General features: G+C 40.9%; 5 protein-coding genes across 8 annotated transcripts in view; 3 read left to right on the top strand and 2 right to left on the bottom strand.

Annotated features, from left to right (window-relative positions):
- Positions 1 to 14,067, top strand: part of lrguk (leucine-rich repeats and guanylate kinase domain containing) — a gene marked incomplete at its 5' end in the record, with an annotated part of 63,584 nt that extends 49,517 nt beyond the window's left edge. Inside the window, 3 exons of the mRNA XM_079552198.1 lie at positions 2,196 to 2,264; positions 11,175 to 11,293; positions 13,700 to 14,067. Of these exons, the coding sequence (XP_079408324.1) occupies positions 2,196 to 2,264; positions 11,175 to 11,293; positions 13,700 to 13,896 (385 nt within the window). The 3' untranslated portion in view covers positions 13,897 to 14,067. The remainder of the gene's footprint in view (positions 1 to 2,195; positions 2,265 to 11,174; positions 11,294 to 13,699) is intronic.
- A 68,364-nt stretch (positions 14,068 to 82,431) lies between these two features.
- Positions 82,432 to 239,825, top strand: col7a1l (collagen type VII alpha 1-like; the record flags this gene model as incomplete). Its single annotated transcript, XM_079552197.1, has 105 exons — positions 82,432 to 82,507; positions 95,757 to 95,937; positions 97,255 to 97,414; positions 99,789 to 99,882; positions 104,525 to 104,698; positions 104,768 to 104,931; positions 108,204 to 108,333; positions 109,925 to 110,041; positions 111,821 to 111,976; positions 112,298 to 112,414; positions 114,267 to 114,413; positions 114,569 to 114,688; positions 117,233 to 117,391; positions 119,246 to 119,359; positions 119,429 to 119,578; positions 121,541 to 121,678; positions 121,833 to 121,979; positions 123,914 to 124,033; positions 124,125 to 124,271; positions 128,780 to 129,007; positions 129,447 to 129,586; positions 132,174 to 132,297; positions 132,442 to 132,585; positions 133,876 to 134,063; positions 134,148 to 134,228; positions 136,696 to 136,713; positions 136,794 to 136,820; positions 136,901 to 136,966; positions 138,249 to 138,329; positions 138,406 to 138,432; positions 138,524 to 138,568; positions 139,703 to 139,777; positions 139,856 to 139,951; positions 140,027 to 140,053; positions 140,139 to 140,192; positions 140,271 to 140,342; positions 143,510 to 143,569; positions 143,704 to 143,739; positions 143,824 to 143,868; positions 143,956 to 143,991; positions 144,802 to 144,846; positions 147,727 to 147,789; positions 147,871 to 147,903; positions 148,134 to 148,205; positions 150,111 to 150,170; positions 150,260 to 150,295; positions 151,727 to 151,807; positions 152,117 to 152,152; positions 152,238 to 152,282; positions 152,605 to 152,673; positions 155,168 to 155,203; positions 155,465 to 155,491; positions 155,681 to 155,719; positions 158,124 to 158,186; positions 158,259 to 158,297; positions 158,385 to 158,438; positions 158,514 to 158,546; positions 158,637 to 158,699; positions 158,837 to 158,881; positions 158,978 to 159,013; positions 159,088 to 159,114; positions 161,245 to 161,307; positions 161,451 to 161,513; positions 161,624 to 161,641; positions 163,540 to 163,569; positions 164,673 to 164,708; positions 164,788 to 164,922; positions 165,304 to 165,378; positions 167,788 to 167,952; positions 168,030 to 168,137; positions 171,836 to 171,880; positions 173,383 to 173,445; positions 173,710 to 173,766; positions 178,268 to 178,339; positions 180,729 to 180,788; positions 181,603 to 181,650; positions 184,168 to 184,662; positions 184,739 to 184,774; positions 186,487 to 186,513; positions 186,587 to 186,646; positions 189,042 to 189,167; positions 190,855 to 190,926; positions 190,993 to 191,028; positions 191,561 to 191,620; positions 191,742 to 191,786; positions 191,881 to 191,916; positions 195,621 to 195,656; positions 195,739 to 195,795; positions 195,875 to 195,946; positions 199,482 to 199,553; positions 199,628 to 199,663; positions 199,932 to 200,012; positions 200,651 to 200,704; positions 201,708 to 201,761; positions 203,101 to 203,163; positions 203,235 to 203,297; positions 203,437 to 203,553; positions 206,472 to 206,549; positions 208,430 to 208,483; positions 211,164 to 211,212; positions 214,511 to 214,717; positions 218,620 to 218,679; positions 221,755 to 221,940; positions 224,188 to 228,610; positions 239,157 to 239,825. The coding sequence occupies 105 exons, from the start codon at positions 82,432 to 82,434 to the stop codon at positions 239,605 to 239,607; spliced, it is 13,527 nt and encodes a 4,508-aa protein (XP_079408323.1). The 3' UTR covers positions 239,608 to 239,825.
- A 4,390-nt stretch (positions 239,826 to 244,215) lies between these two features.
- On the top strand, positions 244,216 to 267,458 carry copg2 (COPI coat complex subunit gamma 2). The gene is made up of 24 exons (XM_079552407.1): positions 244,216 to 244,376; positions 244,760 to 244,812; positions 246,534 to 246,614; positions 246,753 to 246,824; positions 248,562 to 248,641; positions 248,765 to 248,840; positions 250,467 to 250,559; positions 252,660 to 252,746; positions 252,813 to 252,970; positions 254,543 to 254,676; positions 255,680 to 255,747; positions 257,259 to 257,447; positions 257,522 to 257,617; positions 259,062 to 259,305; positions 260,571 to 260,646; positions 262,134 to 262,237; positions 262,321 to 262,446; positions 262,519 to 262,587; positions 262,660 to 262,841; positions 264,719 to 264,848; positions 265,011 to 265,108; positions 266,065 to 266,203; positions 266,280 to 266,378; positions 267,261 to 267,458. Exons 1-24 carry the CDS (start codon positions 244,340 to 244,342, stop codon positions 267,389 to 267,391), a joined length of 2,622 nt encoding a protein of 873 aa, XP_079408533.1. The 5' UTR covers positions 244,216 to 244,339; the 3' UTR covers positions 267,392 to 267,458.
- Positions 267,459 to 267,685: 227 nt separating this feature from the next.
- mest (mesoderm specific transcript) lies at positions 267,686 to 282,230 on the bottom strand. Its single transcript, XM_079552562.1, has 12 exons — positions 282,130 to 282,230; positions 278,505 to 278,692; positions 275,742 to 275,821; positions 275,342 to 275,419; positions 273,121 to 273,257; positions 272,979 to 273,037; positions 272,857 to 272,897; positions 272,708 to 272,778; positions 271,029 to 271,130; positions 270,885 to 270,961; positions 269,506 to 269,569; positions 267,686 to 267,935 (listed from the first exon to the last, which is right to left on the bottom strand). Exons 2-12 carry the CDS (start codon positions 278,656 to 278,658, stop codon positions 267,818 to 267,820), a joined length of 981 nt encoding a protein of 326 aa, XP_079408688.1. The 5' UTR covers positions 278,659 to 278,692; positions 282,130 to 282,230; the 3' UTR covers positions 267,686 to 267,817.
- Positions 282,231 to 292,197: 9,967 nt separating this feature from the next.
- atp2b1a (ATPase plasma membrane Ca2+ transporting 1a) lies at positions 292,198 to 386,295 on the bottom strand. 4 transcript variants are annotated; one of them, XM_079552390.1, is made up of 22 exons: positions 386,139 to 386,295; positions 361,971 to 362,468; positions 337,773 to 337,970; positions 334,321 to 334,578; positions 332,955 to 333,080; positions 331,554 to 331,709; positions 331,146 to 331,184; positions 326,169 to 326,324; positions 323,971 to 324,185; positions 322,293 to 322,535; positions 321,969 to 322,210; positions 319,112 to 319,349; positions 317,653 to 317,832; positions 317,483 to 317,570; positions 316,161 to 316,267; positions 315,810 to 316,001; positions 314,062 to 314,275; positions 313,751 to 313,962; positions 311,366 to 311,473; positions 303,023 to 303,211; positions 298,028 to 298,120; positions 292,198 to 293,496 (listed from the first exon to the last, which is right to left on the bottom strand). In XM_079552390.1, the coding sequence occupies exons 2-22, from the start codon at positions 362,161 to 362,163 to the stop codon at positions 293,107 to 293,109; spliced, it is 3,837 nt and encodes a 1,278-aa protein (XP_079408516.1). In that variant the 5' UTR covers positions 362,164 to 362,468; positions 386,139 to 386,295; the 3' UTR covers positions 292,198 to 293,106. The 4 variants fall into 4 exon arrangements, with proteins under 4 accessions (XP_079408516.1, XP_079408513.1, XP_079408514.1 ...); XM_079552389.1 differs by having other exon boundaries at positions 293,216 to 293,496; positions 297,940 to 298,120; XM_079552387.1 differs by lacking the exon at positions 298,028 to 298,120.
- Between the last annotated feature and the right edge of the window lie 40,329 nt (positions 386,296 to 426,624).

The raw sequence follows: 426,624 nt of genomic DNA, 5'->3' as shown, positions 1-426,624 counted from the left end.
TCCTTTTAAAACTCACTGATAAAGCTGATTTATGTTTTTGCAATGCCATCCATTCAACCTGCATGGTCTCACAAATGCCATTCATGCACGCAGACGGGAGTCGGAATAAAAACAGCATGTTCCTCCTTATGAATGAAGTCGCTCATCTCGCTAAGCCGGCAGCGACTTACCTCACCTATTACCAGATTTGTGAGTTCATAACAAATCAATCTTGTACAGCTTCTGCGGCTTTGTCTGAATCCGTTCAACTGGTACAAAGAGGCAGCGCTTTCTCATTAAAGGAATAGGCCACCGTTTTTAAATACTGAGATATGTTCTTACCTTAGCTTAGACGAGTTGATATGTAGCTGTCTGGTCTTTGTGCGTGCCATAAACACAGCACAGACGGCGTTAGCATTTAGCCTCTCCTATTCTCATCTATGGCTCCAAACGGAGGTGAAGTTAGAAGCGACCAAGCTCTTCCATGTTTTCCCTATTTAAATATGGTTACATGAGCCTTTACACCAGGGGTCCTCAAACCTATTTCTCTGGGGGCCACATTATTGTTCCTGACTTTCATGGGGGCCGGACCGGGTTGGCTATAACATAGAATTGTATGACCCAGATCAACACTTTATTCAGGCTCATATTTGTTTTAATGTAGTGGTTTGCAAAAAATAGTAATCAAGTCTTCACACTTTGTTTTAATTTCCATTTATTTTTATTTACAAATAAAACATCATTATGTAATGTGACCAAAGTAATAACTTCTTACACTTGTGCTTTACAAGCCTGTGTCACAAGTTTCTCAAAGTACTGTCGTCATTGTTCATTCTCTCCACACTCTGTGGTGGTTAAGCTTCATTTACCACGTGGCTATAATGTGTTTATTTTCTGATCTCTTATGTCAGTGCCCTCTGCTGGACACCTGCGGAATTATTTTTTATATATTCAAATTGCCCCCTAGTGGCTGGAATGAGTGAACTGGTTATTTAGTAAAAATATCCTAACTCCGCACAGGAATGGGCTAGAGACTTACTTTTTTTTTTGGACATACTCAGGGATTTGTGCTCTACAAGTCAGGGGCCGGATGAGGACCCCTGCTTTACACGATCCAAGTATAGTCACACAAAATTAAACATGTCGATTTTCTAAGCGGATAAAAAGGGGAACTAATGTACTGACTATGTACTATGCCATCAATGGCCGCTGGCTGCTCTGCTTCGCGGCAACGACACTAGAGGCCGCCATTGCTGTAGTACCTCCATATAGCCGATAGTCTCCCATTGGAAAGCACTGGACATTAGACACGTGAAAAACAACTTTAGAGCCTGGTCCCTAATTTTCTTAAACTTTCTACAGCTCGATGTTGCTCTTGTGATAACGCTGGGGACCAGGCTGGTTTTCGTAAGAACATTTTTCTAAATCTCGTACTTAATGAGGGCCGGACTGTTAGCATCGGAGCTGCGCGAGCTACACGTCACGCCAGGGCCGAGTCTACAGTGAAGATCCCGCCCTTATGCCCTTTTGAGGAACATACTTTGTCAGAGTTGGGGAGGAGGAGTCTGTAAATCCGAGCGATCGCGATGTCGTCACAGGCATTTTACATTTTCATATTTGATAAACATTTTATTCAAATCCTATGATCAGCAAAAAACAATGTCCATAAACAGGGCGCTGCTTCTCCTGCGCTGTAACAGATCTATCATTTTATAAAACCGAGTTCGAGGCCTGGATGCATCAGCTGTAGCCGACCATTCACCAAAACATCCGGTGAAAATTGCGGATGTAAACAACAACAGCGATTGCTCGTATTGGGCACATTCTTCCTTGATTGAATGATTATGTTGCCACTTTGCAGAAGAACTTGAACATTTCCTGGTATATGTTTTGTGATGAGACGACCTGCGCCACTGTCGCCCACACAGAATAAATAGACTGGAGCAATAACTTATGGTAACAAAGGGCGTATATGCAGACTCCAGTCAAAGCTCTTTGATGGCACCATTAACATAACAACTATGCAATCATCAAACCGTAATTGAAGTATCTCTCGGTAATTACAACTGTAGTGAATCCGAAAATAAAACAAATGGATGTACGTTTGGCTTTTGCCGGGGGCCGCGGGCTTATGTGTGTGTGAAATTGCCTTTCCGTATGATTTACGCCTGTGAGGGAGAATTATTGAATCTGGCTCTGTTTTTTGTTTACCTCAGCTCCACGGAGACAGGCCCATCATCCCTGCTGAATCACAACCCGAGCGCGCACTTAAGTGAAGAGAGCAGGTACGCAGCCTTCCCACTCCAGCGCCGTGTAGCGACTTTAAAACCAGCTTACTCTAAGGCCGCCAGGTGATGTGAAATATGGAAATGTCGGGCTTTTTTTTTTTTGCACATAAAGCTGAACCCGGTAACTTGTTTATCCTGTTTTTGAGGCTTTTACCTCCTTGAACCTCCCCCAGATCAGCTTTATTATGAGGTCTCTCCATCACTGGCTTGTTGTTAGCCAAACAACGAGGAGGTGTGACACAATAAAGACAGACTGATGTATTGTAGGATTTTATTTGTTAACAGAATCAAAATTGCTGACATTCTAATTACTCATAATTACTTAATTATGTGTTGCTAAATGTGAGACTTGATAGAAATACCATGTTTACCAGACTATAAGTCGCTCTGAAGTATCAATCAATCAATCAATCAATCAATCAAACTTTATTTATAAAGCGCTTTTCATACCGAAAGGTATCACAAAGTGTTTTACAGATTACAACATTTAAAACAATGCGCCCGCACAACCTCCCATATATATACATTTTATATATTAGGATGAAATAAATAGATTAATCAGTTAAAGGCTAAGCTTAAAAGGTGGGTCTTGAGCTGCTCTCAGGCCTGAGCTCCTCCTCAGGTCTGAGCTCCTCCTCAGGTCTGAGCTCCTCCTCAGGTCTGAGCTCCTCCTCAGCCCTGAGCTCCTCCTCAGGTCGTTCCAGAGGCGAGGGCCGTAATATTGGAATGACGCCTCACCGTGAGTCTTTTTGTTGACTTTAGGAATAACTAGGAGACCCCTGAGGAGGAGCGAAGGGGCCGTGAAGGTTCGTAAGGTAAAAGCAGAAAGATAAGAAGGACCAAGACCATTAAGAGATTTAAAAAACAATAAAAGAACTTTAAAATCGATCCTGAAACACATGGGGCCAATGCAGCGATTCTCAAACCGGTGTAATGTGGTCCCGCCTCCTGGTCTTCGTCAGGACACGAGCTGCTGAATTTTGTAGAAGTTGTAAACCTGAGATCCTCTTTTTGGGGAAGACCAGAAAGCAGGGCATTACAGTAGTCGATACGACTGGTGATAAAAGCATGAGCGTCTCCGTGTTGGCCCGAGAGAGAATGGGGCGACTCTGGCGATGTTCTTTAGATGGTAAAAACCTATTGTTTGTTTATTGTTTATTTATTTCTTTGAACAGGGACAGTGTACAATATACATTAACCTCAAAGGGAGAGATGCATTGTACCAGGTTATAGCACTTGTGCTAATTTCCACCTGCAGTCCCTGGGCAGACTGATGTCAACAAAGTCATAAAAATACTGATACAGAATAATACATTTCCCCAAAAACAGCATTAAAATCAACACAGCATTAAAATCAACAAACCTATCTTTGTGATATCCTTAATGTGTGGAATAAACGCCAGCTCAGAGTCAAAGATCACACCCAGGTTCTTCACCTGTGAGGAAGGATTCATAGACAGTGACTGTATAAGTCGCACCAGCCAAAAAATGCATAATGAAGAAGAAAAAAACATATATAAGTCGCTCCAGAGTATATGTTGCACTAGCCTTAGTAACTACCTGGGCATGGATTCGTACCTTCGCACCGTTGACAAGCCTCTCCCGGCAGCACGATGTCCAAGCTCTCATTTGTGAACTTGTTCCTCTAGCTGTGGCCATCTCGCTTTGAGCCCGCGATCTCGCTTTTTTTGTTTTCTCCATTGTGGTAAGAGTAACGTCCACTTTTCGCCAGTCCCTCACAAGTTTCTCGCGCACTCCACACATTTTAGCTGCTGCTTGATTACCATTTTTAATCTTTTCAGTGGTGCAGGAGTAGCAGATACTGGTACACAAGCCTAGAGCGCCCTCTAGCGGCTGTCAGTGTGAAAATAACAAACACTGTGGATTATGTATTTTCACATATAGACCCTTTAATTGTTTGTAAACATTCCGGGCTTAGCTGGAGGCAGGAAGCTAGATTTCTACGTATATTAAGTGTGACGTCACGACTTCCGCTTCCGGGTACTAGCAGACTAGCAATATGCGAGAAAAAAACATTAAAAACTCTTAAAAACAACAATAAATATTTCTGAAACTCAACAGAGAGTTACTGAACTTATTTCTCAGACTCATTAGCCAAAAATCCCGCACCTACTGCTAAAAAAGTAATATTTACTAAAGTCACTACTTCCAGGGTTAGCGTAGCTGCTAACCCGGATATTACTTTTATAGCAGTAGGTACAGCCTTTTTGGCTAATGGGCCTGATAAATAAATATGTTCAGTAACTCTCTGTTGAGTTTCAGAAATATTGATTGTGGTATTAAAACGTTTTTTTAGTTTCTAGGACATCTGCGGACACGGAAGTAGAGCTGTGATGTTGATGCCATGTAAATTCCTATCTATTTCCATTGTAGCTGTTGTCATAGTAACGATAAACAAATGTCTAGCTGTTGTCGGAAATATCAGATAAACCTTATTTTATCGTCTCAAATGTCATTGCTCTTGTTCTGGCAGGACCACATTTTTAGTTGTTAGTTGTTATTTTTAGTTTTACACTTATAATCGCTAGTTTTAGTTTAATCTTATTTATCTCGATCACTTCCTGCCTCCAGCTGATGTCACTGATGATGTCAGCAGCGAAAGGGTCTTTCAGTCGCACCTGAGTATAAGTCACACCCCCAGTCAAACTATGAAAGCAAGTGTGACTTATCGTCCGGAAAATATGGTAATACTAAATAATGACCAAAACAAGGATAAATTGAGGAAAAATATATTAGAAACTTTGCACATTTTTAAGGTACCATGCGTTTCTAGGCTACTGTGTGAAGAAAAGGGAGTAAATCTCGGTCAGATGGAAAACAGTGATTTTGTGATATATTTTGACTTATGGCAATGAAGATATTCACAGTTGTATACTGTATGATGGGCGAGCAAACTGCTTGGGGAGCCTCTGCTTTATAAGATAACACAAGACAGGACTTTATTGATCTCACAATGGGGAAATCCACTTGTTACGTACATTTATACTGCAGTAATACATGGGATTTGTATAGCGTTTTTAAAGGACACGGAGACGCTTTACACAGGGGCGAGATAAAGAAAACAAACAAAGGACTGGAGAGTAGTGACAGTGATTATGAGTGATGTGCTTTGTGGAACAGGTGAGTTTTGAGCATGTTTTTCAAAGTTTGCAGTGAGCCTGAGCCTGAGAACCCCCCACGGTTCGGTGCGTTGATTTGGTGATGAGTTTCAGAAGGTTTAAGTCGGCCGAGCGGGGGCGGCTGGAGACGTGGCGGTGCTACAGGAGGTGAGTGAGGTGCGAAGGGGCCAGCAGAACCTTGAAGTGAATGCGCTGTTGTATGAATGCGAGTGGAGCTGCTGAAGAACAGGGGTGAGATGTGGGTGAGGAGGTGAGCGGCGCAGCTCTGTACATGTTGCGGTTTTTGGATGTCATGTTGAAGGGAGTCTGTAGAAAAGGTTATCACAGTAAATGCAGTATATGCTACACAGACCGACTCAAAAGACAAGTCTCCCGTCAGGAAAAAGCTTCACAGCACCGGCCTATAAAATGAGTAAAAAAAACAGTTTGGCTCCAGCACCGATATGTGCTCTGAAGAACGAGCGATTCCTCTTTTTATTGTATTTTTGTCCTTTTGAAAGATCATTGCTATTAGTTTTCAGATGTGTCTTCATCTGTAATGTTTTTGCTCATGTTGCCATTGAAGTTAGCCTTTTATGGTACAAATATAGCTACCTTGTGGCGCTTTCAATTATAACAATAATTTAGTGATACATTATGCTGCCCATTTTAAAGGGGGGTATTATGCAAAATGGACTTTTTCAAGCTTTACCTCATGTTATTATGTCATTCCCTCATTAAAAACATGCCTGAAGTGTTGCCTTGGCACATTCACATATTTTTGAGTAATCTGTAAACACTCTGATGGCGGCCATTTTAGGGATAGGTTTGCCTGAGTCCTCCTAGGAACGCCCCCACCTCCTGGAGACGCCTCCGAGCTTTCGTCACCAGCAGAGTAACCAACCACTGCTCCTCAGCAGAACCCCCTCCCCACTGATGCCACAGACAGCGTGTGGAGGGGGCGTGTCTAAAGGGTCAGAGGTTCTTAAAGAGACAGAGGCCTATTTCAAGACATTCACGACAGCCATTTTGAGAGAGACATTTTATACAAGGCAGTTATTCTAATTTACTGCATTTACAGACCAACAGAAGGTTTGGTCATCATTGTAGTGTGATATAGACTGGTGCTATGTGATTGAAAAAAGCATAATACCCCCTCTTTAAAGGAACCGGCCACCGTTTTTACACCTTAGCTTAGACGAGTTGATGCGTGCCTGTCTGGTCTGGCCAGTGTGACTGAAAATCTTTTGACTGCACTAACGTAATATCAAGTAGTTCACACATGTTGCCAAAGTCGTTTGAATGATATAAGGATATGGACATGCACAATTGCACCCAACAATACACATTTCTTATGACAACACGTTAGAGCTAAGATCGGGCCCAAAAAAATCAAGCCCGACCCGACCCGAGCAATTGACTTGAATTGACGGCTCGAGCCCAAAACAAACCCGACGTAAATGATTATTTATTTAATGCCCGCCCCTCTGCACAGTGCATTCATTTCAGCAGCACGGAGAGAGGCACGTGAGGTATGGCTGTCCAATACGTGAGGTACGCAGCGCTGCGCACATACCTGGGCAGACACACCTCTTCCGTCTCTCTCTCCTCCTCCTCCTCCACCTCCTCCTGCGCCTCCTCGTTAAACGCTGTCCTGAGAGAAAGAGCAAAGAGGGATCTTTGCGTAGCGCCATATCAAAGGTGCCTGGCCATGCTGACAACAAGCAGCACGTGCGCCCGCCCCTCGCCCCACCTCCCTCCCCCCCCAGCGCCGCAGGAATAGGTATAATCGTATTTTGTATCCAAAAGTCTAAGCCTATAGTTTAGATTTTTATTTGAGATTATAATGACAGTAAACAAAACAAAACAAAACAAAAAATTATATAAAGAACAAAATTAATCTTTGTGTCGTCTTTGTGCGTGTGCTCAGTCGTGATGTTGTTAGCATTTGGCCTCTCTTTCAGTATATTCCAATAGCTCCAAACGGGGGTGAAGTTGGAAGCCACCACGCTCTTCCACGGGCACGCACAGAGATCAGACAGGTACGCATCAACTCGTCTACGCTCAGATAAGAACATAGCTCAGCATGGAAAAACGGTGGCCTGTTCCTTTAAAACCTTCATGCCAACTCTGTCTCACAAAAAAATGTTAGTTGTTAGTAGGGCTGAAACAACTAATCGATTACTAAAATAGTTGTCAACTATTTCAGTAATCGATTAATCGTTTTCTAGTAAACACAGACTAAAATTGAGCAAAAAAGACAGGAAAATTATGTAATGTGGATGAAAACCTACTTTGTTTTTAAAGTTAGGGTCTGCAGTGTTTTGTACATTGTAAATTTCATAAATATCTGTCTTTGTCTCGTCCAATCAGAAAGCCGTAGTAGCGCAAAGAGCCTCCTACAAACGTTTACTTTAAGTTTTCTCCATCAACATGTCCTCAAGTGCCGCCACTTTAGCTTTATGTGATAAAAAAAAAAAATACAATTTCCATGCACCTTTCACAGCCAAGCGATTAATCGATTAATCGTAAAAAGGATCGGTAGATTAATCGATTACCGAAATAATCGTTAGTTGCGGCCCGAGTTGTTAGGTTAGAATTGTGTAGAATTATTACATTTCAAATGAAAAGGACCATCTCTGACAATGTGTACCGATTCAGCAAGAAGGCAGAAGCTAAAATACGAGAAAATTCAATACATTGATCTACGTATAACACTATTTTAAAAAATCGCCCTACTGTCATTGATTTTGGAGCCATGTTTTGCGCGTCATATCAAATCCTAGCCTTATACTCGCAGGTCTCCTCACCCCCGGCGATGGCAGAGACGTCAGACGCACTTAGCCGTGAATAAACGACCCTCTGCGTTGAATATTAAGTTGCACCAAAGCGTTGCTAGTTTTAATAACCATCATGCGTTTAGTTTTGTGTGTCTTTTCTCCCTCTGTAAAGTCACGGCGCTCGGGGGGGGGGGGGCCTTTGTGAAACACGCCATTCCCGCTAAGTCACCAAGCTGTTCATAAATTATTCTGTTACTCTTCATTGTGCATCGGTTAATTGTGTTTACATGCACAGCTTGGCTCCAAATACGGATTTAATCAGTCTCTCACAGCTACAGCCAATGTAACTCGTTCATTTCTCGCTTCCCCGGTACAAATTAGCATCAATTCCACTCATTTTATTTTCCCAGGAGGTGACATTTAGTGTACATTGCGCCGCTCTCAAAATTAATGCGCTCCTTATTGGGTCCATGAATCATTCCGGGAAAGACGAATTTGTCGGAGAATGTGCAAGTTTTGTCAAAGCTTGCGCATTCACAATGAGAAGCCCGAGAGCTGGATGTTTGCATTACTCACCAGCGCAGAATCTACATAAGGAATTGCAAGCATCTGGCACCATCAGTGGGATGTGCCTCAACCTGTGCGGGTTTTATCAGGGGTGCCGGAGCGTTTCTAGGACTTTCTATGTTTTCATTCGTCTAGACAAGTCGACGTTGAGCTCCGCTTGTCACTTTTGCTTCATTTGTAGCTTCAGAAAGCGATAGATTTCCTGCACCTGAAAGGATTCGAGGCTATATCGGAAAACTGAGGTGAAGCGGATAGAGCTGCATGATGTCGTGGCCGTTCACAACGTTGTTATATTTTCACTTCATCGTAAAACTGCGTATTGTAATCGTTTTCTCATTTTGCAAGAATGTGTTATTCAGCGCGGTAACATGTGCTCACTCTAAAGCAAGACAGACTCAAAGGGACTGTACAGAGTTTAAAAATGTTAAAAGTAAGTATTTTCATAACCCTACATGTTCCAGCCATGCAATGTTAATTTTGACAACATATTTTAATTTAGTTTTAGTCTTTTGACGAAAATGTAATTCGATTTTAGTTTAGTTTTAGTCAAAAAAATATCTTCAATTTTAGTGTAGTTTTAGTTGACTAAAACTGCAAGTAAATTTAGTCGACTGAATTTAAGACTAATTAAGTCGACTTTGCATTGATTCATCATAATCATATTTAATGTTGTTCCTCTGCTTCATGGAGCTGCTCCACATGAACAAAGCTCAGAGCTGATCCTTTGGCAGAGATTTTACATGATCTGAGGCTCTTTCAGACGCTCAATAGAAGTTTGGATGATTTTAGTCTCTCCTTTTCATTTTTATTTAGTCTTATTTTAGTCGACAAAATATCTGGAAATTTTAGTCACGGTTTTAGTCTCATGAGAAACTTTTAATTTAGTTTTAGTCCAATTTTAGTCGTCAAAAATATCACTTTGACTAAAATTAAGACTAAATATTTTAGTCGACGGAATTAACACTGCAGCCATGTCCTCAGGTCTATTCACCACAGCTGCCACTAAAAAAGTCACTCAAAAAGTTGTTTCTTTGGATCCAAAGTGTCGTCACGCACGATCTCAATATTTCGAACCTGCAGTTACGCGTAAGACCTGAGTAGGCATGAGGTGGCAGTAGTGAGTATAAAATGACCAACTTGCATCTAGTCCCTTTAAATCTTTGGGCCAGATCTTGTGGTGACACACGGGGCGGCGCAGGCTCATGGCGAAGTATTTTCCGAGTGGCGGCGCTACAGTATATGTGCCATTCGCCTCCGCCACCTGTGAGGGGGCGTCACAAGAGGAGGCGACTGCACTGATGGAAACACGGCTGACATTCACTTCCTTGTTTACATTGCGCTGTCTTGCGTTCTTCCTTCAACCTTAGGCTCTCACAGGTCAAACTAAAATCTTTCTTTACCCCATCGTGAGCTAAACGATGTTCATGTTTCGTGAGAAAAGGTTACAGCGTCGTGCCGTGCCGTGAACGCGAAACAAAATAAATGCACATGTTCACCCCGAACTCCCACAACCGCTTTACCGGCCGCGGAGTCGATCTGGTTGGAGGAAAATGTGTGTCTCCACCCACTTAAATGGCAAGATCACAAAATGTTTCGCTTTCGTCTGCGTTTTGAGACACAAGATCAGGCCCATAATGTTGTAAATGTGTCATCCTATCTATCCTTTTAACCCCCACCTGAACTGAGCACATTTTGCCCACTTGGCATTACCCAAATCTAAAAGGTTTATGAAAAAAGTGTCAAAACAGCAATGTAAATGAGGATGAAAAACACCAAAAAAGAGATGAAAGCACGACAAATACGCTTCAAAAATGTGACCAAAACAGAGGTTAGACTCTACAATTACAATTTATTTCAATATGTGATGACTTGATAACTGGAACTAAAAACAATTTAACTTTTTTTCATCAAATTGTGTCAAAAGAAGAACAAAGATCCAGAACACGTCTACAGTGGAGCCGAATAAGGAAACTCATGGCTTTCACTGAATAATACGAGTTTGTGCTGCCTATTATTACAACAACGACAATTTGGCAATATATTGTACAGCTCTATCTAAAAACATTGAACTGTTTTTTCTCTTAACCAGTTTTTGAAATAGCTGTTTTGTTGACGTCTAAATTCCTAACTCCCCACATTTTGGCCATAATCCATCCATCGGAGACCACAAGGCAGTGTGTTTGTCCCTCTTCTTTCCTCGACCAGAACATAAGACTGCAATCTCAAGTCACCTTTTATCTTCATCGTGACTTATTCCGTTCAGGAGACTTTCAGCTTCCTTTCTGATGTCTTGTTTTGTTGTTGTGTTTCCCAATGCCCAGCTCATTCTCATCACTGGACTCACAGCTATTGTCCTTCCTGTTTCCTCTCTCTCTGTCCCCGTCTCTCTCTCTCTTTCTCCTTCTTCATCTTCCGTGTCTTTTTTGTGCTTGTGTTGCCAGCGGCCCGAGCGACTCGTGTGCCAGCTCCGTGTTGTCTCTGCCCAGTTCAGCGGGGGCCCTGTCTGCTTCAGAGCCACTCGACAGCTCCGCTCAGGGACCCGCCCTGGAAACAAGCAAAGGTACAAATGCATTTGTTCTGCTATTTTTAGAGCAGGCACGACCACGAGAGAAACAAGAGATCGAGAGTGCAGCGCTGCGGCGTTCTGCGCTGAACGTTGTAGGACTATTCAGTGTCATAGCTGGCTTTGTTTTAAATATAGTTTGAATGGTTTGATTAAGAGTATTTTAACTTTAGCTTGAACGCTGCACATTGTCTTTTTTTACTCTTTTTAGTTATACGCTTTATAAATATTTTTCAACATCCTCGAGGGACCGGGTATTCTGAGATGGGAACAATTTACTTAAAATATCTTTTTATTGTTTTTGATATTGACAATATACAATAACAATGATGGTGCTATGAGCATTCAGTGCCAGAGGACTGCGCAAACTCTAAACACAGAGCCGTTATTTCCTATACGCAAACTATGCAAGGTGCGTAGGCAGGGGCGGACTGGCCATATGTCCATTCTGGAAGAGCACAGAAGGGCCACTGGCTCTCGGGCCGCCGGTCTGGCCTCTCAATTTTCTCAACCTCTAACCCCCCACCTTAACCGAGCTTTACCCAAATCCAAAAGCTTAAAAGAGAGGCATTGAAATAGCGACGAAAGCGAGGATGAAAAGCAACAAAAAAGTGACGAAAACATGACGACACGGCAATGAAAAAAGCGATGGAAAAGGAATTAAAAGTGACAAAAAAAAGTGACAAAATCACGCCAAAAAGCCACAAAAAAGTAATGAAAAAGCAAAAATGCAGTGATCACTTTTGTAGGCTTGGCTTTCAAATTAAGCGTTACACCGTGGCTTTCCAGTTGAGAAGCTTTTAGATTTGGCTAAAGCTGAACTCGAGAAAAGACACTCAGTTAAGAGGGGAGGTAAGAGGTTAAAATATCTTTGTGGAAGTGCTGCATTTACACTCACTTGGGTACTGTAGGGCCCCTGTCAAAACAGCAGCGATCGATAGTTTTCCTCTTAAACTCTTCCTCTGACAGCTCCCCCCCTGTTTTGCCCATTAGACGAGAAAGTGCAACTTTGCAGCTGATTTTACGTGTAAAATCACCAGGTCCTCTCCTCTTTGTGCCGCATGTATCATCCTGTGCTTCCTGTTTGTTTGGGCCAAGTATCCCTGGGATTGACCTGACAGGCGCTCCAGCATTGCGCCGTCCATGTTTTTTTCCAGAATGCGACAGGACTAGCTAATTCTCCTTGATTAAAGCTAGGGATGCACCGATACCACTTTTTCTAAAACCAATACGAGTACGAGTACTTGGATTTAAGTACTCGCCGATACCGAATACCGATACGAGTACAAGGCATTTTCTTCAACATTCTTACTTTTTTCACAGCAGATTGGTTTGTGATTAGTTAATTTACTCATGTACATTTCCTTAAGTAAAGTCGGCGACACATTTAAGAGCAGTTATGTTAGAATTGTGCTGATGCCATTTATTTGTTTATTTTACTTTCATTCAATATAATGTTTTATTTTTATTGCACTGTCCATCATAGACAGAAAAGCCCATGTCCAAAAGCTCCCAATGCCTGTGCTTTATTCATTTATATATTTTTATTAAACAATAGTATTGAGAAGTTACTTTAATGGTCTCTTTTCGTCTTTACTTCAGCTCCTGTAGATTTTCTCGTGTGTTTGTAGTAACTTAGCGAGCAGCTACAGCGTTTTCATTGTTCTGCTGCAGCTCATTTAAACATGCTGTATGTCTTTAATTTGGATTTTTTGAGGACTTTTTAGTCGCTGGGTTAGTTTTTCAGATGAATAAACCCCTGGGCATAAAACGGCGTCAGAATGGCCAAAACTGCTAGCTGCGAGTTAGCAACGTTAGCCTGTATGTTGTAAACACTGCAGACGCTGCAGCACTAACAACATTTAGCTCTGGTTAAATCCAGCTCAGACTCTGGTTTAGAGAGCGCAGTCTGTAATAAAGTCAGCTCTATGTGGATTATTGTATTTACACTAAAGAATTCTCCAGTTTGTTGCTTCTTCTCTCCTCAGCTGAGAGCTGCGCCTCGTTGGTATTGATTTCTGGTATCGGGACCTCATGAATGAGTACGAGTATGAGTACAAGCATGTGGTATCGGCCCGATACCCGATTCTGGTATCGGTATCGGTGCATCCCTAATTAAAACGCACCACGAGATTATTGTGATCGACCATTATTAAAATCACGATTAGATTAAAAGTCGATTTAATCACATGACTACTATAAGAGGCAGTATTCAGTAGGGATGTTTGCCCACTATCAAGAAGTCAGTTTGCAGCTTTGAACTTATAACAAATCTCAAGAAGTTGCTATGTCAGGAGGGAACGAATTTGAAACCAGACATTCTTTGACAATCCCTGTTTTTATTGTGTAAATAATTGAATACTTATGTATAATTGATCATAATCACAATTTCATACCCTACAGACTTGCCATCATCCCCAGAAGCCCCACATCCGAAGGCCGCTGAGAGACGTCCCGGGTCCAGCATGAACATCCTCCCTCCTATACCCCCCGGACGCAGGACCCCCCTCACCCCCAGCCCCGCCCCCTCCAACGCCCAGAGTCCAGTCGCCAAGGACACAGACGGGGGGAACAATGAGGGGGAGACTGTCAGTAAATAAATTCTACATGGCTCACACAATATACTGTAGGTCAGCGGTTCTTACTTTTATCTCTCCACGCACGATGACTCTTAGATTCCAGGTGACGTCATCTGAGGGGAGCTCACTGGAGGCACTGAAGCTTTGTGTAGACATTTGTTGTTGTCGTAATAAATTGACTTGATTTGTATAATACGAGCTTTTCCTGTGAAACCCGCCTGTCGGGTCCAATCAGGAGGGGAAGGGGAGGAGCTTGAAACTTATGAAAACTACGCGGTATTAGGCTTTCAAAAAGGAACTATCAAGTGAAGGTTATTTAAATGGCATGACGGCCATGGCTATGACAACAGCTGCTATAGATACAGACGATATCTCTGGAATCGCCCATAGGTCATGTTTGAAAACATTTAAGGGGGAAAACAATTTTGAATTTTTTTGAATTTTCTCTTATTGAAAAACTACTTTAACAAATGCTGAATTATGAATATTGTTTTCTACTAAATAATGATACAAAGTGCAAAGTGCTAAGTGGTTCAACAGCCCATAAATACATGAATAACGGAGAATGCTAACTTGATGCTACATGTTAGCATCGGGCTAATGCTAACGGTTAGCTAGTGCTTGCTACAACCGCCGTTTTTTCACTTCTACTTTTTTCTCTCTGTGACCGCCATTTTGTAGGGGTGTCCGAATGTCCAGAGAGAAAAAAGTAGTGCACTCGAAATTTCCCACGATGCATCTCGAAAAGCAGTGAGCATCGATGGTCACTAAACAACAACTACTTTTTTCTCAGACTCATATACAGTCACTATATAGGGAATAGGACATTCGGACACAGCCTCAGTGGAGATAAATGCTAACGGAGCAGCAGCTACGCTAACCCCGAAAGTACCGACTTTAGTAAATAATGCTTTTTTAGCAGTAGGTGTGGCATTTTTGGCAAATGAGTCTGAGAAAAAAGTAGGTTTAGTAACTCTCCGTTGAGTTTCAGAAATATTGATGGTTGTTTTTTTTTTCTCGCATGTTAGCCGGTCTGCTAGGACCCGGAAGCGGAAGTCGTGACGTCACACTTAAAGAGGGGGTATTATGCTTTTTTCAGCCACATAGCACCAGTCTATATCACACTACAATGATGACGAAACCTTCTGTTGGTCTGTCAATGCAGTAAATTAGAATAACTGCCTTGTATAAAATTGCTCTTTCAAAATGGCCGTAGCAAATAACTTGAAATAGGCCTCTGTCTCTTTAAGACGCTCCCTGACCCTTTCCGACACGCCCCCTCCACACGCTGTCTGTGGCATCACAACAACACTCCGCTCGTTGTCTCAACTGTATTGAAACTACGATCGGTGCATTTTTATTTTTATTGTTGGAAAGGAGCTTCTGTTTATCACTTTGTGAACAATGGCCACACAGGATATTATTTGGAGACGAACCTTCCACACCGGACGCTTGGAAGGGGCTCTTGCCTGAAAAATAACTGCTGTTTGGAGGCTTCTCTTTGCATCTGCCATGCCCTATGGATCTCTAACTATACCCCCATGGACGACACCAGGATCTGCAGGAGCCCATACCATTCAAAGACGGACATTATCTGTGCAGGTGGTCAATGTTTTTTCGAGGTTACCCGTTAGCTTGTTATAATCGACTACAGCTCATTGTTAAACCACAAATGTGTAAAGCCAGGCTCATTGTGTGATCATCGTAAAGGCTGCTTCGAGTAGTTGCTGCTTTTTTGACGTTATTTGTGCCTAATATGCTGCCTGTTTTCAATGAATGTTGTGAAGGTGAAGGTTGTTAGCTTGTCGCGGCTAATAGTGCCTTAGCTCCGGGAGAAACCACTCGGCTACGACTCACTGTAGATGAAATGTGAGCAATAAACTACACAATCAACAAGCCAGGCTCCGTGTGTGATCATCATAAAGGCTGCTTCAAGCAGTTGCCTGTTTTAGGGACGTTTTCAATGCATAATATGCTGCTTGTATTCAGGGAATTTTCCCGTAAGCTTGTCGCGGCTAGCTTGTTAGCTCCGGGAGAAAGCCACTCTGCTACGACTCACTGTAGATGAAATGTGAGCAATAAACTACGAAATCAACAAGCCTGGCTCCGTGTGTGATCATTGTTAAACGGTTCTTTATGTGTGTGGTGGTTTTATTGACTTTATTTGTGCATATTTCTCGTTTTCACGTGATGAGGTTTAGCTTAGCTTTCTCCGGAGGCTCTGTGCATCATCAAGGCCCAGCGCAGAACCAGACACTGAAATAAGTGTTCTTGTCACCGGTTTTAATCCTGGGTGTTTCGGTAACAGAAACACTGATGTGTGTCTTTGTAAAAGTCTGCTGTGGCTCCGGTTTACAACACATGAAGCTAATCCTCCATGATGACTCTGTTTACATCTTAGGGCTAGACAGTGCGTTTTATCCCTAAAATGGCCGCCATCAGAGTTTTTACAGATTACTCGAAAATACGTGAATGTGCCAAGGCAACACTTCAGGCATGGTTTTAATGAGGGAATGACTTAATAACATGATGTAAAGCTTGAAAAAGTCGATTTTGCATAATACCCCCCCTTTAACAAACGTACAGATAGGATTCTAGCTTCCCGCCTCCCGCTAAACCCGGAATGTTTACAAACAATTAAAGAATCTATACTGTACAATGCATGATAGATCTTATTGTAGGAAAGGTTTTTAAAGTATTCCTCTGTACTTCAGGCCTCATGTTTGTATAGAAAAAGTTTGTTCATGAAGTCTGTGATGTGTGTTTTTGTAAATGCGAGTTTTCATATTCCTGACGTCGCGGCGGCATCGCGTTCGCCGCTCCTCAGTGATCCCATCAGACTCCGGCGTACACTGACGTCTGTGAAATAAATGTGTATGAGCATCTCACGGCTCTTGTCATCTGAAGATAAATGCATCATTAATCTTTATCATTCAAAACAACGTCAGTGACTCCAGTGAATGTGACAGGTACGTATTAAAACATGCTTTCATAAACAAGCCATTGTGAGCTGCGCTACAGTGGCTGCTCACATTTTACACTGTGTGGCTGATTATAGTCTGCCACTGATGCACACATTGATTACAAGTGTGCTTTTGTTTGACTCCTAAGGCAAAACAAATCATAAAATGGTCACTCTTTATATAGCAATTTCTTTTACCTTTACATGGGCACTCAAAGCAACGTTACTGGGACCTGGGGTTAAAATGTATGTTCATTTCTGCTTTCATGCTTGTTGTACTTGCTCGAGTGTGCACATTCTCACTCGTCCAATCAATGTGTGGCCGTGCTGAGCTTCTTTTTTGTCAATCTCGTCCCAGGCAAGTCACTCCAGATCAACTCGTCTAAGCTCAGGTATGAACATATCTCAGGATGGAAAAACGGTGGCCTCTTCTTCTAACCGAGCACATTTTCTTCAGCTTGGCTTAACCCATGTCTAAAAGCTTCAAGAACAACAACAAAAAAAGCATCAAAATAGCGACGAAACGCAACAAAAACGGACAAAAACATGACAAAAAAAGCAACCCAAAAAGCGAGAAAAGAGCGACAAAGAATTAGCAGAAAAAGCGACAAAAAAGTGACAAAGACATGGTGACAACTTGACAAAAAAGTTATGCTCACTTTTTTAAGTCTTAGCATTCAAATGATTGCATTTGAATGATTGCATTACACTGTTGCTCTCCAGTCGAAAAGCTTTTAGATTTGGGTAAAGCTGAACTGGAGATGATGATTCTTTCACTTTGTGCATTGCCAAGACACTTCACCTGCTTTATCCATGTATGAATTGATGGTGAACAGAGTCTGTTTTGATACAGAATTGAAGTCATCGACATTTCTAATCTACATTCCACAGCTGGATCCATCACTTATTTATTTCTCAGTTTTGAATATATGTGAGGCAGATGTTTGGTTTGCATGCTACAAACACACACACACACGTTTGTAAATCTATTTTAGCGAGGACACTCATAGACATAATGTATTGCGCAGACTCTAACCCTGAACCCTAATTCCCTAACCCTAATCTAAACCCAATTCTAACCCTAACCCTAACACCACATCTTGACCCTCAAACAGTCCTTCTAATAAGTGAGGACCACCCAAAATGTCCTCACTTTCCAAAGATGTCCCGACTTTGTTGGTTAAAAACTCAAACTGGTCTTCACAATGTCGTAATTACAAGAATTACATATGTTTGTAATTCTATTTTAGTGAGGACACTCATAGACATAATGCACGACCCAGACCCTAACCCTAATCTAAACCCAATTCTAACCCTAACCCTAAAACCACATCTTGACCCTCAAACAGTCCTTCAAATAAGTGAGGACCACCCAAAATGTCGTCACTTAACAAAAATGTCCTGACTTTGTTGGTTAAAAACTCAAACTGGTCTTCACAATGTTGTAATTACAAGAACACACACACACACACGCACATACGTTTATAATTCTATCTTAGTGAGGACACTCATAGACATAATGTATTACGCAGACCCTAACCCTGAACCCTAAACCCCTAACCTTGACCTTAATCCTAACCCTAATCTTGACCCTCAGACAGTCCTTCAAATAAGTGAGGACCACCCAAAATGTCCTCACTTTCCAAAAATGGCCTGACTGTTGGTTAAAAACTCAAACTGGTCCTCACAATGTTGTAATTACAACACACACACATATGTTTGTAATTCTATCTTAATGAGGACACTCATAGACAAAATGTATTACCCAGACCCTAACCCTAAACCCCTAATCTTAACCCTAACCCTAATCTAAACCCTAACCCTAATCTAAACCCAATTCTAACCTTAACCCACATCTTGACCCTCAAACAGACCACCAGAGATGTCCTCACTTTTCAAAAATGTCCTCACTCTGTTGGTTAAAAACAAACTCAAACTGGTCCTCACAATGTCGTAATTACAACAACAAACACAGACACACACACACACACACACACGCGCACACACATATGTTTGTAATTCTATTTTAGTGAGGACACTCATAGACATAATGTATAACCCAGACCCTAACCCTAAGCCCCTAACCTTAATCTTAACCCTAGCCCGAATATAAGACCAATTCTAACCCTAACCCTAAAACCACGTCTTGACCCTCAAACAGTCCCTCAAATAAGTGAGGACCACCCAAAATGTCCTCACTTTCCAAAAAGGTCCTGACTGTTGGTTAAAAACTCAAACTGGTCCTCACAATGTCGTAATTACAACCCACACACGCTCACACACACACACACACACGTTTGTAATTCTATTTTAGTGAGGACACTCATAGACATAATATATTACCCAGACCCTAACCCTGAACCCTAAACCCCTAACCTTGACCTTAATCCTAACCCTAATCTAAACCTAATTCTAACCCATATCTTGACCCTCAAACAGTTTCATTCAAATAAGTGAGGACCACCCAAAATGTCCTCACTTTCCAAAAATGTCCTCGCTCTGTTGGTTAAAAACTCAAACTGGTCCTCACAATGTCGTAAATACAACAACAAACACACACACGCACACACACATATGTTTGTAATTCTATTTTAGTGAGGACACTCATAGACATAATGTATTACCCAGACCATAATCCTAAACCCCTAACCCTAATCTAAACCCAATTCACTTTCCAAAAATGTCCTCACTCTGTTGGTTAAAAACGAACTCAAACTGGTCCTCACAATGTCGTAATTACAACAACAAACACACACACGCACACACATATGTTTGTAATTCTATTTTAGTGAGGACACTCATAGACATAATGTATTACCCAGACCCTAACCCTAAACCCCTAACCTTAATCCTAACCCTAACCCGAATCTAAACCCAATTCACCTTCCAAAAATGTCCTCACTCTGTTGGTTAAAAACGAACTCAAACTGGTCCTCACAATGTCGTAATTACAACAACAAAGACACACACACAGACACACACACACACACACTTTTGTACTGCTATCTTAGTGAGGACACTCATAGACATAATGTATGAAAATGAAGCTAGTGTAGGTTAAAACTATACACATGTTGGTATTTTGTGGGTAGCCAAACATCACATAAGAAAGTGATTACCTAAGTACAATATTTTTGATGAGATAAAACTGCTCATCAAAGTGCACTTTAATCACAAAGTTACTCGAGTGAGAGTGTCTCTTTATTACCCACCTCCGCGCACACGCACACACACCTGGCCATTCGTCTCTGTCAGTCTCGCTCAGAGGCAGCAGATGTTGCAGCCCTGTCATAATTCTCTGGCACTTCCAAAACCGACAGTGACTCTGGTGCCCCTGGGGTCTAACCTACTTACACTGCTGTTACTACGGCTCATAGACCAAGGTGGAAACTGCAGCGTGCTCTCGAAAATAAAGGGGGAGTTTATGTGGAAAGGCACAGTCAATAGGTCTTCTGAGGACAGTTGAAGGTGGCCACTTTCACCATGTGCCGTCATTTTAATAAAAAGCGATGCGAGAACAAATGGAATCTCATCAGAATTGCAAACTAAATAGTCACAAATGTGCAATTACTTAGGAGACGCCACAGCGACTCTAATGTGCGGAGAACTGTTTCCTAATCCTGCTGTTTTAGACTTCCACAAACGCGCTGAAAGGATTGTGATTCCTGCATTATTTTAGCAGTTCATAATCTCAGTTTTTAATGCTCCCGGAGGTGTTTCTAACGTTCCCCGTGAAACAAATCCGGATTTTTACAAACACAATTTGCAAATCTCGACTGCAAACTTGTCAGAAGATTTTGCAGTTTCATATTCATTAATTTGCTGTAATTATTATATTCTAGCGTTTCTCAGAATAGTGCTTTGAAGGAAGTGTTGTTCAAAACCTCCCGTGATATAAACCAGCCGGTCTGTCTGAGGAGCAGCGAGTCTTTGAAGGCTCATTCTTAACTTGAGCCTCTGGTGAAAAATCGTCCCGTCTCACAGTTCTGACTCGACATAACTCCTGGAGACACTATCCACTCCGAGAGAAATAAAAGAGCACATCGCCAAAGTGAGGATCACCCAGTGCTTGCCTTGCAAATAATCACACTGAAAAATACTGAGTCTTTACCCACAGTCATTGTTTTCTCTGTAATGTTACACTGAACGGGAATTATTTTGCATTTTAATATCTGAATGAAATATACATATATATACAGAACACTTGCCATTTCTTACACATCCAAAGCTGTGGAACTCAGCACTGAGTCTGTGAGAAGGAAAGAACGTGTTGTGTGTGATTGAAAAAGTTTATATAAATTTTGTTTTACTATATTTTACTATTCACTATTGGCCAGACCGCCTTTACTCTGCCCGATCCCGTCAGGCCTCAGAAGCTAAACAGGGAAGGGCCTGGTCGGTTCTTAGATGTTAGACCGTTTGGGAAACACCAGGAACCCTGGGTGAATGTAGATTAGAGTGAACCTGGCCCCCCATCATATTCAACTTTAAATGAAAAATATGTCAATCGTTTGTGCTACGTTTATGCTGTTTTGTGCTGTAAAAATCTTCGTTTGTGCTGTTATCGTTTTTGAGATATTGATGATTGTTTTTTGCATGCAGTGTGTGTTGCCGTGCGCCTCTGACACGTGCACGCGCCTCAGGCTCTAAAGTTTGTAATAGTTTAAAAACTGAACCAGCACAAACGGAAATCTTTACAGCACAAAACAGCACAGATGTAGAGGAAGCGGTGACACCTTTTGTACTCGTTTTGGAGCTTTATAACAAGCAGGGTGACCTCAGATCTGACCAATAAAACAATCATTAATATCTCAAAAACCGTAACAGCACAAACGAAGAATGTGACACTTCCACAAATACATATGTGAACCTCTGACCCCCCGCCTTAACCAAGAGCATTTTCTCCAGTTCGGCTTTGCCCAAATCTAAAAGCTTCTTGACTGGAGAGCAACACTGTAACGTCTCATTTGAAAGCTAAAATCTAGAAAATTGATGGTAAGTTTCTGTCACGTTGTCGCTGCATTTTTGTCATGTTTTTGTTGCTTTTTCGTCACTTTTTTGTCACTTTTTCGTTGTGTTTTCGTCTCTTGTTTTTCGGGGGGTTTTTTCATGTTAATGTTGTTTTTGAAAAAGATCACATATCGACTCTTTGGGTTAACACAATGCAAACTTCACACATCAAGCTGATACTTTTATGGAGCAAAGAACAAAAAGAAAACAAAATGTCAGTTTTAGGTCATTTAAAACAGAACTAAGCTACTTGTTTACCTTAATAAATCCTTTCCGTAGTCCCTCTGGAGGTAATACCAGTATTATTGGGATGATTGGTGGGGTCTTTCATCTCCCCCTGGTGTCTCGGGCCAGAAAACCACGCTTGCAACTTTCCCTGCACTGACCCGGCGACCCCATACGCACTAATGGAATCGCAAAGAAGAAGCTAACAGGCTAACGGGCGAAGCTAACTGTGGGCTAGAGCCACTTAAGCAGTATTTACAACCAAGTTTGAGTGAAAAAAATATCTCCAATGTGTAATTGGATGTACTATATCCCTTTATCCCTTTGTCTTTTCTGTCAGCGTAGTATTTACTCTCACGGACAATTAATGAGTAAAAAAACACACACGATACGACACCTGCAATGGCGCTTATGGCCTCTAGGGGCATGAGACACGTACGTAGTTCTGCTGTTAAATATTGCTGTTAGCCTTGTTCAACAATGGACTACCAAGCAATCTTTGGAGAAAAAAAATACATCAAAATTACAAATATTTACATTAGGAAATCCTTAACCGCGGCTTGATGATGATTGAGGACTCAGACCCAAAATGGCAGCCACTTTTCCGTCAGGCTGCCTCATATATCGTAATAGAGGAGCCCGTGTAACTCCGCACAACAGCTGCGCCCTGACCAGGTGGATGGTTTTGTGAGCTGCCTCCACATTTAATGACTTTTTCCACAGTATTCGAGGTTAACAGAGGCCGAGGTGCTGCCGGGGCCACAGTGGCTGCTTGTTATCCCGTTTATGCCTTGTTAAAATACACGGAGAGAAGGGGAAGGTTACAAGGCTGTGAATGGACTTGGAAAACAGTCAGTGAAACAGCAGCTATTACAAGGGCGTGAGTGAAACCTCTGCGTGTGCGGTGCAAGGATCAACACGGAGGGCGGAAGGAGCAGTGCAGGGCTTTTAACCCCTTAACCCCCACCCGAACTGAGCATTTTCTCCAGTTTTACCCAAATCTAAAAGCTTCTCGACTGGAGCTTACGACCTATATTTGAAAGCTAAGGCCTACAAAACTCATATAAGCTTCTTTCTTGTTCGTCTTGTCATGTTTTAGTTGATTTTTTTTTTTTTTTGCGTTTTTAATCACGTTTTTGATGCATTTTTTCCACATTTTCTTTGCTTTTTTGGTCACTTTGTCACAATTTTTATCATATTTTCTTAGCTTTTTTGCCACATTTTCTTTGCTTTTTTTTGCCACATTTTCTTTGCTTTTTTTGCCACATTTTCTTTGCTTTTTTTGCCACATTTTCTTTGCTTTTTTGCCACATTTTCTTTGCTTTTTTGCCACATTTTCTTTGCTTTTTTGCCACATTTTCTTTGCTTTTTTTTGCCACATTTTCTTTGCTTTTTTGGTCATTTTATCACATTTTTATCATATTTTCTTAGCTTTTTTTTGCCACATTTTCTTTGCTTTTTTGCCACATTTTCTTTGCTTTTTTGCCACATTTTCTTTGCTTTTTTGCCACATTTTCTTTGCTTTTTTTTGCCACATTTTCTTTGCTTTTTTGCTCACTTTGTCACATTTTTATTTTATTTTTATTGCCTTTTTTGTCGCATTTTAATCATATTTTTTGATTACATTTTCTTAGCTTTTTTTGCCACATTTTTATCACATTCATTGCTTTTTTCATAGAGTTTTGGCTGCGTTTCAGTTTTTTTAGTGTAATGTAACTGTGATGCAACCAAAAGGGACAAAGACAATCATAGACAATCATTTGTAGGTCTTAGCTTTCAAATGAGGCTGCGAGCTCCAGTCGAGAGGCTTTTAGATTTGGGTAAAGCCGACCTGGAGGAATTGCACTCGTTTAAGCCGGGGGTTAAGAGGTTCTGGATGTTTTTGATTGGTCTTTTTGGACTGGAGAGCTTAGTTTCTGCTACATATGAGTCAGCAAAACTACATATTTTAATATACAGTAAAAGTGCTTGATGAAAAGTTTGTGCGTTGTGATCTAATCTAATCTGCTTCTGATCTTTACAAATATAGTTTGACAGAAAAATGCAGAGTTAACAAAGGAGAGCGGAGATTATCCAGACCAGGCTAATCCACACAAGCCGCCTGACCCAAGGCCGTGGGAACCCAGGGTGCTGAGGGCGCTGCAGCACCCCCTGGTGGATAGTTTGTGAACTGCAGGCAATATTTAACCCCTTAACTCCCACCTGAACCGAGCACATTTTCTCCAGCTTTACCCCAGTCCAAAAGCTTCTGGAAAAAAGGTGTGAAAATAGCAACAAAAGTGAGACGAAAACAAGGATGAAAATGTGAAAAAAGTGAGAAAACATTGGCAAAAAAGTGACGAATTGATGAAAAAGTGGCAAAAAATTTACAAAAAATTTACCAAAAAAAAGAGAAAAACTGGACGAAAAAGTGACAAAAAACTTACAAAAAATGACAAAAATTTGACGAAAAATTGAGAAAAAAATGACGAAAAATGGACGAAAAAGTGACAAAAAATTTACAAAAAAATGACAAAAATGGACAAAACATTTACGAAAAATTAAGAAAAAATGAACGAAAAAGTGACAAAAAATTTACAAAAAATTGACAAAAAAAATGAGAAAAATTTGACGAAAAATTGAGAAAAAATTGACGGAAAATTGAGGGAAAAATGGACGAAAAAGTGATAAGAATTTGACAAAAAAAATGCGAATAATGTGACGAAAAAGTGACAAAAAATGTACAAAAAATGACAAAAATTGACACAAAATTGACAAAAAAGTGAGAAAAAATTGACAAAAAATTGAGGAAAAATGGACGAAAAAGTGACAAAAACTTTACAAAAAATTGACAAAAAATTGACAAAAAACTCATGAAAATTTGACAAAAATGAGATGACTGCGCAACAAAAAAAAGTGATGAAAAAAAATCTGATGTGAGGAAAAAGATCAATTTAGTTTTGTAGGTCTTTCAAATGAGGCGTTACACTGGCCAACAGGATTTGGGTAAAGCTGAACTGGACTCAGGGTAATGACAGCGGAGTCTCGATCGGTGACAGGTCCAACTGACTGAAGGACATCTTCATAGCGAGGGTTGTTAGAACATAATATCAATTCTCTGCATACGTTTTACATGTGATTGACTTCACAATAAAACTAATTGAATTGAATATGAGTTTGAGTTATATTCCTGGTTAAATGAAGGATTGGATTTATAGGTTTTGGCGCTACTGACAAAGTTCAAGTGTCGGCTGTCCTCTCTGGAGTGAATCAGTTTTATTAAAGCTATAAACAATAGTTGCCAATTTGCTTTGTAATGGAGGAGCGCACAGATTACACAGGCTGGTGAAGTTGTCTGGAGATTCAGAAACACAGGCCAACATAGAGCATCATTTATTTTATTTTATTGAAAATATCTTGATCAAAAAGGGCAATGACAATGACTGCAGAAAAGGAAAGTCCAAGCAGCATAAAACATGGAAATAAAATGACATTACTTTGTAGTCCCTTAACAATAACAGGGCATTAGTTCATACAGATCACTTTTCACATAGTGTCATGGCACAAATGTACAATTTATTATTTTCAGAGACAAGGACATTAGGGCTGAAACAACTAATCGATTAATCGACGACTAATCGATTATTGAAATAGTCGACAACTATTTTAGTAATCGATTAATCGATCTTGAGTTCACACAGACTCAAATAGAGCAAAAATTACATGAAAATGTAGTATTTTTGATGAAAACCTACTTTGTTTTTATAGCAAGTGTATGTAGTACACTTTGTACATTGTAAATTTCATGAATATCTGTTTGTGCCTCTTCCAATCAGAAGCAGAATTAGCACCAAAAGCCTCCAACAAACATTTACTTTAGGTTTACTCCATCAACACGTCCTCAAGCGGATCCACTTTAGCTTTATGTGATAAAAAAATTGAAAAAATTAAATTTTCCTGCACCATTCATAGCCAAGCGACTAATCGATTAATCGTAAAAATAGTCGATAGATTAAAAACAACCGAGCTCCCCTGCAGCAATTGGATCCGTGGCGACCTCGATACATCCATAGGGGATCAAGGCGCCGGTTTGTTGTGTCCGAACCCGGTGACCACAGCTCCATCTCATCCCTCTGGTCTGCATCGCGTCCTGTCGCACAACTGATGCGTCACCGTCTGCGTCATCAGAGCGCCGCTACTCCTGGCATAGATAGTGCTGGGTCTAGACGGTACACTGTAAAACCTGGAGTGGATCACAGTGTTCTCCGCCCTCTCAATAAAATGGATTCTACATCTCACATTACACTTGAACAGCTAAATGTGCAGTCCTTGTCAAACAAATCTGGACTTATAAACGACCACATTCTGGATAAGGGCATAGACATTCTCTGTCTTACAGAGACATGGCAGCAGCCTGGGATATACTCATCCCTCAATGAGGCCTGCCCACCCGGGTACCACTACCTTGATAAGCCTCGAACAACTGGCCGTGGTGGGGGCCTAGCTGTTTTACATCGCAGCAACATTGAACTATCTCCCGTGTCTGTGCCCAGTACTGGCTCATTTGAAAGTCTGGTTTTCAGTTGCAAAAAACCTTTTTCAGCAACAATAGCCCTCATCTATCGCCCTCCCAAACCGCAACCAACTTTCATCTCTGACATTCACGACTTCCTAATCTCCCTCTGCACAGCACACTCAAATATTCTGGTTATTGGTGATTTTAACATACACATGGACTCCCATAACTGTAAACTGGCCTCCAAATTCAAAGAAACCCTGGACTGTCTTAACCTCCTGCAGCTCGTGGATGGCCCCACACACAATAGGGGGCACACACTGGACCTCGTCATTACAGACTCCCTCCCAGTTTCAGGCCTTCAGGTGTATGACGTCGGTGTCTCCGATCACCTGGCGGTTACATTTAAAGTCCCAATATCGGTTCCTCTCACCAAACCAAAACGCCATATTACGTTCAGAAACATCAAGAACTTGGACTCCACCGCCCTCAGTCAACATCTCCAGCATCTCGCCCCTTCTCACTCATCAGCTGACGACTTAATGGACTACTACAACACCAGCCTCACCTCCATTCTAAACTGTCTTGCTCCAATAAAAACCCGGACAGTCACATTTACCCGCTCTGCCCCCTGGTTTACAAACGAGCTGAGAGGGATGAAGAGGTCTGGCCGTGTCCTGGAGCGGGCCTGCAAAACATCTGGCCTGACGGTGCATAAGTTGGCCTACCGGGAACATCGCAGGGCTTATGCCAAAGCACTTTCCAAGGCTAGGTCAGAACACTACTCAACACTCATAAACAACAACCCAGGTAACTCCAAAAAACTGTTCTCCACAATAAATCACATCCTCAAACCACAAATCTCATCATTCTACAGTCACACAGATACAAATTGCAACCAGTTTCTTGACTTTTTCACTTCAAAAATTAACAATATCCGTTCCTCATTCCCACTTCTCAATAGCACCTCACTAGACCTGCCCGAAACACCCATCGCACAAACCCTATCACAATTCTACCTCACAACGCAGCAGGAGGTCGAGAACATCATCCGTAAATCCAAACCATCCACCTGCCGCCTTGACCCCCTCCCATCTCCTCTGCTTAAAACTCACAACAACTCCATCAGTCCCCTCATAACCAAAATAATAAACCTGTCCGTAGAAACAGGCCATGTTCCCACCTCCCTCAAAACTGCTCTCATCAAACCCCTCCTCAAAAAACCCACCTTGGACCCTATACCCCTGTCAAATTACAGACCAATTTCAAATCTCCCATTCATTTCCAAACTCCTCGAAAAAGTTGTTTCCACCCAGCTCCATAATCATCTCAAAACTAATAGGCTATATGAGAAATTTCAATCTGGTTTCCGTCCCTCCCACAGCACAGAAACAGCTCTCATCAGAGTCACCAGCGACCTGCTGATGGCTTCTGACGCCGGTTCCACATCCCTCCTCATTCTTCTCGACCTCTCTGCTGCGTTTGACACTGTAGACCACCACATCCTCCTGCACCGGCTCCAACACTACACTGGTCTTTCTGGTACCGCCCTTCAATGGTTTCACTCCTACCTCACTGACAGAACCGAGTATGTAGCTCTGGGGGACGCAAAATCCAGACCCCACACTGTCACCTGTGGGGTCCCCCAGGGCTCCGTACTCGGCCCAACCCTCTTCACCATTTACATGCTTCCCCTGGGTCGTGTCGTCAGCAAGCATGGAATTAATTTCCACTGCTATGCTGACGACACACAACTCTACCTCCGAGTCACTCCCTCTAGCTCCCCCTCTGCCACGGCTGCACGCCTCAGCTCCTGCCTGGAGGAGATAGAGGCGTGGATGAGTCAAAACTTCCTGCAGCTCAACGGCTCTAAAACAGAAGCCATTCAAACTGGAACCTCTCATCAACTCTGCTCCTCCCCAATTACCACTGTTTCATTCTTTGGACACACCATTCCCCTCTCTCCCTCTGTCACTAACCTAGGGGTTAAATTTGACCCCCACCTTTCTTTTGACAATCATGTCACCTCCATCTGCAAAACTGCCTTCTTTCACCTCCGTAATATTTCCAAACTGCGCCCCACCCTCTCCCTTCCTGCTGCAGAGAAGCTCATTCATGCTTTTGTCTCCTCCAGGCTGGACTACTGTAATGCACTCCTCATCGGGATCCCTGGCAGGAACCTCCAAAAGCTCCAGTATGTTCAGAACAGCGCTGCCAGGATCCTGATGAGGGTGCGAAAACACGAGCACATCACCCCCATCCTCCGTACACTGCACTGGCTCCCCATTCAGTCCCGCATACAATACAAGGTCCTCTTGCACACCCATCACTGTCTGCACGGTGTGGCCCCCACTTACCTCACCGAACTGCTCACACCACACACGTCAACCAGGACCCGGTCAGGCCAACAGCACCGTCTGGTCATGCCCAGGACACGGCTCAAAACCATGGGCGACAGGGCCTTTGAAGCCGCTGCTCCCTGCCTGTGGAACGCCCTCCCAGACCACCTCAGGGCCCCACAGACAGTGGACACATTCAAAAAAGGACTTAAAACCCACCTTTTTACTAAAGCTTATTTTAACAGCTAATGCTTTCGTTTTTTAGTCCTGTCTTTTAATATATGTTGTGTTGTATTTTATGATGTTTTGTTTTTAACTATGCTGTAGCACTTTGAGATTTGGTGTCAAATGTAAAGTGCATTATAAATAAAATTTATTATTATTATTATTATTAATCGATTACAAAATAATCGTTAGTTGCAGCCCTAAAGGACATTAATCCATTTTTTAAAAGGAACAAAATTGGGGTTCACTTTAGCCCTTTTCCACCAAGCCGGTGCCGGTGCTGGTTCTGGGCCAGTTTCAGTTTCAGAACCGGTTCTTTCGTTTTTCCACTGAAAAACGCTGGCTCTTGTGTCGGTCGGGAACCAGTTAAAAGCTGGACCAAGAAACGAGCACCAGTGATGTCAGCGGCTGGGGGCGTGGCTTTCTCCTCCAACAAGCAATCAATATTAGTTAGTTTGTGCTTAGAACTTCCTGGAGAAGCCAAAACAGTCTCTGTGGAGGAAACTGTTGCTTTGCTTTATGCTCTTCAGCTAAAACAAGAGCTAGAAAGAAGAAATCAAAATGTTAACGGCTGCTGTGACAGAAACATAAACTTATTTTTCTGTATTTTATAACCAGAAGTGGCTGTAGTAAGATGTTACTATATACATGTTTTATGTTGACTTCCCAAAGCGTTGCTATGACAATAGGCACAGCTCTCATTTTGGTGGGAAACCAAGTCAGTATGGAACCAACCCGGCACCAGAACCAGCTCTAAACCAGCTCAGAACCAACACCTCAGGAATCTACATATACAGGTGCTCGTCATATAATTAGAATATCATGAAAAAGTGCATTTACTTCTGTTATTCATCTTAAAATATGAAACTAATATATTCAGATTCAGATTTATTTTAATTCGACATTTAAACATTTAACAGATAAAGACTTAAATAAACATAAAGTCTGAAATGGACTAGGCAGAAGCTAAAGCTTATTGTACCTACAGTATCCCAGTGTATTTACAAAACATTTTTTGTTTTCAGATCGTCACAAAGACGAAAAGAAAAATCTTTCATCTTAATTTTGCATCCTTAGTATCCATTCTCAACATATTTGTTTTTATAATTCCATTCAGTTGAATTAAGGTTGTTCAGTCTTTTAGCTCTTGGTCCAACTCACTCCACACATTAATGTCCTGCACTGGTTCTCACATTTCTTCCTTTGGGAAATTATAAACGCAGTCTCGTTTTGGGAACAATCCCTGAATGTGCAGGTAACTTGTTATGGCTTATGTTATACATGAATAGTGCTGTTTTAAAGTCAACCAAATCCTTCCAATTTAGTGCTTTTAGTTTAATGAAAAGCTCATTTGTTTGTGCCCTGTGAGCCACTTTACTCACAGTGATATGATATAGACTCATTACATGCAAAGTGAGATACGCCTTTGTCCGTCCATTTCTAAAAGGTTTTTAATTTGGAGGTTTTTACGAACTGAGCCATAATAATCAAAATGATAACAAATAAAAGGCAAGGCCGTGGGAACCCAGGGTCCTGAGGGCGCTACAGCACCCCCTGGTGGATCGTCTATGCATTACAAGCAATATTAACCTCTTAACTCCCGCCTGAACAGAGAGCATTTTCTCCAGTTCAGCTTTACCCAAATCCTGTAGGCCAGTGTAACGCCTACAAAACTCATCTAAATGGATCTTTTTGCTCACGTCATCAGATTTTTTTTCCCTTTTTTTGAGGGGGGTATTCAACTATTTTTTGTAAATGTATTGTAATTTTTCTTTTGTCACATTTTTTTGCCATTTTTTGTGAATTTTTTTGTCATTTTTTGTCACATTTTTTGTCACATTTTTTGTCATTTTTTTGTTCTTTTTTTGTCATTTTTTGTCACATTTTTTGTCATTTTTTGTCACATTTTTTGTCACATTTTTTGTCACATTTTTTGTCATTTTTTGTCATTTTTTGGGTTCTTTTTTTGTCATTTTTTGGGTTCTTTTTGGGTTCTTTTTTTTGTCATTTTTTGGGTTCTTTTTGGGTTCTTTTTTTTGTCATTTTTTGTCACATTTTGTCATTTTTTGTCATTTTTTCACATTTTTTGTCATTTTTTGTCATTTTTTGGGTTCTTTTTTTTGTCATTTTTTGTCACATTTTTTGTCATTTTTTTTGTTCTTTTTTTGTCACATCTTCATCATTGTTTTCGTCTCAGTTCTGTCGCTATTTTCACGCCTTTTTTCCCAGAAGCTTTTGGATTGGGGTAAAGCCAATCTGGAGAAAATGTGCTCGGTTCAGGTGGGAGTTAAGGGGTTAAATAAATAGGAAATAAGCAAAGAGAAATAGCGTTTTGGGGGGGGCAATATCGTCTCTCAGCACCCCTTAGCCAAAATATCTTCCCACGGCCCTGAATAAAGGCTTGACATGACTCACTTTGTATCTAATGAGTCATAGATTAGTTTCACACTTTAAGTTGAGTAACAGAAGTCAATGCGCTCTTTCATGATATTATATATATATAAGTTTATGACAATCACCTGTATGTAAGATTTACTCACCATTGTCAAAATATTAGACACTTTTCACTCAATTTAATCCATGTCATCCAATTTCTTCACATTACTGCATAAAAAAAATGTTCTTGAGACTAAATACCGTCTCATTTTACAACTTTGAATCCTTTATATATATGTCATGAATGGTTTTAAAGTGCACGTCTGTCATTTTACATAAAGCACAACATTGAACTTGTGCTGAAAATGTAACGTATTAACTCACAGGTTACGAAAAAAACGGACAAAAAATGGACGAAAAATGGAAGAAAAAATGGACGAAAAAGTGATAAGAATTTGACAAAAAAGTGACAAAAAATGTACAAAAAAATGACAAAAATGGACAAAACATTTACAAAAAATTGAGAAAAAATGAACGAAAAAGTGACAAAAAAATTACAAAAAATTGACCAAAAAAATGAGAAAAACTGGACGAAAAAGTGACGAAAAAGTGAGAAAAATTTACAAAAAATGGACAAAAAATGGACAAAAAAGTGAGAAAAATTTGACAAAACTTAAAAAAAATGGACAAAAAATAAATACCGTCTCATTTTACAACTTTGAATCCTTTATATATATGTCATGAATGGTTTTAAAGTGCACGTCTGTCATTTTACATAAAGCACAACATTGAACTTGTGCTGAAAATGTAACGTATTAACTCACGGGTTCAGCAGGAGCGTCGTGTTGGCGGCGGAACAGGAACTGCAGGATAATCACTGTTTTCATCTCTTTCACTGGGCCGGGCAGGGGGGGGGGGGGGGGGGGGGGGGGGTCACAGAGGCGCAATGAACAAGCACCTCTGCATTATGACTCCGCAGTGATGTGGCACTACTGCGGTATCCATGGAAACCCCTCCACACTGGACCGCGCTGTGTGTGTGGGTGTGTGTGTGTGTGTGTGTGTGTCCGTAAGTAAGTCATATGGGGACTCAGGGTGTCACTTGGGACTAGATAAAGATTAAGGTTAGGCTCCAAAAACAAGCCGCATGGACCTGGCTGAGTGTGCGGGACAGGCTTTCCAACTAAATGTGGGACTGTGTGTTGTACAGATTATTAGGGAAGTTTACTTTGGGAGGGTCCAGTGTTTTTTATGCTCCTCTCGAGGCGGTATTAATGCTGCACATGTGTGAGTATCGCACCATTAAAGGGATATTTCAGGATTTTTGACATAGGGCCTCATTTCCTAGTTATCCAGAGTGTCGCTGGTACCTGGAGATATTTTTTTTTGTAATTCATGCAGTTCTTATGTTTGAAGAGTTTCGTGGCGCTAGGCTAATGCAAGGCTAGCACATTTCTACGATGTCAGCTAGCCTGCATTAAAAACAGTCTCACGCACTAACCATATAAATGCCTGTGAATAATTTTTGGAATATCGATACAGACGGCATCTCGTCATAGAAGGGGGCGTGGCCTCGTCAAGGGGGGTAAATAGAATCTTTTAGGAAACACAATTTTTCACTCTTTTTAGACATTTCCTGGTGGAATATGAACTTATTTATCACATACACTTAAAGGCAAGTGTAATTCGGGCCCATATGGATATTTTCTCACAGCAGATTGTTCAGTAGAAGTGAAAAAACGGCAGTTGTAGCTATCGCTAGCTAACCGTTAGCATTAGCCCGATGCTAACATGTAGCATGAAGTTAGCATTCTCCGTTTTTTAATGTATTTATGGGCTGTTGAACCACTTTGCGCCTCTCCATGTCTTTGTATCATTATTTAGTAGAAACTATCTTCATATTTCAGCATTTGTTAAAGTAGTTTTTGAATAATTAGAGAAAGTTTAGATTTTTTCAAAATTGTTTTCCCCCTTAACTGTTTTCAAACATGACCATATATGGGCGATTCCAGAGATGCCGTCTGTATCTATAACTGACCTGCATCACATGAATGATCGCATTTTGAGGGACTATTTTCTAGCAGATCACTCCGCCGCCGCGTAGCTTATACAACCACAAAGCTGATGCTGCTCAAATATAATGTATGTTAAATGCAAAATGGTTAAAATGACTCTATCGACACAGACATTTATATGGTTAGTCTGGCGTTATAAATGATTTGCTTCAGGTGCTCTGTGGAGCGGGTCAGACTGTTTTTAATGCAGGCTAGCTGATGCCATAGAAATGTGCTAGCTTTGCATTAGCCTAGCGCCACGAAACTCTTCAAACAGAAGAACTGCATGAATTACAAAAAAAATATCTCCAGAAATCAGCAACACTCTGGATAAACTAGGAAATAAGAGTTAATAAAGTGCAGCTGATACAGAGATTATTATTGCACATGTTACTTTACATTTACAAATGAGGCCCTATGTCAAAAATCCTGAAATATCCCTTTAAGTCTGTTTAGATTTATGTCCCAGCAAAACACACAATCTGGTCTCAGCCTCCAAAAGGTGCATTATTGAACTTTTGATTTTTATTAGTGCATATTCGCCCCTCCTGGAACCGCCACCTTAACACTGTGGAGGGGTTTGAGCACCCAAATGATCCTGGGAGTGATTTTTTTTTTGTCCTAGGATGGGAAAGGGCTTTTTCCATTAATTTTAGTGTTTTTAAGGTTAAGGTTTTCGGTCTACGGGTAGTTTGGATCAGTTTAAGCTAGGGTTGTTCTCAAATGTGGCCTTTCCCATCCTAGGAAAAAATAGTCGCATCCTGGGAGCCATGTTGTCTGGTGCTTCGTGCCCCCGGTAGGGTCTCCCATAGCAAACAGGTCCTCGGTGACGGGTCAGACAAAGAGCAGTTGCCCCTGATGAGAGACCAATAGGCCCTTTAATCGTGAGGCCGTCCTCCCGTGGACCCACCCATTTTTTACATATGAGAGCAACATCCGGGCACTTTTGCCGAGTCCCCGCCTCTCTGGGTGAGAATTAATATGGCAGCAAATGGAAAATTTCTGCTAATTTCTTTTTCTGGAGGTCAAATATCCCAAGCCCATTGATTTGAACCACAGGAAAATGGCAATTCACTGTCAGAAGACGATCGGGAGCTGTTTTGAACTACAGTGCAGAGAAAAAGTGAATACACCATGTGGAATTTCTCACATTTCTGCCTGAATTGGTCACTAATGTGGTCTGAGGAATGAGTAAACAGTGTCTGCTTTAACTAACACCACCCAAACACTTACATTTGATCATATTTTCATTGGCCACAACATGTAAACATTCACAGGAGAGCGTGGAATAAGTAAGTACACCCCCTGAATCTGACTGAACTACAGCAGTTTGATAAAGAGGAATGGGCCAAGATTCATCCCGATCGTTGTGAGCGTCTAACCTGCAACTACAAAAAAGCGGTTATTGCTGCAAAAGACGGATCAGCCAGATAGTTAATACTTTTGTTTGTGAAAGAGTTCTTGGATGCACACATCAAACCCCCTCTCCTCACTGTGAAGTCTGGAGCAGGAGGATCGTGGGGCTGTTTTGATGCCTCAGGGCCTGGACAACCTGATATCATCAATGAGAAAAATGAATTCACAAGTTTATGAAGATATTTTGCAGAAAAACCTGAGACATTCACAACAGCGTGGAATAAGTAAGTGAACCCTTGTATTAAATATCTGGCTGATCCGTCTTTTGCAGCAGTAACTGTTTCTCTGTCGTTGCAAGTTTGTCGTGGTGTGAAGAAAATAAAAACCCAAAATATAGGACTGCAAACAAAACTGGTGACGTTTAAAGCAGTACTAAGTAACTCTTCCCCTTAGAGGCCATAAGCGCAACTGCAGGTGTAGTAGCAAGTTACTATTTTTTAATTTATTAATTGTCTTGGAGAGTAAATACTACACTGACAGGAAAGGCGAAGGGAGAGAGGGTTACTGTGCATCCAATTATACAACGGAAATATTTTTTTTCACTCAAACTTGGCTGTAAATACTGTTTAAAGTGACGTTAGCCCGCAGTTAGCTTTGCCCGTTAGCCTGTTAGCTTCTTCTTCGTGATTACATTAGTGTGTATTGCTTGCTCCGCACCGGGGGCAGTCAAGTTGCAAACATGGTTTTCTGTCCAGAGACACCAGGGGGAGATGAAAGACCCTCCAATCATCCCATTAAAACTTGTATTACCCCCACAGGGACTACGGAAAGGATTTATTAAGGTAAACACGACAATGACGCGACAAAGGACAAGGGAAACACAGGGGTATAAATACAAGAGGAAACGGGGCACAGGTGAAACACATCAGGGCGGGGCCGGCAATAACGAGAGGAGTAAAGCAAAATCACAAGAACAGAACACATGTCAAAATAAAACACAGGACAAGACCAAACACAAGAAAACATATGAACAAAAGACAAATCATGACAAGGCTAGACGCTCACAACGATCAGGATGAATCTTGGACCATTCGTCTTTACAAAACCGCTGCAGTTCAGAGAGATTCAGGGGGTGTATTCACTTATTCCACTCTCTCCTATGAATGTTTACCTGTTGTGGCCAATAAAAATGTGATCAAATATAAATGTTGGTGGTCAGGGGCGTAGCACCAAATTCTGGGCCCTAGGTACAAACTATCTTTTTGGACCCCCCTCATATTTCTTGTTCTTTAACCACATAACAGTGGTTTGACAGTGCAGTTGATTTATTTTCTATTATAACTTTATTATAAACAGCGACCTAAAAATCTAGATTAGTCCTGGATACTTAGTTCATTGTTTTGTTTTTGTTTGTTGTGTACTCGATGTTTGACTTGAAATTTCATCTGGATTGGCCTCAGTTACAGAAATCGAATTACCTTCAATCCCGGTAGTGATATAGATATTTAAATTGGTGGTGGAATATTCTGCATAATGATTATTAGCATCACATTAAACAGGACGACTGCACCAGGGACAGAGGATATTTGTGCTGGGAATAACAAATGTGTGACTTTAAAGTAGGCATTAAAATGCTATTTTGCAGAAATATTATACTATATGTTGTCTCATGAACAAAAAAGCTCAAGGGCTTCAGCCTCATTTAGTCTCGCACCATATTTGAAGCCGGCTGAACCATTTGGCACATTTTTAAATTCATCCATCATTATTGTTTGTGCAAAATTCTGTCTAGCAACCTTTGTATTTCAGCCCGGTTGTGTTCAATTCTTATAGTATCAATTATGAGGAAACTTAGAAAGTGCAATACAGAACGCTTTTTGCAGCACTTTTTAGGGCCCCCACCCTGCTCTGGGCCCTGGGTACACAGTACCCTTTACCCCCCCAGTCCGACGCCCCTGTTGGTGGTATTAGTTCAGGCAGACACTGTTAGAAGATCTCAGGCAATCTCTGCTCATTCATTTGACGTAGACGTTGCTCCCATGAATGCAAATTCCAACAATCCAAGCAACAATTCAAGTTCATCGAGTCCATCTCTTATGTTTTGTTTTCATTTTTCAGTTAATATTGTCGTTTCTTTCCATAATTTCACACTGTATCCCCCACTTCGTCAACATATTTCCTGTATAACGTGATGTTTCTGCTCCATCTGTGTGAGAAACGTTTACTTATACATGTGTTAGTCATTCGCTCTTTCTTTGAACCCTCCTTTTGTTTTTGGCTTAACGCCGTCAACCCCACCCTGTCGTTATTGGTAATGTTTGTTTCTCCGTGTCGGGCCATTCTTTCACCGCAGTGTGTCCTCATTATCCAAATCTCCACTGAGCAAATTTTGTCAAGAGTGTTTCCAAAGAGTCGTTGCCCACACTCAGACATGGGCTGATCCACTTAAGATTTACAGCTGCTTCCGGAAAGTCCCTCAGTGGAAAAGCTAAGACGATGCTGCAGACGAGCACGGTTTATTACACTTGTCTATTTGTCAAACAGAAACAATTTTCGGACCCCCAACTGTAGCCTATATTAAATGAAACCATCGAGGGGTGCTTCACGGCTGTAATGGTGGTTGGGAATAGACAAAGAGGAGCCCAGACTAGCATTATTAAAGATTTTGTTTGTAGCCTGGTGGCAGAGGGTGAGTGTGTTCAGAGCAAGAGCGTCCGTTGTTCAGTAACCAGTTAAATATGTGGAATTTACTTGTGTCAGTGTGACTTTCCACTAATCTAAATCACAGAGGACTACAATCACAGAGGACTGCAATCGTCCACTGCTCTTTCCAGGTTCCCCGAGGTGCACTGACAAACATGGATTAAATGCAGATGTAGAGGTTGGAAGGTCCTCTTGTCCTGTTGTAAAAGGCGTGAAACCCAGAGACTGAGAGGACATGGGTGAGTCTCGCAGTGATTTGACTGGCCTACGTGCAAGAGTACAGGCCCACCTTCATGTACCCATAGGCCCCGGTGTAAAGGTTTTAAACTACCCCCCATTTCAGGCTACCTCCCGGTAATTTGAAATCAGTTTCAAGTTACCCCCGGGGGTAAGATGAACGCGATTTCAAGCTACCCCCCCTGATTTCAGATTACCCCCCTCTCAACTGCTTTCTTCATCCATAAGATACCTTACAGGAACCGCGGTTGGAGCCGTAAACTTAAGGATAGTGGAGTTTATGAACTAAAGCTAACTTTACCTTAGCCCTAACCTTAAGGATAGTGGAGTTTACAAACTAAAGCTAACCTTACCTTAGCCCTAACCTTAAGGATAGTGGAGTTTACAAACTAAAGCTAACCTTACCTTAGCCCTAACCTTAAGGATAGTGGAGTTTACGAACTAAAGCTAACTTTACCTTAGCCCTAACCTTAAGGATAGTGGAGTTTACGAACTAAAGCTAACTTTACCTTAGCCCTAACCTTAAGGATAGTGGAGTTTACGAACTAAAGCTAACTTTACCTTAGCCCTAACCTTAAGGATAGTGGAGTTTACGAACTAAAGCTAACTTTACCTTAGCCCTAACCTTAAGGATAGTGGAGTTTACGAACTAAAGCTAACTTTACCTTAGCCCTAACCTTAAGGATAGTGCAGTTTACGAACTAAAGCTAACTTTACCTTAGCCCTAACCTTAAGGATAGTGCAGTTTACGAACTAAAGCTAACTTTACCTTAGCCCTAACCTTAAGGATAGTGCAGTTTACGAACTAAAGCTAACTTTACCTTAGCCCTAACCTTAAGGATAGTGCAGTTTACGAACTAAAGCTAACTTTACCTTAGCCCTAACCTTAAGGATAGTGCAGTTTACGAACTAAAGCTAACTTTACCTTAGCCCTAACCTTAAGGATAGTGCAGTTTACGAACTAAAGCTAACTTTACCTTAGCCCTAACCTTAAGGATAGTGGAGTTTACGAACTAAAGCTAACTTTACCTTAGCCCTAACCTTAAGGATAGTGGAGTTTACGAACTAAAGCTAACTTTACCTTAGCCCTAACCTTAAGGATAGTGGAGTTTACGAACTAAAGCTAACCTTACCTTAGCCCTAACCTTAAGGATAGTGGAGTTTACGAACTAAAGCTAACTTTACCTTAGCCCTAACCTTAAGGATAGTGGAGTTTACGAACTAAAGCTAACTTTGCCTTAGCCCTAACCTTAAGGATAGTGGAGTTTACGAACTAAAGCTAACTTTACCTTAGCCCTAACCTTAAGGATAGTGGAGTTTACGAACTAAAGCTAACTTTACCTTAGCCCTAACCTTAAGGATAGTGGAGTTTACGAACTAAAGCTAACCTTACCTTAGCCCTAAACTTAAGGATAGTGGAGTTTACGAACTAAAGCTAACTTTACCTTAGCCCTAACCTTAAGGATAGTGGAGTTTACGAACTAAAGCTAACCTTATCTTAGCCCTAACCTTAAGGATAGTGGAGTTTACGAAGTAAAGCTAACCTTACCAGTTGAAAAGTTACGAGAGTTGTAGCTATTATTAGCAATTAACATCCGGGCATTTTCTATTTAACACAGCCGTGCCAAACAAACAATACATATTGCGGCGGGGGTAATCTGAAATCAGGGGGGGTAACTTGAAATCAGTTTCAGGTTACCCCGGGGGGTAATTTGAAATCGATTTCAAGTTACCCCCCGGTAGTCTGAAATCAATTTCAAAGTACCGGGGGGTAAGGTGAATGGGGGGGTAGTTTGAAATCGCTACACCGGGGCTTTAACAGAATTGGAGGCCTCCACCCCCGTCACCGCAAACCCTAAAGGCCTCTTCATACTCCAAAGTTCTCGCTTCTTGTGGAGTATGAAGAGGCCTTAACGCTAACCTGTAACCCTAACCCTAAATCCCACAAAAACCCTAACCCTGCTACTCCTACATGTGTCCCTATGGGCCAGGTAGGACAGGCTTCTCCAGGTAATCAGGTACCTGGAGAAGATTCACACCCACTCAAGGCCTATTCATACTCCACAAGACGCGAAAAAAAAGAACAAAATGACCTCATTTTGTTCTCGCAGCTCCTGTTCGGCAGGTCTTGCTGTGACACTTCGACCCAGAAGAACTTTGTTCGGCAGGGCTGCGAGAACTCTGGCTGTGATTGGCTGGATTTTTAGTGGGCGGGGTTATTTTGGCAGAAGCGGGAAGCGAGAATCCAATGTTTACTTCCTACACTGCAAAAAGTAATTAACTAGATCAGTATAAACATCTCAATTTGAGCACAATAATCCAAATTTTAGTTGTTTTGACTAGTTAAGAAGTTGTTGGGCATTTGTCCTAGATTATTTTACTTGTTCTGAGATGTTTCTGACTCGTTTCAATACATTTCGTCCTTATTTCAGGTCATTTTCTTTGCCAATGGGGTGAGAAAATTGGTCTTATCTCATTGGCAATTTTACTTTCTTATTTCAAGCGAGATTTACCCTAGAACTGGTCTGAAATGTCCTCAAACAAGCAAAGTAAACTTGGTCCAATCAGGAAAAGTGTCTAAATGAGTGAAAACCGCTCAAAACAAGATACATTTCCTCAATTCAAGTCATTTAAGCCAATGCTTGATATTCAAAAACGGAGACAACATGGATTGTTTTGCGGCACCGCTCACAGCAGTAAAATACTTCGCTGAAGGATTACACGGACACGCAAATGGCAAGAAAGTCCTGGGGAGAAACACGAGGACGCTTTGGGCGAGGACGAAGAGGAAACAGAAGAGCCTGGTCCTACCTGCATGAAAGAGGCGAGTGATGAAGAAAGAAGTGGTTCAGGCTCGAGGACAGAGGGAGACCAGGCTTGTACATCTTAGACCCTTCATCAAACACCGGAAAACGTCTCCAACATGTTCAGTGAAGGTTCTTGGATGGACAAAACCTGTACTGAGAGGCTACACTGACGTCGAGTGACACGGAGGTGAGCTTTGAACGTTAATGTTAACGTTTTCTAACATAATAAACTAGCGGGAGATGTGGCTAAACATGAAGTCAATCTTCAAAATGTTTCCAATACCGTGACTGATACATTTGTAATAGTTTGAACTCAAATGGCTCGTTTTATTTCGGTCATTCCTTGTTTGTTTTGGCTGCGGAAAAAGGGAAAAAGGGCAGTTTGGCGGCAACACGTCTTGTGGAGCATGAAATGTCAGGCCAGACGAACTTTGTTCTCGTTCTTTTTTAACCTTAATAACCTTGGCACTTTTTTCCTCTAGTTTTTGCCTTGGCACCTCTGAATAGTTCCATAATCCCATCAAAAGGTTCACAAAGACACTTCTGCCAGTGCCTATTGTGGTGAAATCTCAGTCAAAAGATACATAAATCCAAGAGATTATTATTATTTATCCCAATTTCCAATACTAATCAAAATTATTACTTTTTACAATGAAACTAACTTGTTTATTCTTCCATGGTTTATTGGTTAACACTTGAGCTAATTTCCATCCGTCGTCCCCCATGTGCACTCTCAGACACACTCTCGTTCATCCAGGCCAAAAACAACACATTGTTCTCATCACGGCTCACAAAACTGTATTCGCGATTCTTTTCTTTCAGCAGGCTAATGGGTTTTCCTGTGTTGTGCCTCCGTGAGCACCACCCACAACTACTACAGTTCATTTCTAATGGAAATATAGAGCAGTAAATGCAAACACAGCCATGTACGGCGGCCAAACCTAGCTGGGTTGGGGCGTATTATGTGGAAACACAGCATAAATGTTTGCTAATTGTCCGTGGCGAGCGTCCCTTCTCTTTTTTGGACTGTGTCCTGTCCTGGGCGCCTCCTCTGCCCGGGGATGTTCAGAGTTGTTTATGGATGGTGCAAAGTGCCCAAATGTATGAACGTTACCATTTTGAAATGTATTTTAATTGGTGTAAATGTTGTGTTAATGCTGTAAATGTTGTGAGGAGGTGGAGAATGTTGTTCAGTGGAGCAGAGAAAACAACACGCTTTTGAACACTTCAAAAACATGTGAACTTGTTATTGATTTTTGTCACAATAGGAATCAGTTGCCTGTTACTATCCAAGATTCTGGTGTGCAGATTGTTGAGAAATGTAAATCCTTGGGTGTGACTCTTTCTCATGACTTGAATTGGAGCTCACATACGATGAACTGAAAACCTCTTCTTTTCACGCAGGCTTCAAGAGTTTACCCATAATACTAGGATTCTTTTGAACTTTGATTATTGTGTAATTGAGAGTGTCCTAACCAGTTGTATTACAGTGTGGTTTGGTCTCACTCTGAAAGAAAAGAAGGCTCTGAACAAAGTGGTTCCCTCAGCCTCAGGACCACTGGCTGCTCTTTGCCGCTCCTGGAGCCACATATAAAGCTCGACTACTGAATCGAGCTTTAAAACTCGCAAATGACGCCTCAGGCCGCCCGGCTCAGGCCTTTTCTGAGACGCTTCCTTCAGGGAGAAGGTATCGCTCCATCATATGTTCAACTGATCGACAACAGTTTCTTTCCTCAAGCTGTGATCACTTTAAGGGGAGACACTACAGGCAAAACTAATTGCCAGGTTTTGGGCCAAATTGGTCTCTGAACATACAAGCTTTCACCCGGAAACAGAAAATATGACTAATCTTCACAGCAACATGTTTAAATATTGCGCTGATTCAATGTTCCCCCATAGACTTATATGGGAGAATGCAATTTCAAGGGCCTTTTTCTCAAAACACATTTTTCTGTCATTGTGGCGACGCTATGTCCACGTCAGTCGGACCTAAAGACTTCACATTTTCCAGCCTTGGACTGAACAATATTTGGAAGATTTTTTCAGAGGGATTTTTTATTATTTAATCCCTAGCCTGATTTATTGAGTTTTGAATGTCAAAAAAATTCAAATTTTTTTCCACTAAAAAACAGCTTATTTTAAACTAAGCAAGAAATCCAAAATCCGCTCTGAAAAAGTCTTGGTAACTCATTCATCAATAAAATGAAACCATAAGTTTGAATGTAGCTCTATCCATTATTCAGATTTCGTCGCTGAAAAGATGGGAAATTTGTGGCATTTGAGGCATAAAACACCTTGTTCTTATATGAAAAGATAAAATGACAGAAAACTTGCCATGTATTTTTTTCTCACATTTATGCCAGTGATCGACAGCCAAAGTTTCAAATTGATATCTGTAAATATACATTTTTTCCCTATTCACCTGCAGTGTCTCGCCTTAAACAAGGCACTTTAAACAAGCACTTCTATTATATTTATCTGTGTGGACTTTCATTGTACAATATTTTGCCCTTAGGCTTTTAATGTGGCATTGTTTGTTTGTTCTGTTTTTTATATTGTGTCTTTTTACGTGTTTTACATATCACACTTTGAGCTCTTGGCACATTTTTTTTCCAATGTGGTTTTTCAAACTGCAAATGGCCCATACATGAATCTGAATCTGTCCTTTCAGACGATTGATCAGAATCAGATTTATTGCCATTTTTAGTGGTTCGGGTTCACAGACTAGGACCTTTATCTGGTTCAATCGTGCAACATGAAACATACAACATATAAGTTAGATAATAATAAACTAGAAAAACTTTAAAGCTATACGACTAGAAGGGCATGATTGATGATTGACATGAACTTGTGAATGAATGAATTGGCCATGTTAGTTTTCAAATTAAATCTGAAATAAACTACCTGACAAAAACAAAAAAGTGGCTGATGTTCAGATCTGGGGTCACTGTAGTTGGTCAGGTCCAGGTTCAGCATCATTATCTTCCCCCAAGAATGAGATCAGCTGACGACCTGAACATCCAGAATGACCAGGTTATTCCATCGATGGATTTCTTCTTCCCTGATGGTACAGGCCTATTCCAGGAATGTGAGCCAGGATCAGGCTCACGTTATGAAAGAGCGGTTCAGGGAGCAGGATATATAATTTTCACACATGGATCGGTCCAGATTTGCACACCATTGAGACTCTTTGGGATGTGCACAAAATATCAAAATCAAAATAAACTAGCTCAGTGTCTTTTGGTTTGTAAATGAAGGGAGTGTTTAGATTCAGGGCCTTTGATCTGCTGATGAATCTTGTTCCGCTCAGGTCGGAATTAGTGAATATTTTTCTCCCTCCACTGGCCACAATTACCATGCATGTCTCTATTGTCTATGATTGTGAGCCAGAGATATGTTAGCCAAAAGAAGTGTTCTCGTTTGTGTAATGTGCTTAAAGTAACAGCATTCACAGCCGCCCTTGGCCATTTTCCATTCCATCGAGTCCTGCTCAGCCCCGTTGACCTGCTTTACACACTCACACGGGCCTGTCTGTGCCTGTGAGTGAGTGTCTTAGTAAACTGGCCCGAGGAGAAACATTTCACCAACTTTGCTATGGGACAATGAGCAGCTCAGTCTTGTGTGACATGAGGTGCTGTGCAAGTACAGGTTAGCAGAACAATAGAAGAGTGGTTTATGATACAGCACAATTTGTCCACAAAGTTATTCAAAAGTGCTTTACGAAGTTTAAACTATTAATGCCAAAAAAACAAGACCAAAGTTGTCAGTCGTCATATGCACAGCTTAATAAAGATTTACACAAACCTGTTATTGTGGACGTTGAGACATTTCCAGATTTTAGCGGCGTAAAACTGAAATTCAGTTTAGTCCCGACTCTGGGACCTGAGATGTTCTTTGATGCCACACCGTGAAGAGACTCCTGCACAAACAGAGCTGTTTTAAAGTCTATTCTCTGAGCGGATGGAAGGTTCTGGGTGTATTGCAGGTGTCTTACACAATGGCCGCTGGCTGCCCTGCTTTTTGACCACGAACGTGGGGGCTGCCATTGCTCCGCTATTGCTTTAGTACCTCCATATCGCCACTAGGCCCCCATTGAAAAGCATTGGAGTTTAGACACCTTAAAAATAACTTTAACGCCTGGTTTCAATGTTTTCAACACTAGACTAGGCTAGATATTCCTCCTGTGATAACGCTGGGTTAGTCACAATTGAAGAAACCAGGCTGGTTTTCGTAAAAATAATTTTAGAAATCTCGTACTTAATGTCGGACTGTTAGCATTGGAGCAGCGCGAGCTACACGTCACACAAGGGCCGAGTCTACGGTGAAGATCCCGCCCTTATGCCCTTTTTAGGAACAGGCTTCATCAGAGCTGGGGAGGGGGAGTCTGTAAATCCGCCATGAATTCCCCCACGGCCGCAGACTTTATCGTAAACGGGGAGGAGAGAGCAGAAGACGTCAATTTTTTTTTACAGTCTATGGTCTTACAGCTGGTATTCACCTTATTCCGCCCACTTTTGCCTCTTTTTGCCTTGTCCCGGCACTTCCGTTGTCCTGACACGTCCGGTCGAGTGCGAAGCCCGTTCATTTAAACAGATTGGGCGGCACCGTAGCACAGCGGTTAGCGCTCGTGCTTCACAGCTAGAAGGTCCGGGTTCGATTCCCACCAGGGACCGGGCCTTTCTGTGTGGAGTTTGCATGTTCTCCCTGTGTCTGCGTAGGTTTCCTCCGGGTACTCCGGTTTCCCCTACCACTAAAAACACGTACAATAGGCCAGGATGAATGCGAGTGTGTTTGAGAGTGCGCTTGGGGGACGACGGATGGAAATTAGCCCAAGCCCTACAATCCGTTGTGGCTTGTGTCCATGTATGTTCATTAACATGCACTGTCCCGACCAAATAAACCAATAGACAAAATAAATAAAATCCAATGCATATAACTGAAAGTATTTTAATCTACACTCTTGCCTCTTACTGTAATTGATTAATTATATGTTGATGTTTTTATTGATTGTATTTGTTTTCTTATATTTATGCAACTGTGAAGCACTTTGAATTGCCTTGTGCTCTACAAATAAACTTGCCTTGCCTTGCCAATCCAGCTTTATTTATAATACACTTTAAAGCAGAACTAAGTAACTTGTTTACCATAATAAATCCTTTCCGTAGTCCCTCTGGGGGTAATTCAAGTGTTAATGGGAGGATTAACACTGAAAACCACAATTGCAACTTTCCTGCCACTGGGTCAGAGTCACCAATACACACTAATGTAATCAAGAAGAAGCTAACAGGCTAGCGGGCAAAACTAACTGTGGGCTGGCGCCAGTTAAACAGTATTTACAGCCAAGTTTGAGTGAATAAAATGATCTCCATTGTGTAATTGGATGCACAATATCCCTCTCTCCCGTTGTCTTTTCTGTCAGCGTAGTATTTACACCTGCAGTGGCGCTTATGGCCTCTAGGGGCATGAACAACACAACTAACTGATGCAAAAAGAGAGCAAAATAACACTAGTACAATAAACTGAGCATTAAGAACAGCACAAATCCAACAGAAGACAAAGTTAAAAGCTGAAGAAAAAAGCTGGGACTTGGGAAATGGTGAGTGTCTCGGCCTCTGAGGTACAAGGGCAGAGAAAGAGCAGTCGCCTCGCAGCTGTTTGTTTTGGGCATCACAAGCAAAAAGTGATCTGCTGACCTGAGAGCGCGAGCTGGAGTGCAGGGCAGGTCAGACGTACCGTGGAGCGCGGACATGGAGGCACTTATAAACAAATAAAAGAATCTTAAAATCAACACGAAAACAAACCAGGAGCAAGTGCAAGGATTTCAGAACCGGCGAGATGCGCTCATGTTGTTTGGTGCCAGTTAAAAGCCGAGCGGCTGCATTTTGCTGGAGCTTTTGATAAATTGCACAGGCAGAAGAGTTTACAGTGTCTTACCAACCACATACTACATGCTAAAACTGATGCAGATTAAGTAAGGATTAAACAACGAGGAGCCGTGCATTAGACGGTTATAATGCACGGCGCGCAGTGGAGTTACTCCTGCATTATAACATTATAACATCAGCACAGAATCACAACACAACAGGACTAACCCGGAAACACTTTTCCCTGGAAGTAAACACCGATATGCGGCACTCGTGGGCAGGAGTTATTTCACTTTTACGCTGTTTAACCTGAAGCTAAAGCTAGCTAGCTCAACCAGCTCAACTGTTTATGGAAACAGCTGCGGTGGAGTCGCTCACACCTGGGCCCCCCCAACTGAAACTTTTATGTTTGACTTTACTAATCCAGACAAATATGCTTCAATGCAGGATCATTTTATGTACGCCTGAAAATGATGAATAGCCTTAACCGTTTTCAATAGAAATGTAAAGCTCGTATTTTATTAACAGTAGCTAACCTAGCTGCTCACTCTCCTCTACAAACATTTAGCAAACACAAAATCCATCTCATACGTTCCTGTCAGTCACTAATTACTACGCCTTTATCTGATTCAGCTGTGTCATGCGTTGCTATGGCGACGCCCACAGCGGAGTGATATCCCAGTGATTTAACTACCGGACTACGTGTGCGGTTATACCAAAATAATGCACCAGCCAATCAGAATCCAGTATTCACCCAGACCATGGTATAATTCATACTAGTCATAATTAACTTTGCAAGCAACAATTTCCATCTCAACACAGAATCAGTGTATTATACCAGTGTTGCTGATCTCCTGTGTCAGTCCAGTGTCAGGTCACTGTCTGCACGATCAAAGAAAAAAATAATAACTCAGTTCATTTTTTCTTTTTGCCTGAAGCAAAGCATCATAATCCGTGCAATGTGAAATTCTGCTTCTGTTTCAACAAGTTCACACAAACCCTCTGAATCCAGACGTGAGCGTATGAAGTGAGTTATCTGTGATGTGGAGCTGTGAGAGCGTGAACATGAAGCAGGTGGAGTCAGTGCTCAGCGTCCAATCACGGCCAAGTCAGCGACACTGCAGAGACGACTCATACGAATCACTGACAGATACAGTGGAATGCAAAAGTATGGCCCCCCCTTTAACTTTTTGCCATACTACGGACCATTATGAATAAAAAACTAAAAGTGTGATGTGCAAAAGTACAGGCCCCCCTTTTCCTTTTAGTGCAAACAATTGCCTTCAGAAGTTGCCTGATGATTTCTGAATGATCACATGTTGACCCAGTGACTAAATAGAGTCTACCTGTGTGTGATCTAATGTCAGTTCAGATACAGCTGCTCTGTGATGGTCTCAGAGGTCTGTTAGAGACTATTGTGGAGCAGAAGCTTCATGAAGTCCAAGACACCAGACAGGTCCTGGATAGAGTTATTGAGAATTATACCATGGTCTGGGTGAATACTGGATTCTGATTGGCTGGTGCATTATTTTGGTATAACCGCACACGTAGTCCGGTAGTTAAATCACTGGGATATCACTCCGCTGTGGCGTCGCCATAGCAACGCATGACACAGCTGAATCAGATAAAGGCGTAATTAGTGACTGACAGGAACGTATGAGATGGATTTTGTGTTAATTTCAACGTTTTTGGCCAAAACAAAACTTGATAAATGTTTGTAGAGGAGAGTGAGCAGCTAGGTTAGCTACTGTTAATAACATATGAGCTTTACATTTCTATTGAAAACGGTTAAGGCTATTCATCATTTTCAGGCGTACATAAAATGATCCTGCATTGAAGCATATTTGTCTGGATTAGTAAAGTCAAACATAAAAGTTTCAGTTGGGGGGGCCCAGGTGTGAGCGACTCCACCGCAGCTGTTTCCATAAACAGTTGAGCTGGTTGAGCCTGCTAGCTTTAGCTTCAGGTTAAACCTTGTAAAAGTGAAATAACTCCTGCCCACGAGTGCCGCATATCGGTGTTTACTTCCAGGGAAAAGTGTTTCCGGGTTAGTCCTGTTGTGTTGTGATTCTGTGCTGATGTTGTGTCGTTGAGCCTGACTGAGATCCTCGTAATAGCTGCGGAGAATGACTCGCTCTGAGACCAGCCTTCAGTGACCGGCTAATAACCCACACAAAATAGTCCTGTAGTCTGGTATATTTAGTGAGTTTAGTAAATGAAAAAACATTTATTATAAATTATACGTTTGTGGGATCCTGGTATAAGCCGATTAAACAACGAGGAGCCGCATTAGACGTTATAATGCAGGAGTAACTGCACTCGACTCCGCGTCGTGCATTAAAACCGTCTAATGCACGGCTCCGAGTTGTTTAATCCTTACGTATAAAGCTGGGTTAGGTTATAAAAAGATTTCCAAATCTTTGAACATCTCTCAAAGTACAGGTAAATACACCATCCAGGAATGGAAAGAGTCTGGCATCACTGCAAACCTACCAAGACCCGGCCGTCCTCCTAAACTTACTGACCGAACAAGGACAGCACTGACCAGAGCTGTTACCAAGAGGCCTATGATGACCCTGGATGAACTGCAGAGAGACACAGCTCAGGTGGGGGAAACTGTCCACAGAACAACTATTAGTCGTACACTGCACAAATCTGGGCTTTATGGCAGAGTGGATAGAACAAGCCATTTTGGAAAGAAAATCATGAGAAGTCCTGTTTTCTGTTGAGCCACATGGAGGCCACAACAGCACATCTGAACCAAGCAGGTAAAGATGCTTAGAGGAAGGTGTGTGTCCGTATTGTTATGCTAAAATGACTGTGATCGGGTTGTTTTGTTATCATAGTTTCAGCTTTAATGATATTTAATGCTTACCAACATCACCTTCTCACCTCTGACTGATCAAATATCCGTCTGTAGAAGAAAAGAGGAGGGATATTTGACAGGTTCTACCCTCAGGCGTGTTTGGAGATCAACTGGTGTCTAACTTTTCTCAGTCAGTTTTACCACGGTGTTTATTGTTTGTTTTCCTTCCTCTGTAGTTCTTCGCCCTGTCTCCGCGGGCACTTCACGGGTCAGGGGTGAAAGCGTGGACAGCTGCTGCCCTTTGACCTTTGCTTGTAAGTCTGGCCACCCCTGACCCGTTCTCCGATGCCGCGGCGGTGGGGCAACCCGTCCGGAGCAGTGGGCAGTGGTGTGCGGCGTCCGGGAACCCATCCCCACATGTGGAGCCAGGCTAAAAGGTCAGCATCACCTATGGAGGATTGACCTATTGTGCATGTTTTGAGTTGATGGTGGAAATCATCAACCCATCCATACACAGGGAAAGAAACATGCAAACTCCACACAGAAACCCACAACTTTCTTTTCTCTGTGTGAGGCAAGAGCAAGTGGTTAGTGGTTAGTGGTTAGTGCTCTAACCGCCCACAAAGGCCGTGTATGTTTAAATAGCCTTTGTAACGAGGCTTTTATGTGCCATGGCGTGCCGTAAAAACACGCACTCTGATCATTCTAATTCATTTTTTTATCATGCTATTTTAGCCATTCCAAAGTTAAGTATAGGCATTTATATGATATATTGTACCTTTACCATTATGCAGCACTGATTTTTGTGATAAATATAAGTGTTTTCTGGAGGTATTTTTCAAACCCGGAAGACACAACGCTTCGATTCAGTTAACGCCGCCCCCTCTCTCCACACATACAACTTTACTGTAATATAAATAAACAGCTCACTGCAAAAAGTATTTAACTAGATCAGTATAAACATCTCAATTTGAGCATAATAATCCAAATTTTTGTTGTTTTGACTAGTTAAGAAGTTCTTGGGCATTTGTCCTAGATTATTTCACTTGTTCTGAGATGTTTCTGACTCGTTTCGATACACTTCGTCCTTATTTCAGGTCATTTTCTTTGCCAATGGGGTAAGAAAATTGGTCTTATCTCATTGGCAATTTTACTTTCTTGTTTCAAGCGAGATCTACCTTAGAACTGGTCTGAAATGTCCTCAAACAAGCAGAGTAAACTTGGTCCGATCAGGAAAAGTGTCTAAATGAGTGAAAACCACTCAAAACGAGATACATTTCCTCAATTCAAGTCATTTAAGCCAATGCTTGATATTTACTTTTTGTAGTGCAATAAGTGACGATGCAGTTATAAGGGATTGACATCTGCAACACAGTTTGATAAATGGCTAACACACAAGCTAACACACAAGCTAACACGCGTTTGGATAAACTCACCGCTCTGGTCCATCGCTGTTTATGTGATGGGATTCGCGTTGGTTATAAAAGTTAATCCACTTTGATTCTGGCGAAGGTTCACCAAACATCCATCAGAGACAGTCACAGAAAAATGAATCCCGGAGAGAAAAACAACGGCTGTATCCGAATGTCCACACTATTCCCTATATAGTGACTATGTAGTGCTCACGCCATTTTGTAGGGGTGTCCGAATGTCCAGAGAGAAAAAAGTAGTCCACTCGAAATTTCCCACAATGCATCTGGAAAAGCAGTGAGCATCGATGGTCACTAAACGGGTCAATATAGACCACAATGCATTGCGAGAGTCGGAGAAGAGCCTGACAGAGACAGGTCTTTGAACGAAACAACACGACTGAAGTAAATCAGCTGTTTCAGTCGTGTGTTTGTGTTTCTCATGAATAAACGAACTAAATATAAACGGTTACGGTGAAAAGATGCTAACGTTAGCTGCTAACCTTTAGCTTGAGCTGTTAAATGACCGACAGCTTGTTCTCGAATAATCCAAGCCATTCATGTAAAATCCATGTGAAGTAAAAGTGTATCTGACTCGTATTAATCCATAAATATTCCACTGTCTCTGAGTTTGGTCTTTATCACAGAAATACTTTATTCCCGCAGTTTCGCGAACTTTTAGCAGATGTAGTCACTCAATCTGCTGGCGCTTCGGACACCGGGCTCTGACCTACTTTCGGCACGACTTTTGAGCTAAAAACGTTAGGTAAGAATAAAGAACAGGTGTGTCCAGAGTAGGTAACCACAAGCTCCATCTTCAGCTGCAGCGCAAACATGACGTCTGTTCAGACACTCGGGGAGGGGGCGTTTGTTTTGGCCCCAGCTGACCTGGAACCACCTCGGGCACATCCTTTATTTTATTTTTATTTTTTTTTCTCTTTGTTTCTCTCTTACGACAGAAATAATGAAAAAGCTGTTTTACAAATTAAAATCAGGCTGTAAGACATTACATCACAGACGCCGAGCACTTCCGTTCCGCTGTGACGACACAACGGAACAGGTCAGTCGTTCACCAGGAGAGGGCGGAGCCTCAGAGAGCAGGATTCAGGAGGATTACTGAGAACTGCGTGAATGAAGCCAAAAACCACTCTGGGGGTGTTTTTGATAAGGAAATAGCATAACAACATGGCTAAAAGCTCTAAAAAGTTGATTTCGCATGATATAGGACCTTTAAGTAACCTTGTAGATCAGCTCCAGTTATGATCAAACTTTTCTATACCTGATTCAGCGGATTAAGCATTTCATATAACACTGATACTGATTTCTTGTTAAGGTATTGGCATCTCTGCAGTCGAATCCCTAATTACACAAGTCTCGCATACATATATAATAACGTTGAGTGGGAACTGAAAGCAGGGTTTCTATAATTAAATCGACCGTGTGAGAAATTGTACAATTAACCACGGGTAAAATACTGTAATGTTTGATTCCCCCTAAACCTCTGATGGAGCCAGTGGTGCAGAGAGCGAGTTAGCGAAATTAAGTTTTCACAAAGGCATTAAAATTGTATTTTATCAAATTAGAAGCGGTGCCTCCTTGAGAAGCAGCCACGAGGCATGAATGGAAAAAGACCTGTGTTATCCAAAAAGAATATTAAGAGGTGGTAACTTTCTCCGTTGTCAAGTTTGCATTAGTTTCCTTCAGTGTTTTTGCCCGTACGTTAAGACGGCACAGGGGAAAGGAGGGAGAGATATACACACATTTACTTTTGTAGTTTTTTATTGAATATATATGTTATTTCACCCACATTGTACAACCTTTACTTTTCCATAACCAATATTATTAGCTGAGCCACTGTCACCCTTGTTTAATTGTGCTGCTTAGTTTACTTCCTTAAACTTAAATACGACGCATGTAGGGAACATTTTGATTGGCCAATGCTCCTTGGAGAAGCTGGAGTTTAGTTATTTGGAGCATTGGAGAAAGGAAATGTTCTTCTTACCGACCGCCCAGCTCCTGCTTTGTAACATAGCTTTCCCCTCCTTCACAGAACAGCAAGAGATGCTGTTTTTGCAACCACAAAACAACACGCAGAAGCCCATCCTAGCACTGATGTCCAACAGTTAACACATCCGCAGAGCTGGAGAGATATCGGAGTTTGTTTTGATGAGAAGTGAGGGCCGTATGTTATTATTAACGTTATTGCTGAATCCCAAAAAGCATAACACCCCTATCGTCAGCACAGAAAGTTCAAAACATTCACAACAGCGACATAAAACGCTTAGCAGCTGAGCCACTACTTTCTTGGATCGTCTAGAACAGGCGTCCCCAACCTTAAGGCCGTTCTGGACCATTTCTACTTCTGGCTTTTACCCAATGGGCGCTTCTCTTTGGTCCTCATGGCGGGTAGCTGACATTGCTGCAGTACCATCCCCGAGTTTATAGTTTAGTTAAAGAGACTAGATGCAAGTTGGCCATTTTACACTCACTACTGCCACCTCAGGTCTTACGCGTAACTGCAGCTTCTATATTAAGCTTGTGCATGACGGCACTTCGGACCCAAAGTAACAACTTTTTGAGTGACAGGATTTTAGAGGCAGTTGAGGTGAACAGCTCTGGGCTCATTCTACACATTAGGACATGGCTGGAACATGTAGGGGGAGGAAAAGTTTTAACATTTTTATAGTCCCTTTAAGTTTATTTTATTTTGAACAATTCATTTTGTCTTTCAAAATTCATACAGTTGTGGAAGCTCAAAATGGAGTAGGTTGAAGCGATAAAGCTTATAACTGCCTACCCCATATTCAATTCAATATACATTTACGTTACATCATAAATGATAAGGTCTGGATTACATTGATTTATGACACAAACAAGTCCTTCCTGAGCTGAACAGATAATCAATGATACAATCATCAGTTTTAAACTTAGCAACATTTACCAAGAAGAGCATTTAAACGCAAAACACAGCAGCTTGGTACCGATACCAGAATCGGGTATCAGGTATCGGGCCGATACCACATGCCATGTACTCATACGTAAGGTCCCGATACCAGAAACCGATGCCACTTGACGTGTGGCCGGAGCTCCTCTCAGCTGAAGAGAGAAAATAGCAACAAACTGGAGAATTCTTTAGTGGAAATACAATAATCCACATATTACTGACTTTATTACAGACGACACTCCCTAAGTCAGAGTCTGTGCTGGATTTAACCCGAGCTAAATGTTGTTAGTGCTGCAGCGTTTGCAGGGGCGGACTGGCCATATGTCCATTCTGGAAGAGCACAGAAGGGCCACCGGTCTCCTTAACCTCTTACCCTTAACCAAGCTTTACCCAAATCTTAAAGCTTAAATGAAAAGCATGAAAATAGTGGAGGCAAACGGAACAAAAATGTGCTGGAACAAAAAGTGACCCAATAAAAACCTGTCAAACACAACAACAAAGCAATGAAAAAAGCAACAAAAAAGCAACCAAAATGTGACAAAAATGTGGCAACAACATGAGAAAAAGTTAGAATCACTTTTGGCTTAAGCGTTCAAATGAGGCGTTACACTGTTGCTCTCCAGTCGAGAAGCTTTTATATTTGGGTAAAGCCGAACTGAAGATAATGCACTCTTTTCCCGGGGGTAAGTGGTTAAAATATGTGTTTGTGGAAGTCTACGCTAATTTGTGACAGATTGTTCAGATTCCAGGGCTGTTCTTCAGTCCCAGTCCGCCCCTGAGCGTTTGCAAGATACAGGCTAATGTTGCTAATGTTGCTAATGTTGCTAATGTTGCCAGTTCTGGTGATTCTTACGCCGTTTTATGGGCTTTTACATCTGAAAAACTAACCCAGCGACCTAAAAGTATCAGAAAATCCAAAATAAAGACATACAGCATGTCCACAGAGCGAAAATGAGCTGCAGCGAAACAATCAAAATGCTGTTGGCTACTTGCTAAATTGCAATAAACATGGGAAAATCCACACAGAGCTGAAGTAAAGGCATTTAGTGCTGTGTTGTTTTTAGTGCCTTACCTCGACCAAGTGTGATCTTGATGTGTCCTCATTTCTTTGCGCTCACATACAAGCTGATATATTTGCTTTGATGCGAATGGACCACAATCACCGAACAACCCCGCCCATTAGAACTCTGAGACAGAATATTGTAGACTCTTTGTGAAGAACGGAGAATGGGTTCTGCGAGTGAAATCCCCATTCCCAGAGCTTCAAGTCATGACAGAGGCTTCTTAGTTCTCCATAGGAAAAGAGGCTGGCCAGGCGGCGGCACTAAAAGCATTTGGATGCACACAGCATTATACACATTAGCATACTTTCACGTACTCCCTTCTTCCCCGTGCACTCATAAAACCCCCATAGCTTTAGTAATGTGCTGCTCTTTTGCCAGTTTTCCCTCTTTTTTTCGCTTTCATCTTTCTCTTTGCTCCCTAAGCACATGATTGTTTTGTGGTTAGCCTTCAGCGAGATTTTAATCAAAGCTTACCCTGGTTCCTTTAGCTCCGGTGACTATAGGGGTTTAGGCCCATTTGGAAACGCAGTGCAATTAGTCGAGACAGAGCCGGTTAATATCCCCCATGTTAACGTATTTATCATCGCACCTGCTACGGCAACACCACAGGGACATATTAAACAACACTGAGAATTGAGCGTATGGAGTTGGGGAGCAGCCAAAAGGGGAAACAGGCACTCAACTTTGATTAACTAAGACAATTACGAAGACAATTACCAGTACAAGTATTGCTATTGCTGCAAAATACTGCCTGTAATTTTGGAAGTACAATTAACAATAACAAATGGGAACTAATAACGTTTACTATCACTGTCGAATACCATAACAACTAGGTTAAACTGCTGGTACTAATAGTGGTAGTTAAAGAGCTGCACTTTCCCATGACACTGCGAGACAAAATAAGGTAGTTTTTATCGACAAAAACATGCTCTGACCAGCGATTGGTCGACTAAAAGGACCCAAACTGCACAAGACATAAAACTTTGGGAGCTCGTGTTGTAATTATTTATACATAAAAGCAAAGTAAACGGTGCATTTATGTGTAAAAAGCCAAAAACAATTCCGTTGGCCCGCCAGAGGGTGACCTACTTTTGCGTCGCTTATGGTTAATACTAATTCTCTCCCATTCACTCTCAGTGGTAAATATGGATGCAGTACACTTTTTGGCCACCAGCGTCAAATTGGGGGCGCTGTTTCACTCTTTTCGCAGAGTTAAGGAAACACTGTTGTGGTGTCTTGGTGTTTATCAATCACAGAGCGTTGTAGCATCAACTTTCCCATTTTTCCAACTTTTATTAGAAAGGTTGTTGACGTCATTAACACTTGTATTACCCCCAGAGGGACTACAGAAAGGATTCATTAAGGTAAACAAGTTACTTAGTACTGCTTAACTACTAAATAGTTAAAGTGCGTGCATTTAGTCGACCACAACGGCATCAACCAATTAGTCGACTAGACCAGTGGTTCCCAACCTTTTTTGTCCCATGTACCCCTTGAGGCATTAATTTATACTCCGAGTACCCCTTAACTCAAAGATCCTGCCAAAATCTTACAAATTAAGCAACTAAACATGGATTATTCAGTGTTTAGTAGAGTGTAATATTCAAAATACAGCAAAAATACTCTCAAAGTCAAGCCTTTTACTCAGAATCATAATTAAAACTAACTTTTCTTTGAAAGTAATATTGAAGCTATCTCTTTCCCCCCTGGTTGGGAAACACTGGACGAGACGACCAAAGTTGGCAGCTCTACTATGTAGTGAAATTAGAGATGTACATTCTGCTCACTTTTTATCACTTAATTGTTCAGGATTATCAATTATCTGTTAACTACCGGCTTTGTGTCATTGTGCAGGACATTTTATATCAACAAAATTGTGACCATGTTGATGAATGAAGACATTGTTAAAAACTCCACACAGACAGAAGAAAATAATACGAGCTTTCACTTTCAAACAGAGATCAGGGTGTTTCCGCTGCAGACGGGGGCGGACTGGCCATATGTCCGTTCTGGAAGAGCACAGAGGGGCCACTGGCTCTAGGGCCACCGGTCCCGCCTCAACCGAGCTTTACCCAAATCTAAAAGCTAAAAAGAAAAGCATCGAAATAGCGAGAAAAAGAGGATGAAAACAAAACAAAAATGTGATGGAAAAGCAACAAAAAGTGACAAAAAATGTGATAAAAAAGCAACAAAAACACAAGAAAAACACAAACAAATGATAGAATAATAATGAAAAAAAAAACCAACAAAAATATGACAAAAATGACGTGACAAAAAGTTACCATCACTTTTGTAGGTCTTAGCTTTCCTTTGCTCTCCAGTCGAGAAGCTTTTAGATTTGGGTAAAGCCCAGTATGAAAAAATGTGAATCTAAAAGGAATTCCGTGGAGTATGGTGTACCACAAGGCTCAATTTTGGGACCGTTATTATTTATTATTTATATTAATGATTTTGCTTCTGTTTCTACGACCACCTTTCCCGTTCTTTTTGCTGATTTGCTGACCAATTTAAAAAAATAAAAATAAAAAGTCGACCTGGGGAAAATGCACTCGGTTAAGGCAGGTGGTAAGAGGTTAAAATATGTATTTGTGGAAGTGCACAATTACGCTAATTTGGGCCAGGCTGGTCAGAGTCCAGGGCTGTTTTTCAGTCCCAGTCCGGCCCCTGGCTGCAGAGGAAGAAATATTGAAAGTAAAGAGAATGACTCACAGCAGCGTGAAAGCAGTGACTTACTTTCCCATGTGTTTCTGATTAGGGAGGAGTGTTACGTGTTATGACGAGGCAAAAGCAAGTCGATAAGGCATGATACTGTATGTCCACTCTTAAATATCAAACATATCCGACTACACTAGACTTAAATACTTTGGATAATCTTTTTTTTTTTATCCTTCTTTATTTTCAACATCGTATTATCACTTCTATCCTTGTCTGGTGACTTTGCCCTGAGTGACTTGAGAAAATATCTATTATTTAGCCTGAACAAAGGTGTCTTCAGCTGGATCTGCCTCGTCTCCGCTGAGGCCGGTTTGAACCCACAGAGACTGAGCGAGTATTGACAGAAGAACGTGCAGCCGCGGACGCCTCAGCTGTTTTGATGGATATGAGGCTTGACCCTGTTCATCGAGTGCCGAGGTCAGGGGCAGGTCGGAGAGGAGCCGACGGGCCCCAGGAGGCAAACCAGACGCCGAGCGGGGCTATAGGGGGCTATAAATACAGAAGTTCCTCTGTACTGCGTTCTTTCCCGTCAACATTGTTTACTTTTACTTTGAGCTTGTTTTGATAAATCTATTCATGCACCCAAAAAGTGAACCGCCGATTGCTTTTAATACATTCAGTTTTCTACGATTTGGATCTAAATGGGAGGAGCCTGTGGAAGAGGAACCATAGACGCTTTACACTAAGAACAGTCACAAAGGAAGATTCATAGATTACTCAAACATGCGCTCAAATCCAGGCATGTTTTTGTTGGAGGAAACAACATTGTAACTTGAGATGCCCTGATCCAGGCTTTTTGGTTCTGATACCGATACTGGGGGTTTGAGTGTCTGCCGATAGAGATCAATAAAGTTTTTTCTTTTCTTGCAGACAAGATATTACATGTCAATTATCCATTATATCTATTAATAAACTCATGGAAAAACATTAAACAACAATCACTTTTCTACACTAAATATCCTTGACTACATGACTAGTTAAATATAAATAATAACACATGAAGTGCTCTGATCATTACAACTTGTGCAATACAAATATGTTAAATCTGTTATTCTTTACCAACAGTGGCCACTTTTATTTTATTAGGCTTTTTTTGGTGATTCAATCATAGTTTCTGTCCCGGCTTGGTTTATTTGCAGCTGCGAACTGTGGCATTTTGTGCAGAGATTCACTACACTGTACGTTTGTGGAGGTTAAAACTCAGCGGTTGGATTGACATACAGAATGCCCACTAAATATGAGATTTAGTTGTGTTTTTAAAACAGTCAGAGCCAAAACAGGTATCGGTTCAGTATTGGATATTTGGAATGGATACAAACATGATATCCTATTTTTTCCAGTATCGGTTCTGATATCCGATACCAGTGTCAGATCAGTGCATCCATGACTGTAACATTGTAAAAAGCTTTTAAAGGTACATTTTACATAATTACCTTTATTACACTAACTGCTGGCATATACAGCTGCCAAAATTCCTTTGTGCTGACGAGGCTTCTTCGGTGAGAGTCGAAACCTTCGAGACAAGTGCGTATGACGGCCTAAGAACTATAGGGCTGAAACAATTAATCGATTATCGAAATCGTTGACAACGATTTTAGAAATCGATTAATTGTTTTCTGGTGAACACAGACTCAAATATGAGTAAAAATTACATTAATATTTTTTATTTTTGATGGAAAACTACTACTTGTAAAATTAGGGTCTGTGGTGTTTTGTACAAGAACATACTGAGACATGTTCTTACCTGAGCTTAGACGAGTTGATCCGTAACTGTCTGGTCTTTGTGCGTGACCGTGGAAGAGCTCGGTCGCTTCCAACTTCACGCCCGTTTGGAGCTATAGGAATCTATTGGGAGACTCCAAATGCTAACAACATCTTTGGTCGTTTTGCTTGACTGAGGACACGCACAAATATCAGACAGGTACGCATCAACTCGTCTACGCTCAGGCAAGTCTCAAGTAAAGTCACAAGTATGAAAAAATGGTGGCCTGTTCCTTTAATCAACAACTAATCGATTATTGAAATAGCTGACAACTATTTCAATAATCGATTAATCGTTTCTAGTAAACACAGACTCAAATATGAGTAAAAATACTACGTGTAAAGTTAGGGTGTGGAGTGTTTTGTACATTGAAAATTTCATAAATTTACTGCCTGTGTCTCATCCAATCAGAAAAGCAGAATTGGCACGAAGAGCCTCCAAAAACACTCACTTTATACTTACTCCATCAACGTGTCCTCAAGCAAAAGAAAAAAGAAAAAAAAAGTCACACACCATAGATACAGACGGCATCTCGTCATAGAAGGGGGCGTGGCCTCGCCGAGGGGGAAAATAGAATCTTTTGGGAAACACAATTTTTCACTCTTTTTAGACATTTTCTGGTGGAATATGAACTTATTTATCACATGATTAAAGTCAAGTGTAAATCGGGCCCATATGGATATTTTCTCACAGCAGATTGTTTTGTAGAAGTGAAAAAACGGCGGTTCTAGCTAGCGCTAGCTAACCGTTAGCATTAGCCCGATGCTAACATGTAGCATTATGTTAGCATTCTCCGTTATTTATGTATTCATGGGCTGTGGAACCACTTTGCTCCTCTCCTAGAAAACTATATTCATAATTCAGCATTTGTTAAAGTAGTTTTCGAATAATTAGAGAAAGTTTACATTTTTTCAAAATTGTTTCCCCCTTAACTGTTTTCAAACATGACCATATATGGGCGATTCCAGGGATGCCGTCTGTATCTATTCACAGCCAAGCGATTAATTGTAATTGTTTGTAAACATTCTGGGCTTAGCTGGAGGCGGGAAGCTAGATGTCTCTCTATATCTATTGCTGGGTTGCAGGTGACGTCACAGCGTTCTAAAGGCCTATGCTATTATATAGAGGAAAAAATATTTTGTTTTTGAGGAAATTTTTGGTCTTGTACAGAGAGATCATGGACCCAGTGACTGAAATTAATGATAATTTTTTTAATTCATATATTTTCTTTTTAGCTACGACTTGTGAAAGTGTAATGTTGTTAATAGGAAAAACTGGCTCCTGCCCCCCGCTGGGTCCGATGACATCATCATATTCTAGAACCTGCAACCCAGCAATTGTAGCTGTTGTCATAGTAACAATAAACAAATGTCTGTTGTTGGAAATATCAGATAAACTTAATTTCATCGTCTGAAATGTCGTTCCTCTTGTTCTTGCACCTTAATCTACAACAGGACACAATTTTGTTAAGTTGTAGTTTTACACTTATAATCGCTAGTTTTAGTTTAACCTTATCACTTCCTGCCTCCAGCTGATGTCACTGATGATGTCACTGATGATGTCAGCAGCGAGAGGGTTATCGGTTAATCGATTCCCAAAATGATCATTAGTTGCAGCCCTTTACTAAGAACCTTTACTTAGACAGACAGGCTCCACGCTTTCTGGGAATTGAACTCAGGACCTCCTTGCCGTTTGTTAACCTCTGCAATTGTCCCATAAGTCAAAGTGCGGGACAGACCCTTAACCCTGTGTCGTACAGTAAAAGCCCCCCCCCCCCCCCCGTCTGCAGTGTGGGGGTGACTTACTGCTCGTCAAACGCTGACAGCTGCTCCGGCCTAATAAAGAGTCCCGCGGATTCCCGGTTCCGCACTTTCGAGGCGCCCCAGTGCCCCCCAAAACGCACTAAACATCGGAGAGACACACGGGGGCTGAGGGGCGGGGGGGGGGCTTGTAAAAGTGACACATTTATCTCCACTCTATTTTGACAAGGTATTTGGTTTACAGCGTATTATGGCTTTGGTTTACGGGGGAGAATTCAAACCTCCAAACTGCGGAGAGAGTGAAGAACAAATGGTCTCATCATGAGTCCGGGAGCCAGACCCTCCTCAGGCTTGTTTATTTTGATCACATTTTCTGCCGATGTGCACACGCTGAGTGTTTCTGAAAGCTGAATGTAACAAGCACATTTCTCCATCGTGAGATCTGTAAAGGCTATCTTATCTAATCTTGTCTTATCTTATCTTTCGTCTTTATTCTATCAGAAATACAAAGGTAAGACATCGGTTTGTGTTAAAAACTTTCTTCAGCGCGGGTCAGTGGTTTGGATTTCCTCGTCTTTTTGTCTTTCTGTTGTGATGAAGATGTTGAAGTGACTTTGATATAAAAAGTCTAAAAACTGAGCTCATAAATATCGGGCCAAATTATCGGCAGAAATTGTTTGTATCGGCTAGTCAGGGAGGGTGTCAAAAATGCCGATAATTGCCGATATTATCTTGCATCCCTCCTCTTTTGCCACTTTTTGCGTTGTCATCACATTTTTCATCACATTTTTGTCATGTTTTGTGGCTTTGCTTTGTCACATTTTTGTTGTTTTTTGTCATTCTTTGGCTGCTTTTTCATCAACCTTTTGTTGGTCTTTTGTCACTTTTTTGTCATGTTTTGTTGCTTTTTTTTGTCATTCTTTGGCCGCTTTTTTGTTGGTCTTTCGCTGCTTTCTCATCGCATCTTTCATCGCATTTTTGTTCCTTTTTTCTCTCTATTATTGCATTTTTGTCAATTTATTGTCTCTTTTTAATTTTTCATCACATTTTTGTCATGTTTTGCAGCTTATTTAGGTCAAATTTTTGTCATTCTTTGGCCGCTTTTTCATCAACCTTTTGTTGGTCTTTTGTTGCTTTTTTGTCAATTCCTTGTCTCGTTTTCACTGCATTATTGTCACAATTTGTAGCTTTTTGTTGTCACATTTTTGTCATTCTCTCTTATCCGCTTGGAAAATCCACATTGTTTAATTTTGTGTAATTATACTTTGTAGTGGAACACTTCACGTAACCATATTTAAATAGGGAAAACGTGGAAGAGCTTGGTAGCTTCTATCTTGACCTGTTTTGGAGCCATAGAGGAGAGAGGGAGAGGCTAAATGCTAACACCGTCTGCGCTGTGTTTACGTGACTGAAGGCACGGGGGAAGATCAGACAGGTCCTAAAGAACTCGTCAAAGCTCAGGTAAGAACATATCTCAGTATGTAAAGACGATGGCCTATTCCTTTAAGAAATTGTAACTCCGCACATGAATGGGCTAGAGACTTTTTTTCCCCTACATGCTCTAGAATTTATGCTCTACAGGGCCAGATTAAATCATCTCGTATGTTTGACACCCTTGCTCTAACTTTTACATAACACACTGGTTTACACTTAAATAACTATTGCACATGATAACAGGGCTGCATAAAACACCAACTGTTCTCCATCCACATTCCACTTTCCCTGAATTTGTCCACAATCACACCCCTCCCTTCACTTCAAACACATTATGGATTTGACCTGCAGTGCATTCCTTCTGTGCGGACCGACTCTGACGACAGATGTAAGCTGTGTCTGCGTTTGCGCTTATCCACACATGTTCCACGCTAAAGGAGGACAGCCCGGGCACAATGCATTCCTGCTCCTCTGGGGTCAAAGCTGTTACCCCCCCTCTCTGTCGATTAACCACCTCTGCCCCGCCTCTCTCTCCTCCCCTCCACAAAACTTTCTTCACTTTGAGTCATTCATCCTCACTCCCCTATCACGCCGGCTCAACGTAACACACTCACAGCTAACTTGACACCGATTTGGGAATATTCCTTTGCCTTGTTGGATAAACCCCCCCCTCTCTGTTCTTCACTGGATGTTTCGGGGACACATCGCCTGGATTGGAAAGATAATGACGAGCGAGTTATGATGGTGAGTGAGTGCGAAGTTTCAACACCCTGGAGAGTTAGGGACTGAGCATGTATTTAAACTCATCTCCAATCACTTTGCTGTTTATCAATATATTTGCAGACTGTGTTCATTATGCAGTAGAATCATTCAGTATTCTGAGAGAAAACGCTATATGCTATAAATATGACATACATTGGATTTGTTTCACATAACAAAGTTTTTTTAAATTTATTTTTAAATGTAATACACCGTGTTGCTGCTGACATCATCAGTGACATCAGCTGGAGACAGGAAGTGATCAAGAGAAATGAGATTAAACTAAAACTAGCGATTATAAGTGTAAAACTACAACTAAAAAATGTGGTCATGTTGTGGCTTAAGGTGCAAGAACAAGAGGAATGACATTTTAAGGTTTATCTTTATAAAATAAGGTTTATCTGATATTTCCTACAACAGTTAGACATTTGTTTATCGTTACCATGACAACAGCTACAGTGGAGATGTAGATGGGAATCTCGCTTCCCGCTTCCACCTAAGCCCGGGATGTTTACAAACAATTAAAGGGTCTATTAAATGTGATTTTGTTTTACTGGTAAACAGACCACAGTCTGACACGGCTCATTTCTTTGATTTTGCTTAAAGTTTTTTAAAGTTGGCAGCACGGTATAGCACAGCGGTTAGCGCTCACGCTTCACAGCTAGAAGGTCCCGGGTTAGATTCCCACCTGGACGGGCCTTTCTGTGTGGAGTTTGCATGTTCTCCCCGTGTCTGCGTAGATTTCCTCCGGGTACTCCGGTTTCCCCTACCACTGAAAACATTGATTAGAATAGATTCCCCTCCGGGGCCAGGACTCCCCTGAAAAAGAGATTCTTAATCTCAGTGGGACTATCCTGGTTAAATAAAGGTCAATAAAAAAATAAAAAAATAATAATTACCTAATCTCCATTGATTTTGACTTTATTTTTGTTGTTAATATTTGCTTTTATTTCTTGAGCCTGGGCTGTAACGTAAGAGGAAGTAAATGTGCAACCATACTGTATATATAAGGCCAGGGACACGCCTCTTTCTTATCCTTATACTGTCTAGACCATAGGTGTCAAACTCTGGCCCGCTGGCCAAATTTGGGCTGCAATGTAATTATATTTGGCCCGCGAGGCTATACCAAATGACTACTCGAGCTGGCCCACCGGTATTATACTTTTTTTTTTCAGATTTTGCATATCTGGACTATTAAGTTATATATTGTATAGTAATAAGTGTTGCTTGTTCCATATTTTGGGTCCATATTAAAAGGTTCATTTGTTCAATGGTGGCCCGCGACTTTTACATTTTGGCCCACTGTGTATTTGAGTTCGACACCCCTGGTCTAGACATTTTTAATGTTGTGCTGGTGATTTTTAAAGAGGGGGTATTATGCTTTTTTCAGTCACATAGCACCAGTCTATATCACACTACAATGATGACCAAACCTTCTGTTGGTCTGTAAATGCAGTAAATTAGAATAACTGCCTTGTATAAAATGTCTCTCTCAAAATGGCTGTAGTGAATGTCTTGAAATAGGCCTCTGTCTCTTTAAGAACCTCTGAGCCTTTCCGACACGCCCCCTCCACACGCTGTCTGTGGCATCAGTGGGGAGGGGGTTCTGCTGAGGAGCAGTGGTCGGTTACTCGGCTGGTGACGAAAGCTCGGAGGCGTCTCCAGGAGGTGGGGGCGTTCCTAGGAGGACTCAGGCAAACCTATCCCTAAAATGGCCGCCATCAGAGTTTTTACAGATTACTCAAAAATACGTGAATGTGCCAAGGCAACACTTCAGGCATGTTTTTGATGAGGGAATGACATAATAACATGATGGAAAGCTTGAAAAAGTCAATTTTGCATAATACCCCCCCCCCTTTAAAGTTAGTCGTGTTAAAGGGGGATTGATGATCAGAAAACCCACATGCAAGTGTGCTAGCACTGCTGAAAACTATAGAACCTCAGTGACCTCAAACATTAATATGCCCACACAATTTCAAAGTTCATTCATTTAGAAGAATATTTCCACTTCACTGGTGTAAACAATGATGATGATATTTTTCCATCAAATAAGAAATAACTAGAAAAAAACATGATCCCAATGAACCCCATGAACCAAATGACAAAGATTAAAAAAAAGAGTTATACAGAAATCTAATAAAAACCCATAACTTCTCAAAACAAGACGAATATACTGAACCATTTTACCTCAAGTGCCCATTTCCTTTTCGCAGTATATTACCTAAACTGCTCGTCGAATACCCTATTACCCTCGCTACAGTCTAAATCCCTGGACTTTGGCCAAAAGGTCGCTCAATTTCTCCCACTCCTTCCCCTCCACGCCTCACCGCTTGTCTAATAGTCCCTGCTCATTGCTTTTAGTGTCTATTGCGATCACTTTACGAGCTGTACTTGTGTTCCTCACTTACACTCAAGGTCTACGCTGATGCCGCGCGTGCATTAGAATCACTCGCACAGACACACTCGCGTTTCTTTTTCTTTTTTGCTGAGATAATGCCGAAACTTTGCATTTGAAATCCCAATAAATGCATAAAACATGAGACATCTACATGCATTATGTCTACGGCAGCGTATTCATGAATAATAACAGCACCTCGGGCTGGATGCTTTGTGTGCGAGGCTATAATAGGACATAGTAAGGAGTTGGAACTGGTGAGGTAAATGAATGTTTTGTTTGTTGCTAGACCATGGCTCAAACATGACGGCCTTGATGGGCTGCGAAGCTTCATCGGGACGGCGCTAGGTGAGCATGTGTTATACTGTGTGGGAATTAGCTCTGAATTAATTCATTGGAGACAAAAAACAGGCTGATGTATGAGTCTAGTGTGAGTCTATGGAAGGTTCAAGGTTTCTATTGTTTTGTCATATTGTTCTCTGCAAACAACAACATGTCTTAATCTGGGATATTCTGTGCAAAACAACCCTGTAGTCCAAAAAAAGCTGAAAAGCAGACACTTCACCCACCTTGCCTCCAGTGTCTGTGTTCATTTGTGTATGAATGGGTGAGTGGTTCCTTTCCTGTAAAGCGCTTTGAGCCTGATGAAGGTAGAAAAGCGCTATAAAAGTGAAGAGCGTTTACCAAGAACATATCTCAGTATGGAAGAACGGTGGCCTGTTCCTTTAAAGAGGGGGTATTATGCTTTTTTCGGTAACACTTTACATTACGGGCCGGTAAGTCCGTGGTACTTATAGTGGTAATTACTAGTATTGACAGTGGTACTTACAGTGGTAATTACAGGATAATTACTAGGTTAATTACTAGGTTATTTTTGTGGTACTAAAAGTCATAATTACTAGTCAATAGGGTTAGGGGTTAGGGGCAAGGGAGACACAGAGTTACCACTGTATCTCTCATTACTAAGAGATACAGTGGTAACCCCTAGTAATGAAGGTTATACTTCTATGTACTTTGGTACTTTAAATGGTAGTTTCTAGTAGTTTCAGTGATACATCTATGGTACTTATTGGTAATTCAAGAATACTACAGCAGCAATTCATAAGTAGTAAATGTGGTACTTCTGCATACAGATGTCATTTCTAGGATTGTGTATATACTATACTATAAAACAACATAAAACAGCATTAGGGAAAACAAGAAGTACAACCTTCATTACTAAGAGTTACCACTGTATCTAGAAGTCCAACCAGAAGTACCTAGAATTACCACTGTAATTACCACCATAAGTACCATTGTAAGTACCACTGTAAGTACCACCATAAGTACCACTGTAAGAACTACAATAAGTACCTAGAATTACCAGTGTAAATGCCACTATAAGTACCACTGTAATTACCGCTGTACGTACCAAGGACTTACTGGCCCGTAATGTAAAGTGTTACCCTTTTTTCAGTCACATAGCACCAGTCTATATCACACTACAGTGATGACCAAACCTTCTGTTGGTCTGTAAATGCAGTAAATTAGAATAACTGCCTTGTATAAAATTGCTCTCTCAAAATGGCTGTAGTGAATGTCTTGAAATAGGTCTCTGTCTCTTTAAGAACCTCTGAGCCTTTAGACACGCCCCCTCCACACGCTGTCTGTGGCATCAGTGGGGAGGGGGTTCTGCTGAGGAGCAGTGGTTGGTTACTCGGCTGGTGACGAAAGCTCGGAGGCGTCTCCAGGAGGTGGGGGCGTTCCTAGGAGGACTCAGGCAAACCTATCCCTAAAATGGCCGCCATCAGAGTTTTTACAGATTACTCAAAAATACGTGAATGTGCCAAGGCAACACACATCCTTCAAAAGGTTTCTCCTGTGGAAGACCAGGCTGCGGTGAATGACAGATCCAGTGCACCGCGCATCGTCAGGGGCAAAGACAAATCCAATCTTGGTCCTAATCCGGCCCTCAAAAGCTTTGTTTCCAAAAAAGTACAAGCATAATGTTGTCCAGGAACAGCCGCAAATCAAATCCTGCTCTGTGAGTGTTGTAGCTGCCGTCTAAAGCGAAACCAAAACTTAAAGAGCACATGGCCTACGAGACAGTGCGCTGCATTTTTTTACCCTTTAGAACAGTACGATTGTGTTTTCTGTTCTGTTTTGTAATGTGAGCCTAGAGCAGGGGTGTCCAAACTGCGGCCCCTGGCCCACTTTAAATTGGCAATTGGCAAATTCTAAAACAATATACTGTATATATATTTTTTTGCTTTAATTGAATATATATAAAATAAATGAAAATCCACTATTAGAAAGCTGTGATGAAGGCTGTTTTTTTTACTTTAAGCATATTCAATTAAAAGGCATAGTTAACATTTTATTGAATTTGCTAATTTTAATACAATTTTACCCCTCCTGGAACCATCACCTTAACGTGGTGGAGGGATTTGAGCACCCGAATGATCCTGGAGCTCTGTTGTCGGGGGCTTCGTGCCCCTGGTAGGGTCTCCCATGGCAAACTGGTCCTAGGTGACGGGTCAGACAAAGAGCGGTTCAGAAGCCCCTTATGAGAGACCAACAGGCCCGGTTAAAATCGTGAGGCCGTCCTTCCGTGGACCCACCACCAGCAGGAGGAGCCATAAGGGGCTGGTGCAATGTGATCTGGGCAGCTCCAACAGCTGCCCCCACGACCCGGCAACGGACAAGTGGAAGAAAATGGATGGATGGATGAATACAATTTTAATTCAAAATACTAATGAACATTAGGACAATGTAAATGTACGCAAATTAGCCAAAAGGCTAGTTTTCATCGGTAGTCCCCCTGCCAGATCTCATAAGGCAACCTAAAAAGAGTAATTAAAAAATCACATACTACAGTAAAATACAATATAAAATGGAACAGTGTAGCAGACATAACAATAAGATAACCACATAACTTATATACACACACTCAAATAGTAGTTTAGTGTTTTGATTTGCGTCTCAACTAGCCACTTTATGGCACTCAATTTAAAAGACTGATAAGATGGAGCCTCTCTTATTGATGGAGGTACTGTGTTCCAGTGATGGGTGGCAGTGAAGGAGAAAACAGTCTGACTGAATGCAGATTTCCTCAAGGGGATTGTGCAGTCTCCTCTGGTGCTTCGGTTAATAGAGGTAAAGTTGTATATATCTGACGTCTACTAAGTGCGGCCCGGTTGTTTGTATATTTTTCTGTATGTGGCCCTCAGTGAAAAAAATCAGAAACCTCTAGTTTTATTCTGAGATTATAAATACTGCCTGATTTAGGCTATCTGGAGTTTGGCTGCTCTTCCTGACAGACTTATCAGAGGCACTGGTCGAAGAATGGGTGATTTGTAGTGAGCAAATTCCTCTACTGAGACAATAATGCACGTAAAATGCCATAGATTCCATAATATTATACTGATGTACCAATATCCAGTATCATTTTGAGTAACAGATCAATTATAGTCACCAAAAGAAAAGAAAAAGTTTGTGGAATCGTTGCTATTGTGAGATATGATATATCAAGTTAAATAGTCTATAAGATTTTTAGCCTTGTAACCAAACCCAGAGTCCTTCAATGCAAACAGTCAGCGTGGCTTCAGGGCGGCATTTCCCATTCATTAAAGTGCGGCGCTTGTGTCTGGTCTACAGTAACAGCACATGCAGAGGCAGATCTCAGCTGCACTGGTATGTGGAGAGACTTACCTCAGAGTTCAATCTGTCAGCCAACACTTCCCTCTCTGCAGGCGCTAAACTCTGCAGCAATTTGCCACCTGAAACAGTGCACGGGATTGGCTACAGGCTGTAGACGGCGCTGAGAGTCGGAGCTGTTTGGTGCGGTGCTTTTGCTTCTGTCGTTGCCAAATTGCACATTGTTTTATCTGTGTGTGACCTCTTGACCCCTGCTTTAACCGAGAGCGTGACAGCCTATGGGCCAGAGTAACGCCTCATTTGAAAGCTATAATCTAAGACTATTTCGTTGTAATTTTGGTGCTTTTTTTGTGTGTGCCGCTGTTGCCGTTTAGTTGCTTTTTCATCACTTTGCTTCGCTTTTTTTCTTACATTTGTGTCGCTTTTTCATCAGTTTTTATTCTACATTTTTGTTGCTCCTTTGATGCCATTTTTGCTGCATTTTCCTCCTAATTTATGTCTCGGTTTTGTCACTCTCTTGATGCTTTTTTCAATCAATAAGCTTTGGGTAAATTTGACAGATTTGGGTAAAGTCGAATTGGAGAAATCATGCTCAGTTAAGGCGCGGGTTAAAGCAGAACTAAATAACTTGTTTGCGTTAATAAGTCCTTTCCGTAGTCCCTCTGGGGGTAATACCGTAAATTCTCTAATACTGGCCTGTATTCCATTAGCGGCCGGGTCTCTAACAGAGGCCGGGTCTCTAACAGAGGCCGGGTTCGTGGCTGGCGGAGGCAAATTAAAGCCGGTCTCTAAAACAGGCCGGGGCTTTTATTAGAAATTATAGCGGTAGAAATATTCCCCATGTTAGGAATTTGTCTCATACTCGTGTAAATGAAAACTCACGTGCAGGAAGTAACAAACGGGAACCCGGGCCGAGGGGGACGCTGCGGAGGAGCTGATCCGAGCGTAACTTTGACGCAGATTTAGCCACTTTTCAAACCTCCTGTGACGATATTTGGAAACAGGGAAAGCAACAAATGTTGTGTGACCCTCCAGGGTTTTAATAAAGTCACCATCGCGTCTTCAAAGCACGTCCAGCTGCTCCGTGTGCAGGTCAGTCCCACGCCTCAAAATAACTCCTCCCATCAGCGCCAGCGTCTCGTCTTCTCTCGGGTCAGTCTCATGATCGATCACAAACACAAACGCTCCGTCTAAACTCGCCTTTTACACAAGAAAACAACAAATAATCCGGTCCGCGGTAAAAACGAAACAGAAACCTGCAGTGACATTGATGTCAAAGCTCCGCTAACAGCAACGAAACACTTCCTGTTGTCCTGACAAAATAAAAGGCGTCAATGTTCCAGCCGCTGGGAGAGGGTTTGAAATGTTAATTAATAAATGAACCTAATATTTTAGGTGCAAATGGACACAAATCTCGTTTTTCTTCGTTTTCCTGGTCGTCCGTTTTGCTCAAATAGAAATAAAGGCCTGTCTCTAATTGTGGCCTGGTTCCAATAAAGGCCTGGTCCCAGATGCCCTTGAGTAAATAAAGGCCCCGGCCTATATTAGAGCATTTACGGTACAAGTGTTAGTGGGATGATATGAGGGTCTTTCATCTCCCCCTGGTGTCTCTGGCCAGAAAACAACAATTGCAACTTCGCTGCCTACAGGTCCGAGGCGCAATACACACTAATGGAATCACAAAGAAGAAGTTAACAGGCTAACGGGCAAAGCTAGCGATGGGCTAGCGCCACTTAAACAGTATTTACAGCCAAGTTTGAGTTAAAAAAAACATCTACATTGTGTAATTGGATGTACAATATCCCTCTCTCCCTTTGTCTTTTCTGTCAGTGTAGTATTTACTCTCACGGACAATTAATGAGTAAAAAACCGCAACATGCTACGACACCTGCAGTGGCGCTTATGGCCTCTATAGGGGCAAGAGTTACTTAGCACTGCTTTAAGACAAATAAACAAACAGAAAATGGCATTGACTTGCACGCTATTAATCAAATAAGGCTTATTCAATTAGCGGGCGAGCTACAAAATATCAATCTTGCTCCGCCACCAAGACATGGCTGACAAGTCATTTAGCTTACAGAAAGGCAGATTCCACAGAGGAGAATCAATCCTATTTTTCAAAGCGAGGGAGATGTGTTTTCCTTGGCCTAATGAATCAACATCGGCCAGTAACTAAGTGCCTGACTTACTCCCTGTTTTTAGTGAGGCAGTCTTGGTCCAATCCAACGCCATTAACGCCATTGGATTTCCCCCGCTGATCATTGCGGTTCTGTGGAGACGCCGGCGACAGGCTATTTCTTTGTTAAAGGGGGGGTATTATGCAAAATCGACTTTTTCAAGCTTTCCATCATGTTATTATGTCATTCCCTCATTAAAAAACATGCCTGAAGTGTTGCCTTGGCACATTCACGCATTTTTGAGTAATCTGTAAAAACTCTGATGGCGGCCATTTTAGGGATAGGTTTGCCTGAGTCCTCCCAGGAACGCCCCCACCTCCTGGAGACGCCTCCGAGCTTTCGTCACCAGCCGAGTAACCAACCACTGCTCCTCAGCAGAACCCCCTCCCCACTGATGCCACAGACAGCGTGTGGAGGGGGCGTGTCGGAAAGGCTCAGAGGTTCTTAAAGAGACAGAGGCCTATTTCAAGACATTCACTGCAGCCATTTTGAGAGAGACATTTCATACAAGGCAGTTATTCTAATTTACTGCATTTACAGACCAACAGAAGGTTTGGTCATCATTGCAGTGTGATATAGACTGGTGCTATGTGATTGAAAAAAGCATAATACCCCTCTTTAATTCGCTTCTGTTTTTTAAAGACATGAGCTCGTGGCTGCGTTCCTTCAAAAAAGTAGACTTTCTTTTTGCAACGCTCCTGTATTTCGGAGCGAATTGTTTCTCTGAATGGTCTATTCTCCCACCATGAAAGTCATTCTCCGTGGTTCAGCACCAGAGTGGCAACTAGCCAGGCTACATTACGGTACAATGGTAGAAAGAAAAAGAGTTGCATTACACGGCCTCTTTGAGTATCCTATTTCATTTCATTTTATTTCTGCTGGATATAAAGCACATATTGGCAAAAGGCGGTTGGATATATGGGCGTAGATGGCGAGGCTAAAAGACCTGTCTGTATTTGATGTGCGGCGGCTGAGTGGAGGCAGATTTCCATTTCTCTTTGATGTTACACTTGTGCGTCTGCAGAAGCACAGGCCCGGACGCTCACACGCGCTCCAGCAGCCGGCGTGAGTGACGGAGAGCTAACGCAAAACATTAGAGGAACACAGCAGCATGGACCATAGGACTGGATACGCTGCTATTCTCATGGGACGCCATACGCTTGAAACGAAAGAGCTACATTTAGTCCCACTTCAAACTGTTCTGGGTCCTTCAGACTCCTGACGTCAATCCATGTAATGGTTTTGTAAAAAGATGGAAGTTCTAACAATGCTTTACAAGAGTGCAGCAGAATCTCTTTATCGGAGGCATACGACCTTTTCCCCAAGCAAACAAACAAGCACACGAACAAAACCTACAGCCGGCTGAAAATATGGTTTGACCCCCCAAAAAATGGCTACAAAAGGTTTTTCAATAGTTTTCTGTAGTATCAGGTGTCCTTATTAACATACTAAAATTCTACCAAACTCTGACCACTGGAAAGGTCTAATTTTCAAGATGGCGTCCAAGAGGGTGGCGAGATCCTCCTTTATTATTCATCAAGTCATTTTGGTGTCTAACTCCATGTTTTGGGTGTCTAGGAATCCAATGTGCTTGTTCCAATTGTAGTCACATGATCACATAACTGTGAAATAGAAATCGTGGACAAAGACTCTATATATTAACATTAGCGGCAGGGATGGGCTCGTTTTAAAGCCCCAACCCTCTTCTTCCCAAGTCTCTACGACATTTACCCGCGGAGATATTCACTAAAGTCTGCGAGGTGAGCGACCACGTGGACCTGGAAGGGTTTTAGCCTCTCCTCTCCTCTCCTCTTGGACACCATCTTGAAAATTAGACCTTTCCAGTGGTCAGATTTTGGTAGACTTTTAGTATGTTAATAAGCACACCCGATACTAAAGAAAACCATTGAAAACCCTTTTGTAGCAATTTTTTTGGGGGTTAGGTGTTTTTTTTTCATATATGCAGCCGCCTACTAGGGTACAGAGCGTCTTGCTATGAGGATGCTTGAGTAGCTGTAGGACGTGGGCACACATTGGACAGAGACTCCCCTCAATACAGCTGATGAAGTTGAATCCCCCCCTACTGCTGGTGCATATCAACACCATATCAACAATATTTCACACACAGCCTTTTTCCATCTCCCAAACATCTCCAGACACCACCCCTTCCTCACGCAGCACTCCACTGAAGTCCTCATCAATGCCCTTGTTACTTCTCGTCTGGACTATTGCAACTCCCTCCTAACCAGTTTGCCACAGAAACACATCCACCGTTTACAACATATCCAGAACTCTGCTGCTAGAATCATCACCCGCACCCGTTCCCCCGATCACATAACACCTGTTCTGCAGCAACTTCACTGGTCAACGGTCGAGCGGCAAATAGAGCACAAAGTCCTCCTGCAAACCTTCAAAACTCTCCAGAACCTGGCTCCCACATACTTCGCCGATGTGATTCTCCCTTACACCCCAGCACGCTCAATCCGTTCCTCATCTGCCGCCCTGTTGGCCACTCCATCCTTCAAACTGACCACCGTGGGTGCTCGGGCCTCACTCTCACTACACATCCACTCGCTGGATCTTTTTAAGTCCCACATTAAAACGCACCTGTTCAGAGCTGCCTACTCCTGCTAAAAACTTTAGAAAAATTACCTTTTATCTGCTATCATTTTTATCCTCTTTTAACTTATTATCCTCTTTTAACTGTAAGGTGACCTTGAGTGTTAAGAAAGGCGGCAACAAACAAAATGTATTATTTTTGTTATTATTATTATTATTATACGGAGTCTGTATCTCTCCGGGTTTCTCCCGTGGACCAAAGACATGCATTGTTGAGTGAGCTGTTTGAAACATCGTCTAAACCGTCTAAACATCTACGGCAGATGCAGTTGCTGTTCATCCCCACTTCCACAGGTTCGGCTCCTCCATCCCACCCTCAGCTTTACATCACACCGTTGTGTCCACGATGCACGGTTGTATCAGTGTGCGAGATGCCGGTACACAATCTTCCGCCTGGCGCAACAACAGCGTTAGCACAGAATTGAGTGACATCTTGCGTGGCTGTAAGAAGGGGGGTGTGACTGCAGCATGCACTTGTTGCTTCTTGCCCTCTTCTCTCCTCATCTTTGCATTAACATCGTGCGCAGTTCTTTTATGAACTTTCATCATGCATTTAGGCTGCATCATTTTCAAGCTCTTACCTTCAGATTCCACATCTTCCACCTGTTTGCTCAGCTCCACTTCGCTCCTGGCCTCCTCCTCAGTCCGCCCCAGACTCGAAGTGAGCACGCGCAAAGCAGTTGATCTGATCTGTTGATCTGCAAGTTGATCTGTATTTTTATCGTGGAGAGGCGGGCCGGCAGCGTAGGCCCCTTGGAGCGGAGAGGACGATGTGGAATGTTTCTTAAAGGCTATGATCACGTATTTGCTGTGGAGGTCGGGGTGCAGTGGAACGGAGCGAACATGGAGGATGTGGAATCTGACATAAAGGACAAACGACAAATATTCCTCTTAATTCAACATTGGCCGTGTCCGGAGAGAAAGAGAACATACGATGGCTCTGGTGTTGAAGAGAGCCGTGTGGGGCTCTACAGGCCGCAGAAACACCAGCACATGCGCCCCCCCCCCCCACACCCCTGCTCAGTAAAAACAATGGTCTGTAGGAAGAAAAGGCTCGGGGAGGGACTGATGTTGTACATAACTGTGCCGTTACAGCCCATACAGCCCCCATTCAACACTCGTACTGCATTAAGTCTGGAGCTGACGATTACACGAGTGCTCCTCGTCAGTGCAGAAGTCCAGTCTAAAGCCTGAATTTAGAAACACAAGATCGTGCCCCATATCTCTGTCAGTCTGCCCTGGGGCACCGGTGGCTATTCAAGTACCCTGCTACCACTAACTGTAACTGAATAAAAAATAATAAAACTATGTCTACTAATTCTGCAATATGCTCCAATATTAAAATAATTTGACTTGAGTGGCATGTCAAAGTCACAGCTCTACGAGCCACCTTTACGAATAACCCTGAAGACGCTCTTCAAAAGAGACCTTTTATCGTTAAATGAATTTACATGCCCCAGTTTCCTCTCTCATTCACGTGTTTCTATGACATACTTCATTGTTGTATTGCTTTCCTTTATGTACCCGCGTATACTCAAGTCATGCATTCAAAAGAGAGAAGAGGTCATGAGCTTTCATTGAATTTTTTCTTTCAATGGCAGCAATGTAGAACTTGGCGCAAACCTTGAAGCTTATGTTGATTTTGAAAATACAAAGCAGACAAGGATTTAAAGGACTTGACTCAAAGACTCATTGAAGAGAAAATGAACCGGCCTGAACTGTGTTCCTTACATTGCATAGCACGTACGCTGTTGTGATTAGAAAATCTAAGTTTCATTCAGACAAACTGTGAAGGAAACCTTGGTACTGTAAATGCCTTGTTATTGTTCTCCTTGCAGGAGGATTCATCTATTGTACATGTTTTTTGTGGTAGAGGAAACCGGAGTACCCGGAGGAAACCTACGCTGACACGGGGAGAACATACAAACCCCAACAAAGAAAGGCCCCGTGCAGGTGGAAATCCTGTTCCTGCTGTGAAGCACAAGCGCTAACCACTGCAGTGCACAGTAGTGTGGTTCAGTCTGACAGTGAGGAGGATGAAGGACCTGTGCGAGTGCTCCTCACACTGAGGGAGACTCAAAGCCCTTTTCCACTGAGCTGGTGCCGGTGCTGGTTCTGGGCCAGTTCCAGTTTTAGAGCCGGTTCTTTCGTTTTCCACTGGGAACCAGTTAAAAGCTGGTCCAAGAAACAAGCACCAGTGATGTCAGCGGCTGGGGGCGTGGCTCTCTCCTCCAATAAACAATCAATATTAGTTAGTTTGTGCTTGTAACTTCCTGGAGAAGCCAAAACAGTCTCTGTGGAGGAAACTGTTGTTTTGCTTTATGCGCTTTAGCTAAAACAAGAGGGAACAGTTAGAAAGAAGAAATCAAAATGTTACCGGCTGCTGTGACTGAAACATAAACTTATTTTTCTGTATTTTATAACCAGAAGTGGCTGTAGTAAGATGTTACTATCCATGTTTTATGTTGACTTCCCGAAGCGTTGCTATGACAATAGGCACAGCTCTCATTTTGGTGGAAAACCAAGTCAGTCTGGAACCAACCCGGCACCAGAACCAGCTCAGAACCAGCTCTTTTTTTTTTTTTTTTTTAATATCTTAATTTAAATTGGGACAGTGCACATTAATCAACATGTGTTTCTTCAACATGTAAATGTGCCGGAGTTAGCCATGTAGGCTAATTTTCATCCGTATAGTCCCATGGCAGGTTGATGTCATGACAGGACAAACACAGGCACAAACATACAGCAAAAACACCATCACAGAGACATAAAAAGACAGTGAATGATGAATGATAACGTTAAATATGTAAAAAATAGGTAAATAAAAATAAAAAACACCACAATCTTCCACACAGCAAGACATGTATCAGTGGTTGGTGACTTTAGACCATGTTGTGTTCACATGTCTGACTGTCCAAGAGCCACTTCTTCACAGAGTTTCTAAAAGTGTGGAGTGAGGTCAGGTTTCTCAGTTCTGTTGGGATCAGGTTCCAGGAGTGAGCTGCCCGTACTGAGAAGGCAGATTGTCCGAAAGAAGTCTTTCTGAATGGGATTTTACAGTCTCCTCTGCTGGATGAGCGTGTGTTTGTGTTTACATTTAGCTGTATAAACTCCTGTAATGGGGGCGGGGCAAGTCCATTTAGGGTTTTATAGATCATAATTACATCTGAATACATTAACAAATTTTCCCACTTTAAAAAATTATGTTTGGTAAAGACTTTACAGTAATGATAAGAATTATTCTTTTTGTCTAATGTTTTTACTGTCTGCTTATAAAGTCTTTCTACAGGCAACAGTGTGGTCTTGTTGGCCTGAGACCAGCTCGTCAAACAGTAATTAATATGCGAGAGAATTGTGGCATTTAGGTACCATTTTGAAGCATCAGTCGTTAAGTTATTTCTAATATGTTTAAAATTCACTAAATTGAATTTAATTTTGTTCCTCAATTTCTTTACATGTTTTTTAAATGATAATTGGGAATCCATGGTGACGCCTAAATACTTGTATTCTTGCACCACTTGTAGTGCTTGCCCATCTACCAGAACTATTGGGTCGCTCTCTTTGGTTGCCGACTTAGAGAAAAACATGCACATAGTTTTGCTAGCATTTAAGTGTAATTTTGAATTTTTTAACCAATCGCAGACTGGCACCATAGCAGATGCCAGTTTCTCTGCTGCCAGTTTTTTCGTTTTTGCTTGAACATAAATGATGGTGTCATCAGCATATAACTGACATGATGCTTCAGAACACACATCAGGTAGATCATTGATAAATAAACTAAATAGCAAAGGGCCAAGGGTTGAGCCCTGGGGCACACCTACATGATTATACATTACCTCTGATGTTTTATTGTTAACCCTGACACACTGTTTCCTGTCTTTTAAGTATGATTCCACCCATTGGAGGACCTTTGGTGAAAAGTTAAATTTTGATAATTTGGCAATTAATATGTCTGAATTTACAGTATCAGTATCAGTGGTGTTGTCCATGAGGGATGTGAGCTTTGCTGATCCCGTCCTGTCCTCACCCCCTCCACTGAGTCCAGGGGCCCAGAACAGGACAGGGCCCTCCTGACCAGCTTGCTCACTTAAACACTTTTGTAATCTATGTATTACGCATATCTAGGAAATACAAAAAAACAGACGAAGAAAAGATAGTCAAGAACTTTCAAAAGAGTACATTTTGGATATGTCAGCACGAGCCTGTTCTGTTTACTCCGTCAGGTGTCACGTGGCTCAACATGATAGAGCTATTGTACATGTTGTGATAATCTGCCGTCAGTGTCATTGGTCTCCTTTTGCTTGGGTTCAGTCCAGATTTGCTCCTTCTTCTCAAGTGAAGCTTAAAAATGTCCAATAATATTAAATAAAATGTTAGTTGCCTCGTATATATGGCCTTAACAAACTGTTTTATAGCATCACACCATTATTCTGCTTTGGATAAACTGTGCACTTTAGATTTGCTCTCTTTGTTGTGTATGTTTAATGTGTCCCATCATCCCTCATTTCTTATGGCCCATTCATTGAACCAGCCTGTTTTCTTCACCCTAATAAACCTCCGCAGTGCTCAGTCAGGCCAAAGTCCACATTGGATTCAGATCTTTTTGTTGGACAGTTGTGCAGTCCAGATGTTTTGCTCTGACCTTAAGAAACTCAGATTTACATTCTGCGGAATCACCGAAAAGCTGCCAAAACGTACATATTTAGCTTTCATGTGCAGACAAATGGTTTCTTTTCATCATATTTATGGGGCTGACCAGATTCGAGGTCAGCAGTAGCTTTAAGGAGCCTGTAATGTTGCTAGTGTGTTTATTTTTATTACAATTTTCTCATCTAGTGTGTCCGACCACAAATTCAAATGATAGAAAATGTATTGAAATGTTTTGTGTAAAGCCAAGTGGTGACAGGATAATCGAATGTCTTTTGGACAACTCTTTGAAACGTGAAACTGCTCATTTGACCAGTTTCTAAACTGATGGAAGGGTTGAGCGACGGCTTGTGATCCATCTGGCTTTGGTGATTTATGTCAGATGTCCTTTCGATAACAGCACTCTTTTTTTATTCAGGTCTTCAGAACTTAAGGGGAGACACTGCAGGCAAAACTCATTTTTTTCAGTTTTCAGGTTTTGGGACAAATTGGTCTCTGAACATATAAGCTTTCACCCGGAAACAGAAAATATGCCTAATCTTCACAATAACATGTTTAAATATTGCGCTGATTCAATGTTCCCCCATAGACTTATATGGGAGAAAACTATTTCAAGGGCCTTTTTTCTCAAAACACATTTTTCTGTCATTGTGGCGACACTATGTCCACGTCAGTCGGACCTAAAGACTTCAAATTTTCCAGCCTTGGACGGAACAATATTTGGAAGATTTTTTCAGAGGGATTTTTTATTATTTAATCCCTTAAACCCCAATTATTGAGCTTTGAATGTCAAAAAATAAGGCTAAAATTAAATGTTTACACATTTTTCCACTAAAAAACAGCTTATTTTAAAACTAAACAAGAAATCCTAAATCCCCTCTGAGAAAAAGTCTTGGTAACTCATTCATCAATAAAATGAAACCATAAATTTGAATGTAGCTCTATCCATTATTCAGATTTCGTCGCCGAAAAGATGGGAAATTTGGGGCATTTTTAGGCATGAAACACCTTGTTCTTATATGAAAAGATAAAATGACAGAAAACTTGCAATGTATTTTTTCTCACATTTATGCCAGTGATCGACAGCAAAAGTTTCAAATTGATATCTGTAAATATACATTTTTTTCCCTATTCACCTGCAGGGTCTCGCCTTAAAGGAACAGGTTACCGTTTTTCCATACTGAGATATGTTCTTACCTTAGACGAGTTGATGCGTACCTGTCTGGTCTTGACGCGTGTGCTCAGTCACGCAAACAGAGCACAGACGGTGTTCGCAAAAGCCTCTCCTCCTCTCCTATGGGGCCAAACGGGGGTGAAGTTCGAAGCGACCAAGCTCTTTCACGTTTTCTCTGTTTAAACACGGTTCCATGAACAGTTACACGACTCAAGGGGAACGACAGTGGTCCCCTCGCTATAACGCGGTTCACCTTTCGCGGCCTCGCTGTTTCGCGGATTCATTTTTAGTATAATTTTGCATTAAGTACATACAGCGATTACAGCTTATGAACGCCATACGCGCATTGTGTTCTGCGTCCTGATTGACCAGTCGCAGAGTGAGCCTCCTGTCTATGGTGTCAGCGCACACTGCACGCCGCAGAGTCACACCAATACAGCGGGTGTTGGTGAGCGGGTCCGACTCAAAAATAAACAACATTAGCATGTGTTGGGGCTAAACACTCGCCTTCTGAAGCCTGAAACTGCTACGATCAAACTTTGGTCATAGCCAGTGTTTATTTCGTTGGCTAAAATATTTAGTCTTAATTTTAGTCAAAGTTTTGTTTTTGACGACTAAAACTGGACTAAAACTAAATTAAAAGTTGTTCATGAGACTAAAACTACGACTAAAATGTCCAGATATTTTAGTCGACTAAAATAAGACTGAATAGAATAAAAAGGAGAGACTAAAAGTATCCAAACTTCTATTGAGCGTCTGAAAGAGCCTCAGATCATGTAAATTCACTGCCAAATGAACAGGTCTGAGCTTTGTTCATGTGGAGCAGCTCCATTAAAGGGGCTGGAAGCAAGTTCGCCATTTTATACTCACTACTGCCACCTCAGGCCATATGTGTAACTGCACCTTCTATATTAAGCTCGTGCATGACGGCAATTTGGGCCGAAGTGACACATTTTTGAGTGACCGTACAGGATTTTAGAGGCAGTTGTGGTGAACAGGTCTGAGCTCATTCTACACATTAGGACATGGCCGGAACATGTAGGGGGAGGAAAATACATAATTTTAACATTTTTAAACTCTTTATAGTCCCTTTAAGTCGAGGACCACAATTAAACATGATTATAATGAATATTATAAATATAAGTCGACAAAATAAGTCTTAAATTCAGTCGACTAAATTGACATGCAATTTTAGCCGACTAAAACGACTAAAATTGAAAAGTTTTTTTGACTAAATCTTGACTAAAATTAAATTACATTATAGTCAAAAGACTAAGACTAAAACTAAAATAAAATATGTAGTCAAAATTAACACTGGTCGTAGCTACGATTGTCTCTTAGTTTGAACACGCACTCAGCGGAGACGAGAGCAGCTCACAGTGTTTCCATCCCCACGTCTGTAATGTGAATCTAAAAATCGTATTAGACAGAAAAATCACACAGTGACACCAGGCATAAGGGAGAACCCGTGTGAACCTGTGTGTACTAAGTGTGTGGTGAGGGCTTTTACAGCCTTAAAACACATAACATTTTACACGTGTAAGAAATAAAACTGTCTACTTTGCGGATTTTGTTTATTGCGGGTTATCTTTAGAACGAAACCCCCGTGATAAACCACTGTATATTGTAAGGCGAAAAAACACCAGGAGTACTTCGACTTTACTGCGCGGACGTCTAAGGTATTATTATTACGCCTCACAATATAGTTCCCCTTTTAATCCACTAAGAAAATCGATATGTCTGAAGTTTGTCTAACTAGACTTGGATCGTGTAACTGCACTTGAATAGGGGAAACGTGGAAGAGCTTGGTCGCTTCTAACTTCACTCCCATTCAGTGTCAATTTCGTCGACTAAAATATTTAGTCTTAATTTCAGTCAAAGTGTTATTTTGACGACTAAAATTGGACTAAAACTTTTTCATGAGACTAAAGCTATGACTGAAATGTCCTGATATTTTAGTCGACTAAAATAAGACTAAATGAACGGGAGAGACTAAAATCATCCAAACTTCTATTGACCGTCTGAAAGAGCCTCAGATCATGTAAATTCTCTGCCAAAGGATCAGCTCTGAGCTTTGTCATGTGGAGCAGCTCCATGAAGCAGAGGAACAACATTAAACATGATTATAATGAATATTATAAATGCAAAGTCGACTAAATTCGTCTTAAATTTAGTCGACTAAATTTACTTGCAATTTTAAACTAAAAATTAGACTAAAATCGAATTACATTTTCGTCAAAAGACTAAGACTAAAACTAAATTAAAATATGTTGTTAACACTGCTCCCCCATAGAGGAGAGGAGGAGAGGCTATATGCCAACAACATCTGTGCTCTGTTTGACTGAGCACACGCATAAAGACCAGACAGTTATGCATCAACTCATCTAAGCTCAGGTACGAACATCTCAGTATGGAAAAACGGTGGCCTGTTCCTTTAAGCTTCTTCCTCAGCAATATAATTCTGAAATGCTGCCTTCGTCACTCATCACTTTCCGTATGTTGTTGTCGCAGATGAGAACACGCTGAAGCTGAAGCTCCGTTAACCTGACCCGAGCTTCTTAAAACGACCTGACAGAGCGTGACTGAAAACACAGCCGAGCACCATGGGCTGGTCGTCTTTGTGGCTGTTCCTGCTGCCCCTCTCTCTCCACCAGCGAAGTGTCACCGCCCAGAGTGAAGGTAAGTGATGCCATTCCGTGTGTCTTTATATATTTGTGGAATATATATTCAAACTGTAAAACGGAGGTGGTCAAATGTAGACGAAGGCGTCAAACATCATCACACAGCTTACCGTAAATGCTCTAATATCGGCCCGGGCCTTTATTTTCTCAAGGGCATCGAGGACCAGGCCTTTATTGGAACCAGGCCACAATTAGAGACAGGCCTTTATTTCTATTTGAGCAAAACGGACGACCAGGAAAACGAAGAAAAACGAGATTTGTGTCCATTTGCACCTAAAATATTAGGTTCATTTAATAATTAACATTTCAAACCCTCTCCCAGCGGCTGGAACATTGACGCCTTTTATTTTGTCGGGACAACAGGAAGTGTTTCGTTGCTGTTAGCGGAGCTTTGACATCAGTGTCACTGCAGGTTTCTGTTTCGTTTTTACCGGACCGGATTATTTGTTGTTATCTTGTGTAAAAGGCGAGTTTAGACGGAGCGTTTGTGTTTGTGATCGATCATGAGACTGACCCGAGAGAAGACGAGACGCTCGCGCTGATGGGAGGAGTTATTTTGAGGCGTGGGACTGACCTGCACACGGAGCAGCTGGACGTGCTTTGAAGACGCGATGGAGACTTTATTAAAACCCTGGAAAGTCACAAACATTTGTTGTTTCCACAAATATAGTCACAGGAGGTTTGAAAAGTGGCTAAATCTGTGTCAAAGTTACGCTCGGATCAGCTCCTCCGCAGCGTCCCCCCTCGGCCCGGGTTCCCGTTTGTTTACTTCCTGCACGTGAGTTTTCATTTACACCAGTATGAGACAAATTCCAAACATGGGAAATATTTCTACCGCTATAGTTTCTAATAAAAGCCCCGGCCTGTTTTAGAGACCGGCTTTAATTTGCCTCCGCCAGCCGCGAACCCGGCCTCTGTCAGAGACCCGGCCTCTGTTAGACCGCTAATGGAAGACAGGCCAGTATTAGAGAATTTACGGTATTCTAAATCCTGACCAACACTGTCCCCCATAAGGAGAGTCTTTTCCATTTTCTTTTATGCCAACAGTGCTAAAAACCATCATAACGGTGTAAGTCTCCCCTCAAGTGAGAACCATCTGTCTGATCGTTGATATTGTGCACACATTCATGCATTAACGGGCTTGCTTTCTTGGGCCAAAGTGCATCATTAAAAGTCTCACACCTGCACTGTCTCTTCGCTTTCCAACTGTCTGGTCCGGAAATCTAAACATCTGCTTCTCTCCCGCACAGTCTGTCCGACTCAGACGGGGAATTACAGACCTTTATGGAAGTGAAAGAAAGTTCACGCCGCCCATGAAAATTAACTGTGCAAAATGAGAAGAGGTGTCGAAATTGTTGGCTTTTCACACACTGTAAAAGCTTTTCTGTAAAAAGTTTTAGGACAGTGCAAGTTTCCCATTTTTCTTGAAAATGATGCTGTTTAAAGGGATATTTTAGGATTTTTGACATAGGGCTTCATTTCCTAGTTATCCAGAGTGTTGTTGATTTCTGGGCGATATTTTTTTCTTAAAATCATGCAGTTCTTATATTTGAAGAGCTTAGTGGCGCTAGGCTAGTGCTAGGCTAGTGCATGTCTATGGTATCAGCTAGCCTGCATTAAAAACAGTCCGTTGTTTTTTTTTTTCCTTTGTTTTTTTTTTCATGTCTTTTAATTTTTCTTTTTTTTCTTCTTTTTTTCGGGGGGGGGGGGGGGGGGGGGAGAAAAAATCAAAGACCTTTGTTGTGGCTTGTTGTTCTGACTTGTCAATAAACAAAAATTAAAAAAGAAAAAAAAAAAAAAAAAGGCAAATCACTTATAACACCAGCCTAACCATATAAATGTCTGTGTTGATAGAATCCTGTTTGGAATATAACTGACCTGCATCACATGAACGATCGCATTTTGAGGGACTATTTTCTCGCAGATCACTCCGCCGCTGCGTAGCTTATACAACCACGAAGCTGAAGCTGCTCAAATATAAGTTAATTTAAATGCAAAATACTTATGATTCTATCGACACAGACATTTATATGGTTAGTTTTCGCGTTAAAAGTGTGTCCACTGTGGAGACTGTTTTTAATGCAGGCTAGCTGATACCATAGACATGCACTAGCCTAGCACTAGCCTAGCGCCACTAAGCTTTTCAAATATAAGAACTGCATGAATTTAAGAAAAAAATATCTCCAGAAATCAAACAACACTCTGGATGACTAGGCCCTATGTCAAAAATCTTGAAATATCCCTTTAATGCTTCATTGTACGCGAAATCATACAATAAATAAACAATCAATATTATGTAAGTGAAAAAGATTTCTAAACCAGAATGTGCCTTTGTTCAGCTTGTGGAACTCTTTCTGCAGCGGAACTCAGATATTCTTCAGAAGGTTCTTCCTGAGTGCCAGCTCTGCTCCTCACTGTGTGTCAGACATGAAGGGGGAAGTGTGACGGTTTGGGGCTGTTTCGTTGTATCCAGGGAAACTTCCGGGTCCAACGAAGCTTTATTCACTGTAATGGGATGTTGCTGATTTTAACCTGTTGTAGAGGCGACTATAAGGCTCTTTTCAAACATCAGATCACAGAAATATTACGTTTACTCTGGATTTCCACTGGTGATGCTTTTCTGACATTAATTATACTTTTTTTCCCCCATACACAATGAAGGCTTATTTTAAATATTGAAATAGTGAGATATGTTGTTCTAATTTGGTGTAAAGCCGGTTTTGTCCGTTTATCGATTGTTCTTTCAGTCGCAGATTCAGATAAAGTTGCGTTTTTTGCTTCTTTTATCTTATCTTTTACGATTAAAAACATATTTATTTGCTTTTGGATCAAGTTGTGAACATTCCCAGTTCTGCATGTAGAAACTACTTTAGCAACAGGCCTGTTTGCAAGTTGCGAAGCTGCATGTGAACCGCAACTAACTAGCAGTTTAGCATCTTAGTTAGGCTTAATTCATTAAAGGGACTGTACAGAGTTTAAAAAATACAAAAAAAACTAAGTAATGTCCTCCCCTAGTTGTTCCATCAATGTCCTAATGTGTAGAATGAGCTCAGACCTGTTCACCACAACTGCCTCTAAAATCCTCATCACTCAAAAATGTGTTACTTCGGGTCTGAAGTGCCGTCATGCACAAGATTAATGGAGAAGGCCCAGTTACGCGTATGACCTGAGGTGGCAGTAGTGAGTATGAAATGGCCAACTTACATCTAGCCCAGGGGTGATCAAAGTGGGGCCCGTGGGCCAAATTTGGCCCGCCGAAACAATTCTGTTGGCCCGCCAGAGAGTGACCTACAGTTGCGCTGCGTGTGGTTAAAACTCTCTTCCATGCATCCTCAATGGTGAATATGGGTGCAGTACACTTTTTTACCACCAGCGTCAAATTGGGGGCGCTGTTTCACTCCTTTCACAAAGTTAAGGAAACACTGTTGTGGTGTCTTGGTATTTATCAATCACAGAGCGTTGTAGCATCAACTTTCACAGTTTTCCAACTTTTATTGCAAAGGCTGTTACATCAACAACAGTTTATGTTAAAAGTTGACTTAGAAAAGAATTGATGCTGAACTTTGACACTTTCAAAATAATCTAATGTGGCATTTTCTTTGAGTTAACGAATGAGGTAAAGTTACTGTAGAGTAAATATCTACAGATGTTGATTTTATTCTACTAAAATTAGGCTTTTGCCATAGTTACCATTCATTTTAATATAGCATGTTATTTGCATAGATAGAATCAAATGCAAATGTGGGCTAGTGAAAAAATACAAAGTAAATAAAATAAAGTAACTTCATAATTTGCAGTTATATGTGTTTTTCGTGCTTGACATCGCCGTGTTTGGCCCGCGACTCACAGGCACTTTTTCATTTTGGCCCTCGGAGACAAAACATTTGGGCCCCCCTGATCTAGCCCCTTTAAACCATCTAAGATTAGGCCACACTAGCCTAATAGCCGATTTTATGTTTTGTACAAACAAACGTTGATGCTGGAAAGAGAATGGTCTCTGTGATGATTGATGAATATGAATGAATCAGAAAGATCAAAACCACTCAAAGTTTCTAAATTTGACCGAGCGCTGATGCATCTGTTTACTTCCCAAATATACCAATACATTTCAATCTGCACTGGTTTTCAACACACAGAGTAATAAAGCTGTGTTTTCTTTTTATACTGTTAGTCTTGTATAAAAAAGCTACAGTCATCATTATTTCTGGAGCTATTATTTTTCTGTGCTACAGCATCTCCTGCAACAGTGTGTGAGGCCAAACATCTGCCAAAACTTTGTGCAATGTGCAGTGTTGGGGAGAATACTTGCCTTAAAATGTATGTTGTAACGTATTCTGTTACTTTGTCTAATCAGAGTACTGTATTATAAATACTTTGAGAATACCTTCATATTGATTGTCATTATATTTATGTATAAATATGGCGTATAATTACAAAAACTAACACTATGATTGATGTAACACCTGTTAGACTCACTTACTTTTAATGACACTCTCTTGGCAAACGGAGCAGATTCAGCCTCATGTGCCGTGTTTGTATGAACTGTGCCATAAGGCGTTTAAATCTTCAACAAACAGGTCAATATTAAAAGTTATTTCTTAAAATGTTGTGCAATGTGGAGCTAAAATGTAATGATTGATACTGTGATGGGAAGTAAGAAGTACATTCTCCAGGAGAAGAGACAGAGTGCTGGCTGGGTCACCGTGGTCAGATGGCAAAAGCTAAAAGATAACAGATGCAACTACAAAACAGGTGCTCTACAAGCTTGTAGGGCCAGGCTTACCAAATGACAAAGAGATGGAACTCTGAATTTGCAGATAAAATGTAATACTGTAACCGATACGCTAAGTATATTCTACATCCATCCATCCATCCATTTTCTTCCACTTTTCCGTTTCCGGGTCGTGGGGGCAGCTGTTGGAGTTGCCAAAATCACATTGCACCGGCCCCTTATGGCTCCTCCTGCAGGTGGTGGGTCCACGGAAGGACGGCCTCATGGTTCTAACCGGGCCTGTAGGTCTCTCATAAGGGGCTTCTGATCCGCTCTTTGTCTGACCCGTCACTTAGGACCTGTTTGCCCTGGGAGACCCTACCAGGGGCACGAAGCCCCCGACAACAGAACCCCATGGGTCATTCAGGTGCTCAAACCCCTCCACCACGTTAAGGTGGCGGCTCTAGGAGGGGGAATATTCTACAGTTACTCAAAATGAGTATTCTAAACACATGTATTTAGTTACTCCACAACACTGATAATGTGTAACATTTGTAATACAAGCCAAGCACAGTGTGGGGATGAAGTGCAGTATGTTAGTGAGACTCTGTAAATCAGGCTAAATTCTCACAAGATTCTTCCTTATGAATGGAAATAAAATCCCCCTTCCCTCCCTTCAGGGAAGGACTAAATGCAGATGTTTTGACATTCATGATGAATAGCTCTGTATTACTCATTTGATCCACATAAAACAAAAGCTGGCACATAGTAAAACATGTTCTCCGTCAGCACAAATGGTTTGGATATATTATCATTTTTTCGTGGCTGCGTAGTTCAGATTTTTCTGGTTAAACTTTCAATTATAACAGCTGTGATTACAGACAGATGTGACTGGACTTTCAGGTCTGTTTTGTGGAATCATTTATCATGTTTTTATTGGTGCATTTTCCGTTTGTATCTCAGTGCCATAGACTGGAGTTATAGTGGAACGATCACGTCATCAAACTCTGAAATGTATCTTACTTGACAAAGATTTACTGCATTTAGAGATAAGTGAACTCACCAGATAGCGACTCCTATCTCTCTCTGCGTGTTGTCTTCTTATCGTGTGCAGCCCATTTCCACCTGCCCCCAGTGCCCAGACACAGATTTGAGGCTATAACTGATCTGGTGCATCTCAGCCTGGGTCTGTCTGCCGTCAGCATCGCTGCGCTCGGTTTTACGTGCTTTTGCCAAAGTCTTTGGACTGAAAAATGTGTCCCAATAAATGGAGGAGCCATATGTGTTTGCTGTGGTGTTTGACGGCATACGAGCTGCAGCTTAGGGGGGGGTATTGCTTGAAGACTGGTTGCACTTGGAAATGTGCCTTGGTTTAGCTTACGCTCAGGCTGATCTGACAGTGAGGCGGTGACAGGGCGGAGGCTGGCGGGCGAGGGGAAAGTTTAGATGTGGAGTCAAGAGCAAGAGCCATATGGATGTACTATATACATGCGAGCAGCACATGGTTCTGAGTGAATTCCCAGGAGGTGCTGCTTCTCCTCTTGTTATTTCCCCATGAGTTACTAGCAGCATCCAAAAACAGAAATAGCTTTAGATTACAGGACAGGCAGCGAGTTACTGATGGACAGCATCATATTAAAGGGATGTTTCAGGATTTTTGACATAGGGCCTCATTTCCTAGTTATCCAGAGCGTTGCTGGTACCTGGAGATATTTTTTTTGTAATTCATGTAGTTCTTATGTTTGAAGAGTTTTGTGGCGCTAGGCTAATGCAAGGCTAGCGCATTTCTATGGTATCAGCTACCCTGCATTAAAAACAGCCTGACCCGCTCCACAGAGCACCTGAGGCAAATCACTTATAACACCAGACTAAAAAAAATGTGACAAAAGTCAACAAAAAAGTGACAAAAATTCAACCAAAAAAATTACAAAAACTCAACAAAACTGTGACACAGCACATTCAACCAAAATTCAACCAAAAAGTGACAAAAATGTGACAAAAATGTGATAAAAATTCAACAAAAATTCAACAAAAATTCAACAAAAATTCAACAAAAATTCAACAAAAAGTAAGAAAAATTCATCAAAAATTCATCAAAAATTCAACCAAAAAGTGACAAAAATTCTACAAAAATTCAGCAAAAATTCAACAAAAATTCTACAAAAATTCTACAAAAATTCTACAAAAAAGTGACAAAAATTCATCAAAAATTCAATAAAAATTCAACCAAAAAGTGACAAAAATTCCACAAAAAAGTGTCAAAAATTCAACAAAAATTCAACAAAAATTCAACAAAAATTCAACAAAAATTCAACAAAAATTCAACAAAAATTCAACAAAAATTGAAAACCATTAAAAAAAAGGTGACACAACACAGCAACAACGCGAGGAAAAAGATCAGTTTTGTGGGTCTTAGCTTTCAAATGAGGTGCTACACAGGCCTATATAATGGCCAAAGAGGACAGAATGCATTTGGTTTAGGCGGGTGGTAAGAGGTTCAGAGGAATCAAACACTGTACTTGGCACAGTGGCTGGTTCGATCCCTGGACTGTGTTGGCACCGTGTTTCCATACTGAGACGTGTTCTTACCTGAGCTTAGACACGTTGATACGTACCTGTGTGGTCTTTTTGCAAGCCCTCATTCCCGGAAAAAGACCAAAGATGTTGTTAGCATTTAGCCTCTCCCAGCATATTCCTATGGGGCCATTTTTAAATACAGTTACGTGAGTAGTTACACGATCCAAGTCTAGTTACACAAAATAAACATGCCGATTTTCTAAGCCGATAAAAAGGGGTACTATATTGTAAGGAGCACTTTGACGTCCGCGCAGTAACATGTTCAGAATTCTTTAGGACTGAAGATATTACTGTGCGGACGTCGATAGGGGCAGTAGGAATATGCGCATCAACTCGTCTAAGCTCAGGTAAGAACATATCTCAGTATGGAAAAACGGTGGCCTGTTCCTTTAATGACAAATAAAGCACCTGTAGCTATATGATGTTTTTAAGAGTAGCTTTTTGACAGCTGTTTCCGATCCATTTTTGTCATTTCGTCTAATTTACTCTTTTGCCTAAAATCGTCTGAAAGGGTTGAACTACATCCATCAATCCATCTTCTTCCGCTTGTCCGATGCCGGGTCGTGGGCATCACATTGCACGAGCCCCTCATGGCTCCTCCTGCAGGCGGTGGGTCCCCTGGAGGACGGCCTCATGATCATTCAGGAGCTCAAACCCCTCCACCACGTTAAGTTTAAGTTTAATGGTTTTGTATAGCCCAATATCACAACAGAAGTCGCCTCACAGCTGCACCGAACATTAAGGCAATAAAACAGAGCAATAAATATGACAATTTAAAGTTCAGGTGAATCCAGGCAAATATAATGTCCAATAGGAGGTAGCGACGAGCGGCGTGGGCGTCCCCCGTCCTTAGACTCTCCAGCACGGCAAGGAAAAACTCAAAAACCCGGCGGGAGAAAAGAGAAACCTTGGGGAGAACCACAGAAGGAGAGATCCACTCCCATGGACGGACAGGCTATAGAGACCCAGGGCCGAAGGATCCCTCAGCAGACGGGCCAAGATCACAGACCGTCCAGTCCTCAGATTCCTGAATGCAGGTTCCTCCGTTCACCCAGGTTCCTCTGTTTGATCTAGACAGGCACTCCCGAGGGGCAGTGGGACAGGAGACACCATGTGAATAGTGATGAACAGACTACAGATAAATGCATTCATTGTTAAGTTTTGCATTTCGAAGCCTCATTGGTTTCTGCCTTTTTGTCTAGTTTGTGTTTTGGAGAGACTCACCTGCAGTAAAGTTTTAGTTTGAGCTGTTTTGCATTTTGGGTCTGTTTCCCTCCTTTTTGCCGGCGCTGTGACAACTTTTAGCGCCTCATGAGTGTTTAAAAAGCCTCCCAAATTGTGGATGTGACACAAACACACCATAGCAAAGCAGGAATAAAGTCTTACTTACTTCCTCCACCTATAGGAAGTTATTACACTTTGATGATGTGTATCCAGAGATGTATGGGGAGGAGTGTGTTGCAGAGGAACATAATGTTAGGTGGCCATTGGTTGGAGACATATGTCGGCTGTAGTGAATCCTGGGACTGCAGCCAAAGTGGTAATGGGGAGATAATGGGCGAGTAGTCTTGGTAATGAAAAAGCGTACGATGAAGGAGCTGAGGTATCGCTGGATGATGATTGGTGTCTGTCCTGTTCACCATTCAGATCAATGCTGTAGTCAGTGCTGCTGTGGTTTATCGCTCCGTTAATGCCGGGGTATTGACGTGCAGGAGTGCAGACACAGCTTGTTTCCACTCAAGGTGAAAGAGATATTTTCTATGGGAGTGTGTACGTCTCAGATCAACCTTCGAGGTTTCCATTTGCTTGTAACTGTGCTCAATGTCTGCTATTGTTCCTTCTGGGAGTGAGACCTTCTGTGTGGACGACCTTCCCTCTCTTTGTCACCCTCCGACCACGCTTCTCTAGTCCGAATGACATCCCGATGTCTGCACTGTATATCCGGGTGGTCTGGATCAGTGAGTCGATGTCTCGCTCATTCTTAGCGTACAGCTTGATGTCGTCCATGTAGAGGAGGTGACTGATGGTGGCCCCGTTCCTGAGTCGGTATCCAGAGCCAGTCTTGTTGATTATTTGGCTGAGGGGGTTCAGACCTATGCAGAACAGCAGTGGGGACAGGGCGTCTCCTTGTGGCTCGCCATTGGCTTCAAGGGTGGTTTTCCACAACCTCATCGAGTTTGCAATGAAGGCTCGTAGAGTCCTGTTGATGTTGTTTAGCTCCAGGCATTCAATGATCCAAGTATGTGGCATTGAGTCGTAGGCTTTCTTCTAATCAATCCAGGCAGGTATATATGGTATACCATATATGGTATGGTATATGTATATATATATTAGTTATATTTCTTTTCAATCTCAGCACTTCAGTAAAAGTCAGGTGGCATTTGGTTTATAACTTTTGGACACATGACTCTTACTCTGACTTTTACATAATTAATAATGACCTTTATTTAACCAGGCTCGTCCCACTGAGATTTCAGAATCTCTTTTTCAGTTGAGAACTTATTTACTGCAGCTATTGCAAGTATACTGTATGTATCGGCAGTGTTGGGGCTTAACTAAATATATGTATTTAGAATACTCATTTTGAGTAACTATTCTGGTAAAGCTACACTTTCATTTGACCCTATTTAGAAAACAGTTACTCTCCAAATATCAAAGGAATACATCCCAGTACTCAAACATTCATTCTTTGCTCCATATTGCACAACACTATTAAGAAAGAACTTTTTACGTTGGCCTGTTTTTCCGCCTAAAATAAAATAAAGACTTAAACACCTTATGCCACATGTGTCACATGATGCTGTATCTGCTGTAGGGCTGAAACGACTAATCGATTATTGAAATAGTCGACAACTATTTTCGTAATCGATTAGTCGTTTTCTGGTTCACACAGACTAAAATGGATAAAAATTGCATTAAAAATGTAGTATTTTTGATGAAAACCTACTTTGATTTCATATTTAGGGTCTGTAGAGTTGTGTACATTGTAAATGTCATTAATAGAGCCTTCAAAAAACATTTCCCGTTTACTCCATCAACACATCCTCAAACAGCGCCACTTAAGCTATAATGTGATAAAAAAAAAGATAAAAAAAATTTCCTACACCATTCACAGCCAAGCGATTAATCGATTCATCGTTAAAATAATTAATAGATTAATCGATTACAAAAGAATTGTTAGTTGCAGCCCTAATCTGCTGCTCCATTTGCCAACAGAGTTAAAGAGTTCATCATTAATGGTAAGTGAGTTTACAACACAATCGTAGTCTTCATTTTTGTAATTATACGCCATATTTATACGTAAATATAATGACAATCAATGTGAAAGTATTCAAAAAGTATTCAAAGTATTCAGAATACAGTACTCTGATTAGACAAAGTAACGGAATACGTTACAAAATACATTTTAAGGCAAGTATTCAGTAACTAAATACAAGTAGTATTCTCCCCAACACTGCATATCGGCTCGACACAGATCATATTGTTACTACAGCATAATCCCAGCCCTGATAGGATCAGGTTTTATCATCTAGTTAGTGCTCGTGTCTTCCTTTGCAACATCAGCCCAGGTTTAATTGTTGATGCAGTACCTTTTTGAACCACTAAGAGCATCATCTTACAAACATTACCTTTAATTCCAGACACGCAGACTCAAGCTTAGGTAACGGGCAAATATATTCTATGGGAGTTTGCCATCTGCATGCATCAACAGACACAAAGTGCTGCTTTTCGATCCCATTTGAAACCCTGAATCCCTTTAAAAGCAGCGTTTCTTCTGTTAAATGCGTTTGTTTGCTCCGACAAGGGGACGGTCTGACCCTGATTTTTTTTTGGGCGTGTTTACCTTATTATTCGAAGCATTCCTCTTCGCTGTACTAAAGTTTTATTGTCAGAGTGCTCGGAATATTGATAGTCTCTTTGGCTCACTTGTGTCTCATTAAAAATTCATGGGGATTTGTGCCTGGCGCTGGCTGCCTGACAGAGGAGGGGAGGGCAACACGGTGTGACAAGACTGCCATCTGGTGGAGGCAAGGGGGAAGAAATAAATCAGTTTTCATCACTGCCAGGACAGTGGGGCAAAACTGGAGTTGGCTTTGTGTTTTTGTATAAGTCTCATAATGGCCAAAGCATCTTGAATTGGACATGAATGTGTGGCCTTTTGTGCAGGATTAACCAAAAAAGTATTTAAGTTTATATTTAAACATGACATTTTTCTCTATGTAAGTTTATTGTTTTATTTATTTGGTGTAAATGCTTCACTTTTCTACTTTAACCTCTTAACTCCCGCCTTAACCCAGCATATTTAGTTCGGAATTACCTAAATGTAAAAGCGCCTTGACTACAATTTACAGACTATAGACCATGGCAACCCCTCACTTGAAAGCTAAGACCTACAAAACGCTTGAACTTCTTTCTCATGATGATTCTTGCTTTTTTGACATATTTTGGTCACATTTCTGTGGCTTGATCACAGTTACATTACACTAAATAAGCAATGAAAATGTGGGAAAAATGTGATAAAAATGTGATAAAAAAGTGGCAAAAAAGTGGGAAAAATGTGACAAAAATGTGACAAAAATGTGGGAAAAATGTGACAAAAATGTGACAAAAATGTGGAAAAAATATGACAAAAATGTAACAAAAATGTGGGAAAAATGTGACAAAAATGTGACAAAAATATGGGAAAAATGTGACAAAAATGTGGGAAAAATGTGGAAAAAATATGACAAAAATGTGACAAAAATGTGACAAAAATGTGACAAAAATGTGACAAAAATGTGGGAAAAATGTGACAAAAATGTGGGAAAAATGTGACAAAAATGTGGTAAAAATGTGACAAAAATGTGGAAAAATGTGACAAAAATGTGACAAAAATTTGGTAAAAATATGACAAAAATGTGACAAAAATGTGACAAAAATGTGACAAAAATGTGACAAAAATGTGACAAAAATGTGGGAAAAATGTGACAAAAATGTGGTAAAAATGTGACAAAAATGTGGTAAAAATGTGACAAAAATGTGGAAAAATGTGACAAAAATGTAACAAAAATGTGGGAAAAATGTGGAAAAAATATGACAAAAATGTGACAAAAATGTGGTAAAAATGTGACAAAAATGTGACAAAAATGTGGTAAAAATGTGGAAAAAATATGACAAAAATGTAACAAAAATGTGGAAAAAATATCACAAAAATGTGACAAAAATTTGGTAAAAATGTGACAAAAATGTGACAAAAATGTGACAAAAATGTGGAAAAAATATGGAAAAAATATGACAAAAACGTGGGAAAAATTTGACAAAAATGTGACAAAAATGTGACAAAAATGTGGGAAAAATATGGAAAAAATATGACAAAAACGTGGGACAAAAATGACACAAATATGACAAAAATGTGGGAAAAATGTGACAAAAATGTGACAAAAATGTGGAAAAAATATGACAAAAATGTAACAAAAATGTGGGAAAAATATGACAAAAATGTGGGAAAAATGTGACAAAAATGACACAAATATGACAAAAATGTGGGAAAAATGTGACAAAAATGTAACAAAAATGTGGGAAAAATGTGACAAAAATGTGACAAAAATGTGACAAAAATGTGACAAAAATGTGGAAAAAATATGACAAAAATGTAACAAAAATGTGGGAAAAATGTGGGAAAAATGTGAGAAAAAATTTGGCAAAAATGTGGGAAAAATGTGACAAAAAAGGTGATAAAAAGGTGACAAAAATATGACATGATTTAAAAAACACAGCAAAAACAAGCTTAGATGAGTTTTGTAGGTCTTAGCTTTCAAATGAGGCGTTACACTGGCCAATAGGATGTAAGATCTCCGGTCGAGAAGCTTTTAAATTTGGGTAAAACTGGAGAAAACGTGCCTGGTTAAGGTGGTTGTGAAGGGGTCATCACTATGGTAGTATTTGTGATTTTTCTTCTAAATGCTGTTTTTTCTTCCAGCTTGCCGGACGGTGGTGCAGGCGGACATCGTGTTCCTGGTGGATGAATCTTGGAGCGTCGGGCAGAGCAGTTTCTCCAGAGTTAAAGACTTCGTCTCGTCGGTCGTCACGTACTTTCCTGAAAATGTGGTGGGGCCTGAGGGAGTCCGCTTCGGGGTGACTGTTTTTGGAGATATACCAAGGTAATTACAGCCATGAGAGGAGGCGCGGTCTATTGCTGGTAGAATGTGATGATGTCCCAGGACCCAGTGGGGGCAAGAGACAGTTTTTCGAATTAACAGCATTACACTTTCACAATTAATTACAAAAATGATCATTAATATCAGCTACTGGGTCCAAAATCTCTCCAAAAATGTCCTCAAAACAAAATAATGTTACCTCTATATAAGATTATAGGCCTTTAGAACCCTGTGCCGTCACCTGAAACCCAGCAATTCCTGCAGAAAAGTCGATGTAATTCTAATGTAATGAAAGTTTATGATACCAATACTGTTCCCTAAAGTGTGGAATCCACTGAAAATGTTTTTGTCCTTCTAACATACATGACATAACATAATATTTGTACTGTACTGGTCGAATGTTATTTATGTATTTAGAGTTTTTTGTCCTTCATTATATGGAATATGTAGTTAGTGGGAAAAAAAGACTATTAATGTAATTATTATGAAGTCAGGTAATTAGAAATGTTAACAGTGACCTTGAAATGTGAGCCTGAAAGTTGTGAAACCTGCTTATTCCAATGAAGAGGAATAAAGGTAAATTCTTAAAATGTATTTTTGGTCTTTAATTTTGACATGGGACATAAATGTTTACTGAGACTTAGTGAAGTCAATAGGAAAAGGGTTTTTTTGTTTTATTTGTCTATGGGCAATTATTTTCTTACTGTATAAGATTAAAGGCAAATTCCTCTTTCTAATCAAGATCAATTGTTTTTTTGTTTGTTTTTGTCTTAAATAACTGTTAGATTTGCCACAAGTCACTATGTTTTGTGAGAATTTACTTTTTTTTTTTTTTTTTTTTCATCCTTTTTTTCAGTGGCCTTTTCATTAAAGGGACTATACAGAGTTTAAAAATGTTAAAATGATGTATTTTCCTCCCCCTACATGTTCCAGCCATGTCCTAATGTGTAGAATGAGCTCAGACATATAACTGCCTCTAAAGTCCTGCACTGTCACTCAGAAAGTTGTTACTTTGGGTCTGAAGTGCCGTCATGCACGAGCTTAATATAGAAGGTGCAGTTACACGTATTACCTGAGGTGGCAGTAGTGAGTACAAAATGGCTAACTTGCATCTAGTCCCTTTAAATCTACCTTCTTTAAAAAAGAAAAAAACAAACAAACAAAAACGTATTCCTATGAAGAGCTTTATACAATGAACAATAACTGAATTTTACTTACTAACTTAATATACAACAAAACAAGTTAAATATGCTGCATAAATGTAATGTTATCTCCATGTTTGTGGTGCATATATACATGAAATTGTCCTCCTTGTTGCAGGATGCAGATAGCTTTGACCGACTACAGTTCCCAAGAGCAGATCCTCAAAGCGATCAGAGACCTCACGTACGAGGGAGGGTCCAGGCAGACGGGCTCGGCCCTGACGTTCCTGGAGGAGACTGTGTTCAGCGCAGCCATCAGCAGAGATCACGCTCCCAAGGTGAAATCACAGATGTTTATAAATAAATCTTAAACACAGTTGTATGTGCCTGGGTATGGAAAATCGAATACATGAATTTTCTTATTTTCTTGTTACTTGTTTAGTATCGAATAGGTAATGTAAGCAATGGAGTCCATGCGTTCCACTCATGTAATCTCATTTCCTTTTTATGTGCAAACTTCTTCCTGGTTGTGGATACAGTCCTCACGTATTTCTGTGAATTGTAAACGTTTATTATGTTGAATGTGGGGCAGGCGCTCATGAGCCTCTTGCTTCAGCCGACTCCTTTTGAGCATCTGTGACTGGTTAATGTGTATTTGTAAATCAGGAAAATGTAGTTGCTCCAAAAAAATTATACTTAACTAAACTATGTCGTTGTAAAGGACTGTGGCCTCATAAATAACAAGCTTATACTTATTGCGCTTCATCAGCCTGTGTCACATGTTTCTCAAAGTGCTACATAAAGTCATTATTCATTCACTCCACACTCGATAAGCTAGTAAGTAAAATTGTAGACTGACCATTTACCAAGTGGCTGTAATATGCTGTTTATATCCTGATCTCTTATTATAAGCATGTGGAGTTCTTTCCTTTTTTTTTTTTAAAGAGGGGGTATTATGCTTTTTTCAATCCCATAGCACCAGTCTATATCACACTACAATGATGACAAAACCTTCTGTTGGTCTGTAAATGCAGTAAATTAGAATAACTGCCTTGTATAAAAGTGCTCTCTCAAAATGGCTGTAACAAATATCTTGAAATAGGCCTCTGTCTCTTTAAGAACCTCTGAGCCTTTAGACACGCCCCCTCCACATGCTGTCTGTGGCATCAGTGGGGAGGGGGTTCTGCTGAGGAGCAGTGGTTGGTTACTCGGCTGGTGACGAAAGCTCGGAGGCGTCTCCAGGAGGTGGGGGCGTTCCTAGGAGGACTCAGGCAAACCTACCCCTAAAATGGCCGCCATCAGAGTTTTTACAGATTACTCAAAAATACGTGAATGTGCCAAGGCAACACTTCAGGCATGTTTTTAATGAGGGAATGACATAAGCCCCCCATTCATTCACAGACGCACTGAATTGCCTTGTGTACGAAATGCGCTGTACAAATAAACAAGGCCGTGGGAACCCAGGGTGCTGAGGGCGCTGCAGCACCCCCTGGTGGATAGTTTGTGAGCTGCAGGCAATATTAAACCCTTAACTCCCACCTGAACCGAGCACATTTTCTCCAGCTTTACCCCCAGTCCAAAAGCTTCTGGAAAAAAGGTGTGAAAATAGCAACAAAACTGAGACGAAAACAAGGATGAAAATGTGAAAAAAGTGAGAAAACATTGACGAAAAATTGACAAAAAACGTACAAAAATTTGACAGAAAAATGAGAAAAATTAGACGAAAAATTGAGGAAAAAATGGACGAAAACGTGACAAAAAAGTGAGAAAAATTTGTCGAAAAAGTGACAAAAAATTTACAAAAAATAAATAAAAATGGACAAAAATTTGACAAAAAAGTGAAAAAAAATTGACGAAAAATGTAGGAAAAAATGGACGAAAAAGTGATTAGAATTTGACAAAAAAATGCGAATAATTTGACGAAAAAGTGACAAAAAATGGACGAAAAAGTGATAAGAATTTGACAAAAAAATGCGAATAATTTGACGAATATGTGACAAAAAATTTACAAAAAAACCCAAAAATGGACAAAAATTTGACAAAAAATGAGAAAAATTTGACAAAAAAGTGACAAAAAATGGACGAAAAAGTGATAAGAATTTGACAAAAAAAATGCGAATAATTTGACGAAAAAGTGACAAAAAAGTCACGAAACTTTGACAACAATGAGACGACTGCCCAACAAAAAAAAGTGATGAAAAAAAATCTGATGTGAGGAAAAAGATCAGTATAGTTTTGTAGCTCTTTCAAATGAGGCGTTACACTGGCCTACAGGATTTGGGTAAAGCTGAACTGGAGAAAACGCTCTCGGTTCAGGCGGGAGTTAAGAGGTTAATAAATAGGATTTATGCACAGAAAAAAGTATTTTAGGGGTAAATCTTGTCCCTCAGCGCCCCCTAACTAAAACATCTTCCCACGGCTCTGTAAATAAACACGCCTTCCCTTCCCACTCACATCATTCACTCAGTCCTAATGGAGCCACAGTTGCTATTATCACTATTTAATAAATTAACACATTTCAATACATTACTGTGAGTAAACAACACATGCAGATCCAGATACTGGGTGTTGTGGGGATTTTATGGGTCCATGATCAGGAATAGCTCAAGGTCTGAATTGTATTTTTGACCGCTGTGACCAGATGTTCTCGTCACTCAAGCCTAAGGATCTGTTTTAATTATGCTAATATTCCTGTTTCTCATCGCCCTCCAGATCGCCGTGTTGATCACTAACGGGCGCTCGGATGACCGGGTCGACGGCGCGGCCCGCGGTGTGGCCGACAGCGGCATTTCCCTCTTTGCAGTCGGTGAGTGAGGGAAACATTGAGTATTCTACAGCTCTCCCACTGCAGCTCTCGGATTGTTATCCCGCTCTGACGCCTTATCGCCAATGTTTGCTCTTAGAAATTCATGTCCTGTACATTTAGATTCATTGGATCCGGCGTGGGGATTTATATGGGAGTGCTCTGTTTGGAGATGGAAAGTTTGTGTCTGTGAAATCAATGAGGCTCATGAAATATGCATACGATTTTATATATGCTGATTTACATTTTGATGTGTTTTTAATATGAAGTAAGAAGTATGAATGTACTTTGTGCAGCCAGAGAGAAGGGGGAAATGTAGCCAAAATGACTCCAGTGAGTACTACTGTGTGATCTTGATGTACTGCACAGGAGCCTAGTGGTTAAAGTACATATGACACATTAGACACAATGTTTTGCTAAAACATAGTTAACACAATTATATTTAGGATTTTGCTAATGATTGTACCCAGCTTTCTTTAGTTTGGCCATTTTTATGTTTATACTAGTTTCACTTCCTTGTTGGACACTGACAGGAAGTGACATAGATGAAGGCAAACAATTTTAAACTGCTGCCGTGCTGACCATGTTAGGTCAGTGGGAAATGAGTGAGTCAAACTGCAACGGAACGTTACCTTCATCTATAGATACAGACGGCATCGCGTCATAGAAGGGGGCGTGGCCTCGCTGAGGGGGAAAACAGAATATTTTGGGAAATACAATTTTTCACTCTTTTTAGCCATTTTCTGGAAAAATATAAACTTATTTATCACATACAAATGAAGTCAAATCTAAATAAGGTCCATATGGATGTTTATCCACAGCAGGTTGTTCAGTAGAAGCAAAAAAAAAAAAAAAGTGTGGTCGTAGCTGGCGCTATAGCGTTAGCATTAGCACGATGCTAACATGGAGCAGCATCATGTTAGCATTCTCCGTTTTTTATGTATTTATGGGCTGTTGAACCACTTTGCTCCTCTCCATGTTTTTGTATCTTTATTTAGAAAAATATATTTATAAATCTACATTTGTTAAAGTAGTATTTGAATAATTAGTTTAGATCTTTCCATCCATTTTCTTCCACTTGTCTGTTTCCGGGTCGTGGGGGCTGTTGGAGGTGCCCAAATCACATTGCACCAGCCCCTTATGGCTCCTTCTGCAGGTGGTGGGTCCACAGAAGGACGGTCTCATGGTTCTAACTGGGCCTGTTGGTCTCTCATAAGGGGCTTCTGAACCACTCTTTGTCTGACCCGTCACCTATAGGACCTGTTTGCCCTGGGAGACCCGACCAGGGGCACGAAGCCCCCGACAACAGAGCTCCCAGGGTCATTCGGTCGCTCAAACCCCCCCCCCACCACGTTAAGGTGGCGGCTCCAGGAGGGGAGTTTAGATTTTTCTCCAAATTCTATTCCCCCTTAACTGTTTTCAAACATGACCATATATGGGCGATTCCAGAGATGCCGTCTGTATCTCAGCTAAAAAATTCTATTGAAAAATTACTTTTCTAAAATTGCTGCTGAAATAAAATATAATGATATAGAATTATGCAACTGATGTTATTCTTCTAAATAAATTAGATTAAAACCAGCATTAAAACCTGTCATTTGCACTTTAAGGACTTCTATCAGCATTCCTGAATCAAAATCCAAATGTTTTGCAGTTGCCTCGACATATTAGTCCAGTGCTCAGGTCTCTGCACTGACTTCCTGTGTTGCAAAATACACTTTAAAGCAGTTACGCTATGGCTCCAAAGTACATCTCCGACATGTTAGAGCCATATGAACCATCTCTCCTCCTGGTCCCAGAGACAGGACTAAGTTGACATCCAGATAGTGCTGTCAGACTGTATCAGTTTGTTTGTGTAAAATAGTTAAACTGACTTAGCTGCTGCTGTTGTACGATCTAGATCTTTTGCAGATGTGTTAGTGGCTCTTTTGCATAATTTCTACTATTTACATAAGTCGTTTTGGCTGAGGATGTTGCTGCCTGCTGTCAGTTAACATGGCCATATAATTCTGATTTATTACTCGATTAAAAATGTCATAAAACTACAAGAAGCACAACTGACTCGATCAAAGTAACTAAGTAAATGCATTGTGTTTGCCTGTCTCTCCTGCACACGCTCATACAAACCCACACTCGCCACAGATTGCTCCTCTCAGTTGGGAGCGGCGCGGTAATTACTGCTCGTTAGCTAACGCTTAGCTAATCACTGCCATTTTTCATTGGCCGGTTCAGTGTCCCCCATCTGCACCTCTGACTCCAGCCCTGCCCTCTCCATATATCACCGCTGAGAGGCCGGGCTCGCTGGAAACGGTTCCTCGTGATAAACATCTCCAGCCACGTCCCGCTGTAAGCTGCTTTTATGAAAACGTCAGAAAGCGTTACCTGCTTTTTGTTTGTGTCGAGACAAACAATGAAAGGGGGAGGGGTGCACATGCATTTTAAAATTTTGGTCGTGCACTAGACTCATCCCTAACTTTCTGAAAGCATTTCTATTACACTTTTCCAATAAAACTGGGACAAATCAATGGTTTGGGAGAAATCCACGGGGAACATGGGACAGAGGCTTCAAAACTAGGTCTGTTACGGGGAAACTGGGACATCTGGTCACCCTATTCATAAATGTCCAAAGATGTTTATTCCACTGCTACATAAAAAATCATGTGCACATTCTTTTCGTAGTGTTTCGTAGTGTTAATGGGATGATTGGGGGGTCTTTCATCTCCCCCTGGTGTCTCTGGGCAGAAAACCACCCTTGCAACTTCCCTGCACTGGGTCTGAGGCGCAATACACACTAATAGACTCACGAAGAAGACGCTAGCAGGCTAACGGGCAAAGCTAACTGTGGGCTAGCGCCGCTTAAACAGTATTTAAAGCCAAGTTTGAGTGAAAAAATGTAGCTCCATTGTGTAATTGGATGTACAATATCCCTCTCTCCCTTTGTCTTTTCTGTGAGCGTAGTATTTACTCTCACAGACAATTAATGAGTAAAAAAACGCAACATGCTATGACACCTGCAGTTGCGCTTATGGCCTCAAGGGGCAAGAGTTACTTAGTTCTGCTTTAAAGGATACTTGCGTAACTGTCGGGTAATCTTCACCTCTTCATTGCTGCAAAAGAGACTGATAGTAATTCAGCCACATAAATAATAACAAAAAGCAAACTCTAGATTGGACATGACGTTTGTTGACGTTGAAAAAATCGCGGCCATCTTGTGACTGGCCCGGCGTGGCTAACCCCTACAGCGACCAATGCAAACCAGGAGCAACCTTTTCATTGATTCAACGGCAGAATTGTGATTAGTTTATTACTTCAAAGTCTAAGTATCTCTATCTATGATCGTGTTGTTTAGCCGTATTAGCATCGTTTTCTCCGGTCATTCCCAGGGTTCGGGGTTAGCATTCCGGTGGTTAGCATTTATTGTACCAGGGCTGTCACGATAATTACTATATCGACTTATCGTTCAATAAATAACAGAAAAACAATATATTTTTGAGCTCGATATTTATCGTATGTACATTTATAAGCATTTCCCTCCTATTTTTTCTTTGTAAAAATTGAGTTACATATATTTCATTTTTATTGCAGCTTGTGTAGCATTTTAGGATATGAGGATGCACATTTAGAACAAAGATTTACTGTCATTTTATGCCTGAGAGTTGACAGTATTGAGTATCGTTAGAGTCAATAATATCGTTTATCAGATACTCTCCTGCCTCAATATATCGAACTTCAAATTTGTTTTCGTGACAGGCCCGGTGCCATGTAAATAAACCGATATTGGTCATGACATGTTAAAAAGTACGAAAGACTGTAAGTTTGTAAGTAAGTAGGAAACAAATGTTATATTTGGTAGAATAGAACTGAATGATTTGAAGTGTTTGACAGTGTTTGGCATGGTAGCGCAGCAGTTAGCGCCTCCGCTTCACAGCTAGAAGGTCCCGGGTTCGATTCCCACCAGGACGGGGCCTTTCTGTGTGGAGTTTGCATGTTCTCCCTGTGTCTGCGTAGGTTTCCTCCGGGTACTCCGGTTTCCCCTACCACTAAAAACATGTGCAATAGGTGAATCCTCCAGCCAGGTGATTCTGACCATCAGCCTGGCTCCACATCATGGAGATGGTCCCCGGGTGCGGCACTACCGTCGACCACTGCTCCTCAGTGAAATCGAAGGATGGGTTAAATGCAGAGGACAAATTTCCCTACGGGGACAATAAAGTAAACAAACAAATAGAATTTGAAAAAATAAGATTTTAATAGATTTTAACAGATGTGACATATTTGTAGTTGCTTCAAAGAGTCATGAAATAACTACAAATAGATGTAAAAGAATAACAGTATCGAGGAAATCAGTGGTGTTTCCCATTTGATTACATTGCGCTGGGTCAAAAGGGCCGGTCACAAGATGGCCGCCAGAATTGCCATTCATTCCAACGTATTTCTGTGGCCATGTCCTATCTAGAGTTTTATTAAAGACCTTTGACATAAGATAGATGGCTTTTGAAACCGCTATGTCCCGTCCTGTGACTGATCTGTCTCTTTGCTTTGAAATGGGCCTATGATAGTTTGCAGTTTGTCTTCTTACGGATCAAAGAATGGTTCACGTAAACTTGTAAATGTAAATCTTTTTTTTGAATTTCTCCTCCCTCAGGTGTGAGAGGGGCAGATGAGGCGGAGTTGAGGCGTGTCGTGTCGGAGCCGCGAGACGAGCACCTGCTTTTCGGGGCTGATTTCTCTTTCCTCGAAGCCGTCCTCCCCAGGCTGTCCCGAAGAGTCTGCTTCACCGCCTCGGAGCCACCGCGTCCCGTCAAAGCCCCCCAGCCCGGTAAAACCATCGGCCCGTTTACACATTCTGTTTCTCGAGCAGTGAACTCATTTCTGTGTTTTGTTTTAGTGGAGCTGCCTGTCGTTGGTCCGAGGGATCTGCAGCTCAGGGAAGTCGGCCACAATTCCTTCAGACTGACTTGGACGCCTGCCACAGGGGACGTGACCGGCTACAGGCTTCTGGTTACTCCTCTAAGCTCCAAAGGACAGGCCATTCACTCCCAGCAGAGACAGGTAGACACTTTCATTCAACTCATAACACTGTGAATGTGGTGCTGCTGAACCTAGACCTGACCAACCGCAGCAACCCCAGATCAGAACAGTTAAACCCAGGTGGCATTTAGTGCAGAATTCACCAGGTACAACAAGGAATCCAATGGAACCTTTAGGCGTTACCTCTTGGATGAAATGCAAGGCTACAATATTACCTCTAGCTTTCTTAAATGTTTTCAGACAGTTTTTAGACCTTGTTTTTAGTGTTTCTTTTGTATTATGTAGCAATTGTGATACTTAAAGGATCTATATCATGCTATTTTAGCCATTCCAAAGTTAATTATAGGCATGTATATGATATATTGTACCTCTACCACTATGAAGCACTCATTTTTGTGATAAATATAAGTGTTTTCTGGAGGTATTTTTGAAACCCGGAAGACACTATGCTTCGACTCAGTTAACTCCGCCCCCTCTCTCCGCACATACTTTACCGTAATATAAATAAACAGCAATAAGTGAAGATACTTCACGATGCAGTTATATGGAGTTGACATCTGCAACACAGCTTCATAAATGGCTAACACACATGCTAATATGCTAACACACAAGCTAACACACGTTTGGATTGACTCACCGCTCTGGTCCATCGCTGTTTACATTGTGGGACTCGCGTTGGTTATAAAAGTGAATCCACTTTGATTCAGGCGAAGGTTCACCAAACATCCATCAGAGACAGTCACAGAAATACAACCAGAATAAGTTGCAACGAGCTCCATCTTCAGCTGCAGCGCAAACATGACTGATCTGTTCAGACGCTCAGGGATGTGTTTGTTTTGGCCACAGCTGACCTGGAAGCACCTCGGGCACATCCTTTTTATTTTCTCTTTGCATCTCTCTTACGACAGAAATAATGAAAACGCTGTTTTACATATTAAAATCAGGCCGTAAGCATAGAATTAAGACATTACATTACAGACGTCGAGCACTTCCGTTCCGCTGTTACGACACAACTGAACACTCAGTCGTTCACGAGGAGAGGGAGGAGCAGCTGCTCAGAGAGCAGGATTCAGGAGGATTACTGAGAGCTGCGTGAATGAAGCCACAAACCACTCTGGGGGTGTTTTTGATAAGGAAATAGCATAACAACATGGCTAAAAGCAACAAAAAGTCGATTTTGCATGATATAGGACCTTTAAAGGAACAGGCCACCATTTTTCCATACAGAGATACTATTCTTACCTGACCTTAGACGAGTTGATGTGTACCTGTCTGATCTTAGTCACACAAAAACACCAAACATGTTGCATTTAGCCTCTCCTCCTCTACTCATGGACCACTTGGAGCACTTCGCATTAAAGTCAAAGTGCTCCTAATATTCCTACGCCTTACAAAATAGTTCCCCGTTTTATCCGCTTAGAAAATCGTCATGTTTAATTTTGTGTGACCAGACTTGGATTGTGTAACTTTTCACGTAACTGTATTTAAATAGGGAAAAACGTGGAATAGCTTGGTCGCTTCTAACATAGATATCATGTAATAAAGGCTAGATTACTTAAGGAGGAGTCACTTCCAGCATCACCGGCAGCCATCTTGCCACAGGGAAGCTTTCTGGCGAGCTCAAATCCTCTTATATAGTCACGTTTTATAGCGACATTAGCCACGAATTATAGCCATGTTAATAACGGTTTGGTTTTTTACAAACATTATTAACGTGGCTATAATTCTGAATGCTGGGATATGTTGAAATTGCAGATATAATTTTTTATTCATATGTGTCATAACTACATCTCTGACGTTAATAACAAACAAAACAGTTTGAAAATCGGTATAAAATTTAACAAATGGTTATTTAAAAAGTATCATTCACCATAAAACACAATGTTTGGAGTGAGCGAGCTCCCTGTGGCAAGATGGCCGCCGTGTGTGGACGTCGACCTCCATTGGCCAGCAGCGCGTACGAGACATCTAGCCTTTATTATATGATATCTATGGATTAACATCACCCCAGTTTATAGCTGTGCCTATGCTGTGAGAGGCTAAATGCTAACAACGTTTACTGAGGGCACGCACAAAGACCAGACAGGTACGCATCAACTCGTCTAAGCTCAGGTAAGAACATATCTCCAGGGGCGGACTGGCCACATGTCCATTCTGGAAGAGCACAGAAGGGCCACTGGCTCTCGGGCCACCCATCTGACCCCTCAATTTTCTCCTTAACCTCTTACCCCCCGCTTTAAAGTGATAGTCTGTAAATTTGCAAAGTGAGGAGAGTGAAATTTGAAAGTAACTTCCTCCTTTCTTGGACCAGAAAGCGCTTCCTAGTTTGCAAAATGAGGAGAGCAGGAACAGAATTTTCAAAAGTAAACCATCAAGCCCCTCCCCCTCCGACCCGACAGGCTGGTTCACAGGAAAAGCTCGTCTCATTGGTCGACACGGGAGGATACTTGACTCTGATTGGCTGCAGAAATCTGGGAAGTGTAACCTGTGAAAACTTGACAAAACCAGGTGGTCGATTTTGCACATATTAAAAAAAATACAAAACATTTAGACTATCATAGTGTCTTGTGTCCGAATCGCCAACAGAATCAGTGACTATATAAACTATATAGTGCGGGCCTATGTAGTGAATGAGGGGTTAGGGACTAGGGTGGACATTCGGATACAGCCAATGTTTCGAGTGAGCGAGCTCCCTGTGGCAAGATGGCCGCCGTGTGCGGACGTTGACCTCCATTGGCCAGCAGTTTTTAGCTATGCTGTAGGGTAAATGCTAGGCTAAATGCTAACAACATTTGCGTGACTGAGGGCACGCACAAGGACCAGACAGGTACACATCAACTAGTCTAAGCTCAGGTAAGAACATATCTCAGTATGGAATAACGGGGGCTTGTTCCTTTAAATGTCAGTTTTCAGACCTTGTTTTTTTGCATTTCTTTTGTATAATGTAGTAATTGTGATACATAAATCAGTATTTATTTACTATTGGTAAGAGCAATATCAATTGTACAAACAACACCCCATAAACAAGGAAGTCACATATTCCAGGTGGCAACACTTTTTGTAACAACCAGAAGGCGTTTAAAAAAGTAATACCCCAAATGTGAACATGAATCTCATTGTAGTAATAAACACAGCATCGCTCTGGTTTATGAGTGTGTGGAGGACCTAAAACATATTTATGGAGCCATATTTCTCCCTCGTGTGTTTTCCTCGGTCTCATGCATACTTTATTCTCTGTTCGCCCTGCAGTCGGGATGACGAACTGTCCCGTTGTTTTATTCCCCATTTGTCAGATTGATTTGAAGGCTGATGTGAGCGCCGTTTTGGTGACAGACTTGACGCCGAAAACAGAATACTCCCTCACTGTTTACGCCATCTACCCCAGCCTCATCGGAGACTCCGTGACCGTTCCAGTGCAGACAGGTAGAAACGTCCAACTATTGTCAGATTTAACTTCGTAACGTTCATTGTGTCTACTTGTGTTCCAGTATCACTTTTTAGGTTTGTTTTGTCAGACACTAAGGTTAGAGATGTTAAAGATCTTTTACCTTTACATGTTTCAGCGCCATCTGCAGGCCGTCATCAGAAGTATCACCGGCGTGCGGTGACGTGTCACTTATCGGCTGTTCTTACTTCCGAGGCGTGACCAGTCTGACGGTCCCAACGGGTCCGACAGACTGGTCACGCCCCCTGCCGCCCGGTGGATTCAGGGCGACAGGGGGCGTGACCATTGGAGGAGGGTGTCCCAGGTGCGGGACAGGAGAAACGCTCCTTCGTCACGGTTGATGGTGTCGGTGCTCCGTTTCCTGATTCCTATGGCTTCTTTTATCCAGCGTTTGAATTTATTGGTTTCCGATCCAATGACCCGAGCCTCGTCCCAGACCATGATGTGGTTGTTTCTTTTGGTCCGAAATAGCTGATTTTAAATTCTCCTGTTCTGCCTTTTCTTTTTTTGTTCGTGTGAGTCGTCCCCTTGTTTCTTTTTCGCATTCTGTTTACGACATACCCTGCAAATCATGCAACAAATCATACATAGGAGAAACAGGACGACCTTTCCACATAAGAAAAAAGGAACATCAAACAGAAAAAAGACACAAAATGGACAGATAATTGACAAAAAAGTGACAAAAATCAACAAAAAATGGACAAAAAACTGACAAAAAACTGACAAAAAATTACTAAAAATTGACAAAAATGGACAAAAAATGGACAAAAAAATGACAAAAAATGAACAGAAAAGTGACAAAAAATGTCTAAATATTGACCAAAAATTTACAAAAAATGGACAGAAATGAAAAAAAATGGACAAAAAAGTGACAAAAATTTACAATAAACTGAGGAAATTGTGACAAATCCGTGAGAAAAATGTGACAAAAATGTGACGAAAGAGCAACTAAAAAGTGCTGAAAATAAAAACGACATACCCTGCAAATCATGCAACAAATCATACATAGGAGAAACAGGACGACCTTTCCACATAAGAAAAAAGGAACACCAAACAGAATGCGAAAAAGAAACAAGGGGACGACTCACACGAACAAAAAAAGAAAAGGCAGAACAGGAGAATTTAAAATCGGCTATTTCAGAACAACTGCAAAAGAAACAACCACATCATGGACTGGGACGAGGCTCGGGTCATTGGATCGGAAACCAACAAATTCAAACGCTGGATAAAAGAAGCCATAGAAATCAGGAAACGGAGCACCGACACCATCAACCGTGACGAAGGAGCGTTTCCCTGTCGCCCTGAATCCACCGGGCGGCAGGGGGTGTGGCCAGTCTGTCGGACCTGTTGGGACCGTCAGACTGGTCACGCCTCGGAAGTAAGAACAGCTGATAAGTGACATGTGATAAGTGATACTTCTGATGACGGCCTGCAGATGGCGCTGAAACATGTAAAGGTAAAAGATCTTTAACATCTCTAACCTTAGTGTCTGACAAAACGAACCTAAAAAGTGATATTGTCGTATTTATTATAGCGCAAAATGTAAGTGGCGTGTTTTGTCTGTTTTAGCGTCTTTGCCTCAGGTGTCCAACTTCCGCGTGATTGAGGAGGGATTGTTCTCTCTGCGTCTGGGCTGGACACTCCCCCAAGGGAAGATTAATGGATTCAAGATCTTCATCCCAAGATGTAAGATGTGTCCTGGAGATGCACAATTATCTAACCTCTTAACCCCCACCCGAACCGAGCACATTTTCTACAGTTTGTCAATACAAATCTGAAAGCTTCTGGACTGGATTCTACAGCTAACAGTGTAACGCCTCATTTGAAAGCTAAGACCTTAAAAACTATAACATATTTTTGGTGCTTTATTAATTAAATATAAGTTGCCTTCTTGTCGCTTCTTTCAGTCGCCTGTTTTGTTGCATTTTCATCCTCATTTACATCTTGTTTTTGACGCTATTTTGAAGTTTTTTTTTCAAGAAGCTTTCAGGTTTGGGTCAAATCAAACTGGAGAAAATGTGCTCAGTTAAAGTGCGGGTGAAAATTTTGAAAAAACGTCAAATTAGCAACAAAACAAGATGAAAATGAGGATGAAAGTGATGTAAAAGTGGCAAAAGTGTGATGTGTCAAAAAGTGACGACCACACTGCGAGGAAAAAGAGTTTTGTAGGTCTTAGCTTTCAAATGAGGTGTTACAAAGGCTTATAGGTGTCCAGTCAAGAAACTTTTAGATTTAGGTAAGTCCGGACTGGAGAAAATGCACTCGGTTAAGGTATGGGGTTTTTTGTTTTTGTTAAGCTCTCAAGCCCCATCTGAACCGAGGACATTTTCTCCAGCTTGGCTTCATGCAAATCTCAAAGTGTCTGGAAAAAAGCGTCAAAATTACAAGAATGAAAAGAAAAATGTGACAAAAAAGTTAAGAAAAAGACCAAAAATGGACAAAAAATTGCCCCAAAAAATGACGCAAAATGACACAAAATTGACAGAAAATGGACCAAAAAGTGAAAAAAATTGCAAAAAAGTGACAAAAAAGTGACAAAAATCAACAAAAAATGGACAAAAAAGTGACAAAAAAATGACAAAAATGGACAAAAAAGTGACAAAAAATGGACAGAAATGAAAACAAAAAAATTGACAAAAAAGTGACAAAAATCAACAAAAAAATTATAAAAAAATGACAAAAAAGTGAATAAAAATGGACAAAAAATGGACAGAAAATGGACAAAATATTTACAAAAAAAGTGACAGAAATGAAAAAAAGGACAAAAATTGACAATAAAGTGACAAAATTTTGACAAAAAAAGGGACAAAAATTGCCAAAAAATGGACAGAAAATGGACAAAAAATTGACAAAAAAGTGACAGAAATGAAATGGACAGAAATGGAAAAAAAAGCGACAAAAAGTGACTAAAAATTGACAAAAAAATGGACAGAAAATGGACCAAAAAGTGACAAAAAAGTGACAAAAAGTGACAAAAATTGACAATAAAGTGACTACATTTTGACAAAAAAGTGTCAAAAAAAGTGACAAAAAAAGTGACAAAAAATGAGGAAAAGCGAGGAAATTGTGACAATACTGTGAGAAAAATGTGAGAAAAATGTGACGAAAGAGCAACAAAAAGTGCTGAAAATAAAAATGACAAAGCGAGGAAAAAGATCCATTCAGATCAGGTTTGTAGGTCTTAGCTTTCAAATGAGGTGTTCCTCTAGCCTTTTAAGCTCCAGTCGAGAAGCTTTTTAGATTTAGGTCAAGCTGAACTGGACAAACTGCACTTGGTTAAGTTAAGTTGACAAATAGTGCTTTGAATAATTGCGATTGGAATTGTGACTTGTCCAATTGTGGTTATTCTTTACACAATCGAGTGCATACACTTTAATTAAAGAGTTATTTGAAAATGGCTTGTGCATGTTGTAAGATGTATTCTACATAATATCGTAACTATGTGATTTCCTCATCTTTTTACAGCCAATAGACCGGGGTTCACCTACGAGCAGCTCCTTCCTGGGGACACGTCTGCTCATGTGATCGACGGTTTGGAGGGGGACAGAAAGTACATCATCAGTATTTATGCAGTGTTTCCCGAGGGCCCAAGTGAACCAGTGTCTATAGTGGGCAAGACACGTGAGTTCATTCATTATCTTTCACCCATCCTACATTAGAACACAAACACTGGCTGAGCAATGCACTTTTCATAATGTCCTGCATTCTTCTTGCCATTTAATCACTACCCATTGCAACATCTCTATACAGCCACATGAGGGCGATGTTGCTTCAGGTCTCTTTCTTCCAGCCCTATCACATGAATGTCATACTAGTTACATATTTAGTAACCCTAACATATGAAAAGATGGATAAGTTTCCTTTTTAGCAGAACAGCACTGGCTTTCTTTTTTTTAAATTTATATATTTACTGACAAGGTGTTGTTCTGGTTTTGCTGATAGTAAAGTTGGTGCCCGTGAAGCAGTTTTTGGTCCAGAATGCCACCACAGACACACTTCAAGCAAAATGGACGTCAGTCAAGGGCGCGAGCGGATACCGTCTCACGTGGGAAGCCCCAGGTAACAGCCCTTCAGTTTTTTTAAGCAATATTTTTTTCCCAGTGCCTTGTGGATTCCTTTTATGTGAGATACTTTGAACTACTTTTTAACAGGCAGAAACCGCCCTCTCTCTCAGTACGCCTGCGGTTTTTGCCTTCTTCTGCGAACTGCATTTGTGTTTTCTGTGTTCCACATTGTTTTACTGGATACTTTTGTACGTCTTTGCCTTGTTTTTGAGGGGATCGGTGGATTTTACTGCAAAGAGTCCATAATGGTCCTGAATAAAGCAGCTTTTTTTAAAGGAATAGGCCACCGTTTTTACATACTGAGATATGTTCCTACCTTAGCTTTGACGAGTTCTTTAGGACCTGTCTGATCTTCCCCCGTGCCTTCAGTCACGTAAACACAGCGCAGACGGCGTTAGCATTTAGCCTCTCCCTCTCTCCTCTATTCACCTTATTCCGCCCCGCCCACTTTTGCCACTTTTTGCTTTGTCTCTGTTCTTCCGTTGTCCAGACACTTTTCACGGAGAACGAGGGAAAATATTCTCCGCTCAAATCTGATGTTTAGTCGATTGATTTGTGTAAAATGGCCAATGTTCATTTGCACCGACATGTCGACACTGCAGCGTTTCTCTGTGCGGCCTGAAAACAGCTTTGTTTTCGTGTAGTGACTGATTTTATGTGGACTTCTCCAGCCCCATGTTAACACATAGGAGAAAAGGGGCGGGCACAATTCATGGCGACGCCCACGCGAACCTCCGCAGTAAGATAAATAGCTCCAAAACAGGTCAAGATAGAAGCTACCAAGCTCTTCCACGTTTTCCCTATTTAAATATGGTTACGTGAAGTGTTCCACTACAAAGTATAATTACACAAAATTAAACAATGTGGATTTTAAAAAAAATCTTCACTTTACTGTGCGGATGCCAAATTACTCCTGGTATTATTACGCCTTACAATATAGTTCCCCCTTTTATCCGCTTAGAAAATCCACATAGTTTAATTTTGTGTAATTATACTTTGTAGTGGTAGATATCCATCCATCCATTTTCTTCCACTTTTCCGTTTCCGGGTCGTGGGGGCAACTGTTGGAGCTGCCCAAATCACATAGCACCAGCCCCTTATGGCTCCTCGTGCAGGTGGTGGGTCCACAGAAGGACGGCCTCATGATTAAACGGGCCTGTTGGTCTCTCATGAGGGGCTCTTTGTCTGACCCGTCACCTCGGACCTGTTTGCCCTTGGAGACCCTACCAGGGACACGAAGCCCCCGACAACAGAGCCCCCAGGATCATTCAGGCGCTCAAACCCCTCCACCACGTTAAGGTGGCGGTTCGGAGGGGGAATCTATCTATCTATCTATCTATTAAAATGGACCACATTATTTTTAACCGACATTCCACTGCCGTGACACGATGAGGGGAACCTATTGTCCATGAACCTGTTGTGCTTTGTGCGGTCATTTCGTGTTCCCATGTATTAAAGATTGGAGTCCATAACAAGATATCTATGACTCATGTTTCGTTATGGCGCTTACAGAATGTGTCATTGCGGGAATAGCTTGAAGAAATGCAACATCTTCAGGGACAGAACACTATATCACCTAAAGAATATCTCATTAGATCTTCGAAGCTAAGCAGGGTTGGGCCTTGGTGACCACATCGATGACCGTGTGGAGACCTCAGGTAGATCGGCGAGTGGTGCTTGAGTTAGTGGCTGGCGTATGGGAAGCGTATTATTATTTTTTTTAAACTTTCTCTAGTGGATAAAGTATTGCTTGGACTGAGGCATCGGGTAAACCTGCAGATGTATTGGTCCAGTTCACGTGTCCTGTTTTGTCAATATTGTCACAGACTTCGATACTTGTTTTCCAGATGGCCACATCGAGAACATAAACCTCGGGGACAACTTTAACTTTTACATGATCCAGGGTCTTCGTTCGGGGGCTGAGTATTCTGTCACCATCAACCCCATCTTTGGAGACATCGAGGGGCCCGTCACGACCAACAAAGCCAAGACATGTAAGCTGGTTTTCTGATACTTCTCAAGCAAAAGCATTAGTTCTGTGCACGTTTATAGTTATGAAGCCATTATTTGTTGTGATATTGGAGTCTGGAGTGTTAGTATTTTGGATTCTGCTGCCTCTGCGTAACCCTCCTCCTGTGCTCTGTGTCAGTGGAGAGCAGTGCGGTGCAGACTGTGAAGGTGTCCGGGGTCACCACGAGCTCAGCCGTGGTCTCCTGGAACAGCGTCCCGGGGGCCTCGGGCTACAGACTGGCCTGGGGACCCACGCCAGGTAAGATTCACTCTACATATAAACGACGAGCGGATGTCTTTGTTTTTGGTTTAAATGTTTGCTAGGCTAAGAAGCGGGGCTCTTTGTTACAATAAGTTACAAAATTATAGACATAAGAAAGAATAGTAATGTTATATACGCATTTCACTGGAAGTTTTTGATGTTTTTTTAGTTTTTAATGTTAGATGAGTCATTAAATGTCTATTTAAATTGCCAAGTAGATAAAAATACTAATGGATTACATTTGTACAGCGCTGTACAATCCATGGTACCAAGTTTCTCAAAGTGCCACACTGTTGTCACTATTCATCCACTCCATACTTACTGACTGTGAGATGACGTAAGAGAGTGAGGTAGTTTTTGCACACAGTACTTTTTACTTTTAGTTTGTTTACTCTGTGTCTTACTCCACTGTGAGTAAATCTGTAAGTGACAAAATAATTGAAAATAAATCATACTTAAATGTATTTTAAATAGGGATGCAATCCAATAGAGTTCGGGAAAGTCTACAGTTACCATGGAGATCGGCCATCTTTGCAGCTGTTAGCATACATTTCCATTGACTAACATTAGCTAAAAACAGTTTATAAAGTGGAGAAAATAGCCGAGTTACTGCTGGTAAATACATCTAACTCACTGCGGTGTCCAAGTGTTTTAATGTGATTTGATTTTTAATTGAACTTCTAAAATCTCCATTAGTTTACAATTGCTGCTAATCCCATAATGCGTAGCGATATGACGTCACATTCCCGAACTCTATACTGGTATCGGATATCGGAGCCGATATTGAAAAAAATACAACATCGTGTATCGGCTACAAATATCTGATACTGAACCGATACCAGTTTTTGCTCTCGTTTTAACCTCCGGAAATGTATTTTTGATCGTCAGCGGCTAGCAACAGCATGCTAAAGCTAACGGCAACTAATCATGGCTGGGACAGAAATTATGATTGGATTACCTAAAGCAGGGGTAGGCAACGTCAGGCCCGGGGGCCAAATCCGGCCCTCCAGGACAGAACCTCTGGCCCCTAAGATGATTTTGGGAACTATTATTATGCAAATAAGAGATCAAATACATGATACAGTACTCTAAAAATGCAGTATTTTTAAAAATGTCCTGGTAGAACATCTCACTTGGACATATGTCACGTAAAACAGTGACCCAAAAGTGGGTCGCGTAACCATTTTCAGTGGGTCAAGGGAACCTTTTTTTTTCTTCCATATTTTCCATCTGAAACTACATGGAAACACACCAGAGTCTGTTAAAATGAACAATCTACTGCTTGTTCAATAAAAAAATTGTCTAAAATACAATATTTTATACGATATATGACAAATTACAGTTGTATTTGGGTCGTGGCTTGTCATCCGAGGGTAATGGTGGGTCCCGAAGCCAAAACCACTTGAGAACCACTTGTCATTTGCAAAAAAAAAGTTCTTTACTTCAGGCTATAATGATGAGGTTCGGCCCTTGGTGTTTTGGCAATGATGAAAATCGGCCCTCCACGACGCAAACTTGCCGACCCCTGACTTAAAGCCACTGAGATATGTTCTTACCTGAGCTTCGACGAGTTCTTTAGGACCTGTCTGATCTTCCCCCGTGCCTTCAGTCACGTAAACACAGCGCAGACGGCGTTAGCATTTAGCCTCTCCCTCTCTCCTCTATAGCTCCAAAACAGGTCAAGATAGAAGCTACCAAGCTCTTCCACGTTTTCCCTATTTAAATATGGTTAAGTATAATTACACAAAATTAAACAATGATGTGGACTTTCTAAGCGGATAAAAGGGGACTATATTGTAAGGCGTAATAATACCAGGAGCATTTCCTGACTGAGGACACGCGTGAAGACCAGACAGGTACAAATGAACTCGTCTAAGCTAAGGTAAGAACATATCTCAGTATGTAAAAACAGTGGCCTATTCCTTTAAGTAGCCTATTAAAATAAAATTGGCCAAGTGTTTGTATATTAGTTTATGAAATGCTGTTAAAGAAGCTGATGAGTTGTAATGATCAGATCACTTTATGTGAGCTCTTTATATTGATATAAAATAGCCTGTGATCCTTGTGAAATGTTTTTCCATTAGTTTATTAATAGATATAATTGATCATTGATCTGAAGCATCATGACAAGAAAAGATAAGACTTTATTTACTGTATATCACACTGAACAAAGAGGACCATTTCATTTTTCACTCAGAGAAAGCCACTTTTAAGAAAGTCTGTTGTATTGGTTCATATCGGATATCGGGCGATGCTCAAACCCTCAGTATCAGAAACAAAAAAGCTGCATCGGTGCATCTCTGAAAATCTGAATTTCCTCGTTTTTTTTGTTTTGTATTTTCTGTAATAAATGCTGCTCCCCACAGACTTTCTACAAAAACCTGATGACTCTCAGTTTTATTTCCGAAATCAAAGTTTGTTTTTTGTTCCTATAGATTAATTTGGATGGACGACATTTTCTTTAATTTGAACTGTACTTTTACACAGTTTTATAAAAAGTCTTTTTGTTTCCTGAAGCGTGTTATTGTTGATGATTCCCAGAGTTCACCGGCCGGGACCGCCCTCGGCAGCTGGCTCTGAACGGCAGCACCACAGAATACCACCTCAAAAATGTGGCCCACGACACGGAGTACGTCCTGTCGCTGTACGTGCTCTTTGGCTCCGTGGTGGGGCCCGGCATCAGCGCCACCTTCAGGACGTGTGAGTGATGACGTCTCCATTTGTGTTTGATCATTCTGACTGAACGAGTGACTGGTCTTTGACTCCTGTCACTGTCGCACTTTGTCACTCGCCACAAAGCAGAGTTTCTCTTTATTCTCTCCCCACTTCTGTTGCCATTGGGTTTATCCAGTCCAGTCCACTTTTCCACATGGAGAGCTTTTTTTTGCGAGTATCTGAAGTGGTGCAGAGAGAGAAAATAGCACTATTTACAAAAAAACTTAAACACAAAAGCAAAGACACAAAAGATGTATTTCTTAAAATCTGAAATGATTGGGTCAGTGTGCACCCTATAGGCTCTGTTCCTAACTTCTTTTACTTCTCATTTTTGTCTCATACAGTATCATAATAATAAGTACGATAAGAGAAAAAAAGTGTTTTTCAAATGCAAATGAGGAAAATACATGTGATAACGGTAATACTTTATAGTAATGGTACAGGAGTTCATGCATGATTTTCATGAACTTATGCATACATTAATTCATGATTTGATGATACATTCATGCATTACTAAATCAGGACTTCTCAGGAACAAACATGATCACCTGTGGGTTCATGGATGACTTCATCCCTGAAATAAACGTCTAACTACTGCAATGAAAATCTTAATGATTCATCATAATGTTCATGAGGATCACATAAGAATACCATGAATTCACTAAAACGGCAACAAAATGACAATAAAATGATCAACCAATCATGATCATGAGGATCATACATGAACATCATGACATGAATATCATTGGCTAATCCTTAATACATCATGATTTCATTATGATTATGTCCCTCAACTAAAGTGGTGCATTACCCTAAACTTTAACCTGTTAAAGGCCAGTTCTGGAGATTTTATTTGGTTATGCTGTACTTATGTACTGGTAATAATTTGTAATATATATATTTTTTAAATTATTATTATTATTTTTTATTATTTATTATTATTATTATTATTATTTATGTTTCCACACAAAAATTCCAATTGAGGAAACAATCCGGAAATCATTGCTTCTTCTTCAGGACTAAGGTCTCTAACAGGATAAAAAGTTTAGGATGATAGTCATTTTTTGCCGTTTTATTGAATTCATGGTCTTCTTATGTGATCCTCATGATCATGATAATCGTTAAGTCATAACTCAGTAGTTAGACGTTTAGTTGAGAGATGAAGTCGTCCATGAACCAACAGGTAATCCATCGTGTTTGTTCCTGAGAAGTCCTGATTTAGTAATGCATGAATGTATCATGAAATCATGCATTCTTTCATGAAATTCATGCATAAGTTCATGAAAATCATGCATGAGCTCATGTACCATTATTATAAAGTGTTACCGTGATGCCTATAAGCATGAGGTAACCAGAGTCACAGCAGGTTTGAATACGCAGGAACCAGGTGAATGCAGTTTGCAGTGAATAAGATTTTGTATGTTGGAGATTAGGAGTGAAATCATTGCCCTCTTGTGTTGTGACTGTAGAGCACTGCCCTCATTTAGCCTCTTGGCAGGTACACATTGTTAAAGTAGATTTCTCAGTTGACCTAGATAGTTTAAAGGTGCGCTCTGCAACTTTTTATGTGAAACAAAAGTTGATATTAGTATTTGCCCTTGTATAAAAGGCACAAACCTCCAGCACCCGGCCTGGGAGAAGGGTCTCACTGGTAGCACTGTCAGTCACATTGAATTTATTTCCTACAGGGACACTAAAGTCCATAATAGAGTTACACACATAGACACAGTTGCCTTGGGGCACACTGACAGTAACATGGCTGATATTGTGTGCCTCCGGCCTCTACGCTCGTAACCGATGCAGCCCTTTCTTGATAATATGATCTTCTTTCTTTCACAGCTCCTCTTGGCTATGTGTCCAACTTCAAGGTCACGTCTTACACAAGTTCCTCCGTGGACGTTGAATGGAGTCCGATCGTCGGGGCGACCGAGTACAGGCTCACCTGGAAAACGGGTAACGAGCCTTTTGAGCCGCACGTGAGCTGAACTCGCTCTTGTGTTGAACTTGTGCTGATTGTTGCAGATGGAGAGAGTCCACAGTCCAAATACCTGGACCACAGTCTCTTGTTCCATCGCATTGAAGACTTAAAACCACTGGCCACGTACACAGTCACGATCTGTGCCCTGTACGGCAACGCGGAGGGGCCCGAGATTTCCTTATCCCAGCACACCGGTGAATAATCCTCATTTGTGTATTTTTTTTTCTTTTGCAAACACTACAACAGTGAAGGAGAAAGACCTGAGACAATAGACAATACATAGAACACTGGTGGGGGTAAACAATAGGGAGAGAGGAGTTGTGTGTGGCTGGCTGACTACAATATATATATATATATATGCATACATCTTTATTTATTTATTTATTTATAATTATCACAGTTTCCCTTCACAATATGGTATTATTAACATAGAATAAGTAACTAAAAGAAAAGGAAAAAGGTGTATAGAATAGATACAGACGGCATCTCGTCATAGAAGGGGGCGTGGCTTCGCCGAAGGGGAAAATAGAATCTTCAGAGAAACACAATTTTTCACTCTTTTTTGCCATTTTCTGGTGGAATATTAACTTATTTATCACATAAATAAAGTCAAGTGTAAATCGGGCCCATATGGATATTTTCTCACAGCAGATTGTTCAGTAGAAGTGAAAAAACGGCAGTTGTAGCTCGCTCTAGCTAACTGTTAGCATTAGCCCGATGCGAACATGTAGCATTATGTTAGCATTCTCCGTTATTCATGTATTTATGGGCTGTTGAACCACTTTGCTCCTCCCCATGTCTTTGTATCTTTATTTAGTAGAAACTAAATTCATATTTCAGCGTTTGTTAAAGTAGTTTTTGAATAATTAAAGAAAGTTTAGATTTTTCTTCAAACTATTTTCCCCCTTAACTGTTTTCAAACATGATCATATTTGGGCGAATCCAGAGATGCCGTCTGTATCTATAACAGAAAAGAAGGGAAGAGAGGAGACGGAAAGAGAATTAAAAAAATAAAAAGAGACAGTAGAAGTAGAAAATTAATGAAATTGTAAGTAATGCTGACAGCAATAATGTTAGATTATCAATCAATGGTTTTGTATAGCCCAGTAGCACAACAGGAATTGCCTCACAGGGCCGAACATTAGGCAATAAAACAGAGCAATAAATATAAAAATATAAAGTTCAGGCGAATGAAGCATCCAGGCAAACATAATGTCCAGTAAGCGTCGGCAGCAGGCGGCGACGAGCGGCGTGGGCGTCCCCCGTCCCGAGACTCTCCAGCACGGCGAGGAAAAACTCAAAAACCCACGGGGAAAACGGAGAAACCTCGGGGAGAACCACAGAAGGAGAGATCCACTCCCATGGACTGACAGGCTATAGACCAGGGCCGAAGGGAGTCCCTGAGCAGGGTTATGATATCTATTTGTGTAATAATAGAATTACAAAGATTACATGGACATCTATGTGTCCAGTTGATTGTGTAGCCGATGATCCAGTGTAGCCTTTGGGGGGCCCCCCTGCAGTGCCTCTGAGACCCATGGAGGCACAGCAGGGGGGGCTACCAAAGGCTGTCCACAGAAAATGTACAGACAAATTAATGCTTTTGAAATTGACATTATATGTATTCTAGCCTTATATATACACACATCACTATCATGTGTGAATCACTAGGTCAATTATGAGAAACTGATTACATTTTAATTATGGAAAAATTGGGAAAAAAAGGGAAATTGTATTGTCGGGGCCCTATGAGAAAATCGATAAGGGGGCCAGACAATAAGGAATCTTTAAATGTATTTAGAAACAAATGCATCTCCAGCAAAGTAATAGAATAACTTAAAGCAAACAGGATCCAAGCTCCTGATAGATTTTTCTAAGGAAGTCAAATAAGAAATTTGCGTGGCCTTTTGTGGACTTAACTACAATATTTGACTTAAATGTTGACTGAAATATACAAATACAAAATAACTGTTGCCATCACGATAGACTCTGTAAAGAAGGTCTTGAAGCTACATACTCAAACATGCTCACAGCTAGTTTTCCTGAGCATTTTGCTTAAGAGCACAACAGCTAAACAAAATCGCGTGAGTGGAATTTGAACCATCTACCTCTCTGTTGCTCCAAAGCCATTATTTATCTCTTTTCCTGTTTTGCAGCTGCGTTGTCAGACTCCGACACCATCCGGGCGCCCAGAGAGGTGAAAGTTGTGGACATCGGAGTGAACTTCTTTACTCTGTCATGGAAGAAAACCTCAGGAGCCTCGGGGTACAAGATCTCCTGGACCCCCTTCTTAGGTATCACCCCACACTCTGCAACAGGACGCTGCTCTGGTCTTCTCTGATTAATTACATCCACTATTTGGATTCATTTTTGTGACAATTCGTCCTTAAATGTGCTCATTGCAGTGTGTAACATCATTCTCTCTTCTTTTATTATTCCTTATGTCAGGCGGGGAGGATAAGTCGCACACAGTTTCTGGCGCGTCCACTTCGTACACGATTCGAAACCTGCGTGAGAGCTCGGCCTATAAGATCCAGCTGTCCTCGGTGGTGGGCGGCAAAGAAGGAAGTCCAGTCCTGGTCACAGCACGCACTTGTGAGTAATTCACTCTGAGACTGTGACTCTGTCATATTCTCGCAACTGTGAGGGAGATGTTCATCTTTGTGACACTATAACAGGGGTCGGTAACGTCAGGCCAAACCACATACTGTATCTTCTGATCTGCAGTTGATATCATGCAAATTTGAGGGTTAAAGGGATGTTTCAGGATTTTTGACATAGGGCCTCATTTCCTAGTTATCCAGAGTGTTGCTGGTACCTGGAGATATTTTTTTTGTAATTCATGCAGTTCTTATGTTTGAAGAGCTTCGTTGCGCTAGGCTAGTGCATTTCTATGGTATCAGCTAGCCTGCATTAAAAACAGTCTGACCCGCTCCACAGAGCACCTGAGGCAAATCACTTATAACGCCAGACTAACCATATAAATGTCTGTGTCGATAGAATCATTTTTGGAATATAACTGACCTGCATCACATGATTGATCGCATTCCGAGGGACTATTTTCTAGCAGATCACTCCGCCGCTGCGTAGCTTATACAACCACGAAGCTGATGCTGCTCAAATATAAGGTCATTTACATGCAAAATGGTTCAAATCATTCTATCGACACAGACATTTATATGGTCTCTTCAAACATAAGAACTGCTTGAATTACAAAAAAAATATCTCCAGGTACCAGCAACACTCTGGATAACTAGGAAATGAGGCCCTATGACAAAAATCCTGAAATATCCCTTTAAAAACGTATGTTACATTGTATAATTTGAAATAATGTCTATGTAAGGATAAAACAGCAACATTGATCGGGCTTTTCCTCTAAGCCGGTGCTGGTTCTGGGCCGGTTCCAGCTTTAGAACCGCTTCTTTCTTTCCACTGCTGGCTCTTGGTTCCAAAAACTGGTGCCGGTTGGGAACTGGTTAAACGCTGGACCAAGAAACGAGCACCAGTGATGTCAGCGACTGGGGGTGTGGCTTTCTCTTCACTGCAAAAAGTAATTAACTAGATCAGTATAAACATCTCAATTTGAGCACAATAATCCAAATTTTAGCTGTTTTGACTAGTTAAGAAGTTCTTGGGCGTTTGTCCTAGATTATTTCACTTGTTCTGAGATGTTTCTGACTTGTTTCGATACATTTCGTCCTTATTTCAGGTCATTTTCTTTGCCAATGGGGTAAGAAAATTGGTCTTGTCTCATTGGCAATTTTACTTTCTTATTTCAAGCGAGATTTACCCTAGAACTGGTCTGAAATGTCCTCAAACAAGCAAAGTAAACTTGGTCCGATCAGGAAAAGTGTCTAAATGAGTGAAAACCGCTAAAAACAAGATACATTTCCTCAATTCAAGTCATTTAAGCCAATGCTTGATATTTACTTTTTGTAGTGTTTAACCTCTTAACCCCCGCCTTAACCGAGCACCTTTTCTCCAGTTCAGTTTTACCCAAAACTAAAAGTTTCTCAACCGAAGCTTACTGCTGACTTGAAAGCTAAGACCTACAAAACTGAACTGAAGATTTTTCCTTTCATGCCGTGTCGTTGTCCCCTTTTTGTCATATTTTTGAAGCTTTTTTGTTGCTTTTATGTCACGTTTTTGTTAAGTTTTTACCGCTTTGTAGTCATGTGTTTGTCTTTTTTTTTGTTTGTTGGTAGTTTTCGTTACGTTTTTGCGACGTTTTTTGTCACGTCACAAATGTCATGTTACAAATGTCCACCAGGGGTTAAGGAAAACAAGAGCTAACTCTGATCTGTAACATTATTTATTAGATCATTCATTGTTAGATCAGTAATCGCACTGTTCGGGTTTGTAAAATCACTTACAGGGCCATAATCTGTCTGTTTTTTTTACCAGCTTTGTTGCTTAAATTGTACATCTGAGTCTTTCCAACTTGCCAACTGGACCACAGCACTTGAGGAAAACGTCTTTCCCTACAATATTACTGGTACATATTGTGTAATTGCTCATTTCTTTCTCAGTGGATCTTCCCAAAGTGAATGGTTTTGCTGCGTTGAACACGACAGACAGCAGCACCGTCCTCAACTGGACACGAGTCGCGGGGGTTTCTGGGTACCTTCTCTCCTGGAGGCACATCTCAGGTTGGAAAACGTGATCTCACATGAATCGTTTCCATCAACATCATCATGTTTCGTTGGTTTTATGTTCATTATTATATTCTGTTCAATATAGTTTTGGATACCAAGACCGAGATCCTTCGCCCTGGTGTCACGTCTTTCAAGATTGGTGACCTGTTGTTTGGAAGAACCTATATCTTTGCGATCCGACCGCTGTACGGTGAAGTGGAGGGGCCCATAACCACCATTTACCAAAAAATATGTAAGACACACCCACCCTTCTTTCTTCACACACATCAGCAATTAGGCATGATAGACTTACAGAACAAACATGTAGTTCTTGGAGAGCTGTTTCGGGTCATATAGTTCAGTCCTCTCTTAAGCGATAATTTTAATGACTTTTAAAGGAATAGGCCACCGTTTTTACATATTGAGACATGTTCTTACCTAACCTTAGTCGAGTTAATATATCCCCGTCTGGTCTTTGTACGTGTGCTCTGTCACGCAAACGGAGCACATACGCAGCCTCTCCCACATGTCACATAGCTCCAAAAAAGCTCACGATAGAAGCTACCAAGCTCTTCCACGTGTTCCCTATTTAAATAAAGTTACGTGAAGTGTTTTCATGCGAAGTATATTTACACAGAAATGTAACATGTCGATTCTATAAGCAGATAAAAAGGGGGACTATATTGTGAGGCGTAATGATACGAGGAGCACAGCGTCCACGCAGTAACTCCTAAAGACTTCCCCCGCTCACTTCCGTCAATAGAAGCTGCGTGACTTGTAGAGCCTTTTGCAACAAGCAGAAAATATATTTTGGGAAAGTGCTGCGCATTCCTACCTCATGGTGGAGCTCCTGAGTCCTGTGTCGTCGTCCGGGGTGAGTTGGAAATCTGTGAAACATTACTACACTATATACTTTCTGCTTGTTATCACAGCCCGGCACGATGCACGTAAAAGGCATTGTTCACAAGTTATCGACGCTTCTTCAACTGTTCTCTGCGAGCTCTCTACAAGTCACGCAGCTTCTATTGACGGAAGTGAGCGGGGGAAGTCTTTAGGAGTTACTGCGCGGACGCTGTGCTCCTGTATCATTACGCCTCACAATATAGTTCCCCTTTTTATCTGCTTATAAAATCGACATGTTACATTTCTGTGTAAATATACTTCGCATGAAAACACTTCACGTAACTTTATTTAAATAGGGAACACGTGGAAGAGCTTGGTAGCTTCTATCGTGAGCTTTTTTGGAGCTATATGACATGTGGGAGAGGCTGCGTATGTGCTCCGTTTGCGTGACAGAGCGCACGGACAAAGACCAGACGGGGATATATTAACTCGGCTACGGTTAGGTAAGAACATATCTTGGTATGTAAAAACGGTGGCCTATTCCTTTAAGGGAAGACACTACAGGCAAAACTCAATGTTTTCGGGTTTTGGGACAAATTGGTCTCTAAACATACAAGCTTTCACCCAGAAACCAAAAATATACCTAATCTTCACAAAAACAATGCAATTTCAAGGGCCTTTTTCTCAAAACACATTTTTCTGTCATTGTGGCGACACTATGTCCACGTCAGTCGGACCTAAAGACCTCAAATTTTCCAGCCTTGTACAGAACAATATTTGGAAGATTTATTCAAGTTTCAAGTTTAATGGTTTTGTTTAGCCCAATATCACAACAGAAGTGGCCTCACAGCTGCACCAAACATTAAGGCAATAAAACAGAGCAATGAATATGACAGTTAAAAGTTCAGGTGAATCCAGGCAAATATTATGTCCAATAGGAAGTAGCGACGAGCGGCGTGGGCGTCCCCCGTCCTTAGACTCTCCAGCACGGCGAGGAAAAACTCAAAAACCCGGCAGGAGAAAAGAGAAACCTTGGGGAGAACCACAGAAGGAGAGATCCACTCCCATGGACGGGCAGGCTATAGAGACCCAGGGCCGAAGCATTAAATATAACGGTCACATTATATTTAATCACAATAAACTACGGCCCCGGGATCTCGCGAATGGCCGGTGCCTTTCTGGCTCTTCACAGGATCAAGGTTGAACATTTCGGCTCTTGGTCTCTGACTTGGCCACCCCTGCATTGTTAGATATTTCTCCAATATCAGGGTTTCCGCATAAAACGTAATTTAATGAATTGTGCCTAAAATCAAGGCCTTACATATCATTTAAAAAAAGCATTCAATTGAATTCAAACTGGTATTAGTTTAAGTTCATCAAAAATACCACAATTACGACTCCCAAAATATGTTCAGTTGCGGTTTTGGCTGAAATTGACTGGACTTGACAGGCCTTTTCCTTGCTATAACAGTGAATAATCCATGCCATGTGCCCAAAACAATGGTGATCGTTTCCCCCTTTTACATAAAAATAGATTTTTTGAGCTGTCTCTCTGCCCTAAAGGGATCTTTGTTGATAAAACTAAAATGTGCTGCTGTGTTTGGAACGTGGATTGGTCAGAGCGTCTTTGTGTTGGAGGCAATTCAAACGACATCATTCCCCCCATGGCAACAGTTCACTTGTACTTTCAGTAAATTGATTTTGAAGCTCCCTTTACTGCTGTGAAGCGCAAACAGAATCCATGGAAGCATTATAATATCTTTTGTCTTCTTTCTTTAACTTCTTAACACCCGCCTGAACAGAGCGCATTTTCTCCATTTCGGCTTTACCCTAATCTGAAGCTTCTGGGGAAAAAAAGCGGAAGCGTCGTGACAAAAACGAGATGAAACCGAGGATGAAAAAGTTACAAAAACGCAACAAAAAAAGTTACAAAATAGAGTAAGAAATGCAACAATAAAAGCAACAAGTGACAAAAAAACGGCAAAAAAGTGACACAAATATGACGAAAAGCGACGGAAAAAACATTAAAAAACGGACAAAAATGTGACGTAAAGGTGACAAAAAAAATGGCAAAAAGCGAGGAATACATTTTCTTTTTTTAAACAACAAAAATGTGACATAAAAGTGACCAAAAATGGCCAAAAGTGATGAAAAAATACAAAAAAGAAAGAAAAAAGGAAAAAAAAGCAAAGAAAAAGTGACGAAAATGTGATGGAAAAATGGCAAAAAAGTAAAATGCGGCAGCAATGAGAGGAACAAGATCCTTTTCAGTTTTGCAGGTCTTATCTTTCAAATGAGGCGTTGCACTGGCCTATAGACTGTAAGCATTTAGATTTGGGTAAAGCTGAACAGCATAAGACGGAGGTTAGGAGGTTAACCAAAGCTTGATTGATTATTAATAATATTTATTTATTTTATTTTATTTTATTTTATTTTATTTTATTTTATTTTATTTTATTTTATTTTATTTTATTTTATTTTATTTTATTTTATTTTATTTTATTTTATTTTATTTTATTTTATTTTATTTTATTTTATTTTATTTTATTTTATTTATTTGATAGGGACAATGCATGTTGATGAACAGTTGCACATGAGCACTGTAAATATGCCAGATTATAGCAGGGATGCTAATTTCCATCTGTAGTCCCGAGGCAGAAAACACATACACAATTTACAATTAACATAATGTGACAACAATAAATGCAGTAACAACTAAAAGTGTCACAGGCCTGGTTTTCCTTTAGCCACAGTTTAAAACGTGCTTTAAAAGTGGCCAGAGTTGGAGTCTCTCTGACGGATAAAGGGACTATTCCAGTACTCGGTGCCTTTTACAGAGAGCACAGTCTGTCCAGAGGAGGTTCTCCTGTGTGGAATCTCACAGAGAGCACAGTCTGTCCAGAGGAGGTTCTCCTGTGTGGAACCTCACAGAGAGCACAGTCTGTCCAGGGGAGGTTCTCCTGTGTGGAACCTCACAGAGAGCACAGTCTGTCCAGAGGAGGTTCTCCTGTGTGGAACCTCACTGAGAGCACAGTCTGTCCAGAGGAGGTTCTCCTGTGTGGAACCTCACAGAGAGCACAGTCTGTCCAAAGGAGGTTCTCCTGTGTGGAACCTCACAGAGAGCACAGTCTGTCCAGAGGAGGTTCTCCTGTGTGGAACCTCACAGAGAGCACAGTCTGTCCAGAGGAGGTTCTCCTGTGTGGAACCTCACAGAGAGCACAGTCTGTCCAGAGGAGGTTCTCCTGTGTGGAACCTCACAGAGAGCACAGTCTGTCCAGAGGAGGTTCTCCTGTGTGGAACCTCACAGAGAGCACAGTCTGTCCAGAGGAGGTTCTCCTGTGTGGAACCTCACAGTCTCCTCGAGCTGATGCCCTGGTGCCCGTGATCCCACTAACAGACTTTGGTTTGATGAAATCAGCAAGTGGAGCAAGTCCATGCAATACTTTATATACAAGGCAACCATATTTAAAATTAATGAAGTTATCAAAATTTAATAAATGATGCTTCTCTAAAACAGTGCAGTGGTGAAAGGAGAACGGTTTCTTGTTCAAGATTTTTATGGCTTTTTTAAAAAGAGACTCTATTGGTCTGAGTGTTGTACCAGCAGCTGTGACCATGTGGTTATACAATACTCTACATGAGACAGAATCATGGAGTGTATAAACATTTGGGCCACATACAGAGACATAAAGGGTCTCACCTGTCTAAAATTTGCTACATTAAAATTAACAGTTTTAGTGACCGTTTAACATGTTTAAGAAACGCCAGAGTGGCTTAAAGACAAATTTGCTGGTCTTTTTCTATGCTTCACTGGCACTGGCGTATATTTGCTCTATATCATATTCATGTATTTGCCCTCAAGGAACTATTCCATTCTGAATAACCTCAGTAACGTGTCATTACTGTTTTCTTTCTCAGTGGGAGAGGATCCTCCGGTGGAGTCTGTGCCGTCCGTCCCGGCCACTGCAGCCCCACGCGTCACCGCAGCCCCACAGCCTGCAGTACCTCTCACCACCAGCAGGAGGAGCCGCCCCCCTGCCGCCGTAGTGTCAGAAAAACCCAAGACCCCAAAGAGTCCGCCTGGCAAAGCGACAGACGTACTCTTAACGACAACGAAGCCAGAGGCGCTCGATTCACTCACGTCAGGTATATTTTTATCACGCCATAAAGGAAGCCATACTGTGTAACTCTTCACTTAAGTCTCAAGAAGTAGAATAAAGTATGAGAATGTACTTATCTTTGGGTGGGGATCTTGCATTTTTCATCTTTACTGCTCATTCGTGAGTTGTAACTTTGCTGGGAGCTGAACCTTAGGCACTCTGAGCTTTAGTACCCCCCCCATCTCAATCTTAGTTCTAGTGTAAACACTATATTAAATTACATATACATTTTGGTGCCCTCTGCTGTAGATGGCGCCCGAGGCAGTCGCCTTGCTTGCCTATGCCCAGTGGGACTCGAATCACCGGCTTGCTGGCTGTAGAGCGCCTGCTGTGCCACCTGAGCTCACCTGCTTATTGGATTTCTGCGATAGAAGTGACGCGTGCCTTTGTTAAATGTGTTGTTCCCTGATGTTGTGTTTCTGTAGGGTGTGATGAGGCCAAGGCTGATGTGGTTTTCCTGGTGGATGAGTCATCGAGCATTGGCGTCGACAACTTCAACAGGATCAAGGATTTCATTTTCAGAGCCGTCACTTACTTTCCCATCATTGGACCTCAGGGAACACAGGTCAATAATATCAATCCATCAATCCACACTATCTATCTATCTATCTATCTATCTATCTATCTATCTATCTATCTATCTATCTATCTATCTATCTATCTATCTATCTATCTATCTATCTATCTATCTATCTATCTATCTATCTATCTATCTATCTATCTATCTATCTATCTATCTATCTATCTATCCTCTGTTCAGATTTCAGGACTTCACTGTTTTATATAATGCCACCACTTTTTGGAACTATATAGTGGGGAAAAAGATCATCTTAGTCAGGGGAGACTTTAAGCTGACAAACCTAACCGAAACAAATATAATTATATTTTTGTTGATTTTCTATTTGGCAGGGACACTACACATGGTAATAAATCTATAAATGTGTCAGAAATCTAATTAAGGGCCTTCGGCCCTGGACAAGGGGTATAAAGCAATTCAGTTCTATAGAAACAAGAGCCTCATAGACACAGTAAGTGACAGTTATTACTAAAATTGTTTAAGTTAAAGGAATAGGCCACCGTTTTTACATACTAAAATATGTTCTTACCTCACTTTAGTCGAGTTGATATATCCCCGCCTGGTCTTTGTCCGCGCGCTCTGTCACGCAAACGGAGCACATACGCAGCCTCTCCCACATGTCACATAGCTCCAAAAAAGCTCACGATAGAAGCTACCAAGCTCTTCCACGTGTTCCCTATTTAAATAAAATTACGTGAAGTGTTTTCATGCGAAGTATATTTACACAGAAATGTAACATGTCGATTTTATAAGCAAATAAAAAGGGGGACTATATTGTGAGGCGTAATGATACGAGGAGTAAAACGTCCGCGCAGTAACTCCTAAAGGTTATTGACGGAAGTGAGCGGGGGAAGTCTTTAGGAGTTACTACGCGGACGCTGTGCTCCTCGTATCATTACGCCTCACAATATAGTCCCCCTTTTTATTTGCTTATAAAATCGACATGTTACATTTCTGTGTAAATATACTTCGCATGAAAACACTTCACGTAACTTTATTTAAATAGGGAACACGTGGAAGAGCTTGGTAGCTTCTATCGTGAGCTTTTTTGGAGCTATGTGACATGTGGGAGAGGCTGCGTATGTGCTCCGTTTGCCTGGCAGAGCGCACGGACAAAGACCAGACGGGGATATATTAACACGTCTAAAGTGAGGTAAGAACATATCTTAGTATGTAAAAACGGTGGCCTATTCCTTTAAGGAAGGATTAAACAACGAGCAGCCGCGCATTAGACGGTTATAATGCACGACGCGAAGTCAAGAACACCACAACGCGCAGTGGAGTTCCTCCTGCATTATAACGTCTAATGCGGCTCCTCGTTGTTTAATCCGCTTATACCAGGGTCCCACAAACATAACATTTATAATAAATGTTTTTTTCATTGACTAAACTCACTAAATATGCCAGACTACGGGACTATTTTGTGTGGGTTATTAGCCGGTCACTGAAGGCTGGTCTCAGAGCGAGTCATTCTCCGCAGCTATTACGAGGATCTCAGTCAGGCTCAACGACACAACATCAGCACAGAATCACAACACAACAGGACTAACCCGGAAACACTTTTCCCTGGAAGTAAACACCGATATGCGGCACTCGTGGGCAGGAGTTATTTCACTTTTACGCTGTTTAACCTGAAGCTAAAGCTAGCTAGCTCAACCAGCTCAACTGTTTATGGAAACAGCTGCGGTGGAGTCGCTCACACCTGGGCCCCCCCAACTCAAACTTTTATGTTTGACTTTACTAATCCAGACAAATATGCTTAAATGCAGGATCATTTTATGTACGCCTGAAAATGATGAATAGCCTTAACCATTTTCAATAGAAATGTAAAGCTCGTATGTTATTAACAGTAGCTAACCTAGCTGCTCACTCTCCTCTACAAACATTTATCAAACATTTTGTTTTGGCCAAAAACGTTGAAATTAACACAAAATCCATCTCATACGTTCCTGTCAGTCACTAATTACGCCTTTATCTGATTCAGCTGTGTCATGCGTTGCTATGGCGATGCCACAGCGGAGTGATATCCCAGTGATTTAACTACCGGACTACATGTGCGGTTATACCAAAATAATGCACGAGCCAATCAGAATCCAGTATTCACCCAGACCATGGTATAATGGGCAATAATGACTGAAACATACAAAAACATAGAAAGCAGAGAGATTACGGTCATATCTCTATTGAAAAAGAAGTTCTGTGACAAAGGTAGTCACACAACACAAATCAGATGAGGAAAACACTGTATATAACATCAGATATACGCTCAATTGCACACAAGCTTAGACCAATGTTAAAGTTGAGTTTTTAAGGTTTATTTGTTGGGTTTTCTTTGTGAGTGAAGCGCTACAGTTGCTTCAGTCCTGGACCCGAAAGAGCAGACTGTCCTAAAGCGCTTCGCCTTCAGGGCACTTCACAGAACCCTTTATCGAGCTCGAGTGGCCAGAAGTAGATTTCAATTTAATCCAATCTGAATCCGCCATTGTTGAGTTGTTATAAAGCTGAACTTAAAGTTTCTATCCTTGTTTTGCACCAAAATGAAGAGGCTAATCTTTTTTTCTCAACCTCGGTTCAGATTGCAGTGGTCCATTACAGCGATGACCCTCGAATTGAGTTTCGTCTGAACGACAACAAGGACCGAAGCGCTCTGCTCCGGGCGCTCCGAGCTCTGCCCTATCGAGGCGGCAACACCAAAACAGGTTAGACACGACTTATATCTGCAATATTCTCCCTATCACTGCCAAGTTTACGGAAATAAACTTAAGACGGAAAGGCTATGGCCGTTGCATAGGAAACGATTACAGATGCTGTGTGGTAAAAAGCGATAATAACCTTGTCCACAGGAAAAGGCATTGGGTACGTGCTGCAGGAGCTGTTCCACGAGTCTTTGGGGATGAGGCGGGACGCTCCACATGTTCTCGTCCTGATCACAGACGGAAGGGCCCAGGACGACGTGCTGCCGCCTTCGAGAGTGGCTCGAGCTCTTGGTTAGATTTTAAATTACTATACGTCGCATTTGACAAGTTGTACGTCAAACATGCAGTGGGAGGAAAAAGTGAAAAAGTGAGAACCTGAATCTCACTGAACTTGCTGCAAAAGAAGGATCAGCCAGCTATTTAAAAGGACGGGATGCAAGTTCAGCATTTTATACTCACTACTGCCACCTCAGGTCATATGTGTAACTACACCTTCTATACTAAAGGGATATTTCAGGATTTTTGACATAGGGCCTCATTTCCTAGTTATCAAGAGTGTTGCTGATTTCTGGAGATATTTGTTTTGGTAATTTAAGCAGTTCTTATATTTGAAGAGATTCGTGGCACTAGGCTAGTGCAAGGCTAGCGCATTTCTATGGTATCAGCTAGCCTGTATTAAAAACAGTCTGACCCACAGAGCACCTGAGGCAAATCACTTATAACAACAGACTAACCATATAATTTTGCATTTAACATACCTTACATTTGAGCAGATTCAGCTTCGTGGTTGTATAAGCTACGCAGCGGCGGAGTGATCTGCTAGAAAATAGTCCCTCAAAATGCGATCATTCATGTGATGCAGGTCAGTTATATTCCAAAAATAATTCTATCGACACAGACATTTATATGGTTATGGCGTAATTTGAAAGCTAAGACCTATAAAACTGATCCTAACTGTGTTGTCACGTTATCGCCATGTGTTTGTCGCATTTTTGTCTCATTTTTGGTCAATTTTTCATTGCTTATTTTGTTGTGTGTTTGTGTTTCATCCTTTTTTTCATCGCTCTTTTGAGGATTTTTTTCTTTGAAGATCTCAGATTTGGGTAAAGACAAACTGCCTCTCTTCAATAATATTTTTTGTGTTCTGTGCCTAGACCAGGGGTAGGCAACGTCAGGCCCGGGGGCCAAATTCGGCCCTCCAGCATAAAACCTTTGGCCCCCGAGAGAATTTTGAAGAAACATTTATTCATAAATCAGAGACCAAATATGTGAAAAGGACTCTAAAATGTGTAAAATACTGTCAATATTTTCACATTTTCCAGCAAAACACCCCCATTAGGTTTTATATCATGAGCAAAACTTATATTTGTAGAGAAAAAGTGCGTTACTTTGGGCTAAAGTTGTGAGTTTCGGCCCTTGGTGTTTTGGAAATGAAGAAAATCGGCCCTCCATGAAAGCACAGGCTAGAGTGGGAGAAGTTTAAGTTGTCATTCGGAATATACAGCTACTATATTAAATTTGTTTGGAATCATGAGACTAAGCAGTAAAACAAATCTGAAAGTGTTTTTTGTTCCATCTCAGGTGTTAGCGTCCTGGCCGTCGGCGTGGCTAATGCCGACATCGAGGAGCTGAATAAAATCGCGGCGCCCACGAACTACAAAAACATCTTCTACTCTCCCTCCTTTGACGACTTCCCTTCAATCGAGAGGGACTTTATCAGCAGCATTTGCAGCGAGGAGCTTCTGTCCGAGTACAAGCCGGAGCCCGAGGTAAAGGGGAAGAAAAGTGATTGTGTGCGTTTCTGTTTCTTGGTAAATTCAACTTTTTCTAGGACTTTGAATATTTCTTTACAGGATGCGCAGTTAGACAACCCCACAGGAGACCCGGAGGAGGTGGCCACGCCTGAAGCTCCCTGCCCCTCCAACTGTGTCAAGGTCAGTAAATGTTTATTAATGTGACTCAGGGCTTGTACCGTACACCGCCTGACCAAAAAGAAAAACTCACCACCTGGATTTAAAGGAACAGGCCACCGTTTTTCCATACTGAGATATCTTCTTAACGAGTAAATAAACACCAAATCCACTTTTTTTGCTGATAAACGGTCTAAATGGTTGTTGAATAGAGTTAGCGACATGTCCCAGTCAATGTATGTGTGTGTGTTTTATCTGATGGTTGTGTATGTGAAGATTTGCTTTTACTATTATGAACTTGGTCAATGTAAATGCCATTATCCATGTACGCATGATGTTTTTATGTATTTTACTATAACATCAGCCTGCCCAGGGACTACGGGTGGAAATTAGCACTTGAGCTATAACCTGGTACAATGCATCTCTCCCTTTAAGGTCAACGTTTATTGTACACTGTCCCTGTTTTTTTCTAAATAAACTAAACTAAACTAAAGATTTTGACATTTGGTGCAAACGTGTTCAAAATCTCACTTTTGTGTCTAAAACCGCATGGTTAGCGTCTCTACTGGTTTCACCCGTCAAGTACATTTGATTTTTTTGCGGTTGGAGGAGAGTGTGTCCACGGCGTCCAGAAAACGTCATCAGTTCTGCCCGTGGTTCTGCCTCTGTGCCTCTGTGGCCCCGCCCACACACACCTCCGCCTCCGTCACGTAGCAACCAGGACACGCGTCGCGCTCATGAGTCAAACCAGTAGATGGCGCCCCTGCGATGCTCACACTTCGGCTGAGGTGGTGTAGAGTAATAAATCCCTTAGAAAAGCTACTGTGCGATGCTCTCTCTGTTCGCAGTCACCGACAGCGCGCGAGTAGTCTACCGGCGGCGATCTTTTTTTTTTCTTTCCGTAGGATAGTTGCTACATCAAGCAATCACAAGTCATGAGAATGCACCAACTATCCTACGAAAAAATCAACCTTGCGCACAGTGGTGACACCGGTAACAGCATCTGTCAGTCCTGTCAGATCGAGGGGCTTGGTCTGAGACGGTCAACAGAGCAGACCCCGCCCACACACTCACCCCCCTCGTCTCCCCCAAAGCCTCCGAGACCACCCCTTTCTCAGCAATTTTTGACTTTAGTTTGTGGGTGGGGAAAGGCTCTGCCACGCCCGTTTAGCTACTCTTTAAAGACCAGACAGGTACGCATCAACTCGTCTAAGCTCAGGTAAGAACATGTATCAGTATGGAAAAGTGGTGGCCTGTTCCTTTAACTAACTGTTCTGATCTGCTGCAGTCTGTCAGGTCTAGGTTCAGCAACACTATGAGCCCAAAGATTAAGATCGCGGGACACCTGAAGGGAGGGTCACAAGATGATCTTGAGACAATATTTCTCACTTTGAATTTTATGTATATTTGACTGAAAACTTTAAAGCAGTACTAAGTTACTTGTTTACCTTAATAAATCCTTTCCTCAGTTCCTCTGGGGGTAATACAAGTGTTAATGGGATGATGGTGGGTCTTTAATCTCCCCCTGGTGTCTCTGGCCAGAAAACCACAAATGCAACTTCGCTGCCACCGGGTCAGAGCCACCAATACACACTAATGGAATCATGAAGAAGAAGCTAGCAGGCTAACGGGCAAAGCTAACAACGGGCTAGCACCACTTATACAGTATTTACAGCCAAGTTTGAGTGAAAAAAATGATCTCCATTGTGTAATTGGATGTAAAATATCCCTCTCTCCCTTTGTCTTTTCTATCAGCGTAGTATTTACTCTCACGGACAATTAATGAGTGAAAAATCGCAACTTGCTACGACACCTGCAGTGGCGCTTATGGCCTCTGGGGGCATGAGTTACTTAGTACTTTAAGCCAAATATCGAAATCCAGTTTCCAAACCAACATCTCTTAACCCCCGCATTTTCTCCAGTTCAGTTTGACCAAAGTCTTAAAACTTCTCGACAGTGTAATGCCTCACTTGAAAGCTAAGACCTACAAAACGTATCCAGAAGGATCTTTTTCCTTCGTGTTGTTGCTGCGTTGTTGTCACTTTTATGACATTTTTGTTTTGCGTCTTTTGCCACAGTACTTGCCACATTTTTGTCATTTTTTCCATCACTTTTTAATCACATTTTGGTCAAATTTTTGTCACTTTTTTCTTGTTTTTTTCTTGGGTTTTTTTCATCCTCGTTTTCGTCTTGTTTTTGTCACTATTTTGGTACTTTTTTCAAATAGCTTTTAGATTTGGCTAAAGTCGAACTGGAGAAGATGTGCTCGGGTCAGGTGGGGGTGAAGAGGTTAAACCAGATTTGAAATGTTTTGCACCTTAAAATATTACAAATGCTAATTATATTTTACAGCAGGGGGTCCCGTGTTGTTGGTTGAGGGATTTTCGGGGTCATGGCCTGAATACACTAGTATACATAACACTACTTTATTTGTTTTGTTAATCAGTAATTTATTCATTGAACTAATGTTATTTGTGGTTTCTTCTCAAAGGGGCAGAAAGGAGACAAGGTGAGTCACACAGGCATGATTGTGGCATTGATTCATTTCACAATATCACACACTTTTATAACATCTGTGTTTACTTTTAGGGCGATGGATTTGGACTCGGGGGTCTGGTATGTTTATGTGTTTTATACGTTCATCTCTTTTGATCATTGGTGCACATTTATGTCATTTTTCCCCCCTCTCCATTTAGAAATTCAGGGCCAGTCCTGGAAAGCATGATCCTTTTACAGCAACTAAAGGAGAAAGAGGCGAAAAGGTTTGAACATTTGACATGTTGTAAAGGGTGGTGGGAAGTAACAAAGTAAAAACCAAAAGTACAGGTGAAAGGCACACATATTAGGTACTTTTATTTAACTTAAGGCGAGACACGGCAGGTGAAAGTATTGATTTTTCACGTAGTGGTCGAAGTGGAGATTTTTATCAATTTTCCTCCCTTTACATCTTAGTTTTCATGTCAGATATAAAAATGACAAAACACACCCGCATGATGTTTATTTTATGATGTTTTGTCTGCGAGGTGGGGGCAACCCGGAAGTAGCTGCTGCGCCGCGTAGAAAGTCCGTCTTTTCATTCATAAATATTGACAGATTTTACATCCACGTGTCCTGCTAAGGGGCCCCGTGATGACGCTTTCACCCAAATATGGTATTTTTCCTCCTACGAGACGCTGGAGCGGAAAAGTGGAAGAACGGGCCGAGCATGCGCACTCGCTACAAAACTTCAGGGCTGGTTTTCTCTGAATGAGAGAAGCCGCACTCGGGCAGAGCCTGAGCCCTTATAGAAGCTCCCACAGACTCCAAACTTTACAGTCTGAGACCTAACAATGTTTTGAAGGTTTTTTCAGAGGGATTTTTTAATATCTAATTCCAAACCTGATTTATTCAACTTTGAAACCAAAAAAACAGGCGGAATTTGAGTTTTTACAGATTTCTTCACTGATGATTAGTTTATTGAAAAACTAAACAAAATATCCAAAATCCCCTCTGAAAAAATCTTAGTCACTAATATGTCAATAAAATAAAACCATAACATTTAATCTGGCTCAATTCATTATTTTGATTTCGTTGCCTAAAATATGGGTAATTCTGGCCGTTTTAATGCTCAAAATGCCTTATTTTTTTGTGAAAACATAAAATGACAGAAAAAAATGCAACACATTGTTTTCTCATATTTATATCTGTGATGTTCAGCAAAAGTTTCAAATTGAAATCTCTACATTTATTTTTTTCCCCTATTCACTTGCAGTGTCTCGCCTTAAAGAACCTATAACTGATTTTACAATTACAAACAATGAATGAGGAAGCCAATATATTAAAATAACCTTTCCAGCATATCTGTATCTTCACAGGGACACATTTATCGACACATTTCAGAACTTGCAGAGTCACTTTTTCAGGGTCATTGTCACAGAAAGCTTGAAAACTTTTTAACTAACAGCGTTTTCCCACAAACATCTCTGGTTATGATACAAAAGCAATGTATGTCCAGTGTAATGTTACTATTATTTATTGTGTTACTATTTTGCTTCATTTCGACAGGGCCCTTCTGGAACTGATGGTGTCCCGGGGCTTCCTGGTCGACCGGGGAGATCCGGACCCCCGGGGTCTGCTGGACAGAGGGTAAAAGCTCAGAGAATAGTACATGTACTGCTTTTGCATATCATGGGGTTATTAACGCAGAAATGATGTTTTTAAGGGACCGCAAGGTATTCCAGGTGACAGGGTAAGGCTGACTTTGGATAATTCAACATTAAGATTTATATGTATTTTTCCACAGTGCGGTCAATACGTTTCCTTCTTATCTCATTTCACAGGGGTTTCCTGGAGCTCCTGGATCAAAAGGCCAAAGAGGAGAAAGGGTTTGTCCACATTAACACTAAAATATGGTATATTGTAATATTAATGAGATTTTGTATAACACGTCATGAAGTATACACTTTATAATAACTCAAATAAATCACATTCCTCTAAATTATTTACAAACACAAGTTAATACTTTTAATAGTCCAACAATGAACTAATTATGAGTAAATGTTAGCAGTGAAGGAGTTTATGATTTATACTATAACTTGTAGTTTACGTTTATAACAGGCACATTTGTAAAAGACTGATTCAGTATTTGTCCATTATTAGTTCATGACTATTGTGATATTTTCTTCAATATTTACAAATCTTTAAAAAAATAAAGCTTTACAAACAGGTTTGTGCATTTTCACTAAATATTAACATTATATAATTTGTATCAATATGATTTTGCTTGTGAACATATTAGTAGTTACTACTTTTTCATTAGTTCATACCATGTATTTGTAAATGGGTTAGTTCTTTGTGGTTTGGTGCCTTTTAACGAGCTGGGAAACTCTTAATAATACGCCTGTTCATTGTTAACCAATTACAATTACATACAATTATAATAACTTTTGAGTAAATAGTGTTTATAAACAGAGTTGGGGAGGAGCTAAACACATGTATTTAGAATACTCATTTTGAGTAACTGGTAAAGTTACACTTTCATTTGAGAGTATTTGGAGTACAGTTACTTTCCACATATCAAGGGAATACGTAACACACAGTTTCAATCATTACATTTTAGTTCTATATTGCTTAACATTATTAAGAAATAACTTTTAATGTTGACCTGTAAAAGAGCTAATCATTAAAGTGAGTTCTCCAACAATCGAAGTCTTCATTTTTGTAATTATACGCCATATATATCAATATAATGACAGTCAGTATGAAAGTATTCTAAAAGCACTCAAAGTACTCAGAATACAGTACTCTGATTAGACAAAGTAATGGAATACGTTCTCCCCAACACTGTTTATAAATGCATTATTGGTGTGTCTTAGTCTTAAGCGTTGGCTAAAATGGAAGCATTGATTAAAGATTTGGACTTGCTCTTTTATATTCATATTTCTCAGACGCTCTCAGACACAAACAGAAACGTTCCTCAGAGTGGATTGAAATAATCCGTCTCTTCGCTTGTTTTCCAGGGGGAGCCCGGATACGTCATCGCTGGCCCTGATGCCAATTATGTTCCTGGGCGTAAAGGAGAACCTGGATCTTCCGTGCGTTCACAGTCCAATCCACACGCAGTATTGTAAAAGTAATTAACATGAATGAAACTGTGAAACTGTTCCCCACAGGGTCCGCAGGGTCCTCCCGGGGTCTCAGGGGTGAACGGAGCTCCAGGACTGGCCGGACCTCCAGGTGTTTCCGGACCACCAGGGACCTCGGTCAAGGTACTGTCTGTCTGTGTGTGCCTTTACTGGCTCTGACAGTTTTTCACTACAGACGGGTTCTTTTCTCATTTGTAGGGAGATCCAGGGGAGCCCGGCAAAAGGGTAAACACCTCTGTTGCTATATATATTTTAAACTTGCACAGTTTCTTCCCTCTCTGACAAAACTGCTTTGATCATGTTGTGAAAGGGTTTCCCTGGGAATCCGGGCGTGCCGGGAAACAAAGGGGAGCCTGGGAGAGATGTGAGTGGAAACAGCAAAAACATGTTCAGGGAAATGTTTAAGATCTCTTTAATGAAAGCTTTAATTGTTTATGAGCAGGGTAACGCCGGTCTGCCCGGTCCCATTGGTCTTGATGGGGTGCCAGGGACACCAGGGATGAAGGGACAACAGGTACGGTTGCATACACAGGTGACACTCGGAAAATTAGAATATCGTGAAAAAGTTCATTTATTTCTGTAATACAACTGAAAATGTGAAACTAATACGTGATATAGACTCATGATATGCAAAGTGATACATTTCAAGTCTATGTTTGTTTTAATTTGGATGATTGTGGCTCACAGCTTGTAAAAACCCCAAAATCAAAATCTCAGGAAATAGAATATTGTGAAAAAGTACGAAATTGTCAGCTCAAAGTTTCACCTTTCATCAGATAATTAACCCAAAACACCTGCAAAGTGTCCCTGAGATTTGAAATGGTCTCTCAGTGGTTCAGTAGAATTCACCATCATGACGAAGACTGCTGACCTGACAGTTGCAGAAAACCATCTAAACTGCGTTTCCATCAAACAAAATGCGAATCTTTTCAAAATGCGCTAAAGCAAAGCGTATAACAGATGCGAATTTTACGTGTTTCCATCAAGCTGTTCTAGCGAATAACGGCACTGTTGTAACTATGGCAAACCAGAGCCAAAGATGGAGACCGGGCCACAATCTCATCCTCTGTCCACACAAACCTGTCCTTCTTATGCTGGGTTTACACATAACGGCGACAAGTCACGAATGCCACGAATCCACATTCGTGGCCGAGGATCACGAATGTGAGTGATTCGGGGGTAGAGGTTTCACGCGCCGCCACGAACTGTTGCGACCTGTTACTGCGTGTTACGATTAGCCTAATGGCACGAATTATTGCGCACGGTCACGAATATGCGTCCCGCACTGTTGCGCGCTAGCGAGTTATTGGGAATTGTCGCGTTCTGTCAAAAATCTGTCAAGAATTGGGCGAATGTGGACAAGATCTCCTGCCACGCACACCGGGTTGGAGGCGGAGCAGGGACGTCTCGCTCCGCCATGCTCTCCCTGACTCGTTGGGCTCAATAGCTGCACGACTTGAGCTGACTTTACTCCACAGAATAAACATAAAAACACTACACTCACTGTGCACTCGATCTTCTGGGGATCCGTCGGAGAACTTGCTGCTCTTAAACCTCTTTATCCATGATTCTCACTCGTCTGATCAGTCCTCAGCTCCATTTGGAAAAACTTCATAATCCACAAACACAGGCCTGTCTTCACCTGCCCCGCGCCCACCGCCGCTTGTTTTACGTGTCTAAGGTTGTAAATAAGCCTTAACTTTTCCGTGGTGTAGCTGCTGTAGCCACGCGCTGTTGTTTTGGTGCGAGGCAGCGTGCGAGATGCATTCAGGGACCGCGGGAAAGGCTCACTTCTTACTGTCCCTTTTTCCCCACAAACGCGGGGAAAATCGTGACAAATATACAACAGTGGGGTTCTCCAGCGGGGGGGCAATAGGGGTGGCAGGGACTGGCTCCCAAACATCAGGAGGAACGACCGCAGGAGGAGGAAAAGCCGGCACCTGAGGAGCGGCTGTGGCAGGTGCTGTCCCGGGCCTGGAGCGCAGACTGGCCGAGTTTGTGTGACTTTCCTTTTGCTGCTGCAGGTCCGAAAAAGTACTTTTCGGCGTAGCGTGTGTTTCCATCAATTTTGTGCGTGAAAACAGTGATTCTGCTCAACGAATGCTGTACGAATGCTCTACGAATGCCCTCACGCTGAATTACGAAGCGCCACGACTCATCACGAAAGGACACGCTCCGCTGCGAACTCCACCAACAGAGGGTGAATCGTGTCATGTCACGAACTGATGCGTTTTGTTAAGAATCCCATTAAGGCGCGTTAAACCCAGCATAAGCAGCCATGTTACCATGGAAACGACGCTAGCACCAGCGTCTGTTTATTCGCTTCATGACATTTATTCGACAAACTGCGTTTCCATCTCGCAAAATACGCATCAACAGTTATGCGCACAAATCAAAAAACACCTCAAGCGAGCGGATAAACTTTTTATGCGAATTAAGAGTTTAAATGCGAAATTTGGTGTTTCCATCACTCGTAAATTATGCGCAACTTCGAAATGCGCATTTTAGTCCAGTGATGGAAACGCAGTTATTGACACCCTGAATAAGGAAGGAAAGCCTTAAAAGGTAATGGCAAAAGAAGTTGGATGTTCTCAAAGTGCTGTATCAAAGCACAGTAAAGGAATAGGCCACCATTTTTACATACTGAGATATGTTCTTACCTTAGCTTTGACGAGTTCTTTAGGACCTGTCTGATCTTCACCCGTGCCTTCAGTCACGTAAACATAGCGCAGACGGCGTTAGCATTTAGCCTCTCCCTCTCTCCTCTATAGCTCCAAAACAGGTCAAGATAGAAGCTACCAAGCTCTTCCACGTTTTCCCTATTTAAATATGGTTACGTGAAGTGTTCCACTACAAAGTATAATTACACAAAATTAAACAATGTGGATTTTCTAAGTGGATAAAAGGGGGAACTATATTGTAAGGTGTAATAATACCTGGAGTAATTTGGCATCCGCACAGTAAAGTGAAGATTACTGCGCGGATTTCGAACTACTCCTGGTATTATTACGCCTTACAATATAGTCCACGGGGGACGGGGGAAGATCAGACAGGTCCTAAAGAACTCGTCAAAGCTAAGGTAAGAACATATCTCAGTATGTAAAAACAGTGGCCTATTCCTTTAATATTCTAGTCTTCTGAGATTTTGAATTTGTTTTTTTTTACAAGCTGTAAGCCATAGTCATCCAAAAACAAAGGCTTGACATACTGTATGTCCCTTTACATCTACTGAGTCTATGTCATGTTTTAGTTTCACATTTGAAGTTGAATTACAGAAATAAATTTCACCTGTAACCATGGCATGTGGGCTGGAATGCTGTGTTCCGTAATTTCCGGACTATAAACTGCTACTTTACACACTATTAATCTTGTGTCTTAAACAACCATGCGGCTAATTTATAGATTTTTACGATCAGACTGAATATTGTGTCATGTTATCAATAACAATGCACCTGACTCCAAAACCACTCGGCTATTTCCAATGAAAGAACTCCGACGTGAGAAAGACGCAATAACTGCTCCAAACTAAGCATAAAGTTGTGGCGTGTAGACGATTCAGAGCTCACACGGCTCCTTTCAGATGTAACCCACTCCTCTATACAATAACATGCACAGGTGCAAACCCTATCGCTGTCTTTGTCTTCCTCTCAGCGGCCTATATATGCTTTTTTTTCTTTTTAGGGACAAGAAGGCATTGGCATTCAGGGTATCCAAGGCCCCAGAGGTGAACCAGGACAGAAAGTAAGTATTTTGATGACACCTTGATTATAAAGGAAAGTTTTAAATGTTCAAACACTCCCTGTTCAATAAAAAACAACCAAAAAATTAAAAAAAGCGACTCATTTATCCTGAAATCTCATTACTGTGTTTTTCAGGGTAATATTGGATTGACAGGACCAGGTGGACCAAAGGTATTCCAGCTTAAAACATGTCTACAGTACGTTGATTCCTCTGATTTTGTATTTTACGCTGAACACAGTTTTACATTGTTTTAGGGCGAACAAGGAGACCAGGGCATCCAGGGCATAGTGGGACCTCGTGTGGGTATTACTGTATCTCAGCGATATCACGTCAGAATCATGCGGGTGATTGTGAATAACAAATCCTCGGATGTTTGTTTGTTGCAGGGAAAGAAAGGGCTTCAAGGTGATAAAGGCGACAAGGTAAATTAACATGTGATTTTAGCCAAATGCAAAACAGCTCTTGGACAGACAGCGTTCGCGGTACAGGGGCCACAGATCTGGAACACTTTACCTGCTGATCTGAAAACTTTAACAGACCAGAGCGAGTTTAAAAGTAAAGTTAAACAGCACAACAGAAGTTTATAATATTTTATTGCAAACCTTTTCTAAATTGTATTATTTGTAATGATTTATGTAAATGTGTTAACTGTTTTATGTCTTAGGGCCCAGGTCTGCGAACTAGCTTTTAGCTATACGGAAGGGGTGTCCAAACTTTTTTCCTATGGGGCCGCATACTGAAGTGTACACAGGGTGAAGGGCCATAGATCGGTAGTTAGTGCCACAAAACCTTTGAATAGCAGAGGTTTAAATTGCGCCCCACACCTTTAATTCTGCTCAAAACCTTCATGCCAGCTCTGTCTCACAGTAAAAGGTTAGTTGTTTGGTTAGAATTATGTGGAATTATTACATTTCAAATAAAAAGGACTATCTCTGATGATGTGTCCCGATTCACCAAGAAGGCAGAGGGCCACCAAAAATTGGTCTGAGGGCCGCATTTGGCCCCCGGGCCGCACTTTGGACACCCCTGCTATACGGCCTATGAGCATGGCATCGGTTATTGTAACAATGCTTCTTGTTCTGTCCCCATCAAATAAACATATAAATAAAAATAAGTCTACTATAGTCTACTGTTTAAGTATAGTTGTACATCCAGTTGTTAAAATGAGCCCAGAAAAGTACTGTAATAAAGTACTGTATGGCCATTTGTAATAAGATGTTTTTGTTTTAAAGGGAGATCAAGGAGAGATGGGACCAATCGGGCCACAAGGACCGACAGTAAGTCTACCAATCGTAAAACAAGCCTGATTTTTCGCCTTGTTGTGGAGTTGTTGTTACTTTACACCTATAATGTAAATATGTATATATCACGCACACTGTCTTACGTCTTACTGTCTATCCCGGCTTCAAATAAGATAAATCAGCACCACAATGGCTGAGCGTCAGCACTCCCTTCCATCAAAGAAAAGTTTGATTCGTGGACGTTTTGTTACCTTGCCAGCAGGCTGAGTTCTTGTGGTATTTGTGAGTTTACAAACACACATGAGAATCTATCTTGAACCGCTGCCCCGTCACCGTGGTCCCAGATCGATGTCAGTGCAAATGTTATTGGCACTAGAATATCAATCTGCCTCATGCCAGGTTCGACTTTTTGGGCCTTTATTTGTATGTTTTTTCTGTGTGAGACTGGGATTTCTGACAGTGGTGGCGGCTTTCCCATCAACCTAAAAGACAAATTCAAATTCTCTTGATAAAACAATGTATGTTCACAGTAATCCCGGTAGTTGAAATAAACTCAAAAATGGTAAATCAAATCAACTGGACGTACCTTGTCCGTAGGCCTGTCACAATAACAAATTTGAAGTTCGATATATTGAGGCAGGAAAGTATCGCGATAAACGATGTTATTGACTCTAGCGATACTCAATACTGTCAACTCTCAGGCATATAAATGACAGTAAATCTTTGATCTAAAACAATCCTAAAATACCACACAAGTGTCAAAAAACATGAAATATAATGTAACTCAATTTGCTTCAGTTAGAAATCAAAGTTTTACAAAGAAAAAATTGGGGGAATGCTAATAAATGCACAGACGATAAATATCGAGCCCAAAAATATATTGTTTATCTGTTATTTATTGCACGATAGGTCGATATAGTACTTATCGTGACAGCCCCAGTTGTCTGTGGCGACCAGTGACCACGCCCACCAGATATAGACTTGGTGCACTACAAAAAGTAAATATCAAGCATTGACTTAAATGACTTGAATTGAGGAAATATATCTTGTTTTGAGCGGTTTTCATTCATTTAGACACTTTTGCTGATCGGACCAAGTTTACTTTGCTTGTTTGAGGACATTTCAGACCAGTTCTAGGGTAAATCTCGCTTGAAATAAGAAAGTCAAATTGCCAATGAGAAAAGACCAATTTTCTTTTCCCATTGGCAAAGAAAATGACCTGAAATAAGGACGAAATGTATCGAAACGAGTCAGAAACATCTCAGAACAAGTGAAATAATCTAGGACAAATGTCCAACAACTTCTTAACTAGTCAAAACAACTAAAATTTGGATTATTATGCTCAAATTGAGATGTTTATACTGATGTAGTTAATTACTTTTTGCAGTGTGAGTGTGGATGGTGAACACCCAGTGGCTCCTTGTCCGTCAGATGTGTGTCCTCCATGTGCAGAGACACAGCAGAAGCCTGAGGAAGCACGAACCCCCGGAAGAAACCATGTTCAGGCCCTACGTCTGCTGTGTATCTGCACATGGAGGAGACGGGCCACTCTTTTGAGAACACGGCCTTGAGCGAAGTCGTGTCTAGGGCCCTCGCCAGTGACGTCAGGTATTCACCATCCACACCCACCTATCTCTGCTAAACCAGTGGCTCAAGATCACCCACTGTGCCAGGTTAGGCTCCAGTGGCAGTGAAGGATGGGTCAAGTTTCAAGTTTAATGGTTTTGTATAGCCCAATATCACAACAGAAGTCGCCTCACAGGGCTGCACCAAACATTAAGGCAATAAAACAGAGCAATAAATATGACAATTAAAAGTTCAGGTGAATTCAGGCAAATAGAATGTCCAATAGGAGGGCGTCCCCCGTCCTTAGACTCTCCAGCACGGCAAGGAACAACTCAAAAACCCGGCAGGAGAAAAGAGAAACCTTGGGGAGAACCACAGAAGGAGAGATCCACTCCCATGGACGGACAGGCTATAGAGACCCAGGGCCGAAGGATCCCTCAGCAGACGGGCCAAGATCACAGACCGTCCAGTCCTCAGATTCCAGAATGCAGGTTCCTCCGTTCACCCAGGGTTCCTCCGTTCACCCAGGTTCCTCCGTTCGATCTAGACAGGCACTCCCGAGGGACAGTGGGACAGGAAACACCATGTGAATAGTGATGAACAGACTACAGATAAATTAAATATTGTATCATGATAAGACAAAGTCTGCAGTAAGAAGAAGAGGATAGCGCTCAGTGGACCGTACTCCCCACAGCAGTGTTCCTCCTGAGGCAGCTTTACTTCAGGCTGTGGGTCAGAGCTTTACTTCGGGCTGTGGGTTAGAGCTTTACCAAACTGACCTGATAATAAGCTCATTCGAAGAGGTACGTTTTGAGCCTAGTCTTAAACGTAGGGACTGTGTCTGCTTCTTTAACGTGGGCTGGGAGTTTATTCCATAAAACCGGAGCTTGGAGCTAAAGACTCTGCCTCCTACAGTAATTTTGGAGACTCGAGGAATCACTAGTTGCCCTCAGTTTTGACAGCGGAGAGCTCTGGTTGGCTGATATGGAATGACAGTGTCGTGGAGATAAAGCGAAGCTAAACCCTTTATGGATTTAAATGTGAGGAGCAGGCTTTTAAATTTTATTCTAAACTCAACAGGAAGCCAATGGAGAGACTTTAGCACAGGTGTGATGTGTTCTCTTCTCTTTGTCCGCGTTAACAATCTTGGGTCACACACAGAGGACCTCACTGAGACAGGACAATTCCCCATGAGGCAACAACCACTCTGCCACGATGCACATCATTCTCATCCTGACTATGCTACACTGAATTAACAAGATAAAAGGCCACAAAGACAACCGACAGGGGATTACACGACACATCTGTTAACTTCACATCGTTGTGTTTGTCGTTTTCCAGGGGGTGACGGGTCCAAAGGGCTTAAAGGGAGACGACGGCCAAAGAGGCGTTCCCGGAGATCCAGCCAAGGGTGTAAGGAACTGTTTTGTTTAGACATCAGTAAAGTATGGAGGTAAAACTCGTGCTCACTTTCCCCGTCGTTTCTTACAACAGATAATTGGCCCAACTGGGAAAAAAGGAGCCAGGGTGAGTCTGGATGATTGTTTGAAACTTTGTGACTAAAATGATCTTTTTTCACTTTTTTTTGGGCAGCTAGTAAGTGTTCTATCATGTCAGATTTGTTGGCAGCAGGTCGTCCTTTAGTCCATACTTCTTACTCATCCAAAAACGTTGTCATATTTTGATTTTGTTGCTTAAGTTTTGTTGATTTGGACGACTGAAGGCTAATAAAGTCTTGTTGCTCTGATGTTGTTTAGGGTGACATTGGTCCAGTTGGCCCCACGGGTCCCCAGGGAATAAAAGGTGAACCAGGAGACAAGGGAACAAAGGTAAACAAACTCACATTTCATATTTCATCCTGATGGCTGTGTCCGAATGTCCACACGGTTCCCTATATGTCGTGAACTATATAGTGGACACGCCATTTTGTAGTGGGGTCCGAAACCGTTAAGGGAAACGTTGCTAAAGTTAGCTGCAAGTTAGTGGCGATGCTTTAAAGGGGGGGTATTATGCAAAATCGACTTTTTCAAGCTTTACCTCATGTTATTATGTCACTCCCTCATTAAAAACATGCCTGAAGTGTTGCCTTGGCACATTCACGTATTTTTGAGTAATCTGTAAAAACTCTGATGGCGGCCATTTTAGGGATAGGTTTGCCTGAGTCCTCCTAGGAACGCCCCCACCTCCTGGAGACGCCTCCGAGCTTTCGTCACCAGCCGAGTAACCAACCACTGCTCCTCAGCAGAACCCCCTCCCCACTGATGCCACAGACAGCGTGTGGAGGGGGCGTGTCGGAAAGGCTCAGAGGTTCTTAAAGAGACAGAGGCCTATTTCAAGACATTCGCTACAGCCATTTTGAGAGAGACATTTTATACAAGGCAGTTATTCTAATTTACTGCATTTACAGACCAACAGAAGGTTTGGTCATCATTGTAGTGTGATATAGACTGGTGCTATGTGATTGAAAAGAGCATAATACCCCCTCTTTAAGAAGATTGATTTGTATTGATTCGAATATTCGGTGTACCTTTTAAAATATCTAAGTGCTGATTTTGTGTTTATTTGCTAAACTGGTCAAGGGGAAGGTCAGGAGGATGGATGGATTATGAATTCAGCAGTTTGGGGGTTTCTGAGCTTGATATAGAATGCTCTTTCTTTCTGATCTAGAAACAAAGTGAAAATGTAAACATAAGTATGAGAAATACTTTTGAGTTAGTTAGTTTTGTGTTATGTATGTGAAGCTTTTATGGCAGCACTAGACCTAGACAAAATGCTGAACATTTAAAGCAGAACTAAGTAACTCATGCCCCTAGAGGCCATAAGCGGCACTGCAGGTGTCGTAGCATGTTGCGGTTTTTTTTTGTGTGTAATTATCTGTGAGAGTAAATACTACGCTGACAGAAAAGACAAAGGGAGAGAGGGATATTGTACATCCAATTACACAATGGAAATAACTTTTTTCATTCAAACTTTGCTGTAAATACTGGTAAAGCGGCGCTAGCCCACAGTTAACTTTGCCCGTTAGCCTGTTAGCTTCTTCTCCATGATTCCATTAGTGTGTGTTGGGTCTCCGGCTCGGTGCAGGGAAAGTTGCAATTGTGATTTTCTTGTCAGAGACACCGGGGGGAGAAGAAAGACCCTCCGATCATCCCATTAACACTTTTATTACATCCAAAGGGACTACGGAAAGGATTTATTAAGGCAAACAAGTTACTTAGTTCTGCTTTAAATCCCGTTAAAGGTGGGGTATTAAGCAAAATAGGCCTCTTAAAGCTTTTCCCCATGTTAAAATGTTGGTTTCTCATCATAAACATACCTGGAAATGGGATTCGAGCCACTTGCGCACCTTTGAGTGCTCTTCTCCAGTAGCTTTTTGTAGTATCACAACTTACAGCTCCCAAAAACGTCCTCCAGAGGTCCAACGTATCCAGAAAATCACTTCATGGGCACAGAGGTGTATTTCTTTTCTCTTTTTTTTTGCTTTATTGTAAGGGAGGGGCTTATGGTTGCTCACATGAAGGTTCAGGAAGTGAATCTACTAGATATTTTAGTTTTGGCTGATCAATATTGCATAAGCTTAATACCCCCTCTTTAATGATGAAGTGTAGTAGCAGTTCAGGGAAAAGGGCGCTGCAGAATCCTCTATAGTTTGGGGATGGGAAGGGGTACGGTGGACATTTGGACACAACCAATGATGAACTTCATTTTTCTCATCTCTAAATGTCGGGATTCAGGGTAGTCCTGGCTTTGGTATCCCCGGTCAGCGCGGTCCAAAGGGGGAAAACGGAGAAAGAGTGAGTGATTGATTCTACCTTTTATTTGCAGTGAGTGAAATGAGTCGCTTCACTCGTTTCTGATCATGTATGTGTTTTATTGACTTCAGGGAAATGTGGGATTATCTGGAAAACCTGGCCCAAAGGCAAGTAACGTTTCAAATGCTTGTGAGTGCTTGTAGTGCTAATAGGGCGTGAACCCTGAAGGTGAGCGTTTGTAGTTGTGCAGATTTTTTTCTATTTCTATTTATTGCATAGTGGCCGAGACATCTGGATGTGCACGTCGCTTTCATTTCCATTAAATCAAAATGGCAGAGATTGATTATTTAGAAAACATATCATCTGCAGAAATTCAAATATCCCTGTGTCTCCATGGGGTCTTGTTATACACTGTGTTTCCAATGACATTACGCGTAGTTCCGGCCGCCATTTTGAATACTGAAGTACAATTATGCAGGACAACAACATGTAACAATATCTCTACTCAGAAAAATGAAAGACAGCTGACTGACAGAGGCATTTTTATGTACTCGTAAGAAGATAACCCCAGAGACGCATGTTTATGTGGAAAAAAAATAGCAAATGTGTCACAGACGTAGCAGCTCTGTCTGTCGAGCTACAGCAGGATGTGCTAAAGATCTGCTTCACTCCTCAGACTAAACCATCAAACCATCAAAGAAGAAACAGAAAACCTTTCTCTGTGATATTTACAGTCTGTCATGTCAACAGAGTGTCAGTCTGAGTCAGTGTTTAAGCTGCTCAAGACGTTAGCATGCTACCGTGCTTTCTCTTGGAGAGGTCAGAGCTGAGTTGTTGAAGCAAAATGCTAACTGATAGCATGCTAGCATCTTGAGCAGACTCACTGTTTTTTTCCACATAAACATGCGCTCTCTGGGGCCGTGTTTTTACTGTTATCTTTCATTCGAATCCTGAGAAGAGATATTGTTACATGTTGTAGTACTGCATAATTCTAGGTCGGTATTCAAAATGGCCGCCACAACAACAAAGGTCACATGACTGAAAGGCATGTAGAAAACATTCCTTTAGGAATGAGGCAAATTTCTGCCATCATTGTGCATGGTAGACAATAAAGTGTTTTCTATTCTATTCTATTCTATTCTATTCTATTCTATTCTATTCTATTCTATTCTATTCTATTCTATTCTATTCTGTTCTATTCTTTTCGTCTTGTTAACCTCTTACCCCCAACATAAGCGAGCACATTTTCTCCAGTTCGGCTTCACTGAGGCCTCATTTGAAAGCTAATACCTGCAAAACTGATAGTAACCTTTGTGTTGGGTGGTTGACGCATTTTTATCACACTTTTTTGAGTGTTTTTGTCTCTTTTTTTTTATAGTTTTTTGTTGTGTTTTCATTAGTTTTTCATTGCATTTTTATCTCCCTTTTGTGGCTTTATGTTGCTTTTTCATCACTCTTTGGTTTGCTTTTTTATTGTGTCGTCGCTATTTTGACGCTTTTTCCAAGAAGCTTTTAGATCTGAGTAAAGGCATCCTGGAGAAAAGGTGCTTGGCTTGGGTGGGGGTTAAGAGATTAATCAAACCGTTTTCTATTTCCAGGGTCAAGATGGTTTTAAGGGTGACAAAGGCAGTGATGGGTCACCCGGAAGTCCCGGAGATCCAGGATTAAGAGGTAAAGATGTAAGTAAATCTTGAATGGTTGTTGCAGAAATTAATAGAAAGTATTTGCGCGCTCAACAAAAATAAACGTGTTAAATGATGGTTTTGGTTATTCATTTTCAAACGTGACAACACAAAGGCACTTCTGCTGCTGAAAAAACATCTGGTTTGATTTTGAGACAATGTTACTGGCAATTTGTGGCTTAATTAGAGGCAAATGTTATTTCTTAGTTATTAAAATGTGTTTTTTGGACGCCAAGAATGGATTGCCAACACACCAAACATACCATGAGAGTGTAATTATATTTGTCCATTTCTCTGCGTGTACAGGGCGCTCTTGGAGTGAAAGGAGACCAAGGATTAAAGGTAAAGTGTTTGTACTTCTAAGTTTTCGCCACAGTTTTAAGTTGTATCTCTTTATTAATTTGTGCCTCAAACTTGTCTTTCACAGGGAGACGTAGGACCACCTGGAGAACCTGGAGACAGAGGCATTAGGGTTAATATTTGTGTTTAAAAAAAACTAATGATTGAGTTATATATGTTTAAAGGGACTAGATGGAGTTAAAGAAAAACATTAAATTGAGTATTTTCCTCCCCCTACATGTTCCAGAAATATCCTAATGTGTAGAATGAGCTCACACTTATTCACCACAACTGCCTCTAAAATCCTGCACTGTCGCTCAAAAAGTTGTAAGTAAGGCCTGAGGTGGCAGTAGCGAGTATAAAATGACAGCTTTCATCTAGTCCCTTTAACACTGCCTCATTTTTTAATACTTGTTTGTGTCTAACGATCTGATCATTTCCATCTTTCTGCTCAGGGTCCACTTGGTTTGCCCGGTCGCCCCGGAGACCAAGGCGACAAAGGAGACTCTGGCTCTGGTCTGCCGGTGAGCTTTAAAAGATAAACACAACAATAAATCCACCAAAAGAACAAATGTGGAATACGCCCAGAGGTATTAACCTCTTAAACCCAGCGCATTTTCTCCAGTTTGGCTTTATCCAAATCTATATCTCATTTGAAAGCTAAGACCTACGAATTAAGCTTAATGTTTTGGTCACATTATTGTCGCTCGATCAGTTACATTGCACTTAAAAAAAACCCTAAATATAGCCAAAATGCTACAAAAAAAGCAATGAAAATATGCTTTCCAATGCGACATTACGATCTCCAGTCGAGAAGCTTTTAGATTTGGGTAAAACTGGAGAAAATATCCTCGGTTAAGGGGTTAACCACATTATTATTAACTGTCGTGAACATACAGCTGTGCGCAAAAGTTTACATACCCCTACCCTTTTTACCATTTTTCAAAGAATATGAATGTTTTTTTTCACTCATAGTTAGTGGTTGTGTGAAGTCGTTTGTGGTGATAAAACAGAGTTTGCTCTTTTTAAATCATAATGACTAAAGAAAATACCAAAATGACCCTAATCCAAAGTTTACATACCCCCATTCTGTGTATTGCCCCCTTTAGCATCAATATTTCCTATACGCAAACTACGCAAGGTGCGTAGGGCCCCCGCAGTCACAAGGGCCCCCGCAGTCGCAAGGGCCCCTGCATCTCAGTCAAACTACGGTGTTGTTTCACTGATTAATCAAAACTGTCTTCTTATCTAGCAGAGAATCAGGACAGTAGTTTGGTGAGTAAAAAGCCGTTCTAAGTGGCCTTTTTGTCTCAAAGAGGAGTTGAATCCTGCCGGTTCTCATGAGCACAGTTACTTACAGTAACTCTAGTTCTCTGAATGTTCACAGTCTAGAACGAATTGGGCTCCTCACAGGCTAGTTCTCAGTGGTCAGAAAGAAATAACCACCAGGAGCAGGTTTCAGTTAGTTTTAAATTAGCGGTTCCCAAACTGTGGGTTAGGGACCAGAGGTGAGAGAATGGGACCATTTGCCATTTACCATTTTAAAAAGCGGGGGAAATAGACTAGTAGTCGTCCTAAATCTCAGTCTGACAGTGGCTTAGTGGTTAGTGCTGCTCACACAGTGGGACGGGGCCTGAATGGAGGTCATTATGTTCCACTTCTGCCCTGCACTACTGCACAGTGGAACTGTTTTTGACCGTAAATGGATTTGCTCTTCGTGGAATAGCCATGGGATATGTACTGTAGGGCCCCCATGTAGATTTTTGCTTGGGGCCCCAGAAGGGCCAGCACCCGCTCTGGGTTCTGTATATACCGTGAATTCTCTAATACTGGCCTGTATTCCATTAGCGGCCGGGTCTCTGACAGAGGCCGGGTTCGCGGCTGGCGGAGGCAAATTAAAGCCGGTGTCTAAAACAGGCCGGGGCTTTTATTAGAAACTATAGCGGTAGAAATATTCCCCATGTTAGGAATTTGTCTCATACTTGTGTAAATGAAAACTCACGTGCAGGAAGTAAACAAACGGGAACCCGGGCCGAGGGGGACGCTGTGGAAGAGCTGATCCGAGCGTAACTTTGACACAGATTTAGCCACTTTTCAAACCTCCTGTGACTATTTGTGGAAACAGGGCAACAAATGTTGTGTGACCCTCCAGGGTTTTAATAAAGTCTCCATCGCGTCTTCAAAGCACGTCCAGCTGCTCCGTGTGCAGGTCAGTCCCACGCCTCAAAATAACTCCTCCCATCAGCGCGAGCGTCTCGTCTTCTCTCGGGTCAGTCTCATGATCGATCACAAACACAAACGCTCCGTCTAAACTCGCCTTTTACACAAGATAACAACAAATAATCCGGTCCGCGGTAAAAACGAAACAGAAACCTGCAGTGACATTGATGTCAAAGCTCCGCTAACAGCAACAAAACACTTCCTGTTGTCCCGACAAAATAAAAGTCGTCAATGTTCCAGCCGCTGGGAGAGGGTTTGAAATGTTAATTAATAAATGAACCTAATATTTTAGGTGCAAATGGACACAAATCTCGTTTTTCTTCATTTTCCTGGTCGTCCGTTTTGCTCAAATAGAAATAAAGGCCTGTCTCTAATTGTGGCCTGGTTCCAATAAAGGCCTGGTCCTTGACGCCCTTGAGTAAATAAAGGCCCGGGCCTATATTAGAGCATTTACGGTAATCTAATGGTAAAGCGTCCTCTTGATCATAAACTTTTAATCAGGGTAATTTTTGGTACTTTCTTTATTCATTATGATTTTAAAAGAGCAAACTCCGCTTTTTCACCACAAATGGCTTCACACAACCACTATGAGTGAAAAAACACATTTGTGTTATCTTTCATATTCTTTAAAAAATAGTAAAGAAAAATCCACTGTATGACTTTCCTTCCCACTAAACAACAGGCGTTTAATGTTGCAGTGCTGCTGAGATCGCACCCACATAACCAATTATTGATACTCATCTTTACACGGATTTTGAACGGCTTTGTACACCGCTGTGATCCCCCTCTGTGTTGCAGGGTACGGACGGGACCAAGGGACAAAAAGGAGAGCCGGTATGTTCGTTCATTGTCACTTGGCCCCTGGTTGAATAGTTCTCTTATTATTGTTGTTTATCAGTTATTGTGTGTTACACCCCCGTGACGGCGCGATTTCTGCTCAGATACGTTAATTATTCCAGTTTTTGTGTGGGTCATCCTCCAGCGATCCTTTATGCTGCAGATTTTAATTGCTTTAGCGGTGGCACATTCATATGATAGCTGCTTTATTGTCATTTTTGTGTGTGTTTTCTTTGTGTCATTGGTTTGGCCACTAAGGGAAAACCAGCACCGCCGGGACAACAAGTAAGAAATATTCCACAGCTTTTCTCCTGTCTGATGTTGTACATGTGCAGTTTCTATGTTCCACAAGTGAATAAATGCCACTTTAAATTTCAGTCATTGAAAACGCAACTAAAAGAATGGAAAATTTCAAAACAAGGAGTCCCTTTGTGTGAATATACTTTGTCTTCTTTCTATTGTTTTGAAATTTAGATTGTCGGTGATAACAACATTTTCACCAGAGTCATTAAGGTAAGTTTTATCCTGGAAAAAAAATGTGTGGAATATAACAGTTATTTGTAGAGAACATTTCAGTGTTTGAAATGACATTAAAAGCGAAGAGAAGGGGAAACCGGGGCTGGATGTAACATTTCTTTTTGTAGAGTCCGTTGTTCATCAAGAGCCACTCATACAATAAATGAAAGTAGGTTTTTTGCTTCTTTTTTTCCATCTCATTGCGTTAAATAGTTATTAACCGACAAAGACAGGAGCATTTCTTGTGAGATAATAAAACGAAATAGGTCTTAAAGTAGTACTAAGTAACTTGTTTACCTTAATAAATCCTTTCCACAGTTCCTCTGGAGGTAATGCAAGTGTTAATGGGATGATTGGAGGGTCTTTCATCTCCTGGTGTCTCTGGCCAGAAAACCACAATTTCAACTTAGCTGCCTACGGGTCAGAGCCGCCAATACACAGACATTTATATGGTTAGTCTGGTGTTATAAGTGATTCGCCTCAGGTGCTCTGTGGAGCGGGTCAGACTGTTTTTAATGCAGGCTAGCTGATACTGTAGAAATGCACTAGCCTTGCAGTAGCCGAGCGCCACGAAACTCTTCAAACATAAGAACTGCATGAATTACAAAAAAAAAATATCTCCAGAAATCAGCAACATTCTGGATAACTAGGTAATGAGGCCCTATGTCAAAAATCCTGAAACATCCCTTTAAGGACAAGTCCAGCTCATTTAAAACAGAAGAAAGGGCACTGGTAAAAGATTGTTGTGTCGCGGCCGCCATCTTCACTGTTTTGGTTACGGCCTGGAGGAGCAATGGTTGATGGGAAATCCTAGCGCGGAAGATGACGCCTCCCGTGCTATGATTGGCTCGTCTTGGTTTTGCTGGAGTCAGCGAGATTCAAATCGCACAATTCCAGACTGGATCCCCGTGTATCTCTTAAAGGAATAGGCCACCGTTTTTACATACTGAGATATGTTCTTACCTTAGCTTTGACGAGTTCTTTAGGACCTGTCTGGTCTTCACCCGTGCCTTCAGTCACGTAAACACAGCGCAGACGGCGTTAGCATTTAGCCTCTCCCTCTCTCCACTATAGCTCCAAAACAGGTCAAGATAGAAGCTACCAAGCTCTTCCACGTTTTCCCTATTTAAATATGGTTATGTGAAGTGTTACACTACAAAGTATAATTACACAAAATTAAACAATGTGGATTTTCTAAGCGGATAAAAGGGGGAACTATATTGTAAGGCGCAATAATACCAGGAGTAATTTGAAATCTGCGAAGTAATCTTCACTTTACTGTGCGGATGCCAAACTACTCCTGGTATTATTACGCCTTACAATATAGTTCCCCCTTTTATCCGTTTAGAAAATCCACATTGTTTAATTTTGTGTAATTATACTTTGTAGTGGAACACTTCACGTAACCATATTTAAATAGGGAAAACGTGGAAGAGCTTGGTAGCTTCTATCTTGACCTGTTTTGGAGCTATAGTGGAGAGAGGGAGAGGCTAAATGCTAACGCCGTCTGCGCTGTGTTTACGTGACTGAAGGCACGGGGGAAGATCAGACAGGTCCTAAAGAACTCGTCAAAGCTAAGGTAAGAACATATCTCAGTATGTAAAAACAGTGGCCTATTCCTTTAACATGGAGCATAAGTCTGGCTTGTGCCCGGCTAGAAGCTTATTACAGCAGTTGAATCGGTATGTTAGCAGAGCAGGGTTCACGACACAACTTAGTGCAGCTTTCAACCTGATGTTCAATTACAGTATCAAGCCACAGCGCCCCCTGTGGCTTGATGTTGTTATTGAACAATATCAAGCCTAGCCTTTTTGTATAGATACAGACGGCATCTCGTCATAGAAGGGGGTGTAGCTTCGTCGAGGGGGAAAATAGAATCTTTAGAGAAACACAATTTTCCCTCTTTTTAGCCATTTTCTGGTGTAATATGAACTTATTTATCACATAAATGAAGTCAAGTGTAAATCGGGTCCATATGGATATTTTCTCACAGCAGATTGTTCAGTAGAAGTGAAAAAACGGCAGTTGTAGCAAGCGCTAGCTAACCGTTGGCATTAGCCCGATGCTAACATGTAGCATGAAGTTAGCATTCTCCGTTATTCATGTATTTATGAGCTGTTGAACCACTTTGCTCCACCCCATGTCTTTGTTTCTTTATTTAGCAGAAACTATATTCATAATTCAGCATTTGTTACAGTAGTTTTTGAATAATTAGACAAAGTTTAGATTTTTTCAGAATTGTTTTCCCCTTTAACTGTTTTCAAGAATGACCATATATGGGCGATTCCAGAGATGCCGTCTGTATCTATAGCTTAAAAAAAGGCTAAGCCAACCCATGTGACAACCAGCCCTGGTCTCCCCTACATTTAAAGCACTTCATGGGTCGCTCTTCTCTGCTCAGGGTGAAGCGGGCGAGCCTGGAGAGCCTGGCGTAAGAGGAGACACAGGACCACCGGGACCACGCGTGAGTAACACTCTGATCCACGCAGCACCGCAGTGACGGTGGACGTTTATGCTTTTTTCTATGTTTCCACAGGGACCTGAAGGAAAACCGGGCTTACCTGGGTCAACACAGGTACGTGACAAGCTTCATAAAGTGTGTTTTTTTTTGTTTTTATAAGGGTTAATAATGAAAAGGACTTGATGTTTTGTGTCAATGAAGAGTGAAGGTGGTAAAGATGGACTCGACGGTTTACCAGGAAAACATGGACAAAAGGTGCCAAAAATCTTTTCTTCAAACAAAACAAAATATTTTACAGAAGCGCCCTCTGAATAATGTTTTCTCTTACAGGGCGAACCGGGACAAAAGGGTGACACTGGGATGGTAATCATGCATCTTAAATTGTAGTACTATTAAAATGTCCACACCATCTCCACTGAATGAATTCATATATTTGATTTGTGCTTTGAGTAGAAAGGAGAAAAGGGAGACGGCAAAGTTGGGATAGCAGGAATGCCCGGTTTACCAGGAACCCCTGTGAGTAGCATTATGTTCATTTCGCCCGTGGACAGTAAAGCGAACGGTGCCGTTTCAAACATTCGCCTTGTGTGACTTTCTACGATTCTGTCCAAACTGCAAAACGTGGAGCATGTTTAATGTCTCGCTCTCTGCAGGGGCGGCCGGGCATCGATGGGAAGCGGGGTCTGGCCGGAAACACCGTGAGGGACATTTGGTTTTTACAGCTTAAGCCATTTGTTACGACCAGCTGAGTTTTCTAAACGATATTGTGAAATTGCCATGTCTTCTTTTCACAGGGAGACAGAGGACAGAAAGGAGAAGACGGCAGGAAGGTAGTCCAGACGTCGAAGAATGATTCGTCCAGTCATCATTTGTGATTACAATTAAACATTTTGTTTTGTTTCAGGGAGAAAAGGGCGATGCTGGTGCAAATGTGAGTGATTTCCCAAATTGTGAACTGGACTAAAAATGAGCTCGTCTCCGCAAATGTCGCTGAGCCTTGTTGTAATTTATCGCTCACCTTCTGCTGATAAAGATTTCTATGAAAAATTTAATAACGCGCTCGCAAACTGCAATCTCGACAAAGAGTTAATAGTAATGGGGGGTTCTATTAAGGATCAAGAATCTTATTGAACTTCCCGTAAGGACTATGAATGATTTTAAACCACCGTTGATAGTTTTTATTGGAGTAGCTTAATCGCTGACAAAGACTTGAACGATGGTAGCAATGAGTTCTCATGCAAAATAAAAAGGATTGTTGAGGGATTTACTCGTAGGTTTAAATGGAGGGAATGGGAAACGTTCTCGCATGGATGAATACTGATACTCTGAAAGTAATGAAAGAACCAATAAAAAAGGCCAATAAAACAAAATTGTATCTTGATAAACTCCTCGGTAAGAAATAAGACAACTACTATGATGTTGAGATCGAGGTGCTGACTTCTTTTTGACCGCGATAAATGAAGCAAGAGGTAACTCAGCTAAATAAACTAATGGGAGAAGAACATAAAGAAAGAAAACCAATTAATCTCTGTGTCAGTAACCTGGCCGATGAAGCTTCAGCGTTTAACCAATACTTTATCGACTGTTACAAGCATTGCTCAGCCTGGTTAACACCAGACTAAAATCACAAGTGGTATTTAGTCTGGGGACCAACAATTCATTTTCTCTCTGGCTGCGTCCGAAACGAGTAGATTGGTAACACGTCTTACGCCAAACCGGATGTGCGTCAGCGTCCGCCATGATAAGATGCTTCCGAATTGGTCTGTCAGTTAGGAAGGAGTTAGGAAAAGGAGCCTCGATGCTAACTATCATGGCCACTTTAGCATAGGGACCTCTGATGCTAACTAACCGGTGATTAGGAGCTATGTCCCATCCCATAAGCCACTGCGCCGCCAACCCCCCGCCCCCCTCGGCCCCACCCTCAAGTGATTCATGCGCAACCACTGTTGATTGACAGGTGCAAACAATAAAAAATAAGATTCTGCACAAGCCAAACTTTATAAAAGTGATAAATCCATGTTGTCGTCCCCACAGCTCAGTCACATGTCAGTGTTAAAGAGTAAACTCAGTAAACGGATTAAATGCTTTTGTTTTCATTTAGTAGAAACTTAAGCCACATGGATCATTTGCTACTGTCGCTTTATGAAACAGCTGTTGAAATAAAATAACACTAAGACACAGAGCATCCTTTGCATTCAGAGTTTCGATTGCTTCTGTCTGGGCGTCGGTTTTTGATGCCAATAAGCCAAACAAACCGTTTTAAGAAAAGCTTTGTTCCCGCTGCCCTTTCCTTTATGAACAAGTCGGGATCAAACTACCCCTGACACGGCTTTTTTATCTTTGTTACTGTCAAGTGGCTTAAACTTCAGTTGTTTCTGTACCAAAGGCACATCCTGTTAGTATCTGGAGCACTTACAAGCTTTATATTTAAATATGTGTGATGTTTTATCTTTGTATAATGTGTTTTAATGTGTCAACTAGTTCTCAGAATTGCAAGACGAATTTACCCACGGGTTCAAACATAAATTAACCTAACCTAACCTAAAGGGAAATGTTTGGATCATTTGGATTTTTTTTTCTCCTTAAATGTCTTTGTTTGGACACTATGTTGTTGTTGGACACTAGGGGGCGACATGCACTTGTTTGGCCTGCACTCCACCAATAACTTTAAAGAAGAAGAAAAACAGCTGTTGGTGATGTCACTTCCCCTTCCCCTGTTTAAGGACGGACGGATTGTTCAAAATGCAGCTGAAGCTCTAGTTCCCTAACTGCATAGATTTAACAGTCGACCCATGAAAGGTTAAGGAGTTAGTTGCTAGTGTTAGTGCTTAGAGGCTACAATCTTTCTCTCTCTCTCCCTACAGTGTATGTAATGCATGCAAATCCAGTATTTTTGCCCATCACTGGTCTCGGGACATCTGTGACGTATTGTATCAGGACTAAAGCGCTTTGTCCCAGCACTAATATTCATATGTGTTTATGTTTTTTTTTTCAAATTGTGTCCACATATTTTGGAAGGCCCTCCGAATTCATAACTTTTTCTCTATTCCTTGTCCTATAGGGTGGCAAAGGTGAACCAGGAGTCCCGGGGTTGCCAGGGAAACAAGTGCTGGTGACTGCAGACGTAAGGCAAAATACACATGTCATGTCAATATACAGAGCCATGTATTTTACAATAAAAATAGAACCAAAAATAAGTTGCATACTGATTCTGCGGATGCTCATGTTCACATTCACATGCATTTTCATTTTGTTCCTATTTCTCAGGGCGCCAATGTTGACGATTTGCGGCAAGCCTTCCCAATCCCGATGGGTCCTCCGGGTGCAACAGTGAGTTACTCTGTGGCTAACAAATGTGCCACGCAGAAATAGGTTTATCATGGCCATTGAGGCTACTTTTTAGGCTGCAATCTTCATATGTGCTGTGTTTCTGTGTCTAGGGGTCTCCAGGAATGAAGGTAAGTCCATAATGTTATCTTTATTACATAGTACACATTTTCCATACTGCTATGAAAACATAGCAGTATGGAAAATGTGTACAGTTATACAGTAGGTATTGGCCTTATCTCAAAGTGGTGGTTTAATTATTTTGTACATTCTGGGACACAATCGACTGATAAATTGTTTTTTTAGTTTTGATTATCAGCGTTAGATTAAGATTGAGTGTTGTTGATTCCTCGAGATATATATAGTGCTAGGCTAGTGCATGTCTATGGTAACTAGTAGCCTGCATTAAAAACCTCTTCAAACGGGGTCGTCCTCCAAAAGTTGCCATATCTGATTTGTAGAAAGCTCCTTTGTGAATTCCACGTGTAGTAACGCCGGCTGCAGGTAAGCAAGCTACTGTAGATCCGGTAAGCTAGCAGATCACTCCGCCACTGCGTAGCTTACAATCAAGAAGCTGATGCTGCTCAAATATAAGTTATTTTAAAAGCAAAATGGTTATATTTAAAAAAGAATATTCAGTCAACACAGACATTTATTTGGGTAGTCTAGTGGTCTAAGTGATTTTCCTCAGTTGCTCTGTGCTTGGGTCAGACTGTTTTTAATGCAGGCTACTAGTTACCATAGACATGCGCTAGCCTAGCACTAGCCTAGCACCACTAAACTCTTCAAATATAAAGGGCCCGATCTTGTGCATCAAAACGGAGACGATAGCGTGACATTTTGCGCTCAGTAGGAGCACTTTGTGATCTTGCCACTCCAGACTTAGCGCATTTAAGTGGGTGGAGACACACACATTTTCCTCCAACCAGATCGACTCCGCGTCCAGGAGAGCGGTTGTGTGGGAGTGGGGGGTGAACATGTGCTTTTGTTTTGCTTCGCGTTCATGCAAATCGCGGGCCGATCCGCGCCACAGCGGACGCTGTAGCTCTTTTTCTCTCGAGACATGAACATGGTTTAGCTCACGATGGGGTAAATAAAGGTTTTAGTTTGACCTGTGAGAGCCTAAGGCTTAAGAAAGAACGCAAGACAGCGCAATGTAAACGAGGAAGTGAATGTCAGCCGTGTTTCCATCAGTGCAGTCGCCTCCTCTTGTGACACCCCCTCACAGGTGGCGGAGGCGAATGGCACATATAGCTCCACCACTCGGAAAATAATTTGCCAAGAGCCTGCGCCGCCCCGTGCGCCGCCACAAGATCTGACCCAAGGACTGCAAGAATTAAAAAAAATCTAAATATCTCCAGAAATCAACAACACTCAGGATAACTAGGAAATGAGGCCCTATGTCAAAAATCCTGAAATATCTCTTGAAAGCAGTACTAAGTAGCTTGTTTACCTTAATAAATCCTTTCCGTAGTCCCTCTGGGGGTAATACAAGTGTTAATGGGATGATTGGGGGCTCTTTCATCTCCCCCTGGTGTCTCTTGCTAGAAAACCACAATTGCAACTTGACTGCCACCGGACCAAAGCCACCAATACACACTAATAGAATCACGAAGAAGAAGCTAACAGGCTAACGGGCAAAGCTAACTTTGGGCTAGCGTCACTTAAACAGTATTTACAAATTACCACAACTTTTAATAAAATACAGGTATTTTACTTCCCACTCTTTCTTCAAATAAGAAGTAAAAAAATCCTGTAAAATGTTTGCTTTGTTAAATACACCAAAACATAATGACACAGAAACTGTCAATCTCTTCTGCAAGTATCAAGTAAAAGTGAAACGTAATAATGTGTCTTGGATGAATGGATTTTGTTTTTTGTTTGTTTTTAGGGTGAAAAGGGAGAAATGGGGATCACAGGAGAAAAGGTTTGCGTCGTTGTTGTATAATCGGCAATATCAAAAGCTTCAAATAGAATTGCTTATAATAATTGTGACACATTCATTTTCTGTGTTCATAATTTATCATAGGGTGAAGCAGGGAAAAGCCTTGAGATGCAGGTGAGTGCACGCATGGCTCTAAACATAGACTCAGTTCTATCCATAGAACAATCCTCTGTAGACGTGGTATTGTCCAGGACTTGAGTCCAGTATTCAGCGCTGAACCGTCCCATTGTGGATTTGTGGAAGTGATAAGCAATCACACGGCTGAGCGGAGGAGGGCTCGCCTGTATCTGGGTCATAAGTGAGAGTCCCGAATATGACGGTTTGCAAAGTGTCTCTCCCCATTTCCACACATTTACCAAATTCAACATAAACCTTCAAAGCCAGAATTACTGCATATCATTAAAATTGTACTAAAAATCCAAGACGACACAATGAAGCTTTTTGCAGCTGCTGGTGTCAATGGATTAACAGTTTCAACACATGGTTCGCAGGAAGGCCAGTCACATGGGCCCTGTCCAGATCATTGTTGTCTCTCAGTAAGGACAGGCTGCTTGTGCGGATTTGCTGATTGTCTAAATGTCTAAATGCAGGAATAAAGTTGTTTAACATATTTAGTGCCAATTTTGTTAAATTGTGAAACTAGACACTCTAATACACTTAATGTGTGATTTTGGCAGCTCTGTGATGAACAGAAGTGAAATAAATGACGATCAATAATCCATGTTATCTCCGTTTTCTAGAAATCAGTGATTTTGATCAAAACTTGCCTCTGTTTAGCTTAGATTTCTCAGGAACTGAGGCTGCGCAGATTCAGCATCATGTGACACATGTGCAGTGTTTGTATGAACTGTGGCATAAGGTGTTTAAATCTTTATAATCTTTATATATATAGGAAAAACAGGTCAACAGGTCAACATCAGAAGTTCTTTCTTAATAATATTGTGCAATACGGAGCTGAAATTGAATGACTGAGTACTGTGATGTATTCTTTTGATATTTGGAAAGTAACGCATTGAGTTGCCTTGTGTACGAAATGCGCGGTATAAATAAACATGCCTTGCCTAACTGTATTCTAAATACATGTATTTAGTTACTCTAAACACTGGATGTTACATATCCATCACTTGTGCGATAAATAAATAGAAGCCGGTGACAACATAGATAATACTTGTGTTCACAGTGAAGATGATGCTTTATAATGATGACATTTTTTCCAGGACTTAGAGGAGATGTTCGACGCCTACGGCATAAGGGTTTGTACCTCAGTCATATTTTATGCATATTTACGTGGCTTCCTTTAAGAGCATTCCTAACTCGCTAATGCCTCCGTAGCTGCCGTTGCTGAAAGCGCTGATCGACAGGCTGCTTCAGGATGGAATAGAGGAGCTCCTTCATGTCCTCGGCAACGCAAAGAAAACCAAAGACAAATCTGACGGCCACACGTCCAACGTCATCACAGAGTACACGGCATGTACCACCTTTTAGATTTAGAATAACTGGAATTTGTGTAAACGTGCAGGGGACAATTTAATTATATGGGTGCGCCACGAGGATTTGAAAGAAATAACCAATAAAAGGAAAAGTGTGATTTGTGACGCAATTGTGACAAAAACTATGTTCTCTTAAGACAAAATGTATTGAGTTTTATGCCAGATATTGTGCGTTGACCCAGTAATTACAGAGATGCTGACCATAAACCTGACCAGCATTTTGACAGTTTAAAAGCAAATTCTACCATTGAATTCTCACCCGCCGCCCACTTCAGCTTTGGGCTTATTAGGATGTTGTGACGTTAGACGAATGCCTCCAACTTCCTGAAAACTTTCTCTGTGTTTGTTTCTTTCATAGAGTTCCCTTAAGTTCTCGAACCGGCCTCTGTCTGAACTGGCAGACCCAGCTTTTGACAGAGCTCTTTTGGAACCTGTGAGTGCACTGCAACTACAGCTACTTATACAACAACTATTTACCTGGCTTTTAAGAATACTACTATAACTGTTATTACAACTTCAAATACTTAGTACTTCTCATACAACTACCGTTCCTGCTGCCAGTGCTGTGGTAAGTTCTTGAAAAAGATGCTTGCTACTACTAGTACTACCTAAGCCTAGGAGGCCAGTGTCCAGAGTGTACCCTTCTTAGTAGCAGTGTTAATTTCGTCTACTAAAATATTTTGTCTTGATTTTAGTCAAAGTGATATTTTTAACGACTAAAATTGGACTAAAACTAAATTAAAAGTTTCTCATGAGACTAAAACTATGACTAAAATGTCCAGATATTTTAGTCAACTAAAATAAGACTGAATAAAAATGAAAAGAAGAGACTAAAATCATCCAAACTTCTATTGACCGTCTGAAAGAGCTTCATATCATTTAAATTCTCTGCCAAAGGATCAGCTCTGAGCTTTGTTCATGTGGAGCAGCTCCATTAAGTCGAGGACCTTGATTAAATATGATTATAATGAATATTATAAATGCAAAGTCGACTAAATTAGTCTTAAATTTAGTCGACTAAATTGACATGGAATTTTAGTCGACTAAAACTAGACTAAAATTGAAAAGTTTTTTTTACTAAATCTCGACTAAAATTAAATTACATTTTAGTCAAAAGACTAAGACTAAAACTAAAATAAAATATGTTGTCAAAATTAACACTGCTTAGTAGGTCAATGCTCCCATCAATCACAAATCCTAATCAAACTAGAGGAGTTACATTAGTGCAGGGGTCTCCAAACAGTAGCTGTTTCTAGGTAGACGTTCTACATTGCTAAACACGCTTAATGACTCACATTTTAGATGCATTTTCTTTTGGTTCTGAACATTCTGAACACAATCGGCAAACATTTGCGTTAGTATTGTAAAACACACACACACACACACACACACGCTTTGCTTTTACGTCCTCTGTCTAAGCATGCAGTCGACTAAATGTTCCGGTGAAAGCCCTCAGAGCAGCTTCTTGCTGTGACTTTAAAGGAATAGGCCACCGTTTTTACATACTGAGATATGTTCTTACCTTAGCTTTGACGAGTTCTTTAGGACCTGTCTGATCTTCCCCCGTGCCTTCAGTCACGTAAACACAGCGCAGACGGCGTTAGCATTTAGCCTCTCCCTCTCTCCTCTATAGCTCCAAAACAGGTCAAGATAGAAGCTACCAAGCTCTTCCACGTTTTCCCTATTAAAATATGGTTACGTGAAGTGTTCCACTACAAAGTATAATTACACAAAATTAAACAATGTGGATTTTCTAAGCGGATAAAAGGGGGAACTATAATGTAAGGCGTAATAATACCAGGAGTAGTTAAGTAGTAAAGTGAAGATTACTGCGCGGATTTCGAACTACTCCTGGTATTATTACACCTTACATTATAGTTCCCCCTTTTATCCGCTTAGAAAATCCACATTGTTTAATTTTGTGTAATTATACTTTGTAGTGGAACACTTCACGTAACCATATTTAAATAAGGAAAACGTGGAAGAGCTTGGTAGCTTCTATCTTGACCTGTTTTGGAGCTATAGAGGAGAGAGGGAGAGGCTAAATGCTAACGCCGTCTGCGCTGTGTTTACGTGACTGAAGGCACGGGTGAAGATCAGACAGGTCCTAAAGAACTCGTCATATCTCAGTATGTAAAAATGGTGGCCTGTTCCTTTAAGGACAAGTCCAGCTCATTTAAAACAGAAGAAAGGGCACTGGTAAAAGATCTCTGTGTCGCGGCCGCCATCTTCACTGTTTTTGTTACTGAAGGAGCACTGGTGTGTTTTATGATGATGCCGTTAACTCCCGTGCTATGATTGGCTCTGCTGGAGCCAGCGAAATTCAAATCGCACAATCCCAGACTGCATCCCCATGGCTCGTGCCGGGCTACCGTTCAGGTGGGAATTAACACCGGGAACCTTCTTGATGCGAAGCGCTAACTGCTGTGCCACCGTTTATCTTTTGTTCATTTCTTCTCTCCTTATTGACCTTCGATGAGCCTCCTAATAAAGAACAAAAATGTATTTCTCAAATATCTCTATCGTATTGTGCCTTCTCTCGTCTCTGATCTGTTGATGTTTCTGAAGACGGCGTTGTTTCTCAGTCCTTCGTGTGACTTTAATTCATTGTTCTTATTCATTGTTCTTCTTCTTCAAGCCACCATGTTGTGTCGATGCAGACGGTCCCTGTGTTTCTGTCATTGGTCAATCCGAATAAATCTACTACTATTTTTACACGATCCTCATCAACACCGCTTTAAGGCAGAATCCAGACAGAAATGCATAAATATTACTACAGTAGACAAAATACTATACAGCAAACAATAATGCACTGATATTTTTTACTTGTGTGTTTGAAAAGGACCTGTTGAATGAAACGGCTGAAGGACCGACATTGTGGACTCTGAGCGGAGAAGAGCGGACCACATCTGACGTCAAGTTCAGGGAGTCTGGTAAAAGTGACACCACAATCAAAGCAAACGGGACGGTTCTGAACTCGACTCATAATAACACAGCCACCAATAAGGTAACGTTAGCCTCACTGAGCCGTTCACTAACCAAAAACGCTCTGTATCGTCACACGTTCTGTCTCCTGCGCTGCAGACCGCTGTAAAGTCCTCCGATCCCGTCGTGGAGACTCTGCTCTTGACTCATGGAGATTTGCAAAAGAAAAACTCAGAACATAAGAGGAAAAACCGCGAACGTGGGAAGGTAAAGCCGCCCTTTGGATCAACGTCAAAATGTGTTTAAAAATGTGGGCATCTGACCTTTCGCTAAAGCCCCGCCCACTTAGTTACTGTTGCTAGATCCGTTACACTTTCTGACGCCGATGGTTAAAGGGGCTAGATGCAAAAGTTAGCCATTTTATACTCACTACTGCCACCTCAGGTCATACACGTAACTGCACCTGTGACAGTGCAGGATTTTAGAGGCAGTTGTGGTGAACAGGTCTGAGCTCATTCTACACTTTAGGACATTGTTGGAACATTTAGGGGGAGGAACTTAGATAATTTTACCATTTTTAAACTCTGTATAGTCCCTTTAAGTGACTCGAAATCAGAGAAACCTCATGATCTCTTCCTTAAATGCAACCAACACAGGTTTGTGGACCAGTCATGCTCTTGCACTGTCGGGTAAGCACTCTCTTATTTCTGTAGTATTGTTCAAAATATGAGCATCTCCTCAGTTCGCTAAAGTTAGCTAACCCCAGCTAAACCTACATTTTTATCATGAAAGGAGACAGGTAAACGTTTAAAAAATATATATGTAATAAAATGTAGTGTACGGCTTTGGACGGTTACGGAACCGCATTGGGAGACTGTAGACTAACATTTGTAAAAGGTTAGTGCTAGATCGTATGCTCCGGAGGGACAGTCTGCTGTGAAAACGTGAGATATCATGACACAAATTAAGGTTAGGGCCAGGGAAATGGTTAACCTCTTCACTCCCGCCTGAACCGAGAGGATGTTTTTCCTCACGTCATCAGATTTTTTTTCTTTCATTTTTTTGTTGGGTATTCAACTAATTTTTGTAACTTTTTTGTCATTTTTTATCACATTTTTGTCATTTTTTCGTCAATTTTTCATCAATTTTTAATCCATTTTTTGACATTTTTTTGTCCATTTTTTATCATTTTTTTGTCCATTTCTTGTGACATTTATGTGACATTTTTGCCACTTTTTCATACATTTTTCGTCACTTTTTTGTCACATTTCCATCATTGTTTTATTGCTATTTTCACAGGTTTTTTCCAGAAGCTTTTGGACTGGGGTAAAGCCAAACTGGAGAAAATGTGCTCGGTTCAGATGGGAGTTAAGGGGTTAACCTCAAGGATTAGGGTTAGGATTAGGATTATTTGTATTTTTAGACAAACCAACTCATAGCTCTATACAAACTCACAGTAGACCGTCCCTCCGGAGCATACGATCTAGCACTAACCTTTGTAAAAGTTCGCCGGCGCAGTGTAACGTTATGTGATTGTCAGTAGCTAGACGTTAGCCTAGCCTTAGCTTAGAGCAGACGTATGCTTGTTAATCTCGGAGACATTTAGCTGGGAGTAGGCCGTCCACATTGTGTAATTCATTGGAAACAGAGCTCCAGTTGTGTTTTCGGCTTTGGGAGGGGGGAAAGAACTCGACTCCCCCAGACATACCCAGTGTCTGACTTACACACTCTCTAACTGATCGCTTCACCATTTTGCTTCTTCATCTGCGAGGGTATTTGGTGGTTAATTATATGGTTCGGAGGTCTGCGGTGTGACCATACACATATTATTAACAGACCGTAATTCCACACTCCTCCTCGTTTACCACAATGACCACGCTCGAGGGGGAAATCATGGCGGATTTACAGACTCCTCCTCCCCAGCTCTGACAAAGCATGTTCTTAAAAAGGGCATAAGGGCGGGATCTTCACTGTAGACCTGGCCCTAGTTCGGTCATAGCCGTGTGTCTCCAATGCTAACAGTCCGGCCCTCATTAGCATATGAGGGCCGGATTTCTACAATGTTTCTTACGAAAACCAGCCTAGTTTCCTTTATTGTAGCTAACTCAGCGTTATCACAGGAGGAATATCTAGCTGTAGAAAGTTTAGGAAAATTAGAAACCAGGCTTTAAAGTTGTTTTAATGTGTCTAAAGTGCAATGCTTTCCAATGGGATGCTAGCGGCTATATGGAGGTACTACAGCAATAGCGGAAGGTGGCCCCTAGTGTCGTCGGGCCAAGCTTCATGATGACGGTTGCTAGGCTTGAACAATTGCTATTTTGGGGCGGGGTTTTGTGAAAGGTCAATTGAATTCTGTCTATCATCATAACAATTGCATGATACTTTTTTTTGCGATTGATAAAAAACGATCTCTTGCCTTTCCAGAATCTGATTCTAAATGCTCTCGAAATGTGACACACGCTCACATATAAAATGCTTGGACTTTTTTTGTTTCTGTACTCAAATTGTTTTATACGGAGCTTATTATCCGCCTTGGGATGAATAAAGAGGCATGAACACTCACTCTCATTCATTCAAGGGAAGCTAGTTACCCATTAATGTGTGAAATAAGCAGCAGTTTAAACAAATGGAAGGCAAGAGGTCAATCTAACTGAGTTTAAACTCTAAATCCTATGTAGCATTTTGCAGTAATAATTCATCTAAATCATTTTAAGGCGAGACACGGCAGGTGAAAGTATTGATTTTTCACGCAGTGGTCGAAGTGGAGATTTGTATCTATTTTCCTCCCTTTACATCTTAGTTTTCATGTCAGATATAAAAATGACAAAACTCACCCGCATGATGTTTATTTTATGATGTTTTGTCTGCGAGGCGGAGGTGACCCGGAAGTAGCTGCTGCGCCGCGTAGAAACGCCGTCTTTCCCGCGGGTTTTCATTCATAAATATTGACAGATTTTACGTCCACGTGTCCTGCTAAGGGGCCCCGTGATGACGCTTTCACCCAAATATGGTATTTTTCCTCCTACGAGACGCTGGAGTGGAAAAGTGGAAGAACAGCTGCGCATGCGCACTCGCTACAAAACTTCAGGGCTGGTTTTCTCTGAATGAGAGAAGCCGCACTCGGGCAGAGCCTGAGCCCTTATAGAAGCTCCCACAGACTCCAAACTTTACAGTCTGAGACCTAACAATATTTTGAAGGTTTTTTCAGAGGGATTTTTTAATATCTAATTCCTAGCCTGATTTATTCAGCTTTGAAACCAAAAAACAGGCGGAATTTGAGTTTTTACAGATTTTTTCACAGATGATTAGTTTATTGAAAAACTAAACAAAATATCCAAAATCCCCTCTGAAAAAATCTTAGTTACTAATGTCAATAAAATAAAACCATAACATTTAATCTGGTTCAATTCATTATTTTGATTTCGTTGCCCAAAATATAGGCAATTTTGGCCATTTTAATGCTCAAAATGGCTTATTTTTTTGTGAAAACATAACATTTTTTTCTCATATTTATATCTGTGATGTTCAGCAAAAGTTTCAAATTGATATCTCTACATTTAGTTTTTTTCCCCTATTCACCTGCAGTGTCTCGCCTTAAACATCAAGTTAAAGTGCTCTCAAACATCTTGGGTTTATTGGATTCATCATGTCACTTGTGATTCTCAACTGGTGGGCCATGACCCAGAGGTAAACCTTGCACTGTCAGCTGAATTGCCTTAAGATTTTAGTCTCACATAAACCTATCGTGAAAGGCAGTAAATGGCAGTAAAAGAGTAATATTTAATAGTGCTTTGTTGTTTAGCTATGTTTTGATTCAATGTATATATATATATTTTTTTTCCAAGTTACCCGTGTCATTGTTTGGGGCGTTGGTTCCCAAAAAGCTCCACCAGTTGAGAACCACAGATCTAAAGCATGAGAACCTCTTTAACTTTTCTCTCTTTGTGACTGAACCTTTTAACCAGGGCAAAGGAAATAAAGGACGTCATAAGAGGCAGAGACACCGCCTGGTAAATGTCCTGTGGCTTTAAAATGGCCGAACAGATCACCAGCTCAAGTCACGAAGCATAAACACGACTAACAAAACTCTAACACCGCTTTAAACCGTTCATAACTAGTGCTTTGCTTCCACGAGTTTGGCATTAAAGGAGCTTAATTAATGTATAAAGTATGCAATAAAACAGATGATAACTTCAACATAATGTGCATGCTGGTTAGCTGAATAGTTTGGATAAATGAGCTGCTTTGGATTTGCTTGGCATTGTTAATGTAAATTGATATATCGCCTATTGATGCTGTATATTCAGGGCTGTTTCTGAGCAGGTTGTAGAGCCTCAAGGGGGCCTCAGGTTGAAATTGTAAGGGGGTTTTATGCAGAATGGACTTTTTAGAGCTTTTTACACTGCAAAAAGTGCCCTACTAAAAACAAGGGAAAAAATATTAAAATAAGACATTTTGTCTTGTTTTAAGGAAAAAATTCTGCCAATGGGGTCAGCATTTTTTTCTTGCTAAGAATTCTTATTTCTGGAATATTTTTCTTATCATAAAACAAGAAAGAAACACTAAATTTAAGCAAATAAATAGCTAGAATTAAGCAAAATGTCCTCAGAAAACGGAATAATTTAAGGAAAACATTCTTATTTAGTGAAAAATTGTGGGATATTTTACTTAAATGTTGCTTGATTTAAGTAAAATGTTCTAAATTATACACATTATTGAGCAAAATGTTCTTAATAAATACTAATCTTTAAGTGGGGGGACCCACCTCCATGATGTGGAGCCAGGCTGATGGTCAGAATCACCTGGCTGGAGGATTCACCTATTGTACATGTTTTAGTGGTAGACATGGGGAGAACATGCTCCACACAGAAAGGCCCCGTCCTGGTGGGAATTGAACCCGGGACCTTCGAGCTGTGAAGCTGAGGCTCTAACTGCTGTGCCACCGAGCCGCCCACTTTAAAGAATGGAATGTGTTATCCATCTGTGAGAATCAGTTCTTAAATTAAGTAGATATTTATCTTATTTTTTCTTAAAATAAGACAAAATATTCTTTGTCTAAAGCTGAAGAAGATTCAAAAAGTTTTTCTTTCTTGTTACATGAAAAATTAGCATGTTTTTAGCAAATATATCTGAACAAGAAATGGCTAGATTTTATTTCCTAAAACAAGATTTTTTTTCTCAAGAAAACTTTGCTCGGCAAGACATTATTACTTTGAGGGAAAAAATAAGAACTTATTTCTTAAAGTAAGACATTTTTTACTTGCTTAGAATCCACTTTTTGCAGTGTACCGTGTTGCAAACTCCACACAGAAAGGAAATTGGGACCTTCCTGAAGCTTGAGCGCCAATTCAAAAATTAAATATGAATGTAAAGATAAAAAATGCTATTTATCAAATGCAACCTTACAGTATGGGATTCTGTGACTCAAGAATCAGGCTCCCTACAAAGCTAGAAACAGCCCTGGATATACTGATGCAATTCCTTTCTAATTACTGCCTTCCGTCCTCAATAGTCCAGTGGAGTGGATGAAGAGGAGCTCGATGAGTTTTACATTGAAGAAGAGTACAGTTTTGAGGTGAGCAGCCAGAACAAATGACTAATCTTCACACAACAAAAACGGAGAGCGCACAGAGGGGGGTTTGTCATTGCCTTGCTGCTAACAAGGCTGTCAAACTCATTACTAACTCGTATTAGCCGACATGTCTCAAGAGAAATGGTCCCATGCCCACTCTTACACCACTGATTAACGAGACGCCCACAATCGCAATTAATTCAACCGCGTTTTGAATCTTTGCATCCAACAATGAGCGTCTAAAACAATTATCTTCTCTTGTAATAGGAGCCCGCACTCCCAGATGAACCTGTTGTTTCTCCTGAGGAGGCCGACAACAAGCAGGTAAAAATGGACATGGATATAAATGATCTTGACAATAAAGGTGTTTTTTGGCCAGTAATTCTTCCATAGCAAAGTAGAAACACTTGCTATAGTTCACGACAGCCACACGAGCTGCATGGACTGTTTTCTTTTCTTTTTTTTCCTCTTCTCTTTATTGAAACTGCTGGACAGATTGCGTGAAAACCAGGAAGTGGTAAGTATCCAGACAACGGGATATTTAGTTTCAGCTGTTTTAGATCAATTTTGCATTTTTTTACGCACAAAGTGTAAGACTGTGATGAAGATTGTTTGAGATTATTACCAAATACCTGCAAAAACAGGTATTTGGGCAATTAATTTTCATAAGGGGCCACTTGAACTAATTCTGCTCAACTTTATCCCATTGTACATTACACTATTGTGTATTTTGAATAGCAGATACCTACTGTTATTCAGTGGACTATTTAGACCAGGGGTGCCCAAAGTGGGGCCCGTGGGCCAAATTTGGCCCGCTGAAACAATTCTGTTGGGCCGCCAGAGAGTGACCTACTTTTGCGCTGTGTGTGGTTAATACTAACTCTCTTCCATTCATTCTCAATGGTAAATATAGATACAGACGGCATCTCTGGAATCGCCCATATATGGTCATGTTGGATAACAGTTAAGGGGGAAAACAATTTGGAGAAAAATCTAAACTTTCTCTAATTCTATTCTATTCAAAAACTACTTTAACAAATGCTGAATTATAAATATAGTTTTCTTCTAACGAAAGAAACAACGACATGGGGAGGAGCAAAGTGGTTCAACAGCCCATAAATACATAAAAAACGGAGAATGCTAACATGATGCTACATGTTAGCATCGGGCTAATGCTAACGGTTAGCTAGCGCTAGCTACAACTGCCGTTTTTTCACCCCGACTGAACAATCTGCTGTGAGAAAATATCCATATGGTCCCCATTTACACTTGGGTTTATTTATGTGATAAATAAGTTCATATTCCATCAGAAAATGGCTTAAATGAGTGAAAAATTGTGTTTCTCTAGAGATTCTATTTTCCCCCTCGGCGAAGCCACGCCCCCTTCTATGACGAGATGCCGTCTGTATCTATGGATGCAGTACACCTTTTGACCACTAGCGTCAAATTGGGGGCGCTGTTTCACTCCTTTCGCGAAGTTAAGGAAACACTGTTTTGGTGTCTTGGTGTTTATCAATCACAGAGTGTTGTAGCATCAACTTTCACAGTTTTCCAACTTTTATTGCAAAGATTGTTGACGTCAACAACAGTATATGTTAAAAATTGACTTATAAAAGAATTGATGCTGAACTGACACTTTCAAAATAATCTAATGTGGCATTTTCTTTTAGTTAACGAGTGAGGTAAAGTTACTGTAGGTGCTGTAGATGCAGGTGATTTTTTTTGCACAAAATTGCTACAGTTGTTGATTTTGTTTTACTAAAATTAGACTTAGTTACTACTTAGTTAGCCATTGTTACCATTTGTTTAAATATAGCATGTTATTTGCATAGAATCAAATGCAAATTTAGGCTATCTAAAAAAAAAAAAAAGGAAATAAAAAAAAGTAACTTTGCAGTTATATGTGTGTTTCGTGCTTGACATCGCCGTGTTTGACCCACGACTCACAGGCACTTTTTAATTTTGGCCCTTAGAGACAAAAAGTTTGGGCACCCCTGATTTAGACTTTTTTTTTTTTTGGTAAATATTTAGCCATATCAAGCCAAGGACGCACATGTGTGAGAATCGTTATTTAGCTTATTCAACTTCTGTCCATTTCCCACGTGGCTACAATGTGTTGTTTGTATCCTGATCACTCATTATATCAGCGCCCTCTGCTGGACACGTATGGAATTCTTTCCCTTTATTTTTTTATTTAAGCAGCCCCCTAATGGTTGGAGTAGCATTCTGGTAGTTTCTTTAAAAAAATCATAACTCCACACAGGAATAGGCTAGAGACAAACTCAGTGATTTATGGCCTACAAGTCGTGGGCCGGATTGAATCAACTCGTGACCACAACTTGCCTGCAGGCCGGGGTTTGCCCAGGTCTGTGCAAAAAGCAAAACACCCGCACTTTAAAGGAATAGGCCAAAACACTTGTGCTGAAATGAAAGAAACAGGGACTTAAAGGAACAGGCCAACGTTTTTACATACTGAGATATGTTCCTACCTGAGCTTAGACGAGTTGATGCGTACCTGTCTGGTCTTTATGCGTGCCCTCAGTCATGCAAAAAGACCAAAGATGTTGTTAGCATTTAGCCTCTCCCAGTATATTCCTATGGCTCCAAACGGGGGTGTAGTTTGAAGCTACCACACTCTTTCACGGGCACAAAGACCAGACAGGTGCACATCAACTCGTCTAAGCTCAGGTAAGAACATATCTCAGTATGGAAAAACGGTGGCCTGTTCCTTTAAGCTGCTATATTGAGGACATGAAGGACAGTTAAGTATTTGCCTCATTTGAAAGCTCAGAACCTCCCGAATACGGTCGGTCACTGAGCTTAAACTATAGTCTGCACTGGCACTTTTCAGGACCTGATTGGGGGACAGCTACTAGGATTGTGGTTTTGGCTTTTTGTGTTTGTTTTGTTCTTGGCACACTACTTTCTTGAGATGAAATGAAATGAATTATCTGCTCTCTGACTGAAAAAACAAAACCAAAACAGTAAATAACTGTGTATAAATCAGCAATACAATAATCATCCGTTAAACCAGTATTTGATTTGTTGGTTAATATTTGTCTTGTTTATTGTTTCATTGTTTTTGTAATTATGCAGCTGTTCATAGTGACACATGCTCTGACCGCACACACTCTTCTTCTGTGTTTGCAAAAAAAAGAAAGAAGAAAACAGTTACAAGGATTTGCTCATTTTTACCACACATCTCGGGACACAGGTCACATGGTACAAAACATCTTACATACTCGACGAAAAATACTTCTGGACGCCTTATTATTGATATTTCATCTTTTATAGCTTTAAATAATGCATGGTGGGAAATGTAAATATACCCCTTGTGTGGCCTTCGCGGGTCATTTTGACCCGCTGTCATGTTCCAGGCATTTGGATGCAAGGTGACACAAGGGGGCGCCCTTCCAACCTTCTCAGTGTAAATGTGAGTTGACTTTCTTCAGAGTGAGACTTTAGGTCAGACACCATGAGTGACAGTAACATGAGGCTAAATACAATGAGCTCTTTGTTTGCAGTAAAAAGGCTGAGGCCTCATTGCTCTTCAGTCACAGACTGAGAAGTGAAGAAGGAAGTCATGGAGATTCTGCTTTAGACAGAACTTCAGACTTCTGCTTCATGTAAGAGTCATATCATATTCTGAAACTCAAATCTGTAGTAAAAACATAATATATGGAAAATTATTATTACAATTACAAAAAGAAAAATATTTGAAAATCTCGTATCTAATTAAAAAAATATGTTTTTTTTATTAACTCATTCTAAAAAAGAAAACCAAAACAAACCCTAACCATTTGTATCTGCTGTAAAGTCATGTTTGTCCGGGTTCCTTTGAGTCGTGGTGGACCGTGACAGATGTGGACAGGACTGTGGTAGATCTACTTTTACTTTAGTTACTATAGTAACTGTTGAAGAAATGAACCTCATGAGCTTCTTCTGTAACATCTGTCCACATCAGACCTGCTGCACCACGACTCAGAGGAACTGGGTCAAATATGACCTACAGCAGATACAAATGACCTGGGTTTGTTTATTTTTAGAATCAGAGTAAATGAAAAAAAAAACTATTTTTTTTACTAGATATATGATTTTTCTTTTTGTAATTGTAAAAATAATTTTCCATATATTATGTTTTTGCTACATATTTGAGTTTCAGAATATGATATGACTCTTACAGGCAGCAGAAGTCTGAAGTTCTGTCTAAAGCAGAAGCTCCATGACTTCCTTGTTCACTTCTCAGTCTGTGACTGAAGAGCAATGAGGCCTCAGCCTTTTTACTGCAAACAAAGAGCTCACTGTATTTAGCATCATGTTACTGTCACTCATGGTGTCTGACCTAAAGTCTAACTCTGAAGAAAGTCACCTCACATTTACACAGAGAAGGTTGGAAGGGCGCCCCCTTGTGTCACCTTGCATCCAAATGCCCGGAACATACCAGCGGGTCAAAATGACCCACAAAGGCCACACAAGGGATACTTCAGTCTTTTAGTTTCAGAGCACACAAAACATCTGGACTCTTTTTGCTGGTGCAGAGTGGAGCGAAACAGTTTAAGTAAAGCTTAAAACAATAGCTCCCACTAGCAAGACGTGGCCGACGAATATGTGTAATGTGGGAGCAATTTGAGATCTGAAACAAAATTAAAATAGAGACTGGAGAATTTGTAACTGCTGACCACTTAATAGGCATGACAGTATTACATTTCAACTCGAAGCATGACAAAACCTCATTCTGTTGTGAGACAGATGGAGGCAGCTGCCGTTATATCTAAAACCTCCTACTGCATATTCATCTCATGTGTTTGTTTTTTCCTCTGGTTAGGAAGAAAAGGTGATCCACCACAGTCCTGTCCTCAAAATGTTGGAAGACTCAAGTAAAGAGGTAGATTTACAGGTAATGACCGGCTGAATTATAACATCCCCATCATCAACACCTTTACAGCAAATTTCATGCCATGTTTTTTTAAGTTCAAACAATGTTGTGAATGTACATCTGAAAAACAATTACTGTAATAATGAAAAGGTTGAAAGACAAATGTGAGACATAAATGGACAGGGATGATGTTTAGAATGTGTTTGCATGTGAACAAAGATCTCCACTCAAACTTAACACAATTATACTTTAGATTTTGCTCCAATTTCCCCCTAGTTTTCCCTGGTTTGACATTTTTTGTGATGTTTATTATTTCACTTCCTCATTGGACACAGGCGGGCAGGAAGTGACATATGCCACCATTTTATATCAGTGAGTGAGTCAGAATTCAAAAATCAAAGAAATGCCTATCTGAGCCTGTTCCTGCAAATGCTTCCTTCAGTCAACGGTTTCTATCAACAATAAAATTAATGGAGAGGTTTTTCCGTTTCTTCAGATTTCTATATTTTATGTGGTTTCTTTTCCATTTACATATGATAAGATTAGGTTTAGCGGTTATCAAGAAGATAACAGTAAAAACACAACCCCAGAGAGAGAGAGTTTATGTGAAGAAATCAGTGAGTCAGCGTTTAAGATGTTAGCATTCTACTGGTTAGCATTTAGCTTCAACAGCTCAGCTCCGACCTCTCCAAGAGAAAGCCCTGAACCACATTCCAAACCTTGGCTACAACATGTGACAGAGGTCAGAGCTGAGCTGTTACTGTAGGTTTTCCTCAGTGTTCATTTGAGCCACTCATGTGTTATACAGACGGCATCTCTGGAATCGCCCATATATGGTCATCTTTGAAAACTGTTAAGGGGGGAAACAATTTGGAGAAAAATTTAAACTTTTTCTAATTATTCAAAAACTACTTTAACAAATGCTGAATTATGAATATAGTTTCTTCTAAATAATGATACAAAGACATGGAGAGGAGCAAAGTGGTTCCACAGTCCATAAATACATTAAAAAAAACGGAGAATGCTAACAAATGCTACATGTTAGCATCGGGCTAATGCTAACGGTTAGCTAGCGCTTGCTACAACTGCCGTTTTTTCACTTCTACTGAACAATCTGTTGTGACAAAATATCCATATGGGCCCGATTTACACTTGACTTTATTTGTTTGTGATAAATAAGTTGATATTCCACCAGAAAATGGCTAAAAAGAGTGAAAAATGGTGTTTCCCAAAAGATTCTATTTCCCCCCTCGGTGAGGCCACGCCCCCTTCTATGACGAGATGCCGTCTGTATCTATCGTGTTGATTAAATCAACTGTCAGTTGTTGACAGCTGCTAACAGGTAGCATGCTAACGTATTTAGCAGCTTAAACACTGACTCAGACTGAGACTCTGTTGACATGACAAACTGTAAAAATCCCAGAGAAAGATTTTCTGTTTCCTCTTTGATGTGTTAGTTTAGTCTGAGGAGTGAAGCAGATCTTTAGTAAATCCTGCTGTAGCTCGACAGACAGAGCTGCTACGTCTGAGCCACATTTGATGGTTTTATCACATAAACGTGTTTTAACTGTTATCTTCTTAAGCAATGATTACATGAGTGCATTAAAGAGTCGCTTCAATCAGTTGTTTTTCATTTTCATCTTGAGTCAAGATATTGTTACATGCTGTAGTACTGCATAATTCTACTTCGGTTTTCAAAATGGCCGCCGGAACTACTCGTGATGTTATTGGAAGTGCATGTATACGCTAGTTTTTATCTAAAGTGAAATCTAAAAAAGTCTGCAAATTCAATGGACTTTAACCGCACCTAAATGAAGCTGATGGGTCGACAACAGTTGACATCTTTCATAATTTGAGATGTTTGACGGCTAAAAGCTAACGGCTATAGGAAAAATACATTGAACAGGCTAAACGACTCTTTGTATGGAACAGTCTCTTTATCTGTCACTGAAAAAAAAACTTTGCTCACCAAACTTTTCTTCATTTGGATTTTAAAAAGAAAAATGTGTTTGTTTTTTTCTTGAGGAGTATTCCAGTTTAAAGGGTCTAGATGCAAGTTAGCTATGTTAGCTATGCTATGTGTAACTGCAGCTTCTATATGAAGCTCGTGCATGACGACACTTTGGACCCAAAGTGACACCTTTTTGAGTTCATGATTTTAGAGGTAGTTGTGGTGAACAGGTCTGGGCTCATTCTACACATTAGGACATTGTTGGAACATGTAGGGGGAGGAAAATACTTAATTTTACCATTTTTAAACTCTGTATAGTCCCTTTAAACACATGAACCACTAAGATATCCAGTTTCAGTACCTTTGACCTGGGAAATTGTGGGTCAAATACAGTAAGAAAAGTCCTAATGGGGACGATACAGTCAACCTTCACCTGAATGTCCTTTTGTTTGTGTCCAGCAGGACTCAGATCTGATGGATTCTCCACCAACAATAACAACAACAGAAGAAGCAGAAAAGGTAAAAATAAGTTTGTATGCACATGATTTGTGCTTAGCTCCTCTTTGTTCTGTTTTAGTTCTGCATGGCTTTGAATGCAATATACTATTCACTACATTATACAAACGCCTTCAGACTAACCAAACTGTGCATCGTCATGAGTTTCACCAGTGAAAAAGTATATTGCATATGTGAATGCTGAATGCCAGTGAATGCCCTCCTCGCTGTAGCCAAACAGCACCAAAGCATGAGATGTTCCCAGCATGCTTTGAGCACGAGTTTTACAAAGCTTGTCTTATTGAGTCAAACATTAACGAAGTCTCACTCCTCAGCAGTAGGCGATAATCATTTTTCCTTTTTTATTCTCTTTAAACAGGACATTTCTTAGCTCCTGAGAAGCTCTGTTTAGAGTTGTACGATTTCATAAGAACAGCTTGAAAGCAGCGTTTCTCGTGGACCACTGCGTTTCGCTGCCACACTTTAAAACCAACCAGGACAAATCTCGGATCACTTTTTGGATAGAATTTTGTTTGTACTTTTTATGGCTTTATATTTTTGTTGACATCTTATTTATTGAAACGTGCCATCGACAAACACACCAGTACATCTCGTATTTATTTGAGTGTTTTGTGGTTGTTTAAACACAATATCAAAATCTTATGTAATAAGCTCACACTTCTTCACTGGTGAAATACTTTTTTCTGTTGTTGCATTATGCGTCTTTGCATGTACAAGTAAAGGTGTTAAAATAAGCGGGTGTCTGTCTTTCTTTCTTGTCTCTCGTTAATGAATCGCTGTTACATACACAGCTCATGGTTTTGTTGGGATTCGACAGGTTTATAAAATCAGGGTGAGAAAAAGTGTCCCGTGGATTCATTCAGGGGTAAGTCAAACTCAGGACTGTTTGAAATGATGCAGTAATTTGAATAATCAATTCAACGCCCATTTCACAATGTAGGCGTCCATGCCAGGAGCTCCAGGTGTGAGGCGGGATTTCAAAGAAGCTCCAAAAGTACTTCTCTAATTAAACAAAAACACTTTTGTCTTTGCTCCCATTTTTCATGAAAATGTTTCTATATACACACAGTAGACACAAGCCTCTCAAATATCTAAGTGTAAGTGAGCACGACTCCTTTTACGAGAGAATCACGATACTGAGTCGACCGCACGGCTTTAGCACACGTGTGTCATATGCTGCCATCGTTTCCAGTTGTGAAGTGGAAATTACGAGTGCATCGTGTTCAAGTGCGTTTGTGGCGTGGAAAAGTGAAACAAACACATCAACACACTATAAACAAAAATAATCTTGTGAGAAAGTCCTCTACAAACCACCGAACTTTGATTGAAAATATGGGATGAGGTGACGTTCATGTGCAATTTTCCGACAAATGGTATTTACCATGATTATGAGACCACATGAAGGCAGCATTAGGCTGTGGCCTGTATGTTGGTCCACTTCTCTTTAATGTGCGAAGTTGCTGGATATCAGATATACAGGTGCTCATCATATAATTAGAATATCATGAAAAAGTGTATTTACTTCTGTTATTCAACTTAAACTGTGAAACTAGTACATGATATAGACTCATTGCCTGCAAAATATTTTAATTTTCTGAGATTTTTAGTTTGGGTTTTTACAAGCTGAGCCGTAATAATCAAAATGATGACAAATAAAGGCTTGACATATGTCACTTTGCATGTAATGAGTCTATGATATTCTAGTTTCACAGTTTAAGTTGAATAACAGAAGTCAATGCCGTGCATTATCATGAGGCAACATGAGGTGATGGTCGCGGATAAACGGCACAACAACAATGGACCTCAGGTTCGGTGTCTCTGCTTTCAAAATGCCATCAATAACATCCACCTGTGTTGTTGAGAAATGGGTCTACTGTGTACATACATGCCTTTCAGTCATGTGACCTTTGTTGTTATGGCGGCCATTTTGAATACCGAAGTAGCATTTTGTAGCACTACCGCATGTAACAATATCTCTACTATGAAAATGAAAGACAACTGACTGACAGTGACATCTTTATGAACTCACAATCATTGCTCAAGAAGATAACAGTAAAAACACGGCCCCAGAGACGCACGTTTATGTGAAGAAACCAGTGAGTCAGTGTTTAAGATGTTAGCATGCTACCGGTTAGCATTTAGCTTCAACAGCTCAGCTCCGACCTCTCCAAGAGAAAGCCCTGAACCAAACTCCAAACCTTTGCTACAACTTGTAACAGAGCTCAGAGTAAATGATAAATGGTCTCAACTTATATAGCGCTTTTCCACCTACATTAGGCACTCAGAGCTGAGCTGTTCTCCAGATGTGAGCCACACTTGTGTTTATCATGTTGAAGCCATTAGCAGTGGATTGAATCTGTAACTGTTAATGGTTGACAGTTGCTAACCGGTAGCATGCTAACGTCTTGAGCAGCTTAAACACTGACTCAGACTGAGACTCTGTTGACCTGACAAACTGTAAAAATCACAGAAAAAGGTTTTCTGTTTCCTCTTCGATGAGCTAGTTTAGCCTGCCCTGCATAATGCTACTTCAGTATTCAAAATGGCCACGCATGTATAGAAAAAGCTGTATGTCTTACTATGGTACATCAAAAATGGGAGCAAAAGTAGTGTTGCATTTATACTTTTCTTCAGTGTACATTGACATTCTGTAAAATCATTTTCCATGTATTTGCAGCAGCTCACGTCAGGAGCTCACGGTTATAACAGCTTCAATGTAAGTATCATTAATGTGTCCTGTGAACGATAAAAAGAAAAGTTGAGTTCTGTGTGATGCATCTTTCCCAAAACTATTATATTTAGTGGGTACTTGACAGTAGCAGTTGTATATTTTTAAATTAGGGATAAAACAATATATAGTTTTGTGATGATATTGCTATATTGGAATCAGTGTTGTTGTCCCAGCTTTGGTGCTGATTGGTTTAAACCAGGGGTGCTTAAAGTGTGGCCCGGGGGCCAAATGCAGTCCTCAGACACATTTTTAGTGACCATTAGGCCCCACATCCCCGGAGAATTATGCTTTTTACAGCAAGTTTCATAATCACACACACGATTAAAACCTAAAAAACTAAAACATTTTGTGAGGCAGGAAAGGCATTATGGTTTTAGGCTTGAATAAATGTTTGAATAATGGTTTGAACCTCTGCTTGACTGCACTGACCATTGATCTGTATATAATTCAATATGTGGCACTCGATGAGAAGAACAAAGGGCAGAAGACTTACAACCTCAGCCTGGCTAAAGTCATGTATGAATTGTATTTATCATGATACCTATAGTACTGTGACAAAAGTATATTGTCCCATCCGGCTCCCATCTCTAAAATTCATTCTATTTAACACAATATAATTAAACGTTACAACCTCACCATACTTTTTTCCAGAGCAAAACACAAAAAACCCCACATAGGCCCAGCGGTCGGCTCGGGGTAAGGGAGACACCCAGCTACCTCGCTACAGAGAGCGAAAACCTGAATGAAGAAACCACGGAATGGGATACGAAGCCGACAGAGCCGAGCTACGACACGGCTTTGGACGAAGAGGAGGCGAGCGGGGACTACGAGTGGACCACCGACGACGAAGACCTGGACCAGGACGAGCTGGAGGAGGAGGAGGAGAGGGAGAGGGAGAGGCTGGAGATGGAGCGAGAGCATGAGGAGCTGGAGAGAGAGAGGCAGGGGGAGAGAGAGGGGACAGGAGGAGACCTGGACCCGCACCGAGGGGGGACGGATGAAGACGTGGGTCCCGACGTGGACCCGGAGAGGAGCGAAGAGGAGCTGGAGAGGGAGAGGATGGAGTGGGAGAGGCGGAGACAAGAGGGATATGATCACGAACCACAGCAGCCCTACCCTTACCCCCCAGAGTACTTTCTGTTTAAGGTCTCTCCACTAAGATTGGCATAAATCTTTTTTTTTTATGTCGGATAGGCTTCAATAGTTTGTTTTTATGTGACAGGGGCAGCCGGGGGAGAGCGGGGAGCCAGGGCCAAAGGTGAATATGAACACATGTCTGAATGATCCCCACGTCGGTGCTCAACATGTGGAGGAATTGTATAAGGAAAAAACAATGAAAACACGAGGAAAAAACGATGAAATCACTAGAAAAAAACAATGAAAACACGAGAAAAAAACAATGAAAACACGACAAAAAAAATGATGAAAACACAAGAAAAAACGATGAAAACACAACAAAAAAAAACGCTGAAAACACGAGAAAAAAAACCGATGAAAACACGAGGAAAAAAACGAGAAAAAAAACGATGAAAACACAAGGAAAAAACGATGAAAACACGACAAAAAAACGATGAAAACACAACAAAAAACGATGAAAACACAACAAAAAACGATGAAAACACAACAAAAAACGATGAAAACACGACAAAAAAACGATGAAAACACAACAAAAAAAACGATGAAAACAAAACAAAAAACGATGAAAACACGACAAAAAAACGATGAAAACACAACAAAAAAAACGATGAAAACAAAACAAAAAACGATGAAAACAGGAGAAAAAAAACGATGAAAACATGAGAAAAAAAACGATGAAAACACAACAAAAAAAACGATGAAAACAAAACAAAAAACAATGAAAGCTCGACAAAAAATCGCCAAAAACACGACAAATAACTACGAAAACATGACAAAAACACCACAAAAAAGTGACAAAAACACAAAAAAAAACTACAAAAAACATGACGACAACGCTTAAACAATGTGACAAAAATGTTACGATCAAATTTTGCATCTGACTCGTATTAATCCATAAATATTCCACTGTCTCTGAGTTTGGTCTTTATCACAGAAATACATTATTCCCGGAGTTTAGGTGACCTACCTTCTCTCAGAGCTCACGCTGGAGAGTTTTTTTTCTTTCTTCCTTTTTCAAATAAAACGCCTGTAAATAAATTCAGATTAGGGACTTGTGTGGACATTCGGATACAGCCCATGTATTTATGGGCTGTTGAACCACTTTGCTCCTCTCCATGTCTTTGTATCTTTCTTTAGTAGAAACTATATTCATAATTCAGCATTTGTTAAAGCAGTTTTTGAATAATAAGAGAAAGTTTAGATTTTTCTCCAAATTGTTTTCCCCCTTAACTGTTTTCAAACATGACCATATATGGGCGATTCCAGAGATGCCGTCTGTATCTATAGAGTTGCATTGTCCCCTCGGTTAAGGCGGGGGGTAAGAGGTTAATACCGATAACATATAATACATCTGAGATTGACGTAGCAGTGAAGATACCGGCCCTATTGTTGTAGAGAGATTCATGTCTGCCTATTGTTGAACGCACTGAGTCACTGGTAACAACCCACTGATTACACAAATTAAAGCCTCATCATCATCATCATCATCCCCCCACCACAAACACAAAACTCACAATCATCGCTTACAAAAAAAGAAAAGAAAATGCCACTGGTTCATAAAAATATGAACGCCTCACACACAACAGCCTACACTGTCAATCGGAGAGGGAGATCCTTTTTGTGTGGCTGTCGTAAAATAAATAATAAAAGCCCCTCAGATGTTTGCTCTTCTTTCTCCGCGTTTGATGACGGAGTAACGCGAGCATTAATAATTCCCCTTGTGAACGCACGGACAGTTCTGCTTACTCTGCCGATGCTTTTGGTTTTCAAGTTTTATTTTGGCACCTGAAACCTGCCACTCCTCCACTGTCTTTTGTGTCGTTTTTTTTATAGGGAGAATTTGGAGAAAAGGGGCAAAAGGTATTGACACTTATGGGAAATTCTAATTATTATTGAGCTGTGCATGAAAAGTTAAAGTTATTTTCTGTTTTAGGGAGAGCCAGGTATCGGCTACAGAGGACCCGAAGGCCAAGCTGGTCCTCCTGGGCAGAAGGTAATGAGTTCAATCGCTTCTTTGTGGTTGTTTCCTCTACTGCTGAAGCGCTGCGATCTGCACTTCCTGGATTGTTTTGAATTAGAGATGAAACAGGAAACACATGTCCTCCACATTGTCCCTAATCCAGCATCAGATTGTTCCTGAGCAGCAGCTGGGCACTGAAACTGAACATCTGTATTCGCTGTGCAATTCCCACTCCTACCTGCAGAGGGAGCTCCAGGCAAAAAATCCTGACAGGCCCAGGTGTCCCAATATCACTGCCCTGTTCTTACTTTGATATGATTTAAATGTCAATGAAACATACACTGCAAAAAGTACCCTACTAAAACAAGGGAAAAAATCTTAAAATAAGACATTTTGTCTTGTTTTAAGGAAAACATTCTGCCAATGGGGTCAACATTTTTTTCTTGCTAAGAATTCTTATTTCTAGAATATTTTTCTTCTCATAAAACAAGACAGAAACTAAGACTAAATTTAAGCAAATAAATAACTAGAATTAAGCAAAATGTCCTCAGAAAATGGAATAATTCAAGGAAAACATTCTTGTTTAGTGAAAAATTGGGGTATTTTACTTTGTTGCTTGATTTAAGCAAAATGTTCTAAATTACACATATTTTTGGAGGAGGATTCACCTATTGCACATGTTTATAGTGGTAGACACGGGGAGAACATGCTCCACACAGAAAGGCCCCGTCCTGGTGGGAATCGAACCCAGGACCTTCTGAGGCTCTAACCGCTGTGCCACTATGCCGCCCACTTTAAAGAATGGAATGTATTATCTCTCTGTGAGAATCAGTTCTTAAATTAACAGTTGTTGTGATCTTAGTTTGTCTTAAAAATAAGAAAAATATTTTTCTTATTTTTTCTTAAAAATAAGAAAAATATTTTTCTTATTTTTTCTTAAAAATAAGAAAAATATTTTTTGTCTTTGTTTAAGTTTTTCGTTCTTGTTACAAGAAAAATTTGCATGTTTTTAGCAAATATATCTGAACAAGAAATGGCTAGATTTTATTTCTTAAAATAAGATTTTTTTTCTCAAGAAAACTTTGCTCGGCAAAACATTATTACTTTTTAGGGAAAAAATAAGAACTTATTTCTTAAAGTAAGACATTTTTTACTTGCTTAGAATCCACTTTTTGTAGTGTAACATTTCGACACAGGGATGCCTAAAAAACACAAGCATTCATTTTATTATTACGGGTTTGTGTTGGTGTAAAGTATTAAACCTCTTAACCCCCGCCTGAACCAAGCACATTTTCAAAAAGCGCCAAAGCAGCAACGAAAGTGAGGATGACAAAAACGTGGGGGAAAAAAGCAATAAGAGAGTGACAAAAACACGTTTCCATGTTTCCATTGCTGGGTTGCAGGTTCTAGAATGTGATGATGTCAACGGACCCAGCGGGGGGCAGGAGCCAGTTTCTCCTATTAACAGCATTACACTTTAAGAAGTTGTAGCTAAAAAAAATATCATTAATATCAGTCACTGGGTCCATGATCTCTCTGTACAAGACCAAACATTTCCTCAAAAACAAAATAATTTTTCCTCTATATAATAGTATAGGCCTGTAGAACACTGTGATGTCACCTGCAACCCAGCAATAGCTACATCATCGAATATATCATGAAAAATGGTCTGGGTTGTTTGCACTCGATGTGTTAACAATCGAGTATGGAAGACGTTTTGTACCATGTGACCTGTGCCCGAGCCGTGAGGTAAAACTGAGCAAATCTTTGTCATTATTTTCTCTTTTTTTTGCAAACACACAACATAGGGCACAGAAGAAGAGGATTGTGTGTGTGGTCAGAGCATGTGTCGCTATGAACAGCTGCATAACTACAAAAAACAATGAAACAATAAACAAGACAGTAATGAGAAATATTAGTCAACAAATCAAATATTGGTTGAATGGAGGATGATTGTATTGCTGATTTATTTACAGTTATTTGCCGTTTATGTTTTGTTTATTCGGTCAGAGAGCAGGGTGTTCATTTCAGTTTATTTCAAGCAGCTCGTGTGCCTCCATTAGTTTGAAAAAAAAAATAGCCCTGGCTCTGTCTGGCTAAACATTGGGCACATGTATATGGGATCCTTACATGCACATCCTCAGTGAGCCTGTGTCAATGTACATCTGGTAATCCAATTAACACCCCGGCTTTTCAATCGCGCTCTGTTTGATTGACTTTCACTCTTTTAATCTAGAACAAAGTTAAATTGACTTGGTGGTTGTGTTCATTATTTTAATTGTTTTCGAACATTTCAGTGATAAAAGCAAGGACTTCATTGGAAAGCAATTTATTTTAGCGTAATTTAAGGCCCAAATCGTAACATTTACATGAAACGACTGACTCTTAATTATGGCTTTCTCAAGTTTGGTAATGTGTGTCGTCGCAGGGAGAGCCAGGGGAGCCGGGGCCCCCTGGTGCTCAGGGGATACAAGGCATCCGGGGTAACGCCGGCGGGCCGGGCTTCCCCGGGCTGAAAGGACATCCGGGGGATCCTGGAGAGCCCGGCAGAGAGGTACGTCTTTGGATATGGATGAAAGGGTAAATCAACCAACAGTGTGATAGTATTTCTTTAACTTATACTGCACTGAATGACCAGTGGTTCTCAAATTATGGTTCGGGTACCACTGTTGTGACATGGGCTGCGTCAGGTCGTGCTCAGGCTCCTCGGCACAGGTGTCACAGTGATAATCTGCTGCAGCCAGTTTTCAGGACCGAGACTAAATTCACTCTACTTTTGTCATAAAAGGAGACAAAAAAACATAAGAGCTTTCCGGCTTGTAAAACGTCACAGCTAAAGTTACAGCTCCAGTGCCAGTTTGTGTGACGTTATGTGACTGTAAGTAGTTAGATGCTAGCATGCTAAGGTGTTAGCCTAGCAGCTAGGCCCTAGCCTTACCTTAGAGCAGGGGTGATCAAAGTGGGGCCCGCGGGCCAAATTTGGCCCAGCGAAACAATTCTGTTGGCCCGCCAGAGAGTGACCTACTTTTGCGCTGCGTGTGGTTAAAACTCTCTTCCATTCATCCTCAATGGTAAATATGGATGCAGTACACTTTTTGACCACCAGCGTCAAATTGGGGGCGCTGTTTCACTCCTTTCACAAAGTTAAGGAAACACTGTTGTGGTGTCTTGGTATTTATCAATTACAGAGCGTTGTAGCATCAACTTTCACAGTTTTCCAACTTTTATTGCAAAGGCTGTTACATCGACAACAGTATATGTTAAAAGTTGACTTAGAAAAGAATTGATGCTGAACTTTGACACTTTCAAAATAATCTGATGTGGCATTTTCTTTGCGTTAACGAATGAGGTAAAGTTACTGTAGTGTAAATATCTACAGATGTTGATTTTATTCTACTAAAATTAGGCTTTTGCCATAGTTACCATTTGTTTTAATATAGCATGTTATTTGTATAGATAGAATCAAATGCAAATGTGGGCTAGTGAAAAAATACAAAGTAAATCAAATAAAGTAACTTTATAGTTTGCAGTTATATGTGTTTTTCGTGCTTGACATCGGCGTGTTTGGCCCGCGACTCACAGGCACCACTGCCTTAGAGTAAAGCTCTACCTGAAACCTGAAAACAACCATATTGCTGGTTCTAGAATGTGATGATGTCACAGGAGCCAGTTTTCCCTTTTTCCTGGGTTCATGATCTCTCTGTACAACACCAAAAATCTCCTCAAAAACAAAATAATTTTACCTCTATATAATTTTATAGACCTTTAGAACGTTGTGATGTCACCTCCAACCCAGCAATATACCACATGTTTGACAAAGTGGACCAACACTTCCAAATTGTCTGAATCAGCGTTTTGACATTGACATTGGAGACATTTGAAATATATTCTTCTCAATATATGTAAAATTAAATCTCCAATGTTGTGTGACAGGCAAAGAGTAAAGACCTTTGAAAGATGTACAGCTTCCACACTGTATTTACTGTTTACAATGACCTGAGTTTAGATATTCACCTGTTGTCAAGGTATTTGTTTGGATTGTCTTCGTCTTGTATGAACAGAAACAGGCGTCTGGCCACTTTCACTACGTTATTTGAACCGTGCCCCAGAGAAAAACAATTACTTCACATAATTGGACAGTGTGCGATATCAAAAGTGCTGACAGAGTAAACGAATTAAATCCTTTTCCTTAATATCGGACACGTTTTCTGTCTGTGTCTGTGTTTGCGGTGCTGGCGCAGGGAGACAGAGGGAAACGTGGAAAGAACGGATCACCAGGAACACAAGGACCCAGGGGAGCACCGGGCACACAGGTACACACTTTTATTTATAGCATTACTTTATCCATTTGTAACAGGGAATTTTATCTTTTCTCTCAGGGCACTCCGGGAATTCCTGGTTCAAAAGGAGACAAGGTAAAAACCAACTTATGTTTTGTTTTATAACAGTTGTATACATTTATATTACAAGCTTCTGGGAATGATACACTGTAGTACTTTCATTCACTCGACTTTGTGAGCTGCGAAACAATGTTTGGGCTCGGCCGTAATTGCTTTAACGCGACCAATACAAATACATGTTCATTTAACTTAAGACTCTAAGATTTTCTTTTGCAGAATCCATAAAGACTTGATAACTAATGTTAAATTACTAAATTAAATTACTGCTAGATTGTGTGGACAGGGAAAATGTGTGGTCTGAAAACGTGTCTTTTTATGCATCTGAACAAATATATGTGGGATGGGATAATAAGTACGTACTTTGTCCCACTCTTGTTTTTTTTTAATTCTGATTGATTGAAATATAGAGATATCATTTTTCTCCCACACTTGGTGACTATACTGTGCATAAATCAAAAAAACAAATAAAAACAATCAAACTCTGGCTCATCTGGATATTTTCAGTCATTCTGAAGTTACTGCGTATATTTGTGTGTTGTTTCCTCAGGGGGACAGTATTCCTGGAGAGCCTGGAGACAGGGGGTTGGTGGGATTATCAGGGCGAAAGGTAATGCACCAACTGCACATTTTCACCACAAAGGTTTGACCCTGGTATTAAAAATATATATTATATATATATATATAATACATTATATATATTATATAAATGTAAAATGTTTTGTTCTTAGGGTGAAAAGGGGTCACCGGGCGAAAAGGGCACTGCAGGACATATGGTAAACACAATACTTGTTAAACACACATTTGCAGTAGCAATGAAGTGATACACCTCATATTATATTATTTAACAGCTATGATTTAATTTCTCAGGGTCCCAAAGGATTTCGCGGGAGCAAAGGTGAAAAAGTAAGTATAAAAAAATGAATATGGTAACACTTTATAATAATTACTAGCTGAGACCCGGCCTCGCTAGTCTCCACATTTGATATTCTGAGATTATGACTTAGTCCCTATAACCCGTCACTCAGTATAGCTGTAGACCCGCACTAAGTAGACCAGCACCCGTACTCCTTTCTTATAAACTACAACGACAATATGTTCAATAAACTCAGGGAATAGAATTCAAGAGACAGTGGAATATTTTTGGATAAATATTAGGGGTTCAGCTCTAACGGTTTGGTTGGTGGTTTGGTGCATCACGGTGCAAGTGCAATCTAAGAAATAATAAGTTGGTTTTGAAATGAAATAGCCTAATGATCGTTATTAGACAGTATTTATAACCTTTCAAAGCGCCCCCCCGCCGATTTCTGGGAAATAAACATGGCGGCGCCCTTATGGAGCTTAAGCCCCGCCCTACTCGTGATTTTATAATATAGATACAACAAACGTGATCACATGTGGGTTCATGGACGACTTCATCCCTGAATTAAACGTCTAACTACTGTAATGAATGTGCATGGAAATCTTAATGATTCAACATGATCATGAGGATCACATAAGAATACCATGAATTCACTATTGAATTACTATGCTGGAAATCTAGTTGAGGGCATTTTGTGTGCCCTCAACTAAAGTGGTGCATTTGTATTTTGTATTTGTATTTATTTATTTAAAAGGGACAATGCATTTACACAAAGTACAGTATACTTAAAATGCAGGATTATAGCTCAAGCTAATTTCCATCCTCTGTCCCCAACCGGACCAGGCCCGGCTACACCACTCACTCTGCAGAGCATCAATCAGCATCATTACCCTAAACTTTTTAACCTGTTAAAAACCTTAGTCCTGAAGAAGAAGCAATGTTTTCTATTGGATTTTTTGTGTGGAAAAAACAATTATATAACTTTTATTACGAATTATTACCAGTACATAAGTACAGCATAACCAAACAGAATCTCCAGAGCTGGTCTTTAACAGGTTAAAAGTTCAGGATAATGCACCACTTTAGGTGAGGGACATAATCATAATGAAATCATGATGTATTAAGGACTAGCCAATGATAAGTTAATGATTGACGTATATTTTATCCTATAAAGTTATACTTTGTGTTCTTAATTTGCAAGTAGATTTCTGCCAGTATGAGTCATGATGTTCATGTATGATCCTCATGATCATGATTGGTTGATTATTTTATTGTCATTTCATTGCCGTTATAGTGAATTCATGGTATTCTTATGTGATCCTCATGATCATGATGAATCATTAAGATTTTCATGTACATTTATTACAGTAGTTAGTCATCCATGAACCCACCTGTGATCAAGTTTGTTCCTGAGAAGTCCTGATGTAGTAATGCATGAATGTATCATGTATCATTATTATAAAGTGTTACCTGAATAACTTTAAAATGACACTGCAAGAGTTTATTTTTGAGAGTGATATTTTTAGACCGCACCGAATGTTTTACACTTTTTAGGAAACGGACCGTAATTAAGCCCCAAATTGTGTCCTCCATTTTGTGATTAATTGACACAAACATTGACTCAAGGGCAGTTTTTGCGTCACTGGTAAAAGTTGGCAGTGAAACGTTGGCATTTGAACGTGTGTCATCTCAAAGGCATCCGTCTGTTCCAAGTGCAGAGGTGGAGAGTGATAATGAGTTACACTAACATCTTTTGCAATTACTTCAGGATATTTGTTCACTGCATTCTCCAGATTGTGAGATAATCAAAGTAATGAGCTGGAGCACAAGCCATTAATGCAAACCGTACCCCATAACCTACCTGTTTTTATTTTCACACTGTTTTGAAGCAACAATAAGGGAGCAAACATTTTGGCTTCCCCTCCCCCAAGTCAAAAGTGACACAATCTTTATGTCGACAAAAAGGATTTGGAAGATTGTTTAGTGTAGCGGTCAGCACTTATACGCCACACAGCTAAAAGGTCCTCATTTCTGTGCCAATTGGGGCAATTGGGGGAATTTGTCATGTTGTTCAAGTGGATTTTACTCAAAATCAACTTTCAATCATCTTATAACGGTTCAGTTTAATGACAGAGCACTCTTATTAAACACCGTTATATCATCCTCAAATAGTTCCTGGATTCTTAACCCTGAAAAACAGAAAGGTTAACGGGGGATTAAATTAAGCACTGACCTGGAGGAGCCAATCAAGGTCTTCCCCAGCTCTAACCTAACCATTGATGCCATTTAATTCTTGCACATTATTTCAAATTATAAAATGTAAAATATCAATGTCGAGGCACCAAAAATTATGTTTTTAAGTCCATTTTTATGCAACTCAAGGCAAGTTCATTTGTAGAGCACAATTCATACACAAAGAAATTCAAAGTGCTTCACAGTTGCATGAAATTACAAGAAAACAGATCAAATCAATAAAACATCAAAATGAAAATTAATCAATTACAGTGAAAGGCAAGAGTGCAGATAAAATACTTCAGTTGTCATATGCACGGGTGAAAAGAACTGCTTTCAGCCTGGATTTGAACATTGTCAGATTTGAGGCCTGTCTCACATCCTCATGAAGACTGTTCCATATTTTAGCTGCATGAAACTGAAACGCAGCCTCACCGTGTTTATTATTGACTCTGGGAACCACCAGGAGACCCCTCCCTGAAGTTCTCAGGGCCCGAGATGATTCATACAGTCGTATGGTCATATGGTCATGTATGGTATGTCGCGCTGGCTCGTTCATAAAGTTATCGAATTTACTTACTTTACTTTACTCCCACGTCTTACAGAGCTGGGCTGTACCATCTTCTCAAACGGGGGAAACACGGGGACAGCACAGCTGCCCTTTATTGATCAGGAGCGTCAGCGCCGCCGCGGCTCAGAGGCAGAGGAGGAATGAAGCGCGATTTGAAGTTGTTGAACATTAAAACTGTATTTTCAGCACATGTTGGCTCAGTAGGGCAAATATCAAAGAACAATAAAAGAAACAATACTTAATATTGGGCAGGAAAAAAAACTGGTCTTGAGAAGGGCAAATAAAGGGCACAGGGTAAAGGGGCAGGTGCTTGAGCACCACCTGGGCTCTATCTGTGCACGTCCCTGAGTTTAGAGCAGTTTATGCCCACTTTAATGTTTTTCAGTTTCCCTTTAAAGAGAGTAGAGTACACATCTGCAAAAGAAATTATTTATCGCAGTGTGACTTTCTTGGTTAAATAAAAAGTTTTCTATTATATTCTATTATATTCAATTCAATAGTTTGCACATTACTGTAAGTTTGTCTGTTTACAACAACAAAACATAATCATAAATATAATTAATTGAGACATCAGAGCAGTGGCACCCTTTGTACCTGAGTCACTGCTTCATAAAGTACATTTAGTTATTATTTTGAACCACGCTCGACTCTTCCCAGTTCTGCAGAAGTGTAACTTGGACCAGGCGCCACTTTGTCCACTGTAGAGGATGCATATTTGTCCCTTCTTTTCTTCGCCACTCAAGCATGATTTATTAATCACACTCAATCAGGCAGCAGCTGACCTTTCACGTTGCCACAGGAGAAGAAATTGAACTTAATTGCACCACAATGTAAAGCAATTCGCGGAAAAAACGGTCATCAGACCCTTCGACACTAACTTGACATATGAGAATTGCCCATAGGTAAATATACAAATGTCACTCATGGAAATTGTGTTCCATTTAGGGAGGACGTGGGGTTCCTGGCATCAGAGGAGAAAGGGTGAGATTGTTTCACAGCTAGACCAAGATAAGATATGATATGACACAGTGTTAATACTATAATTTAATTCATTCATTAATAGGGGAGTGTGCTTCAAATCCAAGGCCCTCGTGGGTTCAAGGGGATCAAAGGAGACGCGGTGAGTTTAGTTCCCCAGCATTGCCTTAGTAATGAAACCTAAAACATTTACTACAGTGTTTATTATTCGATGTGTTCAGGGGGAGAGAGGTCCACCTGGTTTTGATGGCGATAAGGGAGAAAAGGGAGAAGACGGTCCCCCAGGATCGAAGGTAACCGTTATGTTGTCAGTAATAAAATTGTGATTTATATCAGAGGGAATCCTGCTGTTGTTTAGGTGTGTTTTTTTCATGTACCAATTGGCTTGTCGCACGGTATGGCTATGCTAGTTCCTCTGACCTGAAGTTGTAAGCACCAGTACTTCCTGTCTGTATTCTTTTCCTGGAATAATAATCATATTGTCTAAAGATTATGTTGCGGGCAGTGAGTTCCTGGTAGATGATCATTTACTGTGTGTTCAAATCTTGATGTAGGATAGAACAAGTTCAGATCGGAGACACCTGTGATCATAAAGGATTGATAGTTTGTCTTGAAGCTAAAGGCTAACATGCTATAAAAGAATTGAATAAAAGGCACTAATTCAATTTGTATAATGCATAAAAGTAGTGTTAGCTAGGGATGCACCGATACCGATACCAGTATCGGGTATCGGGCCGATACCACAGGCTTGTACTCATTCATGAGGTCCCGATACCAGAAACCGATACCATTTGACGTGCGGCCAGCGCACCTACGAGGCGCAGCTACGAGGCGCAGCTCTCAGCTGAGGAGAGAAGAAGCAACAAACTGGAGAATTCTTTAGTGTAAATACAATAATCCACATAGAGCTGACTTTATTACAGACTGCGCTCTCTAAATCAGAGTCTGAGCTGGATTTAACCAGAGCTTAATGTTGTTAGTGCAGCAGCGTCTGCAGTGTTTACAACATACAGGCTAACGTTGCTAACTCGTGGCTAGCAGTTTTGGCCATTCTGACGCCGTTTTATGCCCAGCGGTTTATTCATCTGAAAAACTAACCCAGCGACTAAAAAGTCCTCAGAAAATCCAAATGAAAGACATACAGCATGTTTATATTGAGCAAAAATGAGCTGCGGCAGAACAATGAAAACGCTGCAGCTACTCGCTAAGTTACTACAAACACACGAGAAAATCTACAGGAGCTGAAGTAAAGACGAAAAGAGACCATTTAAGAAACATCTCAATACTATTGTTAAATAAAAACACATAAATGAATAAAGCTCAGGCATTGAGAGCTTTTGGACATGAGCTTTTCTGTCTATGATGGACAGTGCAATAAAAATTAAAAAATTATATTGAATGAAAATAAAAATAAATAAATAAATGGCATCAGCACAATTCTAATATAACTGCTCTAAAATGTGTCGCCTACTTTACTTAAGGAAATGTACATGAGTAAATTCACTAATTACAAACCAATCTGCTGTGAAAAAAGTAAGAATGTTGAAGAAAATGCCTTGTACTCGCATCAGTATTCGGTATCGGCGAGTACTTAAATCCAAGTACTCGTATCGGTTTTAGAAAAAGTGGTATCGGTGCATCCCTAGTGTTAGCCTTTAGCTTCAAGACAAACTCACTGATCCTTATAAACATAGACGTCTCCTCTACGGAAATATTTACACAGTACAGCAACTTGTTTACCTGCAGTAAGTGATCATCTACCAGGAACTCACTGTCCACCACAGACTCTTTAGGAAATACGATGATTCGAACGGGTCAAGGCTAAACTTAATGGAAATTAATACAAACAGGAAGTACTAGCGCCCACAACTTCAGCTCAGAGGAGCTAGCGTAGCCACATTGTGCAACAAGCCAATTGGACCTCTTGGCAGGGTTCTGATATTGCTACAGTACCACCTCCTAGTGGTACTGTAGGAGGACTCCAGGAGGTTCACTGTAATATATGGAATCCAATGGGGACTTAACACGTGACAAAAACAACTCAAAAGCCTGGCTCTGAAGACTTTTATCACTGAGGGCTGTGGCATATTGCTCCAGATTTGTAAAGTTTGAAGTGGGCTTTGATTAACATGCCCTGGGGAACTGTGGAGGCTTGTTGCTGCGCTGTCCGCCCAACTGGGGCTGAGTTTCCCCGCATTTTTGACCTTTTCAGCATCATGTAGGAGGAGACTTGGCTGCCATCATGGATTCTCTCTCGACTTGTGTTCTTCGTGTAAATGTGGAGGAGTGAGGAATGGCGTTCTACTAATAATGTTTCCATAGTGTGTATGTAAGGATTGGTGTTCTTTTAGTTTTAGTTTTATTTTTGATTTGTAGATGCATATTTTTTCCACATATTCATTAAGAGAACCGGAAATGTTAGCATCCTATCAAGACTGACGGAAGACAGGATGTTTAGTTATATCGACCAAATAACGGCAGGCCTTGTGATTTACTCCTAACCCTGCCACATTCCTGTTTCTCCTCATAGATACAGACGGCATCTCGTCATAGAAGGGGGCGTGGCTTCGCTGTGGGGGAAATAGAATCTTTTGGGAAGCACAATTATCCACAATTTTTAGCCGTTTTCTGGCGAATAAACTTATTTATCCCATACAAATAAAGCCAAGTCTAAATCAGGCCCGTATGGATGTTTATTCACAGCAGATTGTTCAGTAGAAGCAAAAAAACAGCAGTCGTAGCTGGCGCTAGCGAGCGTTAGCATTACCACGATGCTAACATGATGCTCCTCTCCATGTCTTTGTATCTTTATTTAGCAGAAAACTATATTATAGAATTCAAGAATCCAGAGATGCCAGCATCTCTGGAATCGCCCATATATGGTCTTTTTTTTTTTTTTAACAGTTACGGGGGGAAACAATTTTGAAAAAAATTATATTTTCTCTAATTATTCAAAAACTACTGTAACAAACGCTGAATTATGAACATAGTTTCTACTAAATAATGATACAAAGACATGGGGAGGAGCAAAGTGGTTCAACAGCCCATAAATACATTAAAAAATGGAGAATGCTAACTTGATGCTACATGTTAGCATCGGGCTAATGCTAACGGTTAGCTCGCGCTAGCTACAACTGCCGTTTTTTCACTTCTACTGAACAATCTGCTGTGAGAAAATATCCATATGGACCCGATTTACACTTGACTTTATTTATGTGATAAATAAGTTCATATTCCACCAGAAAACGGCTAAAAAGAGGGAAAATTGTGCTTCCCAATAGATTCTATTTCCCCCTCAGCGAAGCCACGCCCCCTTCTATGACGAGATGCCGTCTGTATCTATACCCCTTACGGGTACTAGCAGACCGGCAAATATGCGAGAAAAAAACATTAAAAAAAACTGTTAAAAACAACCATCAATATTACTGAAACTCAATGGAGAGTTACTGAACCTACTTATTTCTCAGACTCATTAGCCAAAAATGCTAAATGCTGCTGCTAAAACAGTAATATTTGCAGAAATCAATACTTAGCGTAGCTGCTGTGCTGTTAGCATTTATCTCTGCTTACCCGGATGTACAGATTTTGGTAAATATTACTTTTATAGCAGTAGGTACGGCATTTTTCGCTAATGGGCCTGATAAATAAGTATGTTCAGTAACTCTCTGTTGAGTTTCAGAAATATTGATTGTGGTATTAAAGAGTTTTTTTGTACTTTCTCGCAGATCCCGGGACCCAGAAGTAGAGCTGTGACATCACCACTTAGCAAACGTATATCAGTTGTACTGGCTTATGAATAACCTTTAAACTTCATCCTCATCCGGGCAGGGTTTAAAAGGGGACGCCGGGACTAAAGGTGCAATAGGCCGCTTTGGAGCCAGAGGGCCGGTCGGTCAGAAGGCAAGTACAGTACATTATTTGAATATGTTTTACACCAGTAGTAACATTGAAATAAGTTCTGTTTGTTTCTTCAGGGAGATACCGGGGAGCCTGGTCTTAATGGAGTAATGGTATAGTATGATTCATTGTGTCAGCAGATAAAGCACCATTAACAACTAATTAAGGCCACGATGCAGTATAATTGGAACGACAGTAGCTTAGCCTAGCGACAGTTGGCCTCTAATCTGTATGGGTTGTGTTCATAAAGAGCATGATTTACTGGTTATTTAGGTGCTTTAGTAGCAGATGATTAGGTAAAGATTAAGCATGCAGTTATAAAGTATTACCATTTCCCCCTTGCATCACATACTGTTTTAATATACGAATGCGGCTCCACAGGGTCATAATGGAGACGATGGAATAGACGGAGCCAAGGGAGACAAAGGTGACACTGGACTTCATGGGGAGAAAGGAAGTCAGGTACAATTACAGATACATGGGGCATTTGTCTCTTTGTTTGGATCATATTTTTGTTATTTACTCCCTGTATTTCTCCTTGAGACAACTGGTCAAAGATATATATACAAATAAATTCATGTTTTCCCTTTTGTTGAATTGAAGGAATCCTCAATAAATAACACATAATTCTAGTTCTAGTTTTTAATAAGTGATATTGTGAAAAAATAAGCCTCACACAAAAATTCATTGTCTACTCTTTCAGAACAAACATTGTGGGGACACTTAAACTGTCAAAGGGATGGTGAATGGACAAACATAGTCACAACATTTTCAAATGAAAATCTCGATTATTGGTTAAAGAGCTGCGTACAAGGAATTCATGGTGTTGGGTATAAAACTTATCTGTCTAAAAAAGACAGACTTATTGCATTTATTGCTTAGCTATCAAATAAAGCACCAATGTATGTTTAATTGGCTAAATGTATTTTTTTTATTCCATTGGGAAATGTGCTTCACACAAAGTAAATTAATTTTCTCATTTCGTTTGAAAGGACCTTCAGGGCATGGCTCTGTCTTTGGGGCTTTCACTAACTCATGTCCCAAGCGCTCATTTTCTTCTCTCCAGCTGTTATAAAGTACAAATGCCCTGTGTTTTGCAGGGTGATGCTGGTGAACCAGGTTTACCTGGAGACAATGGGCAGAACGGGGAGAAGGTACATCACACTCAGTGTCAGCGTTTTAGGTCAGAGGTTCTCAACTGGTGGGTTGGGACCAATGGCTGCGGGTTGCTCTGCTTCGTCACCATGACGCTAGGGGCCATCATTGCCCTCCATTGGCCTCCATTGCCCTCCATTGGCCTCCATTGGCCTTCATTGGCCTCTATTGCCCTCCATTGCTGTAATACTTGCATCTAGTGGCGGCAAAACAAGCTAGTTTTCCATTAGAAAGCATCGCACTTTAGACATGTTTTAAACAACTGTAAAGCCTGTTGCCTCATTTTTTTCTACGTACAGAAAAAGTACAGAATCACTTCTGTCCATTAAAATGACTCTTATTGGGCTTTTTTAAATCATATGTTAATCAAGCATCATAACTTCTTATTTAATGCTTATTGAACAACCATTTTTGAGGACAGTATTTTATGTTGTATTTTACAAGTCTAAGTTGATATGTGTAAGTAAGTAAGTAAGTAAGTAATCTTTATTTATATAGCACGTTTCACAGACAAAGGCCAAGTGCTTCACAACAATGTGGGTCACAACAACACAGAAATCATAGCAGCCCAAAAGTAGCTAGTTAAAAGCTTGAACAAATAAATGTGTCTTAAGGTCGCTTTTGAAAGAATCAACAGAGTCAATAGAGCGCAAAGAGGGTGGAAGATCATTCCAGAGCCTGGGAGCAACAGCCTGGAAGGATCGGTCACCTCTAGAAAACTCGTACGTGGAACCTTTAGCAGATTCTGATCCACAGACCTCAGAGCGCGCGCAGGGGTGTAAGGCTGGACCAGAGCATTGATATAATTGTCGCGGCTTAACCTGGCTAACACCAGACTGCTGTGTGCGCTCGAATCATTTCGAACTGCACAGCAGTTAAATATCACTTGTGATTTTCGCGGCTTGTCATCCCAGTGTGATTGTGGCTCCCGACGCCACACCAGCTGAGAACCACTGCTTTAGCTGCATGTTTCATATGGTGTCAATTCATGTATGCTTTTAGGGATTCCGGGGGATTCCTGGTCGAACTGGGAGTCCAGGACTGCGTGGAGAAAAAGTAAGTGAGCTTTTGTCGGCTTTTACAGACTTTCTCAAAGATGTAATTAGTCTTTGAGCGTCTCAAGCTTAGATTCCTTGTGTAGCAGTTAGGAGTATTTTCTCTCTGATCACATTTATATTTGGCCCCCTCTAGGAAGACAAACTTTTAACTGTATTCTACATCAAGTGATTTCCTTTTTAAACCTAAACTTGGAGTTCATCCACAGGAGTTAAAGAAGGGTTGGCACAAGCCTGATATGGGCCTAACACCTGAAAAATGTTTTATGTCTATCACTTTCCATCAAAAGCACAAGTTGGAAAAGTCCTATGTCTGTTTTTTTCCTGTCATTCACAATGTTAGCCATTTGGGTCTTGAGTTCTGAAGTCTCTGAAGCTACATCCCAGATTTACCAAATTCACCACACATTTTATCAGGAGTGTATGAAGATTAAATGCATACCGTAAATTCTCTAATACTGGCCTGTATTCCATTAGTGGCCGGGTCTCTAACAGAGGCCGGGTTTGCGGCTGGTGAAGACAAATTAAAGCCGGTCTCTAAAACAGGCCGGGGCTTTTATTAGAAACTATAGCGGTAGAAATATTCCCCATGATAGGAATTTGTCTCATACTTGTGTAAATGAAAACTCACGTGCAGGAAGTAAACAAAGGGGAACCCGGGCCGAGGGGGACGCTGCGGAGGAGCTGATCCGAGCTTAACTTTGACACAGATTTAGCCACTTTTCAAACCTCCTGTGACTATATGTGGAAACAGGGAAAGCAACAAATGTTATGTGACCCTCCAGGGTTTTAATAAAGTCACCATCGCGTCTTCAAAGCACGTCCAGCTGCTCCGTGTGCAGGTCAGTCCCACGCCTCAAAATAACTCCTCCGATCAGCGCGAGCGTCTCGTCTTCTCTCGGGTCAGTCTCATGATCGATCACAAACACAAACGCTCCGTCTAAACTCGCCTTTTACACAAGAAAACAACAAATAATCCGGTCTGCGGTAAAAACGAAACAGAAACCTGAAGTGACACTGATGTCAAAGCTCCGCTAACAGCAACGAAACACTTCCTGTTGTCCCGACAAAATAAAAGGCGTCAATGTTCCAGCCGCTGGGAGAGGGTTTGCAATGTTCATTAATAAATGAACCTAATATTTTAGGTGCAAATGGACACAAATCTCGTTTTTCTTTGTTTTCCTGGTCGTCCGTTTTGCTCAAATAGAAATAAAGGCCTGTCTCTAATTGTGGCCTGGTTCCAATAAAGGCCTGGTCCTAGATGCCCTTGAGTAAATAAAGGCCCGGGCCTATATTAGAGCATTTACGGTAATAAACAACTGGCTTGTCTTTGTCAACAGGGCGACATGGGGTTACCTGGAACACCTGGGATTCCGGGGTTAAATGGACTCACAGGACGAAAGGTAACTAATCTGCTAAGTTTTATAATTAGAAGTCCTCCATGTATGATTTCAAAATGAACTTTCCTCTTTAGGGCGATAAAGGACAAGGTGGACTCGATGGAGCTGACGGGGAAATCGGAGAAAAGGGAGACAAGGTGAGTGACTTTCTAAAACTGAGAGGCTCTATTTTGCCGAATCACAAAAGGATTCCAATAGAAATAGAGTATCATTAACATCCAACGCTATATTCATGACATAAAAGTTGCACCTTTTATTGAAGTTTCCCTCTTTCAGGGCGATGCTGGGTTCTCTGGATTTCCAGGGTTTAAAGGTTCAAGCGGAAACCCAGGCAGAGACGGCGACGAGGGGCCACACGGAGCTCCCGGACCAAGAGGCAACACTGGACCCAAAGTAAAGCTTTTTTTTAATCGCCATGTCAATGAAGTTTAGAGTTTATTCTTTGTGTAGAAGATGTGTGTATCATCATCATCTTTATCTATCCGACTCTAAGTCTATATTAATCTGTACATTAGATTTCGCACTAAAGTACATACAAAAGTACATACACGAGCTGAGAGAAAACAGCAGACTGGCTTTTTCAAAACGATTCTAAATCAACAATGGGCTTTTACAGAGAAGCCTCTTTAAATCTGCACCACAGTGGGGCTATACAAAGGAGTGCAATATCTGAACAGCTGGGTTTTTACAAAGGGTTTTTACAAACACAAAAATGTTGGCTTGGACATAAAGATTAATGTCGTCATCGTCACAGAACTGATCTGTGATGACGTGACCCAGATACAACACTCATCGTCTGGCCAGATAAATGAAACACTGGGAAACATACAATCAGTCTTTGTCCCCTTTGGTCCGGCAGATTAAAACAACATTATTTGCATTATTGGTTGTATTATACAGCGTGTCATGTTTGATTTCATAATAAGAAAATATCAATAGTCAAGAGAACATTTCTAAATCGTTGACGTGCATGAAATGATTTACAACAGTGTCACCAATTACACAACCTTTTTTTTACCCCATTCCTCTCCCCAAAGGAGGCTGAGGCCGTATCGCCCCACTGAACTTGCATCCTCTGATTTGAGTTCCACTAAACCAAGATCCTTATGATGCCGTCGGGTCTTTGCTTTAATTGAGCTTCATTCTGTCAAATGCTTTAGTTGCGTCAATAAATCCCATTAAATAAATCTCACAGTAAAGTTTTGTCTAATGTACAACTGCACCGTCTCCTTCAAGTATTTTCTCAAGAACTGTAGATATGACACTATAAAGTTATCAGCCTATAGTCGTCCAGGCTGCAAATTCTTTTTTTCAGGTATGTTCTGCCATCAACCAATCACAAGTGATACATTTGAAACGTCATGCATAAATAAACCAATCAGCTTAACCCTGACCTTGCGCTTGCCACAAACCTTAAGGATAGTGGGCTGGAGCCTAATCTTAATACATCTCTGATTGGATGAGAAATGTACTCAGTGGCAGAAAATTCTGAACATTGTTTTTGGGTCCAGACTCCCAACTTTTGCAGCCTAATCTTTGATGACAGGCACAAGAGTGACAGACTACTGTCTGTCACTAGCGAGTCAGGGAGAAGTGCAGGGGTCATGAACCCAGTAAAGCACAATGACAGCAGCGTTTGGACCGGCATGCTTAAGGTATTCAGACAGTTGAGCTGGTACTTCCTGGACTTCACACAGAGTAATAGTCACTGCATCTCGATTATCAATCGTTCCTGCTTTAAAGGGCTCACTGTGTACACAGTTAAATAGAGCAGAGCTGCCTCCACAGTTCAGTTCTATCCTCTGGCCCAGACACTCCCTCTATGACACTGTCGTGGTTTAACTGTTCAGGAGCTCAGACCTCGTTTCCAAAGCCAACAACACTATTTATTAGAGAGTCATTTTTCAGTTTGCACTCATTTTTTGTTCACTTTTACTTGTATGACAAATAGCTTCGCACGTCGGCTTCCATCAACAGGTGCGCCGGAGAGGTCATGCATAAAGCTCTCATATTATAATATATACATATATGATTGATTAATAGGAACCCACTAAATCCAGCTATAGAGAGATCGATGGAGAGGCTGGAGACAGATGGATGGATGAGCCAGTCTCAATTATTTTCATAAGAAATATCCACAAAATCAAACACAAATGTTGAAGTTGACCACACAGTATGTGTGTGTGATCAGCCTCTATATTAATCCATCGATTCCACAAATCCCTGCTGTAAAAGGCTCCTGTCTTAATCAGCATAGACCTATACAAACCCATCAATAACAAGAACATGAGGTCATCCTGACAGCCCTTCTTATTTAAACAGTCCATACATAATCAAATGCAGTAAAAAAGTTCCATTATAAAACTCTTCTAAAACGACAGGATGAAACTTTTTGATGCCTAAATGTCATGCTCTTGTGTTTGAGCTGCGGCACATTGTGACTGTTATTTGTTGTGTCATTGTCAGCTCTGTCAGAGACGGAAATAGAAAAGTCTCTTTATTGAGTCAAGATATTAATCACTGCTTTCCTAAACATTTCGGACAACTCACAATGTGGGCTTTTTAAAAAGCAAGCAAGAAATGTTTACATTACTGTGCGTCTAATAGAAGAGATTGAAGAAAGAAGCATGAATGAAAACATCAGGCAATTTGAGGGGCAGTAGTCAGCAGTCAGTAGCAGCTAATGAACCTCCGCTGGGCTTTTAAACTCTTTATAGATTTTTTTTGCCCAGAAAAAAAAGGTCAGCTGACTACCTGAAAAAAAGTATGTAGCCAAAGTGTAGAGTGACCATAGACATACAATAACAGAGCAAAGGACTGGCATTGTCACTGTCTGCTTTAATCTGAAGGACTTGTGAACACAGGTCTATTTTGGTCAGCAGCTTTCCGGTTGATATCTTGCTCAATTAGTTCCTTTCAGCTACAATTACATGACCCTCGCTGTTGGCAGAGAGTGACCATTCCACAACAATAAAGAAAGCTTTCATAGTTGGATCATGTGCAGGAATTTGCCTCTCACTTCTCACAGCAAAGGAGTAGTTGATCTATCGGCCTTTTCTTAAATAACTGGCAGTCAAGGTTCAGTGTTACTCAGTATTTCTTCACTTTTGGATCCAGAATGCGAGTTTATCTACTTTGGATGTGTGTGTCTTTTCGGATTTTTACTGATTACTGATTAGTCTCTTTTGAGGGATGTGTTATCAGCGGTGACGTCATTCAGATACCGCGCTATTTTAGTCGTAGTTTCTGAGCAATCGACGCCTGACGGTTTTGTTAATGCGACGCTGTCTGATTGAGTCTTGGTTCTGCAGGGGGAGAGGGGTCGCAGAGGCCGGACTAAGCCGTGCAAGAAAGGAGAACCAGGCTCCTCCGGGCTGAGAGGACTAACAGTGAGTCTGCACGCGAGATACAAAATGTTTATGAAGAGAGCTGCTCAATGATGACGCCGTCTACGCGATACCTATGTGTGAATTAGCTAATGGAAAACTTTTAACAAGGATCACTGGGTTTGTGACACTATCTTTGGGACAGACTATTTTGTATCAATATAAACAACTCATATAAAGTGATCTGATCATTACAACTTGTGCATTACAAACATCTTATATCAGTTAAGAGGGGGTATTATGCTTTTTTCAATCACATAGCACCAGTCTATAGCACACTACAATGATGACCAAACCTTCTGTTGGTCTGTAAATGCAGGAAATTGGTCTATGTCATTCCCTCATTAAAAACATGCCTGAAGTGTTGCCTTGGCACATTCACGTATTTTTGAGTAATCTGTAAAAACTCTGATGGCGGCCATTTTAGGGATAGGTTTGCCTGAGTCCTCCTAGGAACGCCCCCACCTCCTGGAGACGCCTCCGAGCTTCCGTCACCAGCCGAGTAACCAACCACTGCTCCTCAGCAGAACCCCCTCCCCACTGATGCCACAGACAGCGTGTGGAGGGGGCGTGTCGGAAAGGCTCAGAGGTTCTTAAAGAGACAGAGGCCAACAAAAGGGACCAACGAGGAGATGGTGATAGACTGTGGAGGGAGCTGTGCAGGAGGAAGAGGTAGGACAAGGTGGAGCTGACCAGTGCAGGACACCACGCTCTGAGACGGGGACAAGCCCAGGAGGCGGTGCACCGTTTCAGATGATCAGAGGAGACAGAGGGCAGCTACAGTTTCTCCATCCTCCAAGGTCATGCGGGTGGAGTGGCTGAAGGACAACGAGATCATCGACCCGGCCGAGGACAGGAACTTCTACATCACCGTGGACACAACCTGATCATCAAGCAGGCGCGTCTGTCCGACACGGCCAACTACACCTGTGTGGCCAAGAACATCGTGGCCAAGCGCAAGAGCTCCACCGCCGTGGTCATCGTCTACAGATTTCCAATCAACCAGTGCTCCTCCTGTGACCAAAACAGTGAAGATGGCGGCCGCGACACAACGATCTTTCACCAAAGAAAAAAAAAAAAGAGTGGAAAAAGAGTGGTGCGCACTGAATGGGTGCTGCTGCCGGATGCTCTCTCATCGAATGCAATTTCTCCATCTGTGAGATCAATAAAGTACCATCTTATCTTATCTCTTATTTCAAGACATTCACTACAGCCATTTTGAGAGAGTAATTTTATACAAGGCAGTTATTCTAATTTACTGCATTTACAGACCAACAGAAGGTTTGGTCATCATTGTAGTGTGATATAGACTGGAGCTATGGGATTGTTAAAAAGCATAATACCCCCTCTTTAGAAAAAGACAGAGAATGCTAATGCTAGGTAGCGCTTGCTATGACTGCCGTTTTTTTTACTTCTACAGAACAATCTGCTGTGAACAAACATCCATGGACCTGATTTACACTTGACTTTAATTGTTTGTGATAAATAAGCTAATATTCCACCAGAAAATGGCTAAAAAGAGTGGAAGATTGTGTTTCCCAAAAGATTCTATTTTCCCCCTTGTCGAGGCCACGCCCCCTTTCTATGACGAGATGACGTCTGTATCTATGGCCTCAATGGAGGAAGTTTTGCACACTTTTGTTTTTCATTCGATACCAGACGTGGGTAATTTGCTAAAGCTCCAACACTCTCCACTAAAATGGTCGTCACTCCACGTCTGGGTCTAATGAAATTCGAGCCCCTTTCAAAATGATAGTGATCATCCAGTGGTTTGTGCAGCACTGTGTTTTTCATTTGCTTATGTGATTTGATTATTATCATCTACATTCACGTCCTTCATGCGACCCATATTATGTCCTGATTACATGTGTGTCTTTTCTCAGGGAACCGTGGGGATCGACGGTGTGAAAGGAGACAAAGGAGAGCCCGGACTATCGGTAAATACAAGAGCTGAACAATAACAACGCAACCTGTAGAGCTTCTAATTACTCCAACACAACCATCTTTAAGCTCTAAACCCAGTGCATTTTCTCTAGTTCGGCTTTACCCAAATCTAAAAGCTTCTAAAAACAGCCAGTCTAACGGTTCATTTGAAAGCTAAGGCCTACAAAACTGACAGAATGGATATGTTTCCTTGCGTTGTCGCCGTGTTGTTATCGGATTTTTGCCACTTTTTCATTGCTTGGTTGTCAATCTTTTGTTCCTTTTTTGGGCTCTTTTTATTGCGTTTTAGACCCATTTTTGTCAGTTCTTAACAAATATTGTCACTTTTTTGTTGTGATTTTGTTGACTTTTTGTCACTTTTCCTATGTTTTTTTTCTTACTTTTTTATTTTTTTGTCACCTTTTCATATTTTTGTCATCTTTTTGTCACTTTTTCAGTTTTGTTTTTTTGTCACTTTGTTGTTGTGTTTTCATCCTAGTTTTCTTTTTGTTTTTGTTGCGATTTAGACACCTTTTTTTAAAGAATCTTTTAGATTTGGAGAAAGCCAAATTGGAGAATTTATTTATTTATTTTTATTCATGCAGTCCTTATATTTGAAGAGTTTAGTGGTGCTAGGCTAGTGCTAGGCTAGTGCTAGGCTAGTGCTAGGCTAGTGCTAGGCTAGTGCATGTCTATGGTAACTAGCAGCCTGCATTAAAAACACCCAAGCACAGTGCACCTGAGGCAAATCACTTATAACACCAGACTAACCATATAAATGTCTGTGTTGACTGAATCATTTTTTAAATATAACCATTTTGCTTTTAAAAGAACTCATATTTGAGCAGCATCAGCTTCCTGGTTGTAGCTATGCAGCGGCAGAGTGATCTGCTAGGTCACCGGATCTACAGTAGTTTGTTTACCTGCGGCCGCCATTACTACACGTGGAATTCACAAAGGAGCTTTCTACAAATCAGATATGGCAACGTTTGGGGGACGACCCCATGATTTTGAAGATTTTTTTAATGCAGGCTACTAGTTACCATAGGCATGCGCTAGCCTAGCACTAGCCCAGCACCACTAAACTCTTCAAATATAAGAACTGCATGAATTAAAAAACATATATCTCCAGGAATCAACAACACTCTGGATAACTAGGAAATGAGGCATCTGTAATATGGATTTATAGTTACTGTATATATTATATTTTGAACATATTTTTTTTTCTGTTTCTGTCGTAATTGCATTTTTTCACTGGGTGTTAAATAAATAAATAGATAATTACGGGGGGAAAAAACATGCTAAAAGTAAAATTCACCCTATCCCTGTGAAATTCTAATGGTTAAGAATTTGACTTATAAATATAATTAAAATACCATCATTTATTTTATGATAGATCATTTCATCATTGGAAAAAGACCTTATAAATGTACAAACAAACATGAGCCTTTGCTGTGAGCGGCTCAGCTCTCCTCAGACATGACTGTAAAGTTTACCGGGAGTGGGTGCGTCTCCAACTCGTCTCCATGGAGATGTGACTAAAGTCAGTAGAATTTGAGATTAAAATACGTTATGTCCTCATCCAGATCCATTCTTTGATTATTCCATGCAGTAATAGTATTTTTCTGTGTCGAGCTGGTCAATAGGAGCATGTTTTGCACTAATAGATAGATACAGACGGCATCTCGTCATAGAATCTTTAGAGAAACACATTTTTTCTCTCTTTTTAGCCATTTTCTGGTGGAATATCAACTTATTTATCACATAAATAAAGTCAAGTGTAAATCGGGCCCATATGGATATTTTCTCACAGCAGATTGTTCAGTAGAAGTGAAAAAACGGCAGTTGTAGCAAGCGCTAGCTAACCGTTAGCATTAGCCCGATGCTAACATGTAGCATCAAGTTAGCATTCTCCGTTTATTTATGTATTTATGGGCTGTTGAACCACTTTGCTCCTCCCCATGTCTTTGCATCATTATTTAGTAGAAACTATATTCATAATTCAGCATTTGTTACAGTAGTTTTTGAATAATTGTTTTCCCCCTTAACTGTTTTCAAAAATGACCATATACATACGGCATCTCTGGAATCGCCCATATATGGTCATTTTTGAAAACAGTTAAGGGGAAAACAATTTTGAAAAAAATTAAATATTCTCTAATTATTCAAAAACTACTTTAACAAATGCTGAATTATGAATATAGTTTTCTACTAAATAATGATGCAAAGACATGGGGAGGAGCAAAGTGGTTCAACAGCCCATAAATACATGAATAACGGAGAATGCTAACTTGATGCTACATGTTAGCATCGGGCTAATGCTAACGGTTAGCTAGCACGAGCTACAACTGCCGTTTTTTCACTTCTACTGAACAATCTGCTGCGACAAAATATCCATATGGGCCCGATTTACACTTGACTTTATTTATGTGATAAATAAGTTGATATTCCACCAGAAAATGGCTAAAAAGAGTGAAAAATTGTGTTTCTCTAAGGATTCTATTTTTCCCCCTCGGCGAAGCCACGCCCCCTTCTATGACGAGATGCCGTCTGTATCTATGTTACGCAGTGTCCCTTTAATGAACAACAAAAAGAGGAAGCAGGTCATTTCTAGATAATTGTGTGGCCCAAAAATCTAAATCTCTCCGTCTCTAAATGATATTACCCACCTCTCCTGCTTGTGATTGTGCACAGGAGGCTGAAGTGAAGGAGCTGGTCACTCAGGAGGTGGTGGTGAAGTGCGGTGAGTGCGTGTTGTCCCCTTGTTCTCTGCGTAGGGTGGGTGTGAGCTCTGGACGGGGCGTTCGCTGGTGCGCTGGGCTGTTTTCCTCTTTGTGCGTCGTGTGCCAGCGTCAGCCGGTGTGTGTTAAGGAGCTCCTGTGGCTGCGGCACGGCCTTCTGAGGTGAGCCATCTGTTCGTTCTGTCAGAGGAACATGCCCCGCCGGCCACAGAGGAGGCCACAAGTGGGACCCGCTCATTCAGAACTGGGCTGCAAAAATCGGACTGAGATTGTGATTCCATTTTTTTTTAGTTAGTAGTCATCCATACGCATTACAGTTTTGACAGATGATGAAACGTCGAAGCCAATTTGCAGAACATTTCAGCCAATTAAAATAAATACGCGTTCGTTTCATTGCAGGTGTTTTTGGTTGTTTGGTGGAAACTACTTAAAGGCGTCAGAAACAGACCTGGAGTTGTGTTTTTCGAGCTTTGGGTGATCTCAGGAAGTGCTTTCGTCACATCTGTTTCCCTTTTTCGCTTTAATGAAACAGCTGCGCAGCAAAGCAAGGGGGGAGGGGGAAACTACTGGGTAATTAGTTTCAGCTTTTGAGTGTAATACCCCCTCTATTAAAAACATGTGTCTGTACCAGTGGTGGACAAAGTACCTAAATTAAGTAAACATACAGAAACAGGAGAACTTATCAGCTGAAAATGTCACTTTAAAGCACTATACCTGATTATTTTCTAGTAGTGGAAAAAAAAATGTTTCGTCATTTTGTGTATATTGTAAACCCTAGACATGTGTGGGAAAAATCCTGCATCTGCGCAAAGTTAAGGAATTTGTTTCAATTCATAAACTTGCAGACTAGTTTTCTAGCATTCATGTGAAAGTGACCCTGCAAGTTGTGAAATGTGCCCATAGATACAGACGGCATCTTCGCCAAGGAGGAAAATAGAGTCTTTAGAGAAACACACTCTTTTTTTGCCATTTTCTGGTGGAATATCAACTTATTTATCCTCCTCCCCATGTCTTTGTATCTTTATTTAGTATAAACTATATTCATATTTCAGCATTTGTTAAAGTAGTTTTTGAATAATTAGAGAAAGTTTAGATTTTTTCAAAGTTGTTTTCCCCCTTAAAGGGACTAGATGCAAGTTAGCCATTTTTATGCTCACTTCTGCCACCTCAGGTCTTATGCGTAACTGCAGGTTCTATATTAAGCTCGTGCATGACGACACTTCAGACCCGAATTAACACCTTTTTGAGTGACAGTGCAGGATTTTAGAGGCATTTGTGGTGAACAGGTCTGAGCTCATTCTACACATTAGGACATGGAGGAACATGTAGGGGGAGGAAAATACTTACTTTCAACATTTTTAAAATACGTATAGTCCCTTTAAATAATAAATGTTAAGTATTATATTTCATATTTCTGAACAGCACTTTGGTCGACAGTGTTGTTTTTAAAGTGCTTTATTAAATGAAGTTGGATTGGAGTAGAATTTAAAAAAAAAAAGTAATACATTTGTAGCCTGGCATCCAGACTAATCTCCGATGTTTATTAATTAATAAACAGGAGACTAGTCTGGCGACCCTGTCGTAGAAAAGCTACTGCTTGAGGCGGGACTAATGTGGGACAACCGAAGCGCAGCAGCCAATGAGAACAGAGCGGATGTGACGACAGAAACAGTGTTGTAGTCATTCGGACATTAATAATGGCGCTCCTGCCACACGGAGTTCAGTAAATTATTTCTGTCAGCTCACACTACACGACTTTTATGCCCGATTTCGCTCTTCTCAGTCGTGCCGAGTCTTCTCGAGTCGCGTCTAGTCGAAGGCGGTCACACAGAGTCGGGTCGTGTAGTGTGGGGGGGTCGTGTAGTGTGGGGGGGTCGTGTAGTGTGGGGGGGTCGTGTAGTGTGGGGGGGTCGTGTAGTGTGGGGGGGTCGTGTAGTGTGGGGGGGTCACGACTGGGCTCACGTTAGAATCGTGTAGTGTGGGCGGTAGAAAGACGCGACTAGACTCCAGTCGTAGGAAATCAAACATGTTTGATTTTTAAGACCGATTTTGGACGCACTGGAGAAACGTGGGTGATTTTACCGTCCTAAATGTGAATGACAGAGTGATATAAAGACAGAAAAACACCGCCGCGCCTCCTTTTTTCACTTCTCTGTTAAACCAGCGGCACAAACAACTCATTTCATGGCCACAGCCCCACACACGAAACAGCACTACTTTATATCACCAAAAGTTCACCACAACCACCTTTTCCAGCTACATTTCAACCACGAACAGAGTTTAGCGGCACTTACTGAGTTTGGAGACAAACTGTTTAGCTTCACCTCGCCGCTTCCTCCTCCGTCTCCTCCGTTATCTCCTCCATCCTGAGGTTGACGCCCGTCTGCTTTTCTCATTAAATCCACTGAAATACGTCCCGCTTCTTCCTCTCGCCAACTTTTATCTCCATTTGACAGAACTATAGCCCAGTTGAAGCTTCGTAGTAGCAGTAAGCTAGCGCTGCGGTGTTGTGACACACACGTTATCCCGCGCTCACAAACACAGACCTGTCTTTGCGGATTTGGGGTCAGTTTTCGAAGCTGTAGAGACGACTGACGCGCTGTGTTATAAAACATCAGCTGTTTGAAAGAATCGTGTGTCGCTCTTACGATTCTCAGTCGCTAAGTGTGAACCCCAGACGTTCGAAAATCGCACTGAATCCAGTAAAAAGTGGAAAAGTCGTGTAGTGTGTGCTGACCTTAATGTCAGAAAAACTTAAGAATACAAGCATACGGGAGCATTACGTGAAGTGGTTGCTTGTGTTGAAAAACTACAAAACAGAGGCGCAACAACGTGACGCCCGTTCAGGGAGCTGCTCTGATTGGTCGGTAGGCTCCATATCGCTGCGTCACTTCCTTTGAAAGTGCGCAATGGAGTGTTGCCAGACCCTCTTCTGTAAAGAAGTGGAGTCTGGTTGGCGAGACTAATACATTTGAGCTGTTTCTGACTAAAAAATAATCAGGTTGGAGACATGATGTGGATTTGCTGATTGGTACAAACAGCTTCATCAAAAGTAAGTCTAAGAGATTAAAGTCTAATCTTTATTTGGAAAATGACTCATGCCTTTAAAATTAAGTCTCTAGTGGCTCTATTGTATGTAAAATGTTTTCTGAAAAGGGCTTTTTGAACGTCCACAAAGATGGAGCTCATGTAACCTGTGTCCATGTTTGGCCTAAATGGTTCCACATGAATAGACTGAACTGACCTTGAGATTTTGCTTATTTGTCTCTGAGCCTAAATACAGTTTCCTCACATCCCCAGGCCTTGAATACAAGTTCATGGTGAAATCGGTCGATCCGGATGGAACCAAACCAGTGTCACATGATGAGCGCCGTGGGGATAAAGCCCAGGAGGAGGCAGGAGAGGAGGAAGAGGAGGAGGGCACAGATGATCCATATGAGGATAAACCGCTCTCCACTGCAGCCTCTGTGACCGACAGAGACGAGGAGCAGCCGATAAACAGCACCGGTAACATCGCACTGAACACAAGGATAATGACAATCTTTTTCTACATACTGTTCTAAAAACCCACTAAAAACAAACAAACAAAACCACTTGTAATATTAATAGTTTATTTTATTTTTCACCCTGAAAGTGGGCGAGACTTGGCTTTCCAAGGGGTTGGGTTCAGTCTGTGAGGGAGCGCTGACTTTGATTCCTTTATGCACTGGACAGTTCCTATATTTCATTTTGAGCAAACAAAACCTCTCCTTCTAAAGCACGTGTTAAAGGGGCTAGATGTTTAGTTTAGTTTTAATTTAGTTTATTTATTTTAAACTATAGTAGTTTATAGTTTATATTTATTTGAGCAGGGACAGTGTACAATATACATTAACCTCAAAAGGGAGAGATGCTGTACCAGGTTATAGCACTTGTGCTAATTTCCACCTGTAGTCCCTGGGCAGACTGATGTCAACAAAGTCATAAAAATACTAATAAAGAATGATACATTTCCCCAAAAACAGCATTACAATCAACACACACTTCATTCATTCCAAAGCATTAAATTGCACACTGTTGCACACACACCAATTACAGGACATTATGGGAACAAGTTTGTTTTAAAATAAGCCATTTTTTAGTCTGGTGTGAAAAAGTGTTAAAATTTACACATGTGTGTAAGATGCAAGTTCGTGATTGTATACTCACTACTGTCACCTCTGGTCTTATGCGTAACTGCAGTTTCTATATTAAGCTCGTGTATGACGGCACTTCGGACCCGAATTAACACCTTCTTGAGTGACAGTGCAGGATTTTAGAGGCAGGTCTGAGCTCATTTTATACATTAGGACATTGTTGGAACATGTAGGGGGAGGAAAATACATAATTTTAACATTTTTAAACTCTGTACAGTCCCTTTAAACATAGGCATTATAGACATTTTCATCTTAAATGTCTTGTATGTTTGAATTCGGCATTCGAGCTTCTAATACCTTTCCATTTTTAACGTTTAGGCGCCTTGTATAGACAATAAAGTTCTCTACTATATTTGTGACAGCAACAATATATAAAGTAAGTTAATAAATAATACAATTCTTTTGAACCATTGTTAAAAAGAATCATATTAATGTTTTGCTATACAGAGTTTAAAAATGTTAAAATAATGGATTTTCCTCCCCTACATGTTCCAGCCATGTCCTAATGTGTAGAATGAGCTCAGACCTGTTCACTCAAAAAGTTGTTACTTCAGGTCCGAAGTGCCGTCATGCACGAGCTTAATATAAAAGGTGCAGTTACACGTATGACCTGAGGTGGCAGTAATGAGCATAAAATGGCAAACTTGCATCTAGCCCCTTTAATACATCCTTTCCGTATTTTTTTATGTTATTTTTTATTTTAAGCCTTCAGATTTGGTTAAAGCCAAACTGGAGAAAATACGTTCGCTTCAGGTGGGAGGTAAGAGGTTAAGGGTTTTTAGATTGATTTGAGCTTAAAGCAGAACTAAGTAACTTGTTTACCTTAATAAATCCTTTCCGTAGTCCCTCTGGGAGTAATACAAGTGTTAATGGGATGATAGGGGGGTCTTTCATCTCCCGCTGGTGTCTGCGGCCAGAAAACCACAATTGCAACTTCGCTGCCTCCGGGTCGGAGTCACCAATACACACTAATGGAATCACGAAGAAGAAGCTAACTGGCTAACGGGCAAAGCTAACTGTGGGCTAGCGCCACTTAAACAGTATTTACAGCCAGGTTTGAGTGAAAAAAAATTATCTCCACTGTGTAATTGGAAGTACTATATCCCTCTGTCCCTTTGTCTTTTCTGTCAGCGTAGTAATTACTCTCACGGACGATTAATAAGTTAAAAAATCGCAACTTGCTACGACACCTGCAGTTGTGCTACTGGCCTCTAGGGGGAAGAGTTACTTTGTACTGCTTTAAAAGTTTACATTTTAATGAAAAATTAGATTAGAAGGATTTGACAATAATATAAAAATGTGCCTCATTGTGCAAAAATAAAGAAATGTCTTTTAATGTATTTCGGTTCAGTCATAGAAGGGGCGTGGCTTCGCCAAGGGGGCAAACAGAATGTTTTGGGAAACACAATTTTTCACTATATTTAGCCATTTTCTGGTGAAATATAAACATATTTATCACATACAAATAAAGTCAAGTATAAATCGGGTCCATATGGATGTTTATTCAGAGCAGATTGTTAAGTAGAAGCGAAAAAACGGCAGTCGTAGCGAGCGCTAGCTAGCGTTAGCATGAGCACGATGCTAACATGAAGCATCTCCATTATTTATGTATTTATGGGCAGTTGAACAACTTTATTTAGTAGAAGACTTTATTATAATTCAGCGTTTGTTAAAGTAGTTTTTGAATATTTAGAGAAAGATTTTTCCCCTTTAACTGTTTTCAAACATGACCATATATGGGAGATTCCAGAGATTCCGTCTGTATCTATGAGAAATGAGTCAAACTGCTATGGAACGGAAAAAAACAAAATACTGCTGTGGTTCGTTGCCTCAGTAGCTTAAAGGAACAGGCCACCGTTTTTACATACTGAGATATGTTCTTACCTTAGCTTTGACGAGTTCTTTAGGACCTGTCTGATCTTCACCCGTGCCTTCAGTCACGTAAACACAGCGCAGACGGCGTTAGCATTTAGCCTCTCCCTCTCTCCTCTATAGCTCCAAAACAGGTCAAGATAGAAGCTACCAAGCTCTTCCACGTTTTCCCTATTTAAATATGGTTACGTGAAGTGTTCCACTACAAAGTATAATTACACAAAATTAAACAATGTGGATTTTCTAAGCGAAAAAAGGGGGAACTATATAGTAGGGCGTAATAATACCAGGAGTAATTTGGCATCCGCACAGTAAAGTGAAGATTACTGCGCGGATTTCTAATTACTCCTGGTATTATTACGCCCTACTATATAGTTCCCCCTTTAACCATATTTAAATAGGGAAAACGTGGAAGAGCTTGGTAGCTTCTATCTTGACCTGTTTTGGAGCTATAGAGGAGAGAGGGAGAGGCTAAATGCTAACGCCGTCTGCGCTGTGTTTACGTGACTGAAAGCATGGGTGAAGATCAGACAGGTCCTAAAGAACTCGTCAAAGCTAAGGTAAGAACATATCTCAGTCTGTAAAAACGGTGGCTTATTCCTTTAAAAATCTAATAAAAATTACTTTTCTTCATTAAATTACTGCTTCACTGAAATTAAAATGATAATTATGCAACTGATTGTATCCTTCATATTTTCAAAAGCATTAACCCTTTTTTTCCAGTTTGTCTTTACCCAAATCTAAAAGCTTCCTGCCTTTAAAGTTTATACTAGGCCAGTGTAACGCCTCATTTGAAAGCTAAGACGTGCACAACTGATCGTAACTGCACTTTAGGCAAATATACTTTAGCACCATCTCTGCTATAAACTATGAATATCAGTAATAACAGTATAGTATAATAGTAACGTTACTCAGGTGGAAACACAAAAAGGTGGTTTGTGAACGTAACATTTTTCCACCCTTTGATTTGAAGCCCAGTTAAACAAAGCCATTATTACAGTATCCTTGGCTCATTGGAGTTCACACCCTGAGGAAAGAACAGGACGCTCATTAGCTGCTGTTCTGGCTTCAGGTAAACGCAACAAAACAATACAAAATTAAGCCTGACTTTGCCCCATGTCAATGTCACCGAGCTTGTTTATGTCACGTTTTACTGGCTTGCGCACCGTACACAAACTCCCTTTTGACTTTGAAGATTAGGTAATATCAAAAGACATGTTTGTGTTTAACCTGCATTTAAAGAGGAAAGAGATTTGCCAAGCGAATCTGACGCCGGTCCAAAAAAGCCCCTGGCGTTCTTCATAAAGTGGTTCCTTCTTATTCACTGACGCACAGTTTTTCCACTGATGTCGTTTGGCTCAGATTCCCTGCAGCGAGACGAGGCGAGGATGAAAAGACGAATATTTGGACCGAGTCATGACGGTGTGTGGCCAATATGCTTATTTTTGTACTAATATTGTTTTTACAGACTGCTTATGCAATGTGTTGTATGTTAGTGAGTTTTCCGTACAGAAAACAGCCTCTAATCGACATCAAGTTAGTTTTACAGATATCAAGAATGAAGGTGATTCAATAGCTGTTTCTGTGTGTCCGTCTGTGGCCCAAAACGATGGAGCAAACGAAATGAAGTCCAAACATCAGACAGTTTAAAGCTACACCGCGTTGAATTTTATCCACTGAAAATAAAACTGAAACACAAGCATTTATTTTATCACATATACTTTCATTATTGAAAAATACCTCATAAATGTGCTGTGAGCGGCTCACGTCTCCTAAAACATGAATGTAAGTTTATCAGGAGTGGGTGCGTCTCCAGCTCGTCTCCATGGAGATGTGACTAAAGTTAGCAGAATTTGAGATTTAAACATGTTTTCATCCATCTTTGATTACCCACTGCAGTAAAAGCATTTCTGTGAGTTGAGCTGGTTATTAGGAGCATGGTTTGTACTGATAGCAACAGTATAATCCAAAATGTTGCGCGGTGTGCCTTTAAGTATAGGTACAGTCCGCATCTTGTCATAGAAGGGGGCGTGGCCTCACCGAGGGGGAAAATAGAATCTTTTGGAAAACACAATTTTCCACTGCTTTTAGCCATTTTCTGGTGGAATATGAACTTATTTATCACAGACAAATAAAGTCAAATGTAAATCGGGCCCATATGGATGTTTTCTCACAGCAGATTGTTCATTAGAAGTGAAAAAACGGCAGTCATAGCACGATGCTAACATGTAGCATAATGTTAGCATTCTCCGTTTTTTGTTATGGGCTGTTAAACCACTTTGTATTTTATTTAGTATACTAAATTTTATTTAGTATACTAAATTTTATTTAGTATACTAAATAAAACTAGAAAACTACCGTAAATTCTCTAATACTGGCCTGTATTCCATTAGCGGCCGGGTCTCTAACAGAGGCCGGGTTTGCGGCTGGCGGAGGCAAATTAAAGCCAGTCTCTAAAACAGGCCGGGGCTTTTATTAGTATAAATAAATGAACCTAATATTTTAGGTGCAAATGGACACAAATCTCGTTTTTCTTCGTTTTCCTGGTCGTCTATTTTGCTCAAATAGAAATAAAGGCCTGTCTCTAATTGTGGCCTGGTTCCAATAAAGGCCTGGTCCTAGATGCCCTTGAGTAAATAAAGGCCCGGGCCTATATTAGAGCATTTACGGTATTTTTTTACAGACTGCTTATGTAATGTGTTGTATTTTGGTGAGTTTTCCGTACAGAAAACAGCCTCTAATCGACGTCAAGTTAGTTTTACAGATATTAAGAATGAAGGTGATTCAATAAATGTTTCCGTGTGTCCGTCTGTGGCCCTAAACCAGTGGGGGTGGTGGTGCAATGGCCGCTGGCTGCGCTGCTTTTTGGCGAAAACACTCGAGGCCGCCATTGCTGTAGTACCTCCATATAGCCGCTAGTCTCCCATTGAAATGCATTGGATTTTGTGATAACGCTGGGTTAGTCACAATTAAGGGGACCAGGCTGGTTTTTGTTTAAGAATTTTTTTGGGAATCTTGTACTTAATGAGGGCCGGACTGTTAGCATCGGAGCTACACGTCACACGAGGGCCGAGTCTACAGTGAAGATCCCGCCCTTATGCCCTTTTTAGGAACATGCTTCGTCAGAGCTGGGGGGGGAGGAGTCTGTAAATCCGCCATGACTTCCCCCATGGGCGTGGTCATTATGGTAAACGGGGAGGAGTGAGCAGAAGCTGTTCATTTATATATACAGTCTATGTGGTGGAGCAGAGCAGGGTTCACTTCTCCACCTACTGATAAAAAAAAAAGTTAAAAAAAACATCGCTTAGGGCGGCTTTAAGTTGTAAATGTAGTGAGCTGCTCCTCTCTCGTAGTAGGTTGTATAAATTTTGTTTATTCATTCATAAATTGAGCGAACACAAACAGATGATGATGAAAATGCTCACACATGTGTTCAATTTGTAATAGATTTAAAGGATGTTATGATTATTTTTAGTTTTAAAGGAATAGGCCACCGTTTTTACATACTGAGATATGTTCTTACCTTAGCTTTGACGAGTTCTTTAGGACCTGTCTGATCTTCACCCGTGCCTTCAGTCACGTAAACACAGCGCAGACGGCGTTAGCATTTAGCCTCTCCCTCTCTCCTCTATAGCCCCAAAACAGGTCAAGATAGAAGCTACCAAGCTCTTCCACGTTTTCCCTATTTAAATATGGTTACGTGAAGTGTTCCACTACAAAGTATAATTGCACAAAATTAAACAATGTGGATTTTCTAAGCGGATAAAAGGGGGAACTATATTGTAAGGCGTAATAATACCAGGAGTAGTTTGAAATCCGCGCAGTAATCTTCACTTTGGATGCCAAATTACTCCTGGTATAACACATAAAATATGTGTTACGCTTCGACACACGCACGTTGAGAAGAATGATGAAAGTGCTCACCCCCATATCCTTTTCTTAAGACAAAAAAAAATGTTTTTGTCTCATTTTCGTTGCTATTTTTACACTTTTTCAAGAAGCTTCTAGACCAAAACGTGTAATTTTCAGTCTCTAACTCGTGCTACACTGCAAAAAGTATAAACATCTCAATTTGAGCATAATAATCCTTTTTTTTTTTTTTTGACTAGTTAAGATGTTGTTGGGCATTTCTCCTAGATTATTTCACTTGTTCTGAGATGTTTCTGACTCGTTTCAATACATTTCGACCTTATTTCAGGTAATTTTCTTTGCCAATGGGGTAAGAAGATTGTTCTTATCTCATTGGCAATTTTACTTTCTTATTTCAAGCGAGATTTACCCTAGAACTGGTCTGAAATGTCCTCAAACAAGCAAAGTAAACTTGGTCCGATCAGGAAAAGTGTCTAAATGAGTGAAAACCGCTCAAAACAAGATACATTTCCTCAATTCCAGTCATTTAAGCAATCATTCTACGCCGCACTTCCACTCTTGCTATAACCACATCCATTGTCTGTCTTCACTAAGAGCAGTTTTCTAATCAGACAGTGCTGGGCTCAGTTTCAGGGCGGGGCCGGTGCCGGGAGCCCATGGCGGAGGGGTCCTGTTCGGAGTACATGTTACTGTGGTACTTCCACTCGGGGACGGGCGAGTGCAGGCCCTTCGTGTACGGAGGCTGCGGGGGAAACCGAAACAGGTTCTCCTCGAGGCGGGAGTGTCAGACCTGGTGCAGGACGGAAAACAAAGGTATCCGGTCACATCATAACTTAGATGATATAAAGTGAAATAATATGACTTTTTATTTCTAGATGCATCAACAGGCGCTGAACCACGGAGATGACGTCTGTCTTCATTTTCATTATGTACAATGTTTTGATATGTTTTATGAAATGCTGTATTTATGTATATTTTTTGCTTTTTTTATACAGAATAAACAGTCCTACCTTTTGAACCTTTTATCTGGGGACTACATTTGGTCATTTCCACACACTTTACATATGGCCTCCCTGCTGCACATCTGTATAGATACAGACGGCATCTCGTCATAGAAGGGGGCGTGGCCTCGCCAAGGGGGAAAACAGAATCATTTGGGAAACTCAATTTTTCCCTCTTTTTAGACGTTTTCTGGTGGAATTTGAACCTTTTTATCACATATAAATAAAGTCAAGTGTAAATCGGGCCCATATGGATATTTTCACACAGCAGATTGTTCAGTAGGAGTGAAAAGACAGCAGTTGTAGCTAGCGCTAGCTAAAGTTAGCAGTAGCCCAATGCTAACATGTAGCATCATGTTAGCATTCTCCTTTTTTTAATGTATTTATGGGCTGTTGAACCACTTTGCGCCTCTCCATGTCTTTGTATCTTTATTTAGTGGAAAAATATATTCATAATTCAGCATTTGTTAAAGTAGTTTTTAAATAATTATAGAAAGTTTAGATTTTTCAAAATTGTTTTCCCCCTTAACTTTTTTCAAACATGACCATATATAGGTGATTCCAGAGATGCCGTCTGTATTCACCTTATTCCGCCCCGCCCACTTTTGCCACTTTTTGCGTTGTCTCGGCACCTCGTTGTCCAGACACTTCCGGTCGAGCGCGAAGCCCGTTCATTTTAACGGAGAACGAGGGAAAATATTCTCAGCTCAAATCTGATGTTTAGTCGATTGATTTGTGTAAAATGTCTGATGTTCATTTAACACTGCAGCGTTTCTCTGCGCGGCCTGAAAACGGCTTTGTTTTCGTGTAGTGACTGATTTTATGTGGACTTCTCCAGCCCCATGTTAACACATAGGAGAAAAGGGGCGGGCACAATTCATGGCGGCGCCCACGCGAACCTCCGGAATAAGGTAAAGAAGCGTGTAGTCCTCACTCAGCCAATCAGAAGTGTGACGAAGGACTGGATGCATGCGGATCTTTACTTTGATGGACAGTTCGCGTGGCCAATCACGGTTTAGGATGTAGCATGTTTGGTTGTAAGCGCTACGTCTGCGTTAGTTATTAGGTGTGGAGCGGACCTCGTGGTTGTGTCCGTGTGCGTTAAAGACAAAACCGTGAGTATTGGTTATAAAACAAGAGCACACCCCCTGCAAGTTTGTCATATAGTTGTTTAGTATTGTGTATATTGTACTTGCCGGATAATACCTTGCTTTGGGCCAATTTAGCCCTGATCACAATACGAGGGCTAGCAGCTAATGATGCTAAGGCGAGGGCTAGCAGCCTTGCGGCCCGTCTATAGTAGCTCGTCTATAGTATATATTAGCACATGTTGGTAAATATATCTCGCTTGTTTGATTGTTATGTTTGTTTATATTTTCACCTGATAATTTATACATATATTTATTTGTGTTACAGAACCACACACAAAAGGACACCTTGTAAATAGTTAATAAAGAAAAACTCTGAATCATCTCCTTGCATTCTTGCCGATGCCCCCTGGTGGTCACAACATAATACAACCAGTCAAATTAGCTCTCCCCAAAACAAGTGGTGCCGAAACCCGGGACAAGTGTGACCACCGTGGATTAAGCAGAGATGTATTCAGAGCAGAGTCGCCCTCCACACGAAGCAGGTGCCCGGCCACGCCGAGACAGACGCCCACCAGCGTGGATGCAGGACTACGTTTCCTCCTTTCCTGCACAGCAGCGGGCAGATAATTTACATGAGCAGCAGCACCCATATCCCCCCATGGACAGACCTGTGGAGAGAATTGCCAGGATGACACCTCTCACAACACCATGGCCAGTTGAAGACTGGGGTGATATGCACCAAGCCAGGGGTATGAGCCCATATGAAGCTGATTATTCACGCCCACTACCTACAAGTACACCAGTTCGTCCCAGTCAGAGGCCAGCTGCAGAAGACCCATCTGAAACCCTGACATTATTACATAGAGTGCTTGATGATAATCAGAGGATGCACAGGCAGATGATGGAAATGCAAAGGCGGCTTGATACCAGTGCAACGCTCCCCACTACACTATCCATGCCCAGGCCAGATGCCCTTCCTCAAGCCTCTGCATATCAGGGCAATGATCAGTTACTACCCCCCACTCCTGCTGAACAGATGGGTGCCTACATGTTACCGCTGGATGATGATGACAATTGGCCGCTGCCTCCTCCTCCTGTAGCAGATGAGTTCATTGCTAGGCCTCTGCCGCCGTCGCCTCAACCACAAAACGTTATGTCTGAACTCACAGAGAGGCTAAAGAATTTGAAAACTACTGTGCAACCACCCCCAGGTACACGCCACTCCTATTTTGATGTGCCGACGCCAGAGTACAACTGTCCATATACCCCACCACGGAGTAGGTCAGTGCATAGGGATGTGCCTCCTCCCACCCAGCATGAGAGGGTGTACCGTGGTCCGAAGCCTACAATCCCTGCATTCACGAAGGGTGATCCCAGGGAGTTTGCCAGACTTAAAGTGGCTTTGGAAAATCTACTCCCAGAAGATGCCACCGAGCGCTTTAAATATCAGATACTGTTGGATCATTTAAAGCATGAAGATGCCCTCCTCATAGCAGATTCATACATGAACTCTCCACAGCCCTACACTGACACCATGGCCAGCTTAACTGAAAGGTATGGTCAGCCTCATCAGTTAGCTCTCAGGAAGATAGCCGACTTGATGGAGTCCTCTAATATTGGTCGTGGTGACACAAGTGGCTTCAAGCGTTTTGCCCTTAGAGTGAGAGCGCTGGTGGGTTTATTGGAGCAGTTAGGGGAGAGTGGGAAGACAGAGCTCAATTGCGGATCACATGTGACACGGTTACTGTCGAAACTGCCACAAGAGATGAGAGCAGAATTTAAGAGGTTCCTCTACCCTACGCGTGTTGCCATTCCCAGCCTCCTGCACCTATCTGATTGGCTTAATTATGAGCTGCAGATACAAGAGACAGTGTATGAGTCATTACACAGTGAGGTAAAGAGCAGCAATGCGCCTAAACCACCACGACGTCAGGAGAGCAAGGGCAACAGAAACACCAGCGTCTTTCACACCACCGATAAGTCCAGTGACGTCCCCTCTGCAGAGCAATCACAGGCCAGCTCCAAGAAGTTAGAGAAGACTGCCTACTGCTCTTATTGTGCAAATACACTGCATTACCTCGAGCAATGTGTCAACTTCGCCCTGCTGACAGGAGAACAGAAATCAGCTTGGATTAAGTCTAACAGAAAATGCTGGCGCTGTGGACGCTCACACCAGGCTGCGCAATGTCGAATGAAGGTCACATGTGAAAAGTGTAAAGGGCGACACATAACGGCTCTACATGAGGTAAATCTAAAGCCCACAACAGAGAGCTCCACTGGCCTAGTCAGCTCAACCAATGAAGTGCTTTACCTGGACAGGCGCTCTGGCTGCAATCAAGTTCTGCTGAAGATCAGCAGGGTACTTCTGCGCAATGGTGAGCACTCTTTAGAGACCTATGCGGTGCTTGACGACGGGTCAGAGCGGACCATTCTCCTCCATGCAGCAGCTCAGAGCCTCAAACTGAGTGGTAAGCCAGAAGAACTCACCCTTAGAACTGTAAGGCAAGATGTGAGAGTTCTGCATGGTGCTGCAGTGTCATTCACTATCTCCCCAGCCGACCAGCCCCAGAAGACCTTTAACATAAAGGGTGCATTCACTGCAGAGCCGCTGAGCCTAGCTGAACACACATACTCTGTGGAGGCCCTCCAGAGAAAATATAGGCACCTGAGAGGTTTCACACTCCCAGCCATGAACCGAGTGCGCCCCTTGCTGTTAATAGGCTCAGACTACCCACACCTCATCACTCCGGTGGCTCCCGTGCGCTTGGGACGGCCTGGGGGGCCTGCGGCTGTCAGAACAAAATTAGGCTGGACACTGCAAGGACCAATTAAGAATGGTAACCAACGGCCTGCCGCTCAGCAGTGCCTACACATCTCCACCATGTCACCCTCAGCTGAAATCTTACAGAATGTGGAAAAGCTGTGGCAACTAGACGTCCTTCCCTATCGCAGTGAAAAGCTGGTAGTGCGCTCCAAACAGGACCGGGATGCAATACAGCTGTTGGAGACTAAAACCACCCGGGTGGACGTCCAGGGAGTTCAGCGCTACGCTACTCCACTCCTCAGAGTAAAGAACATGCCGCAGCTCCATGCACCCAAAGAGGCTGTGCTAGCCAATCTCCGCAGCACAGAAAAGAGATTATTACGCGACACGGAGAAAGCTGAGGCCTACTGTGCTGAGATCGACAAACTGGAAAAGGCTGGCTATGTGGTGAAGGTCCCAGAAGAAGAGCTGTACAGTGCAAAGGAGACATGGTTCATCCCGCACCACATGGTGAGCCACAATGAAAAGAACAGGATTGTTTTCAATTGCTCATTCTGCTACAAAGGGGACAATCTCAATGAGTTGCTGCTACCAGGCCCTACCCTCACATCCAGCCTGCTGGGGGTGTTGCTGCGCTTCAGAGAGCATCCTATTGCTATAAGCAGTGATATAAAAGGCATGTTCCATCAGGTCAGGCTGCTCTCTGAGGACAAGACCCTGCTCTGCTTCCTGTGGCGGGACCTGAAGACGGAGAAACCACCCAGCATCTACATGTGGCAGGTCCTACCATTTGGCACAACCTGCAGCCCGTGTTGTGCTACTTTTGCACTGCAGAAGCACGTGCTTGACCACAGCCAACCAGGTGAGGATGTTCGAGTGACCATTGAAAAATCATTCTATGTAGATAATTGTCTACAGAGCCTCCCCACGGTTGAAGAAGCCAGACATCTTGTGGACAAACTAAAAGTGCTGTTAGCTGCAGGTGGTTTCGACCTGAGGCAATGGGCCAGTAATGCTCCAGAGACCATCAAACACCTACCCCGAGAGGCCCGGTCAGACAGCAGTGAGCTGTGGCTCCAGGAGTCGAGCGCCGATCCTCAAGAGCTTGCCCTGGGTCTGCGATGGCTCTGTAAGTCGGACACTTTAAGGTATAAATACAAGCTGCTGGACAGCTCCACCCCCACCATGCGCAACATTTACAGAGTTTTGGCACGTCTGTATGATCCCTTGGGGTTCATTGTCCCCTTTACAACGAGGGCCAAAGTCTTAGTGCAGCGCTTGTGGGACAAACAACGAGAGTGGGACGACCCATCCCTGCCAGAGGAGGTGCTACAGCCCTGGTTGGAGTGGGAAGAGGAGTTACAGCATTTGTCCCAAGTTACATTGCCACGCTGTTACGTCAGTCCTGTTATACACACTGCCAACTGTCAGAGGGACATTCATGTGTTTGCTGACGCATCAGAGAAAGCCTACGGCTCAGTGGCCTACATGCGCACGGAGGACTTAAAAGGTCAGGTGGAGGTGTCCTTCCTCACAGCTCGATCGAGAGTGGCCCCGAAAAAGCAACAGTCAATCCCCAGGCTGGAGCTCTGTGCGGCGCTGACAGCTGCCCAACTGGCTGCCCTCCTACAACGAGAGCTGACTGTGAGTATAAACACCATTACCCTCTGGACAGACTCCACAACTGTCCTTACCTGGTTGCAGTCAGACTCCTGTCGATTTAAGGTGTTTGTAGGAACCAGAGTGGCTGAGATCCAGGAGCTGACTGACCCTCACACCTGGAGATATGTGTCTTCACCACTAAACCCTGCTGATGACATCACTCGAGGTAAAACATTGCAGGAGCTGTCTGACAATGGCAGGTGGAGACACGGTCCAGCTTTCCTGCTGAAAACTCCACAGTTCTGGCCCACTCAGCCAGTTACAGAGGAGCCAGAGACTGACCCTGAGCTACGCAAGCCTGCCACCTCCTGTCTCACTACTACAACTGCCAGAACCGCTTTACAGCTACAGGCCGACCACTGCTCCTCATTTGCTGAACTGATAAAGGCTGTAGCCCAGTCTTGTCACGGGGCGGCTGGTCAGAGCACACTTTCTGCCGCAGACTATCAAGAAGCAGAAAGAGAAATATTGCAGCAGTCCCAGCGAGACAGCTTTCCGGAGGAGTTTAACCTGCTAAGTACTAACAAATCAGTTCCCACCACCAGTCGATTATTAACCCTTGCCCCTGAGTATGATCACACTTCAGGGCTCATCAGAGTTGGAGGAAGGCTCCGCCGTAGTGCCCATCTGGAGCCGGATGTCATTCATCCCGTGGTCCTGGACCCCCGGCATAAAGTTACCCAGCTCATTATTCATGACATCGACAAGGCCTTAAGTCACCCGGGCTCAGAGCGCCTCTTTGCAGAGTTGAGGCGGAAATATTGGATCCTGCGGGGGCGCGAAGCGGTCAAAAAACATCAGCACTCCTGTCCAGACTGTCAGAGATGGAGGGCCATGCCAACTGTGCCTAAGATGGCGGACCTGCCTGAGGCGAGGCTGAGACTACTGAAGCCACCCTTCTTCTCTACAGGTATGGACTGTTTCGGGCCCTTCACTGTTAAGATTGGCCGACGTGTCGAAAAGAGGTGGGGCATCATATTTAAGTGCTTAACAACACGAGCTGTGCACTTAGATGTCCTCTCAAGTTTGGACCACGATTCATTCCTGATGGCCCTCCGAAGATTTATCGCGAGAAGAGGCAAACCAGCTGAGCTTCTCTCCGATCAGGGAACAAACTTTAAAGGAGGAGAGCGGGAACTCAGAGAGGCCTTTAAAGCATTACAACCAGCACTCCAGGACCATTTGGCTAAACACCAGATTCACTTCAGATTTAATCCACCAAATGCACCACATTTCGGCGGTGTTTGGGAAAGGGAGGTGAGATCGGTTAAAGCAGCACTTTATGCCACCATCCAAGTCCAGTCTGTTCCTGAGGAAGTGCTCAGGACTGTTTTAATCGAGGTAGAGGGGATCTTAAACTCCAAGCCGCTGGGTTATGTATCTACAGATGTTGCAGACCCCGACCCAGTGACCCCTAATCTTCTCCTAATGGGGCGGCTTGACCCTTCCCTGCCGCAGGCTGTGTATGAGGATGCAGAGCCCTTGAGCCGCCGTCGCTGGAGACACAGTCAGGTGTTAGCAGACCAATTCTGGGCTCACTTCATCAGGTGTTACCTCCCAACCCTGCAAACCCGCTCCAAATGGCACAAGGACCCAGCACAGCTGCAAATTGGAACCACTGTTATGGTAATGGATCCACAGTTACCGAGAGCACTGTGGCCTGTTGGTAGAGTTACCAATGTTCCCTGGGAATGACGGACGGGTTCGAGCCGCTGAAGTACAGGTGAAGGAGAAGATCTACACAAGACCTGTTGCTCGCCTTGTCGCTCTGCCCGCTATCCCAGACACTGACTCTGACACAGCTAGTCCTTCTTAGGATTCAAATTTGTGGACAAATTTGGGGGCGGCTGTGACGAAGGACTGGATGCATGCGGATCTTTACTTTGATGGACAGTTCGCGTGGCCAATCACGGTTTAGGATGTAGCATGTTTGGTTGTAAGCGCTACGTCTGCGTTAGTTATTAGGTGTGGAGCGGACCTCGTGGTTGTGTCCGTGTGCGTTAAAGACAAAACCGTGAGTATTGGTTATAAAACAAGAGCACACCCCCTGCAAGTTTGTCATATAGTTGTTTAGTATTGTGTATATTGTACTTGCCGGATAATACCTTGCTTTGGGCCAATTTAGCCCTGATCACAATACGAGGGCTAGCAGCTAATGATGCTAAGGCGAGGGCTAGCAGCCTTGCGGCCCGTCTATAGTAGCTCGTCTATAGTATATATTAGCACATGTTGGTAAATATATCTCGCTTGTTTGATTGTTATGTTTGTTTATATTTTCACCTGATAATTTATACATATATTTATTTGTGTTACAGAACCACACACAAAAGGACACCTTGTAAATAGTTAATAAAGAAAAACTCTGAATCATCTCCTTGCATTCTTGCCGATGCCCCCTGGTGGTCACAACATAATACAACCAGTCAAATTAGCTCTCCCCAAAACAAGAAGAGCTCACCCTACATCACAGATCCCGCCTCTGTGGCATTCGACCAATCAGCAGAGACCGGTCGTGCTCTCAACTTCCTGTTTTCTCTGAAGTCTGAAAAAGACCCAAGTCTGGCTAAATTCATGGTACATTTCTTTACATAACTTGAAAACTAACCATGGTAAGTTGATAAAACTCATACATTTTATTGGTGAATAATTGTACTAAATGATGATATATGTGTTGGTTTTGGAGGACGAAGAGAAAAAAAGTGAAATTACTGTATAAAAAAGGCAGGCACCATATTTTATCATACTTACACTTACACCTAAAGGTAATTAGTTTTATAATAATAATAATGCATTGGTTTTATATAGCACTTTTCTGGACACTCAAAGACGCTTTACATTGCACTATTCGTTCACTCCATACTCGGTGGTAGTAAGCTACTATTGTAGACAGACCCCGGGGCAACCAGTCTGCACCATCGGCCTCTCCGACCACCACCAACCACTCACTCACGCTCTACATTCGTCAGGCTTTCTGGTGTTACCAAACGGTCTCCCATCGAAGTCCTGCCAGGCCCTTCCCTGCTCCGAGGTCTGACGGGATTGGGCAGAACAAAGGCGGTGTGACCATATTTGGACATGCCCTTTGCACCTGTTATTCATTCTTACAGTATTTTCTTCACAAAAGAACCAATAAACTCTAGGACTAAGTTTTTAGGTTATTTTTAGGCAAATTTTTAGGATAGCGATATTGGAAGTGACTGACCCCGCCCACTGCTGTAAAGCTCAATCACATTACAAAAGCTCTTACCAATGACAGGTTTGATCATTAAAGGGGGGGGTATTATGCAAAATTGACTTTTTCAAGCTTTACATCATGTTATTATGTCATTCCCTCATTAAAAACATGCCTGAAGTGTTGCCTTGGCACATTCACGTATTTTTGAGTAATCTGTAAAAACTCTGATGGCGGCCATTTTAGGGATAGGTTTGCCTGAGTCCTCCTAGGAACGCCCCCACCTCCTGGAGACGCCTCCGAGCTTTCGTCACCAGCCGAGTAACCAACCACTGCTCCTCAGCAGAACCCCCTCCCCACTGATGCCACAGACAGCGTGTGGAGGGGGCGTGTCTAAAGGCTCAGAGGTTCTTAAAGAGACAGAGGCCTACACTGTACAGCCCCGCTGATATTTTCGGAAGGATGACATATTTCCTTCATGTGAAGGCCACAAGAAAAAAAAAAAAAAAAAAAGTGTATACAGACATATGTAAACATATGTTTAAATGAACATTATATATTGTTGACAGGCCACCTGTTTGTGGTGAAATTGTCCGCCTTCACCTTTTGGAAGATGTCAGTGGGAATTAGTTTGCTTGAGCCATTCTTACTTGTTTTATGCAAAGTATCTTTGCCCAGGGTGGTGGGTTATTGATAAGCTTTTAGCTTTTGGGTGTCCATTTTCACAATGTAGCATTGCTTGATGGGCTATAAGCTGAATTTCCTGATTGTATGTGTGAAGTTGTGAAATAAACTAAACTAAACTAGGCCTATTTCAAGACATTCACTACAGCCATTTTGAGAGAGCAATTTTATACAAGGCAGTTATTCTAATTTACTGCATTTACAGACCAACAGAAGGTTTCGTCATCATTGTAGTGTGATATAGACTGGTGCTATGTGATTGAAAAAAGCATAATACCCCCTCTTTAAGACATCAATATCACAAAACACAACGTCCCCTGAGTACCAGCACATGACAAAGCACAGACCAGTTCCTTTGGCAGTGAACTTAAAGGGGCTAGATGCAAATTTGCCATTTTATACTCACTACTGCCACCTCAGGTTATACATGTAACTGCAGGTTCTATATTAAGCTCGTGCATAACGGCACTTCGGACCCGAAGTGACAACTTTTTGAGTGACAGTGCAGGATTTTAGAGGCAGTTGTGGTGAACAGGTCTGAGCTCATTCTACACATTAGGACATGGCTGGAACGTTTAGGGGGATCAAAATACTTAATTTTAGCATGTTTAAACTCCAACTTTTGTATTTTACTGTATTTTGTTTGTTTTTATCACAATCTTATCTTCACTTGAAGAAACTAGTCGCAGCTCATTTTAGCCCAGGTGGAAAAGCTTCTGCCGGTTCAAATCGATGCTCCCACAAAAGCATGACGTCTGTGCTGTGTCCTTGGGCAAGGCACTTCACCTCCCCTCGTCTGTGTATGTCACGGATCAAGGATTAAAGGAAATTAGACCCAAATATATATAACAGCCAAAAAACAACTTGAAGCAAAAATACATTTTATGACAAATGCCAAGGACAAAATACTTAGATGCCAAAAACAACCCGAATGCAATGCAGTACTCTGTTTGGCCACCAGCGTCAAATTGGGGGCGCTGTTTCAGTCCTTTGGCAAAGTTAAGGAGACACTGTTGTGTCTTGGTGTTAATCAATCACCGATCAGCTCCCAGTTTTCCAACTTTTATTGCAAAGGTTGTTGACGTCAACAAAGGTACGTGTTAAAAGTTGATTCATATAAGAATTTAGGCTGAGCTGACAACTTTCAAAATGATCTAATATCACATTTTCTTTGAGTTAACAAATGAATGAGGCAAAGCCACTGTAGATGCTGTAGATACAGTTGTTGTTGTCATTTTACACTGTATTGCTACAATTGTTGATTTTGTTCTACTAAAACTAGGCTTTTGCCATAGTGAACATTTGAGTTAATCTATGTTATTTGCATAAATAGAATCAAATGCAAATGTATGGGCTACCGAAAAATAAAATAAAGTCACTATTGTTATTTGCAGTTATATGTGTTTCACTCACCGTGAGCCTGTGACCCACAGGCACTTTTTTATTTTGAAACAAAAGTTTGGGCCCCCTGCTCTAGTTCCTTCTCTAAAGTTTCCTCTAAATTAAATAAAAAGCACAAATTGCCCTTCATTTAGGCCGTTTACTACGGGGTCATGTGACTGTGCTGCGGTGACTCTAAAAATGTATTTTGCCACTTTTATAAAGTTTGGCTTCTGCAGAATCTTTTTTCTTTGTTTTCTTTTTGTTTTTAAATTAAATTTGAGCCTGTCAATCAACAGTGGTTGCGCATGAAGAATAACTCGAGGGGGGAGGGGGGATTGGCGGCGTAGTGGTGACAGCACTATTCGGAGTATCTGTATCTGAATCTGTATCTGTATCCTGTGTCTGTGACTTCTTCCACCGCCGACTAAAACTCAGCTTGGTGATAAAACGATAATGATATTAAAAAAAAAAAGATTATGATCAAATCAAATCAAACTTTATTTATAAAGCATTTTTCATACCGAAATGTATCAAAAAGTGCTTTACAGATAACAACATTTAAAACAATGCGCCTGGGACACCCTCTCATCCCCCGAATACAGACATATCAACAGAGACGCCTCCACCTGATCATCCACAGGACAGCCCCCACTCAGCCACAGCTGGTCACTGCTCCCGAGGCAGAGCCCATGCATGTGGTCCCGCCTCCTGGTCTGTGTCAGGACACGAGCTGCTGAACTTTGTAAAAGTTGTAGACCTGAGATCCTCTTTTTGGGAAGACAATGAGAGAATGGGGCGACTCTGGCTACGGTCTTTAGATGGTAAAAACCTATCTTTGTGATATTCTTAATGTGTGGAATAAACGCCAGCTCAGAGTCAAAGATCACGCCCAGGTTCTTCACCTGTGAGGAAGGATTAATAGACAGTGACTGTAGTTTGGGTAAAAGTCTCTCTCTCTGGGCCTCAGGGCCGATGATTAACATTTCAGTTTTGTCCTGGTTAAGCTGGAGAAAGTTTTCTGCCATCCAGGATTTCATTTCTAAAAAGCAGTTAAAAAGTGCATTTATTGGCCTGGTGTCATCAGGAGACATGGAGACGTTTAACTGTGTATCATCAGCATAACCCTGTGTCTCCTGATGACGTCACCAAGAGGCAGCATGTACAGATTAAAAAGCACAGGGCACATGTTAATCTTTCCCTTACTGCTACAGACTACTATTATAGCCACAGCTGCCCTGAGTAGGCTGCCAAACTGTGCCCTTGGCCTCTGTGATGTCATGCACTTGTCAAAGGAGGGACTTGAACTTGCGACCTTTCTGTCATAAGAACCTGCTTTACACTCTGGCTCTACTGTCGTAGGAAGAGACACGTGAGCTGCGACAAGTTACAGAAGGACAAAATAAAACAGTAAAATACAAATATAACAGGTCATTGAACAATGTAGAGAAAATGGCACAACAAAAAGTGCTTAATGTGTTAATACACAAAATATACATTCAAGTGATGTATTATTACATTATTGGCTGAATGTAATGAGTCTATATATTATATATCAACATGTATTATATATTAGTTTCACATTTTAAGTTGAATTACAGAAATAAATGAACTTTTTCATGATATTCTCATTATGATACGAGCACCTCTGGCTGACAGCAAGATTCTCCTCCCACGCGTTACGAGGCTGGGATCTACGTCAGAATGACAGGCGCTCGTCTGCAGGACCCGCCTCCTGTCCTGCCTCAAGTCTCTCAGAAAGAACATTTTACAAAACGCATTAGCATAATCTGTATGAATTCAAAGAGGAGTGAGAACTTAGCATAACAGACAATGTATTTCTTTTTAACTGTAGTGAAAGGCTTCTTTGATCAGGCAGCACAAGTTTTGTATCTGTAACTGAAGCCCAGATTTTTAAACTTTTTGAGTTTTAAAGCATGATAGACGTTTGTTCCCTCATGATAAGGACATTCACTTTGTGTCATCCCACCGGTCATGAGTTCGTGCTCCTCCGTGACTTGTTTTGATCGCTGTAATTGCCTCCACCACAAAGTATGTCTTAATTATGACCACTTTGTTTTGTTTATGTTTTTGTCTCACTCCGTCTCTCTCTTTCACTGGTACTGTCAGTGCAAAAAGGTTCACGAACTCGGGATTTTCTTTTGAAAGAAAGGGGCAAAAAAACAAATAAAACAAGTCACTCTTCACTTATCGAAATTCTCTATTTGCATTTGAAGAAAAAAGCCTGTTTTCATAGAGGCTAAATCACTACAAATCTTTAAAAACACACTGGAACACTTCTGATTTCAAGGAATATTTAAGGTCTGTTTTACGAAATCCCGAAATTGGTAGGGGAGACCAGGGCTATTTGTCACATGCGATCATTTGTCACATTGCTTTTTATAGCCACACTAGAGGGCGCTGTACGCTGATATATAACATGTGTATTGGCATTCCTCGTCTCTTCCAATGATCATTTTCTCATTTGTATTGAAGACATGAGGACAGGACACATTTTGAATGAGCCAGAGTCCCAGCCTCAGTTAAGTGCAACTTCTACAGAGGGACGATCGAGAGCATCCTGACCAGCTCCATCACTGTGAGGCACAAGCACTGCCTCCTGCCGAAGGAGCCTCCAGCGCATCCTGAGAGCAGCGGAGAAGATCTGCGGAGCCCCTCTCCCTTCACACCATCACAGTCTCTTCAAGGTTTTGCCGTCAGGGAGGAGACTGCGGAATCTGCGGGTCAGTTCCCGTCGACTGAGGAACAGTTTCGTACACAGGGCCATCGGGAAGCTGAACTCCATGAACTCCCTCCCACCCCTCTTCCCCCTCCCCCCCGCTCCACAATCAAGGATGAGAGAAACATCATTTCAAACCATTCACGTGGTTTGACAAATAAAAAATCTTGAATCCTGAATCTGCAGGAGCCGGGATTCGAACCCCCGACCTTCTGATCATGAGACGACCCGCTCTACCATCTGCCCCGGCCTCCCCAACTGCTCAAACAAAGCGCTGTGAGTTGGTGGATTAGCATAATGTATAATGCGTGTTATGTTTTTTTATTATACAGCTCTTCACAACGTAAGTAGAAGCTCCATTGATTTGAATGGGATTTCCCAACGTTCTACCAGTCATTATTTTCTGATAAAGGACCTCTGAGAAAAACAATGACGCTGCCAATGGCAACGGAGTGACGGAGTTCGTGCTTTCATATCACTCTGCGCGTACATAGTACGTGACACTATCTGTCCCCGTCACTGCGAGAGAAGTCGGGGAATCGCTCGTGAAGTTAGCGTGAGTCTGACTTTCAACTTACCCAGAGATTCACCACCATTCCTCCAACTGTGCCTTCAACTAAGTAGCTAGGCTAGCTGCTAGCCTTGCTGCTTCTAGCCTAGCCAAACGTTGCCGAGCAACGTGCAAACTTTTGGGAACTATTTGTCGCGGAAGTCATTAAATAAACCTTTCGACCTTCATAAAAGTGTACGAAGTTTATGTTGTGTGTGTTCAGTTTGCAAATGACCGTATAATAAGCGAGATAATGTATAGAACGCTGGTCATTATCGGGAAAATAAGCACCGAAAATAAGTCCGGTTCGCCCTGAACATTATCCCTTACATAATAGTTAAAGGCACACTGCGCAACATTCTGGACTTTACTGTTGCCATCAGTACAAAACATGCACCTAATTACCAACACACAGAAATGCTTTTTCCGCAGTGGGCAATCAAATAATGGGTTTAGATGAAAACCTGACCAATGTAAGTCACATGTTCTTCTGCCTGTAGTCACATCTCCATGGAGACGAGCTGGAGACATAGACCCTTTAATTGTTTGTAAACATTCCGGGCTTAGCTGGAGGCAGGAAGTTTACGTCATCTCCGGAATCGCCCATATATGGTCATGTTTGAAAACAGTTAAGCGGGAAAACAATTTTGAAAAAAATCTAAACTTTCTCTAATTATTCAAAAACTACTTCAACAAGCACTGAATTGTGAATATAGTTTCTGCTAAATAAAGATACAAAGACATGGGGAGGAGCAAAGTGGTTCAACAGCCCATAAATACATTGAAAACGGAGAATGCTAACATGTTGCTTAGCATCGTGCTAATGTTAACACTAGCTAGCGTTTGCTATGACTGCCGATCTTTCACTTGTACAGAACAATCTGCTGTGAGAAAATATCCACATGGACCCGATTTATACTGGACTTTATTTATGTGTGATAAATAAGTTCATATTCCACCAGAAAATGGCGAGGCCACGCCCCCTTTTTTGACAAGATGCAATTGATACAGACGGCATCTCGTCATAGAAGAGGGCGTGGCTTCGCCGAGGGGCAAAATAGAATCTGTAGAGAAACACAATTTTCCCTCTTTTTAGCCATTTTCTGGTGGAATATGAACTTATTTATCACATACGATTAAAGTCAAGTCTAAATCGGGCCCATATGGATATTTTCTCACAGCAGATTGTTCAGTAGAAGTGAAAAAACGGCAGTTGTAGCAAGTGCTAGCTAACCGTTAGCATTAGCTCGATGCTAACATGTAGCATGAAGTTTGCATTCTCCGTTATTCATTTATTTATGGGCTGTTGAACCACTTTGCTCCTCCCCATGTCTTTGTTTCTTTATTTAGTAGAAACTATATTCATAATTCAGCATTTGTTAAGTTTTTGAATAATTAGACAAAGTTTAGATTTTTTCAAAATTGTTTTCCCCCTTAACTGTTTTCAAAAATGACCATATATGGGCAATTCCAGAGATGCCGTCTGTATCTATTGGAGCTGTTGTCATGGTAACGATAAACAAATGTTTAACTGTTTTTTTAAATATCAAATAAACCTTTTTTTATCGTCTCAAATGTCTTTCCTCTTGTTCTTGCACCTTAAGCCACAACAAGACCACATTTTTTAACTGTAGTTTTACACTTATAATCGCTAGTTTTAGTTTAATCTTTTTTCCCTTGATCACTTCCTGCCTCCGGATGATGTCACTGATGATGTCAGCAGTTAAAGGGTCTATACCATTGACAGTGGATTGCTCTTTGATAAACTCTCTTACCTCTAGTTCTAAATATACTGTCAATGGTCTATACCCACTCCCGTTAAAGTTACAGCCATGTGTGAGGAGAGCTGAGGTTGGTGTTTGTTTGTTCATTTATGAGGGATTTTTCAATGATGAAAAAAAATCTCTCATCAAATTAATGCTTGTATTTCAACTTTATTTATTGGGTAAAATCCTCCACAGAGTGGCTTTAAATAAACGACGACTGTCTTTTAAAAGCAAAGTATTGAATGACCCTTAAGGAACTGTGGAAACAAAGCTGGAGACGCTCATTAGGATTTGGTCCCAGTGCTTTGATGTTCACACGTGTCCACAGACGTGACGTGGGGTGAGCGACGGGGGCTCACAGTGTGGAGTGTCCAACTTAATTGAAAAGGGTTGAAAACTTAGTTTAATTAGCAGAGGCCAAGTGAGTGCAGAGAGGGACATCCTGCCCAATTACCTGAAATACAGTTATTTTCATATTCTAGAGTCAAGCTTTTTTTTTTCAATTCATCTTTATCCTTATTGGCTCTCAACATTGTTCACGTTGAGGAACAACATATGTCAGTAATTTGAAATGAAATAAGTGGCGGTTTGGACAGGGAGCTGTCCGAGGTTCTGAAACAAAGAGCAGCAAGACAGAATCATTGGCTGTTCACATTTCTGCCTTTATATTGATGACAATCTAATCAGTGTTTTTGGGCCTGTTTGATCTAATCATGGCAATAAACCCGAATCACGTCCCCTCGACTTTATTGCGACAAAAAAAATGTTTTTGTGCCCAGTGGTCGTGATGAAACGTGCCACTGTGCAGTATGTTGCTAAGTTTTTCTTTACATCAGCGCCTCTCAGCCAATAGGACCACTCGCTCCGATGCGAAATGTCACTGTGGTGACGTTGTTGCTGGCGCACAACTCCACTTTAATGGATCACTCTAAACGAATGCGCTGCGTAAAGAATCCAGAGACTCACCAAAGCTGGTCACAGCGCGCACTGCTGAGGACCTGCGTACTCCTGAAGCGGCGGTCCGTCCTGTGGTCTGCCGTGACTTGTGGTTGTTTTCTCCAGGACACTAGAGGTAAGAGAGTTTATCAAAGAGCTTAGCGCGCGCTCTTTTACGCATTGCGCACGGCTGTTTAAGAGGCTCCAGCACAGTTTATTTAACCTCTCAGTGGGTTTTGCGGTTTCTATGATGTATTAACAGTGTTATGATCGTTGTGCACAGGAGTCGGACCGTCATGCTGTCCTCCCTGAAGACTCTGCTGCTTCTCTCAGTTTTGTGCACACCGACTTCCAGCCTGTGCCTGCGCCTTTACCCATCAGACCTCCTGTGCGACGACATCCAGAGCGACAGAGAGGAACCTGAGAGCGCGCAGCTCAATGACTGGAGCTCTGTGATGCAGTTTGGAGAGCTCCTCTCTTCGTCCTCAGCAGAATCCAGCCGGGAAAAAAGGACTTCAAGTCCCTCTAACTACCGCTTCATCAGCCGGACCAAGCTCAAGGGCCAAATGCTCCGCAACAGCAGTAAGGGTGACCGCAGGAGCAGGGTCACTCTGTCTCTGGACGTTCCCACCAACATCATGAACGTGCTCTTCGATGTGGCCAAAGCCAAAAACATGCGCGCGAAAGCTGCGGAGAACGCGCGCCTTTTGGCGCACGTGGGTAGAAGAAAGTGACACGATTTGGCTCGTGGGCAGACTCTCTACGGTAATCAGCCCGTGTATATGTTCAGCGTGTTTGGAGCTTTACATCAGTGGTGTTTCGAATGTCATTTACTTTTTATTACATCACCAACTTTTAGTTGTTTTAAGGTTTTTTTCTACTTCGCCTTTTATTTGGACATAACTCGGCTACTGTAGCTCATGCGTTTGCAATTTAATCATGTTTCCCAAATGCCACAGATTATAGGTTTCCTGTTGTAAACACCTGTTTTTCGGCCTTTCATTTCTATTGTATTTTATTTCCAAATGGCCGTATTGTCTTACGCACGGGTCACTGTTCACGCGCTGTTCACGCACTGTTCACGCACTGGTCACTGTTCACGCGCTGGTCACGCACTGGTCACGCACTGTTCACGCACTGGTCACGCACTGGTCACGCACTGGTCACGCACTGGTCATTTCTGTTCTTTGTCCAATTCTGTTTTGTTATGAAATACTTCTCAGTCACAACAGCAGAAGAGCCAGTGATCCTCTCGTGCATGGGAATGTTGGCCTCGGTGTGTGTTCATCAATGTGTAATTTTTTATACTTGAAATGATGTATTTTTCTTCTAATAAAGAATATGCAACAAACACAAGTCCCGCGTGCAAGTTCCAACACTCTAATGATGGGAAACATTATGTGTCTGACATCTGCGCACGTGCTGTAGGCCGAGACTGTGACTGTGTTTGCAAAAGGCGTCTCAAAGTCATAATAAACAGCCTATAATAAATAAATGAAGAGGCTACACAAAATAAATAAACAGCCTAAATGATGGAAGACTGAGTTACGTTTTTTTTTTTTCAATCGTGCAAGAAATATCGCCATCTGGTGGATGAAATTATTATCATTGTTATTGATGAAAACACATCATTGGTTAAGGATTTCATGCTATTTTCTTTAATCCAGGGTGAGAGGCTGTGGAGAAAAGGCCGAGACATTTGTTTATTTGCTTATTTAACACAAATAAGTCCATTGTTACAAACCTGAATGTGATTTGTGATCCCGCAGTTTTGCATGTTCACGTTATTAAAAAACAAACAAAGCAGGCACAGTAAAATCTCACTAAGGGACTGCACATCATATACAATAAATAAATAAAATGAACTGAAGAACAAAGGGACATTCAGTTTGATGAGATTTGTCTGTAAACGAATCCAATTTCTCAGGTGTTAATCATTAAAGAAGAGTTATATATAGTTTCAGCTCATTCCTCCATAGAGTGATGTCAGGTTTGGTCTTGAAAAAAAAAGGATATTTAATGTTTACATATCAAAATGACATTGTCAACACCAAAATGATTATTGAGAAAAATACCAAATTTGACGTCATTAATTTGACTGATAATCTGAATTATTTTGGAGCAGAAAAGGTTCATTGTTAAAGAAGCTTTTTAAATCTCTGTTTAAAGAATTTGTTAGTTTGATAAATCTTATTATAAAATGTAACTGAATTTCTTTCATCTTTGGCGGGACTATATGTTAAGTATTTAGATCTAATCTTTTTCATTATCTTTTTTCCAAAGTCAAAGAGAATATTATGTCTTTTGAGAGAACTTGTTTGACAGTTTTCTTATAAACATGTTGGTACATTTGTAATTATGAAAATCAATACCATTAATGTAAACTTGCCTTAAAGGAGCTAAACCTGATTGTACAAAGAAACAGGGTCACTCAAATTTTCTGGCTATTTTCTGGTCCAAACTCATCTCAAACTTTCCTAATGCATTTACAAAATCAAAATTCGTCACAGGGACTGAGTTTAAACCAGGTTTCACAACTTTTATGGAGGAAAACTGTCACTTCACTGTAAAAAATGCCTATAGCCTGACAGTTTAAAAGGCTTTAAAACCAGTGTTTTTTGGATAAATGTCTGCTTTTACCATATACTAAAGGACAAAACATTTTTTATTCCAATACAGAAAATTAAAACAAAATCAAGGATAGCTCTTTAAGGTACACTGCAAAAAGTAATTAACTAGATCAGTATAAGCATCTCAATTTGAGCATAATAATCCAAATTTTAGTTGTTTTGACTAGTTAAGAAGTTCTTGGGCATTTGTCCTAGATTATTTCACTTGTTCTGAGATGTTTCTGACTCGTTTCGATACATTTCGTCCTTATTTCAGGTCATTTTCTTTGCCAGTGGGGTAAGAACATTGGTCTTATCTCATTGGCAATTTTACTTTATTATTTCAAGCGAGATTTACCCTAGAACTGGTCTGAAATGTCCTCAGACAAGCAAAGTAAACTCGGTCCGATCAGGAAAAGTGTCTAAATGAGTGAAAACCGCTCAAAAGAAGATACATTACCTCAATTCAAGTCATTTAAGCCAATGCTTGATATTTACTTTTTGCAGTGTAGGAGTGACTTTTGTGTAATTATATCCTGCTCAATCATAGCTACCAGTGACATTAGGAGAACTTTCACAATCTGTTTATATTTCCTTTGGGCACGTCTGATTTGAAGTTTGTCACAGAATTCAACATTTCCTTCCTCATCCATGAAGATTTTCTATTAACCAACATATTAATCCTCACTGGTGTGTGGTGTGAGTTTCATAGGAAGCTTTTTAAGATCAGAATCACATTTTAGAAGAAAACTAATTCCGCCTCCTTTTTCAAAAATCTGATTGGGAATGTAAGACCATAATGAGTTTGGATTTTGTTGATTATTTATCAACCGTCTAATTTTCGACAAACCATTCATAAAATCCGAATCGGTAACACTTTACATTACGGGCCGTAAGTCCTTGTACTTACAGTGGTAATTCTAGATACTTATGGTGGTACTTTGAGTGGTAAATACTAGTAATAATAGTGGTACTTCTAGGTACTTATTGTGGTACTTACAGTGGTGCTTATGGTGGTTCTTACAGTGGTAATTCTAGGTACTTATTGTGGTACTTACAGTGGTGCTTATGGTGGTTCTTACAGTGGTAATTCTAGGTACTTATTGTGGTACTTACAGTGGAAATTCTAGGTACTTATTGTGGTACTTACAGTGGTGCTTATGGTGGTTCTTACAGTGGAAATTCTAGGTACTTATTGTGGTACTTACAGTGGAAATTCTAGATACTTATGGTGGTACTTACAGTGGAAATTCTAGGTACTTATTGTGGTACTTACAGTGGTTCTTATGGTGGTGCTTACAGTGGTAATTCTAGGTACTTATTGTGGTACTTACAGTGGAAATTCTAGGTACTTATGGTGGTACTTACAGTGGAAATTCTAGGTACTTATTGTGGTACTTACAGTGGTGCTTATGGTGGTTCTTACAGTGGAAATTCTAGGTACTTATTGTGGTACTTACAGTGGAAATTCTAGATACTTATGGTGGTACTTACAGTGGAAATTCTAGGTACTTATTGTGGTACTTACAGTGGAAATTCTAGGTACTTATTGTGGTACTTACAGTGGTGCCGCTGGTGGTACTTACAGTGGTGCTTATCGTGGTTCTTACAGTGATAATTCTAGGTACTTATTGTGGTACTTAAAGGATACTATAGTGAGAATAACAAGGTATGTATTTGTGGTAACTCTTAGTAATGAAGGTTGTACTTCTAGTTTTCCCTAATGCTGTTTTATGTTGTTTTATAGTCACACAATCCTAGAAATGACTTCTGTTTGTAGAAGTACCTCATTTACTACCTATGAATTGCTGCTGTAGTATCCTTGAATTACCAGTAAGTATAGTAAATAGAAGTACAACCTTCATTACTAAGAGTTACCCCTGTATCTCTTAGTAATGAGAGATACAGTGGTAACTCTGACTCCCGAACCCTAACCCCAATTACTAGTAATTAGTACAAAATAATTACCACTGTCATTACTAGTAATTACCACTGTAAGTACCATGGACTTACCGGCCCGTAATGTAAAGTGTTGCCTCAAAATCTATTGCATTTCCACCTCCGACCTCATGAGTTCTAATTAAATCCTGCTTGGCTACATAATGACATTTATTCCGCCATATGAAATACAAATGTTGATAGTTTTAACTACATGGGGTGCTAGCTAGATATATTCATCTCAATTAACTGTCAATTTTAGTTAACATTAGCAATATTCTGCCAAAAATGGAAATATCTTTTTGTAGACTCATATTTAGACATGATTTTCAGTTGTCAACATTGTATTTGACTTCTTTTTTCACCATTATGTTGTATAATGATTGCACGGATTGATCTTTTAATAGCAATAATTCCCATTTATTTCAATTTAACAGGTCCAGAGACTTTTGCGAAAATATTGATGGCTTGTAATGCTATGGGAATTCCTTTTTTTATTTTTTTTATTTTTTTTGTGTGTGCAAAATCTCTACAACTCATTGAACGAAGAAAAAAAAAAGCAAATATTCTTGTACGTTTTTGAATAGATTCCAGTTTACTTTAATGATTTTATGCTGCTTTTCATGTTGCCCCTGTTTTATTGTATTTTTGTTTCTACTGTATTTGACAATGCACGCACACAGTACCTTTTGTTTGTATCCTGTTTGTATCTGTACATTCATTGCAATAAAAACAACAACAACAGCGCCCTCTGTTGGTGTCCGCTTGTCGATACGTAGACGTTGCGCGTGACGTCATTTCCGTCGACGTGGACCTGAGGCGGAAGTGTGTTTTCCTTTTGGCTACGTGGAAGTAGCTTTTCATTTTTACACAGGAGAGAGCAGCTTTTGCCCTCGTCCGGCACATCCATTCCGACAAAATGATTAAAAAGTTTGACAAGAAGGACGAAGAGTCTGGTAAGATAAAAAAGTCAACGCAGTAACTGGTAAACGCCAAATGTTACGTGGAGGTGGTGGTTTAGCTGCAGCGGCTAACTCACTCAGTCGTCATATTGTTGAGCCTTAGCCCAGGTCAGGGATATATGTTCGCCTTACTCTAAAACCTGGGATTGTGTTGTTGAAATATGTGTATTTATGCCATTGTTCGTCTCTGTGACTGACATGATTTATTGTGGAGCGCTTAGCTTGAATGCGCTATGCTAGCTACTTAGCATGTCTAGACCTTTCACTGACGGTGCCCACTTGTAATGTTTACGACCAGAAAACACCAGTGTCGTTATATTTTTTATTCATTTTCTTAAATGTGCAAGTTAGTTGAAAATCTCCGCTTTTGTTTGAAGGAAGTGGCTCGAACCCTTTCCAGCACTTGGAGAAGAGCGCGGTGCTGCAGGAGGTAAGAGCTGTCAGTGACGGGGAAAACAGTAAAAAGATTTTTAGTTAAATCTATGAGAAGTTTTTTTTTTTAAATTTCCCTCGAGATTTAAACATGCAAATTTGCCAGAAAAAAATCTGTCCAGGCCTGGCAGATGGCTATGAGCTGTAGAGTCTGGTTAAAAGCAATATGTTATGATAACCAGTGTTGGGGATGGGGTTGTCACGATAATTACTTTATCGCTGTTTTCAATAAAAAACAGATAAACGTTTTATTTTTGGGCTCGATATTTATATTTTATATTTAATTTATTAGCATTTCCCCCTATTCTTACATTGTAAAACTTTGATTTCTAACTGAAGCTAATTGAGTTTCATTTTATTTCATGTTTATTGCAGCTTGTGTGGTATTTTAGGATCAGATTATGCACTTCTAGAACAAAGCCTGATAGTTGACAGTATCTAGTATCTTTAGTCAATAATATTGTTTATCGCGATACTCTCGCCTCAATATATATAGCAACTTCAAATTTGTTATTGTGACAGGCCTTGTTTAGGAGTAACTAAATACATGTATTTAGAATACTCATTCTGAGCAACTATGCTGGTAAAGTTACACTTTCAATTGACAGTATTTTGAATACAGCTACTTTCCAAATATTAAGGCAATACATCCCAGGACTCAATCATTAAACGTTAGCTCCATATTGCACAATATTATTAAGAAATAATATTTTACTCCTGTTTTTCCTCCTAAAATAGAATGAAGATATAAACGTCTTATACCACAGTTCATGCAAACACTGCACATGTGTCACATGATGCTGAATCTGTTTCTCCATTTGCCAAGAGAGTTAGAGGCTGATGGCGCAGACTGGTTGCCTCGCTTCCATCAGTCTACCCCAGGGCAGCTGTGGCTACAATAGTAGCTTACCACCACCAAGTATGGAGTGAATGAATAATGCAATGTAAAGCGTGTTTGAGTGTCCAGAAAAGCGCTATATAAAACCGCTGCATTATTATTATTAAAGTATTCAAAGTATTTCAAATACAGCACTCTGATAAATAACGGAATATGATACAAAATACATTTTAATCAGCTTTAGCTGAGGAGGAAAGAGACGGCATGAGGGGGCAAAACGATCGCTCAGCTCCTATGCAACACACGCCCAGATCTCAGCGGAGGGTGTCTTGTGATAAAAGGCCGAAACACCTAATGATAGGTTGGTTCACAATTGACACAATTGCTGAATAGGTAACAACACCCTGAGTAGGTTAGAAGCTAAGGTTCTGAAAACAAGAGTTTCTCCCAATTCAATGCAGAGCTGAATCACCTGGGATTTAAACATCTAGTCCTTTGGTTAATTCAAAGGCAAGTATTCAGTAACTAAATACAATTTCAAAGCATTCTCCCCAACACTGATGATAATGCTAGTGATGGTAAGACGAAGCCCCATGAAGCATTGAAGAACCGCAGCCAACTGCATCACACATGGTTCACAGCATCAGAGTGCTTTATGTAAATGTATAACATGCTGAGACAAAATTGTGACTTTTTTTCAGGCAGATTTGCTATTTTTTTCTCACAAATTTGCATGTTTCTAAATCTTGTGCATCTGCAACTTATTTTTCTCATAGAACTGCATTTTTAAACTCAAATCTTAACTATATGGCCCGAGTACGGCGTCATAATGTGGCAAAGAAAATGTGTGTAACCATGTGTTCTGTTTCTGTCACTCTTAGGCTCGCATATTCAACGAGACCCCCATCAACCCAAGAAGATGTCTGCACATACTGACCAAGATCATTTACCTCCTCAACCAGGTTCGACATTAAGCTGCCTTATCGATTTCTTCTTCCTCCTCCTCTTCTTCTTCTCCTTCTTCTTCTTCTTCTTCTACTTCTTCTTCTCCTCCTCCTCCTTCTGAAATGCTCCGGCTTCATCTCTGTTTCGTTCCTCAGGGCGAGCACTTTGGCACGACGGAGGCGACTGAGGCCTTCTTTGCGATGACCAGGCTGTTTCAGTCCAACGACGTGAGTTTGTTACGTTATTTAAACTTCATTAACCTTTGCCTTAACCCAGCACTTTGTCTCCAGTTCGGCTTTACCCAAATCTAAAAGCTTCCTGACTGGAGCTGACAGCCTTTAGGCCAGTGTCACGCCTTATTTGAAAGTGAAGTCCTGCAAAACTGCTCGCCTTCGTGGATTTCTTCCAATCGAACTTTTTTACTATTGCACAGCGTTAAGTTTTGCAACATATTCTTATTTTGTTTTAGTCTTTTGACAAAAGATTTATTACATTTTAGTCGATATTTTGTCAAAAAAATGATCTTGAATTTTGGCCTAGTTTTAGTCGACCAAAATTGCATGTGATTTTAGTCGACTAAATTTAAGACGAGTTTAGTCGACTTTGCATTTATAATATTATTACCTCACAATTCGATACGATGCGCGATACACGGCTTACGATAACGATTATCTCACGATACGCCGATACTGCGATTATCGATATATTGCACAAAAATATCCATCAATATTATCATCCATCACAATTAAAACATCAAAACGTGCTACTTTTCACCTACTACATATTATTCATCATTTACAGTGACTTTGGTCCAAGTGTTTAACACTGTAGTGCTGCCCCCTGCTGGTCTGACTGAATTCTTGATCATTATTGGCCTCTGTTGAAATCAGTGGAGCACAGCTGCTCCATTAATGCGCATGACGTCACTCATTAATATAGAAACAGACGGCCTCTCTGGAATCGCCCATATATGGTCATTTTTGAAAACAGTTAAGGGGGAAAACAATTTTGAAAAAATGAAAATTTTCTCCAATTATTCAAAAACTACTGTAACAAATACTGAATTATGAATATAGTTTATACTAAATAAGGATACAAAGACATGGAGAGGAGCAAAGTGGTTCAACAGCCCATAAATACATGAATAACGGAGAATGCTAACATGATGCTATATGTTAGCATCGGGCTAATGCTAACGGTTAGCTAGCGCTTGCTACAACTGCCATTTTTTCACTTCTACTGAACAATCTGCTGTGAGAAAATATCCATATGGGCCCGATTTACACTTGACTTTATTTATGTGATAAATAAGTTCATATTCCACCAGAAAATGGCTAAAAAGAGGGAAAAATTGTGTTTCTCTAAAGATTCTATTTTCCCCCTCGGCGAAGCCACGCCCCCTTCTATGACGAGATGCCGTCTGTGTCTATGCATGACGTCATCAAAAGTATCTATCGGTATCGTATCGTCCCGCCAAAATGTCGCGATATACTGTATTTATTAGAAAATCGATGTATTGTCACACTCCTACTCAGTGGGAGTTTGGATGATTTTAGTCTCTTTTCATTTTTATTTAGTCTTATTTTAGTCAAAAAAAAATATCTGTTTCAGTCATAGTTTTAGCCTCATGAAAAACGGCAAAAATATTAAAATTATGACTAAACATTTTAGTTGACGAAATTAACACTGATTCCAATTTCTTAAACACAAGTTTCCAAAGTGCTGCACAAGAAGATAAAACATCGCTTTCTTGTTGATTTTTGTTGTTGCTTTTTCATCACTCTTTGGTCACACTTTTTCATTGTGTTAATGTTGCTTTTCTGGCACGTTTTTGTTGCTCTTTTGCCGCTTTTGCCGCTTTTAGATCTGGATGAAGCCAAACTGGGGAAAATGCTCTCGGTTCATGTGGGGGTTAAGAGGTTAAAAGACTTTATCTCAAAATGAACTTGTACTGTTTTTGTCAGCAAACTCTGAGGAGGATGTGCTACCTGACCATCAAAGAGATGGCCAACATCTCTGAGGACGTCATCATCGTCACCAGCAGGTTTGTCACACTGTTCAGTCTATCAACAAAATAAAAAAGAAATTTATACTCTCAGAACATACCTGACCACCTGTATGAATGTACAGAGGCTTTCATGTAATATTTTGTTTTTACTCTGTGCAGTCTGACCAAGGACATGACTGGGAAGGAAGACGTTTACCGAGGACCGGCCATCAGAGCCTTGTGCAGAATCACTGATGTGAGTTTGACTGGTTTAAAGGGATCCTGCTATTTTAGCCATCGCAAAGTAAAGTATAGGCATTTATATGATGTATTGTACCTCTACTACTATGGAGCTCTCATTTTTGTGATGAATATAAGTATTTTCTGGAGGTATCTTTCAAACCAGGAAGACAAAACGCTTGGATTGAGCTAACTCCGCCCCCATTTCTCCGCACATAGATAAATACGGCATCTCGTCATAGAAGGGGGCGTGGCTTCGCCGAGGGGGAAAATAGAATCTTTTGGGAAACACAATGTTTCACTCTGTTTAGCCAATCAATTTTCTGGCAGAATATGAACTTATTTATCACATACAAATAAAGTCAAGTGTAAATATCAGGTCCGCATGGATATTTTCTCACAGCAGATTGTTCTGTAGAAGTGAAAAAACGGCAGTCATAGCAAGCGCTAGCTACTGTTAGCATTAGCACGATACTAACATGTAGCATCATGTTTGTATTCTCGTTTTTTTAATGTATTCATGGGCTGTTGAACCACTTTGCTCCTCCCCATGTCTTTGTATCTTTATTTAGTAGAAACTATAGTCATAATTCAGCATTTGTTTAAGTAGTTTTTGAATAATTAGAGAAAGTTTAGATTTTTCACCAATTTGTTTTCCCCCTTAACTGTTTTCAAACATGACCATATATGGGCGATTCCAGAGTTGCCGTCTGTATCTATACAACTTTTGGAGTAGTAGAAATATAAATATCACATCAAAATTGAAGTTATTTCACGATGCAGTTATAAGGAGTTGACATTTGCAACACAGCTTAAAGGGACTATACGGAGTTCAAAAATGTTCAAATTGTGTATTTTCCTCCCCCTAAATGTTCCAGCCATGTCCTAATGTGTAGAATGAGCTCAGACCTGTTCACCACAACTGCCTCTAAAATCCTGCACTGTCGCTCAGAAAGGTGTTACTTCGGGTCAGAAGTGCCGTCATGCACGAGCTTAATATAGAACCTGCAGTTACACGTATGACCTGAGGTGGCAGTAGTGAGTATAAAATGGCCAACTTGCATCTAGCCCCTTTAAAGCAGCACTAAGTAACGTGTTTACCTTAATAAATCCTCTCTGTAGTCCCTGTGGGGGTAATACAAGTGTTTATGGGATGATTGGAGGGTCTTTCATCTCCCCCTGGTGTCTGGACAGAAAACCATGTTTGCAACTTGACTGCCACCGGTCCGGAGAAAGCAATACACACTAATGGAATCACGAAGAAGAAGCTAACATGCTAACGGGCGAAGCTAACTGCGGGCTAATGTCACTTTAAACAGTATTAACAGCCAAGTTTGAGTGAAAAAAATTATTTCCATTGTATAATTGGATGCACAGTAACCCTCTCTCCCTTCGCCTTTCCTGTCAGCGTAGGATTTACTCTCCAAGACAATTAATAAGTTAAAAAATTGTAACTTGCTACGACACCTGCAGTTGCGCTTATGGCCTCTAGGGGGAAGAGTTACTTAGTACTGCTTTAATAAAGGATGAGGGAAGAATACTGCCCACTCCGAGGCTTATACTTCAGCTGCTGCTCACTCTGCAGTAAAACACTTCCAAAAACGAGCCTAACTGTAATACTTTATTGTAAACTACCTTACAGACCACCATGCTGCAGGCCATTGAGAGGTACATGAAACAGGCCATCGTGGACAAGGTTCCCTCTGTGTCCAGCTCCGCCCTGGTCTCATCCCTGGTAAGACTTCATCTGACTGAGATCTACACTCAACATAAAACAGAAAACGCTTGGAACTTGTTAATGTGCAAAAGTTCAGTTTTATGTGTAGTTTTTCCTAGTTCCACTTTAGCCTCGTTTTGGTCCTGATTTAGAGGACGTTTGTTTGTGTTTGAATAGAATAGAACATATTGTGTTGAGACGCTTTTGTAAAGAAATTGTTAACGCAATATTTTACACCCAATGTCATACAACCCTAATTTACTCATGCTCTACAGCAGGGGTAGGCAAAAAGTCCTGGTGGGCCGATATTCATCATTGCCAAAATACAGAGGGCCGAACCTCATCATTATAGCCTGAAGTAAAGAACTTTTTTTTCTGCAAATGCTAAGTGGTTCTCAAGTGGTTTTGTTTTCGGGACCCACCATTAACCTTGGATGACAAGCCAATGACAATGACAATGGTATAAAATATAATATTTTCAACCATTTTTTTTATTGAAAAAGCAGTAGATATGCTTTAAAGAGATCAAACCAACCCAATAATATTAATTTTAACAGACTCTGGTGTGTTTCCATGCAGTTTCAGATGGAAAATATGGATGAAAAAAAAAAGGTTCCCTAGACCCACTGAAAATGGTTCCTCAACCCACTTTTGGGTCACTGTTCTATGTTATACGTGACCAAGTGGGATGTTCTGCCAGGACATTTTAAAAACACTGCATTTTTAGAGTATTTTAACAGGTGTTTGATCTCTTATTTGCGTTATAATATTTCTCAAAATCATCTTAGGAGCCAGAGGTTCTGTCCTGAAGGGCCGGATTTTGCCCACCCCTGCTCTACAGTAATGTACAAAAAATTTAGTTTTAGTCTAGTTTTGACCCTGATTTTGTGTTTAAGTCTTATTTTGACATGCAATTAAACTGCTTACAATTTTGCTGAAATTGAATGGAACGTTTTATGTTGAAATGTTAAAGGGATATTTCAGGATTTTTGACATGGGGCCTCATTTCAGAGTGATTTCTGGAGATATATATTTTTTTAATTCATGCAGTCCTTATATTTGAAGAGTTTAGTGGTGCTAGGCTCGTGCATGTCTATGGTAACTACTGCATTAAAACAGTCTGACCACAGAGCACCTGAGGCAAATCACTTGTAACACCAGACTATACCATATAAATGTCTGTGTTGACTGAATATTTATAACCATTTTGCATTTAAAAGATATTATTTGAGCAGCATCAGCTTCGTGGTTGTATAAGCTACGCAGCGGCGGAGTGATCTGCTAGAAAATAGTCCCTCATGATGCAGTAATTCATGTGATGCAGGTCAGTTATTCTATCGGTAGTCTGGTGCAGTGTTAATTTCGTCGACTAAAATATTTAGTCTTTTAGTCAAAGTGATATTTTTGTCGACTAAAATTGGACTAAAACTAAATTAAAAGTTTCTCATGAGACTAAAACTATGACTAAAATGTCCAGATATTTTAGTCGACTAAAATAAGACTAAATAAAAATGAAAAGGAGAGACTAAAATCATCCAAACTTCTATTGACCGTCTGAAAGAGCCTCAGATCATGTAAATTCTCTGCCAAAGGATCAGCTCTGAGCTTTGTTCATGTGGAGCAGCTCCATGAAGCAGAGGAACAACATTAAATATGATTATAATGAATATTATAAATATAAGTCGACTAAATTGGTCTTAATCTTACTAAATTTACTTGCAATTTTAGTCGACTAAAACTAGACTAAAATGGAAAAGTTTTTTTTGGACTAAATCTTGACTAAAATTAAACTACATTTTAGTCAAAAGACTGAAACTAAAATAAAATATGTTGTCAAAATTAACACTGGTCTGGTGTTATAAGTGATTTTCCTCAGGTGCTCTGTGCTTGGATCAGACTGTGTTTAATGCAGGCTACTAGTTACCATAGACATGCACTAGCACTAGACTAGCATCACTAAACTTGTCAAATATGCATGAATAAATTTTTTTTTTAAATCTCCATAAATCAGCAACACTCTGGATAACTAGGAAATGAGGCCGTATGTAAAAAACCCTGAAATATCCCTTTAACGTTAAGATTTTTTCCACAATATTCACGACGAGTATTGTTTTGCAGCACATGGTGAAAGGCAGCTACGACGTGGTGAAGCGCTGGGTCAACGAAGCCCAAGAAGCCGCGTCGAGTGACAACATCATGGTCCAGGTTTGTTTCCTGAAGAATTCCCTTTGAAAAGGGGCCGGATGTGATCGTGTCCGTTCTCCTCCGCAGTACCACGCGCTGGGCCTGCTGTACCACCTGAGGAAGAACGACCGCCTCGCCGTGACCAAGATGCTCAACAAGTTCACCAAGTCCGGCCTCAAGTCTCCGTTCGCCTACTGCATGTTGATCCGCATCGCCAGCAAACTGCTGGATGAGACTGAGGGAGGGTGAGTAACAACACGTTTGAAGCCCCGGCACAGCGCGAGGGAAATGTGTGTGAACGCTGAGGAATCTCTCACATTTCTGCCTAAGTTGACGCTCACATCAAACAGGATGAATCTTGGCCCATCCCTCTTTACAAAACTGTTGCAGTTCAGTGAGATTCCTGGGTTCACTTACTTTTTCCTTGCTGTTACATGTTATAGCCATTAACACATTGAGTGCCAACAGTCCAGACCGTTTTTGATGATATTTGTAGCACCACAGCGTATTCTACGGTTCCTGAGAAATCTAAGTTCAACAGAGGCCAATTTAGATCAAAATCATTATTTTCTTTATTTTTTTCTACATTCTGAAATAATTAGTGTTTTATGCAACACTCTCCTTTCTGATTAACTCCTCTCTCCAACTTTCTCCTCCTCTCTCCTCTCTGAACGGACACTAACGTTATGGGAAGAGGCAAAAGCCTAAATATTTCCGTTTCAAGTCAATTTTCAACGACAACATTGTTTTTAAACTCCGTGTGTTGCCGCAGATCGATCTCCTTTTATGGCGTGTGCATTTAAACAGGCTGGTTCTCGGATTGAAGACTTGAACAGGATGTTTCTCAGTCGTCCTTGGACCGATTTTGACCATTTAAAAACTCAGAGAAACGTTAAAATCTCAACTGTTTCCATCTGTCCATTGGAAGCCGCTCTGCTTTGTCAAACGCGCTCCAAAGAGAGAGAGAGAGAAGTGTCGGCTCTGCAGCTGTTCGCAGCACCTCGCCCTCTCGGACTAAAAAAATAGAAAAGCAACGCAATAATATATTTGAAATGTCCAGATCTTGACTTTTTGCTAGATTTGATCGTCATTTATTTCACTTCTGTTCATCACAGAGCAGTGTTCATTTCATCGACTAAAATATTTAGTCTTAATTTTAGTCAAAGTGATATTTTTGACGACTAAAATTGGACTAAAACTAAATTAAAAGTTTTTCATGAGACTAAAACTGTGACTAAAATGTCCAGATATTTTAGTCGACTAAAATAAGACTAAAATAAAAATGAAAAGGAGAGACTAAAATCATCCAAACTTCTATTGACCGTCTGAAAGAGCCTCAGATCATGTAAATTCACTGTCAAAGGATCAGCTGAGCTTTGTTCATGTGGAGCAGCTCCATGAAGCAGAGGAACAACATTAAATATGATTATAATGAATATTTTAAAAGCAAAGTCGACTAACATTTACTAAGACTAAAACTAAATTAAAATATGTTGTCAAAATTAACACACGCAGAGCTATTAGAGTGTCTAGTTTCGTTATGTGTTAAAAATATGATGACATGTAATTGTTTGGGAGGTGTTCAAGCCGACACTGTTTATTCATTCTTGTGATTTCAATAAAGCTCAGACCACATTTCATGACCAATTTAGGCAGAAATTCGAGCAATTCCAAAGCGTTCACACACATTTCCCTCCCACTGCAGCTGTTTGAAATCAGACAATCAAATGAAACTCTGCAAGTCTCAAACTCGAGTTTCAGATGAATTAAAAGTCAAGCTAACGTAACATCCTTTCTCTTCCTCCTTGTTTCCGCAGCCACGACAGCCCGTTGTTTGACTTCATCGAGAGCTGCCTGAGGAACAAGAATGAGATGGTCGTTTACGAAGCGGCGTCGGCCATTGTCCACATGCCCAACTGCACGGCCCGGGAGCTGGCGCCGGCCGTCTCGGGTCAGTGCATTCACTCACAGACACGCTTTATGCTCCGTCCACACCAAACTCGATTAGGGCGTCAAAAACGCGCGTCACGCCCGTTGTTGGACGCCTGTGCTCATTCAAGTCAGACGCTCGTAACCAAGCGTCAAGACGCTCTCGACGCGCGTCAAGAGAAGAGCGTCGTCGTGGAGCGCGTTGGGAGGAACATCTCTGTTGCCGTTGTCAGTTATCAGTTTTCAACATGGATGACATAGAGAGAGTGGCTTGGCTTTTATTGCTTCATAAAGCCAGACAACGTCGTCTACGGGCTCGTCGGCGCCGTGTCTGGATTCATGAGATCGTCCGAAGGCGTTCTCAGTTTGGCGAGTTTCACCATTTGCTCCAGGAGCTGCGCTCGGACGAGAGTCGCTTTCAACGGTACTTCCACCGCTTTTAATCCTGGTGTTTAGATAAAGAAGCTCTGATGTGTCTTTCTAAAAAAAAAAAAGTCCCAGAGCGGCTGTAGCTCCGGTTCACAAAGAAGCTACGTCCGTGACTTGCGACTTGTTTACATCTGTGGGGCTGGTGTAGAATCTGCCCCGGTGGCTCAGCTACAACGTACGTCACTATGGGGAGAAAGCTCCTGATTGGTCGACGCTCGCGAATTTCGCCAAAAAGTTCAACATTTCTCAACTCGAGCGTCGGCCGCGCTCGACGCCCTGGAGGCGCGTCAAACGCTCACCAAGCGCGAAAAACCTCAAAACGCGCCGCGGAGGAGGCGCGTGACGCGCTGCGGGACATCTTGACGCCCCCCGGAGGCGCGTCCTCCATGTATTTTATATGTAAACCTGACGCTTTGGAGGCGCCAAATCGAGTTTGGTGTGGACGAAGCATTAGTCTGTAGCGTTTGGTAATGTAGTAAAGCTTTGAATTTGACTTGCTGCCACATGTATAAACCCAGATTTAACGCTCTCAGGCCGAAATGTTTCAATACTTTGCCACTTGTGTGTTAGTTTGATGAATCTTCTCGTTTCCACAGTCCTGCAGCTCTTCTGCAGTTCTCCCAAAGCTGCGCTGAGATACGCTGCTGTCAGGACTCTCAATAAGGTACGTTTGGATTAGAACGAGCGTTTGATTATTGTGAATCCGACCCTCAGAAACAGCAGCAGTGCCTGAAGCTGGAGTTGAACCATCAAGCTTCCAGTTTACAAGCGAATGTTTAATGTCCCGAATATGTGGGTAGTTTAATTATTGTATATTAGAGGTCGACCGATATATTGGCCGACTGATATATCTCCGGGACCGACTGGGACTTATGCTAAAGCTTGAGGCAACAAGCTAACGCTAACAGCAACTAATCAAGGCTGGGACAGAAACTATGACCAGATCACGTAAAGAAATACAAGAAGATCGGCCACAGCTGTAGTGGCCAAGTATTTGTATTTTAATTTATGAAATAACTGATCTAAAATAACATGATCACATCACATTAGCTGTTAATATTAATACAACATAAGGCCTGTCATCTAGCCAAGGATATAATGTAGAAAGGTCCAGTTATCCTTGTTTTATTTTTTACATTAGTTTATTAATTGATATAATTGAAAAATGGCAACATCTTGACTGTATTGATCTGACACGGGAAAGTGAGGAGCATTCACTTTTAAAGGGGCTAGATGCAAGTTAGCCATTTTATACTCACTACTGCCACCTCAGGTCATATGTGTAACTGCAGGTTCTATATGAAGCTCGTGCATGACGGCAATTCAGACCCGAAGTAACAACTTTTTGAGTGACAGTGCAGGATTTTAGAGGCAGTTGTGAATAGATCTGAGCTCATTCTACACATTAGGACATGGCTGGAACATGTAGGGGGAGGAAAATACTTAATTTTAACATTTTTAAACTCTGTATAGTCTCTTTAAGAGAGGGGTCTTGTTATTGGTTAATGTTGAAAGATACTCAAACCCCCCCCATTGGTATCAGAAGGTACGGTAGTACAGCGGTTAGCGCTCACGCCTCACAGCTAGAAGGTCCTGGGTTCGATTCCCATCTGGACGGGGCCTTTCTGTGTGGAGTTTGCATGTTCTCCCCGTGTCTGCGTATGTTTCCTCCGGGTACTCCGGTTTCCCCACCACTAAAAACATGTACAATAGGTTCCCCTCTGGGCCCAGGACTCCCCTGAAAAAGAGATTCTTAATCTCAGTGGGACTATCCTGGTTAAATAAAGGTCAATAAAATAAAAATAAAAAAAGAAGCAGAAAACCTGTATCAGTGCCTACCTACTAATACTACCTACAGGAATATTTTAAATAAATCAGCTCTATGCCCCCAATAAAGCACCCCCGGCTGTCACAGTTAATGCTGACACAGTTTACAGTTAACAATCTTCATACACAGAATAGACCAGACATTTGGAAAAAACAACCAAAAGTATCGGCTGTGAATATCGGCATCGGCCCAAAAAATCGCCCCCGGCCTTAGAAAAACCCGACTCGTCGACCTCTTCTGTATATAAGACCTTACTGAATCTGAAAAAAACATTGAGCAAATCAGAAGTAAAAACATCTGTATTTATGTTTTCATAAATAACCAACACTGACCTGCCCCTCCTGTAGGTGGCGATGAAGCACCCCTCGGCTGTGACGGCCTGTAATCTGGACCTGGAGAACCTGATCACGGACTCGAACCGCAGCATCGCGACCCTGGCCATCACCACGTTGCTGAAGACGGGCTCTGAGAGCAGCGTGGACCGGCTCATGAAGCAGATCTCCTCCTTCGTGTCCGAGATCTCCGACGAGTTCAAGGCGAGCGCTCACGAACGCAGTCGCAGGTCCTTCTGAAGAGAACGTGTGTGTGAAAACTCCTGTTTCTGTTGCAGGTGGTGGTGGTTCAGGCCATCAGCGCCCTCTGCCAGAAATACCCCCGAAAGCACAGCGTCATGATGAACTTCCTCTCCAACATGCTCCGAGACGACGTGAGTTCACCTGGACTCACTCAAGCCTCAGAAAAAGAGACGTTTGGACCATTTTAACCCCCACTTTAACAGAGCACATCTACAGTTCAGCTTTACCCAAATCTAAAAGCTTCTCAACTGGAGAGTTTACAGCCTGTAGGCCAGAGTAACGCCTCGTGTGAGAAAAACCTTTTTGTTGCATTGTCGCCGCATTTGTCACATTCTTGAAGTGTCCTCGTCATTTTTCATGTCATTTTTGGACATTTTTTTTTGACACTTTTTTGACAATTTTTTGACACTTTAAAAAAAAAAAAGACACTTTTTTTTTTTAAAATGACAATTTTTTTGACATTTTTTGACACTTTTTTTTGACAATTTTTTTTACACTTTTTTGAAATTTTTAGACACTTTTTTTGACTATTTTTTGACTATTTTTTGACAATTTTTGACACTTTTTTGACAATTTTGAAGAAATTTTTTGACACTTTTTTTGACTATTTTTTTTTGGACTATTTTTGACATTTTTTGACAATTTTTTTGACGATTTTTTTGACAATTTTACCCAAATCTAAAAGCTTCTCAACTGGAGAGTTTACAGCCTATAGGCCAGAGTAACGCCTCATGTGAGCAAAACTTTTTTGTTGCATTGTCACCGCATTTGTCACATTCCTCATGTCCTCGTCATTTTTCTTGTTATTGTTGACACTTTTTAGAACATTTTTGACATTTTTAGACACTTTTTTTTTTTTTTTACATTTTTTGTCAATTTTTAGAGAATTTTTGACACTTTTTTTTTAGAATTTTTGCACTTAAGTCAAAAATTGTCACAAAAAGTGTCAAAATTTTTCAATATTTTTCGACAATTTTTGACAATTTTTTTAACACCTTTTTTGGACCATTTTTTGACACTTTATTTTTTACACTTTTTTGACAATGACACTTTTTTTTTGCCTTTTTACACTTTTTTTTACACTCTGACATTTCTTTAAAAAAAAAAAACTTACGTGTCACTTTTTTGTTGACATGTTTTTGTCTCTTTTTTGCTTTTTCATTGCTTTTCTGCAACTGTTTGTCTTTTTCATAGTCATGTTTTTGTCGCTTGTTGTTTATTGTGTTGTTGCTTTTCTGGTGCGTTTTTCTCACATCATTGTTGCCTTTTTTGTTAGTCTTTTGTGGCTTTTTTTGTTGCCTTTTCATCACGTTATTGCCGCTATTTTGCAGCTTTTCTCATGAAGCTTTTAGATTTGAGTAATGCCGGACTGGAGATAATGTGCTCGGTTCAGGCAGAGATTAAACTGACAAATAACATTACAGTAAAGTCTAATCCAAACTAAGCGGAGACTGAACCAGGGACTTAAGCACATCGATGTCAGAACTGAGTCTAAAGTAGTTTATTATCTTTGAAATGAAGAATGTGCCCTGGGTGGACATTCTGGCTCTAAGTGTCTGAGTTTGTTCTGCTCAGGGCGGGTTCGAGTACAAGCGAGCCATCGTGGACTGCATCATCAGCATCATCGAGGAGAACCCGGAGAGCAAGGAGACGGGACTGGCCCATCTGTGCGAGTTCATCGAAGACTGCGAGCACACCGTCCTAGCCACGAAGATCCTGCACCTCCTGGGCAAAGAGGGTCCGCGAACGCCACAGCCGTCCAAGTACATCCGCTTCATCTTCAACCGCGTGGTGCTGGAGAGCGAGGCCGTGCGCGCAGGTGAGGCCATTTATCAGGGAGTCATTCTCTTTAGCCTCCTCATATGTGTCACTACAGTTTACAAGTGAGAGGTCATTTGTTGATGAAAATATCTGTATCTAAGATGCCTCAGTGTTTGGGGAAGTCTCAGATTGTCTAAATATTATGTACTGGGGCAATAAGCCGAATGCCGATCAATCAGGCTCCTCCTCGACTACCAAACAAACCACTCCGCTATTGAAATGTGTGAGTTCAGGCAGCGGAGCGAGAAGAACACTGAAGTATATTGAGCCATAACCATGAATAAGGCTTACGGGCATTGGTTTAAAGACCATAAGTCTCAAGTGATTTTTCGTGCAAATATTTGTGTTGTCAATATCTTGAAAGCGAGAGAAAAGTCAGGACGGCGGCTCCGTAGGCAGGAGCGGACCATAGTGGACCATAGTGGACCATAGTGGACCATAGTGGACCATAGTGGACCATAGTGGACCATAGTGGACCATAGCAGACCATAGCAGACAGGACCTGGGATCAGCCCGACACAGACACCGCCTGTCTATGCCGCCACTTTTTAAATCATGTAAATTTGTCTTTAAATCACAAGGGAAAGTTTCAAAACGGTGCTGATGTTAAATATAGTGGGTAAATTTCCATCTGTGAAATTAGCGATCGATTAGCTGTACACCATCAGATCACTCGTAAAAAAAAAAGTAAATTTGGCAGAGCCTGTATGTGTACGTGGATCTCTGTCACAATTAAAACAAAGATTTTGTTTACTGTCCACCTCCTTATTGACAAAACAAAACAAGGATTCTATGTTTTTGCTTCTCATTCAGTTTAAATGTTCTGAATATTGGCGTCATGAGGCCACAGTTTCAGACCCTGGACTTTGTCCAACAGTCGCCTTCAAGGGTCAGAAATGTTTTTCTCACATAGTTATTCAAACTATATGAACAACGACTAGGCTGGTCGTCACTTTTGAAGCATCTCTACATATGAACGGTCATTCAGTTCTTCCGTTTCTGACTATCTGTACGCAACCCTGGTGCAAAAATAGACTTTATGCTAATTAAAGTTAAAACCATAGAAATGAAAAGTTAAACGGTCCAAATCAGAGCTTTCTTCGTTGCTTTACGCTAGCCATCAATCTTGTTTGGTAGTCAGAATAAATTCCATTACCCATAATGCAACGGACGACCCGAGATGGGCATTCGGCTTATTATCTGGGAGGCTCGTGTCATTATAGGAGCTGTACAAATGCTAACGGGAGCCATGTTTGTTTGCAGCTGCGGTCAGCGCTCTGGCTAAATTTGGAGCTCAGAATGATGACCTGCTCCCGAGTGTCCTGGTCCTGATGCAGAGGTAAGAGCCAGGACGGGTTTACTCACATGTGGTTCGGTGGTTCAGTCTCTTAAATGGTGCTAACCCAATTAATTTTATACATAAAAAACATTAGCGCTGTGTGATGATGTCATCAGGCCGCGCGGCTCTGTTGGACAGGTGTGAGGGCTGGCCAGCAGGGGGCAGGAGTCCCTATAGTTTAGAAACGTGAGCATATTAAAAACAAATGCTAGTTTTTAAAGAAAATGTAGTCCAATAATGTTAAAAATGAATAAATAAAATAAAGACAAATAATCGGTTGAATAATCGTGATTTCAATTATTACTAAAATAATCGTGATTATTATTTTTTCTATAATCGAGCAGCCCTACCAAAGTGATACAAAAGTAAAACATAAGATGAAAACAGTACAATACAGAAAGTGCATCAAACAAAAATGAATAAAATCTGATAAAATGTCTAAAATCTCAGGCGACGTCAAAGGCCGAAGTGCGTTTTAACAACAGATTTAAAACCATAATGTGCAAACGCAGCTCATTCCATCATTTGCCATAAATACTGTATGAGTTGAATCTTCATTTGAGAATCTAACACACACACTGTGAGTTTATATGGGCGCATGTTGAGCTGTGTTCATTTTGACAACATATTTTAATTTAGTTTTAGTCTTTTGTCAAAAATGTAATTCGATTTTAGTCTAGTTTTAGTCGACTAAAATTGCAAGTAAATTTAGTCAATTTAAGACGAATTTAGTCGACTTTGCATTGATAATATTCATTATAATCATATTTAATGTTGTTCCTCTGCTTCATGGAGCTGCTCCACCTGAACAAAGCTCAGCTGATCCTTTAACAGAAATTTACATGATCTGAGGCTCTTTCAGACGGTCAATAGAAGTTTGGATGATTTTAGTCTCTCCTTTTCATTTTTATTTAGTCGTGTTTTAGGGCAGCACGGTAGCGCAGCGGTTAGTGCTCTCGCTTCACAGCTAGAAGGTCCGGGTTCAATTCCCACCTTCTGTGTGGAGTTTGCATGTTCTCCCCGTGTCTGCGTAGGTTTCCTCCGGGCACTCCGGTTTCCCCTACCACTAAAAACATGTACAATAGGCCAGGGTGAATGATGTGTGTGAGTGAATGTATGGTGGTGTCAGAGGGTCCGTTGGCGCAGACGTGTGTAGTCGCGAAAGCGCTTCTGACAGTCTCCCCCAGGGGAAACTGAAGCTACAAACGTAGTTTAGACCACCGAGTATGGAGTGAATGTACAATTGTCTCATGTAAAGCGCTTTGTGACCATGTCTGTGAAAGGCGCTATATAAATAAAGATCTTATTATTATTATTTTAGTCGACTAAAATATCTGGGCATTTTGCTCATAGTTTTAGTCCAATTTTAGTCGTCAAAAATAACACTTTGACTAAAATTAAGACTAACTATTTTAGTCGACGACATTAACACTGATGTTGAGCTGTGATTCTGCTTCATTTTGAGCTACTTTTGTTCATTCTTTCAGGTGCATGATGGACAGTGACGACGAGGTTCGAGACAGAGCGACCTTTTACATGAACGTTCTGCAGCAGAAGCAGAAGGCGCTCAACGCTGCCTACATCTTCAACGGTAAAACTCACATTTCAACGTTGCACTTGATGTTTAGCTTTCGTGTTCAGCTCTTTTGAAATGAAAGACTTTGCTGGTCTCAGGTTTGTCGGTGTCGGTCCCCGGTCTGGAGAAGTCTCTTCATCAGTACACGCTGGAGCCGTCGGAGAAACCGTTCGACATGAAGTCCGTCCCGCTGGCGACGGCCCCCATCACAGAGCAGAAAACAGGTACAGGCGCCGCCCTTCAATCACAGCCAATGTTAAAGCCATTCCTAACACTTTCCTCTATTTATCATGAAGAAATCGCCCCAATCGCCACCAGCAAACTGCCGGAGAAGCTCGCCCCGTCCCGCCAGGACATTTACCAAGGTGAAGCCTCGCCTTCATTTGACGGTTTCCTCAATGAGAAACAGAATCGACACGGTGCGTTTGTCTTCGCAGAACAACTGGCCGCGATCCCGGAGTTCCAGAGTCTGGGTCCTCTGTTCAAGTCGTCCGACCAGGTGCAGCTCACGGAGGCGGAGACGGAGTACGTGGTGCGCTGCGTCAAGCACACGTTCGCCCGGCACATGGTGTTCCAGTTCGACTGCACGAACACGCTCAACGACCAGCTCCTGCAGAAGGTACGGCCGCCTTTCCCCATCGTCTCGTTTAATTATAATCAAGACGACACAAAATCCAGCTTAATATGAGCACACGGACCAATTGTCATTTGTATACTCACTGCTGCCACCTCAGGTCTTAAGCGTAACTGCAGGTTCTATATTAAGCTCGCACATGACGGCACTTCGGACCCGAATTAACAACTTTTTGAGTGAAACCAAGTAATGATACAGACTCATCGCCTGCAAAGTGAGATATGTCAAGCCTTTGTTATAATTTTGATGATTATGGCTTAGTCCATTTTCAAAATATTCTAATCTTATGCGATTTTTTTTATTTGGAGTTTTTACAAGCTGAGCCATAATAATCAAAATTACAAATATCCCTTAATATATCTATCATATATTAAGGGATATTTCAGGATGTCGATAGAATAATTTTTTAAAATAGAACTGACCTTGCATCACATGACTGACCGCATTTCGAGGGACTATTTTCTAGCAGATCACTCCGCCGCTGCGTAGCTCATACAACCACGAAGCTGATGCTGCTCAAATATAAGTTATTTTTTAAATGCAAAATGGTTAAAATTATTCTATCGACACAGACATTTATATGGTTAGCAGTGTTAATTTCGTCGACTAAAATATTTAGTCTTAATTTTAGTCAAAGTGATGTTTTTGACGACTAAAATTGGACTAAAACTAAATTAAAAGTTTTTCATGAGACTAAAACTGTGACTAAAATGTCCAGATATTTTAGTCGACTAAAATAAGACTAAATAAAAATGAAAGGGAGAGACTAAAATCATCCAAACTTCTATTGACCGTCTGAAAGAGCCTCAGATCATGTAAATTCTCTGCCAAAGGATCAGCTCTGAGCTTTGTTCACGTAAAACACATTTGCATTGGTTAGCGCTAGATCGTCTGCTCCGGAGGGATGGTCTGCTGTGAGTTTGTTTAGATCTATGAGTTGGTTTGTCTAAAAATACAAATAATCCTAATCCTTAAAGTTAACCCCTTAACTCCCACCTGAACCGAGCACATTTTCTCCAGTTTGGCTTTACCCCAGTCCAAAAGCTTCTGGGGAAAAAAGCTGTGAAAATAGCAATAAAACAATGATGGAAATGTGACAAAAAAGTAACGAAAAATTTATGAAAAAGTGGCAAAAATGTCACAAGAAATTGACAAAAATTTACGAAAAAATGTCAAAAATGCGACAAAAAAATTACAAAAATGTGACAAAAAATTGATTAAAAATGGATGAAAAAATGACAAAAATGTGATAAAAAAAATGACAAAAAAATTACAAAAATGAGTTGAATACCCAACAAAAAAATGTTGGGAAAAAAATCTGATGACGTGAGGAAAAACATCCTCTCGGTTCAGGCGGGAGTTAAGAGGTTAACCATTTCCCTGGCCCTATCCTTAATTTATGTCATGATATCTCACGTTTTCACAGCAGACTGTCCCTCCGGAGCAGACGATCTAGCACTAACCATTTGCATTTCATGACGCTACAGTTAGACATTAGGTTCACTTGATGCAGCCGAAGAAGAAACGGCCTCAGGATTCAGAGCGACCGTCCTGAATGAAATGAAATCTCCACCGGTATTTTTTTACTTCATCTTTTATAAATATTTATAAACTTTTTTCCCTCGCATTTGTCACATTTTTATTGTTATTTTACATATTCGTCACTTTTTTGTGGCTTTTTCAACATTTTTTGAGAAATAGAAAAATCTTGGACATCAGTTGTTTACTAACCTCAACACCACAAGGGCGAGAAAGAAACGGCAATATTCTATAACTCTTGAGTATTGCTAAAACGAGAGAGAGCTGCTTATTATATCTCGTGTTATAGGAAACTGCTAAATGAAGAATCTTTTTGTCTCCAGGTGGTGGTGCAGATGGAGCCCTCGGAGTCCTACGAGGTGGTCCAGTACGTCCCGGCGGCGAATCTGCCCTACAGTCAGCCGGGCTCCTGCTACACTCTGGTGCAGCTGCCCGACGACGACCCCACAGCAGGTACAGGGGGCGGGAGGAGAGGCAGTGTAGAAGCAAAGATGATAATTAACCAAACACATTCTTCAGGTTTGAAATATGAATTAAAGAAAATGCAAAGTGACTTGAATGGGGGAAAAGTCTCGATGTGATTGTTTTAACTTATTGTGCATGTTTTGTGTCCAGTTTCCTGCACGTTCAGCTGCACGATGAAGTACCTGGTGAGGGACTGCGACCCAAACACGGGAGAGCCCGATGACGACGGCTACGACGACGAATATGTGGTACGTGGGAGGGAAACTGATGTCATAATACAGCGAAGTCTGAATTAAGATGAAACTATTGTTTGTCCCACAATGGGGAAATCACTGCATCAAGTAAGAACTAGGGCTGGTGCCGTTAAACGATGCCATTCTGGCTTTGGAACAAAACGTTTAGGTCCCACAGTATCGAAAAATAAAAGTATCGAAAGTAGGGCTGAGACAATTAATCGACAATTAATCGATAATTGAAATAGTCAACAACTATTTTAGTAATAGATTAATCATAAGAGCAAAAATGACGTGAAAATTGTGTTTTTTTGAAATCCTACTTTGGTTTTAACGTTATGGTCTCTAGTGTTTTGTACATTAAAAATGTCATTTCCCCAATTTTTTCCTCATTTTATATACAGTATATATGTATATGTATATATACATATATACTGTATATATAAGCTCCCTGTTCTAATTTCTGTAAAGTATATTGTTAAGACGGTTCTTCTACATGATGTTTATAGTGTCTGATAAGCCCATGTGGGCTGGGCTTATACGTGCATGACACTTTGGGTAAAAAAATGAGGACAAGTGGGGGAAATTGATAAAAAATATTCTATTCAACAAATATTTGCCCAATTTGTTTCCCCTTCCTCCCTATATTGGCTCCACTTTCCCTCCAACTTTTCCCCAATCTTCCCTTATTTTTAATAGCCCTAATTTTTCACCTATTTCTTGCCATTGGAGATGAACCCGATATTGTAAACTTGCAGATCTTCCACACATTCTGTTTTCTGGTTCTTGACGACGACTATTTTAGTATCATTAAAGTACCAATATCTTAAGAAATGTAAGGACAATGAGAAAACATGAATACAAGCTACAATATGAATATAAATACTTGTCAGTCTTGTAGAGTAAAAACAAGGCGACTGGACAGTCTGACCCTCATGTAATAAAGTCCTGGTTTCCTGCTTGTTCTTCAGCTGGAGGACCTGGAGGTGACCGTCGCCGACCACATTCAGAAGGTTCTGAAACCAAACTTCGGCGCCGCGTGGGAAGAAGTCGGGGACGAGTTTGAAAAAGAAGAGACTTTTGCTCTGGCGTCTGTACGAACGCTTGACGGTAAGACACGGTTTAAGAACATGATGTACGATCCTTCTGATCCTCCAATGACTCCTCTGTGTGGTGGCGTCTCCAGAGGCCGTGGGGAACATCGTCAGCTTCCTGGGCATGCAGCCGTGCGAGCGCTCCGACAAGGTTCCAGAAAACAAAAACTCACACGTCCTTTTCCTCGCAGGTGAGTCCAGTCAGTTTTTACTGATTTAAAACATTTTTGAAACGCAGAATCTGAAAATGACCTTAAGTTATCCTTTATTAATCTCTGTAGAGAAATTTGTTCTCTGCATTTGACCCATCCACAATGTAGCACAGCGGTTAGCGCCTCCACTCCACAGCAAGAAGGTCCCGGGTTCGATTCCCTCCTGGACGGGGCCTTTGCGTGGGGGTTTGCATGTTCTCCCCGTGTCTGCGTAGGTTTCCCCTACCACTAAAAACATGTAAAATAGGTGAATCCTCCAGGCTCCACATGGAGACTGGTCCCCGACCATTGCTCCTTGTTCCTACGGGGACAATAAAGTAAACAAAGTCGCTGGGGCTATAGGAGCAGAGAGCTCTAGCGTGTTGCCCCCATTTTTTTTTTTCTTTACAACCAACCCCAGTCTCTTCCTAGTTGTGGACGGGCAGGCGGCAAAATTTGCCCAAGGGGTAAACAATTGATCTGATTGGTTTTTGGATTCATCAAAATGGTCCTAATTCACTTCACAGAACTTGGACACCAAAGTTGTTGATTTTCTTTTAAGTTTTTTACTTTGTAATAAGACCTGGGCTCGTGGACAGATTTCCCTGCCTTACAAAGCATGCGCCTAAATGGCCCGTTATTGTAATAGGTCCTCATCCAAACCCATTCTTGGATTACCTATTTAAATCTCACATTAACTGCCGTGAGTCATTATTTTCATGGAGACGAGCTGGAGTCGTCCTCGCTGACACTTTGTTCAGTTAAAAAAAATGAACGATGTTGTGACTTTAAGCCAGTTTTGTTTGTTCAACTTTCTTTCCCTCATGTCTTCCCTGAAACCTGTTACCAGAGCCTCATTCCTTAACGCCTTCTCTTCCTCAGGAGTGTTTCGCGGCGGCCATGACGCTTTGGTCCGCGCTCGCTTGGCTCTGGCGGACGGCGTCACGATGCAGGTCACGGTTCGCAGCGGAGACGAGACGGTCGTCGACATCATCCTCGCTTCTGTCGGATAAACCTCTGGATAAACATCTGGAAACCAACACGTCACTAACTTCTCCATGTTTTATTACTTCCTGTGTTCCTCCTCGTCTCGGAAAGAATATCTATAAACTACAATAAATGATATCAAAGTTAAAATAAAAACTGCTTCTTTTCTTTTCTTTTCTATAAAACTATTTTATTTAGACGGAAAGTTCCAAATCAAAGACACAGCTGCATCTCCCTCAGGGGCTTCATTATGTTCACATCTGGAGTTATGAAACATGCAGGATAATAAAGCCTCAGTAAAGTCTGCTCGTGTCTTGGTGAACATTTACTTCTTTTCACAAATGTTTTCAAACTATTACAATCACTTGGTTCAAATCAAAATCTGTTAATCTAAGCCACAATCTGGGGCCTGTGAGAAACACTGAAGTGCAATCCTGGAAACCGTCAGGACTTTAGAAAGAGTGAATGAAGTTAAAATATGCGTTGAGAAATCCTTGCGGGTCCTCGAGCTGAGGGTAGTGACTGATGTGCTCGTCCAGGATGGTGAAGGTGGATCTTGGCACCAGCTTCCTGTTAAAAAACACAATTGTAAGTGTTCAGATTGAATCAAACCTAAGGCTGGTAAACGATGCCAGTCTGGAATTGAAAGTTTAAGTACTACAGGTATCAAACAAATAAAAGTTTCAAAGACAGGTACTGAAAAGAAGTTCAATATCTTTATATTCAAGTTTTGATGCTGGTCATTAAAAGAAAAGTGAAACACAATTAAGAAAACAAAAATTCTTAAAGAGGAAAAATTGGGAACAAGTGTAAAATAATGGGATAATTGGGGGAACGTGAAAACACCTGGGAAAAAGAAATAAAACTAGAAGTAAATAAAATCTTGGAAAGTGTTTTCTGCCCTTTTGTAGTTAAAGGAAACAAATGTTACAAAAAGAAATTATAAATAAAGAATAAATTAACATTTTAAGTATCTAAAAAACCTAGTATCGTTAAAGTATTGGCATCGGAAAAAAATGAACGAGATCCTAATCAAACTATCGGCGTTTGCAAAACACACCGGCTGTTTCTCCATTGCCAGGATCCTTCCTCAGTATTGGGCTCCTCCAAAACAGAGCCGAGTGTCCTCTGACTGCCGCATTTGAGCTCAAATGGATCGCCCTCCGGCGCGAGGCCAATCATGTGATCAAATATTAAAGCAGTACTAAGTAACTCTTGCCCCTAGAGGCCATAAGCGCAACTGCAGGTGTTGTGGCAAGTTGCGATTTTTTTTACTTATTAATTGTCCATGAGAGTAAATACTACGCTGACAGGAAAGGCGAAGGGACAGAGGGATATTGTGCATCCAATTACACAATGGAAATAATTTTTTTCACTCAAACTTGGCTGTAAATACTGTTTAAAGTGACACTAGTTTGCTTTGCTCGTTAGCCTTTTAGCTTCTTCGTGATTCCATTAGTGTGTATTGGTGACTCCGACCCGGTGGCAGTCAAGCTGCAAGCATGGTTTCCTGGCCAGAGACACCAGGGGGAGATGAAAGACCCTCCAATCATCCCATAAACACTTGTATCACCCCCACAGGGACGGCGGAAAGGATCTATTACAAACACGCTACTTAACTGTTAACTATTAACTACTGTTTTATGAATACAAGAGGCCAGGAAGCTGTTTATAAACGGGTTTTGGTTGGATTTCTTACTGTTTTAACATTTCTTACAAATAGAAATGTTATTTTATTCAGGGCAAAATGTTCAAACATATTTAGCAGGTCCAGTTTATTGCTCATACAATTTCAGACTTACATTAACAAGCAAAGGCCTAATTTCTCAATAAACAGACCTCTTAATTAGACCTTTCATCAACTGTAGGCTATGTAAACCTTATTTTTACATCTGTACTTACTTATTATTACAATTATCTTTTTACGCAAATGTGGAACAAAACCTTTCATAGTGAGTTCAAACTTATAACATTTTGGGAGAAAGTGGAAAAAGAAAAAACAATGTTGCAGTGCATTATGGGTAATTTCAGCTCCCTGAGGCAGCAGAGGATCCACAGGAGCATCCTTCGTAAATGAGGAGGATCCCGGCAATTGGAAAACAGCCGCTATCGTGATCGTAAAGAGAGAAGAGAGACTTACTGGTAAAGTCGTATGAACTCCGGGTGAGGGTTGACCGGGTCCAGGGGTCCGTAGATCATGTGCACTGGACGAAAAGAATAAAATCCAACATAGAACAAGGAATGAGAAGTGGGCAAGTGTGAGATCAGATACAATTGTGCAGCATCTTCTTGATAAGTGGCAAATACAGGGAGCAGCAAATGTCATTTTAATGTGTAAGCCGTCCATCGAGTTTGATACAAAGGGGAACTTTGTATTTCAATTCCAGCCAAAACTGCAGGTGAATGTGTTTTAGACAGAGCTGTCCGTCAATACTAATAATAAAAAAGTCTGATTTGGCTTCTTGCAGACCAGTGTCACACCTCTTTTGAAAGCTAAGACCAACAAAACATATCTGAATGGATCTTTTTCCTCGTGTTGTTGGGTCTTTGTCACTTTTTTGTTGTGTTTGCATCACTTTATGTATTTTTTCTTCATTGCATTTTTCACATCTTATTGTTGCGTTTTTCATCCTCCTCCTCGTCTCTTTGATTTTGATTGACAGAATTTTCAAGCTTTTAGATTTGGATAATCCAAACTTGTTAAAGGAGCTATACCCAATTTTACTTCTAGAAATGGAATAAGAATTATTTTATCCTTGTTAAGTATATTGCAAACTCAAATGCTTGTAGGGAAAACAGCGTGCATTCAATTATAAAACATTTGTATTAATTTTATGAACTTTAAGCTATTTTTTTTTGCGTTTGGGTGAACGTGACCCTGAAAAGTGACCCTGCATGTTGTGAAATGAGCTGATAAACTTGTCCCTGTAAAGAATTTGCTACAAAGATGTTGTGGAAAGTTATGAATGAGTTTGGTCCACAACTAACATTTTAATTTAGTGGCTTCCCCTTTCATTGTTTTCAATCAAATAATCAGTTATAGGGCCTCTAAAGGGGCTAGATGCAAGTTAGCCATTTTATACTCACTACTGCCCCCTCAGGTCATACATGTAACTGCAGCTTCCATATTAAGCTCGTGCATGACGACACTTCTGACCCGAATTAACACCTTTTTTAGTGACAGTGCAGGATTTTAGAGGCAGTTGTGGTGAACAGGCTCATTCTACACATTAGGACATTGAACTCTGTATAGTCCCTTTAAGGTGGGGGTTAAGAGGTTAAAAGATTATTGACAATAAGCATGTCTTCATATACCTTTCTAAAAACAGTGAATGCCTCAAAGTTATCGACTCCAGGCCTCCTTCTGAAACCTCCCTGCCCCCACTGGAGCTCACAGATGGACCTCACTCAAAGGCTAAGCAGCTTAGCATCTGCGGTTGGGTAACGCACCTTTGGGCACTCGTTCACAATCTGCCTTTTTATGAGTCTAATAATAACATACGGAATGATTCAACTCACGCGGGACCGAGGTGGAGGTCAGCGCGCCCACCCATCGCTCTCTGTGCTTCAGTCTCTGGTTGATGTACTGGAGGATACTGGAAGAGACGTGAACAGAATGATTGTTACAAATACACTGAAACGCTGAATGTGTCGCTCACTTGCCTGTCTAACACTAAGTTGCCGTCGTTGTAGCGCAAGCCTCCCCACATGTCCCAGAACTCCGCTTCTGTGGGCTGCGTGTAGGGGCCGAATACTTCTCCAATCCTGCAACACATGACAATCAAGACTTTAGCTCTGATTATGGCACATTGTGTTAGTTTTCGTCAGTTACATTACGTGCGGCAAAACGTTGAAAAGTACACAACAAAAACGTTACTACAATGTGATGACAGTTACAAGGAGCTTACACGAATTCTGTAGGTCTTAGTTTATTTATACCTCGCATTTCAAACACACATAAGGGAACACAATGCACCTTCGCTTTCAAATGAGGCGACACTGGCCTGTAGGCTGTAAGATCCAGTAGAGACGCTTTAAAACTGGAGAAAATGTGCTCGGTTAAAGTGATTCAGCCACATGATTCTTCTTCTTAGTTTTAGTAAAATAACAGTGAATTTCAAACATATGAGGCTCTTTCAACAAAAACACATCTGGAGTTTTCAGTCATGGATTTAGTCTCATTAACTCGTGCATGTGCAATATCACAATATTTTCATGAGTAATTCCAATGTCCAAAAAATAAAATCATGATTTTTTTTACTCAGTTTGGACGATAAAGATTTTATTTTAAATAAACTTTAAAAAGTCTCTTGATCTTTTCATATGAAGAAAACAGTCCTGCTCATTAATATTTCATAATTAATTAGGACCATTAAAATAACCTAACCCTTTATTTAAAAGTTATTATTTCTGTTTTAGATATTCCTTGTTTGCTCTCAATGGTAAAACCTCTTAATAAGCCGTGGAGTTTTAAAAGTGTTAGTTTTATCGTCTTCATGCCTCTGCTGTGATTGACAACCGTCTCCATGGAGACTCAAGGGAAAGGGGCGGAGTTAAATGGTCCGCTCAGAGCAGAGTGAGAGAAAGGCCCAGGAGCAGATCGGAGGAGAAACTCTGTTAAAGCGGCAGAAAACTCCCCCGTCCTCTTAAAACACAAACAGAGTTGTGAAGCAGCAGAGTCGTCAGGGAGATGGAGCGACGGAGTCAATTTTGCGATTTAGCCATTTTCAAAATCGTCTGTTTTTAAAAGCATGAATTCATTGAATTCATTTGATTTAACACCCAGCTCTAGTTACACATTTTCTTATATGACTTTTCCATCTTATTATCATTGGGAAGTCTGACTGCTGCCTCCGTGACCCGGCCCCAGATAGATGGATGGATGGATTTTCCATCTTATTATCATACAAACACTACTGTGCACTAACATCAGATTCAACATTCTCCAGCATTCTTCTGTCCCAAACTCTGCAGCAAATATGTTGCCATTTTAATTCTTGAGAAACCTTCTATATCCTCCTCTCCGCTCTGACAAAAATACGGATCGACTAGATTTTTTTTTTTGATTGTTCACACTCCAGCACCAACAAAAGTAAATACTCTCTGCACGGACTTTATTCTGACAAATAAATCACTATTTTCATCAATATATCCCTAATAATACCACCCTGTAGAAGTTTATCACTTTAGGCCACAAAAACAGACAGCAAAACATATGGGATCTGGGGGCAAGTCGCTCAAATGACTGATGATGTCAATTCTAGGTGAGATCGAAAGTTACTGCTGCTCTACGGGCCTGTGGTCATAATGTTATGCTCTTGGGGGGAAAAAAACACTCTTACCCTTTCTGGAAGACCATGTGGTTTGTTAGACGTGTCAGAATCGAAGAGAGTATACTATAATCTTTGAGAATCTTCAGCAAATAAAAGACAAGTAAAAATTAGTGAAGGTTTAAAAAAAACAACAAAGCACAAACTAATGGGTCACTCACAATCTGCAGCAGTCGTGGGTGAGTCGTCTCGGGGAATAATCCTAAACGAAACAATAAAAAGTCAAGAAATCTCTCTATTTGTTCGTTTCCAGTTTGAAAATGGGCCCGACCGGGGACAGTACCTCCGTTTGAAAGACACAAGCTGTTAAAACTGAGACGCCCCGTTCGGTTCTGGTCGCTCCTGGTCAGACGACATTAGCAGAACAGAATACCACAGTGAGTGCGTGTAGTCCATAACCAGAAAGTGTCAGGTTCCCCCCTCACCTGTAGAGCAGCTCCAGGGCCACAGTGTCTCCGTAATCGTGGGAGATGAGGTTCACCTTCTGTTGACTCAGACCCAAATGAGAAACCAGGGCCTCCACCAGACTGGCCTGCTCGAAGATGGAGTATTTGTGGGGCCTCTGCGGCGGGAAAAACAAAACAAAACAGTGTGCGACTAATACTACTAGTACCACAACTTCTGCTAAAGCTACTGCGAGGACTGTCTTTAACAAATTAATTTACTTGGACACCAATCTTTCCATGCAAATCAACACTCTCTCTCAACTGAGTGACAAAAACACCGCCCGCCGCCATATTGGATGTTTCTCATGTAAATAATGGCAAACTGAACCTGCTTATCGATCCTATCTAAGCCTTTCTCAGCTTTTAACCATCACAGAGAGGAAACAGTACGGACACTTTAATGAGATTGGTTAAATCCGCCTGTCAGCCGGAATAAAAAGTAGGGCTGGGAACCTTTAAACTAAAAAGGTGTACGTCATAAATAAATAAAATAACAGAATTTTAGGAGGTGAGGTGACTTTGCCGTTTCAAATAAAAGCTTTTTTTCTGAACGTTTTCCCCATTCTTCCCCACTTTTCCTCATTTCTGTCCCATTTTTCCCCCCTAATTTTTGACATTTTTTATCAGTAATATTTTCTCCAAACTGTTTTTTTTAGACACAGTTTAATCTTTTTTTCTGGCATTTTGTCAAGGTCAAGGTCAAATGTATTTATAGAGCACATTTAGAAAACAGTCTGTACAAGTACAAAGTGCACAGAACAACAATATTAGCTTTCATTCAATGAAACCAGAATGAACACAACAATGTATGAACCAAGATAAGAAAAAGTGCAAAAATATGAAAAAAAAAACGTCCTGGCAGAACGTCCCACTTAGTCATATTATATAAAATGTAAAACGGGGACTCTAGACACAAAAGTGGGTCACGGAACCATTTTCAGTGGGTCGCGAGTCTAAAGGGAACTTTTATTCAATATTTTCCATCTGAAGCTGCAGGGGGACACTAACAGAGTTTGTTAAAATGTTGTTTTGATCATAATTTCAGTCTTATTATTATAGTATTAATATTTTATACGCTATATGACAAATTACAGTTTTGTTTGTAGTCATCCTGGTGTAATGCTAGGTCCAAAAGCCACTTAAAGGAATAAGCCACCGCTTTTACACACTGAGATATGTTCTTACCTTAGCTTTGACGAGTTCTTTAGGACCTGTCTGATCTTCCCCCGTGCCTTCAGTCACGTAAACACAGCGCAGACGGCGTTAGCATTTAGCCTCTCCCTCTCTCCTCTATAGCTCCAAAACAGGTCAAGATAGAAGCTACCAAGCTCTTCCACGTTTTCCCTATTTACATATGGTTACGTGAAGTGTTCCACTACAAAGTATAATTACACAAAATTAAACAATGTGGATTTTCTAAGCGGATAAAAGGGGGAACTATATTGTAAGGCGTAATAATACCAGGAGTAGTTCGAAATCCGCGCAGTAAAGTGAAGATTACTGCGCGGATTTCGAACTACTCCTTCGAACTAACCCTAACCATATTTAAATAGGGAAAACGTGGAAGAGCTTGGTAGCTTCTATCTTGACCTGTTTTGGAGCTATAGAGGAGAGAGGGAGAGGCTAAATGCTAACGCCGTCTGTGCTGTGTTTGCGTGACTGAAGGCACGGGTGAAGACCAGACAGGTCCTAAAGAACTCGTCAAAGCTAAGGTAAGAACATTTCTCAGTATGTAAAAACGGTGGCCTATTCCTTTAAGAACCACAGATGTAAAACATTGGCATTTGCAGAAAAAAGTTCTTTACTTTTTGCTACAATGGTGAGATTCGGCTCCTGATGTTTTGGCAAAGATGAAAATCGGCCTCCACGACGCAAACCTGCTTAATCCTGACATACGGTATCTCAGTGTGGAAAAACGGTGACCTGTTCCTTTAAAGCTGATAGAAATAGAGCAATCTTTCCCCCGTCCTCCACTCAGCTCAGGCAGTGGGCAGGGCAACAACTGTGTAACTTCTAAAAATCACTTAAGCACTTAACAGGAAATGCTTGCGAAGAAGCACCCGAAAATAAAAGCCTATTGCGAAACCAGGGCAGGCTACAGTGGCGGATAAATGTGACTCGGACACAGCGTGGAAGAAGCACAGGCCGACCCGGTAAAAAAATGTCCTGTCATCTTCTTGTTTTAGGTTAGTTTACTCACTGGTTTGTCACTGAAACCAAAGCCCAGAAAGTCCAAAGCGACGACTCTGTGGAAACGCTGGGTCAAGGGTTCCCAGATCTGTCAACACACACAATGCACAGGGTCATTGAAAGGTCATCGGCCAGACTCCGTCCACTTGATTCATCTGCTTCAGTCATCGGCCGCAGTAACAGCACCAGCCAAAAGGGGGCAGTGCGTCCATGTTGGATGGAGACGCGGAGGAGGATCTTAAAAGTCTAAAATAGATTTACCGACATTAGCAATAAATCTAGGTCTAATCTTTACTAACACGCACCAGTCAGTCAGAACTTTTTCCAGCAACAAAACATGACGTGCTTCCAAATACTTTCACAGATTTATACTTCATTGACACAAATTCAAACTCAAAAAGTCTCAGCACCTTGATCCAGTCGTAGCTCGACGTGGGGAAGCCATGGAGCAGGATGACCACGTCTGAACTGCCCAGAGCACCAAAGGAATCTGAACGGAATTAAAATTCATTCATTCAACACCAAGTCACAACAGTGGGAGTAAAAACAGGCATCAGCTCAGCATTAGATTAATTGATGAAATTATCAGATTAATTAATTATTTTTTCAGGACCAGCACGACATCCGATTGACCAGTGGCCATCGACGCATCGCTAATGTGCATGTTGTGAGTTCATGTTGGATTAAAAAGGAAACTGTTGGACTCACACTTCAATGGGATGGGTTAAAGGAACAGGCCACCGTTTTTACATACTGAGATATGTTCTGAGCTTAGACGAGTTGATGCGTACCTGTCTGGTCTTTACGTGTGCGCTCAGTCACGCACAAAGACCAGAGATGTTGTTAGCATTTAGCTGCTATGTTGGAAAAGCGTAATTACACCTTAGGAGCATTCGACATCTGCCCAGTAAGTGCTCCTAAGCTCAGTATAGTATAGTTATATAAAATTAAACATCTATTGTGTAACTGCTCACGTAACTGTGTTTAAATAGGGGAAACGTGGAAGAGCTTGGTCGCTTCTAACTTCACCCATTAGGCCCCATAGAGGAGAGGAGGAGAGGCTAAATGCTAACAACATCTTTGGTCTTTTGAGCGCACGTGTAAAGACCTGACAGGTACGCATCAACTCGTCTACGGGAACATATCTCAGTATGGAAAAACGGTGGCCTGTTCCTCTAAATCCGCCTCAGCCGCTCAGAGTCTGAGGCTGAACAGTGAGTAAAGAGCAGGGCTGGGTTCCGTTAAACTATAAAGTTTAAAGGAAGGAATACCAGGAGTAGTTTGGCATCCGCACAGCAAAGTGAAGATTACAGCGCGGATTTCGAAAGACTCCTGGTATTATTACGCCTTACAATATAGTTCCCCCTTTTATCCGCTTAGAAAATCCACATTGTTTAATTTTGTGTAATTATACTTTGTAGTGGAACACTTCACGTAACCATATTTAAATATGGAAAACGTGGAAGAGCTTGGTAGCTTCTATCTTGACCTGTTTTGGAGCTATAGTGGAGAGAGGGAGAGGCTAAATGCTAACGCCGTCTGCGCTGTGTTTACGTGATTGAAGGCACGGGGGAAGATCAGACAGGTCCTAAAGAACTCGTCAAAGCTCAGGTAAGAACACATCTCAGTATGTAAAAACGGTGGCCTGTTCCTTTAAGTACTGCTGGTACTTTTTTTTTTTTCAAATTACAGTTTTGATGCTGTTGGAGGGGCACAATTGAAGGAAGTGACTTTGTCGCTTCAAATAAATGATGTTTTTTTCTGAATGTTCGCCCTATTTCCCCATCCCTTTTTTCTCTTTCCTTTTTCTTTTATTTCCCCCTCACATTTTTCTCTTTTTTTCCACAATTTCTCCCAATTTTCTCCAAAATGCATTTATTCATACGTTTCTTGACATTGGGGATTAACCCAATATTGTGAAATCTGAGTAGAAAGTATTTATAATAAAATTCACTTCAGGATATCAGAGCAAGTACAACTTCTTTTTAAAGGAGACATACTAAGTTTTATTTTCTGTCATTTTGTGATAATCTATTCCACACAAACAGCATTATCTGACACTTTAAACATTACAAGAGGTAATATTGACCAAAAACAGCAGTCGCCATGAATGTAAAAAAAAAAAGTTTTTAAATATGTTTTTAGTAAAAGGTTTGACTTTGAGAGTATTTTAGCTACATTTTGAATACTATACTGTAGTGTGTGTCTATACCAGGGGTGCCCAAAGTGGGGCCGCGCGGGCCGAAACAATTCTGTTGGCCCGTCAGAGAGTGACCTGCTTTCGCGCTGCGTGTGGTTAATAGTAACTCTCTTCCATTCATACTCAATGGGAAATTTGGATGCAGTACACTTTTTGACCACCAGCGTCAAATTGGGGGCGCTGTTTCACTCCTTTCACAAAGTTAAGGAAACACTGTAGCGGTGTCTTCCATTTATCAATTACAGAGCGTTGTAGCATCAACTTTCACAGTTTTTCAATTTTTTATTGCAAAGGTTGTTGAGATCAACATCAGTATATGTTAAAAACTGACTTATAAAAGAATTGATGCTGAACTGACACTTTCAAAATATAATTTGGCATTTTCTTTCAGTTAACAAATGAGGCAAAGTTACTGTAGTTGCTGTAGATACAGGTGTTGTTTTTTGCACTAAATTGTTACAATGTTTTTTTGTTTTTTTTTACTAAAACTAGGCTTTTGCCATAGTTACCATTTGTTTTAATATAGCATGTTATTTACATGGATAGAAACAAATGCAAATGTAGGCTACCGAAAAAATAAAATAAAGTAACTTCATAATTTGCAGTTATATGTGTTTTTCGTGCTTGACATTGCCGTGTTTGGCCCGCGACTCAGAGGCACTTTTTCATTTTGGCCCTCGGAGACAAAAAGTTTGGGCACCCCTGGTCTATACTGAACACTAATCTATGTTCTGTTTGCTAAATTAGCTTTGTTAATATTTTGTTAGGGTCCGCAAGTGAGGGAGTCCTTGGACAATAAAGGTTGGGAACAGACAGGTTTACATTACCCTAACTACACAAGGAAACCACCACAGCTTAAAAGTTCACAAAAGTCGATTTAGCAAAACATGTCACCTCTAAGAACTTTTACTTCTGTGCTTCTGGTTAGAACTTCCCACCACTGCAGGGAAAAGGATAAAAGGTTGCGTGTTACCCCTGTAGAAGACCTTGTGCCCTCGGAAGTGGAAGTGCTCCCCGGCCGAGAGCCACTTGTTGAGGGCCGGGGAGAGCTGCGGCGGGGGGATGTGCAGGTAAACGGCCACCAGGGGGATACAGAGCAGCCCCACTTGAAGCCACCACTCCTTCATGCTCAGCTCAGCCGGGGACGACGCATTCTGACTTCTACACAAGAGGCAAACAACACAAATAACTACAAAACACATTAACTGGGACACTCACTGGTAACACATAAAGGCTGTGCTATATGTGCCCTACTGTCACAAGCAGAACATTATTTATGAAAATCTTGGTGAGTGACTTCATTTTGAGATGGTTAACGCTGATAATTCGACTTCATATGCTTCAATTCTCATCATCTTCAGCAGTTTTCCTTCAACCTCTTAACCTCAACCTGACACGAGCACATTGTCTCCTGTTTGGCTGAACTCAAATCTAAAAGTTTCATTTGAAAAAGGGTCAAAATTGCAACAAAAATGAGGATGAAAATGCAACAAAAAGGCAAAAAAAGAGGAACAAAAAAGTGACAAAAATCAATGAAAATGTGGCAAAAATGTGAGGGAAAACCCGACAAAAAAAAGCGATGGAAAAATGTGGCACAACACGAGGAAAAGGCTCTATTTAGATCCGTTTTGTAGGTCTTAGCTTTCAAACGAGGCTGGATTTGTGTAACACTGAACTGGAGGAAATGCTCTGGGTTAAGGCGGGGATTTAGAGGTGAACGGATCACTCTGTGCCGTTAACCTGGTAATCCCCACATGAACCCAGCACATTATCTACAGTTTGGCCTTACCCGAATCTAAAAGCTTTGAGAAAAAAAGTGTCAAAATAGGGACAAAAATGAGAAGAAAATGAGGATGAAAAAGCAACATAAAAAGAGACAAAAGCAGGACAAAAATGCTTCAAAAACATTCAAACAACAAGAAAAAAAAAACAGTTTCTGTGCGGTGAGTCTGGTTCCCAGGCTAAGATTATGGTGCGTTCGAGGTATCTGGTAAATTTCTCACCTCCCACTTGGAAAAGGTAGTAGTAGTAGTAGTAGTAGTAGTAGTAGTAGTAGTAGTAGTAGTAGTAGTAGTAGTAGTAGTAGTAGTAGTAGTAGTAGTAGTAGTAGTAGTAGTAGTAGTAGTAGTAGTAGTAGTAGTAGTAGTAGTAGTAGTAGTAGTAGTGTCGTGATACAGACGGCATCTCGTCATAGAAGGGGGCGTGGCCAAGGGGGAAAATAGAATCTTTAGAGAAACACAATTTTTCACTCTTTTTAGCCATTTTCTGGTGGATTGGGCCCATATGGATATTTTGTCGCAACAGATTGTTCAGTAGAAGTAAAAAAACATCAGTTGTAGCAAGCGCTAGCTAACCGTTAGCATTAGCCCGATGCTAACATGTAGCATCAAGTTAGCATTCTTCATTATTTATGTATTTATGGGCTGTTGAACCACTTTGCTCCTCCCCATGTCTTTGTATCATTATTTAGTAGAAAACTATGTTCATAATTCAGCATTTGTTACAGTAGTTTTTGAATAATTAAAGAAAATTTAAATTTTTTCAAAACTGTTTTCAAAAATGACCATATATGGGCGATTCCAGAGATGCCGTCTGTATCTATGCTCAACGCTCCACAACATAACCGCTGTCGACAAGAGGTTTATGCTCCAAATGTCCCCTCAAACAATGAGGCTGGAAACCGTGATCCTTAAGATTAGGCATTAGAAATCAAAGTATTTTAAGATTAGGGCCAAGGAAAGGTTAAGGCTCGGATAATCCATACCAGAAATCGATGTAGTAACGTCACTTTCACGACACGCCTCTGTCCAGCAGGCTGCAGACAGATACAATCAGACTTTTGGTCACAGCTCTCAACATAACGTTAAATCACACGTTTTTAATTGACTCTCTGCATAACTTCAAATCATAGCAACGCCGCCAAAGAAGTGACTTCCTGTTTGGATCCAGCACGGCAAAATAAAAGCACACAGCTCGTCTCATTGATCAGTTCAGCAGATACTTTCAACATTACAAGAATTATAAGTGTTTTGTCTGGCCAGAAAAAAAGTTGAACTAATGAGTAAGACGGTGCTTTTATTTTGGCGTGCTGGATCGAAACAGGAAGTCACTTCTTGGGCGGTGTTGTTATGATTTGAAGTTATTACGTCAATTAGTCAATTATATCGGGTTTGGGGAAACTTTCACAAAACGTTAGCATTAGCCGCTTTGCTACTTACGACTTTATTCACCTGGAGCGCATCATACATCGGAATTTTCAAGTGGGAAAGATACCCCACCCCCCTCCTGGAACCGTCACCTTAAAGGAATAGGCCATCGTTTTTACATACTGAGATATGTTCTTACCTTAGCTTTGACGAGTTCTTTAGGACCTGTCTGGTCTTCACCCGTGCCTTCAGTCACGTAAACACAGCGCAGACGGCGTTAGCATTTAGCCTCTCCCTCTCTCCTCTATAGCTCCAAAACAGGTCAAGATAGAAGCTACCAAGCTAACGCCGTCTGCGCTGTGTTTACGTGACTGAAGGCACGGGGGAAGATCAGACAGGTCCTAAAGAACTCGTCAAAGCTAAAGTAAGAACATATCTCAGTATGTAAAAACGGTGGCCTGTTCCTTTAACATGGTGGAGGGGTTTGAGCGCCCGAATGATCCTGGAGCTCTGTTGTCGGGGGCTTCGTGCCCCTGGTAGGGTCGCTCAGGGCAAACTGGTCCTAGGTGACGGGTCAGACAAAGAGCAGTTCATGAGAGACCAACAGGTCCGATTAAAACCATGAGGCCGTCCTTCTGTGGACCCACCACCTGCAGGAGGAGCCATACTAGGCTGGTGCAAGGTGATTTCCACAAACCGGAAACGGAAAAGTGGAAGAAAATGGATGGATGGAAAGATACCAGCTACCAGTTGCACCATTAGATTATATTTGGGAAAAGCCGGACTGGAGAAAATGTGCTCGGTTCAGGCGGGGGTAAAGAGTTTGGTTCATATTTCTGAAATAAATTCCTTTCAGGCTCACTGGTCTAACGCTTTTTCACCACCAGATGGCGCCTTCACAAAGTAGCTTTCTAACCATAGATAACACACTGACACTTTGAGGTATCGCCTGCCCATCATTAATATAATAAATGCACTTTTGGCATCTTGAGAAGGTGCGAAATTAATCCAAGTCAATAAATCAGAGAGACGGGAAAAAACACAGCACAAACCCGCGTCTCGAGCTCATGTTGAATGTTTATAACGTTTACAATGTTTTCAATTCACGCGTCAGTTACTCAACCGTTAGGACTAACTGACAAAGTGTTAGACATTTCGTGACCGAACATAATTGTAGTTTGTTAATTTGTTCAATGCCAACTCAGGCACATCACGGGCATGTTCAATTTACGAAGAAAAAAAAGGAAAAACTTCGCACATGAACGACACAGGGGCGTTATTCGTTCACCCGACAAGAACAACAAACTTTGTGACTGCGCCGGGTAGAAGAAGGTGCACACTCTGGCACCGGCACTACCGTAAATGCGGCAAATATCGCGTCTAGCTGATAAATGTGTCGAACCTGACGCCGTTTCCCGGTCGTAGCTTTGCGTGTACGTGTGCAGCACTTACAGCCGTCCTGGGACCTGTCATCAGAGGACCTTTGTCACTCGTGTGTGATGCAGAAACACATGCGGAAACGAACCGCGGACTTTCACGGATCCAAACCGGAAGTGTCACTCTGACCCACTTCCGGTTTCAGAACAAGTACTTTATTTTAGACGGAAAACAAACTAAAAACGGTATAATTTCTGCTATCTATGTAGGGGTGTCTAATGGTATCTTCCTGTACATAATTATATAATACTAAAATTAAATTGTTGATACTTTTCGGCTACATTTCAAATTAGCTAAAGTGTTTATGACAGGTTTTAAAGCTTTTGAAAATATGACTTCACATCAGTTGCAAGTTCATCAGTTGCATATTTATCATTTTATTTCAGTGAAGCAGCAATTTTAATGAAACATGTTGGGCAGAAAAGTTATTTTTATTTGAATTTTTAAGCTGCTGACAGGAAGTGACATAGAAGAAGGTAACTTTTTTTTTTAGAAGAAGAAGGTAACGCTCCTAGTAGTTTTGGTGCGTTCATGTGGTCCTCGAGAACTCAGGCGAACGACTTCCCCAGTTGGGGAAAACGACTGGGGAACTTGGGTCAAAACCATAGACCATAAAAAATGGACGTCTTCTGCTCACTCCTCCCCGTTCACCATAGTGACCACGGTCGTGGGGGAATTCATGGCGGATTTACAGACCCCCCCTCCCCAGCTCTGACGAAGCATGTTCCTAAAAAGGACATAAGGGCGGGATCTTCACTGTAGACTCCGCCCTTGTCTGACGTGTAGCTCGCGCTGCTCCAATGCTAACAGTCCGGCCCTCATTAAGTACGAGATTTCAAAAATTCTTTTTACGAAAACCAGCCTGGTTTCATAGATTGTGATTAACCCAGCGTTATCTCAGGAGGAATATCTAGCCTAGTCTAGTGTTTAAAAAATGAAACCAGGCGTTAAAGTTGTTTTTAAGTTGTCTAAACTCCAATGCTTTTCGATGGGGGCCTAGTGGCGATATGGAGGTACTACAACAATGGCGGCCCCCAGTGTTGTGGGCATAAAGCAGAGCAGCCAGCGCCCATTGGTCAAAACAAGCTTCCCGACTTCTGCACCTGACTGCGTAAATCAGATGATTTGTTCTCTAATCGTCTAATATGAGCTTTTTAGTCAAACACTACTACTTTTTTGAGTTTAGTGTGAACTGTCGTCATCAACGTTAGCAAAAAGTCAATTTACGGGATATTTAAAAAAAAAACTAACCAACTAACGTTTAGCTTTTGAGATGCTAACACATTTAAATGACTAGCTCAGCTAAGCGCTAATCAATGATAAAAGACAAGTTTTATTTGATGACATCAAAATCCCCACTTTCCCACATAAAACCACATGAACACAAACCAACTGTGGACAACGACGTCACATCTCTTGAAATACGAGCTCCCCAGTCCACATGAACAGTTTAAAGTCGTTTACCTGCTTCTATGTCACTTCCTGTCAGTGTCCAATGAGGAAGTGAAACTATAAACATCACAAAAATGGCCGAACTAAAGAAAACTGGGTACAATCTTCAGCAAAATCTTAAATATAATCGTGCTAACTATGTTTTAGCAAGATTTTTTGTCTTATGTCTCAGATGCACTTTAACCCCCGCCTTAACCTCACGCAGTTTCAGCATGTTCAGCTTTAGTAGTTCAGCTTTACCCAAATCTAAAAGTTTAACGCCTCATTTGAAAGCGAAGCCTTTCAAAACTGATCATAGCTGTTTTGTTGCGTTGTTGCCCCTTTGTCACATTTTTAAGCGTTTTTCTTCCCTGTTCTCACCTCTTTTTTTGGCGCCTTTTTGTAAGATTTTTTTGTCATGTTTTTATTTGTCGCTCTTTTGTTGCAATTTTCTCACTTTCTTATTGTGTTAATGTTGCTTTTCCGGCACATGTTGCTTTTTTGCTGCTCCTTTGTGACTTTTTCATCACTCTGTAGTCGTGTTTTTGTTGCTTTTTTCATGGAGCTATTCTTGCTTTTCCGGCACGTTTTTGTCATCCATTTGTTGCTCTTTTGTCGGGTTTTCATCCTTGTTTTTGTCGCTATTTTGAGGCTTTTTTCAAGAAGCTTTTAGATTTGGGTAATGCCAAACTCGGTTGAGGTGGGGGTTAAGAGGTTAATGAATTGATTAAACTTTAACGTGCGTGTGTCAGCTGTAGTTCGTTGTGTGCGTTCTTACCAATAGACGATCTTCAGATGTTTTAAAACGACAGTGCTGCCCTCGTGTGGTCTGGCTGTGCAACTCCAAAACAGAACAACAGAGAAGAAGGATTTCTGTGCTTGCCCGTGTTTCTTTCATTTGTTATTTTCGTATAAAAACAACAGCTTATACTGAATAATTAATATGACTTAATTTGTCCCTTTTGTCCGGCTTCTGTTGTCAATAAAAACAGGTGACATTATTTTATATATAATTAGGTTTAGAAAAGACACACACAAAAGACAGCTATGCGAGAAAATAAAGTGATTCTAGTGTTAATGAAACTTTATGGTTTGTGCTTCACCTGAATCAAACACATTTTCTCCAATTTGGCTTTAACCAAATCAAAGCTTTGTGGAAAAAAAAGTGTCAAAATAGCAACAAAATTAGACAAAAACAAGGACAAAAACTAAAGAGCGACACAAACGTGATGAAAAGTAAAGTTGCAAAAATGCAACAAAAAAATGGCGAAAAAAAGTGTCAAAAAAGCGACAGCAAATGTTGTAGGTCTTAGCTTTCAAATGAGGCAATGCACTGGCCTGTAGGCCTTTTAGATTTGGGTTAAAGGTCCTATATCATGCAAAGTCGATTTTTTTGAGCTTTTAGCCATGTTGTTATGCTATTTCCTTATCAAAAACACCCCCAGAGTGGTTTGTGGCTTCATTCACGCAGCTCTCAGTAATCCTCCTGAATCCTGCTCTCTGAGGCTCCGCCCTCTCCTGGTGAACGACTGAGTGTTCAGTTGTGTCGTAACAGCGGAACGGAAGTGCTCGACGTCTGTAATGGAATGTCTTACAGCCTGATTTTAATTTGTAAAACAGCTTTTTCATTATTTCTGTCGTAAGAGAGAAACAAAGAGAAGAAAAAAAAGGAAGTGCCCGAGGTGCTTCCAGGTCAGCTGAGGCCAAAACAAACACATCGCGTCTGAACAGATCAGTCATGTTTGCGCTGCAGCTGAAGATGGAGCTCGTTACCTGTTCTGGACACACATGTTCTTTATTCTTACCTAACGATAATGTCACGGAGAAAAAGAAGCGCGTTTGGCTACGAGGGCGAGTTTATTCAACCTTTTCAAGGAGAGGCCACTCGTCTAGCTGTTTTTTTTCTCCGGGATTCAGCGACTTTCACCAAAATATTGTTTTTCTGTGACTGTCTCTGATGGATGTTTGGTGAACCTTCACCTGAATCAAAGTGGATTAACTTTTATAACCAACGCGAGTCCCACAATGTAAACAGCGATGGAGCAGAGCGGTGAGTCAATCCAAACGCGGGTTAGCTTGTGTGTTAGCATATTAGCATGTGTGTTAGCATATTAGCATGTGTGTGTTAGCCATTTATGAAGCTGTGTTGCAGATGTCAACTCCGTATAACTGCATCGTGAAGTAACTTCACTTATTGCTGTTTATTTATATTACGGTAAAGTTGTATGTGGGAGAGAGGGGGCGGAGTTAACTGAATCGAAGTGTCTTCCGGGTTCGAAAAATACCTCCAGAAAACACTTATGTTTATCACAAAAATGAGTGCTCCATAATGGTAGAGGTACAATATATCATATAAATGCCTATACTTAACGTGAAATGGCTAAAATAGCATGATATAGGACCTTTAAAGCTGAACTGAAGAAAATGCGGTAAGGCAGGGGTTAAAGAGGTGGTATTATGCTTTTTTCAGTCACATAGCACAAGTCTATATCACACTACAATGATGACGAACCTTCTGTTGGTCTGTAAATGCAGTAAATTAGGAAAAACTGCCTTGTATAAAATGTCTCTCTCAAAATGGCTGTAGTGAATGTCTTGAAATAGGCCTCTGTCTCTTTAAGAACCTCTGAGCCTTTAGACACGCCCCCTCCACACGCTGTCTGTGGCATCAGTGGGGAGGGGGTTCTGCTGAGGAGCAGTGGTTGGTTACTCGGCTGGTGACGAAAGCTCGGAGGCGTCTCCAGGAGGTGGGGGCGTTCCTAGGAGGACTCAGGCAAAGCTATCCCTAAAATGGCCGCCATCAGAGTTTTTACAGATTACTCAAAAATACGTGAATGTGCCAAGGCGACACTTCAGGCATGTTTTTAATGAGGGAATGACATAATAACATGATGTAAAGCTTGGAAAAGTCGATTTTGCATAATACCCCCCCTTTTAGAGTTTAATGTTCTTGACGTAGATGGTAGAGCGGGTCGTATCGTGATCGGAAGGTTGCAGGTTCAAATCCCAGCTCCCGCAAATACACACTGTCGTTGTGTCCTTGGGCAAGACACCCTAGTTGCCTCCAGTGTCCGTGTACACTGGTGCATGAAAGAGAGTAAATGTGTGACTGGTTCCTTACTGTAAAGCGCTTTGGGCCTGATAAGGGTAGAAAAGTGCTATGTAAGTTGAGTCCATTTACCATTACTATATAAATTCCCTAGAGATACAGACGGCATCTCGTTATGTAGAGTGGTGCGCACTGAATGGGTGCTGCTGCCGGATGCTCTCTCATCGAATGCAATTTCTCCATCTGTGAGATCAATAAAGTATCATCTTATCTTATAGAGGGGGCGTGGCTTCTACGAGGGGGAAAACAGAATCTTTTAGGAAACACAATTTTCCACTCCTTTAGCCATTTTCTGGTGGAATATGAACGTATTCATCACACATGAATAAAGTCAAGTCTAAATCGGTCCATATGGATATTTATTCACAGCAGATTGTTCAGTAGAAGTGAAAAAATGGCAGCTGTAGCTCGCGCTAGCTAGCGTTAGCATTCTCTCTTATTTACATATTTATGGGCTGTTGAACCACTTTGCTCCTCTCCATGTCTTTGTATCTTTATTTAGTAGAAAACTATATTCATAATTCAGCATTTGTTTAAGTATTTTTTGAATAATTAGAGAAAGTTTCGATTTTTCTCCAAATTGTTTTCCCCCTTAACTGTTTTCAAACATGACCATATATGGGCGATTCCAGAGATGCCGTCTTGGATAAAAATCTAAACTTTCTTAAATTATTCAAAAACGTCTTTAACAAATGCTGAAACATGAATATAGTTTTCTACTAAATAAAGATACAATAACATGGGGAGGAGCAAAGTGGTTCAACAGCCCATAAATACATGAAAAAAAGGAGAATGCTAATATGATGCTACATGTTAGCATCGGGCTAATGCTAACGGTTAGCTAGCGCTTGCTACAACTGCCGTTTTTTCACTTCTACTGAACAATCTGCTGTGAGAAAATATCCATATGGGCCCGATTTACACTTGACTTTATTTATGTGATAAATAAGTTCATATTCCACCAGAAAATGGCTAAAAAGAGAGAAAAATTGTGTTTCTCTAAAGATTCTATTTCCCCCCTCAGCGAGGCCACACCCCCTTCTATGACGAGATAACTTCTGTATCTATAGCACTATGAGGAAAAGTTTGGGCGAAAAGTTTCATTTTTTATGTTGTAAAGCAAAGGTGACACGGGTAGAGCTCCATAATCTAAGGAAAGAAGAATGTAAAGGTCCTGGAGTCTGAAGACTATTTCACAGGGTCGTCAGATTATATGAACAACCTACTTTCTACCTAGTTTGAAGAGACAAAATGCCCTGAGGGGTCGCAGACACATGTAGCGGATATATTAAAGGTTGAGGACCACGACTGTCCACATCCATAACGAAAGCTTTTAGCAAAATCCAAAATACGATTGTGTAACATGCACTTTCAGATGAACCGGAATAGACCAGGACGGACGTTGCTCGAGTCCAAACCTTCGCTCGCTCTCAGGAACACGGCGTGAAAAACAACATGCTAACACACGGTTAGGCTAAATACATTTTTTATTTTTAAAAACCATACACATTACTCGACAAGTTTCAAATGTAAATCCAATCACAATATCAATTTAAAATGCTCAAGATAAACAGACATGAAGAACCTTTATTTCCAAATGTTAAAAGATAAAAAAAAAAAAGATGATAATCCATAAAACTGATGGAAAAAAACAATTCGTTCCCGTTTACAGGAAGAAGCTACAGAACAAACCCCTCCCACATGGGTGTCTTTTGTTTTTTTTTAAACGTATCCCTTTTTTTTAAGCATTAAAGTAAGCATTTTTTTTTTTGGCTGCCCAAACTTGTATCTACAAAGGTAAAATAACCAAAAAGAATTGTCTTGATTTGACCAGTTTTGCGTCGCGCTGCATCTCGATCCATTGGCAATTCGGACAGATCGAACTTCAGTGCTTTTCTATGTCTCCGCCCACTTTTTGAGTGACAGCTGGATCCGACCAATCGCAGTAAAGGTCAGCACACACTACACGACTTTTCTACTCGTAAACGATTTTATATAGAATGGGGGTTCACACTTAACGACTGAGAATCGTAAGAGCGACACACGATTCTGACAAACAGCTGATGTTTTATAACACAGCGCGTCTGTCGTCTCTACGGCTTCCAAAACTGACCCCAAATCCGCAAAGACAGGCCTGTGTTTGTGAGCGTGGGATCGATCGGTCCCGATTGGTCAACGGTGTCAACAATGTCACAACACCGCAGCGCTAGCTTACTGCTACTACGAAGCTTCAACTGGGCTATAGTTCTGTCAAATAGAGATAAAAGTTGGCGACAGGAAGAAGCGGGACGTGTTTCAGTCGATTTAATAAGAAAAGGAGACGGGCGTCAACCTCAGGATGGAGGAGACGGAGGAGGAGACGGAGGAGAAAGCGGGGAGGCTAGCCGCCGTTAGCAGCGAGGTGAAGCTAAACAGTTCGTCTCCAAACACAGTAAGAGCGGCTAAACTCTGTTCGTGGTTGAAATGTAGCTGGAAAAGGTGGTTGTCGTGAACTTTTGGTGATATTCACCTTATTCCGGAGGCTCGCGTGGGCGCCTCCATGAATTGTGCCGCCCCTTTTCTCCTATGTGTTAACATGGGGCTGGAGAAGTCCACATAAAATCAGTCACTACACGAAAACAAAGCCGTTTTCAGGCCGCACAGAGAAACGCTGCAGTGTCGACATGTTGGTGCAAATGAACATCGGACATTTTACACAAATCAATCGACTAAACATCAGATTTGAGCGGAGAATATTTTCCCTCGTTCTCCGTTAAAATGAACGGACTTCGCGCTCGACCGGAAGTGTCTGGAAAACGAGGTGCCGCCGAGACAACGCAAAAAGTGGCAAAAGTGGGCGGGGCGGAATAAGGTGAATAAAGTTGTGCTGTTTCGTGTGTGGGGCTGTGGCCATGAAATGAGTCGTTTGTGCCGCTGGTTTAACAGAGAAGTGAAAAAAAGGAGGCGCGGTGGTGTTTTTCTGTCTTTATATCTCTCTGTCATTCACATTTGGGGTAAAATCACCCACGTTTCTCCCGTGCGTCCAAAATCGGGCTTAAAAATCAAACATGTTGGATTTCCTACGACTGGAGTCTAGTCACGTCTTTCTACCGCCCACACTACACGATTCGAACGTCAGTCCAGTCGTGACCCCCCCACACTACACGACCCCCCCACACTACACGACCCCCCCACACTACACGACCCGACTCTGTGACCGCCTTCAACTAGACCCGACTCGATTAGACTCGGCACGACTGAGAATTAGAGCGAAATCGGGCATAAAAGTCGTGTAGTTTGAGCTGACCTTTACTCTCAGAAGAAGCAGAAAGCTCCGTTTATCTTTCCTCTAAATCTAGACAATAGAAACGTCATTTTGACTTTACCCCACAAGGAGCGAAACCTCGTCAACAATCTAGATTCAGCGAGTAAAAAAAGAACAAATAAAACCCTTTTCAAACCAAGACAAATCTTCTCATTTCAGCCATTTTAACTTGCGCGTTAACGTAGCAGTGCCTTGGTGTCCCGTGCAGCCGACGAGCACCCGCCCGAAAACAGTGAGGTGAGACACGAACTTATTACGAATAAAGAGGCCAGTTCTCGTTCACGCCGTTTGCACCCTGAGATGAGATTTTCAGAAGAATAAATATATATATTTCTTTTTTTAGTTGCCAAAAAAACCCTCCCTTCCCTCTTGTAGTAGAACGTTTGTTTGTCAAATCCTCCAAAAAATTGAGTTGCAGTCGGCGGAAAGAGTTTCTCGGTAAATTGTCATAAAAATACAAAGGTACTGTTTCTCTTTGAAGGTTCGTATCAAAATGCATCCCTCCAATAGTCGGAACGCTGTAGGAAATAAAGTACCCTGTGCAGAGAGAGATACCAGTGTTTCGCCTAAGCTTTATCAACGCAAAAAAAAAGAAAAGAAAAGAAAAAAAGCATGTCCAATTTTCCAGTACAACAGGCGTCAAAAATGTCTTACTAGTTTTGTTTGTTGTTGTGAAGTCGTGTGGACAGGGTTGGAAGAAGAAAAAGGAAAAAAAAAAAAAACACACACAAGGCTACCCAGAACGTAAAGAACCTACCGAAGAGACAATTTAGTTTTGCCTGTAATTCCAAAGCAATACACTCTTTTAGAACAACTAGATAGACATCGTAATTGGTTCCCTTTATAATGCAACACGTTTAGTATTTGCCTGAGTAAACTAATGTCACAGCATGCATTGGCAGGGGCTAGTAATATTCAGCTGGGAGGAAGAAAGAAAGAAAAAAAAGAAAAAAAAGAAAAAAAAGAAAAGAAAAATAATAAATATCACAAATTGCACCGATTAAGGTAAAAAGTCAAACCTGGGAGTATATTCAACAAGCATTCGCAACAGAATCTGGCGTCAGTAGGATTTGTTTGGGCTGTACAGAATAATACCGTAAATGCTCTAATATCGGCCGGGGCCTTTATTTACTCAAGGGCGTCCAGGACCAGGCCTTTATTGGAACCAGGCCACAATTAGAGACAGGCCTTTATTTCTATTTGAGCAAAACGGACGACCAGGAAAATAAAGAAAAACGAGATTTGTGTCCATTTGCACCAAAAATATTAGGTTAATTTATTAATTAACATTTCAAACCCTCTCCCAGCGGCTGGAACATTGACGCCTTTTATTTTGTCGGGACAACAGGAAGTGTTTCGTTGCTGTTAGCGGAGCTTTGACATCAATGTCACTGCAGGTTTCTGTTTCGTTTTTACCGCGGACCGGATTATTTGTTGTTATCTTGTGTAAAAGGCGAGTTTAGACGGAGCGTTTGTGTTTGTGATCGATCATGAGACTGACCCGAGAGAAGACAAGACGCTCGCGCTGATGGGAGGAGTTATTTTGAGGCGTGGGACTGACCTGCACACGGAGCAGCTGGACGTGCTTTGAAGATGCGATGGAGACTTTATTAAAACCCTGGAGGGTCACACGACATTTGATGTCCTGTTTCCAAATATAGTCACAGGAGGTTTGAAAAGTGGCTAAATCTGTGTCAAAGTTACGCTCGGATCAGCTCCTCCGCAGCGTCCCCCTCGGCCCGGGTTCCCGTTTGTTTACTTCCTGCACGAGAGTTTTCATTTACACCAGTATGAGACAAATTCCTAACATGGGGAATATTTCTACTGCTATAGTTTCTAATAAAACCCCCGGCCTGTTTTAGAGACCGGCTTTAATTTGCCTCCGCCAGCCGCGAACCCGGCCTCTGTCAGAGACCCGGCCTCTGTCAGAGACCCGGCCGCTAATGGAATACAGGCCAGTATTAGAGAATTTACGGTAATTAACTTTTTGAAAGTGAGTATGGAAATTTGAATGGTACTCAAGGCACGTTTATGCTCGTCAATTAAAAAAACAAATTGACAGAAATGTTCTGGAAACAGCGCTGGACCTGAAGCTCGTCTCGGTCAATTTGGTGCTTGGATGGATTGTGGCAAATATTCGTTTTTTGTGTGTTTTTGTGCGTAATCCCACTGCCGCGCTCACATCCCCGACGCTGCGGTACGAAAAGTCTCCCCCTCTGTCGTCGGGGGGATTCGTGAGGCCCTCGAGTCCCGTTGGAGGTAAGACTTGTCGTTGAGGAGCCGGGCCGCGGGGCAGATTCACTCAATGCTTGTCAGATATACACAGGTCAAAGCTTCATACGTCCCTGTGACGAGTGAACCTTTCAACATGTGGAAATTCTCGAACACAACGCATGAAAACAAACCCAGAACGCAGGAGGTCTTGTGCACATTGAAACTATTAAAGAATGAAAGAAGTAAATATTTATAGCAAGTAAGTGGACAGAGGTCCTAATTGTGTTTATTGTCCCATCTCTGCTGGACCTCTTTCTATACAAGCCTTAGTGTTTATCCGTTTGGCTAGAAGGTTCTATATTTATCTACAAATATATAACAAATAAAACTTGCAGGCAAAAATAGTTAAGTTTCAATAGAAACACCCTTTTCCTGAAAATACAGCAGTATCTGAAATAATCCTCTCAATCATTTAATTCTGTCCCCTTGAAGTGTACCATACATCAGGAAGGTCTTTGCCTACAAACAGAAAAAAAAGTATCTACATACTTTGTAAACAGACCTGCTTTTCCAAAAACATAAATAACTCAAAATATTAACAGCCAATGAACAGAAAGTTTCTGAATGAGCGAGGGCCAGAGATATAAATATACAACACCATTCAGATAAAAGAAGCTAAAGGTTCGTTCAGAATCTTACAGACGATCTTCAAGCCAGGAGGAAGCCTCCGTTCAAAATTAAAATAATATTATTATAATAAAAACAGGTCACTTTCAATCAGTTTGTAGTCACCCCGTGTTACCGAGCCAAACCAAAGGGAGAGGGTTGAGTCCTGTGCAGCGGCGAGAAACAACCAAAAGTAAAGAGCAAAGCATCCACAGCACGCCTACATTCCACTGAATGTCTGTCCCACTCGGCGGAGCCCGGAGAGGCATCAGAGCGACGTCTCCAGGCTGTGCATGGGGCTGCTCGGGGCCGAGGGGGTGGCGGACTTGGGCGCCTCGGGGAGCAGGTGGTTACTCTCCACTGCATTATTGTTCTGGTTTGGGGAGAGCGCGGGTGGGGCCGCAGTGACCGGGGAGGGGGTGGGCGAGGGCGAGGGTGAAGGCGGGGTGGGCGTGGTGTTCCTGGGGCTGGCGGAGTTTCGTTTGGTGGGAGCGTCGTCCTCTGCGTCCGTGTCGTCGATGAGGGGGATGTGGGGCTCCGAGTCCTCGATCCTGAACTCCGGGTGAGTCATGAAGTTATGGATGGAGGAGCGCGACTCTGGCTTCTCCAGCCCCTCATAGAGGGAGATGGAGCTGCGGAATGCATTCACCACCCGGATCTGCAACACAGACAGGCCATGTCAACACCGAGCTGACCCACGAACACCGGGAGGGGCTGAGGGCACACTCTATGAGCTCCACATCAGGTGCATTTATCAAATCATGGGGAGGAGCTCGGACACGTGCAGGTTATAACTGATCCTGGTCCCACTGCAGCACACTGATGTTAGTGACACTTTAGAGAAAACCACCAGAAACAACAGTCCGTTTATCTGTTTTAGTAAGTCTGTGTCACTGAGTCACCCTCAGGATTAAGGATTATCACAAGGATTTTAGAAAACGGTTAATACTGTTGTTATAATGTCTACATGACTATATGACTGCACAGAAAGTTTAATCTAGTGAAGCTCCAAAAAATGAAGCCAATTCCATTTCTTTACATTTAAGATAAAGATGTGTCCAATTTCTCACATCGCGAGGATGTTGTTTAATATTTACCAGAGGTGGGAGTAAGTCACTAAATACAAATCTCGAGTCAAGTCCAAGTCATGAAGGTCCAAGTCCCAGGCAAGTCCAAGTCAACTGGTCATGGGGTCAAGTCAAGTCTTTCTTTAGCCGGCAAGTCGTAAACGTCAGCGTTACGCAGTGTTAATTTCGTCGACTAAAATATTTTGTCTTAATTTTAGTCAAAGTGATATATTTGACGACTAAAATTGGACTAAAACTAAATAAAAAGTTTTTCATGAGACTAAAACTATGACTAAAATGTCCAGATATTTTAGTCGACTAAAATAAGACTAAATAAAAATGAAAAGGAGAGACTAAAATCATCCAAACCGAATGACTCATGTAAATCCTCTGCTAAAGGATCAGCTCTGAGCTTTGTTCATGTGGAGCAGCTCCATGAAACAGAGGAACAAGATTAAATATGATTATAATGAATATTATCAATGCAAAGTCGACTAAATTTGTCTTAATTTTAGTCGACTAAAACTAGACTAAAATCGAATTACATTTTCGTGAAAATTAACACTGGCGTTATGCCTAATTCTTCTTTTCAAAATGTGTTTAATCTAATTGAAAATATGAAGTGCTTTCTCAAGATTTATACATTTTTAACATTTAGGCTAAAATTTCAAAAATCAAACTTATTAAAATCTAATTTTTATTTATTTATTTATTTGATTTAAAGTCTAATTAATATTCAAATTTCTACAAAATTTAAAATATATATATTTTAAATGCTCCAGTCAATATGTACAAAATTACTGGGACACCATTTTAAGGAAGGGGGCCCGGGTGCCGACTTAAAAAAAAAATGGAAATAGAGTCTTTTAAACATGAGCTGCTTTTCCCTGCAGTCGGAGAGGTAAATATAATTTTATTTTATTTTTTTGCTAGTTTCTGTCAGTTTTTCCCCTGTAATGCCCCAGCCCCTGTATACTCGGATTCGCCCCTGCTCAAAGTAGATTTCGGTCACGGGACTGTGTGCGGCTGCTGCAACTTTCAAGAGAACGCCTTAAAACACCGAAAAGCCCCCAGATTTCTGTCATTAATCCAGCTCTTACGCATCGTCGTTCTGGAGGCTCCTGTCTGCGCTGCAAAAAGTAATTATCTAGATCAGTATAAATATCTCAATTTGAGCATAATAATCCAAATTTTAGTTGTTTTGACTAGTTAAAAAGTTCTTGGGCATTTGTCTTGGATTATTTCACTTGTTCTGAGATGTTTCTGACTCGTTTCGATACATTTTGTCCTTATTTCAGGTCATTTTCTTTGCCAATGGGGTAAGAAAATTGGTCTTATCTCATTGGCAATTTTACTTTCTTATTTCAAGCGAGATTTACCCTAAAACTGGTCTGAAATGTCATTTAAGCCAATGCGTTAAATTCACTTTTTGCAGTCTGCACCGTAGCTTCAGTCACTGTTCGAACCTTTTCCTGTCCTTAATAACATCTATGAATCTTCACCTCTTCACTCACTTAAGAAAAGCTTTAATGCATCCAAAGAAACGCGTCGTATTTCCTCCTGCCTTTTCGCGCTGTACATGTGGCTAATGACTATATGTAAACCAGGGGTCTCGAGCTCTTTTGGAGCGAGGGCCAAAAATGCGAACCAGCGTTGGTCGGGGGCCGCAACAGACGAGGCCTTTTTTATTAAGTCAATTATGATTAAGATATGCCGTTTTACAGACTCCGGAGTGTCTGAGATCAGCTCAGTGAGATTCACCTCATGTAAATAATGTGGAGTCATTGACCTCAAGCTTTTTTGTGACCGACAGCTAGAGAACTGATGGGGATTATATTCTTTACTGTCAATGTTGCTGTAATTATTTGCAGAATTTTAATACATTTCCATATTCTCTGTTTTTAATTTAACTATGGATCATGTAGTTGCACATGTGTCCTTAATAAAGATTAAATTAATTCACATGATGTGTGTCTCAGAGCACACAATGTAGCTCTGAGAGAGAGATGGAGAGAAAAGGCTCCTCATTTTACTGTTGTGACGCTTTTAAACACTAATTATGACGTGTTCACTTTGCAATGTCATAAAGTTAAAGATGGTAAAGGTGCTTTTTCGGTCCTGTAACCTTTCCAGCACATCGCGTTCTGACGGTCTCCACCTGTTTCAGAAGCTCCTCTCTCACAGTCCGCTGCTTTTAGTCCGTTTCTTTGTTGAAAAAAGCTGCATTGGCGCTACCGCACGGTGCCTTATGGGAAAAGTAGTTCTAACGTGTTTAATGTAAATTACTGGCGGGCCGCATATAATATAAATAAGAAATCATCTTTCGGGCCGCAAAAAAACACCCCGCGGGCCGCATTTGGCCCCCGGGCCGCGTGTCTGAGACGCCTGATGTAAACATAGATGCGCCACTTTTACGCAATGAATCCTGATCTTTCAACAGTTTCACTCAAATAAATAACTATAAAGTCACAGCAAGTCATTGAGTCATTGGCCTCAAGTTCAAGTTTGAGTCACAAACAGCAAGTCCCAAGACAAGCCAAGTCTTTTTAGAGCTTTGGTCAAGTAAGTCTCAAGTCCCGAAAAATGGTCATGTGACTCGAGTCTCCCACCTCTGCTAATTCCACATCTCCCTAAAACTAGGAATATATTTAGTACGACTGCACATGCTCAAACGAGAGTGAGAGACAGAGAAAGGGACAGGGAGAGGGACAGAAAGACGTGGTGGTCAGTTGTAGCTAATGTTTGTGGAGAAAGAACAAAAACTGCGGCAGCCAAGCAAATGTCTGACAAGCTTGTGTACAGGTCCAAGAACAGCAGCACAAGAGAGAAAAGTCACAAACGAGACTCAGGACTGTCAGCCCATGCAGAGCGCAGCACTACCTTGGCTTTCAATGGTAGTACACTTTGAGTATAGCCCATGACACATTTCACAGAATCTAAGGGAGAATATGGGGCGTCAGTGGCAGAGATTTCTTGGGATATTTTCAATCGATTGTTTGTTTTGCTTTTTTAAACAAAAGGACACAAACTGTGGACAAACATTTCATCACATAGAAGCACAAAAACCCTGAGGAGATAAAAAAAAGAAAGAGTTAATGAAGAGAGAGCAGCAGGAAAGGTCGTCATCGCCTGTTTTTCTCACAGAGAGGGAAAAGCAGCGGCGAATTAGCATCTCTTATGAGTTCACGCTAAAGAGGGATTTGTTCCACTAGCTTCTACAAAAAGCACGGGGAGTCACTGGGGGTGTGGTGTTGGGCGTGCCTCGCAGCGCCTGAAAAAGAGAAGCAACGATTGTCAGTGGGATCTTGCGGAGGTTTAGAAAAGGGGAAACATAGCTAGCATTGGTACTAGCCTAGCATAGATACAAGCCTGGCGTGGAGGAAAGGGTTAAGTAGAGAAGCGTGCCCATTTGCAGCAAAAAGGAAGCCCCGTGATAGCAGTTCCTGAACATCCTTTAGCTCGTGAAATCCTGGATCCGTTTTCTCAAGAAGGAAAAACAAACACATTAAGGACAATTGACCCAACAAACATCCACCGACTAGATGCAATTTGCCTTTTTGGTTTTTTAGGCCGTGAACATGGGCGTATACTCAAAACATTTTACCCAGCGACGAGCCACAAAGACACCCACTGGTGCTACACGGGCGCAGGAACTATTGTTTTTTTTTAGGGGAAGGGGAGGGGACAAATATCAAAATACATGAAACACATCACCTTGCATATCATTTGAACGATACGACATTTCGAATTCAAGACTAAAGCGGAAGCGAAACAGCAAACAGGATGACACAGAGACATCTCGACCTGGTTACATTGATATAGAAACACAGCATTTTTTTTTTGGGAAGCGTTATGACAATGTGGCACCTTTTGTTGTGGTGTTGTTCAGATAAAAACATGGGGGGGACATTAGAATGAGAGAGAGAGTCAACGTTAGGAGAGAAAGAGCGGAAAGATGTTAGAAAATACAGGAGAGAGATTTGTTTTTGTTCTTAAAAGTAAACCTCATGCACAGTAGGAGAACACGCACTCACACCCCACAGTGGCAGAAGCGGAGTTGGCGGCAGTAGTGGTGGTAGTAGAAGAAAAGGCTACATGTGAAGGGCTAGAAACATTGGTTACATCGTGCTGCTGCTGTTGGCTGGAGTTGGAGGCCTGTCGCCTGAGAGCCCCCTGAAAGGAAGTGCCACTCTGGAACGCACTCACTACATCCATCTGCAAAGAACCAGACAGCGTGACAGAAAGAAAGAGAGAGAGAGAGAGAGAGCGCAGGAAATAAAGAAGAGAGGGAAAATAAAAAAGGCACCTGTGACCAGAGGTGGGTAGAGAATAGCCCTCGAAGTCCAAATTCTCCATATTATGACGTACAGTTGTGCTCAAAGGTTTATATACCCTGGCAGAATTTCATCGTAGACCATCATAGATCGTGAAATATTGGGGGTGGTTCGCTGATGCCAGTGGCTCCAGCAGAATAAAGTGAAGGTCCCGTTAGTGGCAATCTCAACCCCTGACCTCAATATCACTGAACCACTGTGGCGAGAGCGCAAACGGGCTGTTCATGCCAGTGTTAATTTCGTCGACTAAAATATTTAGTCTTAATTTTAGTCAAAGTGATATTTTTGACGACTAAAATTGGACTAAAACTAAATTAAAAGTTTCTCATGAGACTAAAACTATGACTAAAATGTCCAGATATTTTAGTCGACTAAAATAAGACTAAATAAAAATGAAAAGGAGAGACTAAAATCATCCAAACTTCTATTGACCGTCTGAAAGAGCCTCAGATCATTTAAATTCACTGCCAAATGAACAGGTTTGTGCTTTATTCATGTGGAGCAGCTCCATGAAGTCGAGGACCTTGATTAAATATGATTATAATGAATATTATCAATGCAAAGTCGACTAAATTAGTCGTAAATTTAGTTGACTAAATTAACATGCAATTTTTTTCACTAGACTAAAATTGAAACGTTTTTTTAGACTAAATCTCGACTAAAATTAAACTACATTTTAGTCAAAAGACTAAGAGTAAAACTAAAATAAAATATGCTGTCAAAATTAACACTGGTTCATGCAACACAGCCCAGGACCTTACAGGAACTGGAGGCTTTTGACCAAGAAGAATGGGCCGCTTTACCATAAGAAAAAATAAAGAACCTCATCTACAACGACCACAAAGACTCCAAGCTGTCATTGATGTTAAAGGAACAGGCCACCGTTTTTACATCCTTAGATATGTTCTTGCCTGAGCTTAGATGAGTTGATGTGTACCTGTCTGGTCTATGTGCGTGCGCTGAGTAACGCAAAACGACCAAAAGATGTTGTTAGCATTTGGCCTCTCCCAATGTATTCCTATAGCTCCAAACGGGGGTGAAGTTGGAAGTGTCAAAGACCAGACAGGTACGTATCAACTCGTCTAAGCTCAGGTAAGAACATATCTCAGTATGGAAAAACGGTGGCCTGTTCCTTTAAAGGGGGCAATACACAGTATTAAAGAAGTACTAAGTAACTCATGCCCCTTGAGGCCATAAGCACCACTGCAGGTGTCCTACGTTTTTTTACTCATTAATTGTGGTGAGAGTAAATACTACGCTGACAGAAAAGACAAAGGGACAGAGGGAGATTGTACATCCAATTACACAATGGAAATATTTTTTCTTTCACTCAAACTTGGCTGTAAATACTGTTTAAGTGGCGCTAGCCCGCAGTTAGCTTAGCCCGTTAGCCTGTTAGCTTCTTCTTCGTGATTCCTTTAGTGTGTATTAGTGGCTCCGACCCGGTGCAGGGAAGTTGCAAGGGTGGTTTTCTGGCCAGAGACACCAGGGGGAGATGAAAGACCCTCTGATCATCCCATAAACACTTGCATTATCCCCAGAGAGACTATGGAAAGGATTTATTAAGGTAAACAAGTTACTTAGTGCTGCTTAAAGAACTGGGGTATGTAAACCTTTGATCAGGGTCATTTTGGTACTTTCTTTTTTCATTATGATTTAAAAATAGCAAACTCCGTTGTTTCACCATAAATGGCTTCACACAGCCATTAACTACGAGTGAAATAAAACATTTGTGTTTTCTTTCATAGTCAACCTTTGAGCACAACTGTATCTGCAATGTCCCAATGGGTCTATTCAAAAGTTTGCAGATAAACGCTTGTGTTTAATTGAAGGCGGTTGGAACGGCCGATAGCAGATAAATAGACCGATATGATAATCGTATTTATGTTCTATCTCCCAAATAGTGAAACATTTTAAAGGTATTCCTATAATAGTTTAAATCAATGCGTCACTTTTTTTGCATAGACGGCTTGTTCACATGTAGTTTGGAGAACTAATACAAAACAATTCAGGCATTCATTGCTTGTTATTGTCATTATTACCACTGATATACAGCACTACCTGACCAAAAAAAAAAGATATCGGCTGGTGATATATTGGTCGGGCCTTAGTGTTTTATTTATCTTGATTTCTTGGGGAAGCTGACACGTCTGCTGAGTTTAAACATATTACATGACTGTTCTGTTCTAAGTTAGGACTGGGGAAGAAATTTATTTGAATTAAAAATCAAGTTGGTAAGTCAAATGGATTCATATGACCTATATTACCATATTAACAAAAAACATAAATATACATTTAAAATATATTTATAGACAGCAGTTATTTTATTTTAAATGGGGGAAACGTATCTCAATCCTCTCAATTATTAGATTTTAATTATTTTTTTTTGGTCACCCAGCTTGAGTCTAAGCACTAAACTTTGCAGTTTTAACCATGCTGCTGTAATAACAAACCCTCTTCAAAAACATACCTGGAGCTTTGTTCGTTCCCGTTCAGTAATTCCTTCACGCCGGCTCACACTCAGAAACACGGTACATGAAGATTCCCATTCCTGTGTTTTACCGTCTAGAGACACTTTCACTAAACCTGTTCTGATCCGGTCCATGGCTAAACCTCTTCCTTGTTTGCCAATCCAAAAGTTTGGCTTTGTTGTCCTTTTAGTAAAACTACTCAAAGTCATTTTTGTCGTGGGCCGAAAGTCAGCTCTCACAGCGGGAAACGGGCCACATATAATGTAAACAAGAAAATACTATAGAGAACATTCTTCCAATAAATGAATAATAATAATGAGCTGTGATTTGGTCAAAGCCCCAACATGACTGTAGTCTAAGCAATAAGAGCTTACACCTGTATTGCACTTTACAAGCCTGTGTCAAAAGTTCCTCAAAGTCCTGCATAATAGTCTTTACTCATTCACTCCACACTCGGTGGTGGCAAGCTGTTATAGAGTTCGGGAATGTCCACAGTTACAATGGAGATCCGCCATCTTTGCAGCTGTTAGCATACATTTCCATAGACTAACATTAGCTAAAAACAGTATAAAAAGTGGAGAAAAAAACAGTGGAACGACTCCGTTAGCTGCTGAGTCACTGCTGGTAAATACATCTAACACACTGTGGTCTCCGAGAGTTTTAATGTGAACAATAACTCCAGTATATAAACTTTTAAAATCTCCATTAGTTTACAATTGCTGCTAATCCCATAATGCTTAGCGATATGACGTCACATTCCCGAACTCTATTGAAGCCACAGCCGCCCTGGGGCAGACTGTCCATTTACCACGTGGTTATAATGTGTTGTTTATATCCTTATCTTTTATCATGTCAGTGCCCTCTGCTGGACACGTGTGAAAATCTTTCCTTTTTTTAAATTTAAGCTGCCCCCTAGTGGCTAGAATGAGCATTCTGGTAATTCTTTATAAATTCATAACTCCGCACAGGAATGGGCTGCAGACACACTTGTGGTGTGAATATTTTGTATTATTTTCTTTGGTTTTGTGTCTCTCTGTCTAATTGTTTAATAACCCCCCCCAATTAGTGTTGGTCTGCCCGGAGGAGGGGCTGGGGGGTATTAAAGGGGAGCATTTGGGCTCTGTTGGGATTTGGAGTCTGGAGCTGGCTATGGTCTGAGGCCTTGAATTTGAAAGGTTTTTGGTTTCTTTTTGTAAATACTTTTTTTCTTGCTGCACTGAAAATAAAAGGTGGATCTAAAGTTTCGGCCTTTGCCATCATTTTTACCTGTGGGAGTACGAACCCGTGACACATACTCTGTAATTTATGCTCTACAAGGCAAGGACCGGATTAAATCATCACCGGGGTGTAAAACATGCAGCCCACACCCCTGGTTTAAATACAGGCGTTATAATAAGATATTAGGGCTAAGGGGAATAGTAGTTGTAAAAGCCTGAATACAGTAAGATGTCAGACCTTTAGACAATGAGCAAATCCAATACACCATAAATAAAGTTCCTAATCATAATTTATGAGATGCAAACATAAAAATATCCTTCTGTTGTCCACATAGAGGTAATGGGGAAATACTACACTGTTCACTCAACAAAGTCAGTGACGTCAACTTGAAATACAGTAAAAGAGTTGCAAAAACTACACGTAAATGTCATTCATCACTACCCACCTCCGTCAGCAACCAAAGGAAGACTCAATTGGGAACTGGATTTGGGATTTCGGGTTCAGAAAGAAAACTTTTGGTTTAAAGGCACTGATAGAAGACTTAGCACAATGCGGTAACTTTTACAAGGTTTTTCTTTTCTCAATCCTTCATATTGTTCTGCATCAGCCAGACTCATGACTATACATTCCGCTCAGTGCCTCCAAACCTGATTGTGTTGTCGCATATTCAAGTATAGATCAAAGATAAAGCATAGGGACCAGCTTTAGCTCAGAAGCTCAACAGAAAAGTGTAGCAGTTCTTGGAGAGTGACACGAGAAAGGAAGGAGCACATACGTGGGGTTGGAGGAGGGACAGAGAGTTATTTATGAATGGCTTTTCTTTCCTGTTGTGTCAGATGCTGTGGTGTAAAAGAGGAGATTGTTTTTTTGTGGGGGATTACCTGAGTTTAATAGGTTGACTCATAGGTACATCTACTGCTCACTTCCAGCTTTGTGACGGCTAAAAGTACGACTCAAACAGCTCTTTTTTATCCTCCCTTTTACACAATATACTACGAGGGGGATCTTTAACTACAAGTTTATGTGAGCTTGTTTTGCGGGAGACGTTACCTGAGTTTCGATACTGTGCAGACCAGTTTTGCGAGGGATATTACCTGAGTTTGGATGCGGTTGAGCCCTCGGAACCACAGGATCTGTCCGCGCCGCAGCTCTCTCTCGGCGTGGTCGATCTCGTCATTGTCGTCCAGCTCATCCAGCTCCTCGTCGGGGATCTCCTCCTTCTGCGTGCCGTGGCCCGCCGTCTTCAGGAACTTCAGCCGACTCGTGGGGATCGTGGAGATGACCTGGGAGTGGGAGACACGATACAGTTAGCACCATAATTTAAAGTTGTGGTGACACCAGTTCACACCCGTTACATGATGCTCTCGTGAGCCCTGAATGAAAGGGCCAAAAATCACATCTGAGAAATGTAAACCACTTGTTATTCAGTAGTATTATTTATTTGTGACCTTAGAATTTGAAGCCTTGAAGCTGAGAGGAAAAATGCAAATAAAGAATAAATGATATATGGGCTGTATCCGAATGTCCACACTATTCCCTATATAGTGACTTTATAGTACTCACGCCATTTTGTAGGGGTGTCCGAATGTCCAGAGAGAAAAAAGTAGTGCACTCGAAATTTCCCACAATGCATCTCAAAAAGTAGTGAGCATCGATGGTCACTAAACGGGTCAATATAGACCACAATGCATTGCGAGAGTCGGAGAAGAGCCTGACAGAGACAGGTCTTTGAACTAAACAACACGACTGAAGTAAATCAGCTGTTTCAGTCGTGTGTTGCGTATTTCTCATGAATAAACGACCAAAATATAAACGGTTACGGTGAAAAGATGCTAACGTTAGCTGCTAACCTTTAGCTTGAGCTGTTAAATGACCGACAGCTTCCTCTCGAATAATCCAAGCCATTCATGTAAAATCCATGTGAAGTAAAAGCGTATCTGTCTCGTATTTATCCATAAATATTCCACTGTCTCTGAGTTTGGTCTTTATCACAGAAATACTTTATTCCCGGAGTTTAGCGAACTTTTAGCAGATGTAGTCACTCAATCTGCTGGTGTTCGGACACCGGGCTCTGACCGACTTTCGGCGTCTCTGAGCTAACGCTGGGGTGATTTATTTTTTTCCCCCTTTTTTTTTAGTGATGATAGTAACGCCTGTAAAAGTGCCAAAACAGTCGTTCTGTTTCATAAAATAAACGTTTGCAACAATAAATAAATTCATATAAAAAAATAAAAAAATCTGCAGCCGCAGCGCACGTGACGTCACGCAGCGCGGAGGAAGTCGTGGTTTGTGTCCGAATCGCCAACAGAATCAGTGACTATATAGTGACTATATAGTGCGGGCCTATGTGGTGAATGAGGGGTTAGGGAATAGTGTGGACATTCGGATACAGCCATGGTCACATTTATATAACGCCTTTCTACCTGCTGCAGGCGCTCAAAACGCTTTACACCAAGGATCCACTCACACATTCACTCTCTCATTCATACACCAGTGTACGCAGACACTGGAGGCAAGGTGGCTGAAGTGTCTTGCCCAAGGACACAATGACAGTGTGCACCCTGCGGGATTCGAACCGCCGTCCATCCGGTCACAAGATGTCTGATTTGACACACCATGGCTGATACCGATCCCATACAGTCTTTTAGTAGCATTAGATTTTCATATTTTCATCTATATCATTATGTATTTTATATATTACTTTATATACATATGAAAGAAGTTTTAGAGAAGGCAGTGCTGGGTATTATAAAGGCTGAAAAGGGCATTTTAACAAAAACTGCTTTATAATTTTAAGGGGCTAGATGCAAGTTGGCCATTTTATACTCACTACTGCCACCTCAGGTTACAGGTGTATCTGCAGCTTCTATATTAAGCTCATGCATGACGGCTCTTCGGACCCAAAGTAACAACTTTTTGAGTGACAGTGCAGGATTTTAGAGGCAGTTGTGGTGAACAGGTCTGGGCATATTCTACACCAGGGGTAGTCAACGTCAGGCCCGGGGGCCAAATCCGGCCCTCCACACCGAACCTCTGGCACCCAAGATGTTTTGAGAAATATTATTGTGCAAATAAGAGATAAATATGCCAGAAATAGTGTTGATTTTATTTTATTTTTCCTGTCAGAGCACCCCACTTTGTTAATGTAAAACAGGGATTCTCAACTTGTGGGTCGGGACCAGAAAGTGGGTTGCAGCACCAAAATCAAAAATCAAAACGCTATCGGAGTCAGTTAAAATGAATGTTATTGGGCTGATTTTTGTTTTATTGGAGACGTTATATGGCGATTGACAGTTTTATTTGGTTCGCTGCTTGTCACTTAATGGTGGATCCTGAAGACGTACCACTTGAGATTGAGAACCACTGATGTAAAAGCATTTGCATATATATATATAATTTTACTTTAGGATACAATGGTGAGGTTTTGCCCTTGGTGTTTTGGCAATGATTAAAATCGGCCCTCCATAACACAAACTTGTCTACACCTGTTCTACACATTAGGACATGGCTGGAATATGATGGGAAGGAAAATACATAATTTTAACATTTTTCAACTCCGTATAGTCCCTTTAAGCATTTTAAGCCCCTTCACAAAACAACAGCAAAGCAACAGATGTCGTAGTTTAATCTCTGTTAAAGACAAACACTAGTGGGACCACATGGCTCATTATCATACGCTCTCATCTCAGCTGTTGGACTCAACTCCGGCTCCTCTGTAAAAGCTGATGACAGCGCTGCAAATCTGTCAAGGAACGTTTCTCTTGCTAGCACTAGCAGCTAGCGATAGCATTGTGGCTGCTGTCCTAACTCTGCAGCGGCTCCGGCTTTGTCGGGTTTACTGCGCTGCAGATTCAGGACCACAGATTCACGGCCGCCTTTTGGGCGATTGGACTCGATACATTTATTAAATCCAAGCCAATGCCTGGATCGGCCACCGACACCGATACTGTATATCGGATCGGGACATGCCTAAATAAAAGTGTCCTATACTTTTTTGCAGGGTAATTTTATAGTATTACAAGCAATTTACAGATGTTAACAGTTTTGTTTCTTTGCATATGTGGATTCCTTGGTTTGATGCACCATGAGCACCTTTGGGAACTCCAACACGAGGTGCTGTTTCTGCCAAAGAAACGGCGGTAAACCTGTCGATTATTGAGATTAACCAAAGTCGGGGATTATGATTTTGATTTCATTTGGATAAACTGTCCAGCCTTTATAAATAATAATTAGTGGTGAGACTCGATTAACATTTTTTAATCGAGTTTATTATGGCCTTTGTAATTAATTAATCGCAATTAAGCATCATTTATTTAGGGGTTGTATTTATTTTTTAGAGGTATATATATTTTAGATGCTTCTTTGTATTTTCCTGCATTTGAACTCACCTGAACTGGAGATGTGAGGCCTGTGTGAACATTTCAAACACTTTTTGGAGAACGATCTTTTTAAATAGGTTTATGTTGGCGCTTAAGGGGAGACACGACAGGCAAAACTAAATTTTTTCAGTTTTCAGGTTTTGGGCCAAATCTGTCTCTGAACATACAAGCTTTCACCTGGAAACAGAAAATATGCCTAATCTTCACAATAACATGTTTAAATATTGCGCTGATTCAATGTTCCCCCATAGACTTATATGGGACAATGCAATTTCAAGGGCCTTTTTCTCAAAACACATTTTTCTGTCATTGTGGCGACACTATGTCCACGTCAGTCGGACCTAAAGACTTCACATTTTCCAGCCTTGGACTGAACGATATTTGGAAGATTTTTTCAGAGGGATTTTTTATTATTTAATCCCTAAGCCCCATTTATTGAGTTTTGAATGTCAAAAAATAAGGCGAAAATTACATTTTTACAAATTTTTCCACTAAAAAACAGCTTATTTTAAAACTAAACAAGAAATCCAAAATCCCCTCTGAGAAAGTCTTGGTAACTCATTTATCAATAAAATGAAACCATACATTTGAATGTAGCTCTATCCATTATTCACATTTCATCGCCGAAAAGGCATTTTTTGGCATAAAACACCTTGTTCTTATATGAAAAGTTAAAATAACAGAAAACTTGCAATGTATTTTTTTTTCTCAGATTTATGCCAGTGATCTACAGGAAAAGTTTCAAATTGATATCTGTAAATTAAAAATGTTTCCCTATTCACCTGCAGTGTCTCGCCTTAACTGTGTGAATAAACAACTTTAACAGTCAAATTGTTTTTGGCTTTACATGTTGTTTGTGGCTAAGCAACATCTGCAGGAAAAGAAGTGTTGAAGGTTAAGTGTGATTAATTTCGATTCATATATTTAATCGCACTAAACCTAATTAATTAATCGTAATTTATCGAAAACAGTCCCGGCCCTAATAATAAGAACATAATTAAGTATGAACACTTACTTTATAAACACCCCCTCCCCATCCAATTGTTGTTACTGGATTAGTGGGAGTTTCCAAGTGTCTTGCCCAAGGACACAATGGCAGTATGCACCAGCTATGGATTAGCGAGTGACCTCTGAGCCGCGGCTGCTTCCATATGGCATGTGACCATAAAGATTACACTCAAGTCAGTCGGGCCATTTATAGATTCGGATATCATCACGTCCTAAAGTTTCCCCTGGCCCAGATCACTGAGGGAGGGGCCGATACGGCTTTAGGAGAAATTAACACAGTTTGGAAATCAGGAATTGTATCAGTACAAACAATGCGACGGCCTTTTAAGAAACATAAACAGCTCTGCAGATTGTTTTTCACCACAGAGGCTAATCATTTTGACCTTCGCTGTGCTGTGAAATGGCACAGGCGCGGGACGTGTTGAGTTCCATTAGTGATACATGACGGCAGCAGTGAACCATATAATGAGCTGCAGGTAGGACGCACTCGTGACGTCAGGCTGTTTCCATCCGGATCATTTCACAGATCAACACGACCGCGGACGTCGCAAAATGGCAGTTCTATACGGCTTTCTACAACAGATATAATGAAGCGCATCAAAGGTCAAAAAGAATAAATAAAACAAAAACGCCGATAGAACATTCGATATATTTCACTCGATTCCAGACTGATGAAAATTTGGTTCAGAACTTTGCCCAGAATGTGTAGAAAGAAGTGGAATTTCCAAAGTATTGCAATCGTTGTAATTTAGATTTAAAGGTCGCCATTTCCATTCCATCACTTTGTTGAATAAAGACTGTGGTAAAGGTTTTTTTTTTACCAATGGGCGAGGAACATGCTTCTTTATGGTCCTTATGGTGGGGAGCTGACATTGCTGTAATACCACCCCCTTGTGGCGACTCCAAGACACACTTGGGATCATTGATTCTAATGGGACTTCAAAACGTCCCAAGAACGGCTTAAAAGCTGCTGGGGTCGGTGAAATATTTTCAACCACGCTGGGTTTTGTTTATCAGGCCGTAATTTGGAAGCATTTTCAGTACATTGACTGGTTCCAGAGCCTGTCAATCAAGCTCTGGAGCTCTGTGAAGGCTCCGCCCCCCCGTGAGCGCAGGGCGTCCTGCCTTTTTGCCCTTTTAAGGCAGAGGCTGCGTTGGAGGAGACAGAGCGGTCATTAAAGGCCAGCACACACTACACGACTTTTCTAGTCGTAAACGATTTCATATAGAATGGGGGGTCCACACTACACGACTGGATTCAGTGCGATTTTCGAACATCTGGGGGTTCACACTTAACGACTGAGAATCGTAAGAGCGACACACGATTCTGACAAACAGCTGATGTTTTATAACACAGCGCGTCTGTCGTCTCTACGGCTTCGAAAACTGACCCCAAATCCGCAAAGACAGGCCTGTGTTTGTGAGCGCGGGATAACGTGTGTGTCACAACACCGCAGCGCTAGCTTACTGCTACTATGAAGCTTCAACGTGGCTATAGTTCTGTCAAATGGAGATAAAAGTTGGCGACAGGAAGAAGCGGGACGTGTTTCAGTGGATTTAATAAGAAAAGGAGACGGGCGTCAGCCTCAGGATGGAGGAGAAAGCGGAGGCTAGCCGCCGTTAGCAGCGGGGTGAAGCTAAACAGTTCGTCTCCAAACTCAGTAAGTGCCGCTAAACTCTGTTCGTGGTTGAAATGTAGCTGGAAAAGGTGTTTGTCGTGAACCTTTGGTGATATAAAGTTGTGCTGTTTCGTGTGTGGGGCTGTGGCCATGAAATGAGTTGTTTGTGCCGCTGGTTTAACAGAGAAGTGAAAAAAGGAGGCGCGGCGGTGTTTTCCTGTCTTTATATCACTCTGTCATTCACATTTGTGTCGGTAAAATCACCCACGTTTTTCCCGTGCGTCCAAAATCGGGCTTAAAAATCAAACATGTTTGATTTCCTACGACTGGAGTCTAGTCGTGTCTTTCTACCGCCCACACTACACGATTCGAACGTCAGTCCAGTCGTGACCCCCCCACACTACACGACCCCCCCACACTACACGACCCGACTCTGTGTGACCGCCTTCAACTAGACGCGACTCGATTAGACTCGGCACGACTGAGAATTAGAGCGAACTCGGGCATAAAAGTCGTGTAGTGTGAGCTGACCTTAAGGTTCACACTGAACTCGGGAACCTTTACAATGAATGGGGCTGAATCAGACCCAATCATTTTTATTATATTATATGTATGTTTTTTTTACAGACATTTCTCATGGAGTATTTGAGTGTGATTGAAAGAAGAAACTATTGCTGAGATAAACCTGAGCTACAGTGGATAATAAATGATGATTCAAGGACATCTGCAAAGAGCAAACTATGCTTTCAAAAATGTACTTTGTCACGAATAACAAACTTCATAAACTGAAGGTTCCCACACTGCAGGGGTCGGCAAGTTTGTGTTATGGAGGGGCGATTTAAATCATTGCCAAAACACCAAAGGCAAAAACCTCACCATTGTATACTAAAGTAAAAAAAAAAGGAAATATCTGCAAATGCTTTTACATGAGTGGTTCTCAATCTCAGGTGGTGCGTCTTCAGGCTCCACCATTGATTGATTTTGGTGCCGCAACCCACTGTCTGGTCCCGACCCACAAGTTGAGAATCCCTGTTTTACATTAGCTAAGTGGGGTGCTCTGACAGGAAATTAAAAAATATATATTGACACTAGTTCTCGCTTCTTTATTGCGTTTCTGACACTTTTTTTTTACGCTAATTCATTACATTAGTTTTTGTGGCTATATTGACACTTTTCTTCAAGAAGTTTTTAGATTTGGGTAAAGCCAAACTGGACAAAATGCACTCCGTCATTATGTAGAACAGTCTGTACCAGGTATACGCCACAATGACCCAGATCTGACACTAGGGGGCAGCGTCCCTCCATCACATACTCTTGAACAAACAATTTGTCCCCAGGAAGGAAATTCCTTGGTCTGTGTCACAATAAAAACGGCCCCTGTTTAGCACAGTTTCGCCTCTGGGTCATTCCGCCGAATGGGTGCCATTTGCCTGTTGTACTTCTTAAAATTAAAAACAAAAAATTCTACATTTTTCAACATTAAATCTAGTAATACACTTATTATACTATTCAAAATATGTTTTGTCAATCTCAGAAGTGTATTATTTTTTTTACTTTCTATGCTTTTTCACCAATGATACTGTTGATATGAGTAACAGGACTGAGATTAAAGCATAGAATTAGCCAAAACATGAAATATATAGATACAGCATTGATGCTAATGACATGTGGACATTGAGCACATTTTAATGATTTATCAAAGATTTGAAATTTTAAAAAAATCAATCTACATTTTAGAAATAATTTAAGCAACAGGATATAATATTAAAAATGACAAACCCAGTTTCAGTAGACATATTGACAAATATATTAAAAAGTGAATGAGACTTTTGGTCGTCCCATTGCCTCAAGAACATCCAACCTTTTGTTGACCATGTCACTTCTGGAATGATACATTTTTTCAGATGGAGTAAAGAACTGAGTCAAAACCCAGGTATTAAAATGTATATTTAAATTAAACAAATGTTGATTAAATATGAAAAAATACATTTAAAGCATAGAAGGAATGGTGAGTCATATAGCCATGCGGAAAAACAAAAAGTTAAAGTGGTAAAGTGCAACATTAGAGAGCCGGGACACATCACTTTTACTACTTTTTCAGCCTTTTAGACAGTTTCATTAAAATGTTAAATCATATATCCTAAATTTGCAAATAGGTCAATGTGAAGGACACTTTGCTTAATGAGAAAATGTATTCACTGTTTAATTTGAATGCTTTTGTACATGAAATTCCCTTGGGACATAAATGGCACCCATTCAGCGGAATGGCCCCTCTGCTTTTGAGTCAAGGGATATATGTTTAGAGACGTTATTTTCCATACATGTGCATTACTTTTATGAAACAAAATGCCAAGGCCGTGGTGTTTCAAATCAGAATGAAGCACAATGTCAGTGAAATCCTAGTAAAAACGCAAAAGTAAAAGGGTCATACCTGTCCCCAGAGGAGAGAGCCGAAGCCCAGGAAGGTGCACCACAGCCACTGGTCGATGGTGAGCGAGACACAGCTGAACGGTTTCCCTCCAAACTGCACGATGACGATCTACAGGAGCACGACATGGAATATGGGTCATTTGTACATATCGATTACACAAATTTGTACACATTGTGACATTCTTTAGAGGGGCGGGGCTTAGCTGGAGGCAAAAGGCTGTGCGGACAAGTGTTAGCACTACTGGTCTTTGGACGGTATAATTAAAAACATTTATGATTTCAAAACACAAGGCTTATGCAAGATGTCACTCACTCTGCTGGATTGTGACAGAGATGGTACTTAATAATTACTTTCGGATCGGAGTAACTGAAAGTGGCACTGACCCAGACACTACAGATGAAGACCTAACGGGGCAGGAGTGGACGGGACATACAGGTGAAACTAACCCTAATTTTATGAGATTTTTTATTTGGGGTTTTTACAAGCAGGGCCATAATCATCAAAAAGGCTATACATATCTCACTCTGTATGTAATGAGTCTATCATATATTAGTTTCACAGTTTGAGTTGAATGCTCTTTTTAACGATATTCTAATTTTCTGAGTTCTACCTGTATTTATGACTTGATCTGGAGCATATAACAACTAAAAAGTCTGGTTTATATTTTATTAATAGAATATTTTGGTTCTTTTGGGTTGTTTTTATGTTAGCATGTGTCTGTACATCCAGAACGCTGCTGCTCGAGTCCTGACAAGAACCAGGAAACACGACCATATTAGTCCAGTGCTCCGGTCTCTGCACTGGCTTCCTGTCACTCACTTCCTGTCAGAATAGAATTTAAAACAGCTCTGCTTGTGTACACTTTTCATGGTTTAACCCTAACCCTTGCACATCTCTGACATGTTACAGTTCTTTTTGCCCATACATATGACTGAAAGTATTTTATCTGCACTCTTGCCTTTTATTTTAATGGATAATTTTTAATGTTTTATTTTATTTTATCAGTTTTCTTGTAATTGTATGCAGCTGTGAAGCACTTTGAATTGCCTTGTGTATGAATTGTGCTCGACAAATAAACTTTCCTTGCCTTGTATTTTAGCGTGTAAGCATATGTAGGTTAAACACTGCCAATAAAGCATGTCCGTCACAGTGCAGTGTCTTTAAACAATTTAGATTAAAGTTTATGGTCCCTTGTGGGAAATTTGTCTTGGGCTACACAGCTACATGGGCTAACAAAGCTACATACAATACAACATGGGTGCATACTAGGGCTGGGCGATAAATCGAATTAATCCAATTAATTCATGCTTTTAAAAACAGACGATGTGGAAAATGGCTAAATCGAGTCTGCTGCTCCATGTTCCCACAACGTGCGGCCAATTTAGCTGCGTTTTTGACGCTCTGTAGCGAAATGACACAAGCGGAGAAGCAGAGACTTTCTGACGATCTGCTGCTTCACAAAGGTTGTGTTTTAAGAGGACGCTGGAGTTTTCTTCCGCTAAAACAGAGTTTCCCACTTTCCTCCGGTCCACTCCTGTGCCTTTCTCTCACTCACAATCAAGACGATAAAACTAAAACACTTTTGAAAACTAACTTTTACTTTTGAGAGCAGACAAGGACTATCTAAAACAGTTTTTTTTTTTTTTTTAAATAAAGGGTTATGTTATCTTGATGGGTCTAATTGTAGCTACATTATGAAATATTAATGATCCGGACTCTGAGCAGTCTACACTTCATATGAAAGATAAGGAGACTTTTTAAACTTTATTTCAAATAAAATCGATTACAATCGTAATCGTCCAAACTGAGTAAAAAAAGATTTATTTATTTATGTCGCCCAGCCCTAATACATACAGTAGGCTACAGCACAGAAAAGAGACAGTCTATGCATCTAACAGACCTCCCAAGTGGTGTGGCATTACATTGAAAAAAGGAGACAATAAAAGCACTTTCTGTGATCTTTTGTGAACAAAACTAGATAAATGGTTTCCCCCACTGGGAGGGCTGAATAAATCACAACAGGATGGAAAAAGCAATTTAAATGGTTTGAATTTGCAAATAGTAAAGTGTGCTATTATATTATTCTACAATGTTGCAGAGAACAAACCACCCCGTCTCTTTGGGGTCTTACGCACAATAACCGTGGGTTTTTGACTTGAAGTGTGTGTGATAAAGTTTACATGTAAAATGCAATTTACAAATTTAGAGAATATTTCACTGATTCAATTGTTAAACGAGTTCAGTCCGATGCCTTATAGCCAAGGCTGTGAATTTAAGGATAATCAAACCTGCTTACATTTCCAGAACAAATTAATGAATGGTTTGAAACATGGGTCGTGAACGCCGCCAGAGCTTTGTGTTAGATACGGTATGATCATTGTTTACCTGTACAATAAAAGTGCCAAAGACGATGCTGCAGAAGATGAGATTGTTGAAGATGCCCTCGAAGACGTTCCTCTCTCCGTGGATCTTTCGGGCGTTGATTTCGTTGAACAGCTGCATCAGGACAAAAGTGTTGAAGACAATGGTGTAGTGTTCGGAGGGCGGCGCGTGAAGAGGAGCGTTCCTGCCACTGTCGATGTCGAAGATTTTCTCTCCTGTACAAAGACAATCATTATGTAGAAATTATGCTGAGTGGCGGCAATCCTAAAAAAAAAAAAATCCCCAAAATCATACGGTGTAATGAGCGAACTGACCAGCGAAGAGCAGAGTGAAGATGATGACGAGCTGGAAGACGCCTTGGCCCAGGATGTTCTTCATCATGGTGCGGGAAATGAGTGGCTTGTTGCGCCCGTACGGTTTCCTCAGCAGCAGCGACTCAGTGGGCGGCTCCGTGGCCAACGCCAGCGACGCAAAAGTGTCCATGATCAGATTCACCCACAACATTTGCACGGCCTTAAGAGGGGAGTCCTGTGGGCGCAGAGTGGAAAATATGGTTAAATATGTGCCGTACTTTCCTGGACTATAAGTTGCTCTGGAGTCACACCAGCCAAAAAATGCATAATAAAGAAGAAAAAAAAACAGCTGGTTGAATAGGCGTACGGTATTGCTAACGTAACACAATGATGGTTAGCTACATGACCCATAAACAACATTTTTTGTTTGGTGCGTCTTATACTCCGGAGCGACTTATAGTCCGGAAAATACGGTACATAATTCGCTCCGGAGTATAAGTCGCACCGGCCTTGACAACTACCTGGGCATAGAGGCGTAACTGCACCGTTGACAAGCCTCTCCTGGCAGCACGTTGTTCAAGCTCTCATTTGCAAACTCGTTCCTCTAGCTCTAGTAATTGATAGGAATAGGTGCCGTGAAACGATGCTAGTATGTAGGGCTGCAACTAACGATTATTTTGGTAATCGATTAATCTACTGATTATTTTTACGATTAATCGATTAATCGCTTGGCTGTGAAATTGTATTCATTTTTTTTTATCACACAAGCTAAAGTGGCGCCACTTGAGGACATGTTGATGGAGTAAACTAAAAGTAGACGTTTGTAGGAGGCTCTTTGTTCTAATTCTGCTTTCTGATTGGACGGGACAAAGACAGATGAATGAATTTTAATGAAATTTATAATGTACAAAACACTACAGACCCTAACTTTAAAAACACAGGAGGTTTTCATCCAAATTACATAATTGTCATGTCTTTTTTGCTCTATTTTAGTCTGTGTTTGCTGGAAAACAATTAATCGATTATTGAAATAGTTGACAACTTTTTTAGTAATCGATTAGACGTCGATTAATCTATTAGTTGTTTCAGCCCTACTAGTATGGTAACGGGAAAAAAGTTTAGGTACTATTGGTAACAAAAAATCGAAAGCAGGTACTGAAAAAATCTTCTATCTCCAGAGCCAAGCTTTTATGCATGTTAAAGGAAGTTTCAGCTCAAATAAATGATTTTTTCAAAAAATGCTTCCCTATTTTTCATTTTTTTTCCCTAAATTTTTTTCTTATTTTTGTCCCATTTTCTTTCTCGTTTTTCCAATAATTTCTCCTAATTTTTGCTCATTTTATTTTATTTTCTATCACTAATGTTTTCCCGGTTTACCCCCACTTATCCTCATTTTTTCACCCAATTTATTCCCCCTATTTTGGCCCCATTTTCCAACCAACCTTTTCATAATCTTTCCTTATTTTTGCCACAATTTCCCCCCAAATTATTCCTCATCTTTCACACATTTCGACATTGGAGATGAACCCGTTATTGTAAATTTGCAGATCTTCCACACTTTATTGTTCCGTTTTCTAGTTCTAGACGACAAGTATCTTTAAAGCACTGGCATCGTAAAAAATTTAACATTTACCTACAATTACCTAAAAAACGTGAGCTATCCTGTGGCCACCTATCTACACTTAAAGCCTCTCGTATCTTTGATTGTATATTTAGCGCATTCATATAAAAGCAAAGTCATGCTTCTGTGATTGTTCGTTAACACCGACCTGTGTGATGCAAGCTCCCGTGAATGCTACGATGACGGCCACGATGTTGACCGTGAGCTGAAACTGGAGGAATTTGGAGATGGAGTCGTACACGTTTCGGCCCCACATCACCGCCCTCACGATGCTGCTGAAGTTGTCGTCTGTCAGGATGATGTCGGAGGCTTCTTTGGCGACATCTGTGCCGGCGATGCCCTGCGCGAGGTCAGAAAGAGGTGGAATTATGGAAGACATTTCCCAATAGGTCTGAAGCAATGATTCTGAAGCTTTTAGCACCAAGCAGACTTAACCATCATCAACCTTCATCACCAAAACAAGCAAGTTCTCTTCCTTTGACCTGGGATTTGAACTCACCATGGCAAAACCGACATCAGCTTTCTTCAAGGCAGGTCCATCGTTTGTGCCGTCACCTGTTACAGCGACCACCTGTCTCTGCTCGAGCACTGTGCTGTCGATGATACCTGAAAAAAGACCATTTTTTGAGGCTGAGGATAAAGATGATTATGCCATGGTCTGGGTGAATACTCGATTCTGATTGGCTGATGGTTATTTTCGTACAACCGCACACGTAGTCCGGTAGTTAAATCACTGGGATATCACTCCGCTGTGGGCATCGCCATAGCAACGCATGACACAGCTGAATCAGATAAAGGCGTAATTAGTGACTGACAGGAACGTATGAGATGGATTTTGTGTTAATTTCAACGTTTTTGGCCAAAACAAAACGTTTGATAAATGTTTGTAGAGGAGACTGAGCAGCTAGGTTAGCTACTGTTAATAAGATATGAGCTTTACATTTCTATTGAAAACGGTTAAGGCTATTCATAATTTTCAGGCGTACATAAAATGATCCTGCATTTAAGCATATTTGTCTGGATTAGTAAAGTCAAACATAAAAGTTTCAGTTGGGGGGGCCCAGGTGTGAGCGACTCCACCGCAGCTGTTTCCATAAACAGTTGAGCTGGTTGAGCTAGCTAGCTAGCTTCAGGTTAAACAGCGTAAAAGTGAAATAACTCCTGCCCACGAGTGCCGCATATCGGTGTTTACTTCCAGGGTAAAGTGTTTCCGGGTTAGTCCTGTTGTGTTGTGATTCTGTGCTGATGTTGTGTCGTTGAGCCTGACTGAGATCCTCGTAATAGCTGCGGAGAATGACTCGCTCTGAGACGAGCCTTCAGTGACCGGCTAATAACCCACACAAAATAGTCCCGTAGTCTGGCAGATTTAGTGAGTTTAGTAAATGATAAAAACATTTACTATAAATGTTACGTTTGTGGGACCCTGGTATAAGCGGATTAAACAACGAGGAGCCGCATTAGACGCTTATAATGCAGGAGTAACTCCACTGCGCGTCGTGGTGTTCTTGACTCCGCGTCGTGCATTATAACCGTCTAATGCACGGCTCCTCGTTGTTTAATCCTTACTGAAACGAAATACCTCTAGTCCGGTAGTTCTCAAACTGTGGTACAGGAGGAAAATAGCCATCTTCATTTTAAGTTAGTTGTTTTTCTGGTTTAAACATGTTTTACACCCAGATTAGACTTTTAATTGTTGAGCCATTATTTGATCTTGAGCTCGGACTGGTGGTAGTTTGTGCGTATAGTTTGAGAACCACTGCTCTAGTCTCTAATTTCTAATCAAGCAACAAACAATGGGAATTTGGGCTTAAAACAACAAACCTTTAACTAAAGTGTGTTTATCTGTTGGTGAAGATCGAGCCAATACTCGTAGTTTAGGCCAGATCTTGTCAATTCTTTCCTGTTCAATCTAAAAGAGACAAAATCAACACAGTGAGTAAAAAAAACAACCTACAAGCATGTGATTATTAACTTTTGACATTGACGCCTACCTCTCCCTTTTCATTGCGTATCCTCCGGTTGAACTCTTTGCCCTCCAGACAAAGGAAGTCATCTCCCGGCAGGAGGATGCCACATTTGGTGGCGATGGCTCGGGCAGTGTTTATGTTGTCACCCGTCACCATCCGCACTGTGATGCCCGCGCGCTGGCACTTCCTGATGGCATCTGGGACCTGAACACAGATGAGCCGAACGTTTAACTTTATAATATGTTTGGACTGAAGGAAAAGTTAATAAGCCACTTGGTAAACCAGGCTATGTCCGAAATAGAACTTTTTGATCAGCCTAGGACCAAGATACAGATGGGTAAAGCCTTCCAATTTGGATCTGCCGTGTTACGAAATGATAAGTCAGTGACCAAACAGACCAGAATGAACACCAATGCAGGGAAGGTCTCAGTTTTAGTTCTGCTGGACCTGAGACACAGTGGACCACAGGATCTTACTTCACAGGTTAGAAAACTGGGTGGGAATCTCTGGTACTGCTCAAAACTGGTTCAAAGTCCGATCTCGAGGACAGGATGTACTTTGTTGAAATTGGCAACTGTGTCTCAGAGAAAATTGCTATGACCTGTGGAGTCCCCCAGGGGTCAATCTTGGGACCCCTCTTATTCAAATTGTACATGGTTCCATTGTGTCAGCTAATAAACAGCAACAATAATAAGCTAATAATCAGCAACACTCAGATCCATGTGTCACTGACGGCTGGTGAACATGGGCCTGTAGATACTCTCTGTCACTGCATCCAACAGATCGGTTTGTGGATTGAAAAACAACTTTCTCCAACTAAACTCAGACAAAACTGAGATCATTGTGTTTGGCCCACAGACACAAATATAAAGTGTTATCAGTCACCTTGAGTCTCTCTCTCTCTAAAACCAAAAAAAAAAATCAGGTTCGAAATCTCATCATGGACAGCCACATCAAAGCAATAACATCAGCAGCTTTTTACCATCTGAAAAACATGGCTAAGATCAGAGGAATAGTGTCAAAACCAGACTTAGAGAGACTTCTCCATGCATTTGTATCCAGCAGGTTAGACGACTGTAACAGCTGCTCACTGTCAGAGCTGCAGAACATCCAGAACGCTGCTGCTCGAGTCCTGACAAGAACCAGGAAATACGACCATATTAGTCCAGTGCTCCGGTCTCTGCACTGGCTTCTTGTCACTCAGAGAATAGAATTTAAAACAGCTCTGCATGTGCACCAAATTACATCTCTGACATGTTCGAGCCGCATGAACCATCAACAACCAGCGAACTTCAGGGAGGGGTCTCCTGGTGGTTCCCAGAGCTACGATTTCTTGTCATTACATGCAATTGTGAAGCACTTTGAATTGCCTTGTGTATGAATTGTGCTCTACAAATAATGTTAAGAGAAACTAGTATAACAGTAGGTATAAGGATACAAAGGTATAAAGCTCATAAAGGGACAGAGTGCGGCTGAGACTTGCCTCTGGCCTGACGGGGTCCTCGATGCCCACCACACAGAGGCAGGTGAGGCCGGTGAGGATGTCGTTCTCGCTGTCCCAGTCGGGCTCTCCGTCTGCGGTTGTGAAGTCTCTGTAGGCCAGGCAGATGGTCCGGAGCCCCTCCGACGCCATGGGCTCGATCACCTTCTTCACCATATCATCTCGGTCGCGCGGACGAAACACCTTCTGCTCGCCGTTCGCAGTCATGATTTTATAACACCTGTGAAAAGCAAACACCGGAGGATAGTTTAGCATACTCTTGTTTTCTGGAGCTAGACTAAAATCGTTTTTGTGACTCTTGTGGTAGATTATCAGACCATTTTGAATTTCAACACCGATGGCAAATCTAATCGCAATACTTGTCAGAAAACTTGCAATTAAACAAGCCTTTTTTAAGCTCAGAATTTACAGGATTGCCAAAATATGCCCAAAAGACCCCCAGATATTTTTCTTCATTAAAAAGTGGTCAAATGCTCAACAGGATTTAACATGTCATGGTCCCGTTAAGTTCTGGGCAGAAGAAAAGTCCCTGCACTTGGACGGTGGGCAGCAGGGGTAGAAGTTACACTAAGCTCTCTGTGGGTTAATAGCTGCTGAGTTAAGAGGCTTACGGAGTTGTTACTGGCTCATTTTCTCAGTGCCTGTTTTTTTAAGTCGCCAAGTGCTTGGGCGGGATGGGGTTGAACGTCTTAACGTCTTGAGCTATTCAGCAAAACATGGTTGACAAAAATGAGCGTCCATTCAGAAAATGACCTCCACACAGCAGCAAATGAAAAAAGGTCTGCCAATAAAACAAATGCTATAATTCATCAAACTGTATGCATGAAGTAACAGCAATAACAATGGTTTGGATTTATTGTGCTACACGTGAAACTCGGAAAATTGGAATATCGTGAAAAAGTTAATTTATTTCTGTAATAAAATGTGAAACTCATGACATGCAAAGTGAAATATCCAAGCCTTTGTTTGTTTTAATTTGGAAGATTATGGCTTACAGTCCATTTTCAAAATAGTCTAATTTTCTGAGATGTTTTATTTGGGTTTTTTTTACAAGCTGTGAGTCATAATTAACAAAAATCATACAAATAAAGACTCGATACATCTCACTTTGCATGATGATTTTGGCTCACAGCTTGTATAAACCCAAACCTCAGAAAAAAATCTCTGCTTTTAGCTATACGGCCTATGATCATGGCATCGGTTATTGTAACAACGCTTCTTGTTCTGTCCCTATCAAATAAACATATATATATAGTGAAAAGGGACTATATTGTAGCTCAAAGTGTCACCATTTCATCAGATAATTAACTTCATACCACCCACCGAGCGCATTTTCTCCAGTTCAGCATTACCCAAGCTCAAAGTCTATAGGCCCAGGTAAAGCCTCATTTGAAAGCTAAGGCCGACAAAACTGATCTAAACTGTTTTTTTCCTTGCATTGATGCCGTCTTGTTGTCGTCACTTTTTTCACGTACTTTTTCATCTCAGTTTTTGCCACTTCTTTGGTGCACTTTCAACGCTTTTTTTTTTTTCACCGTTTTGTTGCTTTGGTGTTGCTTTTTCATCCTTGTTTTCTTCTTGTTTTTGTTGCTATTTAGAAAAACTGGGAAAAAATGTGCTCAGTTCAGGTGGGGGTTAAGAGGTGAATCCAAAACACCTGCAAAGGGTCCCTGAGACTTTAAATGGTCTCTCAGCGGTTCAGTAGAATTCACCATCGCGAGGAAGACTGCTGACCTGACAGTTGAGCAGAAAACCCTTATTCTCAAAGTGCTGTATCAAGGCACATGAATAGAAGGTTAAGCGGAAGGAAAAGTGTGGAAGAAAAAGGTGCACAAGCCACAGGGATGAGCGCAGTCTGGAGAGGACTGTCAGGAAAAGGCCATTCAAAAGTGTGGGGGACCTTCATGAGGAGTGGACTAAAGCTAGAGTCAGTGAATCAAGAGCCGCCACACAGACGGATCCTGAACATGGGCTTCAAATGTCAGATTCCTCTGGTTGAAACATCCTGGTCTTCCATAACACCTCAGCAGTGCCACAGGCTGAGAGCATCCATGCCACACAACCGCATTAAGGCAGTAACTCAAGTAAAAGGGGGCCAAACCAAGTAAAAAGTACATATGCATGATTATAGTTTTCAGAGGGCCCACATTTCTCTGTTTAAAACCACTTTTTATTGATGTAATGTAATGTATTGATGATGTAATGTTCTGAGATCTTGAATTTGGGGGTTTTACAAGCTGTAAGCCAGCGGTGTCCAAACTTTTTTCATGGGGGGCCGCATATTGAAGCGTACACTGGGTGAAGGGCCGTAGATCTGTAGTTAGTGCCGCAAAACCTTCGACTGGCAGAGGTTTAAATTGTGCCCCATACCTCTATTTAAGCTTAAAACCTTCATGCCAGCTCTGTCTCACAATAAAATGTTAGTTGTTAGGTTAGAATTGTATAGAATTAATACATTTCAAATAAAAAGGTCCATCTCTGGTGATGTGTACCGATACAGCAAGAGGCCAAGGGCCACCATAAATTGGTCTGAGGGCGGCATTTGGCTCCCGGGCCGCACTTTGGACACCCCTGCTGTAAGCCATAATCATCAAAACAAAAATAAAAAAGGCTCGACATATGTCACTTTTAATGTCATGAGTCTATATCATATGTTAGTTTCACATTTTAAGTTGAATTACAGTAATAAATAAAACTTTTTTTACCATATTTCACTGATTTCCCGAGTTTCACCTGTATACAAACTCGACAAGCATCTCCAAAGCCCCACAGAAGGCTTTATTCATTCACTCCCGGCAAATTATGTGTCTCATACGACGTTATCCAAACAATGTCTTACTTTTTGAGAAGGATTTCGGAGGCTCCTTTGCTGAACATGCGGTAGCTTCCATCCGCCATCTTCAGCACGGTGCTCATGGACTTGCGCACGGAGTTGAAGGTGTAGACCTTGTACAGTTTCTCCTCGGGGATCTCGTTGCGGATGATCTGGTAGTCTCGCTTTAGGTCGTTAGAAAAGCCAAGCAAGGCACATTCGGTTTTGTTTCCTACCTGCCGTGGCAGTCCTCCTTCTTTTTCAGGAGGCTGGAGACACAGAGAGGGACATTAGGGATGAATATAATGCAGCATGCTAAACAAGCTCAACTCAAACAAGCTTTTAGATTACCATGATTTTGGTGGTGTAGGCGCAGTTGACAGCAATGCCCAGAATTAAAAGATCTAAAGAAGAGGAGGGGATGCTTTCTGGCTCGGGGACCTTCCTGTAGTGCTTTTCAGCGATGAAGGCTTGAACCACGGTCATGCGGTTCATGGTGAGAGTGCCGGTTTTGTCGGAGCAGATGGCAGTGGCGTTGCCCATAGTCTCGCAGGCGTCCAGGTGCCTCACCAGGTTGTTGTCTTTCATCATTTTCTGTCGACAAAAATGAGAGCGTTCAGGAAAAACAAAAATCATCTGAAGGATTTAAGGCACCATACATGATATAATAAACCAATGGAGACTTAAAAATGAAAAAAGTACAAGAGTTCATTCAAATAAAAGCATTTGAATGTTTGCTAGTTCCCTTTAAAATGACAGATTTCCATTGTAACGTTTAACTTATGACACTCCATCCAAACCAATGTCCGCTGGTTGCACTGGTTTCAGACCGCGACGCAAGGGGCCGACATTGCTGCGGTGCCTCCATATATGGGCGGCAAAACAAGCTAGTTTTCCATTAGATAGCATTGCACTTTACACAGGATTTAAGCAACTGTAAAGCCTGATTTCAAATTTTTTGGAAATTTCAACAGCTAGATATTGCTACAATTTAATAAACCTGGCTGTTTTTTGTAAGGTACATTTTAGAAATCTTGTATACTAATGAGAGCCGGACATTGATTGACAGGCCGCTAGCATTAGAGCTAATGGTGCGGGCGGGCTATGATTGAACTACAGGAACCTGCTCAGAGCTGGGTAGGAGGAGTCTGTATATCCGCCCACGATTTCCCCCTAAAACGCGGAGGAGTAAGGAGACGGAGTCTATTATTATTATTATTATTATGTCAATGATCCAAACTCTACACAATCACAATGAGGCGTCTTGTGCTGTCCCCTAAGAACTTTTAAATTGTTGCGCTGCCCACTTATGGCGAGTCTGTTCACGTTAAGGAAGTTGTTCGGCCGCCATCTTTGTTGTGGGTATATTCATGAACAGAAGCAGGGGTTGCTGTGGGTCTGGTTAAAATAATATTCCACTGAGCTTTTGGGACCATATGCCTGTAAGTTTTCGCTGTTTGAAGGCGTTCTGGACCAACAGATGTAACGCTAGAGTGCATTATTATGCTAAATAGCTGCAATAGTAATGCTAATTTATGCTAATTAGTACCCTTTTTGATTATTATTGCTGGTTAATATTATTGCTGCTAATGTTTTCTGCTACAAACGTTTTAATAAGTATGTTTGTGACACACTAGCCGTTTTATGACTGTTTATTTGCAGTTTTACAAGCTCATTGAATGGAGCAATAAACATGGCTCAAAGTCAACCAGCATTGTCTTCGTGTCAAGTAAGTTTGCAATCTGCCAAACGACACACCACAGAGGTTTAGGGAGGACAGAATACGCCTGAATTATCAAAACAATTCAAGTCGATTGTTCAGGAGTTTGCCATGTTGTTGAGGAATTCACAAGTGCGTTTCTAAATGATTTTATAATTAGTTAATGGCTTCGTTTGTCTGAGGGTACGAGCAGGAGATTACGGGTCCACATCCTTACCGCAGTGCTCCGTCTTAACAAGCGACAGACTCTTTTAATAGGTTTAAGTCTAAGCTGGTCAACAGAGGCACAGGTCAATAGGCAACACTTACCTTAACAGAGTATGCCAGGGAGATTGTGACTGCCAGCGGTAATCCTTCAGGCACCGCAACCACCAGAACGGTTACGCCGATAATGAAGAACTTGACAAAGAACTGGATGTAGATGGGCGTGCAGTCTTTGACCCAGGGCAGGTTTTGTATCCAGAAAGTGTCGACTACAAAAAGCACCACCAGGATGAGGACGGTGATGGCAGACATCACCAGACCTGGATGATCGAGAACACAGAAGTGATGGGTTAAGATTGTGTTTAAGGCAAAAGCAAAACGTAAAAATGAAATTCCATGGTAGGAACTAGAAAAAAATATGTTTTTTTCTAAAGGCCTATGTCGATTTTTATTGGCCGTCACCAATATGCGCGGCCAATATTTTTGGCAGATTTTTTTTTAAATGTCTGGTCAATAATCTTGTAAAAAAAAAAATACTTGGCTACTCTAGGGTTAATTTTATTTTGTTACAGTAGGTGATTCATAGTTCCTGTGCCAGCTTTGATTAGCATATATTGACTGAGGTTTATTTGCTGAAACTTGTGTTGAATAAACTTGTACTTCAGCTCCCCTGAGGCTGAGGAAGTTTTGGGAGAAGTCTCCATCACCTTCGGTCCCGGAGATATCGACTTTTATCGGCGCTAGATGGGCCGAGAGCCGACATTACAAACTCCCCAAATATCGAAGTTACAAAATGTACATGTTTTGACCTGGTTTATGGACAAATATCTTTGAACATACAGTACAGGTCAAAAGTTTGGAAACACTTTATGTATTGGCTTTATTTTCAACTTACTTTACTTACATTGTGGGATTCTCAATGAAGACATTAATCTATGAAGCTCATGGCATTATTAAGGAAATAAAAAAGGGTGAAAGAACATAAATGTGTTGAGCATATTGAGTCAAAGTCCAAAGTGTGCAAGGCAGTAATCGAAGCAAAACACATTTCCATACGTGTTCAATGTTCATTCAAAAACAGGCAGAAGCAAGTCCAATTTAATGCCAACGGGGAACAAGATAATTTGAACAACTTTTGAACAGAAAAATATGGTCGATTTCATTCAAAACTGCAACTGAATAGGTTTTTGGAGAACGTACACAGTAAAAATTGTTGAGCAATCTAATATTTTTGGACATTTTGGAAAACATTTAAAGCTTTTAAATAATAAGGCCTTAATTTTGGCAAAATTCATGTAATGACTTTTAATGCCCTGATAAATAAATGGCTTCAATGAGAATCTACAATGTAAATAGTGTTGAAATAGAAGAAAAAGCAATACATAAAAAAAACATTTCCAAACTTTTGACCGGTATTGAATAAATAAAGGTGGAACAAAATGTAACACATTTCCCATTAGCGCAAATTAAACTAAAAATACGTTTTCCTTTCAAAATCCAAAATGGCCTCGCAAGTACTGTATTCTCCGGACTATAAGTTGCACTTTTTTCCATAGTTTGGCAGGGGGTCCGTCTTATCTTACTTATACTGCTAAACGAGCAACAGAAAGAAAGCTTGGAGTCAGTGGGAAAGCAAAGGCTATTCTTACCGCAATTAAGGGGAAAAAAAAGCTAATCACGGGCTAAAAGCGCGATGGCCACAGCGAGAGGAACGAGTTAGCAAATGAGAGCTTGAAAAACGTGCTGCCGGGAGAGGCTTGTCAACGGTGCAGCTACGCCTCCGTGCCTAGTTCGTTGTATATGTTCCATCAATGTGTTGCGCTAGCATACCGTACACCTAATCAGCCTGTTTTTTTTCTCCTTCATTACACATATTTTGTCTTATACTCCGGAGCAACTTATAGTCCGGAAAACACAGTACTTGGGAGGCCATTTTGGATTTTGAAAGGAAAACATATTTTTAGTTTCATTTGCGCTAATGGGAAAGGTGCTAAATTTTCAACAGACTATATAATATTTTGAATTAATAGTATCTGATAATGTGGCTAAATCACATTAAATACTAACTATATATTTAAGCAATAACTTCCATCATTTTCAGTCAATTGTGAAGACAAGTTTTTGGCGTTTTAAAACTTTTGGAAACCACAGGCCTAACTTTACCTTTGAAACAGCCACCTGCCCTCCATCAGAGTTTATTGCACTATATTAAAAACGCAAACCTATTTTTCTCATTAAGTTGTCAGAGACAGCACATGCCCGGTGTGATCTGCATTAGCATCAGCTCGGTGACTGTGACTCGCCTGCTTTTCCGATCTGTACGGCGAGTTTGGTCAGTTTGCCCTGGAGGACAGACTTCTCTTTCTTTGGCAGGTTCGCTTTCTTCTTTTCTTCGGCATCAGCCCCTTCATCGCTGTTCAAAGGCTGCATTTCCATCGCTGCTCCATCCTGTGCTTTTGCTACAGTAACAAAGGAAAGAAAAATAGTCAAGAGACAGAGTCGGGAGAGAGAGAGATGGGGAGATGGTTGAATCATTTGGCTCGCCACAGACGGGCGAAGTTGAGTCACCGCAATACAGAAAATACAGTATTACGAGCTTCTTCTCTGCAAGATTCATCACATTTACAGCTATTTGAGTCATATAATGGTCCACCATCACTAGATCATCTTGATTGGGATTTATTGTGTATGAAAACTCCTAACCTTTTCTGAAATGCATGCAACACTGGTATGAGTTTACCTGTTAATATTTCAGCCTTCTTTCACCTGTGCGGAAACTAGACACCTTAGCCTTGTTATTCTTCTTGTATAATTAGCATAAACTTGAAAAAGATATGCAGACAAATGCGATAATGCGTGGAGAAGCAGGAAGTGGATCAGGATTTTTTCTTATGGAGGACAATACGCAAAACCAAAGCTGCACAACTGTTCATAGGACTCTATAGATCTTTTTAAATTCCACCCTAAAACGCACCTGTGCAACATATAAAATATATTCTTATTACTAAAATCTCAAAGTTGTTATTGCATGATTTAGGCATAAAATAAACGGCACGTGTAATCACAATCTCAACTGCAGGAACCTTAAAGGAACAGGCCAACGTTTTTCCATACTGAGATCTTTCCTTACCTGAGCTTAGATGAGTTGATACGTTACTGTCTAGTCTATGTGTGCGTGCTCTCAGTCACGCAAAACGACCAAAGATGTTGTAAGCATTTGGCCTCTCCCAGTATATTCCTATAGCCCAGAGAGACCAAAGACCAGACAGGTACGTATCAACTCGTCTAAGCTCAGGCAAGAATATATCTCAGTATGGGAAAACGGTGAACTATTTCTTTAAACTAAGTCATTTCTTTCGGCCAAAAAATCTAGACTCTCAGACTCTGCCTAAAGTGAGCGGGAACAGAGCGGGACACACACAAGCAAACAGGAACCAGAGTAAATCAATCAGCAAAGAGCAATCAGAGGCGTTATTAGCGGTTCTGCATTTCTTTGAACAGGATTATAAATCACAAAACTCATCTGATGCGTTTTTGGTCATTTACCGTCGATTAGAAAAAGGAAAGGTATGTTTATTTACACCGCGCATCTATTTGTGTACTTTATTGTCCCCGTAGGGCAGTGGTTCTCAACCAGGGGGTCGGGACCCCCAAAGGGGTCGCGAGACAAATTTGGGGGTTCGTCAGATCATTTAGATAAAACATACATATTTTCACTAGCATATAATGTAATGTTTTATTGTATCATGTGTTTGCCATTTTACCAGAGTGCCATTATTTGTTTGTAGTTTGATTAATTTTATTTCAGCCTTTGTTTTTTAATGTTCCTATTTCTGACGGTGTGACCCGGGCGGGGGGTCACAAACCCCTATAATGGGGGTTGCGGCTCCAAAAGGTTGAGAACCACTGCCATTGGGAAATTTGTCCTCTGCATTTAACCCATCCTTTGATACCACTGAGGCAACCCGTAAGGAGCAGTGCTGGTGGTCAGAATCACCTGTCTGGAGGATTCACCTATACGAGCGATCGCTGTTATTGTTTACTTCCGCAATTTTCGCCGGATGTTTTGGTGAATGGTCGGCAACAGCTGATGCAAACAGGCCTCTAACTTGGTTTTATAAAATGATAGATCTGTTACAGCGCAAGAGAAGCAATGCATTCTTTATGGACATGTTTTTGATGATTATAGGATTTTAATAAAATGTTTATCAAATATGAAAATGTAAAAATCCGACCACGGCCAACGGATGTGACGACATCGCGATCGCTCGTATTGCACATGTTTTTAGTGGTAGGGGAAACCGGAGTACCCAGAGGAAACCTATGCAGACACGGGAAGAACATGCAAACTCCACACAGAAAGGCCCCGTCCTGGTGGGAATCAAACCCGGAACCTTCTAGCTGTGAAGCAGAGGCGCCCTTTTTTCATACAAAAGGTAACTCAACGCGCCTAAAAAAAGCTCCCTCTATCCCGAGCTCCATCCGTAAATTATTATCGAGGAGACATCCACATCCGAAGAGCGACGCTGCTCACCAACAACGCATGACGTCACATAAACGATTCTGATGGCACGGACCCGTTTGAGTTTGGCAGCTGCAGCGTATGAGACAACCCTGTGTATAAAATATGCAGAGGGGTTTCATTCTGGACACCAGGCGAGGCCATTTCTTCCCTCTACCTGCTGCTCACATATAAATGGAAAATTTCAATTCATCACATTTTACGCTAATTATGCACAGGCAAATTAAAAGTTTAGCCGCCGTGGGCCAAAAAACGACAAATCCAATCTCCCTCAATATACATCATCTCAAATACACGGCCCTCCCCGCTCCAGCAAAGGTGAAATGGAGTTGAGCGAGGCTTATGAGCAATGTGTATATGTCTTAGATTTATTTGTTAAGAGAAGCAGTTTGGCGAGGGACGTTCAAATTGAGACTACGGTGAAAATGAATGAATCACAGCATGACCTTTTAACAGCATCGAGCTCAATTATCTCTTCGCAAACACGGTCTCAGGTATATACATTCATATTTCTGTCTCATTATTCAAAGTGTGCTTTATGAATTGCATCTTTATAATAAAACTTAAATCCGTAATCTCTTGGCAATGCAGAAAAAGCAATTATATTTTCTTCCCCCTCCATAATAAGCAGCCCGAGTACTCGCCTGAATTCCACACTTATATTTTATACGCAGACTAGAGAAACTTGGACGGTACAACTCCACGGGTCAGAAGTCACATTTCTCTGATTGGTTTACCCTGCGCCTGTCAGTCCCTCCGTGAAATTACATTTAACCGGCGTAAACATAGAGTTTGATTGCTTTCTTTCAATGTCCGTATCGCTTCGTACACGCTCACCTCGTTTGACAGGTATAGTGAGAGATTGACAGCCAGAATGCTTCACTTCCTATTGCGTAATGTCATTGTTTCAAGTTTAGATATGCGTAGTAGAGATGCAGCTGTGGTAGGCTGCTGCTGCTGCTGCTGCTGCACTGCTTCCTCTGCACTCTCCCCGTGTAATCCTAGTCTGAGGGATTACGGCTGATTCCTGGCAGGCACCGGGAGTATGTGCACCGGGGACCACAGCCAGGCCTGCGGTCACACACCCAAACACTACTGATCAGAGCGTTCCCGCAGGAGTGCACGCCGGGCGAGCAGGCTGCTGCAGGACGCCGCGGCAAATTCATACGGCATCAAGGCAGAGATCACAATCCGAATTGGGAAATGCGGCTTATGTGAAGGAAATGTAATGTCCAGTACGGAGGACAAAGGATCCAACATCTGCCGGATCTCGTAGCTATTCAAAAATAATAAATAACTAAAGCCTATTCTCACTGGAGACTTCGATCTTCTATCGCTCAATAAAACTAAATTGGTAAAACCGTGCAACAATGCTGTTTACAACATACTCTGTGGTGGTAAAACATATTTACTTAACAAAAAGTCAGCTTAGGTCAGGCTTTAATGGAATACTACAGCCATCCCTCCAGTGTCTAATGGTACATCGTGTTAGCTCATCGTGTTCAAGGGTAATTGATGATTAGAAAACAAAATCAATAATGTCCAATTATGCTAGCACTGCTGAAGACTGTTGTTTTGTTTTTTACCTTTCAAATGATTATTTAAATGAAATAAATACATAAGTGTGTAAATCAGGGTGTGTTTAATATAGTTGAGTTCAGATGGTGGCATTATTTTATCATTTGTTAGAGTTAAATTAAGGTTAGCCTTTAGCTTCAAGGATAAAACATTTATAAAACACAGAAGTCTCCTCTGATGAAGTATTTACACCTCAGGTAAAGTTTTTAACATGTTGTAAGTGATTATCTATCAGCTGCTGGTTTTCTGCCATGCACTTATTAAAAATCTGTACTTATTCCAGCGAGACATGGCTCTCCATAGGAATAAAACACAGTTGTTACCCTAGGAAGGCATCATGTTGCTATGCAACTTTCCGTGCACAGAACCCACAAGAGCAAGATCGGCAAGAAAAACAGTTATAATTTCCTAATATTGTTCACCCTCCCACCTGTACTATAAGTGATTTGCGATTGAAATGTGTGGTTTAACTTTTAAAATCAAGATCCAACCATTTTCAGGAGCAATAACATAATAAGAGAAGAGATCGTTATGAAAAGCTAACATAATAGAAGAACCATTTAAGAACATGTTTGGAGAGGTCTTAACTACAGGGCTAGAATAACTTAAGACCACATGGGAACAGTCAGTGCTCTGCACAGTACATTCATTTAATTCAAGTTAGGCTTTCGACTTTACTGCGACTAATTGTGCAGCCGTGTCATAGCTTTTAGTCATAAATTGCTGCACTCCATATCCAAGAGTTCAACGTAAGATAATGAACAGAAATCAAACTGTGGGAGCCTTGGGGACTGCGGCGTTGAGAGGGGGCTGGGAAAGCAGCTGTTATGGGCCCAGAATTGTTGCATGGCTTTAATCTCCTCGTCACTAATCGCCATAACTGGATTCAATGGCACCTGCTGCTCAAAGCGCGATGTGCCAGAAGAGGATGAGAAAAGAGGAGCGAGGCATAAGGTAGGAACAGTCAGTCCTGAACGCACTGACACGGGGTCAAGTAAAAACATGTACCGCTTCATTACTTCATCAAATCACCCGCAGCCAATTATCTCAATGAGGCTTTAACCTTTAGCAGCGCCATTAAGGCGCGGATCCATTCATTCAGAAATGTAAATGAGATACCGGCACAAAATACCAGAGTGCTTAATGTTGATGAGTATGGAAAGTGGTAATGTCAACTTACCTTTTTTACGATTTTCCACAGATCCATCTTGTTTTTTGTCTGTTAAAACAAACAGATTTGATTTTTATGATTTTATTTTACCTCCATGACCTTGTCCTAATTTGTTTAAATGGCAGTATGAATTTTTTTTTTGTTCTTTTGTTGCAATATTTTACTTATTCATGTCAGTTAATTCAGGCATCACTTCATCATCACATCATCTAATTCTAGGACAAGATGACGCCGTTTCAAACCAGGACCAGGTGGATGAATCTTCACAGGCTCAGAGAAGCGTCTTAAATGCACAAAGCAGTCGCGTGGGTAAATAAACAGTGGCAGGGCTTACTGCTGCTGAGGCGTCCCAAAACCTGTTAAAGCAGAGTCGAACGGATCGACTTTGTAAAAGGCAGCAGAAACTAAAGGACCTACTTTTTTTGGATTTCTTCTTCTCCTCCTTCTTCTTCTCCTCCTCCTCGTCGTCATCATCCTCTGCTTCGCCGAGCAACGTGAAGATGATTCCAGTTTGGGAGTTGACGCCCACCGCAGTCACCAACATTTTCCCTGAGCCCTCCATTACATGCGTGCCTGCGGAGAGCACGGAGCAGCTTAGCAAATAATGAATTCTCATGAAAAAATCAGCTCTATGTTAAACTATACTGTACATGCTAGGCTACAGACAATCCAACATCCATCAATCGAGTCATTTTAACCCCTTAACTCCCACCTGAACCGAGCACATTTGCTCCAGTTTGGCTTTACCCCAATCCAAAAGCTTCTGGAAAAAAGCTGTGAAAATAGCAACAAAACTGAGATGAAAACAATGATGGAAATGTGACAAAAAAGTGAGAAAACATTGACAAAAAAGTCAAAAATGTCACAAGAAATTGACAAAAATTTGAAAAAAAATTGATACAAATTTGACAAAAAAGTGACAAAAAATTAATAAAAAATTGACGAAAAAATGACAAAAATGTGACAACAAATGAACAAAAAAGTGACAAAAAAGTGACAAAAAATTGATAAAAAATGGACGAAAAAATGGACGAAAAAATGACAAATTGTTAAAAAAGTGACAAAAAAGTGACAAAAAATTTATAAAAAATGGACGAAAAAATGACAAAAAAGTGACAAAAAATTTATAAAAAATGGACGAAAAAATGGACGAAAAAATGGACAAAAAATTGACAAATTGTTAAAAAAGTGACAAAAAAGTGACAAAAAATTTATAAAAAATGGACGAAAAAATGACAAAAAAGTGACAAAAAAGTGACAAAAAATTTATAAAAAATGGACAAAAAATGACAAAAAAGTGACAAAAAATTGATAAAAAATGGACGAAAAAATGACAAAATGTGACAAGTGACAAAAAATGGATAAAAAATGGACGAAAAAATGACAAAAAAGTGACAAAAAAGTGACAAAAAATTGATAAAAAATTGACGAAAAAATGACAAAAATGTGACAAGTGACAAAAAAATTATAAAAAATTGACGAAAAAGTGACAAAAAAGTGACAAAAAATGGATAAATGAGTTGAACACCCAACAAAAAAATTATGGAAAAAAAATCTGATGACGTGAGGAAAACGATCCTCTCGGTTCAGGCGGGAGTTAAGAGGTTAATTTCTGACGGCAAGATTTGTCCAAAAGCAATGGTCAGACATTCACTCAAGAAACAGAAAGGCCCGTCTGGGAAACGAGCTGTTCTTCTACGTGGCAAGAGCGCAAACCACGCAGCCTCGCGTTAGTCACCTTGTTGGCCATTGTGCCCGATTCCGTTACCTTCCTATTTAAATAATTAAATCCTAACTACAGGAGTGCGTGGGTGTTACCTGATAAGAGCATGGGGTCTTTTTCCAGCGTCTTTTTGACATGGTCCGACTCCCCTGTAAGTGAGCTCTCGTCTATCTTCAGATCGTTGCCCTGGATGAGGACTCCGTCAGCAGGCAACAGGTCACCTACACCGCCACACACGAAAAAAACATGTTAAATTACGAATACAACAGCGCAGCGGTGCGATGGAAGAGAAGACGCATATGAGAGTTCACACTTCACTGGGATTGATTAAATGTGTCTAGGATGGCCTGTGCCTCCCACTGTCGTCTCAGCAAACGTCAGTGTTTGAGCTGCACAGAATCACGTTATGATGATCACTACAATCTAAAATATTACGTTTGACATAATATCGATATATTAACTATCCCCAACAGCTAAAATCTAATTATTAATATGTAATTTCTGTGGTAAAATGAACAGCATTATCTGATGAATCACCTCCACCGATCGACCAAAAGGGAGCAATATCGTGATTTGATTAGAGCCTTGATCAGTGGTTCCCAACCTTTGGGTCTTGCGCGCCCCGTGGATAATTTATGTACACTTCAAGTGCCCCCCGTGTTGAGTTTGTAGCCAATTGTTTAGGAAAAGATCAACTAAAGCTCAGATATTTTATAAAAGGACAATGTTAACAAGGCAAAAAGAATCCATACACTGTATTGGAAAATATCATTAAACTGTTTTAACTGAAAATCATTGCTTTTAATATTCAGTTTCAACTTCTTTTAAAATAATTACAAGTACGAAGAACACCCTGCTAAATGCTTGCTTGCACTGGCCTAGATTACAATTTCAATATCATATATCATAGTTCTACACTTGCTAGCTTATACTGCCAAGGTAAACAAACCTGTGTGAAGTCCCCTGAGAGTTAAACTCAGTCAGAGCGTGAAAAAGGCTGACGAATAGGAAGAGTGAGGAGGAAAATGCCTTGAGCGAAGCGCTGATTCAAGATAAAATATATATTTTTTAGAGGGTATGCATTACGCATCATTTTCATTCTAAACATGCCCCCGAACTTTCAGAACTGAGTGGAAAAAAACAACTGTTGCATAAGATCTCTCCATCTAGATTCAGATCCGCTGACCCTGGAACCAGTCAATCAACTCAAGTATGTTCATTGTGTGCAAGGTTACAGTCATAATTATATTTGAATTTCAATGTATTTCACAGCCCTCGCTCGACCTCCCTCTTTCTGAGTGGATTCATGGTTAACAAAGTCACATGGATTCTGTTCTATTTTGCTGTTCAATCTTTTTTTTTTTCGTAATATCATGAAAAAAAGTCCCAAAGGCCATATCGACTGTAAGCTCGCCACCAGCAAGATCCCAGTTGTTTACCTGAACTGATACTTGTACTCACCATATTTAACTTGTGCAACGTCTCCCACCACGATCTCGGCCACAGGGATCTGGATGACCTGCCCTCCGCGCACCACCGTGAACTTCTGCTCCTGCTCGATGCGGCTCTGGAGGCCTCTGAACTGCTTCTCTTTGCTCCAGTCGTTGAAGGCAGTGACGAGCACCACACACACGACCGACAGGAGGATGGCCGCGCCCTCAATCCAGCCCGCCTCCGACTCGCCCTCATCCTCCACGCCCCCCGCTGCTTTCCCACAGTCTGCAGAGGACAACCGCAATTTCAACAACTCATCGCTCAAGCTGCAATTAAAGAAGGTTTTATTTGGGGGGGAATTGTTTGCCTGAGTGGTAAACTAGAGGTCTGCTACATATGCCATGAGATGACACTAGATTCCTAATGTCAGTGGGACTTTGTGGGTTGAATAAAGGTCAACTTTTTTTGTTCACTTTTTTAACTCTTCGGTCACTTTGAGACGCTTCCTCAGTTTAAACTAATAAATGTGTATCGGAGCCGCAGCAGATTCATGACAGCAGATCCACCCTTTGCTTTCTCTTTCAATACAAACAACAGTCTCTGCTAGGGCTGTGCAATTAATCGAAATTCGATTACAATTTCGATTATTCCACTATTACTATACACATTTTTATCACATTTTGTCACATTTTTGTAATTTTTTTGTCATTTTTTGTCACATTTTTGTCATTTTTTTGTTTATTTTTTGTCATATTTTTGTCATATTTTTTCGTCCATTTTTTATCAATTTTTTGTAATCTTTTTGTCATTTTTTTGTAATCTTTTAGTCAAATTTTTAATCACATTTTTGTATTTTTTTGTCATTTTTTGTCATATTTTTGTCATTTTTTTGTAATCTTTTTGTCAATTTTTTATCACATTTTTGTATTTTTTGTCACATTTTTGGCAATTTTTTTGGTCACATTTTTATCATTTTTTTCGGCATTTTTTTGTCAATTCCTTGTGACATTTCTGTGTCATTTTTGCCACTTTTTCGTCACTTTTTTGCCAATGTTTTCTCACTTTTTTGTCACATTTCCATCATTGTTTTCGTCTCAGTTTTGTTGCTATTTTCACAGCTTTTTTCCCAGAAGCTTTTGGATTGGGGTAAAGCCAAACTGGAGAAAATGTGCTCGGTTCAGGTGGGAGTTAAGGGGTTGAGTAAAACATATTTATTTTTTGTCTGGTAACTGTTGGCGGTGCTCTTGACCATATTCGTAAGAAAAGCTTTGGCTAAAAAAAACACTGTGCTCGGTTTACTTGTGCAGGTGTGAGGGCCGGCCAGCAGGGGGCAGGTGTGAAAACAGAGACCTCTCCTTAATCGAGGCAAACTTGAAATCATTTGTACTTTTATGACTGTTCAGAAAACAGAAAATATTCAGCATAGTTTTTTTTATTAATAAATATATAAATAAAATAAACACTTTTTTTTAAAGGGAACAAATAATCGTTTGAATAATCGTGGTTTCAATTATGACAAAAATAATTGTGATTATTATTTTTTCAAGAATCGAGCAGCCCTAGTCTCTGCTGTCTTGAAGCTTTTGCGCTGCACACTGCGGTGAGTCCGTGTGGATCTGTCCTCTCTATTGCGCTTATAGACGCGCATCACACAGCACTGAAGAACAAAAACTACGTACTTGTACACGTGTTTCTACTCACACCCGCACGGACATCAGGGCAGAAAGTGCAGCGTCGTGCCGCTGCTGTCAATACTGTCCCTTGTTCGTAATAACAATGGGACTTTTGAGGAAGGGAGAGGTATGCCTAACAAAAAAAATCACTAACAGCCCTGTTCAAAGCAGTCCCTCCTCTGCGCGTCACTGTCTGGCACAGAATTACCAAGCGGAGTCAAATGAGTGCTTTAAGAAAAATCTGTGTCTCTGAAATGACTTAAGCTTTAGATCCTGTTGATTCAAAGCTCCAAAGTACATGCACGCACGTATCATGCGGCCCATTATTTATTTTTTAGTAATTGATAAGAGAATCAATTAACCTCTTAACTCCCGCTGTAATGTTTAGCTTTCCCCAAATCTGAAAGCTTCTTGACTGGAGAGTTCAGTCTATAGGCCTTAATGCCTCATCTGTAAGCCAGACTGCGTCGTTATCACGGTGACACTTTCCTTGCTCTATTTATGACACATTTTTGTTGCATTTTTCCAGCTTTTTGTTGAGTTTTAGTTGCTTTTTTGACATTTTTTTTCTGCTTTTTTGACATTTTTTTCTGCTTTTTTGACTAGTTTTTTCAGCTTTTTTGACAATTTTTTTCATATTTTTTAACCATTTCTTCTGCTTTTTTAACAATTTTCTTCTGCTTTATTGACATTTTTTTCTGCTTTTTTGACAATTTTTTCTGCTTTTTTGACAATTTTTTTCAGCTTTTTTGACTATTTCTCCTGCTTTTTTGACAATAGTTTTTTTTTCATATTTTTTAACAATTTTTTTTCTGCTTTTTTGACCATTTTTTCTGCTTTTTTGAAAAAAAATTCTGCTTTTTTGACAATTTTTTTCTGCTTTTTTGACTATTTTTTCCTGCTTTTTTGACTATTTTTTTCTGCTTTTTTGACTATAATTTCCTGCTTTTTTGACTAGTTTTTTCTGCTTTTTTGACAATTTTTTTCTGCTTTTTTGACTAGTTTTTCCTGCTTTTTTGAGTAGTTTTTCCTGCTTTTTTAACACATTTTTTTTCCATATTTTTCAACCATTATTTCTGCTTTTTTAACAATTTTCTTCTGCTTTATTGACTATTTTTTCCTGCTTTTTTGACTATTTTTTTCTGCTTTTTAGACTATTTTTTCCTGCTTTTTTGACTAGTTTTTTCTGCTTTTTTGAAAAAAAAATTCTGCTTTTTTGACTAGATTTTCCTGCTTTTTTGAGTAGTTTTTCCTGCTTTTTTAACAAATTTTTTTTCCATATTTTTCAACCATTATTTCTGCTTTTTTAACAATTTTCTTCTGCTTTATTGACTATTTTTTCTGCTTTTTTGACATTTTTTTCTGCTTTTTTGACAATTTTTTTCTGCTTTATTGACCTTTTTTTTTTCTTCATATTTTTCAATCATTTTTTCTGCTTTTTTAGCCATTTTCTTCTGCTTTTTAACAATATTTTTCTGCTTTTTTTACCAGTTTTTGCCACTTTCTTGTAAGTGTTCTATGGCGTTACTTTTTTATTTGTTTACATCTCGTTTTCATTTCTACTTTGGTGCTTATTTTCAAGAAGCTTTTAGATTTGGGCAAAGCCAAACTGGAGAAAATGTGCACGGTTCAGGTGGGACTTAAGAGGTTAAGAACCGGACAATAAGAGGAATAGTTTATGCCATTGATAATGCTAACGTTCTTATCAATACTTTTGTCTCAGTCCACTCAAAACTCGAAAATCCACACAAGCTCACAAGAATATGATTTAAAAAAGAAATGATGACAAATCAAAGTGTTACTCACGATCTCTTTCGGCATCTGGAGGTTTATAAAAAGAAAGGCCTAGTGAAACTACGGCTGCTACTTCCAGGATGATGAGCGTGACGTCCTGTAGAGCCTCCCACACTAACTGTAAGAAAGTCTTAGGTTTTTTGGGCGGTATCAAGTTCTGTCCATACACTGTTTTCCGCTTCTCGATGTCTGCAGGCTGTCCACTTAAACCTGCAAGAAAACAGACAAGGGAAACTGTTTACTGATTTGAACAAAAGCGATCCCACCGTTTTAGTAAAGTTGTGTACGATACTAGTGCTTTAAAAGGTATGTGCTTTACGTTACCCGAACAAAACATCCATTCACATTATTCACTTTTTACATGGCGATGCAACAGATGACAATGTTCACAGCTTCACTAAAAGACCATTTCTTTAACCTCTTAACTCCCGCCTGAACCGAGAGGATCTTTTTCCTCACGTCAGATTTTTTTTCCATTTTTTTGTTGGGTATTCAACTCATTTTTGTAACTTTTTTGTCATTTTTTGTCACATTTTCATCATTTTTTGTCACATTTTTCATCAATTTTTTAATCAAATTTTTGTCGTTTTTTTGTCACATTTTGTCATTTTTTCGTCATTTTTTGTCACATTTTTCGTCAATTTTTTAATCAAATTTTTGTCATTTTTTGTCACATTTTCGTCATTTTTTGTTACATTTTTGTCATTTTTTGGTCATTTTTTGTCACATTTTTGTCATTTTTTGGTCATTTTTTGTCACATTTTTGTCATTTTTTTGTCATTTTTTGGTCATTTTTTGTCACATTTTTCATCAATTTTTTAATCAAATTTTTGTCATTTTTTGTCAAATTTTTGTCATTTTTTGGTCATTTTTTGTCACATTTTTGTCATTTTTTTGTCACATTTTTCATCAATTTTTTAATCAAATTTTTGTCGTTTTTTTGTCAATTTTTTATCACATTTTTGTCACATTTTTCGTCAATTTTTTGGTCATTTTTTGTCACATTTTTCGTCAATTTTTTAATCAAATTTTTGTCATTTTTTGTCACATTTTCGTCATTTTTTGTCACATTTTTGTCATTTTTTGGTCATTTTTTGTCACATTTTTGTCATTTTTAGGTCATTTTTTGTCACATTTTTCATCAATTTTTTAATCAAATTTTTGTCGTTTTTTTGTCAATTTTTTATCACATTTTTGTCACATTTTTCGTCAATTTTTTGGTCATTTTTTGTCACATTTTTCGTCAATTTTTTGGTCATTTTTTGTCACATTTTTCGTCAATTTTTTAATCAAATTTTTGTCGTTTTTTGTCACATTTTGTCATTTTTTTTGTCACATTTTTGTCATTTTTTTTGTCAATTTCTTGTGACATTTTTGCCACTTTTTCATCAATTCTTCGTCACTTTTTTGCCAATGTTTTCTAACTTTTTTGTCACATTTCCATCATTGTTTTCGTCTCAGTTTTGTTGCTATTTTCACAGCTTTTTTTTCCAGAAGCTTTTGGACTGAGGTAAAGCCAAACTGGAGAAAATGTGCTCGGTTCAGGTGGGAGTTAAGGGGTTAAATAAAACGTATTTATTTTTTGTCTGGTAACGGTTAGCGTTGCTCTTAACCATATTAGTAAGACAAGCTTTGGCGAAATACAGTACTGTAGGTAGATCGAACACGAGCGTTTCCTGATCGGGGAGACATGGGACAAGAACAAGTCCTAAAACGTCTTAAAAACAAGTAGGAGCAAACGTGCACTGGACAATCGCTATAGTTACATTGATATACAGCAGGGGTCTCCAACAGGCGGCCAAATCGGGCCCGCGAGATGATTTAACCCGGCCCCTGACTTGTAGAGCACACATTCCTGAGTAGGTCAAAAAAGAAAGTAAGTCTGTAGCCCATTCCTGTGCGGAGTTACGAAATAACCAGAATGCTCACTCCAGCCACTAGGGGGCAGCTTAAAGAAAGAAAGGAAAGAATTCCACGAGTGTCCAGCAGAGGGCACTGACATAATAAGAGATCAGGATATAAACAGCATATTACAGCCATGTGGTAAATGGACACTTGTTAGGTGCAATACAAGTGTAAGCGGCACGGTAGCGCAGCGGTTAGCGCCTCCGCTTCACAGCTAGAAGGTCCCGGGTTCGATTCCCACCAGGACGGGGCCTTTCTGTGTTGAGTTTGCATGTTCTCCCTGTGTCTGCGTAGGTTTCCTCCGGGTACTCCGGTTTCCCCTACCACTAAAAACATGTGCAATAGGTGAATCCTCCAGCCAGGTGGTTCTGATCATCAGCCTGGCTCCACATTATGGAGATGGGTCCCCGGGCGCAGCACTGCCGTCGACCACTGCTCCTTACGGGTTGCCCCAGCGGCATCGAAGGATGGGCTAAATGCAGAGGACAAATTTCCCTACGGGGACAATAAAGTATGCAAACAAAACGCCGAGGATACAGTGCTGTCAGGCTCATTATTATTCATTTATTGGAAAAAGTTTCCTCAAAAGTATTTTCCCAATCAAAACGCATTTTACTGGAGATTTTGTTAATGGACCCCGACAATACACTCCCGATATATTTTGGAGACCCCTGATATAAGTTTAAGTAGCGAGAAACTACAAAAACTCTTTAATATCACAATCAATATTTCTGAAACAGAGAGTTACTGAACATACTTTTTTATCAGGCCCATTAGTCAAAAAGGCTGTACCTACTGCTATAAAAGCAATTTTTACCAAAATCGCTACATCTGGGTTAGCGGAGATAAATGCTAACGGCGCAGCAGCTATGCTAACCCCGGAAGTAGTGACTTAAGTAAATATTACTTTTTTTAGCAGTAGGTGTGGCATTTTTGGCTAATGAGTCTGAGAACTAAGTAGGTTCAGTAACTCTGTTTTAGAAATATTGATGGTTGTTTTAAAGAGTTTTTTTTATGTTTTTTTCTCGCATGCTTGCCGGTCTGCTAGCACCCGGAAGTGGAAGTCGTGACGTAAACTTAAACGTACACAGCCCATCTCCGAAAAAGCAGTCCGCTGCAGTACGCAGACCTCAACAGCTTTGGAAGGAAAGTGGTGAAGCAGAAAAGATGACTCAGTAAAGCAACTCAGCCCAGACCTCCCTCCCGAAAGGCCCAAAAATAGCCCAGTGTCTGTCCCGCACTGGACTGGACTTGGACACACTTGCAATGCCTGTATGCTCATTCATCCCCGTGTGCACGCAGAGGGGCTCTACCGCTGCCCCCTGTCCCGGTGCCTCCCGCACATGTTCAAAAGGCCCCCTCGCACATTTGATGATGCATGACACTTTTACACTTCTATTCATGCCGACTAACCGTGTGTGGGAGGCCGCGGCGCAGACTGGCTGGAATGGAGTGTGGCACAGAGAGGGAGGGAGCGAGCGAGCAGTGACTGTGTGAAACTGCTCCTGACAGGCAGATGGGGGAGGGAGGGGCTGAAGGAGGGTGAAGTGGAGGAGACAAATAGATGTTGCTCGCGAAGAGAGAAAAAAAAGATTGTGAGGGTTTTCGAGTGTCCTAATAGGATTTTGATATGGTTGGCAAAGTGGGTTATCGCCCTCAAAGCAAGAAGGCACTCAGGTTTGGTTCCATATTGTTTGTCGCTGGTCACGTGACAGCGGACGCCATATTGCACCTTCATCGCTAATGTAAACAAATGTCACGCTCCAAAAGGTATTACAGTCATAAACAGTCACGGGGGAAACGGACGATCACAATCCCATTATGTACCACCCAACACATGGCGGCAACTTCGAACATGACAATGGCTAATGAGTGATTAGCCTGTAGGTCCTTCAATGCACTGACCACAGAAAAATGTGTGAATGTTTGAAACCTGTTGGTGATCGTGTTTGCACTAAAAATGCCACCATGAGATTTCAACATTGAGAGCTTTATATTTAACCGTCTCATGTCTGAAAAACTGTCGAGTGGCACAATGGAACTCCTCTTTAATTTCCTGACCGATCACCAGAGGTTACATTAGCTGGAAATTCTTTTACAGAATATTTTCTTGCTTTGACGGAAAATTTTTAGGGCCATCTGTCATTTTGATGGATTGAAAATCAAGCCTTAATTAAAGTACTGTAACTTACATGACAGTAAAGTTGTTCACGTTTGCTTTTTTTTGCTTTTTCACGTGATTAGTGACGACTGTTGGAGGTCATAATTAGAGATGCACTGATCCAGCCTTTTTGCTACCGATACTGGAGTTTGAGTATTTGACGATATCTACTGATAGCAAGAGATTTTCTAAAAAGTGTCTGTCTCTGAATGAAAAATTGAATGACTCTTCTCCATTGTGAGATCAATAAAGTCATATTTTATTGTCATTTTACTGATCATATACTACATTGATAATTGTAATTGCTACATTAATCTCACATGAAGTGATCTGATCATTACAAACATGTGAGATCAGTTATTTCTTAAGCTTAAATACAAACACTTGGCTTCAACCGTGGTTATTTTATTCTATAAGGGAATTCATAGTTTCTGACCCTGCCTTGATTCGTTTTCATTAGCATTACCATGCTAGCTTTAGCACGCTATTGCTAACCTCAGAACTTTGCGCCGCAATCAGAAACTAACTAAAAAAAAAAAAAAAAAAACTAACTCAGCGATTGTAATCTTCAGGTTCTTAGCTTTTACAATGATATGCATATGTAAGCACATTTTCACTTAGATTTAGGTGGTAACAGTTGTGTTTTTAAGGCCTTGGGAGCCAAAACTAGTGTCGGTTCAGTATCGGACATTTGTAGCCGATACCCGATAACGTGTTTTTTCCAGTATCGGCTCGGTGATTCCCTAGTCATAATTGATGTCAAGTCATGTGGTACTAATCAATCGCAGAGGGATTGGTGATTGGTTACACAGGATATGACGTTAGATGAATTTAACCCATCGTCCAATGAGAAAGCACGATGAGCTCACGACTGATATAGATACAGACGCATCTCGTCATAGAAGGGGGCGTGGCTTTGCCGAGGGGGAAAATAGAATCTTTAGAGAAACACAATTTTTCACTCTTTAAGGCATTTTCTGTTGGAATATGAACTTATTTATCACATAAATAAAGTCAGGTGTAAATCAGGCCCACATGGATATTTTCTCACAGCAGATTGTTCAGTAGAAGTGAAAAAACGGCAGTTGCAGCTAGCGCTAGCTAACCGTTAGCATTAGCGCGATGCTAACATGTAGCATCAAGCTAGCATTCTCTTTTTTATGTATTTATGGGCTGTTGAACCACTTTGCTCCTCTCCATGTCTTTGTTTCTTTATTTAGTAGAAAACTATATTCATATTTCAGCATTTGTTAAAGTAGTTTTTGAATAATTAGAGAAAGTTTAGATTTTTCTTCAAATTGTTTTCCCCCTTAACTGTTTTCAAACATGACCATATATGGGCGATTCCAGAGATGCCGCCTGTATCTATAGCGTGGTATCATTCATGTGTGATGTTGGGCTAATATCGGCACCCTCCACAATGGCGACGTGCCGTTTTGTAACCGATTGGGTTGGATCCAATAAAACCAGTTTCCAAAAACATAAAAGGTCTCTCTCTCTCCCTCCCTCTTCCAAGCAAAGCACCTGTCCCCAATCTAGTTCGAATTAGTGCTAAATAATGCAGGCCTCCATTTCAGTTCAAGCTCGGGCTCACGCCTCAAGTCTGGAGCGTGTATGTCCACAAATGTGTACTTTTCGTCCTCGACATTCAGCTACAGACACTTCAGATTGAGTCGAGATCGGTGTGGCGTTTTTTTTAACCTCAAACAGTGAATCAGAAAGACAAGTGGAAGGAGTCGAAATTATCTCGTCATGAAAAACGAGAGAAGACAATGACACAAATTGGAGGCAATTACTTGAGAAATGACTTGTCGGCCTAATTGACAAAACGCTTTGAGTGATGCTGCTGCCATCTCTGGATAAGAACCAAAGTCTGTGCCCGGACCGCCTCTGTTCATTTATTTTTTGTGTAGGTCAGATACAGCAGAAATGTACTAATTAAGCCTGGGGGAAAAAAAGACGGTGAAAAGTCCTCGAAATGGCACGTGTAATATGAAAGCGTAATTATTCTGTGTTTTTGATATAGTGCCCCGATGATCTTCCACCACCGGTTTCATGGGTAATTGACACTACAACAAGATAATGTGGGCGCTTTTTAATATTACAAAAGAAGCCGAGGCAGTGGATGACTCACAAACATCGTTAAAAGGCCAGGGGGGGTTTAACCTGCCAAAGCCGCCTGTTGCTCGCTCGATTCTGCGCGTCTACTTTGATTCTCTGTGCCGCTCTTTAAAAATCACAGTGACAGCTAATACCCCGGTGCATTTAGCAAGAAAGTGCAACTGACTGAAATTTGCTCATAAACGTGCCCCTCCGAAGGCAGGCTGGACGAAACGGAATCGAAATTTGAACGGTCCCACTTCATGGTTTGGTCTTCTCTCTCAGTTCCTGGACGTTTTCCTTACTCCGAATCAAGAGAACTCAAATCAACACATAAACACGATGCTCACTGCAGGTAGCCAGCGTTTCAGGCCTTTTGTCTGGCAGCTAATCATTAACGTTTTAATCTGTATGCGTGTCCCCAGCTGACCCGGGGGCCGCGGAGAGGGGTCAGGGCTGTGCAAGTTACTGTCGATTTTTAACAATTGCATCGGGCGACAACACGGTGCGAGCAATCTTTGAAAGCGCTTTGGGGGTCGACCGGCAGCAGAGTCATTGGCACGATTTCACTCGCGCAGCAGTAGCTCATTTACATTTCAGATTTGGAGTCGCGCAACGGTAACAAAGGCAATTTGTGCAATTAGGTGCAACATGTTCACAAATAGCTGTGTGCCATTTTCCACGCGGGGCGCAGTAGAGCTGGGACGATACACTTTTGTCACGATCCAATATGTATCATGATACACAGGCGCTGATCTGATGTGTATCACAATAAACAGGGCCGATCTGATACTTATCATGATACTCAGGGGCCGATCTGATACTTATCATGATACTCAGGGGCCAGTCCAAGACCCATCACAATACTCAGGGCCGATCTGATACGCATCACGATACACAGGGCCGATCTGATACGCATCACGATACTCAGAGGCCGATCTGATACTTATCACGATACTCAGAGGCCGATCTGATACTTATCACGATACTCAGACGCCGATCTGATACGCATCACGATACTCAGGGGCCAGTCCAAGACCCATCACAATACTCAGGGCCGATCTGATACGCATCACGATACTCAGGGCCGATCTGATACGCATCACGATACTCAGGGGCCAGTCCAAGACCCATCACAATAAACAGGGCCGATCTGATACGTATCACGATACTCAGAGGCCGATCTGATACGTATCACGATACTAAGGGCCGATCTGATACGTATCACGATACTCAGAGGCCGATCTGATACGTATCACGATACTCAGAGGCCGATCTGATACGTATCACGATACTCAGAGGCCGATCTGATACGTATCACGATACTCAGAGGCCGATCTGATACGCATCACGATACTCAGAGGCCGATCTGATACGTATCACGATACTCAGGGGCCGATCTGATACGTATCACGATACTCAGAGGCCGATCTGATACTTATCACGATACTCAGGGCCGATCTGATACGCATCACGATACTCAGAGGCCGATCTGATACGTATCACGATACTAAGGGCCGATCTGATACGTATCACGATACTCAGAGGCCGATCTGATACGTATCACGATACTCAGAGGCCGATCTGATACGTATCACGATACTCAGAGGCCGATCTGATACGTATCACGATACTCAGAGGCCGATCTGATACGTATCACGATACTCAGGGCCGATCTGATACGCATCACGATACTCAGAGGCCGATCTGATACGTATCACGATACTCAGAGGCCGATCTGATACGTATCACGATACTCAGGGGCCAGTCCAATACGCATCACGATACTCAGAGGCCGATCTGATATGTATCACGATACTCAGAGGCCGATCTGATATGTATCACGATACTCAGAGGCCAATCTGATATGTATCACGATCTGATATGTATCACGATACTCAGAGGCCGATCTGATACTTCATACTTCATGTTTGTTTCGTCATTTTTTAAGGTAATTTTCAATACAAAATACCTGTAATAAAATAAATGCTATTATTCCATTCTATTTATTTGGTGAAATGTTAGAGTGGAGCTTTAATTGTGTCTAAACCGAGTGTAATTAACGTCTGAATCAGAAAAACACCTGACATAAATCCATTACTAAAGGATAGATTATGTCCTTTTTAAGTCTAAAATACAGAGGTGGTGATGTCTAAAGCAGCTGTATACTTGAACAATGTAGGTTTAGAAAATGTAACGGCTATATTGAAAAATTGATCTGCTAAAAAAACGTCACTTCCTTCAGCAGCAAAACGGTCTGAAAGCCGCACAAAAGGAGCAATTACGAAACAATGAGCCTGAGTGATTCCTTCCTCTTTCCGTAGTTCACTTTTGCAACGTCTGAGATTTAATCAAAAGGTGCTTTCACATCTGATTTTGCATTCCAATTGTGTTCTCGTACACAAGAAACTTGATGTGAGAACACAGTGATTCATTTAACAGCCACAGACATGCTATTACAATATAAATGGGCTGCGTTGCTTCGGGATAAACTAGGGAGAGATTAGAAACCTCTGATTGGTTTACAAACTGCTAATAAGCCTCTTGTGCGTCCTGTTAGGTACTTTTCATTTAACACTACAATGAATCTGGTTTATGACTCCCTTGTAACACCCAAAGGGATCAATACAATTAACAGAACACTGGAAAGTGGCAATTTTGGCAATTGAAGAGGCGGCTGAAGCATTGGATACAAGTCCTATTATAGCCACAGTGAAACCAAACATTATTTCCCACAGTTTTCAATTCTTTAATGGTATTAGCTTACAGTACCAGCACTTGAACAACGCTTATTCAGTACGTAGGCTGAAGAAGAAAAGCATTAAACAGAATTTTGTTGTTTGTGGATTCCATACAAGGCAATTTCTTTGGGCAAAACTAGTAGTTTTGTAATCTTTTACCATGAAACGTTTAGTTTACCATAATCACATGACCCATCAGGCATCAAACCCAATGGCTCTGCTTTGCGGCAATGACACTAGAGGCCGCCATTGCTGTAGTATCTCCATATAGCCGCTAGTCCCCCATTGGAATGCATTGGACTTTAGACAACTTTAGAGCCTGGTCCCTAATTTTCTTAAAGCGGGGGGAATTATGCAAAATGGACTTTTTCAAGCTTTACATCATGTTATTATGTCATTCCCTCATTAAAAACATGCCTGAAGTGTTGCCTTGGCACATTCACGTATTTTTATTTTTGAGACAGAGGCCTATTTCAAGACATTCACTACAGCCATTTTGAGAGAGCAATTTTATACAAGGCAGTTATTCTAATTTACTGCATTTACAGACCAACAGAAGGTTTGGTCATCATTGTAGTGTGATATAGACTGGTGCTGTGTGATTGAAAAAAGAATAATACCCCCTCTTTAAACTTTCTACAGCTAGATATTCCACCTGTGATAACGCTGGGTTAGATACAATTAAGGGGACCATCTGGTTTTCGTAAGAAACATTTTCAAAATCTCGTACTAATGAGGGCCGGACTGTTAGCATTGGAGCAGCGCCAGCTACACACCACACAAGGGCTGAGTCTACAGTGAAGATCCCGCCCTTATGCCCTTTTTAGGAACATGCTTCGTCAGAGCTGGGTAGGAGGAGTCTGTAAATCCGCCATGATTTCCCCATTGAACGTGGTCATTGTGGTAAACGGGGAGGAGTGAGCAGGAGCTGTCTATTTATACAGTCTATGATCAAACCTCAGTATCTAAGGATTATTTCCCCACATTACCATGTGTACCATACCTCTGTGCAACACAGAGCTCACACAAACATCTTGTGGACAAATTTAAAGAGGGGGTATTATGCTTTTTTTCAATCACATAGCACCAGTCTATATCACACTACAATGATGAGCAAACCTTCTGTTGGTCTGTAAATGCAGTAAATTAGAATAACTGCCTTGTATAAAATTGCTCTCTCAAAATGGCTGTAACGAATATCTTGAAATAGGCCTCTGTCTCTTTAAGAACCTCTGACTCTTTCCGACACGCCCCCTCCACACGCTGTCTGTGGCATCAGTGGGGAGGGGGTTCTGCTGAGGAGCAGTGGTTGGTTACTCGGCTGGTGACGAAAGCTCGGAGGCGTCTCCAGGAGGTGGGGGCGTTCCTAGGAGGACTCAGGCAAACCTATCCCTAAAATGGCCGCCATCAGAGTTTTTACAGATTACTCAAAAATACGTGAATGTGCCAAGGCAACACTTCAGGCGTGTTTTTAATGAGGGAATGACATAATAACATGATGGAAAGCTTGAAAAAAAAAATCAATTTTGCATAATACCCCCCCTTTAAGGCTATAGAGGTAACCAAAGTAGAGCTACAAGATTAATTGAATTTGAACACCAAATCTCAAAGGCTGCAATGACATAGCTAGTAAAATCTCAACAGCAAAATCATACGCCTTTGGTTCTCCGAATACCAGTTAACCCAGTAGAACAGGCCTCTGGGAACATGTGACTGTGAAACGCACTTGTCAGAAACATGGCAATTAGACATTTTTCTGAAAAGCTGTCGTGTTGTCTTTGCAGCGCCGCACACAGTGACACCGTATCGACCTTCTCTCTGTTTCGCGGGCGTGGTGTGAAATCCTCTTGGCTAAAGTCAATCTGATCAATAGGCTGCATCCTAAATATTTATCCAGTGTAAACAGCATTTATCATTGACAAACTGTACTGGAGGGAAATAAGCAAAACGCAATAATCAGCGCGGCACATTCCGAGTCACGTTTGCAATGCACGCCTCGCATGTTTGTTGAAATCAGTTGAACACATGGCCTTCTTGTCTGTAGGATGAACAAAGTCAAAACTAACAACAATGGAGGTCCATTCAACAACAGGCAAGGTGACTAGTGTCTCAAGCTCTCGAAATAGTTGCCCCAGAAGCATTGTAAGAGTTTGAACCTTACAATGCTGCTGGGGCAACTATTTGAAGTGAAAATAAGATAAGATAGCCTTTATTGATCTCACACTAGAGTAATTTACTTAGCTCTTCGTGTCTATAAGATTGCAGGGGATTGTAAAATGATTTTCACTGGTCATAAATCTTTCCTAGGAGATATTTCTTTTGATGCGTAGAGAAAAACTATAAGAACACAACTCAAATCTAGGCATCACTTTATTTTACACTACCTTGATACATTGTACCAAACTAAATCTAAATCTAGTATAATGCACTGTGCTCTGTAACAATCTGTAGTAGCTTGTACCCATGTAGTACGTACACAATGGAATAACATGCATTAGTACTTTGTAAGTACATAATGTAATAGGACACGAGGGTTAGAGTAACAATTATGTCTTATTACATTATGTAACTACAAACTACAAATACATATTATTTCATTGGGTATCTAACTAGGGCTGCTACCGATTATTTTCACGATTAATCGATTAATCGCTTGGCTGTGAAAGGTGCATGGAAATTGTATTATTTCCATTTTTTGACCACATAAAGCTAAAGTGGCGCCTAGAGCTGCAACTAACGATTATTTTGGTAATCGATTAACCTACCGATTATTTTTACGATTATTCGATTAATCGCTTGGCTGTGAATGGTGTATGAAAATTGTATTTTTTCCTTTATTTTTAATCACATAAAGCTAAAGTGGCATCTCTTGAGGACATGTTGATGGAGTAAACTTAAACTGTGTTGTAAAGTGTTTTTGGAGGCTCTTAGTGCCAGTTCTGCTTTATTAATTGGATGAGACACAGACGGATATCTATGCAATTTTCAATGTACAAAACTCTACAGACCCTAACTTGAAAAACAAAGTAGGTTTCCATGAAAAATAAAAAATGCTCATGTAGTTTTTGCTCTTTTTAAGTCTGTGTTTACTAGAAAATGATTAATCGATTATTGAAATAGTTGACAACTATTTCAATAATCGATTAGTTGTCAATTAATCGATTAGTTGTTTCAGCCCTAGTGGCGCCACTTGAAGAAATGTTGATGGAGTAAACTTAAAGTAAACATTTGTAGGAGGCTTTTTGTACGATTGGACGAGGCAAAGACAGATATTTATGACATTTACAATGTACAAAACACTGCAGACCCTCACTTTAAAAATAAAAGTAGGTTTTCATCCAAAATACATAATAGTCATGTCATTTTTGCTCAATTTTAGTCCGTGTTCACTAGAAAATGATTAATCGATTACTGAAACAGTTGACAACTATTTTAGTAATCGATTAGTTGTCGATTAATCGATTAGTTGTTTCAGCCCTATATCTAACCCACAGGTACAACTTATTACACATTGTTACACTGTACTAAATTTAGTAAGGTACAATGTATCAAGGGTAGAGTAAAATAAAGTGTTACCCAAGGCGTAAAATCAATGTGAAGGAAAACACCAGATTTTAGATAGAACGACTTCAAGCTTCAAGTGTTTTATAGAATGTAATAAAAATTCTTATGTGGGTTGCAGCCGGTCATCATCCAACAGCAATACTGGGACCTGATGCCCTTAAACCCAGCAGCCATGACAATTACACAGTAGGATTAATTGAAACAGGCTTTGAATTACAATCCCACAAGTTGCAATTCACAAAACATTTCTTCTTCTCTCTTTATAACCCTTCCTAAACCTGTTTCTATCACTCGAAATGTATCTACTGAAATGTATATGCAGTAATTCCCCTCCTTGCCGCCTGCACAAAGCCACCAACTATAACCACATTGTTTGAAAGTCAAATATTGTCCGTGTGAAAACCTGTACAGGCAAATGCCCTGTTTTGGCATTGGAAATAGAGACGCACATGTCAAGTTTCAACATTCTGGGGATGTATTTTAATATAATAAAAACCGAGTAGTAACAGCAGAACTTTCTCACATTTGCACAAACCTGCAGTGAGCTTAATGTGCTTATCCTAATTACAGACTGTTAAAACAGGACAGGGTTAAAGACCTTGGAAATGGAGTGGATTAGCTGCAGATTGGCGTAAGAGGTTTGGGAAAAGGCCAAACAACTAATTAAAATCACATTACAATTGTAAGGCTTTTGTGATGTGGGAATAATATAGACTAGTTCCGTAGTATACTCAAACTAGAGCGACTGTAATGTACTGAGGCATATATAATAGACAAATATTAGTCAGAAAAGTTCTATTTCACATAGATTTTCTGTTACTGAAAAGAATGTATTGGACTATCAGTGTCTTTTTGCCTGAGAGGTGAAGCTATTGATCATTTAACAGCTCAAGCTCATGTTAGCGGATGATGTTAGCAACTTTTCACCGAAACAGGTCAAGGTGAAGAATACTCTACCTCATTTGTGTTGTATTCACTTCCAAGATCAACCTTTCCCCTCTCACTACAAAATGGCGTGAGGACGATGAAGTAGCGTATGGGGAATGGTGTGGACGTTCGGAGCCTTGTGTACTTGGAACAGTGCCCGTGCCGTCCTGACATTTGACTGAACTTTGCAACTTTGTGCGAGGTTACAGCGTGTGCCCTACACAAACCATAAAAAACGACCGCCATGTCACAATCGAAAGCAGCCTGGCCCGAATGAACGTCTCCCGATTCGTTCCAACCTATTCCAGCTGTCATAAAGATAATTTGCTTTCCAATATATCTGCACAATAGAAGAGATTACAGTGATTTTTAGCTCTGTAATTCTCCATGGTGTGTTCAGGGCTGTCATGATAATTACTGTGTCGACTTTTTGTTAGATAAATGACAGATAAACAATAACTTTCTGGAGACGTTATTCATCGTCTCTTCATTTATTTGCATTTTGTCCAGATTTCTCTAATGTAATACTTTACACTGTAGAATTGATTGAAAGATCCCAAATTAAAAGGTGCATTAGGCAACTTCTTATGTGGGGGGCAGAAATAGTTTATATTTGTGTGTATTTGACCTTGTCATATTGTCCTACTATTGTCCTACTACGGGGCTTTTCCACCAAGGTGTTGGTTCAGAGCTGGTTCTGGTGCCGGGTTGGTTCCAAACTGACTTGGTTTTCCACCAAAATGAGAGCTGTGCCTATTGTCATAGCAACGCTTTGGGAAGTCAACATCAAAAATGGATAGTAACATCTCACTACAGCCACTTCTGGTTATAAAATACAGAAAAATAAGTTTATGTTTCAGTCACAGCAGCCGTTAACATTTTGATTTCTTCTTTCTAACTCTTGTTTTAGCTAAAGAGCATAAAGCAAAGCAACAGTTTCCTCCACAGAGACTGTTTTGGCTTCTCCAGGAAGTTATAAGCACAAACCAACTAATATTAATTGTTTGTTGGAGGAGAGAGCCACGCCCCCAGCTGCTGACATCACCGGTGCTCGTTTCTTGGTCCAGCTTTTAATTGGTTCCCAACCGGCACCAGATTTTGGAACCAAGAGCCAGCGTATTTTGTGTGGAAAAAGAAAGAACCGGTTCTGAAACTGGAACTGGCCCAGAACCAGCACCGGCACCAGCTTGGTGGAAAAGGGCTACTATTGACCCAGCGGCTCAATAGTTTGAAAAGTTCATACCGCCTCTGGGTCATTACGAGGTCAAATACGCACAAATATCAACTTTATTTATTTGTACGTATATAAAGTTGCATAATGCACCTTCAAAGCAGTAACTTGTTTACTTAATAATTCCTTTCTGTAGTCCCTCTGGGGGTAATACAAACGTTAATCATCTCCCCCGGTGTCTCTGATGAGAAAACCACAATTGCAACTTTGCTGCCTACGGGTCGGAGCCACCAATACACATTAATGGAATCAGGAAGTAGAAGATAACAGGCGAACGGGCCAAGCTAACTGCGGGCTAGCGCTTCTTAAACAGTATTTGCATCCAAAAAAAATGTTATCTCAATTGTATAATTGGATGTACTATATCGCTCTCTACCTTTGTCTTTTCTGTCAGCGTAATATTTACTCTCACGGACAATTAATGAGTAAAAAAAGTAACATCCTACGACACCTGCAGTAGCACTTATGGTCTCCAGAGGCATGAGTTACTTAGCACTGCTTTAAGTTGTGTTGTATTTTGTATTTCATGTTTATATTGTGATATATGAAGATGAACTCCTTTTTGAACAAAGCTTTACTGTCATTTTTAAGCTTTAGAGTTAGTTTCCATGTCAATAAAAGGTCTTCAGTTATATTGCTTATCGCAATATTTTCCTGCCTCAATATTTCGACCTTCAAATGTTATCGTGAGAGTTTGAGGTGTGTTCAATTAAAGCAGTGCTTCCCTTTCTCTGCCCTGCATGGACCATTCACAGCACTATTTCAAGCTATAAACGAGAGATACTCTTGAGGAGTGTATTTATTGGTCTTAACGTGCTCGTTGTGTCTCACTCCTCGCAATTGCTCTGCCCAGGATGCTTAAAGTATTGATCCCGCATGCGCTGTAATCGCTGTACAATGACCATATTGCGAGTATTTCACCAATCTTCATCAAACACCATTTCAAACCACACGAGCAGGAGCACAGCACTGTGGGATCTCTAAACAGTTAAATGCAGACAGTTAATGTGCATTATTTCCCCTACATTACCGGGGATCCCCTCTACTTTGAGGTGCACGGGCTGCAGCTGGCACGGACGCCGGTGCGCACTTCACACTTTCACAAAGTGGGATGATTCTTGGAGATATTCGACATTTGCACTGAAAAAACTAAAGCGTTTATCAGTGTGACCGGGATGTAATGTCTTATGTCTTAACTCGTCTAATGGGAAAAACGAAAACACGCAGGAGCCTCAGAGGAACAGAACCCGCACTGGGATGAAAACTATCGATCGCTATTTGGACCATGCGGATCAGTTTTGAGGCGACAGCCGTGGATTAGCTGGACTTCTAACAGTGAATTGTAAGTTTGATCCTCTTTTTAACTACTACTTACTCATTTCTTCATGTAAATATTAGGTTGCTAGCGCTTCACTCAGTGACGTCGTGGCTTTTTTAGGCTCCGCGCTCGTTGTCTGCTTCTGACATTCTTCAAACTAGGGCTGTGCAATTAATCGAAATTCGATTACGATTTCGATTACAACAGTAAACGATTACAAAATTAGCATAATCGCAAAAAATCGATTATAATTTTTTTCTTTTTTTTAATTTTTTTTTTTTTTTTTAAATGTATTTTAACATTTTTTTTTTTTTGCAATTGGATTATTTTCCCTTCGCTTTTCACGTGCCATGGCTCATGCATTTGTCTGACATAAAAACAAACTGCGCTGTGTGATGATGTCATCAGGCCGCACTGCTCAGTTTGCTTGCGCAGGTGTGAGGGCTGGCCAGCAGGGGGCGGGTGTGAAACAGGGACCTCTCTTTAATCAAGGCGTACTTGAAATCATTTGTACTTTCATGACTGTCCAGAAAACATAAAGTGTAGTGTAGTGTTTTGATTAATAAATAAATAGAATAAAGATAGACATTTTTTGAAGGCAACAAATAATCGTTTGAATAATCGTGATTTCAATTATGACAAAAATAATCGTGAATATTATTTTTTCAATAATCGAGCAGCCCTACTTCAAACTTTCCACTTTTTTGCATCTCCTTTCCAGATGTTTGTGTGTTGTTTTGAGGAGATGTTGTTCTGTGACACTAGAAGTGTAAAGTTTGTTTTTGCTGATGAGGTAGCTGCAATTTTCAGTTTGGCTGCAGCATCTGTTTACTTGCTCGTCCAGGAAAAGACCACATTTATTGTTTTTTTTCTTTTAGACAAAAAAATCGAATTGAAAATCAAGATCAATCAATATGGGTAAAATAATCGTGATTATTTTTTTTCCAAATATCGCCCGGCCCTACTTCATGGTATCCGCTGCCAACACACCAGCCTTTGACGAAATATGACGAAGCGTGAGACTTTGGTTTGTCTCATTATCTCGGTCTCTCTCCGCCTTTCTTTTCATCACTGTTAAATATTTTTTCCACAGTGTCTCTTGAGGGTTTGTTCACTGCACTTCACATCTCCAGCTCTGTGCTGTGTGTGTTCATGTTCGCCAGTAAAGTGTGTGGCTACTATTAATCTGTGCAGCATTAGTAAAAAAGTACATTTAGGCCTACAACTTGGACTCAAAAAAAAAAACAGAAGCTGAATCTAAAATCAAAATCAATCAATATGGTGGGGGAGCCGGAGTTATTTTTGTAAAGTCGGCCAGCTCTAAGTGCTACTACGGTAATTTGCCGTTGCAGAATATTGCGCATCCCCGTCTACCAGCTCTAGGAACGAAGTTGATCAAAAGGACACATTGTACATCTGTCTTTCTTTCAGTAAATGCCATCCCCCGGTGTTAGAATGGCAGTATTCATGAGTCACGCCACAGTCAGATGGATGCTTTTGTGCAGCGCTTACAGCCGCAGAGCCTTTCATTTGCTGCGGCTGTGTGATTTTTTTTTTTTGTTTTTGTTTTTTTCGTCGTTGTGAAAAAAAAAAAAAACGGCATAGAGACAGAGAGGACTCTCGCTGCACTGGCTGTGGTGCCGTTTTAATCTGGGATCAAACTGAAAATCCCCTCCCATAAGAGTTCAGTCAAGGTCACACTAGCGATTAGGCCTACCGTCTACTCCACACCACGGCGAGGCGGAGACAGAGAGAGAGAGAGGCGGGATTGGCAGAAATGTACATGCCAAATATTCCCCACCAAAAAAAAAAGAGAGATCTTAATTAGTTGATGCACTGTAATGGTGATCTTCTGCGGTTTTCAGGCAAGAGATTGTACCGTCCTGACATCCTGACTGCCGTAATCCTGTACATAGGGCTGTGCAATTAATCGAAATTCGATTACGATTTCGATTACAACAGTAAACGATTACAAAATTAGCATAATCGCAAAAAAACGATTATAATTTTTTTTTTTCAATTTTTTTTTCATATTTTTTTTTTTTTTCAATTTTTTGATTTTTGACACTTTTCTGCTGGATTTTTGTAATTTTTTAATGGATTTTTGTCACTTTTTGCTGGATTTTTGTCACTTTTTTGATGGATTTTTGTCACTTTTGATGGATTTTTGTCACTTTTTTGATGGATTTTTGTCACTTTTTTGATGGATTTTTGTCACTTTTTTTGATGGATTTTTGTCACTTTTTTGATGGATTTTTGTCACTTTTTTGATGGATTTTTGTCACTTTTTTGATGGATTTTTGTCACTTTTTTGATGGATTTTTGTCACTTTTGATGGATTTTTGTCCCTCTCTTTTGATGGATTTTTGTCACTTTTTTGATGGATTTTTGTCATTTTTTTGATGGATTTTTGTCACTTTTGATGGATTTTTTTCTTTTTTGATGGATTTTTGTCACTTTTTTGATGGATTTTTGTCACTTTTTTGATGGATTTTTTTTAAAGGCAACGAATAATCGTGATTTCAATTATGACAAAAATAATCGTGATTATTATTTTTTCAATAATCGAGCAGCCCTACCTGTACATTTTTCTCTCTCAATGGACGGCAAAGGGAAGTTGGCGCATTCAATCTTATTCAATCTCATCTTATTTGTTAACGTGTCTTTGAATGCGTTTTGGACCACAGTTTTGAGACCCTCATGTTGACAATATTTTCAAAAAAATGTAGATACAATTCTCATGATCTTAAAGTGCATATGAGAGGTTTTAATGTTTTTGAAAATGTGACTTTTTTATGTGGATAACATCATTTGCATAATTATCAATTTTATTTCAGTGAAGTAGTGATTTTAATGTAGAAATATTGGGCATAAAAGTTATTTATATTTGAATTTTTAGGGTGCTGATGGGAAGTGATATAAAAAGCCCATAAATACATAAAAAACGGAAAATGCTAACACGATGCTATATGTTTGCATTGTGCTAATGCTAACGACTTGCTACGACTGCTGTTTTTTCACTTCTGCTGAACAATCTGCTGTGAATAAACATCCATGCCGACCCGATTTAGACTTGACTTTATTTATATGTGATAAATACGTTTATATTTCACCAGAATGGCTAAAAAAGAGTGAAAAAAAAAAAAGGAAGTTGGCGTAAGGGTTAACTATTGACCCCATTCATCATTTTGTTGCCATTCTGGGAGATGAAAATACAGGTAAATCTGTGGATATTTGATTCAAAAAGTTGGGAATTACCCAAAGAGGGAAACACGTCAAAGAGTCCTTTCATCGGACAACAAGAGACGAGACACTTTCGTCTAGGGATGGGACGATAAACAACAATATCGTTGAGCGCGGCAATTAATCGATCATCACATTCTTTGATTACTGTGCTAGAAGATGATCGCTAAATCCATCAGACAACCAGTGCCGGTAACGTCTCCAAGGAGATGTGACTAAAGTCAGCAGTATTTGAGATTTCATTAGGCGAGTTCTTCATCTAAATTACCCACTGCAGAAATACAATTGTCTGTGTCGAGCTGCATGTTTTGTATTGATGACAACAGTATAGTCCAAAGTGTTACACAGTGTGCCTTTAAATACCTACTTTATGTCTCACTCAATATGACATTTACAGCAGACAAAGGGGAGGAATAGTTAATAATTACCCAATCCCCATAATTTCTGCAGTTTCAGTGATTTTTTAAACCATACGCAAATATCATAATATCGTTAATCGCAATTATTCTGGCCCAGATAATCGTGACCCTAAGTTTCATTATCGTCCCATCCCTGCTTTTGTCCAGTTGAAAATAAAAAGAGGATGAACATTATGTGAGGTCAAACTGATTGACACTGGTTAAATCGGCCTGTCACTCACTCGCAGGATGACCAAGAGGAGGTCAAACAGTTGAACTGCTAAAAGTGAGTGTGAAGTGAAATTTTTTTGGTCCCTTTCGACATTTGGGGGGGAAAAAAACAGAACATGATGTCTGCATTTTGTAAACCTGGAAGTCACACTTGTGCGCGGTTCGAAGGGTAGATGTTATACGAATTGAGGAAGGAGAAGCGGCGTTCGATCCTAACGTACACCGCGTTCCAAATTATTATGCAAATGACATTTTTCTCTGATTTCCTAAACTGTCAACTCAAATGACAGTCAGCATAATGTTCAAGTCTTTAACTGGTGTATTGATCTGACCATCCAGGGTTACACGGCGCTCATCAGTGAACAAGACTGTTTGAAAATGAGTCTTCATGTATTTCTGAGCCCATGGCAGCCGTTTCTGTTCATGAGCTTCAAATAGCAGTTTAGGGGAGGCCGGATAGAAGGTTTATGCACAACTGCAGCCTCTGGAGGGTCCGACACCTTGATGTTCGGGAGACTCCAGAGGCAAAAGCAGCTTCAAATACCTGTTTGCTGCTTTGTAGCATCTGTTCTATTCATCTGATGTATTTGTCTGGCTGAAACCGTCCATATTGTGCCTTTATCTGCACAAACCTGTGTGTGCTCTGAATCAGCCACAAATCTCTTAACAGTACGATGATTACGCTTCATCTTTCATGAAGGTTTTCATACCTAGACCAAGGCATTCAACTAGTTCACACTTTTCATCAGCACAGAGATCCTTTTTCTTTTCCATATTGCTTGAAAATGATGGAACGTCCTTTTTCAGTAGTTTTTCCCTTAACTGGGCTTAACCTGAAAACTACTCATCCCAGATCTCTGAGATTGATGTCAGTGACTCGAAGAACCCTGAGACACAATACTATCAATGAGTTTCATTGAAAAACATACTTTTTTTTACCTTTTTGACACTGAAATACAATTTGCATAATAATTTGGAACGTGGTGTATGTAGACAGTTTGCAAGTAGGCTAGTCCAGGAGACTTTTCAGAGTCCGTTGTCCTGCTCAATGTATGAACGATGTTTTCAGCTGTTGTCAACCCATGGATAACTTAAAGGTTGGGTCAAAGCCTGAATGCCATGAATGTACAAACCTTCTGAGAATTTACTTTAGATACAAATTGACTGTACAGTAAAGTTGACAATGGCAGGACAAACAAAACCAGCACTTTTGTTGACCAGATGGGGTTTATAGATCTACCGGTTACTAAGCGGTTACTTCAAAAGCAAAACACCTGGACAACAGTGAGAGGCAAATCGCTGTCACCACTGCTGCGCCATGGGAACCTTTGTAGCCCACTTAGTCACTCATTCTCCACAAACGCTGAGTCGGGAGTTTACGGTAAAGACTGGTTAACACTAAACAGCTCGTGGGGCTCAACCATTTCGGAAAAGTATCCCATTGCAATTTTTCCGCCAAATGTTCCAGTTGGATTTGCAGTTTTGGTTTTAATACCACGGTTTGGTTTATGAACACGTCCTGAAGCGCTGACAGAATATCTAACGCTAAACGAATGCAAGACTTGCATACATTTCAGAGCATGTTTGTAGAAGTCTAAACTACAGGGTTTATAAAGAATTTTAAAATCTTGATTCAGTTCGCAGAGCACTTTTTACACGTGCCAGGAGTAGGGCTGGGCACCGTTCATCTTTTTTCCGATACTGGTACTTCAACGATACTTGGTTTTCGATACCGGTACCTGAACGATACTTTTTGCGATACCTATACGAAATTATTTGTCATATACAGACAGCATCGCGTCATAGAAGGAGGCGTGGTCTTGCCGAGGGGGAAAACAGAATCTTTTGAGAAACACAGTTTTTATTTTTATTAGCATTATTATTTATCACATACAAATGAAGTCAAGTCTAAATCGGGTCCATATGGATGATTATTCACATTGTTCAGAAGAAGCGAAGAAAAAAAACGGCAGTCGTAGCTAGGGCTAGCTAGTGTTAGCATTAGCACGATGCTAACATGAAGCATCATGTTAGAATTCTCCGCTATTTATGTATTGATGGGCTGTTGAACCACTTTGCTCCTCTCCATGTCTTTGTGTCTTTATTTAGTATTAAACTATATTCATAATTCAGCATTTGTTACAGTAGTTGTTGAATAATTAGAGAAAGTTTAGATTTTTCTCCAAATTGTTTTCAAACATGACCAAATATGGGTGATTCCAGAGATGCCGTCTGTATCCATTAATTTATTTATTTTTGCATTTTTATTATTTAAGGTGAAAGACCATGAAACTTCCTTTAACTGCAAAAGGAAAACACTTTCCAAGTTTTTCTTATATTTTCCTCAATTTTTTCAAATTTTTCCCCCTAAATTTCTCCTAATTTTCCCCAATTTTATGACGCATTTTCCCCAAATTTTACCCTTTTTTTTTTCATTATTTCCCCAAATGTTCCCAATTTTTCCCAATTTTTTTTTACAATTTCCCCACAATTTTTTCACTTGTTTTTCCCAAATTGTCCAACTTGTTTTAGTACAAAACTAGCACCAGTGAGACCAGTGAATGTTGAGTTTGGATTCTTATTACCCATTCAGAGTGGGGTGTCACAGCTGCTGTGTCTGAGGTCTACACACAGAGACACGCAGAGGTGAAAAGAGAGAGAGGGTCGAGAGAAAGTGAGGGAGAGACAGAGAGGGAGGGAGAGAGAGGGAGCGGGGGCACGGACACACCACCGAAATAGAGCTGGACTGGGCCAGGTCAGAGCCAGCCGGCCCGGCCACCTGTCCCTCCTGTGAGGGTTTCAAGGAAGTAATGTCAAGACGGACACAATGCGGATGACATATTGAGTGACACGGCGGCTAAGCTCTGTGCGCACCACAAAAGATCACACTGTGCAGCCTTATCCAAGTCTAATCGCGCCCACACAGACGGGTCCTGCATTAGTTCAGGGTCTGAAGGTAATGGTGATTATACAATTCTTTACTCAGGCAAAGGGGTGAGTGAGTGAGTGAATGCTTGAACTTGAACAGCTACACTAGTATCACAGCTGCTGACCGTCCTCCCTGACATTAATAAAAGGAAGTATCATTGAGTACACAGTAGACAGGGCCATGGTGTTTTTCATCTCGCTGCACCAGGGCATTTACGCTTTTTGCAGGTATTTGTTTATAACGTATACGTCACATCTTAATCACTATCTTACACTTTGTTACTTAGAAAAAGCAACACTGATCTAAACTAATAATCGTAATTTCACTTCCTGATTCTTCAAGTAAGCTACCATAGATACAGACGGCATCGTGTCATAGAAGGGGGCGTGGCCTCTTTTGGGAAACAGTTTTTCACTCTCGCCTTATCTATCACACACAAAGTCTAAAACGGGTCCATAAGAATGTTTTTTTCACAGCTCATTGTTCAGTAGAAGTGAAAAAACAACAGTCGAAGCAAGCATTAGCATGTAGCATGATGCTAACATGAAGCATCATGCTAGCATTCTCCGTTATTTATGTCTTTATGGGCTGGTTAACTTTGCTCCTCTCCATGTCTGTGTCTTTATTGAGTAGAAAATTATAATCATAATTCAGCATTTGTTAAAGTAGTTTTGGAGTCATAGAAATTTTAGATTTTCCTCCTCTTTGTTTTCCCCCTCAACTGCGAAGTTCTAGACGGTCATGGCGAAATCAAGGCTGATATTTTCACCAAGCATTCGAGATCTTGCACGTTAGGGTTGTTCCAAAGTTTTGTTGCATTAACTGAAAATTCTCCGTCATTTATGTAATATCTTAGCTTTTTTGACGGATTGAAAATCAAGCCGTCATTAAAGCTCTTTTTCTGACCACGCGGGGCTCTCGCTCTAAAAGCAGCTTCACTCTAACACTGTGTAGTTTCGCTTTGCTTCTCGCACAGCAACTAAACAGCTTTTAGTGCCGCGATGGACCTCACATCGGAGCTGAGAGCGCATGGATTTGGATAAACACACGAAGGACCGAGAGAGGGAAGAGAGAGGAGAGAAAGAGAAGAGGTGTGGTTCTTAGAGGAGCATGCGGACCAGGCAGGCATGTAGTGCAGCAGCTTCAAAAACGTGGGCTACTATGCTAAAATTGAGAAAATGCAAATAATAAGCTACAATTTACATTTGTAGCAGTGTAATATGAGCCCTGATACAGAGGAGCAGATGACGCTCTGAATAAGTCGTCGTCCTCTGAGACTTTTATGCACAAGTTTATGCTAACACCAATCATAATTCTCAGCACACACGCCCCAAACCCCCCAAATGGTGAAACAAACTACAGTAAACTATTACCAACTTGCTCATTTGTGTGCATTGAAACCACAACATTGCCAACGCAGTAGCTTAGAGGTGCATTTTTTTCTTTTTGCATGTTACCGTACCATCTGTTGGCGATGTTTTTAACCGGTTGCAGAGTCCTGGAACATCTCCGTACGTTTCCCCGATTTTCCCCAGAGCCTCTGCACCTCTCAGCTCCATTAAGGCGCGCAGTTCCTTTAGTGAGCAGCCGAACTCCCCCTCGTGGTTTGCCTCCACGAGGGAGTTCTTCACCCCGCTGTACGAGTTGTTCGCCATTGTGTGCCGCTACCACCTCCTCCGTCCTTCGCCCGGTCGATCGTAAAGTCCCCGTTGCCGGCGGGGGCGTGGGTGGGTGGGGAAAAGGGCGTTGCTTATCCTGGGGGGTTAATTCCTCACGACTCGGGGGGAGCGCGTTGTAGTTTCCATAAACAGCCGAGCAGAACCCCTCAGAGCGACAGGTAGCGGGGGGAGAGTAGCAGTAGTAGAAAAAAAGCCATTTCCCGCGGAGATCTGAGCGCCCTCAGTCTGTCATGGTGACCGGGGACCTCCCTCGGAGCCGCAAGTCACCGATGCACGTGGATCTGCGAGAGGAGAGAAGACACGACCGTCAGAACCACACGAGCACAATGTCTGATGTACATCCACGTGAAATCAAGTTCGACATTGACCGATTTTGACACGTGCTCTTTTACCACACCTAAAGCTAAAGGGTAAGGTGCCAGAATCAAACTTACAACAACAAAATCCCAGCGCATTGATGGAGGCAACGTGACACGAGAGATAAAAACAGATACGAATTTTCACAGCGGAGGAGCTGGTGAAAAAAGACTAGGCCTGTCACAATATTAACTATATCAACTTGTCGTTCAAAAAATGACAGATAAATGATGTGTTTCTGGGCTCAATATTCGTCCTTCAGTGGTTTCTATTACTGAAATGTCCTCTTTTCTAAACATATTAGAAATAAAGACATCATTTAATCACACAACCGTTAAAAGGGCCTATATCATGCAAAATCGACAAACAGGAAGAGCCCGACACCTGTAATGTAATGCCTTTTTCATTATTTCTGTTGTAAGAAAGAAAGAAAGAAAGGAAAAAAAAAAAAGAAAAAAAAAGTGCCCCAGGCGTCCGCGCTGCCCCTCCGGACAAAAAACAAACGCTCCCCCTGAGCGTCTGAACAGATGTCATGTTTGCACTGAAAGTTCTGAAGAACGATAATGTCATGGAGAAAAGCGTTTATTCAACCTTTCTAAAGAAGAGGCCAGAAGTTGGGATTTCTTGATGGATGCTTGGTGAATCTTCGCCAGAATCAAAGTGGATAAACTTTTATAACCAACTCGAGTCCCATAATGTAAACACCGATGGAACAGCCAGGACAGAGCGGTGAGTCAATCAAAACACGTGCTAGCTTGTGTGTGTTAGCCATTTATGAAGCTGTGTTTCAGATGTCAACTCCGTATAACTTCACTTATTGCTGTGATATTTACAATTCTTATACTGCTAATAATGCATGGGCGGATTAGCTAAGAGTGAGGGGGCGGAGTTAACTGAAGTGTTGTGTCTTCCGGGTTTGTAAAATACCCCCAGAAAATACTTTCTCACAAAAAAATAGTACTCCATAGTGGTAGAGGTACAATATATCATATACATGCCTATACTTTACTTTGGGATAGCCGAAATAGCATGATACAGATCCTTTAAGTATATTCATAGCTACTAATTTTTATGTTAAGTAATCTTCTTTTATTACAATATTTTCCTGCCATCTAATAGAAGAACCTTTCCCCATTTGTGCCTATCCTCCTCATCTTCCTCCGAGATCCGTTTCACATCCGCCTGCATTACTGGAGAGCTTTACTGAGAAAGCAGAGGCATTACATCGTAACAGGTACGGTGTGAAGCATCACATTCTCACATGCTGCGAAACTGTTCTGTCAGTGCAGTCAGAGCGGGTGTGTCGCTTTGATTCAAAGTGAGGCTAAATAAATAGTTGTTTCACACATTGGCAAAAGTAAAAACAAGATTTATTGGGAAAAAAAGTGGATGCTGTTTGGATAAGAAGACAAAATTAGGCTGAATTAGGCTGAAGCATACCGGATCTAAAAAGTCGCAACATACAACGCAGCTTTTTGAGTTTTTTGTGTGTGGGTAAAATACTAAAAGAATTGAAAAATGTAATCACAGAATAGATGCTTCTTGTACAATGGGATGCTGTTAGAATGGCGTTGCTGAGAGGAGGAGACGTAATCTGACTGTAGTAAACAGTGCTTTGAAATGCTCCCTTCCCCTCAATGAAGCATTGATGATCCAGGCTTTTAAAAACAAGCCCACGCCACTTACAGCCCGAACAAAAAAAACTCCTTGTATCAGCGGAAAGTCGCAGCCAGAGAATTCCGCGGCGCCGAGTCGATCGGTGGGGACCACAGGGCGCGGGACGGGAGCAGCTCGCTGATTAGCTCCGAAAAAGCCGCCTGTAAAATCTAATTAAGACTATCTCTGTGGCATCACGGAGCTTCGCGGCGCAAGGGTCCATTTCTAATGAGGCTGCTGTCCATTCAGCCTCGATCTCACGGGGCTTTGTCTACTACGGGGAAAGGAAAACAAAACCACACCACCAGCCAGTTCAGCAATTTCCAGAGCAATGTTTTGTAGGCGTCTAGCCTTACCAGAACAAAGAGCGTAGTATATCTGCGTACACTATGATCAATCAAACCGCACAAGCCCGAGCGTTTAAGTTGTCAAAATAAAGTACCGCTCCGTTTGGATCAGTGCAGTTTTTCTATTATCAGCCTAATTCCCGTGCATTATCATAAGCTCATAGGCTACACTGCGCCACGCCGATTAAAACGTGGAATCAGCGGCCTTACACGCAAGCTAATGTAAAGGTAGGGATGTTCATATCACTGCGATGTTCTGTGCAAGAAAAGAGAGATCCCAAAACTGTCCTGATGAGGCCTGGGTGTCAAAACGTAACAACAGTCATCGAAATTTTAAAGAAATGACCTGATCCTGGCTGAGATACCTCGACTTAGAAGTAATAAACCAACCACCAATAATGAGTATCTCACATTCTGCCTGGTTTTTGGTTTTTGCTCCTGGTTTTGCATTGGTCGCTATAGGGGTTAGTCTCGCTGGCCAGTCACAAAATGGCCGTCTGGAGTTTTATTTCATATCTGTGGTGGGCCGACGCGAAGAAGTTCATTGCATATTTTCCTTTGCACCTTGAGAGCCGATGTAACAAGTGAACCTCATCCATTGTGAGATCAATAAAGTCTTATCTTACAAACCAAATCTGTGATGTGGGTTGTGCTGCCCTCTCCTGTCCTGGCTCAATTGTAGACCCCCATGATAGTGAAAGCAGTGAAGCTCAGCAGCCTCATTTAAATGGACCATATACATCTAGTACGACTCATATTTAAGACAATGAAACTCTAGAAACCTTCGTCTTTCCGTCTTCATTACAAATCTGACCAAATCCCCTCAGTTCTGCACAAACTGTGTGACCTGGTGACTGTTGGACCAGTGTGGGTGTCATCAATAGCACAACATTTGAGTGATATTTGGACTTAGCGCGGTGCTAATTGTTCACAAGAACATTAACGGGATAAATGTTTCACGCTGAACATTTCTACACAGTGCAATAAATCCATCAGACTCCAAATGACCAGAGTTAAAGAGTAAGTGGTCAGGCAAATCCTATTACTTTCTATATAGGGATGTAGTGACTCAGACTGAGCTGAGCAAACTTGGCAAGAGAATATACAAGTGATCAAGTTCAACTGGACTCGCCTCACACCACAAAGGTCCTGAGTTTGTTTCTCAAGGTGGATTTCCCTCAAGTGCTACAGTTTCTCTTCTCAACGTAATATATACTATGTTAAGAATTATTATGCAAATTGTGCTTCAGTGCCATAAAAGGTAAAAACAAAATATATTTCTTCAATGAAACTCACGGATGGTGTTGTGTCTCAGGGCTCTTTGAATCACTGACATCAATCTCAGAGACCTGCGATAATTAGTTGCCAGAAAAACTACTGAACGTTTTCAAGCAATATGGGAAAGAAAAATGATCTCTCTGCTGATGAAAGGCGTGAATTTGCTGAATGCCTTGGACTAGGTATGAAAACCTTCAATATTTCACGAAAAATGAAGCCTAATCATCGTACTGTTGAGAGATTTGTGTCTGATTCAGAGCACACACGGGTTTGTGCAGATAAAGGCACAATATGGACGGTTTCTGTCAGACAAATACATCAGATTAATAGAACAGCTGCTACAAAGCAGCAGACAGGTATTTGAAGCTGCTGGTTCCTCCGGAGTCTCCTGAACATCAGAGGCTTGGAGTTGTGCATAAACAGTCTATCCGGCCTCCCCCAAACTGTTGAAAATGCTGCCGAGCAGAAATGCAGAATTGTTAGGGGAAGCACAGTTCTTTTTGTACCGTGGTAAAATGGTAAATTTAGGGATGGCTGGTAGTAGTTTTTAACTGGACTTACCTCACAACTAATTATCACAAATGTCTGAGATTGACGCCAGTGATTCAAAGAGCCCTGAGACACAATACCAACCATGAGGACGATTTGTTTCTTTTTTTACCTTTATGGCACTGAAATACAATTTACATACTAATTCTTAACATTGTATAGTAAGCTAATCCTCCAGGAAGGTAGTACCCCGATCAGAATCCTGGCTCAAGGCTCTTGTTGAAGGATGAGTCAAATGAAGAGGACAAATGTCTACAACACCCATATGAACATTCAATCACTGCAGGCCCGTAGACTGTTTTGAAACAATCGCACATATCTGCTTATACTTGGAGCCCTGTTGTCTCCTTGCTGTCCTTGCCCTTTAGTCCTAATTGTTCGGGGCGTATATCGCGGCCTCCCCCCAAAGTCAGCAGGAGCACCAACTCAAAGGAAGTGCCAACATTTGCTGCGCTGCCACCGTCTCGGGTTGCAGAGCAGGTCACATGTCACAACAGTGGAAAATCATTGTGATTGGACCTCCGAGTCAACAGCTGGCACGGCATGGCTGACTGACACAGGCTGCCCAGGGTTAACCCTAAACGCACATTAGCGGCAGAAAAAACAGCTCAGCAATAAGATGATTATGCAGCCAGGAGCCACAGGCATCTCAAGACGGCTAATGTAGCGAAGGGAATGGACGGGGGGCAAAGAGCAGAATCAGAATCTACATTTAGGGGGAACAAAGAAGCAAAGAATTCATCAGCTAGTTTATAGAAATGTACGTATGGGCTTAGAGCACTTCTGTTTGGCTGTACATTTGAGACATTTATCTGCACTCAGGCCTGTCACGATAAAAAAAGACTAAAGTTCGATGTATTGAGGCAGGAAACGATCACGATGAACGATAATATTGAAGGCCTTTTAACCCCTTAACTCCCACCTGAACAGAGCACATTTTCTTTTCAGTTTGGCTTTACCCCAGTCCAAAAGCTTCTGGAAAAAAGCTGTGAAAATAGCAACAAAACTGAGATGAAAAAAATGATGGAAATGTGACAAAAAAGTGAGAAAAAATTGACAAAAAAGTGATGAAAAATTGATGGAAAAAGTGGCAAAAATGTCACAAAAATGTCACAAGAAATTGACAAAAATTGACGGAAAAAATGACAAAAAATTGATAAAAAATGACAAAAATGTGACAAAAATATGCTAAAAATTTGACCAAAAAAATGACAAAAATGTGACAAAAAATGACCAAAAAAATGACAAAAATGTGATTTTAAAAAAATGACGAAAAAATGGCAAAAAATGACAAAAAAATGACAAAAAAAGTGATGAAAAATTGATGAAAAGTGGCAAAAATGTCACAAAAATGTCACAAGAAATTGACAAAAATTGATGAAAAAAATGACAAAAATTTGATAAAAAATGACAAAAATGTGACAAAAATGTGATAAAAATGTGACAAAAAAATTACAAAAATGTGACAAAAATGTGATAAAAATGTGACAAAAAAATTACAAAAATGTGAAACAAAGACAAAAAAAATGTGATAAAAATGTGACAAAAAAAATTACAAAAAATTACAAAAAATTACAAAAAATTACAAAAAATTTACAAAAAAATGACACAAAATGACAAAAATGTGATAAAAAAAAATTGACAAAAAAATGACTAAAATGTGACAAAAAATGACAATAAAATTAAAAAAAATAATAAAAAATGAGGTTAATGCCACACAAGTTCACTCTTTTGCTTAAAGATGACTGTAATGTAAGTACATGTACTGACAATTAATATTGAGCCCGAGAATGTATTGCTATCTGTCATTTATTGAACGATAAGTCGATATAGTAATTATCTTGACAGCTATATCTGCACTCATTACTGTAAGTCTAATAGATTTGAATTGCACCTGCAAGATTAATCACAGTCAAAGATCACAATTAGCAAAAATCCTGCCGTTACCTGATTTGTAAAACTAGAGCACATTCACTGAAAAGGGCACGGGAACAAAAACGTAATCCAATTTCTGTCTTCATGAAATTAAAAGTTAAGAATCTTCCTTTCAATCCTGTAATTCTTCTGCGGGGGGCTGCGGTTGGAGCGAAACACACCGTGTCAGCGGAGAGTTGCAACAATTCAATGATTCAACAATCCTAAGACGTATACATTTGACAGTGTGACATGTGTGCTCTGGAGGCTCCACATTTCCGCGGCCTGACCCACTTCAGCAGGGGCGGCGGTGGGGGGAGGGGGCAGTCTGGGGAAGGCTAAAAATACCAGGCCTTGCATTAGGCGGCTCCACTGCGGAGGGACGGAGGAGGGATCCCTGGAACTGCGATCCTCCACTCGCGTCGGGTCGCTGGCACGTTAGGGGGGCGCAAACTGCCAGAGGGTTTTCCTTTTCGCGCGGCGGCCACGAAAACGCGGATGTATTGTGGGCGCGCTCGACTCGCTCGGCCATTTGCTCTCATGGTTTTGAAAATGACGTTTGACCGAGAAAACGTCCAGTAAAGAAGAAACTCTTGACTCACAATGGGGCGGGAAGAGTTCAGGAGCCGGCGTCAAAAATAGCAACGGAGCGAATGTGCCATGTTGAGTGACTTGCAGCGTATTTCAGACACTTTAAGCCTTCGCATGTCCGTTTTATACCGGGCGGCACTCGGCAGGTACAAAGTAAACACTCCACTTATCTGCTCGAGTGCTCCTTCAGCTCGACGACGGTTAGTGGCGCAGAGATATCAGACTGTCAGGCAGCCAGCTTTAGAGGTGTCGCCCTCCTCGACCAGGGCTGCGTGATCGGGGCAGGATCTTAACAACAAACCTCCCCCTCGACGGTGTGACGCCGGGGTCCAATCGATTCTACTATAAATACATGTTAGGGCGACACAACAGGAGAATATCTGCAATATTTGATCGACCATATAGACTCTAGTGATCTGTTTTCAAGTGGTACGATCTTAAAAAAACACAAGTGTAAATCTACTTATGATTTTGCAATACTTTTTGGCTCATGTGACATATTGCGCTAACTGCATTGCATAACTATATTTTGAGGATGTATTTTAGCTGATTTCACAATAGATTGCGTCGGGTTACTTTTCAGGTCAGTAGTAAGATGTATATTATGCAAATTCTGAAGTTAATGACCATAGCTTTTTTAGTGCCTTAAAAATATAAAGTCACTCGTTCTCTAGTACGGTCCAAAAATCCCCCAAATCTTCAGATCGATATCCACAAAGTTCCGTTTTATTGATTTTTATTCCATTTCAGTTTTGTTTTGGTCTTCAAGCCACCTTTGAAATAACATATTGGTGGCGATCTCATTATTGTCATCACAATATTCAAAGGAGTTGTCGATCAGTGTTGTTTTCATCAATGAAGACGATAACGGTTAGGGCTGAACGATATTGAAGTAACTTGCGATATGGGATATGGTGTAATATCGCGATAACGACATTATTGCGACATTCCAACATGATATGTGCCCCTGGATGATATGTTCCATTCTAATTAAACACAAAGTGTAAGTAACTCATTTTTCAGCAAATTGTGTAAAAAGGAAGACAACATGAGGTCCAAAACAAGACTAAAATGTAATAAATGTTTAAATAAAACAGAACTTTTACACATCTATAAGTTCAATGCATCGTTTGTTTTTGGTTGTGTTTGTAAAAGAAAGTGTGTTGAAGACGAAGGCTGCAACTAGTGACTATTTTTGATTAATCTATTGATTATTTTTACGATTAATCGCTGTGAATGGTGTATGAAAATTGCATTTCTTTATTTTATTTTAACACATAAAGCTAAAGTGGCGCCGCTTGAGGACGTGTTGATGGAATAAACTTAAAGTGAATGTTTGTTGGCGGCTCTTTGGGCTAATTCTGCTTTCTGATCGGATAAGACACAGACAGATATTCATGAAATGTACAAAAAACTACATACTTTATACTAGAGCTGGGACAAAATATCGGATCGGATTTCAAGTATCGCAATACTTTCAATACTTGTGTTACTCCTTTGTTTTCCAGTAACAGCTCGTTGTCACATTTTGTGTTAATGCACTTTTCGATCTTAACACTTCAGTAAATGTCAAATGGCCTTTGGTTTGTAAACTTTAGACACATGACTGTTTTCTTTTTAAACATTTTAAGTTAAACGTATTACAAATCATAATTACTTATTGTATCGCAAGACGTATCGGATCGGCCCCTGATTATCGTGATATGTATCAGATCGTGACTCAAGTGGATCGTCCCAGCCCTACTGTGTACTAACTATAAAAACAAAGTATATTTTCATCCAAAATACTACATTTTCATGTCATTTTTGCTCTATTTGAGTCTGTGTGAACCAGAAAACGATTCATCGATTACTAAAATAGTTGTCGACTATTTCAATAATCAATTAGTTGTCGAACATTCAGCCCTAAGGAAGACTTCAGTGAAGCTGCGACATATTATGTCTTTTTGCGATACGGATATTGCATCACCTAATATCGCGATACGATATTTTTTGCGATATATTGTGCAGCCCTAATAACGACAGCATTTCGTTGACGCACCCTAAAAATAGCTCTTTGGGGACTAAAACATGATGAGATGTTTTAACGTTAATGAGACGAAAATGGGAGATATCGGTACATCAGACCGTTCGCAAACAGGACCCCCACTACTATCAGCGAACGTCCTCCATGGAGCTCGTCTGACAGTGATGTCACAGGGACTTTTTCTTTTCTCTTCAAAGCGATGATCAGACAGGGAGAGCGGGCGCGTTTGGGGAAAAGTCACGTGTAATCGGTTTGACAAAAGCAGATTACAAGAGCCAAGAGATCGTTATCCCAATTTCCAATATCTCTTATAATGAAACTGACTAAAACTTGACCTTTTAAGTTTCCGTCTGACAAAAACGTGACTAAAACTAAAAGCATTTTCATCCAAAAGACTAAGATTAAAACTAAAAGACCTGCCAAAAACAACACCGCGGAGCTTTGCCACATTTTATCATATCGCGCAGCCCTTTGTGACAATTCATTTAGCAATTGAGCCTCCAGCCCTACTCTTAACAAAGGCGACAACAAAGTGCAGCCATTGTGGGTTCGTGCCGACGACGTTTGTGCCGAGACTCGTAGGCGATAGCGCTCTCCTACAGCTTGTCGCCGGTTAATGGCACACACGTCGGTATCAGGCAGTGACAGGCTGCCAGCGCCGAGAGCAACAGCCTGAAGTGTCACCCTCACACCTCCCGTCAACAATTCCCCCTGTACTCGCTCGTGATCGAGAAAAGCCACGCCGAGACAAGTTCAGAGAGAGAGAGAGAGAGACGGCTGCTGACGCTTTATGCGACACTGTGCGGCCATTGAAATTAGATTCTATGTTACATTGGGGCTGAGCGATGTTGGAAATTATATATAAAATTGCAAATATTCCGAATAACTGCGCTTTTAACAAGTCGTGTATTCAAATCATGACTCAGTTCGAAGCACACATTTCAAGACACATTTTGAGAGCGTCTATGGATGAATTTTAGTTGAATTATCGAGTTAGATCTATGGCAGATTGCATTTTGGTCGACTGCAGCCAATCGTGTGGCAGCAGCAGCCTATCGTTTGTATTGCAGTGTTAATTTTGACAACATATTTTATTTTAGTCTTAGTCTTTTGACTAAAATGTAATTTAACTTTAGTCAAGATTTAGTCAAATAAAACGTTTCAATTTTAGTCTAGTTTTAGTCGACTAAAATTGCATGTCAATTTAGGGCTGTGCAATTAATCGAAATTCGATTACGATTTCGATTACAACAGTAAACGATTATAAAATTAGCGTAATCGCAAAAAATCGATAATAATTATTTTTTTTCAATTTTTTCAATTTTTTCTTTTTTTTCAAATTTTTTTTTTTCTAATTTTTAATTTTGGGATTTTTGTCTTTTTTTGCTGGATTTTTGTCACTTTTTTTGCTGGATTTTTGTCTTTTTTTAATGGATTTTTGTCACTTTTTTAATGGATTTTTATCACTTTTTTGATGGATTTTTTTAAAGGCAACAAATAATTGTTTGAATAATCGTGATTTCAATTATGACAAAAATAATCGTGATTATTATTTTTTCAATAATCGAGCAGCCCTATGTCAATTTAGTCGACTAAAATTAAAACTAATTTAGTCGACTTATATTTATAATATTCATTAAAATCATATTTAATCAAGGTCCTCGACTTCATGGAGCTCCTTCCACGTGAATAAAGCTCAGACCTGTTCATTTCGCAGAATATTTTAAATGATCTGAGGCTCTTTCAGACGGTCAATACAAGTTTGGATGATTTTAGTCTCTCCTTTTCATTTTTATTTAGTCTTTTAGTCGACTAAAATATCTGGACATTTTAGTCATAGTTTTAGTCTCATGAGAAACTTTTAATTTAGTTTTAGTCCAATTTTAGTCGTCAAAAATATCACTTTGGACTAAAATTAAGGCTAAATATTTTAGTCGACGAAATTAACTGTTGTATCGGAGATTGCATTTTGGACATTTTTTGCGCTATATTGTGAGTGGACAACAAATGAAACCGAGATGTGATTGTCTATCTCAGGGCTACTCAACCTGGGGGTCGGGACCCACTAGGGGGTCGCGAGACAAATTTGGGGGGTCGCCAGAGCATATAGATAAAATATGTATTTTAATATTATTATTATGGTGTTGTAGCATACATGCTATTTTACCAAGGTGCCATTATTTGTTCTAAATTAAATTCATTTTTGTTTTAGCCATTGGTTTTTCTTTGTTTTTTAAGAGTTGTATAGGTTAACCTCTTAACTCCCGCCTGAATAGAGAGGATCTTTTTCCTCACGTCATCAGATTTGTTTTCCATCATTTTTTTGTTGGGTATTCAACTCGTTTTTGTAGCTTTTTCATCATTTTTTCGTCATTTTTTGTCTTTTTTTTTGGTCACATTTTTTCATTTTTTGGTTAATTTTTTATTAAATTTGTGTCACATTTTGTCACATTTTTGCCACTTTTTCATCAATTTTTCGTCACTTTTTTGTCACATTTCCATCATTGTTTTCGTCTCAGTTCTGTTGCCATTTTCTCACCTTTTTTCCAGAAGCTTTTGGACTGAGGTAAAGCCAAACTGGAGAAAATGTGCTCGGTTCAGGTGGGAGTTAAGGGGTTAATGTCCCTGTGTTTCCCATGGTCTGACCCGGGTGGGGTTCACGATCCTAATTAACTGTTATAATGGGGGTCGCGGCTCTAAAAGGTTGAGAACCACTGGTCTAACTCATAAACCATATTAGTAAAAGCTCCATTTATTGGTTTAAAAAATAATTATTGGTTCATTATTTTTCAAGTGTGTCCGCTGTCCACTCGACGTCCACTTGTAAGAGCTCACTTTTACGAGATGGAAGCCGTAAAGTGAAGACCGACGGTATCACTCGGCAGGGAGAGCACTGCAGGCCAGGAAGTGCACAGAGGAAACAATAACAGTCTGTGCTATTGTTATCATTACTGTATTATTTCATCAATATTATCTTAGTGGTCGGAGACGGGAGAGCTCAGCAGTTTTATTAAACATATCTTTCAAGTTTGAAATAGCACTGAGTTGGTCAAGGGAGCGAAAGTTGAATATTTACAAAGCAAAATATAAAATTAATATTAAAAAAGGCCTATGCACAGAGATCCCTGTACGAATACGATTTTCACAATTCATCGATTGGCTGTGAATAGTATTTTTTTTTTTTTTTTAATCAAATAACGCTAAAGTGGCATCGCTTGAGGACATGTTGATGGAATAAACTTAAAGTGAAGGTTTGTTGGAGGCTCTTTGTGTCTCATCCTATCAGAAGCAGAATTAGCACAGACAGATATTTATGAAATGTTCAATGTACAAAACACTAAAGACACTAACTTGAAAACCAAAGTAGGTTTTCATAAAAAATACAAAATTTTCATGTCATTTTTGCTTTGGTGGAGTCTGTGTTTACTAGAAAACGATTGTTTGTTCGATGAGTTGTTTCAGCCCTAAATAATACAGATGTTACTGTAACTAGAGATGCACCGATCCAACTTTTTTCTTCCAATACAGATACTGATACTGGGGGGTTGAGTATCAATCCAATATTAACCGATACCAAGAGACCTCCTTAAAGCGGCTTGCTCTGAGTGAAAAAAGCGAATGGTCCCCTTTTCTCCATTGTTAGATCAATTAAGTCTCATCTTTTCTTGCAAACGAGACATTACAGCTCAATTATCCATTATATCCATTCATGAACTGTAATGGAAAAACATTACACAAGCATCACTGGACTTTCTACACTAAATATGAGGGCCCGACCTATATACTGTGTCTAGACCTCGGGGCATTTGGAAGGTCAAATATTTCATGAGGTGAGACTTGGTGCGAAAAGTTCGAGAACCACAGGTCTCTAAGCTTCGGCCTTGGAATCAGCACACGTTTCACAGTGCCCCTAAAACTGTGAGCTCCTTAGTAAATTTACTTTTATTTCAACGGCAGCAAACCGATGTGACACAGACTGCGCTGCGATAAAACAAGTCCATACAAATGCACCTCTGCAACCAATTTCCAATGCTTAAAATCCATTCAACTTCATTTTTGTCTGCGATGTCAGGGTGGACTGTGCCAGGTCAACAGATCTGATAATGCGTTAGCTCGCTCTTATTCAGTTACTGCTCCCTCCCTAACATGGCATTGGTTACTGAAATTCTCACAGGGCGACATCCAAGCCAGGTAAAATGTTACAATGTCACAAGCTTAAAGTGTAATAGAACTCAAAAATCTATCTATTTTTTTGCTGTGGGCTCTGGTAGTCGAAGGTTTTGCGGCACTAACCACCGATCTATGGCCCTTCACCCTGTGTACGCTTCAGTATGCGGCCCCCCCATGAAAAAAGTTTGGACACCCCTGATTTAAAGTGATGGTCTGAAAGTTTGCAAAGTGAGGAAAGAGAGAGAGAGTGAAATTTGATAGTAAACAATCAAATTCCTCCCCTCTTTAACCAGAAAGCCCTTCTTAGTTTGCAGAGTGGGGGGCGCAGGAACATAATTTTCAAAAGCAAACGATCAAGCTCCTCCCCCTCCCTCCTGATTGGACCTGACAGGCTGGTTCACAGGAAAAGCTCATCTCATTGGTCGACGCGGGAGGATACTAGACTCGCTGAGATCCGGAAAGGAGGGACTTTACAAAACATAATTTATGTTATTACTTACTTTACATCAAAGTGCAGGACCAGGTGGTCGATTTGGCACATTTGATAACATTTGTAAATGTTATAAAATAAAGCGTTTACACTTCCAGACCATCACTTCAAAACCACAGAGTTTCTGGTCAGCAGTAAGTACCCAATTCACTGAGTTGATAATGTCTAAATAAGGGCTCACAGTAACAAGCCATGACGTTTTACTGTATCAAGGCTAATGTCACGCCAGTGCCCAGAACAGCTTAAATACAGACTATGGAGGCTCAGCCGACACATTAAGCTAATAATCACAAAGCACTTGACTTGTGTTAATTTTCTGATGCCTTTGCTTAGTCTTTTGAGCAAAAGAACACTTGAGCAGAATCCAGCAGTGACTCAAAACACAGGCGCTTTAACCAGCAAGTGGCCATGTGCTTTTTGGGCGTAGCGTTCCACTGTCGTCACTATGGCTTTCGTTCACACGTGGTTGGACTTGTACCACAGGCTCGGGTAAAAATAAAATGGTATCGGAACAACTGCAAAGGTATCCATCTGCCAATGTGTAAAGAATAAGCATAGCTCCTGCCTTTACCATTGCATTATTACGAGTCTCTTTCAAATCCAAATGGTGCATACTGAGAATGGAGTGTTTAACTGGACCTTTTGAAGATGAGAAGCCTCTGTGCGCTTCATGTCCCGTCCTTTAGAGGTCCCACTGGCTATCTGCTGATTTATTCTGCTCTCGCCGTCCCTGCAGCCGACTGACTCTATAGGAGAAATAAGCTTTTGAACGCCTAATCATCAAATATACTGCAGTGTGGCGAGGAACAATAGCAATAACTATGTTAATGTGCACAGTGTGTCTGTGAAGAAAAAAAACCTTTTGGGTAAAAGATGATTCTTCAGACGATCATTTTCAGAGGAGTCCTACACACAGTTAACAACTACCATAATACATATTACGACTTGGGTTTGAAAATGGTCTTATGCTGCCCTGAGCCAATTCGAATTGATTAGACTAAAAGCAACTATTGCAAATAAACTTTTGCCATTGACTATTGCTACCATCTTCATTTTAAGAGGATTTTAATTAGGGCTGTGCAATTAATCGAAATTCGATTACGATTTCGATTACAACAATAAACGATTACAAAATTAGCAAAATCGCAAAAAAAACGATTATAATTTTTTTTTTCACTTTTTTTTTTCTAATTTTTTATTTTTGGATTTTTGTCACTTTTTTGGTGGATTTTTGTCATTTTTTTGCTGGATTTTTGTCTTTTTTTGATGGATTTTTGTAATTTTTTTTGCTGGATTTTGGTCTTTTTTTGCTGGATTTTTGTCATTTTTTGATGATTTTTTGTCACTTTTTTGCTGGATTTTTTGTCTTTTTTTGATGGATTTTTGTCACTTTTTAGCTGGATTTTTGTCAATTTTTTGCTGGATTTTTGTCTTTTTTTGATGGATTTTTGTCACTTTTTTAATGTTTTTTTTGTCTTTTTTTATGGATTTTCGTCACTTTTTTGCTGGATTTTGTCACTTTTTTTCTGTTTTTTTGTCTTTTTTTATGGATTTTTGTCATTTTTTTGCTGGATTTTTGTCATTTTTTGTATGTTTTTTTGTCTTTTTTTTTGCTGGATTTTTGTCACTTTTTTTGATGGATTTTTTTTTAAAGGCAACAAATAATCGTTTGAATAATCGTGATTTCAATTATGACAAAAATCATTGTGATTATTATTTTTTCAATAATCGAGCAGCCCTAATTTTAATAATAACTAATTCTCAACTCCTGTCCCTGGTTTGGCCTTTTTATTTACAACACTTCAAACACTCATTTATTCATCTGCCCTCACTCACACTAGGGCTGAACGATATGGACAAAATTTCACATCTCGATATTCATGCCAGATAACTAAGGGTTCGGTGAAAACCAAGCATTTTTCAGAAAAATCAAAACATAATACAAAAGAGTGCAGTTTTATTGATGAAAATCTAGATCGTTTATATCTCGTTTTGTCAATATTAATATCTTGAATGTTTATATCTCGATATCGATACAATAACGATATATCTTTCAGCCCTAACTCACACCCACATCTACAATTTATAAGATCTAGGAAGTAAAAGCAACATTACCTGCTGCCCACACGCTGAAATGGGTCGTTTGTGAACATTTCGAACGTAGAGATATCGATTTGAAACTTTTGCTGTAGATTACTGAAATAAATACGAGGAAAAAACGTAAGGATTTTATTTTATGGCTGGAGCCAGGTTTAAATTCATGGTTTCATCTTTTTGACATTACTAAGACGTTTTCAGAGGGGATTTTGGACATCTTAAAAAGAGCCATTTATTAGCGGAAAAATGTGAAAATTTTAAACTCAATAAGTCAGGCAGGAATTAGATAATAAAAAATCTCTCTGGAAATATCTTTGTTTTGAAGCCTGTCGGTGCTACTGAAGTGGAGATATCGTCGCACCAATGTGAGAAAAATGTTATTGTGAAGATTTGTTGTCTGCTTCTAGGTGAAAGTTTAAAAGGTATCAAATAAAAAAAATGTAAAAATGAGTTCTGCCCGTCTCCCCTTAGAAGAGAAAAGGCATCTTGACTAAACAAAGTCCTGCAGTATGGAGTCTTTCAGTTCTGATTTATGGGAGCTCTGGTGACTCTCTTCCTTGTTCCAACCATTTGCATTTCTCAAGGACTTCATAGTAGTGGCAGCGGATTGGTTTCCTAGATCGTGCAGTAAATCAACGCCTTTTTTTTCGCTGTATCCCACTGTATTTTCGACAAAACGTCCGCCTCCTGCTCCGGTGGTTTGACAGAACTGCAACATCCACGTAGTTGGTTTCAGGTATGTCACACGAAGACGGCGTGGGTGAGTCGCCCAAGGACGCACGACTGAAGCCAAGAATGACAATCCGCTATGACGCGCGTCTCTCAAAACGGGCACACGGAGCCATTTACTCTACGACGACGAAGGCATTTGGCGTCGCTGCCTGCAGACGTCTTGCGCGCGACATCCGAGTGCGGCTGAAGCGAGCCTTTTGTCCGTCGCCGATGTACGACTATATTTAGCATTAATATTAGCGACTCTTTTATGGCTGGTTGACAAATGTTCATGGACTGAGTGCACCGACATGATTTGGCCTGGAGTGAGGAGTGTGCCGGTCTGAAGCTTCACACATCAAGTCAAATCACCCATGTCATTTCTGGTGGACGGAATGATTGTTGATGAGTTTATTCTCAGCTTCATAACAATTGAAATGTAATTATTGCGGGTAGGACTTTAACTCGAGCCGGAACCTTTCTCTTTGCGTGTTTCTGGTACGCCCGTATATCTGACGCACATCGGCGACACAACAGCAATGGAAGAAGACGCTTCACTCGGCCCTTTCAGGACTCAGATTTGTTTTAAAAAACATCCTGATGGGACGATAAGACAGCTGTACTGGCCTTGCATTGTAGTTACTGAAGTCTAAAACACCATCTCAATGCAAAAGACTGAGACAACAGATACACGATATATTTTTGGGCTCGATATTTATTGTCTGTACATTTCTTAGCATTTTCCCCCTATTTCTGCTTTTATTTTTAACTGAAGCAAATTGAGTTATATTTCACGTTTATTGCAGCTTGTGTGGCATTTTAGGATATGACGATGCACTGTCATTTTTGTGCCTGAGAGTTGGCAGCATCCAGTATCGATAGAGTCAATAATATCGTTTATCGCGATACTTTCCTGCCTCAATATATCGAACTTCACATCTGTGAATCGTGACAGGCCGAGTCCTCGATGCTAATGCTAGCGTTCAGCCTCAAACAAACGCTCCAGCCAGCCCACTCTGAGCCAAAATAACCCTAACCCTTGTCAGGATAAGAAATGGCACTTTGATTTCTGTTTACAGCATTTGTTAAGGCGAGACACTTTAGGTGAATAGGGAAAAAAATTATATTTACAGATATCAATTTGAAACTTTTGCTGTAGATTACTGGCAGAAATGTGAGAAAAAAATACATTGCAAGTTTTCTGTCATTTGATCTTTTCATATAAGAATAACGGATAGAGCTACATTCAAATTTGTGGTTTCATTTTATTGATAAAGGAGTTACCAAGACGTTTTCAGAGGGGATTTAGGATTTCTTGTTTAGTTTTAAAATAAGCTGTTTTTTAGTGGAAAAATTAGTAAAAATGTAATTTTCGCCTTATTTTTTGACATTCAAAACTCAATAAATGGGGCTTAGGGACTAAATAATAAAAAATCCTTCTTAAAAAAATCTTCCAAATATTGTTCAGTCCAAGGCTGGAAAATGTGAAGTCTTTAGGTCCGACTGACGTGGACATAGTGTCGCCACAATGACAGAAAAATGTGTTTTGAGAAAAAGGCCCTTGAAATTGCATTGTCCCATTTAAGTCTATGGGGGAACATTGAATCAGCGCAATATTTAAACATGTTATTGTGAAGATTACTCATATTTTCTGTTTCTGGGTGAAAGCTTGTATGTTCAGAGACCAATTTGGCCCAAAACCTGAAAACTGAAAAAATTGAGTTTTGCCTGTAGTGTCTCCCTATAAGCACTTAAAGGCACCGTTTTATGGCCCCTTTTCTATATTTGTTTTTTACTTTTACATAAATGTGGCATATTACTGTTTAATGTATCTACAAGTTGAGTGATCAGAGTTGAAAGCTAAATAGCTGTAAACGCACTGTGCCTCCGTTACTTGAATAACTATACAGATTAACAATAATAAATACATTTGTTGTTGAACTCATGTTTCATTGTGCAAAAAAAATGTGTTTTCGTTTTTCGATTAAAATGTGATTCATTGCATTTAATTACAGACCTGTAATAAACTCGATTCAAACATTTGAATTGAGTCCCACACTAGTAATTATTGGAACGAAAACTAAAAAAGGAAATGTTTGCTCTCTAAAATAGGATGCAATCTCCCACTCATTCAAATTCTTTGGGAGAACAGTACGAGCGCAATGGTCTTTTAATGGTTTAGGAATAGTTTACAACCAGCTTAAATACGTGCTGTTTCAACTGTGCAAATATGATTATGTTGATAAATATTTCCTCATGGAAGTGATCCCAGTCCGCCTGCATTGTTCCTTAACACCAAATTACCTGCAATAATCACAGCTCGTAAACGAGCCCCTTTGCACTGGCGGTGCATAACTGAATGAACAAGTAGATATGAATGAGTCAGACTCCACGTAACCTAAAACCTTAGCTTGGAATAACCTTGGCCTTGCAGTCCACACAGACCGAGATAAGGAAACTTTCATCAACAGTAGTAGCATAATTTAAAATGACTAAAATGTGTTCCTAAGCCACGGTTTCAAACATGACCTTCAATTAAATAAAACTAATTCATTTATTTCAAAGGGGACTTGAAGTAACATATTTCCAGGCTGAACAACAGTCAAAAAATGTCCAATTACGATTAGATTTGCTAAAAAAAAAGAGCCCATTTTCAGTTCATAGTGCACGTTAATATTTGACAGTGAGGACTGAAAAATGAACAACATAAACCCCAGAACATGTTTGAAGTGGGTTTCCGTGAACACGTGAAACTTTGTTGTTCGCTGAGCACATCATTTGACGAAAAACACTGCAGCATTTTGGTAACTGCAACACTTTACACCGAAATTTCCTTTGGTGTCATTACGCTATACTCGAAAGAGAGCATAACAGTTACCTGAGCAGACATATCAAATGGCACAACGGAGGGTTCAAGACAAGCTAAGGACAAGTCGGACATGAGGAAGATGAGCGAATTTACAAGCGCAACTCGCCACAAACTTCGTACAAGGCACCGGAGGATCCACATTCTTAATGGAACCACAAAGTGAGTGACAAATCAAAGAATTGAATGAGAATAACATTGCAGACATAGACACAGCCACTCCCCCTCCTGGAACCGCCACCTTAACGTTGTGGAGGGGTTTGAACACTTGAATTATCCTGGGAGCTCTGTGCTTCGTGGCCCTGGTAGGTAGGGCTGCACAATATATCGCGAAAAATATCGTATCGCGATATTAGCTGATTCAATATCCGTATCGCGAGAAGCCACAATATATCGCAACATCACCATAGCCTTCATCCGACTAAGATCGACCCATTTTTTTTGCAAACTCAAACTCATGCATTGAAGTCATGTGTAGAAGTTCAGTTTTAGTTTAACATTTACTAGATTTGTTAAATTCTACCCCTGTTTTGGTCCTGATTGGGTGTTTTTTAAGTCTTCTTTTGACACAATTTGCTGAAAAAAATCGTGTTTAGTGAAATATCGCAATAATATCGTTAGCGCGATATTGCACAGCAGTATCGCAAGTCACTTCAATATCGTGCAGCCCTACAGGTAGGGTCTCCCGAGGCAAACAGGTCCTAGGTGACGGGTCAGGCAAAGAGCGGTTCAGTAGCCCCTTATGAGAGACCAACAGGCCCGGATAAATCGTGAGGCCGTCCTCCCGTGGACCCACCAGCTGCAGGAGGAACCATAAGGGGCTGGTGCAATGTGATTTGGGCAGCTCCAATGGATGGATGGATGGATGGATGGACAAAGCCACTTAATTTTCTGTCACCATGTTATGACATCAAACGCATAACCTCTATAACAGTAACTAGAGAATTTCCACTATGCTGATTTGCACGGCAGCACCAACTTCACCAGGATCTCTACAACATCTCTGCCCAACCCTGTCATTTCGACCATAATAAACACGCTCCAAATCCATGGGTTTTCACAATTCCGAGTCTTTCATCGAGTTTTTAACGTGCCTTTTAAAAATCACAATCACAATGTGTGTCAAAGCTGAACTGCAATTCCCCCCCTCAAAATTCAAAAGGAGCGAAACAATGCCAAAAACGCGTCAGAGAAAGGGATAAGAAGAAAAGGGTATTTTAGTAATTTTTGAGAGACAGCAACAGTCGGAGTTCAAAGGCCTTGAGACAGCTGGTTATGGATGGCCCAGAGAATTCAATTTCACGAAGGCACAGTGCACAACATTATGGACTATACCTTTGCCATCAGCACAAAACATGCTCCGAATGACCGGCTCGACACGGAAAATGCTATTACCGCAGGGGGTTAATCAAAGAATGGATCTGGATGACAACCTAACCTGTTTAAAACTCAAATTCTTCTGCTTTTAGTCACATCTCCATGGAGACGAGCTGGAGACGTACCCACTCCCGGTAAAGTTACGGTCAGTGTGGCTTTAAATATAGTTATTGGGCTGAAAGGTTAAAATCCCAATAGGTATGGTCACAATTGAGAAATGAAAAATACTGCTATAAGTACTATATCAACTTATCGCTCAATAAATATCAGATAAACGATATATTTTTGGGCCCGATATTTATCGTCTGTACATTTATCAGCATTTCCCTATTTTTTCTTCGTAAAACTTGCAAATTGAGTTACATTATATTTCATGTTTCTTGCAGCTTGTGTGGTATTTTAGGATATGATGATGATGCACTTTTAGAACAAAGGTTTACTGTCTTTTTATGCCCGAGAGTTGACAGCATCGAGTATCGCTAGAGTCAATAATATCGTTTATGGCGATACTTTCCTGCCTCAATATATCGAACTTCAGATTTGTTACCGTGACAGGCCTAGCTATTAGGGCTGGGCGATATGGACCAAAAGTCATATCCCGATCGTTTTTCCGCTAAGTGAGGGCTGTGAAATGAAATAGTAGTAGTGGTTTAGAGCTTAGTAGAGTGGTTTTATTGAAAACTCACAATAAAATGTCAACATAAACGCCGTATAAAATAAAACAGGCAAATCTTTTTCTGAGGGCAGCATTTATATTCAAGTATATAACAAAATAAAGTGCTCAGTTTAAGATTAACTTTTTAAACAATCATCTTGAGATTACCTGTTTCTTTTTGTTAACTTAATAGCTTACCTGAATTGGAAATATCCCGATATGTTCTAATTCCATTTCTCATTTAAAAATACATCGATGTATCTTAAATATCGATATATCGCCCAGCTCTAATCATATTCAATTTTTATTGCAACTTGTGTGGTATTTTAGGATGATGATGCACTTTTAGAACAAAGCTTTACTGTCATTTTTATGCCCGAGAGTTGACAGTATCGAGTATCGTTAGAGTCAATAATATCGTTTATCGCGATACTTTCCTGCCTCAATATATCGAACTACAGATTTGTTACCGTGACAGGCCAAGCTACAACTTCGGTAAAAAAAAAAAATGCTCAGAAGAACTAAATAGTCCTGTCTCTCTCGAGTCTTGAGAGGCCTCTACAAACACATTCACGCTCCTAGGCTCGTTTAAAATGTGCACCTAGAACATAATATGAAGTTTATGCCCTTGAGTGAACAGTATCGAGCATCGTTAGAGTCAATAACATCGTTTATCGCGATACTTTCCTGCCTCAATATATCGAACTTCAGATTTGTTACCGTGACAGGCCTAAGAAAAAATTCCTCAGAAGAACTAAATGAGTCTTGAGAGGCCTCTACAAAGAAATTCCCTAGACTCGTTTAAAATGTGCACCGAGAACATTATATGAAGTTTATGCCCCTGAGTGAACAGTATCGAGCATCGTTAGAGTCAATAACATCGTTTATCGTGATACTTTCCGGCCTCAATATATCGAACTTCAAATTTGTTACCGTGACAGGCCAAGCTAAAACTCCGGTAAGAAAAATGTAGTCTTGGTATAAAACCAAACTGTAGTCGAGAGGCCTCTACAAACACATTCACGCTCTTAGACTAAAATGAGCGCCGAGAACATGATATGAAGTTAAACATAACTCACTCACGTAATCGCTCGTACGACAAATTGAATACATGGACAGTTTTCCCAAAATCGTTCAAGCCTATTGTGCACAGGATGACATGCTACTCCTACTATACTACAGGATGTTAAAAGGCAATTATGCAAACTGGGGCAGCGAGTACACTAGCGCCGGGAGAGAACCGGCTGCACGGCGAGCCCCGGTGCGATTTAATTGGATGAGGAGTGATCCCTTCAGCCTGACACCCATAGGTGCTCAGTGACCGCTCTCGCTCTCGCAGCAGCAGCAGCAGCAGCAGCAGACGCCTGGTTAGTGGTAAAAACCTGCAAGTAGCGAGGAGGGACTCTGCATTACATTTTCTACAAGGTCAGGCGGATAAAGTTAACGCCTCGCCGTAATGAACTTGCAGTACGTGGAAAGCTTTTTGGAAATGCGAGACCGACTGCCATTACTACATTCTTTCCTTTTCCGAGTCGTTAATCCTCGGGCGAAAGGATGTGCCTTTTTTTTAAGCATTGTGGCATCAAGAAGGGAGGAAAGGAAAGTCGTCTTGTTGTACAGGCAGCGCGACATTTGGGGGCTCGGTAGGTATGCTGCTTAAATAAGATAGGCACTTTTTTTTTTTTTTTTTTTTTTTTTGGCCAGGCTTCCCCTTCCTGTAGTGTCGTGAGCCTTTCAGGTTTTGGGCACAAGCTGTCAGTGCGCCTGGTCGATGGGCTCGCTTACTTTTGGGGCCAACGCGCATTGTCCATCTATCCATAATACATTGCAATTTCCCCCACTCGAGTTGCTGAAATCACACATGAAAACGGGGGGGGGGGAATGTTTGAAGCACGTTTACGTCAATCGTGTCGAAAGAGCTGTGACAGAGACAGAGAGAGAGAGAGAGAGAGGGCTGACAAACTGGATTTTTCATGCGCATGCAGATTAGTCCGAGTGAGCAAGCACGGAGTCAGATATGCAAAAGATCCCCCGTTAGTCGCCCGTATTTGCAACTCATTTTACTCAGTAACGTTAGCGGATGACAGGTCAACGTGCGTATACCCCACGCTTTGTACGAGTCGGTTACACGCGCGCCGCTAGTGTCTCTCTCTTTCACCGATATCTCCCGACATAAGCATATAAGTAACCAAGCGTGTCTTCCACTCTTAAATCCACCAAAAATAAAATAAAGTAAATAAATCTGTACGCGAGAAACGGTTGTAACGGCTCCTGACACACGCGCGCGCGCACCGCACACACTAGCTTCTAGCACCACGTTAGCTCCGCGATCCATAGAGGAAAGTGAAGTACTAAAGCGGCACACAAAAAAAACCACCTGGCAAGACGAAAGATGCCGTCCGGACGCAAGCTGTGCTCAAACGGAATCCAGTAAAGGGAAGAAAAAAATAAAAAATAAAAATAAAAAAACCGGTCCGCATCTTTACCGCTTAGCTTCCAGTGTCAGGAGGAGAAAAAAAAGCCCCAATGTCGGTGTCCGTGTCAACCCCATTCCACAGCAGCAGCAGCGTTAGCCTAGCGTTAGCTTAAAGCACAGCTAACAACCAGCAAAGACAAGCAGCTACTCACCTACAGTGGCTGGCCCTCGCTCACGCTGTCCCCCCCTGCACACAAACGCCTCACCGAACCAACCACCGACACCCCGGGTCTGTGGGTCGCATGCATGCACCCCGGTTCCCCCCTCCTCCGCCTCCTCCTCCCTTAACCCCCCGTCCCTCAAGTCATGGTTGTTTCGCAGGCTGCGTTAAGACACGAGGGGGGTGAGGGTGAAGAAGAAGAAGAAGGTGGGGGAGAAAAAAAATACTTACTCCGTGCGGTGGAGAGCAGCCCAGATCCCTGCCCCTGTGTGTGTGTACAGTCCCCTCCGGTCTACGGTCTCGGTGAAGACTAGCCTCCTCTCCCTGTTCAGAGCCCAGCGTCCGCCCACCGCTGCTGCTGTCACCGCCGCGCGCTCCTCTCCCCCCGCGAGGCGTCAAGATAACTGACTGCAGACGCAACGCCGAGTGGGGACGTACGGCTAGTGCATTATTACGGTGGACGGCGGGTTTTTAACGGTTGTCGTCATAGCACCGGCACGTTCTTGCACGCAAATTTTAAAAGTTGTGAAAAGCGTTACTGACTCAAAATTCACAAGAAAGTGAATATTGGAAAATGTTGAAATTGGCTGCTTGAGGAAATTGTCCGCTAGCTAATGAATAGAGTTCGGGAAATTCCACAGTTACCATGGAGATCCGCCATCTTTGCAGCTGTTAGCATACATTTCCACTGACATTAGCTTGAAACAGTATAAAAAATAGGGTTAGGGTTTGGAACAACTACGTTACTACGGCAAATACATCGAACAGTGTTTTTATGTGAACTAACTCCAGTATTTTAACTTTTAAAATCATTAGTTTACAATAGAGTTCGGGAACGTGACGTCACATCGCTAAGCATAATGGGATTAGCAGTAATTGTAAATGAATGGAGATTTTAAAAGTTAAAATACTGGAGTTATTGGTATCTATAGAGTTCGGGAAATTCCACAGTTAGCATGGAGATACGCCATCTTTGCAGCTGTTAGCATACATTCCCATTGACTAACATTAGCTAAAAAAAGTATAGCCTTGACGTCACATCGCTAAGCATTATGGGATTAGCAGCAATTGTAAATGAATGGAGATTTTAAAAGTTAAAATACTGGAGCTATTGTTATCTATAGAGTTCGGGAAATTTCACAGTTACCATGGAGATCCGCCATCTTTGCAGCTGTTAGCATACATTCCCATTGACTAACATTAGCTAAAAACAGTATAGCCTTGACGTCACATCGCTAAGCATTATGGGATTAGCGGCAATTGTAAATGAATGGAGATTTTAAAAGTTAAAATACTGGAGTTATTGTTATCTATAGAGTTCGGGAAATTTCACAGTTACCGTGGAGATCCGCCATCTTTGCAGCTGTTAGCATACATCCCCATTGACTAACATTAGCTAAAAACAGTGTGAAAAATAGCCTTGGAACAACTCCGTTAGCTGCTGAGTTACTGCTGGTAAATACATCGAACAGTGTTTTAATGTGAACTAACTCCAGTATTTTAACTTTAAAAATCATTAGTTTACGATAGAGTTCGTGAATGTGATATCATATCGCTAAGCATCATGTGATTAGCAGCAATTGTAAACTAAAGGAGATTTTAAAAGTTAAAATACTGGAGTTATTGTTCACATTAAGACACTTGGACACCGCAGTGAGTTAGATGTATTTACCAGCAGTATCTCAGCAGCTAACGGAGTTGTTCCAAGGCTATTTTTTATAGAGTTCGGGAATGTCCACAATTACCATGGAGATCCGCCATTTTTGCAGCTGTTAGCAAACATTTCCATAGACTAACATTAGCTAAAAACAGTATAAAAAGTGGAGAAAAAAAACAGTGGAACGAGCTGCAAAGATGGCGGATCTCCACGGTAACTGTGGAATTTCCCGAACTCTATTGCTGCAAATCCCATAATGCTTAGCGATGTGACGTCACATACCCGAACTCTATACTGAATAGCTTATACTCGCCTCAAAATACAACGTAGGCTACTCCATTACTTTGTCCAATCAGAGTACTACACTATATTCTGAATACTTTCTATCTTCACATTGATCTACATTACAATCAAGTGGCATATGACTAAAAACACTACTCTTGCACTTTCTTAGTTAGCCTACGTCGCCTGCTATGACCTCATTTACCACTAATTTGGAACGCAAAACCGCACTTTGGAATTACATAGAGTTGTTTTGATGTTTTCATTCTGTTATTGTTACGAATATGAATGATGAAGCTGAAATGTAATGATTGGGTACTGCAATGTATTCCCTTTATTTTAGGAACTGTATTGTAATTACCCTCAAATGAAATAGCCCAATCAATATGAGTATTCTAGATAGGCCCATGTATTGAGTTACTACTTATTCACATTCAAAAGAATTTGGACCCTACAGCCTTATCAGTGACCCGCTCCATTTGCCGCAATCAATAAGCTTCATGCCGGATTGCACAATACAAGTGTTGGATTGATAATACTTTGCAAAGACATGCAAACCTGACTTTTTGCTGATGTTTATCCTTAGGCTATATGCTCTGCTTTATTTGGAGAGCATTGGAGTAGGAACACAGAAGTTCGGTAAGCCTACAGGCATTTTTTTGAGTTTCCAGTTTAGAAGAGTTTAGAAGAGCAGCCCTGGAATGTCCCGCAGTGTGGTTTTAACCAGGAAAAAAACCCCACAGAGATTCACAATACCCTATCCATTTCCCAGGTACAGCCTAATGGGCGCGTGCCTGTGTGTTGCGGGTTGTTTTTTGTGACAGTAGCGTTCCAGGAAGTGGCGCGGAGAGTATTATTTTGCTGCTCTTTGCGCGCTGTCCCCGCCGCACCACCGCGGGGACATGCGATGCGCGTCAAAAGGAGGATAGATACGGAGCGGTCGTGTGGATTCCCATTGGCCGAACCGGCGTTTATGTCGCCAATGGAAATGGTCACGTCATGCCTGATCTCCACCGACCGGCCCTGCGCTCCCTCTCCAACCTGCGCTCCCCGTGTCGCTTCATTTTCGGGATTATTCGAGACTCCATAGCTATCCTGCCTCTGCACTTTGAAAAATGAACAGAATTAGAAAGTAGCCTTAATAAAATACCCCGTATAAAAAAAGAGTAAGCGCTGTATTAGCTGTGTGTGTGTCTGCTTATAGTCAGAACTCCACCTAAAACCACAGAAAGGATCTTCCTCTTTCACTTGCATGACAAATAATCTACCCTGACGTCATTCTTTCCATGACGTAACACCGTTTTTTTTTTTTTTTCGTCTTCTTTTCCTTCAATTTCAATGGCCGCATTCATTGCCTTCCGTGCAGAGATGGGGTCCCACGTGCACCCAGTCACCCCCTCACAGAATTGGCTGTGCACGTAATTAGAAGTAGAGATAGACATAAGGATGAAAATTCAACCCATTCAATGTAGCTTTGCTGTTTTTAGTTGCATTTGTTGTTTTTTTTAAGGAGGGTGAGTTAAGGTAAAGTGGGACGATGAAGGGCTTGAGTATCTTTAAATGCGAAAAATAAACAGTCATTCATCAGTTTTGCTCTGTTATACAAGAAAATACAGTTTTATCGGTCTGACAGGTGCAAGAGCATTCACTGCGATACATGAATTTCACAGCGCCATGTTATACGAGTGTTATAGATGATCAGGCTTCTTCCGAGTGTTTGAAAATAGCTTTTATGCACTCAATGTTGATGAAGGGATTCAAAACTTTAAAAAAGGTTATTTTATCTGTGCTACAATTATTAAGGTTTGGACATGTCCAGCCATTTGGGCCAAGGTGAAACGTCTTCTGAAGTGGAAAAGGTGAGTCTAAGTGCACCCTTTCACATGCGACTCAGTCAGGGGGAAATCCAATTGGAATGAATCGTCCCACTTTACCAACATAGCGTCCCACTTTACCTGAACAGCAGCTGAACCGAGGGAAGGGACGTTTTGGTGCACAAAATGTCACATAATATTTTAAAATCAACATTGAGACATAGGAGTGAGACAGAAAAAAATGCCCCACTTTACCTGAATGCACCCTGATATGTCAGAACAGAAAAGCTTCACCACTTAACCTAATCATATTAAGTGGCAATGCCCATTATCGCTGTAAGTAAGTAAGTAATCTTTATTGATATAGCGCTTTTCACAGACAGAGGTCACAAAGTGCTTTACAGTGGACAGCAACTAAAACAAACAGTAAAAGACAGTAAAAAAATATGTATTCAAAGAGGCAGCTCTATTTGCTCTCGAAAGCCTTTTTAAATAGACGAGTCTTAAGTTGCTTTTTAAAAGTCTCCACAGAATCGAGGGAACGCAATGACAGAGGAAGTTCATTCCAGAGACGGGGCGCGACGGCATTGAAGGACCCGTCTCTCCTCGGGTTTTGTAAAGGGTCCGAGGAGCCATGAGCAGGTTTTGACCTGAAGACCTCAGACTCCGAGCTGAAGCAGCGCTGGATCAGGTCAGTGATGTAACCTGGAGCCTGTCCGTGAAGCGCCCTGAAAGTCAGAACCAGAATTTTAAAGTTAACTCTGGAGGCAGCTGGTAGCCAGTGGAGAGACTTCATTATCGCTGTAGGCTGATTTGATCAACACACCACAGGATTTGATTAGTCAGTTTATCTGACAAGATTCCAGTCAAACATTCACTGGTAGCCTTGTTAGACTTTGATACTTAAAACAGAAAACATCAGCATTAAACACAGTTCACATCCCATCCAACTTACCCTCACGTATGTTCACCAGCACTGGCACATGTTTGCTAGACCCGATATAGTAAAACTATAGCCTCATTTTGAACGTAAAATCAAACACTTTATGAAAAGTTATGGGGATGTTTTCTGCTCCAGATGTCTATAACTACAAGCTAAGCAGCAGAAAACTTAGGAGAGTAAACAGTTCTATGATGATAATGATACAGTATTTCAGTTTTCTTATACAACTCTGATCTTAGAGTCAAACTTTGCATATTATAAGATTAGGCTAATCCTTTGTTCCAACTTGTTTGGTCCCAAGAATCCAAACCCTCTTCTTCAGCACCTGATTTATTCAAGGGACTCACACACACGTGCTTTATTACAGGGACATGGAATTTGGTGCAAACTTTCCTGACTGATTGGTGACAATTGTAATTTAAAACCCTTTTTTGGCTCTGGTGTTTTTGTATTCAAACATGAAGCATTGTAAGTCAAGGTGGGTGAATGCAGTGTGTGGTTGAGTGCTTGGTGATGGTTGGAGAGGCCGATAGCGCAGATTGGCCTCCTTGGTTCCGTCCGTCTACCCCAGGGCAGCTGTGACTGAGTGATTGAATAATAAAAAAGCACTGCCCAAGAGCCCAAGACAAATGCATTATTTTTATTTATTTTTTTAACTATTCTCTTAACAATAAACAGAAAAAAAAACAGAAACAAAGAAGGAGAAAACAGCAGCAAAACAGATAAATAAATAGTTAAATCAATAGCGAAAAAATTAAAAATAAAATAAAATTATAATAAAATAATAAAAGTCTTAATTTGTGTCAGCAGTGTGAATTTTGCAACCTCCTGTATAAGCAGATATTACACACATATACGTTTCTACACATATATATACACACACATTCCCACTATTTTTTTGTTTTATAAAACAAAACACGGGTACGCTATATCTGCACATACATTATTATTATTTTGTCAAGGTTTAAGTTTAGCGCCCTATTAATTTAGATTAGTTTTATATGAAACTCCAGTTGATTTCATGATTTTTACTTTATTTTTTATTTCACTTTATCTCTTTATTTTATATATTAATTTAGCTTAAACTACATAAACTATCTATATTATATTATATTGTATGAGTAAGTCTAAGTCTCAAGCATAATTATTTTTTCTTAAATTATTATTATTATTTTTTCACTTGCATAAATGAACACTGCTAAGCATCAGGGGAGGGGGGGGGGGGTCCAATAATTGTTCACATCTTATTTTCAGTCCATATCAACACATGTTATTGCCTGACAAAATAGTCTTTAAGGGGAGACCAGTCGTTTACGAAATTGTCCAAAGTTCCATCCAGTGCATTATGTAATCTTTCGTATGGTAACAGCGCAAATGCATTATTATCAGTATTGTTAAAAACTGGTCAAAAACTAGCACTGAAAGAAGCATTGATACCAGAGCCAGTTTTTCCCAAGTTGCGTAGGACCCCCGCAGCCACAAGGGCCCCGCATCTCAGTCAAACTACGGTGTTGTTACACTGATAAATCAACGCCTTGATTTGTCTCAAAGATGAGTTGAATCAACACGGTTCCAATGAGCACAGTTACTTACAGTAACTCTGGTTCTCTGAATGTGCACAGTCAAATTGGGCCACTCACAGGCTGATTCTCAGTGGTCAGACAGAAATAACCGTCAGGTGCAGGTGTCAGTTTTAAATCAGTGGTTCCCAAACTTTGGGTTAGGGACCAGAAGCGACCAGAAGCCTATTTACCATTTTAAAAAGGTTAGTGGTTCTCACACAGAGGGGCAGGGCCTGCTTTGAGGTCATTATATTCCACTTCTAATCTGCACTACTCCACAGTGGATCTGTTTTTGACCGTAGGGCCCCCGTGTGGATTTTTGCTTAGGGCCCCAGAAGGGCCAGCACCGGCTCTGATTGATACAAACTTTGGCGCTTGTGTCACACTGGAAGCAATTTTTGGCCCAAGCTGCTTTACTACTGAACCAACTCAAAAAAAAATCTGCATTTAGAACCCGCCGTCCTCCTTAGCATTTTTTTTTTAGGCTCGATAAAATGCATCGACGTCTAAACCTGACCCACCGCACGTTGCAGCCGCTCAGCCTCTTTTCACAATAAGCGATTTACCATTAACCGAGGGAGTCCTTGAGCGCACTAAAAAGACTTAACTCGTAAACAGGGAGAATGTTCAACCCGCTCATGCACGGGAGCGATGCTGAAGTTGTAAAAAACATATCTTCCAAAACGCACCAGTCAGCAAATGCATTGGAAAAATGGGGAAGAGGACAAAGCAGGAATTGATTCACGCAGGCTTCTTGTGCAATATCTGTGTCATGTGAGCGTTCAAGAGCGTTATAGGGTTTATTTTGTGGGGAGCTCGTTGTCCCTGTGTCTTTTTTGCACTCCTAAGTGGGTGATTTTGTAGTAAATAAGGTCTGGGTTGAGCAAGCTTTGCTCTTTGGTCCTTCTAACCCTGCAGCGCTGGAGCAGATGCACGCACTATTTTTACCCCGGCCTTTTCCCAGTTCACTCTCAGCGGTTTTGGTGGTTTTCTGTGAGCCGGTCTGCAGAGTTTTTATGTTTGGGCCAACCCTGAACAGATGTCCCGCTGACACGAAACTGGGCCAGATTTTTTCTTACAGTATCGCTCGCTCTTATATAACAGAAAGGCGGGAAGGAGGTCGTGTTCGCCCGTCAACCGGAGGATAGTCTGTTCAAACCCGAGGAAATACTGTTGGTCTTTTGTGCATTGACCTTGACAATATACGATCTCATCCAGTCTCAGAGTCTAAAGGGTTGGTTGTGGTTTGTACCAGGATGGGAGATTGTGTGGGAATACGGGGGCTTGAAAGCTTCATCCATGGAATCCAAAAGGTCAATCTGGACAGGGGTAGATTGGCAGCTGCACTCCCGTAAGTCGACCTCGAGGGCAGCTGTGGCCAGGGGCGGACTGGCCATGTGTCCATTCTGGAAGAACACAGAAGGGCCACTGGCTCTGGGGCCCCCAGTCCCGCCTCAACCGAGCTTTACCCAAATCTAAAAGCTAAATAGAAAAGCATCAAAATAGCGATAAAAAAAAAAAAGAGGATGAAAACAAAACAAAAATGTGCCGGAAAAGCATTAAAAAAAAAGTGACGAAAAATGTGATGAAAAGGCAACAAAAACACGACCGCAAAGCAACGAAAAGGCCACAAAAACGTGACAAAAAAATGATAGAAAAAATGTGACAAAAAAGTGACAAAAACACAACAAAAAGTAATGAAGAAACAACAAAACTATGACAAAAAATGCGGCGACTTGACAAAAAGTTGCAATCACTTTGTAGGTCTCAGCTTTCAAATGAGGCGTTACGTTGTTGCTCTCCAGCCGAGAAGCTTTTAGATTTGGGTAAAGCCGAACTGGGGGAAATGCACTCGGTTTAGGCGGGTGGTAAGAGGTTACAATATGTATTTGTGGAAGTGTCACAATTACGCTGATTTGGGCCAGGCTGGTCACGAGTCCAGGGCTGTTTTTTCAGTCCCAGTCCGCCCCTGGCTGTGGCTACATAGTTTGCCAGCTTGTGAAGGGCTTCGTGGCCATGTCTGCGAAAGGCGCTCGACAAGTGAATTCCCTTCCCCCCTGTCCAAAAGATAAAATGAACTTTGAAACCACACATTCCCCACTGACAAAACGTCTGTCAGAGCAGACTGTGGGGTCAGTGGTGGGTTTGGTGGTGACAGCAAGGCCTAAAATATACTCATTTTTTTGTGGTTGTCTGTGTGTCAGTCTCTCTTTCTTTAAAGGGGCTGGATGCAAGTTTGCCGTTTTATACTCACTACTGCCATCTCAGGTCATACGTGTAACTGCACCTTCTACATTAAGCTTGTGCATGACGGCACTTCGGACCCGAATTAACAACTTTTTGAGTTCATGATTTTAGAGGCAGTTGTGGCGAACAGGTCTGGGCTCATTCTATAGGACATGGCTGGAACATGTAGGGGGAGGAAAATACATTATTTTAAAGAGGGGTATTATGCTTTTTTCAGTCACAGAGCACCAGTCTATATCACACTACAATGATGACCAAACCTTCTGTTGGTCTGTAAATGCAGTAAATTAGAATAACTGCCTTGTGTAAAATGGCTCTCTCAAAATGGCTGTAGTGAATGTCTTGAAATAGGCCTCTGTCTCTTTAAGAACCTCTGAGCCTTTAGACACGCCCCCTCCACACGCTGTCTGTGGCATCAGTGGGGAGGGGGTTCTGCTGAGGAGCAGTGGTTGGTTACTCGGCTGGTGACGAAAGCTCGGAGGCGTCTCCAGGGGGTGGGGGCGTTCCTAGGAGGACTCAGGCAAACCTATCCCTAAAATGGCCGCCATCAGAGTTTTTACAGATTACTCAGAAATACGTGAATGTGCCAAGGCAACACTTCAGGCATGTTTAATAACATGATGGAAAGCTTGGAAAAGTCGATTTTGCATAATACCCCCCCTTTAACATTTTTAAACTCAACTGAAAAGAAAAAATACATATATAGTATAAGATAGCCATCAATGATTAAATGAAACATCCATCCATAGGGAGTAATTTGGCATCCGCACAGTAAAGTGAAGATTACTGCGCGGATTTCAAACTACTCCTGGTATTATTACGCCTTACAATATAGTCCCCCCTTTTATCCGCTTAGAAAATCCACATTGTTTAATTTTGTGTAATTAAACTTTGTAGTGGAACACTTCACGTAACCATATTTAAATAGGGAAAACGTGGAAGAGCTTGGTAGCTTCTATCTTGACCTGTTTTGGAGCTATAGAGGAGAGAGGGAGAGGCTAAATGCTAACGCCGTCTGCGCTGTGTTTACGTGACTGAAGGCACGGGTGAAGATCAGACAGGTCCTAAAGAACTCGTCAAAGCTCAGGTAAGAACATATCTCAGTATGTAAAAACGGTGGCCTGTTCCCTTAAGTTCTGCCTATCTTCAATTTTCTTTTCATTTTCTGCCACGGGCACTTCCTTTTTTTTTTGCTGCTCAGGAAACTGCCACCCCGATATGACCGTCAGAGCGTGCACTTCTGCGCTCATACCACAATAACACATCTACACAAGGCGAAGCAAGTGTTTTACCCAAGGACACAAAGAGAATGTGCAAAGTCTGTAGCAGAGACCCCACTGCCCGCCTTTGTGCATTTCCAAAACGGAGCTACAGCATTGTTTGGCTTGTCCCTTCCTGTCTTATTTCCGAATGGCACACTCACTTGTACCGTTATGACTTTTACTGAATTGGAAAATCTCCGATCGTTTCCCCCCACAGCTGTTGTCTCGGTGTTGAGTCGGTGGAAATTTGCCATATGCTCCGGAGCATCATGTGAACTACTGCAAATGTCAAGTGTCATTAGCCTCTTGCATGCTAATGTGTCGTTCATGTAGACTGAGTAAGCAATAATGATAGGAGAGCTTCAGAGTTTCCCAGAAGACTATGCCGTGAACTGGGAGGTGAATTCAAACTGATGCATTGCTCAGAAGAACGTTTTAATAAAAATACAAACAAAAAGATGAACTGAACTCCCCCCATTGAACTCATGTGACCGGTTAATATAATATAAAGACGTTTAATGGGAAGAACATCTAAAGTTAGCCGTTATTTGTCACCAGTGAACAGTTCGAGCGTCTGTGCTTATCCCAACATAGCTCTTTAATTATTGGGGGAGCACCACATACCACGAGATGAGACAAATAATTGCACGTTGGCTCGAGGAGCGTCTCGAACTGCATCAATGCACACATGCTTTCGAGAGACAAACTTTACAAACTCGGGGACTTGTTTGTACCGCGAGGTGTGAAGGGATGAAGTAAAAACTCCAGTCCAGTCTCCAACTTTCGGCCAATCGCGGGTTTTTTCTCCATGAAAAGGCGGGTTTTACATCGATGAGAACAAGCACTTTAATCCATGCAAATCCCCATCTCGGCGACAACTGGAAAACGTGAGGTAAGCTGCGACAAACTCACACATTTTACACATAATATTGCTATTCGGTTAAACTGTGGGTTGGAGACTCAGCTGTGATTGGCTAGTGCAAGATTCACTTCATCCAACCAGCAACACATTTCCTCACAAAAGTCCATCCTCTTCCTGAACAATTCAAACCAGAGCCATTGCTTTGCTAATGAAATGTGCTCAGTAATATCAGTCTGGCTTAGGTTAGGCAGGTTAAAGGGATATTTCAGATTTTTTTGACATAGGGCCTAATTTCCTAGTTATCCAGAATGTTGTTGATTTATGGAGATGACATTTTTTTTCAAAATCATGCAGTCCTTATATCTAAAGAGTTTTACGGTGCTAGGCTAGTGCTAGGCTAGCGCATGTCTATGGTAACTAGTAGCCTGCATTAAAAACCTCTTCAAACAGAAATTAAGAACTTAATATTGTAGTTTCCTGTTTGTTTTCTTCCCTTTCTTCCTCCAAATCTAAATGGTTTATATGATTTCAGTCTTGAATGTTTACCCTTCCTCATGTTCATTAACCCATTCAGTTTACCTTTACCTCTATTATCATTGTTTTCTTTATTATTATTTGTTACTATCATCATTTTTCATGTTCCACAATTTGTTTCCCATGATTTACTATTTGCTTTCATCTTTTTGTGTTTTCTCTCTTATTCATATCTCACACCTCCTCAGCACACACAACACACTGAATCAAATATGCACCCTACCCTTTTGTGTCTTTCCTTAGTCTATGTGCTATTTGTAAGCTTTGTTTTATGTCAATAAAAAATAAATAAATAAAAACCTCTTCAAAATCATGGGCTCGTCCTCCAAACGTTGCCATATCTGATTTGTTGAAAGCTCCTTTGTGAATTCTATGTGTAGTAATGCCGGCCGCAGGTAAACAAACTAAGCTAGCAGACCACTCCGCCGCTGCGTAGCTACAACCAGGAAGCTGATGCTGCTCAAATATAAGTTCTTTTAAATGCAAAATGGTTATATTTCAAAAACAATTCCGTCAACATAGACATTTATATGGTTAGTCTGGTGTTATAAGTGATTTGCCTCAGGTGCTCTGTGCTTTAATGCAGGCTACTAGTTGCCATAGACATGCACTAGCCTAGCACTAGCCTAGCACCGCTAAACTCTTCAAATATAAGGACTGTGTGAATAATAATAAAAAAAAATCTACATGATACACTACACTGGATAACTAGGAAATGAGGCCCTATGTCAAAAATCCTGAAATATCCCTTTAAGTCAGGGGTGTCCAAACAACTAATTGACCCTGATTTCTTTTTTTGTTTTGCTTTAATTGAATATGTATATAAAAAAAAATGAAAACCCATTAATAGAAAGCTGTGATGAAGGCTGTTTTTTTCTTTTTCTTTAAGCATTTAATTAAAAAACATGGTTAACATTTTATTGAATTTGCTGACTTTAATACAATAGAGGTGAAGTTATATCTGAACTCTACTGAGAGTGGCCCCGTTTTTTGTATATTTTTCTGTATGTGGCCCTCAGTGAAGAAAGTTTGGACACCCCTGCTTTAAGTTATACATCTTTAATCCTAAAATGTGTTCTCTGCATTTGACCCATTCTCAATACTGCTGGAGCGACCTGCGGTTCAGACAATGTTCCTGGAGGCTTGTCCTGGTTTCATTTTGGTTTTGATCTAATTTAATCCCACTGCAGGTCTGATTTACTCCAATGTGAGATCTGCTCCTCAGTGTTCGAGAGTCTGTAACTCTTAGGGATCGGGTTCCCAAATGTCCCATAACATGTCGCCTGTGTGATTGGATAAGATCGTTCCAATTTACGTAATTCTCCTAAACTCTGACAATCTGACCCTTAAGTGTTTTGAGTGGCATGACATGAGTCGAACCCCTCCGCATGGAAAAAGCTAAGTGGAAATGTGGCTTGCAGAGTTGGCCTATCAGCGCCATATCAGCTCATGTTATGATTATTGTTTCCTCTGGTCAAGTGATCTCCCCCCCACACCACATTGTGTCTTCTTGGGCGGACGTTGAAGTTTCCACCGGCTCAGCACTTCGGGCGCTTAGATGCTGAACGGGAGGAAAGAGGAAGAGGAAAACTGTGTCGCATGTTTCAGAAAGACAACTGCTGATGTGGAGTGAGATTTTTTTCCACTTACAAATTGTTTCAGAAGATTCGCATGACGTTCGTTTTCCAGGTTTGGTCACAAAGTGGAGTCCGTATAGTGAGGCTGCGTACAGGGTGTTGCAGTGATTCAGTGCTGGGACGTATATCAAAGCCTAGCGAGAGCGTGTGAAAAGATTCGCTTCCAGGGGCACAAGGCGTGGCTGTTGACCGACAGCCGAAACCAGGGGCGGACTGGCCATATGTCCATTCTGGAAGAGCACAGAAGGGCCACTGGCTCTAGGGCCACCAGTCCCGCTTCAACTGAGCTTTACCCAAATCTAAAAGCTAAAAAGAAAAGCATCAAAATAGCGAGAAAAAGAGGATGAAAAGTCAACGAAAACATGAGAAAAACTAAACTACAAAAACGTGAGAAAAACACGGACAAAAAATGATAGAAAAAATGATTAAAAAAAACAACAAAAATATGACTAAAATGTGGCGACGTGACGAAAAGTTTCCGTCACTTTTGTAGGTCTTAGCTTTCAAATGAGGCGTTACTTTGTTGCTCTCCAGTCGAGAAGCTTTTACATTTGGGTAAAGCCCAGTATAAAAAAATATGAATCTAAAAGGAATTCCGTGGAGTATGGTGTGCCACAAGGTTCAATTTTGGGACCATTATTATTTATTATTTATATTAATGATTTTTTCTTCTGTTTCTACGACCACATTTCCAGTTCTTTTTGCTGATGAAACCAGTCAAAAAAATTATAATAAAAAGCCGAACTGGGGAAAATGCACTCGTTAATGTTAAGGCGGGTGGTAAAAGGTTAAATATTTGTGGAAGTGTCACAATTAAGCTAATTTGGGCCAGGCTGGTCAGAGTCCAGGGCTGTTTTTCAGTCCCAGTCCGCCCCTGGCCGAAGTCATGTTCGAAGCGGCCAAAGGGAGAAAAGAAAGAGAAAAACTCAACTTTCTCCCATTTCTACACCATTAACATAACAAACGCTGAATTATGAATATATTTTTCGACTAAATAAAGATACAGAGACATGGAGAGGAGCGAAGTGGTTCAACACTCCATTAATACTACAAAAACAGGCCATGCTAGCCAGAACATGAGCGCACGAGACCAGGAAGCTAACGTAGCTTCCTGGTCTTGTGCGCTCATGTTCTGGTTAGCATGGCCTGTTGCTAACGTTAGCAACCAGTGCTGTTTTTCGCTTCTACTGAATAATCCCCTGTGAAAAAAATCCATATGGACCAGATTTTGTTTTTTAGCCTTCCAGGAAACGGCAAAAAAAGAGTGAAAAATTGTGATTCCATAAAAGAGACCCCCTAGTATGACGTGTCCTATGTTCCCCTACTTCAATACGAGCGATCGCGATGTCGTCACATCCGGGGGCCGTGGTGGGCCTTTTATGTTTTAAACAAATGATAAGAATCCTATGATCGGCAAAAAAAAAAAACAGGGCATTGCTTCTCTTGCGCTGTAGCAGATCTATCATTTTATAAAACCATGTTAAAGGCCTGGATGCATCAGCTGTTGCCGACCATTCACCAAAACATCTGCCGAAAATTGCGAAAGTAAACAATAACAGCGATCGCTCATATCGACGATCGTAACTGCGGATCTAGCCTATTTTATTTTCTCTCACCCCTTCTCTCTCTCTTTATTATTGCCTCCCAAAGCACACAGACTGATTCCAAACGAAGCAATTTCCACTTGAAGGCCAAAATGATAGTGACTTCTAACGAGCGGTGACGTGTGAGTGAGTTGGTCATGCCGACGGGCGGTGCTTTTTGTGAAAACACACCATTTGTCTCACTCAATGACCGTAATCACATTTTACCTGCAAATCCTTTAAGTCTAAACATTGATATATGTTGGGGGCACGAGTCTCCAAATTACACGCTGAATATGCGCAGATTGCATTTGAGGAAATTACCACCATGGAGCAGGTAGTTAAAGGTGCTTCGCCTGTTTTTTTCGTATTGCACACAATCAAAGCTCCTAATTTAAATGTTAGTAGTGGTCTTAAATCATTCCTAAGTTACCTTTGTTTGCCACGTTTATTGGTACATTTGCATTGGTCACTTTTTCGGCTTACTTTCACAGAAGTTCATAAAATTGATACAGAATTTGATACATATAGAAACAAATCTGGTGTAGTGCCTGTAAATAAAGGCTATGGGTGCTAAATGTATCAGTCCAATGTATATAAAGATAGATATTTTCCGTATATTTGTTTTTAAATGTGGATATTGCATTTATATCAAAATCTAAGTTGGGAAAAAGGAACATTTAAATGAAACATAATAACTAGGATTCTGAATATTTAGTTTTGAGTAGTTTGCTGCCTTGGGATAGACTGACAGAAGGCAAGCTGCACCATCTGCCCCTCCACCACCAACTAATCACTCAAGACATTTTTAATATTATTATTTCTTTCTCTTCATTCTTTCACATTGAGCCTTCACAATTGTTTCGTGTTTGTATGTGTGTGTGTGTGTGTGCGTGCGTCTGTGTTCTTGTACAGACCCACAAAGTGAGGACATCTTTAATAATAATAATAATAGCAAGGCATTGGTTTTATATGGCGCTTTTCTGGACACTCAAAGACGCTTTACATTGCACTATTCATTCACTCCATACCCGGTGGTGGTAATCTACTATTGTAGCCACAGCTGCCCTGGGGTAGACTGACGGAAGCGAGGCAACCAGTCTGCGCCATCGGCCCCTCCGACCACCACCAACCACGCTCTACATTCGCTAGGCTTCCTGGTGTTACCAAACGGTCTCCCATCCAAGTACCGACCAGGCCCTTCCCTGCTTAGCTTCCAAGGTCTGACGGGTTTGGGCAGAGCAAAGGCGGTATGACCACATACCACTTTGGAAAGTGAGGACATTTTGGGTGGTCCTCACTTATTTGAAGGACTGTTTGAGGGTCAAGAGGTGGTTTTAGGGTTAGGGTTAGAATTGGGTTAAGACTAGGAATAGGATTAAGGTTAGGCTTAGGGTTCAGGGTTAAGGTCTGGATAATACATTTGGTCTATGAGTGTCCTCACTAAGATAGCAGTACAAGATTCTATGTGTGTGTGTGTGTGTGTGTGTTCTTGTAATTACGACATTATGAGGATCAGGTGTGAGTTTTTAACCAACAGAGTGAGGACATTTTTGGAAAGTGAGGACATTTTGGGTGGTCCTCACTCCTTTGAGGGACTGTTTGAGGGTCAAGATGTGGTGTTAGGGTTAGGGTTAGAATTGGGTTAAGATTAGGGTTAGGATTAAGGTTAGGATTAAGGTTAGGGTTTTAGAGTTAGGGGTTAGAGTCTGAGTAATACATTATGTCTATATGTCCTCACTAAGATTGCAGTACAAGATTGTGTGTGTGTGCATGTGTATGAAAAATAATTCAATGAATTTGTAAGAGACCACAAAGAAGAGCTCTTGAGCCGGGTCAGGAGCTAATGGGGATCTCAATAAACTAAACTACATTCATACATAAGCCATGTGGGTGAAGGGTCTTGCCCAGGGACACAAGTACAGTCTGTACCTGCATGAGCCGGGATTTGAACCGCCAACCTTCCAAGTGTCTATAAAGTCTTTTTTCCGATCTGCTGGCCTTTTGATATCAGTGAAAATGTGTTTAAAATGATCTAAAATATAAGCCTCGGGACTGATTAAATCATAAAAAATAAAAACAATGACAAATCTACCCAAGTTCACTCAATAACCTCTCTCTGATTCAATTTGAACTGATATTATAATATTTATATATCGTTTTGCAGTGCACGGGCTTCAGAATCCGGGTCTGGAAAAACTGCTGTGAGGTGGAACGACACAAAGACCCACTTGTGAGATCTCTCTCTCTCTCTCTCTCTCTCTCTCTCTCTCTCTCTCTCTCTCTCTCTCTCTCCCTCTCCCTCTCTCTCTCTCTTTGCTCAAAGGTTTCGGTCGTGTTTGTGTTTCCTACTGCCGCTGGAATTTACGGCAGGCACAGTCGCAGGGAGGTGAATGCCCTCCAGGATACAGCCCACGGTCGTGCGTGCTGAAGAGAGAAAGCACGAGATACAATGGAAAATGTAGCAATGCTGTAATATTTATTTGAAAGTTCGATTTTCTTAGGACGTTTCTTTTTTTTTTTGACACAGAAATGCAGCCTCTGCTTCAGTGTTAATTTTGACAACAGATTTTATTTTAGTTTTAGTCTTAGTCTTTTGACTAAAATGTAACTTAAAGGGACTATAAGGAGTTTAAAAATGTTAAAATTAAGTATTTTCCTCCCCCTACATGTTCCAGCCATGTCCTAATGTGTAGAATGAGCTCAGACCTGTTCACCACAACTGCCTCTAAAATCCTGTACGGTCACTCAAAAATGTGTCACTTCGGCCCGAATTGCCGTCATGCACGAGCTTAATATAGAAGGTGCAGTTACACATATGGCCTGAGGTGGCAGTAGTGAGTATAAAATGGCGAACTTGCATCTAGTCCCTTTAATTTTAGTCGAGATTTTGTCAAAAAAAACTTTTACATTTTAGTCTAGTTTTGGTCAACTAAAATTGCAAGTAAATTTAGTCGACTGAATTTAAGACGAATTTAGTCGACTTTGCATTTATAATATTCATTATAAGTAAGGGATAATGTATAGAACGCTGGTCATTATCGGGAAAATAAGCACCGACAGGGCGAACCGGACCCCGACGCGAAGCGGAGGGGTCTTGTTTCGCCCTGAAGGTGCTTATTTTCCCGATAATGACCAGCGTTCTATACATTATCCCGCTTATTATACGGCCATTTGCCAACTGAACACACAACATAAACTTTGTACACTTTTATGAAGGTCGAAAGGTTTATTTAATGACTTCCGCGACAAATAGTTCCCAAAAGTTTGCGCGTTGCTAGGCAACGTTTTGCTAGGCTAGAAGCAGCAAGGCTAGTAGCTAGCGTAGCTACTTAGTTGAAGGCGCAGTTGGAGTGGAGAAATGGTGGTGAATCTCTGGGTAAGTTGAAAGTCAGACTCACGCTAACTTCACGAGCAATTCCCCCAACTTCTCTCGCAGTGACGGGGACAGATAGTGTCGCTACTATGTACGCGCGGACTCGGAGTGATATGAAAGCACGAACTCCGTTGCCATTGGCAGCGGTCATTATTTTTCTCAGAGGTCCTTTATCAGAAAATAATGACCGGTAGAACGTTGGGAAATCCCATTCAAATCAACGGAGCTTCTACTTACATTGTGAAGAGCCGTATAATAATCATATTTAATGTTGTTCCTCTGCTTCATGGAGCTGCTCCACATGAACAAAGCTCAGAGCTGATCCTTTGGCAGAGAATTTACATGATCTGAGGCTCTTTCAGACGCTCAATAGAAGTTTGGATGATTTTAGTCTCTCCTTTTCATTTTTATTTAGTCTGATTTTAGTCGACTAAAATATCTGGACATTTTAGTCATAGTTTTAGTCTCATGAGAAACTTTTAATTTAGTTTTAGTCCAAAAATATCACTTTGACTAAAATTAAGACTAAATATTTTAGTCGACGAAATTAACACTGCTCTGCTCTTTTTTAGCTGCAATCCTAAGCCTTATGTCATGGCCCTATATAATAAGATATAGGCCTAAAGACTGTGTCTGTGACTATTTTTGAAAAGGGAAGGAAAAAATGCAAGATAAACACTTTACAGTACAGTGTTAGCATGGGATGGAAATAAGTTGCGTTCCTCAGAAGCAGCATTTCCCCAATTCTGGCATCCGCACAGTAAAGTGAAGATTACTGCGCGGATTTCGAACTACTCCTGGTATTATTACGCCTTACAATATAGTCCCCCCTTTTATCCGCTTAGAAAATCCACATTGTTTAATTTTGTGTAATTATACTTTGTAGTGTAACACTTCACGTAACCATATTTAAATAGGGAAAACGTGGAAGAGCTTGGTAGCTTCTATCTTGACCTGTTTTGGAGCTATAGAGGAGAGAGGGAGAGGCTAAATGCTAACGCCGTCTGCGCTGTGTTTACGTGACTGAAGGCACGGGGGAAGATCAGACAGGTCCTAAAGAACTCGTCAAAGCTAAGGTAAGAACATATCTCAGTATGTAAAAACGGTGGCCTATTCCTTTAAAGACATTTTGAACCAACGTTTCCTTCATGAGGTTTCATTACACGAGTAATGAAGCCTAATTAGGGCACGTTAATTAGCACGGGACTAGAGCTACCTGGGGGACTTCTGAGTTAGTTGCAGAGGCAGTGCCAAGGGGGGCTTGAGCCCGCGGGAAATTGCCAAAGCACCCCCAAAGATTTTAACCACTAAATCAAAGAGGAAGGAGTGTGTAGGGAACACACTCCTTCCAACAAAAGAAGGGGGCATTGTCTGAAGCCCATTACTATGTTAAAGTGATAATCTGTATGTTTGCAAAGTGAGGAGAGATAGAGTGGAATTTTAAAGTAAACAATCTAATTTCTCCGCTCTTTAACCAGAAAGTCCTTCTTAAAGGGACTAGATGCAAATTGGTCATTTCTATACTCACTACTGCCACCTCAGGTCTTATGTGTAACTGCAGGTTCTATATTAAAGGGGGGGTATTATGCAAAATCGACTTTTTCAAGCTTTACATCATGTTATTCTGTCACTCCCTCATTAAAAACATGCCTGAAGTGTTGCCTTGGCACATTCACGTATTTTGGAGTAATCTGTCAAAACTCTGATGGCGGCCATTTTAGGGATAGGTTTGCCTGAGTCCTCCTAGGAACGCCCCCACCTCCTGGAGACGCCTCCGAGCTTTCGTCACCAGCCGAGTAACCAACCACTGCTCCTCAGCAGAACCCCCTCCCCACTGATGCCACAGACAGCGTGTGGAGGGGGCGTGTCGGAAAGGCTCAGAGGTTCTTAAAGAGACAGAGGCCTATTTCAAGACATTCACTACAGCCATTTTGAGAGAGACATTTTATACAAGGCAGTTATTCTAATTTACTGCATTTACAGACCAACAGAAGGTTTGGTCATCATTGTAGTGTGATATAGACTGGTGCTATGTGACTGAAAAAAGCATAATACCCCCTCTTTAACTATGTACTCTGAGTACTCTATAAAAAAATCCATATTGTTTAATTGGATCACTTCATGTAACCATAGAGTTATAGAGGAGAGTTTCGTGATTTCCGCTAACACTGCAAAAATCCGCACGAACATAGAAACACAGAGGACGTCATTACTGTTTACCTTTTACCTGAGGTCCCTCGGTAATTCTAAACATAAAGTGCAGCCATTAGTGGAGCAGCCAGTTAGCATATAGGCTCTGTGTGTGTGTGTGTGTGTGTGTGTGTGTGTGTGTGTGTGTGTGTGTGTGTGTGTGTGTGTGTGTGTGTGTGTGTGTGTGTCTAGGGCGGGAGACAGTGGGCTTAGTCAGTCGCTCCTGGTCTAAGATTATCCCGGGCCAAGTTTCCACTCACAAACAATAATTCAGCTCAAGTGCTCATTGAGGCCAGTTTTTGTCCCGGCAGCAGCGACCCGCCCAGACCAGACCAGACCAGACCAGGGCTTGGCAGTGGGTCGCCCCGTGTAAACGAATGTGTGAGTGGAGACAGAGGAGCCACAGAGGGGTGTGAGGGAAGCAGCGCCGCAGAGAATTGTAATGCGGTGTTTGTTTTGAACTAATTTCAGTCTAGTCCTTTTATAGTTCATGTAAAGAAAATATTGAACCTGGATTCAATGTAAGTCTTAACAGAAAACTGAATATAATTGTGAATGTAGGTCAAATAACAAAGTAAACTATCAAAATACATTATTAAACCTTGTGTGATATATTATACTAAAGGAAAGAATGATGCCTCTGTGTTTTTATACACAAGGATATCAGTCTGGGCAAGACACCTGTGTTTGCCGCTCCTGCCAAACTCAAATGGATTCGTGCGATCAGATCTGTTTATCTGGCGCCCCCGAGTTGTTCGCAAGCAATAACAATCTATGGACAGTGCAAGGGAAGCCAAGAGATTTTTTCCAATCGTTGGTTATGACCAAAAACCCATCAGCAGCCGGTGAGTTTTGGGATTCATGAGCCTGTTCGAATATTAAAGCAGTTTACCTTACCCTACCTTTACCTACCTTATCCTCTCCGTAGTCCCTCTGGGAGTAATAAACATAAATAAAAGTGTTGATGGGATGACTGGGGGGTCTTTCATCTCCCCCTGGTGTCTCTGGCCAGGAAACCACAATTGCAACTTTCCCTGCACCGGGTCGGAGCCACCAATACACACTAATGGAGTCACGAAGAAGAAGCTAACAGGCTAACAGGCAAAGCTAACTGCACTCCAATCCACTTTATTTATATTTTTTTTAAACAACAAAACGTTTCCAAAGTGCTGCACACACGACAAAATCAATAAAACCAAAACAATACAAATGAGCTGCCAAGAGTGTAAAACAATCAATATGAATAAAAACAGTATAAAAACTATAAATAAGAATAAAACTCAATAAAATAAAAATAAAAAGACACAGGGGACCACACAACTTGCGCGGTGCTAAAAGCCAGAGAATAAAAGTGAGTTTTAAGACGAGATTTAAAACACTCCGCGGTGGGGGCCGTGCGGATGTGGAGGGGCAGAGCGTTCACAGGGCACAGCTTTGGGCCGACAACGGCGAACGCTCTGTCCCCTCTGGTTTTACGGTTCGTCTCCGGAATCACGAGCTGGAGCTGGGCCTCAGACGACCTCAAAGTGCGTAACTGCACCACTTAAACAGTATTTAAAGCCAAGTTTGAGTGAAAACAATGATCTCCATTGTATAATTGGATGTACAATATCCCTCTCTCCCTTCGTCTTTTCTGTCAGTGTAGTATTTACTCTCACGGACAATTAATCAGTAAAAAACTGCTACGACACCTGCAGTGGCGCTTACGGCCTCTAGGGGCATGAGTTACTTAGTACTTAGTAGAGTCGTTGACGCCGACTCTGACCCGACTCAATCGCTGGTGCAACAGCGAGTCTGGATTTTTGGGCCGGCCCTTTGTGTTCCTCACATCTCATCTGTCTCATGTTGCCCGTTTGGGCTGGTGGAGGCGGGCGGTCAAGGGTTCGTGGTCTCGAAACAGCGCGGTGATCCTCTGGACGGAAACAGGGGCATGGACCGCTTTTTATGGGCGGCTAATGTAACAGAGACTGTTTACAGAGAAAAACACTGATTCAGCTGTGGTTGAAATGAACTATGGACATAAAGACATGAATGTTTCTGTTGAGTGACCGTTTTTATGTTGATGAACAAACTATGAACTAAACGAACAAAGTGCGAAAGGAACAAACCTTTTTAACTGATAAATTAATTATTAATAAATAAAACAAAACTTTATAATGTCTCTGTACTTCAGTTAACTGTCTAGATCAGGGGTAGGCAAATTTTCTTGGCGGAGGGGCCGATTTTCTTTATTGTAAATAGACCGAGAGACCTGATTATCAGCCCAAAGTAAAGCACAACATTGGAAAAAAGACCATCTTAAAGGAAATAAATGACTTCAAATTGCTTGAATTAAAGATCTTCTATGTTGAATTCGAGTCTAATTTGAAATAATCCAAGATACAAATCTCAGCGCCAATGGAACAAATCAGACAAATAATTGTTTTTCACTTGAAAGGACACAACATTATCTGAATTAAGAGAATAACGACTACTAAAGGTTTTATCTCGTCTAAGACCAGACCAAACCTTAGACGTAATCTCTTCATTCATGTAGATTTATGTCATTTCTCCCTTAAAACGAGAGTGCACTTCTTTCAAATGCCAGTGTTGTACATAATATATGACCTCATTGGGTGTATTCACAGTATTTCTACCTTTTTTCTCCCATTTAACTCTAATAATGTTAAAAGTACTTTCTGATTTGTGTAATAATGTTTCTCAAAATCATCTAGAGCAGTGGTTCTCAACCTTTTAGAGCCGCGACCCCCATTATAACAGTTAATTAGGATCGTGACCCCCCACCCGGGTCAGACCATGGGAAAAACAGGGACATTTACCCCTTAACTTCCACCTGAACCGAGCACATTTTCTCCAGTTTGGCTTTACCCCAGTCCAAAAGCTTCTGGGAAAAAGCTGTGAAAATAGCGACAGAACTGAGACGAAAACAATGATGGAAATGTGACAAAAAAGGGAGAAAACATTGGCAAAAAAGTGACAAAAAATTGGCGAAAAAATGACAAAAATGTGACAAAAAATGACAAAAAATGTGATAAAAAATTGACGGAAAAATGAAAAAAAATGGACAAAAAAAGGACAAAAATGTGACAAAAAAATGACAAAAAAATGATAAAAAATTGACGGAAAAATGAAAAAAATTTGACAAAAAAATGACAAAAATGTGACACAAAAATTACAAAAATGTGACACAAAAATTACAAAAATGTGATAAAAAATTGACACAAAAATGACCAAAAATTGACCAAAAATGACAAAAAATGACCAAAAAATGATGAAAAAGTAAAAAAAAATGAGTTGAATACCCCACAAAAAAATGATGGAAAAAAAATATGAATACGTGAGGAAAAAGATCCTCTCGGTTCAGGCGGGAGTTAGAGGTTAACCTATAAAACTCTTAAAAAACAAAGAAAAAACAATGGCTAAAACAAAAATGAATAAAATTTAGAGCAAATAATGGCACCCTGGTAAAATAGCATGTATGCTACGGCACCATAATAATAATATTAAAATATATATTTTATCTAGATGCTCTGGCGACCCCCTAGTGGGTCCCGACCCCCAGGTTGAGAACCCCTGTTCTAGAGGGCCAGACGTTCTGTGCTGGACTGTGCTGACTTTCTAGATGGAGTTGTTGCAACAGTTTAAAAGTTGTTATTTCCATGTCCCCACTTGGTCACTCATTACTTTTACATTAGGGTAACACTCACGGTTTAGACTGTATTTCATCCCTTGATTAATTTCAGTTTTCAAACAATTTTTAACAATCCCTCCCCAAAAAATAAAAAAAGATCATGTGATATTTCCAAAGTGAATATGCTAATGTGTGTGAAGACAGGAGCGCCATACAAGGGCGTCGGGGGTTGTGCCACTCTGTCTAATTTGGCATGTTTTCCGCGCTCTGTTTTCCGTCGATATGCTCTGTGTTTACACTTGGCTTGGTTCACTGTGGAGCGGAGCTGTATTTCATCCAGCCCAGTGGACATTAGTGTGTCATAAAAGTGCGGCTCTTTCTGCCAAGGCTCACAACGGATTCTGCATTTAGAAACACAGCGTAATGTTCTGGGGTGGCAGCATTAGGCCGGAGAGGATGATGCACTCTCGCTTCACTCGGCAAGATCCACAGGGCCTGCTTCCTCCAAAATGTGACAAAAAAATATGAAATATCCTATGGGATGGCAATTAATACTTTCCTCATTAGTCTATAAGAAGCTGCTGTTACAAAATTGGAAAAGCGCAGATACCCCAGGGTTGGATAAATGGAAAAACTTAATGAAATTGTATTTATACATTGAGAAAATTATGTCAGTAGATCATAATAAACAAAAACAGTTCAACTCTGTGTGGAAAGCGATATTTGAAGCCCTGTAACTGCCCCAACGCTAGCTCAGCTTAACTCATGTTTTTTTTTTTTTTTAGTGGTTGCTAATTCTGACTTTGTAATGATAAACTTTTTCTTTTTTCCTTTTTTTCTTATACAGTTCATTCAAAGAAGCACCACCAGTGTAACGTGTGCGTAAAGAAAAAGCGTTGTATGTAAATCGAAGGGGAATGTACATTTTGGTTTTCTTTCCCCTCCCCCTATTGTATAGGGCAGGGGTTCTCAACCTGGGGGTCGGGACCCACTAGGAGGTCGCGAGACAAATTTGGGGGGTCGCCAGAGCATATAGATAAAATATATATTTTAATATTATTATTATGGTGCCGTAGCGTACATGCTATTTTACCAGGGTGCCATTATTTGCTCTAAATTTAATTCATTTTTGTTTTAGCCATTGTTTTTTCTTTGTTTTTAAAGAGTTGTATAGGTTAACCTCTTAACTCCCGCCTGAACCGAGAGGATCTTTTTCCTCACGTCATCAGATTTTTTTTCCATCATTTTTTTGTGGGGTATTCAACTCATTTTTTTTTTTACTTTTTCATCATTTTTTGGTCATTTGTTGTCATTTTTTTGTCAAATTTTTATCACATTTTTGTTATTTTTGTGTCACATTTTTTTCATTTTTCCGTCAATTTTTTATCATTTTTTTGTCATTTTTTGTCACATTTTTGTCATTTTTTCGCCAATTTTTTGTCACTTTTTTGCCAATGTTTTCTCACTTTTTTGTCACATTTCCATCATTGTTTTCGTCTCAGTTTTGTTCAGTTTGGGTATTCAACTCATTTTTTTTTTAACTTTTTCATCATTTTTTGGTCATTTTTTGGTCATTTTTGGTCAATTTTTGGTCATTTTTTTTGTCAAAGTTTTATCACATTTTTGTATTTTTTGTGTCATATTTGTGTCATTTTTTGGTCACATTTTTTTCATTTTTCCGTCAATTTTTTATCAAATTTCTGTGATTTTTTTGTCACATTTTTGTCATTTTTTGTCACATTTTTGTCATTTTTTTGCCAATGTTTTCTCACTTTTTTGCCAATGTTTTCTCACTTTTTTGTCACATTTCCATCATTGTTTTCGTCTCAGTTCTGTCGCTATTTTCACAGCTTTTTTCCAGAAGCTTTTGGACTGGGGTAAAGCCAAACTGGAGAAAATGTGCTCGGTTCAGGTGGGAGTTAAGGGGTTAATGTCCCTGTTTTTCCCATGGTCTGACCCGGGTGGGGGTCACGATCCTAATTAACTGTTATAATGGGGGTCGCGGCTCTAAAAGGTTGAGAACCACTGGTATAGGGGACATTGTTTACTCTTGTTTACTTGGATGGAAGACCAGTTGTCTGTTTGCCATTGTGCTATTTTGTTTTAATTGCATAATAAAAACAATGAAAAAAAATAAAAATAAAAGATCCACAGGGCTCGATTTTTTGTGGGCTGGGTGGGGCCTTTCATGTGGGATATATGCATGTACAGTATATACCTTGACCTAAGTATAATGCTACATTTTTCATAAACAGTCACCACAATGAACCTGTCTCCTTGTGATTTGACGCTCAAAGTCACTTTCTAGGGATGATGGGTGACGGAAACCTTTCCTCGGAGCTTCGGGCCTTTGGCAGGATGCACTAAAAGCCGCAGCCTTCGTCTATTTTCTAATGCAATTGGCTGTAGACCCTAAACAGTGGGAGAGCAGGGGCAGAGGAGAACTGGTAAATTCATTTCAACAGGCAGTAATTAAACCTCCCCTTAACCGCGCTGGCTTGTTCAGCTAGGCGTGGAGCACTTCTTTGGTCCATTAAACGCCCCATTCTTCTCGTGCTCTCTCAGTCCCAAGCCGCAGCAGCACCAGCGGAAAGCAGGCAAAACAATTAATCGCAGCTTAATTACTCTGCCGCAGAACACGGGAAGCCCGAGTCTGAGCGCGAGGGTGCATGGGAAGAGCAGGAGACTGGCCATGTTTAGCCAAGGGATATTGAGTATCTATCTATCTATCTACGGTGTCTTTCTATCTACGGTGTCTTTCTATCTACGGTATCTTTCTATCTACGGTATCTTTCTATCTATGGTATCTATCTATCTATCTATCTATGGTATCTATCTATCTATCTATCTATCTATCTATCTATCTATCTATCTATCTATCTATCTATCTATCTATCTATCTATCTATCTATCTATCTATCTATCTACGGTATCTTTCTATCTACGGTATCTTTCTATCTACGGTATCTTTCTATCTATGGTATCTATCTATCTATGGTATCTATCTATCTATCTATCTATCTATCTATCTACGGTATCTATCTATCTACGGTATCTTTCTATCTACGGTATCTTTCTATCTACGGTATCTTTCTATCTATGGTATCTATCTATCTATCTATCTATCTATCTATCTACGGTATCTATCTATCCACGGTATCTATCTATCTACGGTATCTTTCTATCTACGGTATCTATCTATCTACGGTATCTTTCTATCTACGGTATCTTTCTATCTACGGTATCTTTCTATCTACGGTATCTATCTATCTATCTATCTACGGTATCTATCTATCCACGGTATCTAACTATCTATCTATCTACGGTATCTTTCTATCTACGGTATCTATCTATCTACGGTATCTTTCTATCTACGGTATCTTTCTATCTACGGTATCTTTCTATCTACGGTATCTTTCTATCTATCTATCTACGGTATCTATCTATCCACGGTATCTAACTATCTATCTATCTACGGTATCTATCTATCTATCTATCTATCTACGGTATCTATCTATCTATCTATCTACGGTATCTATCTATCCACGGTATCTAACTATCTATCTATCTACGGTATCTATCTATCTACGGTATCTTTCTATCTACGGTATCTTTCTATCTACGGTATCTTTCTATCTACGGTATCTTTCTATCTACGGTATCTTTCTATCTACGGTATCTTTCTATCTACGGTATCTTTCTATCTACGGTATCTTTCTATCTACGGTATCTATCTATCTACGGTATCTATCTATCTATCTATCTATCTATCTATCTATCTATCTATCTATCTATCTATCTATCTATCTATCTATCTATCTATCTATCTATCTATCTATCTATCTATCTATCTATCTACGGTATCTTTCTATCTACGGTATCTATCTATCTATCTATCTATCTATCTATCTATCTATCTATCTATCTATCTATCTATCTATCTATCTATCTATCTATCTATCTATCTATCTATCTATCTATCTATCTATCTATCTATCTATCTATCCATCCATCCATCCATCCACGTATCTTTTACCCAGATGGTGTGGGATTCGACTGTGTGGCATAGACTGGGCACCGCCAGGGCACCGAGGACAAGATCCAATGGGAACTCTGTGGCCTTTCCCCCCTTTTCAACTCTTTCACATGGGGCTTTTCCCCGGGGACCGGACTGTGGCAGAGCAGAGGCAGTTTGTAGTTTCCGAAACACAAGTCACGATGTGCAGACAAACACCCTGCAGCATGAAGAGACGACGTGCCAAACCGCTGCAACCAAACATTTTCATAATGTGGAAATTTCAAGCGTTCACCAGAGACGGCGACCTCGCATTTGGCCTAATTTTGGGGGGAGTTGTGACTCAAGCGATGACGTGGAACTCGCAACGGACCTTTGAGTTTCTACGGGGCAGAGACTTGAAACTTTATAGCCCCCATTTGTCTTTTGCATTTGACCATCTCGCTATGACGACTTGGACTGGATTAATGCTGACTTGACCACAACACTGGTCTACTCCGTTCAGTTCATCTCTTATTTTTGCTGTTGTCCATGCATCCATTTCCTTTCGCTTTATCCAGAGCCGGGGAACGAAGGCAGCAGTCTGAGCAAAGACACCCAGACTTTCCAATCCACGCACACCTCCTCCAGCTGTTCTGGGGGGACCCTGAGGCGACACCAGGCCAGCTCGGAGACATGGTCCCTCAAGCAGGTCCTGGGTCTTCCACGGGACCTCCTCCCAACAGGACATGCCTGGAACACCCCCTGAGGGAGGCGACCAGAAGGCATCCGAAACAGATGCCCGAGCCACCTCCTTTTGACGTGAAGGAGAAGCGAGCTCATCCCGGGTAACTGAGCTCCATACCCAGCCCAGCCACCCTGCGAAGGAAGCTCATTTCGGCCGTCTGTATTCGCAGGCTTGTCCTTTTGGTCATTACCCAGATCTCAGGCCAACAGCACCGTCTGGTCATGCCCAGGACACGGCTCAAAACTATGGGCGACAGGGCCTTTGAAGCCGCTGCTCCCTGCCTGTGGAACGCCCTCCCAGATCCCCTCAGGGCCCCACAGACGGTGGACGCATTTAAAAAAGGACTTAAAACCCACCTTTTTACAACAGCTAATGCTTTGGTTTTTTAGTCCTGTCTTTTAATATATGTTGTGTTGAATTTTATAATGTTTTGTTTTTAACTATGCTGTCCACTGTAGCACTTTGAGATTTGGTGTCAAATGTAAAGTGCATTATAAATAAAATGTATTATTATTATTTTCTCATGACCATAGGTGATGAGACCTGGGGACGTAGATCGATCGGTAAATCGAGAGCTTTGCCCCGACTCAGCTCCCTCTTCACCACGACAGACCGATACAGCGACCGCATCACTGCTGACGCCGCACCGATCCGTCTGTCCATCTCACGCTCCATCCGTCCCCCACTCGTGAACAAGACCCCGAGATACTTGAACTCCTCCACTTGAGGTAAGGACTCCCCACCGACCTGAAGAGGGGAAACCACCTTTTTCCGGTGGAGAACCATGGCCTCGGATTTGGAGGTGCTGATCCTCATCCCGGCCGCTACACACTCGGCTGCAAACCGCCCCAGTGCGTGCTGAAGGTCCTGGTTTGTTGAAGCCATCAGAACAACATCATCTGCAAACAGCAGAGATGAGACTCTGAGGCTCCCAAACCGGACGCCCTCCGGCCTCTGGCTGCGCCTAGAAATTCTGTCCATAAAAGAAATGAACAGAACTGGTGACAAAGGGCAGACCAACATGCACTGGTGTCGTTTCTTAATCAAAAAAGTCAGTATATGGAGTATGAACACAGTATGAGGTACAGATGCAAAAAACCTTTAAAATATCAATTGCAATTTTAAGTCACGAATTGTTTTCACTCCGTCAAATAAAATTAAGCCATCCATCCATTTTTTCCAGCACTTGTCCGGAGCCGGGTCACGCACTTTTCCGCCTGCTCCTCTCGGGGCAGCACAAGGCACTCTTCCCAGGCCAGCCGAGAGCAATAATCCCTCCATGTTCAAGGTCTTCCCCAGGGCCCTCCACTCTGCTCTGAGCTCCCCCTGAGTGACTGAACTTCTAACCCTAGAAATCAACCAGTTGTGCTTTGTACAATGGGGTATTACATAGTATGGCTGGGACTATCTGCTTTAGTCACGATATTTAGGGGCCGATACACTGGAGTAGTATTGAAAAACAATACAGAATATGTGTCCAAAGGTTATAAACCAAATGGCACATGACATTGTTTTGAAATGTTAAGACAGTTCAAAGCATGTAGGTTTAACATAAAGTGCTGTGTGTGAATGAGTGAATGGTTTTATTATTGTGTCTTGGACCAGCTGAAGGACAGTAGGCACAATATACGTTAACTGAAGTCTGACACCTTTTCCATGGTTACAAACTAGTTTTAACACTTGTTGTCGCTAATCCAAAACATTACAAGCAACAATACATTTCTAAGATTGTTGCACCGTAAAAAAACACAATGTGAGTTTCACTTTCAACCTCTCCTAGAGACGCAATCTAGTCCGTCCTCTTCTGGAATCTGAGTAAACCTGCCAGCTGCTTCGGCAGGGGAAGGATTCCAGTTTATGAGACATTAAAGTTCTTTGGTTCCTTGTCAGGTTTGTCTTTACAAACAACTCTGTCTCAATGGTAAATGGTCACATTTATAAAGCGCCTTTCCACCTGCTTTAGGCTCAAAGTACTTTACATCAAGGAACCAGTCACCCATTCACTCTCATTCATACACCAGTGTGCACAGACACTGCAGACAAGGTGGGTGAAGTGTCTTGCCCAAAGACACAATGACATATTTGTAAATATGTCCTTATAGGTTTGGCTTGACCCCATTCCACCATTCCTTTGTTTCACAAATTTTAATCAGATTTCACAAACCCTACAGGACAGATTATTATGAAATACATACTGAGGCTGCACAGGAGCAAATATTACATTTGAAAAGTACTGAAAGTATTGATACTTCAAAGTAATTTTGGTATTGCGATGAATTGCAAAACGATATATTGTCCCAGCCCTATTACATAGAATCTATTAAAAACAAACAAACTGAACTACATTTTCCCTAAAGGCATGATTTAATTTTTGGCTAAGTTTTAAAGCTGTGTTTATTTTCTTTCATAGATACAGACATCGCATCATAGAAGGGGGCGTGGCCTCGCCAAGGGGGAAAACAGAATCTTTTGGGAAACAAAATTTTCCCCCCAAAAAATTGTGGGAAAATTTTCTGGCGAAATATAAACTTATTTTTCCACATACAAATCAAGTCCATATGGATGTTTATTCACAGCAGATTGTTCAGCAGAAGCGAAAAAACGGCAGTCGTAGCTAACGCTAGCTAGCATTAGCATTAGCACGATGCTAACATGAAGCGTCATGTTATAATTCTCAGTTATACATGTATTTATGGTCTGTTGCTCCTCTCAATGTCTTTATATCTTTATTTAGTTGAAATATTATAGAAGTGAAAAAACGGCAGTTGTAGCTAGTGCTAGCTAACCGTTAGCATTAGCCCGATGCTAACATGTAGCATCAAGTTAGCTTTCTCCGTTATTTATGTATTTATGGGCTGTTGAACCACTTTGCTCCTCCCCATGCCTTTGTATCTTTATTTAGTAGAAACTATGTTCATATTTCAGCATTTGTTACAGTAGTTTTGTAATAATTAAAGAAAGTTTAGATTTTTCTCCAAATTGTTTTCCCCCTTAACTGTTTTCAAACATGACCATATATGGGCGAATCCAGAGATGCCGTCTGTATCTATGGGCCCGATTTACATTTGACTTTATTTCTGTGATAAATAAGTTCATATTCCACCAGAAAATGGCTAAAAAGAGTGGAAAATTGTGTTTCTCTATGCCGTCAGATCTATATCATCGCATTCGAAATCGTGAACACAACCTATTCTGAACTAGCTCTGCTTCTGATCCTCAGCCTGTTTTCCCCCCCATGTTGTTCCTGGAGAGATTTGTGGATGAAGTCAAGTTGCAAAGCTTTGACCAGCCCTGTGATTTCATACCCTGTCCCCACAATAATGACTCCACAGACACACCCCTCCCCGGATTTAGAGAGAGAGAGGGAGAGAGAGGGAGGGAAGGCATATCCCACGAGTGTGATCCGGGCACGGCGTACAGTTATGTCAAACATGCCTATGCGGGCTCACGCTGAAGCTTAGTGGTTAATGTAATGACTTGTTCGGATATGAGGAGGTTTTAAATGTATGCCACATCACAGGCTGCGAATCACCGGGACTTGGGAAGGCGGGGGAATAAAAATATGACTTATTAAATGATGAATTAACATGTATTTAAAGTGTGACCCATAGATATAGGTTACGCACATGCACATGTATTTAACATTGCTCCTGATTTGACTTTTTGCACCAAGGGTTTGAGAGTATCGTCATTTTGAGTCTCTGTTAGCCCTTTTCCACCGAGCTGGTGCCGGTGCTGGTTCTGGGCCAGTTCCAGTTTCAGAACCGGTTCTTTCATTTTCCACTGAAAAAACGCTGGCTCTTGGTTCCAAAATCTGGTGCCGGTTGGGAACCAATTAAAAGCTGGACCAAGAAACGAGCACCGGTGATGTCAGCGGCTGGGGGCGTGGCTCTCTCCTCCAACAAACAATCAATATTAGTTAGTTTGTGCTTGTAACTTCCTGGAGAAGCCAAAACAGTCTCTGTGGAGGAAACTGTTGTTTTGCTTTATGCTCTTCAGGTAAAACAAGAGTTAGAAAGAAGAAATCAAAATGTTAACGGCTGCTGTGACTGAAACATAAACTTATTTTTCTGTATTTTATAACCAGAAGTGGCTGTAGTGAGATGTTACTATACATTTTTGATGTTGACTTCCCAAAGCGTTGCTATGACAAAAGGCACAGCTCTCATTTTGGTGGAAAACCAAGTCAGTATGGAACCAACCCGGCACCAGAACCAGCTCTGAACCAGCTCTGAACCAGCCCAGAACAGACACCTTGGTGGAAAAGCCTTTGTGTGTGCTTCACGTTTCGCACATCATCTTTTTTAAATGTGGGAGGCACTGGGCTGTGAACTGATGAACCAGAGCAAGAATCACATGCATCAACAGGATTGTGTTATGAAGGGTTTTTAGCAGGTTGTACTTCATTTGACCCCAGGGGAACCTCAGGGACGCTCAAGTCGTCTCTGCACTGATATTGTACGTTTTAAAATTCAAAATGTCTATGAGGATAAAGCACTGAGACAAGGGGTCATTGCCTGGAGCTCCCTCTGCAGGCCGCGCGGGGAATGACACAAGATTTCACTTCACCAACGGCAGCTAGCACATCATACTGCCATGATCAACACACTTTGTTTAATCATGCAGCATTTTCTCATTGGGCCTTAAAGGTGCATTATTCAACTTTTTATACGGAAACAAATGTTGATATTTGTGCGTGTTTGACCTTGCATTGACCCAGTGCTTGTATGAGTGGCCGGCACGGCGCCTTTACTTTCCATCTCAGCGGAAAGTAAAGGCTCCCAGTGCACTCATACAAGCACTGGGTCACTACAAGGTCAAGTACGCACAAATCTCAACTTTTCCCCCCCAAAAAAGTTGCAAAACGCAGCTTTAAATCAGTGTAAATTTCGTCGACTAAAATATTTAGTCTTAATTTTAGTCAAAGTGATATTTTTGACGACTAAAATTGGACTAAAACTTTTTCATGAGACTAAAACTATGACTAAAATGTCCAGATATTTTAGTCGACTAAAATAAGACTAAATAAAAATGAAAGGAGAGACTAAAATCATCCAAACTTCTATTGACCGTCTGAAAGAGCCTCAGATCATTTACAGTCACTGCCAAAAGATCAGCTCTGAGCTTTATTCATGTGGAGCAGCTCCATGAAGTCGAGGACCTCGATTAAATATGATTATAATGAATATTATCAATGCAAAGTCGACTAAATTAGTCTTTAATTTACGACTAAAACTAGACTGAAATTGAAAAGTTTTTTTAGACTAAATCTCGACTAAAATTAAATTAAATTTTAGTCAAAAGACTAAGACTAAAATTAAAATAATATGTTTGTTTTTTTCAAAATTAACACTGCTTTAAATCTGTAATGCAGACTATTTCAAATGGTGAATAAGGCGCAACAATATGCCCACAATATATGGTATTTTCCAGCTTGCTCTTTTGCACCCATCTTGAAAAATGACCCGCTTTGAATGATGAACTGCTCAGAAGTCGTAGATTATGAGCTTTAAATAAGTGGAGGACAGTTTCTACTTTTATTCAGTTTAACAGGAATACTCAAACCTGAAGTAAAAACTACTCAAGTGGGGACATTTTACTAAGCATTCTCTGTGAGAAATTACCATTAAAAAAAAATTCAATTCTTAACAATAATCATCCCCTTTCCTAAAAAATAAAACAGTCGGGGCCACAGTGGCGCAGATGGTAGAGCGGGTCGTCTCATGATCGGAAGGTCGGGGGTTCGAATCCCACCTCCTGTACACTGTTGTTGTGTCCTTGGGCAAGACACTTCACCCACATTGCCCCCAGTGTCTGCGTACATTGGTGTATGAATGGGTGAGTGGATCCTTGCTGTAAAGCGCTTTGAGTGCCTAATGTGGGTGGAAAAGTGCTATATAAGAATAACGTAGATGCTCTATAGGCCGGGGCCTTTATTTACTCGAGGGCATCGAGGACCAGGCCTTTATTGGAACCAGGCCACAATTAGAGACAGGCCTTTATTTCTATTTGAGCAAAACGGACGACCAGGAAAATGAAGAAAAAGGACATTTGTGTCCATTTGCACCTAAAATATAAGGTTCATTTATTAATTAACATTTCAAACCCTCTCCCAGCGGCTGGAACATTGACGCCTTTTATTTTGTCGGGACAACAGGAAGTGTTTCGCTGTTAGCGGAGCTTTGACGTCAATGTCACTGCAGGTTTCTGTTTCGTTTTTACCGCGGACTTGGATTATTTGTTGTTTTCTTGTGTAAAAGGCGAGTTTAGACGGAGCGTTTGTGTTTGTGATCGATCATGAGACTGACCCGAGAGAAGACGAGACGCTCGCGCTGATCGGAGGAGTTATTTTGAGGCGTGGGACTGACCTGCACACGGAGCAGCTGGACGTGCTTTGAAGACGTGATGGAGACTTTATTAAAATCCTGGAGGGTCACACAACATTTGTTTCCAAATATCGTCACTGGAGGTTTGAAAAGTGGCTAAATCTGTGTCAAAGTTACGCTCGGATCAGCTCCTCCGCAGCGTCCCCCTCGGCCCGGGTTCCCGTTTGTTACTTCCTGCACGTGAGTTTTCGTTTACACCAGTATGAGACAAATTCCTAACATGGGGAATATTTCTACCGGCTTTAATTTGCCTCCGCCAGCCGCGAACCCGGCCACTGTTAGAGACCCGGCCGCTAATGGAATACAGGCCAGTATTAGAGAATTTACGGTAATTATTATAGATTTCCACAGGAAATTACCGTACTATCTGTTCAGGAAGAGTCAGCTTTAAATTTACGGTTTACTGCAGCATTTCTTGTACTACGGACACATATTCATGCATTTTTATGGTGAGAGACGAGTTTCAATTGAGGAGTGTTGTGAGTCATCTGGACCTGCACCTTTTTTTTTTAACTCACAGATACGATGTGGAAATAGACTGACCAAAATCACAACTACATGTTCATATTTTGGAGAACGCAGACAAAGACAAAGATTGGTACATCCAGAGGAAAAAGATCATTTTCTCATTTTTTGTGATAAAATACTTGAATTTTCTGTTATTGTAATAAAATTTGTTTTGTCCTTTAGTATATGGTAAAAGAAAACATTAATCAAAAAAATACTGGTTTTAAAGCCTTTTAAACAGTCATAAATATCAGGCTATAGGCATATTGTACAGTGAAGTGACAGTTTTCCTCCCTGAAAGTTGTGAAACCTGGTTTAAACTCAGTCCCTGTGACGAATTTTGATGTTGTAAATGCATTAGGAAAGTTTGAGATGAGTTTGGAATTTGAAGCAATTTGAGTTTTGAGTGACCCTGTTTCTTTGTACAATCAGGTACAGCTCCTTTAAAGCAGTACTAAGTGACTTGTTTACCTTAATAAATCCTCTCCGTCGTCCCCCTGGGGCTAATACAAGTGTCAATGGGATGATTGGAGGGTCTTTCATCTCCCCCTGATGATGAACTTCGCTGGCTACGGGTCGGAGTCACCAATACACACTAATGGAATCACGAAGAAGCTAACAGGCTAACGGTCAAAGCTAACTGCGGGCTAGCACCACTTAAACAGTATTTACAGCCAAGTTCGTGAAAAAAATTATCTCCATTGTGTAATTGGATGTACAATATCCCTCTGTCCCTTTGTCTTTTCTGTCAGCGTAGCATTTACTCTCACGGACAATTCATGAGTAAAAAAACGCATCATGCTACGACACCTGCAGTGGCGCTTATGGCCTCTAGGGGCTTTAAACATGCTTTAAACATGATCAGTGGTGAGGTTTTAACTTTAAGTTCATAACGCAAATAGTATTATCCTCATGTTTCTTATTTACAGATCAGATTAGGGGTCCTACTACTGTTATACACATCATTTCAAATGTTAAATCAGGTGCAACATGCCCCAAAAATGGCATATTTCATCATTCAACTTCCACTTTCTATTTAGCACTTCTCTTGATAAATTTGCCTTGCCTTTTTCAGCGAACCACGTTGTTTTTCTGGATACTTTTGTTCGTCTTTACCGTGTTTTTGTGGAGGTTTGGTGGATTTGTTTACTTTGAGAGTCCAAAATGGTCCTGAAGAAAGCAGCATTTTGAAGGTAAACAAACTGCTAGCTTATCAGCTAAACCCATTTGAGATCTACAAACATCTTCTTCTGAGACACTGAACAGTGAAGAGGCACCAAGAGCCCCCACACCTGCAGCACGGAGGAGGCGTCACAAGAGGAGCTACAGGAAACAACAAAAGGGACCAACGAGGAGATGGTGATAGACTGTGGAGGGAGCTGTGCAGGAGGAAGAGGAAGGACGAGGTGGAGCTGACCAGTGCAGGACACCACGCTCTGAGACGGGGACAAGCCCAGGAGGCGGTGCACCGTTTCAGATGATCAGAGGAGACAGAGGGCAGCTACAGTTTCTCCATCCTCCAAGGTCATGCGGGTGGAGTGGCTGAAGGACAACGAGATCATCGACCCGGTCGAGGACAGGAACTTCTACATCACCATGGACCATCCTGATCATCAAGCAGGCGCGTCTGTCCCACACGGCCAACTACACCTGTGTGGCCAAGAACATCGTGGCCAAGCGCAAGAGCTCCACCGCCGTGGTCATCGTCTACGGATTTCCCATCAACCAGTGCTCCTCCTGTGACCAAAACAGTGAAGATGGCGGCCGCGACACAAAAGAAAAAAAAAGAGTGGTGCGCATTGAATGGGTGCTGCTGCCGGATGCTTTCTCATCGAATGCAATTTCTCCATCTGTGAGATCAATAAAGTACCATCTTATCTTATCTTATTTTGAATGACACCTCAGGTATTTTTGACAAGGGAACAATGTTATAGGAAACCCAAACAGACACAGGGAGGACATTCAAGCTCCTACAGAAAGGTCTGGGAATCGAACACTACACCTTCTTTCTTTAAAGCGCAAGTGCTCACTAAAGTGTGGAGTCATTGGCCGGTATATTGAAGGAATTACTTCCCGATGAGCACCTCTGACCTCCTCCATCCACAGACACAATCCCCACTTCTGCTGACGGCTCTCCTCACGTCCTCCGGGGTCACGACCTTCAGCTGCCGCCCGGCGCTTAATGGAGACTCTCAGCGTGTCAGGTAATGGGCAGCGCAGCTTCACCGTCAAATGTGCAAACAAAGAAAAACAAGTCTCTGTTTGACCCTGCGGAGAGAGGAGCGCGTGAGGTTGACTCATTAGAGGTTTCACCGGGTCCTTGTTAAGGTATAGACCGGACTCGTCTGTAGAGAGAGGAGGCCACTGAAATGCACTTGCCACAGCGTCGCTCTGCAAAGCACTCCACACAAAGGGACGAATCACCAGGACAGCAGCAAATAAAGAAAGATGTGGGCTATTTATACATTGTCCACAGTATAACAGGTCTAAATATAACACGCACCATGTAGCATTTCACTCAATAAGTAAAAGAAATAGACACATGAATTTCATTTTGGGAGTTTATACACTATGTTAAAGGGATATTTCAGGATTTTTGACATAGGGCCTCATTTCCTTGTTTTCCAGAGTGTTGCTGATTTCTGGAGATATTTTTTTTTTGTAATTCATGCAGTTCTTATGTTTGAGGAGTTTCGTGGCGCTAGGCTAATGCAAGGCTAGTGCATTTCTATGGTATCAGCTAGCCTGCATTAAAAACAGTCTGACCCGCTCCACAGAGCACCTGAGGCAAATCACTTATAACATCAGACTAGCAGATCACTTTGCCGCTGCGTAGCTTATACAACCACGAAGCTGATGCTGCGCAAATATACGTTATTTTAAATGCAAAATGGTTAAAATTACTCTATCGACACAGACATTTATATGGTTAGTCTGGTGTTATAAGTGATTTGCCTCAGGTGCACTGTGGAGCGGGTCAGACTGTTTTTAATGCAGGCTAGCTGATACCATAGAAATGCGCTAGCCTTGCACTACAAAAAAAATCTCCAGGTACCAGCAACATTCTGGATACCTAGGAAATGAGGCCCTATGTCAAAAAACCTGAAATATCCCTTTAAGAATGATTATGCAAATTGTATTGCAATGCCATAAAGGTATAAAAAAAAAAAAAAGGTTTTCAATGAAACTCATGGATGGTTTTGTGTCTCAGGGCTCTTTGAATCACTGACATCGATCTCAGACGCCTGTGATGATTAGTTGAGCCCAGTTTTAGGACAAACTACTGAAAAAGGATGTTCTCCATTATTAAGCAGACCACCTTTTTCAAGCAATAAGGGAAAGAAAAAGGATCTCTCTGCTGATGAAAAGCGTGACATAGTTCAGTGCCTTGGACTAGGTATGAAAACCTCCGATATTTCAGGAAAGATCAAGCGTAATCATCGTACTGTTAAGAGATTTGTGGATTGGGATCCTACTACTGTTATACACATCATTTCAAAAGTTAAATCAGGTGCAACATGCCCCCAAAAACGGCATATTTTATCATTCAACTTCCACTTGTGATGTAGCACCTCTCTTGATAAATGACCCCCCCGGTATCTGTGGCCCTTCTGTGCTCTTCCTGAACAGACATATGGCCAGTCCGCCAGGGTCATTTTTGACAGGGAATAAGACATTTTGACAGGTTGTCTTCTCTATCATGTGTCAGATGATAGAAAAACCTGCACACATTTAAACTTCACAGTAAATAATGCTCACCGGAAAGATTAGCACCCCACCAGTGATGCTTTGGGCTGGTTGGCCAGGAATCTGTGGGGATCTTTGCATTTTCGTGGCTACAGTCCGTTTATGGAGCCACACATGCGCACATTTCAGTTGCTGGCAGAAAAACTCAATCTTTAAGTCATTAAAGCAGCACTAAGTCACTCTTGCCCCTATAGGCCATAAGCGCAACTGCAGGTGTCGTAGCAAGTTGCGTTTTTTTAGCTTATTAATTGTCTTGGCGAGTAAATACTACACTGACCGAAAAGGCGAAGGGAGAGAGGGATATTGTACATCCAATTACACAATGGAAATACATTTTTTCACTCAAACCTGGCTGTAAATACTGTTTAAAATTACGCTAGCCCGCAGTTAGCCTGTTAGCTTCTTCTTCGTGATTCGATTAGTGTGTATTGGTGGCTCCGGTCCGGTGGCAGCCAAGTTGCAAGCATGGTTTTCTGTCCAGAGACACCAGGGGGAGATGAAAGACCCTCCAATCCTCCCATAAACACTTGTATTACCCCCACAGGGACTACGGAAAGGATTTATTAAGGTAAACACGTTACTTAGTACTGCTTTAAGTAGAACTTTATTCAAAGGTGGTCAAGAAATCGGCTAAATATTCGGGTTTTATGTGGGACACAGGGAGCTGAACGGTGACGTAGCGTTGATTAGACACATTCAAGACAGAATAGAAATACACAGTGTTGCATCTCTTTCTGTTCTCAACAATACATCTGTCCAGCAGTTTACAACAATAACAAAAGTACAGTCAAGGAAGTGGTTCAATCAGCATCCATTTTTACAAAAGCTTTGAATCTAATACCACAAAGCCGGTCATTGTGTTCTTGGCAAGTCTTTCCGGAGATTTTCTTTTCACCCTCCTCTTGCTTTAAAGAGTTTTCAATTCACATCACTATTAATCAAAACAATCTCTGGGCAAATTGAGTCGTCTCTGAAATGTGGAAATAAAATGCTTGCCTTTTGGTTTGTCATTCCTTCATTGAGTTAAACTTCCACTAAGTGCGAGTCAGCTCTCGTGTCAGCATTTCAACCTCTCCAAGATAGACTTTAGCCTCAATAAACAGTCCGTGCACTCATAGCCTAGTTAAAGCTACCCTACTTTCAGCTCCAATAGCCCAGTTACCACATGGACGCTCGAACAAGTGCAATCGCTGAATCTGTCCTAAAAAAAAAACGAGGAGGAGGGAACAGGACGGAGCGGTCAGTTCGAGGCGAAGGTGCATTTGCATAAATATTTCAAGGCCGAATCTGACGAGTTTAATCCGTGTCCTGCTCTTGAGCAAACCAGCAGGACACGATACTTTTACTTAATAACTGGCTGCAAAATGTCCTTAAGAAAACATATTTATGGGTAGTGTTATTCCACAAAAGTAATCCAGGTGATTACTGATTACTCTTTCTAAAAGTAATCTCGAACTCAACATATTTTCTGTGTTTCCATTTAAAAAGCGCTGGCTGTTTCCTCTCCACCTCCCGCAGTATTTGTTTTTCTGAATTTCTGTACTGACACGTAGTAATCTGATAAGTTCATAGCAGATATATTTGATTGTACACAGTAATGGAAGGGCAGATGTTTAAACCAGATGCCCTTTATACCAGGTGGTTAGCGCTCTTGCCTTGCTGCTAGAAGGTCCCAGGAGGGGATGTGGGGGTCTTTCTGTGGGGGGTTGTCATGTTCTCCCCCTGTCTGTGTCGGTTTCTTCTTCTTCTTCTTCT

This window comes from Gobius niger (genome assembly GCF_951799975.1).
Source record: "Gobius niger genome assembly, chromosome: 2".
In the NCBI taxonomy this organism is placed as follows: Eukaryota; Metazoa; Chordata; class Actinopteri; order Gobiiformes; family Gobiidae; genus Gobius; species Gobius niger.
The sequence above is the reverse complement of the archived record's forward strand: the minus strand, read 5'-3'. Positions and strand labels throughout refer to the sequence as shown.

Coding starts and splice junctions, on each gene's coding strand:
- copg2 (XM_079552407.1), top strand. CDS start 244,340: ATGATTAAAAAGTTTGACAAGAAGGACGAAGAGTCTG. Junction 246,615..246,752: donor TCATTTACCTCCTCAACCAG/GTTCGACATTAA, acceptor TTCGTTCCTCAG/GGCGAGCACTTTGGCACGAC. Junction 252,747..252,812: donor GTGACAACATCATGGTCCAG/GTTTGTTTCCTG, acceptor TCTCCTCCGCAG/TACCACGCGCTGGGCCTGCT.
- mest (XM_079552562.1), bottom strand. CDS start 278,658: ATGAAGGAGTGGTGGCTTCAAGTGGGGCTGCTCTGTATCCCCCTGGTG. Junction 275,420..275,741: donor CGAGCTACGACTGGATCAAG/GTGCTGAGACTT, acceptor GTGTGTTGACAG/ATCTGGGAACCCTTGACCCA. Junction 270,962..271,028: donor GGCAACTTAGTGTTAGACAG/GCAAGTGAGCGA, acceptor CGTCTCTTCCAG/TATCCTCCAGTACATCAACC.
- atp2b1a (XM_079552390.1), bottom strand. CDS start 362,163: ATGGCGAACAACTCGTACAGCGGGGTGAAGAACTCCCTCGTGGAGGCA. Junction 333,081..334,320: donor CGTTGCACAAGTTAAATATG/GTGAGTACAAGT, acceptor GTGGCGGTGTAG/GTGACCTGTTGCCTGCTGAC. Junction 317,571..317,652: donor TACGCAATGAAAAGGGAGAG/GTAGGCGTCAAT, acceptor TGTCTCTTTTAG/ATTGAACAGGAAAGAATTGA.